The following is a 510,344-nucleotide window of genomic DNA, read 5'->3' on the forward strand; positions in this document are numbered from 1 at the left end:
GGCAATTGCTTTGTACAAAGTAAATAAAATGAAAAGCTTATTACAAAATAATACATGGGTGCTGTAGAAATATTTGAAAATGTATAAATGGAGAAAAGAAAATTAAACAATTATCTCACCATCCAGCTTAACCATGATTAATTTTTTAGAACATACTTCTAGTATTATAATCTAGTCCTTTAAAAATTACCATTATTTCAGACACTCAGATCAATGGAATAGAATAGAGAACCCAGAAATGGACCCACAAACGTATGGCCAACTAATCTTTGACAAAGCAGGAAAGAATATCCAGTGGAATAAAGACAGTCTCTTCAGCAAGTGGTGCTGGGAAAACTGGACAGCAACATGCAGAAGAATGAACCTGGACCACTTTCTTACACCATATACAAAAATAAACTCAAAATGGATGAAAGACCTCAATGTAAGACAGGAAGCCATCAAAATCCTGGAGGAGAAAGCAGGCAAAACCCCCTTTGATCTTGCCCGCAGCAAGTTCTTACTCACACGTCTCTCTCTGGAGGCAAGGGAAACAAAAGCAAAAATGAACTATTGGGACTTCATCAAAATAAAAAGCTTCTGGGGGCGCCTGGGTGGCGCAGTCGGTTAAGCGTCCGACTTCACCCAGGTCACGATCTCGCGGTCCGTGAGTTCGAGCCCCGCGTCGGGCTCTGGGCTGATGGCTCAGAGCCTGGAGCCTGTTTCCGATTCTGTGTCTCCCTCTCTCTCTGCCCCTCCCCCGTTCATGCTCTGTCTCTCTCTGTCCCAAAAATAAATAAACGTTGAAAAAAAAATAATGTTTTTTTTATAAAAGAAAAAAAAAAGAAAAAGAAATAAATAAAAAGCTTCTGCACAGTGAAGGAAACAATCAGCAAAACTAAAAGGCAACCGATAGAATGGGAGAAGATATTTGCAAATGATATATCAGATAAAGGGTTAGTATCCAAAATCTATAAATAACTTATCAAACTCAACACCCAAAAAACAAATAATCCAGTGAAGAAGTGGGCAAAAGACATGAATAGACACTTCTCCAAAGAAGACATCCAGATGGCTAACTGACACATGAGAAAATGCTCAACATCACTCATCATCAGGGAAATACAAATTAAAAACACAATGAGGTACCACCTTACACCTGTCAGAATGGCTACCATTAACAACTCAGGCAACAACAGATGTTGGCAAGGATGCAGAGAAAGAGGATCTCTTTTGCATTGTTGGAAGGAACGCAAGCTGGTGCAGCCACTCTGGAAAACAGTATGGAGGTTCCTCAAAAAACTAAAAATAGGGGCACCTGGGTGGCTCAGTCAGTTAAGCGTCCAACTTCAGCTCAGGTCACAATCTCACGGACCGTGAGTTTGAGCCCCGCGTCAGGCTCTGGGCTGATGGCTCAGAGCCTGGAGCCTGCTTCTGGTTCTGTGTCTCCCTCTGTCTCTGCCCCTCCCCCGTTCATACTCTTTCTCTCTCTGTCTCAAAAATAAATAAACGTTAAAAAAAATAAAAAAAAATAAAAAACTAAAAATAGAACTACCCTACAACCCAGCAAATGCACTACTAGGCATTTATCCAAGGGATACAGGTGTGCTGTTTCAAAGGGACACATGCACCCCTATGTTTATAGCAGCACTATCCACAATAGCCAAAGTATGGAAAGAGCCCAAATGTCCATCAATGGATGAATGGATAAAGAAGATGTGGTATATATATATATACAATGAAGTATTACTCAGCAATCAAAAAGAATGAAATCTTGCCATTTGCAACTATGTGGATGGAACTGGAGGGTATTATGCCAAGTGAAAATAGTAAGAGAAAGACAAAAATCATATGACTTCACTCATATGAGGACTTTAAGAGACAAACTTAAAGTGGGAGGGGGGAATGGGCTAAATGGGTAAGGGGTATTAAGGAATCTACTCCTGAAATCATTGCTTCACTATATGCTAACGAATTTGGATGTAAATTTTAAAAAATAAAAAATAAAGTTAAAAAAATTACCATTATTTTAAAATTATTTTTTAATGTTTATTTTTGAGAGAGAGAGAGAGAGAGAGAGAGAGCAAGTGGGGTAGGAACAGAGAGAGAGAGGGAGACACAGAATCCGAAGCAGGCTCCAGGCTCTGAGCCATCAGCACAGAGCCTGATGTGGGACTCGAACTCACAAACCTCAAGATCATGACCTGAGCTGAAGTCAGAGGCTTACCCAACTGAACCACTCAGGTGCCCCACCATTATTTTTCAGTAATGGAATAATGCTTTAGATACAAGTAATTTCCTTGATTAGCAAGGTTGTGGTTGTTTGTTTCTTCATAATATTAGTGTATATCTTAAATTATCCTTATTGGATATTTGTGTTTCTTTTATGAATTTCCTATCTATATATCCTTTGTTCACTTTTTTATTGGGATAGTTGTCCATTATTAATTTGTTAGCTCTTTTATATATATAAGTATTAATCTTTTTGTATATTATATTTGTATGTTATTTGTAAATGTTTGTGTTTTCCCAACTTGTCCCTTGCCTTTTTTTTTAAGTTTATTTATTTATTTTGAGAAAGAGAGAGTGCATGAGTAGGAGAGAGGCAGAGAGAGAGGGAGAGAGAATTTCAAGCAGGCTCCACACTGTCAGTGCAGAGCCTAATTCAAGGCTCCAACTCCGAGACGGTGAGATCATGACCTTAGCCAAAATCAAGAGTGGATGCTTAACTGACTGAGCCACCCAGGTGCCCCTCTCTCTTCCCTTTATAACATAACTTCTTTTTTTTTTAATTTAATTTAATTTTATTTTATTTTATTTTTTAATGAAATTTATTGACAAATTGGTTTCCATACAACACCCAGTGCTCATCCCAAAAGGTGCCCTCCTCAATACCCATCACCCACCCTCTCCTCCCTCCCACCCCCCATCAACCCTCAGTTTGTTCTCAGTTTTTAACAGTCTCTTATGCTTTGGCTCTCTCCCACGCTAACCTCTTTTTTTTTTTTTTCTTCCCCTCCCCCATGGGTTCCTGTTAAGTTTCTCAGGATCCACATAAGAGTGAAACCATATGGTATCTGTCTTTCTCTGTATGGCTTATTTCACTTAGCATCACACTCTCCAGTTCCATCCACGTTGCTACAAAAGGCCATATTTCATTTTTTCTCATTGCCACGTAATATTCCATTGTGTATATAAACCACAATTTCTTTATCCATTCATCAGTTGATGGACATTTAGGCTCTTTTCATAATTTGGCTATTGTTGAGAGTGCTGCTATGAACATTGGGGTACAAGTGGCCCTATGCATCAGTACTCCTGTATCCCTTGGATAAATTCCTAGCAGTGCTATTGCTGGGTCATAGGGTAGGTCTATTTTTAATTTTCTGAGGAACCTCCACACTGCTTTCCAGAGCGGCTGCACCAATTTGCATTCCCACCAACAGTGCAAGAGGGTTCCCGTTTCTCCACATCCTCGCCAGCATCTATAGTCTCCTGATTTGTTCATTTTGGCCACTCTGACTGGCGTGAGGTGATACCTGAGTGTGGTTTTGATTTGTATTTCCCTGATAAGGAGCGACGCTGAACATCTTTTCATGTGCCTGTTGGCCATCCGGATGTCTTCTTTAGAGAAGTGTCTATTCATGTTTTCTGCCCATTTCTTCACTGGGTTATTTGTTTTTCGGGTGTGGAGTTTGGTGAGCTCTTTATAGATTTTGGATACTAGCCCTTTGTCCGATATGTCATTTGCGAATATCTTTTCCCATTCCGTTGGTTGCCTTTTCGTTTTGTTGGTTGTTTCCTTTGCTGTGCAGAAGCTTTTTATCTTCATAAGGTCCCAGTAATTCACTTTTGCTTTTAATTCCCTTGCCTTTGGGGATGTGTCGAGTAAGAGATTGCTACGGCTGAGGTCAGAGAGGTCTTTTCCTGCTTTCTCCTCTAAGGTTTTGATGGTTTCCTGTCTCACATTTAGGTCCTTTATCCATTTTGAGTTTATTTTTGTGAATGGTGTGAGAAAGTGGTCTAGTTTCAACCTTCTGCATGTTGCTGTCCAGTTCTCCCAGCACCATTTGTTAAAGAGGCTGTCTTTTTTCCATTGGATGTTCTTTCCTGCTTTGTCAAAGATGAGTTGGCCATACGTTTGTGGGTCTAGTTCTGGGGTTTCTATTCTATTCCATTGGTCTATGTGTCTGTTTTTGTGCCATATAACATAACTTCTTAACACCTTGATTACCACCTTCATTTAGATATATGAGTCATCTTAGTATTTTTCTCTGTTCAGCTTTTTTCCCATCCAGTTCCTTCCTATTCCAGGCTATATTCATATTATTTTGTTCTGAAAAATGATCATCCCTCATTAAATAAAAAAGTTTTTATTCGACTTTGAATAATGACAGTTGCAACTTTAGGGAACTGTGGGATCATTTTTTATGTAAGTATTACGAGCATTTTACAGGAGTATTATACCATTTTTATATGAGTATAAAATACTCATTTTATACGAGGATTATACTTTTTAAGAATCAATGCCAGAGAATCCAAGGAAAGTGGTCATCTCTCCTCATCTTCTTGGACCATTTGATCTACTTTGTAACATTTGATCTACTTTGACTACTCTCTTCTTGAAATGATTTGTTTTAGATTGGCTTCTGAGACAGCACATGCCTTGGGTGTTCCTTCTTCCTTCATAGCCACTCCTTCTCAAGTTTTTGTTCTGCTTTTTTGTTCTTATTCCCAGTTCCTCCTCCACTCTCCAGCCTTTATAGGAAAGTGCCTCAGGCCTTTCTCCTCTAACCAGCTTTTCCACTTTGTCCAGTCTCACCTTTTAAAATGCCATGCCAGCTCAAAGACTCCTAAATTGATATTTCTAGCCCTGACCTCTCTCTTGAGTTCCAGTCTCATATATCAAACTTCCAGCTGGATGTCTCTAGTTATTCATAATAAGCATCTCACAAATACATGTCTTAAAGAACTCTTGAATTTTTGCTCCACTAACTTCTTAACTTTTCCCCAGTTTACTTAATGACATTTTAATCCACCCTGCCATCAGGCAAAACCCTAGGAACCATTCTTAATGGCTCTTTTCATATCCCACATCCAGTCTGTCAAGTCTTGCCTGTTCTGTCTCCAGAATATGTGCTCTGAATTGGATGGCCACTCACCACCTCTACTGCCACTACTCTAATCCAGTCTACCACGATCTGCCTCCCCGATTGCTGCCATAGTCTCCAGAGTGGGCTTCCTTGTTTTGCTCTTATCCCCTGAAGGCCATTCTCCAAATAGGACAAAGGTAGGGGCACCTGGGTGGCTCAGTTGGTTAATCATCTAACTTCAACTCAGGTCATGATCTCACGGTTCTTGAGTTCAAGCCCTGTGCCAGGCTCTGAGCTGGAGCCTAGTTCAGATTCTGCGTCTTGATCTCTCTCTACCTCTTGCCCACTCATGCTCTGTCTCTCTCTCTCAAAAATAAACATTAAAAAATTTTTTTAAAAAGGACAAAAGTAGTCTTTTGAAAATGTATATCAGTATATGTTATTCATTTGCTTAAATACCCTCTCATTGCACTTAGAATAAATTCCAAATTCCTTCCCAGGGCCTGCAAGGTCTAATGTGATCTACCTCCTTTCAACTCTTTTACTCCAGTTCTTGCCACTTTTCCCTTTGTTAGTGCACACATGTCGTTATGTAGCACACACATGTACCTGCTTCAGGGTTCTTTTCTCATTGTTCAGGGCTTTGCCTGGCTGCCTTCACATCGTTCCAGTCTCAGCCGGGTAGTCACATCGCTGTCACATTCCTGAGCAACAACACCCACGCCCTCTCTATTACTGCGGAATTACTCCACTCCATGAAAATGATTGGAAACTTACACATGTATTATTTGCCTACTTCCTACTCCCTGCTCTATTTTTTCCTCCCCTAATGTGAATTGTAAGCTCCATCACAGTAGGACTTAATTTTTGTTTGCCGCAGAGTAGGTAATAAATATGTACTGAATGAACATCCTAAATTGCAATTTTGCTTAAATGTCAAATATTTTAAATTACAGAAGAGATTGACACATCATGATGTAGGGGGACTGAGGGGTTTCCTGGGATGCAGAATTTTCAGGGCTCAAACCGAGAAAGTTCTGAACTAACTGAAACAAGTTGATTACACTGACATGTTACCCTTAGATATGTCACTAACAAAACCTAATTTGGAAAAAAACACTGAGCATTGTTTAAGGGCCCCTAACTGGATAACTTTTTTTCTAAGTAAACTTTTATTGAATCAGATTCAGCATAGTAGGGGAAAAGGAGTAAGAGGGATTAAAAGATTAAAAGCCATATAACTTGTGAAAACTGCAAAGATTCACACAATTTCAAAGGAGTGAGCCAAAGTTGGTTGGGGGTGATAGAGTAAATCAAATGATAGAAGTCCTCAAATTTCCACACAGAAATAACGTTTTGGCTTTTACAAAAAAAAACAAAAACAAAAACAAAAACAAAAAACCAACTCAAAAAACCCCAACATTCTCTACCTTAGAAGTTACAAGTCTGGGAAAATGAGAAGAACTCCCTTGACTGATGATATTTTGGAAATATGAACTGTCAGTTTTCTCTTCCCTTCTACCCATCCCAAGCAAATACTTTTACTTGTTTCATTTCCTCAGCATAAGGAAGAGACAGAACTGAAAGCCCCTAGTCTCTCATTTCAGGATTCCAAAAACCTAAACCCTTTAAAGAGATAGTGCTAAGCACTTCTGACGAAATATGCATGAGCTAGAAAGTGCTCATTCATGCAACATACCTTTATTGAACACCTGTCAAGTGCCAAGCCCTGCTTTGGGTGCTGTGTATATAGCAACCAACAGACCAAGTCCCATCTTGTGGAGCTTTTTAATGGGGGTGTGGAGGGACAAATAAATACATTAGGTGGTGATAGTGGCATAAAAACAGATAAGTCAAGATAACAAAGTTACACAGGGAAGTCCTTGGGTGGTGGGGTAAGAGATGGGTACCAGTATAGAGAGGATGTCCTATAAAGGCCTCTGATAAGGCTACATTATGAACAGAAATGTAAAGGAAAAGGAAAGGAGCCATGAGGGTATCTGGGAGAGAAAGTGATCCAGGCAGAGGGAAAAGCAGTTGTAGACTCTAAGGCTGAAACTAAAAAGTTCTAGGCAAGTTGATACAAAGTATGTGACCATTTTAACATATGCTGATACCAACAAAACCTAATTTGAAATGAAACCTTTTTCTTTCATTAAGGATAAGCAATGAAGATAGTGTGGGTGGTACAGTGTGAGCAAAGATAAGAGTGACAGATGATGGTACCAGAGGAGCGTGCAGCATGTGCAGGGGACAGAGAAGTGGCCAGAGTAGTGGTAGCAAAGTAAAGTAAAAATAGAAAGTGAGGTCAGAGTAGCAGCAGGGAGCAGGGGCCAGATCATCGGCCATCGTAAGAAATTTGGATTTTACTCCAAGTGAGGTGGGAACCTTTGGAGTTGGGTTTTAAGCACAGGAGTGATTTGATCTGGCATAGATTTTAAAAGACTTATCCTGGAAGATTAGGAGAGGAAGCACATGACACAAGCAGGGAGACTGATTAGGAAGCTAAGGCAATAATCCAGGCAAGAGGTGATGGCAGTTTGGGCCGGAGTAATGCTGAAGGAAATGGTAAGTATTCAGGTTCTGGATATATTCCAAAAGTTGAACCAACAGGATTCATTGGATGAATTAGATGTAGGGTGTGAAAAAACAGAGAGTAGTTGGGGTGAATCCATGGTTATTCAACTGAGTAACTGGAAGAATGGGGCTGTCATTTAAGAAGATTAGGAAGACAGTGAAGAACAAGTCTGGGAAGGAAAAATCAGGAGTTGACTTTTGGAAGTGAGATGTATATCCAGCTGACAGTGCTGAAGAGGCAGTTGGATACATTATCTTGAGGTTCAGGAGAGGGGTCTGAGCTGGAGGTGTAATTTTGAAACCATCAGCATCTGTATGATATTTAAAACCATGAAGCAGGATTCAATTACTTTGGGAATAAGAGATTAGAGAAGAGAACTGTTAATGTGTGTGTGTTGGTGGGAGGGGTCGGATACTAGTTTAGAGGTCAGGAAGATGTCCCAGAATTAGTCAAGAAACAGGAAGAGCCACCAGTGAGGATGAACGGGATTCGATTAGGTAAGGCATGTAAAAAACTCTTCCCAAAGGAGAAACAATGTGGTATATATCAGGAAAATAGAGTACTGCACAGAAGTTGGTGGAGTGTGAGGTTAGAAATCAAGACGAGTGTCAATGTGTGCCAGCCTGTGGAGACTAGACATTAGTCTTTGGGTGCTGTAGAGTCACAGAAGGTTTCAAGTAGCATTTTCCAATTTTTATTCTAACAGCAGTATAGAGGATGAATTTTTGATAAGTGGGAGATGTTAGAAAGCAGGGAGACTATTGAGGAACCTAAGGCAGGAGACAGAGAGGAAAATGTTTTTAAACTTAAGAGGTGAAAAACAGGTGGGTCCTGGATGAGAGGAGTGAGGAATAGTCTAGGACAATCACTAATCTCTGCCTTATAGGACTTAGTAGGTGACAGTGTCATTACCTGAAATAAAAAATATACAAGTAACAGGTTTGGGGGTGGGGGGTGGGGGAGAATAAATTCAGTATTTTTAGAGTATTTAGATATGTTTACCACAGGTAAATGTACAAATTTGAAGTTTGGGGATAAAAATGTAGCCATCAACATAAAGATGATAGGTAAGACCATGAACATCAACCATTGAAAAAGTCAAGATTTACCTTCAAGTGCATAGAACACACATTCTGAGTGTCCATGAGAAAAGTATAGGCCCATTTCAAATATAAAAATAAATATAGAAATCTCAAAATATTAAGTAACTGAATTTAAAAACAATTATAGAGCAGTGAAACTATTCTGTATGATACTATAATGGTGGATACATGTCATTATACATTTGTCCAAGCCCATAGAATGTACATCACCAAGGGTGAAGTCTAACGTAAACTATGGACTCTAGATGATAATGAAGTGTCAATGTAGGTTTATCAATTGTAACAAATGTTATCACTCTAGTAGGGAATTCCATGGTGGGGGAGGCAGTGCACGTGTGAGTGCAAAGGGTATATGGGACATTTCTGTACCTTCAACTCAATTTTGCTGTAAACCTAAAACTGGTTAAAAAAAAATAAAGTCTATTGGGGTGTCTGGGTGGTTCAGTCGATTGGGCATCCAACTTCGGCTGAGGTCATGATCTCACAGGTTGTGAGTTTGAGCTCTGCATTGGGCTTTGTGCTCAGAGCCTGGAGCCTGCTTTGGATTCTGTGTCTCCCTCTCTCTCTGCCCCTCTCCTGCTAGTGATCTGTCTCTCTTTTCTCTAAAAAATAAACATTAAAAAAAAAGTCTATTTAAAAAATTGTGGGCAAATAGAGTTTATTCTACCAATGCAAGATCAGTTTAACATCAGAAAAATCTAACAATATTTTTTATTTTAACAGATTCCTCACAGTAACAAGTGAGAGGAAAAAGTACACCACATGATTATCTCAATATACAGACAAAAAGCACTTGATAAAGTTCAAGCCAATTTGTGATTTTATTTTATTTATTTTGTTAAAGTAGTCTCTACACCCAACATGGGGCTTGAACTCATGACCCAGAGATCAAGAGTCACATGCTCTTCTGACTGACCCAGTCAGGTGCCCCTCAATTTGTGACTTTAAAAGGACTCAGAAAACTGGAATAGTAGAAAATATCCTTAACTTGATAAAGATTCTGCCAGAAGCCCACAGTAAACATAATTGTTGACAGAGAAACTTTAGTCTCAAAAGAGGGCAAGGATGTCCACTCTCATCACAATTGTGCAAACAGTAAAGGTATTAGTACTAGAAAAAACAAAGCCATAATTATGTGCAGCTAAGCATAATTCTTAAACAGAATAAAGCAATAGAATTAAGATAAACTGTTGAAACTAAAAGTTCAGTAAGATTCCCAGATACATGGTTGACTTACAAACATTAATTCTCTGTTGGCAACAACAAAAAAGAAATTGTAGAAATAAAACATATTGAAAAATGACTTAAGTGACAATATATGAAATTCAAGGAGCCAAAACTAATCTATGGTGACAGAGGTCAAAATACTTGTCCTCTTTGATGATAAGGGTAATTGGCTGGGAGGGAAGATCCAAAAGGTATAAGTAAATGACATGAGCTGGTGTCTCAGACCCCTCAACACTGTCTAATGTTGCTTTGTTTCCTCTCTCTAAAGCCATGTCTGTGGCATGTTAAGGATATGCATTATGGCAGGTTGACTAAAGAAGAGAAACTGTTGCCTGGTTTACAGGTGGCTCTACATGACATGCTAGTGCCACCTGAAAGTAAATAGCTGCAGTAACACAGCTCCACTCAGGGGTAGCACTGACGCACGGTAGTGAAGGAGAGTCCTCTTGGTGTGCAGAATTTTGAACCATACAGTGTTTGTCCACTTTGTCTGGAATAAGAGATGGCCAGATTCATGAACTGTTTCTGATGGATTGGCTGAATGCTCAAGGACTTGCAGAGGACAGTATTCAAAGATTGCTGGAGAAGAGACATGTGGATAAACCTCTCAGAATGGACATAGACTGAAGATATTTGTGTCTCATGTGAATGCTTACCAAAGGACATCCACTGTACAGGAGGCTCCTGATAATAAGGCTGGCAAAATTACATGGTGAGTGGATGCCAGGCTTTTTGCCCCATCATCCCATTGTTTACTCAATAGGCCATGAACACAGTAGCAATGGTGACAGGGATGGAGGCTATGCATCCATTACAAGTTCAACAATGTATACTTCCTCTACCTGCCAACAGTGACTAACACTATCCCCCAATCTGACACAATTGCCCAGGAAACAAGGCAGCCAAATAAGGGTAGTTTGATTATATTGGAAGGAGCAGATGTTTATCCTTATCATTTCCTGCTGGAATACATACATATTTGGGACATGGATTTGCCTTCCCTGTCTGCTTCTGCTTGCACCACCATCTGTGGGCTCACAGAACTGCAATCCCTAAAGCATTCTGATCAAAGAACTCATTTCATAGCAAAGGAAGTGCAGCCACATACCCTATCATCCAGAAGTGGCTGGGATAACTAAAATTGGAATAGCTTAATGAAGACATGGTTACAGTATCAGTTGGCACACAACATCCCAAAAAGATGGGGTTCTGTCTTACAGGATGCAGTCTCTACATTGAATCAGAAATCATTATATGATGCTATCTCCCCATAGTGATAATACATAAGTCTGGGACTCAAAGGATAAAAGTAGGGGGGTGCCTAGGTGGCTCAGTTGGTTAAGCATCTGACTTCGACTCAGGTCATGATCTTAGACTTCATGTGTTCGAGCCTTGCATCAGGCTCTGTGCTGACAGCTCAGAGTCTGGAGCCTGCTTCAGATTCTGTGTGTGTGTGTGTCTCTCTCTCTGCCCCTCCCTTGCCCCCCTCCCCTGCTCTCTCTCAAAAAATAAACATTAAAAAAAGGGGGTGACAGTAAGAGTGACTTCTCTCACTACAAATACAAACCCCACTTGCAAAATTTTGGCTTCCCACACTGGCAATCTTGAGCTTTGCTTGTCTGGAGGTCTTAGTGATCAAGGGATGCAGGGTGGAGGGTGGATACTTCAACCAGTAGCACCACAATGATTCCATTGAATTGGGACAGGAAGTTGCCACCTGGCCATTTTGGGTTCCTATGCCACTGAGCCAAAAGGCCAAAAAAGAGTTTACTACTGATTAGAAAGATTGACCTTGATTGCCAAGGAGAAACTGAGTTTCTGCTACACAATCAGGGCAATGAGGGCTACGCCTGAAACCAGGGGGTTTTCTGGGGCTTCGCTTGGCATATTCATGTGCAATCGTTAAGATTAATGCAAAATTATAGCAAAACAAAAAAAGTCTGTACAATTTTGGACTTGGATCCTTTAGGGATGAAAATTTATATCACTACACCTGAAAAAGAATCCTGACTAGCTGAGCCTGTGGCTGACGGCAGGGGACATATGAATGGGTAGTGGGAAGATAAACCTGTAGCTATCACTTACAGGCGCATGGGAGACACAGATCACTTACAGAAACAAGGACGGCAGTGACTTTGTGTATTTTCTTTCCGTTTATTATATATGTGCTTATTTGCATATGCTATCCATTTTCTTCTCTCCCCTCCTTCCCAATGCTATTTCATATGCAGGTTGTTGAAGATAAACTTTACAACTTAGTGTGACTGAATCTAGGGAGTAGTTCATATGGCTAGTGATGGATACAGTGACTGTTGGGCTTGTGCACCTTTTGAGTGGGGGAGAAAAGGGGAGACATTTTCATTTCTATGAAGGGTAGCTGTATCTTGTTGGGTGGAAACAGAGTTGCTTAGTTGCTGCATGGAAGTTTAAATGTATGGAGAAGGATGCATACGGAAGCTGAGTAGTCACAGGGGTGGACTGTGCTGATTACCAATCTATTGCCTCTTAATTCCAAATCCATCCTTCATTGTCTTTTTTTTTTTTTTTTTTTTTTTTTGATACTGGAACATCTCTCCCTTGCCACCTGGCACAATTTTAAACTTTGCCACAGGGAACACTGGAAGGGCACTGGTGGGATCCTATGGGCAGCTCCTAAAGTGTGTGGAACCAGCAGGAAGATTCCCCTGGCACCCTACAGGTGCTGTGCTGCTCCCGTTGGCAGTTTCTCAGTGAGTTGTGGGGTGCAGTTCCTCCCAATGGACAGCTGCCCCCGAACCCTACGCTGTGCCAGAGAGCAGTTTCCTAAGTCTGCCAACTCGGGGCCTCTGGAAACTTCTCCATCATGCAGTGGCAGGCCACGGCCACACCCTCTCTGATGATGTCTGGCTTTCAGCCTCGGGGGTGGGGTGGGACTTCTGTAGCCATTGGGGTAGTGGCTATTCTTTTCTAGCTATTCCTGCATTCTTAGTTTTCTTTACCCGTTAGAAGCCAATTCCCTGTTAAATGAAACTTTCCTTGTTAAAATTGCTGTGTAGTTTCATTCCCTTGACTGGATCCTGAATGAAAGAATTATGAAAGTGGTATTGTAGTTATGTTGAAATCACAACAAGAAAAGGGCTAAGCTTTTAGAGGTACATACTGAAATCCATATGGGTGAAATGTTACGATGGCTGAGATTTTCTTCATTCATAAAACAGCTGGTGAGGAAATAATATGATTGACCATGCATGGATAAATTTGAATCTGGGTGATTAGAATATAGAACTTTACTACATGATTTTGTCTGTATTTGTATATTTGTCAAATCTCCATAATAAATAAGTTTTTAAAAACCTCTGAACATCCTGACGTTAGTGCACAGGAATTTGTGCAGGAGCACAACACCCCATGGGGGCCATCATTCCAACAAACCGGGAGGCAGTGAGACTTCTGCCCACTCCTACAGCCCCTCCAGGATGAAGAGTCACTTTTGGGAGACCTCTTGGCCCTCTCAAGAAGGTCAGATTTAATTTAACCTTATTAAACCGCTCCATGCCTCTGTTTCCTCATGGACGAAATGAAGATAATGATAGCACTTACTTCATTAGGATTGTGAGGACTATAGAAGACTATATATATATTTTTAACAATCTTAAACCCACTAAATTGTAAGAAAGGCCATAATTTTATGTACCGCTAAGAAAAAAATGCTATCAATTAAACTATGGCACAATGTCTTAACTATAATCCTGGATGAGAAATGGATTAGTCACACACAAAGCCTCTTGTTGCTTTGAATTTTTCCAGCTATTCTGAGGGATTTGGCAATTTCTCTTGCGTTCAGTGACATCGCTGGACACGTGATAAGCAGTCCTTTTGCTCGTATTTCAGTGACAAATAGACAGCCTCACCTACCCATAGGTATATTCTTGTCTTAGAATCCCTAAGATTGTGGCTGTCACTTTGAAACGAATTATGGTCATATCTCCTCAAGAAGTATTCATTTGACCATGTCAGATTTATGCTCACTGCTGTTTTTATGCCTTTCTGGGTACACGGTAAATTTCTCAAATCAAACCAAAAGGGAAATCTTTCTGAAGAGATTTTAAAAGGCAATTCAATTCCACATGGGTGATACCAAAGGGATACAGCTCCGCAGAGACAGCTAGGACCAAGTTCCCACAAGTTCCACACAACTGCCACCTGACCCCCTTTATCTGTGACACGCCACACATTCAAAGACATATCCCACTGAGAAAAAATGTGCTTTTTAGAGTTGATGAAACGCGTATTTCAAGTAAAGTTATTTCATTGCCTGGCAGATACTAGCCAATCCATAAATGCTGGTTCTGTTCCAAATGCAGCTTTTAAAGACCGTGTTTTTCTTCTAAAACTGCTCTGTCTGATACAGGAGCCACTTGTCACATGTGGCCGTGAACATTTAAAATGAAATCCAATAAAAAGTATAAAGTAAAAATTCAGTTCCTTAGTTGTGCTCACCACTCACGTGTCATTAGTAGCTACCTACCTACTGGCCATTGAAGATGAGAACATTTTCATCATCACACAACGTTCTACTGAACAACACTTTTCTAGGAAATTCTATCAGTGGGGACATCAAATTATATGCCATAATAGCTTTGTTTTCAAAATTTTTTAATTTCACGTAAATTGGAGTCAAGATGACATGAAGGGAAAAGGAGTTGCTACCTTATATTTATTAATTAGAATGGGTCCAGAAGCAAAGGATAGAGATAAAACCAGCACTCCGCTGACTAGCAAATAGAGTATTGTCAATTTGTACTAAGCACTTATATACATAGAATATGTTACTAAATGTTCATATCACTCACATTCCCCACACTCTTTCCATTTCCACCAGTACCTTCTATTCGTGCTATTTACCTTTAATATAATTATTGATGTGTTAAGGCTTAAATATGCCATTTAATTTTTTGTTTCCTGCTTATTCTTGGTGCTTTGTCTGTTTTCTTTTTCCTGCTTTCCTTAACGTCATGTAAACATTTTTAAAACTTTCACTTTGAGGGGCGCCTGGGTGGCTTAATCAGTTAAGCATCTGACTCTTGATTTTGGTTCGCATCATGATCTCAGGGTTCGTGAGTTTGAGTCCTGTGTTGGGCCTGCTTGGGATTTTTCTCTCTCCTTCTCTCTGCCCCTTCCCATCCAGCATGCATGCTCTGCTTCTCAAAACAAATCAACTTTTAAAAAGTTTTCATTTTGATTTATCTATAGTGTTTCCAAGTGTATATCTTTGTGTAGCTTTTTTTAGTGGTTGCTGTAGATATCATATTACATATGTAATCTTATCAGTTTACTTGATGCTTGAGTTTAAAGTGTCACTTTATGAATTCATTTTAAGTAGAGAAAACTTGCCTCTCTTTATATCCCTTTACCCTCTTCTATTTATAATAAATTTGTCTTAAATATTTCCTCTCCATAGATTGGGAACCATATCAAATCATGTCATAATATTTGTTTCAACCATCAAACATAGTCTAGAAAACTCCAGAAAAGTAAAGTCTATTGTATTTATCCATATTTTTACTCCTTATTTTATTCTTCCTTCCTTTTTTTTTCCCTAAAATATTTATTTATTATGAGAAAGAGAGAGAGCATAAGCTGGGGAGGGACAGAAAGACTAGGGGAGAAAGAATTCCAAGCAGGTTCCACACTGTCAGTTAGAGCCTGACACAGGGCTTAAACTCATGAACCATGAGATCATGATCTGAGCCGAAATCAAGAGTCAGATGTTCAACTGACTCAGCCACCCAGGCACCCCTCTTCCTTCTTTTCTGAAATTCCAAGAATCCTTCTTTTATCATGTTTTTTTGTATTTAAAGAACTTCAGTTAGTCATTCTTTTAGGGCATGTCTATTGTCTACAAATTCTCTTTTCTTTCATTTGAGAATTTCATGACTTGTCCTTCATTCAGATGACATTTTTGAGTGTACCTCTAGTATATTTTAGCTGGAAAAGGATTCGGGGTTGACCGTTCTTTTCTTCTAGCACTTGAAAATATCATGTCATTTCTTCTGGCTTCCTTCGTTTCTGATAAGAAATCCACTGTCATTCAAATAATTTCTACCACCTTATTCCCTCAAAAGTAAAATACATGTCTTGGAGACTTACACATTTTTTCCTTTGTTTTTAATTTTTAGAGGCTTGACTATATCTGTTTGTGTGGATTTCTTTCTTTGTGTCAGTTCATCTTGTTTGGGGTTTGCTCAGCTTGTTGAATATATAAGGTGTTTTATTTTTGTTTTTTGCCAAATTTGGGGAAGTTGCAGCTACTACTTTGACTACTTTTCAACCACACCCTCTTTCTTCTCTCCTCGTGGGATTTGAATGACATCAATATTAGCTCTTTTAGTACACTCCCACAGGCCTTTGAGGCTCTGTTGTTATGTTTTCCAATTTGTTTTCTCTGTTGTTTTGATCGGGAAATTTCCGTTCTATCTTCAGGCTCACTGGTTTATCACTCTGCATTCTGCTGTTGACCCTACCCATTGACATTTTTACTTGTTACTGTCTTTTTCAGTTCTAAAATTTTCACTTTGTTCTTCCTCGCATCTTCTGTTTCTTTGCCGAGACTTTGTATTTTTTCATTTGTTTCAAGCAAGGTCATTAGTGTTTGAGGCATTTTTTTATGGTGGTTGCTTTAAAATCCTCTTAGATGATTCTAAATTTTTGCCACCTCAGTGTCTTATCTTTTCTTAGTTGAGGTTTCCTGATTCTTGGTATGATGAGTGATTTTAGATTGAAATCTGGACATCAGAATTTCAGGTGATGAGACTCTGGATTTTATTTAATTCTTCTGTGTTAGCAGGTCTGCTCTGACATTATTCCAGTGGGGAAAGCAGAGTGGTGTCTCATTTCTACCAAGGGCGAGTGGAAGCCCAGGCTTCCCACTTGGCTTCTGCTGACACCTGAGTGGGAAGGGCTCTTCATTACTCCACCAATACCAACTTGGTTGGAAGGGGCAAGGTGCCTCCTTACTGTTCCCCATTCGGTCTCCATTTAACCCAGTGGGATGTTGGAAATGGGTGGCAGGGGAGACGTTGTTACTGCTTAGCACCAGTGAAAGTCCCAGTTCCTCACCTGGTGAAGTTTAAGCTTCCTATCTGGTCTTTCTAGCAGAGGTAAGACTTTTTTTTTTTTTTTTTTTTTCTGTAGTGTTAACTGAAATTGAGTGGTTATTGTTTAAAAATTTTCTGTGTTCCTAGGCTGCCCCTGTCCTAGCTCTTTGACTAGTGTAATGGGTTGAACAGTGACCTCCCCCCCGCCACCAAAGTAGGTTCATGACCTAATTCCCAGAACCTGTATTACCTTATATGGCAAAATATGTGATTAAGGATTTTGAGAAGAGGAGCTATCCCAAAGTATTGGAATGGGTCCTAAATCCAATGGGTCCTGTCTCCAGAGACAGGAGAGATTTGATAAATGGAAAAGGAGGCAATATAACTACTTATGCAGAAACTGGTCAGATGTACCGATAAGCCAAGGATCACCTAGAGCCAGCAGAAGCTGGAAGAGGAAAGGAACATGTTCCCCTAGAAACCTTGAAGGGAGTGTAGCCACACCAGCATCTTAATTTCTGACTTCTGGCCTCTAGAACTTTAAGAGAATATATTTTTGTTGTTTAAAGCCACCCAGTTTGTGGTAATTTGCTCCAGTTTGGTACTGGGAAGTAGAATGCTACTATAACAAATACCTAAATATGTGCAAGTGGCTTTGGAATTAGATAATGGATGGAGACTAGAGGAATTCTGAGGTGTTATTATAGAAATAGCCCAGGTTATTTTAAACAGACTACTGGTGATAAAAACAGACATTAAAGACATTGATGAGGGCTCAGAAGGTGAGGTGCATGGTAGAAAATTCTTCTATCACCTTAGAGAACACATATATCATTGACAGAATGTTGGTAGAAATAGGAATGTTACTTGACTGAACTGTGTTCTGCCATTATGTGGAAAGCAAAACTTGTAGGCAATGAACCTGGATGTTTAGTTGCAGAGATTTCCAAGCAAAGTGTTGAGGGTGTAGCCTGATTTTTCCTTGCTGCTCATCGTAAAATGCCAAAGGAAGGAAATAAGTTGAAGAAAGGACTGTAGGAAAAAAAAAGAACCAGCACTGGATGATTTGCAAGGCTCTCAGCCTATCCAGATTGCAAAGGTGCTAAAATGAAGAAATTCACTGTTGGGAAAGCATCCTCTGCAGAGTAGGCTAAGGGTGCAGCTGGACAACTTTTGCTGAAGAGATTGTGTGTGTGACTCAGAGACCCACTCAATCATTGCAGCAGAAGCCAGGACCAGAGATGGGGTTGCCCAAGAAAGATCTGTGGACCTTTTTTCTAATGGTATGGACCCACAGGACATACATAGGAGACCCACAAAAGTTTTGAGACTATCACAGAAACCAGCTTGGATGGAAAGGGGCAGAGAGGATGAAACTTCTGAAACTCTGTGGGCAAGGAATGGTTGACAGAGTCACTCAGTTGTAAACATGTGCTAGCCTTCAAGAAAAAGAATGATTCAGAGAGCAGAGCCGTGGATACAAAGGCAGAAGCTGGAGGAATGGGCACAGAAGCAGAGGCTCATGTGTCATTGTGGGCACAAACTCGAGAGGCCTATGGAGCTGGCTTGGGCCCAGTGGGCAGAGTCTCAAGCAAAAGAGAATTACTCTCAAGACTTGAAACCTAATGGAATTTGCCAACTGGATTTCAAGCTAGCTTGAGACTGATAACTCCTTTATTCCTTTCAGTATCTTCCTTTTGGAATGGGAATGTCTATTATATGTGTATCTCACCATTCTATTTTGGAAGGGGCTACCTTGTTTTCTAGTTTCACAGGTCCACAGATAAGAGGACTTTGGAGCCAGGATGGAGCATGCAAAGTCTCCTCAAAAGTGATGAAGATGATGAAATTCAGGATTTCTGAGCTGATGACATTTAGATTTTGGTTGTGCAGTTAGTTCTGTAATGGGTTGAGACTGGAGAATGTTGGGATGGGGTAAATGCATTTTACATGTGGGATGAGCATGAATTTTGAGGGGATAGATTGTAGTGGGTTAAATGGTGCCCCCCACTAGAAGAAATGTCCACACCCTAAACCCCTTACATGGTAAAACATATTAAATTAAGGGTCTTGAGAAGACGAGCTTACCCTGGATTATGCAGATCCTAAATTCAATCACAAGGGTTCTAATAAGAGGCACACAGGAGAGAGATGACAGACAGATGATGAAGTGGCAATGTGACCATGGAGGCAGAAATGCAGCCACAAGTGGACTCACTAGAAGCTAGAGGAAGCAAGGAACAGAATCTCCCCTAGAGCCTTTGGAGGAAGCGCTGTCCTGTCAGCACCTTGATTCCAGACTTCTGGCCTCCAGAACTTTGAGAGAACAAATTTCTGGTGCTTTAAGCCCTGCAGTTTGTGGCCATCTGTTACAGCAGCCCTGGGAATCTAATACCGCTAGAGGGAGCCAGTCTCCTCAGTCGTGCCTCTGGGGTGGCTTCTCCAGCACCCGATTGGGGAGAGATGAGGCAAAAGCAAAGCCCACAGAACTCCCCACCATGTCCTTCCTCAGGTCCAAGGTCCCTAGATGGTCTGCTGGCTTCTACCTTTCAGAGTCTTCCTCTATTTGTTTATAGATAATGTTGACAGGTTTCAGCCATACTTAAAGGGAGGAATAGGGGAAAGTACATTTACCTTATCATTTTGGAAGGACAAGTCCTATCTCCTGGTTTTCACTTTTTTTAATCAATTAGCATATTCCAGTTAGTCTTTTCCTTTAATATTAAAAAAAAATGTTTTAAAGTTTATTTATTTATTTGGGGTGGGGGAAGACAGGTGAAGAGAGAATCCGAAGCAGGTTCTGCACTGTCAGTGTGGAGCTGATGTGGGCCTCCAACTCACGAACCCGCGAAATCATGACCTGAGCCAAAACCAAGAGTCGCTTAACCCACTGAGCCACCCCGGAGCCCCTATGTTAGCCTTTTTAAACCATTGCTTTGGTGATGTCATTTTCTTGCTAAAATTCTTCAGTGAAGCCCATAACCCTTAGTCTCGCATTCATTCCCTCCCCAGTCTGGCTCCATCGCAGCCTCCCGTTCTGGTCTTATTTCCCACTATGTTCCTCACCAGTGTTTCCAAAATCATGCTGTATCAAATGTTACACTCACATGGGGGAAAAACGGCTCTGCTGTCAAAGGCATTTGGCAAACAGTAGATTTACACAGTTAAGCCAGTTTATTATTGTAGGACTCTCAGAAACTTTACTATGCCAGTGTACAATGGGAATCTCCAAGAGGCAATTAAAGCATGAAGCATTTCCTAAATGTACTTGACCCTGAAACGCTTTGTACTGTATCCATGGAAGCCAGTTTGTAAAATCCTCCTATTCCAACTTTCTTTTCTGACCAAACTCGCCTATTTGTGATCATCTAAACTCGTTTTGTTTTCCTGCTTTTAACATAAAGAACTTTTGTGAAATGTCAAAGAAGCAGTGCTGGTGCTAAGACAACATCAGATCCAGGCACTATTCTATTTTATAACATTTTCCATTAAGCTGGTTTTTGAGTTCCTAAGTCCTGACCATAAATATTGCCAAAAACAGGTTGCGGAACCCAGTATAAATGCTTGAGTCATGTTGCAAAATATGGAAACTATTTTTTAAATAAGTCAATTTAATAATACTGCTAGATGATATGAGAAACAGGCGCTCCCCCATCCCAGCACCACCGCACATAGATGTGTCTGAGCAGGGACAGGTGTGGGCACAGGGGTCAGCAGACTTGTGGTTGACAGATACCCTTTTCTTCTTCTGTTCTTCTGCACAAGAGCTCATTCGCAGGTAGTCTCCAGGACCCGAAGGAAGGAAGCTGCTCTCTGACCTGGTGCTGGCAGGTCACTCTGTGGCTGAAAGGGCTACAGATGGGGAGAGCTGGCATTCACCTACGACCTTGCCAACAGGGGCACGACCACCAAAGTAGTGGGTAAAAGGGAAATTTTAGCAGCAGTGAAATGAAAAGAGGAAGAGAAAGGATGGGGCCATGCCAAGTCTACAATTTAAAAGTCTGTTTAGTTCCAAATCCAGATGAAACATTAGCTGTGAGGACAGGCGGATCAGGACCTCTGGAGATCAGGAGGGGTCAGGAGAGGGCAGGCTGACACGAAGCGTCCTCCACAGTTTGTCCTGAAAGAGTCATGTTAGACATTTGTCCAGTGATCTGTGGGGCAAAGTACTTTGAGAACTTTTTCCAGACCAGAGGAAGCAGCTGCAGTGGCTTGGTCTCCCTAAATGCTCATGCTTGGCAGCAGTGTTTGCTGAGCCTCCAAGACGCAGGACTTCCAGTGTGCAGACAAGTTGCTGGCGGTGCCTGCAGAGGACGCCAGCCCTGGCCCACGGTGAATGTCACAACTCCTGGGGTAGTGAGAAGATCTTTGCCTGGGTGCCGAAGACTGCTGGGACATCATGACAGCGGGGGCCACCATGGGAGGGCCTCAGGGCAGGCAGTCCCATCAGGTGGTCAAGGCCACCCACACAGTCAAGAGGCCTGTTCCAGGCCATTCTGCTCTTCTTCTTCCGTCTGTAACCAGCTCCAGTCTAGAGACTGAAAGTCAACAGGCATGTTAAAAATACAGTGGCCACCAATACACCTCAGATTGTTTGTCTTCCTCAGGAGGCGACCAGCACAATTTAGAAGGAAATTTAAATCCTCTCATTAGTAACAGTCTTGTTATTGCAGGGTACTCTCGAGCTAAAGCTACATTTTCACAACCGTAAGGGAACTTTCCTTTGGCCTAGCTTGAAGCCCCTCAGATTCCGGGACTATGGAAACTAGACAGGCAGTTTTGGTACCACCTGTGGCTCATAGCACTTCTGACCGTGGGTAGGTGGTACCAAGAGCTAACCTCAGCTACCAGTTTCCAACCCTACCAGATGAAACGGCCTGATAAGACTTCCTATTTCTCTGGTAGGAGTGCAAATAAGCAGTGAAATGATCAAAATACACACTGTCAGAAGGAGGATGGGCAGAAATAAAAGATAGCAAAAGCCCTAAACCAGAGACGGACAGTTGAATAAATAAGAAGTGATTACAATTAGTAGTGGTATCCTCTCTGATTCTTCTGGAAACTGAGAAGTTAGGGGGAGGCTAGCAGGTCACCGTATTGGCAGGAAAGGGCCTTTTAAGATCTGAGGAATGGCTTAGCATCTCTGAACCTTTGCCATAAATGTACCTGTATCTTGACCAGTTTTTCATCAGGTTAGTTTCCCTATAAGTAGTACTACCTACTGCTAAGCTCTGAGTCCCTGAGAGGCGGGGCTGTGACAGGTCCTTGTTTTAGCCCCAGACCTCCATGCACACAGATGCTCAGCAGTGCTACAAAAACCACAGGGAGAGAAAGACCTTCTCAGAATGATGCTACCTCCCTTATCAAAATTAAGCGTTACAAGGATTAAATGAGATAATGCACATAGTGTACTCGTACCCATTCAATAATTGTTAGCGTTACTCTGAATAAGAAGTCGTCTGTACTAGAAAAGCATAAGCATATACTGAGATGGAGGAAACGCTGGATTGCCTTTGCATTTTCTTTTTCTGGCTTGCCGTGGGGAGAAAGGACACGGAATATGTCGGATTCACACAGGCCATTACCCTTAAACTCTGGTCCTGCTCTTTGATGGTGTCTTGCATCGCATTTTCTAGCTGGGTGCAGAGCGTGTGTGCTTCAGCCACCAGTTCTTCACTAAGGAAAATGATCAGATTATTAGAAAATGGTCAATGTGAATTTTCAGAGATACTGCTACAGGGATTTTGACAAGATTTTAAAAATGAAGTTACGATTATTTTGATGCTGAGTGTCGTAAAGCACCGTGTCACTGACCAGTAATCTCCTTCATCTAGTTAAGCATTTTTCAGAAGCCCATGCTCAGCCATAAGTGTTACCATTCACAATGTGAAAGAGCAAGCAGATCTCTTTTTACTTCAGATAATTGAATTTAATTCTCTCTAAACTGCCAAAATCTAAAGATACCTCACAAATCACCTGTTTTCCAGTTTTTGAAATAGAAAAAAAATATACAGACCACGTAATTTCACCATTTCCATAGTTCCTTGAGATCTGTGAAAAAGCAAGTTCTGGGAACTGATTTCATTTAAACTGTTTTCTCTTTTTCCAGGATAAGAAATGTACCTGTTGTGAACGGCCATGGGGAGAAAGGGAAAGGTATAATAAGCCGCTGTCCTATTTTAGCCTCAGCTCTAGGACATGGACGGACAGCCTGTGCTCCCAGGACGACTTTCCCAGGGCTTCCAGGATATCATTGGAGGGAAAATGCCAAATCCAGGAAGACAGTGCCTTGGAAATCCACTCACCTTACAAAGCATGACACTCTGATGGAAGGAACACAGGCCACATTTTTGCTCAGCCTCTTCCACGTAGCTACCAACTAGGTTGAAGGCTTAGGGCCAGCTCCAAAGGGCAATGTAAGAGGCACAGGACCTGGTTACTATCCTCAAGCTCACAGTAGGTTGGGGAGAGAATTAACAATCTAAGGTCACGTACAATTAAGTACCACAACGTATAGGCTATGAATTCCCTAAGCACAGGAACAGGATTTTTATTTTGTTTTGTTTTTAAAGTTTGTTCGAGAGAGAAAGAGAATGAATGGAGGAGGGACAGAGAGAGAGATGGGGACAGAGGATCTGTTGAGAGCAGAGAACCTGATGCTGGGCTCAAACCCACGAACTGTGAGAGCCAAAAGTCAGACACTTAACTGACTGAGCCACCCAGGAGCCCCAGAACAGGATTTTTAAAATAGCTTTATTGATCTATCTATAATTTAGATACCATAAAGTTTACCCATTTAAAGTGTGTAACTCGATAGTTTTAGTATATTTACAGAATTATACAATCTTGACCATAATCTAATTTTAGAACATTTTCATCATGCAAAAAGAAACCTTGTGCCCATTACCAGTCACTTCCCACCCTCCCCCTCACCTGCCCTAGGCAATCATTAATCTATTTTTTGGTCTATAGATTTGCCCACACAGACAATTTTAACCATTGCCAGTGCCTAAGACCCGACACATAGAGGATGTTGAAGAAACTGCATGGGACTGAACTAGAAACAAAAACATCTAAAGGCAGTCCAAGAAGAGAGAGCTGTGTGAGTGGTCAGGGCATTGGAGGAGAGGGAAGCAGATGTGTCCTGTAGGTGGAAGGACCTCCCAGGACCAGCCCACAGAGGTTCTGGAACTTCAGAGTGCATCAGAAACCAGCCAAGGCTTCTGAAAGGCTGACTGCTCTGCCCTGCCCCTGAACAGCTGATTCAGCAACTGCATTTCTAACAAGTGCCCAGATGCTGCTGATGCTGCTGGTCTGGATGAGACTTTGAGAACCACTGGGCCAGGGCAAGGAGTCTGTATGGGAACTGGGGATCAGCCTAGACGGTGGCTGAGGTGGCTGTAAATGTCTAAAAAGGCTCAGGTTGAATCCTCCAGGGGAGTGGGAAGCCACTACTAGTTACTGGCCAAAAAATAACTTGATCAAGTGGTATTCTGTGAAGACTAATTTGACTAGGGAGGGCTTGGAGGCAGGACTGGCTGGGAAGCAGGGAGGCCAAAGGCCTCGCAGAAAAGGCTGAAATGCTCTGTTCACCACCTTGGTGGCAGTGGCCCAGGCGACAGGAGGGGAAAGCAAGGCAGAAGTGGGGGGTGAGGAGAGGCAGTGGGTGGAAAACCCTAATATGGTAACTCAGAGCGGTGGGAGGTGAGAGGGAGGAGGCGAGATGACTGAGGTGTGGCCAACAGGGTACTCCCTGTGGGCAGGCTGGTTCTGAATGATAGATGATGGCTGATGGGACTATATAATAGCATGTGACTGACTAGCATGTGACTGACTAGCATGTTCAATCTCCTCATTAAGCAATTAGTAATCCAATCCTTAGACAAGGCAACTACTTAGCAAGCTGCAAGGCACTAGAGAGCAAAATATCACATTTGCTTGGATATTAACAAGCACAAACTCAATACATGCACAAAATTGCCTTACACATAAAATGATCAATGATAAACATGCATGTCTATTCCCATGACTTTCCAGTGCACCGGCCATCACCGGCACCTTACAGTGACCTACCTTTTCTTGACAGACTCAGGCAAGCTGTTAGGGGCAGTGGAAGGCTGAGACATTAGCTGACCAGAGTGACTGAGGCGAGCAGCATTCATGCTATCTGGGCTTCCACTCACAGGACCACGAACTTTGCTCTAAAGGACAAAACCAAAAGAGAGTCAACACAATTTTGGAGCAAAGGGATGATTCCAATTTTGCATTCACACCATGGTATTTTCTCACAAAACAATAGGTCACAATACACTAGCTATTCCTACAAATTTTGAGTCAACATCCCTGCATATGGCCACAGTCTTCATTCAGGCTTAGAAAATCTTTCTGCATCTATAGGTGTGCTTTTAAAAAATTTTTTTAATGCTTATTTACTTTTGAGGGGGGGGGAGAGAGAGAGAGAGAGAGAGAGAGAGAGAGAGAGAGAGAGAGAGAGGGAGGGAGGGAGGGAGAACGCAAGGGGCAGAGAGAAGAAGACACAGAATCTGAAGCAGGCTGCAGGCTCTGAGTTGTCAGCACAGAGCATGACGAGGGGCTCGAACTCACGAACCGTGGGACCATGACCTCAGCTGAAGTAGGATGCTTAACTGACTAAGCCACCCAGGCATCCCTATAGGTGTACTTTTTGATAGAAGATTGTAAATACAGGGAGATTGGAGTACCTGCATTTGTAAGCTTCGTTCATTAGTTTGATTGCTTCAGAAACTCTCGTAAGGAAACTAAGAGGGAGACATCTTTGCTGTCTCAAGTAGAAGCCTGAGACATACCAGAAGGTTGTAAGTGGCCTTCTGTGAATTGCACCATCTGTGGGACAGCCAACAAGAAAACCAAGATGTCCTGACCCCCCGGCTGCTGCAGCTACCCACCTCAGTCAAGAGGTTAAGCCAGTGGCTCCTGCTTCAGGGGCTCCCACCTCCTCACACCTGCAGCCCGCAGATGACCTATGCCAACCTTCCCAGCACCTCGTGCTTTGCCCCACTTCAAGTTTCCAGCTGAACTCTCATCTGTTGGCCTCACGTCTTTTTACAGACCCGGCTCCTGCCCTTGCCGCAGCCCATGGGTCTTCATCCTGCTCAGCCTCACGAGCTATGGGACCCATCCTGGTTCCACATCCTTCCTTCCAGCTGAACGTCAAGGTCTGGCTTCAACCAGTCAGTCAAGCACCCAATTTTGCTCTGCAGATGGTCACCCGTGGAAAGACCCAGACATCCACCTCCTCCACTTAGCCTGGGCCTTCCTTCCACTGTCCTGTCCTGTGCACCCTAAGGGCTGTGCAACTCCAGTCCCCAAAGCGGCGCCCCCCCCCCCGCCCCAGTGGTGACGTTTGCCAAAGTCTCAAATCCGTTCTCCAGCTGCCATGAAGGATTTCTCTGAAACCCAAATGTGATCATACCATTCCCATACTTCCTTTGACATGAGAGAGAAAAACAAATTCCTTAGTGTTTGCTATGCCTGCGAAAGCATGTGTGGCCTGCATGGGCTCGTCCTCGCCTGCCTCTCTAGTTTCATTCCAAACGATACCCTTTTGCCCCACACTACACCACTCTGCGTGTAGTACCCGGAACACACACACTCTTTCAGGCCTCCGTGCCTCTGATAGAGCAATGTCTTCGTTCTGGAATGTCATCTCCACCTGTCCACCTCGTTCTTCAGTTGAAACAACCCTTCCTTGTGAATGTTTCCTGTGGTTCCCTCACCTCCAGGCCTGAAGCTGACGTTGCTCCTTCACACTCATGCTATGGCTCATGCTCATGGCACCACAGCTGCTGCTGAACACTTCCTGCCCCATGTTTGAATTCACTTCCCTGTGTGTGCCCCTCTGATTATGAGCTCCTGGGCCAGGTGCCATGCTTCTTTCCCCCTTTACCTCCAGTTTTCATCTCGCTCCTGGGCACGTGCTCGGCGCTCAGTAAACGTCACATGAATGCAGATGGCGTATCAGGCCGTCACTGGAAATACCTCAATTTCCCTCTCCTTCCTAAAGCTTCTCTCCTTGTCATCTCTCCTTTTTTAATTTGCTTCCTTTCTTACAGGAGGAAATGTCACTCATCCCTTCCCCAGGCCAATCCTTCCATGCATGCCCATGAAGCTGACACCCTGCTGTTCTCAGGACCTGGACACTCAACTGTCTCCCACCTCTTTGATACTGTGACTCTCCCAGTGCACTGTCTCCTGCCTGACCTACAAATACGCTCCAGTCCATGATCTTAAAAACACCATCCTTGCACCCTGCCTCCACCTTAAGCAACTATCTTCCCATTTTCCTCTTTGCTCTTAACCACCACCAGTGGCTAAATCACTCTTTCATCATAGTCAACCTCGCTGCAGCTGGCATAGTGTGGGTCTTTCTCCCATCAGCTCTGGTTTCCATGGCTTTTACCAGGTTCTTTTCCTTCTCTGTCCCGGGCTCTTTTTTGTGTCCCATTTTCTCCCTGAGCAGCATGCAGTGGAATCTCAACTACATTAAGACAGTAGGCACAGAAAGTGTGGTTGACAATACTAAGCAGCACAGGCTCAGATGAGGATCAACCAGGTCACGCAGACATGCACTGTGGTGCGAGAAGGTCCCCCAAAAGATCTGTCCATATCCTAAGTCCAGCAACCTGTGAATGTGACCTTCTTGGAAAAAGGGTCTGCACAGATGAAGTTAAGGATCCTGAGAGGAGATCAACTTGGACTACTGAGGTGGGAACCACATTCAATGGCAAGTGTACTGATCTGAGACACCCAGAAGACAGACACGGAGAAGAAGGCCTTGTGAAGACAGGGACAGACAATAGAGTGATGCGGCCAAGGACTAGCCAAGGACTGCCCAGGGCCATCAGAAGCTGGAAGAAGCACGGAAGCATTCTCCCCTAGAGCTTGCAGCAGGAGCTCAGCCCTGCTGACACCTGGATTTTGGACTTCCGGCCTCCAGGACTGTAAGGGAATAACTCTGCGGTGCTGCTTTGTGACAGCAGCCACAGGAAATGCACACGTGCAGAATGAAACACACCTGGTGCAGCCCTGACTCGGCCCCTCCCTGCTCCCTCTAAGTCATGGAGAAGAGGAAGGAAAACTGAGCCGTGGCAGTTGAGTAGTGTCTGTCAGTGGCTTTGCGGTCTCTCTTGGAGGGTGGTGACAGCAGCACAGAGGTGGAAAAGAGGCTGGCGGGCTGGGGGCCGAGGGCCCGGCCATGGGGCTCACTCACACAAGCGATCTTCAGGAGATTCCAGAGCTCCTTCTGCCGCTTCTCCTGAAGCCGGACAACAGTCTTCTCGTCTTCGTTCATTAAACTCACCACCTCTTCCACCTTGGGCAACAGTTCCAGAGCCTTCTGCTTGCAAACCACAGTTTTACTGTAAAGAATAAATGTGACAAATTCCAGTGGCATTTGGGTTGGAGAAAGGAGGAGAACATAATCCCTGGTAATTATGAATCCAACAACAGCTGCGGATAAATCTCCTTCAGGGTAAGCAAGTCAGAGGGCAGTGAGAAAATGGCCTCACATGGGTCCTTGCCGCTTCTCTGAATTCCACCCTGGAGAAGGGAAGTTGGGGCGGATACCTGAGCTGCGTATAAATCACTCGCACTTTCTTCTCAAAGCCTTGGATGGCCTGAAGAAGCAGCCGGACCATTTCAAGACTGTCACCATCAGTTCGTTGGTCTGGAAAGAGGAAAAGAGCCCCACAGTTCCTCCAGTGGCTGGCAGAGTGTCAACGCCATACACATGACAGAACCAGGTGCGTGTGGCAGACAGAATGGCCCACTTACCTCTGGGTTTTTCCCGAAGTCTCCTGTAAAGCTCCCTCGCTTGCTCTTCTCTGAAATATACAAAGGAGAAACTCTGTCAAGATGTGAGGTCAAATAAGCACATGTGGGACACTGGTTAGTCAATTCCTGCCAGTAGAATCACTGACTTTTAGAAGCAAGACCAGCACTATGCCTTGACTGGAGGAAATTACTACTCCTGGTGATACTATAGGTGATGCCTATGATGAGGAACTGATGGCTCTCGTTATCAAACCTCGCCCTTCTCTCCAAGAGAATCTCTTTTCTCTTTTTTTTAAAGTTTATTTGTATTTACTTTGAGAGAGAGAGACAGAGAGAGCCAGCAAGGGAGGGGTAGAGAGACAGGGAGAGAGAGACTCATAAACAGGCTCCACGCTGTCAGTGCAGAGCCCGACTTGGGGCTCAAACTCACAAACTGCGAGATGGTGACCTGAGCCGAAACCAAGAGTCAGATGCTTAACCAACTAAGCCACCCAGGCATCCCTAATGAGAAAGAATCTTAAGAAAGGGAGGTTCTACTCTGTCCCTTGGAATTTCCTGTCCACGTGGCTTCTGCAATGGTGATTCCAGTGACATCACTGGACCTAAGCCTGGAGAACACGGGCTCCCTGTGAGAACTCAAGCCCAAGGGTAGACACAAACTTCTATCCCTTTTCCACCTCAACACAATGAAACGACCTGACATTTCAGAGGTGACTCTCATTTGAAAACTAAAGGAGAATAATGGGTTAAATAACTCGAGAAAATACAGAATACGAATCATCAGATTTCTGATGTTCGAGATTCTGGTCCTGAGAATCCTGGTAAAGGCACTGGAGGACAGTGCTGAGCCCAAGTGGGAGCTCCCAAGAGTTTGAGGCAGCTCGCCTGCTCCCTCTCATCTGGCTTTCCTTCAGGTAGGACTGCTTTGCCCGGGCACCTTATCACCTCTCAGAGCCAAGGCTAGATTCCTGATAAAGACTCAAATGAACAGTTCCCGGGTTCAAAATCTTAAGACCTGCTGGTCTCCTTCTCTGTTCTACCTTCTGCTCTTTGAGCCACACCTGGATCAGGGTGGGCTGCGTGAACAGTGACGTCTGGTGCCATGGTTAAAGCTCCTGCCTCACAGACTTTAAAGATGATGAACTCCTGCTCTATCTAAATCATCTGAATTGATCTTCACAACTCCGTGAGGTCGGACAATTCTTCTCAACACTTGCTAGATATGGAAATGAAGGCTGACAGTGATGGTGACTGGCCCTTTGCTCATCTCTGCAACTCATCTGGAACATGCCAAGATGCTTCGCCAATGGATCACACTCTATAGAATGGTCTCACAGAGCTTTTGTGATAACCACACTTGAACCCTTAGACAATCTCAACATATGTATGGAAGTTTGGCTGGGGCTTCTGTGGGTTTGACCGGACACTGGGTCGGTACTCACAGGTCGTCCAGCGTTCCCCCCTGCTTCCGCCCCATGGGGCTCCTCTGCAGGTCCACAATGTCAGTCTGCAGCGCCATCATCCGCTCCACCAGGTGCTTCACTTCATTCTCCTGATGAAAAAGCTGTGCTAATGTCAACTGATGTAATAAGGGCGTTCTGAGATGCAAGATTTGGGGGGAGGGGGGGCGGGGAACACCTTCAAACTCACCGAAGACTCTCAGGTGACTGGCTAGAAGGGACAGAGACTCTGGAGTCAGAAGGCCTGGGTTTGGATCTCGGGTCTACCACTTTCTAGCTGTGTGACCCATGGGGAAAGCACTAACTCCTGAGCTGCAGTTTCCTCTGCCATAAAATAGGCTTCTAATGGGGCCATTTTAAGGGTGAGATAAGATACAGTATGTAAAGTATCTGGCACAGTACCTGGCATAGAGAAGAGCCCAATGCACATTCCTTTCTCTTCCCTTAATTTGTCTACCCCAATGCCATCCCACATTGGGAGGCCTGGGCTCCTCTCTATCGGAGATTCTGGATGTGAGTGCCAGGATGGGTTGGAGCACTCACTGTCTCTCTGGTCAGAGAAGACATCTAAATATAGATATAGTAAATAGTATAGATAATAATAGTATAGATAATAATATAGATATAGATATAGTAAAAAGCCCAGAAAAGGTCTTGGAGGCTTCGGTCTTCAATTTGTGTGAGGATCACTAAGCCATACTTCCTTCCCTTGCCTCACAATTAACGTTTTTCAGTGGTGTTTGATTTATGCTGTCCTAAAACTTTATGCTTAGACTTTTTCTTTCCTATGGATTTAGTGTCCCAACAAAACTAGGCAAACCCCCCAGCCCGATGGAGTGTTGATCATTCATCTGAGGCCCTTTCTGATAGGAAGAGGCCTGGGCTTCCCGTAAGGACACTTCACATTTTGCGCCTTGTTCAAATGCACACCAGGTCTGCACAGCTCCTGCATCTGCCGCCATGGGCCTCCCCTTTACTGGCTACCAGCCTGGCCTCTTCCCATCAAGTCCCAGTTAGGGTCAGAGAGCATGGCGAGGACCTCCTGATTTTGGACGTACAGGATGGATTTGGTGTTCGAGGAGAGAGTGAGAAAAGGTTGTACGAAGCCTCACCCCCCTCGGTAAGGATAGGAATCTAAAACAAGTCTCCTACCCGCCCACAGAGCTCCACAGCCTGTTCCATTTCCCTCCAGGCCAGCAGCAGTTTATCTGATGCTGGAAAAAAAAAATGTAGGAAAAAAAAAAAAAAAGAAAAACAAAATGAAAACACCACAAAACCAAAATAGACACAAGCAACTAAATTATAAGAGGCAAAAGAAACCTTAGGAAGGGGGTGGGGGGAAGACAGTAATGGTTTTTCCAAACTCATTACAGAGAGTACACTCACTGATCCCAAACTCTGTCTGCTCACTGTACTTCTCCAGGTCAATCTGGATGCTGGTTTTAAAGAAATCCAACTTGGCTTTGAGCTGCTGAGACATGGAAGCCATAGAATTCTTCATCTTGGAGAGGCAGCTATTATTCCGGAGGAGATTCATCCTGCAAGGACCACAAAAAACAGCCTTCAGGCATCTTTGGGATCCAAATACCATTTCCTGTACAACAGCAAAACCACCTCAAATGCCAAGGCAAATCCCTACTATAATTATTATTATTGTATCAAAAGTAGCCACTTATAATCATACAATTTCCTAGCCCTCAGCCAGCACTGGAATAAGGCAAAGTACCACACAAAGGGCCAATAACCCCAGTTAGTCATATCCCAGGGGAAAGAGTCAGGCAGACCCCAGCATGACAATCATGGGAGCTTTGCTGACCCAGACTGCAATGAGCTTTTCCACATTCCAAAATCTGCCCCTAGTTCAGCCAGCCCACCCCTCAGTTTACAGCTCCATGTGCTGACCTCACTCACCTCATAAAGTCTAAAAGGGCCTCCCTCAATCCTGCCCACCTGACCACTTCCTGCCTGTCTAAACCAGCGTCTCCCTCTTGTCTGTCCTAGCAGTTGCTTCTGGGCCCCTGCCTCCGCCACCTCCCTGTGGAAAAAGCCACCACGCGATTTTAAATTAAGTCCCAAACCGCCTGGCATAATACATGGCAGCTCGCTGTCCCTGCTGTAGCCGGTTACAGTCCTCCTTCAGGGTCTGGATGCTGTGCCAAACCTGGCCCCACACTTTCCTCAGCTGGAAGAAGGAGAGGTTCCTCTTGGGCTCTTGAACTGGAACAGAGACATATGCAACCGTCAGAGAAAAACTGCCCTGCGATTAACCACATCATGCCTTGTGACATCACTGGCACTTTTACATTTTTCAGTTATATAACTAAACTACTATGCTATCACATAACCTTTTTGGGTGTTAAGCCTGGTTACTGTCACATACATTTTTTGTATCCCATTAATAGCACAAGCATGTACCAGTCAGTAAATACCTACTTATTTGAAGAAACACTTTGTGAACCACATGGAGTCAATTACATGTACACAGGCTCTTATGCTTTCAACAGAAACCTTTATGTTTACAATATTTAAAGTCATATGAAGTTTTCTACAGATTCAGCTTTACCCAGTAGTACTGGAACATCATTAAATAAGCAGTAAGTCTGGAGCTAAGACTCTCGACCCTAGATCTGCTTATTCTAAGTGTGTGTGTGTGTGTGTGTGTGTGTGTGTGTGTGTGTGTGTGTGATGGCAGGAATGGCGGATGCATTAAAATGTCCATCTACTACCCCTACAATGGAATATTACACAAGCATTAAAAATAGGCAGCTCCATATGTACCAGCAGGGAAAAAATTTTCTAAAATATATTATTAAGTGAAAAAGGCAGGTGCAGAACAGTACATGTTGTATGTTACCATATGTTGGGAGGAAAAATACCTATACACTTTATAATGCATAGAATACCCCTGGAAGGTATACCCAAGAACTTGACAGGAGTGGTTTCCCTGGAAGAAACTGGGAAATTGGGAAGAGAGGCTGGCTTGTTACTGTATATTCTTTTGCACCTTTTGATTTTTTTCTATCATGTACAAAATATAAATAAAACTTCAAAAATAAATAAAATGGCCATCTGATTTGATCAAGTTCAGAGACATGCAGGCAGTATTCTCTGTCCTAGGTTTAGAATTCTATTTGTGAGGCTGAAATTGAAGACTTCCTTTACTCTTTTTTGGCTGGGCTACTCCTAAGTCCCAAGTAAAGAAGGTTGCCCCAGGACTGGATAAGCGCATCTCCTTGGTGTGGACCCCTCCACTAGTCCATGTCTGTCCCTCCCACCCTGTCCCAAGCATTCTAAGTGATTATTTAAAAAAAGATTTTTTTTTAATGTTTATTTTTGAAAGAGATTGAAAAAGAGTGGGGGAGGTGCAGAGAAAGAGGGATACACAGAATCTGAAGTAGGCTCCAGGCTCCGAGCTGTCAGCACAGAGACCAATGTGGAGTTTGAACCCATAAACTGTGAGATCATGACCTGAGCCAAAGTCTGGCACTTAACCGACTGAGCCACCCAGGCACTCCATAAGTGATTAAAAAATAAAAACAAAAACAAAAACAATGATCTTCTTACGGATACAGCTGACACTTTCAGGTTGGGGCCGTGGCGAGATCTGAGTCTCATACGTGATTTTACTGTTGTCAAAGAGAAAGACGAGATCCATGTCCAATGTGCGGCCCTCATTCAGCTGCAAAAGGATAAGAGGAAGATGAGATCTTGTGGATGCCACCCCTTCCTTTTCCAAGTAATAACAGAGACTTCAGGGTGTTCCCCACTATTTCCCAATGGCATCATCTTCAGCCAGCAAGTACTGAGCACCCATAAAGCCTTTCTTAATGACTCCAGCCTACACCTCCCTTTCCTGGTCCTTTTACACTTTTTTTTTAATGTTTATTTTATGATTTATTTTTGAGGGAGGGGAGGGGAAGAGAGAGAGGGACATAGAGAGAATCCCAAGCAGGCTCCATGCTGTCAGCACAGAGCCCAAAGCAGGGCTCAAAGCCACAAACCATGAGATCCTGAACTGAGCTGAAACCAAGAGTCGGACTCTTAACTGAGCCACCCAAAGAGCCCCCTTTTACATTTATTATCCAAACGCGCCCCTCAATCATAACTTATTACGGTCTTATTCTCTATTGTCTTTACTGTGCAATTTAAATGTTCAGTTTCTCCGTCCTATCCCATGGTTGTTTCTCACACGTTAACTTTATCAGTTCTTTGGGGGCAGGGACCACGTCTTGCATTGCTGTGGTCATCAGCACTGTTCTAATACACAACAGTTTTGGCTGACTCAGAGGAATGAAGCACTGCTTTGGCAACAGAGCCCACAGAAAGGCGCTCTGAGTGGTCTGAAAGTACCAAGTCAAGTGTGCAGGGATTCATGTCTCCTATTAGACCATGCAGAGGATCTCACATTCCAACTAAAAAACCAGGCAGTTATCTGCATTATGTGACAAAGTAGAGCTGAAATCTGAATGTGCAGTTAGTTCCCCTGGAAGCAAAGCCAGGAAAAGCAGGGCATCCTTAGGGAACAGGGCTTCACCTTGCCCTCTGAAATACACTGAGTAGCCGGCTTGTCAGGGATCAATGCCAGACCAGCTTCTTGCAGCAGCTCCTGGTCCTCCTCGGGGATCCCTGTGTCATTATGGATTCTGGCCTTTAAGCTCTGCAGACTCTCATCCTCTGTCACTGGATAGGTGTGAATGATGCCTGTGACCATGTTCAAGATATGAACCAGCTGCAACACAACCCAGATGTTATTGGAAACAAAAACCCATCTTTACAGAGAGGCCCATCTACTTGCCTGGATCGTCTGCTCCTCCCAACATTTCCCAGCCACACGAAGAAAGGGGTTAGTTGGAAGGAAGGGAGTCTCGGTGCCCAGAGTTCATACATTCTTGTCTTTAATGCTGCTGTTTGTTCACAGTGTGACCTTACAACCGATGTCAACTAGCATGGGGGCAGATGCTCTCACAGGGGCCTCCCTTTCCACAGCTCAGATGGCCCATGACTTGCTTTTGAAGGAGCTCTTCTTTTTTCCCCAGCCCTGCCACAGCCCATTGGGGACCTACTGCCTTGAGGCTAACCTGGCTCCACACTCACCTTTAGGTTTAAGATGTCATCCAGGGCCTTGAAACAGCCATTGGGACCATACACGGGATCGGTGCCCCTCTGTCGTGGGTGCCACATCAGCATCAGCTGCAGCCACTTCTCAAGTCGCTGTGCCAGGATGCTAAGAAGAGTACAGCGTAGGAGGGGACAGCTCCAACACCATCCTCAGGTGGCCTTACCATGCACACCCCACGTACATTCACCATACTCACACCCACGGCAACCAACATGTGATGACTGAAGATGAATTAATCTGACGGAAAGCCAAACTAATGATTCAGGTGCTTATCCCCTCTCTGATCTGCTACAACACCCCCTGAAATTCAGGATTTCTCAATAGACTGAACTTCCACCTGGCTGCATGAGAATGATCTGTGAAGCTCTTTAAATACACTTTACAGGCATGTCCCACCTCTAGGCAATGCCCCCACACAACCTAGACCCCATGCTGCCAGATTTATTTTGTTAATCCACCCCTACCTGCAAAGGCACTCGTGGTGCCCACAACACAGTTCATGCCCCTTCCTGGGCACAGACCTACCTCATGGAGGCACTCTCAGCCTCCACAGAGGCCAACTCTCTCTACTCATTGCCTCCTGAAACATGCCTTTGCTCCCCTCACTCCTTCCCCTTGAATTTCCTTCCTCTTCATCCATCCATCCATCCATGTCCTGCACATCTTTCCAGATCCTTCCAGAAAGTTCTAGCTCATCCAAAGTCATTCCATACAGCTCTAATCCACACAGTACCTGTCTCCCCATCCTCTAAATACTTATGGTGATTATTTTCCGTGCTACTCAGTTGTTTGTGACTGCCTTGCCACTTGCTTTTGTACTATTACTCAACGCTGGTATTGCTGCTGTTATTTTGGCTCTAAGACGAGATTGCAATGCTGTTCAAACTACAAAGGTTTATTTGTTGACTATGACACAGTATGAGGCTACCCAGGAGTGCAAAGAGAAGTAAAGTAGAAATCCCCTACCCTGAAAAGGCTTACAGTTGACTAGGAGACAAACGCTATGCAAAACCAAATGTAGTACAAGGTAGAAACTACTAAGGGTGGTAAGAGGTACAGATAAATTACTGTGTGAATTTAGAAAAGAGATGATTTCTAGATGGGGTGAGGGGTAGGAATCCATTCTAAGTTGATGACTGAGACGATTATGTCAAATTCCTAGTCACAGGATACCTTGATAATCTATTTAAAAGCTATCAGATGTCACCACAGACATCTATTTCTGAAAAAGGAAGAAAACCGCATAGAGGAGAAGTGCCACTGGGCCTTACCTGTTCAGATTATTGGGATAGGGTAAGGAGCTGGAAAACTTCACCGCTCCATTCAAGTCTTCACTGACAACAATGTCCATCTCACTCTTCTGCCGGACTTTGGAATGCCTGCAATACAGCCCTTAAGTCACTTAGCAGGCAGGAGACACTGTACTTTGGTAACATACCGCTTTACAACTGTACAGGATACCCCCAGGTTGTGATTCTATCTTTGGGTAACAGTGCATTTGCTTCCTGCTAGGATGGCTTCCTTCCGAGCGCAATAGTCTGTACTGCCTGAAGTAGAGTCATCAACCATCCTGTGCCTAGAGTTCCACAGCCAGTACTACTGACTCCTTATCTCATCCTTCGCTTATCCTTATCATTTTCTCTACTTTTCATCTTATCTAATCCAACATTTATGTTTTGAAAGAGGATAAAATTAGAACTTCCAAACCAGGATCACTGTGTGCAGATCACATTTACAGGAAATAACGCACAATACATGCATGCACAGTGTACTTCCCTCTAAATGCACATGGCTAGATATGATCTCTAATGGTGAATGAACTGTTACATTTCCCAATTTAGAGCACTTATTGATGCATCTGAAATAGTATTTGAAGGGAAAAAAAATTTAAGCCCAACTAGTTTCAAATCTTTTTGGTGATGAGGAAGATAACTTAAATTTGAATAATGCTTCATAGATAACCAAGTACTTGGACACTGAACACATACTTCTTTGCCATGATAACCCCAGGTGGTAGACACTGTTTTTAGTTCCCCATTCAGTGGTAAGGAAATACAGATCAGGTGACTTGCCCAAGGCCACACAACTAAAGAGTGGCAGAACTAGGGACTCAAATCCAAAGTCTGCTGTTCTTTCTACACTGTGTGAATGTCCAAGTCTTTCCTTTCCAAAAACACCTGGGAAATTCAGATAAAAATGTCTTAGTCCTGAACACTTCTCGTTGGCAAGGGGTAAGTTGGCCTAGCTGGAACTGGCATGTGGCAGAGGCTGGTGGTTCACAGCTCTGGCTGGAACAGTGATTACTGTAAGGCAGGTGTACCAAGACTGTCGTCACATACAAATGACACAGATGATCCTCTAATGGAATAGTCTGTCCATGGGAAATTGTAAAAATAAAAGCTGTAGTAAATAAAATGCTTATTGCTTAGGTCCTGTAATGTATTTCAAAGTAGGATTGTAATAGAATTATAAAGCTCAAATCACATCTGTCCAGAAATTACTATCCATCTGAGAGGAGAGAGTGAAATTTTTAAAAGGTTCTCTAAGGCATTACAAAGCAGGTGAGACAGCCACTTTTCACAAACTTGTCCACTGAACAGCTCCTGACTGGGCATCCAAGTAGCCTACTTGAAAGCATCAGCTGGTCTCCCAGCACCGGGGAAGGGAGTTCTAAGAAGCTGATTCTGCAGACAACAGACTTACAATAAAGACGCCAAGACATGAGGGATACATTTTCAAATAGTACTTGTTCTTCTGGTTCTAATGGATTTTAACTCATCTTATTAAAAATAATGGAAAAGCTCAACATTGGAACTAAAGAAATGCAACAATTTCTTGGTTAGTTAAAAACACTATTGATGTATAGGTATACAGTATATGGTATGATTATAAATTAATGAGCTAATTCCTCAATATTCCAGAACCTGTGCAGGTCAAGTATTGCTTGTTTTATTTTTTTATTTTCTAAAAAACTTTTTTTTCATGTTTATTTTTATTTCTGAGAGAGAGACAGAGCACGGCAGGGCAGGGGCAGAGAGAGGGAGATACAGAATCTGAAGCAGGCTCCAGGCTCCGAGCTGTCAGCACAGAACCCAATGTGGGGCTTGAACCCACAAACTGTGAGATCATGACCTGAGCTGAAGTTGGACGCTTGACTGAGCCACCCAGGCACCCCAATTATTGCTTGTTTTAAAATAAATCACCACAGGAGGGCGTACTTTGCCACTTCACCAGACTCTTGAAGAGCAGGGACCTGGCCTCTTTCACCTCTGCTGAAATTTTCAGTGTTTGGCTTATACGTGCTGACTGAACTGGATTGCCAACACATAAAAACACTCTTCTAGAATTGATTTCCAAGGCTATATCTTAGAAATAAATAATTCATGATGTAAATACCTATCCTTTTAAAAACTTAATGTTTTCACTATTTCCAGAAAAGCATTTAGAAAAATGATAGTAGCCAGTGTTAACAACAGTGTGGTGAAAAGGGCAGCTTTGTATGTTCCTGGTAAAAACATTATTTATACAACCTTTCTGTTGAGCAAATGCTCAATACATATCAAAAACCTCTAAAATGTGTATAATCTTTGATCAGTAAATTCCACTCCTAGGAATTATCCTAGGGAAATAATCATGGATATACAAGGATTTCCTTATAACGACATTATTCTTGGTTTTATTTTAAGAAGTAAAAATTATAAACTACCCATGCTTCCAATAACGGTGGATAAGTTAAATAAATTCCAGTATAGCCACTCATTTGAATACCAAACAGAAATTATTACAAATAACGGAAAAACATAAAGCATTTTCAATAGTAAGACTGAAAAGTAGGTTATATGAGAGTATGTACAATAATTTATTTGTGTATTTTTTTTTTTTTGAAGTATAACACATATACTGAGGAACCCGGAGATGCACAAAAATGTTCATAGTGGTTGTTTCTGGATTTTGTGAAGCTAATTTTCATGGTGTAAAAATGCTCTGAGAGCACATGCAGGACAGTTCCTACTGTGCCATCAACTGATGTAGGAAAGGGGTGAAACATAAACGAGACAACAGAAAAACAGGTCAATTCGTACCGGTATGGAACACCCTTGGAAGCATACTGACAACTAGTGGTATCAGGTGCCTGTCAGAAAGGAAGCCAGGTGGCTGGGAGGCCAGTAAGAGATGACTTTTCAGTGCATACTCTTTTTATACCTTTGGAAGCTTGAACCATGTGAACTTATTACTGCTCCAAAAAGACACACAAAAACTGGAAATAAAAACAAAATTTGAAACAACAGTAGCATCATTCACATCAGGGTGTGGCCTCCCAAGGAACACTCTGAATGAAACCTGATTTAGGGGCATGTTAATTTTTAAACTATGTACTTTGATAATGATTAACCTTCACATATACAATGAACACTTATTTTTGTAATAAAAAAGGTTAAGATACAGAGTAATTCTTTTAAAACTTAAGTATGTCCTTTGGTTTTTTTATTAATAAATTTTTTTTTGGTAACTTATTTGTGTACACATTGGTTTACATTTTAAGGCACTTTCTTATGCTTTTTTAAAAAATTTTTTTTCTTAATGTTTTTATTTATTTTTGAGACAGAGAGAGACAGAGCATGAGCAGGGAAGGGGCAGAGAGAGAGGGAGACACAGAATCAGAAGCAGGCTCCAGGCTCTGAGCCATCAGCACAGAGCCCGATATGGGGCTCGAACTCACAGACTGTGAGATCATGACCTGAGGTGAAATCGGACGCTCAACCGACTGAGCCACCCAGGCGCCCCTAATGCTTTTAAAACAAAAATTTAGGGGTGCCTGGGTGGCTCAGTTGGTTAAGTGTCTGACTCTTGGTTTCAGTCAAGTCATGATCTCATTGTTTGTGCATTCGAGCCTCGTGTTGGGCTCTGCAGTGACAGCATGGAGCCTGCTTGGGATTCTCTCTCTCCCTCTCTCTCTGCCCCTCCCAGTCACTCTCTCTCTCAAAAATAATAAATGAATGAATGAATGAATAAATAAATAAATAAATAAATATTTAAGCATAATAAAATTTGCAGACAATACATTTCCATGTAAATACTTCTCCTTTGTCATGTGTACATCTCCTTTATTTGTCTACTAATCCACAGCATCCTCAGTGAAAGTGCACACATGTATGCAACAGTCTATAAATGTACTGGCATGTTGCTACTAAACACAGGGCAAGCATCCTTTATACGGTATCATACTTAACAATTGTTCTACTTCTCTAGGTTTTTGGAGCCTGGACTGCCCACATGCTGGGCCCTCACAGGACTTCCTCTTTGGGAGACAGATCACTGAAGTCTCGGGCCCAGGCTGGAGTGTCCCATGAGATGGAAACAGGTGAAGGACATGTCTAAGGTAGAGGGACACCCTCCTCCCTTCAGGTGGCACTCCTGGCCCCACCCACAGGCCCCGGTCCCTCACTCACCACTGCACGGGCTGCCAGTTAGGGAGGAAAGGTCGGAAGCCTGTGATGCACTCAAAAGCCAAGGTGCCGAAGCTCCAGTAGTCCACAGTCACCGTGTACTTCTGCTGCTCCAGGAGTTCCGGGGCCTGTAGAAGAACATGAGGTGGGGAAACACCTGAGCTGCTTCCTTTTCCGAGGAGCCACCACAGGAGGGGGCAACCAGCCCTTCTAATTGTGTGTCCACACCTGCCCGACTCCATCCAGAGGGTACTGGCATGTCCACTCAAGGGTGAGGGGGTGACCACCTGTGTAGCCAGTGGTATCTAGAATTTTTCTCTACCTCATTCACTCCCGATGCTGACACAAGGGTCCCTAGAGGTATTTTTAGGTAGACCAGAGTACATTATATACCTCTTGAGGGCAGTGTCCAGGTGGGAAGTTACATACAACAAGGAAAATGATACCAGGCTGTATACACCAAATGCATAATACATATATTTAGGACATGTGGTTGTACAATGGGACAGGATGTTTATAATCAGGTAGGAAAAAAGCCAGATGCATGATTGCTGCCCAAGCAGAGACAGCTGGAGTAACTAGGTGGGCATGGAACTTGGTTCTGAAAAAGGCTCCTCACATGAGTGTCTGCGAGGAGACGTTCTAGAAAGGACCATCACAAGCAAAGGCGTGGAGACAGGACTGTGCGCAGTCTGGCTAGAAGTGTCACACTTCGGCAGGGGCCAAGGAGTGCAAACCAAGAGGAAAAAGTGGGGGGATGATCAGATCAAGCTCTGGATCTGGTTATGGACAGAAGTTTTAGTTCCTGAAGGTGAAGGATTTGACTGAGCCTCCTGGTCACAGCATGGGGTGCCCCGACTTAACCTCTGCTGAGCCCATGAGGATTCCAGAGGACGCTCAGCAGGACCTACATAATTACATGATAGGGACACAAGGGCCTGAATCACAGCTCCGCATGAGTCATCACTCTGAAAACTCTACTCCATAGAGCAGGTCATAAGTCAGTGGAGCCCATTATAAATCAATGGAGCCCAAGGGAGTATAAATGCACTCAAAGAGACTTCAAAGAATTTCTTCTTCTTTTTCAAGAACTTGATAAAATGCTTAAGCTCATTTAGCCCAGTGGCTTTCAACCTTTTGTTTGTTTATTACAACTGCAGAACCCTTTATTCAATCAAAATTTTACTGGTTGTTACCATCCACAAGCAATCTATTACCAGGTCTTACTGGGTCTCTTGCTAGGCATTTCTTGACTAGTTTCCTATTTCCCCCCTGCTACCACCAGCTCTGAGCTGCCGATCAGAGCCTCCTTACCCTTCGCCCACTCTTTACTCTTGTTCAATGCAATTCATTCTCCACTCTGTATCAAGAGTGGTCTTTTCAAAGGGTAAACCTGATCCTTCTTCAACTTAAAACCCTTCAATGTCTTTTAGTCCTCCAATGGACTACATCCTTTCCTTCAACTTCCTCTCCTTTCCCCTACCTCCAGCCCCTTTCTTCTACTCATCCTTCAGGTCCCAGACAAGATAAGGTCCTCCTAATATGTATTCTTATAACACTCTGCACTTTCTCTTTGTAACACTTAACGGCAATTTTAATTTCTTAGTTATTTGTGTAAGTTTGGGGGTAATGCCTGCTTTCTCACTAAACCCTAGGCTTCTTTTAAAGACCAAGGAAATGCTTGTCTTCTTTCCCATCACATCGCCAGCTCCTAGCACAGTGCCTGGCATGCAGACATAGACTACACTCAATCAGCATTTTCCTGAATTGAATGAGTGACTCAAACAGAACCCCAAAATAGACCAAATAATGTAAAGAAAGAGTGGGAGCTCAGAGCTCAGCTCCTTCTTGGTGGCCTGAGACACCTCATGGAAACTGTGGCTTCTACAGACCAGCACGCAACTAGTTTAAACTATTTTCAGATAAAATACCGAAGCCCAAGATGTTATGGAATGTGTTCAAGGGCACACACTAGCAAAGAGAATGTCAGAGAAGATGCCCACATCCTTACACTGGGCCTCTGTTGGGAAAAAGTGCTGACTTGAACAGATTATGTCTCTGTCATACAACAATTCCTATACATCTGGGAACATCTGAAGAGCTGGCAAGACTTAGACGCTTGAAAGCAGGACAGAGAGGAGCCGCACAAGTCCAGTCAGCAGGGAAAAGCTGATAAGCAAACATGTAAATCCCATTTCTTACCAGGTATTGCAGCGTCCCCACAAAAGAAGTACAGAGACTGCCCTGATCCAGTTCCTTGGCATATCCTAGGTCAATAATTTTGTGTATTAACTGGAAAAAAAAAAAAAAAAGAAAGAAAGAAAAAGGAGAAATCTGAGGGTTATGAGAATACTGGTGACAGAGCAGAGGATATTTCTGAATTCCCAGGTGGTATTAGATTCTGAGTTCCTAATAACCACCAAATATTTACACAGGAGACTGCCTCCAACATGGTAGATGTAGGGCAAGAGAAGACATAACTGTAAAAATGCTGAAAAAAGGCACATGTTCTCCTTGCTCTGTAACTAATCACCAGAGGGAGGTCAAAATGAACAGACTATGCACCAGCCCTCAAGACTGCTACACTGGATTTATGATGTGAAAGACCTTCTCAGTAAATGTCTTCAGTTCTCAAATCTTAGAACCACTTACAAGAATAAGTGTGAACTGGAGCAAAGGTGAGCACTGTGATAGTTATGGGCCAAGCCCAGAATGCTGACGTCTCTATCAGAAGAGACTGAGTGGCCCACAAGTTGGGTTACTACATTCCACTCAGCTGAGTCCTTGCTTGCCACCCCCAGCTAAGCAAAGAAGGCCGTGAAAGGGCACGGGCGCCAAGCCCCATGGGGAGGTTACTGCCACACACAAGGGGGAGGGCCCCCTGAGGAGGGTCCCCAGGAGCTCTGGGAAAGCTTCAGGCCAGACCAGGCTCTATAGGCAGGTACCAGCTCCAAATGCCTCCTCCCTGCCATAGCTCTCTCTGCCTTCTCTCAGCTCTCTTAGAGCTGGTTTCCAGTTTAGCATCAAAAGTTACACTCTCAAACACATGGGAAACAAAAAGCCTACTTCCCAGAGGTGCTGGTCCCAAAGGCTGGGGTGGAAGTGGGAGGAGAAACATTTTCCTTATCAGATTCCTGCAACTCCGGCAATTAACAATGTGATCCATTCAAACTTGCCTCAATCTGCGAGGAGTTTTTGCTAATTCTGTTTCAAATCAAAGTGTTCCCAGAGAATCAAAACAAATATAAAGTCAAGGAAATGCAAATATAAACAAAGATACAAAGTGTGTTCCTTCACCACCAGAGCAGCTCCCCTGAGGCACTGCCCAGGACTTTCCAGGAGGGTCACTCACTCTTTGTTCTCCTTGCTGCAGGACGATGTTTTCTGGTTTCAGATCCCGATGGATGATTCTGTTTTCATGAAGGTATCTAAGTGCAGAGGCTGAGAGGGTGGAAAGGGGAGTCAATTTTCATTAAACCTAAAAAATGTGTTTCATTTCAAAATCGCCTATACCATGAAAGATGAATACTGTGTGCCCCTAACATGCACTCTTTCAGTTCACAGACTCACATGGAGGGACAAGGCCCGGGGGCAGAAGCTCGTGGGGTGAAGTGAAGGGGACCTGGTTACTTGAGCAGAATGTGGACCACCACAAGAATCTGGCTTCTGCAGGCAAAGAACTCTTAGCTTTCCATCCACGAGGTCACCAATTAGACTAGAGAGCGGTTCTCAAACTGCAATGCCCAGACCAGCAGCATCTGAGCTTTGAGAAATGCAAAATTCTTACATCCCACCCCAGACCTACTGAGTCAGAAACATTAGGGGTGATCACCCCCGCCCCCCATCAGTGTTTTAACAAGATCTCCAGGTGATGCTGATGCTGAGAAAAGTTTGAGAAGGGGAATGTCTCTGGTGTCTTTAGGCTCAAAACTCTAAATTCTACAGGGTGGGTAAGGGGGAAGGGCTCTCTGGGCAAAGAGTACTTTGGTCATCCGATCTAAAGTCCAGTGATGTCAGAGCAAGCTTCAAGGAAGAAGTGGAGAGCCCTGGAAGAAGAGATTAGAAGCATATTTCATGCATCTGACAGTTCAACATGTGCTAATTATGTGCTCAGTCTCTGGTAGGCTCTAGGAAGGACATAAGAGATATGATGTCCAACTTTATTTTTTTTCCAACGTTTATTTATTTTTGAGACAGAGAGAGACAGAGCATGAACAGGGGAGGGGCAGAGAGAGAGGGAGACACAGAATCTGAAACAGGCTGCAGGCTCTGAGCGGTCAACACAGAGCCCAATGCGGGGCTCGAACTCACGGGCCGCAAGATCATGACCTGAGCCAAAGTCCCGAAGTTGGACGCTTAACCGACCAAGCCACCCAGGCGCCCCCCAACTTTATTTTTTTTAAAAAAGCTTATTTGTCCATTTGGAGAAAGAAAGAGAAAGAATGAATAGGGGAGGGGCAGAAAGAGAGAAGGGGACAGAGGATCTGAAGCAGGTTCTGTGCTGACAGCAGAGAGCCCAATGTGGGGTCGAACTCACAAACTGTAAGATCGTGATCTGAGCCAAAGCCAGACACTTAACCGACTGAGCCACCCAGGTGCTCCTATGATGCCCAACTTTAAAGAATCCAGTTGGGAAGGAAGAAGCCTGCACAACACTGGCTATGAGGAGGCAATATGAGGACATCATACAGGAGGGCCGTGGCACAGAGCAACAGGGCTCCAGCTGCAGCCTAGGCTCCAAGCAGGGTGTGATTTTCACCCATAAGAGGTTTAATAACTTTAACAGAAGTCCTAGCTCATTGTACTACAAAAGAGAAAAACAGAATAACCACCGGAAGGTGATAAAATTATCTTTATTTGGAGATGATATGACTCTATGCTTAGAAACTCAATAGACTAAAAACTGGCAAGAATTTAGTAATCTGGAAACAACACAACTATATTCAAATCAATAGCTTTTCTCTATGTCAGCTACATGCAGTTGAAATGGAAAAAGAAAAAAAAATCCTATCTGTGTTAGAAACAAAAACTCTAAAATACTATGGGATAAATTTAGGGGGGGAAAAGAAGCATAAGGTGAGGAAAAGTAGGTGGCATGAAGAAGAGCAATACAAATAACACAAAAAGGTCTTAAAAGTTTATGGCAACATGACACCATTCACAAAGTCAAAAGACAAAAAGTCTAGGGAAAAAGTATCTGCAACATATATGCCAAAGAGTAAACATGCCTAATGGACAACAAGTTCTTACAAATCAGTAAGAAAGCAACTCCAGTAGAAAAGGGGGTAATTTACATAAGAAATGCAAATGGCAAACAACACTGCAAAAAGTTGCTCGAGCTCCTGAGTAGTCCACAAAGTGTAAATTAAAGCAAAATGAAATGCCTTTCACTCCCTCTTCAACTGGCAAGGATTTTAGATGGAAAATAAAAGGCACTTCCCTACATTGCTAGAAGGAGTAAAAATTGCTATGCCTTTTTTTGGGAATGAAATATGGCAATATCTATTAATTCTTACAATGTACATATTGTTTGACCCATTATTTTTACCTCTACCTTGTAAAAAAATAAAAAGCCTCATAACATACAAATAAGGATGCTTATTGCATAGCTTGGAGTGAAATACTTAGAAAGGAACTGCAAATCACATATAAAATCAATGTGCAGAAATCTGTTGCATTTCTATACACCAATAACAAAGAAGCAGAAAAAGAAACCAAGGAATTGATACCATTTGCAACTGCACCAAAAACAATAATATATCTAACTAAAGAGGTAAAAGATCTGTACTCTGAAAATTATAGAACCCTTAATAAAAGAAAATTGAAGAGGAAACAAAGAAATGGGAAAGCATTCCATGTTCAACGATTAGAAGAATAAACATTGTTAAAATGTCCATACTACCCAAAGCAATCTACGCATTCAATGCAATCTCTATCAAAATACCACCAGCATTTTTCACAGAGCTAGAACAAACAATCCTAAAATTTGTATGGAACTACAAAAGACCTCAAATAGCCAAAGCAATCCTGAAAAAAAAGAAAAAAAAATCAAAACTGGAGGCATCATGATTCTGGATTTCAAGCTATATTATGAAGCTGTACTCAAGACAGTATGGTACTGGCACAAAACAGACACATGGATCAATGGAACAGCACAGACATCTCAGAAATGGACCCACAACTATATGGTTAACTCATCTTCAACAAAGCAGGAAAGAATATCCAATGGAAAAAAAGATAGTCTTTTCAACAAATCGTGTTGGGAAAACTGGGCAGCTACAGGCAGAAGAATGAAACTGGACCACCTTCTCACACCACACACAAAAACAAATTCAAAATGGATGAAAGACCTAAATGTGATACAGGAATCCATCAAAATTCTAGAGAAGAACACAGGCAGAAACCTCTGACCTTGGCCAGAGCAACTTCTTACTAGACATGTCACCGAAGGCAAGGGAAATGAAGAAAATATGAACTACTGGGACCTCACCAAGATTAAAAGCTTCTGCCTAGCAAAGGAAACTAATCAACAAAACTAAAAGGCAACCTATGGAATGGGAGAAGATATTGCATGTGACATATTTGATAAAAGGTTAGTATCCAAAATCCATAAAGAACTTCTCAAACACCCCAAAAATAAATAATCCAGTTAAGAAACGGACAGAAGACATGAATAGACATTTTCCAAAGAAGACATCCAGATGGCCAACAGACACATGAAAAGATGCTCAACATCATTCATCATCAGGAAATATAAATCAAAACTGTGATGAGATACCACCTCACACCTGTCAGAATGACTAAAATTAACACAAGAAACAACAGGTGTTGTGGAGGATGTGGACAAAGGGAAACCCTCTTGCACTGTTGGTGGGAACGCAAACTGGTGGAGCCACTCTGGAGAACAGTAGGGAGGTTCCTCAAGAAACAAAAAATATTTGGTGTATGTGCTTGGCTGAGGAGCCAACGGGGCAAGGCTACCATCTGTGGTATTATGACTGAACGCCTCTAAGTCAGAATCCAGCCCAGGTGGAACTATATGGCAGCACCGTGGAGACTCAGTTAGCCTTGGATAATTGGGCCCCCCACCATCCCACTGTCTGGCATTGGGACCAGGGTCCAGTACAGAGAGCCCTTCCTCCCAAGAAACGGGGTGCAGCCAGAAATGTGGCCACCCCCTTGCCCCTCAAGCAACACTTGTTCCTGGGGAACCTGGTGCTAAACCATTCTTAGATGACCTGCTTCTGGGTCGGGGTTTCAAACACAGCAGAGCAGCTCCCTCACTGCGATCTATTCAAAGTCAGCCTTTGACACAGTGGTTTGTAAACAAACGGGAAAAAAAACAAAACTAAATGTAGAACTGCCCTACGATCCAGCAATTGCACTATTAGGTATTTACCCAAAGGATACAAAAATACAGACTCAAAGGGGTACATGTACCCCAATGTTTATAGCAGCATTATCAACAATAGCCAAACTATGGAGAGAGTTCATATGTCCATCGACAGATGAACGGATAGAGACACAGTGTGTGTATGTACACACACACACACACACACACACACACACACACACAGGAATATTATTCAGGCATCAAAAAGAATGAAATCTTGCCATTTGCAATAATGTGGATGGAGCTAGAATGTATTATGCTAAGCAAAATAAATCAGAGAAAGACAAACACCGTATGATTTCACTCATATGTGGAATTTAAGAAACAAAACAGATGAACATATGGAGGAGGGAAGAAAAGAGAGGGAAATAAACCACAAGAATGTCTTAACAATACAGAATAAATTAAGGGTTAATGGAGAGAGGTGGATGGGAGATGAGCTAGATGGGTGACGGGTACTTGTGACGAGCACCAGGTGTTGTATGTAAGGGATGACTTACCGAATTCTACGCCTGAAACCAGTATTGCACTGTATGTTAACTAAAATTTAAATTAAAAAAAAAAAAGGAAAAAAGGTAGAATAAAAAAAAAATGAACTACAAATCATCAAATGGGGAGTGGCTGGACAAATTATGACAGATCCACGTTATAGCAGGCAACTGTCTTAAAATCATTTAAGTTTGCAGAGAATATAACTCCGATATAGACAATATAACTCAGGAGGATGTCAAAGATAGGTATGTTTTGTTTAAAAAGATAATAAGCAATGACAACACTAAGAGGTTCAACAATGAGGCTTCCTTGTGCCCCACCATGCCCGTACATGCATGCTCTCCCTCTCAGCACACCAGACAGAGCGCAGGCAAACCAGGGAGGTGGGCAGCCTTTCCTGTCTGCTCTGCAGAGGAGGATAAGGCCTTCCACAGAAACCAAGTAGTCAGACACGCTGTATAAAAAGACTTTCATGCCGAAAGTTTCCTAAAAATGCGCCGGAAGGTCAAACCCAGATAAACAACTGACTTCCATCTTAGTAGGGGAGTTCCAGATCAGAATATAAGTTAATTACGAAACCTCCAACTACATCTACCCTTTTAACAGCCTTTGGCCAGTATTTCATACTTGTTCCTTATTTTTCTTTTCTTTCATAATTGAATACAGTAGATTGGCTTAGGTCCAATGACTGTCCCAATGAAATGAAAGATATGCTGCTTTCAATGCGTGCCCCAAACATTCCACTCTATCTTGTTCCCAATTGTATTAACTTTTAAATAATTTTTTTAAATGTTTGTTCATTTTTGAGAGAGACAGAGCGCAAGTGGGAGAGGGAGACACAGAATCTGAAGCAGTCTCAAGGCTCTGAGCTGTCGGCACAGAGCCCAATGAGGGGCTCAAACCCACAAACTGTGAGATCATGACCTGAGCCAAAGTCAGACACTCCACTGACTGAGCCACCTAGGCGCCCCTTTTTTTTTAATAATTTTTTTAATGTTTATTTATTTTTGAGAGAGACAGACAATTGCATTAACTTTTAAAGACTGATGCTTCTAACCAGCACTTTCATTTGTGTTTTACTAATTTTTCGTTAAAGAATCAAGGCAAAGTACAGGAAGACATTCGAGAAACTGCACAAACACAGCCTTGCGTGCAGGCATGGTGCAGCTGAACCTCAACTCGTGGCTGGCAGGGAGCCCTGCATACAGTAACTCAACATGTATGTTCACTGACGGACTCACAAAAGGCCCATTTTGGTACATAAGAGTGTCAGAGCACAATATATAAAAGCAGAATACATGAAAGTTGAGATTGATTGTATTTTGAGCAAGAACACATGCCCAGGCTGAGACAACCCCTCTCAAGTCAGATATGGACATCTCCATGCATATAACATGGGCCACAAGCTAGAGAGACATGCCAAGAAGCCCCCCAATGCTGGAGAAAAACATTTGGACCAGACCAAAAGCACGATCTTCTACACCAGGCTGATGAGGAATAGTCATCTGATCTTTAGTGAGGAGGCACGCAAGCTGGTAACTAATCCACAGATTACTATTAATAGCGGTCTATTTACATTGAAGCAACTGTACATGAAACAAACTTGAATCCTCATTTCAGGGCAGGCATTTACTCTCAAACACTTTTGTCCACTTAAGATTGACTGTGGAATTAAAGAATTCTTCAGGTATCATTACATGCAGTTTGCTGGACTGAGTAACACAGAATTTTGACAGGCAACAACTCTGAAACAACTCCCCTTCCAGAGTCAGTCTTTAAAAAGCATAGCCTGACTGTGCTACATTTTACAAAACAGTACTTGAACAGCAGTGACATGAAATGAATCAAAATTGTCTCAAGCAAAGAGAACCTAATTGGATGGAAAATGAGAATTTGAGATTAAGAAAAATATTTACATCTGAAAGTTTATTAAAAATCTAAACCTTTAGGGATAGTGAAAATACATGTATATAAAAATTGAAAACCACACCACAAGCATAAAGCCTAAAAGTTAATTTCTCACATTCCAACTGTAGAAAGGAGTTGTAAGAAGCACCCACCATATGTGAACTTTTAAGCTACACAATGGCATTTCCTAGGACAGCTGATGCTGAGAGGGTCCAGATTAAGACTTGCCACAGGAAAACAATAGCCTCCTTCTGTTATTCCTATCAGGAATGGCATCCAGGTAGTTACCCTAGCTTTCCCTTATCCCAGGAGGAGACACAAATATATGACTGAACAATGTGATGCTCCTGGAGTTCTTATTGATGAACCAGAATTTCAAGTCACAGTTCCTATATCTTTTCTTCAGATTACAAACCACAAATTAGGGACCAGCTAGGACCGGCTAGATTTCCATGTAGAAAAGCAGTTTTGTAAGAGCTGTATCCAGGAATCCCTACTTACCACACTCCAGATTTAAAGGGATTACTAAACTCCCTTAAGAACATTCTTGTTTTGGATACATTCCATAGAAAAGAAACGGGAAGGTAAACGTACCAAAATGCTGAAACAGAGATTAGAGAGAAAAGAAAGACAGTCACCAACTGCTTTAAGTCACCAATGGGTAAGAAGTACAACAGGATGTCTGTTCACTCAATAAAAATTGACTATGTGTCTACTGTTAAAAAAGAGACAACAGGTCCAAAATGGAGTCACTTGTGCTAAGGCCACATCACCAACAGGGACTTAATTCCTAACCTAACTGCATTTTCAGCCTCTCCTAGAAATGTAATCTTAACTAGTCAGTCTGGAACTAGCTGGTCAGCACTAGCGGGGTAATGTGCCTGACAGACTCCTGCTAGTCCCCAAAGGAAGGTGACTTTGCCTGAAACATTCTACTCTTTGCTAGTGACTTCCACATCCCTTCTCATTCTGCCTATAAAAGTCTTTCATTTTGGGGGCGCCTGGGTGGCTCAGTGGGTTAAGCCAGCAACTTCGGCTCAGGTCATGATCTCACGGTTCATAGGTTTGAGCCCCGTGTCCTGCTCTGTGTTGACAGCTCGCAGCCTGGAGCCTGCTTTGGATTCTGTGTCTCCCTCTCTCTCTGCCTGCCCCCCCCCCCCCCCCACCCCACACATGCTCTGTCTCTCTCTCTCTCAAAAATAAACGTTAAAAAAAAAAAAAAGTCTTTCATTTTGTATAGCTCTTTGGAGCTCCTATTTTCTAGATGGGATGCTACCACCACCCAATTCATGAATGGTTGAAAAAGCCAACAAGATCTTTAAAATTTACTCAGTTGAATTTTGTTTTTCAACACATTTGGTGACAGCTGTGAGATCCGAAGGAAACTTCTGACAGCTTCAGCGACAACAAGAAACACAAGCATGTTACCCGGGAACCCTTCCAGTTCTCTTTCTTCCTGTTTTCCAGGGGCCATCAGTGAGTTCTTCTTGGTTTTGAGCTCAGCTCTTTGCACAAATTGACAATTAGATGGCTCCCCATCTAACTGGCTTTCTACAGTTCCCCATTTGATTAGAATCCCCAATCCTTGATTTAGTCCTCAGATTCCACCTTGGGAACTGCTGGTGGTTCAGTCCACAGTTTCCCATTTGTTTAGAATCCCGGCCCACAGTCCCCATTCTTTGGAATCTGCTGCATTAGTTCTTTCCCCAGTCCCCAGTTCCATGTTAGTAATTGTTGGTGGTTACTGACCAGGGTCAGACTAGGTTCAATGTGATTTGTGTCGATGAAGGCTATTGTTAATCTCAGAAGCCAAAATCCACAAAACTAGTGAGCATACATGAACACTTAAAAGTTGTTAGAATAGGGGCGCCTGGGTGGCGCAGTCGGTTAAGCGTCCGACTTCAGCCAGGTCACGATCTCGCGGTCCGTGAGTTCGAGCTCCGCGTCAGGCTCTGGGCTGATGGCTCGGAGCCTGGAGCCTGTTTCTGATTCTGTGTCTCCCTCTCTCTCTGCCCCTCCCCCGTTCATGCTCTGTCTCTCTCTGTCCCAAAAATAAATAAAAAAACGTTGAAAAAAAAAATTAAAAAAAAAAAAAGTTGTTAGAATATATGCTAGCTAACTCTTAAGACTCCTGTGTCTTAAGCTGGTCATCCAACTTAAGAATAGATTGGTTACCAAAAAATAAATAATAAAAATTTTTTACAAAGGGGTGCCTGGGTGGCTCAGTCGGTTGAGCATCCAACTCTTGCTCTCAGCTCAGGTCTTGATCTCACAGTCGGGAGTTCAAGCCCCGTGTTGTACTCTGTGCTGGGCATGAAGCCTACTTAAAAATAAATGGATGAATGAATGACTCAATGAGTGAATAAATGAATTGGTCACAGAATAGCCTAGATTGACACTAGGTCACCTGCAACCTCAAGAAAATTTCCATGTGATGAAGTACACCATAAAACACCTTATAATCATTAAACCGGCAACACATTTCCCTTAGGTTATTAGGTTGTCTCCAAGAGAATCAAAGCCTTAGCTTAAAAAAAAAAAAAAAAAAAAAAATCCTTAAATTCCAAATGGTTGAGTATGCCATCTTCCAGCCACCTGCTTATTTATTGACTAAAAACTATGGTTTAGGAAGCTATAAATATCTCCAAAAATCTTACTAAAGACAACCTAGAATTACAATGGCCAATATGGGAACATTCCAATTAAACAAGATCCTTTATTTAAGAAGTACACTTAAAAGCAAGCGCCTGGGTGGCTCAGTTGGTTGAGTGGCCAACTCTTGATTTCAGCTCAGGTCATGATCAGGGTCGTGGGATCAAACTCCATGTCAGGCCCTGTGCTAAGTGTGGAGCCTGCTTAAGATTCTCTCTCTCTCCCTTTGCCCCTCTCCCCAGCTTGCACTCTCTTTCTCTCTCTCTAAAAAAAAAAAAAAAAGCTAAAAATTAAAAACAGCAAGGGTTTCCAAATCAAACAAACAGAATGGGATGGATACCTATTTTTATTGATGTATAGAAGCTTCCAAAAGTCTTCAAGATACCAAAATAGCTTCATTGAAAGTTTCATTGCAAAAAGGTAATGAAAAATTAAACAAACAAAAGGTATATAAAACAACACCTAGGTCTCCCACATCGCACCCTCTCAGGGGTCCCTCATCAAAAAACTGGCCCTGAAATCAATGTTTCATTTGCAATCAATTGGGACACTGGAAAAATGGTTTTCTCAAAGGTCCCATGCACATCCTTCAGCACCAACTCGAATGCTCCATATCTGCCTCTGAAGGAAGGACCCCACAGATGAAACTGAAGGATTTTCTGATAAAGTGCTACATTATTCCCTTAAACAGCCAAGGGGAAACTGAAATTAATACTAATGAAAAAACCCTTACCAAATCCTGGCTGACACTGGAGCTACACTCTCTACTTTAAACCCCACTCAGGGGGGAGAGCCAAAGCATAAGAGACTGTGGAAAACTGAGAACAAACTGAGGGTTGATGGGGGGTGGGAGGGAGGGGAGGGTGGGTGATGGGTATTAAGGAGGGCACCTTTTGGGATGAGCACTGGGTGTTGTATGGAAACCAATTTGACAACAAATTTCATATATAAAATAAATAAATAAATAAATAAATAAATAAATAAATAAATAAATAAAAATTTCCTACATGGAAAATAAATAAATAAATAAATAAATAAACCCCACTCAGAGTCGACCGATGGGATCCTGAAAGACTAGCAGAAGCTGGCTAAGGTGAGAATTCTTACCTGAGTCAGCTCTTCCTGGTATCTGTCTGTCGTAGTCAGTAGAGAGAGGAAAAGAAAATATCTTTTGCATCTTCTTTGGGGATGCCTCTTGAGTCCAAGGGGTTGTTCAATACTGCCAGGAATATTTACTGTTTGTCCCAGCTTGAACTTGACAAAATATTTGAAAGGCCTTGTGTGTGTGTGTGTGTGTGTGTGTGTGTGTGTGAGATTTTATTTTTAAGTAATCTCTACACTCAACATGGGGCTTGAACTCACAATCCCAAGATCAAGAGTCACATACTCTACCAACAGAGCCAGTCAGGTACCCCTGAAAGGACTTTTTAAAGTAACACAGTGGTCAGAAGTTGACCACACTGGATCACAGCCTGATAGGAATTTCTTTTTAGCCCTTCTCCCCTAAGCTAAAATTATGTATCCAGAAAGAAAAAAACTTCTGAAGACTTTGTGGAAGGATTTGCTAAAACACTGAAAAGGCAAACAGCTCTAAACTCAGAACACAGAGATCTTTGATCTTCACCTTAGTTGGAAATCTTACTGATATAAAGAAAAAAAAAAAGCAAATTAATGTGCTTTAAACGGGTGGATCAACCAACATATGTTATCATTTAAGTTACAACCCAATTCCTTGAGAAATTAAAAGCAACTGTCCTTATCTTACAAATCTTTGCAAAACCAGAAATGCAGCTCCAGAAACAACTCAAAGTCCACCTATCCTTTTCACCAATCCCCAAACCTGCCTTACTTTTCTCAAAAGGTTTGTAAGGACTGTAAAAATTCTGACCTTAGGGAACAAAAGTACTTCTTAGAGGAACTAGCACTCTTTCCCTGTGCTTTTGAGAGGTAAATGCTCTACCTGGTTGTCTCCAGGAACTCTTATCTAGACCATCCCTAATTCCTAGGAATGAAGAAAAAAGTGGGGAGAGGCTTTCTACAAATACGAATTGCTACAGAAGGTCCCTTGTCCCAAATCTGGTTCATGGCTTCTATAAGATTACGTTTAAGGACAACTATAAATCTTAAGTGTCTTCCCCACAAATATTAGTAGAAAAAGCTTTCAACATCTGTGTAGATAACCTCACTTCATCTACCAGAAACTTGATTTAGATCCAAATGCTTTTACAAACTAGTAAGTTTTGCATTATCATACCCTAATATTTTTTTTAAGTTTATTTATTTATTTATTTAGAGAAAAAGCATGAGTGGGGGAGGGACAGAGACAGAGGGAGGGAAGGAGGGAGGGAGAGACAGAGACAGAGACAGAGAAAGAGAGAGAGAGAGAGAGAGAGAGAGAGAGAATATCAAGCAGGTTTTGCACTGTCAGTGCAGAGCCCGATGTGGAGCTCAACCTCATGAACCATGAGATCATGACCTGAGCCGAAGTTGGAAGCTTAACTGACTAAGCTACCCAGGTGCTCCTTTATTGCTAAAATTTTCAACGTTTATTTATTTTTGGGACAGAGAGAGACAGAGCATGAACGGGGGAGGGGCAGAGAGAGAGGGAGACACAGAATCGGAAACAGCCTCCAGGCTCTGAGCCATCAGCCCAGAGCCCGACACGGGGCTCGAACTCATGGACCGCGAGATCGTGACCTGGCTGAAGTCGGAAGCTTAACCGACTGCGCCACCCAGGCGCCCCGCTAAAATTTTCAATGAAAGCTATAAGGTCTCTCTTTGCATATTCTGCATGTTTACATGTATCTTTACATAAATGCATTATAGATGTGTGGTATTTTCTTCCTCTGAATGGTATTGACAAAATTAATGTGTTTGTATTTAATTGGCTTAAAAACAAACAAGCATTTATTTGAATTAAGTATTCCTAACACTCAGAAATATGATAGGAACTAACCCAAATGGTCTTCAAGTTCACATGATCTGGGAAAATATTTGGTATTAAAGTTAATTTAAATTTGTTGGTTTAATTAAAATAGACATGTCTTAGGGTGCCTCGGTGGCTCAGTCAGTTAAGCATCAGACTTCAGCTCAGGTCATGATCTCACGGTTTGTGAATTCGAGCCCTGTGTTGGGCTCTGGGCGGACAGCTCAGAGCCCGGGGACTCTGTGTCTCCCTCTCTCTCTCTTTGTCCCTTCCCTGCTCACGTGCTGTCTGTCTGTCTGTCTGTCTCTCTCTTTCAAAAATAAACATAAAAAAATAGACATGTCCTAGACAAGGCAGTTGAGGAGGAGGGAGCAATTGGAAGCGGGGGGAGGCTAGCTTGGCGTGCACTCCAGACCTCGGGAACGTTATTGTGCGTAGATCCGCTGATTTTGGAAGACTGTTGCCCAGAAGAAAAGATATTTGGTTTTCACAAGCCAAAGATGTAACCAACTATAGAGGGCTGCTGTATTTGCAGAGCTAAGTCCTCCAGTTCTTGATTCACTGACAGTAAATGCTATGAAAAAGACTTCCAGAGCTGTCCTGGGTTGCATGAGACTCACTGAGGAGACATCTGGAATGCCTGTGCCCTGCTTGTGAAAAGATGGAAGAAACTGCTAGCAGTATAAACAAACAAACAAACAAACAAACAAACAAACAACTGGAATCACGTAGCAGATGCAAGGACAGGACCCAGTCTGAAGACAACACTGAAACCAAAGACAGTGAAAACTCTATCTGGAAACAGGATAAAAAGCAACCAGATCAGTAAACTACAGAAGGAATTTAAACGTCACAATTCTGATGCTCACAGTACCACCTCAAGTGCCTCCCCAGCTCAGTCTCCTTGTTATGGTAACCAGTCAGATGATGGCTCAGATACAGAGATGGCTCCTGGCTCCAACAGAACGCCCATTTTCCTTTTTAGACCTTACATACTGGAAAAGACAGAAAATATGTTGTGGGATTATCTATAAAGGCCATTTTGGAGAAGTCCTCATTGTCACACACCTATGCCTTGCTTCAACAATAAGAAAGCAGCTGCTGAGAAGCCGGAGGAGCAGGGGCCAGCGCCTCTGCCCATCTCCACTCAGGAGTGGTGACTGAGGTTTAGGTAGAAAGGGAACAACAACAACAACAAAAACGATTTAAATTTTGGAAAGAAAACAAAGCAACAAAACCCTCCTATTTTTAACTTTGGATACCTGCTATTCTGCCAAAAGACACTTTCTAGAATAGCTTTGAATGGGTTGTTATTTCTCCTCCAATTCCACAAAGTCTGAAGCCAGTGTCCAGCTTACTAAAAGAAAAAAAGTATACATAATATTTAAGATGTTGAGTATTTCATAGGAAAACTGGATGCTGCTGTAAAGTGCTCTTTAAGACTTTTTTTTTTTAATCCCCTTCTAATGAATGAAACTAGGGGAATTTCAGGGGACAGAGATGGGATTTGTTGTATGATAAACGTATGTAGTTTTACTCTTTCTATATTAAGAAGCAGTGGTTGGGGCATTTTTAAGATGGCTGGCTGTCCTTGTTTTCCTTAATGATAATAAATTTGTCATAACTCAGTAACATGGACTTGCCCCAAGAGGTAGTTGTTAATAATTTAAGGTCTTGCCAAGGTTCTGATGATTCAAACCTGTACTACTGAATATTAAGCAGGACAGACTAAGTTCTCTGGTGCAAATACCTTGAAGGAGTAATTTCTAAACATACAGAGAGGTAACTTGAGTGTGTATGTTGCATCGTCTGTCACCTCCCTCCATACTGATTTTTGATAAAGATTTTAATCTGTATTGAAACTGCTAAAACAGAATCAAAGCTCCTCTGGGGAAATGTAAAGTTTTAGGATGAGCAATCCTAAATGAAGAGTACCAAAGCATTACCACATGGTAGAGATCACAGTCTATTAAAAATGTTAAATTGCCTAAAAAATTGTGCAAGTCTTCAGAATGGCATACACACAAAAACAAAGGTTAATGTTTCTTTGGGCACATTTTTTAGACGGTCTGCCTAGTGTGTAAATAATTGACTTTTGTTTGTGTTACATGACTGGTGTATTCATTGAAAATCTGCACAATTCAGTTTTAGCTCTGGATTACTTCAGTTGACCTTTGCAAAGGTTTTGTCTGTGTAGAGTGGTTGTTTGATTGGTTTTACCCTATTAGGGCTTGGGTGTTTGTTTTTTTTTCCCCCACTCTATATTGAAGTAAAATTATACTAAAAGAAAAGAGAGGTGTGTGTTAATGCTGAATGGGCTGGTTTAGGTTTGACTTCTTTGTTAACAGGCTTTGTTAACATTGAAATGTTAGATGATGCATCCTGAACACGAAGCTCTTCAATTCTAAAATCTTCATTTGAAGGCTTTTTACTTAAAAAAAAAAAAAAAAGAAGGCTTTTTACTTGAACCCAAACCAAAGTACTCTCATTGCCTCTTTTCTAAACGTTCAGGAATAACCTATCACTGGTTCAGACTTTTCATAATTAGGGAGGATCATTTGCATACCTTATAATAACATGACATTGTGTTTATTTTTAAAACTGGATTTTAAAAATTAGACAGTATAAGTAACAGTAAGGAGTGAGCCACTTTTTATGGGTACCCTATAGTTTTATAGTTCTTAATCTAAATTTAAAATTTTATATTTCTTCCTTATGGCAAAAACAAGCCACCATATGCACAGAATACACCGTGGGTTGGGTTGGCTCTCCCACAGCCTCTGGTGAATTCCAAGAGTATCAGCCACTATCATCTTCCTCCTGTTGTTTCAAAAAAAATTTTTTTTGTACATTTTGGCTACAGTATTGGTGGTAGAATATATTATAATATGGATCATCTATACTTCTGATTTATTACTAGACCTCAACCACAGCCTTCTTTTTCCTCTCCCACCTCTTTGCCTGTAGGATGTACTGTATGTAGTCATGCACTTTATATTAATATATTAGAAATCTACAAATGTGTTTTGTACTTTTTATACTGTTGGAGATTTACAATCAAAAGTTTTACTAGGATATTGAATAAATTTAGTCTTACTAGAAAACAAAAAAAATAGACGTGTCTTCAGCATTATCAGCATTAAATATAATGCAGACATACAACATTCATTCTACATGGGTTTACTAATCAAATAAACTCATATTATCTATATGATAATATGATATGAATATATGTTATCTATATTATATCATCAATAGGAAAAATAATCGGATGATGGCTGTCTTTGTCTAATGTCTCATAAAGTCTCTGCGGGTAGTCTAAACAAAAGTGTATGCTTCTAAAAATTATTAAATATATTCATTCATACATTTGCCAACATGAAGAATGCTGGTTTAACATGCAGTTCACAACAGCTTACATCTCAGTTTTCCCTAGAAATTAGTTCCTAAGGGTGAAAAATTCTAAATAATATGCAGTAAAAGCTACTGGAAATAATAAGAGAAACATCTCTGTACACAAGGAAAGGAGCGTGTGTGTTTTCAGTAAGAGAAGCTATGAGGAACAGAGAGGCATTTTTGTTAAGGGAAAAGAAATATTTGTCCTTAAGTGAGGCTACTTCAGAATGGGAAAGTGGGAAAAACACAGGACAAAATATGAATGTAAAAAAGACCTAGAATGTTTGTAAAAAAGGAATATTGGGAAAGGAATTTTATGTGTGATCAAGTTGGCTAAGATTAAAATTAATTTATCTGAGGGGCGTCTGGGTGGCTCAGTCAGTTGAGCGTACATCTCTCTTGCTTTAGGCTCAGGTCATGATCTCATCATTGTGGGATTGAACCCCGTGTGTGCTAGGTGTGGAACCTGCTTAGGGTTTTCTCTCTCCCTCTCTCTCTCAAAAAAAAAAAATTATTTGAATAAAAAAGGAGTGTCAATATCAAAAATAAGATGGTACAAAATTTGAATTTGGTTTCTCTCTTTTAAAATGGCAAAGCTTTCTTGGACTACTGATCTAAATAAAGTCTTTCTGACCCTGAACTAACTAGAATTTTGCAGAGGGCTCCTGGAAGATCTCAAAAGATTTATTCTCTCTCTTTATACAAAAGGGTATGTAAAACTAATTGGGCTTATTTGCTATGTTAAATTATATGGGAAGCATTGTTATATGAGGCGTAATACTAAGCTTTCTTTATATTTGTGTAGGTATGTAAGTGTTCCAGAAACTGTATGAAATTCCTGGATCTCTATGTTTCCTATAATAATGTTATCAATAATTCCAGTTATTATACTAAAATGTTGTATATCACAGAAATTACTCAATTCCCTTATCAAATAAACTCTCGTCATTTTTAAGTCTTCATCATTTGCAGAAAGTTACTGTTCTATTCTCCTACTCTGATGCTCTTATGGAAGTGTTTCTGCAGAAGTACTTCAAAGAGAATAGGTTTGTACTTGGGAAAGAACTTTGCCAAGTACAGGTTTCTGATAACTTTAAGATCATAAAATTGTCCTCAGTAAAAATTTCCCAAATTAATGGGAGAACTGGATTCAAGCAGAACAAACATTAATTAAATGGGATTGAATGACCTGAGGAGGAGGATTATGCCTTTTGGTTTGAAATACTGCTGGTTCCTGGATGTTTTGTTTTCCTTTCCAGATTTAAGGAAACCTTCTTTTTATTTTTTTAAAAAATTTTAAATGTTTATTTATTTTTGAGGGAGAGAGAGAGAGAGAGAGAGAGAGAGACAGAGTGTCAGCAGGGGAGGGGCAGGGAAAGGGGGAGACGCAGAATCTGAAGCAGTCTCCAGGCTCTGAGCTGTCAGCACAGAGCCCGACGCAGGGCTCAAACTCATGGACCATGAGATCATGACCTGAGCTAAAGTCAGACGCTTAACAGACTGAGCCACCCAGGCGCCCCTAAGGAAAGCTTCTAAGCTACGCCTGACTTACAGCAATTTTATAAAGCATACCTTTGTAACAAAGGTATGAATGAAACATCTACTTTTTCTCCTTACCTGGTCCCTCCAGAATCCAGAAACTCTTGAGTATTCTTTTCATGGTAATACAGCTAGGTATTTGATAAGTCCAATAAGACACTGTTCTCCTTGTAACAAGACACAGTTAAAAACTTGGGCTATATTATCGAGGCCTTGACTGCAATGTTACATTTAAGAGAGATGTGTGTAGACTCAGATATGGCCAGCAGTTTCCAAGGAACTGCTTGGAAAAATCACTGGGTACCTTGCTTATAAAAGGTTCCTAGCAGTCTTACCAGATGACTAAGAAAGGTCACTTACTGGCAGCCCCAGAAACCCCAGGATATTTAGGGGAAACTTGAGAAGAGAAAATTCACCTAAATTATAGGTACTGCAGGTAAAATCTGATGATAAATCCTTGGCTTGGCTTCCTGGCCTCAGAGATTGAAGAGTTCAATCTCATTCTTTATGAAGAGGTCCACAAAGCAGTCTTAAAAGGAGCTTATATGGCTAATCACTATTCTTGCTGCACTGCCATAAGTAATCAGGCCAAGTTTAACGCAAACACATTAGTTTCACTGTGATCATTTTTAATTTAAAAAATGGGGATAACTGTAGAGAGAAAAATTGTTCATACTTTTGTAGATACTAGATTCTAGTCCTGTTAATTTTCTTTGAGGTTTTGTTATATACCCATAAACTAGATTGGATCCTAAATTCATCTAGTTTCTTCAAATATTTGGCTATGATTCTCCAAACTAACATTTCTAATTTTCTTCCACCCTTCTAATTTGGAATCAATAAAGACAAAGACTGCCCTTCAGTTTCCTTGGAAGAGACTATACCAGGTCCTCCTCTCCCCGATGGCAGCCAGGCTCTCTGACCAGGAAGAGAAATAGCTAACACCAAGGTAGACTACTCCCACCCAAGTCACTAGAGCAAGACTTCATACTTTAAACATGAAATCCTTTCTTCCTCCTTTTCTGTCCTTTACTCTGGCATTGGCCTGGAAAGATAACACCATCATCTGTGTGTCCCAGGCCATTGCTAAGGGGGTAATCCAACCTCCAAACAACTGTTGGATGTACCACAATGCTGGTGATTCTGTAACTCTGTCACAAACTTCTGATTTCCAATGTCCCAGTTTCTCTGAACAAACTCTGCTCCATCTATATTGCATCAGACTCTCTAACCCTGGGGGTCCATTTCCCATTCTCTGGTTAACAATCGCAGGGTACCCAGGGAACCTTGCATCCAGGCTCTACACGAAGAAAGGGACACAAGGCAAAGGTAACCAGAATAAAACCACCTGTGTGGTATACAGACCCTTAAATTTTACTGGCCTTCATTCCAGTCCTGTGCCAAGGATCCAAATGGGAATTACCAGGAAGCATTCACGATTCAGTACTAGTTCCCTTTGGCAGGTCCTTGCTTTCCTGGCTAGGAGTACATATGAGGCTATTATCAAGAAACTCTCCTTAACTCTTAAAGCAATAGCTGCTCAACAAAAATCCTTAGACTCTCTGGGCAAAGTTGTTCCTGATAATAGGACAGTCCTTGATTATCTTTAAGCTGAGCAAGGTGTCTGTGCTATGGCCAACACTACTTACTGTGCCTGAATTAACACTTCAGGGAAGTTGATACTCAGCTACATAAAATCACTGAACTAAGCCACTTGACTTAAGAAAGTGACTCAACACGGTCTGTCTTTATTTGATTTTGATTGGGTTAGGTCTTGGGGGCCATGGTTTTGAAGCACACTCCAGACGTTGGGAATTACCCTGTGTGTAAAAATCATAGCAATCTCCCTAGCGTGCTGTATTTCCTCAAAAAGTTGTAAATGCATGTTCACACCCACTAATCATCAAGTGATTGCCCTAAGACTGGAATGTCAAAAAAGGAATGAGGAGAATTACTGACTGAAAAAAATGTGAACCTGAAGCCATGACCTGTGCATTCCACATAGACTCAGCAAAAAGAAGTCATGACCTATGAATAATCACAGAGCATCAGCAAAAGCTGTTAGAACTTCAGAGCAGTAGCTGGGAGTGGCACTGATGCCTTAAATTTTGATCACATCTCTCAGTTAAGCTCAAAGTCTGATCAAAAGGGAGGAACTGTAAAAAAGAGACAACAGGCCTAAAATGGAGTCAGTCACTTGTACTAAGCCCATGTCACAAAACTGAAATTTAAGGGGGGCATCTAACCTAACTGTAGCTTCAGCCTCTGCCAGGAAGGTAATCTTAGTCTGGAATTACCTGGTCTGCACTAATGAGGTAATCTGCCTGATGGGGCCCCTGCCATCCTCCAAAGAAAGGTGACCTTACCTGAAACAATCCACTCTTTGCTAGTGACTTCCTTGTCCTGCCCCCTACTGCCTATCAAAGTCTTTCATTTTGTGCAGCTCCTCAGAGAGCCTTTCTGTTTGCTAGATGGGGCGCTGCCCAATTCATGAATTGTTGAATAAAGCCAGTAAGATCCTTAAAATTTACTCAGTTGAGATTTCTTTTTTTAACATTTAACACTACTATGTGCCAGTCACTCTGGTGTACTGGACTTTCCAAACAAAACAGATTAGAAAGCCAAGTGTGAACATGTGGAAAAAGATTTAATCTGGCTGAAGGTTTCTCAGCTAAAATAGCCCCCCAGGAAGGTAGCGAGGCAGTCACACCAACTGCTGAGAGAAAAGTGCACAATCGTTCTCATTTGTTCGACAAGTGCTAATGAAGTGTCTTGTGCTTCCTAGGTTATTGTGGGAAATTTGACACCGAATCAAGGCATTTTCTTCACTCACTGAAGAGCCTGGTCAGCAGCCCCCAAAGCCAGAAGTCAGTCCTCAAGGTCAGCCACAGGCTGAGATCCAATAACAACAGCAGAGACACCAAGTACCAAGTGAGCGCAGGAGGCAGCAGGGGAGAGGAACGCCATGAGGAGAGCCACTGTGAGTGACGGGTCAGGGTGGGTCTAAAGCTGTGTCCCGAAAGACAGGAAGGCTTCGGGTCATTGGGCAGGTGCAGGAGCAGTGTTCTTTAGAATGCCCCCCTTTCGGAAGTGCCACCTGCAAAGGCTAGCAGGAGGGTTGAAAAGGGGGTTTTGAGAGCCACATACCTGCTAAGCTGGTGACAGTGGATTGAGAGAAATGTGAAGCAAAGAGGTTTAGCCTTGAAGGATTATGATGAAAGTGTCCTTTCAAAAGCATGAAAGATGGACGAGTAAGATGGGGCTAAGGAGATCAGGTGAGGGATCATTGCAGTGATTTGTTATGACACTGAATTAGTGTGGGCAGTGGGAACAGAGAGGGAAAACAGGATATGTGGCATGAAGGAGGGCTGAAAGGCTCTGGAGCCTTTAAATGGGAGGGTATGGAGCAGGAAGAGGGCAGGTTCTAAGAGACAAGATTCAGAATTGGCACTCATGGCTAGGTTACTGACGGGAAAATGGGCTGGTGACACAGGAAAGGGATGCCAGGAAGGGATCTGGCTTGGGGAAGAAGTCTCGGATTTCCATTTGGTAATGATTTGCGGAGAAGTAAATAGACATGGGTATGGAGCTAAGGATAAGGCTCAGGGTTGGATACACAGACTTTGGAGAGAATATGGTTGATAAAGATGTGATGAGAACAGCCTGGCAAACAGAATATTAAAAAGCAGTAGGCAATCAGTTCAGGTGCAGAGAGAGACAGAGGGGATGGAGCAGGAATGAACAGAAAGCATCAAGACAAAGCTCTGGGGAAAGGAAATGCACTAGGGGAGAAGTGAGAGAAACCGGGCCATGCAGTCAGGCTGGGATGGAATGTCAAAGACATTCTGGGATGCCCATTCTGAAAACCTGCCCTCTGAATAATGAAAATAGAATATTTAGTTAGAAGGGAACTTAGAGATCACCAAGCCCAAACCCTTCATTTTAAATTTGAGAAAATGTAAGCCCCGAAAGTTACCCAGTTTTCCACAGAGAAGAAATAAAAAGATAAATGGACCATAAGGTACTTGCCTGAGGTAACAGCTCTGAGAAAATGGAGAAGCCAGGACTAAAAGCCAGTTGTCTTCTCTTCTATTATTATTATGTTTATTTATGCTCCCCAACATACTTTATATACAAATGGTCTCAATTTCTGACATCGAGTAGTCCCCTTGTGTTATAAATCCACACAATCAGAGAAACACTAAATAAATTTTGATTCCTAGGATAAGTTCTCTTCCCTAAAGCCCTGTATTCTCTTTGAAATCCTCTCTGCTTTTTAGTGTTGAGGTACTGATGCCTATAAGGAGCAGCTCAAACAGGGACAGAGATGGTGACTCAGAGAATGAAGCACAGATGAAAATGGGGAGTGGGGTTCCTGAAGGTTCAGAGGACAAGATGGTCAGTCCCCACAGTAAACTGGCCATCTGGAAAATCAAGGAAGATCTACTCAGACTTAAGATCTGATGAGGCCATGGCGATCACACAACTGGCCCACCCAACTGGCCAGGGCACGGGCAGGTCCCCGCCTGACAGTGGAGACACGGGCGTCCAGAAAGTGTCAGTCTTTCCCTCAACCTTGAGCGCTCAGCAGTTTGCGCCTCTGCTGGCAGAAGGAAATACACTCCAATGTTTTCCAAAGGCTAATGAGCAAGAGTGTTTAAATAGACTCCACTTAGATATAACTTCCTTGAGCTATTTTAGGGTTACATTATACGGAAATCCAGATCATTTCCAGCTGCCTCTACACCTGTCCCCAGATCACTTACCAGCATAGGAGAAACTGTCTAATAGGTCTGTCTGGCCTTTGTGCTCACCAGGAAACTGCTCATTTTCTCCTATGTATTCTGCAGTATCTTCTGGGCCAACTTAAAGTTCACTGGAAAAATCCTTTCTATGTCTATCTATTACCATGATACAGCTCTGAGTGGGCATCTCTGTAAGGTTAGTGGCTCAGAAGAAGCTTGGTTAAAACAGGTTTAATCCAGAAAAGAAGGCCATGAATTCTGGACCCAGTGGTCAAGGGTGTGGCTCTACCACTTATCTAAAGTCAACCTGGCAGAGAACAGCAGTGGCAACTCCAACAAAGGGAACATGGGGCCAGCACTTGGAACAAACTGGAACAAAATATGCTCAGGAAATGTTTCAGAATACAAAAGAGTTATGTTATATGAGCTCCGGGAGATGCCTCTGAACTCTGGCTCAGTGACGAGATCCTTGCAAAAGAAATAAACTTGATGAATCTTGTACACAAATCAGAAACGGAAATGAAAGTAAAATACAAGCTTATCAACAACCACAACCACAACACAACCACAACATCAGGGGATGGGATTGCTCCAAAAGGACACAGGAATAGGTCTGAAGATGAACCATGTCCAGGAAGGGAAGTCTCACAAGACAACCCCCTGCCCGGCTCACCGGATCCCAAATAAGGGTGACTGAGGTTTTTCAAAAGGGATGCTATTAATCCAAATCCAGAGGGGGAAGGAAATGAGAAGGAAATGAATATTTGCTGACCGTACATTACGCGAGGAGCAGGAAACACTGTGCTGGCAGCTTCTTGTATATCATCTCATTTTGTCCTCATAACCATTCTAATGAGGTGAGTGACAGTCTCATTTTACAGCTAATAAAACAGATGTTCTTAAAAATTAGGTAACATGACTAAGGTCACAATGCCAATAAGTGTAAAGGCAGGTATTTGACCTGGGACTGTTAATAAAATGTGGACATCATCTTTTGTTTTGTTTTTTAAATAGGTCCTTACTCTTAAAAACTGAGAACAAACTGAGGGTTGATGGGGGGTGGGAGGGAGGGGAGGGTGGGTGATGGGTATTGAGGAGGGCACCTTTTGGGAGGAGCACTGGGTGTTGTATGGAAACCAATTTGACAATAAACTTCATATATTGAAAAAAAAACCCAGAGGGGCGCCTGGGTGGCGCAGTCGGTTAAGCGTCCGACTTCAGCCAGGTCACGATCTCGCGGTCCCTGAGTTCGAGCCCCGCGTCGGGCTCTGGGCTGATGGCTCAGAGCCTGGAGCCTGTTTCCGATTCTGTGTCTCCCTCTCTCTCTGCCCCTCCCCCGTTCATGCTCTGTCTCTCTCTGTCCCAAAAATAAATAAATGTTGAAAAAAAAAAAAATTTAAAAAAATTAAAAAAAAAAAAAAGAAAAAAACCCAGAAAATTATACATAAAAAAAATAAATTAAATTAATAAATAAATAAATAGGTCCTTAGTTATTTTAATTTCCTTTCCAATTTATTACATTCATTTGACAAATATTTACAGAGAGGCTACTATATAGGATACCACTATTCTAGATGCTGGAGACACAGCAATGACTAAAATCTCTGCTTTCAAGAATTTCATCCTAGAGTATTAGTACTTCATAGCCTCATTATTTCCAATTTTGGGTCACAGAGAGGAAAGATAGGGAACCAGTGACCTAAAGAATTTTAATATACATCCGCCTATAGGAGGGCTGAATTGCATGCACACTCGGGAGTTTACCAATCTTCATTATTCTGACTTATGTATAACTTAAACACACACCCACAACTTCAATAGATAATATGAAAGCTATCACACAAGCCAATGGTAACGGCATACAAAATGTGCCCAGACCAAAGAATATGCAATCAGTAGATGCTTTATTAACATCACTACAGGAGCGCCTGGGTGGCTCAGTCGGTTGAGCGTCCGACTTCAGCCCGGGTCACGATCTCGCGGTCCGTGAGTTCGAGCCCCGCGTCAGGCTGTGGGCTGATGGCTCAGAGCCTGGAGCCTGCTTCCAATTCTGTGTCTCCCTCTCTCTCTGCCCCTCCCCTGTTCATGCTCTGTCTCTCTCTGTCTCAAGAATAAATAAACGTTAAAAAAAAAAAAAAAAAGAATTATTAACATCACTACATCACTTAAGGAAGTAAAAGTTTTAGGAGGAAGTAGAAAGTTCTGTGTACTCTAGCCAAGAAATTAAAGACTTTCTTCATAACTATTTGCTAATATAATCAGTGAAAGAAAAATATTTGAGAGGATAACACTTAAAAAAAAATGACTTAAAGCTTGGGGTACTCGGGTGTTCAGTGGTTAAGCACTGGTCCCTTTTTTCTGCTCAGGTCACTATCCCAGGGTTGTGGGATCAAGCCCTGTGTCGAGCTCCACACGAAGCATGGAGCCTGCTTAAGATTCTCTCTCTCTCCCTCTGTCCCTCTCCCCTGCTCATGTGCTCTCTCTCCCTCTAAAAGAAATAAATTAATTTTAAAAAATGACTTAAAGCTCTAACCAGAGAGAAATAAAATAAGTTTCCCATTAAGAGCAAAAGAATATTCCTCAAACTACTAACCAGCCTTTAGCCCAACTCAACAGAATAAATTAATAATTTGGCCACTGGGGTAACAAGACAATCAAGTGTTGTCTAAGCAAAATGTCAAGAAAACAGGTGGGATTCTCAACTGATAGACTAGACCCTCTAGATAGACGGAGAGGGCCCTTCCAGTAGACTCACACAGGCCAACTCATGAAGGAATCAGTCTGGCTAGTGGTGGACGCCCACTCAAGTCAGATAAAACTGGTGCAATGTCAACTTGTCCCCACTGTGAACTCCATCCAAAGGACAAACACAGGATTCAGAGGGAGATGGAATTTTCTATGTCAGACTGTTTGGATCCTAACTTTATGTCATTGCTGGACTCTCCCCACCTTCATTTCCTTCTTTCCTACCCTCTATGAAGAGTGACAGAGGGTAAGGGAGACGTGGACCCACACTAGGAAGGCAGAGTGTTTCAGAGACTAGAGGCTCACCTACCCTTCCAGGGAAAGAGTTAGAAAACACAGCTTTACAGACGTGGCAAAATCGTAGCAACAGGTGAATCCCGCTGAAAGGTATGTGGGTTTCACCGTACTACTCTTTCAACTTTTCTATATATTTGATATTTTTCTAAAAAAAAACAAAAAAAGTTTGAGTAAACGAAAAGATAAAAGCATGTAGCTTCAGAGAGGCTGAGATGGAGAGGGTTGAAAAGTGGTATCAATGCCCATATCTAGGGGCAACTAGTCACTCAGTGACAAACTCTGGATAACTCTAAACTTTATAAATTATCAATCTGTACCAACAATCTTGGAAATTAAAAAAATAAAGAAAGAAAAAAAGGAGGCTTAGGGCCTGGCCTGCCTTCCTTTCTTTCCTTTCTTTTTCTTTCTTTCTTTCTTTCTTTCTTTCTTTCTTTCTTTCTTTCTCTCTCTCTCTCTCTCTTTCTTTCCTTTCTTTCTTTTTTAATGTTTATTTTGAGAGAGAGCGAGCAGGGGAGGGGCAGAGAGAAAGGGAGAGAGAATCCCAAGCAGCCTCCACGCATCAGTGCAAAGCCTGATGTGGGGCTTGAATTCACAAACCGCGAGATCATGACCTGAGCCGAAAACAAGAGTCAGACACTTAACCAACTGAGCCACCCAGGCATCCCTGATGTCTGTTTCCATAGGCTGGAACCATGTGCTGACCTAGAGCGGGCACCAGGGTCCAGGAGATAGTATCTGACCTCTGCAGTCTGAGGTCACTCTTCTCCCTGATCTACACTCTACACTCCCTCAGAGTGTAGCAGACACCCTCATCTGAGGACACTAACAATACCAAAGGATTGAACAAGAGCAGTTTTTCCTATGCTGTCAACGTGGAAGTGGAAAAATTAGTTGCCAAGGGATGAAATTCATTCAAATGACAACCTATTCTATTGCTGGCCTTTCCAGGAAAGCAGGGAGTGGAGCTTTTCAATGAGAAAGGAAATCTGTTATTCTATATACATCATCATTCACTTCATGACTTAGTCCGGAAGGAAGGGAAATCTATTTGAGTTCAGCGCCTGCCTGACTAGCCCCTTGGTGACAACCCCACCCTCTGTAAAGAACAGAGGACCAAAATATCTCCCCTCTGTGCTCTGCAAGAACTCACAGGGGCACCACACACCCTCCGTGGAGACCATGACCTGACTTCCAGGGCTGGGATTTACCAATGTCACTCAGCAAGGTGAGGATGGCTCCTTCCCGAAGGCCACAGCAGTTCTCAAACTGGTTCAGGTACTGTCAAGAAGTTGAAAAGAAGCATCAGAGTGAGCGGTCCCCTACCACCACCAAGTCCACAGTGTGTCTTCCCAGCTGAAGTCATGCGAGTGCTAACCCCAGCCCTGGGCTTTGAGGACCTAAGGCTGTCAAGACAGCCTGGGCAGCAGGTGGAGGAAGGAGGAAGCAGCAGTGCAACTCCCAGAAGTACTCCCGTGCTCATCAGTGAGGTGTCTGAGTCATTCTAAGATGAGAGATTTTTCTCACCTGAGCTGCAGTTCTGAAGGAGGCAGGCCAGAGGCCACACTCGGCGACAATGGGACCACTACTCCCCAGAGTCCCACAGAGGACAGGGTGGAGGCACTCACTGAAAACCACCCTCTGACCATTTCCTCCAACGTGGCCTTGCCAGCGGGATGATGGTGGTGGTGGGGAATATTTAATGAGCACTTACGACATGCCCAGGACCTGGCTAACCTCTGCACAGATTAGCTCAGTAAAGCTTTACCTACATGGTCTCATTTCATCCTCCCACTGCCACTGAGGTGAGTACCTCACAGGTGAGGAGCCTGAGACTGGAGGGGTTCAGTGATCTGTCTGTTCACATAGCCATTCCAGGGCAGTGCTAGAATATAGAGCCATGTCTATCTGAGGCCCAAGCCCAAACACTTGTCCTCTCTGCCCTCCTGGCCCTGGCTCAATATGCTGCTGGCAGCTGGCCTCGATTGAAGACAGCAGAGAAAATAACTTCCCACTCAAGGATCAAAGTTATTAACTAGCATTTATATCCAAGAACATCCAAGAGTCTGTTGCCTGAGCTGGGCATACACACTTCAGTCTTCTAATCAGTTCCTGCTTCCACATTTGCTCATGTGCTGGCCAAGCTCGCCTTTCTGTGCCCAGGGCAGTAGGTTTTGAACTCTTGAGAGGAGGGAAAGATAGGCTACCTCATTTGGAGAACAGAGAGAACAGAGATCCCAGGCCCTTTGGGCAGCAGCGCCCTCCCTGCGCATCCCCCTAGGAGGGAGCAGCATGGACAAAGGCCCCTCAGAGTGCAAGGGCTTCCTGCCTCCCACAGATCATCTCGTGCCCCACGCCAGGTCATTTACACTGAAGTGCGTCATCTTCTTCCATGGCTAACTGGCTCTTTGCTGCCTACACGATCAAGTCTCAAGTTCTCTGCTGGGCTTCAGAGCCCTCCATAATCTGGTCACATCTCACCAACCCCCCTCCCCCTGCTCTCCAAGGACCATCCACTCAACTGTAACAACATAACTCTATCCCTATTTTAAATAACTCATTTAGTAATCGGATGATTGTCAAAGGTTACGAAAATAAAGGGGAAAATCGAAGCATTGTCAAATTCCCCATTTCTCATCCGTTATCAGTTCCCTGCTTGTAGGTCATGCCAATGACTGTTCACATCCTGCTCTCACACTCCCAGGATCTGCCCACCTCCCATGGCAGGAGAAAGCCACTTGAGCAGATCAACACTCATGGAAAGTTTCCTTCACAAAAAGAAGGCGGAAGGGGTCAGAAAAGTAATGAGAACAGCCCATGATGCTGGGTCCAGGAAACTGCCATGTCAAGATAGAAGAAATGCCTGGGTATCCTGCCTACCTCCCCCCTCCCCCGCAACCTGTTACAATATAATGGCCCTTTTTCTAGAGTGAAAAGTTAGGGGAGAAGTACACTAACAGAGCGATCTCTTTTTTAGCACAAAAACAACTCTGTTGTCCAGAGCTTTTATTTTTCCTCACACTATGTAGCATCATTTGGTTTCACAGATGGAGAGGTGGCCCACAGTGGGGCTCCCGCAGACTGTGACCAAAGAAGCTCTGCCACTGCAGCCATGTGAGGCCTGGTCATCGGCCTCAACATTCTGGGCCATGACATCCATCCTTCACATGGGAATCATAGTTTTACCAACATCACAGGTCTGCTGAAAATCAAACAAGGCAAGATATAAAAGTAGGTGGTGTTTCAGACAATGCTGGGGCGGTGGGCAGACACGACCGTCCCTGAGACAAGGGGCTGCCGTCAGCCACCCTGAAGTGTACGTCCTAGCAAAGAGAAGTTAATGTGCTAGAGGAACAAATGCCCAGAAGATGAGTCAGTGGTGGCTCTGGGGTTTCATCCCAGTCCCCTGATTACTAAGCCAGCCCCTTCCTGTTCTACTCTGTGACCCCGTGTGCAGTGCCACCACATCAGTAGGAGAAAATCCCTCCTAATAAGGACAGCGGTGACACTGACACTAAAGGACTGCAGTGGCTCTGACATGTCTAGGGAAGAAAAGTTTGTTTTGGAACTTGTCCAGTCCTTCCCCATCCTCAAAACCTGGTGATCTTTTCCTTGTCATTTTAGTAATCACTGTGCAGGACATACAGCAAGCCCTTCCCTGACTTTCTCGTAAGAGCTTCTGATTCAGTCTCTTGATTCACATCACACGCTTGTCACCCCACCCTGAGCATGGATGAGGGGGATCTGAGAAGGGAAAGCAAGCCAGAGTCACCGTGACTGCCTGAGCTTCCTGGTGATAAAAGGGGTGAAAGGCCTCTCCACCACTCCCTGCCCAGACAGGCTGTGTCCCGCCACCCTGAAGTCTCACCTTTCGGAGATCTCCTCCTTGGCAGTACTCCATGGCCAGCAGAGGCAAGTCATTGGGAGCCAAGTTCTGCATCCCCTCGGGGACATCCCGGGCAGCTACCACATTGGGGTGGTTCAGCCTAGGAAGGAGAAACCAGTGAGGGAGACACCCAGACTTCGGGCTCAAACCCATTCCCCACTCTGTCCATGTATCAGCAAAGCTTTACAACAAAGGCTTGGACTGGCTGAGGGCCCTCAGGAATTAGCAGGAGGATAGAGGTCAGGAACTGGCTATTCACCTTGGTGCCCGGTCAGTTAGTATCTACCCAGCTCTACTTTCAGCACCACGAGTGCAAGGACTGTGAGTGCAACATGTGCAACTGAATTTTCTTTAGAGTGCCCCATATCAAGTCCTCACTGTACTTCAAAACTGCTTCTAAAAACAGAGAAGGTAGAGGGACTTCCAATCTCATGCCATTCCAGTGGGGATGGGGTGTGTGTGTGTGTGTGTGTGTGTGTGTGTGTGTGTAAACAAGGTGATGCCTCCCCTTCTTAAGAGGTTCATGGAGGGAGCACCTGTTTGAGGTCTTGCAAAATGACTGGGTTGCGAGTATACCTCAACACTTACCTAAACCCCTCACTACCTGGGAGGACAGCAACCATCCCGGGACTGACAGACAGCCCCTGTCTCCATACTAGAGGAAGAAGTATTGGTGATTGTTTTACAACGGTGGAGAGTCACACACCATCTTGGAATTGGAAATATAAGGGGGAAAAAGCATCTTTGCTGACAAAGGAAAATTCACTGTAACTGCTATTTTAAATTATTTAATATAACAAATAAAACTGACCAGGGGCGCCTGGGTGCCTCAATCAGATAAGTGTCCAACTCAGCTCAGGTCATGATCTTGCAGTTTGTGAGTTCGAGCCCCACATCAGGCTCTGCACTGACAGCTCAGAACCTGGAGTGCGCTTCTCATTCTCTGTCTCCCTCCCTCCCTCTCTCTCTGCCCCTCCCCTGCTTGGGCTCTCTCAAAACTGAATATCAAAAAAAAAAAAAAAAAAAAAAATTAAAGAAGAAACAACTGACTAAAAGCACCTAGCAGCCACTCCTCTAGAAGTCATCTGTTATCCTAACTGAGGGACTGAGATTTATGACTCTTTTCCAGAGGCAGCAGGTGCGGCTGTTGCTCCAGAGGGCTCTCTCCAGATGTCACTTCAATGCCCCAGGGCTCCTCAGCTACTGCAGTCTCTTGGTCCCCCTACAATGATGGCCCTACCTTGGCTTGGTGCACTAGGCCCTCACCTTCTCATGATCTGGATCTCCAGGCACCACCGCTCTCGATTCCGGGGGCTGAGCTCCTGCCGGCACTGCTTAATAGCAATCTGCTCACCTGTTTCCTGCAGAGAGAATGTGCACAGGGACAAGATTAGCAGCACTAACATCCAAGCTCACCCACAAAGCCATGAGTCAATCTAAATTTGTCTCCTTAGGGCCCAAAGCACGGATCACATCACCTCTGGGATCCCGGGGCCCACTTTGAGTATCCACTGATAGATGTCCCCAAGTCACTTGCCAGCCTGTTAGGCTGGCCTCCATACTTCCACCTCTCCCATGTTTCTCTCTCATTTCTACCCATCCAGAGTCTAAACCAAGGCCTTGTTTGGTTCCCAACTCCTCCATGAAACCTCTGCTGGCCATTCCTACCGAAGAGATTTCTTTCTCACTCCTCTGAGCCCCAAATGCTAGATGGAACCATATGAAATTGCTAGTATTGACCATTTTGACCTACACAAATGGCATTTCCATATGATTCAACCTACCAGTTAATGCCACACTGCCGTTCTATTTCATGCAAGACTTTTGTGTCTCCAGGGGTGCCTAGGTGGCTCAGTGGGTTAAGCGCCAACTTTGGCTGAGGTCATGATCTCATGGTTTGTGAGTTCAAACCCCCACGTCGGGCTCTGTGCTGACAGTTCAGAGCCTGGAGCCTGCTTTGGATTCTGTGTCTCCCTCTCTCTCTGCCCCTCCCTTGCTTGAGCTCTGTCTCTATCTCTCTCTCAAAAATAAAATAAACATTAAAAAAAATTAAAAACAAAAAAGTCTTGTCTCTCCAGAGAAAAGGCAAGCCTAGCATAGTAGCTGGAACGCAGGATGATTCAATTCAGCATTTACTAACTCTGTGACCTTGGGCAGAGTACCTGGTCTGACTCAGTTTCTTCATCTGTAAAATGACAATACCTATGTCCACCTTTCAGGGCTATCATGAAGCTGAGCACCTAGCAGTGCCCAGCCCTTAGCAGGTGTTCAATAACACTACGAGGAGCAGACCTGTGTCTCTTATAAGTGCTCCTGGCATTTAAAATCCTCTGAACCTTGGCTCTACCCTGCCCTTCCCAGCCACTCTCCCAAGAGTGCTCCACCCGAGGTATCTGACACTGTAGCTGGATTAGACCACCTATCCAATTCTGTGCTTTTCTAGTCTATGTTCTTGCTCATGTGGGTGCCCAGGCACGATACAAGCCCACCTCAAGGGGCTCTTACCCGGCTCTCCAAACACGCAATTCCTTCACTGCACATACCAACCAAAGACTTATTTTCTGTAGAGTCATAGGGTTATTTTCTCTTTGTTAATTTATAGGCTTCTCCATCTTCATGCACTTTAACCTCTTTCAGGGAACTAGGACAATGCCCTCAGCTGGGGGGTTGTGAATGGAAAAGAAGGTAATCAATAAAATGTTTTTGAATAATTAACTGACTGCCGGAGTCCTGAGGATTAACTCATCCCTTTTCCTTGGTGCTCTAGGCAGCACCAAGGAGCCCCAGGGGACAACCTGAAAGGGGAGGCTAACCGGCTGACAGCAGCAGGGACAGCGGCTCTGGCCTCGGGTGCTCTCACCACCACAGGGGGGTCACCACTATACTGCTGTCACCTCCTCAGGCTGATATGGAGGCCTCCAGGATAGCTGAGGGACAGCAGGTGCCTCTGGCTATGCCCTTGGTGGCACCAGCCTGAAAGCTGGTCCCGATGTCAGTGAGCAAGCTGACTTACACCAGTATCCTGTGTGTTCTGTGTACCTGCAGGGAGAACCTCCCCAACAGCCTTAAGTACTGGGGGAGAGCCACAGCCTGCATGATGGCTACAGGAAATCCCTCAACAAAAAAGATTTTAGAACGGTAGCAAAATTCTACTATTTGCCCAACTGAAGGATATTCTAGAGGCCCTGACAGTCCATTTTGTCAGTTTTGCCATTTTATGAAAATGCATATTGAAAAGAACCATAATTCTTGTAAGTGCAGCGATTCATATGACACTGAATGGGACTTAAGACACATGGAAAACTGTAGCAAGATCTCCTGGTGTGCACGTGGCTGTCCTTAGGGCAGCAGAACTGCATCGTGGCCACACATTTACCAAACTGGCAATGACCCTGGTGGGAACACAGGCCCACCCAGTAAGAAAACGAAAAATGGAAGTCTCCAAACATGAGCAGAAATTGTTTAACCAAACCACTGAATCACTGATCATTAGATTAATCCCTAAAAGGGATTCAGAAATAAGGTTGAAGCGTCTTCTGACTACAACACCTCCACAATACTCTCTGAAGTTGTTTCTGTCAAATGCCACTACTGCTGTGGTTAAGCTGTGTGTTGTGCAGTTACCTCACCTGCCTAGTTTTTTTTTTTTTTTTTTTTTTTTAACAGCGCTATTGAAATATAATTGACATACCACACAATTCATCCATTTAAAGTATGCAGTGTAACAGTTTGGGGTATGGTCAGAGTAGTACAACTAAAACCACAATCAATTTCATCCCCCAAGGAAATCTTATACCCATGAGCAGTCACTCTCCATTTTCCCCCAGCCCTTTGAGCAAGTACAACCACAAATCTACCTTTTATCTCTATAGATTTGCTTGCTCTGAACATTTCATATAAATGGTATCACACAATACGTGGTCTTTTGTGATGGCTTCTTTCACTTTGCAACAACAAACACTCCTTGGTGCCGCCCATGGTAGCAGACATGGATAACCAGATTCTGCCGTATTATTCACACGTTGCTATTAGACCCTGATCTTTGGTCTAGATCCTGAGGTACTCTGAAGAAGAGCTCACCTCTTTGAAAACTAGTAAATCCTATTGTTACTGAACAAATTAGTACAGTTGTACAAGTGCACTTGGGTAGAAATCCATATAATACTTTTCATTAGTTAGGGAACATGTGAAAATTCCATTTCTTCAATCAATGTACAGACTGTATTATATCTCACAAAATGTTATACTCTCTACATCATGAACTTCCCGGTTTCTCTGTCTGTTCTCAAACTGATTTCAATTTATTTTCAAGTGTCACTTCCCCTTAGCATGGAGACTCAAAACATTTTTGCCCAGTTCTACAGTAACTTCATCAACAGAAGTGCTGACATGCCATTAGAGATGCTTGATTCTGGTGACGTGGGATCCCCATGGAAACTGAGAGTGGAATGCACCCCAGTTCTACAAATGATGGGCCAAATGTAAAACAAGGGAATAATGCTGAGGGAGTCCATTTAGCATGTAATGTTTTGATGGACAGTCTGATAAGTAACAGTTTAGTAGAAGATTTGCAATTCATGGTTTGTTACCACAGAATGACTCAGAGTTTAAATCAAGATATTTTTTTAAAAAAAATTTTTTTTTTCAACGTTTATTTATTTTTGGGACAGATAGAGACAGAGCATGAACGGGGGAGGGGCAGAGAGAGAGGGAGACACAGAATCGGAAGCAGGCTCCAGGCTCTGAGCCGTCAGCCCAGAGCCTGATGCGGGGCTCAAACTCACGGACCGCGAGATCGTGACCTGGCTGAAGTCGGATGCTTAACCGACTGCGCCACCCAGGCGCCCCTAAATCAAGATATTTAAGGGAAGGGGCCAACATGGTGGAGAAGTAGGGGGATCCGAAGTTCCCTTGTCTGTCAAAAAAAGCAGTGTTGAGGCCAAAGGACTTTGAACTTCAAGAGTCCGGGTGGTGAAGTGACAGAGACGCTTCCAGGGACCCACTGGGACAACCTACCAGGCCATACGTGCGTGATTGTGAACTGGGAGAGATAAAATGAACAGAGGAGAGGGATCTCCTCCTGCAGAGAGACAAAGGGAAAAGAAAGAGAGGCTGGGGAAGCATAGGATTATATCTGGACAAGAGAAAACCATGGACCGGGACAGAGAGAGCCCTAACTGCAGGGCTTTCACTGGATGGGATGGGCTGCCCTGTTCGTGCGCCTAGGGGAGGAGGGGAGCCAGCCCCAGGCTTGGATAACTAGTTCAGAGTGCAGTCCGCAGTGGGAGAAAGCAATCCCCTCCCTAGAGTGCTGTGGGAAGTATATATCTGCTCAAAGGAGCAGCACTTCCCCCAAACTGGGGTGGATGGAATGGGAACCTTAAAGACATTGGGGTTTAAGCCAGGGAGTCATGGAGGTCGGTGGAGCAGGACAAACTGCCTCGTTTGCACCCCTGGCACGGTGAGAACGGCTCGAACAGAGTGCTTTGGGATACCAGGTCCGGGTAGGAGACATTGGGGTATCCCATTTTTCTTTCCACCACCACCACCAAGGCAGGGCTTCAGGGATTGGACAGCGGGACGGCAGTGGAGGCAGGATCCACCTACACCAAACCACACCCCTCCACAATGGGTAACTGCGTATCTACTGGAGATAGATGCTGTGGAACCAGATGGACCCCTCCTCCAGGCCAGCGCTGTTACATTGCCTAGTTTAATTCTTGCACAATTCTTATTATATAGATATATTCTTCTTTCCTTTTCTCCTTCTTATCTCTTCCCTCCTCTAGTCTGGTTACTTTGGTTGTTGGTTTGTTTAAGCAGACATACTTAATCCATTCTCTTGATACATGTTCTACACCTCCTTCTTTATTTTCCTTTCTCTCACTCTGGATTAAGCCGTATAGTTTCTGTCTGGTCAATTTTTATTTTATTTTATTTTTCCCCTGCCCCTGTCATTTCTCTCTTTGTATAGAATAAGACCTCTTTCATCAGCAACACCTCCACCCTGCTGTTTACTTGTAGCTGGTGTTTCTGTGTTTTTGTTTGTGTGTTTGCTTGTTTTTGTTCTGTTTTTGTTTATTTGTTTTCCTTTCCAGGGCTACTTCAATGAACAAATCAAAGCACACCTGGTGGAGGGTCCAAAACATCACTAGGAGTAGGGTGATAAAGTAACCAAAGTCACAACAACAGAGGGCAAGTAACACTTTCAAAAAACACCTCCTGAAGGGCCAGGCCCTGGACAGTGTATGACCCCTCTTTAATAAAGTAGTGCTCACAGGTGCAGGACACATAACAAGCTTTTAAAACTTATAAGGGACAGAAAACTAGTCAAAATGACAAAACGGAAGAATTCTCCTCAAAAGAAATTCCAGGAAGAAATGACAGCTAAAGAACTGATCAAAACAGATATAAACAATACAACTGAACAAGAATTTAGAATACTAGTCATAAGATTAATCGCTGGGCTTGAAAAAAGCATAGAAGACAGCAAAAATCTATTGCTGCAGAGATCGAGGAACTAAGAAATAGTCATGATGAATTTGAAAATGCTATAAATGAGGTGCAAAATAAACTAGAGGTGGTGACAGTGAGGACTGAAGAGGCAGAGGGGAGATTAAGTGTAATAGAAGATAAAATTATGTAAAAAGATGAAGCTGAGAAAAAGAGAGATAAAAAATTCTGGACCACAAGGAGAGAATTAGAGAACTGAGTGATTCAATGAAATGGAACAATATCCATATCATGGGAGTGCCAGAAGAAGTGAGAGAAAAGGGATGAAGGTGTACTTGAACAAATCATAGATGAGAACTCCCCCAATTTGGGGAAGGAAACAGACATTGATATCCAGGAGGCACAGAGAACTCTCTTCAGACATAACTGAATTGATCTTCTACATGACATATCATAGTGAAACTGACAAAATACAAAGAGAAAGAGAGAATTTTGAAAGTAGCTTAGGGATAAACAGACCTTAACCTACAAGGGTAGACACATAAGGGGAGTAGCAGACCTATCTACTGAAAACTGACAGGCCAGGAGAGGCAGGAAATTTTCAATGTGCTGAATAGGACAAACATGCAGCCAAGAATCCTTTATCCAGCAAGCCTATCATTCAGAATAGAAGGAAGGATGAAGGTTTCCCAGACAAACAAAAATTGAAGGAATTCATCACCACTAAATCAGCCCTACAAGAGATCCTAAGGGGGACTCTATGAATGGAATGTTGCAAAGATCACAAAGGACCAGGGACATCACTACAAGCATAAAACCTACAGATAACACAATGACTCTTAATCCATATCTTTCAATAATAACACTGAATGTAAATGGACTAAATGTTCTAATCAAAAGACAGAGGGTATCAGAATAGATTTAAAAAACAAAACAAAACAAAAAAACAACAAAAAACAAGACCCATCTATTTGCTGTCTACAAGAGACCCATTTTAGACCTGAGGACGCCTTCAGATTGAAAGTGAGGGGATGGAGAACCAACTATCATGCTACTGGAAGTCAAAAGAAAGGTGGAATAGCCACTTATGTAAGACAAACTAGATTTTAAACTAAAGATTTTAAACAAGAGATGAAGGACATTATATCATAATTACAGGGTCTATCCATCAAGAAAAGCTAACAATTATAAATGTTTATACACCGTATTTGGAAGCACCAAAATATATAAAACAATCACAAACATAAGCAATCTTATTGGTAAGAATGTGGTAATTGCAGGCAAATTTAATACTCCATGTACAACAATGGACAGATCATCTAGACAGAAAGTAAATAAAGAAACAATGGCCCTGAATGATACACTGGACCAGATGGACTTGACAGATATATTTAGAACTTTGCATCTCAAAGCAGCAGAATACACATTCTTCTCGAGTGCACATGGAACATTCTCCAAGATAGATCACATACATACTGGGTCACAAAACAGCCCTCAATAAATATAAAAGAATTGAGATCATACCATGCACACTTTCAGATCACAATGCTATGAAACCTGAAATCAATCAAAGGAAAAAGTTTGGAAAACCTCCCAATGCATGGAGGGTAAAGAACATCTTACTAAAGAACAAATGGGTCAACCAGGCAATTAAAGAAGAAATTTAAAAATATATGGAAACAAATGAAAATGAAAACACAACAGTCCAAACCCTTTGGGATGCAACAAAGGCAGTCCTAAGAGGAAAATATATTGCAATCCAGGCCCATCCAGGACTATCTCAAGAAACAAACAAACAAAAAATCCCAAATACAAAATCTAATAGCACACCTAAAGGAACTAAGAAGCAGAACAACAAAGAAATCCCAAAGCCAGCAGAAGAAGAGAAATAATAAAGATCAGAGCAGAAATAAACAATATAAAATACAAAAAAAAAAAAAAAAAAAAAAACCCAAACCCAATAGAACAGATTAATGAAACTAAGAGTTGGTTTTTTGAAAAAATAAACAAAATTGATAAACCCCTAGCCAGACTTCTCAAAATGAAGAGAGGACCCAAATAGATAAAATCATGAATGAAAATGGATTTATTACAACCAATCCCTCAGAAATACGAGCAATTATCAGAGAATACTATGAAAAGTTATATGCCAACAAACTGGACAACCTGAAAGAAATGGACAAATTCCCAGACACCCACACACTACCAAAAGTCAAACAGGAAGAAACAGAAAATTTGAACAGACCCGTAACTAGTGAAGAAATGGAATCAGTTATCAAAAATCTCCCAACAAATAAGAGTTCTGGGTCAGATGGCTTCCCAGGGGAATTCTACCAGACATTTAAAGCAGAGTTAATACCGGTCTTTCTCAAGCTGTTCCAAAAAATAGAAATGGAAAGAAAACTTCCAGACTCATTATATGAAGCCAGCATTACCTCGATTCCCAAACCAGACAGAGACCCCACAAAAAAGGAGAACTATAGGCCAATATCCCTGATGAATATGGATGTAAAAGTTCTCAACAAGATATTAGCAAATAAAATTCAACAGCATATAAAAAGAATTATTCACCATGATCAAGTGGGATCCATTTCTGGGCTGCAGGGCAATATTCACAAATCAATCAATGTGATACATCACATTAATACAAGGAAGAATAAGAACCATATGATCCTGTCAATAGATGAAGAAAACACATTTGACAAAATACAACATCCTTTTTTAATAAAAACCCTCAAGAAAGTCAGGATAGAAGGAACATACTTAAATATCATAAAACCCATATATAAAAAGCTCACAGCTAATATCATCCTCAATGGGGAAAAACTGAGAGCTTTCCCCCTGAGATCAGGAACACGACAGGGATGTCCAGTTTCACCACTGTTGTTTAACATAGTGTTGGAAGTCCTAGACTCAGCAGGCAGACAACAAATGAAATAAAAGACATCAAAATTGGCAAAGAAGAAATCAAACTTTCACTTTTCGCAGACGACATGATACTCTACATGAAAAACCCAAAAAGACTCTACCAAAAGACCGCTAGAACTGATATACGAATTCAGCAAAGTCACAGGGTACAAAATCAATGTACAGAAATTGGTTGCATTTTTATACACCAATAATGAAGCAACAGAAAGAGAAATAAACTGATCCCATTTACAACTGCACCATAAAATACCTAGGAATAAACCTAACCAAATATGTAAAAAATCTGTATGCTGAAAACAATGGAAAATTTATGAAGGAAATTGAAGAAGACACAAGGAAATGGAAAAACATTCCATGCTCATGGATTGAAAGAATAAATATTGTTAAAATGTCAATACTACTCAAAGCAATCTACACATTCAATGCAATCCCAATCAAAATTGCACCAGCATTCTTCTCAAAGCTAGAACAAACCTAAAATTTCTATGGAACCACAAAAGACCCCGAATAGCTAAAGTAATATTGAAGAAAACCAAAGCTGTAGGCATCACAATCCCAGACTTTAGCCTCTACAACAAAGCTGTAATCATCAAGACAGTATGGTACTGGGTCAAAAACAGACACATAGACCAATGGAATAGAATAGAGAACCCAGAATTGAACCTACAAATGTATGGCCAACTAATTTTTGACAAAGCAGAAAAGAGTATCCAATGGAAAAAAGACAGTCTTTTTAGCAAATGGTGCTGGGAGAACTGGACAGCAACATGCAGAAGAATGAAACTAGACTAGTTTCTTACACCATACGCAAAAATAAACTCAAAATGGATGAAAAACCGAAATGTGAGACAGGAAACCATCAAAACCCTAGAGGAGAAATCAGGCAACAACCTCTTTGACCTCAGTCACAGGAATTTCTTGCTCAACATATCTCCAAAGGCAAGAGAATTAAAAGCAAAAATGAACTATTGGGACCTCATCAATATAAAAAGTTTCTGCACTGCAAAGGGAACAATCAGCAAAACTAAAAGGCAACTGACAGAATGGGAAAAGACATTTATTTGCAAATGACATATCAGATAAAGGGTTAGTATCCAAAATCTACAAAGAACTTATCAAACTCAACACACAAAAAACAAACAATCCAGTGAAGAAATGGGCAGAAGACATGAATAGACACTTCTCCAAAGAAGACATCCAGATGGCCAACAGACACATGAATAGATGCTCAATGTCACTCATCATCAGGAAAATACAAATCAAAACCACGCTGAGATACCACCTCACACCAGAGTGGCTAAAATGAACAACTCAGGAAACAACAGATGCTGGTGAGGGTGTGGAAAAATGGGAACACTCTTGCACTGTTGGTGGGAATGCAAACTTGTGCAACCGCTCTGGAAAACAGTGTGGAGGTCCCTCAAAAAATTAAAAATATATCTACCCTATGACCCAGCAATAACACTGCTAGCAATTCACCCAAGGGATACAGGAGTGCTGATTCATAAGGATACATGTACCCCAATGTTTATAGCAGCGCTTTCAACAATAGCCAAATTATGGAAAGAGCCTAAGTGTCCATCAACTGATGAATGGATAAAGAAGATGTGGTTTATGTATACAATGGAATACTACATGGCAATGAGAAAGAATGAAATCATGCCATTTGCAGCAACATGGATGGAAATGGAAGATATTATGCTGAGTGAAATAAGTCAGTTAGAAAAGAGCAGATATCACATGTTTTCACTCATATGTGGATCTTGAGAAACTTAACAGAAGACCATGGGGGAAGGGAAGGGGAAAAAAATAGTTACAAACAGAGGGAGGCAAACCATAAGAGACTCTTAAATACAGAGAACAAACTGAGAATGGATGGCGGGGGTGGGGAGGGAAAATGGGTGATGGGCATTGAGGAGGGCACTTGTTGGGATGAGCACTGGGTGTTGTATGTAAGCAATGAACCATGGCAATCTACCCCAAAAACCAAGAACACACTTTACATACTGTATATTAGCCAATTTGATAATAAATTATATTAAAAATAAATAATAAATAATTCAAGATATTTAAAGATCTGCACCTATATTAACTTCAACATACAGAGCAACATGTTTTTAAAAAAAAATTTTTTAACGTTTATTTATTTTTGAGAGACAGAGACAGAGTGTGAGTGGGGGAGGGACAGAGAGAGAGGGAGACACAGAATCTGACACACAGAGCCCGATGCAGGGCTCAAACTCACAAACTGTGAGATCATGACCTGAGCCGAAGTTGGACATTTAACTGACTGAGCCACCCAGGCGCTACTATTAACAAATTGCCACGAACTTAGTTTTTTTACTGCTACTATCAACAAAATGCCATGGACTTAGCAGCTTAATACAACATAGATTTATATCCTTACACTTCTGGAGGTCACAAGTCTGGCACACATCTCACTGGGCTGAAATCAAGATGTCAGCAGGGTTGTGCTCTTTTCTGGAAGCTTTAGGGGAGAATAAATTTCCTTGACCTTTCTAGCTTCTAGAAGTTGCCTGCATTCCTTGGCTCCTGGCCCCTCCCTCTACCCTCAAAGCCAGCAAGGACCAGTTGACTCTCACATTGCATCACTTTGCCACTGACTCTCCTGCCTCTCTCTTCCACTTTTAAGCCCCCTGTGATTACACTGGGATAACCTGGATAATCCAGGATAATTTTCCCATATCACGTCAACCCATCAGCAACCTTAATTCCCCTTTGCCATGGTAACTTACCATATTCACAGGTCCAGGGGATTAGGACACAGACATCTTCGGGAGGGGTTATTCTGCCTACCACAAACAGTATGCTTCCTTCATAAAACTGATAAATACATCAAACCCCAAAGGCAGATTAAGTGATTTAGAAAACATTTCAGGTAACCTATCTATACATTGGATAATTGTACATAACTGCAGTCTTCTGTTCAACACAAACATTGGAACTAACACACAACTGTCACCTGACCCGACCCAGAGTCCAGAAATAGATTTTGATATTGAAGACTGATATTAAAGATTGAAGATTTGATTTGACATTGGCCTCAACATCCTAATTCAAACTAGACAGTGAACTTAGCAATATGAATACTGAACACATTGTGGAATAATTGGGCATAGAGAGCAGAATGCAGTTTCTATTTGTGGACAGCTCAGTTTAGTCCTACGGTGGCAGGGGAAATCCTAACTTCCTAGGCTTGGGAATGTCCCATACAGACACAGACACACTTAAACTTTCTTACACAGTGGTCCTCTAAGCAGTATTCTAAAACATTCCAGTTTTCTATGTGTTATACTTCATTTGAGACAAAAAAACAGACTTTCTGTTGCTAAGAACATACCTGTTCTAGAAAGCAAAATTCAACTCAACAGTTTAGAAACAGACTAAAAATACTATTTTTGAAACCCTGGGAAGCTTGTTCTTCACTAGCAATGGAACTCAAAGAGCAGTGGATGACTATCTTTATTTGGGTTGGAGCTTTCTAGAGTCTTAGCTCAGTCCTGTGGAAAACCAGACTTGGCCCAAACCATGTCAGCATCCACCTTCTGGTAAATGGATTCCTCAGGGCAAAATTTAAAATTGATTAGTATTTTGAGAAAATGGAGAAAGGTGTCAACAGTGTTACCCATGCTGAATGCAGTTTATTATTAAGGTCCCTCAAGTCTGTGAATCTTGTGCACATGGAAACATAAAACGTGGCAGAATGGGGTGTAGGATGAAGTGAAGGGGAGGAAAGCACTTCCTCAGATGGCTGAGAGCTACCAAAAGGTGTGACAGTACAAGTGAGCTGAAGGCCAGTCTATACAGGAGCTGGCCCAGCTTCCCAAAGTTAGCCTTCTTCTCATGACTAGGGGAACTCACAGGAAGCCAAAGGGTACATTCAAACCCTTAGCTCAGAAAGGTGCCTCTTGTTACCATGGCAACCATCCAACAGGCCATTGTGGTAAGAGGGGGTAATCAGTAATAACCAACTCATTCCTTCTCAGGCCCTGCCCTCCAAGATGAATGCTTCAGAAAGAAAGTACAAAGCTAGGCCTAGAGAGATCCTAGGGACAGAACCCAGGCCTGAGAGTTTAAAAGGTCTGGCTGCAGCTTCAGCCCTGACTCAACCATGCTGACCCATCTATGCTGAGAAGGTTCTGAGTTCAACCCATTCCCTTTGGTGTAAACACCCAACGGACATAGTGGCCTCCAAACTCACCCACAGGGGCTTGAGGGGTGAGACAAGTCAAGGTGTAATTCCCTCATCCTTCACCTGGTAAATGTGTGACACTGAGTCCATTACTTAAGCTTCTAGGTCTTATCCATAAGAAGAGGACTCTATCCCTCAGTCAAAACAAGATGGAGTGTCTGATACAGACTGAGCCTTAAGTCAATTAAGTAGCATGATTTCCTTTCTCTGGTCCCATGTAGATGTTACTCTACCTATTTGATTTGTCTTCTTTTCAGACTATTCCAGTCTATCTCCTTCAAGATTCTGCTCAAGTTCCATTTCCTCAAGAAGCCTTCCCTCTTCCCTGAGCATTCAAGAGATAATATGGATAAAGCATCTAGCACAGCTGGCACAGAACACTCTCAATAAATAGCAGCCACTTTTTCTACACAACTTGGTGCTTATATTTAGACTCCTTTAGTATATTGCTAAGTATTCACTTTACCTCCTCCATAAGAGCATAAGCACACTGAAGACAAGGTCATTTCTTTTTTCCCCTGATGGAGCTTAGGTCACTGCTCCATAAATTCTTAGTGAACTCACTGAAGTCTTTAAGACTTCAATACACACACATAGGGGCACCTGGGTGGCTCAGGTGGTTGAGCATCCAACTTCGGCTCGGGTCATGATCTCGCTGTTTGTGGGTTTGAGCCCTGAGTTGGGCTGCCTACTGTCAGTGCGGAGCCCACTTCCAATCCTCTGTCCTCTCTCTGTGCCCCTCCACCACGCTCTGTCTCTCTCTCAAAAATAAACTTAAAAAAACAAAAACACACACATAAGCTGAAGTGAGTTTAATCTTGTCCAGTGAGGAGACAAGTAAAAGGCAGTACTACTTCATAAACGTGGTAATAACACCTTACCTTTTATATCTTTAATAACAGCCAGTGCGTACATTACCTCATGTCATCTTCACAGGCATCCTTTGGGACCCCAGGTAGCACTTCCCAGTCTCTTTCCCAGCAACGTGCACAGATAATATATTTACAAGGCACCCTGGGACATCCCCAGATGCTTCCAGAGAGCAGCTGCCCTATTTCATGCCCAGACACACTGAGAGCCAAGGAGCTCAATATCTTAGCATCCTCAAAAATCCATGGGGGGAAGTTGTGGCCCAAAGTCATGAAGCCAGCAAGTAACAGAGCCAGGACTGGAACCCAGGTATGTGTGACTGGGAGTCATGTGGCTTTTCCCCTTTAGTCCCATAAGTGCTACAGGCTCAGGTCATTCCAGTCATCTCTTTTTCTTCTTCCTCTGTATTTAACAAAGGTCTTATTGAAAATATCAGCCTCGGGGCGCCTGGGTGGCGCAGTCGGTTAAGCGTCCGACTTCAGCCAGGTCACGATCTCACGGTCCGTGAGTTCGAGCCCCGCGTCGGGCTCTGGGCTGATGGCTCAGAGCCTGGAGCCTGTTTCCGATTCTGTGTCTCCCTCTCTCTCTACCCCTCGCCCGTTCATGCTCTGTCTCTCTCTGTCCCAAAAATAAATAAACGTTGAAAAAAAAATTTAAAAAAAGAAAAGATCAGCCTCTCTAGACTACTGATAAATGGTTTGTGCTGACCCTCGAGCTGAGGCTCAAGGAGTATAGACACAGCAAGGACTGCCAACGCCCATGTTTGGTGACAAAATCCAAAAACTCAGGGAAACAAGGGTAGGAATATTTGATATACTGCCCTTCCTCACTAAGAAGTAATTCATCTTAGAGTTCTCTGTTAAACAAGAAAGCTTTATGCATGTTGTCCTCCAAAGGAGGGTTTTTTCCTGTAGTATTTCAAAATGGTTTAGACTGATTGTAGAGAACTGACAATGTCCCTAGGCTTGGATCACCCACCATGGCAACACCACAAGCCACAGTGGAGAAGGCAGGAGGCTGGGAACTGAATAGATGTAGGTTCAGATTCAGCTCCTTCACTTACTAGCTTAGGCTCTTTAGGTGAATGACCTAACCTCTTTGTGCTTCAATTTTCTCAGTAATAAACAGGAATAAAGACAACAGTTCTTGGGGCACCTGCTGGCTCAGTCACAGGAGCATGCAACTCTTGATCTCAGGGTCATGAATTCAAGACCCACGTTGTGTGTAGAGATTACTTAAATAAATAAACTTTAGGAAAAAAAAGCAACAGTTCTACCTTTGTGTGGACAGGAGATAAAGCATGTAAAATGCCTAGCCCAATGCTGCCACAGGGTAAGTTCTCGATAAATGATGGGTCTGAGTATTAGGCATCACATATGTGACTAGGGATACCAACAGACTCTTTTATGCAATTTCTCTTGTGATAAACTAAAAAGTCTCTCTTTCATACACAAGATAAAGTATACAGAGTATGCGGAAACGTACATGGCTGCAAAGTGTAATCACTATACCAGACTGGAGTTAAATATCAAAACCACCCTACCCAGAGGCTTTCTTCGAGAGGCTCTGAACACAGGGGCAGCCACCAGAGAACACACTATTCATGGTCATCAACTAAAGAGCCTCCTGAGCGCCCACAGCAGCCTTAAGGATTTCCCCACCCGAAGATCCACGCAGGAGGGTAATGGAGAGCTTCCAGGATGGAGCCAGGCTCACTACGAATTTGTGAGAGTGGACTCCTCCTACCCCCTCGGCCCTCGCTTGGTATTCCACCGATAAGTCCTGCCGACTTTACCCATCACACAGCTCTCAGATCTGCCCACTTCTCTCCATCTCCACCATCATCAGCCCAGTCCACTCTCTCACCTGGACTCCTCCAAAAGCCCCCTAACTGGTGTCCCCACGTGACAGGGTAGTGCCGGTAGTGTCCTGGGACCAGCTCTTCTGAGGGTGGATTGTTAAATATTAAGGAATTCAGTGAGACCTGCTTATTAAGTTGTCAGTGGCTTGAAACAAGTCACAGCAGGGGTAGTTACCCTGTGGAAACTGGTAAACACTACGAACTGGGACGTTTTTCTCAGAGAGCCGATGTCCCAGCACACCACTGCCTGGGCCCCTTCCAGTCAGAGTGGAGCCCCCTCCAACAGCTTCCTGGTGCCCTTCAGATAAAAACAAAAGCACATCTCACTGTCACCATCTACACCCCAGCCTCCCTTGCACCTGGCTCCCCTTGTCCTCCCTTCTGGTCATGCTGGTCTTTCAGTCCCACCTGCTAGCCTAGATCTGCCCCCTTCACAGGGGTTCTGAATAGGCTGTTCCCTCTGCCTGGGTCCCTCCTCCCACTTTCTCAGCCCAGCTAACTTCTACCAATAATTCAGGTCTCTGCTTAAGCACCACTTCCTTGAAGAAGCCTACCCCAACCTCCTGACGGATCCCACCCCCTGGTATAAGGTAGCACTGCTCTGGGCCCCTCTCCCATGTCACACCTATGAGAGTCGGGAGTTTACATTTATAATTATTGATTAATGGCTCTTTCCCTTTTCCAAAAAGATCTTTACAGAAAGTGAATTATTTTATGCACCCCAAACATGTATAATGTAAAGAAATTGCTATGGGGGAACTGAAAGAAAGCCACAGCCAGACAGGGCCCTGGCTGACCAGGAACTTAGAGCCTTGACAAGACACATTCCTACACACAGACGAAGAGGCAGTGTACGAAGCATCCCAAGTGGAGCTGAAGGCATTCAATGGAAGAACTAATTTCCACTGCATGAATAAATCTGCGGCAAGTTTATGGAGGAGGTGGTCTGGAGCTGATCCTGGAGGAATGGCCAGAATTATGTACAGCTGTCCAGGAGACAGAGGCCTATTCCAGAGAGGGCTCAGCCAACCATCTTGTTGGGAGCCAATAAGAGGAGGTGATGCTACAAAGACAGGGTAAGGCCAGACTGTGAAGAGGCCTCAAACAGCAGACTGGGGAGTTTGGCTTTGGCTTTTATAAAACAAAGAACAATAAAAATAAATTTAAAAAGAACAATGATCAACAAAATGAAAAGGCAACCTAGGGAGAAGATATTTGCCAATGATATATTCAATAAGGGGTGAATATCCAAAATGTAAAAAGAACTTACACAAGTCAACATCAAAAAGCTTAATAATCCCGTTAAAAAATGGGCAGAAGAGGGGCGTCTGGGTGGCACAGTCGGTTAAGCGTCCGACTTCAGCCAGGTCACGATCTCACGGTCTGTGAGTTCGAGCCCCGCGTCAGGCTCTGGGCTGATGGCTCAGAGCCTGGAGCCTGTTTCCGATTCTGTGTCTCCCTCTCTCTCTACCCCTCCCCCGTTCATGCTCTGTCTCTCTCTGTCCCAAAAATAAATAAAAAACGTTGAAAAAAAAATTTTTTTTAAAAATGGGCAGAAGACAGGTGAAAACATTTTTCCGAAGAAGACATACAGATGACCCACAGAAGCATGAAAAGATGTTCAACATCACTCATCATCAGGGAAATGCAAATCAAAACCACAATGAGATAGCATCTTACACCTGTCAGAATGGCTAACATCAAAAAGACAATAAATAACAGGTGCTGACAAAGATGTGGAAAAAGGGAACCCTCATGCACTGTTGGTAGGAATGTAAATTGGTACAGCCACAGTGGAAAACAGTAGGAAGGTTCCTCAAAAACTTAAAAATAGAAATACTATTATGATCCAGTAATTTTACTGCTATGTATTTAATCAAAGGAAACAAAACACTAATTTGAAAACACTAAAAATGCACCCCTGTGTTTATTGCAGAATTATTTACAACAGCCAACACAGTGAAGCAACCCAAGTTTCCATCAATAGAGGAATGGATAAAGAATATTACTCAGCCATAAAAAGAATGAAATCTTGCCATTCATGACAACGTGGATGGATGTAAAGGGTATTATGCTAAGTGAAACAAGTTAGAAGAAAGAAAGGTCGTACGATTTCACTCCATGTGGAATCTAAACAAAACGAATAAACAAAAAAAGGAGAAATAGACTCATAAACACAGAAAACTGGTGGTTGCCAGAGGGAAGGAGTTGGGGGATGGGTGAAATAGGTGAAGGGGAGTAAGAGATACAAACTTTCAGTTGTACAATAAATCTTGGGGATGAAAAGTACAGCATTGTATATATATATATATATATATACACATATATATATATATATATATATACATAGTCAATAATACTGTGATAACATTGTTTGGTGACAGATGATAACTATATTTATCATGGTGAGCACTGTATAATGTACAGAAACACCAAATCACTATGTTGTACACCTAAAACTATTATAACAATGTATGCCAACTATACTTCAATTAAACATTAAGTAAAAATGAAAAACAAATTAATTTTTTGAAAAGGGGAAGGAACTTGAAGGTAGTAATCTTAGAAGACTAATCCATACACATACACACACATTTACACATTTTCAGGCCCATATCTATAAAGCCAGGAACAAATTCCAACTGACAATAGCTTTCCAAACTCATGGAGCAGATGGAGGCCATTTTGAGCTAGAGATGACAGACACATGGCGCATCTGGACAGAACTCCTTTCGAGGGAAACCAAACGTCTCTAGGTCAGCTGCTGCGAGATACTTGCTGTAGTCAAGAATCCAAAAGCCTTGGCCTGTCTAGAGCAGCCCAGCCCAGGTATCTGTGGGCCACAGAATAGTCTGAGTCTTCTGTTGTAATGTTAAGTCCATAGCTATACTCAGACCAGAATATATTTGAGCCAGTTGTGATTCTTTTTTTTTTTATTCTTTTTTTAAATTTATTTTTGAGAGAGAAAGAGTACAAGTGGGGGAGGGGCAGCGAGGGAGAGGGAGACACAGAATCCAAAGCAGGCCCCAGGCTCTGAGCTGTCAGCACAGAGCCCAATGCAGGGCTCAAACTTGTGAACCATGAGATCATGACCTGAGCTGAAGTTGGATGCTTAACCAGACTGAGCCATGCAGGCGCCCCAAGCCAGTTGTGTTTCTAAGGCCCCCTCAGCCAGAGGGTTTGCTGGAATTCTGGTTTCCTAGTTGAATGTGGAAATTACCACCTACAGAACTGTACTCTGCCCTCCAGCTCCGACCCCCCACATTCCTCCACGGGTCGTTTCATCCACTCAGAGCTGATAGGACTCAGGCAGGGTTTAGAATGTCTTCCAACTACTGATAAAGGAGGGTGGCTGTCTGGAATGATGCTCTGACATGGCTGGCCAGTAGCCTTGAGGACCCCCACTCCCACCCCCCCGCACTGGCTGCCACAGCAGGCTCCTGGGAAGTGGTGCACAATTTGCCATTCCTTTGGTCCAAAAAAGTGCTCTGCAGCCCCTGATCAAAAAGCAGGTGCCCTCCTTCAAGGACTTCAGAGGTCTGATTTTGGGGTCAGGAAGCTAATTTTAGCTACTTGGTTAAGCTTTTGGTTAAGCTTTGGTTAAGCTTTTCTGATATTAACTTTATGGCACTCTCAGATAATTTTTCAGGAGGTCACGCACATATCACACATGGTACAGACAGGGGCCTATGGAGGCATGCTGCAGGTTCCAAGTGCCCCGCTTAGGTAGATTATGGATTATATTATCCAATTTCAATAAAATGACTCTCATAAAATGGACAAATGGCTAAAGAAATTCCTGTAGTGAACTTTATTTAGCACATGTAACATCAGCATAAGCAAACAGGAATATGGAAGAACTAACACTTCTATGAGAAACTAATTTCAGACACATAAGGAGTAAAAACGATAAGGATCGAATCAGATCTAAAAAGAAATTAGTCCAGGGGCGCCTGGGTGGCTCAGTTGGTTAGGTGTCCGACTTCGGCTCAGGTCATGATCTCACAGTTCATGAGTTTGAGCCCCGCGTCAGGCTCTGTGCTGACAGCTCAGAGCCTAGAGCCTGCTTCGGATTCTGTGTCTCCCTCTCTGCCCCTCCCCTGCTCATGCTCTGTCTCTCTCTGTCTCAAAAATAAATAAAACATTTAAAAAAAATTTTTTTAAGAAATTAGTCCAAATAATTCAAAATTATAAAAATTGTTTGAATTATGGATTTTCCTCCACTATCTCTAATGGTAATTCTTTCATATGGATCTGTATACTGTGTGCTGTGCAGTACTGCAAATACTGGGAAGATGTCATAATTGATACGTATTTAAAATGGTTTTAAATTAATTTTTTAGGGGCGCCTGGGTGGCTCAGTCAGTTAAGCGTCTGACTTCGGCTCAGGTCATGATTTCATGGTTCGTGGGTTCGAGCCCCGCGTAAGGCTCTGTGCTGACAGCTCAGAGCCCGGAGCCTGTTTCAGATTCTGTGTCTCCCTCTCTCTCTCTCTGCCCCTCCCCCACTCATGCTCTGTCTCCCTCTGTCTCAAAAATAAAATAAAAACATTAAAAAAATTTTCTAATTAATTTTTTAAACACTTAAGTATATTTCACTATGCTCATCCCTTTAAATTTTTCTATTTTTTTCTATTTTTGTATGTTTTAGAACACGTAATATATTAGTATACAACATATCAGTACATGACAGTATAATGGCAACACAGATCCTAATTTAAAATATATAATAATTGAGGGGCGCCTGGGTGGCTCAGTCGGTTAAGCATCCCACTTCACGGGTTCCAACCTCACCTCCAGCTCTGTGCTGGCTGACAGCTCAGAGCCCAGAGCCTGCTTGGGATTCTGTGTCTCTCTCTCTGCCCCTCCCCCACTAGTGCTGTCTCTCTCTCTCTCTCTCTCTCTCTCTCTCAAAAACAAATATTAAAAAACAATAATAATAAAATAAAATATATATAATTGGAGGTGAAAACTTAAAATGTTTACTATTTATTTGGGGGGCATAGCCAGTAAAGCTTGGAGACCACTTAGAGTCAGCTCAGCAGCCCTGAAGCCCCTTCCCAGTTCCCTTTTCTCACTCAACAAGTCTATAACCAAAGGTGAGCCCCATTCTCCCACCCAGCACAGTGTTGGGGAGAGGCAATTTGAGGGCAGCCTGTCTTCCCCAGCTCCTACCCCTGGTCACCCTTGGTTCTTCCCAGCTCCAGAGCCCCTACCTGATTGTGCCATCGAATGACGTTTCCAAATCCCCCTGTCCCAAGTCGTTCTTTCATCTCCCAGGCCCCACATGTCTGGGTTGGCAGCGAAGGTGACCAGCTCATACTGAGGATGTGCTAACTCTGTAAGCAATTTGGTGTGGGGGATAAAAGATTAAAGTTAAGAAAAAATGTAACTCAAAGAGAGGGAGAAGGTAAGAGATACCCTTGCCCTTCAATAAGAGAGAAGAAAAAAACGAGCTGGTTTTCATTTATAAATAAACCATGTTGTCTAGCTTATTTCGGGGTTTTGGTGGCAAACTTGTTTTTCTCACCTTTCCCCCTCCCCCCACCTGGGCTGTTGTAGAAGGAGACAGGCAGGAAAGTCACTGGAAAGAGAGAATACTCCGCCCCCCCACCCCCACCCCCACCTCGAAAGGGCATCCCAGCCTGGACTCCAGCAAGGGGCGCCCTGCCCCACGCGCATTCTGTTTAGGGTGGCTGGGACAGAATCTGTTGCTGAGTTTCCCCATGGTCATGGTCACGTGTTGTCTTCACTCAGTCCAACTGAATCACGGCTCTCTCCCAAAGCCACCCACCTCGAAGCGGCCACCTGTACCCACCCCGCCCAGGGCTGCTCTGGACCTCCCAAGTCCAACCCGCACAAGAGAAAGGCTTCTACGACCGGAAAACCCCGACTTTTAAACTCGACAGAAGTTTCTTCAGCAGCCTCAATGAAGAGGGAGGTGCCAGCTCGCCGTTGCAGAGGAGACGCAGGGTCTGCAGGTGGCACCAGGGGGTCCCCGCGGCCGCCCAAGGGACTCACCTGTCGTCAGGGACGCAGGGCAGGGGAGCCGCTCCCCGGGGCGGGGGAGGCGGGGCTGAGGTGAAAAAACCGGGGGCTATGGCACCTCCCCAAAGACATTAAAATGCGGGAATCTTAAACCTCCCAGCCCAGCGCGACTTCCTCAAACACTTCCTGCTATGACGTCACAGAGCACGTGGGCCGCGGCCCGCCCTTAAAGGCGCCGCGGGGGGCGCCAGCCTAGGCCACGCCCCTTGCCCGGGGTCCTAAGCCACGCCACCGGGCAGGACCCCGGGTCCCTGACCCAGGTAATTCAAGGGGGGCAGCATATGGCTTCTAGACGGCCCCGGTCGGACTTAGACAGGCATTGCTCCTTGAGATAAAAGCGGCCCTGAGATGAACCCGAATACGCCCGCGCCCTCTTTAGACAGTGACTTTAACCTGAAGCGGTTTCTGGGACTGGGGAGATGGGGATTTCCTCACTGGAGCCCTCCTGGGGTGAACTTGACACGCTTCCTAGACTTCTAACTAGGTGGAATTTCCCGCGCCCCCGCCAGGATTGATTTAGAGAGTGTTTACAAGAATTGCCGCGGGCCTCCTCTCCTCAGGCTGCATCCCCCTTATCTGGAGGATTTTTGGCTCAGTATCGAGAATGATAAATCGCAGCTGTACTCCCTGGAAATGACAGCCCCCCCCCCCCACCCGCTTAAGAAAAAAATAAAGAAAAATGGGGAAAAATCTAGTAGTGTTCACACGAAACTGCAGTTTCAGCCGCAGTGATGTAGGGAAATTGCGAGAGAAACTCGCAGCGCTGAGGTTTATGGTTCAACTCCTACCTACTTGACATAAAATAAGGTCTTTGCTATTGAGTTTCTTGGTTCTGTGGAATTATATTATCACACAAAGGTGTGTGTGTGTGTTGGTTTACTCAAGCAGGAAAAAAATTATTAAAGGAAACATGAAGATAATAGCTCACATTTATAGAGTGCTTACCAAGGGCCAGGCACTGTCTAAACTGTACCTAGAATTCGTCGTTCAGTCCTCAAGGCAATCCTACAAATTGGACAGTAACTGCATTATTGTTAACCCCATTACACGGAAGAGCAAACTGATGCAGGGAGAGGAAAATATGTCAAAGTCACAGGCCAGTAAGTGGATGAACTGATATTCCAACCCAAGCAGCTAGTTCTTGGGCCCAAGCTTTACTATTTGGTTAAAAGGGGCATACTAAGAAATTCAAAAGGAGGTAAACTGGATTTTGAATCCTAATACGCTGTTATTGACTACTTTGAGGTTTTAGGGCCAATTACTGAACCACTCCAAGCATGGGGTGGTAACCACTCTTCTTTAAAATGTGGACAACATTAGGTTGAATCACATGAAATTGACGTTTTCTTTAATGAAACAAAAACAGTTGTGGGGCGCCTGGATTGCTCAGTTGGTTAAGCACCTGACTCTGGTTTCAGCTCAGGTCCTGATCTTGGGGTTTGTAAGTTTGAGCGTGGTGTCGAGCTCCATGGCTGCTTGGGATTCTCTCTCTCCCTTTCTCTCTGCCCCTCCCCAACTCTTTGTCTCTCTCAAAATAACTTTATATTTTTTAATTTTTTAATGTTTATTTATTTTTGAGAGAGAGAGAGACAGAGTGCAAACAAGGGACGGACACAGAGAGAGGGAGACACAGAATCCGAAGCAGGCTCCAGGCTCCAAGCTGTCAGCACAGAGCCCCATGCAGGGCTCAAACTCACCAGGAGATTATGACCTGAGGGCAAGTCGGACACTCAACTGATTGAGCCACCCATGCCCCCCTCAAAATAAACTATAAATTTTTTAAAATTTATTTTTGAGAGAGACAGAGACAGAGCACCAGTGGGGGCGGGGAGGGGGGGCAGAGAGAGAGGAAGACACAGACTCCAAAGCAGGCTCTAGGCTCTGAGCTGTCAGCACAGAGCCGACCTGGGGCCGGAACTCATAAGCCGCGAGATGATGACCTGAGCCGAAGTCGGATGCTTAACCAACTGAGCCACCCAGGCGCCCCGAAATAAATAAACTTTAAAACAAACAAACAAACAGGGACGCCTGGGTGCCTCAGTCGGTTTAGTGTCTGACTTCGGCTCAGATAGTGATCTCACTGTCCAGTCTGTGAGTTCGAGCACTGCATTGGGCTCTGTGCTGACAGCTCCGAGCCTGGAGCCTACTTTGGATTCTCTGTCTCACTGCCTCTCTCTGCCCTTCCCCCACTCACGTTCTGTCTTTCTCTCTCAAAAATAAACATAAAAAATTCAAACAAACAGCCAAACAAAAAACAAAAACAGTTGAAACAGCAACAAACATAAGTGGTTTCATCCAGTTCAGCCTAAGAGTCACTGGAGGACAAGAGGGCACACAAGTCAGAGCAAGGAATCAGCAGGGTTATTGTAGACAGAGGAGTTCATGGCCATAGTTATGACTGACACAGAGGACACTCGTGTCTGCACATACATCAACCCAAACAGATGAGATGGGTCATCGGTACCCAGGGCCACCTGGTATTTCTCAATTTACCCTATCCTCACTGCTAATTAGCACATTCAGTTTCAAAGCAAGAAGAGAAATAGACATAAGTAAATAGCTGTAAAGCATTCTAAGTGCAATATAAGTTTTTATTTAATACATAAAACATTTATTGAACACCTATATATGCTGGCTCTATGTAAAGTCTATTTCCTATATGACATCATAAAATAATTTCTGTCCTGTCACTTCTGCAAATCACTGTCTATGAGAAACTTTGCAGATCCACAGATCTGCAAAAATTTATTCTGCATCATTATAATTTAAGAGTTCTGGGGGTCCCTGGCTGGCTCAGTCAGTGGAGCATGTGACTCTTGATCTCAGGGCTGTGAGTTTGGGCCCCACATTGGGTATAGAGATTACATAATAACAAAATCCTTAAAAAAAAAAAAAAAAGAGTTCTCAGTTGCTAAGCTCAAAATAACTTGGTTTTCAACTGAACATATATCCCTCTGGTAAGATCACATATATTTAGATTTTTTAAAATTTGATGATAGCCCAGAAAGGGGCCTCCAGATTTTATTATACCCCACGATATTTATCATCTTAAGCCCCATTTTCCGTCCAATTAAGACATGTCCACTGCCTTCGTCTGTTTTCTATCCTGCTCTAGAGAGACGTGAGCAAACTGTTTAAAAAAAATACTTTCAGATGCAGCAAAAAAAAAATACTCCTTTTTCTTCCTGCTTTGGGGCTTAATGCTGTTTTAGCAGTGACTATAGGGTAATCAGGAAACACTGAGCAGCCTGAGTGCTTCACACAGTTCCCAGGCAACACCAACACAGGGGATATAAGCAATGTAACTCTCATCAGAGGCACCCAGAATCTTATTAAGGACATAAGACCCACGGAGACCCATCAAGTGATGAGTAATTAGGACCAGGCAATAAAAAAAATCTGTGCTAATTTGTTCTGCTGTGGAGGCAGTACACAGTACTAGTGATAAGGATAAATTTTCTAAGGGGTTTATTTTAAAATAAATTCTTCTTCCGAGGGTAAGTCAGAGATAACTATCTTCTTACGCAGTCTTTTTGTGTCATCAGATGAGAAAACTCTGCTCTCTCACCTGATAGCAGCCAGGCAAAGCAGTACTGAGCTCTTTTGAATGAGGAAAGAATTGTTCTCCGAACAATCTGGAAGCTGAGTCATAATAAGAGAAGCCAGCTTAACAGATAGGAAGGTGACAAAACAGACCACTCGGAATAAGAAGGATTTCCCTCGCACCCCAGAGAGTCAGCTGTGGTTCAGTGATTTCAGCAACTCTCATTATCTTTCCAAGTTTGTTTTACCCCAGCCCTGCAGAGAGAAGACTCTGCAAGTCAGGACTTGCTCCTTCAACAAACAAAAATTCTGCCAGAAAAGTTGGAAAACTCGTTAGTTGGAAGACATGAAAGAACGGCTTTTCTTCCAGGGGAGTTGGGAGATGGGGATGGGCTGATGGAGACTGAGGGTGAACAGGAGCATCAGCCAGGACCCCTCAGGGATCAGCGCTGAGCTAGCTGCAGAAGAAAGAAAAAGAAAACGTGGCTAACTTCCATCTCTGTGAATGAGATCTGGGCCAATAGTGAAACTTTAGAGAAGCAGACCCTGCGGGGCCACTGTGCCTCAAATCTTGCATGAAGCACTGAAAGCTGAGGATTTAGGGCACTGAGTCACCCTTTCTGGAGAAAGATAGCTTGAGGGAGGAAAACACTTTGCATGTTCCCCTCATTTTTACACACACATACTTTTATTCCAGTAAATCAAACTAAAGAGAAAGAAGTAACTAAAGGACAGCTGCCCACCCCTTGGCAATGATGGCAGGGAGACCGTGAATATGGGCTGGGTGTATGTGTTTCCTGGCAGATATGTTTCTTCTTTCACTTTTGTTCTGAGCTTTTACTCCATGGAAGCAGAGATTTTGTTCACTGCTACATTCCCAACTCCTGTACATGGTAGAGATGTGACTCAATGTAAATTTACTGGCTGACTGACTGACTGAATGAAAGAATCAGCTAATGTGAAGATACTGTATACTTTAGTACTTGGTTATACATGGCATCTGGAGTCTGAGAGACACAGGTTCTTTTTTTTGTTTTTAATGTTTATTTATTTGTGTGAGAGAGAGAGCACGTGTGAGATGGAGGAGGGGCAGAACGAAGAAGACAGAGGATCCAAAGCGGGCTCCACAATGACAGCAGAGAGCCCGATATGGGGCTCTAACTCATGAACTGTGAGATCGTGACCTGAGCCAAAGTCAAGACACTTAACCGACTGAGCCACCTAGGTGCCCCTGAGAGACATAGGTTCTAATGGTAGCTCTGCATTTTCTTGGCTTTGAAGACTCAGGCAGTTTATTAAACCTTACTGCACCTTCGTTTTCTCATCTGTAAAATGGGGGCCGATAAAATTTACTCCCCATGGTTCTAAGGTATAAATGAGATTATACAAAGTGTCTAATATAGAGCTTGGTGCTTATTAAGCCCTCTGAGTCGTAGTTATTAATGCTATTATTTTTTAAATGCAATAATCCCAAAGTCAGCTGAGGTCCCTGTGTTCTGTGGTTCAAAATGAAAGGGTTTCAAACCCCCCTCTGCCCGTTACAGTGAAAGCTTTCCAGTCCTTGCACCTTTCGCATCTCTCCATAAATTTGGTATAAGAGGTGGTGGTGTGTGATGGTGGGTGAGGTGGGTGGCATGTTTCTTAGTTAACCTCAGATTCTGAGCTCCTACTTTTGCAAAATTCTTAATCACCCTTTTAAAATAGGTCCTCAGGACGCCTGGGTGGCTCAGTCAGTTAAGTGTCTGACTTTGGCTCAGGTCATGATCTCATGGTTAGTGAATTCAAGTCCCGCATTGGGCTCTACAAGGACAGTGTGGAGCTTGCTTTGGATTCTCTCTCCACTCCTTCCCCAGCTCTCAAAATAAATAAACTTTAACCTGGGTGGCTCAGTCAGTTAAGCATCCGACTTTGGTTCAGGTCATGATCTTGTGGTTCCTTGTTTCCAGCCGAGTGTTGGGCTCTGTGCAGATAGCTCAGAGCCTGGAGCCTGCTTCAGATTCTGTCTCCTTCTCTCTCTGCCCCTCTCCCACTTGTACTGTGTGTCTCTCTCTCAAAAATAAATAAACATTAAAAAATTTTTTTAATAAATAAATAAATAAATAAAAATAAAATAAGTCCTTCTCTCTACTGTAACTCCCTATTTCATCCCTACACCTCTAGTCTAGTCCTTCAGAGCACTACTAATCTTTTTTAAAGAGTTCAGCTTTTTTTTAATGTTTATTTTTGAGAGAGACAGACAGACAGAGCATGAGCAGGGGAGGGTCAGATAGAGAGGGAGACACAGAATCTGAAGCAGGCTCCAGGCTCTGAGCCATCAGCACACAGCCCGATGCAGGACTCGAACCCACTAACTCTAAGATCATGACCTGAACCAAAGTCGTACTTTTAACCGACTGAGCCACCCAGGAGCCCCTAGAGAGTTCAGCTTTTAATGGAACATGTTACAAAAGAGATATAATTGTAAAGACCAAAGTCATCATTGGACCCTTCCTTGCTTCTTTCTTTGCATCCAGTCTCTTCTGTGCTGAGGCAGCAGCCTTGGAGGTGGTTGGACCTCCTGCTGGGGCAGGGCACCGGCTCCTACATTGCAGCTCAAGTTCCCAATATTGACATTGGCCAGGATGAGTCACAGGACAATAAGAAGAGCAAGTATTTGGTAATAAGAGGTTTACCCTGCCATCCAGATGGGTCATTCAGATAAAATTGTCTCTGGTACTAGCACTCTCTCTGAGCCATACTTCCCATCTAAATTCTTTTAGGTGGTTAAGAAGGAGGTAAAAGTTTTTCTTGAGTCTGCTGGGTCTTGATGGCCTTCAGCTGCAAATAATCCACAAGCCAAAGTGGCATACTTTGGGGTTACATATTCCAATCCCCTTCAAGGGCTGAATAGACAGAGGCAAACTCCGATTGAGGCCATGGTGCCAGTGAGTGCCAGGCTAGCGCATGCCTGCCGTTATGCTAGTTAGTTGCCATGTGAAGTAAGGGCCTACTCCAGCTCAGCCTTCCTTGGAAGGACTGAGCACGTTAGCACAACCAAAGAAATACTTAACACAATATTAGTTTACTGTTTACTGCCCACCTCCTGGTGGCAGCTTCCTGCCTGCCTATTCTGTCCCCCACATCACCTACTAGGGGGCTACTATAACAACATCATCATAATAGCAAACATTTATGACTGTGTGGTGGGTGCTCTATAATTCTTTCTGTATTGGAAGAATGTCATCAGGGGTGCCTGGGTGGCTCAGTCGGTTAAGCATCCGACTTCGGCTCAGGTCATGATCTCGTGGTCCGTGAGTTCGAGCCCCATGTCAGGCTCTGTGCTGATAGCTCGGAGCCCAGAGCCTGCTTCCGATTCTGTGTCTCCCTCTCTCTCTGCCCCTCCCCCGTTCATGCTCTGTCTCTCTCTGTCTCAAAAATAAATAAACGTTAAAAAAATAAAAAATAAAAAGAATGTCATCTGGCACAAAAACAGACACATAGACCAATGGAATAGAATAGAAACCCCAGAACTAGACCCACAAACGTATGGCCAACTCATCTTTGACAAAGCAGGAAAGAACATCCAATGGAAAAAAGACAGTCTCTTTAACAAATGGTGCTGGGAGAACTGGACAGCAACATGCAGAAGGTTGAAACTAGACCACTTTCTCACACCATTCACAAAAATAAACTCAAAATGGATAAAGGACCTGAATGTGAGACAGGAAACCATCAAAACCTTAGAGGAGAAAGCAGGAAAAGACCTCTCTGACCTCAGCCGTAGCAATCTCTTACTCGACACATCCCCAAAGGCAAGGGAATTAAAAGCAAAAGTGAATTGCTGGGACCTTATGAAGATAAAAAGCTTCTGCACAGCAAAGGAAACAACCAACAAAACTAAAAGGCAACCAACGGAATGGGAAAAGATATTCGCAAATGACATATCGGACAAAGGGCTAGTATCCAAAATCTATAAAGAGCTCACCAAACTCCACACCCGAAAAACAAATAACCCAGTGAAGAAATGGGCAGAAAACATGAATAGACACTTCTCTAAAGAAGACATCCGGATGGCCAACAGGCACATGAAAAGATGTTCAGCGTCGCTCCTTATCAGGGAAATACAAATCAAAACCACACTCAGGTATCACCTCACGCCAGTCAGAGTGGCCAAAATGAACAAATCAGGAGACTATAGATGCTGGAGAGGATGTGGAGAAACGGGAACCCTCTTGCACTGTTGGTGGGAATGCAAATTGGTGCAGCCACTCTGGAAAGCAGTGTGGAGGTTCCTCAGAAAATTAAAAATAGACCTACCCTATGACCCAGCAATAGCACTGCTAGGAATTTATCCAAGGGATACAGGAGTACTGATGCATAGGGCCACTTGTACCCCAATGTTCATAGCAGCACTCTCAACAATAGCCAAATTATGAAAAGAGCCTAAATGTCCATCAACTGATGAATGGATAAAGAAATTGTGGTTTATATACACAATGGAGTACTACGTGGCAATGAGAAAAAATGAAATATGGCCTTTTGTAGCAATGTGGATGGAACTGGAGAGTGTGATGCTAAGTGAAATAAGCCATACAGAGAAAGAGAGATACCATATGGTTTCACTCTTATGTGGATCCTGAGAAACTCAACAGAAACCCATGGAGGAGGGGAAGGAAAAAAAAAAAAAAAGAGGTTAGAGTGGGAGACAGCCAAAGCATAAGAGACTGTTAAAAACTGAGAACTGAGGGTTGATGGGGGGTGGGAGGGAGGGGAGGGTGGGTGATGGGTATTGAGGAGGGCACCTTTTGGGATGAGCACTGGGTGTTGTATGGAAACCAATTTGTCAATAATTTTCATATAAAAAAAAAAGGAAAATAAAGGCAACTAGAAAAGGTTGAAAAAAAAAATAAAATGTGGATCATCAAAAAAAAAAAAAAAAAAAAAAAGAAAAAAACGTGTGATAAGGTCGGCGGCAAGATGGCGGCTTAGGAGGACGCTGGGCTCACCGCACGTCCTGATGATCACTTAGATTCCATCTACATCTGCCTAAATAACCCAGAAAACCGCCAGAGGATTAGCAGAACGGAGTCGCCGGAGCCAAACGCAGACGAGAGGCCCACGGAAGAGGGTAGGAAGGGCGGCGAGGCGGTGCGCGCTCCACGGACTGGCGGGAGGGAGCCGGGGCGGAGGGGCGGCTCGCCGGCCAAGCACAGCCACCGAGTCTGGCTTGCAAAAGCGGAGGGGCCTGACGGACTGTGTTCCCACAACAAGCGCGACTTAGCGTCTGGGAGGTCATAAGTTAACAGCTCTGCTCGGAAAGCGGGAAGGCTGGAGGACAAAGGGAGGGAGAGCTGCTGAGCCCCCTGACAACAGAGCTCAGTTTGGTGGGGAACAAAGGCGCTCGCCAGCGCCATCTCCCCCGCCCATCCCCCAGCCGAAATCCCAAAGAGAACCTGTTCCTGCCGGGGAACTTGCTCGCTCCGCGCAAACACCCAACTCTGCGCTTCGGCGGAGCCAAACCTCCGGCAGCGGATCTGACTCCCTCCCGCTGCCACAGGGCCCCTCCTGAAGTGGATCACCTAAGGTGAAGCGATCTAAGCCTGCCCCTCCTGCCCCCGAGCACCTTGCCTACCCACCCCAGCTAATACGCCAGATCCCCAGCATCACAAGCCTGGCACGGTGCAAGTAGCCCAGACGAGCCACACCACCCCACAGTGAATCCCGCCCCTAGGAGAGGGGAAGAGAAGGCACACACCAGTCTGACCGTGGCCCCAGCGGTGGGCTGGGGACAGACATCAGGTCTGACTGCGGCCCCGCCCACCAACTCCAGTTATACACTACAGCACAGGGGAAGTGCCCTGCAGGTCCGCACCACTCCAGGGACTATCCAAAATGACCAAGCGGAAGAACTCCCCTCAGAAGAATCTCCAGGAAATAACAACAGCTAATGAGCTGATCAAAAAGGATTTAAATAATATAACAGAAAGTGAATTTAGAATAATAGTCATAAAATTAATCGCTGGGCTTGAAAACAGTATACAGGACAGCAGAGAATCTCTTGCTACAGAGATCAAGGGACTAAGGAACAGTCACGAGGAGCTGAAAAACGCTTTAAACGAAATGCATAACAAAATGGAAACCACCACAGCTCGGCTTGAAGAGACAGAGGAGAGAATAGGTGAACTAGAAGATAAAGTTATGGAAAAAGAGGAAGCTGAGAAAAAGAGAGATAAAAAAATCCAGGAGTATGAGGGGAAAATTAGAGAACTAAGTGATACACTAAAAAGAAATAATATACGCATAATTGGTATCCCAGAGGAGGAAGAGAGAGGGAAAGGTGCTGAAGGGGTACTTGAAGAAATCATAGCTGAGAACTTCCCTGAACTGGGGAAGGAAAAAGGCATTGAAATCCAAGAGGCACAGAGAACTCCCTTCAGACGTAACTTGAATCGATCTTCTGCACGACATATCATAGTGAAACTGGCAAAATACAAGGATAAAGAGAAAATTCTGAAAGCAGCAAGGGGTAAACGTGCCCTCACATATAAAGGGAGACCTATAAGACTCGTGACTGATCTCTCTTTTGAAACTTGGCAGGCCAGAAAGAATTGGCACGAGATTTTCAGGGTGCTAGACAGAAAAAATATGCAGCCGAGAATCCTTTATCCAGCAAGTCTGTCATTTAGAATAGAAGGAGAGATAAAGGTCTTCCCAAACAAACAAAAACTGAAGGAATTTGTCACCACTAAACCAGCCCTACAAGAGATCCTAAGGGGGACCCTGTGAGACAAAGTCCCAGAGACATCACTACAAGCATAAAACATACAGACATCACAATGACTCTAAACCCGTATCTTTCTATAATCACACTGAATGTAAATGGATTAAATGCGCCAACCAAAAGACATAGGGTATCAGAATGGATAAAAAAACAAGACCCATCTATTTGCTGTCTACAAGAGACTCATTTTAGACCTGAGGACACCTTTAGATTGAGAGTGAGGGGATGGAGAACTATTTATCATGCGACTGGAAGCCAAAAGAAAGCTGGAGTAGCCATACTTATATCAGACAAACTAGACTTTAAATTAAAGGCTGTAACAAGAGATGAAGAAGGACATTATATAATAGTTACAGGGTCTATCCATCAGGAAGAGCTAACAATTATAAATGTCTATGCACCGAATACCGGAGCCCCCAAATATATAAAACAATTACTCATAAACATAAGCAACCTTATTGATAAGAATGTGGTAATTGCAGGGGACTTTAATACACCACTTACAGAAATGGATAGATCATCTAGACACACGGTCAATAAAGAAACTAGGGCCCTGAATGAGACATTGGATCAGATGGACTTGACAGATATATTTAGAACTCTGCATCCCAAAGCAACAGAATATACTTTCTTCTCGAGTGCACATGGAACATTCTCCAAGATAGATCATATACTGGGTCACAAAACAGCCCTTCATAAGTTTACAAGAATTGAAATTATACCATGCTTACTTTCAGACCACAATGCTATGAAGCTTGAAATCAACCACAGAAAAAAGTCTGGAAAACCTCCAAAAGCATGGAGGTTAAAGAACACCCTACTAACGAATGAGTGGGTCAACCAGGCAATTAGAGAAGAAATTAAAAAATATATGGAAACAAATGAAAATGAAAATACAACAATCCAAACGCTTTGGGACGCAGCAAAGGCAGTCCTGAGAGGAAAATACATTGCAATCCAGGCCTATCTCAAGAAACAAGAAAAATCCCAAATACAAAATCTAACAGCACACCTAAAGGAACTAGAAGCAGAACAGCAAAGGCAGCCTAAGCCCAGCAGAAGAAGAGAAATAATAAAGATCAGGGCAGAAATAAACAATATAGAAACTAAAAAAACTGTAGAGCAGATCAACGAAACCAAGAGTTGGTTTTTTGAAAAAATAAACAAAATTGACAAACCTCTAGCCAGGCTTCTCAAAAAGAAAAGGGAGATGACCCAAATAGATAAAATCATGAATGAAAATGGAATTATTACAACCAATCCCTCAGAGATACAAACAATTATCAGGGAATACTATGAAAAATTATATGCCAACAAACTGGACAACCTGGAAGAAATGGACAAATTCCTGAACAACCACACTCTTCCAAAACTCAATCAGGAGGAAATAGAAAGCTTGAACAGACCCATAACCAGCGAAGAAATTGAATCGGTTATCAAAAATCTCCCAACAAATAAGAGTCCAGGACCAGATGGCTTCCCAGGGGAGTTCTACCAGACGTTTAAAGCAGAGATAATACCTATCCTTCTCAAGCTATTCCAAGAAATAGAAAGGGAAGGAAAACTTCCAGACTCATTCTATGAAGCCAGTATTACTTTGATTCCTAAACCAGACAGAGACCCAGTAAAAAAAGAGAACTACAGGCCAATATCCCTGATGAATATGGATGCAAAAATTCTCAATAAGGTACTAGCAAATCGAATTCAACAGCATATAAAAAGAATTATTCACCATGATCAAGTGGGATTCATTCCTGGGATGCAGGGCTGGTTCAACATTCGCAAATCAATCAACGTGATACATCACATTAACAAAAAAAAAGAGAAGAACCATATGATCCTGTCAATCGATGCAGAAAAGGCCTTCGACAAAATCCAGCACCCTTTCTTAATAAAAACCCTTGAGAAAGTCGGGATAGAAGGAACATACTTAAAGATCATAAAAGCCATTTATGAAAAGCCCACAGCTAACATCATCCTCAACGGGGAAAAACTGAGAGCTTTTTCCCTGAGATCAGGAACACGACAAGGATGCCCACTCTCACCGCTGCTGTTTAACATAGTGCTGGAAGTTCTAGCATCAGCAATCAGACAACAAAAGGAAATCAAAGGCATCAAACTTGGCAAAGATGAAGTCAAGCTTTCGCTTTTTGCAGATGACATGATATTATACATGGAAAATCCGATAGACTCCACCAAAAGTCTGCTAGAACTGATACAGGAATTCAGCAAAGTTGCAGGATACAAAATCAATGTACAGAAATCAGTTGCATTCTTATACACTAACAATGAAGCAACAGAAAGACAAATAAAGAAACTGATCCCATTCACAATTGCACCAAGAAGCATAAAATACCTAGGAATAAATCTAACCAAAGATGTAAAGGATCTGTATGCTGAAAATTATACAAAGCTTATGAAGGAAATTGAAGAAGATTTAAAGAAATGGAAAGACATCCCCTGCTCATGGATTGGAAAAATAAATATTGTCAAAATGTCAATACTACCCAAAGCTATCTACACATTCAATGCAATCCCAATCAAAATTGCACCAGCATTCTTCTCGAAACTAGAACAAGCAATCCTAAAATTCATATGGAACCACAAAAGGCCCCGAATAGCCAAAGGAATTTTGAAGAAGAAGACCAAAGCAGGAGGCATCACAATCCCAGACTTTAGCCTCTACTACAAAGCTGTCATCATCAAGACAGCATGGTATTGGCACCAAAACAGACACATAGACCAATGGAATAGAATAGAAACCCCAGAACTAGACCCACAAACGTATGGCCAACTCATCTTTGACAAAGCAGGAAAGAACATCCAATGGAAAAAAGACAGCCTCTTTAACAAATGGTGCTGGGAGAACTGGACAGCAACATGCAGAAGGTTGAAACTAGACCACTTTCTCACACCATTCACAAAAATAAACTCAAAATGGATAAAGGACCTAAATGTGAGACAGGAAACCATCAAAACCTTAGAGGAGAAAGCAGGAAAAGACCTCTCTGACCTCAGCCGTAGCAATCTCTTACTGGACACATCCCCAAAGGCAAGGGAATTAAAAGCAAAAGTGAATTACTGGGACCTTATGAAGATAAAAAGCTTCTGCACAGCCAAGGAAACAACCAACAAAACTAAAAGGCAACCAACGGAATGGGAAAAGATATTCGCAAATGACATATCGGACAAAGGGCTAGTATCCAAAATCTATAAAGAGCTCACCAAACTCCACACCCGAAAAACAAATAACCCAGTGAAGAAATGGGCAGAAAACATGAATAGACACTTCTCTAAAGAAGACATCCGGATGGCCAACAGGCACATGAAAAGATGTTCAGCGTCGCTCCTTATCAGGGAAATACAAATCAAAACCACACTCAGGTATCACCTCACGCCAGTCAGAGTGGCCAAAATGAACAAATCCGGAGACTATAGATGCTGGAGAGGATGTGGAGAAACGGGAACCCTCTTGCACTGTTGGTGGGAATGCAAATTGGTGCAGCCGCTCTGGAAAGCAGTGTGGAGGTTCCTCAGAAAATTAAAAATAGACCTACCCTATGACCCAGCAATAGCACTGCTAGGAATTTATCCAAGGGATACAGGAGCACTGATGCATAGGGCCACGTGTACCCCAATGTTCATAGCAGCACTCTCAACAATAGCCAAATTATGGAAAGAGCCTAAATGTCCATCAACTGATGAATGGATAAAGAAATTGTGGTTTATATACACAATGGAATATTACGTGGCAATGAGAAAAAATGAAATATGGCCTTTCGTAGCAACGTGGATGGAACTGGAGAGTGTGATGCTAAGTGAAATAAGCCATACAGAGAAAGACAGATACCATATGGTTTCACTCTTATGTGGATCCTGAGAAACTTCACAGGAACCCATGGGGGAGGGGAAGGAAAAAAAAAAAAAAGAGGTTAGAATGGGAGAGAGCCAAAGCATAAGAGACTTAAAAACTGAGAACAAACTGAGGGTTGATGGGGGGTGGGAGGGAGGAGAGGGTGGGTGATGGGTATTGAGGAGGGCACCTTTTGGGATGAGCACTGGATGTTGTATGGAAACCAATTTGTCAATAAATTTCATAAAAAAAAAAAAAAAAAAAAAAAAAAAAAAAGAATGTCATCAGTTTCTGGATCATTTTGCCAGCCTGGGCTTGTGGATCCTGTTCTTTGCCCAGGTATGGAAGTCAACCCTTTTCTTCAAATTCCTCTCAATGATCATTCACAGAAGGACTTGGTATTTCACAGATTTCACCAAAGGTCTGGCGAGATGGAAAGATGTACATCACAGTGCCACAACAATTTGAAATTAAACATCAGATAATTTCTCTTTAGAAGTTCCCATTTCCACCACCTGGATTTTAGCCCCTCCCAATTCTCCCCACCCCCAGCTTCCCAGACCTTCTGCTCTTGAACAAAGAACAGATCCCTCCTGGTTTTTCACGAAAAGCAAGCAGTTCTCCTCAGCCACAACCCCCAACCTCAGCAAGGTCCTGAACAGAAGCTTGCAACCAGGGGCTGTGAGATGCCCAGCACAGCCTTTGCCTTCCATTATGGTTCCCACTGCCTTGGGCTGCAGCCCAAAGCTTGCCCGGAGTTCCTGCTGATGCCACATCCACCAGCTCACAAGCTGCAGCTTCTCAGGCTGACATGACCCATTCTAGACCCTCTGCCACCCCTTGAAAGCCTCCCCTTGGCGTGAGCAAGGTCTGAGCTCAACAGGTCATCTATGCTATGTCTAATTTCTTTCTCTGTCCCTGCCCAGCACTACTTTCTGTAAGAAAAAAGGGATCTGGGCGCCTGGTGGCTCAGTTGGTTAGGCGTCCAACTTCGGCTCAGGTCATGATCTTGTGGTCGCGAGTTCGAGCCCCGCGTCAGGCTCTGTGCTGACCACCTGGAGCCTGTTTTGGATTCTGTGTCTCCCTCTCTCTGACCCTCCCCCCGTTCATGCTCTGTTTCTCTCTGTCTGAAAAATAAATAAACATTAAAAAAAAAAACTTAAAAAAAAAAAGAAAAAAGGGATCTGTAGTGACTTCCTAGGAATCATGCCTGCCCTTAGAAGACACAAACGCCAAACCGAATCAATTCACACTGGTCCACTGGGCAGGCTGCAAAGTGGGCAAAAATGGCATGACTCCCAAGGACGATTCCTTAGGGAGAAAGAACTATAGACTCCTACTCATTTTGTTATCAGAGGATGTCATACAATTTAAATACATGGACAATTTCTTTACTTCATTTTGGTCCTTTTAAAAAAATCAGGTTTGGGGCGCCTGGGTGGCGCAGTCGGTTAAGCGTCCGACTTCAGCCAGGTCACGATCTCGCGGTCCGGGAGTTCGAGCCCCGCGTCAGGCTCTGGGCTGATGGCTCAGAGCCTGGAGCCTGTTTCAGATTCTGTGTCTCCCTCTCTCTCTGCCCCTCCCCCGTTCATGCTCTGTCTCTCTCTCTCCCAAAAATAAATAAACGTTGAAAAAAAAAATTTTTTTATAAAAAATAAATAAATAAATAAATAAATAAAATAATTAAAAAATCAGGTTTATAAAGATGCAATTTACATATAATGAAATTTACCAATTTTAAGTGTATAACTTAATGGGTTATTTTACAATTGTATGTAGCCTAGTAACTATCGTAAGAAACACCCTATAGAACATATCTATCACCCCATACTCCCTCACCATAAACCCCCTCCCCCAGCCCCTGGCAACCACTGATACAGTCACTGTAGTTTTACAGTTTGTTCCATTTTAATTTAACTTTTTAGTAACCATTTCTAGAGAATTGCTAAGCTGTGGCCAGACTGCTGGGTTGGGCTGGATTTCTCATGCCGAAGAGTCAGAAGCCAAAGATGACCAAACAACTGACCTAGTAGGGAAGGGTTTCAGAATAACGCAAGGCTGAGCTAGCCTAGGCGGGAAGGACTGCTAATCACCGAGGCTGCCATGTTTATGCCAAGAATGAGGAACAGAGAGGAAAGGGAAAAGACAGTGCACAGTCTGGGTGGGGAAGAAGGCCACACAGCCAGCCGAGATGGGAACTTTAATTACAGGCCAAGGGCTGTGTTGCAATTCAACAGTCAGACCCAAATCCATTGAGTGGTCAGGCTGCCCTCAGCACTTCCCCTTGTCAGGGCTCTGTCCCACCTACCTGCCAGTCCCAACTTCCCCTTTCTGAGGGAGGCTGCAGGCCACTCAGGGCTGCCAAATCCCCAAATAGGTAAACTGTGTCTCGGGCCGCTGGTCACCACCCCTTCCCAGCTCTGGTGTTGGGGGCTCTATCTCAGTGCATCTAGCTCCTTTCTCCTCTGGGCCTGTCTCCAAGTTCAGGCCCTTTTCTATGAGTGGGGCCCTTTGTTGGAGCATTTGATTTTTAGTTGGAAGAAGGAAAAGAAGGAAGTAAATTCATATGTATTGAACATCTTTTACCAGAGGCAGGAAAAATTCAAATAAGAAAGATGCAAAATGAAAAGTAAAAACTTCTCTCTCCAGGTCTTGATTCCTAGACTGTCCCCCAAGAGCTGACATTGTCAAACATTTATTGTATGTCCTTTGTAGGGGGGAAGGGGGGAGATTGTTTAAAAGCAACATAATATAGACTTGGCTTTGCACCTTCCTTTTATCGCCATATAATTCATCTTGGAGTGTTTTCCATGCCAGCATATATATTAACTTTGATATAATTTTAAACTTAAAGAAAACCTGCAAGAATAATAGAAAGAATTCATGACACAGATTCACCAATTATTTATACTTCACTCCTTTTACCGAATCATTTTCTCTGTATCTATCTATCTATCTACATATTATTTTTCCTGAACCATTTTCAAGTATGTTGGAGACATTGTACCCCTAACCCATAATTTCCTCAGTGTGTATTTGCTAAGAACAGGATTTTTCTTTTACATAACCACAGTTCAATTATTACAATTAGGAGACTTAACACTGTTACAAAACTGATTCGCAGTGCGTACTTAAATTCTGTCAGTCGTTCCAGTAATATTCTTTTTAGCTGTTTTCCCTCAGTCCAGGATCCAGTCCAGGATCAAATACTGCATTTGATTTCCTATCCTTTACTGTCCTTTATTCTGGAAAGTTTCCCCAGCCTTTCTTTGTATTCCTTCATTTTAGCATTTTTTAAGGAGCACATGACAGTTATTTTGTAGAATATGGGTTCCTCTGACATGATGCTGGGTCTTTCTCAGAGTAGCATCTCAGGGAGCACGCGATGTCATTGCATTGCACCCATTTCTGGTGCCCCTGACTTTGATCGTTTGGTTAAGGCGAGGTCTGCCAGATTTCTATCTTGTAAAGTTACTATTTTCCCTTTGTAATTAAGGTGATTTGTGGAAATGTCCAATTCTTCATCAAACTTTCGTCCATTCAATTCAGCATCCATGGATGGTTTTCTACCATCATTCTTATAGTTGGAATTCTACAGTAAAGAAGCTGATTTTTTTAGCTGGCATTGTACTATAAAAAAAAAAAGAGGTTTCCTTTCTCTGCCATTTATTTATTTATGTGTTTGTTTATATTAGTGTAAACTCATAAATTTTTATGTGATTCAATGAGTTATAATCCAATGCCATTATTTTTACTTATTTTGAGAATCACACTGTCCCAGCTGGTCAGTGAAAGCCACTTGAAATTTAAAGGTCCTTTTGGTATGTCCCCATCATTCTTTGAGCTCTTCCTTACATTCTGGTGCAACAGGATGTTTTAGGGTCATCTTATGCTTTCTCTGCGACAGCCCTGGAATCAGCCTTTTCTCCCAGGAGTCCTGGCTCCTTTTAGTGGAGAATGATGTTTGGAAACCAAAAGCAGGCAGCTAGCAGCTCATACATTTTCACCTAATTGATTTATCAGCTGGGTATTATTCTATGGTATGTATGTAACATGATTTATATAACTAGTCACCTTCAATGGACGTTTGGAGTGCTACCAGTTGTTTGCCGCTGTGAATATTCTTGCACATATATCTTGGCTTACATTTGGGAATATGTCTGTAGAGCAAATTTCTTTTTTTTTTTAATGTTTATTCATTTGTTTAGTGTTTATTTATTTTTGAGAGAGAGATAGAGTGCCAGTAGGGGAGGGGCAGAGAGAGAGAGCTACAGGATCCAAAGCAGGCTCCAGGCTCTGAGCTTTCAGCACAGAGCCCGACACGCGGCTTGAACTCACGAACTGTGAGATCATGACCTGGGCTGAAGTTGGATGTTTAACCTACTGAGCCACCCAGGCGCGCCAATGTTTATTCATTTTTGAGAGAGAGATAGAGAGAGAGAGAGCGAGAGACAGAGTGTGAATGGGGGAGGGACAGCAAGAGAGGGAGACACAGAATCTGAAGCAGGTTCCAGGCTCTGAACTGTCAGCACAGACCCCAACAAGGGGCTCAAACCCACGAACTGTGAGATCATGACCTGACCCGAAGTCAGAGGCTTAACTGACTGAGCCACCCAGGCACCCTTGTAGAGCAAATTTCTAGCAGTGAAGTGCTAGATCAAGTTTATACACTCAAAAATATGATATGTTTCCAATTTTTACTTAAAAATATTATAAAGTTATACTGATTCACATATATTCCCAACAAGGGGGTATGGGAATGTCCATTAATCCAAATCTTACTAACTGTAAATACTATCAAAATTTTTAAATTTTGTCAATTTGACTTTGGTTTTTTGTGTTTCAAGTGATGTTGAATGTCTTCTATTGGTTTATAGGTTATATGTATTTCATACTGCCTGGTCACATTTTTTCTCACAAGTATATATTTTCTTTATTCTTATTGATATATATGTCTTCCCTACAAACTGAGAAAATTAGCCTTTTGACAAAATTTTTCCCAACTTCTTTTCTGAAACTACTTAGTATGGTTTTTTGTTGTTGTGAAAAACTTTAAAACATTTGCTATAGCCAATTTCCTGATGTTTTGTGGTTTCTGGGCTTTATGTTCTGATTAGACAACACCTTCCTACTACAAAATTATAAAAAAATCAAATTTTCTGTTTGTATTTTGTAGTTTCTTTCTTTCTTTTTTAGGGTTAACAATCCATTTTTTAAAGTTTATTTATTTATTTTGAAAGAGAGACAAGGGGAGGAGCGGGGAGAGAAGAAGAGAGCAAGACTTCCAGGCAGGCTCTTCACTGTCAAGCGTGGAGCCCGACGCAGGGCTCAAATCCACAAACTGTGAGATCATGACCTGAGTCAGACGCTCAACTGACTGAGCCACCCAGGGGCCCTTGGGGTTAAGGATCCATTTAGAAGTTCTTTTGGTATGAAGAATAAGGTAGGGTTTCTGCATATTTTTCTCCCCCAAGGAGCTAGTTTATTGTTCCAGCCATTTATTTAAAAATCCATCTTATTTCTCACTGCCCTGAAATGCTACCTTTATCATTTTCATTTGTTTTGAGTCTATTTCTGAACTCTATTTTGTTTAGTTCAGTTCTCTCTTATTCTCCAGGGGGGAAAAAACTATTGCAATTATTGTAGCTTCATAATATGTTTTAATACATGGAAAGATAATATATGAAAGATAATAAGTGGAAAAGATAATACGTGGAAGATAATACATGAAAATATTTCTCCCGTCATTGCTAATGAGGAAATGGAACAGGGATGAAGCAGCTCACCCCAGACTATAGAGAAGTAGGAGAATGCCTGCATTCTCCCCACACCAGCCTCTCCTTTCCTCTTCAGGACTTGTTTGGAACGCACTGCCTAACAGCAGGGCCTAATAGGTCCTGACATCTCACTAGGATTTCAGAGGAGTTGTCAGAGCTGCTCCCTGCACCCTGACTGTCCCCCACAACAGTAAAAGTCTTGCAGTTAATCTTAGCCCCAGTTAATGGAGATATTCCTCACTCTATGTAACAGATGTTTATGAAAGGTTGAATTAACGAATTTTTATAAATTTTTTTTTCAATGTTTATTTATTTTTGGGACAGAGAGAGACAGAGCATGAACGGGCGAGGGGCAGAGAGAGAGGGAGACACAGAAACGGAAACAGGCTCCAGGCTCTGAGCCATCAGCCCAGAGCCTGACGCGGGGCTCGAACTCACGGACCGTGAGATCGTGACCTGGCTGAAGTCGGACGCTTGACTGACTACGCCACCCAGGCGCCCCTAACGAATTTTTATAAAGTGAACCCTTTTTCATAGGAACCAGAAAGAGTCTCTGTTGAAGAGAACTCTTTAAAGATCTTCTCTTAGGGCAGAGTCTTTTTGTAATTGTAAAATTTGCTCCTTCATGGGCGGGGGCAGGGGTCTTCCGATCAGATGGGGGTTACCAAATGTGGGGTGACCCGATTGGGTAGAGGCTGGTGGCATGGACAGTGAAAGGATTGACCCAAAGCAGAACAAAGGAGATAGAAGTTTACTGAATACATTGCAAGAAGTGGCGGGCAGGACAGTGTGGGAGAGACTGTCATGAGGCAGTGATGGGGGTCTATAGTTGGAGGGGGATGGTGAGGAGGTATGGGAACATAAGGCATTTTCCTTTCTTGATACCTGTGTCCGGGTGTAAGTAACCCATGGGTCAGCTAGGGCTTATGGATATTTTGAAGTGGGTCACCTCATGGGCCTGACTGTACTCAGCCAGGGGGTTTGAGGTCACTGTGGGCCCTTCTATCTTAACTCAGATTTCCGTTGTTCAAGTTGGTTGCCTAAAAGTGGCCTCTACACTTATCTGTTTTGTGATTCATATTTGGAGAGGATATCTGGGTCTCTTAAAAAGAGGCATACCTACCCCACACATGATGGCCAGTGTGCGGTAAAACCAAAGACATCTGTGAAAGAAGCAATAAGGTATAGATCAGGGTTTCTGGGGAGCATCCTCTCTATTTCACCAGCGCCTGATAGTCACTGAACACTTGTCTGGCAAAAATGGCCAGTGGGACAAATGATGGTATCAGTGGTCTAAAGAACCAGTTTATCTTCCTTAGGAAACTTGCAATTGCTGTTATAGGGACAGCCAAAGGGCAGAAAACTGCTGGAGAAACTGTTTTCCACTGGCTCTCCTCACTGAGATGCTGTGGTTTTCTGCAACAAGATAAAAATGTCTATTGCACAGAGATGTTTACTGATATTGCAGAGCTTGGATTTAGTGAGCATCACTCCATGGCTGATCTGTGCTAGGGGCTTTATATAAATATATACTTTTATAAATTGGATCCTTATACATACTTTTAATTACATACATTTTTTCCATTTAAATGCATTTTTTAAATGTATTACAATATATTTCAGGGGGGGGAATCAGAACAATACAGCAATGTATAGTACAGAAAGTGAAAACGCCCACAGGACCACGCACAGAGATACTCCCTTGCAATCTTTTTCTACATAATACCATGTCTTGAAAATATATCTCTGTCCATTCTTGTTCTTTTTAATAGCAGCTTAATATCCTATCGGATGGACATATCACTTCTTAACCATTTACCCACTAATGGCTGTTCTAAATATCCACCATTATACACACTGCAGTAAACATCCCTGTGTGTGTATCTTTGCACACATGTCAAGAGTTTCATAAAATCCCTAGAAGTGGAATTGTGAGTTCAAGAAGTATGCAGACATAACTGTTGTAATAGTTATTGCCAAATTGCTTTCTAAAATGTTTACGCTTTCAGGCATTTTCTGTGGGAGGGCTCTTGTGTCTGGTAAACTAAGGGATGTCTTTCCCCTTTCAGCCTGAGTCTTTGATTCTCTTGTGATCACAGTAAGATGAAACTACAGGATCCTGGAGACAGGGTATCACTCTTTATTTTCTGTCAGACTCTTAGCAAGTGGTGTGCACATAAAGCCCACACTGCTCTCTGCCTGCCTGTGTGATTGTCAACCACCCAACAGCTTCTCCACCCCAGAGCCAGGTGGCCCAGCACTGCTGACAGGTGGCCAGCGACCTGACCTGCTGCTGAGCCTTTGTGCGCCCAGTCAGTTGGAGGTTCTGAGGGGATGAGGTTTCTTGACCTGTTTTACTGCTTTCCTCAGATCAGAAGCTGCAGACCTCTGGTGACATCCAATCACAATGCTCTCACTTCTTTGGGGGGAGGAGAGGAAAATGGAGAGCTATTTCTCATGTGCAGGGAATTGTAAAAAGTGTGATTTTTAAACAAATGCTTAAGAGACCCTTTAGGCCAGGGCTTTCTTGATGTCCTTTAATCATCCCCTAAATTGCAGATGTGCCCTCTGTCTGGGAAAAGGCTCACAGACCTTAGTAGGGCTGGTTTAGGAAAACAGACAGACACCAGCCTGTGTATCCGACTGACTTCCATTTAGAGGGCAAGTTCGTTTGTAGGAGATTTTCTTGAGGACTTCCTATGTATTGTTGGAGTGGACAGTATCTGAGCAATCAGTATCTGAACCCAGGTCTTACTGATTCAAAAGCCTATACTAGGGAATGGGCAGTCTTTTCAACAAATGGTCTTGGAAAAATTGGATATCCACACATAAAAAATGAAATTGGGCCCTTACCTTATACCACATATAAAAATTAACTGAAGGTTGTGCTTGCTTCGGCAGCACATATACTAAAAAAATTAACTGAAGGTGGATCATATACAACTCAATAGCAAAAAAATCCCAAATAATCAAATTTTAAAATGGGCAAAGGATCTGAGCTGAGATTTTTCCAAAGAAAACACACAAATGATCAATAGGTACTTGAAAAGGTGCTCAGCATCACTAATCATTAGGGAAATGCAAATCAGAACCACAATGAGATCCCACCTTACATCTATTAGGACGGTTACTATAAAAAAAAAAAACCTACAGAAAAACACCAGGAAATAACAAGTGTTGGTGAAGATGTGGAGAAATCAGAACCTTTGTACAGCATTGGTGAGAATGTAAAACAGTGAAGTGTATGTGGAAAACAGTATGGCAGTTCCTCAAAAAATTAAAAATAGCATTACCATATGATCCAGCAATCCAGCTTCTGGATACATACCCCAAGCAACTGAAAGCAGAGACTTGAAGAGTATTTGTACATCTATGTTCATAGCAGCATTATTTGCAATATGCAAAAGATCGAAGCAACCCAAGTGTCCATTGACAAATGAACGGATGAGTAAAAGTGCTACATGAACACAATGGGATATAACTTACCCTTTAAAAGGAGGGAAAGTCTGACACGTGCTACAACATGGACAAACCTTGAGAACATTATGCTAAGTGAGATAAGCCAGTCACAAAAAAACAAAGACTGCATGATTCCACTTATATGAGGTACCTAGGGTAGCTAAAGTCATACAAACAGAGTAGAATGGTGGTTGCCAAGGGGCTAAGGAAAGGGGAAGTGGGGAGTTATTGTTTAATGAATACAGGGTTTTTGTTTTGCATGTTGAAAAGAGTCCTGGAGATGTGTGTTGGTGACAGTTGCCCAGCATTGTGAATATATTTAATCCCACTGAACGTACACTTCAAAAACGGCTGAGATGGCAAATTTAATGTTATGTGTATTTTACCACAATTAAACATTTTTTTCAAAGTCCATGCTAGTTCTCCTCCAATGTAGAGCCTATGTTGTTTCTCAAAAGTGTGCCCAGCAGACCATTCGTTACTTAAGAGTTCAGGTTCCTGGGCCTCACCCCCAGCCTATGGAATCGGACTCCAGGAAGAGGGGCCCAGGAATCTGCCATGAGGCAAATTCAGAAGATTCCTTAGCCCACTGTTAGGAGAACCACTGTCTTACAACCAAGTGACCAGATTGAAGAATACAGACAGCTTTCTTTTTTTTAATTAAAAAAAAATGTTTATTTATTTTTGAGAGAGAGAGAGAAAGATAACACAAGCAAGGAAGGGGCAGAGAGAGGAGACAGAGAATCTGAACCAGGCTCCAGGCTCTGAGCTGTCAGTACAGAGTGGGACACAGGCCTTGAGCTCACGAATGGTGAGATCATGACCTGAGCTGAAGTTGGACGCTTCACCGACTGAGCCACCCAGGTGCCCCTATACAGACAGCTTTCTTATACACACTTCTCTGCACGGGACCGAGTAACAGCTGGGACTTTGAAAATCAAAGTGAACCACAAGGGACGCCTGGCTGGCTCAGTCAGTGGAGCACGCGACTCTCGACCTTGGGGTGGTGAGTTTGAGCCCCGTGTTGGGCGTAGAGATTACTTAAAAATAAAAAATCTTTAAAAAGAATAAAAGCAAAACGAACCACAAAGTCATCTTGTGTTTGCAGCATGGGCCTGGTCAGTCAGCAGCGGGCTCCCTGTCTTCACCACCCTCACCTGGAGGTTGAGGATGCTGCCTTCCAGTGGAGCCCTGTGCATGGCTGACCTGGGGCCAGCCTGGTTCTGACCTGTGGTCAACCTCTTTAACCTGCTAAGGTGGGGTGATAGTAACTGTCCCACTAGGTTGGCATGAGGATGAAATGAAGAACACACACAAACCCTGCTTTAAATTAGTTAATAAATACAAATTATTATTATTGAGGAACGCTGAAAATAAATCATTTTGGCAACAACACACGCTTGGATCAGTCTCTGTTGCATGTCAGATCATGCAACAAAAGACCTTCCTCAACAGGGTATAAAATAGAATACAGGGATAGACCTGGTGCGCAGTCCAGCCTGGTACAGTTTGGGAAATAATCCTCACTTCATTTCCTCAGTCTGGATACTGCCTTCCAGTATCCAGAATTTGCCAGCCCTGTGTGGCTGACTCTTGGTTTTAGCTCAGGTCATGACCTCTCGGTTTCATGAGTTTGAGCCCCACATGGGGCTCTGCTGCTAGCAAGGAGCCTGCTTGGGCTTCTCTCTTTCCCTCTCTCTCTGCCCCTCCCCCACTCACATTGTCTCTCTCAAATAAATAAAAACTTTTAAAATTATAAAATAAAATCTTTTTTTTTTTTTCAGTTTGAAAGGAGAGAGAGAACATGAGCAGGGGAAGGTCAGAGAGAGAGGGGGGAACAGAAAATCCGAAGGAGACTCTGACAGCAAAGGGCTTGAATTCCCAACATGTGGCATATGACCTGAGCTGAAGTCGGATGCTCAACCTACTGAGCCACCCAGGCACTCCTTAAAAATAAAATCTTAAAAAATAAAAATAAAAATAAAATAAAAGAGGGGCACCTGGATGGCTCAGTCTGTTGAGTGTCCAGCTTGGGCTCAGGACATGATTTTGTGGTTCATGAGTTTGAGCCCCACATCAGGTTTGCTGTTGTCAGCACAGAGCCTGCTTCAGATCCTCTGTCCCCGCCTTCTCTCTGCCCCTCCCATGCTTGCACTCTGTCAAAAATAAATATACCTTTTTAAAAAATGAAAAACTGGGATGCCTGGGTGGCTCAGTCAGTTAAACGTCCGACTTCGGCTCAGGTCATGATCTCACAGTTTGGGAGTTCAAGTCCCATGTTGGGCTCTACACTGGCGGCATGGAGCCTACTTAGAATTCTGTCTCTGCCCCTCCCCAGCTCTCTCATGAAAGACATTTAGGTCTTTCATGCATTTTGAGTTTATTTTTGTGTGTGGTGTAAGAAAGTGGTTCAGGTTCATTTTTTTGCATGTCACTGTCCAGTTTTCCCAGCACCATTTGCTTAAAAGACTGTTTTTGGCACAAAAACAGACACTCAGATCAATAGAACAGAATAGAGAACCCAGAAATGGACTCACAAACTAATGGTCAACTAATCTTTGACAAAGCAGGAAAGAATATCCAATGGAATAAAGACAGTCCCTTCAGCAAGTGGTGCTGGGAAAACTGGACAACAACATGCAGAAGAATGAACCTGGACCACTTTCTTACACCATACACAAAAATAAACTCAAAACTCTAAATGTAAGACAGGAAGCCATCAAAATCCTCAAGGAGAAAGCAGGCAAAAACCTCTTTGACTTCGGCCACAGCAACTTCTTAGTCAACACATCTCTGGAGGCAAGCAGAACAAAAGCAAAAATGAACTACTGGAACCTCATCAATATAAAAACTTCTGCACGGCAAGGGAAACAATCAGCAAAACTAAAAGGCAACTGACGGAACGGGAGAAGATATTTGCAAATGACATATCAGATAAAGGGTTAGTATCCAAACTCTATAAAGAACTTATCAAACTCAACACCCAAAAAACAAATAATCCGGTGAAGACATGGGCAAAAGACATGAATAGACACTTCTCCAAAGAAGACATCCAGATGGCCAACAGACACATGAATAGATGCTCATCATCACTCATCATTAGGGAAATACAAATCAAAACCACGATGAGATACCACCTCATGCCTGTCAGAATGGCTAAAATTAACAACTCAGGCAACAACAGATGTTGGCAAGGATGTGGAAAAGAGGATTTTGCATTGCTGGTGGGAATGCAAACTGGTGCAGCCACTCTGGAAAACAGTATGGAGGTTCTTCAAAAAATTAAAAATAGAACTACCCTATGACCCAGCAATTGCACTACTAGGTATTTATCCAAGGGATACAGGTGTGCTGTTTTGAAGGGGCACATGTGCCCCAATGTTTATAGCAGTGCTATCGACAATAGCCAGAGTATGGAAAGAACCCAAATGTCCATCAATGAATGAATGGATAAAGAAGACATGGTATATATATATATATATATATATATATATATATATACAAAAAAGAATGAAATCTTGCCATTTCCAACTATGTGGATGGAACTAGAGTGTATTATGGTAAGTGAAATTAGTCGGAGAAAGACAAATATCATGTGACTTCACTTATATGTGGAATTTAAGATACAAAACAGATGAACATAAGGGAAGGGAAGCAAAAATAATATAAAAACAGAAAGGGGGACAAAACATAAAAGACTTAAATATGGAGAACAAACAGAGGATTGCTAGTGGGGTTGTGGGTGGGGGGATGGGCTAAATGAGTAAGGGGCATTAAGGAATTTACTCCTGAAATCATTGTTGCACTATATACTAACTAACTTGGATGTAAATTAATTAATTAATTAATTAATTAATTAAATAAAATCACCTTTTTTGCACCCCCCCCAATGTCTATTCCATTGGATATTCTTTCCTGCTTTGTCAAAGATTAGTTGGCCATACATTTGTGGACCCATTTCTGGGTTCTCTATTCTGTTCCATTGATCTGAGTGTCTGTTTTTGTGCCAATACCATACTGTCTTGATGATTACAGCTTTATAATACATGAAGTCTGGAATTGTGATGCCTATAGCTTTGGTTTTCTTTTTCAGGATTGCTTTGGCTATTTGACTTCTTTTGTTGTTCCATACAAATTTTAGGATTGTTTGTTCTAGCTCTGTAAAGAATGCTGGTGTTATTTTGATAAGGATTGCATTGAATATATAGATTGCTTTGGGTAGTATTGACATTTTAACAATATTTGTTCTTCCAATCCATGAGTGTGGAATATTTTTCCTTTTTGTGTGTGTGTGTCTTCTTCAATTTCTTTCATAAGCCTTCTATACTTTGCAGTGTATAGATTTTTTCACCTCTTTGGTTAGGTTTATTCCTAGATATTTTATGGGTTTTGGTGCAATTGTAAATGGGATTGATTTCTTTTTCTTTTTTTTAAAATTTTTTAAAATGTTTTTATTTATTTTTGAGACAGAGAGAGACAGAGCATGAACAGGGGAAGGGCAGAGAGAGAGGGAAACACAGAATCCGAAGCAGGCTCCAGGCTCTGAGCTGTCAGCACAGAGCCTGACGCGGGGCTCGAACGCACGAACTGTGAGATCATGACCTGAGCGGAAGTTGGATGCTTAAACGACTGAGCCACCCAGGCGCCCCAAGGGATTGATTTCTTGATTTCTCTTTCTGGTGCTTCACTGTTGGTGTATAGAAATGTAACCGATTTCTGTGCATTGATTTTATATCCTGTGACTTTGTTGAATTCATGGCTCAGTTCTGGCAGTTTTTTGGTGGAATCTTTGGGTTTTCCACATAGAGTATAATGTCATCTGCGAAGAGTGAAGGTTTGAATTTCTCCTTGCCACTTTGGATGCCTTTTATTTCTTTGTGTTGTCTGGTTGCTGAGTCTAAGACTTATAACACTATGTTGAATAACAGTGGTAAGAGTGTTCCTTGTTGTGCTCCTGACCTTAGGGGGAAAGCTCTTAATTTTTCCCCATTGAGGATGATATTTGCAGTGGGTCTTTAGTATATGGCTTTTATGATCTTGAGGTATGATCCTTCCATCCCTACTTTATTGAGGGTTTTTAAAAAATGTTTATTTATTTTTGAGAGAGAGAGAGACAGAAAGCAAGCAAGGGAGGGGCAGAGAGAGAGAGAGGGAGACACAGAATCTGAAACAGGCTCCAGGCCCTGCGATGTCAGCGCAGAGCCTGATGTGGGGCTAGAACTCATGAACCACGAGATCATGACCTGAGCCAAAGTTGGACACTCAACCAACTGAGCCACTCAGGTGCTCCCCTATTGAGGGTTTTTATGAAGAAAGGATGCTTTATTTTGTCAAATTCTTTCTCTGCATCTATTGAGAGGATCACGTGGTTCTTATTCTTTCTTTTGTTAATACAATGTATCACATTGATTGATTGCAGATATTGAACCAGCTGTGCATTCCAGGTATAAATCCCACTTATCATGGCAAATAATTCTTTTAATGTATTGTTGGATCTGGTTGGCTATATCTTTTTTTTTTTTTTTTTTAATTTTTTTTTCAACATTTATTTATTTTTGGGACAGAGAGAGACACAGCATGAACAGGGGAGGGGCAGAGAGAGAGGGAGACACAGAATCGGAAACAGGCTCCAGGCTCTGAGCCATCAGCCCAGAGCCTGACGCGGGACTCGAACTCCCGGACCGTGAGATCGTGACCTGGCTGAAGTCGGACGCTTAACCGACTGCGCCACCCAGGCGCCCCTGGTTGGCTATATCTTGTTGAGAATTTTTGCATCCATGTTCATCAGGGAAATTGGTCTGTAGTTCTCCTTTTTAGTGGGGTCTTTTTCTGGTTTTAGAATCAAGGTAATGCTGGCTACATGTGGATTTTTAAAAATAAATTCACTCCAGCACTATAAATGTGTTGTCTTCTTATGATTTTCTAAATCACATTTTCTTTTTTCTGGCTTACTTTGTAGCTTACTAGCTTTTCTAGCTTTACCTTAAGAATACAGTATGCAATATGTATGACATACAAAATATGTGTTAAGTGACTATGTTATTGGTAAGTCTTCTGTCCAACAGTAGACTATTAGTAGTTAAATTTGGGGGGGGGGGGTCAAAAGTTATACATGGATTTTTGGCTGTGTGGGGGTCAATGTCCCTAACCTAGTGTTGTTCAAGGGTCAAATCTAGTTAACATTCATCCTCACACGTAGTTATAATTTTTTCCCACTGAGCCAATGTTGATATGGGGTGGGGGCTCCTCTTTACTGCAGAGCCCTGTAGGAGTTCCAGCCCCCCATCTTGTCTCCACTGACACCCAGTGTGTGGGCGGGAACCTTGTTACTGTTAGTGGTGGAGAAAGTCCTTGTTCTTCACTAGGCTCCAAGGAGGACGGATGGCAGGAACACTTCATTCCAGCTGGGAGAGAGTGATGGTCTAGGCTCCCTGCTCAGTCTCTCTGGTGTGGGTGAGTGTGGTCCAGTTTTTCTGCAATGTTTGGAGATGGTAGAGCTATCGTCTACAAGTTTTCTGTTTTGCTAGGCTGCCCCTTCCTTGATCCTTTGGCTACAGAAAGCAGGCTTTTCTTAAAGACTTTGTGTGTGTGTCTGCACCCCACTGGCATTTCTAAGTGGCTCACTTCTTCAGCTCCACGTGTGGGATATGTGAGGCACAAAGAAAGCCCAGGAAAAATACCACCATGTTGTTTCTTGGGTCTTACTGCTCCTGACAATCTGTCTTCTCTCCACCTTTCAGAGTCTTAAGGTTTTTTTCAGTTTATTTATTTATTTTGAGAGGACCGAGACTTCGTGAGTGGGAGGGAAACAGAGAGCTAGGAGACAGAGAATCCCAAGCAGGCTTCATGCTGCCAGCACAGAGACCGACACAGGGCTCAATCTCACGAACCATGAGATCACGACCCGAGTTGACCACTTAACCAAGTTAGCCACCCAGGCACCATCTTAAGTTTATTTTATATGTAATGTCCACGGTTTCTAGTTGTACTTAGCAGGAGGAATAGAGAAGAGCATATCTACACCATCTTCCCAGAAGCAGAAGAACTTACCCATTTTTACTATTTCCTGTAAGGGATGTATTTAAAACAAGATTTAAAATCACAAATGGCTTTTTCATCAGTAATACTAGCTGCAGCACTAATTCAAGCATATGAAAGTTTATAGGCTCAAAAACTCTTATACTCTCTCATGGTTGAACTTCTATATTACTTATTTGGTAATTGAAATCATGAGAAAACTCATTGGAGTATTACGTATTTATTTGAGGACTATGAACATTACAATCAGCTGAATTAACAAGCTAGCTTTATTCCTCCTGTTAATCTAACTGGAGCAAATTTGTAACTAATGCTTCTTCTTCTTCTTCTTTTTTTAAAACTAAACATTACTGCTTTACTGATAGGTCCGAATTTAGTTATTAGAACTCTTTACAATTGTACAGCGTCATTAAAATAGAATGTAGCACATCTATATACCATTTTAATTGTACTAACCCATCTTTTATATATAAACATACATAAATTTACATGTAATCTCTCTTGTACTCCTGTAACTTAATCCTAAAACTATTCTCGGGTTCAAGTACTACAAATACAATTCAAATTAAACCTTGGATTATGATTCACTAAGAGAAGTTTATTACTTCTAAGAAAGATTGTTAAGAATTTCCAATTCCTTTTACTTGTATAACAGTGGCGGTGTTGCGGGGTGGGGGGTCCTTCAGATTTTAAATAATGGTAGTTATTTTTTGATTTTAGGTGCTACTCCAAATTAAAAAGTATTATTATATTTACCATTTTAACTGTAATGACCTGATGACTGCTTTTTCTACATTATCCACACATTTGAATAAGTTATGTTAATATTCACATTACCTTTAAATATATATTCTCCCATGCCTTTATAACCAGTCATGTCCCTGGTCTTACGTTTAGTAATGCAGAACAGATGACTTCTATTTCAAACCTGTATCAATCAATAATCCAAGTATTTAAGCTAATAAGTGTTAAGTTTAATTCTATTTCAGTAATGTTTATTCCTTCCCCTTTAATAACATGGTCAATTCTGAAATTTTCAAAAATTAGTACATACTTACTTAAGTATTAATCAATTACTTTAAACATTTACCCTTATTTATAGTCACTATATATAATTGTTCTTAACAATATTATCAGACTTTTTATGGACTAAGAAGGCATAGAAATCATGTCATGTTATTAATTGGTTAATGATTATGGTCAAACAGATGCAAACACAACATCTCCTCCAAGAAGTTCTCTGTAACTATGTTGAAAAAGTCAGCTTTGAATGTTTTGAAAAATTTATAACTAACTCTACTTCATAAGCTTTTAGCTAATTTTTTTTAATGTTTATTTTTTGAGAGAGAGACAGACACATCATGAGTGGGGGAGGGGCAGAGAGAGCAGAAGACAGAATCCAAAGCAGGCTTTAGGCTCTGAGCTCCAAGCTCCAAGCTGCCAGCACACAGCCTGACAGTCACAGACCTCGAGACCATGGCCTGAGCCAAAGTCGGACCCTTGACCGAATGAGCCACCCAGGTGCCCCTAGCTAATTTTTAGAATCAACACTATTTGGGGACCCATTTTGGGATTACTTGAAGCACCTAAGAAATCACCCCAGTATGGCCTCTGGTCATGACTGCCTTCTACTGTAGAATTCTCCACTCTTAACAACCTTACCTCATTCCCAGAAAAAAGTAGGAACAGGGTTTATTTACACTATCTGAATCTAATATCCCCTAGGGAAAGTAAAACAAAAGGAAACAAATCAAAACAAAACACTTAAACCATAATCCTCTGTTTATGAGCCCAGACAATACTACTTACAGCAATCTATTAAAAAACTATATTTTAAAAATAGTTCCTTTTTCAACTTTTGACCTATTAGGAGTAACAATGATGCCAACTGGAATTAATCAAACCTACTTAGAAAGAAGATATACAGATGGTAAATAAGCATATGAAAAGGTGCTCCTCATCATATGTCATTAAGGAATTACAAATCAAAACAACGGGGTACCACTACACACCTATTAGAATGGCCAAAATCCAGAATACTGACCATATCAAATGTTGGTAAAGATGTGGGGCAACAAGAAATCTCTCATTCACTGCTAGTGGGAATGCAAAGGCACAGCATTTTAGAAGACAGTTTATTTATTTCATCTATTACAAAAGGAAACATACTCTACATATGATCCCACAATCCTGCTCCTTGGTATTTACCCAGATGAGTTGAAAACATATGTCTACGCAAAAATCCACACCCGGATGTTTATAGCAGCTTTATTTATAATTGCCAGAACTTGGAAGCAACCAAGATGTCCTTCAGTAGATGAAGGGACAAATAACCTGTGGTACATCCAAACAATGCAAATGTATTCAGCTGTTGGTTTGCAGCCCTCCTGGGAGCTTTCTGGGTACAACCTGAGACTGGCCCCTCTAGTCAGAGAGCAGGGAGAGAACGAGGAAAGAGGCAGGCCTCTCTCCAGGTTGGGAGGTGGGAGTTTTAATAAGAGAGGGAACTTACATACAAGGCTTGGGTAGCAGCAAGACAGAAGGATCCCTGTACCACTCCCCCCTACCACCCCCGCTGAATCTTAAAAGTTCATATCTTTTTATAACTGGGTTCAGCCATGTACACTGTGCAGGTATTTTCAACACCACATCACTATCTCAACGCTCTGTCCTTGGAGCAGGCTCTGAGATCAATAAAGGCGAGAGGAACTCACATTTCTAGGACAGAGAAGGGGGTAAGGTAACTCTGATAACCACCTGCAGCTCATAGGTCAACTGGCAGTCATGCCTTTTTGATGACCTTCCCTAACATCAGCACTAAAAAGATATGAGCTATCAAGCCATGATAAGACATGGAGAAAATTAAAATGCATATTACTAAATGAAAGAAGGCAACCTGAAAATGCTATAGACTATATGATTCCAACTACATGAAATTCTGGAAAAGGCAAAACTATGGAGACAATAAAAAGATCAGTGGTTTCCAGGAGTTAGGGGGCAGGGAGGGATGAAAAGGTGGAGCACATAGGATTTTTAGAGAAGTGAAACTATTTTGTATGTGAATAATGTTGGATACATTTGTCCAAATCCATAGAATGTATAACGTCAAGAGTGAACCCTAATGAAAACAATAGACTTTGGGCAATAATGGCATGTCAATGTACTTTTGTTAATTGTAACAAAAGTACCACTCTGGTAGGGGATGTTGATGGTAGAGGGAGACTGTACTAGCTGGGGGAGCAGGGGGTGTATGGGACCTTTCTATATCTTCCTTTAAATTTTGCTATGAACCTAAAAGTAAAGTCTATTTTTAAAACATTTTTCTTAAATTGTTCCTATTTCAACTTTCTACCTGCTAGAAATAATAATAATACCAACTGGAATTAAGCAAAGTACTTAAAAATCTTTTACATCTAAACAATGCTTATGTTAAAGCAATTTTATTCATGTACCTGAGCTCTATTAATCACAGCTTTTAATGATTAACAAGACGTTTGTAAGACGGGAAGCCTAATCTCATCCTTCCTCTTTATTGCTCATCTTTAGTACCTCACTTTAGTGGAATGCTTTTTCTAGTATAATTTTTAAACGATAAATTGTAAAATATATTAACCTTCAGAAAGTAGAGAAAATAATATGACAGCTGTATATCCACTACTAATTTAAACACAAATGTTAACATTTTGCCATATTTGTTGCATTAGCATTTTTAATTATTTTTTTAATTATATATTTTTTAATGCTTATTTATTTTGGTGGAGAGGTAGAGGCAGAGAGAGAGGGGACAGAGAATCTGAAGTGGGCTCTGTGCTGACAGCAGAGAGCCCGATGTAGGGGTCAAACTCACGAACCGTGAGATCATGGCTCAAGAACTGTGAGATCATGACCTGAGCCAAAGTTGGATGCTTAACCTACTGAGCCACCCAGGCACCCCTGCATTAGCTTTTTTTTAAAGGCAAAGTATGATTACTCTTTTGATGGGTCCTATCGCATACTATCACCATGCATATCATCTCTACATTCTTTCTGTAATCAGTAAACTCATAAACAAACAAACAAAAAAAAAAACAAAAAAAAACAAAACAAAAAAACCAGCAACCCTGTTGGAGAAGATCTTTCTTCTTGGTCCTGGCTCGTTGTTCAGAGCAGTTTCTTCCTTCTCCCTCCTCCCCCTTCCCCCCTTTCTCCCCCCTCCTCCTCTTCTTCTTCTTCTTCTTCTTCTTCTAGTAATCTCTACACCCAACGTGGGGCTCCAACTCGTAACCCCAAGATCAAGAGTTGCATGCTCCAGCGACTGAGCTAGGCAGGCACCTTTCAACACCATAGACTTTTTTCTTTAATTATATCAAATCCAATTAATTTCCTTTTTTAAAGTTAGGTCTCTACCCAACATGGGGCTTGAACTCACAACCCCATAATCAAGAGTCACATGCTCTACCTACTGACTGAACCAGCAGGGAGCCCTTCAAAGCACTTTCTAAGCTGAGCTATGCATAGCTTTTTTTCAAGATCATACAACTTAAAACTGCCCTTAATTCCTCTTAAATAAAACATCATGACAATGAATTCATGACTAATTGGTTCATAGTCACACATAACAGTGTTTTCATCTTTTGTTTTATTTTGTTTTAAGGTAACCTTAATACACATATAGAAAAGCACATAAATTGTAAGAGGACAGCTTGACATCACGCAGATCACATGGGATCTTATTAAATGAGGGAGATGCTATAATCCAACTATGTTCATAAAAACCTAAATAGAATCTAAGAACTTACAACATGTAATCTATAAATGCTATTTACTGAATGCTTATGAGAAGTAAAATAAAATAAATCCTTATTTTGTGAAAATTAATGTGTAATGAAGATATGCCCATGGGCATAAATGCATATGAGTTAGTTAAATATAAACTAGAAATAGTTTATACTTAGAAGTAAGTATAAAATTGAGGCACCCATGTGTACCCAAGTATAAAATTGGGGCACCTGAGTGGCTCAGTCAGTTAAGCATCCGACTTCAGCTTAGGTCATGAGCTCACGGTTTGTGAGTTCAAGCCCCACATTGGGCTCTCTGCTGTCAGCGCAGAGCCTGCTTGGGATCCTCTGTCCCCCTTTCTCTCTGCCCCTCTCAAAAATAAATAAATATTTTAAAAATGCAGAATCTCAATATTGGGGTGAAACCTCAGATTCTGCATTTAAAAAAAGTGGGGCACCTGCATGACTCAGTCAGTTGAGTGTCTGACTCTTGATTTCAGCTCAGGTCATGTCCCCAGGGTCATGGGATTTGGCCCCTGCATAGGGCTCCACGCTGAGAGTGGAGCCTCTTAAGTTTCTCTCTCTCCCTCTGCCCCTTTCTCCTACTCTCATGCTCTCTCTCTCTCTCTCAAAAAAACAGAAGTAGAAAATTAAAACATTGTTTTGACATTTATGTAAGTCACCTGATTTTATGCTTCATTGTGGGCACAGAAGGCAAAAGCCCCCTGAGTTAATTTAGCTTATATTAAAGCTGGGCAAGGGAAATGCACAGATGGGCTTTCATAGGCTCATAAACATAGAGGGCAGGCCTGGCTTCATTGTCAGTTGTTCACCATTAGGACTGCGCGTGCAAACGCCAGCACGCCAATGCGAAGCGCATCTAGTTCACTGGTCACTGAGAGGCCGTAGCACCCAGAACACCACAAGGCAGCTCACCACACCGTGCTTGACCATGTCCCCAGGGAACCAGCAGTGAGTTTTAAAAAGAAAACAAACAGTAAATGAGAGTTTGACTAAGCTGTCATTAAAATGACCGATTTTATGGGGCGCCTGGGTGGCTCGGTCGGTTAAGCATCCAACTTGAGCTCAGGTCATGATCTCACAGTCTGTGAGTTCAAGCCCTACATCCGGCTTTGTGCGGACAGCGCAGAGCCTGGAGCCTGCTTCAGATTCTGTCTCCCCCTCTCTCTCTCTGCCCCTCCCCTGCTCACGCTCTGTCTCTCTCTCTCTCAAGAATAAATAAACATTAGGGGCGCCTGGGTGGCGCAGTCAGTTAAGCGTCCGACTTCAGCCAGGTCATGATCTCACGGTCCGTGAGTTCGAGCCCCGTGTCAGGCTCTGGGCTGATGGCTCGGAGCCTGGAGCCTGTTTCCGATTCTGTGTCTTCCTCTCTTTCTGCCCCTCCCCCGTTCATGCTCTGTCTCTCTCTGTCCCAAAAATAAATAAAAATGTTGAAAAAAAAATTAAAAAAAAAAAAGAATAAATAAACATTTAAAAAAATGATCGATTTTATGCTAGCAATTGGGTTCCTGTAATTAAACTAAACCGATACTTCCTTGTGTGAAGCGCGTCTAAGATTTAAAAGTGAAGTTAAAATTGAACTACTGTGGATAGTTCCAGCTAAAATATAGAAGAAGAGACTTCATTTTCTCCCTTTTTTTTAGGGGAGAAGGGGGTGGATTTCAAACACTCAGAAAAGTTGAAAGCGCGGTGCAGTGAAAATCCTCATCCCTTCCACCCAGATCAAACAACTGCTAGCATTTTGCCTGCCACATTTGTGTGCCCTCTGTTTCTCTCTCAATCTCTGCCTCTGCCTCTCTAGATAGAGGGGTAGATCAACTGATAGATCCAAAGACAGATAGGTAGATTGATCAGTACATCCATAGATAGATGTACAGTTACATAACATATGTTTATATTTTGCTATGTCATTTGAAAGTAAGTTGTAGACATTATGGCAGGATGACAGGTCAACCCTAAATATTCCAAGATGAGTCTTCTAAGAATAAAGACAATCTCCTACATAACTACAAGTACTTTTATCACACCTGAAAAACTAGAAATCATTCCATAATGGCATCTCTATACAATCCATATTCAAATTTCCAAATTGTCCCAAGAATATTTTTATAGCTTTTGTTGCCTTGTACTTACTTGTCACATGTTCTGTGATCTCTTTCAACCCAGCAGCTCTCCCACCCCTTTTTTTTTTTGCCTCAGCGGCCTTGACCTTTTGATGAGTCCAGGACAATTGTCTTGTGGAATGTTCCATAGTCAGGATTTGCCTGGATTTGTCTAATTGACTCTGAATGTTTTTTAACCTTTCCCCCTCCCCTGTACTTCCTGTGAACTGGAAGTTAGGCTTACAGCCTTGATTAGACTCAGGATGAATATTCTAGGCAATACTTTGTGTCGATTTTGTGTGCTTTTTGCATTATGTTAGGAGGCACATACCCAGATTGTCACACAATTTGTGAGGCTGATTTTGATCACTTGATTAAAGTGGTGGTCATCAGGGGTGCCTGGGTCAGTTAAGTTTCCAACTTTGGCTCAGGTCATGATCTTGTGGTTCTTGAGTTCAAGCCCCGCATCAGGCCTGGAGCCTGCTTCAGATTCCGTGTCTCCCTCTCTCTCCGCCCCTCCCCCACTCTCACTCTGTCTCTCTCTTTCTCAAAAATAAATAAACATTAAAAAAATAATAAGAGAAAAAAAAAAGAATAAAATGGTAATCACCAGGGGTGCCTGGCTGACTCAGTCTGTAGAGCACGTGGCTCTTGATCTTGGGGTTGTAAGTTCACACCCCACATTGGGTGTAGAGATTACTTAAAGAAAATAAAATCTTTTAAGAAAAGCAAAGTGGTGACCACCAGATCTCTCCATAATAAAGCTACATTTTCTCTTTGCAATTCATAACTATTCTGGGGATGGGATTTTGGGATGATGAAAGTATTCTGTTCATTAATAATCTTCCACCTAATGGTTTCAGAGTCTATTGATGATCATTGACTGAATAAATTATTACATTTGGGGGTATAAATTGGTGATTTAAGAAAATGACTTTAGTATTAGAGAATACATAAGCCAAGGCCCTGATTAGAATTAGATACTTTACCATGCTTTATCCTAAACTAACACAAAGCATTTTTTGCTAAAGAACTGCTAGTAATAGCTTAACACTCAAATAATGTGTGCTTCTTATAGGTCTCTGAGAGTCTGTTCTGTAACTGGTAGTGTCCTTCACCTCGGCTTTTCTTACCCCTATATCAGCAAAGCCTTTGTTCAGTAGAAGAGTAAGCAGGCTGTACTTATGCAGAGTCATAAAACCATCAGGAAAAGGTGCAGCATTTGGGTTAAGTCCCCTCGTTTTTTTGGGAAGGAGGTCAACTATAAAATTAATGTGTTCTTTAAAAAACGGGGCGCCTGGGTGGCGCAGTCGGTTAAGCGTCCGACTTCAGCCAGGTCACGATCTCGCGGTCCGTGAGTTCGAGCCCCGCGTCAGGCTCTGGGCTGATGGCTCGGAACCTGGAGCCTGTTTCCGATTCTGTGTCTCTCTCTCTTTGCCCCTTCCCCGTTCATGCTCTGTCTCTCTCTGTCCCAAAAATAAATAAATGTTGAAAAAAAAATTTTAAAAATCAAATGCTACTGCGGCACCTGAGTGGATCAGTTGGTTAAGCATCAACTCTTGATTTCAGCTCAGGTCATTAACTCCGGGGTCATGGGATCGAGCCCCGCATCAGGCTGTGCACTGAATGTGGAGCCTGCTTAAGATTCTCTCTCTTTCCCTCTGCCCCTCTCCCCCACTGGTGCTCTCTCTCTCTCTCTCAAATATTAAAAACTAAAAAAAGAATAAATAAACTACATTCTCTAGAGCACAATACTTAATGAAAGTCTCCATGGTTAAACAGTCCAAATGAGGATATAATAATTAATAAAAACTGTATAAAGCACTCACACACTACTTCACTCTGTCCTCAATGAAAAATGTATAATTTATAATATCATGTATTTGATTGGGACTTGGAGAGGAGTTGAGTCAGAGCATGGTAAGCAGACTGAAAAGTACCTTTAAATGAATCCAATTGTGAGCTCAATCCAAAAACCTTATTTATCTAGGGGACCCCTAATTACTCTGAACTCACCCTAGTCCTCTCCTAAGTAAATGAAAGGAAGTGCTTAACACTTCCTCGAACATTCATGTTTGCTTATACAAATGAAAAAAATCAAGGATTTTAAGAAAGAGCTGTAAGAAAATGATAAGCAAAGGGATTGTGAAAGTTAGAAAAAGCTAAAACTTACATCTTCGGCATAAAACATTAACCAGAACCATACACCCCAAATCTCACTGGTTTGAAATCCCGTAACTAAATGAACAACTCATTAACAATTAATACAGTGAAGTCATCTATGTTGCAATATAGTGAGAGGGGTTATTAGTAAGGGGGAGAGACCAACTCCACCTGGAGATAGTCAACTGTCCAAAATGGTATTCAGGTTAAACTTTAAATGCACTTTCAGCAATAATAACGTCAAGTCTAAATTGATAGAAAAAGAAGGTATAGGTCTTTTGAAATAGGAAATATTATTTTTAAATAAATAAAACTGCCCCAAACTCCTGGTAGACCTAATAGCAGGCATCAATGAAGTGGCTTAATTCTGATAATCAACCAGCCCTCTTTAACAAATTACTGGACACATTTGTAGAAGAAATAATACTAGGGGTGCCTGGGTGGCTCAGGCAGTTAAGCATTTGACTTCGGCTCAGGCCGTGAACTCATGGTTCATGGGTTTGAGCCCTGCATCCAGCTCTCTGCTGTCAGCACAGAGCTTTCTTGGGATCCTCTGTCTGCCCCCCCTTCTCTCTGCCCCTCCCCTGCTTGTGTTCTCTCTGTCTCTCTCAAAATAAAGAAATAAACTTAAAATTTTTTTAAAGAAGAAATAATACTTATATAAGTTAGAAATAAGAAAATCAGATTTTTAAGCAACCTTCATTTAAAGGAGTGGGATAGAGACGTGTGGGGGGCTCAGTTGGTTGAGTGTCTGACTCTTGATTTCAGCTCAGGTGATTATCTTGAAATTTGTGGGTTTGAGCCCCACATGGGGACACAGAGCCTGCTTGGGATTCTCTCTCTCCCTCTCTCTGCCCCTCCCCTGATCATGCTCTCTCATTCTCAAAGTAAATAAATAAACAAAAAACCACAAAACTTTAAAGGAGAAGTAGAATAGAAGTCTCAAAAGGTGAGGTGGGGAGCAGGCAGGGGGAGTGGGGGGCTTGAGTTGTAAAGAGTTTGCACATTATTCCATAGGTAGCAGGGAGACAGTGAATGTTCTGGAGCATGGTGACAATCTGAAGAAGGCATCATTGGGAGATGAGTGGGAACAACTGTCTGAGGAAATGATAACAACTAATTTGGGGCATCCTACATGTGCCAGGCTCTCTGCAGGCCAGGTGCATGTTCCTTCTCTGAGCCTCACAGCTATTCTGTAAAGTGAACATCGTCCCTGTTTTACAAATGAGGAACAAGCTCAGAGAGCATGTATCTCACCAAAGGCTGCACTACTGGCAAATTGTGAAACTAAGTTCGAAACAAGCGTGTTGACTTTGAGATTGATATTCTTTCCTCTACCCCAGGCAATGGCCATGAAGAGACCCCGCCTTTTGTGCATAGAAGCCCGCCAGCTGAGTAGAGGCCCAAGGGCCATAGAATTTCTGCTGTCTTTCCAGGGACAGTGCTGTGACTAGAGGATTCTCTTCCTCCTGTCCAGCCTTTGTCACTTTATTAGCTGTGTGACATTGGAAAAGTCACCTCACTTTTCACTCTAAACCTTTAAAGGCTTGGCAAAGGAATGAAGAAACAGAACACAGGATATCCGTAGCTATGTAAGATGGGAATTTCAGAGGTGTGGTATTTGGCTCTGCCCCTCAAATGTGTCACTTAAAAATTTTTCTACTCTCACTTCCTTCTTACCTAGCCACCTATCACTGCCACCAGAAGCAGGGAGGGGGCAGATACATACAAGGTAAAAAATCATGAAGGGGGACAAATTTGTGGGGGTTAATATGTCTTCTGGACTCAGAGGACTCAGACTATAGCTGGATTCCAAATATACAAAGAATATTGCTTTTGAGGTCAAAGTATGGGTGAGAGACCATTTTTAGGTACAGTGGCAAAATCAAGTACTGTTGTTTCTTAAACTCAACTACACATATGAACCACCTGGGGATCTCATTAGGCTAAAGATTCTGATTTAGTAGGTCTGGGGAGGGGCCTGGGACCCTCCCAGCTGGTGTCCATGCTTCTTGGGGTAGCAAGAAGCCAGACTTCCATAAAGGACAACCCTCTGCAAAATGGCTTCAGAAGGTCTTGGTGTGGAGCAAGCGTGAAAAATTAAATAAAAGACATTTGTAGAAATGAAATACAAATATTTATTTTGTTGCTTGGCATGTATGGTAGGGAAAAAGGGATCTGTTCTGCTGAATTACCCTAACTTTCAGAGGGTGGAATCAAAGAACCAAAATGTTCAGCAACTAAGCAACCAAGTAAACGGCAGGAGCAGGAGACTAGCCAGGGATGATGCCTCAGCAGGAATCTCTGGAATCCCTCTCACTTCATGACCTCAGGCGCTGAAGAACCTTTGGAGCTGCGTCCCTACCAGGGCTCAGACACTCTGCATGAAGGCACTCCCTTCTCTCCCCAGGGACCCAGGCTTTCCTTGGCTCCCAGCCAGCCTTCAGTGCCAGGAGGAACCTGCTGCAGTCCCTGCCTGTTGGGATGACTGGCCAACGCCTCCCCTTCTCGAGATCCATTTTATTTTCCACACCCAAGAGATTTCCTCCACCACCTAGGGTTTAACTTTTTTTCCCATAAAGTCCTGTCCCACTCTGAGACATCAGTGGCATTCTCTAAACCCTTCCTGCAGGCAGGGGGAGGCCCCCGGCAGTGAAGCAAGGGACGAAAGGCTCCTCCGTACTTGGGTCCCCCAAGGGGCAGCGTGTGGAGACAGCCAAGAGTGTGGCACCAGATCGATCTGGGTTTGAATCCTGACTCTGCTGCTTCAGGGGAGCAGTGAACTTGGGACAAATGTTCCTATCACAAATTAATAAGTAATACTGGATTATTAACAATTAATAATACCGGGCTGATAATATAATACAGACCTCACTGTGTTTTGTGAGGATGAAACAAAATCATTTATGTAAACTATCTACAAGGGCAGTTGAAAGAAGCTTCCCACACATTTGCTCCTCTTCTACCTCTGCCCTGAAGACAGAGACCAAAGTCCCCAGTGTGGCTCAGGAGCCTCTCCGAGCTGGCCCCAACTCCTTCTCTAGCCTCATCGCTGGCTCTCCATTTCCCCCCAGTCACACTAATTGGTTGTGGCTGCCTAAACTCTTTGCTTTACTGTGTGCTTCCCTTTCCACCAACGCTGCCCCTCGCCCCAGCCCATATGGCAAACCCATACTCCTCCTGTGCAACGCCTCTCTCACGAGGCCTTGTTCAATGCTGATGTCTCCTCAGTGAAAGTGACAACTCCCTCCTGTGAGCCACGCTGTGCCAGGGGCTTCCTTCTATCCTGTACAACGTTGTTTTTGTCCAGCCATCGGCAGACCACAGCACTCAGGCCAAATCCAGCCCACCGCCTGATTTTGTAAATAAAGTTTTACCAGAACACAGCTAACTGTGTGCTTACCTATTGTCTCTGGCTGCTCTCGTGCTGTAGTGACAACATTGTGTATTATGACAGAGATTGTTTGGCCTGTAATGCCTACAGTATTTACCACCTGGCCCTTTACAGAAAAATTCTGCCGACTTCTCTAGCATACCATAAAATGACAATGGCATAGTATAGTTAGGGGCGCTGACCTCCCGTGCAACTGAAAATCTGAGCATAACTTTTGACTTCCCAAAAATGTAACACCCAATAGCCTACTGCTGACTAGAAGCCTTACCCATAACATGACGGTTGATTAACACATATCTTGCATGCTGTGTTCTTACAATAGAGTAAGCTAGAAAAAAAATGTTGTTAAGAAAGTCAGAAGATGGGGCGCCTGGGTGGCGCAGTCGGTTGAGCGTCCGACTTCAGCCAGGTCATGATCTCGCAGTCTGTGAGTTCGAGCCCCACGTCGGGCTCTGGGCTGATGGCTCAGAGCCTGGAGCCTGTTTCCAATTCTGTGTCTCCCTCTCTCTCTGCCCCTCGCCTGTTCATGCTCTGTCTCTCTCTGTCCCAAAAATAAATAAACGTTGAAAAAAAAAATTAAAAAAAAAAAAAGAAAGTCAGAAGATTGGGCGTCTGGCTGGTCTGTCGGTGGAGCATGCGACTCTTGATCTCAGGGTTGTGAGTTTGAGCCCCATGTTGGGTGTGGAGATTACTTAAAAATTGGGGAGCCTGGGTGGCTCAGTCGGCTGAGGGCCCAACTTCAGCTCGGGTCATGATCTCAAGGTTTGTGGGCTTGAGTCGCATGTCAGGCTCTGTGTTGACAGCTCAAAGCCTGGAGCCTGCTTCAGATTCTGTGTCTCCCTTTCTCTGTACCCCTCCCTGACTAGTGCTCTGTCTCTCTCTCTTGCTGTCTCTCAACAATAAACATTTAAAAATATTTTTAATTAAAAAAAACATTTAAAACATTGTTCAATACATAAATAAGTAAATTGTAAGAAGGAGAAAATACAATTTACAGTCCTGTACTGTTATTTATCAAAACAAAAAAACAAAAATCCCGAGTCTAAGTAGACCCACACAGTTCAAACCAGTGTTGTGCAAGAGTCAGCCATACAAACTCGTCTCCTGTCCCTAGACTGGTAGCTCCCTGATGGCAGAGTGAGTGTCACTCGCCTCTATAACCCCAGCATGCAGCACACTGCCTGGCACAGAGCAAAGAATCCAGTAAATGTTTGAGAGGTGAAAGACTGAACACTTAAAATAATGAATGCACAGGGACGCCTGGGTGGCTCAGTCGGTTAAGCGTCCAACTCGATTTCGGCTCAGGTCATGATCTCACGATTCATGGGTTTGGGCCCTGCATCAGGCTCTGTGCTGACAGCTCAGAACCTGGAGCCTGCTTTGGATTCTGTGTCTCCCTCTCTCTCCGTTCCTTCCCTGTTCATGCTTTGTCTCTGTCTCTCAAAAATAAATAAATGTTAAAAAAAAAAAAAAAAAAGAAAGAATGCACAGGACTTCTTCTGTCTTCCTGATCCCTAGGTTTAGTGAGGACCCACTGCATGGCTTGAATTTAGAGGCACAGGGCTTGTTTGATTGACCTGAGGTTTCCCGGATTCAGTATGTATATCAGAATGAAATGATGAAATAAAATAGCTTTGTTTATCTGGATCACGGAGAGCTCAAGCACATAAAAGAGATTCACTCTCTGCAAAGTGCTCCTGAAGATAGCTCCTAGGATACCCCAGAAGTGTAAAACAGACTCTACAGACAGAAGGACAGGAGGGTGACCAGCACTTGTGGGCACCTTCTCCTGTCTCTTCTGTCTGAGGAAGAGTTATATCATCAGATTTTATAAAGAGAGACAGCAAATGATCAAATCAGGTGCTCATGAAGTGATAGTGGCTTCATGTATTAAATTGGGGCTTTTTCTACCTATTTTTGTGGAGGGTCATAACTGAGCCTTTGCTCAGATAGACAGCAGCTCTTAGCCTGTGGCCATATTTAACTTCATCTAATTTCATTTCTTTGGGGCAGTGAGGTTTAGTTCATGGTGTTCTGGAGAGAGGGGCTGGGTCAAGGCAACTGGCATCCCTGTTCTATCTCCAACTGGTGGAGCACCGACAGTCTCAAGCGGTAGTATGTTGTGTCTACTGTCTTAGTCTTCTCCCACCCCATTCTGCTTCTTCTGGTTACAGACCCCACTCCCTGAGCAGACACAGACATAGGACCCAGGCTGAGCCGTTACCCAGAATCTTTCTTAGGTAATGGATTGTAAGAATTTGAGTTAGCTGTCACATCTGTGTCCCCTGGAGCTGGCCCGAGAGGAGCTGTCATGCAGAGAGAGGAGCGATGGTGAGCAAAAACCCAGGGTGTGTTGCCCATCAAGCCCGCTTACTGGTTGCCCCTGCGGGTAAATTCCCTGTGCTGTTCAAGATAGCTCAAGGGAACCAGACCTCACCAGCACATGGCAGAGTCCTGGCCTTCCCACAGCCCGCCAGGCATCTGTCTACTGTAGGTGCAAAGTACTTGGTGCTTGCTGCCTTTTTAGTGGCCTTTCCCTTCTCTCTGGGCGGGTCTCAACTGGGAGCTCCTGTCTTTACTGGGCTGTGTTGCACTGTGGTTTCACAGGCAAATTCTGGAGTCAGGCTGGATTAAATCCTGGTTTTGTCGCTTACTAGTTGTATAACATTGGACAAGAGACTGCAGCTCTCAGTGCTTTGGTTTTCTTGTCTGCAAAATGGGGGCAATCCGGCACCAATCTCACAGAATTAAATACCTGTGAAGTGCCTGAAGATGGAAAGTGTTATATAAGAGGTAGTGATTAATATTCTCCATAGTAACCCGATCCTCCTTTTGCAAAAAATATTTTTTAATGTTTATTTACTTTTGAGAGAGGGAGACAGACACACAGAAAAACAGAGACTCCAAAGCAGGCAGAGATAGCAGAGAGCCCGACACGGGGCTTGAACTCACAAACCACGAAATCATGACCTGAGCTGAAGTCGACGCTTTAACCGACTGAGCCACCCAGGCAGCCCCCGATCCTCCTTTTAATAAACCTGTAAAAATAGTTTTTAAAGTTATGGTCAGATCAAGGGAGCCAGAGGTGGCAAAATGTTTGAAACTTTGACAGCAGGAATGTCAGTAGTCACTCTGTTGGGTCTAGCAAGCGGCAGGACCCCAGAGGCAGCCTTTCCTCATCACATCATCAAGCGGGGACACAACAGGTCATACAGAATCACAGAGCTGTGCATTTGCGAATGGCAGAGTCGCGCCACGGTCTAAAACCACTGGAACATAAAAATGCAGGTTCCTGGGTTTCTGAAGCGTCCTCTCCAGCAAGGTGTGCTGATGTGTGCTGCTGGGGGTCATGAGCCCTTGCTGCCTCTGCCACAGCTGAGAAAAGTTAGACCATCGACTGATACATGGTCTCCCTTCAGCATGGAGGGCGTGAGTACGTTAGTAAACAATTGTGTTTAACTTTTTGTCAAGCTCCCAGCCGGATAGAACCACTTCAGATGTATTTTTGCTTATAGTTTCACCTCGAATTATTTATATGAACTCAGCATTCAGGCATCATTTCCTGTTTAGGACAAGCAGAGTGCTTAAAGGAAATGGTGCCAGGTGGCCTTTCTAATCCTCTGCTCCCTGTACTGTTGCCCCCCAGGACAGACAACCCCACCTACATAGCTACCAGGGTGACAGGGTGGCCTGAGGCGGGTCCCATGCAGCTGGGTTGGCAGGTGGAGTGTGCAAAGGTAGCTGAACTTCCTTCCCCACCTTCCCTGCCCCCTACCATCCTTTTTGGTCTGTACCCTTTATGAAAGTACTTCGTAGGGAATAATAATTTGACTTATTGGGGCACCTGGCTGACTCAATTGGTAGAGCATGCAGCTCTTGATCTCGGGGTCATGAGTTCAAGTCACATGTTGACCATAGAGCTTACTTAAGAAAAAAAAATTGACTTGTGTTTACGCAGCAATGTCTCACCAATTATCATTTGATCTTCCAAAAATTCTCTAAAAAGTAGGCAGTGTTGGATTTCGTTTCCATTTTACAGATGAGGAAACTGGCTCTGAGAACTTAGGCGCTTGTCCTCTGCACCGTGTTGGTGCTATTACAGGCTGTCCGAGCCATTGGGCGGATATGTTCCAGATGTGAGCCCGTTCATCCCACTCGTTTCCTGTTGCCTCGCTCAGCTAGAGAGCAGCTTCCCCGGCCTGGCCCCAAGGCAGTGGGCAGACAGAACACAGCATCCTCTGGCTCCCGCATTCTGGCTGCTCGCTGAGTAGAGGCCAGGAGGAGCCTCACCACCACGGTGAGGCTTGTGCCCAATGGGAGGTCACATCATCAGGGACAACTTTAATGACTCTGGCAAGGGCATGGCTTTGGCTTCTCTAGGGATGGAAAAAGAGTGATCTGTCCCAGGCTCGACAGGGCGGAGGCAGGTGGGAAGGGCAAAGCGCCCCTGCGGTGCTTCTGGGTGTTGATGCCCTCCCCCTGACCAGGAGGCTGTGGCGGGTTCAGATCAGTGGTTTCCCAGGGGTACCCGACTAGGGGTTGGGATCTGAGATACCCAGGGGAGATGGGAGCAGTCATACCCATTAGTGAGGGAGACAAGCAGGAGGAAATGGAACAGGCAGTCTCAGGGACATTCTGTGGAGACAAGAGCCTGCTAGAAGGCTCTGCTTCGAGGACATGAAGAGCTTAGGGGTGGTGTGTGCTACAGGAAGCCACTTGGCATGCAAACCTACCACAACAGGATCCCTCTGGCCAACATGCCATGAGAGCCTGTTTCTGATGTGGCGTGGGTTCTCCTGGTTGCAGGACAGACAAAAACATCAACAAACTCAGTGGTCACTTGAGTTGCCTCCTATGGGAGGCTGATGTTAGGTTCCCTATTTGGCCACTGACAGGTGACTGAAAGGATGACAGCAGCTCTGCTGCATGGGGTCAGGGATGGAGCTCTGGTTTTATGTTGGTTGAACTTGTTGGTCCCCTTCATTATGAGTGAGCCGTTCTGTGGCCAGAGGGAAGTCCTCTCTGGGCTCAGTTGCTTGCCTGTGAATTGGGTAGAACACTTTCTCTGTCCCTCTCATAGGATATCGCATTTGTGAAGAAAAGATGTGAGGGATATATGAAAGAGCTTCGTAAAGGACCAAGCACTATGAAAAATCAGCTATTAGCCACAGCCACATGGCGGGTCAAGGCAGGCTCACTTGGAAGATTCTGGCTTCTCCTTGTTTGAAGTATCTGTCCTCTCTCTATCTTCTCTCCAAATAGACACCATCCATGGGTACCATAGCTGTGCCATGGTAACAAGGAGGGCCGCGTGATCGACATCACTCTTCAGAAATAATTTCTACTTTCCTTTATGACTCAGATTGCCTTTCACTTCCCCAATGACTGCCTTCCTTCTCAGTTTCGTGTTACCTGCCCCCATAGCCTTGCGGTTGCCCACCTCCTGGTCCTCAGATCCCCACTGCTCTTCAGCACCAGCACCCTACTCCCTGTCCCCGACCCTCCTTGCCATCACCAGCCTGGACATAGGGACCATTATGTGCTAGAAATTCTCATGCTAGAAAATTTTATTCTGAATCCAAGGTTCAGACGTTGGCTGTCTCTCCTGAGAGGCTCACCTACTTCCTTGGTTTCAAATATGATTTCAGAGCAATTGCTTCTCAAATCTTTAGCTACAACCTCTCCTATGCTGTTAACGCTTTGGGGAGCATGTTTTAAGTCAGCATCACAGTGTTTTGTAACCTGATATAGCTCTTCACATTCTAAGGTAATTTCTATATTAGCCCCAAAATAGCAACTTGACTTGAGACGAGTGGGTCTGTGACCTTGACCTGTTACAATTGTGATGATCACGTCAGGTAGGTAAGTAGGGTTCACAAAGACTTTTTTTTTTAATTGGAGATCATGTCAGCATGTTCAAATCAAGAAGAGCTTGTTCAGTGCTCTGAGGTCTGGCAACTTCTCTCAATTCCTTTTTTTTTTTTTTAATTTTTTATTTGAGAGAGAGAGAGAGAGAGAGAGAGAGAATGCAAGTGGGGGAGAGGGGCAGAGGGACAGAGACAGAGAATCCCAAGCAGTCTCTGTGTTAAGCTCAGAGCCCAACATCAGGGTCAGCCTGGGATCATGACCTGAGCTAAAATCAAGAGCCAGATGCTCAGCAGACTGAGCCAGCCAGGTGCCCCTCCCTTAATTTCTAATAAAAGCTGTGGACAGAGCCACCTCACCCCTGAACCAACACAGTGAGATAGGATGAGCGACATTTGGAATGTGATTACAGCTATCAATCTAAAATCAAACAGGAAACCCTGTGCCCCATAGATAAAGGAAGGATAGGGAAAAATTTTTGATCTCAGAGTGGCTCAGACTGGTGCAAACCCCTCACGGGGAAAAAAAAAAAAGTACATTTCAGTCAGGAAGAGTTAAAAGGGCATCTCGTAAAATATGCATCATTTCCCCGGGGTGGAGTTTGGAGGAGCAGGGAACTGTGAAAAGCTACATCAGAACTGTATTCACTGGGCAAAAATGCTTGACTCAGGAAGAAGGGCCACCAGAGCACAGTCCGGTGATGCTGCAGTGGGAAGGTGGATCCAGTGTAAACAGTATGTTCCTGTCGCCCCGAACACGTGCCAATCCCCAGCTGGTGACCAGAACTGATGCGGACCTACCTTGCGCAAGTCAGCACACCTCCCTGATCAGCGATGATGCAGAGGTGAAGAGGTCTTGGTGGCTGTCTCCAAGGAGCCTGCCCCCGACCCGGCAAGGACCTAACCAACACTTTGGGGTCAGCACGAGGTCAGAACTGATTGAGTGTTCTGTGCCCATTTGGTTTTGGTTATTGCTGCTGTCGCTGTTTTAAAACAAAAAGAAATGACCAGAAAGGCTGAAAGGAGACAAATCAAATACTTGAAGGAGGCTACCAGGTTTGGTGGCACCAGATACAGTAGGACAAGGACATAGGACGCAGAGGAAACCAGCGTTCCGTCACTGACCTGGCCGCACCCACACTGTGACCCGGGGCAGTCACTTCTCAGTGTCCTCAAGTACAAAGTAAGGGATTAGAACAGCCCAATTCACCTAAATGTAACTGAGCACAGACACCTTTGAAATCATAGGATGTTGATAGACTACTTAATAGATATTGATTAAGTAAGATATGCCTACATATAAGCAAATGGCAGGGGATGGTGTCACAGACCAACTGATCTCTGCAAAATAAGCCCCATGAAAACTAGATTCTTATGTATACATAAATGTAATATTAATACAACTTTATAATATCGGAAATGCCTGTATTTTGCATGTTCAAGTAAATCTTTTTTAAATTAATAAACATTGTTTTTTAGAGAAGTTTTAGGTTTACAGAAAAATTGAGCGGGAAGTATGTAATTTCCTCATATACCCCTCTCTTCCTCCCCCCCCCCAGTTTCCCCCATCATGAATTTGTGTTTAGTGCGGTAAAATTGTTTTTCACAGAAAAAAGATTATTAGCATTGACTTTTTTTTCACGAGTGTGACACTAATATTGCTTAGAAGACAGTTTGAGAAAATTTGAGGTGGATGCTCTTTAAGGTCCCTTTTGGCACCTCCAAACAGAGAGAAGTTTTCTCCCACAAAGGGCTTTCCAGTTGACCAGAGACATGGGAACGGCACAGAGCTGCAAAATACGTTTACAAGACGGTTTATTAACTCGCCAGTGGTATGTCATCTGCCTGAAAGTGTTTTCTCTCCTGTGTTATCCTATTTGGGCCAAATAATAATCCTGTGAGTTTATTGCTCTCATCTGAAGCACAAGGAAGCTAACAGCACAAAGTAAACTGGCCCAGAGTCCTCCAACGAATTTCGGGGAAAAAAGACAAACTTCCTGATTTAGAGCCGCAGGCTCTCTCCAGCAGCCTCTAGGCTCGCCAGGGAGCGAGCACAGGTGGACAAGGTTGTGTTTACCCATTCTAGAAGATTGAAACCATAGGTCACGCCTCAGAGGTCAAAGGGGTAGCTTAGAACCAAGGACAGGAAGTTGTTTTACAGAATCGGGAGGGAGAAACTCGATTCCCTCCAAGAAGGAGTTGATTGAAAGTGAGATGTATTCAAGAAGAGTTTGAATAAACGCATGGATAATTTTATAACAGGTTAAGGAAAATTTCTAATCTTCCAACACATTGTCATAGACAAGCCTGCCCTTCTGGTGCCTGTGTCAGAGACAAACTGCTGGACATACTCACACCAGCCTGGATCCGCAGTGGAGTCAGTAAGTCTCTTTTTATGAAAACAATTTAAAAGTATTGCAAAAGCAATTGAAAAAAATTTCACCAAAAAGTACAGCACTCCAACACTTGATTTCCCCTTCCAATCTTTATCCATACACACATGTGGTGCTTACACATATACATATTTGTTTTCTATGTCTTTTGGGTAAGGTAATTTATGATAAGTTTTGATATTTTATGTAATTATATTATCAATCATCATAATGGCTATGTAATATTGCATTATACTAACATGCTTTATAATACTATCCCCCTATTTTTGGACATATGTTATTTTCAGGTTTTAGACAGCCAAATAATGTTTTACACCTGTGTTTTCTTGTATGGCAATTAAAAAAATTCATTTCATTGCTCTAAATACAGCTGACTCTTGAACAACACATTAAAAAGGGTTTTTTTAATGTTTATTCATTTTTCAAGAGAGAGAGATGGAGACAGTGCGATTGGGGCGTTGGGGGTGGGGCGCGGGCAGAGAGAGATGGGAACACAGAATCTGAAGCAGCTCCAGGTTCTAACCTATCAGCACAGAGCCGGACACGGGGCTCAGACCCATGAACCTTGAGATCATGAACTGAGCCGAAGTTAGATGCTTAACTGACTGAGCCACCCAGGCGCCCCTTGAACAACACATTTCTGAACTGCATGAGTCCACTTATCTGTGGATTTTTTTTTATAAATACAGTACTGTAAATGTTTTTTCTCTTCCTTATGATTTTCTTAATAACATTTCCTTAGCTTACTTTATTGTACAAATACAGTATATAATACATATAACACGCACCATATGTGTTAATCAACTGTCTATGTTATCCATAAGGCTTTCAGTCAGCCGTAGGCTATTAGTAGTTAAGTTTGGTGGGGGGAGGGGGGAGAGTCAAAAAGTATACATGGATTTTCAACAGCGTGGGGATTGGCACCCCTATTCAGAAGGAAAATTACTTCTCGAATAGAATAACCTAGTTTTTACCTTTTTATTTTGAAGTAATTTCAAACTTACAGAAGAGTTGCCAACACAGTACAAAGAACTCCTGTGCCGCCTGGTGAATGATTCTTAACAAAAGCCGCCACATTTAAGGGGACTTCCCAGGTATTCAGCCTGACCATGTGATGTTTTGCGGTGTGTGTGTGGAATTCAGGCTCCTGATACAGCTGAGCGATATGAGAGTCTCTAGTTGAGATGAAGGCCTCGACCATGAGTGCCACCTAACATCCATTATGGTATTTAGCCCACTCCCTACAAAGTCCGACAGCTAACAGAACCAAACCTCCTTCGACTACACAACATCTGTCTTCTGGCCCCAGACCATCTCATCCTCTGGCTCTTGTCCATCTCTCTCTTCCTGGAGTTTCCACAGATACCACGTCATTTCTTAGCCGATTGGGGTCTCGGTGGGGTCCTTGTTCTCCTAGGCCATCCCTGCGCCCACTCCAGCGATAAGGGGTCCCTGCTGGTGACTCACCCATTCGGCAGGGGAGGGTGACACGCTGCAGAAATAGCACCAGGCTGGGAAAGCACTCTATGAATACTTCTTTCCAGCTTCTCTGTGCCCACTGTGTCTCCGTGTTATCTGGGACTGCATTTTATTCTCTTCCTTGGAAGCAGAGGGTTTTGATACAATTTTCCCAGGAAGTGATTTCACCAAGAGTTTTCTTTACTGCCCGCCGCCCTGCTCCCTACAAGTCTGCATCAGTCCTTTCATTAAAATCAAAGCCCTCCTTGTTGCTGTATCAGCTTCCCTATACCCACCTCCTCCTTAGGCTTCCCGAGAGTCTGTGAAAAGGAAAACAATCTCATATTTAATAGGAACACAAAGGCCCCTGTTCCTAGGTTATTAGCAGGGTATTATCAGGTCTAAGTCATTTGGGTATATTTCAGCAAAGCTCAGGGGCACCTGTTGGTGACCAGAAACCCTCTCCTCTCAATTTCCTGCTCTTGGTCTACCCCTCCCTCCCTCAAGACCCCAGGTCTGCAGCACCCTAGGGGCCAAGAGACAACTCCTCCCACCAGAGACTACCTTGAAGATTGTAATTAAATTTGCATTTTAACTGGGGGCTAAAAATCTAAAAGAATGCATTTCTAAAGGTGGAATTGTAGGTGTCCTGATGTGTGGTGGGAAAGGACTCTCCCTCCCCACTGCCAGATCACACCCTGGTATATAGATCCTGGTATATAGATCCTGGCACATATATCCTGCCCCACCGCTCAGGCTTAAGGACCCAATACCCAGACCGCAGACTGTATGTGAGCTAAGGATTTAAATGTAATCATTTGGGAGCAAATCATCCTCTACAGGAGTTCAGATTAAAGATTCTTTATACCACCCCTCCATCCCTGCTGAACCAAAATGCCAGAAAAAGCCTCCGATCCTTATCAAGGCTTCCCATGTTACAGGGAAGTAGACACGTCTCCATGGGACAGGGCCACGCTTTGCTACAGCTTAGCTGATGTCCTAGTTCCATTCCTTTGTAGCTAACCTGGCCCTCGTATTTCCCCTTTCCTATAATGGCCATTGGCAGAGCTACGGCCTGATAAAAATATGGAAAAACAGCTTGACTTTGAGCACAACTGCCTTATTTTCCAACCTCAAAATCAGCTCTCATCGCTTGACAAATGTGAGCACATTTAGGATCGGAATATATGCAATCTGGCCTCTCCCAGAAGAATTGGTCATCCTTCAATTTCCTCTGCCAACCTCAGCCTTCTGGTCCCTCTCCTGGCATCCCTCTTCCTTCTCTTTCTTTCACACTGCCTTGTCTAGCCAGATACCAGCCAATAATACAGATACTACGCATCGAGCCCTGTGCTGTGCCAGGGATCTTATGTACACTGTCGCTCTCTAATCTGCGCACGTGACCTCTGATGGGAGAGCTCAGCATAATTGCAAACCCTGACTGAGGTCACATCCCTCATTACTGGTACAACTGATTCAAACCTAAGCATTTCCCTTACACCTGCTGCTTTTCTTTATCAGTCATCTGCAGGTGTTAACAAGTCAAACAGGCTGTCTATTTCCAGGAGCATTCACATTTAAGAGCAAACTCCAGAACATGGGAAAGCTTCCCTTCGTTTAAGAGATGGATGGCTAGTGATAGAATTTCAAGGCAAGGCTGTGCAGAAAAAGCGTTTAGACAGACCATTGGCTCAGGCCCACCCCACCCCCCACCCCCTGCCTTTATTCCACAGCCCCACTCAGGGAATGCTGGAGCTGAAAAGACCTCAGCCATCTCTTTGCAGAGAAGAGAAATGAGTGGCAGGACAGGTACCTGACGCATATTCCAGGCTGGGAATTACTTTCCACTGTAGAGGAGCCCTGCCCGCCTTTGTTTACTGCCCCGCTTTTCCCAAGTGCTCCAATTTTGGCACTTCTGTGCCTGGAGGCAACTGGTCCACCTGTCCAGTCCTTCCAATGTCTTGTGTCCAGAGGGGCAGAGTCATTGCTGGACATTCCTGAAGAACCAGTCAGCCTCGGCAGTGTATATTTTCTAAGAATAGCAAACTCCTCTTTCCATTATAGGTTTGCAGCCAGCTGACCCCGAGGGTCTCTTTTAGGTCATAGACTAGCGCTTTAAAGGAAGATGATCGTCAAGGTTCTGTCCAACTCCCAAATTCCTGTGATTCGGTGACATCAGGATTGTGAATAATCAGGCTGGCCCGAAGCCAGGCTGGGCTGTGCTGCTTCCATCATAAACTTCCTCCCCCTCTTTATAAAAACAGGCCCGCCCCGTTTGGCTCCCTCGTGGCCCTGTCCACTGGGCATCCTGCTGCTGCAGAGAAACCCGCCCACCCAGGGCCACCGACCCCACCCCCTGCCTTGAAATTTAAAGGAGGCCCGAGCTGTGCGGGGAGATTGGAGCTGAGGTCCTGCAGGAGCCCAGGGCTGAAGAGAAAGCCTCTCCCAGGGAGGGAAGGAAGACAAGCAGTGACGGTAGGTCGAATTCTGTGACTCTCTGTCTGCCCATCTCCTCTTCTCTCTCTTAAAAGTCTTTCTGGCAAGCCGAGCCACTAGAGAAATACCTTAATGAGGGACTGACTTTGCAATGCAGGCAAAAAGAGGATTAGTTAGAATCAGTGCCCAAACAGAGCCTTCGTTCTGTATCTGCATTTCATTGGGATAGGCTGAAGCTGTTTTGAAGGGCGAGGTGGTCAGGGGAAGAGAGAATAGGAGGGATTATGTCTTGGAGAAGAAATCTCTGCTTGCAGAGTAAAGGGGAAAGTGAAAAGAATTGTAGAGAAATGTTCTGAATAGACAATGGGAGCACCTCATGACTAACGGGCAAGAAATGTGAATGAACTGAGCTGCCTCCGGGATTTGGGGCTATCTGAGCCTGGAGGGTCCCTGGCCATGTCGGGCTGCCCTCCCTACTCCCCCCCCCCCCGCCCCCTGCACCCAACAGAGCCCATCAAGAACTTTAAGGAACCGGGGCTAGGGATGCGGTATGGTCAACTTGGCTTCCGAGCATGATTAATTAGGTGGGAAGTGCTGGGAAAGAGAAGGACGCGCGTCAGAGAAAGGCCTCTGATCTCCCCCCACGACCCCTCCCCATCTCCACTGGTCAGTTTGTCCTCTGGCATTTTGCCCAGTGTGCAAGTGTGAGGTTCTCAATTACGGGGGGGGATAACATCAATGGCTTTTCTTTCAAGAGCATTCTGCAGGAAGCATATCAAAGCTTTCTAGATTTTCACTGTTATTATCTTTATTTTCTTAACCTCACTGGGAGGGAGGACAGGAGGGAGCCAGGAAAGCAGAAAAACATGCTGAGCTCCTAGGTAACTAGTGACAAACTCAAATGCAAAGAACTGTGGTACCAATGATTGAGCTGAGCCGGTGACCAAGCTGGAATAATAATGGTGGTCTCCTGCAGTGGATTGACGACAGAAAAAAATTGTGTGTGTGTCTGTGTGTGTATGTTTGCAATTCCATGAAGATATTCTGCAAATACAACTATTATGGGGAGTCCCCTCAAAAGTAACTTCCTAGCAATTCTTGCCTGTGGGGGCAGGAGGACTCATCCTGGGATCTCAACACTGACTTGTCCGGAATCAATATATGACAGTCAGTGTGAGTGCTTCCTGTAAGCACAGAGCCAGACTCGAGGCACCAGCAGGGATTTGTAAATATTGAAACAGAAATAGCTCCATTCCACCCATCAATTTATTCTACCTAGAATATTCTCAGAGACACCAGCCTCAAAGCTCTGGATCTCATCAAGAGCAAAAGTAGCTCCCCACTGCCCAATAGCTCAGTCTCTGTCCAGACTCCCTAAGACCAACTCAGTGTATTTTGTGATGCCTCTTATCAGATACTCCTGGCATCTGTGCTACTCCTCAGTAGCTTCACCGGAACAGCTCCTGCAGCCAGGGAGTAGCTGAGGGACAGCAGTGTTGCTGTTTTTTGTCCTCATTGAGGATGGGCTCTGGGACTTGGCTTTTATTTCCTTGGGTCCTAACATGTTGAGCAGACTATGCTCAGTACCTTTCCAACTATTGCAGCCAACATCCCAGCCACACCTAGTGACCATCTAAGGCTTTTGTAAATGAGTGGCTGGGACCACAGAACATTTGGGGAAACTCACTTTCCGAGGGAGGCCTATTACTAAATCTGCAAGCAACAGCTTTTCTGGTTATGGGGTTTTATAGCAACTGAAGGGGCCCTCTGGCTAAGATCTAGCTTCAGGACTTCCAAAGCTTCTAGTATGTATGCAGGTTATTTTCTATCAGGCAGATGAGGGGGCAACATGGTTTGTAGCAATGGTAGTGAATTTACCTCTAGTCAAAATACAAAGTCCATACACTTCTCAGAGATACTGAATATCTGGTGGTGAGGAAAAATTGGGGGTTTGGGTTGAAATGTTCAATTTCACTTGATTATCTGGCATTGTGCACCTGCAGCCTCAGAATAATATTTTTATTCTCTGTGAGTGAATTGCAGCACTGCTCTGGTAAGATGGTTAGGATGGACAACGGGTGACCAGAATATTCCATTCATTCCTTCTTTGGGTCATTAGCTTTGCATGGAGAAAAATTCTGTCTGTAGCTTCAGGCTATGAACCTTGGGCAGGTTCTGGTACTTATCATGATTACCCAGAAGATGCTAACTAGATGGTCTTTCTCTAAAGCTAATGCAACGGAGTGTCCTTAGCAACTGCCTAGCACTATCTGTGCAAACAACCATGACCCAGAGGGCGACTCTTGGCTAGCACACCCAGCTGAGTTGCAAAGGACAGTTTGGCTATTTGGTGCTCCAGATGCATGCATCAGTGGCTCGGAGAGGTCGGCTGGGGATTGATCTATAAGATCTGATTCCAACTTGAGCCTCTGAAGTAACCACTTCAAGGTCAGGCTGAACCCAGATACTGGGATACCTTTGTATTCAAAGCCTTTTCTGTTTATTATATGGTCCCAAATATTCCATTAATTTACAACTAGACATTAGGGAATTGAAACTGAACATGCCCCAAAGGCTCTTATGTCCTTGGAACTCTTGGGCTTTCCAAACCACACTTCCTCCTAGGGATGCCCTTGAAGGCATAGGCTGGGGTTTGTGAATCAACTTCCTTTACCCAATGGAAGGTATTTGTGCTGAAGAGTAAGCAACTCTGGCTGCTTGCTGCTGTTATCCTGGACCCCGCACAGTGGTGTCATCTTGGGGATATGCTGTGTCAGGAACGCCCCTTGATTTTGTTCAACAAACAGCTTCTATAGTATCAATTCCAGGAGCCTACCTTGACCAGCCCCCTACCTCAATGAGAGTGAACTAGATCTCCTTCCTCCACATTCCAGCAAGACCCTTTCTTCCTCTGCATTTCCACCTTCTATCCCTACATCCCTGCGTATCACAGTGCTGATCACACTGTACTGTCATTACCTAATTACTTGTCTGTCTCGTTCCTAAACTATGAGTTTCTGAGGATACAGTATATATGTCTTTATACCACGGAGCCTGTGCCTGGTACATGGTTGGCGCTCAAGAAATGTATGATGGTAAATACATACAGTTGGTAAATCTTCACCTGTGAATTCAAGAAAGGAGGAAATGACACTGAGCTGGGGCTTGAGGGAGAGATGGGTGGGTGGGGGATCTGACAGATGGCATTCGAGGATGACACTCAAAGAGGTTCTCAAGTCCCTTTGTTAGAGATCTTTGCATGAACAGTTTGATGTCAGCTGAATTTTTTGCAGGTTGGGGACAGGACGTAGGGAAACTAAACCTAGTAGCCTACCATGAATAATCTAAAAGAGAAAGACTACTGGTCAACTAGATCTTTTGTCACATTCATAGAAAAGAGAAACTGGTTTTATTTTGCCTTCTTGTAGCAAGAGCTGGTGTCTGCCACCTGGGATGCAGAGAAAAAGGGAAGGTTTTGTTTTGTTTTGTTTTCCTTTTTCTGGGAAGCTGAGTTTCCTTATTTTTATCACATAATGTCTCTGGTTTTTGAACATCTCATGTGGTCGGCATCAGACAGCCCTTATCAGGAGCAACAGCCCAGATCTTCCAGCTGTCTTGGGCACCAGTTCCTGCTTCCTCTGAGAGTCCACAGCAGCCCTGGCTTGTGTGGTGTAAATAGGTCTGGGAAAGGCAAATTAAAAAGCAGATTAAAAATAGCATAAAAGATACCACCTCATATCCAGGAAATAAGGGCTCCCGTTAATACTGTTCTGTGCACACGTACATGAAAGGTGTGAACTTTTCTTTCAGTCGTAAGGAATCTGGTTGCAGCTTATCACAAGATGCCCACATGATCCAGGGAACAGGATTTTGGTATTAATGCTTGACCACACTGGGAACCCCACAGAGGGTGGCATCTTTTCTGCCTTGGTAGTTTTCAGTTGTTTTTCCAGGAAGAAGTTGTAGACTTTGGTGTTCCCATTGTTGAAGGACACTTGTGACAGTAAGCATAGCTGACTTTACTGCCCACTGGCCATTTAGAGGGCTTCTGCCTGCTTCTTCTCTAATTGCTGTAACAATTCAGCAAGGCGGGAACGATTCGCCCATTAGAAAATCCAGGAAACCACACACAACCTGTAAGTGGTAGTAGGAATCTGAAGTCAAGACTCCAGTCTTGCGGGGCGCCTGGGTGGCTCAGTCGGTTAAGCGGCTGACTTCGGCTCAGGTCATGATTTCGCGGTCCATGAGTTCGAGCCCCACGTCGGGCTCTGTGCTGACAGCTCAGAGCCTGGAGCCTGTTTCAGATTCTGTGTCTCCCTCTCTCTGACCTTCCCCCATTCATGCTCTGTCTCAAAAATAAATACATTAAAAAAAATTAAAAAAAAAAAAGACTCCAGTCTTGCTCCAGTAAATGCTATGCTCCTTGCATTTACATGCTACCCTTCTCATATATCAACTCTGAGCACATTAAAAACATTACAGTCCAGGGGCTCCTGGGTGGCTCGGTCCATTGAGCGTCCGAGTTTGGCTCAGGCCATGATCTCACAGTTTGTGAGTTCAAACCCCGCATCGGGTTCACCGCTGTCAGTGCAGAACCCGTTTTGGATCCTCTGTACCCCCTTCTCTCTGCCCCTTCCCCGCTCGCTCTTACACACACTCTCTCTCTCTTCCTCTCAAAAATAAACTTTTTTTTTTTAAGGTTTAAAAAACATTACAGTCCAGCATCAGGACACAGTAAGGAGTGGTGGAAAGCATGTCGAGTTTGAGTCCTGACACCACTTCTCACAAAGTGTCTCACCTTAGGGCCAAGGCTTTTGTACCTTTTTTATTAATTTTTAAACGTTATTATTTATTTTTGAGAGAGAGAGAGACAGTGCAAGCAGGGGAGGGGCCGAGAGACATGGGGACAGAGGATCCCAAGCAGGCTCTGCGCTGACAGCGGTGAGCCCGACGTGGGGCTCTAACCCACAAACCGAGAGCTCATGACCTGAGCCGAAGTTGTATGCTCAACTAAGTGAGCGACCCCGGTGCCCCAGCCCTTGTACCTTTTTGAAGTTAGATTCTCTTGCCTGTAAAAACAAGACAATAATATTGCCTTAAATGATTCAATGGTTATAAAAGGGTTGTAAAGTTTGTAAACCCTATGCCTGGCAAGTGGGAGATACTCAAGTGCCTGTGGAGCAAGTGGCATGAATCCACATGCAGTTCTCAAAAATATACTAGAACATCCCTTTCAGGTGAGCCCAGTGAAATGTGGACAAACTCAGTAATGATACAGTGAAAGCGTCCGATCATTTTTCTTATTCATGTGTGTTGAATTCTGGAGGTAAACTGAAGAATTATCAAGGTATTGCATATTTAATTGCCTTGCAGTGATGATGGCTTTAGGGAGTGGAAGGGATACGAGGAATTACCTTCATGCTTAAAATGAGATACTGTTTTAGATTAACATCAGATTGTTTAGATTCAGACTTCGAGGTTAACATTTTATTGCACTGACTAATGGAGTCAGCTTTTGCCAGCAGAACCTTGTTTTTTCTTCACAAGATTATAAGTTTATTAGGGAAGGGTTTCTTGTATTTTTATGGTAAAAGGAGGCATGATGGACTTCTGTTTTCCGAGACCCAGATCCAACACGTCCTCATTCCTTCCAAATATCTAGAATTACCTGGCAAAGCATGGGACGCAAAGCAGATGACAGTGCTCAGTGTAGATTTTTCTGAGTTGCCAGGTTAACTTAGACCCAGGTCATACGCCTATATTTTGAAGATGCCTTGGAAAGAATGCTGCTCTTGAGTGACTAGTGAGATGGGTGAGAGATAGGAGAGGATTCTATTCTATCACCTCATTGGAATGGATCAAGGTGATAAGAAACAAACCCTTCCTCTCTTGTCCCCCAGTTGTAAAAGAGCTCTATTCAAGAAGAGAGAAAAACTTGGACACACAGAAAATGAAGAATTGAGAAGTTAAGAATTGTTTACATGTTGTCAGTTTTTGAAAATGGCTTTTATTCTGAGAGCAGGGCCTTTGTAAAAAGCAGGACCTGTATACGCGGGACCAGGGTTACCAGGCTACTGGCCCCCTGTTCTGTGCTCCCTCTGGAACTTGCAAAGATGAGCTTTTTGGGGGGCCCCACCACCTTTCCTGTGTCCGGGTCCTCCCGCCATCGCACCCCCTCTCTTGCCCTGACCCTACAGACGTGCCTTTGCTGTTCCAAGGAGTTCTTCCTTGGACTACTTTTTTTTCTAATTTTTTTGGCATCCATTCTGGGCCATGATGGTTGGGGGGTGGAGGGAGGGTGTTATTTGTTTTAAAGCCATGAGTCATTTTAGAGTATTGGTATTCTTGGAGACTGACTCTCTCTTACTAAGGTTTCCAGAGAGAAGCTTTGCAAAGCAATAATAACCCAGGAATCTCCTCTACCAAAGATTAAGGTAGCAAACCTTGCACACAGTGTAAAATTTGATCATAGTATCAACTTACTTTTGTCTTTCCCTTGCAATTTCCATCTTCTGTCTAGCTTGCTCATATTTCTGCCTTTTTCTTGCAAGAGTAGCAACTACAAGTCCCCCAGTTCTATACCTGCTGGAGCAATTGCATTGTTTGCTCCTAGAACCCCAGAACTTGATCGACTGTATTTATGCAGCTCTTTTATTGCCGGTCACCTCCAAGCATGTGGTTGTGTTTAAATAAAATACTTATACTCATTTATAAGTGTGTTAGTTTACACCCATTACATCATTTGTTCTCACAACAGCGAAGACCACAGAGTGTTAGCCCTGGAGGAAACCTCCAGAGTCCAGACCACTTGGATTTGCATCCCAGGGAGAAGATTTTATGTCTCAAAATATAGATGCTTTTGCGAAGGGCAGCGTATCAATTTTTATTCAGTCACTCTAACCTTCTGTGAATGAGGATAGCGGTTCCTTTCCGGAGGACAGATTTTTCAGAGGTTAGCAGGGAGAAGGTAGGACAGTGGAGGAGAGTGCAAAGGGAAATGCAAAGGCACTGAGGACAACAGGTCACCCTCAGGAATGACCCCCAGGCCCTTCCTCTGTCTGGGTGCCTATCAGTCAGCACTCTGCCATGTTACCACTGCAGAAATGAACACTTGAGTTTCTGGCTGGCAGGATCATTGATTTCTCAGCTACAATGGCACACTTCCTTGGCTCTAGAGAGTAACCCCCTCCCTGGTTACCAGTCCACTGTTCCCATTTTTCCCCTGGAACAGTCATCATTCACTGTTGTTCAGAAGGGCCAGTGAACAGAGTTAACTCTGTTGCTGTAGCCGGCAGGACCCAACGCAGCTTTGAGGCAGGGAGGTCAGAGATGCTCTAGGAGCAGATGAGGCTGCCACACAGATGTGCAGGCTGAGTCCCACACAAGGGTGCCCGTCCACGCATCCTTGAAATGCAGGCCATGCTTTATTTGCCAGGCCATGGGTCCTGTTTTTTTGTGTGCTTGTTTTTTAGTTTGCGCAGATTCTTTGTCAACTTGCCGAGCTCCATGTCTATTGAAGTCCATCCACCAGAGAGGGTGCCTTTTGCAAATCTGCCAAAATCAACTTTGTATGCTAGGGTGGACCTGCAGGGGCTGGGTCCTTAGGACCCTGGAGACCACAGGCCTTATGGCCATTCTACCATTACTCTCATACAGTGATGCTTTCAGGGATTCAGGGATTCCAGTCCAACCAAAGTGAGACATCCTAGTGGTTTGTCTTTTTTCTTTTTCCTTCTCCTTCCTTCCTTTCTTCCATCCCTTTCTCCCTCTTCCCTCCTTCCTTCCTTCCTTCCTTCCTTCCTCTTACTTCCTTGCTTTTTTAGTTTTCTGACTCTGGGAAACTTAAATATAGCAAAAGGAAGAGAACACAGGAAAAAAAATGACAAGTCTTTGTATTTATAAAATGAACCCCAAAGGACTTCTTACCCTTACACCTCGCATCTGACTGCCACATGGTGCTTCTGTCTTTGGTGGCAGCCTGTGGTTCATGTTGCTGAACTCTGCCCTGGCAGAGGCCCCATACACCCAGAGTCTGAGCCCCTGTTTCTGGTATTCACTTGTTTCTTTGTCCAGGCACTGCCCTCAGATCGCTACAGCCACCTCTTTAATGAAGGCAAAACAAGGACACATTTTTTCCTCCTCTCCTCTTTCTCCCTTGTCTTTGGACTACACTGCTGGTCTGCTTGCAGGATGACTCACTTCTTTGTCATCCTCTTACCCAGTTCAGCCTGTCCAGCTGCTCTCATTGCCTCTGTGCAGCGAGATGGAGCTGTTGCCTTGTTGGAGACTGTCACTGGGTCAGCTCAAGGCCCGGCAAGGCCCAAAAAAGTGGAGGAAGATAAGGACAGATAGAACAGAGATGGTCTCGAACTCTCCCAGGAACGGAAGACAAAAGTAGACCCCTTTGCCCCTTATGCCCCTTAGTTGCCAAAAGGGTTTTAACATGATGCAGCTGTGGGAGCCGCCACTCCAGCCCTAAGTCACGCTGTGCCTCCCTGATCTGGTCCCCCTCTCCCATTTGTCCAGAGAATGCAAATGTGTTAATATTCCATTTCTCACTTCGCAACTTTCTGACATCTAGAATGGTGTTCCATTTAGGAGGACCCAGAGTTTGTGGTTGTTGTTAGGCCCCTGAGTTCTTGAAGTAAAATGGTATCCCTGTATCCCAGTGGGCATCCAACCCCCTGGGCTTAGGATAATGAGTTTATTCAAAGGGCTGGTTGGTTTGACATGCAACACTAAGAAGGGTTAAGTTCTTTGTTGATTGGTGACTTGTTTACTAATTCATTCATTGTTTCATTCAACGGTTCTTCATAAAGTCCCAAGAGCTTAGAGGTCCCCCTAACCTCAAGGCCTGGCCCAGATAATAAAGTATGGGACAATCTATACACTACAAGAATCAGGACTAACATCAGGAAGAAAGAGGGGGGATGCATGTAAGAAGATCCATTTTAACTTTTTTTTTTTTAACGTTTATTTATTTTTGAGACAGGGAGAGACAGCCTGAATGGGGGGAGGGTCAGAGAGAGAGGGAGACACAGAATCTGAAACAGGCTCCAGGCTCTGAGCTGTCAGCACAGAGCCCGAAGCAAGGATCGAACTCACGGAGCACGAGAACATGCCCTGAGCCAGTCGGCCGCTTAACCGACTGAGCCACCTAGGCGCCCCAAGAAGATCCATTTTAAAAGGTTATAAAGAAATGGGATGAAATGAAGAAGGGAAATTTAAGAGGGGTTTCGGGCCATTTTAAGAAAGGGGAAAGGTAAGGAAAGCTGAGAAGGAAAGTCCGGAGCAGATCCCTGTGGTCAGAAGATTATACTGAGTGTTCTTGTTTCTGATGGCCTCAACTCCCTAACTGCTCTCTTCCGAAACTTCAGGAAACCTGTGAGCAGTAGAGAGCTTCCTCCTCAGAGTGAGAAAGCCGCCCCCCTCCTCCAAGAGCACACCCTACCCTGTCCTACCCTGCCTTACCCTGCCCTACCCTGCCCTACCCTGCCCTACCCTGCCCGGGAGGGGGGCCTTGCTTGACACACCAGATTAGAACAAAGGCCCAGATCCTGCCTTCTTTTGGCTTCCTTCCCAGTGGGGGAGGGGCTGGGGAAGGGCCATGCTGGTTGGCAGACGCCCTCTGAGCCTGGGTGTGGGAATCTCGTTGACCAGCCCCTGCTGCCCTCTCACTCCCTCTCCCTCCTCTGCCTGTAACCCGGCAGCCCCAGAAGAAGCAGTGGGGCAGAAAGAGTCCTCCCACCGCCCCACTCGCTCTTTCTTTGTCATCCTTGCTCTGAAGGGGGCCTGTGGCCAGTGAGGGGAAGAACACTTCCAACAGGGAAGCTTTTTGCAAAGAAACAAAGAAGGAGCCAGAGCCAGCCCAGGATGAAAGTCCTGGAAGCCCCTGATCTGACAGGGCCCTGAGGACCCTGGGGATGGGGGGGAGGGGTGGGACCAAAAGTTGTTGTGACTGAAGGGAAATGAGTCAAGGGAAGAAAGGCCCTGATTTAATTCTTGTGGACAAAGGAGCGAGTGGGTCTGCCAGACCACAAAATAACACCCCGACCAACTAACCTACTTTAAGCTGCTGAGGGCAAGATCACTGGGGAACAGCACATGGAAACTGGGAATTTTGGGTCCAGGAAGATCTGAGTGTAATAACCAAAAAGCAGATGCTTCTGTTCCTTTCTGCCAACCTACACTTTGCCGGGCCCGTCTGTAAAATCAGAGGGAGCGGTGGGGAGGGTGCGAGCTGGTGCAGGGGAGCATTTCCTGTGCTGGACCAGGAGGCGTGCCAGTTAAGAACTCAGGTAATCTGAGGTAGGCTGGCTCTGTAACGTGCCCGCAATAGAATCCCTACAGTGTCCTCCAAGAAAGTCAGAGAGGGGACATTTCTGTGGTTCCATCTTCCAGGGCAGGAATTCACTTCTAGGAAAATCAAGCCAGGGCCTGGGGTACCCAGGCTGCCAAGAAGTGCCAGGGATGGCCTACGCTATTCAGCCCACAGACATCCCTGGGCAACATGATCTTCTAGCAACCCATGTCCATTGATGGACTAAAGGATAAACAAGATGTGGTCTATACACACAAAGGAATTTTCTTCAGCTTTAAAAAGGGAGGAGAATCTGACACATGGCCACCACATGGATGAACCTTGAGAACATTATGCTAATGAAATAAGCCAGTCACAAACGGATGTGTGTCGTAGGATTCTACTTATGTGAGGAAACTTGAGAGTCATCATATTCATAAAGACAGAGAGTACAATGGTGGTTGCCGGGGGGAGTGGGGAGTTAGTGGGTCGTGGGTGCAGAGATTCAGTTTGGGAAGATGATAAAGTTCTGCAGATGGGTGGTGGTGATGAATGTGCTTAATGCCACTGAACTATACACATGTATCAATGGTTAAGATGGTAAATATGCACAATTAAAGGAATCTTCCAGATATTTGTGGCATTTCCCTCTGTGGGAGCAGATGCTGGAGGGGAGACGCCATGATAAAGTCATGGGTTCTTGAGTTTTGTCATATTCCTTCATCTCTCAATCACATAATTGAGCTTTTTTCCCTTCTTCTTCCAGAATTTAAGGGACGCTCCAAAGGAACGATGAATAACCTGAGGAAAGAGTTGGTGTTCACTCTGCTGTTTTGTGGGGCAGCCCTCACCTTGCCCAGCCAGGTGGGTGTGCGGGTCAGGTCTGTGCCCTCCTCCACGGGCCTATGGACCCTCAAGGCCCTCGGGAGACCAGGGTGGGCTAACGTCAGAGTGGAGAGGCAGAGGCCAGCATTCGCAGAGTATAGTGCACATACTCCTCTCTGTGCGGGATGCTTGGGATTCAGGGTTCCAGGGGGCAGAACTCTAGGCAGTTCTGCTGACCTCAGTAAACAGTTCTTAATTCTACCCCACTGCCTCTGACGGCCTTCTTTGGCGCTGTTTTTAAAGAATGTGCTTGAATTAATCCATAAAGTATTTGGGAAAGATAGTGCCTACGCAGTGAGCCGTGGAAGCTGGGAAGCCACCAGTGCCACTTGCCATCTAACTGGGATGGGAGCTGTCCTGTAGACATGCTGTCTAAAAATGCCCAGCAAACAAGAGCACCATCATGGAAGGCCCAGCGAGATTTTAGAGGAGAGAGAGTTGGGGATGGCTACATGGAGGGAATCGGTGTATGTGTGTGTGTGTGTGTGTGTGTGTGTGTGTGATTACAATCCACTCGCCCCTTGTGGCTATTTAAATTCAGAATTAAATAAAATTTAAAAATCCAGTTCAGGCTATGGTATTGGACAGCACAGGTATTAAAGATTTTCATCATTCAGAAAGTTATTCTGGCGGCACTGGTCTAGAAGGGGAGGAAGAATTAGAAAAGAAGGTGAGAAGTGGACATTGCACCTGGGGCCAGTTACCTGAGGTGGGGCTCCTGGGGCAGGTGGCATCTGATTGGCAGGTGCACCGGTGGCCTCTGGATCAACCACCATTGTTCTTAAGATACCCAATATGTGCTGACCCTTCCTCCACCTCTGGTGGCTTTGCAGGAAATCCACGCACGATTCAGAAGAGGAGCCAGATCTTACAGAGGTAAGATGACGCTGAGGTCAGTGGAGGGGGTCAGTGGAGGCGGGAGGCAGAGTCAGGGCTTAGGAGCTCCGGGCACTCTGTTGGGGAATTTATCTGCCACCACACCCAGCTTAACTGAGCTGTGTGAAGGTGAGATTTCGCAGGGTGATTCTGCAAAGGCGCCTGTATCCCCCCCACCCCCATCACTCAGCCATCCACCCAGTTAGCCGAGGCCGCGTTTGAGAGGCCAGAGCAGGTGGCCCTCAGGGAGTCACAGAGCTGGTGGGAACCTGCCAGCTCAGTGGCCCGAAACCCTGTGACACAGGTGAGAAAACCGAGCTGGAGATGGAGCCGGTGACCTGCCTAAGGTCACCCCGTGGCCAGCTGCAGCTGTGCTGGTCCTCCAGGGTCTTTTTCCTGGGCTGCAATCCCCTTCCCACCTGAGTCCATGTGGCATCTTTGTCAACTGCCATCTCTGTGCTTCCATTTCTTCTGTCTGGTAAAAATGGGGTAACTAAGCTGGGTGGTCTCACAGGAGTTCCACAGCTGTGGAAATACTCTCTCTATAAGACCGAGTCTAGAGTCGACTCTAGAAACCTGAGAAACATCCCCATGAGCATTAGGTAGGATTCCAAAAATAAAATATGCCAGCAGCCGGATTGTCTTGACTCTTGTTGGAAGAACTCTGGGCCCAGCTTCAAGTCTGAAGCCACCAACCTGGGGCCTTCATCTCTGTCCTTCATGACCTACTTCCTTCGGGTCTGGGAGGCTTTGCAACACCTCTTTTGAAGTGGAAGTTTCCTCAGAGTGAGTCATGGCAGTAACTCTTAATGACTTTGCTGTTGGATAAGCATTTCTGACAAGGGTGTCCTGGCCCCAGGGGACCCTCCAAAGAAACAACAGAAAAATTATGTACAATGAGTGCTTGTCACGTCTTTAATTAATGAAAAGTTAAAGATTTGTGAAGTTGGCTTTCTGGTTTGCAAACAGAGACAAAGGGTGAGAATATCAATGCGAGCACTTAGACTGTTTTCATTTATACAAAAAATACTGGCAGGAGTAGCACATTTCCCACACAGACTAAAATGTGGATTTTCTTTCTCTTGGGCTAGCAATGCATCATTTCAGTGTGGTAATACTCATGTGGATCAAAAACTCTGCAGGCAATTTATACGTATACATGTGCATATTTTAGATGAATTAATATGAAAAATTAGAGTCTTACTTTGTAAATGTATTTTGATCGATAAATTCTTCCAAGATGAAGGCCCATCAGAAGAAAAGTAATTAAAGTGGTCTTTGGTGACAAATTCTTAGGTATCTGCTATCTTCTGGCCAAGGGCAAAAAAGGCATGAAGGATGGGTTGTATTAAAAGTGAGGTTCATATGTGGAATTTAAGAGACAAAACAGATGAACACAGGGGAAGGGAAGGAAAAATAAGATAAAAAGAGAGAGGGAGGCAAACCAGAAGAAGCTCTTGAAAGACAGAGGACAAACTGAGGGCTGCTGGAGGGGAGGGGAGTGGGGGATGGGCTAAATGGGTGATGGGGATTAAGGAGGGCACCTGTTGGGTTGATCACTGAGTGTGTTATGTAAGAGATGAATCACCGGGTTCTACTCCTGAATACTACACTGTATGTTAACCAGCTTGAATTTATATTAAAAAGAAAAAAAACAAAACAAAAAAACTGAGGGATTTTCTCAGTGGAACCAGGGGCGGGATGTCAGTGTTTGGTGAGTTGTGCCCTCAAGAGGCCAGCCTGTCTTTCGTTACAGTGACCTGCAGGGATGAAAAAACACAGATGCTGTACCTGCAGAATGAGTCGTGGCTGCGCCCTGTACTCAGAAGCAACCGGCTGGAATACTGCTGGTGCAACAGCGGTCGCTCGCTGTGCCACTCGGTGCCCGTCAGAAGTACGTATGAGGGCCCCTGGGTGGCTCAGTCAGCTAGCCTCTGACTCTCGATCCTGACTCCGTCATGATCTTGCGGTTTCTGGGTTCGAGGGCTGACCGTGCAGAGCCTGCTTGGGATTCTCACTCTCCGTCTCTCCTCTGCTGCTCTTCCACTCCCACACACACACTCTCTCCCTCTCTCAAAATAAATAAATAAACTTTAAAAGTATATTTTTTAAAAATGTACGTATGGACTGCCAGTGGAAGCTTCGAGCTTTGGGTCCAATTTCCTGGGCCCAAATCCTGTATTTCATGTCCCTGGCTTGTCCAGACCTCCTCTTGCCTTGGGCAAATGTGAACGTGCTGAGCAAAGAAGCAAGCCTGGGGCCTGGGGCTCTGCCTTCACTCACCCAGCCTCAGCTTCCTTGTCTGTCAAAGGGGAGAAAGTAGTACCTACTTCACGGGGCGCAGTGAGGATTAAATGAGTTATTTTTGTAAACTGCCTAGAACAGTGTCTGGCAGGTAGAGCGCACTCTTAAAATTTTAACTCCTTTATCCTTGGAACTGCTTTGAAGTAATTCCTTGTTTGTACTTGGCAGGTTGCAGCGAACCGAGGTGCTTCAATGGGGGGACGTGCCGGCAGGCTCTATATTTCTCAGATTTTGTCTGCGAGTGTCCTGAAGGGTTTTCAGGGAAACGCTGTGAAATAGGTGAGTGGTGGGTAGGTGGTGCGAGAGGGGGACAGAATCCCAAATCTTCCCAGGAAGGGGAGGAAGAGTGTGGTGATGGGGCAGGGTGGGGACAGGGAAGGTCGTCCAAGGGTCGGTTAGGCAATCAAAGCGCTGGGCCCAGTGGGTGCCATCTTGGGTGCCGGGCTGGAGTCTGGCTCTGCCGCCGGTCAGCTGGGTGAACTGGCCGCCCCGTTTACCTCCTTTGCTCCGGCAGCTTCCGCAGCCAGCCCGCCACACTGGCTTGGGGGTGATGCCAGAGCAGGTGCGAAACCCCTTTGGAAATCTAAAGGAAAGAGGGGGACTCACATGTGAGATGTCACCTGTCCTGTTTCGATCAGATGCCAGTGCCACATGCTACAAGGACCAGGGTGTCACCTACAGGGGCACGTGGAGCACAGCGGAAAGCGGGGCTGAGTGTATCAACTGGAACAGCAGCGTACTGGCCCTGAAGCCCTACAACGGACGCAGGCCAAATGCCATCATGCTGGGCCTTGGGAACCACAATTACTGCAGGTGAGAGGGCCGTCCTCCCTACCGGGTGGGCTTTCCTCCAGTGAGGAGCTACTAGAGTCGGGGAAAAGGCCTAGTTCAGATCAGCCATGGTTCCCCAGAGACAGAGAACCAATACATTAGACACACATACAGGAATTTATTATAAGGAATTGGCTCACCCAATTGTGGGGGGTGGCAAGTCTCACATCTGTAGGCAGGCCAGCGAGCTGGGCGCTCAGACAGGCTTTGACAGCACAGTCTTGAGGCAGAATTTCTTCTCAGCTTTTGCTCATAAGGCCTCCTGCAGATTGGATGAGGCTGCCCACAGATGGAGGATGATCTCTACTCAGAGTCGACTGATTGCGGCTGTTAACCATAGCAGTCTCTTCACCACAGCACCTAGGTTCATGTTTGATTAATAACTGGGCGTTATAGCCAAGGTAACACATAAAACTAACCGTCACAGGCCACCCCTTGTCAACATGGCTCCTGGTCCTCCTTCAACCATACTTACTCTCCACATGAAGACAATGACCAGGTCATACTTCCACCTAACACGATACAACTGTCCTGTGTACGACCAGAAATGCACTAACCTTTTCTCCAGAAGAGGATGCAAAGACCTTGGGTCTGAGAGGGAGACTTCCCTTTTCACCTCCTCTGGCCTTCCCTGGCTGCTTTTTCAGGAACCCAGACAGAGACTCGAGGCCCTGGTGCTACGTCTTCAAGGCAGGGCAGTACAGCACTGAGTTCTGCAGCACGCCGGCCTGCCCCAAGGGTAAGCGCAGCCTCCCCACCTTCCCTGGTGGTGTCTGGAGAAGAAGAGTCTCGAAAGACAGATCTGATAGTGTTTCTACAACTGAGGAGACGGAGGAGTGGGCTAGTGGTTGACTATTTTGTTCACAGAGGGAAGAAAGTCAGAAGACTCAGGTCTTCACCCAGGCCTGGCTTCTAACTAGCTGTTTGACCTTGAGCTGGTCTCTTTACCAACCCCCCCGACCCCCCCCCCGGCCCCCACCCCGACCCTCAGGTTCCTCGTTTACAGAGGAGAAGGTGGGCTGCATGGGTGGTTTCCAGTCCTCTTGAGGATGAACGGAGATTTTCCCTTTTGTGATTGATGGGCCTAATTCTCAATCTCTGTCTCTCTCTTTAAAAATGTTTAATAAGAGAAAATTTCCCAAATTTAAAAACCCTAAGTTTTTAAACTTAGTGCAAAAAAGCACCCTGAGTTCTGTGGTCCTTTCACAAACAATGATGTCACAATAGTATGAAAAATAAATTTTAAAGTTCTAACCACTCATATACGATAATAATGTGCATTCTGTCTACAGGTAGGTCTGACATACCTGTCTGTGAATTTGAGGGCTCTTTACACTAATTCTTTTTTTTTTAATTTTTTAAAAATCTTTATTTATTTTTGAGACAGAGAGATACAGTCTGTGAGCAGGGAAGGAGCAGAGAGAGAGACACACACACACACAGAATCTGAAGCAGGCTCCAGGCCCTGAGCTGTCAGCACAGAGCCTGACATGGGGCTCGAACTCATGAACTGTGAGATCATGACCTGAGCCGAAGTCGGACACTCAACTGACTGAGCCACCCAGGCACCTCCTCTTTACACTAATTCTAAAGCATCCTCCCCACTCCCAGGATTGGTAAAATTGGGACTCACTGGTCTAGGTGGCCCTTTAATTATACTGTTTATAGTGGTACACTTTGCCAGTTTCAAATTGGGAGAAAGGAGGGTAAAATGGGGGCAAATAGGTGAAAATAGGCAGCATTCCTGGGTCCATGTCCTCTCTCCTGCTCGAGCCCAACAAATCCTTCAGATCACTGGCAGACAAAATCTGGGAAGTTAGGGGCTGCGGACATGTCTGTCCATTGAAGATCCTTGGTTCGCCACAACCTGTCAAGTACAAACCAGGAAACCCCCTGTTACTTTCAAAGCAGCTCCGGCAATAATCACCTAGAATTGAACACAGCATCCCTTTCTGCTGAATGCGAATCAACCCTCAGCATCACTCGACACAGCAATCTAGGAAGCCACATCCAATCATGAAAGTTGGCCCAGCAGACAGAAGCCACTTCGCATCCCTCTGTAAAAGGGCTGGAAGAATGAGGAAAGAGGGGAGGTGGGATGCTATCATGTCCTTCTTATGGCGAGCCTGGCTGCCTACAGCCTCTCGGGCCAGCGGCTCCGGCTGCAAACACTGATGTGCCTGCTGTAGCATTTAATTGGCTATGGGTCAATGTGAGACTTTCTTTTGTTCCAGAAAAAAACGGAGACTGCTACTTTGGAAAAGGGTTAGCATACCGTGGCACCTACAGCCTCACCACGTCTGGTGCCTCCTGCCTCCAGTGGAGTTCCAGGGCCCTGATAGGCAAGGTCTACACAGCATGGAAGAACAACGCCCAGGCACTGGGCCTGGGCAAACACAACTACTGCCGGTACGTAGCACAGGGACCATGGGTTCCTCTCTGGGCAGGGGGCAGGAGTGGGCGGTGGGATGAGAGATTTCATGCCTAAAGTTGTATGAAAGACTCAGTGGGTGGGAAGGAACCATGGACATTATCTGGCCGCACGTATTCATTTGCTGGAATAACACCTGTTATGAAGAGTGAAGTTCACCAGTGTTTCAGCCCACGTCCCAGACTAGAGGTGCCGTCCCACAGCCACTCTGTCCTCATTGTTCTGTTCCTCTGTGGCACCTTTCTCCCAGTGAGTCATAAGAGTGTTTTCATAGCATTGCTCACGGTACCTTCCAACACACCTGCGAGATGAAGATGTTATATTGCTGATAGAAAAACAAAGTTAAGATTGTTTTCCTACCGTGAGATCTCTGATGGAGCCAAGTTCAGAACTCAGGACCCTCCTGCCCAGCTCAGTGTTTTTGCCATCGGTTTACTGAGCCTCTTTCCTCGCTCACGTGGCCTGCGATGGGATTGAAAATGTGATTGAGAACCTTGACCTCTCTCACCATCTAGGAACCCAGATGGAGATGCCAAGCCCTGGTGCCACGTGTTGAAGGACCACAAGTTGACGTGGGAATACTGTGATGTGCCCCAGTGCTGTAAGGGCTGGCCCTTGGCCACCTCCCTCTGCCCAGTCTCACCTCCTGGCCATTTCCTCTACCATTCCCCGTGTCTTCACAGCTGTCTGCTTCAGACCCAGATTTTTAGGAGGGCCTTGGTGGGGAGGGGCCTCCCATGACTGGAGCCATGGTAGGATGACAACACTCTGGGCAGGTGCTCACTTCCCACGCACGACCAGGATGGGAGGGGCAGAAAGAAAGAGAAGAACTTGCCAGTTGCTCTTAGCATTTATTAGGCTCTAAACTTCTCTCTCCAGTTGCCTTTATTAATGATTGACCATGAGGTCATAGTGAGCATAGAGGAGGATAGCTCTCATATGTGGCTCCCTAGATAGCAAAGTGCTCTCACTGTGTGCTCCCGACAACGTGGTGACAGGCAGTCCTCCTACGTCCAGCTTACTGATGAGGAAAGCAGCTCAGAAGTCATGTGGCCTGCCCAAGCTCACTGGGCTCTGAGCCACACAGCTGGGGTCTGAGGCCGCATCCTCGGACCCCACAGCTCGTACTTCTGCTGTGAGCTTTTCCACCTTTCCCACAGAGCCCATTTAACACAGGGGGACTCTGGAGGGGGTTAACACTGGGTTAGTGGAGGGGGTGGAAGACAGAGAAAATTTAAGGTGGCACATTTTGCTAAAAAAAGACACTGAGAATAGATTATTATAAACTTTTTTAAAGTTTATTTATTTATTTTGAAAGAGAGAAAGAGTATAAGTGTGAGAGGAATGGGGACAGAGAGAGAGAGTTTGGAAGAGCATCCAAGCAGACTCCATGCTGTTAGCGAAGAGCCCAATGCGGGGCTCCGAACTCACAAACCGTGATATCATGATCTGAGACGAAGTTGGACACTTAACCAACTAAGCCACCCAGGTGCCCCTCTGTGAATAGATTATTATTACTCAATTCCTGTGAATGCACGTACCTGCCAGAATGTTTCTCAAGGAACATATTATTTAACTGGGCAAGTAAGACACAAACCACCAATGAACTCACAGCCAAAGTCCTACATGGTAGGTCCTCAGTGGGCAGGATCAGCAAGCTCATTCAGAGCCTGGTGGGCTAAGAGTGTTAAGAAAGCCTCAAGAGGAGTTGGGATTTCACCTAAGCCTTGAAAAGTGGGCAAAGTTAGTAGATGGAAAAGAAATGGGGAACCATTGCCCATTGGAGGAAGTTGCACTGCTGCGTTATTTCTGCAGCCAGGAAGCAGGTGCAGGAAAAAGCCAGGAGTAATGAAGCATGGCAGAAAGACCCCCAGTTTGGAGTCAGGCAGGTCTGGGTTCTAATCCAGGTGCCCCTGTGACTTTGGGCAAAAATTTCCCAGGCTCTCTGAAGTTCCATGTCATGAGGGTTAAAGGAAGTGTACCTACGATGGTTGGCATGTACCATGTACTCGACAAATGAAAGCTGTGGTTTTTATTACCATGCAGACTGTCCTCTCACTCTGTGCTAACCTGGAGAAGTGCAGTAAGCCTGTAGAAACTTGGGGTTCCAAGAGAAGAAACCAAGATAGGTGCTCAAGGAACCCCCCGCCAGGGACCACAGGTCTGATGTCCCTTCTCTTTCCTTTCCTCTCCCAGCCACCTGTGGGCTGAGACAGTACAAGCAGCCTCAGTTCCGCATTAAAGGAGGACTCTATGCAGACATCACCTCTCATCCGTGGCAGGCTGCCATCTTTGTCAAGAACAGGAGGTCACCAGGGGAGAGGTTTTTGTGTGGCGGAATACTGATCAGTTCCTGCTGGGTCCTGTCTGCTGCGCACTGCTTGCAGGAGAGGTAGGCACTTCAGAAAAACCCAGTAGGTCTCCCTAGACTCTAAGGCCTTGAACCCAGGCCTGTTAGAAGAAGCCTCACAGTGAGCAGAGCATAAGGCTGTTTCTCCGTTAGGTATCCTCCCCACCACCTTAAGGTGGTCCTGGGCAGAACGTACCGAGTGGTCCCTGGAGAGGAGGAGCAGAAATTTGAAGTAGAAAAATACATCATCCATAAGGAATTTGATGACGACACTTACGACAACGATATTGGTAAGATGTCACATTCTCCCCGCTGCAGATGGCACCATACACAGCCACACACGTGCACTCACACCTCTTCCTCCCCCACCCTCGCCTCCTCCTTCGTCTTCCTCCCCTCAAGTCAGAAGCAGCCCTTCCCACGTGGCTTATTCCCTTCTTGCTCTTCTCCCAGCACTGCTGAAACTGCAGTCAGACTCGATACAGTGTGCCCAGGAGAGCGACACTGTCCGCACCGTCTGTCTCCCTGAAGCTGACCTGCACCTGCCTGACTGGACAGAATGCGAGCTGTCTGGCTACGGCAAGCACGAGGCGTGTAAGTGGAAGGAAGTCTCGGCCCCATCCTGTCTGTCTGCAGGACAGCAGGGCATGCACTTTCTGGAGGAAGAAAAAGCAGTGACGAGAATGTTCTAGCCCTGGTTCAGGCACTGATGTAAATGTAGGCAAGTTCCCTGCGGACCGAGAACCCCTCACCTGCCTTCCCTACTTCGCAGGGTCACTGTGCAGGCCACGAAGGGTCTGAGTAATACAAGTGCTTTGAAGAGCTTCAGACTTCAGGAAGGTTCTGATAAGAAGTGGAGTACAGTGATTAGTGGTTCTTGGACTCTCTGGTCATGTAGTCCAGAGATCAAATCTGAGATCTGCACCTTGTAGCAGTGTGGCCCAGGACGGGGATTTTTGTTTTACACCGTCCCAAGCCCCTGTGTTCTCACCGGTAACATGGGGGTAGATTTAGCTGCCTCCTTAGACGGTGAGAATGAAATGACAGTAGGTGAAGGCAGTGGTTTTCAACTGGGGTGATTTTGCCGCCCCCCCGCCCCAGCCAGCAGACCCTGGCAATGTCTGGAGGCATCTTTGATCGTCACAACTCAGGATGGAGGTTTATACTAGCATTTAGGGAACAGAAGCCAAGGATGCTGCAGACATCTGCAGTGCCCAGGACAGCCCCCCTCACATTATCTGGCCCCAACGTCACCAGTGCTACTACTGAGAAACCATGGGCTAAACTCTGTAAGATTTCTGGCTTTGTCAGTCAAAACAATCTTGACGATTTTGTAGGCGTCCACCTAATATGTGTGAAAGCTCGAGACAAGTTAGCCATTATTAGAAAATTTGGCTTCCTCCCTCCAAAAGGTTTACAAATAACTTTCCCTAAAACCATCGGACATTTTCCCTTCTCTCTTGCAGCTTCTCCTTTCTATTCTGAGCGGCTGAAGGAGGCTCATGTCAGGCTGTACCCAGCCGGCCGCTGCACGTCACAACACTTGTTTAACAGAACCGTGACGAACAATATGCTGTGTGCAGGAGACACACGAAGTGGTGGGAACCAGGCAAACCTCCATGATGCCTGCCAGGTAAACACGAGAGTCTCGCCAGAGCCTGAACCCACCCAAGGGTAAAAGTGTCCCTTGGCCAACAGGCTCCGAACCAAGAAAAAATTACAGCCAGAACCAAGGGATCTCATCTTGAGGAGGCACTGGAAGTTCGAGATGAGGGCCTCAAAGAATAACACAATCAGAGAAAGATCAAAGTTACCCAAAGTTATGAAATCTAAACTGCAGGAAATTTCCCCAATGTCTCTGCCGGAAACTCCACCTGGTTCAGGGTTTCCTGTAGGCCCAGGCAATTGATTGACTATTGAAGTGATGGATAAAGCAACACAAATTAAGCAGTTCTTTTTTTTTTAATGTTTATTTAATTTTGAGAGAGACAGAGACAGAGCACAAGCAGGGGAGGGATGGAGAAAGAGGGAGACACAGAATCTGAAGCAGGCTCCAGGTTCTGAGTTGTCAGCACAGAACCCGGCACGGGGGTCAAACTCATGAACCATGAGATCGTGACCTGAGCCGAAGTCAGATGCTTAACTGACTCAGCCACCCAGGCGCCCCCAAATAAAGCAAATCTTGACTTCTGGGGGTGCTGGAGAACTGGGGTCTGCCACGTAGAAGGGGGAGGAGGGGCTGCAGCTTACTAGGAAGGGGGACATGGATGATTTGTGAGAAATAAGTTTTAAAAACTCTTATTCAGCCCTAATATGAGGTTTTTAGCCTGGGAAAGCAAACTATTTCAGGTTGTCTGTGTTGGCATCCTTATCAGAGTTAGTACTTCTCTTTCGTGATAATGAGGGACTGGGTATGGGACACAGACCAACCTGTGGCATTAGGACCTAAATATAACCAAAGCACAGTTATTGATGAGACATTTTCAAACCTACAGTGTGTCAGGCTCTCCACCGAGGGCCTGGGGGTTGGAGGGGAAACAAAAAGAAGGAAGCAGGGCTCTTGCATCAAAGACTTTGTGGGCTTTGTTCTTATAAGGTAATCATATCAGCCTCTGCCCTCAGTTCCTTGACAACCTTTGTCTCTTTCTGAATGATTTCTTCAGAAACCTCAGCTGTACCCCTGGCTCAACAGTCATAAAAAGTATGCAAAGTGAAAATATGATCTGCAAGCTTCAAGTTAAAAACAAAAACAAGAAATTATTTTGGTTCAATAAGACGGTAACAGCCAATTACCCAGAGTCTTACAAAATGTCGTATGTCGTTCTCAGAGTTCTTCATGCTCTCTCCCAATTAATTCCTATAATAACTTCATATGGTAGATAGCATGAAGTCTATTTTACAGAATATTGAATATTGAATACAGAATAAGAATATTGAAGCACAGTGAGTCTAAGCCCACATAGATAGTAAGTGGGAGAGTTAAAACCAGGGTTGTGGCCTGGAATGTCTGAGCAATTATCTCAATTCTACTTTGCAATGTAGAACCTAATCCCCTACAGGATCAAGATCTTTGAGATAACAATTTCCCTCTCTGAGCTAAGTACTTTGAAGAATACAATATTAGCACTACAATATTAACCCTAACTTCCCCCTAAAGAGTCTGTGTGTTGTGCAAACTGACCTGTTCTCTCTTTTGCAGGGTGACTCAGGTGGCCCCTTGGTGTGTATGAAGGACAACCACATGACTCTAGTTGGCATCATCAGTTGGGGCCTTGGCTGTGGGCAGAAAGATGTTCCAGGTGTATATACCAAGATTACTAATTACCTAGACTGGATTCAAGACAATATGCGACCATGACCAAGGACTCCCAGTTCCCTGACATCATGGGAGGAAGCCCCAGCTTCCTCCACTTCAGAAGACACACCAAGGCGGGATGCTTCTTCACAGAGATGAGCCATAACACAGTACAAGTGGGTGGCGGGTGGGGGGAACCGATAGGAGAGGGGAGAGGATAGGTTTTCACAGGTACTTCCCATTTTAGAAGTTTCCAGGGGCTAAGATTGGATTTCAGACTGGAGTCTGTCAGCCAAGAAGACAGATAAAAGCCAACCCCTCCTGGAATACGACCATCTAGGGCAGAAGAGAGGTAGACCAAAAGCCCCACCTCCTGATCTGTCAACATGTGGAGTGCTGGAAATGGGACCACAAAGATGAAAGCATGTCTCAGTAGTAAAAAAACAAAAACAAAAACAAAAAACAACCCATCATCTAGATCCTTCAGGAAGGAAGGATTGCTTTAGAAATGGAATGTCTATTTATACCCACAAGGAAGCCCAACATGGGCCTGCTAATACGGGATGGGCTGGCTGGCCAGATCATGTCCTCAACATCTTTTAAATCCAGTGTTTGGCTTTTCCCTTTCTCCACTCTACAGCTCTTGGAAGGAAATCCTTTTGTGGATAGTGTAAATCTTTTTTCTGTATAAACTTTATAATAAAACAGGAGACTTGTATCATTTTAATACCTGACAAACTAGGCTTTAGTATATTTATATCAATCCATTTTCATTTTTACTTTGTTGCCACACCCCTGTATTATACTGTGCTGAGATAATAAATTCAGATATATTTTTCACATATTTTCCCAAATCAGAGTGGAGTAATATTGTTACGTTGGCAGTATCTCACAGCTTATTTATTCTTGTCATTCATGGTCACATCTTTAAAATCATTTCAAATATTTCCTTTCATTCATCCAACATATACAGAATACTTTATAATGTACTAGTGATGGGCTCTTGGAATGGTGGTGGGGTCGGAGCTGATGGCCAAGAAAGAAATCTTGAGACATCTTGGATGCAAAAAGGTGATTATTAAAGCACAGGAACAGGACCCCATGGGCAGGAAGAGCTGCCCTGGGACCCTGAGGAGAGACTGATTACCTACTTGGGAGTTGGGGGAGGTAAAGTCAAGGGGAAGTTTCCAAAGGGATTTTCATATGCTAAAGAAGACTCCCAGGCTACTGGAGGCCTAGCTATTGTCAAGCTAAGGTTGTTTTTCCCTCTAGCACAGCATTTAGACAGTAGGGGGTTCCTGAAGAAATGTTCTAGTCGGCCTGGCTCCAGTATTTGTCAATGGGCTGCAGGTTATAAGGAAATTTAATTTATCTACCATTTCCTTCTGCCTTTGTTTCCCACATCACTAGGTGCTATGGACAGTAAAAAGGGGGAAGAAGGCAGTTCTTGGTTTGACAGGGAAATAAGGTACTTAAAGAAATACCAAGGATAGGGGCACCTGGGTGGCTCAGTTGGTTGGGCATCTGACACTTGATTTCTGTTCAGGTCTTGATCCCAGGGTTATTGAGATCAAGCCTCTTTCTCCCTCTGCTCCTCTCCCTGGCTCACACATGCTCACTCGCTCTCTAAATTAAAATAAAAAAGAAATACCAAGGTAGAACAGAGTTGGGTCACAAACCGGCAGAGAGAAACTTACTGGCATTCAGTTGCATTAAGGAATCTTAAGGAAAAAACAGGTAGGGCTTTTAAAAGTTGGCCAAGATTTGGGGCGCCTGGGTGGCTCAGTCAGTTAAGTTTCCGACTTCAGCTCAGGTCATGATCTCGCCGCTAGTGGGTTGGAGCCCCGCATTGGGCTCTGTGCTGACAGCTCAGAGCCTGGAGCCTGTTTCAGATTCTGTGTCTCCCTCTCTCTCTCTGTACCTCCCCTGCTCGCACTCTGTCACTCTCAAAAATAAACAAAATCTTTAAAAAAAATTGGGTAAGGCTTAGACTCGTGGAGAGGGGTGGGCAAGGGACTCTTGCAGCAAGGAATGTCACTGCATGAAAATATAAAGTTCTGGAGAGCAAAAAGAGCAGTGGGAGTAGGGAGAGGATTTTGTACAGGTTGTAGGAAGTGAGGTTCATGAAGAACACAGGTAGGAATTTAGATGACGGTGCTTTGAATGCCAGGCAGTTTTGGACTTCATTCTGTAGGCAGCACAGAGCCACTGGGGCTTACGTGTAACAGGAATGATGAACTGAACAGAGCCGGGGAAAATGAACCACGAGGTGGATGGAATGATAGCAGACTGGGCAGGGAGGCTCCGTGACCAGCAAGCACAGCAGTAGGAAGGAGAAGCGAGGGGAACCAAAGTATGACCTCCCTAGCATAGCGACATCCCACTGTTGGGCAGACAAGAGAGGCTAGTACTTGGACCATTTTCTTCCCATCCCATTTAGCTTTCCCCGTCATCAGAGAGAATGGACTCCCAGACCAGTCCATGTGACTTAAGTAATGCTGTTTTCTGTTTCTCTTAGATTATTTTCTTAACTAGAGATGCGACTCCTATTCCTGGCTGCAGCCTGCCAGATTTTATCACCACTGACATCCCAGATCCCAGAATAAATCTGAGATGCCTGCCCTTGGGTATGTGCCGACAGCTTCCTGGAGAGGAGAAAAAAAGGTCTCTTGAAAGGCTATTAGAACTGCTCAGTTTAGACGTTCTTAGAAGCACATAGTTTCAGCTCACAAAAGCAACCCTCTAAAGCCCAGAACTTAATTTAGAGAAGGAGAAAAACAGACACACAAACAAAAAACCACCACTTCCCTGAAATGTTGAAGTCCCTGGAGCAGTTGAATAAATGCAGATCACAGAGACTGAAGTCACAGATTTCTCAACTTTAGACTGCCCACTACTTCCCTGTACAATGGGCAGGTTTTGTTTTAGATCAAAGTGTACCTCAGCCATTTTAGAGAAACACTGCTTGAGGACAGCAATAGGAGACTCCCAGCTCCCACATCTCTGCCAGGAATCCAGGTGGTTTCAGGCCCTCCCCTTTGCATGACAAGCTTTTTTGCAGAGGGTGAATGAAATATGAACTGAAGCAGTAAGGCCTTGATGGGGTGGGCCAAGTTAAAGGCCCCAACATTCCTTTGGATGAAGTCCTAGCAACGGCCAACTTGGATGAAGACAATTGCTCACAAGGGGCCACTGACTGAGCTACAGGGCAGAGTACCAGCCCTGCAAAGAGACCCCTTTGAATTATACTAAAATACATTCAAAGAACAACAACACATCATTTCCCAGCGTAGGTTAGGAAATTCAGGGTAAAATGTCTGGAACTTCTTAGGCCATGGAACAACATATAAGGGGAAATTAAATAGTTCCTTATCCCCAGCTGGCTAATAAAGCAAATAGACGCTAACAGACCTGAAGAACAAAATTAAGAACAAAGATTATCAGGTAGCTGTGCAATACATTTAAGTGGGCAGAGACTTAGAGGAACTCAGATGACAGAAAATAGCCACCCTTCTAGAGCCCAGATCTTAAGTCTGGTGATCACAGAGTGTCGTAAACTTCTGGTTCCACGTCTAACTTCGAAAGCCAAAAACTCACACAATCCAGTACTTGGTATCTTGGGGGAAGGCTTAAGAGTTTCAAATTCAATTCCCCTTTTAAAATTCTAACAATTAAAAAAATTAATCCCATCCTGGCATGGCATCGCCACCTACTGGCCACAGAGGAAAGTACAAGTTTTACAAAATTCACCATGGTGCAAACAGGAGGGCAAAAGATATATCAACGACTAAGACAGATGGGATGGAGTATTAATAAACACCAACCACTGTGGTTTGCGAACAGAAATAAGTCCTCTTCATGGCCAGGAGGGATTTACAAAAGGGTGTCAGTACAGATATGGGATAACAACCAGTATCCATACTTTACAAAGACTGCCAATGACTTCTTTCAAGAAATCCCTGTCACAATTAAGATGTCTAGGACCTGGGTTGCCTAGATGGCTGGCCAGGTGAGCATCTGACTCTTGATTTCAGCTCAGGTCATGAGTTCCCCTAGTGTGGTGAGACTGAGCCCTGCATCAGGCTCTGCTTTTGGTGTGGAGCCTGCTTAAGATTCTCTCTCCCCCTCTACCACTCTCCCCAACTCACTCTCTAAAATGTAAAAAAAAAAAAAAAAAAAAAAAAAAAAAAAAAAAGATGCTTAGGACCTTGAAGCCCTGTTTCATGCCTGAACTGACCAACATAAGGTCAAGAGAGCAGAGAAAGCACTAGAATAGCCATCAGCAGCTTGAATGGTTTTGTCTTTTCCACACTGGGGAAAACATGATCTCAACCTTTGCTTTTACAACCTTAAAAATGACATTATATCAACATCTCCTATTTCCAGAGGTAACTAGAAAATCACACTATAACATGTGGCTTTAGGCCTGCTGGTTGAAGAGACAAAAATCATAAGATCCTCCCTAAATTGATTTATTTCTTACTGCTTCTACTGAGGCCTACTAGGCATAGCACCACTGTTAGTCCTGGTAACAAAAACACTTAGGACATAGAGGACTGGTAAAACTGAACTTTATTAAGACTTAAGCATAGGAGATACTTCCACGTAAGACACATATTATGGAATTGAACAGCTCGATCACAACACCCTGCACTAGTTAATGTTAACACACTGCTGGATGGTAGCAGTAATGTTCTCCACTGGGCTCCAGAGGTCTGCTACACAGGTGACATGTTACTTCATATGCCAAGGCCCACAGGTCCCATACCCTAGATACTCTACTTTTCCTCAAGTTCTTCCCTTGAAATTAGGGTGAGCTGTCCACAAGGAAATTTAGCAGCTGGATTTATAAAGCTAAAAATATCCAGGAACCAAGACTGGTTGTTTCCTATGACCTAGGAAACCTTAAAATCCTTCAGAGCCCTCAGGAGAAGTAATTCCAAGTATTCTGGGATCACAGAGGCAGAGATGTTTCCCCTACCTTGCCAGGGGTGTATATAGGACACAGTAGTTCAGGAAAATTCTGGAGTGATGGACTATGAACACGTCTGTTTGTATACAACATGACTTATCCCAGAGGAAAACCACAAAGCAACATTACTCTGCAGCAAAAACAAGTCCAGGAAGTAGGGAGATAAAACTAGCAAAACAAAATTACTTAAATATTTAGAAACAGGACTTTAGAGAAAAATTATATGGTTTGAAGAGTATAGGTCTTCATTTTTCCCCACGCATGAAGCAGAGCACAGTATCACTCCTTAAGCTATAGCAGTAAGAATTTAAAAACCTGTCTTTTATATAAATATTTAAATGGTTAATATATATATCGAACTAGAGCAAAAATTACCCACTGGGAAAGTCTGAGGTACTTCCTCAGTTGCCATGTTCCTTAAACTGGGTTACACATGATCAGCATGGCCCATCTTCCTTCAACATCAGTTTTATTCAAAGGTTTAGGGAATTTCTTTTTGCCTTGAAACAAAGATGGATAGGTAGGTATATATATTGTTGATAAATCTATTACAGTCCAGCACAGAAGACTCCAGGGAAATCAACTTTACTGAGCAGCTTCCAGGATGAACCATACCCCTTGACGGTAAGCTTTCTTTTTTTACTTAGGGTTACTGCTGGAAAAGTTTCAGACAGCAAGGCTTAGACTCCAGCACCAGTCTAGCACTGACAAGAGGAAATAGGGAGTCACCACTGGGTTACAGCTGTGATGTACTTCATGAGGAATGAGTTGGCCACCTACACTTCAATACTGTGACACACAGAATCTGGCTGCCCTGGGGATTATGGGATTGGCTTTTCTGAAACTGTCCTTGTGGAACAGGAAAAAGGCTGGTGAATTCTGTGACATGAGTAGAATTCTTCTGGGTTAGGGAAAGGGGCATTTCAGGCACCCCCCACCAGGAAGAGGGCAGGTCACTTTCTCACTGCAGACGACAGGCCAGGTGCTAAAGGCTAACAGTCGTTAGTATCTGAAAACTGGTCAGATAGTGGCAGTCTTCAAAGGAAAATCTGATTCTAATGGAGTCTTCCATGTCATTAGCGGACCCGAATTTAAGAAGTTTCCAGTTCACTTCTAGAAGTACTAGTAATTTTTTTATATGTATATCAAAGTAGAGGGATCAGAAAGAAACTAACTCAACTCTATTCTTTCCAACAGTCCTCCTGGTGGGGCTTGACTGCTCCCCCCCCCCCCCCCCCCGCCCCGCTCTCGTCTGAGGACGTGTACTCACACGTCTTTACTACCACTTCCTTTCTTCTCCCTCAAAGGTCAGACCCTTTGCTGGCCTTCCCTTGACTAGCATTCATTTTATTCCAAGCTTTCTTTCCTTCTTTCTTATCTTTCTCTCCACCTTAAACAACAAACAGAAGTCGTTTATTGACTTTAGAGGAGTAAAGCCAAGCAAGTAACAAATTCTAGTCCTTTTCTATGGTAACCATGTTCAAAATAGTTCAATATGGCATTAGGTATCTCTACCCTCTGTCACACAGCTCTTCTCTCAGAACTGAGTTGGTGCTGATTGTGTTTGACTTTGGTCCGGTTCTCCCTGGCAACCCTTCTCTCCCTTGATTAGCTCCACGGCACTGCAGGCTAAGGAAAAAAGGGAGTGGGTGGGTCCAAAAGGGGATACTGACCTAGGAGACAGGCTGATTACTTTTTACTTTTAGACAAGTAAGAAACAAAAAAGCATTCGTGAATGTTCTTTTTGCAAAACTCTCCCTTCAGGTTCGAACTTGGAATTTTCCAGCTTTGGTCATGTATTTTATGCCCTTAAAGGGTTTGTACTTTTCCCCATACATATCCAGACGATTCACCTTGAGTCCTGGAAAGGAAAACATAAGCATTATTCAAAAGAAGCATGTAGCGTATCTGTCTAAATTCATTTCAATTCAGAGATCAGTGGGATAGAGATAGCTATAACAGTGAACCAGAAAAATAATAATAATTTTCCCTTATTTATTTCACTTTTCTGAGGCTCACAGATTTGTCACTCTTGGCCCACACACTGATAATAAAAAATTGCTCCAACAAGAAGCTATCCTATTAGAAGACCTGTTTCTAAAGTGGGAAGGGCAGAAAGTTATATGCAGATGAAAGGAGGATAAGGAAAAAATAAGACCACTCTATGTTTTTGTCCAGCTATTGGACAGAATACATGAATTAATGAAATTAATGAATAATGAAATAAAGCATGACTCAATGAATGCATTAATAAATAAGTGTTTCCTATAAGTATTCTCAATGCATTAAGCAGAACACATTTTATACTGTATAGGTCTCTAACATTTACGATGAGTTTCTAATTTAAGTGAATGCTAATCACTTAACTTAGATAAGTTTTGTTGGTAAAGAAAAATAGGAACTTCATATAAAGCTGAAGTCATCTCCTATCTTTCTTACTTACATGGTTGTTCTAAGGATTAAATAATAAAACAGATGACAAAGGCTTAAAACACTGCCTGGCACATAGTAAATGCCCAGTACATGGTAACTATTACTATCATCACCATCCTAAGACAGGTGTAGACTACAGTGGGCTGACTTGGGTTCCACATGTTCATAAAAGCAAATACGAAAGTCTTCTGAAACTGGGGGGATGGAGGGGAAATTATTCTTTTCAGTGACCAGCTGAGAATGCAGAAGCCTTCCCATGCTAAAAACCTTTGAACCCCAAACTGACAACCCTAGGATGACTCAAAACCTGCTGGGGAATGCCCCGTCCACCTACACTGTTTCCTTCTCAACTGCATCTTAGACGTTTTTGGTCAGGTCCCTTAATCCAACTTCAGAAAGTAAGGATTATAGATTTCCCCCAGAAATGCTAGAAGGATTTTACTCCAGATTACCTATCAGGTAATGAAACCAAACTCTGTAAACAGGGAGTCAGCAGAAGGCTTTCTGATGTCTGCGTCCTAGTGGAGAAAGCCACTTCTGTTCTCATCAAGCCACTGAAGCCGAGAATCACTTACCAGAAATGGCCAGCTGCTGGATCTTAAATTGCAGGTTAATTGTGGGGTTCTCATCTGGTTTGGAAGCTCCAGCCTGAAGACTCATGGTCCCCTTCAAACTTGGTAGCTTTTGGGGATTTATCTTTCCTACATCCCAAGACAGCATCTTCAAAGAAAAAGAAAGAAGTTACAGTGGAAGCCGTCATTTGAGGTGGCCGATCTCTAACCTCACGGTATCTGTTCACAGTATTACAAGCAGCCTCTAAACTGGTTTTCAGTAGAGAAAACTATTTGTCACCATAAATTATCTCAAGGAAAAAACGATGTCCCTCTGATCAAGCTCCCCTTTCAACAAGCTGGAAAGTCTATTGGAGAGCTCCTGCATAATGACTTCTATTTAACATCAGCAATTCAAAACTTCCTGCTTATTCTCCTACCTTGGTAACTGGGTCAAATGTATGTGTCCCCTGAGATGGAGTGAGGCTCATATTCAGGACCCCTTTGGGCATCTGGCTGGTGACAATCACTCCCTCTATGGTCTTCCCCATAGTCTGCTTCGGTCCCACCGTTATTTCAAAGCGTCCAAGTGAACTACTATCCCGGAAACTGATGTTATGTTTGACATACACTGGAATTGCCACCAGACTGGAAAAGGGAGAGACGAAAAACCAATTTCATTACTATACTGGAAACAATGGCAACATTTTCTCATTTTATCCTAAGTGCTTTTTTTGCCTCATTGAGGATTAAATAAAGCAATCTAGCGCTTAAGAGAAAGTTAGTGCTCATTAAGTTTGCGGCTGCTATTTTTGTTGTTGTTATATGTCTAAACAAGAACTTTTTTTTCTCAAATTGGAATCTGAGTACACCTGTATTCAATCCCCCTAACCCAAAAGAGCGTTAAATTATGCTATGAGAAACCATAAAAGGCAGTCATTTTTGGTCTTGAACATTCTCTTTAATATCTTGTCTAAGGACTTTTAAGTATTATTACCTACTTCTTTACTCCTTATATTAAAAAATAAACACAGGAAAAAAAAACAGTAATCTTTAATTTTTTTTTCTTTTTGTAAAGCTAAGACGCTGTCTAGTAAATAAACTAAGTCTTCCAATGACTGAATAAGATAACAAAAATCGAAGAGTATACTAAGCCTACTATGAGAAAGGCATTACAGATCAAAATTAGGAGTCACCATATTTCTGTGTTTTACTTTACGACATGTGACCAATAATTATCTGTACTTGGGAGAGTAACATGCATACCTCATGGACCTTTGATAGTATCTCGGGAGTACCTTTACCTGACTTCCTCTGATCCTCACAAAAACCCTATGAGGTATGGTAGGTTGTCACGACAGGACAGAACAGGAAACAGAAATCACAGATTAATACCAAAGCAATAACAGTTTTTAACATCTATTAAACACTCCTGTGTGCCAATACTATGCTAAGTGTTTTAGTTCCATTACCTTGTTTAATAAGTATGAAGTAGGTACTGCTATTGTCCTGTTTTTCTAGATAAATAATGATGTCCTTATACTTCACTAAGATTAAGCAATTTGCCCAAGGTCATGTATCATAAGTACTAAAGATGGGATTTAAGTGCAGGCAGACTGAGTCCAGAGTCTTTGCTCTCAAGCACACAGATATTTTCCTAAGTTATTTATTCCAAATCACATAGGAAAGTATTGGTGGCTCTGAGGTGTCATAGCTCTTTTCAGTGTGTATATCTTCTACTACATACCTTCTAAAAGTCCTTAGACAAGACAGGGGCATCTGGGTGACTCAGTCAGTTGAGCATCCAACTTTAGCACAGGTCATGATCTCACGGTTTCTGAGTTCAAGCCCCACATCGGGCTCTCTGCTGTCAGCTTGTCAGCACTGAGCCTGCTTCAGATCCTCTGTCCCACCCCTCCCCTGCTTGTATGCTCTTTCTCAAAAAAATAATAAAACATTTAAAAAAATAAAAATAAAAGTTCTTAGACAAGATATTAAAGAGAATGTTCAAGACCAAAAATGACTGCCTTTTATAGTTTCTCATAGCATAATTTAATGCTCTTTTGGGTTAGGGGGATTGAATATAGGTGTACTCAGATTCCAATTTGAGAAAAAAAGTTCTTGTTTAGGCATATAATAACAACAACAAAAATAGCAGCAACAAACTATGAGCACTAACTTCCTCTTAAGCACTATTTAGATTGCTTTATTTAATCCTCAAACAAGGTACTTTTTTCATTTTCCACTTACAGATAAGAAAACAGACATAGAAAGGTTAAGCAACTCACCTGAGGTTACCCGATTAGTTAAGTACAGAAGCTGGAATTTGAACCCAGCTGGAATTTGAATCCATAACCTGAGTCCTTAATCACTACGGATACTGTTTCCACATATACACATATACACAGATTCTGTTCTTAATTATAAGGGCTGCTTACTTCTGTGCACTGACATGGTAAGAGAGCAGGCGGAAGTTTCCATCAGGAGGAATGAAGGAGAGGATACGCTCAGATTCCCAGCGCTTGAAACGGACACAAGGATGGAAGCTGACATCATCCAACAACCTGGGATTCTGTAGTTACCGGGCAAGGAAAAGCAAGAAGTAGGAATTAAATACCCATATTTCTTTCAGGAAAGTCATTCAGATGTTGTTTTTATTTAAATACATGCACACAGAAATTCTGTAGCTACTTATAGAAAATTCAAGCCTGATATAAACTTTGTAGCTGTCCTTATTTCTTATTGTTCCATTCCATTCTCACCACTGTCTTTCCAGAAACAGTTAATTTCCCATCCCAAGATGTGAACCTGTGGTTCAGGATTTTACCATGAAGGAAAGCGTAAGGTCTGGCATTCCAGTCAGCTTGACACAGGCATCAATCACCCCCTGGATCTCAGCAGTAATTGTGGAACCTGAGATAGGAACAAAACAAAGAGAAAGTAAGAAGCTATTCGACGCTTCTCCGTCCTTCCCAACCAACTTACTTCCTCCCTACCACCTTCTTTAACTTTCTCTTTTCCTTCCCAACTTTTTTCTTCTCCCTCCCTCCCTTTCTCCTTTCCTTCTGTCCATCTATCCAGTTCATCTACCTAATCCATTGATCCATCCTTCCAAACATTTATCAGCTGCATATCAAGTATGAGACACTAGGATGAAGCAATGGGGATAAAAGATTAAAGAGACAATTAGCTTAAAGAAGTTTTCATTCTAGCCCCAGAATCAAAAAGGGTGTCATCATAACCAGTGGTTCAGAAAACGTCATAGCAGAACCTGCTCTCCCTAAGGTCCCTAATGAGCTCTGCTGCTCAATCAAGTGGGCACTTTTGGTCTTTATCCCACAGGACCCGTCTGCAACATGCCATTTTTGACCACTTCTTCCTTTGTAAAACACTCCTTTCTCCTAACCTCGCCTAGTTTTCTGTTTTTCTAGCTCCTCTTCCTCTGCAGGCTTCTCTTTCTTTGCACATCTTTTGAATGCTGATGTGTTTTCACAATTCTGAACGTCTCTTTTCTTTCACTCAACATGGTCTCCTTGAGTTACTTCACCTACTTCCCAAGGCTTCGATTGTCATTAATGGCCAAATATAGCCTAGTCTTTTTTCAGGTTCACAGTCTCACTCCTGCCAAACTAGACACTCTACCTGCATGTCATGGAGGCACTTCAGACTCTATACATCAAAAAGTGAGCACATCAGCTCCATTCCTCCATCTGCTCTCCTATTTTCCTTCTTTTTAAAAAAATTTTTTTTAATGCTTATTTATCTTTGAGAGAGAGAGACAGAGCGCAAGTGGGGGAGGGGCAGAGAGAGGGAGACACAGACTCTGAAGCAGGCTCCAGGCTCTGAGCTGTCACCACAGAACCTGATGTGGGGCTTGAACTCACAAAGCGCAAAATCATGACCTGAGCTGAAGTCAGACACTCAACAGACTGAGCCACCCAGGTGCCCCCTATTTTCTTTCTTTATGATGGTACCATCTAACCTGCTGCTTAAGTCAGAAACATACATGCATCCTTGACTAACTATACTTCTTCAGTGCTCATATCCAATCAATTATCAATTCCTCTCTTTTCTGACTTCTGTCTCTTACATCTATTCATTCCTTTCCTTCCTGACCACCATTATGGAATCTATATTTTGTGCCTGGACTTCAGCTGGCAGCCTCCTGGTTTCCCTGCCTTCAGTTGAAGCCACTCTTCACACTGCAACTAGACTGATAGTTTTCAACTACAAATCTGAATCAAGTCACTCCCCAACTTAAAACTCTTCAATTGCGGGGCACCTGGGTGACTCAGTCGAAATCATGACTCTTGATTTCAGCTCAGGTCATGATCTCACAGTTCGTGGGTTCGAGCCCCACATTGGGCTCTGTGCTGACAGTGTGGAGCCTGCTTGGGATTCTCTCTTTCTCTCTCTCTTTCTCTGCCCCTCCCCTGCTCGTTCTCTCTCTCTCAAAATAAATAAATACACAAACCTTAAAAAAAAAAAAAAAAAAAAAACCTCTTCAATCACTCCCAATGGTTCTCCTTAAAATGGCATGCAAGGCATGCTAACTATCTACCCAGTTGTTGTGTACTTTTTTTTTATTGCGGGAAAACTTCTACTTAAGTGCAAAAATCTTAAATGTATGACTCAGTAATTTTTAAATATGTATACACCCCATGCAAATACCACCCACATCAAGATACAGAACCTTTTTTTTCCCGTTTTTAGTTGTGCCTTTATTCACCTTTGTTATATTTGTTAACAATATACTTGTTTTAAAGATCCTACAGACCGACCACCCATTAATGTAGAATATATGTCACCCCTCTCCACCTGGCAATCTTTTTTTTTTTAAAGCAGAATTTCTTCTAGGAATCTTACTGATCACACAGTAGTTACAAGAATGTCAGATATAAGAATGTATACAGTCTAAACAAGACAGGCTGATTCAGAATTTACAGGTTGTAAAAATATACGTGTCAAGGGGCGCCTGAGTGGCTCAGTTGGTTAAGCGTCCATCTTTGGCTCAGGTCATGATCTTGTGCTTTGTGGTTCGAGCCCCATGTCGGGCTCTGTGCTGACAGCTCAGAGTCTGGAGCCTGCTTCAGATTCTGCGTCTCTCCATCTCTTGGCCCCTCCCCTGCTCATGCTCTGTGTCTGTCTCTCAATAATAAATAAACATTAAAAAAAAAAAAACAACTAAAAAAATATACATGTCAAAAGTTAGCCATATGGACAGATGCATACAGGGGAAGAGATGATGGGAGGTTGGGGATCGAGGGCCCTGTGCAGTAACACTGCCTTTTCCTCCTCCACAGTAAATAACTTTAGGCACAGAACCTTCTTAGCATCCCAGCATGCTCCTCTTGCATCCCCATGCTAGTTCTGACTTCTGTTACCTTTGATGAAGTTGTACCTGTTTTCAAACTTCATATAAATGTATATAACTGTATATAATCTTATGCATCTATCTTTTTTACTCAACTATGTAAGATTCATTCATGTGCTGGATATATGGATTATTCATTCTTTTTCATTACTACACAGTACTCTCTTATGGGACCATATTGAAATTTGTGTCCTGTTACTGGTGGACATTTGGGTTATTTCCAGTTTTCGGCTAATATGAAAAGTTGCTGCCTACTTAGTTTTAAAGCCTCATTACTTTTTTTTTTTTTTAATGCCTCTCAATGCATTCATGCTGAACTACTTTATTTCCCAAAAATATTTTACTCACCTTAAAGTGTTTGCACCTACTTTGTTCCCAAATCCCTGAAGGTCTTAATAACTTCCATTCATTCTACTGATAAAGCATAAACACTATCAGCTCTCTTTACACTTTGCTCTGGATGGGTGGGATACATCGCTTATATTCTTTTTACCTCCCTCTTCCTCACTAGACTCTAAATAAGCTTCTGCAGCCATAAACTCTCACTTTCTTTCTTTCTGGCCTCTTTTGTCTCCTTTGTTTGTAGAACCTCATCATTGTCAACAACAAAATAACATCATAATCACGATCACTGTCAATAACAATAGCTACAATAAAGTCAGGTCATAAAGAGGTCCAGAACTTTGTGTTATTGAACACAATTCAGGATTAAGGTTTTGAAAAGACTTTGTTGCAGAATTTAGAAATTATTAGTCAAAAAATGTTGAAATCATTATTGAACCAAAAGCCAGTGGCCACCACCCACATTTACATAACAAGAATCTCCTAAGGCTTGTCATGGGAAAGATGTAGACCCCCTCTATTTTGACAGACTACCAATTGTTCCTGTAAATGACATATCTTTATTCATTATTAACAAAGAATTGTTGTTTTCCTATATGTGTGGGAAGGGGATATTATAGGTCGCTATTCAATAACTTAATTACTGGGTTTCCTTTTTGAGAATTTCTATATTTCATCTTCAAATATGTATTTGTTGTCTTTTCATTTGCAATTCATTTCTTCTTCCCTTGCTCATTTCCAGGAATCCTTAGCCTTTTCTTTCTCCACATAATTCTCATGTATGACATCCTCACAGTAGTGATACCTCCCATTACACACCACTGTCATTATTATTATTACACTATTATCAGCAAAAATTCTCAATGAGGAGGGGACTGTGTGACCTGGAATATTCCTTCACTGTATCTTGTTCATAATTAAATATCCATTAGTCAGCACTGTGCTACAACACAACAGGTTTTCGATAAGCATTTGTTGAATGAATGAGTTCACTGATGTGAAAAGAACTTTCTACAAATTTCTAAGCTCTAGGACATATTGCTGTAATTCAGAACAGATAGAAAAGAAGGCTCCCTGAATTTTAGTGATTACAATGTCAGTTCTGCCATCAGATTTGGGAGTCAAATACATTCAAAAGGAAATCTAAAAGAGATTCGTTTGCTACTTTTTTTACTTAAGAGGACAAGATCTAGAACACCATTAAAGAACAATTTTTTTATTTAAGAGGATAAGATCTGTAACACCAACAAGCATTAGTCTGCATTAAATTATTTTGAATTGCCATTTTCAGCCTTATTGAGGTATAATTAACAAAAACTGTATATAATCAAGGTATACAACTTGATATTTTGATATATATACATTGCGAAATGATCACCACAAACAAGTTAACTAACATATTAATTAGCAAATTTCAAGTATACAATACATATTATGATGAGGTGATGGATGTGTTAATTTAACTAGATGGGGGAATCCTTTGAAATGAATACATACAGCAAATCACTACAATATACATTTTAAATATCTTACAATTTTATTTGTCCATAATACCTCAATAAAGCTGAGAAAAAGTATAAAATGCAGTATTAACTATCATCACTGTGCTGTACATTTCCAGAATTTACTCATCTTGCATAACTGAAACTCTGTGCCCTTTGACCAAATATCTCCCCACTTCCCCCACCCACTAGCCCTTAGTAACACCATTCTACTCTCTGCTTCCATGAATTTGACTATTTTAGATTGTACAGATAAGTGAGACTATGCAGTGTTTGTCTTTCTCTCTCTGGCTTATTTCATTTAGCATACTGTCCTCCAGGTTTATCCATGTTGCAAATGGCAGAATTTCCTTCTTTTCTTGTGACTGAATAACATGCCTGTGTGCATGTCTATCTCACATTTTCGTTATCCATTCATCCATCAAAAGACATTTAGGTTGGCTATTGTGAATAATGCTGCAATGAACATGGGAGTGCAGATACCTCTTCGAGCTAATTCTTTCATTTCCTTTGGATACACCCAGAAGTGGGAAAACTGGATCACGAAGTAGTTCTATTTTTTATTTTTTTGATAGTTTTCCATGAATGTACCAATATACATTCCCACCAACAGTGTACTAGGGTTTTCTTTTCCCCACAACACTACTAACACTTATTGTCTGCCGTTTTGATACTAGCCATTATAACTACTGTGAGGTGATATCTCATTGTAGTTTTGATTTCCCTAATAATTAGTGACGTTGAGCACCTTTTATACATCTATTGGCCATCTGTATGTCTTTGTTTGATAAATGTCTAGTCAGATCCTCTGCCCACTTTTTAATCAAGTTATTTGGTTTTTTTTGCTATTGAGTTCTGTGTGTTCTTTGTATATTTTGGTTCTAACCCCTAATCTGATATATGGTTTCCAAATATTTTCTCTAACAGGTTGTTTTTTCACTCTGTTGACTGTTTTTGTTGTGCAGAAACTTTTTAGTTTTTGTCTATTTTTGCTTTTTGTTGCCTTTGCGTTTGGTGTCAAATCCAAAAAAAGTCATTGCCCATACAAGTGTCAAGAAGTTTTCCCCTACCCCACCCACCAAAAAAGAAGTTTTTTCCCTATGTTTTCTTCTAGTAGTTCTATGATTTCACATCTCACATTTAAGTCTTTAATCCATTTTGAGTTGATTTTTTTTTTTTTTTTTTGGTGTGAGGTAAGGGTCCAATTTTATTCTTCCACATATGGATATTCAGTTCTCCCTGCATCATTTAATGAAGAGACTATCCTTTCCCCATGGTACAATCTTGGCTCTCCTGTTGAAGATCACTTGACTGTAAATGTTTAAAAATCAGTTTTTAAGAAGACTTTTTTTAAAGACTGCCCCTCACAAGGACTAACCAATTCTGTTTTTTTAATTAAAAAAATATTTTTTTAATGTTTATGTATATTTTGAGAGAGATAGAGCATGAATGTGGGAGGGGCAGAGAGAGAGACGAACACAGAATCCGAAGCAGGCTCCAGGCTCTGAGCTGTCAGCACAGAGCACAATGCAGGGCTCAACCTCATGAACTGTGAGATCATGACCTGAGCTGAAGTTGGGCGTTCAACCAACTGAGCCACAGGAGCCCCTAAAAGATATTTTTTGAATGTTTATTTATTTTGAGAGAGAGCACGAGTGGGGGATGGGCAAACAGAGAGAGGGAGAGAGAGCATCCCAGGCTCCATGCTCAGTGTGGAGCCTGATGCGGGCTCAATCTTATGAACCATGAGATCATGACCTGAGCCAAAATCAAGAGTGGACGCTTAATCAACTGAGCCACCCAGACGCCCCATTTATTTCTGAGCACTCTATTCTGTTTCACTGGTCTATGTGTCTACTTTTATGTCAGTATAACACTATTTCAATTACATAGTTTTGCAATATATTTTGAAATCATGAAGTATGAAGTCTCCAGCTTTGTTCTTCTTGCTCAAGATTGCTTTGGCTATTTGGAATCTTTTGTGGTTCCATATGAATTTTAGGACTGTTTTTCTATTCCTGTAAAGAATGCTATTGAGATTTTGACAGTGATTACACTGAATCTGTAGATCACTTTGGGTAGTATGAACATTTTAATAATATTAATTCTACCAATCCATGAACACAGGATGTCTTTCCACTTATTTGTGTCTTCTTTAATTTTCTTCATCAATGTTTTATAATTTTCAGAGTACAAGTTTGGTTAAGTTTATTCCTAACTATTTTGTTCTTTTTGTTGCTATTGTAAATGGGACTGTTTCCTTAATTTTCTTTTAGAATAGTTCATTATATTTAGAAATGTTTTATATGTTGATTATGTACTCTGCAACTTTACAGAATTTGTTTACTAGTTCTAAGAGTTTTTGTCGAGTATTTAGGGGTTTCTATATATATGACTGTATCATCTGCATTATAATATTTAAGTCTATTCCTAGTACCCAGCACAGCGCCTGACACAAAGTAGGCGCTAAGTTAAAATGAATGATCTTGAATGGGGGATAATTCTGATACTAGCAAGCATTATATGAAGGAGACTATTTCCACTTTCAAAACAATCTTTTTAACGTTTATTTTTGAGAGACAGAGAGAGAGAGAGAAAGAGCGAGCAAGCGGGGTAGGGGCAGAGAGAAAGGGAGACACAGAATCAAGCAGGCTCCAGGCTCTGAGCTGTCGGCACAGAGCCTGACATAGGGCTCGAACTCACAAACCATGAGATCATGACCTGAGCTGAGGTCAGACACTTAACTGACTGAGCTACCCAGGCACCCCATCTTTATACTTTCCAGTTCTGAAAACAGATTAAAAACACCTACCTGATTTATCAATGATGGCATCAATCTCTTCGATCACATCAAAATAGGCCTCGTTGTTAGTGTATTTCACCCCAGTCCGTCGCCAGGGCACCACTGACAGCTGCCCAGTAGGAAGCTGGTCACCCACATTGGTGCTTCCTAAGATAATGAATATTACTGTAATTTAATTCCATTGTGGTTAGATGTAACCAGTTATCTAATAATCATAGAACACTTCCCTAGGAGTTTCTATGCTCCCACTCTTCATGCACTCAATTGAAGAATTAAAAAAAAAAAAAAGATAAGAGTTTCCCAACTTATATATGGGTAACCTAGTCTATTTTAAAAAGTTGTTGCCATTTGGTCTGCTTCCTCGACCAGAATAAAGGTTAAAAAAGTTACTTGAGAAACAGATATCATATTTTGGTTTTGAAAGAAACCTGAAGTTGGTCTCTCAAATTTCACAATAGCTTGTAGCTTAAATAATGTATTGGCTTGCAGTAGGGATGGTAATCTACATAAATATAAAATTTTCATGGGTAAAAACAGTATTCTAGTTTAAGGTACGTTCTTAGGTACATTTATGCTAGGTGTTCTTAGGTACATTTATGCTAGGTATTAAAATGTATACATTTTACTACAACTAATGTACACTGAATGTTAGGAAAGTAATACAAATTAGATCTTTCCCTAAGAGTTGCAAATCAATTCCTTGTTTTTTCCTCCCACAAGCATCTAAAATATTTTTTAATTCAAAAGTGCTATACTGAAATTCTGAAATATTATAACTAATTAAAAATCTATTTCCTTCTTTTGTAACCTGGACCTTTTAATCTAAAGAAAGAAACATTAAACACACGCATATATTCAGCATATTTACACAACATTTCAGCTTTTCAAAAGGTACTTTCAGCTCAGGTATCTTTTTCTAGATTTAAGAGAAGTTCAGAAAAATGACTCCATAGTATTTATAAATGATCCAGGCACTAACAAAGAGTTTAAGAGTTAAATGACGATCTCGCGGTCCGTGAGTTCGAGCCCCGCGTCGGGCTCTGGGCTGATGGCTCAGAGCCTGGAGCCTGTTTCCGATTCTGTGTCTCCCTCTCTCTCTGCCCCTCCCCCGTTCATGCTCTGTCTCTCTCTGTCCCAAAAATAAATAAACGTTGAAAAAAAAAATTTAAAAAAAAAAAGAGTTAAATGAATCCAGATTATTGAAAAACCCAACAAATGTGTTTTTCTTAAAAAGAGGCACTGTATGTTAAAACATGTCATTAGGCTATAATAATTAAAGCAGTATAGGGCGCCTGGGTGGCTCAGTCAGTTAAGCAGCTGACTTCAACTCAGGTCCACCGTTCATGAGATGAGTCCCGTGTCGGGCTCTGTGCTGACAGCTCAGAGCCTGGAGCTGCTTCGGATTCTGTGTCTCCCTCTCTTTCTGCCCCTCCCCTGCTCATGCTCTGTCTCTCTTTCAAAATAAACATAAAAAAAAAAAAAAGTAATAATTAAAGCAGTATGATAAGGCAGGAAAGCCTAAAAACAGACCAAGAATCCATAATGACTTAGTACAAGATAAAAATATCATTTTAAAACAGGGGAAAAGGATAAGTTATGGTGCTAGGAAAACTGGTAGAAATTTTGGAGAAATAAACAGAGCCTTACTTGATATTGTATACCAAGATAATAGACTAAAGAATTAAATCCAAAAGTAAAACCATAAAAGAACCAGAAGAAAATACACTTTTTATTTTTTTTTTCAACGTTTATTTATTTTTGGGACAGAGAGAGACAGAGCATGAACGGGGGAGGGGCAGAGAGAGAGGGAGACACAGAATCGGAAACAGGCTCCAGGCTCTGAGCCATCAGCCCAGAGCCTGACGTGGGGCTCGAACTCACGGACCGCGAGATCGTGACCTGGCTGAAGTTGGACGCTTAACCAACTGCGCCACCCAGGCGCCCCGAAAATACATTTTAAAAAAGACCTTCCCTTCTCTGAGATCAAAAAGACATTCCCCTATGTTTTCTTCTAACAATTATAAGGTTTGTGTTTAACTCTTTGCTGGAATTTAGTGTACAGAATGAGTAGGGAAGGACTTCATTTTGTTCTATATCAAAGCTGACTGTCCTAATATAGTTTATTTAACAATTGGCCCCTGATTCATTGATTTGATATATATGACATCTATCTATACCAAATTCCTACAAAAGAAAGGGTCTGTTTCTGAACATTCTACCTTATCTTAGTCACCTATCTGTCTATTACTGGGCCAATACTATGTTTTTAAAATTATCAAAACTTTATATCTTGTATTTGATAGAACACATTTTCTCTCTTGCTTTTCTTTTGAGAGACAGAGGGAGAGAGTGAGTGCCTAAGTGCAGTGAGTGCACAAGCTGGGAAGGGGCAAGAGAGAGAAGGGAGAGAAAATCCAAAGTAGGCCCACACCATCAGCAGGAGCGCTACACTGGGCTTGAACCCATGAACCAGGAGATCATAACCTGAGCCAAAACTAAGAGTCAGACGCTAACTGACTGAGCCAACCAAGTGCCCCTCTCTTACTCTTTTTAAAAAATATTTATTTTCAAAACTGTCTTGCCCTTTAATAGCTTATCTATCTATGTATGAGTTTCTGTCTCCTGTCCTATATGAAGTTAATATAGCTTGATATTTGTTGACAAGGAAAATCCACCTTTGCAGTACTTTTTCAAAATTGTCCCGGTATTCTTGCAAATTTATACTTAAAAAAAATATTTTTTTCAGGGTGGGGAGCGCCTGGGTGGCTCAGTCAGTTAAGCAACCAGCTCTTGATTTCAGATCAGGTCACAATCTCACAGTTGTGAGATCGGGCTCCATGTCTACACCCTGGCTCAGCATTGAGTGTGGAGCCTGCTTGAGATTCTCTCCCTCTGCCCCTTCCCAGCTTGCATGCAGGCACATGCACCCATGCTCTCTTTCTCTCTCAAAAAATAAAAACATAAAATATATATATATATTTTTTCAATCAGTTTGTCAAATGTCATGCAAACCCTTGTTTATATATGAAGCAAGACCCACAATGTAAAACCTGAATGAAGCAGAATGACTAATATGACTAAGTCAGAAAATTTTAAATGTGGCTAAACAAAAACACCATAGACAATGTTAAAAGGCAATTGTGAGAAAATATCTGTGACATAGGATTCAAAAAATATACAGAACTACAAATGATCATGTATACTGGAAATATACATGATGGTTTAATGTGCTTAAATGAAAGGACTTCTTTTAAACTAGTATGAGGGGTGCCTGGGTGGCTCAGTTGTTTGAGCGTCAGACTTCGGCTCAGGGTCATCCTCTTGCAGTTCATGAGTTCGAGCCCTACATTGGGCTCTTGCTGCCAGTCTGGAGTCTGGAGCCTGCTTCAGATTCTGTGTCTCCCTCTCTCTCTGCCCCTCCCCTACTCACGCTCTGTCTCTTTCTCAAAAATGAATAAACATTAACAAGATTTATGTTAGTATAAAAAAAGAAAAACATTTCAATAAAAGAAAAGCTGGGCAAAGGACACAAGTAGGTAATTCACTATAGAAGAAAAACAGTCAATAAATACTCGAATGGGTTTTAACTTCCTTAGTAATAAAAAATGAGTGTGTAGGGTGCCTGGGTGGCTCAGTCAGTTAAGGGTCTGACTCTTGGTTTCGGCTCAGGTCATGATCTCATGGTTTACAAGTTCGAGCCCCATACAGGGTTCTGTGTTGACAGTGTGGAGACTGCCTGGGATTCTCTCTCTCTCCCTCTCTCAAAATATATAAACTTAAAAAAAAAAATGAGTGTGTAAATATGACATGACTAAACTATTAAATGCCAAAGATTTGAAAAAATTAATAATAGGATTGGCTAGGATGCACAGAAACAGCTATAGAAACTATAAATTTTCTAGAAGACAATTTGGCACAATGCATTAAAGTCCTTAAAATGTGCATGCCCTTTGATTTAGCACTTCCATTTCTATTACTGAAAATAAATCAAAGAAGATGTACACAAAGATTTAGGTATAAGAGAGTTAATTCCCTGTTATTTAAAAGAACAAAAAATCAGAACCATCATAAATATGGATTGAACAAATCACTTAGGGTCTATTCCATATGGTAGAAAATTATAAAGTCACTAAAAATTATGTAGAAGAAAATGTATCATAATGGGATAATGTTCACAAAATATTGATGAAAGTTTTAAAAAATAGACAAGAGTTGTTTTTAAAAAATCTATGCATCTATTCATTATTCATCTGTCTAGAAGAAATAGAAAATATGTCAAAATTATGGTGTGATTAAGTTATTTTCAAGGTCTTTGTGCTTTTCTGTATCTCTGACATTTCTTTCTTTCTTTCTTTCTTTCTTTCTTTCTTTCTTTTTTTTAAGGGCATACTCGAAAGCTCCAACATCAGTTTTTCATTATTATTTTTTTTAACGTTTATTTATTTTTGAGACAGAGAGAGACAGAGCATGAACGGGGGAGGGTCAGAGAGAGGGAGACACAGAATCTGAAAGAGGCTCCAGGCTCTGAGCTGTCAGCACAGAGCCTGACGCGGGGCTCGAACTCACGGACCGCGAGATCGTGACCTGAGCCGAAATCGGCCGCTTAACCGACTGAGCCACCCAGGCGCCCCAGAAAGAAATGCTTTTTAAAGAAGCATACTTTATTGTTACTGAAATCAAGGCCTTTTCTACATAACAAAAACATGCTTCAGGTCATAATCAAAGACTATAGCGAACAAAATTAAAGCACCTGGACATCTGAGAGCCCCAAAGACAAGCACTCAAAACAGTGCACCACACCGGAGAAAGCCACACCCAGGATGGCAGCAGCTTGGTTTCCTCTTTCTCCATACCTGTTATGGTGTTGACAACCGTTCGAAGGATAGTGGGAGGCTTTATCAGTTCTTTGAGGATGTTTGACTCGGTAGCCAATGGAAACCCATTGTCAAGCATCTCTTCCAGTACCTCATAAACCACAACCACATTGTCTTTGATCACTGGCTCTGAACAGACTCCAAAATAATCCTGATGAAAATACAATATGTAGAATATATAGCATTCAGAGATTGTAACAAAAAGAATCTTCCTAAAAAATAAGGACCTAGTCCTGTCCATGTGTTTACTCAGTGTTTCTGGAATATTCTTCTGCAATGAAGGAATGAAGCATAACCTTAGTTCTCGTAAGCAACCCGGTTTGGTAGATAGAACAGTGGACTGGCTTATAGTACTAGTATCATCACTAACTTCTTTTATAAATTAAGAGTAAGTCATTTAACCTTTTGGGGTTAGTTTCTTCAACTAGACAAAACATGACGAATACAAAACTGAACCTAAACTATTACATGTGCTTAGGAACAAGAATTTGAAAGAACTATGCAAAATAATAATACTTGATATGACCCAGATTGGACCTAAAATTTTTCTTAATGCTTTCTGTTGTGCTATCTCTTAACACTGATACAGCAAATAAGAATTGAGAAGGAAATAAAATGAAATGAGGGAGATGAACTAGCACACCAGAAAGTCTCTAAGATGCTAGGATGATTCTAAGAAGGCTCTGTCTTTTTACTAACACAGGCTAAACTTAGATACTAAATTATCTGGGTTGTGGAAAAAGCACTGGATTCCAAATCAGAAGACCTGGGTGGTAACCTTATTGTCACTTACCAGAGTAAGTCATGCTAACTGATACAGGTCTTGATTTCTTTACTAGTATAATCAGGATAATACCACTGGACACACAAGGAGGTTATAAGAACTAAGCATGATTGATTAAATGATAATACATGTGGAAATGCTTTGTAAATTATAAAACACTTTGTAAAACGTGATGCATGATGACGAAAAAGAAATGCTAGTAGTCATTTAGCGAGGCCCTTCTAGGAACATCAGTTGCATCTTTTACAGGACCTCTGAGATGGTCATACAATCCTTCTTGAATTCATCCATTTGCCTTTTGAAAAAGCCCATTCTATTCATGGAAAGCTCTGATTATTCAAAAGTTCTTTCTTTTGCTAAACAGAAATTTGCTTTCTAGATCTGCCTTACAGAACAAATTTACATAACAGCCCCACAGCTATTTGAAGGCAGCTAACTTTCACTTCATTTTTTTTTTTCTCCCAGCCAAACCCTGTTTGATCCTTCTATTCACGCTATGGTATGGTTTCTAGATCATTTCACCATCTTGCTATTTCTTTGGATATGCTCTAGTTTTCCAACATGCTCCTAAAATCATGACATCCAAAACTGGACTGTACACGTGATCTAAATTAAAATTACATCAGATAATAAAAATTGTCAGAGACATTGCAATATCCAAGAACACTTAAGAGTCAGGAATGTGTTTCTAAAACAAGACTTCTTTAAAAATGAGGATTTAAGAAGGGGGGGAGGGGACACCTGGGTGGCTCAGTCGGTTAACCAGCTGACTTCAACTCAGGTCATGATTTTGCGGTCTGTGAGTTCGAGCCCCGCGTCGGGCTCTGTACTGACAGCTCACTGCCAGGAGCCTGTTTCAGATTCTGTGTCTCCCTCTTCATGCTCTGTCTCTCTCTGTCTCAAAAATAAATAAACGTTAAAAAAAATGTTTAAAAAGAAGGGGGGGAGGTAACACATTTCCTCCCAAGAGTGTTTTTATTTTGAAAAATAAATAAAACACCTCACCAGATTTTGTCAATCAGACATAACGTGAACTAAGCAGTTGGAAAGAAGACTTGTAAGTGTGACAAATTGCTATAGCAAAATTATGTGCAATTCTAGCGCTGGAACTCTTCCATCATATTCTAGTACTAAACAAATAATGCAGCCAGAGAGAAAAGACATTAAAATCAGGGTATGTCCATTTACTTTTAACAAATCCTTCAAAAATGACAAGCTCTGAAGTCCCAGACTTCCAAACTAGGAACTTTACTGTTATCCAAAAGTCCTCTCTGTTTTCAATGAGATTAAACAACATTTCTCACTTCCTGTCTCGTAATAGATTACAAAATATTGCTATGGAGGGATGAAGCAAATGCTGGGTTTCACCAATGGGACTGTTAATCTTAGAATGGGGTAAAATATCATATGTGGAAATCATAATAAGGCTCAATTAGAGTAGTTTAAGGTCATAACTACTGGGTTCTTCTACTTTTAGTTACTCCACATACTGGGGTTTATAATTCTCAGGTTTTCACTGTGGGAAAGAACTGGTATGCCACATGAGAACTGGAAACCCAGAATAGTACTACCAGAAAGTATTTGTGGGAAAAAAATTATAAAATATATTTTCATTTTCCAGACATGTGATACAGATATGACTGGAAATGAAAGGACTCTTTGACTTATTTTTTAATTTCACCGTAATATCTGAGTCATCATTCTCTTCTTCTTCTCTTATTCCACAATTTCTGTATTCATATGACCAATTCCAGACCACACATGACACAGAAATTAAACCAAAGGGCCCTTGCTTCTCACTTATTGTATGATGACAATAATAAGAGGCAAATGACCGGGGAGCCTGAGTAGTTCAGTCAGTTAAGTGTCCGACTTCAGCTCAGGTCATGATCTCATGGTTTGTGAGTGTGAGCCCCACGTTGGCTGTGCTAACAGCTCAGAGCCTGGAGCCTGCTTCAGATTCTGCGTCTCCCTCTCTCTCTCTCTGCCCCTCCCCCACTCGTGCTCTGTCTCTCTCTTAAAAATAAATAAACATTACAAAAAAAATAAAATAAAATAAAAGGCAAGTGACCATAAGAGGTAGAATTTGAGCAATTCTTTTAGAGGGAGGATCCCATATTTGAATCCAGGGTCTGGGAAGCCTAAAATCCTGAGCTAATAATAGTGCTGACATCTTGATATAACTTACTTTCACCTCCCCTATACCCTGCTCCCCAAGATCTTCAAATCTATTCCTGAAAGAAAAACTCAAAGTGAAAACTGTGTCTTGTAAAATGTGTCACTTAAATTCTTACAGGAACAGAAGATTTTCCAATCTTAGTTTGCAATGAAAGCTCATCACTAGTACTCAGACGCTTTGGATAAGCACTCCAAACCCAAGATGAAGTTTGGCTTCACAAATTACTCTTGCCAAGGAGAGTGAAACAAGCATTACTTAGTTTTTTCTAACACTTGAAAATATATGTATCTTTACACACTCATTACTTTTTGATGCAACTCATAGCAATGTACTTAACAATGGCTAGCATCAAAGTCCACTAAAAAAAAGAAAAAAAAAACCCAAACTAAATTCCTCTGATTTATGAATAAAAAGTGGGGTGATTCCAATCTCCAGAACTAAAATGACTGTATATAATCATACCAAGTAGAGTGGCTTCCTCATGCAACAGGTTCAGAAGTATTCAATGTGCCATTTCAGGTGCAGCCAGTTCCATAAACAGAAACAAGGATCTTATCAGATGGGAGAGGAAGTGAGCAAAGTCAGTTTTGATTTTTTAAAAAGTTCCTTAATTGAAGCTGAATACAATGGAAACAGAACTATACAGACACTTTATAATTTACACGCATGAGCCTCCTCACATTCACGCACCTGAAACGTGTCCACTACTCGGTGAAGGAACTCAATGACAAACAGCGGTGGGACCTCTGTCTGGATCACAGCCACAAAAAAGATCTTGTGACGGTAAACACTTAAGAGATAGTGGTGAGGAGTCGGAATAACTGGAGGTACATTTTCTGCCTCGGTAGCTCTCTCTTGTGCCTCAAAAAAGTAATCACAGACAGAACGGCTGACCACACTTTTCCAATGTTTTTCCAGGAAAATATCTCCAGAGGAGTTGATCAAGAAAAGGCTATGAATCATGATGGAGACTGTCAGTGAGAGAGAGAAGTCTTTTTCAGTCTGAAAGTCTCAGGACTGCCAATTTTCAACCCTAAAAATAAAAGAAGCTATGGTCAGTTCCACTCAACCAAAACACCTACCTATCTTTCAAGAGTAGATTCATGTCTTCCTCTTCTTTAAGAGCCTGAAGTATTCCTGCCTACAATTCCTAAGGATAATTCATCAGCCATCTTGTTTGCCAATTATATACTGCCTGGTTATCTTTACTATTGCCTTAATTACTACCACTTAAAACTCAATTTAATTTTTGGATGTCTGATATATCAACTGTTCTGGAAGCTCCTTGACAAAGAAGACCATGCCATGGGGCACCTGAGTGGCTCAGTCGGTTGAGCATACAACTTTGGCTCAGGTCATGATCTCCTGGTCTATGGGTTGGAGCCCCGGATCAGGCTCTGTGCTGACAGCTCAGAGCCTGGAGCCTGCTTCGGATTCTGTGCCTCCCTCTCTCTCTGCCCCTCCCACGCTTATTCTCTGTCAGTCTCTGTCTCAAAAATAAACATTAAAAAAAAAAAAAAAAAAGACCATGCCTCATGTTTTTTGTTGCCTCATTGCAGTGCTCCCTGCACAGAAGAGAGTTTCAAAGAGTATTGAGGAGTTTTATGTATTCAGCCACATGAAATGAGAAATGCTTATGGTTGCACAGTCTTATATGGCAGCCATCAGCTAAATGCAGCCAGTGAGCACTTGAAATGTGCCTGGTCTGAACTGAGATGTGAGGTAAGTATAAGTTCCCACCAGATTTTGAAGGTCTTGTATTTAAAAAGGAATTTTAGATACCAGTAATTTAATATTAATTCGTGAATTAATATTCAGTTAATATTGATATTCTGATATGTCAGGTTAAGTAAAATACATTAAAATTAACCTAACCTTTTTTAAAAACGTGGTTAGCAGAAAAGGTAAAATTACGTATCTGGTTCGCTTTATAGATCTATTGGACAGCGCTGGTCCATAGGTGGAAAGCTATCATTGTGGTCTTTATTCATGGAGTCAGACCGCATTCTCTGAGTACTTGTTATGCACAAGGCTCTGCACTGGATGCCTTAAAGAAATCTGAGGGATACCCCAGGTCGCTCAGGCGGCAGCATCTCTACGGTGCAGTCCCCAGGAAGAGACAGCCGCGCTGTACCCCAGCTGTGGCCATTCCTCAAGCTGGCTGCGAACTGGACCAGGTGGTCAAACCGCAAAGGCCTGTTGTACCAAGGGCCCCAGGGCGAGCATAATCCCTCTGCCCGGGGACGAGACAGCAGAGGGAGGGGAGGAGGGGAGTAACCAGGCTGGGGAGGAGGAGAGGCGGCTGCTAAACAGGGTTATTTTTGGTCTCAGCCCAGCTGCCTGCGAGCAAAGGATGATGGAGGCCCTTTAGGGTGGGGGTGATCAGGAGGCGGATTTAAGGTGTGCGCACATTCAGGCGGTGAAAAAGGTCGCCACACAGCACACGTGCGTTGCCATGGCAACAGTGTCCCCTCCTCCTTCAGCCACCTGGTCGGAGCGGGCCACCTCCCCAGCCCGGTAGTTGGTCCCTCACCTCTCTCCCCGCCATATCCCGTAGCTCTGAGGGTCAATCCCGCCGCATCTCCTAACTCTGACCCTGCCACCCGCGCCCCGCTGGGACCCCGCGTGCCCCCGCCCGCACCCTCGTGTGCCCCAGCCTCCAGCCCCCGCCCTGGCCCGGTGCGTGCCCGCGCTGCCCCTAACCCCAACCGGGTCTTCAGCCCTTCTCACCCAGCCTCGCTCGTCGCAGCGCCCACAGTTCCGACGCTCGGGCAAGCCCCACCCCCGGCCGCCCCCCACACTCGCGCCGATGGCCGCTCGTCTGCTGATTGGCTGGCCGGCGGGCCTCACGGCAGCACCGCCCACGACCGGGACCTAAGAGCCGCTGATTGGACGTCAGTTAACCGCTCCTCCCCTCTGATTGATCGCTGTCCGCTGGTCACATTCTTCTTGGCTTTGAGCTCCCAGTTGGCCCGTGTTGAGGCTTCGGCAACCTCCGGTTGGTGCAGCTCTGTGGCTCCGAGCCCTGATTGGCTGTCGAGATCGGTCTGAGGGCCGCCTGGCCCTTAGTCAACCAGTCACAAAGGGGCAGCTGCTGCTACCACCTTAGTAAACGTGGAAGACACCTCGAGGGGGATGCTAAAAAGTGTGACTTCCAGGGCATGAATTGTGAAATAGCATCATGAATAATAAGCCATGGGTAGTAACAACTATTTAAAAAGAGCCACGATGCCTTTTCATTTATGTACATTGGGTAAAGATGATTGGCTGTATATAGCATCAAGAGCTCTGGACCTGGATGCAGGAGGCCTCTTCCAGCCCCAGCTAGACAACTTAACATTGGACAAGGCACTTAACCTTTCAGAATCTCAGTTCCCAGATCTGAAAATGAGAGAGTTGGGCAGGTCTCTCTAAATTGCTTTGGAGTTCCAATGACTTTGATAATACATTTTAAGTGATTTAAATCATTGTGATCCAGAAAGCCATGAAGTAGAAGTCAGAAAACAAGGTTTCACCTTCAGTTAAACTAAAAATTAGTTATCAAATGAGATGACATATGGCAAGGTGCCTGCCACATAGTATGTGTTTAATAAAACAGCAACTGGTGTTAATGGTAATAATGTTGATCTAGACCACAAGGCTGCCACCCTGCTTGGGCTTTAGTTTTCACTTTGGTGAAAGGAAGCATGAGTGGCAGTTCCTCCGTAAAGAAGACCATGATAAATGTATATTGAAGGTGGTAGGGATTGTTCTCTTACATACTTGCTAAGGACAGATAGTTGACTAATTTTTTAAGTAAAAGAGAAAATCCAAAATCCGAATGGCTGAATGATGTGGCATCACACGAGTTCTGGTGACAGACTGCCTGGGTTTTAATCCTGATCCAATACTTGCCAGCTCTGTTACGTTGAGAAAGTACCTTTACTTCTGTAAATTTCAAGTTCCTACCTTCTCAAATAAGGGCACTAGTAGTGCCTACTTCGCAGAGTTGTGAGGACTGAGTTAGAAAAGTGTTAGCGATGGTTATTACCTAAGAAGCAGCACAAGAAGCTATCGCATATGGTTACTAAGCAAGTGTGTCAAAGATGCAGAAATGCAATCACTGCTGTGGGCCTTTCTCATTCATTGCAGTAATGTTTACTGAGAGCCTCCCATGTATCAAGCCCTGTGCTGGGTGCTGGGGATGCTGCAATGACTACCATCACAGGCATAGTGTCTGTTGTCACAGAAACTAGCTGAGAAGACAAGTGAGAAGCAAGTAATTACAAAGCAGAGTGATGGGCAAGGAGCACGTGGTGGCAGGAGGAGGATTGCTGGCAGAGGGGGCTGACCTAGAATCAGGGAAGTCCTTCCAAACTGATACCTGAAAGATGAACATATATTCCTCAAATAAAAGGGTGGATGGACAGAGAGAAGATTACATGTGGAAAGCTCTAGAGATGAGAGAACTAAGTACAGCTGAACTAGAATTGGACAAAGAGTGAAGGGAGATGAGATTAGGAAGATACAGAGAGCCAAGTGGTTGTGAGCTTAATAATTGTCTGCACGTTTTGTTTATAAAATAATATATAAAATAGTATTAATAATATTTATTGTAATTATAAGTACACATATATATATATGTCCAGAACTGTGTGCCATGCACTACCCATTCATTCTATAGATATCTAGTGGGCCCTACTATGTACTAGCACCATTCCAGTGTTTGGATACATAACACCAGTGAATATAAAACAAAGATCCTTGCTCCAGTGGAGCTTACATTCTAGTAGGAGAAGACAAATAATAATCAATAAACATAATAAGTAAAGTGTATAGTATGTCAGAGGGTGGTAAGTATAATGGAAAAAAACAGAAGGGAGATCAGGAGTGCCATAGGACTTCAGGAAATGTTAAGGTTTTTAAAAGGGTAGTGAGAGTACATCTCATTGAGAAGAGACATTTGAGCAAAGACTTAAAGGAGGAGATGAGTTAGCCGTAGGGATATCTGGGAGAAGAGCACTCCAGTAAAGAGAATAGGCAGTGCCAAATCCTTATGACCAGAGCATCCTGGAGGAGTCCCAGGAAAAGTAAGGATGGCACTTTAGCTGGAGTAGAATGAACAAGGAGTAAAGTAGGAGATGAGGTTACAAAGTGGAGGGTGAAGACTTCACTACATAGGATCTTATAAAGATTTTGGCGTGTAGTAGTTGTGGAATGAGAATCCAATGGAAGGTTTGAGCAAAGGAGTGACCGGGTCTGATTTTCCAATCTGCTGGTGGAGAAGAGACTGTGGACAGAACAGAGTGGAAGGAGACCAGTCAGGAGGCCACTGTAGTAATCCAGGTAAGAGACGGTGGGGGGCTTGGGCCAGGGTGCAGCCACGGACATTGTAAGGAGTCACTTTCTGCCTGCAGCTTGAAGGAGCCAGCTGGATTTCCAGATGGATGGGATGTGAGAAGTGAGAACAAGAGAAAAGTGAGGAGCTACTGAGCCTGAGTATCTGGAAGGACGGTTCCATCAACTGAGATTAAAAGGAGGGGGAGGGGCTCCCGGGTGGCTCAGTAGATTAAGCATGGACTTCTGCTCAGGTCATGATCTCACGGTTCATTGGTTCTAGAGTCCTGCATCAGGCTCTGTGCTGACAGTTCAGAGCCTGGAGCCTGCTTCAGATTCTGTGTCTCCCTGTCTCTCTGCCCCACTCATGCTCTGTCTCTGTCTCTCTCAAGAGTAAATAAATGTTTAAAAAGTAATAAATAGATAAATAAAACATTAAAAATTTTTAAAAAGATTTTGGGCACAGAAGTTTGAATGAAAAAAATTCAGAGTTCAGCTTGGACATAGTAAGTTTAATGTATCTATTAGCCATCAAGTGGTGATGTTGAGAAGCTGCTGGATATATATGAATCTAGGGTTCAGGAGAGAGGTCTGAGCTAGAGATGTACCATTGGGAGTTATCAGGATATGGATATTAAAGCTAAGAGTCCAGTTGAGATGACTAAGGAAATGAGTATGGAGAAGAGGATCAGAGTCCGGGGGCACTCTGAATTTAAGGGTTCACATAGGAGAGGAAGATCCAGATTCATTTAGTCTTCCCAACTACTCTAAAATGAATTATTGTCATGATCCCCTTTTTATAGATGAGCAAACTGCAGTGGGTGCATAAGTAATCTGCCAGAGGTCAAGTAAATAGGTAAGTAGCCAAGCTGGAGTTCAAGCACACAGGAAGATCTAAGCAGTCTGGCCCAGACTGCACACCTTTGGCCTCTCTCATAAGCCTGGGGCCCCAGTGAAGAAATGTTAAGCGGGAAAGGGAAGTGCTTTCACATGGACATTTCAGAGAGACAAGGGATATGGGATGGGTTAGAGAAGGCCCAGCTTGAGGGTAGGGAGATCATTTAGACTATTGCAGCAATCCATGTGACAGATGCTAGTGACTTCAGCCAGCATGGGGGACTGGAGGGCACTGGACAAATTCTAGAGGTGTTTTTGAGGTAGAATGATGGGGGTGTTAATTAGAAATTGAGTAGTAAGGAGGAATGGGGCATCAAGGATCATTCACAGATTTCTGATTTGGGCAGCTGTATGGATGCAAGTGTCATTTGTTGAGATGGGAATCATTGGAAGAGAGCCACATTGACGGGAGGGACACGGGGCATGAATGCATCCATAGCCATGCCAAGGGTCATGTCCAAAATCAACACCCAAGTATTTTTTTTAGTTTAATCAAACATCATAGATTGGGGAGCTCATATAGTACCATGTCATGGTATTAAGAGGGACCACAGGAAACCATTGACAAATAGCAAGTCTATTTTATGCATAAAAATCTCTGGGAAAAGATTTTCTAAACGTGCCACTGACGCACTATCACAGTGTTTAACAGCTCTCACTACTGAGTTGTTTGTCTACTGTGAGAAGGCAATCTCAGCTCTCAGCTAATAATATTATTACTAATATTTTGGTCTGAGACAAGAGAGGCTTTGCTCACTGAGAAGACATTTTTAAGGGCTCAGTAGTGGGGTCCCAAAACCCCTCTCTGGCTTTGACACATCTCAGTGAGCAAAGCCTCTCTTGTCTCAGATCAAAGCCAGAGAGGGGTTTTGGGGCCCCACTACTGAGCCCTAAAAATGTCATCTCGCTGAGCAAGGCCTCTTTTGTCTCAGACCTCATTCCTGGCCGTGCACTGAAGAAACAGAATGCCTTCCCTCAATGTCTGTATTTTCACTGATCCCTCTACTTGGCATGTATTTGTCTCTTACTCACCCTATTTGTGGAAATTCTTTCCAGCCCTGAAGGCCCAGCCATATGTTTTCTCCTCCACAAAATCTGTCCCAAGCTGGATGCCCCCACATTGGAAGTAATTTCTCCCTCTTCTGTGATTAAGTAGCATTTCACAGCTCCTTCATATAACCTACAGTGCTTTTGACACTGTGCCACACCTTTGGGTATGCAATATGATCACCACAACTGGATTGTAAATCAGTTGAGAACCACAGTGTGCATATCTCAATGCCTAATATACATTCATTCATCTATTAAACTAATATTTATGGAGTGCCTACTGCCGCCTGGACACTGAGGGTACAAAGACAATTAAAGCATTCCTTCGAGTTTACAATCTAATGTGGAAAAAAAGACTCTAAAGAAAGGACCTGGTGTCTTTAAAAACTCAAAAGCAGCTCCTTCAAGGCTGGTCATGGAAGGAGCCTGTCCTTCCAGAGAGGAGAGCCTAAACCTAACATCCCTACCCTCCAACAAGAGACCCATCTTCCTCTTAGGGACCTCCTGCTACTCCCCACCATGCTGGACTTGGGAGATTAGTATTCCTTTAACTCTTCAACACCAATACAGACACACTAGTTTTTAATTTCCCACAGCAGAGCAAGGACCAGGATGGATGCTTATACAAAGCTTGTCTAAAGACTTGGGGATCATAAAGGGGAAATGAACAGAAAAGGGAACATACACCTGACAATGTAGATCACAAGAGGTGATGTGATCAGGATATGCTGGGATGCACACCTGCTTCCAGGTGGCAGAAGTGCTCTCTAACCCTCCTACTCAGGAACCCCAGCAAAGCCAGCTCAAGTTCCTGAAATCCAAACCCTGCCTGACAAGAAGACAGCAGCGTCCCTCTCACTGCAGCCTCAGGCTGGCCTCCTGGTTCTAGTCTCCTGAGGAAAGTAGTCATGGAATCAAATGGCTCCTTCCCTAGACGCTATCCCCAGAAATACCCAACTGTGGATATCCCTGGACTTTATAACGGGTCCACCTAGGGCACAGCACTATTCTGTGTCTTCTTGCTAGATGTTCCTTCATTCTCTCTCTACACTCCTTGCATAGATTACCTCATGAGTGTAAGTACTCTTTTCATTATTGAATTTTGATTTAATATCTCCAACCTCAACCTCTTCATAAACCTCCAGATCTACATATCCAATTACCCACTTGGCATCTCCACTTACGTGCCTCACAGACATCTTAACGGGGCAAAAAGGAACTCTTGAATTTTCTTCCCAAATCTGTTCCTTCTTCCAGCCCTGCACCACCTCCAGTTTTCCCCATCTTGGTAAACAACATCATCATCCATTCAGCTACTCAGACCAATACCACTAATCATCCTGAAGTCCTCCATTACCCTTGTGCCCACATCTAATCTAGAAACAAACCCTGATGTTTCCATCGCCAAAGTATATCAGGAATCCATCCTCTCTTCAACTCCACTGTCACAACCCCCATCCAGGCCACCGTCGCCTCTAGCCTGAAACACCTACAGACTGGTCTCCCCATCGCACTCTAACCCCTTTCAATTCATTTTCTGTACAGCAGCAAAAGTGAGTTTAAAAGAACTATGAATGGTTATGTGCAGCATGGACTCTTCAATGCTTTTCCACAGCATAAATTTAAATGCCTTTACCACCTTGCTATAGACTGTGTCCCCTCAAAATTCATATGTTAAATCCTAAAGTCCAATAGGATGGTATTTGGAAGTGGGGCCCGTGGGGTGTGATTAGTTCATGAGAGTGAAGTCCTCATTAGTGCTCATGAATCCGTCTCTTATAGGAGACCCCAAGGAAGAACCTTGCACTTACCACCATGTAGGGACACAGAGAAAAGATGGCTGTCTATGAAACATGAAGCAGGTCCTCACCAGACACCAAATCTGCTGGTGCCTTGACCCTGCACTTCTCCACCTCCAGAATTGTGAGAAATAACAGTTTGTGGGGCGCCTGAGTGGCTCAGTTGGTTAAGCGTCCGACTTCGGGTCAGTTTGTGATCTCACAGTTTGTGAGTTCAAGCCCTGTGTCAGGTTCTATGCTGACAGCTTGCTCAGAGCCTGGAGGCTGCTTCAGCTTCTGTCTCCCTTTCTCTCTGCCCCTCCCCCACTCACACTCTGTCTCTCTCAAAAATAAACATTAAAAAAAATTTAAAAAAAAGAAATAACAGTTTGTTGTTTAAGCCACCCAGTCTATGTACTTGTGTTGCAGCAGCTTGAACAGACTAAGGCACATCTATCTATCTCCTCCCCTCTCTCCAATGGAGTCTCTTGTCCCTCCTCCAACCCACCCTCCCCACTCCCCATTTCTAGGCCCTGGAATATGTTGTTCTCTCTGCTTGAAAGGTTTTCCCCCTGGTCTTCATACAGCTAGCCCCTTTTCTTTACCTTTAGGCAGTGGAGGAAGAAATTGTTTCATTATATGACTAGGTGAATGAATTATCATTATGTTATATGTCCTGTGATGGTGTATATACAGACTATTATGTAAGCAACTAGTAAGTGTTCAAAAAAAAAAAAAACCTCATTCAATAAAACTGAATTACTAGCCTACTCTGTTCTTATCCTAAATTGGAGCCATCAGGGATTACATTCAGGGGCATGTAACAGAAAACCTAAACTTAAATAATACTGGCTCCAACAAGATAGGAGTTTATGTTTCTCATATTATGAGAAGTCGAGAGGCAAGAAACCCAGGGCTGGAACATCAGCTTCGCATCAAGGATTCAGGCTTCTCTTAGGTTGGCATTCCACCTTTCCTAGGGTGGAACTTGCACCTTCATGCTCACAACATTGCCGTCGTGGCTCCAGGCCTCAAGCTGTATTCCACACACACAAAAAAGGAGGAAAGACAAAAAGCAAATGAACATGAGCCAAAGGGGAGTCAGTTCTCTTGATGAGCTTTTCATGAGGTCCCACTTTTGCTCTGTTGTTGAGTATTGAGCTAAAAGAGGTCCTGGGAATATTTTTAGCTGGGCACAATACTACCCCCACCTCCCAAACAGGACTCTGTTAATAAGGAAGACAGGAGAATGGAAACTGGATAGACAACTAACAGGATGTCCCCAGCCAGTGGGAGTGAATAGAGCAGTCCATGAATAGATTGGATATTTTATTTTATCAAGTTTATTTATTTTGAGAAAGAGAGAGCAGGGGAGGGGCAGAGAGAGAGGAAGAGAGAAAGAAATCCCAAGTAGGCACCGCACCAACAGTGCAGAGCCTGACACAGAGCTCAAACGGTGAAATTGTGACCTGAGCCGAAATCCAGAGTCAGACGCCCAACTGAGTGAGACACCCAGGTGCCCCTAGCTTGGATGTTTTAAATAAAGTCTAGAATTGAAAGACTTAGGGAAGACTGCCTGGAAAACAGAGAAGTTCCACAAGATAACTTTTATGTAATTTCCACAAGATAAATTAAAATAAGAAAAAACAATAAAAACATGTCCATAGAACAAGAATGTCTGGTAAGTGACGGCCAGGAAAAGGGTAATGTGGTCAGCTCTGGTCTGAAAGGGCTGTAGGATGGCAACTGGTCTCAGGGTCCTAAATAGCCACAAACTGACCATGTGATCTGGGGTAGGTTAGCTAGATAAATTCTTTGGATCAAAATGTTATCTGTGAAATGAGAGGATTGGATCAAACTATCTCTGAGATCTTTCCCAACTCTAAATTTCTATTAACAATGATCTTTCTTTCTTTCTTTCTTTCTTTCTTTTCTAGCAGTGAAATATTTTAGACAAATGAAAGCTTACATAGAAAACAGATAAAGCAGAATGATATGGGGATCAGAATCCTGAAGTTCTGTCTACTTGATTTCAGTCTTTACCCCCATGGTGACCCCTGAGCTCTATAGAGTGTACCTCTTTATATTTTCATGTGTAACTGTAATAAAATAAAACGATGTCTTTACTGGTATAAGTCAGGCTACAGATACACGGTATTCTTTTCAGAGAGGGAAAGTTGGTTTTATTTGTGAAAAACAATCTTAAACACTTTAAAAAAAAGTCAAGTTAAATCATTAGCGTTTCAAATTGTGACACTGTGTTGTGACTTTCAGGTGAAAATCACTGGGGAAATATTTATCAAATCTCATAGGAAAATTGACAACCTCCTCCAAAATGTGTTCAGTAACATTGGGAAAGAAAGCAGCTTGGATTATAAAGAAAAGTTTTCAGAGTAACATACTTATTATTTTCTAGGTAGTTATTTAGATAAAAATTATTCTCAGAGGAAAAAAAAAAAAAACAAACCTTCACTTTGCAAATACTTGTTTCCCGTGTGCCAGACTTGGCTGCTTCCTGTTTACCAAAAGTAATTGTTGGTAATTCAAAGCAAAGACCAGAAAAAAGTACCTCTTGTTAGTCACCTGCTGAACTTCCTTCCCTTTCACTTGTTACACTTTTAACATTCCCAAAGTTTTTTAAAAACCCTTTTAAAACTTTAATTTATTCGAAAAAGTAATACTGGAAAGACTCAATGGATTCTGAAATAGTTATCTTCAAGTTTCTTCCTCTAGTATCTACACTCTTGAGGATAAGATTTTATGACTACTGTTTTTCTGACCCATACAGAAACCTAAGCTTACCTTTATCTCCAAAATAGTCCATTATACCCAGTTTTCCTCTCTTTCTCCCCACCATAAGCTTCTGCATTTTTCTCTCCACTGCTTTCCTTCCTCCTTCTTGATCCTGCTTTTTCTCTCACTAAACGTAACCTCTTTAATTTCCAGATAGGTCTGGAAAACACCATCTGTTCCAAGGATCCCTGGTGCAGACTATACGTTCAGGGGCACTATTCCTTGAACCCAAAATCCCAGACACATGGCCAGCCAGACTTTTTCTCATTTTTTAGTTTAATTTTTGCAAATCTCCTCCCCAGACAAAATAAAGTAAATCGTATTCAGGTATTCATTAAAAGCAATGCAAAACTCAAAAAGTATATATTTTAATGATACATTTCAATTAGATGCTTGAGAAAAATACAGGTTATTGTTTACATATTTGTGTCGCCTTGTCCTCAGCCAGAAGGTGCCTAGCTGTCTGAGTCCGACATCCCTCAGACCGAAGCCTCAGTCTAATGAACCAACTAGTCTTTATTCTAGCGAACGGGCCGAATTTCTAAACGAGCGTGGCAGAGCGTTTGCGCCAACAACGGGGCAGACTCGGTAATAAGCTCCTCGCTACAGAAGGTGGTGCTATTGGGTCTGAGGGGCGCAGGGGCTGGCCGGGGAACTCCCAGAGCAGAGTTGCAAAAAGAAACCCGGGATTTCTAAAGCGAGTCCCCCTGCTTGGAACACTCGAGAGTGAGACTTCTAGGGACTCAAAGAGTTGGAGGTAAAGGCAGAAATGCTCCGGCAGGAGGGAATCCGGGAGGAAACAGACCCCAGAGCTAAGGGTGGCGTCTCGGGGCTGGGCTCTAGCGTCCAGGGGCGCCTTCTGGGGACGGGGTGCAGCGCGCGGAGAAAAGTTGTCGGGCGGAGAGAAAGGGGGGCGATGAAAACCAAATGTCTTTCATCCCCTGGAGACAAAGAGGTGCCTTCTTCTGACAACAGCTGCCAGTGCCACACACACCATACGGCGGGGCCGGAGGGGGAGGGGAGCCGGCGAGGGGAGCGTCTGAGACGGGGACCGGCTCCGACTTTCAATAATGGGGTGGTTGTCATGGCGACGAGCCCTCCATCTAAAGGGGGTGGCTGAAAGGACCCATTGTTCTGGAGCGGGGCTGCCCGGGTTGCGCCTGTTTCTAAGAGACACCTTTGAACACCTCCCCGCGTTCCGGGGAGGGCTGCGGACGGGAGCCGAGAGCGTCCCCGGGAGTTGCGCGCCAGGACCGCATACCACAGATGGCGACGCCACCGCGGCTTGGCGAGGGGAGCAAGCCGCCGCTTGCGCCCGGGCTCGCCGCCTCCCACGCAGGCATGCGCCAGGGACCAGCGTGGGACTCGCGCGCTTGCCGCCGCTCTGGCGCTCGGTTCGTCACGCCCCCGGCTCCCGCCGCGCGCGAGGCTGACCGATGGCGCGGGGGACGAACGGGCGACTCCGCGAACGCCTGCCCGGGGGTGGGGCCAGGGCGGCGCGGGAAAGCCCCACGGAGTAGCTCTCCCGTAGTCCTGGGAGAAAAACCAGATCACCGTGTCAAGATGAAGTTACAGGGCAGCATTGCAATTTCCCCATACGAGCAAACAGTTCGAAACAACCTGAAAGTCCGTCGCTGGGGGCCGGTTAAATAATGTGGGGCACGTCCCTCTGATGAAATATTAAGCTGTCATTAAAAAATACAAGGCAAAGGGGCTCCTGGGTGGCTCAGTGGGTTATGCCACCGACTTTGGCTGGGGTCTTGATCTCGCAGTTCACGAGTTGGAGCCCTGCGAGTTCCAGCCCTGCGTCAGGCTGTGTTGACAGCTCCGAACCTGGAACCTGCTTCGGATTCTGGGTCTCCCTCTCAGCCCGTCCTCTGCACGTGCTGTCTCTCTCAAAATTAAATAAACACCAAAAAGTTTTTTTAAAAAAATACAAGGCAACTCCGTATGTGAAGATACGGGAATTTTCTGGTATAGTCTAAGTAATCAAGCAAGGTGCAGAACAGTGTGAGCTGCCTGTGTACGCGCATAGACACATATACTGGTGTGTTTGCGTCTCTCTGAGCGGTTGCGTCTTAGTGGGCTGACTGTGGGACTAGAGTATGTAGTGGGGAGACGAAGGAAACTCTCTTTTCAGAAAACCATATTGTCTTCTGTACTTTATGAATTTTATCCTATATACCACGTATTTATTACCTCTTTAAAAAACTTTTAAGAGTTCAAAAATTGTATTTGCTTGAACACGAATGAGATTTGGAACTCTCCGTATGGCATCTAAACACCTTTTTAAAAATGCTTTAATAAATACTAGTTTTAAAAGTATATATGTACAAGCAAATGCCATTAACTCACAGATATGTAAAGGTAGTCACAGTGACCAGTCGCATATGGAAACATACATTGAGGGCCATCTGATATTGGAGGATTCCACTGTATAATCCATCTATTATTATATCAAATTAACCACAGGGCTCCCAAATTAAATTAATGGCATTACATTAGGGTGATTTTCCTAACTACAAAATGATTTATAATCAGTGAACTGGACTACTGAACCCCAAAGACATTGATGAATTTTCTACACATAAAAATAAAAATTGTTGGGGCACCCGGGTGGCTCAGTGGGTTAAACATCCAACTCTTGATTTCAGCTCAGGTCATAATCTCACAATTTGTGACATCGAGCCCCTCATCAGGCTCTATGCTGACAGCGTGGAGGCTGCTTGAGAGTCCCTCTCTCCCTCTCTCTCTCTCTCTCTGTCCCTCCCCTGCTCATGCATGCTCTCTTTCTCTTTCTCTTAAAAAAAAATAAAAAAATAAAAGCTTTAGTGACTCTGAAAAACAGGGAGAAGGTTATGTGAATTTCTAGGAGAAAGCACATAGGAAAAGAGCACTCTGCCATTCATGGGGACAGTTGCCACTGATCTTAAAGTAGAACTTTGAAGAAAATTGATTTGGGGGGCTATGAATCCCAGTTACCCCTTCCTCTCCATCGCTGTGCCTGTCACCTTCTAGCTCAGAGCAGTGGTGGTTTCTCCCTTGTTGCACAACCAGAAAGTCCTAGGTTTATGCCTATGGACAACACCTGCTTATAAGAGCCAAAAGCTGTAGGTGTATTTAGGCAGCAAGCCAGAGAACTTTTTGAGTTTGAAATTTTGTTTCTTTAAGCTGGGAAGAACTGTCTAGAAGCTCCTCCACCCAGCTAACAGCTGACTTGTGTTGGCTTGTTTAAAGCACTCATGAAATTGGCCATAGTACAGAACTCTTATGAAGCACTGGACTTACCAGTAGGAACAGAATACTTCCTATGTAATTATGGTAGAGTTCACTCTACTCAATATCACTTAGAGGCAGGCAAACACTAATTCCAGCTAATAAGAATTAAGTTCTGACTATAGAATCTAGGCTTTGGATATATGGGTGTTCACTGTACACTTCCTTCAAATTTTCTGTTATGTTTGAAATATTTTCTAATAAATTTTCAGATAATTTTCTGATCTGAAAGCTCCATTTTCTCAACATTTCTGAAGAACAAAGCAAGACCAATATTTGGGAAAATACTAGAACTTTTCATTTAAAATCATATTTCCCACTCCATAAAACAAAAACAAAAAACACCCTAAGATCATAAGGATACCATGAATAATAACACAGAATGAGATTCAGAGTCTAAATAATTTCAATGGTTTTCTTAAGCTTGAAAACACTTTGGGGAAAATATTTGGAATTTCCTAATAAAATAATTCCCAGTATTCTTTAAAAAAAATTTTTTTTTAAATGTTTATATTTGAGACAGAGCAAGAGACAGAGTGGAGGCAGAGGAGGGGCAGAGAGAGAGGGAGACAGAATCTGAAGCAGGCTCCAGGCTCTGAGCTGTCGTCAAAGAGCCCGATGTGGGGCTCGAACCCACGAACCGTGGGATCATGACCTAAGCTGAAGTCAGGCGCTTAACCAACTGAGCCACTCAGGCGCCCCTAATTCCCAGTATTCTTAAATTTTAGAGATGATAACATAAATTTTTTTTAATTTTTTTTAACGTTTATTTATTTTTGAGACAGAGAGAGACAGAGCATGAATGGGGGAGCGTCAGAGAGAGAGGGAGACACAGAATCCGAAACAGTCTCCAGGCTCTGAGCTGTCAGCACAGAGCCCGACACAGGGCTCCAACTCACATACTGCAAGGTCATGACCTGAGCCGAAGTTGGAAGCTCAACCAACTTGAGCCACCCAGGTGCCCCGAGATGATAACACAAATTGTGTGTGTGAATGGGATGTTCTTTTTTTCCCCTTTGTATTCAATTTTAAATTGCTATTACTTGTTTCTCACTCCCAGATTGCCCTCTTTGTAGGCTTCCATCTTCCAGAAGTTCCTAAAGGGCCTCAACCCAGTGTAGGTGTCAAAGTCTCAAAGTTTTCTTCTTCCTTTTTAAGCACCCATGGGCATCTCTTCCCACAGCTGCCAAACTACCCACCAACTAATATTCAATCTGTCCTTAGCCCTTTCAGCATACTACGAATAAATAGAAAAGAATCTGAACTATGAAGTGTACAACTAGTGAACATTTTATAGTCAATTAAACTTGATGAGTTTTCTTAGCTTACTATCTAATATTTTTGTATATTAAAATACAAATATAGCACCCTAACTCCAATCCCCCACTCCCTTGATTAAGTGCACAAGAGGTTAAGTACTTATTTTACCAAATTAGAAAAAAGGAAAAAAAAATATGAAGAGAAAATGAAAAGAACAGTAATTATAGAAATTAATGAAGTTGAAAACTGATCAAGAAAAGAGAAAGTAAAAATGGAAAAGAAGTAAGAGATAATCATGGATATAGAAAAGATTTATTTTATTTTATTTTACTTTTATTTTATTTTATTTTATTTTATTTTATTTTATTTTATGTTTATTTTTGAGAGAGAGAAAGGGAAAGGAGGGGAGGGGCAGAGAGAGAGGGAAAGAGAGAATCTAATTGAAAGCAGCCTTCACACTGTCAACATGGAGCCCGATGTGGGGCTTGATGCGAGGCTCAAACCCAGGAACTGTGAGATCATGACCGGAGCCAAAGTCAGAAGCCCAACCAACTGAGCCACCGAGGTGCCCCTAGAAGATATTTTTTTAAAAAGTTTTCTTCATAGGGGTGCCTGGACAGCTCAGTTGGGTAAGCATCTGACTTTTGATCTCAGCTCAGGTCTTGATTTCAGGGTCATTAGTTCAAGCCCTTAGCATGGGGCCTACTTTATTAAAAAAAAATTTTTTTTCGGGGCGCCTGGGTGGCGCAGTCGGTTAAGCGTCCGACTTCAGCCAGGTCACGATCTCGCGGTCCGGGAGTTCGAGCCCCGCGTCAGGCTCTGGGCTGATGGCTCAGAGCCTGGAGCCTGTTTCCGTATCTGTGTCTCCCTCTCTCTCTGCCCCTCCCCCATTCATGCTGTGTCTCTCTCTGTCCCAAAAATAAATAAATGTTGAAAAAAAAAATTTAAAAAAAATTTTTTTTAATGTTTATTTATTTTTGAGAGAGAGAGATTGAGATAGACAGAGCATGAGTGGGGGAGGGGCAGAGAGAGAGGGAGGCACAGAATCCTAAGCAGGCTCCAGGCTCTGAGCTGTCAGCACAGAGCCCTTCATGGGGCTCGAACTCAGGAACCGTGAGATCATGACCTGAGCCGAAGACGGGTGCTCAACCGACTGAGCCACCCAGGCACCCTGCATGGATTCTACTTAAAAAAAAAACAAAAACAAAAACAAGTGTTCTTCATAAAATTATGAATTATGTGACAACATATTTGAAGCTTTAGATGAAATGTAAAATTTCCTGGTAGAGTGTAAATGACAAAAAGTGACCGAAGAAAAGGTGGAAAATCTGAATGGCCCATTATCATAGAAGAAATGGAAAAATAATTAAACATTTTTGGGGCGCCTGGGTGGCGCAGTCAGTTAAGTGTCCGACTTCAGCCAGGTCACGATCTCGCGGTCCGTGAGTTCGAGCCCCGCCTCCGGCTCTGGGCTGATGGCTTGGAGCCTGGAGCCTGTTTCCGATTCTGTGTCTCCCTCTCTCTCTGCCCCTCCCCCGTTCATGCTCTGTCTCTCTCTGTCCCAAAAATAAATAAACGTTGAAAAAAAAAATTTAAAAAAAAAAACATTTTTCCATGAGAATAAGAGGATAACAAAAACTATTATTAATATCTTCAGAGAGATAAGAGGGATCTATGGGAATGAGAACAGAACAATATGAGGAAGGAGCAATAGAGAACAAAGACCAAGAAAGAACTCCTAGAAATTTGATACATGGCTATCTTAACTTGAAAATTCAAAAAAACATTCAGGAGAGTAAGTCTGGAAATCTCCCAGAAAGTATAGAAAAAAGACAGAAGTAGAGAAAACAGAGGAAAGATATAAGAAAAACAGTAGACTAATGCAAAAAGTTTAATATCTTACTAAAAGGAATGCTATAGAGCATAGAGGAAATGGAAAGAAGGAAACTTTTTTTTTAATCTAGTAAACTTCCCCATACTGAAGGGCCTGAGTATCTAAACTGAAAAGACTCAGTGAGTACCTAGGTCAAAGAATGAAAACTACCCACAGTAGGAAGAAGAAATACCCAAAACCTACATGGATTTAAAGAAGAAGAAGGAGAAAGAGAATATGGAGGAAAAGGAGAAGAAGAAGAAAAGAAAAAGAAGAAGGAGGAGTTGAAAGAAGAGAAGTGATAGGTTATCTGGTGCATTTGACCAGGGGGAAATAAAGGAGAAGCACTACATAGTTCTATTGGAGAGTGAAAGAAGAATAATTTGAGTACAAGTAAACAAACACATGAAAAGTAATTAACTTCAGGAAAAACAGAATGCTGTATGAGAAAAGAAATGTCATCACAATATATTACTCAGCATATCAGTGATAAAGCATTAATATCCAGATATATAAAAAACTTCTGTGATTCAACAACAACAAAAGACTTAATTTCAAAATGGGCAAAAGACATGAATAGACATTTCTCCAAAGATGAGATACAAGTGGCCAACAAGTACATGAAAGATGCTAAATGTTATGAATCATTTGGGAAATGCAAATTGAAACTACAGTGAGGTACCCTCTCACATCCCTGAAGCTGGCTAGTGTAAAAAATAACAGGGGTGCCTGGGTGGCTCAGTCAGTTGAGCGTCCAACTTAACCTCAGGTCATGATCTCGAGGTTTGTGAGTTTGAGCCCCACATTGGGCTTGCTGCTATCAGCACAGAGTCTTCTTTAGATCCTCTCTCTCTCTCTCTCTCTCTCTGCCCATTCCCCACTCACATTTTCCCTCTATCAAAAATAAATAAACATTTAAAAACAGCAACAACAACATAAAACAACAAGTGTTGGTAAGGATATAGGGAAATTTGAACACTTTTGGACAATTGGTGGGAATGTAAAATGGTGTGGCCTCTATGGAAATCAGTATAGGAATTCATTAAAAAATTAAAAATATAGAAATATGATCAGGAATTTCACCTCTTGGTATATATTAAAAAGAATTGGAGGGGCGCCTGGGTGGCTCAATCAGTTAAGCATCTGACTCTTGTTTTCAGCTCGGGTCATGATCTTGTGGTTTGTGGGTTTGAGCCCTGCATTGGGCTCTGCCCTGACAATGCGGAGCCTGCTTGGGATTCTCACTCTCCCTCACTCTCTGCCCCATCCCCACTTGTGCTCTCTCTCTCTCTGTCTCTCAAAATAAATAAATAAACTTAAAAAAGAAAAAAATAATTGGAATCAGGAACTTAAAGAGATATTTGCACACCCATGATCATAGCAGTGCTACTCACACAACAGCAAAATGGTGGAAGCAATCTAAGTGTCCACGAACAGATAAATGGATAAACAAAATGTAATATATACATATAATGGACTATTATTCAGCCTTAAAAAGGAAGGATTTTCTGACATATGTGACAACATGCGTAAACCTGGATGACATTATGCTAAGAGAAATAAATCAGTCACAGAAAGACAAATACGATATGATTCCACTTAAGCAGGTATCTAGAGTAGTCAAATTCATAGAGGCAGAACGTTGAATGGCAATTGCCAGGGGCTAGGGGGGAAATGAAGAGCTATTGCTTAATGGGTACAGAGTTTCAGTTTTGCAAGAGGAAAAAGTTTTGGAGACTGATAACCCAACAATGTGAATATACATAACACTATTGAACTGTACACTTAAGAAAGGTTAAGACGGTAAATTTCATGTTATGTGTATTTCACTACATTTAAAAAATGTTTAGGGGCGCCTGGGTGGCGCAGTCGGTTAAGCGTCCGACTTCAGCCAGGTCACGATCTCGCGGTCTGTGAGTTCGAGCCCCGCGTCACACTCGGCTGATGGCTCAGAGCCTGGAGCCTGCTTCCGATTCTGTGTCTTCCTCTCTCTTTGCCCCTCCCCCGTTCATGCTCTCTCTCTCTCTGTCCCAAAAATAAATAAAAGTTGAAAAAAAATTTAAAAAAAATGTTTAATTAATTCAAAATAGATCAAAGACCTAAAACCATCAAACTCTTAGAAGGAAACAGGTGTAAATCTGCATGACCTTGGATTATACAATAGTTTCTTAGGTATGACACCTAAAGTACAAACAATCAAAGAAAAAAAATAGATAAATTGGACTTCATCCAAATTAAACAGACACTAGCAAGAAAGTGAAAAGACAACTGACAAAATGAGAGAAAATATTTCAAATCTTATATCAGATGAGGGTCTAGTATCTAGAATATATAAAGAGCATTCACAATTCAGTAAGAAAAAGATAACCAATTTTAAAATATGCAAAGGTTGAATAGACATTTCTCCAAAGAAAATATACAAATGGCCAAGAAACAGTCGAGAAGATGTTCAAGATCTTTAGTCAACAGGGGAATGCCAATCAAAACCACAATGAGATATTTCATACTCACTAGGGAGGCTATAAAGAACAAGCAAACAGACATCCAAAAAATAACAAGAGTTGCGACAAATGTGGAGAAATGAGAAGTTTCACATATTGATGGTGGTAATGTAAAATGATACGACTGCTGTGGGAAACAATTGGGTGCTTCCTCAATAAGTTAAAAATAGAATTATCTTGTGACCCAGCCATTTTACTCCTAGTTATATACCTGAGAGAATTGGAAACTTATGTTCACACAAAAAGTCGTAAATGAATGTTCATAGCAGCATTGTTCATAATTGCCATAAAGTGAGAATAACTCAAATGTCCCATCGACTGATGAACAGATACACAAAATGTAGTATATACACACAGTGACATAAAAAGATAAGTAATGATAGATGCTACAACAGGATGAACCCTGAAAGCATATGTTAAGTCAAAGAAGAACCCAGTGACAAAAATCACATATTATATGATTCAATTTATGTGAAGTATCCAGAATAGGTAAGGTAAATCATAGAGACAGAAAGTAGATTAGCCTGGGATTTGGGGTAAAGGAGAGTGGGAATGAGGAGTGACAGCTAATGTGTATAGAGTTTCTTTTTGGGGTGGTGAAAAAGATTTAATATTAGATTGTGCTGATGCTTACACAACTTTGTGAATATATTAATATCCATTGAACTGTATACTTTATATGAGTGAATTTTATGATATGTGAAGTAGATCTCAATAAAGCTATAAAAAAAGAATCTCAAAAAAAAAAAGGAGCTATTATCTCTCTCCCCATCCTCCCTCTTTTCATTGTTATCATGATATTTGCATTTCTTTTCATCTTCCATGTTCTTGGATTACTTTCTGTATACATTATTTTCTCCAATACAGGGTGAGTGTCTTTTTGCCTTTCTACTCTCTCCCTTCAACCTCCATGTGTGAGAACTGGTCACTTGTTGTTTCCTCCTCTCTTATCACTTTGGGAGTGGCAGAAGGACAAGGGGACTGGAAAGAGGCAAGGGATAAAGCAAGAATACCAGGAAAAAAATCCACTGCAATAAGTAAGGTGAGAAACGACCTGGGTAGCCTCAGGAGAGATAGTGGAAGTAGTTAGATTCTTCATAAAATTGAAGGTGGGGCAACGAGATTTGCCAACAGATTGGTTATGAGGTGTGAGAGAAAGAGGAGTCAAGAATGACATTAAAGTTATTGGCCCAGGTACCGGGAAAGAATGAGATTACAACTCTTTACTAACATGAAGAGTCTAGAGAAGCAGGTTTGGGTTGAAATATCAAGAGGTCTCTTTAGACAGTTTGAGGTGTTTAAATCTAAGATGTCTCCAAGTAGAGCTGTTGGGTAGTGTGATATAATAAAGAACATCTCTAGTCTTGGGTGCCTGGGTGGCTCAGTGGGTTAAGTACCTGACTTCGGCTCAGGTCATGATCTCACGGTTGGTGAGGTTGGTGAGGTTGGTGAGTTGGAGTCCCGCTTGGGGTGAGCATGAGCCCTGCATCAGGTGAGCCCTGCTTCTCTCTCCCTCCCCACTTCCTCTCTCTTTGCCCTTTCTCTCTGCCTCTCACTCACTTATGCCCTCTCTTTCTCTCTCTCTCTCTCTCTCTCTCTCTCTCTCTCTCTCTCAAGAAAAGAAAGAATAGGGGCGCCTGGGTGGCGCGGTGGGTTAAGCGTCCGACTTCAGCCAGGTCACGATCTCGCGGTCTGTGAGTTCGAGCCCCACGTCAGGCTCTGGGCTGATGGCTCAGAGCCTGGAGCCTGTTTCCGATTCTGTGTCTCCCTCTCTCTCTGCCCCTCCCCCATTCATGCTCTGTCTCTCTCTGTCCCAAAAATAAAAAAAAAAAAAAAAAAAGAAAAGAAAGAATAGATCTAGTGTTTGTCCCAGGTTCCTGACATGCAGCTTCAAATATCCTGAGAATTTTCTAAGTGATAGGAGTGTCTTGTTATGCTAATGAGGTGGTTCCTGGTGTGCCCCTAGGTAACTTCAGGATAGGGACTGATCGCCAGAAAAACCAATCTTGTAATTAGAGGATTGGAACTTTGGGCCAGCCTGACTTGAAGGAAGGAGAGGTAGACTGGAGATTGATTTTAGTCTACTGGCCAATGTGATTTAATCAATCATGCTTTCATAATAAATCCCTAATGAAAACTCTGGACACTGAGGCTTGGAGGAGTTTCCTTGTTGGTGAACACAGTGATGTGCCCAGAGGGTGATGTGCCCTGACTGTGTAAGGAGAGGACATAGAAACTCTGCACTCTTCCCAAGATCATACCCTATGTGTATCCTTTAGAATAAAACAATTGTAAGCATAGCACTTTCAGTGGATTCTGTGAGTCATTCTAGTGAATTATTGAACCTATGGGGATTATACGAATCCCCCAATTATAGCCAGAAGTGTGGTGACCTGGAGACACTGGTGGTTAGCATCAGAATTGAATTGTATTACAATACACTCAATTGATGTCAGACCAGGTAGGGTGGAAAGAGAGGAAGTTGGTAGCTTGATACTCAGTTCTGAGGATTCAGAGAGAGAGTCAGGGCTAGAAGGAAAACACTGTGAGCTTTGAGCATATAGATAGTGTTTAAAGGCCCAAGACTGGAAGAAGTTATCTAAAGAGTGAGAGTACATAGAAAAGACACCTGAAGCCATGCCAACATAGAAGTGAGGAAGATGAGGAAGAACCAGTAAAGCAGACTGAGAAGTGGCCAGAGAGGAAAGCCAGACAAGTGTGATCCTGAAGGCAGTAAACTGTATCTAACAGTGCGGATAAGTTGAGTAAGACAGAGACAGAGAATTTTTCACTAGATTTAACAGTGTGGAGGTTACGGGAGACCAAGTTCAGAGAAGTTTCAGTGGAGTGATGGGAATGGAAGGTGAGAAATCAGGGCAACACATTTAACTTTTTTATTGTAAAGAGAGGAAGAGAAATGAGGCAATAGCTGGAGGAGGTAGTGGAATCAAGGAGGCATTGATTTGTCTTTATAAATGAGTGAAGTAGCAGTAGGTTTACATGTTGATGGAAAGGATCCAATAGAAAAGGAAAAATTTACAGAGAAGAACAGTCACTGGATGGGGCAAGCTGGGTGAGTAGCAGGTGAGCTGGGTCAGAACTTAGTATACAAATGAAGATTATCCATAGTAATCAAATGTGCAGTTCACCTATAGCAATAGGAGAAAAAGTACAGTGCACAGATGGAAATAAGTATGTAGGTTTGATATTAAGAGCTTATGGAAACTTCTCTAATTGCTGTTGTCCCAGGTTGGATTCTCTAGAAACAGACACTAAGACAAAGATGTTCATTAGGGATCAACACCTATGAACAGAAGTGGAGGAAGTGGGATCAGGCAGAGGAAGAATGTAAACGGAGAAGGAAGCCCAACAAAACCTTGGCTAACTCAGTGGGGTGTTATGCAGGAAGTATTGCCCTCCATAGTTGTTTTACTGGGCTGTCCTCTAGATACCAACTTCTCCCAACCCACTCTACAGCCTAGGTAGAGTAGGATTCTCCTGGTTCTCCCGATAAAAGTCAGTCATACAGGTGGGAGCATGTTTAGTGGGGCTCTGAGCCCCAAAGTGTGCTCTGAGACTGTGCCTCTTCCAGTCTACTTGATATTAGGGACCTGGCAACTTGTAATGTATATACTGGTTCAGTATCTCTTGTCTGTGGGAAGGGAGAGAGAGATGTGGTATGCAGGGTGGGGTTGTGGCAGCCTATGTAGGGGAAGAGCCAAAGGAAGATTGAGAAGATAAATGGGATGTAGACCAAACTGAGTTGATTTGTTCAGATGTTGAGAATGGGCTCAAGAATCCATGTTCTGGTCAAGATTAGGTCATTCCCAGTTTTCCATTGAAATGATCCCCTCTCATGTGAATCTGGCTTCCTGTTCATAGCCATGAACTACTCATTAGGTCATCTGGGGGCCCTCTGATGTGGGGAATAACTCCTCTGTACTGTGTATCTTCTGTTTGGCCCTACAGATCCACTTTCCATCCCTGCTTTCTCCTCTGGGAGGCTGACCTGTGTAATTTAGTCTTGTCCCTCCTTTTTCTGGTTTGGGTAGAGTCAGTAGGGAACATCATCAAAAAAACAGAAGCAGGGAGGAGAATGAAGCTACAGTATTTGTTTCCCTCATTCCCTGTCATGGTGCTTTGGGCTGGCTGTCCTTTAACAGAAAGTCACTGGTGCTCTCAAGATAGTTAAATCTACATGACTTTTCTTCAGATTACAGGCAAACTCTTCATCCTCCCATCCCTTCAGGCTACATGCTCCAGATTCCTGTTTAGTTTCTCATGTGGGTCCCCTATACTCTACCCACATTTAGGAAATTAATTCCTTTGTAAATAAACCCTTTAAATATTTAAGGATTAAGTATTTCTTATCCCTAGCTGACCCACCCTCTCAATCCTGATCTGCTGCTGGAACAGCTGGGAGTGTAGAATGAAGAAAACTGGGGACAGAATCTACAGTCAGAGGAAGAGTATGCAGTAGTGAGGACTCTTTTAGGGGCAGTGGTCAAACCAGCAAAACTAACTAAAGTGGAAAGGGATACCATTGGCTTATATAATTAAAAAACGCAGAGGCAATCTCTCTTGAGACATGACTCATGTAAGGACTTAAACATGTCCTCAAGACTCTGTCTCTTGCTTTAACTGCTGCTTTTGCTTTCTTTAGTGTTGGTTTCCATCATGACCACACTCATTTGTGGAGGCAAAGATGGCTAAAGGCAATATTGTGCTTATTTAATCCTTTAGCTGGAGATTCCATGGAAAAGAAAGCATCTCTTCCCTGATAGCACCAGCAAAAGTCTCCAGTCTTCTGCTGGTTGGCCTAGTTTTGGTCACATGTTTATTCTGGAACCAATCAAAATGGCCAGGGGATAGTGTGATAGAATTGTCCAGACCCGGTTCATCTTCCCAGTTCTGTGGTGGGAGTTGGTGAAGGGCTAACGCCACTTGAAACATACAGTATGAAATCCCCATAAGAAATAAGAGCTCTATAACTAGCAGTGGGGGAAGGGAGATGGTTGGGAAGCAGAAGTTAAAGTTACTACAGTTCAGCACAAGGGAATTCAGCATGGAGGTATGAATGGCAGCTTTTCATGATCTGCTGTGAGAAACTGCTGAGCCCATCTACTCTGAGGGTAGTGCTAGAGCATCATCACAGCACTCTTTCCAAACTTGATGGTCGACCTCACAGGCAGTCATGTTTGGGGGGGGGGGGGGGTGCAGAGTGTGGGTGGCAGTAGAGAGATGTGGATTCTTTGAGGTTTGGCCATATCTCCTGGGGTGGGAAATGACTTGGAACGTCCGAGTCTGTTTGGATAGCTCACAAGCAATGCTGTGAACAGTATGGGATTCAGAGAGCCATGGCTGGGGGGAGCCAAGTACATCTTTAGCCAACCAAGACAAAGCCTCAGCCTGGGAACCATAGGAGCTTGTGGGCAGATGCGTGTGGGTGCTCATTCACTACCAGCCTTCATCAGAGTGCCCTCTTTGGGGTCTAAGCACTTTCATCATGCATGCAGTTTCCTAATGCATCATGCATTAGGCCTTTTTAGAGCTGTGTGCCTCACCTTTTGGCTCTCTGTCAAGGATTTGTCTTGGACTCAACTCATTGGTTTAATTTTTTTTTTTTTTTTTTTTTTTTGGTAGAAGTTTGAGTAAGAAACCCTGCTCAGTTAAGAAACTCCAAGCCCAAGTTAAGAAACACCAAGCTCATCTCTTCTAACCCCACCATGCTGGCCCCACTATGGAGAGGGGTGTCCACTTCTTGGCTGGCTCTATTAGGGCAGGACCAGCATTTCTGGTTATTACAGCCACCTTATGAAAAAGAGAGGGCTTTTTATGGCTCTAAGGTGGTTCACTCTGCCAATATATTCTCAAGTTGTCCTGCTAAATATGCATTGTTGCAGACCTGTGAAGGATATTGTTTTCCCAATTGTCTCTCACTTGCTCCATCAAATTCTCAGTTTCCTCTCACAGGGTAGCTATGAAGTGAAAGTGTGCCAGGGTCTGTAGGTCAAGAGTTAATGGGCCATCTAACACTCCAGGAACAAGAGTATCTAGTGTCCAGAAGCCAGGAAAAGACATGACCTGGGCTCACTTGGTCTGCACATAGGGTCTATTGGCAGGAAAATGGCCCTGGGCAAGCAGAAAGTCATCTCTTTGGTCAGTAAGACCTGTTGAGCCAGAAGGTGATAAACAGTGAGCCAAGCACTAGCTATGAGACTAGAGACTGGAGACACAAATACAGAGAAATGAATGGGCAAATTTGGTGTCAGTCACAGAGAAGGCAAAGATATGATAAAGTGTAGACATGGACTAAGGTCAGGCAATTAGAAATACTATAGACACCAGGCTTTTAAGAAAACAAAGTCTTGTTTATGTTTAGCTGTCATATCCCCATCAGGTAGGGGGTAGGTCTTAAAGAAGTAGGCTCCACCATATACAAGATTGTCTGTGGATGCCTAAAAGTGACAACCTTATCTGACCAGCTTAGGCTGGAGCCAAAAGTTCTAGGGCCATGTCAATTACCTTTGGAGCCAAATTGCAGAGCCCAGAAGGGTCAGATGCACACAGTCTGTTGGCCTCCATCAGAAGAGTCAACAAACAATCAGGAAGTGAGTGTTTAGGAGGAGGCAGGTAGGTAACAAGTAAATTTGGACACCAGTGAATTGGTTAAGGTGAACTCCTGAAGTTTGAAAGGTCCCTGGAAGCACACGAAGCTAGGAGGATAGAGGTAGAAATAATTATCAATAGGTGGCAGAATTCATAGTTCCCAGCTAAGGCGCTAGTCCAGGATAGGATATGACAGACTTAAATGGCTGGTCCTAGCGTCAGCACTTTTTCTGCTTGAGGCCTTTAGGTGCTTCCAGGACCAAAAGCATGGTTTTGGAGCTGCAGACATTTTCCAGATGCTCAAAGACTATAAAATTATGTGAGGGTTCGGGTAGAAGGGGTGGGGTGTGAGGAGGGCCCTCTAGGGAGAGAGCTAAGCTTAAAACAGGACTTTAGCAATTAGAAATACTGCATATAGATCAGTTGAATTCTGCAGGACTTAGTTTTCCTTCCCTCCCCTCCAAAAAAAAAAAAAAAAAAAAAAAAAAAAGGAATAGCAGGAATAGCAGGTAGAGCAAATGGAGCTAACGAAACCAATTTCTGAGACCAGGAATGAGAATCTGTGTGGCTAAGACAAGGATCATTCCCAGTCTTCCATGGAAATGGCCTCCTCTGGTATGCATTTGGTTTGTTGGCCATTGCCACAAACCACTCCTGGGCCAGCCATGGTCATCTGGAGACACTCTGGAATGACTCAAAAGGCCAGTTTTTGGAGGGCCAGGGTAATGGTAGTCTGTCAGTCCTTCTCCAAACTTCCATATGCCACGTAGATGTGGTCACCCACTGCTCACCAGCTCAGCTTTGCTCAAGCCTTGTGTTGATTCTTTTCTAAAGAGGACTATCGTAATAACTCCCATTTATTGAGATGTAATTCAATATTATATAATCCACCTATTTAACATGTACAGTAGTTTTAATATATTCAGAGTTGTGCAACGATCAGCACAATCAATTCTAGAACATTTATTACACCCTCCCTCCAAAACCCCTCTTATCCAGGAATCATCTCTCCCCACCACCCACCCCTAAGCAACCTCTAATCTAATTTCTGTCTCTATATATTTGCCTACTCGACATTTCATATAAGTGGAATCACAATATGTGTTTTTTTTAATGACTGGCTTCTTTCACTCTGCATGATATTTTTTCTTTCTTTCTTTCTTTCTTTCTTTCTTTCTTTCTTTCTTTGAGAGAAAGAAGGTGCAAAGTGAGTGAGGGGCAGAGAGAGAGGGAGAGAGAGAGAATCCTTTAGGGGTAGAGAGAGAGAGAGAGGGAGAAAGGGAGAAAGAGAGAAGCAGGGCTCACCCAATGCAGGACTCGTGCTCACCTGAAGCGGGGCTCAAACTCACCCAACGTGGGGCTTGAACTCAAGAACTGTGAGATCATGACCTGAAGGGAAGTCCGACGCTTAACCAACTGAACCACCCAGGGGTCTTTCTGCATGATATTTTCAAGGTTCATCCATGTTGTGGCAAGTATTAGAACTTCATCTCTTTTTATGGCCAAATAATATTCCATTGTATGAATGTACTACATTTTACTCATCCATTCATCAGTTGATGGGCATTATAGTTGTTTTCATGTTTTTGATGTTATGAATAATGCTGCTGTAAACATTCTTGTATAAGTTTTTGTGTAAACAACCTTTTCATTTTCTTGGTTATATACCGAAGAGTAGAATTGCTGAGTCATATGGTTACTATATATTTAACCTTTTGAGGAAATGCCAGACTGTTTTCCAAAGCAGATGTACCATTTACATTCCCACCAGCACTGTATAAGGGTTCCAGTTTCTTCACATCCTCATCAACATTTTTTATTACCTGTGTTTTCTATTATAGTCATCCAACTAGGTGCAAAGTGGTATCTTATTAGGTTTTGATTTGTATTTTTCTGATAACTAATGATTCTGAACATTCATATTGGTTATTTTTTTTAAATTTATTTAAGAGAGAGAGAGTGCATGAGCAAGCAGGGGAGAGGAGCAGAGGAGGGAGGGAGGGAGAGAGAGAGACAGAGAGAATCCCAAGCAGGCCCCACAGTCGGTGTGGAGCCTGACCAGGGCTCAATCCCACAACCCTGGGATCAGGGCCTGAGCTGAAACCAACAGTCGGATGCTCAACCAACTGAGCCACCCAGGCACCCCCATATTGATTATTTGTGTATTTCTATGGAGAAATGTCTATTCAGATCCTTTGCCCATTTTTAATTGTTTGTTTGTTTATTATTGTGTTGTAAGTGTTCTTTATATATTCTAGATACAAATCCCATTTCAGATATGTGATTTGCAAATATTTTGTCCTATTCAGTCACTTGTCTTTTCACTTTCTTAATGGTGTCCTTTGCAGCACAATAGTTTTTCATTTTGATGAAGTCTAATTTATTTTTTCTTTTGTTGTTTGTGCTTCTTTTGAGGTTCTGTTGTTCTGTGTTTCTTTTGAGGTTGTATTTAAGAAATCATTGCCTAATACAAGGCCATGAAGATTTATGCCTATATTTGCTTCTAAGAGTGTTTAATTTTAACTCTGACATTTAGGTTTTGACCCATTTTGAATTAATTTTATATATGGTGTGATGTATGGGTCCAACTTTATTTTTTGACACTTAGATATTTTGTTTTCCTAGTATCATTTGTTGTAAAGACTTCTATTTTTCCCACATTGGATTGATACCCTTGACAAAAGTCAATTGACCAAAAACGTATGGGTTTATTTCTAGACTCTCAACTTTATTCCATTGAAAGTTTATTCTTATGCCAGTACCACACTGTCTTGATTACTGTACCTTTATATTAAGTTTTAAAAACAGGAAGCATGAGTCTTCCAACTTTGTTCTTCCTTTTCAAGATTATCTTGGCTATTCTGGGTCCCTTGCAATTCCATATGAATTTTAGGGTTAGTTTGTCAATTTCTGCAGAGAAGTCAGCTGAAATTTTTAGAGAGATTACATGGGATCTGTAGATCAATTTGGGAAGTATTGCTGTTTAAAAAATATTCAGTCTTCTGACCCATAAGCATGGATTTTTTTCCATTTATTTAGGTATTTGATTTCTTTCAACAATGTTTTATTGTTTTCAGAATGTTAAGTTTCACACTTCTTTTGCTAAATCTATTTCTAAGTATTTTTTTTCAAATTGTTCATTGCAAGTGTATAGAAGTACAATTGATTTTTGAATATATTCATTTTGTATCTAGCAAACTTGTTGAACTCTTTATTAGTTCAAATCATTTTTTAAGGGATTCTTTAGGATTTTTTATATTCAAGATCATTTCATCTGAAAGTAGAGATAGTTTTACTTCTTTCTTTCCAAACTGCACATGTTTTATTTCATTTTATTGCCTAATTGTCAACTTCCAGTACAATACTGAATAGAAGTGGTGAGAGGGGAGATTGTTGTCTTATTCCTGTTCCTGTAGGGGAAATATTAATTCTTTCATCCTTAAGTATAAAGTTAGTTGTGGGTTTTTTGTAGAGGTACTTTATTTGCTTGAGGGCCTGTATGCTTTTCTGCAATGTAATAATGTGTCACTATCCCATTGAGAGAAGTAGAGTCATCTGGGCTGACTTCCTTGACTCACTTGTGGCTAGTAGAATGAGGTAGAGTGAAACCACTTGACTTTGGTAGCAAGGTCAGCAAAGGCCAAGCAGCTTCTGGCTTTCTAGACTCTTGGCTCTCCAGATTTGCCCCTCTCAGCATACTCACTTTTGGAACTAAGCCCTCATGCTGTGATAAGCCCAAGTGACATGGAGAGGCTCCAGTTGACAGTACCAGGTAAGCCCAGCCTTTGAGTATTCCCAGCACAGGAACCAGACATGTAAGTGAATGATTCTAGCCTTTAGCCGTGTAAGTCGCTACCAATCATTTAAATCCTCCCACTGAGGTCCCAGACATGGTGGAGCACCATGGTGGAGACAAGACACATCTTGTCCAAATACCTGGCCTACACAATCTACAAGCATGATAAAATGGTTGTTATTTCACACCATAAATTTGGGGTTTGTTACTCAACCACAGATTTCTAGAATAGGTCTCAAGCCTTCCAAAGCAATCATGTTCCGAGTGTTCTTTGCATCAGTGGATGGTGGTTGCATGTCTAAACCTGTGGTACAGTGGGCTGGGAGCTGTGGATGGGGGAGGGGAGGAAATTGCAAGTTTCTCAGAACTTTTCTATAAGCAACCCCTCTGCAGCACCAGCCTCTGGTCCAGGTAGGCTCCTGGGGGTGAAGCCCACCCAGCCTTGAACTTCAGCCTATTTGACTGCTCTTGCTAGTCTCTAGTTACCAAGACTACACTGTTATCCTTCAAGTTCTAGTAGATTCCTGCATTATTATGGACTGTCCTCAATTGGAGCTACTGCCCCGGGCTTTGTCTTGGCCCTGCATCATTTCAGACATTTATTACATCTTTTATAAATGAATGAATGAACTGTGACTCTGAGGCTGAGGATAGCTATAGCCTTTCTGTCCAAGAACCTTCTGGATCAGATTTGAGTTTGCCACTCCTTGAACTTGGTGATTTGAATAGCTGTTTTTATAGAATTTCTTCCCTGGCAAACCTCAGTTTTTATTCTTTTTTTTTTTTTTTTTTTTTTTTTTTAATTTTTTTTCAACGTTTATTTATTTTTGCGACAGAGAGAGACAGAGCATGAACGGGGGAGGGGCAGAGAGAGAGGGAGACGCAGAATCCGAAACAGGCTCCAGGCTCTGAGCCATCAGCCCAGAGCCTGACGCGGGGCTCGAACTCACGGACCACGAGATCGTGACCTGGCTGAAGTCGGACGCTTAACCGACTGCACCACCCAGGCGCCCCACCTCAGTTTTTATTCTTAAGGCCTTCAGTTGATTGGATGAAGCTCACCCACATTATGGAGGGTAATCTCCTTTACATCAAATCAATTGATTGTAGATAATAACCACATCTGCCAAATACCCTTACAGTAAAACCTAGTTCAGTGTTTGATTAAATAACTAGGTACTATAGGTTAGCTAAGTCAATACATAAAACTAACCATCACAGACATAAACATCTTTGGGGGGGCCATTATTCTGCCTATTTCCAGTGAGAATAGTGAAAATGATAGAAGTGGCCATCCTTTCTTCTGATAACTGGAGGCGGGCCCTTAGGAAGGGAGGGCATTGCACAAAATGTTGATAATATTTGATATGAGAAAATACTAGAGATGAAAATTCCCCATGTGGGCAAAGCAATATGTTCAGCTTACATTTTGGGGTTGGAAAAGGGGTTTCTAAAATGCACTATGGGAGGCTTCCAAAAGAGGCTGTCAAATGGAAGAGAGTAGTAAGATAACAGGTCCCAACCTTAGAGAGAAAAGCAGTGAGGTGAGCCCTTAGCCATCCCAAAAGTTCTCAGGTGTGCTAGATGAGGAGTCACTAATAAACAAATTTCCAACTTTCTTGGCATCTCCATGTTTCCTCTACAGTAAATAGAAACTAAGCCCCAAAGTCTTATGTGCTCATTTGTGGAGAGCAGCTTTGAAGGTAAGAGTAAGTGACATTGTGGCCCACTGGTAAGCAGGCTTAAGGAGGTGGAGAGGATGGGGGGAAATGCCCTTAAAATATAGCAGAAGTGGCAGCTTCTGAAAAAAAGGAAGAAGACAGAGTTTTAGGGTCTGTGACAAAAAGAAAATAAACAGATTCCTGCTTTGGGCTTAAGTAAAAGGCTTCATGCGGAGCAGTTGACAGGCACACGCATAATCCCCTAACATTTGGTGAGCTCTGGGAAGCATGAGACGATCTTGAGTCCCCCTACTGATCTTGCTTAGCACCCTTGATTTCATGTCCAATCCACACGTATCCCAGCACAGAACCCAGGATGGTGAAACACAGATATTTTAAGCTTTTCAGGTAAAGGGGAGACTGGATCGTTGGCTCTGGAACTGTCTGAATAGACTGGTTATAGACATGCATTTGGATACCGTTCCCTAAATATGGTCTGGTAATCCAGTGTTCCATTCATCATGTAATGAAGCTTCACCAGATTGAAAGTCTTCAGCAGCCAGCCTCTCTACAAGCCCAGGCTCCTTAAAGCAGGTCTAAGAGATTGGGGAGCACCAGTAGCAGAAAGCAAAGCCTGACATAGCTTTATAATAACATAAACAGATGTCCCAGGACATTTATCAGTAAGATGGCAGCCCTGGCAGGTGAGGTACATAGGCAGACAGACCCATGTTGTAGAGTTTCTCTTCAAGAAGAACTTGTAAGGTTTGTGCCCTTGGTTCTCATAAAGAGATCTGTGCCCCAGGAATTAGGGGGTAACAGGGCTCAGAATGAGCAAATTAAAGTTATTATAAGCAGGTCTGGATTGGGGGAGATTCCTAAAGGTAGGAGCCAAAAAGTTCACTGCTAAACCTTGCTAGAATATGGGAGGGGAGAAGACTTTTGGTAGAATAAAAAGAATTCCCAGCAGCTTCCGAAAGTAACACACACACTGGAATCCTGGAAACACCTAGAGGTTTGAACAAAGAAGTGAAAGCAGCTCAAGGTTTCACATACTCATTTAGGAAAAGAATCAATGAACTTTTTTCAACCTGGGGCTGTCTAATGTTCAAATCTAGCCACTTAACATCAGGTATTTGTGTCATAAAGTACTTTCCATTAATTAGAGCTATTTATGGCCACTTGTTTCCATAATTATATGTGGGATTTGGTGAAAGATCACATGGAGTAAGGTGCTACTTAAGGGCTGAAATAAATGCACCTGAGGGGCAGTTCAGGGTCTTCAAAATGGCCTTGCAGGTGGTAGTTTGACAAGACTGAAGGTAAACCATGGAGGTGGCAATTAGTGGATAGAAAGGCATGTGGCCACAGTCACCATGCACCACTCAGTGGAGTTGCAAAATGCATCCCTATCTGTGAATGTTGGCTTTCTATGAAGGAGGAACCACACCTCTTAGAACATGGTTGCACAGGTTGAGTTGTTTTGCAGAGTCTCTTGAAGCTCGCTGTGTGTCACTATGCAACATCTTCTACTGAGCCCACAGCATATCTGGTCTGCGTGTGCTTGCAGATCCACCCATCTCCCTACCTTGTGTACCATCAGGTGCTAAGGAACATGACCTGATTCACATCTGAAGGTATTCATCCTTTATGAAGATTATGAGTTTCATATGAAGTTTCATATGAGTTTCATATGAAGATTATGAATTTCATGAGATCCCCAACCATCATGATGGAAATCCAAGTAGGCAGCATGGGAACAAAATTAAAATGGGGGAGATCATTTGTTGGGTTCTTACAGAGCCTAATTTTCTGTCACACAGAGGAATTATCTGCCAGCAGAATGGGGAGAGTCGTAGCAAACTCATCTGTGACCTTGCTCACAAATGGGTGCAGTTCAGTGGGACATTTGGTGTCAAATGATGGAATTTGCAGGTCTATCAGTGAGAGTCAATCATATCTGCAATCCAGAAGGCAACAGAGGGGTAGAAGGGGAGGGCTACCAGAAGGCCAGAGAAAATGTTACGCAGGGTTTGTTCCTGCCTTTTCTTTGGTCTACTGTCCCCACATCACATGACCCTAGCAGGCTAACTAACTCCTAAATGTTTCTCTGTCTTTATTCTCTACTCTTGCCACCAAGCATCAGTCATTTCTCTCCTGCTATTGCAAATATTGCCTTAACGGATCTCTTGGTCTCCATTCACACCCCTCTCTAATTCATTATCCACAATCCTCTCACCATTGATCAATTCACTCTCCTGAAATCCTTCAATGAAACCCCACTGGGTATCTACAGTGAAATCTAAACTTTTCTTTTTAGCCAAAAAAATGTTTAATCAAGAAATTTTTCCTGGTTATATGGTTGTTATAAAAACTAGAAGGGAAGAAAGCCTAGGGAATAACAGTAGAGCATGCAAGTCTTGATCTTGGGGTTGTGAGTTCGAGCCCCATATTTGGTGTAGAGATTACTTCAAAATAAAATATTTTAAAAACACACCTAGGGAATATAGATAAGCACAAAGAAAAGGTGGAACATCATCCAAAGATAGCAACTGCAAATATTTTGTCATATAATATGAATGTCTCTGGAAACCCTTTAGACCACTTTAACATGAATGTCAAAATTACAATGACTTTTAGATTCCATCTCACAACAATAGAGTATCAATCTCAGCCCTTCCTTGAAGGCTCCCTCAGTTATTTCTGAGGAGTCTGAGATGTGTCTCAGATGGGCTCAGAAACAGGTCAGCATGTGATCTTCCTCCTCATGGAGATTCTGAAGCATTCCAGCCCTTAAGGAGGGGGCTTCTTCTTCAGGTGTCCACCATGAGAACACTCTCCCCCAATCCTTCCACTGGACAGTCCCGCACTGCCCTTGTATGCTGACCCAGAGCAGAGAGAATACTCTTCCCCCATCCCCTGGGGTGACTGCTCACTGGGTTCTGAAGTGCATTGCTTGTGTTCAGAGTCTCAAAGTCTAGCAAGAAGAGACAGACACCACACCATTCCCTCATTTCCTTCATTCTCTAAGCTCCTCCCATAAAAACAAACGGGAGGAGAAACCCCAATAACTACAACAAAAACCTCTTCCTCTCTCAGGGGAAGAAACAACACAAAACGTCCCCAGTATGTAAGAGCAAACACCTACACTGTGCCAGGCACTATTCTAAGCTTTCTCCATACTAGTTCCTTTATTCCACAGCAATTCTCTAAGATCAGTATTACGTGTGGTACTTTCATTTTACAAATGAAAAAATTGAGGCATAGAAAGGTTAAGTAACTTGCCTGAGGGCTCACAGCTAGGAAGCCTCAAAGCTGGGACTTGAGCCCAGGCAGGTTGTCTTGAGCATCTGTGATCTTAGGGGTCACGCCTACTAGTTCTGAAAACAGTAATCCAGTTTGACATTTACTAGGGTTCCATGTTACAGGTATATATTCTTCTAGCTTTTTTGCAGTGCATGTGTACACATCCATAAGTACAAACTTCTCAACATTGCACTGAAGGCTGAGATGACTCCAACTCCCTGCACAGCCTTTTTAGACCCGTTCTCCATCACCCATCCCATGAGGCAACCAATCTGAACCATGGAGCCCTCCCAAAGCTCTCACAGGCCCTTCTGCCTTTGCATATAGCTACTTTGCCTTCCACATTGCTGGTGGATCCTGCCTCATTTTCCCAGTCCTTGTCCAGGTGTGGTGAGGTCTTAGGACTTACTGACTTCTCCAGGTAGTTGGATGTTCCTTCCTCCCCAGTCCTATGCCCCAGGCCTCTGCTAGAGACCCTACCCATGGTATTAGTGTTCTTAGTGTGTGTGTCTGACTTACTGGGGAGCTGAGAGCTCCCGGAGGGCAGCTACTTGTTTTATTACCATATCCCTAGTGCCTAGGTTAGCATTCATTAACTCATTTTTAAAAAACTCATTAGCTTTTACAAATAAACATTTTTTGTTTTTCAACAGTTTCTAGGAAAGGTGATTTCATTGCTTTTCTTATCTGTTGATTCCAATCACTAACCTTCCACTACTTTTTTTTTCCTGTTTAAATCTGTACACTCACCTTTCTCTCTCCACAATAGTTACAACCTCTGCTTCTTCCCCCATGTGGAATTTTGCAAAATGGAGTTTACAGACCCAAATGATAGGACATCATAAATAGCTCTAAAAACACAAGCACAAGGACACATTGATTAAGAAACTGTGTGCAAAATAATATAAAAACAGGGAGGGAGACAAAACATAAGAGACTCCTAAATATGGAGAACAAACAGAGAGTTGCTGGAGGGGTTGTGGGAGGGGGAATGGGCTAAATAGGTAAGGGGCATTAAGGAATCTTCTCCTGAAATCATTGTTGCACTATATGCTAACTAACTTGGATGTAAATTTAAAAAAATAAAACTGTGCACAACTCCACCACACCCTTCTGGAAGGAGGAACAAATTCCACCTTTTATGGAACGTTAAAGTTAATTGTAATTTTCATTGTTTTGAGGGTGGGGCCTTTGGACTTGCGGTATCTTTTAACTGCACAAACAATATCATGGAAACACTTCTAGTTAGAGTCAAAGAAGTATTATGTCAAAATCGCAAATGTCTGTGATTTTGGTCAAGAGATGTGCATTCTTCTTACAGTATTCTCTTATTTGCTTTGTTGTTTGAGTAGGAGAAAAGTTATTGCCTTACATATTTTTATCATTCAATAATTCCAGTTCACTTAACCTTTCAGAACCATACATGTTTCCGAACACATGTTGTTTCCCCTGGTCTGCATTCCTCTCGGATGCCTTAGATGTATATGTGTCAGCTCATATGGGAGCTTCCCAGAAGGATCTTTCTTACTGGTAAATGCAGGGGAGACACCCCCAGAGGGTTTATATGTCCCAGACTTTATTCATGTTAGCAATAGTTCCTCACTCTTAAATACTCCTCATCAAGCAACAATAAAAAGCAGGGTTTACTTGCGAAATCAAGAGCCACTGGAGGCCTCCTGGCTTGGTCATAGTAACTCCTCTAAATGAGAGGTTACTCGTGATTAAGAGATATCTAGACATAGAATTGTCTAGTGGGCTATAAATCTTAAATACAAGATTCTCTGCTACACAATAATGACCAGAATTCTTTGGCTTAGTTTACCTTTGTATTGAAAGTCTACACAAACTAGAATAAATCATCCTGATGTCCTTCCCTCCCACACACTCCTTCTCACACCTACCTTCAGCCGGACCCAGGTGATGATGTTGCCTATACATCTGCTGTCCCCCATCCTCTGTTCCCATCCTCCCTGCTCTCTGGAATGTCTTTCTAGCCCGGGCATCCAGTTCCTACTTAAAAGTTATTGTCTGAATTAATTGGTACTTTGTGCTCTGACATCTTTGCCACCCCTTGTCTTTCCCTGTTAAACCAAAATAATAGAAACCTGTCCAGTTTTTACCACACACAAATGTGCGAATGGCTACCATTTGCTGAGCATTTGTTTTATGCCAAGTATCGTAGGAATATACACAATCTATTTAATGACACAAAACCCTAAAAAGTAAGTATATTCATTTTACATCTGAGACAAATGAGGCTCAGAGGGAATCAAATGATTCCCCAAGGTCACAAAATTAGTAAATGTTAGAGCTGAAACTGGATCCCAGGGCTAACCCAAAGCCCACACTCTATTTTTCTATCATTTTTATGTGTGATAAATAGTTCATGTCTGTAAAATCAATTTTTGAATGTGGAAATGTAATGTTTATTGACATTCTTTTTTTATTTGAGAGAGAGAGAGAGAGAGAGAGAGAGAGAGAGAGCATGAGCAGGAGAGAGAGAATCTTAAGTAGACTCCATGCTCAGTGTGGAGCACTATGGGGGACTCGATCTCACAACCCTGGGATCATGACCTGAGCTGAAATCAAGAGTTGGATGTTCAACCAACTGAGTCATCCAGGAACTCCTGCTTATTGACATTCTCGATTTGTCTTTATGACTTGTAAAGATTAAAGACATTCTTTGAAGAAAAGTTGTTCAAATGACCAAGCTAAAATTAGGTGAGTTTTCTCCCTGTGAACGTATCTATCCTTTGACTTCCTATTAGAAGTATTCCCATGATACCGGGGTGAGGCTGCTTCCAGACTCTCTTGGTGGACAGAGCTAGGGAAAGTATGTATGTACGTGTGTATGTATATGTAGGTATGTATGTATGAGTGTACATATGTGTGTATGTACATAATGTCTATGTATGTACATATGAATGTATGTAAGAATACACGTGAGGGGCGCCTGGGTGGCTCAGTCGGTTGGGCGTCCGACTTGGGCTCAGGTCACGATCTCACAGTCCGTGAGTTCAAGCCCCGCATTGGGCTCTGGGCTGATGGCTCAGAGCCTGGAGCCTACTTCTGATTCTGTGTCTCCCTCTCTCTCTGCCCCTCCCCCGTTCATGCTCTCTCTCTGTCTCAAAAATAAATAAAACGTTAAAAAAAATTAAAAAAAAGAATACACGTGAATATATTCCATATTCACACTCATTTTATTATCCATTGATACATTTATGAAGTTCTTATCCATACCTCTAATTGATCTAATTTTTTCCCTCCCCATTTTGTAATTCCCTTTTTTGATCGTGAGAAAGCTAATTCCCATTTTCCTCAATATATTTACTTCCTGCATGAACCCCTCTGTGTTCATCCATCTACTGTTACAAGTGCCCCAGCACACACGTGTCTTCCTCAGCCAGCCAGGGCTCTGGAACCGCGCGTGCCCCAGCCCCAGCGCCAGCTCCTACACAGGTACCTACTTTGCATGGTCTCACTAACCGTTTTTGCACTGAATTATTCAAAAGGAAAGAAGGAAAAAAGGCCAGTAAATGTCTCTACTTTGCTTTTTGAACATCTGGAATACAGTTGTAATACCCATTTTCATGTCCTTGTCTGCTGATTCTGGCATCGATGTCAGTCCTGCATCAGTTTTGATTGATTTAGCTCCTTATTATGGGTCATATTTTCCTTCTTCTTTGCATGATTGGTAATTTTTTTTTTTTATTGAATGTCAGACATGGTAAATTTTATCTTACTAGTTGCCAGATATTTTTGCATTACTGTAAATATTCTTGACTTTCATTCTGGGACGTAGTTTGTTGGACACAGTTCTATCCTTTTAGGTTTTGCTTTTATGATTTGTTAGGAGGGTCTGGAGCACTCAGTCTAGAGATAATTATTCCCCCCCACCCCCACCCCCACTGAGGCCACACCCTTCTGATTACTCTACCCCAAGCCTATGACTCAGCAGGCTTCTGCTCTGGCTGGTGGAAACAGGCGCCAGTCCGGCTCCTGTGTGAGCACCTGGCACTGTTACTGTTCAATTCTTTCGGAGGGTTCTTCTCCAGACCTCAGATAGTTTCCTCCTACACACGTGCTGCTCAGCAGTCCGCTCAAGACCCAGGGAGGGCACTCAGCACATCTCTGGCCATCTCTCTGTTCAGCTCTCTCCCCTTTGGTGACTCTCAGCACCTCCACCTGCCCAGAAGGAATCTCCTAGGCTCTCTCAGTTCCGCCTCCCTATGCCATGCCTAGGAACTCTCTCAAAGCAGTGACCTGAAGCAATTGCAGTGTTCACCTCATTCGTTCCCTTTCACAGGGATCACTGTCTGTTGTCTAGAGCCCAGGGTCCTGAAATCCATTGCTGCATATATTTTGTCTGTTTGGATTGCTGCTCTTGTTTCACACAGAAAGGTAAGTCTGGTCCCTATTACTCCATGGTGGGTAGGAATAGTGATAGTGGTACATACTTTAGGTGAAAAAAAAATGTTTTTAATTCTTAAACTCTTAACCCACAATATATTTCTCGATTCAGATTCAACACCAACCACTGGTACGTGAAAGGTCTCCTAATGTGTCAAAGTTATGAGATTAAGAAATGAACCTAAGAGATAACAAAAGAATCTTGGGTCCTGGCTAAATAGTAGTGGTTAGGAATACTACTGACTCTATTTCTGAGAATTAGTTAAACTTACTTTTAAAAATGCTTAGTAATTCTTACTGAATGTCCATAACATACCTATAATTATGCTCAAGCATTTGGGGAGTACCAAGTCCTACCCTTGAAGAAGAACTTGCAGCTTCTCAGGGAGAAAAGACATTTATACATGTGAAATGAAATCACAGGGCAGTATCATTCATGTTGAGATGACTAAGACAATGAGTGATAAAATACCATGTGCCAGAATTTATCTTCTTCCTAATAATGGACATTTTTAGAGGTCCCTCCTCCCCGTTATTATTATTTTTTTAAATGTAGAACAACTATGAAACACTTCCACTCAGATTAACATTCTCATCTTGGGGCGCCTGGGTGGCTCAGTCGGTTAAGCGTCCAACTTCAGCTCAGGTCACGATCTCGCGGTCCGTGAGTTCGAGCCCCGCATCGGGCTCTGGGCTGATGGCTCAGAGCCTGGAGCGTGCTTCCGATTCTGTGTCTCCCTCTCTCTCTGCCCCTCCCCCGTTCATGCTCTGTCTCTGTCTCAAAAATAAATAAACGTTAAAAAAAAACAACAAAAAACATTGTCATCTTATCTGATTCATTTGCCAAGAACAAAAAACGTCCATGCTGTGGCAGATACAGTAGACTGAAACTCCCAATACTTATTTCAGCCTCCTTCTAGGGAGCCTCCTAGCATTGTAAAAAGAGAAAGGCTAGGGGCACCTGGGTGGCTCAGTCAGTTAAGCGTCCAACTTCGGCTCAAGTTCATGAGTTCAAGCCCTGCAACAGGCTCTGGGCTGACAGCTCAGAGACTGGAACCTGCTTGGGATTCTGTGTCTCCCTGTCTCAAAATAAATAATAAACATTAAAAAAAAAGAAAGAGAGAGAGAAAGACTAAAATGGCATTCCCCAGACTCCCTTGCAGCTTGGGATCTGGAGTGATTTGGGTTCCACCAATCAGATTCCTTCATGCAAGAACTGACTCTGAAACTGAGGTAAGGAGGCAGAGGCATTCATTTTGCTGATATGGATCGCAGGGGGTGGATGTGCTTTGGAGCAGACTGTTCCAGGGGTGCTGATGATCCACAGACTACAGCTAAGACAGATGTGCCTGGAAATAGCAACATGACAGCAGCTTCCTGAACTCCTGACTGAAGCTAAGATTATGATACTTTAAAGCAGTGGTTCTCAATCGGGGGCTGTTCTGTGTCCAGGTGCCATTTAACAACATCTGGAGACATTTCTTTTTTTTTTTTTTTAATTTTTTTTAATGTTTATTTATTATTGAGAGACTGAGAGAGACAGAGCATGAGCATGGGAGGGCCAGAGAAAGGAGGAGACACAGAATACAAAGCAGGCTCCAGGCTCTGAGCTGTCAGCACAGAACCCAATGTGGGGCTCAAACTCACAAACCGTGAGAGCATGACCTGAGCTGAAGTCAGACACTTAACTGACTGAGCCACCCAGGCACCCCTGGAGACATTTCTTAACAGCTACTTTTTAAAGTTTATTTATCTTGAGAGAGCAGGGAAGGGGCAGAGAGAGAGAGAGAGAGAGAGAGAGAGAATCGCAAGCAGGCTCCATGCTTCCATGCTTCAGCACAGAGACCAACTTGGGGCTGGAGATCACGAACTGCTAGATCACCATCTGAGCTGAAATCAAGAGTCCCACACTTAACTGACTGAGCCACCCAGGCGCCCCTGGAGACATTTTCTGATTGTCACGACAGAAAGCATCCATCAGCATCTAAGTGGGTAGAAGCCAGCGATGCTGTCTTACATTCTGCAATACATAGTACAGCCTCCTCAACAAAGATTTATCCTGCCCGAAATGCCAACAATGTCTGTCCTAGAGCCTGAGTTCTAGATGGTTGTGTCCTGATTCCCAAAGCTCTCGATCAAGGGAAAGTAGTCGTTCGCTCGGAGGATAACTTTGGTTTTGTGCTTCTACTTTTACACTGCATTTATTCCCAAGTCATAAGTTTTTGTTTCCGCAGTTTCTTCTGGGATCTTTTCCTTCTGTGAAACCTCATCTTCTGGTTTAGGAACAATCTGCTCCTTTCCAGTAAGATTCATCCCAAGGTGGCAGGAGGAGCTCATGGAGGGGTTAATCCAACCGGGAGCTCTGTAAATCCAGTGGTGCGTCTTGGGGGTTTTGTTCACCTGGATGAACTCAATGACCAGAGAATCTACCATCGAAATCCTTAAGTTCCATGTTACTCTCTGCATTTTTACATATGTGCAACAAAAATTCAACATTCTTTTTGGGCCACTGACCCTGTGCTCAGCCCCCCACTATTTGGTTTTGGCACACCTACCAGCTCTGTCATCGTAACCATGTAATGGCATACATGTCTTCTGTAAAGTAACACCTTTTGGCGCTTTGGGGAATTTTCAGGTATGTATGTATATCTCTGATGGCCTGGGCAGTTTCACAGACGTTCTTGAAGTGAACACGAAGATCTGTATCTTAGATCTGCACAGTTTTGTGGGGGTTTCTGGGTTAAGTAAGCAGTGAAGCATTTTCAGACATCACGTCAGGCCACTTTCGGGAAGAACAGAGGGTCACTTCTGTAGAGTCATTCTGAATTAATCCCAAAGGTCCAACCTAGAGCCTACTTTTCTAACCTCTCAAACAATCTTGTAAACACCTAATTCCTTGAATTAGGTTCATTACCTGTTTAAGATACCCGGAGCAGCTTCTAATGTGCTATTGACAATGGCTCGCACACCATTGCATGAACTGACCCCCATATGGTACCTCCATTGAAAATATGCATAAAGTGTAATTTGTGCTAACCAACTATGAAATTGTTAAGCTCTTGCATATTTGTTTGTCTCTCTCCTTTTCTTTTACCAAAGATGTCTGTTGATCTGTCTGTAGAATCATGTGTAATGTGCTTAGATTTTAAGATTTTAAGACACAACATAGGGCATCTGCATGGCTCAGTCAGTTAAGTGTCCGACTCTTGATTTCAGCTCAGGTCATGATCTCACAGTTCATGGGTTTGCGCCCTGTGTTGAGTGACATGCTATCAGCACAGAGCCTGCTTGAGATTCTCTCTCTCCTTCTCTCTCTGCCCCTCCCATGCTTGTGTGCATGCCCTCCCACCTCAAAGTAAATAAATAAACTTAAAAAAAAAGACACACAAAAATGAAAATGTACCAAAAGTAAGAAGAAAATGGAAGGGGTCTTTTGTGATTTTTCAGGATGTAAATACCAGCAAATCATTTTAAAATATAAGCAAACAGGGCGCCTGGGTGGCTCCATCGGTTAGGCATCCAACATCAGCTCAGGTCATGATCTCATGGTTCATGAGTTTGAGCCCCCATCGACCTCGCAGCTGTCAGCACAGAGCCCACTTGGGATCTTCTGTCCTCCTCTCTCTCTGCCCCTCCCCCCGCTTGCACACACACACACACACACACACACACACACAGTCTCTCTCTCTCTCACAAGAAATAAATAAATAAAATATAAGCAAACAAACAAGAATTCACTATGGGCTGGAGAGGGCATTAAAGGCCTAATGCGGGCAGCATGGCATGGGGTGACAGCAAGGACTCTGGTCTGGAGCAGGTGTTTGGGCTCAAATTCTGGCTCTGTGCCCTTGGGAAAGGTTAACTTCTTCTATAAGCTGTAAATGGTTAATAGTCCTTCCATCACAGTGATGTTGTGCAGATTGAAGTAATAAATATATGGGTAGCAGTTAAATAATGTTTATGCATAGCAATGGTGTTTGTGTTAAGTGCAATAAAAGTGAAGGTAGAACTCCAGTTGGATAATATGAGTATTGTTAAATGAAGACATTTCTGAGGTAGGTGCAAGAGTGGCAATGCTAGACGACAGGAGGGAAGTGGGCTCGACTGCTGTGCAAGCTGGGTGCTGAGGACCAGTGACACGAAGTGGGAGCAATAAGGTAAGAGCCTGAGTGGAGAGTCCTGAAACTCTTCCCAAACCGGCTGGGCTTTCACCTGTGAAACTTTGGGGCACTACTGAAGGATATCTGACCGGTGATGTAGAGAAAGTGATGTTTTAGGAAGAGCATTCTGAGGGCGAGTTTTTTGCTGCCATCCTACAGCTTTATGCCAACCTGACACACCCATGAATCACTTGCCAACTGGCCCATAAAAGGATGCTTTGAACACCTACAGCCATCATGGCAACCATGTTGCCTTTCTCTACTCTGAAATTTCTGTCCTGCCCTACACAGCTTCAGGGGTCCCTCCGAGGGGGAAGGGTGTTTGGGGCATCGTTAATAAACGCTGGTCTTTATTTTTTTTTTTTTTTTTTTTTTTTTTTTTAAATTTTTTTTTTCAACGTTTATTTATTTTTGGGATAGAGAGAGACAGAGCATGAACGGGGGAGGGGCAGAGAGAGAGGGAGACACAGAATCGGAAACAGGCTCCAGGCTCTGAGCCATCAGCCCAGAGCCCGACGCGGGGCTCGAACTCACGGACCGCGAGATCGTGACCTGGCTGAAGTCGGACGCTTAACCGACTGCGCCACCCAGGCGCCCCTAAACGCTGGTCTTTAAAGAATCATTCTATCAAGTTCTATTTTAGTTTAAAAAGTATTGGTGTCCCTGGACTGATTTATTTTCTTTTCTTCTTTTTTTTTTTAATTTTTCAAAATGTTTATTTATTTTTGAGACAGAGAGAGAGAGAGAGACAGAGCACAGTGAGGGAGGGGCAGGGAGAGAGGGAGACACAGAATCCGAAGCAGGGTCCAGGCTCTGAGCTGTCAGCACAGAGCCCGACATGGGGCTCAAACCCACCAACTGTGAGATCATGACCTGAGCCGAAGTCAGACGCTTAACCAACTGAGCCACCTAGGCACCCCTATTTTCTTTTCTTCTTTAAATGCCTCAGCTATATCTTTAGAGGTCCTGGATGCCCCCTGATCACTGTTGGTCTTTTAGACATTCATTAAGGTTCCTAGAAAATACCTTTCACTGTTACCCATCTCCTATCATGCCCACTACAATAGGTACTCCAGACGATGAACTAAGTATGAACTATTGTATCTTTCATTCTGATGGGAAGAAAGTATCTTGAGCTTAATTAAAAACAGGATCCTTTAGGGGCGCCTTGGTGGCTCAGTTGGTTAAGCATCTGACTCTTGATTTTGGCTCAGATCATGATCTCAGGGTCGTGAGATTAAGCCCCATGTCAGGCCCTGTGATCAGCATGGAGCCTGCTTAAGATAGTCTCTCCTTCTGGCCCACCCCCCCCCCCCAACTTGTGTGTGCTCTCTCTCTTAAAAAAAAAACACCAGGATCGTTTAAAATTTCTTTTACTTATCTGAACTAGTCAGTGGCATTTAAAAATGAAGATACTAGAAAGATCTAGAAAATAAACAATTGAGTTCTTTGCAAGGAGATAAGAGAGAAGGAAAAGTCAAGGATAATTCCAGGATTTCTGGCCTGGGTGACTGGATTGATGGCACCATTGATTGAGACAAGGGAAAAAAGAGGAGTAGTCAGGGCCAGCTACATAATTTACAGGGTTCAGTCCAAAATGAAATTGCTGGGCGCCTAAATGTCAAAATGTCAAAATTTTAATTTATATTTGAAAACCCAGTGAATAAAATTATTGATTTAAAATAATTAATACTTATAATACTTATACGCTTATAATACTCTGTACAAAAATTGAATAGTGTGTGTGGTGTGGTGTGTGTGCGTGTGTGTGTGTGAACATTAATACCAGCAGCCAATAATGCCATAAGTAGGTCTCAGAGTCAAGGTGGTGGTTAACTTCTGAGCCAACTACCAGGCTATATGTCAATGGATTTACTATCCTGTACTGTGTTGGACCAAATAGACTTTATGATAGTAACACTAGTAGTGACCTTCAGTTTCTTTTTCTTTTTATTAATTTTAAGGACTTTGCTTCTTGGGTATGTGATTGCTGTCATCTTTTTTTTTTTTTTTAAGTTTATTTATTGATTTGGAGAAGAGAGAGAGAGTGTGAGAGGGGAGGGGCAGAGAGAGAGGGAGAGAGAGAATCTCATGCAGGCTCCGGACTGTTATCGCGGGCCCAATGCGGAGCTCAATCCCACAAACAGCAAGTTCATGACCTGAGCTGAAACCAAGAGATGGACATGTAACCAACTGAGCCACCCAGACACCCAGTGATTGCTGTCATCTTGACAAACAGGAGGCGGGCAGATGTTGACCTGATATCCTACTCAAATATTATTATTTTGAGAATGTAAATTCATATAACTCTCTACTTAGTGTCTTAGTGTCAAAATGCAGGAAAACTCTTTTTCCTTTCTTTCACTCTCAACTTGTCATGGTGGTCTTCATTTCCCACATGATGTCACACTCTCTTAGGTACAGGGACACACACAGGGTAGATGCAGGCCTTCCCAGACTCCTGGGGCCCCACTTCAAGACTGGGCACAAAGCTACCAGGTTAGATCGTGTGCCAACCATGGATAAACACCCCTGGAACTCAAGCCAGGGGTGTTTTTTTCATGAGGCCACAGTCCCAACCAACGGCAGATGGGTGACTCCCAAGAATATTTTTATTTCTGTGCCAGTGTGCACTAGGTACCTGGATAGGATGGGCAAGAGGTTTGCCCACCTAGTTCCCCCCTGAATGTGCCACTGCACTGCCAACCTGGAGCTGAGACAGCCATTGCTACACCCTGTCACAAGAGGTGCCAATGTGAACGTGAATGTGCTGATCCTCCCTGCACCCAGGCCAAAGATCCCACCAGTGGGGACATAAGGTGGCAGCAGTCACAGGGGATGAGGAAGAGAGGCCCTTGGTGCTGAGAGCAGGGGCAGTTGTCTGAGAACCTACCCAAGGGATGCAGGGAGGTAGTGGGAGGCAGGATGCTGTGTGAGCCAACACACACGCTCCACTGTCTCATAGGACTCTATTCACAAAACATAAGTGAAAAGATAAAGTTATTAAAATTTTCTTTTTAAAAAATGTTTATTTATTTTTGAGAGTGAGGGAGTATGAGTCGGGGAGGAGCAGAGAGAAAGGCAAACACAGGATCCGAAGCAGGCTTCAGGCTCTGTGCTGACAGCAGAGAGCCTGATGTGGGGCTCCAACTCGAACCGTTGTGATCATGACTTGAGCCAAAGTTGGACACTTAACCAACTGAGCCACCTAGGTGCCCCTTAAAATTTTCAAAACAACCAATGCAGAGCATTAAACTTCAAGCACAGTATCCTTCTGAGCTTGAGGCCCTGTGGGACTGTGCTAGTTGCAGGTCTGTTGCTAGGGACTGAATGTTTTTGTCCCCCACCCCCACCCCCAAATTCATATATTGAAGCTCTAACCCTCAATGTAACTGTATTTGGAGACAGGGCTTTTAGGAGATACTTAAGATTAAGTGGGGTCATAAGGGTGGGGCCCGAATCCAGACCTAATAAGAAGAAGGACACACTCACACACCGAGGAAAGGCCATGTGAGCCCACAGTGAGAAGTCAGCCATCTGCCAGCCGGGTAGAGAGCTCGCCAGAACCCAACACTTGGCACCCTGGTCTCAGACTTCCAGCCTCCAGAACTGTGACAAAATAAGTTTCTGTTGTTTAAGCCACCCAGTCTGTGGTGTTTTGTTATGGCAGTCTGGGCTAAGACACCTGCCAAGCCAGACCTGAGAGCAGGTTGTTTGAGAAAGATCATGAATTCTGCTATGTACCTGTTGAGTTCTGAGGGACCAAAGTGATATTCGACTGGCAATTTCTCATTTATGGACGTGCAGATCCAGCAGCCAACAGCAGGACTGGAAATACCAGTTTGGAAGTCATTAATCCATAAACAGCAATTAGATCCACGGGAGTGGCTGAGATCACCCAAACACAGTGTTTAGGGTGAGAAAAGGGTGAGGTTAAAACCAAGGTGGGTGTGCCAACAGGTGGCCAGAGGTGGAAAGATCACAGAAAAGACAGTGAAGGAGAAGAAAAGATCAGAAAGAAGGAAGGAAATCCAAGAGGAGAGTATGGTATTTTGGAAGCTAAAGAAAGCTTAGAAATTGGTCAGCTTGTCAGATGCTATTAAGAATTCAAGAAAGAAGAAGATTGGAAAGTGGACAGTGGATCTAGGCACAAGGAGGTCTCTGGGAGCAGTTGGACTTGAGGATTGAAATGAGAAGCCAAAGTGGGAGGAGCTAAGGATAATGGGCAAAGTATGGAAGACCTGAGTCAAATTGGCTGTATCAGATCCACCCGAGGAGTTTAGAACATACAGATTCCTGGGCTCTTCATTAGATTATGATTTGGTAGATGAGGGCTGGGACAAAAGAACCTATATTATTTAAGAACCTGCCCTGCCAGGTTTGGGAACTACTGATGGGATGCAAAAACATGACTTGCATTCCCATACACCTGGGTTCCGATCCAGATTATGTCACATTTTAGTTGTTTGAGCCAGAATAGATACTTAAATCTCCTTAAGTCTTAGGTACCTCATTCATAAAAAATGAGAGTGAGAGTCCCACTTTGTGACAGCTAGTGCTATTTAGCAGTAAATACAATGAATGTAAACTATTCTCTTAATGAATAGCTTGGCTCTGAGGGGCAGGAGAAAGGGTCCATAGCTATAAGATTTAGAGAGGGATAGTGTTTTGTTTTGTCTTGACTTTTTGTGAGATGGTTTTTTTTTTTTTTTTTTTTTTGAGCATATCTGTAAGCTGAAAGGCAAGAGAGGAAGATGGGGTGTGATAAGCCCAGATCTCTGAATTGGTGAGAGGAACTGTCTCCAAATTCTGGGTGGAAGGGTCAGTTTCTGAAAGAATAAACTCCCTGGAAAGAAGTTGGTATGGGGGTAGGACATTCAGGGTTTCACTCTTTTTTTGCCTTTTTTTTTTTTTTTCATTTTGAGAGAGACAGAGACAGCATGAGTGGGGAAGGGCAGAGAGAGAGGGAGAGAGAGAATCCCAAGCAGGCTCCACACTGTCAGAGCAGAGCCCTATGTGGGGCTCAAACCCACCAAGACATCATGACCTGAGCAGAAACTGAGAGTCGGACACTTAACTGACTGAGCTACCTGGGTGTCTCATGGGGTTTCACTCTTAACCATCCCAATTTCCTTACAGAGTAAGAGGCAATATCATATGCTGAGAGTGGTAGGGTTCTCGAGAAGAGGCACAGGTTTGGAAAGAGTATGTTGGAATTTTGAGGAATGGGAGAGCTAGATGAAAGATACATAGAAGTTTTCCAAAATATATAAAGAAATTTTACAAAACAACCAAACAAAACAAATAATCCAATTAAAAAGTGGGAAGAGGACCAAAATAGACATGTTTCTAAATTAGACATACAGACACACATGAAAAGATGCTCAACATCACTAATCATTAGGGAAATGCAAATTAAAACCACAATGAAATATCACTTCAAACCTGTCAGAGTGGCTAAAATAAAAAACACAAAAAGTAACAAGTGCTGGCATGAATATGGAGAAAAAGGAGCTCTTGTGTAGTGTTGATGGGAATGCAAACTGGTGCAACCACTGAAGAAAACAGTATGGAGGTTCCTCCAAAAGCCAAAAATAGAATTACCATATAATCCAGTAATTGTACTACTATTTTCCCAAAGAAAACACAAGCACTAATTCAAAAACATTAGTGCATCCCTGTGTTTATTGCAGTATTATTTGCAACAGCAGCCCAAGTATCCATTGATAGATGAAAGAATAAAAGATGTGATATAAATATATATATGTATATGTATATCTATAGATACAGATATAGATATTGATATATATAATATACATTTTATATATACTTGTGTGTATAATATATACATGTATATATTATATATACTGGAATATTATTCAACCATAAAAAAGAATGAAATCTTTCTATTTGCAACAACATGGATGGATCTATAGAGTATAATGCTAAGTGAAATAAGCCAGAGAAGGGCAAATACCGTATGGTTTCACTCATACATGAAATTTAAGAAAAAAAAAATGAGGAGTGCCTGGGTGGCTCAGTTGGTTAAGTATCTGACCTGGGCTCAGGTCATGATCTCACAGTTTGTGAGTTCAATCTCTGCATTGGGCTCTGTGCTAACAGCTTGGAGCCTGGAGCCTGTTTCAGATTCTGTGTCTCCCTCTCTCTCTCTGCCCCTTGCCTGCTCATGCTCTGTCTCTCTGTTTCTCAAAAATGAATAAACATTAAAAAAAATTTGTTTTAAAAGAACAAATGAAAGAATAAAGAAAAAAAAAAGGAGGCAAAAAACCCAGACCCTTAAATGCAGAGAACTGATTATTGCCAGAACAGAGGTAGGTGGGGGATGGATGAAATAGATAAAGTGGATTAAAAGTACATTTATTTTGATGAGCACTGAGAAATGTATAGAATTGTTGAATCATTATATTATACACCTGAAACCAATTTAACACTGTAAACTCATTATATCTCATTAATAAAAATCTTAAAAATAAAAAGGTACATGGAAGGATCAAAAAATGCCCAGTCTTAGCTTAGGTTGGAGACCACTGATTTCTTCTTTGCCTTCTCTGTAATATATGTGGCTTGTTTTAGCCTCTATTGTTGTTTAGAAATAGTAGATTATACTAGTGGCATTTGCAGAATAGTTAATCCATGCTGGCATTGTATTCGGAATTTTACATTATTATCTCACTTAATCTTCACAACAACTCTGTGATGTAGGTACTTCCCATCCATTAACCCCACTTTGTAGATGATGAACTGAGACTTACAGAGGTTTAACTAAGTGCCAAGGTCACTCAGTTAATTCTCAGCCTTAGGTTTGTCAGATTTTAGAACCTCTGTTCTTAACGGTGGTATACCATGCAATAATTAGCATTTGGTGCTGGTAGCATATACAACAGAATGGTGAGCTGGGGAGGAAGGAACTGGGCAGATATATCCAGGCTGGAAATCATTAATTATTATCTGTATTATACAATCTATTTATATATATTATTGCTGATATCTTTGGATATCCTTTATCTGTAAAAAAAAATCAAGTTAAGAAGTCTGTTTTTCACTCTTTACTGGTTTTAAAGATATGAATTAAAATTCTTTTCTTACAGACATGGGGCTTGGACTCATGAACCAGGTCATGACCTGAGCCAAAATCAAGAATCGGATGCTTAACCAACTGAGCCACCCAGGGGCCCTGACTACCTACTTTTTAAAAAGCTATAGATAGGGGTACCTGGCTGGTTCAGTTGATGGAGCATGCCACTCTTGATCTCTGGGTTGTAAGTTTGAGCCCCAGGCTGGGTGCAGAGATTACTTAAAAATAAAATCTTAAAAATAAATAAATAAAAATCTAAAGATAATTGATATCTTTAAACTTCAAGTAATGTTTTAACTCCAACAACTCTTCCAAGCTTCAAGCTTACAGTGTTACTGTGGGCCAACCAGTTTGTTCTATCTTGCTGGGATTTTTTTAACCTCACACATTATATATCATTATATGTCATTATTTTCTAGAAACCAATGTTTGTTTGGAATTACCTGCATCTCAGATCTTCTTTCTACGATTGCTTTCAGTTTTTGTGAGGCATGTCCTTTGGAAATTCCTTTAGTGCAAAATAAATTTCTTTTTATTCTTCTTGGAACTTATTGGAATTCCTGAATATGTGGATTAATGTCTCTCATCAGTTATGAAAAATTCTCAGCCACTATTACTTTGAATGTTGGCTGTCCCTCTTTCCATTATCTACTTCTAGAACTCTGTTAGGACAGATGGCAATTTCTCATTTTACCAACACCTACCTCAGTGAGCCTTTAAGAGTCTCTATCATTTTTATTTCTGGGCTGTGTTCTTTGAAATTCCTCCAGATTTATCCTCTAGTTCCATATTTAAATTCTGTCCATTATGCTGCTTAACATTCCAGATTTTCCCCAAATATTTTACTATGATAATTTTCAAAGTGCAGGTACATTGAAAGGATTTTACACTAAACTCCCATATGCTCACCACCTATATTCTACAGTTAACATTTTACTGTACTTGCTTTATCACATATGTATCATCTATCCCCCTATGCATTCATCAGTCCAACTTTCTTATGTGCATATCAAAGTAAGTTGTTACCCTAAATCCTTCCATTTAGTTTTTATTTTTGATTCTTTTATTTTCCATTTCTCAAAGGTCCATTTGTTCCTTTTTCATATCTATCTGGTCATTTCTGGTGTTTCCTAACATCACTCACCTTTCCACTTCCTTCTTTTGTTTCTCAAACATATTAGACTTATTTACTTTATAGTCCATAAGGCTGTATTTTAACAATTAAGGGGCCCCTGGATGGCTCAGTTGGTTAAGCATCTGACTTCGGCTCGGGTCATGATCTCACTGTTGGTGAGTTCGAGCCCCACATCAGGCTCTGTGCTGTTAGTGCAGGGCCTGTTTGGGATTCTGTCTCTCCCTCTCTCTGCCCCTCCTTTGCTCATGCACTCTCTTCTCTCTCTCTCTCTCTCAAAATAAATAAATCAACTTAACAAAAAACAATTGAGAATATAGAATGCCTAGTTAAATTTGAATTTCAGGTAAACAACACATTTTTTGTGTATGTATGTCCCAAATATTGCATGGGACATATTTATGCTCAAAATGTATTCATTACTTACCTGAAGTTTGCATTTAATTGGGTGCCCTGTATCTTATCTGGCCATCATCTGTTAATTCCCATATCTGAAGTCTTTATAGGACTGGTTCATTTGTTTTGTTGAATCTTCCCATGGTGGCTTGTTTCCTTGAGTGTTTTGTGTTTTGGGGTTGTTGGCTCATCTTCAAGTTTCTCTGTCAGATTTCTTCTAGGCTTCAGCTGAGGGTACATTCCTTCAGGGTATATTGCATTTGCTCTTGCCAGGTGTCTGGGGCACTGCAGATCTGGTCTACTTTAAACTAAAATTTTCAACTGATGCTTTTCTGGATCATGCAATGAGTGAAAATTTGGGCCAGGAAACCTCAAAAAAAGCTAGTACTACAAAATGTCAACAAGAGGCTTTTTCTTTCTTTTTAAGAAAACTTCTTTACAAAGAAAATGTGGAAACAATTTTTGTTGCCATCTGCCTTTTCTAAATGTGTATTCTCCCAGCTCCAAGTCTTGTCATTGCTGAGTCAGGGCTTTATTTTCTCAGGTGTGGGGAACTTACCATCCTGCACAGACCCAATGCCTAGTAGCAGGTGCCCCAGGGCAGTAGTTCTGAGTTAGTATGCAGCATCATCAGTGTTTAGTTCCTTCCTTTCTTTCATGGACTTCTGTGCTGGTTTGTTGCCGGCATCAAAGAAATTCCACCTGAACTCTTCAGATGCACCCATTAATTTAAATGAGTAATTTTAATATTTTGGTTGGCTTTTTAGATGTTTTGTAGACCCTCCAGTTAGCCTTATTCCTGAAAACCTGTGCTCTTTAGTCATCAAACCATTGTTGGATTTTATAAAGAGTTGCTTCAAGTGTTGTTAAATATAGAGATCTAAACCAGAGAGACCCTATCTGATTATAAACAGGTGTACAGCAAAATAAGCAGAATTCCATCTTAGGAAGCTGATCTTTTTCTAGGTACGTCACATGATATAAAAATAAATCTATTAACATAGTCACATTAAAAGAAAAAAACAAAAGCAGTGCAACTGGAATGACCAGCTTTCGCCAGTTCAGTGCACAAATAATGTCACATTCCTTTATTATTCAAAATCCACCTTATTGGAGGGAGAGCTAGAGCCTCTGATTGTGATCAGTGATTCTCATTTCCATTATTGTAGGGCTCTCTCTCTGTGCCTAGGGTTCCCCAGGGACAGACTCTTTATTTCATATTCACACACTCTGCCTAAATTTCTTAAACTCATCCACAGGCCTCAATGGCTGGGTCAGAAGGAGTGTCCAGCCTCCCTCATGTGATAGTGTTCCTAGTTACACTGCCTCCCTGATAATCTAGCCTGGGTTTTATTTCAGATTCCCCTTCCCTCATAATAAATGAGGGATGCTTGGTATCTTTTTCCTGATGGAGGATGTCAGTTAGGCCTGACTCATTACAGCTGAAATGTTCTGACAGTGTAGCTCGAGAAGGGAGGAATGAAGGTCTCAATTCTATAACACCTTGGAGGAATCTTGGTCTTTATGCAGAATTTCCTTTCCCCTTGGCATCACAGCAAGGAATATTGGGAGGAGTAGTCATTTATTAACAAATGCTCATGCTGCATCCTTATCCTGGGGCATTAAGTGCTTAATTAAGAAGATGCACATAAATGATATGGAGGTGACTTATGATCTCTAATATTAGACAGCAAAGCAGACTGAACCTTTTAATTGCCACCTCATGCCTTAAAAAAATGTGCGACTGGGGGCACCTGGCTGACTCAGTCATAAAGCATGTGACTCTTGGTCTCAGGGTTGTGAGTCTGAGCCCCACATTGGGTGTAGAGATTACTTAAAAATAAAATATTTTTTAAAATGTAAAAGTGTTTACTCCATGAGAAAACCTCTACCGAAAGGTGTATAGTTTCCCCATAGATGGATTATTCACTGCAAGGAGAAATATAGTAACTCTACAGTAGTAAAACTAGACAATAACTAGACTTAACTTTGCAAACTAAACATCTATATTTTTAAAAAAGAAAGATCTCAAATCAATACCTTGACCTTTCAACTTAAGAAATTAGATAAAGGAGCGAAAACCCAAGGCAAACTGGAGGAGGAAAATAACAAAGACCTGAGTAGAAATAAATGAAATCAAGAATGGAAAAACAATAGAGGAAATCAACCAGACCAAAATTTGTTTCTTAAAACAGATCTGCAAAAGTGATAAACTTTTAGCTAGAATGAAGAATGAAAAAGAGAGAAAACTCAAATCTCTAAAATCAGAAATGAAAAAGAGGATATCACTCCACCTTTACAGGGGGAAAAAAAGGATTAAAAAGGAATACTATGAACAACACTGTATATCTAAATTAGGCAACTAGACAAAAGGGACAAACTCCTAGAAAGACAAAAGCACCAAAACTGACTCAAGAAAAAAACAAAACAAAAAAGACAGAAAATCTGAGTAGACCTACAGGAAGTTAAAGATTAAATTAGTAATTTAAAAACTTCCCACAGGGGTGCCTGGGTGACTCAGTCTGTTGAGCGTCTGACTCTTGATTTCAGCTTAGGTCATGATCCCGGGGTCATGAGATCAGAGCCCTGTATCGAGCCTCCCATCAGGCTCAGCACTGAGCATGGAGACTGTTCAAGACTCTCTTTTTCTCTGCCCATCTCCCCCAGTTGCCTTTGCTCTTTCTAAAATAAAATAAAAACAGGGGCACCTGGGTGGCTCAGACGGTTAAGTGTCTGACTTCAGCTCAGGTCATGATCTTACAGTTCATGAATTCAAGCCCCATGTGGGGCTCTGCTCTGACAGCTCAGAACCTGGAGCCTGGATTCTGCTCCTCACTGCATCGGTGAATTCTACCAAACATTTAAAGAAGAATTATATCAATCCTTTACAAACTCATGTCTTTCCCCTGTAAGACCAGGAATAAGACAAGGATATCTGCTTTCACCACCTTTATTTAACATTGTACTGGAGGTTCTAGCCAGGGCATAGACAAGAAAGATAGGCAAAAAAGTAAAAAAGTGACATGATTTTGTATATAGAAAATCCTAAGGAATCAAACTATTAGAGCTAATAAGTGTGTTCAACAGGTTTGCAAGATATAAGAGTCAAAATATAAAAGCCAGTTGTGTTTTTATACATTAGCAATGAACATTGCAAACATGAAAATGGGAAAGCAATTACACTTACAATGGCATCAAAAATAATAAAATACTAGGTATAAATTTAATGAGAGGTGCAAGATGTATGCTGCAAACCATAAAATACTATTGAAAGAAATTTAATAAAATCTCAATAAATGAAAAGACCTCTCATGTTCACAGATGGAAAGACTTAATACTGTTAAGGTGGCAATACTCCCCAAATTGCTCTGCAGATTCAACCCAATCCCTACCAAAATTCCAGCTGGCTTCTTTGCAGAAATTGGTAAACTGATCATAAAATTCCCATGGAAATCAAGAGACCCAGAAGGGCCAAAATAATTAAAACAAACAAAGAAACAAACAAAGTTGGAGGACTCATAATTTCTAACTTCAAAAGTTATTATAAAATTCAGTAATCAATATGTTATAGTGCTAGTAGATACAGAGATCTATAGACTAGAAGTGAGGGTCCAGAGATAAACCCTTAACATTTGTGGCCAATTGAGGCTGGATAAAGATAACAAAATAACTTAAGGAAGAAAGAATAGTCTTCAACAAATGCTGGGAAAATTGAATATCCACATGCAAAACAATGAACCTGGACCCTTATTTCACACTACACAAAAGAAATAGCTCAAAATGGATCAAAGACCTAAATGTAAAAGCCAAAATTATAAAACTCTTAGGTTGAAACATAGGAGTACATCTTCATGACCTTGGGCTTAGCAATGGTTTCTTTAGAGACAAATCAAAGGCACAAGCAATAAAAGAAAAAATGATAATTTGGATTACATGAGAATAAAAACTTTTGTGCTGCAAACAATACCATAAAGAAAGTGAAAAGGCAACTTGAAAGTTGCTAAAAGAGATCTTCAGTATTCTCACCACACACACACACACACACACACACACACACACACACACACACGATGTAATGGCTAGGTTAATGTGGTAATCATGCCACACTATATATCAGTATCAAGCTATATTATATACCTTAAACTTATACAATGTTATATGTCACTTATAACTTAATAAAGCTGTGGCAGGGGGAAGGGGAAGAAAGTGAAAAGACAATCCACGAAATGGCAGAAAATATTTGCAAATTATATTATTGATAATGGGCTTGTATTTAGAATACAAAAAAAAAACCCACCAAAAAACAAAAAACAAAACCTCTTATATCTCAATCATGGAAAGGCAACCCAATTTTAAAATGGGCAAAGGATTTGAATAGACATTTCTCCAAGGAAGATATACAAATGACTCTTAAGTACAGGAAAAGATGCTCAACATCATTACTCATTAGGGAAATCAAAACCACAATAAGATTCTGCTTTATACCCACTAGGATGAATATAATTTTAAAAATGGACAATAACAAGTTTTGATGAGGAGGTGGAGACATTGTAAGCCTCATAGGCTGCTGGTGAGGATGTAAAATGGTGTAGTCACTTTGAAAAACAGTTTGGCAGTTACTAAAAAACTTAAACGTAGAGTTACCATATGACCTAGTAATTTCACTCTTAGGTATACATACCCAGGAGAAATGAAAATATATGTCCACATAAAAACTTGTACACACATGTTCTTAGAAGCATTATTCATAATAGCCCCCAAATAGAAACAATCCAAATGTCCATCAACTTATGAATGGATAAATAAAATGTGATATATCTATGCAATGAGATATTACTCTGCCATAAAAAGAAATAAAGTACTGATATATTCTACAGCATGAATGAACCTTGAAAACATTATGCTAAGTGAAAGAAGCGAGTCACAAAAGACCACATATTGTATGATTCCATTTATATGAATGTCAAGAATAAGCAAATGTATAGACACAGAAAATAGATTAGTAGCTATTTAGGGCTAATGGTAAAATAGAGGCAGGTTGGAAGGGGGGCGGTTAGGGAGGTGGGGAATCACAGCTAATGGTATGGTTTTTTTAGGGGGAATGAAAATGTTCTAAAATTAGATTGTGGTGGTAGTTGCATAACTCTATGGATATAGTAAAAACCAATGAATTATACACTTTAAGTGGGTGAATTTTATAGTATGTGAACCATGTCTCCACAAAGTTGTTTTTCAAATTAACTTCATCAGTGAGGGACAAGTGGAATTAATATACCTCCAGAGATGATACCCTGAATGGGATATTTCACTTTTGTGGTATTCTGGCTAGGGATGAGTAATGGAAATCTAATCCTAAGAAAACAGAACATAAAGTGCAGACCATTTCATACATTAATTTGTGTGTATTCTTCATATATATATATATATATATAATTTTTTTAAGGTTTATTCATTTTTCAGAGACAGAGAGAGTGTGAGTGGGGGAGGGGCAGAGAGACAGGGAGACACAGAATCTGAAGCAGGCTCCAGGCTCTGAGCTGTCAGCACAGAGCCCCATGTGGGCCCAAACTCACGGATGGTGAGATCAAGACCTGAGCTAAAGTGGGACGCCTAACCATCTGAGCCACCCAGGCACCCCTTCCTATATATATATTTTAAATAGGCTCCACACCCAACGTGGGGCTCGAACTCACAGATACTCTACTGACTGAGCCAGCCAGGTACCCCCAATTTGTCTGTATTCTTAAAAAAATATCAGTGTCATGAAGGACAAAATGAAGGCTGAGGAATTTACCACATTAGAGACTAATGAGACATTCAATATGTGATCATGAACTGGATCCTGGCCTACAGGGGGAAAAAATGCCTTAAAGAACATATTCAGGACAATTAACACAATTGTAACTGGATTGTAGGTTAAAATATCAAATCAAGGTTAATTTCCTGAACTCCATAAGTACACTATGGTTAGGCAAGAAAACATCTTTGCTATAAGGGGAAAAACCTAACAGTAAGAGGCATGGTACATACAATCTACTCTCCCACAGAGAGATTAGAAATCAACATAAAGGAATACAGTAAAGCCTTGGTTTGCGAGCATAACTCATTCTGGAAACATACTTGTGATCCAAAGCACTTGTATATCAAAGTGAATTTCCCCATAAGAAATAATGGAAACTCAGATGATTCGTTCCACAACCCAAAAATATTCATATAAAAAGACTACAATACTGTAATATACAAAATGATAAAGAAAATACAAAATATAAAGAAAAAGAAATAAACCTGAACTTACCTTTGAAAGCCTTCATGGCTGGTGTGAGGGAGACAAGAGAAAGGGTTATTGTGTAGGATGACTTTCACTATCACTAACAGAATCACTGGTATCTATTGGTTCAATGGAATCTTTTTCTTTTCGTACATCTTTAACAAGGAACCTATCCAATGACACTTGCTTTTCCTCCTTTTGAGAATTTCAAGGAAATGTGATGATGTTTAACGACAGTTAAACAGATTCATCACTCGCGCTGCCACAGCCTTTATTCAGGTGGTGCTTTTCTACCAAATTTTGCACTATTTCCCACATTTTACACATCTTCCTAATCTCATTTGAAGTGAGGGATTCCTCCGCCTTTTTCTCCTCATCTGCAGACGAAATGCAGACGTAGACTTATAAAATCTTGCAATTTCAGCCATTCACATGCCTTGTTCGTACTTCTCTATGATTTCCTTCTTAACTTCCACCAAAATCATCTTCTTATTGCCTTTCTTTTCAACCTTTTTCTGCTTGGGGGCCATTGTATACAGTCACAAGGATGTTGACTACAGTACAGTATTAATAAACTCTTGTTATATACTGTATTTAATGTAACTGGCAATAAGGCAGCAGAGGAAAGGACAGCCTGACCTAGAATGGAGCAAAGCTTTCCTAAGCTTACTCTTGGATGGAAAAGCAAAGGACTGTCCATAGGTGCTCTGAAGTGACAAAAAATACACTGGTGTCAGTTGTGGGCACCTTCCAACGTTCTGAAAAATCACTGGTTTCTGCCAAACACCATGGCCTGAGACCAAGCATCCAGGCAGAGGAGATGATCACCCACAATCCTGGAGAGAGAGAGAGAGAGAGAGAGAGAGAGAGAGAGAGAGAGAGAGAGAAAGAGAGAGCCATTGGCTCAGTTTGTGATCATGTGACGTTTGGTGTCATGTACTACTCGTATTGTGAGACATTGCTCATTTAACAAGTTAAAATTTATTAGAAATGTTTGCTCATCTTGTGGAACACTTGTAAAACAAATTATTTGCAACCTAAGGTTGTACTGTATATTTGAAGAAAAGCAAAGGAGTGATGATCACAAAAGTCAGCAGAGTAGTGCAGAAGGAGTAGTGGTGAAGAATATAATTAGAGAAGGACACAAGGTGTGAGAGAACCTTGCAGGGCAAGGGAGAGGGCGAGGGAATACTGTTCTGTTTTAGCCTGGGTGATAGAACACAAGTATTTAGCAGAAGACATGAATAGACACTTTTCCAAAGCAGACATCCAGATGGCCAATAGACACATGAAACAATGCTCAACATAACTCATCATTAGGGAAATACAAATCAAAGCCACACTGAGATATCACCTCACACGGATCAGAGTGGCTAAAATGAACAAATCAGGGAACTATAAATGCTGGTGAGGATGTGGAGAAACGGAAACCCTCTTGCGCTGTTGGTGGGAATACAAACTGGTGCCGCTGCTCTGAAAAACAGTGTGGAGGTTCCTCAAAAAATTAAAAATAGATCTACCCTATGACCCAGCAATAGCATTACTAGGAATTTACCCAAAGGATACAAGAGTGCTGATATAAACCCCAATGTTTATAGCAGTGCTTTCAACAATAGCCAAATTATGGAAAGAGCCTAAATGTCCATCAAATGATGAATGGATAAAGAAGATGTAGTTTATATATACAATGGAATACTACTTGGCAATGAGAAAGAATGAAATCATGCCATTTGCAGCAACGTGGATGGAACTGGAGGGTATTATGCTAAGTGAAATAAGTCAGAGAAAGACAGATATATGTTTTCACTCATATGTGGATCTTGAGAAACTTAACAGAAGACCATGGGGGAAGGGAAGGGGAAAAAAATATTTACAAACAGAGAGGGAGGGAGGCAAACCATAAGAGACTCTTAAATACAGAGAACAAACTGAGAATTGATTGGGGTTAGGAAGAGGGGGAAAATGGGTGATGGGCATGGAAGAGGGCACTTGTTGGGATGAGCACTGGGCGTTGTATGTAAGCTAATTTGACAGTAAATTATATTAAAAATTTTTTTCTTAATGTTTGTACTTATTTTTGAGACAGAGAGAGACAGAGCATGAGCAGGGGAGGGGGAGGGAGAGGGGGAGACACAGAATCTGAAGGGGGCTCCAGGCTCTGAGCTGTGTCAGCACAGAGCCCAACATGGCGCTCAAACTCACAGAGTGTGAGATCATGACCTGAGCTGAAGTCAGACACTCAACCGACTGAGCCATCCGGGCACCCCTACAATAAATTATATTAAAAAAAAAAAGAACACAAGTATTTTATTATTGTTGTCCTTGAAAATAAGCATATCCTTTTTTTTTTTTTTTTTTTTTTTTTTTAAATTAGGCTCCATGCCCAATGCAGGGCCTCAACTCATGACCTTGAGATCAAGAGTTAGATGCTCTACTGGGGCACCTGGGTGGCTCAGTCGGTTAAGTGTCCAACTCTTGATTTTGGCTCAGGTCATGATCTCATGGTTTTTCAGTTTGGGCCCTGTGCTGGGCTCTGTGCTATGAGCATAGAGCCTGCCTGCTTGGGATTCAATCTCTCCTTCTGTCTCTGCCCCTCCCAGATTGTGCTCTCTCTTTCTCTCTCTCAAAAATAAACATTTAAAAAATATTTCTAAAAAAAAAAAGAAAAGAGTTGGATGCTCTACCAAATGAGCCACCCAAGCATATCCTTTTATATGCTCTTTTGTGTATCTGTTACATTTTACAATTAAAAAATAATTTAAAAGGAATAAATCTAAATTTCTATACCACAATCTAAAAAAGAAAAGCCAAAACCAGAAAATTCTAATCCACCTGACGTTTCCTATGACTTGCTTCTGTCACTCAATATTATGATTTTGATACGTTTTCCCTGTTAAAGACACCTTGCTGAGGTCTACCTATTAAATAAAAAAAATAAGTGTTAATTCCAGATAGTGGGTAATAGATTAATAGTTAATAGTCAAATTCTCTAAATTTCTCAGTTTTTTTTTTCTGACAAACTAAAATAAATTTAAAGTGCATGCCTGGGGCACTTGGGTGGCTTGGTTGCACTGACAGCACAGAGCCTGCTTGGGATTCTCTCTCTGCCCCTCCCCTGGTCACTCATGTGCATGTGTACACATTCTGTCTCTCAAAGTAAATACATAAACTTAAAAAAGAAATATACTATGTGAGACTACTTTTGTTCTCAGGAAATACACACTGAAGTATTAGGAGGTAAATGAGCATGAATCTCTATTCTCAGATGGTTCAGAAAAATAAATAATAATGTTTATGTGTGTGGGGGTTAAAAAAATGTTAAATGTAGCAAATACTAATAATTGGTAAATCTGGATAAAATATATATGGAAATTTTGGGTACTATTTTTGCAACTTTTATGTAAATTTGAAATTACTTCAAAATCATAAGGTGTTTTTTTGTTTTGTTTTGTTTTTCTTTTGAAGAGAGACAATGCAAAGAACACTAGGCCCTTTCTACCACTAGCCCTTGGCTATCAAAATTCCTGTCACCAGATCTTTACCCTACAGAAAGGGGATTTGCATATCCCTCTCTAGGGAGTTTGAGCAGCTCAAGAGGAAAGACCTAAAGGTATATGGAGTCTTCTCTCCCCAACAGCCCACTGAGACTGTTTTCATGAAGGTAAAGGTCTGTGACCCCCAACCACATGGTCAGACTTTCTAATCACCTTTTTAGTTCTCCACACTTATTTATGCACAGAGAGCTAAAAAGGCAAGATACAAAAACAAATAGGAAAATGTTTCTATAATTCTCTGATCCTTTCTTCTCTTGCTCTCTTTCAAGGTTTGTTGGCTTTCTTTAGTGATATACATGGATTCCTTTCTCTTTATTTTTTGCAATATCTATTACAGGTTTTTGACTTGTGATTATGATTAGGTTTGTATATAACATCTTCTGCATATAACAGTCTATATTAAGTTGACAGTCACTTAAGTTTAAACCCATTCTTTACTCTCTCCCCCATTTTAGGTATATGGTATATTTTACATCCTTTAATTTTATGAATCCCTTGACTGTTTTTTACAGAAATACTTATTTCTTCTGTTTTTATATTTTTTACTTTTCATACTCTCATTTTGGGTCTTCTTTTCCACTCAGAGAGTACGTTTAAATATTTCTTGCATGGCTGAGTTAGTGCTCATGCACTCTTTTAGCTTTTGTTTAAGAAACTCTTTATCTCTCCTATTCTGAATGATAGTCTTGCTAGATAGAGTATTCTTGGCTGCAGGTATTTCCCTTTTAACACTTTGAATATATGAAGCCACTCCCTTCTGGCTAAACAGTTTCTGGTTTTAAAAGTTTCTGCTAAAAAATCCACAGATAGCCTTATGTAGTTTCCCTTGTATATAACTGCCTTCTTTTCTCTTGGTACTTTAAAAAAATTTTTATTTATTTATTTTGAGGGAGGAGGGGCAGAGACAGAGGGAGAGAGAATCCTGAGCAGGTTCCATGCTGTCAGCACGGAGACTGACCTGGGGTTTGATCCCACAAACCAGGACATCATGACCTGAGCTGAAACCAAGAGTTGGATACTTAATCGACTGAGCCACCTAGGCACCCCTCTTTTGCTACTTTAATGTTTATTTATTTTTAAGAGACAGAGAGAGACAGAGCACAAGTGGGGAAGGGGCAGAGAGAGAAGGAGACACAGAATCCAAACCAGGCTTCAGCCTCTGAGCTGTCAGCAGAGAGTCTAATGAGGGCTAGAACCCACAAACCATGAGATCATGACCTGAGCTAAAGTTGGATGCTCAATTGACTGAGCCACCCAGGTGCCTCTTCTCTTGCTACTTTAATAATTTTTTTCTTGGGGCGCCTGGGTGGCGCAGTCGGTTAAGCATCCGACTTCAGCCAGGTCACGATCTCGCGGTCCGTGGGTTCAAGCCCCGCGTCGGGCTCTGGGCTGATGGCTCAGAGCCTGGAGCCTGTTTCCGATTCTGTGTCTCCCTCTCTCTCTGCCCCTCCCCCGTTCATGCTCTGTCTCTCTCTGTCCCAAAAATAAAAATAAACGTTGAAAAAAAAATTTAAAAAAAAATAATTTTTTTCTTTATCACTACATTTTGACATTTTAATTACTATGGGTCTTGGCATGGACCTCCTTGGATTGAATTTTGGCGGGGGTACTTCTATGCTTCCTAGATCTGGATATCTGTTTTCTTCCCCAGATTAGGGAAATTTTCAGCTATTATTTCTTCAAATAAATTTTCTGCCCCCTTATCTCTGTCTTCTTCTGAGATTCTTATAATGTGGATGTTATTATGCTTGATAGAGTCACTGAGTTCCCTAAAACGATTCCCCAGTTTGCATAATTTTCTTTCCTCTCCTTTACCTTGCTTGGTTACTTTCTATTATTCTGTCTTCCAGGTCATTAATTCATTCTTCTGCTTCATCTAGCCTACTATCTATTCTATCAAGTGTATTTTTAATCTCATTTATTGTGTTCTTGATATGATTGATTCTTTTTTATCTCTTTGTTAAGGGTCTTACTGATATCCTTTCACTCTTTTCTCCAATCCAGTGAGTATTTTTTTTTATCATTTCTTTGAATTCTGTATCAAGCATATATTACTTATATCCATTTTGCTTTGGTCTCTTGCTGTGGTTTCATCCTGTTCTTTCATTTGGGAGATGTTTCTCTGTCTCCCCTTTGGTCTGACTTTATGTGTCTGTTTCTGTGTGTTAGGAAAGAGAGCTACTTCTCTTGCTTTTCACAATAATAGTCTTATGAAGCAGAGGACCTATAGTGCCCTGCAGTGCAGTGTTCTCTGTTTCCCAGGGCCTGAAATTCCAGGAACTGTCTCCTATGTGTGTTATGTGTTCTTCTATTGAGCCTTGGCTACTTTCTCCTTCAGACCAGGTGTCTGCAGAGACTCTCTTTGTCTTGTTGGCAGCAAGTTGCGTGGTGGTGTGCTTGTGAAATGAGACCTGCCCCATCTGCCACTGGAACTGAGGTCTGGCAAATGTGCAGGTCAGGAGATATGGTGTTGGCTGGGTTTGCACCAGTCTTCTAGGGTAGAGGCCACAGTGCGAGGACTTAGATGAGCATGACTGGGAAGGGCAGATCTGCCCAAGTGCAGGGCTGGACCTTTGGTGCAAGTAAGTTAGGTAAGAAGTGTCAGTGTGCTGGTTCCCATAGGTGGCCATTGTTTATGTGGAGGTTGGGAGGGAAATGGCACCTACAAACTCCTTTATTTCTGGAGGGGTCTCCCCATGATCCCTTTATTATTATTTAAATATTTTATTTATTTATGTATTATTTAAACTTTTTTTTCAATATTTTTGAATTTATTTATTTATTTTTTTAAAATGTTTATTTATTTATTTTATTTATTTATTTTTTTTTACTTTTTTTTTTTTTCAACGTTTATTTATTTTTTTGGGACAGAGAGAGACAGAGCATGAACGGGGGAGGGGCAGAGAGAGAGGGAGACACAGAATCGGAAACAGGCTCCAGGCTCTGAGCCATCAGCCCAGAGCCTGATGCGGGGCTCGAACTCGCGGACCGCGAGATCGTGACCTGGCTGAAGTTGGACGTTTAACTGACTGCGCCACCCAGGCGCCCCAAATGTTTATTTATTTTTGAGACAGAGAGACACAGAGCATGAACAGGGGAGGGTCAGAGAGAGAGGGAGACACAGAATCTGAAGCAGGCTCCAGGCTCTGAGCTGTCAGCACAGAGCCTGACGTGGGGCTCGAACTCACAAACCATGAGATCATGACCTGAGCAGAAGTCGACGCTTAACCGACTGAGCCACCCAGGCGCCCCTGAATTTATTTTTTAATGTTTATTTATTTTTGAAAGAGACAGAGCACAGGTGGGGGAGGGGCAGAGATAGAGAGACACACACACACACAGAATCTGAAGCAGGCTCCAGGCTCTGAGCTGTTAGTGCAGAGCCTGATGCGGGGCTCGAACCTACAAATTGTGAGGTCATGACCTGAGCCGAAGTCAGGTGCTTAACCGACTCAGCCACCAAGGTGCCCCTCTCTGACATATTTTTTTTAAAATTTTTTTTTTTCAACGTTTTATTTATTTTGGGGACAGAGAGAGACAGAGCATGAACGGGGGAGGGGCAGACAGAGAGGGAGACACAGAATCGGAAGCAGGCTCCAGGCTCCGAGCCATCAGCCCAGAGCCTGACGCGGGGCTCGAACTCACGGACCGTGAGATCGTGACCTGGCTGAAGTCGGACGCTTAACCGACTGCGCCACCCAGGCGCCCCTTCTCTCTGACATATTTTTGGCATGCATCCTAACAGTGGCCCTTTTTTTACACAACTAGATTTCTACTTGTTATACAGTTTTCCAAAAGAATGTATTGTTTAGTTTAGAAATACACTGATGGAAAACTGTAGAAGAGTAAGGAAATTATAAACAAAGCATAATGGTTACTTGGAAGTTAGGGAGGGAGAAATTAAGGGAAAACATTAAAAGTACCAGCAATATTCTATTTATTAACCTGAACATAATTTTTTTTAAGGTGTTTTTTTTTTTAAATTATTTTTGAGAGAGAGAGAGGGAGAAAGGATCTGAAGTGGACTCTGCACTGATGGCAGACCGTCCAATGCAGGGCTCAAACTCACGAACTGAGATCATGATCTGAGGCAAAGTCAGATGATTAGCCAACTGAGCCACCCAGGTGCCCCTTTAAGGTGGTTTTATTAAAGCATGGGGACAAGAACTGTGGGCAGAAAGAGCTGCCTAATCTGAACATGTTTAGCGGTGTGTGTGTGTGTGTGTGTGTGTGTGTGTGTGTGTGACATAGAGAAACAGACACAGAGAGATGTAGATGTTGATTGTATTATTATTCTGCAAGTTATATATATTTTATATTATATATATATGGTATCTGCATGTTTGCTATATTTACAACAAAAATTTCTTTTAAAGGAGTGCAAGCAAAATTACTGGCACTTTGCTCAAAGTTCTTTTTCATGAATCAAGAATTTATAGATACTGGCAGATAATTTAAAGCAGTTTCTTCCACAAGGAATTTTAAGGGTCCTTCTAAAATCCATTTTTAAATGCTCAAGTAGTTCCATATGGTTGGAGGAAGGATGAATGTAACAGAGTGCAGGAGATGAATTTCTAGAGGCAGACAATGCCCAATCTAGAAGGGCCTTGTATTCTAAAATAATCCTGACCTGCAGGGAGGTCTCTAACTAACTTAGATAAGGCCTACATATGTATGGCTAGTGACTTCCCAATCCCCTAGCCTTTCTTCAACAATGTGTCTGGGGAAGATCAGGAGGTACCTTGGACCCCCAGTAGTAACATGTAACGAGCAAACACACGGGAAATGTGCCAAGTTCTTAGAGTCGGTAAGTATTTTTTTGAGAAACAGCTTTTGGCTTGCCACTGGGCTTTGGTAGAGTTTGAACACCTGGTCATTAAACACCAAGATACCATGTAACCTAAGCTGCCTTACATGGACCAGATGTTAGCTGGTCCAATTAGCTGTTATACTGCACCTGCCCAGAGGTGCTACATCAAAAAAGGGAATTAGTATGTATAATAAGGCCGATGCCTGAATAGGTCCTGAAAGACAAGATGCAGATGGATCATATTTGCTGTATGTCTACTTATGCTACATTCTGGCTTCTGCTTGACTGTGGACATTACTGTGTCATCATGGGGAATTCCCTGAATCCAACTGACTGAGGATGAGCTATTTTGAGCCTGGATTATTGATGGTGCTTGTCGTGTAGCCCCTCTCAGAAGTTGCCCTAAAGGACAGCAAAACAGAACATTAGGCAGTGTATCTCCTTGTCCACAGAATCTAGAAGGAGAGATTAGCCTGAATTAAGAACCGCGGTCAATTCATGGACAGAGGCTTGAGTCTTGAATGGATGATCAGTGACTTGAAATGACGATGATGCAGAGAACTGATGTCTGTTGACAAAGAGCTTTGGGGAAGAGGTTTAAGGACAGACCTCTCAGAACAATTTGTGCCCCAGTAAATGTTCACAAAAGCCCTCCACTATGGAGAAGGATCATAATAATTAGTTTGGCAAGATGACTCACTTTGTGGATGCCAGTCAACCTCTAATCATTCAGCTTGCTCATGAATAAAGTGGTAGTCATGTCAAGACAGAAGCTATGCAGTCTCATCAACATGGACTTACTCTCACCAGACTTGTATATCGTGCGCTGATTGCTGTTGCTGAGTGCCTAACCTGCCAGCAGCAACGGCAGCAACGATGCTCAGCTCGCAGTGTGGGGACTTTCCAGGGGAATCAGTTGTCACATGGCAGTGGGCTGATTGCATACCATTGGACCTCAGTTATGAAAGGGGCAGGAATACAGCCTCACAAGGATACTTCTTCTGAATTTGGATTCATTTTCTCTGTTTGCTATCCTTCTGGCACTCCATCCAGGGACTTAGGGAACACCACACTGTCATGGTATTCCCAAATGTTACTTCTAACCAAGAAAATCAGTCTGTACTATATAAAAGAAGAAAGTCTTCTCTCGTCGGGATTCACTCATCTTGTATTCCGTCACACAACAGCCGTTGGGTAGCTGCCCTTATAGAGTAGTGGAATGGCCTCTTACTGACAGGTGGGAATGGAATTGGAATTGCCTGTGGCCTCAGACAGACAAAGAAAAAAAGCTTTCTAGTCTGAATAGAACTGTATATGCAGACACATGTAGATATGAGAAAACACAGCCTATCTGAGGTGTTGCAGGTAATTCAGGAAGGCAGAGAACATGGAGGGCAAGAAAATCAGTTCAGCAGGTAAACTTGATAGGGCTTATGGAGAAGCGCAAGCTTTCTCCCATGGATGATAGGGAGCCAAGCAAGGTTGCCAACAAGAGTGACAAGGACCAGCTCAAATTCCAGTAACATTTACGGTTTGGGGGGAAATTCTCATAACCTCTTCCCCTCCACAAGCTTTGCCGCTCTCCCCTCCTCCTCTGGAGGATAATTCATTGCATGCGTGCTTGGTGGTTTCAGCATGTTCCTAAATCCTTTAATACGCTTCTCTTTGAGAGGTAGAAGTTCACCTTCCCCCTGAGTGCAGGTTGAAATGAGTGACTGGCTTCTAACACTATAATACACAATGGAACAATAATTAACTTTACAGTAGGGAAGTCCCCTTATCTAAGCCATTGAGGTTAACATCATTAGAAATGTACCATAGTGAGGGGTGCCTGGGTGGCTCGGTCGGTTAAGCATCCGACTTTGGCTCAGGTCATGATCTCACGGTCCGTGAGTTCGAGCCCCGCGTTGGGCTCTGTGCTGACAGCTCAGAGCCTGGAGCCTGTTTCAGATTCTGTGTCTCCCTCTCTCTCTGCCCCTCCCCTGTTCATGCTCTGTCTCAAAAATAAATAAATGTTAAAAAAAATTAAAAAAAAAGAAATGTACCATAGTGATATTACATATCCCCTGATATGATGCAGTGCACATCATCTCTGTGTTTTTCCCCAAAGCTGGATGAAGGACAGGTAGGAGCTTTCTGTAGTATCTTTGCAATTTTTTTATAAATCAAAAATTGCTTCAAAATAAAAAGTTTTTAAAGTTATTTCAAAGTTAGAAGTAAAAAATAAAAGATAATACCTTTGCTTCCAAAATTTTCTCACTAAGGAAAATTTTAAAGGACCTATTCAAGCAGGTACGAAATGATCATATATGGAAGATCTGAGATTTAGGAAGGAATGATGAGCAAAGAAAGCCACTATATAAACCATTAATAATGTTTTGAGGGCTTAAAAACAGAGACAATATGTATAAAAACAATACCAAGTTTTTAAAAAGGGAAGTATCACAGTTTAAATGTTCTAGAATTCTTGTGCCATTCAAGAAGATGACAAGGATATTAACTTAGACATTGACATCAATACATATTAAAATTTCTGGCAATCCCACTAAAAGAAGGAAATCCAAATCAGTAAAGTTTTGTAAAAATCTAAAAAAATAAATAAATCCAAAAGAAGACAAGAAAGTAACTACAAATAATTATAGAAATATAGGATACATAGAAACCACAAAATAAAATAATAAAATTAAATACAAATAAAAATAAACAGATTAAAGCTCTAGTTAAAGAAAAAAAATCTTTAAAAATATTTTTAAAAGTTAAGATGTGGGGTGCCTGGGTGGCTCAGTCGGTTAAACGTCCGACTTCAGCTCAGGTCACAATCTCGCGATCCGTGAGTTCGAGCCCCACGTTGGGCTCTGGGCTGATGGCTCAGAGCCTGGAGCCTGCTTCCGATTCTGCGTCTCCCTCTCTCTGCCCCTCCCCCGTTCATGCTCTGTCTCTCTTTGTCTCAAAAATAAATAAACATTAAAAAAAAAATTTTTAAAAAAAGGTTAAAAAAAAAAAAAAGTTGGGGCACCTGGGTGGCGCAGTCGGTTAAGCGTCCGACTTCAGCCAGGTCACGATCTCGCGGCCTGTGAGTTTGAGCCCCGCGTCAGGCTCTGGGCTGATGGCTCAGAGCCTGGAGCCTGTTTCCAATTCTGTGTCTCCCTCTCTCTCTGCCCCTCCCCCGATCATGCTCTGTCTCTCTCTGTCCCCAAAATAAATAAATGTTGAAAAAAAAAAAAAAAGTTAAGATGTACCAGATGTACCATGGCTTACAAGAAACATTTCCACCACACGGATATAGAAAGTTTAAGGAAAAGAGTGGGGAAACATATAACAGGAAAATACTAACCAAAAGAAAGCTAGCAGTAGATCAATTAAGCTTTAAGGCAAAAAGTGCTACTGGACCTTACATATCAGTGTGTATTGGGTTTAATTCCCCGGAATGATGTCACAATTCTAAATGTTTATGCACCTAATACCATAGGCTCAAAATAACATAGCCTCAAAATATATTTGTATTTTTAAACTTGGAGAGAGTTTTAAGAGAAAATAGACAAACCCTCATCATAGTAGATTTTACAACATTATTCTCAATAATGGATAAGTCAAGCAGGAGAAAAACATCATAAGGAAACAAGATTTAAACAACAAAATTAAGGGGTGTCTGGGTGGCTCAGTCAATTGAGCATCTAACTCTTGGTATTGGCTCGGGTCATGATCTCATGGTTTTGTGAGTTTGAGCCCCTAGTCAGGCTCGGTGCTGACAGTGCAGAGCCTGCTTGGGATTCTCTGTCCCCTTTGCTCTTTGCCCCTCCCCTACTCTTCTTATTTCTGTCTCTCTCAAAATAAATAAACTTAAAAATAAACATTAAGACGCCTGATCCAATAGTCATAGATAGAGTATTGGTTTCCAAAATTACTTTTTCCCAGGCACGGTGAAATTTTTGTGAAATTGATCATGCACTCACTGGGCAATAAAGCAATTCACAACAAACTTTAAAAGGATCAATATTATGCAAGTTATGTTCTGTAATTATAGCTCAATTAAGTCAGGAATGAATAATTAAAAGATAACCAGAAAAATTCCGTGTATTTGAAAATTAACAAATAGAATTATTTTAATGTTTATTTCTTTTTGAAAGAGAGAGACAGAGCATGAGCAGGGGAGGGGCAGAGAGAAAGGGAGACAGAATCCGAAGCAGGCTTTAGGCTCTGAGCTGTCAGCACAGAGCCAGACTTGGGGCTCAAACCCCCAAGGTGTGAGATCATGACCGGAGCCGAAGTCAGACGCCTAACCGACTGAGCCATCCAGGCACTGTCTATGTGATAGTATTTTAGCTTTACTGCTAGTAATTGGTATGCCCTGCATGAGAAAACTCAGGAAGTCTTAAAGCCAGGCAATATAACTCCTACAACTTTGTTCTTTCCAAAGTTGTACGACAATTCTACATCTGTTGTATTTCCATTAAGAATTTTAGAATCTGTTCATCAGTCTCTACTAACAAATCCTGCCAGGATTATGATTGTGATTGCATTGAATCTATAAATCAATTTGGGAAATATTGACATCTTTTTTAAAAGTTTATTTATTTAGAGAGAGAAAGAACACGCACGTGCAAGCAGGGGAGGGGCGGTGGGGGGGGGGGGGAGGAGAGAGAATCCCAAGCAGCCTCAATGTGGAGATTGATCTCATGACTATGAGATCATGACCTGAGCCAAAATCAAGAGTAGGACACTTAGGTGACTGAACCACCCAGATGCCCCTATCCTGCACATCTTTTGTCAGATTTACCCCTAAAAATTTCATATTTTTTTAAAGTTTTATTTTTATTTATGTAATGATCAAGAGTTGCTCACTCTTCTGACTGAGCCAGCCAGGTACCCCTAAATATTTCATATTTTTGATGCTCTTGTAAAATATGTTGTTGTTTAGATTTTCAACCCCAATTGCTGGTATATAGAAATACACTTTATTTTTTTTAATTGTGGTAAATACACATAACATAAAATTTATCATCTTAACCATTTTTAGGTGTAAAGTTCAGTGGTGTTAAGTACATTCACACTGGCAACCTCCATTCTACTTTCTGTCTCTATGACTCTGACTATTCTAGGTATCTCGTATAAGTAGTGTCATACAGTTTTTGCCTTTGTGGCTGGCTTATTTCACTTAGCATGATGTTTCAAGGTTTGCCTATATTGTAGTATATGTCAAAATTTCCTTCCTTTTTAAGGGTAAATAATATTCCCCGCTTTTTAAGTGTTTATTTATTTTTGAGGAGAGGGGCAGAGAGAGAGAGGGAGACAGAATTTGAACAGGCTCGAGGCTCTGAGCTGTCAGCACAGAGCCCTAAGCGGGGCTCAAACTTTCAAATTGTGAGATCTTGACCTGAGCCAAAGTCGGACCCTTAACTAACTGAGTCACCAGGCGCCCCAATAGTATTCCTTTAATAATATGAATATACTACATTTTGTTTATTCATTCATCCATCAGTGGACATTTAGGTTGCTTCCACTTCTTGGCTATTGTAAATATTGCTCTGCATATGGATATGCAATTAGCTCTTCAAGACTCTGCTTTCAATTTTTTTGGATATATCCCCAGAAGTGTGATTGCTGGATCAAATGATATTTTTATTTGTAACTTTTTGAGGAACCACCAGACTATTTTTTACAGTGGTAGCAACATCTTACATTTCCACCAACAATGCACAAGTATTCCATTTTCTCCACATCCTCATCAACACTTGTGCCTTCATAGAGGCATCCTAATGCATGTGAAGTGGTATCTCGTGGTTTTGATTTTGATCTCGTGGATTTGATCAATTTTAATCATTGATCCCTAATGATTAGTGATGTTGAGCATCTTTTTATGTGCTTATTGGCTATTTGTATATCTTCTTTAGAAAAAATGTCAATTCAAATCCTTTATCCATGTTTTATTCAGTTTTTAGACTTGACTTTTGTATATTGCCCTGCAACCCTAATAAATATTAATTCTAGTAATTGTAGATTCTGTAGGATTTTCCAGATAGATAACTTGCTTTCTATGAATAAAGACAGTTTTATTTCTTTCTTTCCAATCTGATGTCTTTTTATGTTCTAGCCTTATTGATCTAACTAGAATCTAGAGCACAATGTTGAACAGAAGTGGTGACAACAGACAACTTTGCTTTGACAGTGTCTCAAAGAAAAAGTATTGGTCTTTATTCACTGAGTATCCTGTTAGTTGTAGATTTTTCATGAATGCCCTTTATTGGTATGAGAAGGTTTCCTCCTGTTCTATTTTATTTTATTTTATTTTATTTTATTTATTTTTTATTTTTTAAAATTTATATCCAAATTAGTTAGCATATACTGAAACAATGATTTCAGGAGTAGATTCCTTAATGTCCCTTACCCATTTAGCCCATCCCCCCTCCCACAACCCCTCCAACAACCCTCAGTTTGTTCTCCATATTTATGAGTCTCCTCTGTTTTGTCCCCCTCCCTGTTTTTATATTATTTTTTGTTTCCCTTCCCTTATGTTCATCTGTTTTGTCTCTTAAAGTCCTCATATGAGTGAAGTCATATGATTTTTGTCTTTCTCTGACTGACTAATTTCACTTAGCATAATACCCTCCAGTTCCATCCATGTAGTTGCAAACGGCAAGATTTCATTCTTTTTGATTGCCAAGTAATATATATTATATTGTGTGTATATATATATACATATATATGTATACATATATGTATATACATATATGTATATATGTGTGTGTATATATATATATATATATATATATATATACCACATTTTCTTTATCCATTCATTCATCGATGGACATTTGGGCTCTCTCCATACTTTGGCTATTGTTGATAGTGCTGCTATAAACATGGGGGTGCCTGTGTCCCTTCGAAACAGCACACCTGTATCCCGTGGATAAATGCCTAGTAGTGCAATTGCTGGGTCGTAGGGTAGTTCTATTTTTAGTTTTTTTGAGCAACCTCCATACTGTTTTCCAGAGTGGTTACACCAGCTTGCATTGCCACCAACAATGCAAAAGAGATCCTTTTTCTCCGCATCCTTGCCAACATCTGTTTTTGCCTGAGTTGTTAATGGTAGCTATTCTGACAGGTGTCAGGTGGTATGTCATTGTGGTTTTGATTTGTATTTCCCTGATGATGAGTGATGTGGCGCATTTTTTCATGTGTCGGTTGGCCATCTGGATGTCTTCCTTGGAGAAGTGTCTATTCATGTCTTTTGCCCATTTCTTCACTGGATTATTTGTTTTTTGGGTGTTGAGTTTGATAAGTTCTTTATAGATATTAGATACTAACCCTTTATCTGATATGTCATTTGCAAATATCTTCTCCCATTCTGTCGGTTGCCTTTTAGTTTTGCTGATTGTTTCCTTCATTGTGCAGAAGCTTTTTATTTTGATGAGGTTCCAGTAGTTCATTTTTGCTTTTGTTTCCCTTGCCTCTAGAGACGTATTGAGTAAGAAATTGCTGCGGGCAAGATCAAAGAGGTTTTTGCCTGCTTTCCCCTCGAGGATTTTGATGGCTTCCTGTCTTACATCATTTTTGTGTATGGTGTAAGAAAGTGGTCCAGGTTCATTCTTCTGCATGTTGCTGTCCAGTTTTCCCAGCACCACTTGCTGAAGAGACTGTCTTTATTCCATTGGATATTCTTTCCTGCTTTGTCAAAGATTAGTTGGCCATACGTTTGTGGGTCTATTTCTAGTTTGTCTATTCTGTTCCATTGATCTGAGTGTCTGTTCTTGTGCCAGTACCATACTGTCTTGATGATTACAGCTTTGTAGTATAGCTTGAAGTCTGGGATTGTGATGCCTCCTGCTTTGGTTTTCTTTTTCAAGATTGCTTTGGCTATTCGGGATCTTTTCTGGTTCCATACAAATTTTAGGATTATTTGTTCTAGCTCTGTGAAGAATGCTGGTGTTACTTTCATAGGGATTGCGTTGAATATGTAGATTGCCTTGGGTAGTATTAACATTTTAACAATATTTGTTCCTCCTATCCAGGAGCATGGAATCTTTTTCCATTTTTTGGTGCCTTCTTCAACTTCTTTCATAAGTTTTCTATAGTTTTCAGTGTATAGATTTTTTCACCTCTTTGCTTAGATTTATTCCTAGGTATTTTATGTTTTTTTGTGCAACTGTAAATGGGATCGATTCCTTGATTTCTCTTTCTGTCGCTGCATTGTTGGTGTATATGAATGCAACCGATTTCTGTGCATTGATTTTATATCCCTCAACTTTGCTGAATTTATGAATCAATTCTAGCAGTTTTTTGGTGGAATCTTTTGGGTTTTCCATATAGACTATCATGTCATCTGTGAAGAGTGGAAGTTTGACTTCCTCCTGGCCGATTTGGATGCCTTTTATTTCTTTGTGTTGTCTGATTGCAGAGGCTAAGACTTCCAATATTATGTTGAATAACAGTGGCCAAAGTGGACATCCCTGTGTTCTTCCTGACCTTAGGGGGAAAGCTCTCAGTTTTTCCCCATTGAGGATGATATTAGCATTGGGTCATTCATATATGGCTTTAATGATCTTGAGGTATGCTCCTTCTATCCCTACTTTCTTGAGGGTTTTTATCAAGAAAGGATGCTGTATTTTGTCAAATGCTTTCTCTGCATCTATCGAGAGGGTCATATGATTCTTGTCCTTTCTTTTAGAGATGTGACGAGACACGTTAATTGTTTTGCAGATATTGAACCAGCCCTGCATCCCAGGTATAAATTCCACTTGGTTGTGGTGAATAATTTTTTTAATGTTGGAGCCATTTGGCTAATATCTTGTTGAGGATTTTTGCATCCATGTTCATCAGGGAAATTGGTCTATAGTTCTTTTTAGTGTGGTCTCTGTCTGGTTTTGGAATTTTTCCTCCTGTTCTTAATTAGCTGAGAGATTTTTATCAGGAAGAGATGCTGGACTTTGTGAAATACTTTTTCTGTATCTATTGAGATGATCATATAATTTTTCTTTTTTAGTCTGCTACTGAGGTGAATTACATTGATTGATTTTTAAATGTTAAACTGGCCTTACATTCCTGGGATAAACCCAATTGGTCACGATACATTATCTATTTTATATACAGTCAGATTCAATTCACTAAAAATTTTAAGAAAGTTTTGGATCTATGCATCTATGTTCACGAAGGAAATTCCTTTTCTAGTAATGTCTTTTGTGTTGGAATTAGAGTAATCTGACCTCAGAAAATCAGTTTGGAAATATTCTCATCCCTTCAGTTTTCTGGAAAAACTCATGTGGAGTTGGTTTTATTGTTTGTTTGTTTGTTTGTTTGTAGAATTTACCAGTGAGACCATATATGCCTGAAATATCTTTGCAGGTTTTTAAACTATTAATTCCATTCCTTTAATAGATGTAGGGTTATTCAAATTATCTGTTCCTTCTTGGACCTGTAGTAGATTATGTCTTTCAATCCAACTTGTCGAATGTATTAGCCTACAGTTGTTTATAATATTCCTTATTGTTCTTTTATTGTATGGAGGATCTGTGGTTATGTCTCCCCTTTCATTTTTTTATATTGTTCATTCAAGTCTTCTCTGTTTTGCTAGTCAATCTTCTTAAAATATAATGGTTTTCTAAATATTTTCAACATGCCCTTAGTTTCATTTATTTTATTTTTCCATTGCTTTTCTGCTTTCCATTCTGTCAATTGCATCTTTTATTATTTCCTCCTTTCTGCTTACAATGGGGGGGGGGAGGGTATTTGCTCTTTTGCTCTTCTTTTTCTAATTTCCTAACGTAGATGACTTGCTAATTGATTTGAGACAATTCTTCTCTTCTAATATAACCATTTAATGCTCTAAATTGCCTTCTAAGCACTGACTTTAGCTGGACTCCACACATTTTGATATGTTTCTTTTCATTTTCATTCAATAAAACATTTTATAATTTCTTTTGTGGTTTCTTCTTTGATCCATATGTGGTTAATTGGCAAATATTTACTGCTTTTCAAGATAAATTTCTGTAGTTAATATCCAGTTTAATTTTATTTTTATCAGAGGTAATACTTTATATAGTTTTAATCCTCTTAGATTTACTGAAACTTGTTTTATGACCCAGAATATAGTCCATCTTGGTGATATTTTGTGTGCACTAGCAGAGAACATGGATTGTTCTTTTGTTGAGTATGATGTTCTATAAGTCTCAATTAGTTGACAATGTTTTCCAAGGGTTCCATATCATTACTCATTTTCTTTCACTGATTTTTATCAGTTACTGATATAGGATGTTGGAAGGTTTAACTATAATTGTAGATCCGTCTATTTCTCTTTTCATTTCTTTCATGTTTTGCTTCAGCATTTTGAATGTCTGTTGAAACTAATTTCAAATATTGTTGACCCTCTAACAGCACAGTTTGAACTACATGAGTCCACTTATATGTTAATTTTTTAAATATTTATTTATTTATCTATTTATTTATTAATGTTTTATTTATTTTTGAGACAGAGAGAGACAGAGCATGAGCAGGGGAGGGGCAGAGAGAGAGGAAGACACAGAATCTGAAGCAGACTCCAGGCTCTGAGCTGTCAGCACAGAGCCCGACACGGGGCTGGAACTCACCAACCACGAGATCATGACCTGAGCCGAAGTTGGACGCTCAACTGACTGAGCCACCCAGACACCCCCTTATGTGACTTTTTTTAAACAAATATGTTGGACAGTTTTTTGGAAATTTGAGGTTTGTAAAGCTTAGAAATATCAAAACAATTAAGAAAAAGTTAGGTATGTCATGAATACAAAAAATGTATGTAGATACTAGTCTATTTTATCATTTACTGCCATAAAATATATCCAAATTATAAAAAGTTAAAATTCATCTAAATTTATGCACACCAACACTTAACAGACCAAACAAGGTGCCAGTTGGTTGAGAGAAATGTAAACAAACATGAAGATGCCATATTAAATCATAGCTGCATACAATTAACTGCAGTATATACTGTTCACCGTAATAATTTTGTAGTCACCTCCTGTTGCTATTGTGAGCTGAAGTGTTGCAAGTAGTCCCTTAAAACACCCTGTGATGCTAATCATTTCCGTGTGAACAGTTTGACTCTCCAGTAAATTTTGTATCACAGTAAAAAGTGATTTCTTATAGTTCTCGTGTATTTTTCATTGTGTTTAGTGCAATACTGTAAACTGAATAACACCATAGGACCCATACAAAGCCCCACTTGGTGATGTCGGAAGTGCTCCCAAGAAGCAGAGATAAGTCATGACATTACAAGAAAAAGTTGAATTGCTTGATACATGTGGTAGATTGAGGTCTGCAGCTGCAATTGCTCACCATTTCAAGATAAATGAATCCAATGTAAGGACCATTGTAAAAAAAAAAAGAAAAGGAAATTCCTGAAGCCATTGCTGCAGCTATTCCAGAAGGCATGAAATGCCTTTTCCTCCTGTATTGAAAATGCAACTTTAATGTGAGTACTGAATTGCTATAAGGCATACCCACAGACTCTAATAGGTTTGGGGAAAAACTGAAGTTATTATATGACAACTCAAAGCAAAAGGAAGGTGAAGGATCTAAAGCTGGGGAATTTAATGCCAGCAAAGGATGGTTTGATATTTCAGAAAGAGGTTTGGCTAAAAATATCAAACCCTAAGCCTTGGAGAGCAAAGATAAATACCAGCTGCCAATCTTTTGGATGTACAACAAGAAGTCTGGGACAATAAGAATCCCTTTTCTTGATTGGTTCCATTGATGCTTTGTCCCTGAAGTTAGAAAGTACTTTGCCAGTAGAGACTGCCTTTTAAGGTTCTTCTGCTATTGGACAATGCCCCTGCCCACTCAGAACCTAATGAATTCAATGCCAAAGGTATAGAAGTGGTCTACTTGCTCCAAAACAGAACATCTCTAATTCGGTCTCTAGATTGGGGGGCATAAGGACCATTAAGGCACGGTACTCTATGAAAAGGATTGTCAATGTTATGGAAGAGAACTTTGACAGAGAGCATCATGGAAGTCTGAAAGGATTACATGACTGAAGATGCCATTGCTGTTATAGAAAAAGCTGTGAAAGCCATTAAGCATGAAACAGTTAAGTTCCTGCTGGAGAAAACTGACTGAGTCCAGATGCTCTGCATAACTTCACAGGATTTACAACAGAGCCAATCAAGGAAATCAAGGACTGTGGATATGGCCAATAATGGGGGGTGGGGTGGGGTCGGGGCGGGGGGGTGGGGGTTGGTGAAGTGTCTCAAGATCCGGATCTTGGAGAAATTCAAGAGCTAATAGATACCATCCCAGAGGAATTAACAGAAGATGATTTGATGGAGATGAGTGTTTCTGAACCAGTGCCAGACAATGAGAAAAGAGAGGTAGAACAAGCAGTGCCAGAAAACAAATTGACATTAGACAATTTGGCACAAGCCTTCTGATTATTTAGGACTACTTTTGACTTCGTTTACAACATGGACCCTTTTATGGGAAGAAGGATTGGTGGAAGAAGGATTGGTATCATATAGCAACTTTTTAGAGAAATAAAAGAGCAAAACAGTCAGAAATTATGATGCATTTCTATAAGGTACACTGAGCATGTCTTTCTCTCCTGCCTCCTTCCGCATCTTCCACCTCTTCCCCCTCTGCCAAACCTGACACAGCAAGACCAAACTCTTCTCTTCCTCCTCCTCCTCAGCCCTCCCAACAAAAGACGATGACGATGAAAGCCTTCATGATGATCCACCTTCACTTAATAGAAAATAAATAAATAATAATAATCATGCCATACAGCTAATAAACCTATCTGTTGTATATGTGTGTGTATCTTTGTGTGAAAATCTAATAACTGTACAGTGAGAATTGCAAGAGACCTTTTTTGTGTTATCATCACTGTCATCACCTAAGTATTCATGGTGTAAAATATCAGGTGCAGGGGTTCTGGCTGGCTCAGTTGGAACAAAATGTGAGTCTTGATCTCAGGGTTATGAGTTCAAGTGCCATAGTGAGTGAGGAGTCTACTTAATAAAAAAAAAAATCACGTGTAAGGCTCGTATGGAAGAGTGAATAGCCTATCCTCACATAGGCACAAGGTGATATTTGATATTTAGTATAAGATTAATAATGTGCTAGTTTTCTTTTTTATAATTTTGCTTTCAAAGAATTACATCACTATATAGTACACCTCTCTCGTAGTTGAAGAAACTATCAGCATATCATCACCAATAAGTGGTTTTTAAAAAGTATAACAATGTTTCCAATACTGCATTATAAATATGATGGTAATACTATATGCCATAAATATTGTATAATAATTCATTCATTAATGTATAGGCTAGGGTACTGTGAAGCAATTGTTATTGATTGATTGATTGATTGATTGATTATAGTAGGCATATTGTATTGATTATGGCAATCATATTGCTACTTCTGTTATCAATGCATGAATCATTATACCTGTAAATAAATATGAATTTCTTTTTCACATTATCGTTTTATTTTTGACATCTACTGTTAATAATATGTATAACATCCACAGTGTTTTGTATCATATAAGACAATATTGATGTAGGTACTGAGAGACATAATCAGAAGATGTAAATTTACAGTACCAATAAATACAGTACAGTATTATAAATATATCTTCTCGGGGTACCTGGGTGGCTCAATCAGTTAAGTATCTGACTTACGATTTCAGCTCAGGTAATGATCTCATGGTTTGTGAGTTCGAGCCCCACATTGGACTCTCCGGTGATGCATGGAGCCTGCTTGGGATTCTCTCTCTCCCTCTCTCTCTGCTTCTCCCCTGCTTGAGCTCTCTCTCTCTCAAAATAAAAATATTAAAAAAATATTTTAAAATGTACTTTCTCTTCTTTATGATTTTCTTTTTTAAAATGTTTATTTATTTTTGAGAGAGAGAGAGAGAGAGAGAGAGAGAGAGACAGAGCACAAGCGGGAGAGGGGCAGAGAGAGAGGGAGACACAATCTGAAGCAGGCTCCAGGCTCTGAGCTGTGGGGCTTGAACTCAAGAACCGTGAGTGAGATCATGACCTAAGCCGGAGTTGGACAATTAATGGACTGAGCCACCCAGGTGCCTCCTTTATGATTTTCTCAATAATGTTTTCTTTTCCTTGGCTTACTTTATTTTTACATTTAAAAACAATTTTTTTATCCTTATTTATTTTTGAGAGAGAGAAAGACAGAGTGTGAGTGGGAGAGGGGCAGAGAGAGAGAGGAAGACACAGAATCTGAAGCAGGCTTCAGGCTCTGAGCTGTCAGCACAGAGCCTGATGTGGGGCTCAAACTCACAAACTGCAAGATCATTACCTGGGCTGAAGTCAGAGGCTTAACCAACTGAGCCACTCAGGCACCCTATCCTAGCTTAGTTTATTGTAAAAATACAGTATATAAGGGTGCCTGGGTAGCTCACTCTGTTAATTGTCTGACTTCAACTCAAGTCATGATCTCATGGTTCATGGGTTTGAGCCCTGTGTTGGACTCTGGGCTGACAGCCAGGAGACTGGAGCCTGCTTCAGATTCTGTGTCTCCTTCTCTTGCTGCCCCTCCCCCATTTGCATTCTGTCTTGCTCTCTCAAAAATAAACATTAAAAAAAAAGAATACAGTATATAATACATATAACATACAAAATATGTGTTATTTGAGGGTTCATGACTGTTCATGTTGTTAGGAAGGCTTCCAGTCAGGCTGTTAGTAGTTAAGTTTTTGGAGAGTCAAAAGTTATACACAGAGTTTTGAGTTTGCATGGGTTGGCACCCCTAAACCCAGTATTGCTCAGGAGTCAACTGTACGTTTAGATTGTTAATGTCCTCTTGATGAATGAACTCTTTTGTCATTCTAAAATATCTTTTTTTATTCCTGATAATATTCCCTGTTCCAAAATATACCTTTTTTTAATATTATATGTAGCAATTTTAGCATTCTTTTCACTAGCATTTGCTTTGCATATCTTTCCCCATTCTTTTAATCCAAGCTACTTGTGTATTTTTACTTAAAATTTATTCCTTACAGGGATGTCTGGGTGGCTCATTTGGTTGAGCCTCTTACTTTTGATTTTAGCTCAGGGTCATGGGATCAAGCCCCATGTCCTCTGTCTGCATAGAGCTTGCTTAGGATTCTCTCTCTCCCTCTACCTGTCACCCCTGCTAATGTTCTCTCTCTAAACTTAAAAATAAATTGTTTGTTATAGACATCATATATTTGGTTCATGCTTTTATCCAATCTAATAATCTGTACCTTATAAATTTCTTTTTTTAAAAGTAATCTCTGCCCCCAATATGTGGCTCAAACTCACGACTCTGAGATTGGATGTTTTACCAACTGAGCCAGCCAGGTGCCCCAATAATCTGTACCTTTAAATTGGATATTTTATACCATTTATATCTAATATAACTGCTAATATGGTTGAGTTTAAAATCTATCATTTTGCTATAGTTTTCTATTTGTCTCATCTGTACTTTTCTCCTTTTTTCTTAGAATCTTTTAGATTCTGTAATTTTGTGACTCTATTTCTAGTATTGGCCTATTAGGTATATCTTACTTTTATTATTGTTATTATTATTATTACTTTAGGGATTGCTCTGGAGTTAGCATATGCATCTTTGTCTTACCTCACTCTACCTTCAAATAGTATACCATTGCATGTACATGGTAAAACCTTGCAACCAGGTTGCAACTGCATCTCAACCTCACTTCTACTGAGTTTTAAACTCCACAGACATTATTATTAATTTGCCTTAAAAATCAATCTTATAAACAGATTTAAATTTTAAAAATATATAGATATATACTTATCCACACATTTCTCATTTCCAGGACACTTAATACTTTTCCATAAATCCAAATTTCCATCTAATAAAAGATATATCCTTTTCTCTTCTTTCTGAAGAAAATTTTCCAACATTTCTGGCAGTTGAAGTCAGCTAGTGATAAGCTGTCTTAGCGGTTTTTTTGGTCTGAAAATCTCTATTTTCCCTTCATTTCTGAAAGATATTTTTACTGAATAAAGAATTATAGTTTGTTCTTTTTTATCTTTCTGAAACGTAAAGGTATTAAAAAATTTTTTTTTAATGTTTATTCACCTTTGAGAGACAGAGCATGAGTGGGGAAGGGGCAGAGAGAGGAAGACACAGAATCCAAAGCAGGCTCCAGGCTCTGAGCTGTCAGCACAGAGCCTGACATGGGGCTTGAACCCTCGAACTGCGAGATCATGACCTGAGCCGAAGTCGGGTACTTTACCGACTGAGCCACCCAGGTGCCCCAAGATATTTTAAAAATTTTCTTCTTGGTTGTATAGTTTCTAATGAGAAGCTGGGTATAATTCTTTGTTGCTTTATATATATCATGTCTTTTTTTTTCCCCCTGGCAATTGTTAAGATTTTTCTCTTTATCATTGGTTTTCAGCAATTTTACTAAAATATGCCTTGGAGTGGTTGTGACTTTGTTTATTCTGTTTGGTGTTCATTGAACTCCTTGGATTTGTCGGTTGATAGTTTTTATTCAATTTGGGAATATTACAGCCATTATTTCTTCAAATCTCTCCACCAGCCCTTAATATAGGAAAAATTCATACTGAGGGATAATATTAAGTCCTCCTGAGGACTGTACCTAAGGCCATAAATGTTTAAAGGTTTTTCTATCCTGGCTTTTGGAAACAGGTACTCTTTCCATCCATATGGGTATTCTGAGAATTGTTTTACCTTTTTTGGTGATTCTTTTGGTAATTCACCACCCTTTTTTGGTGATTCTTTTCCTCAATTAGTTTCTCCTCGAAAAGGTACAAATCAGTGTTCATCCACAGAATCAAAAGGACTCCTCTGTAGATACTGAATTCTGTATCCATGCATCTTCTTCCTTTCTGTTTGTCTGTCTTGCAAATGTTAGCTGTCTTGGTTTCCCTCAGTTCTGATATTAGCCTCCTCAGCTCAGCACTGTTGTGAGCTCTTGGGTCCCCACTCTCTGTGCTATGGCCTAGAAACCTTCTCAAAGGAGTTGGCTGGAACAATTATATGGCTCAATTGTTTACTTCTCTATGTTTTAGTGATCACTGTCTTATGCTGTTATCCAATATCTGAAAACCATTGTTTCATTTATTTTGCCAGGTTTTCTAGTTGTTTTTGAGGGGAGGATGAATCCAGTCCCCATTATTCAATCATGGTTAGAACAGAAGTTCTTACCTGGAGAGTTTTTAAAAATAGAGGGCCAAATTCATCTCACTCTCAAAAACTCTAATTCAGTAGGTCTGGTATGGAATTCTGGAATCTTTACTTATTAAAAAGTACTCACATGATTCTGATATACACACAGTTGGAAACTGTATCTTGATACTTTAGGAAAGGCTTGTTCAGACATTCTTCTAATTAAAAGGAAGGACAGACGTTTTTCATTTTTAAAACTTTTCCTCATTCTGAGTATGATGGAGTAATTACAGCCAACCAATAATGATCCAACTTAAAATAATTAAGTGAGCAGATACAATATAAAACATCTATTTGGAGGCATCAGCAAGCAGCTGAGGCAACCAGGACTCAAGAGGACACAATCTTAAAGAAGGGAATCTAAACCTAGAGGTGATATGATATTCTTTAGCACCTTTGTCCCTCAGGAAAATTCTGGGCATCAGACCACCTGAGTTTTGGAACAGAGCAAAGAAAAAGGCCCCAAGAGGCAAAGACACAGGCAGGGATTTGGGCCATTAAGCAAGCATGGAGAGACAAAACTTAAAGACCAGAAGGGCCAGATTCCCAGGGAGAAAGGAGAGTGAACGAGCCTAATACTCTGCTAGTTTCCCACAGGGGACTTGCCAAATTCTGAAGATGCATGAGAAAGAAAGCTAAGCTACCAGGCAGAAAACCTCTGAAAAGCAGAGTGGAGTTTTTTGTTCTGAGAAAACAAGGATTAGACTTGAGTATTCACTGGGGCCAAGGACCCCAGGGAACACACAGGACTCTCAGTTGAACACCTGCAGAGTTGTGCGACAGGAAAAGCAGCAAAACAGAGGTGGACTAAGCCTTGCCAAAACCCAACCTCAAGTTAGTTCAGTTTCTGATTAAGGTGTTCAGGTCTCACTCCAACTACTTTGTAAGGGACAGAGTGAACCCTCTCTAAATGAGGGTAATACTATCCAGAGCTTCTGTGATTTTTCATACTTAATGTGTGGCATTCTATTAAAAAGTACCAGGCAGGCCAAGAGCCAGTAAAAACAAAATGACCAAAAACAAATGGAAAGTATATACAATAGAAATAGACCCACAGAAGATCTAGCTATTGTAATGATCAGAATGAGGTTTAAAATTGCTAGGATTGATATATCAAGAAAGTATAGGCAAAAGTGGAGAACATAAATAAAAAGATGGAGAATTTCTCCAAATGCATTGATTTTATTAAAAAAAATATGAAAATTCTAGAACTTAAAAATACAATGACCAATATTAAGAACTCAACAGATTGAAGAGAAAATTTAGATAGATGGGTACATCATATACAGACTCATGCAAAAAGAGGCAAAAAAGATGAGAGGCAATACAGATGGTAAAGAGTGAAAAATTCTGACATATGTATAACTGAAATCCTAAAAGGAAAAGAGAGATGGGAAGATAGTGACCAAGAATTTTCCAAAACAGGTAAAAGATATTATGCCATAGATTCAAGGAATGCCATGAGAGGTACTCATCCCACTCAAGAACCCAAGTGAGATACATACAAAGAAAACCACATCTAGACATATCACAGGAAAACTGTTGAAAACTGAAGAAAAAAAATACTAAAAGGAGCTAGAGGAAAAAAGACATTTCTTTCTTTCTTTCTTCCTTTCTTTTTGAGAGAAAAAGGGGGTGCAAGTGAGGGAGGGGCAGAGAGAGAGAGAATCCCACAGGGGACAGAGAGGGAGACAGAGGGAGGGAGAGACAGAGAGAGAGAAGTGGGGTTTACCTGAAGTGGGGATGGAGCTCACCCAATGCAGAGCTCAGTGTTGTGACTGTGAGATCATGACCTGAGCCAAAGTCTGATGCTTAACCAAGGAGGCACTCAGGCACCCCAAAAGATGTTATTTTTCAAAGGAGTGACAAAGGAATGATGGAAACCAGAGGACATCTTCAAAGTGCTGGGGGGAAAAACTTGCTAAATCAGAATGCTAAACTAGAATTACTATACTCAGTAAATATATTAAGGATAAAATGAAGTTTGTAGGCAAACAAAAATGGAGAGAACTTGTCACCAGCAGACCTGCTCTGAACACAAGAATTATTCAAACACAAGGCAAAAATTCCATTCAGAAGCACATAAATGCATATTGGAACAAGGTGTAAATAATGGATAAATGTGTAGGTAAACATAATGAGTACTGACTGTATAGAACACTGATTATAAAATCTTGCATGTCTTAAAATATATGTGCAATTAAAATCCATAACAACAATAAACAAAAAAGAGGAAGGGGTAAGTGGGAGCACAGTATTCTAAGGTTTTAACATTCTTGGGGAAGTGGTAAAAGTAGTCATTTATAATATAGTGTAATAAGTAAAACAGGCATGTTGTAATGTAAGACTTCTAAGAGAATGTGTAATTAAGGGACATCTGGGTGACTCAGTCTGTTAAATGTCCTACTTCAGCTCAGGTCATGATGTAACAGTTTGTGAGTTTGAGCCCTGCATCAGGCTTTCTGCTGTCAGTGCAGAGCCTGCCCTGGATCCTCTGTCTCCCTCTCTCCCTGCCCCTGCCCTCCCCTGCCAAAATAAATAAACATTAAAAAAAATAGTTATTTAAAAAATATAGGAGAATGTGTAATTAAGAAGTTAATAGAGGAGATTAATGGCATATTGAAAATATTTTAATTCAAAAGAAGGCAAGAAAGAACAGAATAAGGGATGTAAATAAGTGGGCAAAAGGAAATACCTAGTAAGATGGCATGTATAAATCCAAATACAGCAGTAATTATATTAAATATAAATGGGCTAAAGCTTTTCCTGTTGAAACAAGGATAGAACAGCTCTCCAATTTTAGGTTTGGCTTAACTCTGCGTAAAATGTAGTTAACAAATACAACTGAAAAGTCAGAACTCCTAGAGCAAAATGTGGAAGAGGTAAGTAACTTTCAGCTGCCAATGCCACAAGGCTGAATTCTGCATAAAGTTTAACCAAGAAAAACTGGGGGCACTTGGGTGGCACAGTCAGTTAAGCAGCTGACTTAAGCTCAGGTCATGATCTCACGGTTCGTGGGTTCGAGCCCCATGTCGGGCTCCGTGGGACAGTTCAGAGGCTGGAGCCTGCTTTGGAATCTGTGTCTCCTTCTCTCTGCCCTTTCCCCACTAGTGCTCTGTCTCTCTCTCTTTCAAAAATAAATAAATGTTAAAAAAAAAAAAAAAGCAAAAGAGACAAACTGTCCTTTCAAGTCTGGGATTTTTTTTATTTTTTATTTTTTTTTCAACGTTTATTTATTTTTGGGACAGAGAGAGACAGAGCATGAACGGGGGAGGGGCAGAGAGAGAGGGAGGCACAGAATCGGAAACAGGCTCCAGGCTCTGAGCCATCAGCCCAGAGCCCCACGCGGGGCTCGAACTCGCGGACCGCAAGATCGTGACCTGGCTGAAGTCGGACGCTTAACCGACTGCGCCACCCAGGCGCCCCTGGGATTGTTTTTTAACATGCAAAAGATAAGGACTTCAATCTTTGTTGCAAAACTTTTATTTTGAGAAGACCTGAATGCACCATTACATTATGCAAATGTAAAAGCAAAGATTCTCTATGGAAGCTTTTTGAAATGCTAAACTGTGTTTTGTTGTTGCAAATGGTTTTAAATTTTTGCTACTGTGTGCCTAAACTCCAGTTTGGTCTTTTCACAGGATTGGCTATGAGTTAGTTTTTTTTCAAATTGTCCAAAGCAAACACAACTCATCTCTGTATTGTTTTTCTTGTGAAGACCACATACAAGTCTCAAATGAAGAACTCATTTTTCCCCTCCACCCAACACTACTTTTTTTTTTTTTCCTGGATGTATTTCCTTTATAATGGCTCCCATTTTACCTGAGAGTACATCTGTCTGATTCATCCAAGATGGAAAATATCCTTTCTATAGATTATCTTGTGTCCCCAAATTTCTCTCCTCATTTGGGGACATGGCTTGGATATAAGTGATGAATGGTGATTCAGTAAATCTCACCACACCACACTTAGTTATCAGTGTCGGTATTGGATATTGAGTTGGCTCGGCTATCATCTGAAGATATATGTTATGTTATTACTGAATGATCTAGACAGTCTGTAGTGTAGAACAATAAGGCTAAGGATTGGAATGGAGAAAAGCTATAGAGAAAGGAAAGTAGAGGTCCAGGAATAAACAAGGCAGGGCTTGTGTTGGGGGTAAAAATTCCATCTTTTTTAAGTGGCTGAAAAAATTTTCATTCACTAGCAACATTTTTTTAAATGTGTATTTATTTTGAGACAGCTAGTGAGTGTCTCAAAGGGAGGGAGGAAGAGAGAGAGAGAGAATAGAATCCCAAGCAGTTTCCGTGGTGTCAGTGCAGAGCCCCATCCCAGGAACGTGAGATCATGACCTGAGCCAAAATCAAGAGTTGGAGGCTTAACTGAGCCACCCAGGCGCCTCTAATTTTTTTTTTTTTTTTTTTTTGAGTCTGTACTGCTTGTACAAGACTATGCTGCTGGAGATGCAAAGAGGCATCGCAGAAGAGCATATGTTTGGGAATAGAGTCATTAAATGTACGCAAGAGCAATGTATCAAGTGCCAAAGGAATAGGGCAAATGGTGAATACTGTAAGAGTTCAGAAAGGAGATACACATTAAAATTAAGGCAGTGAGTGAGAGGGTGGTTTTACAAGGGAACGCTGAGATAACATGAGGTATGGGGAGGACAGTTTATACAGAGGGGTACACAGCAGTTAAAAGTCCAGTAGCAGGAATACACTTCCACTAAGAATTATTAAGCATTTAGTATGTCTTTTTGTCATTTACTGCAGAAAAAACAAAACAAAACAAAACAAAACGTATGACTCAATCTCTGCGTCAAGGAGTTTACTAGATGAGAGATAAGACAAAGAAACATACATGCCACCAGAAGACAGGCCATGAAAAGTGCCAGTTCGTGGTTCAGCTTTCAATTTGGAAAAGAGCAATTCTGCATAGGGAATGGGTAGAAGACAAGCACTGGAACAAAAGAGATCAAGCCTTGAAACTCAGATGTGTGCCACAAAAGAGCTGTGTGACCTTGTGTAAGTCACTGGACCTGAGTCTTTGCTGTTTCTTTTAAAAACGGCTTGGTAAGGTCCAACAAGCCTCTCGGATGTGGGGAGGATGAAGTCATTGTGGTGAAAGGGCTTCACACGGGTGTCTAAGTTTCCACCCTCTCCTCCCTCCTCATTGCACCTACTCTTTTTCCTACAGTAGGGTGACATGTGTGGGGTGCGATGGGAGCCAAAAGGGAATGATAAAGGGAGGCAACTTCCTCCCCGCTCTTTGTCCCCTCCCCACTCCCCCAGCTCTTGACCTCGGGTTCCGGGAGAGTTACTGTGGAAGTGGGGTGTGAGCACAGAAGTGGGGAGGGAGGATCTGCTAACTGTAAACAGACATCATCAGGAGTTCAGATAGTCTGGCTACCGGATTTCCGTGCCATACTGAAGCCACCCCACCCATGCGCCTGCCCTCAGTTTCCCCAGCTGTGTAATGGGGATACACCATTTCCTTTTCCCGCTATCTGCCTGACCTAACCGCGTGAGAAAGACAAGAAGGAACCCCCAGTTCTTGGCCTCCAGCCCCATCAGGTCCTCCTCCCACTGTGGCTTTGGCCTTTTGTACCGGCCCCACGTGACCTGCCCGGCCGGCTCTTCCCTCCTGTCCCGCCCCGCCCTCCGGCCTTTCCCGGCTCTCGGCGCAGCTCTTCCCGCTCCTCGCCCGCCCCCCTCTCGTGCTCCCCCTTCTCCTTCCCCCACACCTCCCTCCCAGGCTGTTACCGCTCCCTCCCCCAGGCAGCCGTTCCCTCGCGACGCTTCCCCTCCCCCCGCGGCTGTTCCGCCGCCTCGCCTCCCCTCCCCCCGGCCGGAGCTCACTGTCTCCAAGATGGCGGCCGTGTCAGTTTGGGGCATCTCCGCGGTCCGGCCCGGGGCTTCGGGATCCCGGCTCTCTTCTCCCCCGGTAAGTAGCCGAGGAGCCTCCGGCGACTGCCCCTGGCCGTCGAGCCCGAGGCTGAGCCGCTCCGGAGCCGGCTCCGCCGCCTCGCGGGGTCGGCGGGCCGCTGCAGGCCCCGCCGCGGCCTGCGCCGCCTCCCGCTGCTCTGCGCCAGGCCTCGGGCTGGGGCGCCGAGGCCGCCCCCTCGCGCCCGGCCGGCGCCCGGCTCCCCCCGCCTTGCGGCCCGCGCGCCGCCCGCCGGCCCGGCGCTCGCGGGCCCAACGCCCCCGCCGCCCGCCCGCCGGCCGGGCCCAGCCCCGGGGAGCCGGCGGGTGGGCGGGCGGAGAGCGGCCCAGGCCGCGGAGCCTCGGGCTGGGCTGTGCCGGCGAGCCCGCTCTCCCTCGGGGGCGCGCCCACCGCCCCGGCCCCACCTGCGCCCGGCCGCTCGCTGCCCCAGGCCGGGCGCGGCCCCTGCTGCCCGCGCTCCCGGGTGCTCGCTCTCCGGCTCCGGCGGGGTGCGCGGAGATCCGAGCGGGGCTGAGGCTGCAAGTGGGGGTGACAGGCTGGCGGGTGTTGTGGTGCGGAGGAGGCAGCACGTGTGGTGTTGTGTCTGTCGGGCTGTCAGCCCCTGAGCTGGGAGGGGAGGCGGCGGGCTGCCTGTCAACCTTCGGCCGGTTTGGACGGGAGCTGCCGGACCTGTCAGGCTTCTTGGGCAGCCTGCGTGGCCCAAACGCCTCCTTTTAACCGGCCTCTGTGGGGCTTAGGATTTGGAGGAACCGGGAATGGGAGATACATTGCTCTTAACTCTTTCACGTGATTTCATTGTTAACTTAGTCTTTGGGTTCTGTTTCCATCTGATGGGTACGGCGAAGCTACCCGTTGGCAAGCTGCAGGGTTGTGCAGTTTGAAGTTTTTAAAGTTTCTCGCTCTTTAAAAAGAGAGCGCGAAGATGTGTTTGGGGGTGGGGAATCCAGGCCGGGGAAGGACTGTCGGAAGCAAGGAGTAGTTTTTCTCTAGCCGCTGGTGTACTTTCAGAGAGTTAAAGTTCAAGTCTGCAGGCGCTTTACTGTCTGAAGACCTGGAGACTGGTGAAAACCCTGACCTGAGAGACAATGACTAGCTGTCATTCATTCTTTCACCTGCGAGCATAATCAATTAGGACGTTCCCGGCTTCTTAAACTCAGATTGTAGCTTCTCCTTCAGTTTAGCGTTAATGCCTACGTAATGAACGTTCTTGGAGTAATAATACTATGATTTCTATCCTCTCGAGACTCTCACCAGAATGAAGCATAGCTCTCTCAGGGGGCTTCTTTTTAGCCAGCTAATTTAAAAATAAATCTTGGCTCAAGTTTGAGTGTTTACTTCAGCCTTTTTCTTTCCTATCAGAGTTTATAGCACTGTAGCTTTTCTAATATCTGTTAGTTTTGCTTTTGGTTTTAATATTAATTTTAAGAATAATTGCTGCGGGAGCCATTTTTCATATAATTTTTTAGGTTGTAATGTAAATGCTTCTCAGAATAAGAGCAGGCGTCCTAAAAATCACCTAAGTTACATTTATTTTTGGAAGCAAAGAAGTCAATTGGTTTCAGAATTCGTTATTTTGGTGATTTTTAAAAAGATCTTTATCTGCCAGATTCTTTTGTCTGAAAGAAGAATATTGACTTTGATCCTGGAGAGGCAATGTATTTATGTGTTTGTGTTTTACTCTTTCACGTTCATTTCAGGACAGAAATCTTGAATCTATGAGATCTTCTCTTTAGACCTGCTGACAGGCAATATTGTGCATTTGACATGTAGTGTGTGCATTTGAACCCTGTGATTCTGGGCCTTTCTCATTTCTAGTTGCTATATCTGTAGCTTGGTTATGAACATTTTGACAGTTATTCCTGCCGTTATATTGAATATTAGCGTTTTAGTTTGGTTTAGGAGAAGCTATCAGCATGTTATTCTTGAAATTTGAATGAAATTGGATTATTTTAAAATTCTTTAAGCACTTCTGACACTTGATAATTTTCAATATTTTTGTTTCCATTTGCAGTGTTTACTTAAAATATGAACTTGATCTGTGTAAATAGTATTTTTTTTTATATAAAATAGTTAAAATTTTCTCAACGGTTTTCTTCCTTATTTTATTGACTGTTTTTATGCAGTCTGAATGTCTGGAATTTTGAAAGATGAAAGATTCACTCTTACTTTCATTGCAGGATTATTTCTACTAATCCAGATACTTGTTGAAGTGCTGAATAGTTTCTTGGGGAAAGATGACAAGGAAGAGTTTGAATTCATAGACTGGTGAGCAGAGATTGTGGAGTACAGAATAGTCAGCACCCCTCTGGTTAGTTGTAGCCTAAGGTCATTCATAGTATATCTCATCTTGTATACCTGTTGTATCCTAATTATTCATCTTTTTTTCATTTTTATTCCAATCCTTTACATACATACATGATTGTTTCAGAATGTTGATAGAAACTTGTTAAAACTCTACAGGTGCTCAATAAACATTTGCTATTTGATTGTTTTTAAAGATCAGGATGTTTCATTTATAGCTTATTTACAAAGTGGGTTTTGATAGGAAACTGATCTTGTTTTAATTGTTTTTCAGGCATAAGATGCACATTTTTCTGCTGGGAATGGGATGTTCTTGAGTTCTTACAAGTTCATGAAGAGACCCATGTGTGGTGCTATTGAGAAATTTATTGGGAAATTTAAAGACATTTCAAATAACAGGTTGTTTTGGTTTCTGAAGTAAAAGTGAGGAGGCACTCTGTTTTGTGCAAGGAGGAAGGACTCAGGCCAGAAAACTTGTATGCTATGGTTAACTGGTTCCCAGCTTCCGAGAATGTTGTTTTCCATGGTATAAAACTTACTCAGCATCAGGATAAGGGATAACGACTCTATGGATATACAGAATCCTTCACCATGGTAAAACTCGCTAACCCGCTGTATACGGAGTGGATTTTGGAGGCCATCAAAAAAGTGAAGAAGCAAAAACAGCGTCCTTCAGAAGAAAGGATATGCAATGCAGTGTCTTCATCCCATGGCTTGGATCGTAAAACTGTTTTAGAACAATTGGAGTTGAGTGTTAAAGATGGAACAATTTTAAAAGTCTCAAATAAAGGACTCAATTCCTATAAAGATCCTGATAATCCTGGGCGAATAGCACTTCCTAAACCCCGAAACCATGGAAAATTGGATAATAAACAAAACGTAGATTGGAATAAACTGATCAAGCGGGCAGTTGAGGGCTTGGCAGAGTCCAGTGGCTCAACTTTGAAAAGCATTGAACGTTTTTTGAAAGGTCAGAAGGATGTGTCTGCATTATTTGGAGGCAGCGCTGCCTCTGGCTTTCACCAGCAGTTACGATTGGCTATTAAACGAGCCGTTGGCCACGGCAGACTCCTTAAAGATGGACCTCTTTATCGGCTCAACACTAAAGCAACCAGTGTGGATGGGAAAGAGAGTTGTGAGTCTCTTTCCTCTTTACCTCCAGTGTCACTCCTTCCACATGAAAAGGATAAGGTAAGAGTGGTATACGCATCAGTGTTCATAGAGCTGAAGGTATAGCATGCTACAAAGTCATGTTTCTAGGAAGTATGTAGAAGTTATGTTCAAGTTTTGTGTTTGGGGACTTAGGGAATGATCATCTTTGGTTTTTTATTGGTAAGTTGTTGGAATTCAGTAGATACCAGTTGCCCTGATACTTTGAAATATTTGACACCTGACATTCAGAGTGTATTGATGTACCGAAAAGAACAGATTTAGATTAGAGTTTAAAAGTAGCGTTCAACTTTAAGGCTGTTACAAGTTCTTAGAATATCTTACTGCTGGAAGTTGATGAGCACTCCTAAATGTTCGAGGCTTGGATTTGAAACAAGCAGGTGACTCTAAGAACCTTTTTCCTTTTTTTCTTTTTTCTTGCACATTACCATTAGGAAGGAGTGAGACTGAGTCTCCTGACCCATCCGTAGTTGTAGCTAAGCAAATTTATCAATTCTTATTTTTGTCATATTCTAACTTTTTGTCATGTATTCTTTGCATATGATGAAGTCCTAAGTGTTATTTATGAGCGGTGTAACTACATGGGTCAGGAAAAAGTATTCTGTATTCCTAAAGTTCTGTGGAGTTGGGAGTTTTGGTACACAGTGGTAATGTGCTGTGTTTTATGCTGTTATTTTGTGCAGTTAAAAAAGTATGCTAAGAAACAGCAAATTTTGGCCTTTCAATAGATATTAGGAGATGAAGAGAATTTTGTCAGTAGCAGTTTTTTACATTGACCTAGTGTCTTAGCTGTGAATTTATTTCAAGTGTTCTGAATTGTAGTTGTGGGGAGAGTGGTAGTACTGAATGCACATTTTAGTATACAATAGTAAAATAATCTTTATTTTGCCTAAGATCATGGAAGCTACTTCTAGGATGAGAAGATTGTAAAGTTAACACTGCATGTGTTTAAAAATACTTGAGGTCCAGGCTAAATTTATTGCAGTTAGTAACCCAGCTATAGATTTTTGTTTAAATAGCAACTGAAAAATAACAGTATTTTTCTTTGATGAAGTTTTAGAGATCTATTTTAAGGTTCAATTTTCCCAGTGAACTTTGAAATAGAAACATTATCTTAACCATTATTACTCTTGAAATTATTCTGTTAGAATGGTTGTGTGTCATTTGAGCATTTTATTTAAAAGTGTGGTATTAAAATTTCAAGGTGGACAAATAACTGAAATGCTTTACTCTGTAGTCCAGTGCTGTAAGAACTCTTACTGTAAGAGCTGTTTCTTGATCACATATGGCTGAAGTTAAGTGAAATATAACGATTGATTCCAAAAATTGTTACCAAATGATTTACAGGTTAACTGCATGGAAACAGGAAACAATTTGTAGTTTAGAATGAATTCAGTGTTATATCAGTGAATTAGGTATTATAAATTTTTTGCCAGAACACCTGGGTGCTTGCTTTTACTATAATTTCCCTTGCTTGAATTAGATATTTTAATATTTGAAAATATTAGCCATATATAAAGTATCAATTGTGTATGTATTTTTAAAAGGTAGCCAGTATAGTACACTATGGGACAAATCTAAGTTTTGTCACCCTGGGATTTTACTTTTGAAAGGGGACCTTGAGAACCATCTTATTTTGCAGTTGGGCTGAGACCTCTATATTAAAAAAAAAAAAAAAAAAAAAAGCTTAATCCAGTAGAGATTTGTTGGTTGACTTTAGTTAGAAATATCTTTTAGGTTACATAACTGTAATATGTAGTGTTGTTAACCGAAGTAACTAAATTTGGAGTATACATTTAAGAATGTATTTTGAGTTTTGTTGAATAGACTTCTATATATGTGTATGGGTCTGAATTAAAAACTAATTTTATGATATCTATGGAGTTAGAGTTGATGAGATCTGCTATATATTTTTAAATAGTCTTATTTTAAGTAGTGAATTTCCTGAGTGACTTCCCCCAAAGATAAGAAAAGCTCACATTCAAAATCATAATATGGTGAGGAATTACTCCTCTGAACAGATTATATGTTTGTTCTTTTTATTGTATTTTATGTACTTTCCTTTCTCTTTTAAAAATTGATTGGTTTGCTGTTATGAACCTAGATATTCTCAAAAAAATTATACAGAGTGTATTTGACAGTGATGGAGAAAGGAAAAGATAGGCCAGAAGTACTTTCACATTTAGGCCTTAATTAATTCAGCAAATGGTTATTGAGTGAGTACCTATTGTGGGCCAGGCACTCTGGAACTGAATTGGCATTATCTCAAGTTCCTCTTTATTTTTTTCTGTATCAATTTTTAACTTTTATTGCTTGGAGATACCAGCCTTTGGAAGGAACCGTAGAACTGTATGTTAGATTTTCAGCAACTGAGTAGTGTTTGCTGCTTTTTGTGGGATCAGCTGTGTAGAAATAGTTTTTTTTTTTGTTTTTTTTAATTTTTTTTTTCAACGTTTATTTATTTTTGGGACAGAGAGAGACAGAGCATGAACGAGGGAGGGGCAGAGAGAGAGGGAGACACAGAATCGGAAACAGGCTCCAGGCTCTGAGCCATCAGCCCAGAGCCCCACGCGGGGCTCGAACTCCCGGACTGCGAGATCGTGACCTGGCTGAAGTCGGACGCTTAACCGACTGCGCCACCCAGGCGCCCCAAGTTTTTTTTTTTTTTAAGAGTTTTGGTGAACACACTTGAACTTAAGTGTGTTTTCACACTGATAAATAGGAAAATCCATGGGATACTGTGATCTAAAAGTTAAATCTATGTTGTAAGGGAAATTTCTGAGCTAGCTTTAGGGTTGTGGTAGTTTATGGTAAGTGTTTAACTTGATGGTAATTTAACTTGATGTGTTTACTACGTGCCACGCATTACTTTAAAGGTATACATCTATTAACTCATTTAATTCTCATACATATCCATGAAGTAGGTACTGTTATGTTACAAGTGAAGAAACTGAGGCATAAAAGAGGTTTACTAATTTCTCTCAGTCGCAGAGATATTAAGTGGCAAAGCCGGGATTTGAACTTGGGCAGTCTGGCTCCGATCTTTGTAACAGCTTTAGCTACCTGCTGCCTCTTGGGAGTTGTTACATACAGTGCCTGACACTGCACTCAGGTACACAGTTGTGAATATTTTTGGTGTTAATTCCATAGCACATTCTCTAATTATGAAAGGCCATATGTCCTTCTACCCCCTACCCCTTCTTGGTTTGTGTCCCTTTTTTCTCTTTCTATCATAGAATGAATTCTAAAACTGACTTTGAATCAGTGATAAGAATGTATCAGAAACCAAAGATTATGAAAAATCTAGTTTTGTGTGCCTGCAATCTATAAAAAATTATTTTGTTTACATGACATTTTATTTCTCTTAAAGATAATTTCTGTGCTTATTAATTTTCATTTTATTTATCACTGAAATTTTCTGATTTGCACTTTGGGATTTGTTGCATGGTTGTAAGTAGAGTGCTTTCATTTTGGACCAAATGTTGCTTTCCCTTGAATTGTGGCATATAGGTGAGAGTGATAGTGTGACACTGGCTTAAATAACAACTTGCTTCTTGAAAATTTATTTGCTTTTGAAAGATTTTACTGTAAGATAATTTGTTCATTTATTTCATTTATTCATATAACAAACATTTAGATGCCTACGGTGAACAATGAATTTAGGATTTAGGTCTTGTTGAGGATTAAGGTAGAGAGATGTGAAATAAATATTTTTGGAATTATTTTTTAGTTTATGAAATACAGCTTTTAGTTTATACATTCTTTTTTTTCATATCAATTAAGCATTGTGAATCTCAGAAATAACGAGATGTTTCTTGGGTGGGGCTGTATTATTTGAGATTGTGATGGTCTATTTAAAAAATTATCTTTAGGGGCGCCTGGGTGGCTCAGTTGGTTAAACATCTGATTCTTGATTTTGGTTCAGGGCATGATCTCATGAGATCGAGTCCCCGAGTCCCCCTGCTTAGGATTCTTTCTCTTTCCCTCTTTTTCTGCCCCTCCACCCCTCTAAAAAAATAAACACTAAAAAAATTATCTTTAGACACTGAGTCTTGGAAGGAACCTTTTCAGGAATAATTTTCACCTTGATATCAAATTTCTGGGTTCATTTTACACACAGAAAAATCTAGCTTATGTTCCTTCTTACTAGTCCAGAAAACTGTACTCTTAATGATAACCACGGCATTGAAATGTTATTTTGTGGAGTAGTATTGTGGAACAGAGTTATAATTTACGGAAGCATTACAATTGGAAAGGGAAGAGAAAGTATTGTCAACTAATGTTATTGTTTAGTTATTACCAAGGTAGGTAACTTAGAGTAGAAAGATCAAGCGATACATTTAAAACCTTCTAAAATAAGTTACGTCAGTACAGTAAACTCTTAGTATACTGAATCCAAATTATTTTTCTGAGTGGAATTTGACATTTTAAATTTGTAGAATAAATGGGACTTTGACAGGAACTTAGATTTTTTTTTTTTAAAAAAATTTTTTTTTTCAACGTTTATTTATTTTTTGGGACAGAGAGAGACAGAGCATGAACAGGGGAGGGGCAGAGAGAGAGGGAGACACAGAATCGGAAACAGGCTCCAGGCTCTGAGCCATCAGCCCAGAGCCTGACGCGGGGCTCGAACTCACGGACCGCGAGATCGTGACCTGGCTGAAGTCAGACGCTTAACCGACTGCGCCACCCAGGCGCCCCCAGGAACTTAGATTTTTGATGTAGGGATGCAAATATGTTTTCATATTTGAAAACACTGAGTTAAGAATAATAAAGCTTTGATTTAGCTATTTGGAAATGGCCTTTATAGTAAGATTGATGCTACATCAACTTTTGGTGACTCTAACTGGACTGTGAGGAAAAGCTGGCTAGAAATAAAAAATAAAAATTTGTTACTAACAATTTATCGAGGTAGATTAAATATAAATGGGGTTAGGAATTGACTTTGTCTCAGCAGACTTGTTCTTATTTAAAAAAAAAAACAACCCAGAAATTTAAAAATAATTCAGGCAGAGATATACTTATAATGCAGTATTTATTTAAATTCAATCAACTGTACAGGTAATTTTTGGTCTTCTAGTTAGCTTGTGAGCTCTGTGTGTTTTGGTAATTTTCAGTCCATGACACACCCTGAAAGAAAATTTGAGCTACTAAAGCAACCTTTGGTTTAGCCATTGCTAATCAAAACTTCTATACCTGGGCAATGCACACAACCTAAACATTTTTCTTACACTTAACAGTTACTAGCACTCTACTCTTTTTTGGACTAATTTCTAATAAATTGATGAAATAAAGGGAAGAAATTAATGAAGACATCAGATACTACAAAGTGCTTCAGGAATAGGACCTAGAGGATCTAAACATTTTGACCTTTCTTTGCCCTGTATCAGTAGGCCAAGGGAATGTAAGCAGTTGCTTATAGAAACCTATTAATAGCTAACATTTGTTAAAGGGCTAACAATGCATTGAGTACTGTTCTGAGTGCTTTGACATGTTTTCTTATTGAAGGCTCAGAAGAATTTGACATGGTTAAATTTTATAGGTGTAATATATTTATATAATAGCCATTTAATAACATTTAATAATACAGGTTTTCATTATGGCTTCTCATAAAACACCAAATGGAAAATGTATGCAAAATACATTATCTTCTTGTCTTTGCTGCCTGTTTTTTATTTAGTTCATCCTGACACATGAGCCAGTGTTTTTTTGTATTACACTTATCTTTAATACTATGAAAACAAATAGATAATAGGATTTTTTTTCTTTCTATTTAGAGTATTGGAGAAAGTATATTTTCTATACTGACTTGGATCTTAGCTATATAAGAGGACTGAATCTGGCTGCCATGTTGGCTGGTTAAAGTAGAATTAAGAAGATTTTTAAAAAGTGAACTGGGAAGTGTTAAAATTAGAATAATGAATACTTTTCATGTTCTGATTTAAACATTTTTAAAGAAACAAATGAATGTTACGCATAGGAATTATTAAGAGCCTCCTTCTGGTAAAGTTGTTTACCAATTGGCTACTCATGGGTGGAGTCAGTTCACAAAGGACCTATAGCAGATGAATTAGACCTGTAGCGACTTCACCCTTCTGCTTTTCCCAGCTGGAGCAGGATTAGGACTCATTCAGCTGCAGCTGGTTCCCAGGAAAATCTAGACTGCTTCTTCTGGTGTTTTCCTTTGACAGGAAAGTCATAGTTCCCGACAGATGGCTTTCATCAGCACTGTACATAACTCTGTAAATTCAAGTCCAAAGAACTACTCTCAACTTCATTAGGGAACAGGCAAAGAAACTGTTTGTAATATGGTATTATTTGGTTAAGGGTTGAAATTAAGCATAGGGATTATAGTAGTGTAGTATTTCGATTTGCAGAATGCCATTCTGGGTCAAAATAGTTTTTAACTGCTGGCAATTAAAAAAAAAAAAAAGACCTAAGGAAAAATAAGTCTAGCTATGGTGTTAGGTATATTTTATACTTGGATTATATTATGCTTACGAAGTACAGATACATTCTTTGAAAAAAAGAATCTTTTGCATTTTGTAGAATTTTGAGCCAGTAACAGTCTTGGATAACAGTATTTCTAATCTTATTTCATGAATAGAGAAATTGAGGGTCAAAGAGATTTAAGTGTCTAGCTCAGTGCCATGCAGCAGGTTAATCTGGGAGAAAGTGGTCAGACCCTTCTCAGTTCTTTGCTTTTTTTTTTTCATTAGGCTGTAGTACTGCTTTAAAGTGTTAGAGAGCAATAAGTATAAAATAATGTATTTTTTTTTAATTTTTTTTTTTAAATTTTTTTTTCAACGTTTTTTATTTATTTTTGGGACAGAGAGAGACAGAGCATGAACGGGGGAGGGGCAGAGAGAGAGGGAGACACAGAATCGGGAACAGGCTCCAGGATCCGAGCCATCAGCCCAGAGCCTGACGCGGGGCTCGAACTTAGGGACCGCGAGATCGTGACCTGAGCCGAAGTCGGACGCTTAACCGACTGAGCCACCCAGGCGCCCCTAAAATAATGTATTTCTTAATGGAAACCATAGAATAAACTCTGGTCTAGAGAGTTTTGGTGGTTTTTATAAACCACAAATATGTAAATCAGCTTGTTTCAGTGATTGAAGATAGCTGTACATTCTTGAAAGTTGAAGCAATATTTTATCGTTTTGTAAAAGACTGTTTTCTTATGGTCCATGTTAGAGGAATTAGAAAGTGGTCCTCTGTTTTTAGGTATGTATCAGAAGAACATGTTGAGCTACCATAATGCTGGAAGAGAAAGTACTTGAATTTTGAAAGAAAAAAAAAAAAGGTCTGCTTATAGTTAAGTCTGATTTTCAGAAAGTTGACAACATAGATCTTTGGAGTGACTTGGATAATTGGTTAGAACTTAAAATGTTTAGGACTGAGATAGAAAGGCACAAGCTTTTCTATTAATGAAGTAATTCTTATTAAAGGCATTAAATATGGGGAAAACAGAAATGTAGAGTCTACCATGCATTGTTAGGTATACATAGAATCTTAATTCTGGGTGATGATTTGTAATAGGAAACAAACCTTAAAAGAGAAGGCAGCAAACAGATTATGTTTGTCTTTTTTGGTTGTTTTGACTAACAGTTCATCTCTGCATTATTTTACTTCGTGGTAAAATTTTGCAGTGCGTTACAGTAATGGCAAATAAAGATTGAGATTGGAGACAGTTATTTATACAATAACTGGGTGGTTTTAAGATTATTGGTAAAACTGATTAGGGAGAAAATGACGTAGAAAGAAAATCTGTCAGCTAAAAAACTTAAAATTTTTGTATGTGTGAAAGAAGACAGCTGATTCCTTTGCCATTTACCTTTCGTGCAGAAGGTAGAGATTCCGTGTGTGTGTGTGTGTGTGTGTGTGTGTGTGTGTGTGTGTGTGTGTGTGTGTGGCGGGGGGGGGGGGCGGTGTTATCATGCTTATATTATAGGCTGCTTTTTCCTCCAGGGAATTGTGAACTGTAGTTGACCTGGAGAGGTGCTGTTAAGTTGGTTTTCAATTCTTTCTGCTTAGTAGAGTGCAGGTTTTTCTTTTTCTTTCATTGGCTACAGTGAAGCATTTAACTCCTGAGTTTTCTAGAACCTGTAACAGAACCCTTAGAAACATTATTAAATTTTTTTGTGTGTTGAGTGTGATGCTGTGCTTTAGGGTGGTTTCCCAACTTTTCTGTTGAGCACATCTTTAAATATCTGACTTAGGGTTTAGATCCTCTTTTACCATTTTCCTGCTTTAGTTATTTAATTTCTTCTCATGCCAGTAAATTCTTAAATTTGTAACTTAAATCTAAAGCAGTGATACTAAATCCACTTTTGACCCAAGGAGCCTCAAAAAATAAACATCAGGGCAGTTAAATTTAGCAGTGGGGCCCAGATATGAGATTTTTAAAATTTTGTTTTGTTTTGAGGTCGCCATGTGCATCTTCAGTACAGCCAGGGTTGAAAACCCTCTATTTCAACTTGCTGAGGGGGTTAGGACAGAAGCAGATGCTTTTTACCTAATCATCGAAATGCAGACAAATTCATGAAACAACATACTTCACCCCCACTCTCATGAACACACTTTGAACCAGGACAGTGTACTTATGGAAACCTAAATTTTGTTTTATCCTACTTCCTGACCATAAGTGCCCTAATGTTTCACCTTTCTCTCCTATGCACCTGCTCTTTTTTTTCTCGTCAGGGTCTCCTTTGGTGCATATTCTGGAGAAGGTTCCATGTGTGAGTTTGATGGGTGCCCCCCTCCCACCACTCTAATGCTTTTCTTCTAATTGCTTGGCCTTATGGTTTATCACCTCAGTTACTCGCTTTACTCCTCCAATTGGCAAACCCCAGACTTGACATTAAGCCAATCATTTTTCTCTCCCTGCTTTTTATGGGACTGTTTATCATTTTGAAGAAAATTACACGAACCATGTGGTGGGATGCCACTTACAAATTTGTAACATCTAATCAGTTCTGCTTTGGGATGTATGTCTGTGTCTTTAGTCTGTTCTCTCTGCAGCAGTTCAGTATTTCCTCCAGCCCTTTCACTTTTCTCATTGTCAGCTGACCCTCCTGTATTCTCCTTCACAGAATGGAATCTCTCTGGCCATATGAGCTCATTCAGTTTATACCCCTCCCACACAAAACTACATACGTCTGTAGGTATTTTACCCCCTTTGCTACCTTTTCAGAGGTTATAAAAGAAGTGTCTTGTCTAGAGCTCATCTCTCTGTGTATAGGATGTTCTCTCCTGTCTTGGGGGCTTTGTTCCATCAATAATATTCCCAGTCTTCCCCTTAACATGGGGAAGTCTCTCCCATCAAATTAGAGTAAAAGCAAACAAAAACACTGCTCCAAATCCTTCTCTACATCTACACTCTATTGTCTTCCCTTCATTTTGAAACTCCTTGAGAAAAAGTCTGTATTCATTCCATATCTGTTGCAATCTGCCCTTTGGCCTAGAGCACCATTGGAAACAGCTCTTATGGACAGTTTTCAGTCTTTATGTTACCTGACTTCTCTGCAGCATTTATGGTTGTTAACCATTCTCTCCTCCCTTGACCTCTGGGATAATTTTTTGCTAGGTGTCTGTTTCTGCATCTTTGTGATTAATTTATTTTCAGTTTACTGGCTCCTTATCTTTTGCCTGAATCTTATATATTGGACTCCCTAAGGTCCTGATCTGTGCCTACTTGTTGTTTCAACCATCTGAGTTCTGTCTAGACTTAACCTTCACTATACTAATGACTAAATTCATAATCTAAACCTCTCTTTTGAGCTGTAGACTTGTATATCCCATAGTGTAGTGTCTTTCCTCAGCCATTTCTTTTTTTAATTTTTTTTTTTTCAACGTTTTTATTTATTTTTGGGACAGAGAGAGACAGAGCATGAACGGGGGAGGGGCAGAGAGAGAGGGAGACACAGAATCGGAAACAGGCTCCAGGCTCCGAGCCATCAGCCCAGAGCCTGACGCGGGGCTCGAACTCACAGACCGCGAGATCGTGACCTGGCTGAAGTCGGACGCCTAACCGACTGCGCCACCCAGGCGCCCCTCCTCAGCCATTTCAAATTCAGTGATGACCCAGATGGAATTTATCACCTTCAACTTGTTCTTTTGATTTCTTACTGTGGTACAAGACATTGACATTGACTCTGATTCCTAAAAGAAACTTTGGTATTATCTTCTACACTTCACTTGCACTTCTTTTGGATTCAGCTCTAGTCTGCCCCCAGTCTTTTCTGCTTCTTTAACGTCTTTTAATTAACTGCTATTCCAGCTGCTACTCTCTCAGTGCAGGTCCTTGTCATTTCTCTCCTGATTTACCTCAGTAGTTTCCTCATTGGTGTTCCTTCCTCCAGTAGCCTTTCCCTCCAGTCCACATTATTGCCAAGAATGATCTTGTTAAGAAGTGATTAAGAACACAGGCCCAAGAACCAGACCATCTGGGTTTGCATCCCATATTGGCAGCACTTGCTTTATGGCCTTGGGTAATTTGCTTAATTTTTCTTGGCCACATTTCTTTCTATAAAATAGAGATAATACAGTACCTATCTCAAAATGAAGTTTTGAAGATTTAATGAGTTAATATGTATCAGTGTTGTCTAATAGTGCTTTGTGTGATGATGGAATGAATGTTCTATATCTGTGCTCACTACAGTAGCCACTGGCCATATGTGGCTCTTGAAATGTGGTTGTTTGACTAAAGAACTTTAATTTAACTGAAATAGCCATATATGTCTAATAGTTACTGGACAGTACAGAATACATAAAATCCAGTGCTCTATAAATACTAGCTATTATTACCATCTTTCTGAAGTTAAACTTACTTCTCTGGTTAAAATTCTTTAGTGCCAAATTCTTTGGTATAGTGTATATAATTTTTAACCCCCTTCACCCCATCACATTGCTCTGAACTTGTCTACTGCTATTTCTTATGCCCTCTGTGTTCCACTATACTAGTGGTTTTCAAAGTGTTGTCCCAGGGGTTAGAAGTAGTAGTGTCACCTGAAAATGTTTGAAATGCAGATTCTTGGGCCATATTCCAGGCATACTGAATCACAAACTGGGGGGTGGGGTCTGGCAACTTGTATGTTAATAAATCCTCCAGGTGATTATGATGCATGCTAAGGTTTGAGAACCACTGTACATCCCAAACTACTTGTAGTTCCTCAGATCCACCTTGTTTTCTATTGCTCTTGTTTTTCTCCTGTCTGGAATGATTATCCTTTCTCTTTTCTTCACTGATTAGCTCTTATTTAATCTTGCAGGCTTAATTTAGGCATATCCTCTTTCCATTTCTTTCTTCATTATTACTCATCCTGCTTCCAGGGTGACTTAGGGCTCTTTATGCCTCTGAGATCCTGTACATGCCTCCATCGTAGCCCATTTTATATTGTATTGTTGCTTTAGCTTGTCTCCTACTAGACAGGGAATTTAGGATCTTGTTTTTTTGTCTTTGTATCCCTATCTGGCACAATGTCTGGTATGCTTTGTAAGTATGTATGGAACATTTTCAGGTGCCAGTGCAGTGATTAAGTCCTGGGTAAAGGACATACTGTCTGTGTAATTAACACAGTGATAAGGGCTCTGATGGGGTAAAACCGAGTGCTGTGGAAACACAGGAAGGGGTGGAGAAAACTAGGGAAGTCTTCTCAGAGGAAGTCACATGTGAGAGGTTAGTGAGGTGGGGAAGCAAATGGGTGGGGTGGGAAAGAGTGGTTCCTGCAGAGGGAACAGCATGTACAAAGGCCTAGAAGCAAAACATTGTAGGCTCTTTATAAATGTTTAATTGAATATGAATAAAGAACCAAATCACACATCTAACTTTTAGATCTTGGTTTTGGAGTCACTACCCTCCCCAGCCAACATTAGTTAGCATTTATTCTTGATATACTGCTTTCTTTGAGCTGATGGTAAGGTGTGATAGGGTAACCTCCAAGGCAGCAGGATACATTTTTGTGTGTGTGTGTGTGTGTGCGCGCGCGCGCGTGTGTTTGCTAGCCTTTTAGTGGTAGAAGATAGGATTTGTTTCATCTGAATCGTGAGTATACATCAGTGGTGGCTGAGGTAAACGAATTGTTCTCATTGCTTAAGAATAGACCAAGATTTGGGGCGCCTGGGTGACTCAGTCAGTTAAGCGTCTGACTTGGCTCAGGTCATGATCTCACAGTTTGTGAGTTAGAGCCTGCGTCGGGCTCTGTGCTGACAGCTCAGAGCCTGGAGCCTGCTTCAGATTCTTTGTCTCCCCCTCTCTCTGCCCCTTCCCCACTTTTGCTCTGTCTCTCAAAACTAAATAAAAATTAAAACAAAACAAAACAAAAAAAGAATAGAGCAAGATTTTAAACAAGCAACTTGAAACTTAAGAGCACTGACAAAGCATATCATTAAGAAGGCTGAAAGGCTACCAGCATGACAGCCACAGCTGTTGGTACTTTTGTAGCTCCACTCTGTATTGGCCCTTTTTGCCCTTATTGCTGCCACCCTAGGTTTCCTGTTGGTCTCATTAACCCTCCATTGTAAGAGCATCAAGGCCTTGGTTAATGTGCTGTGTAAGCTCCAACTTTGAGTTGCAGATGAATACCTGCTTTCCTCTGTTTGGGATTTTACATATGTAACTTTGAGTAAAAATGTACCTTTTTCTTTGAATGCTTTACAAGTGGGTTGGCTTTGTCATCTATTAACTTTGAAAGAACAATAAAAATAAAGTTTTGTTTCTAATAACTTCAGCTAAGCAGAGAACTCTTCAGCAAAGAAAGCTAGAGAAAGAAAAAGTGAAATAAAATATTTCTCCCTAAAACTTCATATGGGTGGTATAATTATGTTTCTGAAGTGTTTCACAGATGATAAAAGATTTTGGTATCACACATATCTTCTTTTGCTCTAACACTTTCGTAGTACGGTAGGCCATCCAGGTGTTATGATTGCTAGATTTTGTGTATGCAGAGTTATATGGTTCATTAAGGGAAGAAATGGAACTATAGTCCTGGTCTCTTTCAATCCCAGTACTTCTCAGCAACATCAGGCTGCCTCTTGTTCATGAAAATGACAAGCGTTAAAAAAAAAAAAAGTGGTGTCTTTTACCGTTTATTACATACATCTGTCAAACCATTTATCAGGTCATACATGTTATTAATCTTTGTATTCACTTTGTAAGATGCTCAGAAAATGTTGACTTGAAACTGTCAGGTTTAAACTGGAAGGAGGAATGATAGAAATCAGGTTGACTTAAAAAAAAAAAAACAACTATTAACTCTCTTAGTAAACTTAGAAGCTAAACCATTTATCCTCTCAAAATTTATAGCCTCTGTAGATTTAAAAGGGGAGATAGCATTTCAGATGTTTTTTGCAAATGTTTGATACATCAGCTGTAAAGTATCATTTGCTACTTCCTTCAAGATAATATTTGTTCTCTATTACCCATAAAATATTTTAAAAAGTTTAAGAAATTGTGTTTCCCTAATAGGTAATAATAATTCATTAGTGCATAAAATTAAAAAAGTACAAAAGAGTTCCATTAAAAGTATTCTTTTAACTCCAGTTCCGCAAGCACCCAGTTCCCCTCCTGGGATGTAGTCAATGAGTTTGGTTTCTACCCTCCAAAGAGATTCTCTGTGTATATAAGCAGTCACTTATATATATGTTTTTTTCTCCCATATAGAGCATACCTTAGAGCATACCTTAATACACTTTTCTACATCTTGCTTTGTTTTTCTTCCCGCTTAACAATATCTTAAAAGTGTGTTCCATGTCATTATATAAGATTTGGTGGTATTCTGTTTTATGGATGTACCGTAATTTACGTAACTGGTTCCTCACTGATGGACATTTCTTTCCAATTTTTTTTTTTTTTATTACAAACAGTACTCAGTAACCTCCATTGCGCATTATTTTAGACTTGTAGGTTCCTAGAAATGGAACAATTGGGTCAAAGAATATGTATGCCTTTGTAAGTTTGGTATTTCTGAATTTCTCTCCATAGAGATTACCCAACAGTGTATCAGAGTACTTTTTGCCTACATCCTTCACAACACAGTGTTATCAAACTTTTTGATTTTTGGCAGTCTTATAATAAGTGAAAAATCATTATTTAAAAAAATTTTCTTTAATGTTTGTTTATTTTTGAGAGAGAGAGAGAGAGAGTAGGGAAGGGGCAGAGAGAGAGGGAGACACAAAATCCGCAGCAGGCTCCAGGCTCGAACCCACGAGCTGCAAGATCATGACCTGAGCTGAAGTCAGATGCTTAACTGACTGAGCCACCCAGGTGCCCCTATCCATTTTTTAATGTTTATTTTTGAGAAAGAGAGAGCGAGAGAGAGCGTGCGCGGGAGCAGGGGAGGGTGAGGGAGACAGGATCCAAAGCAGGCTCTGTGCTGACAGCAGTGAGCTGGATGTGGGGCTCAAACTCACAAACCATGAGATCATGACGTGAGCCGAAGTCAACTGCCTCAGCCACCCAGGCGCCCCAATCCATTTTTGACTGCATTCTTTGACTCTTATTGGAGTTTGTTCTTCCAACCTAGTGCCCAGAGACAGCCTCTGATCTGTATTTCTACTACTAGTGTGTCTTAAGCCTGATTACTTAAAAACATACAAACATACATACTTAGAGGTAATCAGAAATTTGTTTAGTTGGTTTTTTTTTTATAACTGTTATATGGTGTTGCTTTGAGAAATATGTAGGTCGTTTTGCGTGGTCTTTTGTAAGCTGTAACAACTTCTCTCTTGTAGTGGCCTGTACTGTTAGATTTCTGTCCTGTAGAATCACCCTCCACACATCCACCCGCTCCCTTGCCCCACCATCTTAGCTTTGTTGCTTTTCTACTGATGGTGGGGAAACCTTGTTTGATTGATTATGTTCACGTTTGTCAGTCTTTTTAAGTGCATGTTATATAGTACTTGCATTTGAAAACTTACATAATTTTGAATAAATATTATGTACTAGATATTTAAGGAAGATTGTCTATTTTTAGATGAACTAAAGGCTCATAGAGGTCAAGTGATTTGCCCAAGATTATATAGCAAAATATACGTGCTTAGAATATAGAGGCTAGTGGAATGGTCAAAAGAAAAAAAAAACACTATGAATTCAGAGTTGAGATAAACTAAGATTCTGGTAAATTGGTCCAGTAGTTTAAAGTACTTCGCAAATTATTACAACTCTAATTCTGATTATTTTGAGGCTTATATAAGAGTATTTAAGGGCCATACATCTCAGCCTCATCACTTAACTTATTGTTTAATCTTTAAGTTAGTTTATCCTCAAGTGTCAGTTTCTTTTCTGCAAAAGGGATAGTAATAGTATCTAAATTACCAAACTCATCGAGCAACAGCCTTTTTGAAGATTATTTTTAGTCCAGGCAGGTCATAGCTGCTATGGTTTTTTAGCGTTTGTTTCCAGAAACAAATATCAGGAAGTAGTGCTGACTTCCCTTTCTTTTCTTCAGTGAAACAACAAAACAAATCAGTTTATTAACCTGCAAAATATTGCCATTGTATTTTGAAAACTATTTGAAGTCTTTATGAACACCTCTCAATTTTAAGAGGACATAGAAACAGACATCTTGATAGGTTAAAATTGTTCATATACTTTATAATCCATTTAAATTAGGATGGACATTCTCTGGTAATACTCCTTTGGAATAGGCAAAATATTTGAATAGTCCCCCCCCTTTGGACCTATTTTTTTAGTAACAGTGTTTCTCCCCCTACCCCCATAAAAGAACAAAATAACAAAGAACCCCCTTTGTCAAAGTCATCAAAATAAGTCTTTATTTTATGTCTTGAAGCTCAGGATTAGGGTAAGGATGAAGTCCTGGAGCTGCTGTTTTTCCCCATGCAAAGTGACCTAGCTCATATTAGGAATCAAACTAATGAGTTTAATATAATTAAGCACCACATTGTATAGTATGGTTTCTCAAATTCTCATCTGGGAATCTTGTTAAAATTCAATTTTAGGTCTTTGGTGAGGCCTGAGATTTTGCATTTCTAACAAGGTCCCAAGTATTCCATTGCTGAGCAGGATACACTTTGAGTAACAAGTTTCTGTAGGATTGAATCTCTCCTGTACTCTTGACTGATTGTGTTAAATCATATGCTTATTTTCAGACATGCATTCAGCAGATATCCACAGAATCTCTGTGTTCCAGCTGCTATGCTAGGTACTGGGATTATTATATAACAGGGATACTACATAGATACTCTGCCCTTAGTCAAATGAGGGAGCCAAGGAAATAACAATAAATTACATGAAGTGGTGATGCCTAAGTCCAGGGAGCTCTGAGAATCTAAGTACAAAAACTGCTTTAAAAAAAAAAAAAACAGGAAGAGAATGAAACTGATTTGTCTGATGTATTGACATGTAAGTTCCCAATACAGTGGAGCTTTGAATGATTGTCGGTCTGAGATAGATGTTGGCAGACTTTTTCTTTAAAGTGTCAGAGGATAAATATTTTAGGCTCTGTGGGTCATAGAGTCTCTCATCTCACTTCTTAACTCTGTGCAGAGCAACTGTAGACAATATGTAAACGAATGAGAGTGTGTTTCAATAGAGAATAGACTTTACTTACCTAACAGGTGGTGGCCTGAATTTGGTTGTAGGCCCACGGTTTGCCCACCCCTGCTCTAGAACAGCAGTGTTTTACATTCAGTTGTGAAACATGTTGAAAATAATTTAAAGTAAGAAGTGATTTATTTAAAAAATTAAGGTGGTTATCTCTATAATAACATCACTGATTTATTTGCATTCAAATATACTGTCTGGGAATATGAATTGTTTATACAGTCGTATGTTGGAGATATTGTGGGTTCAGTTGCAGACCAGACAGACCATTGCCGTAATTGCAGTGAAATGGATCAAGTGAATTTTTTGGTTTCCCAGCGCATAAAAAAGTTATGTTTATGCTATACTGTAGTCTATTAAGTGTGCGATTGTATTATGTCTAAAAAAACAATGTACTTAAAAGTAGTTTATTGGTAAAAAAAAAATGCTGTCATCTGAGCTGTCAATGAGTTGTAATCATTGATCACAGATCATTATAACAAATATAATAATGAAAGAACAAGTTTGAAATATTGTGAGTTACCAAAATGTGACACAGAGAAATGAAGTGAGCAGATTCTATTGGAAAGATGGCACCAATAGACTTGCTTGATGCAGGGTTGCTACAGACTTTCAATTTGTAAAAAATGCAGTATCTGCAAAGCACACAAAGCAAAAGCCCAATAAAACAGTAATGCCGTACATATACTGGGGGAATATATTTTACCTGTGATTGTCATTTGTCTCATGTGTATATACTGGGGGAATATGTTGTACATGAGATTGTCATTTGTCATGTATATATACCAGGAGAATATATTGTACATGAGATTGTCATTTGTCATGTGTATATACTGGGGAATATATTGTACATGTGATTGTTATTTGTCATGTGTGTATACCAGGGGAATATATTGTACATGTGATTGTCATTTGTCATGTGTATCGCTGGGAAAAGAAGGGTAAAAACTGCTCTAGGGGCGCCTTGGTGGATCAGGCGGTTAAGCATCCAACTTCAGCTCAGGTCATGATCTCACAGTTTGTGAGTTCGAGCCTCGCGTCAGGCTCTGTGCTGACAGCTCAGAGGAGCCTGCTTTGGATTCTGTGTCTCCCTCTCTCTGCACCTCCTGGCTCATAGTCTGTCTCTCTCTGTCTCAAAAATAAATATACATTAAAAAAAAATTAAAAAGTGTGGACAACTGAGTCCCACTTGACCTTTAAAAAAACTACTGCTCTAGAATTTTAGTTTGCACTCCTAAAGAGCAGCACAAATGACTTTTCTCCTTTTATTGTGTGGGGAAAGGAGCCATGACAGGTAGAAGAGTTAGGGAATCTCACATAGTTATGCAGTGAAGTATTTTTGTAAATTGCCTTTTCTGGTCAGTATTGAAAAAAATATATATAATACAGGACCAGAAGAGGAGAGACCTCCTTGGATACTGAAATCAATTACCATCATTTAGGGTAATAAACAGAATTTGAGCTCTGTAGTTTGCTTTCTGGTTTCACCACTTAATTAGTTGTATTGTCTTGGGCAGATTATTTAACCTCTTTGCCCCTCTGTTTCTTCATGAGATCATGATCCTGCACACAGTTTTGGAGATGATAAGAAACTCTGTATTTGATAGCACCTAGTACAGCACTGGTACATAGTAAGCCCACAGTAGATGTCACTTTCCTTCCCTTCTGACCTGCTTGCAGAGCAGTTTATTGTGTACACTTGGTAAATGTAGACTCAGGTTTCTGACCTCCACAGAGATAGTAACTATAGTCCTGACTGTAAATTAATTTTGATTTCCTTAAAATTGCCACTAGGAACAGTTTTCTATGACATTTTTGTAGCTCTGTAGTAAAGTTGGATTTTTTACAGAGCTTAGAATTTAAATTTACAACATTGTTAGTCTCTTTGAGCTGTATTAGAAGGGAAAGGTGACATTCGCTACTGACAGGCTATGTATAGCTACAAAAAATACATATTTATATATGCATATAAAAAGTAGGGGTGCCTGGCTGGCTCAGTTGGTAGAGCATGTGATTCTTGATCTTGAGGTTGTGGATTTGAGCCCCACGTTCGGTGTAGAGATTACATAAAAAAGTAGTCTTTACATATATAGAGAGAGCAATGGCTGTTTAGCAGCTTTAGTTGTGCCACCTAAGTCTGTCTCCCATTTCCTTACTTATTCAGTTCTTTTTTTCGGCTACTGCATTGAGTTGTTTTTAGGCTGGTTTCCCTTCATTCATCCAATAAATATTTAAGGATACCTGACATGTGGTAGGTACCATTGTAAGTGCTGGGGATTTAGCAGTGAACCAAATGGATAAAAATCTCTGTCCTCATGGAGCTTAGATTATCTAGCTAACTGCAGTCTAGACTTCTCTATACTTTTGTCTTATTACTCTCTCTAAAATATCATGTCCTCCCTTTGTTTAGAATCCTCAAGTGTAGTGGAGCTCTGTTGCCTTTTGGGTGAAGTTCAGGTTCCTCAGCCGTTATGCATTGTCATCTGTTGCTACACTCTGCTTAACCCTCTGCCTTCCAACATATTGCAGTTCCTTGCAGGCACTACACTCTTGTGCCTTTCAGTTTTTATATAAATGTATCTCTGCTTGGAGTGTCATTCTTTTAGACTCTCCTGCAAACAAACAGAAAAATAGCTGATGCTCCTCTTTTAAGCCTCCACTACCATTACTGGCTTGGTGAGATGACTTTCTTTATGAACATAACAAACATTCTCGTGGCATGTTAGGCATGCTTGATGCTATGACATTTTTTTCCCTCTGTATTATGATAGTCTATTTATCTGCCTCTCCTAGTGGCATTAAAGGAAAGGGCTGCTTTATATTTCTTTCTCAGTGTCTGTCAAGGGGCCTGGCTCATAGTTTGAAATATTCATTGAACAAATGAATGAAATGCCTGAACTTCAGTCTCTCAACCTGACTGAAGAATATTGGGGGGTTCATTCAATAAACTTTTGAATTTGTGGAGTGTTTACTTTGTGCCAGATAATGGAGATAAATAGATGATTTGTTCTGGGATGAGTCAAAAGAAAGGCTGACAACTTCCTTATTTTCACAGCAGACTATCTTTTTTATTAGACACATACACACAAGTGTGTGCACACATGTTACTAATAAATAAGTCTCAGTCAAGTATCCAAACAATGCTGATGTTATCTTTTTTTAATGTTTTTACTTATTTTTGAGAGAGGGAGAGAGAGAGAGACACAGAGCACAAGTGGAGAGGGGCAGAGAGAGAGGGAGACACAGAATCTGAAGCAGGCTCTAGGCTCTGAGCTATCACCATAGAGCCTGGCACAGGGCTTGAACTTGTGAACCATAAGATCATCACCTGAGATGAAGTCGGATGCTTAACTGACGGAGCCACCCAGGTGCCCCATTGTATTATCTTTTTTTTAAAAATGCTTTTATTTATTTTTGAGAGAAAGAGAAACAGTGAGTGGGGGAGGAGCAGAGAGACAGAGAGGGAAACACAGAATGTCAAGCAGATTTCAGGCTCTGAACTGTCAGCACAGAGCCTGATGCGGGGCTTGAACTCCCGAGCCATGAGATCATGACCTGAGCCAAAGTCGGACGCTCAGCTGACTGAGCCACCCAGACGCCCCTGATGTTATCTTTTTAATGAAGTAGTGTTTTAAACTGTTGAAGAAAGGGGCGCCTGGGTGGTTCAGTCAGTTAAGGGTCTCAACTGAGGTCATGATCTCGCAGTTCGTGGGTTCGAGCCCGCGTCAGGCTCTGTGCTGACCGCTCAGGGCCTGGAGCCTTCTTCAGATTCTGTCTCCCTCTCTCTCTGCCTCTCCCCCACTCACGCTGTGTGTCTCTCTCAAAAATAAATAAGTATTAAAAAAAAATAAACGGTTGAAAAGAGACCTAAAAATCTGGGGATCTGCAAACCATTTTAGGATCATATGAACAAGGAATATGAGTCCTGGTTTGTCAGAAAACCTTCTGTAGATCTACCTTCTGGTAGATCAAGAAAGTGTCATCATCTGACTTGCAGAATAGGGTCAGTAGCTTGGAAGAAAATTCTGGAGACCAGAGGGAAATAGTCTTTAAAAATTACCACATCACTGATACCCTGGGTGGTTCAAAGAATGACACTGTAAAAATAAGTAAGAACAACAACAAAAAATGAGCACTGACAACTTTGAATAGAAAGTGATTAGAAGAGATGAATTCTGAATTCAAAAAAGGTTTGTGGATACTTAATTTTATTTATATTTACATTTTTCTTTTTTGTATGCACAAGATTGATATATGATAAAAATATGTCAGCACTTTCAGTAAGTTTATTATTTTTTAAAACTAATTTTTTTAAGTTTATTTTGAGAGAGGGCATGAGCAGGGGAGTGGCAGAGAAAGAGGGGGACAAAACTCCAAGCAGGCTCCACACTGTTAGCATAGAGCCTGGTGCAGGGCTCAAAACCTGAACCAAAACCAAGAGTGGGACACTTAACTGACTGAGCCACCCAGGTGCCCCTCGGTAAGTTTACTTTAAAATTTTAAGTAATAAAAGAGTTGGGGGAAAAAGCTGGGGAAGATGGGAGTATAGGCAATGGTAATATTTTTTGCACATCCCAGAGGTCCATAGTCATTTGGATGGTTTAGTTACATACAAAATATATTTTAAACAACTGTGTTTGCTCATTATTGTATTGTCTTTAAAAATGTGAAGGCTTATATATGGAAGTGCTGAATTATTGTATTGTACACTTGAAACTAATATTACACTGTATGTTAACTAACTGGAATTTAAATAAAAACTTAAAAAAATGTTCACACACAAAAAATGTGAAGGCTTGTAAATGTTTTCTTTTTTCCAGTTAATAGTAAAGTTTTGACCTTTTAATGCTACTCTTGGAGAAAATTTTTTGTCTCCCCACTCTACTTTTATAGTAGAGCTATCTACTCGTAGACCTCCTATTTCACCATCATTCCTCTTTTTTGAAATAGTAGATAAGTCATTTTCATATTGCAGTTCTCTTTGAATCTTATTTTATGGATGTTATTCTTTAAAATTGTATTTGTAACCATTAATCTGTCAATCTGTTGTGTTTACAGGGATATTAACAGTGTTTTGTGTATTCATGCTGATGTTTTTTAAATTCAAGGATATGCATACGTAAAAAGGATTGTTAAACTATACCACGTTATGTATATTTGTTAAAAGGAAAAAAGTTTAATCTTTGACTAATGATCCTTGATGTTAATTTTTACTGCTCACTTTTACTATTGGTTTTAAGACAATAAGTAGGAGAGAGTTGTTTCCTGAATTGCTTCTTTGGTACATCAGTTCCTGAGTATACATTTGAAGAACAGAGGGAATCCCTGTCACAGTAAATTAAGGAAACAGTGCATATTCATAGTTCACGTAAACATATTAAAAGAATTGTGGAGTCCCCAGCTCTGTACCTCTTTAATTTTGCTAACCGAATTCATTTGTATAAGGGAAGACCCTAACCCCTTTGTCCCACCTCTTACCACCCTTAAGACCTGTTTAGGAAACACTGCTGTTTTGCTTTTTCTGGGGTTCTAATATTTCGGAACTTAGCTATTTGGTCACCAATGGCAGTTAGAATCTTTGTGCTTTTCTGCATTTGCAGTAAAATAATCTGTGGGAGTTACTTCAAGGGGGGAAAGGAGCCAGTCTATTTCAGTTGGAAAAGCCTGTCCTTAGGGTCTGTGTATATCCATGAGCGAACTTCTTTATTGTCTTTTAATTCCTATTTGAACCTCAGACTTGTTGGGCTGTTTGGATGGTTGGAGTAGGAATAAATACAGTGATGTTCACATCAATTGTTCATTGCATTGGAAGGGACAAGATGGTTAAAACAAAATTATGATTAAATTAAAATGCCTTTTTTTTTTTTAAGAAAAACTTTCAAATGAAGTAAATTACCCTTGAGCATTGTTTTGTTCAGGTAATAAATTACCTGTTTCTCTGCTGAGAGGATAGGATAATAGATATTCTAAGAATTGAAATCTGTCTATAAAACTGTAGGAAGTTGTGAATTGGCATTGGAGGCTTTCTAGATCTACTAATTTGTAAGCACCTTGAAGGTAAAATGTTTGTCTTCTTATTGCTGACAGGCAAATACCGTTTTACGAATGACAGTAATCTGTGTCTGAATTTAAGGCAGAATGACTTTATATTCACTTACAAAGTGCCTCCTATGTGTCTGACATTGTTAATCACCTGTAATTGGCCATTAAATGCTATTGTGGTATCTGGAAAGTTGTTTATATATTTGCCTTCTGATTCATCTGTCCTCTTTTGCTTCCCAGCTCTGCTTTCCCCCAGCACCTAGGGGCTGTGTATTACATTCCTGCTTACCATAGTGTAGGCTGCCAGCTTGAGAGTCAAGATTCTCATTGGTACAGCAGAGACACAGGCCATGGTCCTGACCTCGTTGGACAGATTGTTATGGATTTTGATAAGTCGGTGATGACTCAGTAGGTTTTGATATGTCTTTGTGGATGACATTGGTGGAGCACCTCTAACTTTGACTTGACATTTTCTAGCTTAGTCTAGTATGTTCTCATTGCCTTAATGTCTTCACTCATATAGTAGTTAAACCATGTGAAATAGAATCTTGAGACTTAAGGATGAGGAGTAGTGGGAGAATTATGAACAGTGATTCCTCAGCTAATTAAAGAGACCTGATCTTATAGTCTGACCTAATCCTGAACTGGTAAATACAAGTGAATCACTGAATGCACCAAAGTATGTTTGTATCTTATGTATGAAATTGCTCATCCTAAAATATCTCTAGATCGCTTAAAATTTTTTTTAATGTTTATTTTTGAGGTGGGGTGGGGGAGACACAGAATTCGAAGCAGGCTCCAGGCTCTGAGCTGTCAGCACAGAGCCTGATGTAGGGCTCAGACCCATGGGCCATGAGATCATGACCTGAGCCACAGTCAAAGCCGTATGCTTAAGTGACTGGGCCACTCAGGCGCCCCTAGATTGCTTTTTTAAAAAATGTGTATAGGGGCGCCTGGGTGGCGCAGTCGGTTAAGCGTCCGACTTCAGCCAGGTCACGATCTCGCGGTCCGGGAGTTCGAGCCCCGCGTCGGGCTCTGGGCTGATGGCTCAGAGCCTGGAGCCTCTTTCCGATTCTGTGTCTCCCTCTCTCTCTGCCCCTCCCCCGTTCATGCTCTGTCTCTCTCTGTCCCAAAAATAAATAAACGTTGAAAAAAAAAATTTAAAAAAAAAAATAAAAAATGTGTATAGATAGCTAGAGAAATCTGTTGTCTTCCCTGTCCCACTTTATTCTTTTCTTCTTTCTTTCTCTACTTCTCTTGTCCTCCCTTTTGTCTTTGTCTTATTGCTGTGATTTCTGCCCCACCCTAAATAAAAACAAAAATTAAAAACTGGTCATGCTGTGGATTCGACGTGTATTTGTTGATTTAACTTTGTATTTCTTTTTAAAAAAAAATTTTTTTTTAACGTTTATTTATTTTTGAGACAGAGAGAGACAGAGCATGAACGGGGGAGGGTCAGAGAGAGAGAGAGAGAGGGAGACACAATCTGAAACAGGCTCCAGGCTCTGAGCTGCCAGCACAGAGCCCGACATGGGGCTTGAACTCACGAACTGCGAGATCATGACCTGAGCCGAAGTCGGACGCTCAACCGACTGAGCCACCCAGGTGCCCCTAACTTTGTATTTCTTAAAAAAAAAACAAACTGGTAGCTTGAGACTTCTCTCTGTATTTTAAGAAGGAGCATAGCCCCTAAATGTGGTTCTTTTACTGATGTATTGCCTTCAATTGATTTTTCTATGGGATTTGATAGCTATAGCCTGGGTATGCGTGATTGTGAATAGTTTGTATTAGCTGATTACCCAGTTAAAGTCCAGTATTGTATATGGGACAGTTAGGTAGGAAAACTAACGATAGCAAAGAGACTGTATTAGCATATCTGACATCTCCTCTTTGTACACCTTACATGCAGTCCAGTAGCAAATATTTAGGGCTCTGCCCTTAGAGCAGGGGTTGGCAATTTATGGCTACCAGCCAAATCTGGCCCCTCACCTTTTTTGGTACAGACTGTGAGCTAAGAATGTTTTTCACCTTTTTAAATGATTGAAAAAAGTCAAAAGAAGAATATTTCATATGTGAAAATTATATGTAATTTAAATTTCAGTGTCCATGTGAAGTTTTATTGGAATACAGCCACACTTGTTCATGGCTTCTTTCATACTTTACAGCAGAGTTGAATAGTTGCAACAGAAGCTTTATGGCCTGTAAAGCCTAAAATATTTACTGCCTGAACATCCTCAGAAAAAGTTTGCCAAATCCTGCTTTAGAGGAAATGCAGAATCCATCCACTTCTCATTTCCTCTGCTGCTGCTATCTGGTTTGGACTTCTTGGCTGAACTATTGCTATTGCCTTCTAATTATCTCCTTGCTTTTTGTCTGTGTCCCCCTACACCTATATAGCCAGAGGAATGATCTTCATAATAGGTAAGCCAGATCTTGTCATTGCTTTGCTCAAAACTATTTAAAGTTTGATGTCTTGTTCAAAGTAAGTGTGAAAAGTAAAAGACTATTTATAATGGCAGGGGTTGGGAATATAAAGTTTCTTTGTTGCAACAATGCAACTTCACTGTTGTGTGAAAGCAGACATAGGAATATGAAAACAAATGGACATGGATGGCTGTGTTTCAGTAAAACTTTACTTATAAACACAGGTGGTAGGTCAGATTTGTCCTAGAGGTTGTAGTTTTTTGACTTCTGCTCTAGATAGTATGAAATCCTCCCAAACCCTTACCATTCCATGTATATATACTTCCTGGTTTTACTTCCTATTATTCTGTCTCTCCCCTACTATCTACCAGCTACATTGATTTATAGGTACATCCTTACTTCACGGCATTTTGCATTTGCTGTTCCTTCTACTTGGAACACTTTTCCCCCAGATAGTCCGTATCTGTTGAGTACCTGCTGTATATGAGGTGCTGTCCTCAACTCTTGGAATGTATCTGTGAGCAAAACCTAAAATCCCGCATTGTATGTAGTCAGCATTCCTTTGTGTGTTTATGAAAACAGTGAAAAAATTAGCAAACATAAAAAAATAGAAGATACATTATTTTATGATATATGTGCAGTGGAAAAAATAGTGTGCTCAGAGAGACCTCATGGATAAAATAACATGTATGCAAAGACCTGGGGGTTGGGTATCTCCAAAGTAAATATTTGCATGGCGTTTTTACCTTAGTGTCTGACACGTAGTGTTCAGTAAGTATTTATGAAATGAATCAATCTAGGGGAACTGATAATCCCTAGATTTACTCCTAACCAGTGTATTTATAGCATGCTTATCATCACATGTGTTTATTACTTCTTAATAAGAAATAGGTTACTGGGTAATAAATTTGGAAGCAAAGGAGGAATTTAGCATCACTAAGAACTCTTCAAGATGATTTTATTTCTTTTCAGACCAAATGGATACTTAACCTTATATTGAGGAAGATAGCCATGAAGAAAAGTGATGTTGGGAAGTGATTGAATGGGAGAGAAAAGAAACATAGGCTGTACTCAAATACAAATTTAGTTAGTGACATGGATCTCCAACTTCTTTTGCTATAAGGGAGTCTACCCAAATGTTTCTTCCTTCATCTGTCACTGTTCTGTTTCCCAATTCAAAATATCCTTTAAACAATTGATTTAGAGCAGGGCTCAGCAAACCTGACCCATCCTGTGGTCCAAATCACACCTGAGACCTATTTTTATATGGACCTTCAGCCAGTTTTATATTTCAAAAACAAAAACAAAATAGATAATATGCTCTGGATGATATGGATCTGATGTGGTCTGCAAAACCTAAAACATTTCCTTTTGACCTTCTACAGAAACGGTTTGTCAGTCTCTGACTTACAGGCACCTTCTTGGTTGCTTCCAGGGTAGAAAGATACTTTTCTGCTGTGGTCTTCCTAAATAATGGAACTTCACAGTTGGAACATGCAATCCATCTCACTTTTTTTTATAGGTTGCATTGAGACTAGAAAGCTACATCAGCTTTTTGGGGTCACACATCTTTCTAGGTATAGAGTCTCTAGCCCATTATTATTATTTTTTAAGTTTATTTATTTTGAGAGAGAAGGCGGGAGGAGGGAGGGAAAAGATAGAGGGGGAATCCCAAGCAGGTTCTGTGCTTTCAGTGCAGCCCTGTGTGGGTTTTGATCTCATGAACCATGAGATCATGACCTGAGCTGAAATCAAGAGTCCCACGCTTAACCACTGAGCCACCCGGGTGCCCTCTACTTCATGATTTTTTATGTACCTTTTTTCATAGCAGTGATGAGTGGTATTCCCTCTTCTGTGACATCTTAGGCAAACTATCTTTTCTAAGCCTTATTTTTTTTCATCTGTAAAACAAATCGATGGTATAGGGTTTTTGTAATGGCTAAATGAACTAATACATATAAGGTATGAGTATATAGTTAAAAATACCCAACAGAACATAGCTCTGTTTTGTAAAGGTGTAGTTAACAGATTTCTGGTGCCTAGGAATCACTCCCTGCCCCAATATATTTTAAGGGATAGGGTCAGGGAAGGAATGTGTTTCTGTCATCTAGAATTTTAATTCAAACCTCCTTTGTGTCTTGAAAAGTAGTTAGAGATCTATTTCAGTAACATTGTACTTCATTGATTTTTTTTGGGCTTAACTAGTTTTTAGAGCATCGTTAAAATGGGATATTTTGTTCCAAGTTGTAAACAATTGATTTACAAACAGACTTTTGAACAAAATTGGGTTGCAGATTGAAGATTACTTTCCTAAAAAGGTTAGGCAGAAGAGATTTTTGGTCATTTTGTTCTATATGTTTGTAGTGACTGAATTTGTGAGGAAGCTGAAAGGGAAAGATGGAGGGCAGGAAATGGGGCACCTCTGGGAATTCAGTATAGTATTCCAGGCCAGTCTTATTTCTAGGGCATGTTGACAAAAATGCTTGGCAGTTATTAAATTGTTCAGAATGTCATTCATGTATGGATTAGTGCTGTTTTCAATGTTTACCTAGTCTGTGAGGGGTAGGTATATTAGATTGGGAAGGCCATCATAGTGTTTCAACTGTCTCCCCTCTCAGCCTCTGTCTAGATGAAATAGGGTTAGTAAATTAATATCAAGGACAGTTTTGAAAGAAAGTCACAAAAAGACTAGCACCCTTGGTTAAGATAGGAGCAAAAGATCACATATCTGTTTAAATGTTTATTAAATAAAAGAGTGATTACACGTGTGTATATGAACATTAAAAAAACCCAGCAAATGGCAGTTTACTTCTCTTTATGATGTTATATTTATTTATTAAAATTTTTAAAATGATTATTTAGACAGAATGGGAGAGGGGCAGAGGGAGGGAGAGTAAGAATCCTAAGCAGGCTTCATCCACACTGTCAGCATGGAGCCAATGCTGGGCTTGAACTGATGAACCATAAGATCATGACCTGAGCCAAAATCAAAGTCAGACACTTAACCGACTTAACCCAGGCGCTCCTATATTTATTTATTTATAAATTTACATACAGTGATGCATTCCATTTTGTTTTATTTAAGCAACTTCTGTACCTATCATGGGGCTCAGACTCAAGACCCCGAGATCAAGACCAAATGCTCTAGTGACTAAGCCAGCCAGGTGTCCCAATGATGCATTCTTTTTGATGTGTAGTATAATGAGTTTTGACAAGTGCATAGGGTTATATAACCACCACTGTTAAGATACAGAAAGGTTCCATTATCTCTTCCCAGAAACTTCCCTCATACTACCCTTTTGTAGTCAAATCCCACTCCCTGCTGTCCCACCCCCCCCACCCAAGCTGGAAAACTGTTGAGCTGTTTTTGTCCGTATAGTTTTGCATTTTCCAGATTATCATATAAATAAAATCATATATAGCCTTTGAGTCTAATTTCTTTCATTTAGCATAATGCACTTGAGATTCATCCTTGTTGTGTATATCAATATTTTGTTCCTTTTTATTGCTGAGTAGTATTCCATTGTATGAATGAACCAGAATTTATCCATTCCTCTATTGAGGGATATTTGGGTTGATTTCAGTTTTTGGCAGTTATGAATAAGGCTGCTTATTTATTCATGTGAATGCTTAAACATTCATTTCCAGGTTTTTGTGTGAACATAATGTGTTACTTTTCTTGTGACTGCTGTAATAAATTGCCAAACTAGGTGCCTTAAAATAACAGACGTTTATACTTCTGCTGAAGGCCAGAAGTCCGAAATCAGTATTCCTAAGCTGAAATCAAGGTGTTGGCAGGGACTCACTCTTCCAGGAGCTCTTCCAGCTTCTGGTGGCTCTTGGCATTCCTTGACTTGTTGCTGCATCATGTTAATCTCTGACTCTATCTTCCCATCATGTCTTCTCCTCTGTCTGTGTCAAATCTCCCTTTGTCTTTGCCTTATATGGACACTGAAATGGCATTTAGGGCCCACCTGATAATAGAGGGTGATCTCTAATCTCAAGATCCTTAATCAAATCTACAGAGGCCTTGTCCCAAATAAATTAATATGTACATGTTCCAAGGATTAGGAGCTGATACCTTTGAGGACCATTATTTAGCCTACCACAACAGGGTTTCATTTCACTTGGTTAAACACCCAGGAGAGGGATTGCTGGGTTGCATATGGTAAGGGTATATTTAATTTTATAAGAAAGTGCCAAACAGTTTCCATAGTGGCTATACTCTTTTGCATTCTTACCAGCAACGTATGTGAATTTCATTTGCACTACATCCTTACTAGCACTTGGTTTTGTCATTTTTAAGTTATTCTGATGGGTATATAGTGGTATCTAATTATGATTTAATTTGCATTTCCCTAATGATTAGTCATGTTGAACATCTTTTCATGTGCTTATATCTTCTTTGGTGCAGTGGCTGTTCATGTATTTTTCTTTTTAAAAATTGGGTTGCTTGTTTTTTTAACACCTCTGTTCTGCCCAAAGTTAGTCCAGGGCCTTAGGGAATTAGGAAGATGTTGGTTCTTTTGTAATTCTTGTTGCTTCTCATATTTACTTGGTGCAAACTTGTTTCCTTTTGGAATTTCTAAAGCTAAATAAATTAGACTTGAATTCCTTTCTGGCTCTTAATAGATTTACTCAGTAAAGGAAATAGAATCTAAATCAGCATGTAGTGGGTTAGTCAGGTCTGGGGTTCAAGTGATTGAAACCCTTGAGTAAAAAGAGTGATTTATTTATATTGCATGCTATCAAGCTGTAAGGAAGGATAGGGATGGAGTTGGCTTTAGGGACAGCTGGACAAAGGGTAAGATTATTGCTTGGTTTCTCCTCATTTCTCCTTCTCTCTTTGAATTGGTTACAGTGTCTCTTATTTCAGACAGGTTTTCTCCAAATGGTTGGGATTATGGTTGCAGGTGTCTTACGACTCAGATCCTTCCACCTTTGTGACCCTAGAGGAAAAAAAGGATCTTTTCAAATTTTGTTCAAAAGCCCCTGGAGTTTTGAGTTGAAGTCACATGCATGTCACTAAAGCAGTCACTCTGACCTACTTAACTCAGATTCATCGTGAACAAAACAAACTCTTGATTCCTTTTCCCTCCCACACCAGTAAATTCACACCTTATCAAAGCCAGAAAACAAGGGGTCCTTTTTGATTCTTCCTTGATACCATTTAAGGAATAGCCAGCCCTTTTCCATATCCAGACCATCACCCTTGCTTACTATATTGTAACCACAATGTTCTTCTCTGTTTCTTTTTTTTAAATGTTATATTGCCAAACCACACACACACACACACACACACACACAGGCGCGCGCGCATGTGTTTATATAAAATTTTTTTTTTTTTTGAGAGAGAGCGTGAGTGGGAGAGGGGCAGGGAGAGAGGGAGACCCAAAATCTGAAGCAGGCTCCAGGCTCTGAGCTGTCAGTACAGAGCCTGACGTGGGGCTTGAACCCACAAACTGTGAGATCATGACCTGGGCTGAAGTTGGCTGCTTAACTGGCTGAGTCACCCAGGTGCCCTCTTAGTTTCTCTCTCTCTCTCTTTCTTTCTTTCTTTCTTTCTTTCTAGTTTCTCAATATATATCAAGTTCTTTGTCTTCTCGAGACCCTTTTTTTTTTTTTTAAGTTTATTTATTTGGAGAGATAGAGAGCGAGCGAGCCTGCATGAACAGGGAAAGGGTAGAGAGAGAGGGAGAGAGAAAATCCCAAGCAGGCTCTTTGCTGTCAGCGTGGAGCCTGACATGGGGCTCGACCCCATGAACCTGAGCCAAAATCAAGAGTCTGACACTCAACCAACTGAGCCACCCAGGCACCCTTCTTGAGACCTTTGCACATGCTGTTCCTTCTGCATGCAGTGATTTACCTTTCTAGGGGCAAAGCTTTTCTTTTGTTATGTCTCTGCTCCATTGTCACTTCCGAGAGGTTCTTTTTCTTATTTTATTTTATTTTTTATTTTATTTTATTTTAAATGTTTATTTTTGAGAGAGAGAGAGAGACAGAGTACAAGCAGGGGAGGGACAGAGAGAGAGGGAGACCCAGAATCTGAAGCAAGCTCCAGGCTCTGTGATGTTGACACAGAGCCCGACGCGGGACTTGACTTCACAGACCATGAGATTATGACCTGAGCTGAAGTCGGATGCTTAACCGACTGAGCCACCCAGGTGCCCCAGTTCTTTTTCTAAAACAGGTAGCTTCTTCTTCATTCCCGTCTTTTTACAAGCTTACTTATTTGCTTCACAATACTGCTTAAAACAACTAAGAGTCATTTTATCCATCTCTTTACTTGGATTTTGCCTTTTCATCACTAGACTATGTAAACTATTTTAATGTAGGGACATTGTCTTGTTTACTTTTGTATGTATAGTTCTAGTACAGTATGGGGCATATGGTAGGCCTGTAAAGGTTTTTGAATGTATAAATCAATGCGTTTTTACAATTGGCTCAATCTGGGTTTAGTGGCCTTGTAGGGTGGGGATTGGTGGATAGACAGAAACACAGTTGCCACTGTGTTTCCAAGTGAACCTACATTAAGATGCCACATTTAATGCCTTTTTTTTTTTACTTTTTGGAAATAACAATTGTGGTATTAATCGTCATGTGTGTTAATATTTTTATTTGAATAGAAATAATCTCTAAGTTACCTGTAGGCATAAGTCCAAACTAAGTTTAAGATCCTTATTTAAAACAATAATCAGTCGGGTGCCTGGATGGCCTAGTCAGTTAAGCGGCCGACTTCGGCTCAGGTCATGATCTCGCGGTCCGTGAGTTCGAGCCCCGCGTCGGGCTCTGTGCTGATAGCTCAGAGCCTGGAGCCTGTTTCAGATTCTGTGTCTCCCTCTCTCTGACCCTCTCCCGTTTATACTCTGTCTCTCTCTGTCTCAAAAATAAACAAACATTAAAAAAAAATAAAAAAACCCCAATAATCAGTAGAGTCTGATTAGCGCTCTTTTTTCTAGTTACTTAATGCAGTGGACTGAATGATATGTATGGGCCAACCAGGTGTTTAAAACATCAGTAATGACATTCATTTTCATGTTGCTCTGTTATACTTACCCTTGGGGTCTTCTGTTCAGCTTCTTGTATTGTCCCTTTTTAGCACTTTCCTGTTGACTGTTTATGTGTTACTCTCTGAAGCAGCTGTGGGAAATTCCAGACAGAGAGGGGTTTGGAGTCCAGAATGTTTGAATACATAGTAGAATATAAGAAGCTATAGGGTGGGTTTGACTGCTGAGTTAGTGAAGGTTGTTAGAGTGATTATGTAATTTGTCATCCAAACCAGGTCATTTTTGAAAGGGTGTGCCAGGTACAGGTGTAAACTTGGACTGTCTCACGAATCCCTTTGACAAGGTGATAATTGGTTTTTGCAGGATAGGATGCTCTGAGTGTGAGGGCTTTTGAATTGGGCAGACTTGCCTAAAAGTGTATATGAGGAAGCTAGGTACAGCTCTAGGCTTTCCTAAATCCTTTTGAGAACTGAATGTAAACAGAGCCAAAGGTTCTATAGATCTGTCCTAATTAGTAAATGTAATTGCTTTATGGATAAGGTTAAAATTCTAGAATCGGAACCTAATTCTCTTTTCCTTTCCATAGGAAACTAGTGCTTAGCTATCCTGTTCACTCAAAGAATATATGGGTTGTCTGATCTGCAGGCTTCTGGCCTACTGTCAATAGAAGGTTATTGAATGTTTCTTTGTACTAGTGTTGAAAGATTTTCCCAGATAAATTGACACTCTCTTGCCATTTTGTCCCATAGATAGTTGTAGTACACATTTGAGAGTAGGTTGGAAAGATGGGCTTTAAGATTAATTTCTAAGTCTTAAAGCACACTTGAATTCTTCAGTTAGGGAGATAGCAGAAGTTTTTAGTCAAGTACATATTGTAGAATTTTATTCTTGTTTTTAAAAGTCCTGTTTGGGGGTTGTTAATAGGAGCATTGTAATTGAGATTAATCACTGTGACAGTATATAGCAAGACTGATTTCATAAAGGTAAACTTATTACTCCAGAATTGGGTTTATTATTTTTTTGGTTAGGTAAAGGTATGATTTTTCTTTAATGGGACTTTTGTGCTTTTGACAAAGGATGCTAATATCAAATATTTTGAGGAAAACCAGAAAAAAAACCTTAAAAGTTTTGCAAAGGATGTAAAACACATATACACACATGTTAGTCATCTTAGGGCCATCTCATGTTACCTTTCTTATGAACACACTTTTGTTATGCCTTTTCTTTATTTTAATTCCCTTGCTAGGTTATATACACCTAGAATAATGCTATATATATGGTTGTTTAGTGAGAATCACAGTTACTGTGAAGTTTCCTGAGATAACAGCATTTAGAATAATATTTAAAAATTTTATTCCTATGTAAAGTAATAGCAATGCTTTTTTATGTTTCAATTCAGAATATTGTTTTGGTTTTATTTTATTTAATCAAGTCAGACAGATGTAGTTACTGTTATCTCCATTTTATGGAGGAGGAAAGAGAACCAGTATAGGTAACTAGCTATATTTTTAGCATCCAATTAAAATGAAGCCTGAGAACATTATATTAAAGGTGAGGGATGATCTACAATATGAGGCACTTGGTATAGAAAGCAGTCTTGCATGGGGTAGTGTGCATGCAGAGTCATACACTATAGAGTTCATGTTAAAAATTGTTTTTCAAGGTAAATTGCTATGTAGACATTGCTGTATTCACTTTTCATATTGCTTTATTCATTAACTTTAAAATTTTAAAACCTTATTAATCAGCTTTAAATTGTCTTCCCTTTATTAAGTTTTCTAGAACTATACCAGGACAGTTGCCATGAGCCACATGTAGCTATTTAAGTTAATTACACTTTAAGAAAAATTAATAGTAGCCACATTTCAAGTACCCAGTAGCCCACATGTAGCTAGTGGTTACCATATTATCATACCATACCATACCATTACATAATATCTGTACAGATACAGAATATTTTCATCACTGCAGAAAGTTCTGTTAAACAGTGCTGTTCTTAAGAACAGTGTTAAAGAGGGGCGCCTGGGTGGCGCAGTCGGTTAAGCGTCCGACTTCAGCCAGGTCACGATCTCGCGGTCTGTGGGTTCGAGCCCCGCATTGGGCTCTGGGCTGATGGCTCAGAGCCTGGAGCCTGTTTCCGATTCTGTGTCTCCCTCTCTCTCTGCCCCTCCTCCGTTCATGCTCTGTCTCTCTCTGTCCCAAAAATAAATAAACGTTGAAAAAAAAAATTAAAAAAAAAAAGAACAGTGTTAAAGAAAATATCATTTGAGGACTTGTTTTATTTTTGTTTATTAGGCTTTAGGACTTTTGTAGTTAAAATGTTAGCTTTGGATTATATATCCTAATGAGAGGGGCTTTGTGATTTACTGTCTGTGGATCAAGCTTGTCATGTTCAAACTCAACCTAATATTTTATTGGTCTCTCTGGCCCTGTGTAAATCAGTCATACTGGGCCTGAGGAGTAATTTGGACTAATACAAAATTTGCAAATGTGTGTTTTAGGTTGTTAGTGCTTAATATCTTTTAAGCCTTAATGTTTAATATCGTTTTTCCTTATTCTGTTGGATGAAGATAATGAGATAATAACTACATGGAATTTGGATTAATTGATTGGGGTTAATGAAGTTAAAAAGTCAAATCCTAATGAATCTAGTCCCAGCAGAACTCTTTGCTCTGTTTTGAAGTTATCTCAACTTCAGCTCTCCTTCTTTAAACTCTAAGCCCTTAAAGTCAGGACTCTAAGTTTAGTGCCTTCTGGAACAGTCTACACACTTGTTAAGTAACTACTCTAGACCTGTCACTGTGTTACATTGTTTACTAATTCATTTAAGACTACCCTTAACTAGATTTATGAGCTCCTTGAAAGTAGGAAACCCTGTTTTGTACTTCAAATACCTGTAGTTGTATATATTAAGAACAAAAGAGACTTTAGAGAGTCATGGTATTTTACTGATAAAGAACCATGATAGGTTAAGTTCCTTGCCCTTCTTTGGAGAACTAGGACTAGAGAGACTTCTATCAAGCCATCTCTTTAATTAGTTGATTGTTCAGTTTAATCTCAGGGAAGTCCTAAGGACTACTGTTGTTTGAAGACTATATTTTGTGTGTATAAACAGTATCAGTGTAGAACAAAGTTATTTATAACTCCTGATTTCAACACACGATATTTCCTGTTTGTTTCTTATGACACATTCTTAGGGGCAGATTGTATGCTATTTTTGGAGATGCAGCATTTTGATCTTGAAAAGCATTTTTGGTTTTTAGACTAGAATAGATTGAGTGGTTTCTCAGGTTAAATAAATGCTCAGGGTTTGTATTTTCATGTATTGCATTTGGTAATAGTAATTTATATAATATGTCATGGGATTGAAGTGTCCATTTATAGAAACTACTAGTCTTGACTGTTTCCCAGCTATGAATTTTAATCTCTATTTTTATATTCCAGTTTCAGTTTCAATATTACTATTGTGTATACACACTCATAGGACTGCTAAGAATAGCACACTATCCTCCGTATAGTCGAGATTTACGTTTCGGGGGTATCTTAACTGTTTCTTTTTATTCCCTATAGTTATTGACAGAGTGTCATCAGGTATTCATAAGGTAATTGTTACTTGACAGGATACTTTTGCTTCGTAGGAGTGTTACTGGTTTGTTTCTGCAGTAGCATATGTTTGTAGTTGGCATGGACCAGACCAACTCAGCCTTTTTTTTTCGCAGAATACTGGTTGTTTCCTCACAGGGTTAGAATACCTTCCCTCCTCCTCCTTTCTCCCAAGAACTGAAATCAGCTTCAGAAGGGAGTCTTTGGCTTGTGAATCAAGACTTTAATTATAGGCTTTCTTCTTTTGAAAGACAGTTTCCTTTTTCTGCAGTTGTTCTTTGGGTGGAGTGCATGCACGTGTGTGTGTGTGTGTGTGTGTGTGTGTTCACGCGCGCGCACACACACACACAGGCGTGTGCGCAGGCACGCCTGCTTGTAGCATTTGGATCTGTGCAGCACGTTGGCTTTCTAGACATCCTTTGTATAGTAACAGCATGTGCAGAGGGTCTGGCAGCCTGTAAAACAGTTTTTTCTCCTCTTCCCCCTTCTCTCAACCTTACTCCCTCCCTAGATCTGGTGACATTACATAGATAAATGTGCTGGCTAGGAAAGCAGCAGAAGGAATTGAATGTCTGCCAAAAATTTGCAGCATGAAACCAAACTGGCTGCTTCAGCCTCGCTTTCCTGATCTCTTATTGTGTGTGTGCAGTCTACACTTGTCAGGGCTTTCCTTGTTGAGCGTTACGTCACTGTTCTCCACCCTGTCTTTTCTTTTGAAGCGCTACTGTCCTCAGGCTTCAAACTTGTTAAACACTTAAGGCTTTATTTATACTATTATGGTGGTGATATTGAAGATGAAACACATTTAAGTCTGAAAGAGAAATTTTAATTTGATGAATATCGACTTAGGTATGTATGTGTACATGTGAGCACATGTGTTTCTGGGCAATATTATGATAGTGTAGAGAAGATAAGGTACTGGTAACCACCTGAAATTATTACATTGCTTAACAAAAATTCTTCAGCAAGAGAGACATTTTCTTAAAGGACCTTGAAGACAGCTTAGAGAGGTATTGATTTTTAACTGTTGATCAGCATTGCAAGGAGACATTTCTAGAATAGAAGTGATTTAATTTATTTACTGTATGTTGAATTAAAGAAGATAATATGAGACCTTTAAATTTGGGGTTCTTAGTTTTAAGACTGCTCATAAAGTTGAGGATCTAGACTGTGCAAAATGTGTCCGTGATTTCAGAGAAAAAAATTAGTTTTTATTCTTTTCCACAGTTTGGTGAAACGCTTAAATCCATGTCTAAAGAAAAGGTTTTGGCTATTAAAGCATTACATAGTCCTTAAAAAAATAAAGTAAGGTCCTACTTTTTTTCTAAATCCTTTAGTCTTATTATGATTTAGTAAACTATAATTTTGAATATACCTTTAACTATAGTATTTTCATTGCATTTGTTCCTTATCATATGCTATTCTGTATTGTAATGTATTTTTAATGCATGTTTTATTTTTACAATTAGATTGTAAGACCCAGCAGCAGGGAACCAGTTTTGTTATATCTTGTTTCTCTAGCATCTAACTCAGTGTCCTTATATATGAGAGATACTATGGATAATGGTATGTGGAAGTAACACTGAATATGAGAATAATGTGAGGCCGTTTCACAAGCTGACTTAGTCATCTAAGGCTCCCCAAACAGAATACCATAGACTGGATGGCTTAAAAAATAAGAATTTAGGGGCGCCTGGGTGGTGCAGTCGGTTAAGCGTCCGACTTCAGCCGGGTCACGATCTTGTGGTCCATGAGTTTGAGCCCCGCGTCAGGCTCTGGGCTGATGGCTCGGAGCCTGGAGCCTGCTTCCGATTCTGTGTCTCCCTCTCTCCCTGCCCCTCCCCCGTTCATGCTCTGTCTCTCTCTGTCCCAAAAATACATAAAAAAGTTGAAAAAAAAATTAAAAAAAAAAAAAAAAGAATTTATTTTCTCACAGTTCTGGAAGCTAGAAGTTTGAGATCAAGATGCTGGCACAGTTGGTTTCTCCTGAGCCATCTCTCCTTGTCTTGCAGATGGCCACATTCTTGCTGCATTTCACATGACCTTTTCTCTGGGTACAGACATCTGCCCCCCACCCTCCATGTCTCTTCCACCTCTTATAATATACTAGGCTTATAGGATTAGGGCCCCACCCTTGTGACCTCTCTTAACCTTAATTACTCCTTAGAAGCGCTATCTCTTAAGGGTTTGGGCTTAAACATATGAATTCTGTGGGGAATATAGTCCAGTCCATAACACTTGAAGATAGACAGATATGCCAGGTTATTATGCTATTAGATAACATATCAGTAAAGTTACAGTAAGGGAAACAGAAACCATGAGTGACTGTAGTACAGGAGTTGATAAAGCAGATGTTGAAGTGACAAAGTGGGAACATTGAAGTGACACAGAGGTAATAACTTCCTTAAGCAGCCACCACTGCTAGGGCTGGAGGAACAAAAGAAAGAGATTTGGGTTCTTAGAACCTAGAGGTTTAGAGGAGGGGCCCCATGGAGCTGGGGTTCAGACCTTTGAAGAGGTCTCACTGCTTGGTTGCTTTTAAAACCTTAGAGAGGGCCTGCACAAAGGTTGGGACGCAAGACTCCCAAGAGGATATGTTGCTCTGCTGCTGCTGGTACTTCTGAGGGAACATGATGAAGCTAGTTTTATGAGAAATCAGTCTTCTGTAGGAAGCTGAAGACTGCCAGCAACTGTTGCTGCTGGGAAAAAGGACCCATGCTAGGGTGACACTGGCAGGAAGAGGAGAGTGTCTGGAAGGAGCAAGTCCATTCTTTTGTCATCTTCTTGTCTCCCTCTAGTGTTCCCTGTTGGTGGAGCCTAATGGAAGGCGGCTGACAGAGGAGAAATGACATATGCGTTCTGAGCCTAGCACCACAAAGCAGAGTAAGGGCGAGCTTGGAATTGAGAGACAACAAACAGCTTCATAGCTGGCACAGATATTATTGGTGGGAGTACAGCCTGTGTAAAATCCAACTTGGCAATATGTATCAAAAATCTTAGAAATGTGTAAATCTTTTGACCTAGCAATTGCAGTTCAAGAAATATATCCTAAGGAAAATAATCCAAAAAGTGCACAAAGATGTATGTATGTACAAGGATTTTTTTAAAAATTTAAAATGTTTATTCATTTGAGAGAGACAGAACATGAGCAGGGGAGGGACAGAGAAAGAGGGAGAATCTGAAGCAGGTTCCAGGGTCTGAGTTGTCAGCAACAAGCCCGTCGTGGGGCTCCAGCCCACAAACCTTGAGATCATGACCTGAGCCGAAGTTGGAAGCTTAACTGATTAAGCCACCCAGGCGCCCCTTTGGGTGTTTGATTACAGTATTGAACGTGATAAAAAACATTAGAAGTGTTAAATGTTTATCTATTTGGGATTGGTTAAATTATCTTACACATGTAGTGAAATGTTATATAGCCATTAGAAAGATGAGGCTGACTTGGATTGATTGATGTGGAAATAAATTTAACAAAACAGATTATATGCTATATGTAGTATGGATTTCTCTTTCTTTCTTTCTTTCTTTCTTTCTTTCTTTCTTTCTTTCTTTCTTTCTTTCAATATATAGGGAAAGTTAAGGAAAAAATACATAAAAAAGAGAGCACAATGCCAAGTTGAAGAGTGCAGGCTTTGGAGCCAGGCAGCTTGGGCTTTGTATGTGGACTCTGCCACTTTTTATGACCTTGGGTAAATTAGTCTTTCTGGATCTGTTTTCTTACCTGGAAGATGGTGATAGTAGTACATACTCAATAGGGTAGTTGTTAAGTCGAAAAGTGTTAATATTTATAAAGCATATGTAGCTGCTTCAAGTGCTCATTAACGTTAGGTATATATAATATATAGAGGAGGAAGAGAAAGATTAGAAGTTTACTGTTTTTTCTTTTTCATTTTTTTAAAAGTTTTTTTTTTAATGTGTATTTTTGAGAGACAGACAGACAGGCTGCAAGTGGAGGAGAGGCAGAGAGAGAGGGAGACACAGAATCTGAAGCAGGCTCCAGGCTCTGAGCTGTCAGCACAGAGCCCGATGTGGGGCTCGAACTCACAAACTGCGAGATCATGACCCAAGCCGAAGTCAGACACTTAGCTGACTGAGCCACCCAGGTGCCCCTCTTTTTTATTTTATTTTTAAAATTTTATTTATTGGGGCGCCTGGGTGGCTCAGTCGGTTGAGCGGCCGACTTTGGCTCAGGTCATGATCTCGCAGTCCGTGAGTTCGAGCCCCGCGTCGGGCTCTGTGCTGACGGCTCAGAGCCTGGAGCTTGTTTCAGATTCTGTGTCTCCCTCTCTCTGACCCTCCCCCCGTTCATGCTCTGTCTTTCTCTGTCTCAAAAATAAATAAACGTTAAAAAAATTTTTAAAAAATTATTTATTTATTTATTTTGAGAGAGAGAGAATCCCAGGCAGGCTCCACCCTGTCAGCACAGAGTGCAATGTGGAGCTCGATCTCATGAACCAGGGATCATGACCTGAGCCGAAATCAAGTTGGACACTTAACCGACTGAGCCACCCAGGTGCCCCTCTCCCTTTCTTTATTATCTAATTTTTAAGGTGAGAATATCATGATTTTGTAATTAGAATAAACAGTAAAGTTTTTCCGTTATAACTGAAAATGATGAAGCTGGCAAAGACACATTCAATATTTCATTACTTTTGGAAGTCCTGATACTAACTCCAACATGCTTTATGGGTAGAATAGCACTTCCCACTGCAGCCTAGATGCATCTGACAACTGAGGCTTGTCTTTTGACAAGATCCTTATTCCTCATGGGAAAACTTCATTCTTTTCTCAGGTCCCTACAAATGCTCAGGGACTTGCATTATTATGATGCTTCTGACTAGGTTCCTGAGGCCTCCGTCTTACTTTTGCCTTGGTTCCTTGGGTGAGTTCTCTTAGCTCTGCTTAGAACCAAACTTAGTGCTGTGAATAATGCTAGTCTTTGAAGAAGGCAGGAGAACCTCTGGTCAGTCATATGTATATGTATATATGTATATGTATATGTATATGTATATGTATATGTATATGTATATGTATGTACACAGACACAAGTTTAAATCCTGCCACACCATTTTGTTAATAAATAGTATCATTAATTGCCAGTAATGGAAACTCAACACTTACCATCTCTAAAGTCTCTTTTTCAAAAAATGAATTTGTCTGTAGGTTGTTTACTTGGGTGAGTGAGTTAAAACTGTTTTGTGAGTTAGACTTGGAGTACCTGACTTTGAATAACTTTATTTACTTTATTAGTCACGTATAGCCTTTGGCAATGATTTTTATCTTTGGTAAAATGAGTATACAGTTGACCCTTGAACAACACAGGTTTGAGCTGTCCGGGTCCATTTTTTGCAGTTTTTTTTGATAAATACAGTATGGTAGTGTAAAGCATATTTTCTCTTCCTTATGATTTCCTTCCTTCCTTCCTTCCTTCCTCCCTCCCTTCCTTCCTTCCTTCCTTCCTTCCTTCCTTCCTTCCTTCCTGGTTTTATTTTATTTTTAAGTAATCTCTACATTCAACATGGGGCTTGAACTCACAACCCTGAGATCAAGAGTCATATGCTCTATTGACTGAGCCAGCCAGGCCCTCCGACCCCTTATAATTTCCTTAATAAGGTTTTCTTTTCTTTAGCTTTATTGTAAAAATACAGTATGTAATACATATAACATACAAAGTATGTATTAAATGACTGTTTATGTTATTGGTGAGGCTTTCAGTCAGCAGTAGGCTTTTAGTAATTAAGTTTTGGGGAAGTCCAAAGTTATACATAGGTTTTTGTATAGGGTCCATGCCTCTAACCCCTGTATTCAAGGGTCAGCTGTATAATGAATGTTTTTTGAAGTTCCCTTCCACTTCCACAGACCATGATTCTGATGGTAGCAGAATACTATTTATCAGTTATTATTTTTGGTAGGTCTTGAAGAAAATGATGCTATTTGCCAATTTATTCAAACCATTACTTCTTTTAGATGTCAGTTTGGCCAAAATAAATGCCTACAGTTTCAGTTTCTTAAAATTGCAATGAATAGGAAAGTCTTGTTGAACATCTTGTTCCTTCTAAACCATTATTTCATACATTTGTAGCATAAAAAATACTCCCATGCTAATACTCCTGAACTCAAGTACTACTAAAGACTTTTCTAAATGTGGGTAATGCACAGTATGGTAAATGTGTCTTAATACAATCATGTAGATAAGTACCATATATAGAAAATATATTAGTCCACACAAAATTTTCATCACCTTGGCTTTTTTGGGATGTTAAAACAAAACAGAATCTTGTCCTGACTTAAAAAGTGGCAACTGGTTACTTAACAAAGATGAGCTTTGAAGGATAGATACAGTTTTGAAAGGGATATAGGAAATCCGCATTTATTAGATACCTCTTATGTTTGAGTTACACTCCCGTATCTTTATCCCATTTAATCTTTATGGTAACTTGAAAGGTAGGTATGTGGTACCATTTTACACCAAAGAGGCTAACTTACATAGGCAAAGTGATGCCGTAAGTGGCAGAACTCAGTCTTTCTCTAAGCTCTGCTGAGCTGATTCCTAGTGGGAGGAATACAAAGAACTTTGAGGGGAATGGTAAGATAACCAGGAGAAAGAGCATAAAATGTGATCTCTGAAGACAAGTAAGTAGATTGGGAGAAGAGAAAGGTAGTATGAAAAAACTAGTTTGGTATATGGTGGAAGGAATTGAATACCAAACCATAGGAGTTAGCATTTGGGATATGTTTTATAAGTTTTGAGCCAGCATGGTAACTAGATTTTAAAAATAGTATTTTAGGGGTGCCTGCCTGGCTCAGCCAGTTAAGCTTTCTACTCTTGGTTTCAGCTCAGGTCATGATTTCGCAGTTTGTGAGATTGAGCCCTACATCAGGCTCTGTGCTGACAGTGTGGAGCCTGCTTGGGATTTTCTGTCTCCCCCCCTACTCTATGCTCCTCCCCCACGCGCACATGTGTGCTTCTGTGCGCATTCTCTCTCTCTCTCAAAATAAATAAACTTAAAAATCTATATGTATTTTAAAAAATAGTATTTAAGGGGCTTCATCTGGAAGCAGTGTGCAGAAGAAAAATCAAAGAAAGGCTAGAGTCAGTCCATGTAGAAGATTGCACATGGTGATGTGACTCTGAATTAGGGAAGAGCCATACTTACATAAAACAAACTAAAACAGAAAGTAAAGGACCACAAAGGGAAGGAGAAGCAGTAATAATTTGGCAGTATCTTATTTGGGTGAATGAAGAGAATGATTTATTACTGACAAACAAAGTGGAACTTTGAATTTAATTGATGAATATGGGAAAGATAACTCTTTACAGTTTCTTAGCATAGAATTTAAGTTCAGCAAATATGCACATTGTTATTTTTTAGTTTTTAAAAATGTTTTATTTATTTTGAGAGAGAGAGAAAGTGGGCGAGGGGCAGAGAGGGAGACACAGAATCCAAAGCAGGCTCTGGGCTTTGAGCTGTCAGCACAGAGCCTGACTTGGAGCTCAAACTCAAGAGCCATGAGATTATGACCTGAGCCGAAGTCAGACGCTTAACTGACTGAAACCCAGGTGCCCGGCACATTGTTATTTTTGATGTCACCTCTGATTAGGAAAGAGAAAATTGTTATAGTATCTTGACAGATGATTGCTATCTCATCTAAATTTATGGTAATGTGTATATGTAGTAAAAGTGTAGGTTGAAATTGATTATTACTATTCTAATTATATCATTAACTTATTTTACCAATAATCTTGTGTCTAATTGTACAAGTCATTGAATGGACTCATCAAAATAAGAATGAATTCAATTTAGTACTCCTCTTAAAAGCTTTGTAATGGCTAATGGGTTATGTTGAAACTGATTAAAATTATACAAGATTACCTTATTGTAGACTATTAATAATGAAAAATGGGCTCTTTTCCAGGCCTAGTTGTTTTATTATTATATGTATTTTGCAACTGTATACTTTGGAGGAAAATGTTTTTTGTTTTTTTTTTTTAATTTTTTTTCAACATTTATTTATTTTTGGGACAGAGAGAGACAGAGCATGAACGGGGGAGGGGCAGAGAGAGAGGGAGACACAGAATCGGAAACATGCTCCAGGCTCTGAGCCATCAGCCCAGAGCCCGACGCGGGGCTCGAACTCACCGGCCGCGAGATCGTGACCTGGCTGAAGTCGGACGCTTAACCGACTGCGCCACCCAGGCACCCCTGGAGGAAAATGTTTAATAAGCAGCCATGGAGTACTCTTTTTTTTTTTTCTGTTTATGTATTTTTGACGAAGAGAGCACAAACTGGGAAGGGACAGAGAGAGGGGGAGACAGAGGACATGAAGCGGGCTCTGGACTGAGAGCAGAGAGTCCGATGGGGGGCTTGAACCACGAACTGTGAGATCATGACCTGAGTTGAGGTCAGTTAGGACATTTAACTAACTGAGCCACCTAGGTGTCCCTGCCATGGAGTGCTTGATAGTATATGGGGTGCTGACAAATTTAAAGAGATTAAATCCTACCCAAGTACAGCTCCTCTGAAGATTACTGAATCTTAGAGGAGAGGCTTTGAGTAAGAATTGATAAACTTATTTGGAGCTAAGCATGATTTTGTTGTATTTTAATTTCATTGCATTCTTGAAATTTAGCACACAGAATTTAGTACATAACTGTGTGCAAGGTACTTAAGAGGTGAATTAAGATGTCTAGCATGATATCTGCTTAGCTAGTGCTGTCTTTCTGGAAAAGATCAAGGAAAGCTAAATTCTGAACTATCATAAAGGATTTGGGAGGAGCAGGAGTTCGTCTAAGGCCATTAGTAGTGAAGACATGAAGCACTGGGTAAAACCGAGAGGAAGGTTTGCCTGAGGAGAAGAGAACACTGTATTAGAATGTTCAGCTTTCTCAACAAAGTACTTTCCAACAAAGCATTAATTTCCTAACGTGAGCTTTGTGTGCTCTTACAGTATCGGAAATAACTAATTGTGTAGATACCCTCTCAGAAGACTTACTTTTGAATTTTTTGGGATGTAAGTGGATAATGGGAGTAGTATTTAACTGTTTTCTAATTACTTTGTGTGGATTTTGTTTTGTATTTATTGACATAAGTGCTTTGAATTAGGTGGGTGGATTTGAGAGGGGCTTATGATGTTTCATGCAGAGTAACCTGGCTGGATTAGATACATAGCAGTCAAAAAGAGGTTTTAGTTGGTAATTTAGCAGTGCATGATAGATTTTAATTCTTAAAAAAAAGTATTTTTTTTAGTGTTTGCTTATATTTGAGAGAGAGACAGAGAGACCATGCGTGGGGGAGAGAGGGAGACAGAATCTGAAGCAGGCACCAGGCTCTGAGCTGTCAGTACAGAGCCTAATGTGGAGCTTCAACTCTTGAGCCGTGAGATCATGACCTGAGCTGAAGTCGGACACTTCACCGACAGAGTCACCCAGGTGCCCCTAGATAGATTTTAATTCTTAGACTTGTCTTGTAAGAAAAATATTAAGGTGTAAGGGTGACCTATTTTTATTTAATTGGATTAAAAGGTGAAACTAACTTTGATGTGCGTATAGTGAGAATAAAATGGCTGACCTTTAAATTCAGTAGCCAGAATTTACTATTAGTAATTAATTTTGGGGGGGGGATTAAAGTGGTATTTCTAAGTCTAATCACTGTAGTCAAGATGAACATAATAAGGGGTTCCATGGGAACAGTTAAAAGATAACAGGTTTTGAAAATGAAGACAGATTATAAGTAGTTGCCTCTCTGTGTGACAGGGTTTTTGTTTTTTGTTTTGTTTTTGAGAGAGTAAGAGCACAGGAGCAGGGTGGTCTGGAGGAGAGGGGAGGAGAGGCGGAGGGAGAGGAAGAGGAATCTTAAGCAGGCTCCATGCTGCGTGTGGAGTCTCACACAGGGCTTGATCTCACCACCACGAGATCATGACCTGAGTCCAAATCAAGAATTGGACGCTTAACCAACCAAGCCACCCAGGCGTCCCTCACTGTGTGAGTTTTGACCTATTATTACTTAAATCATGTGACCTGTGAGACTGAAACATACCACTTAAGTTTTTAGTTCAATTTTTTATTGTAAAATTTACCATTTTAAACATTTTTAGTATATAATTGAGGGGCATGAAGTATATTCACAGTTCTTTGAAACCATTAATACTGCCCATTTCTAGAACTTTTTTATCATTTCAGTCTGTACTCATTAAACAGTAACTTCCCCATTTCTTCCTTTTTTCCAGCTTCTGATAACCTCTTTTCTGCTTTCAGCCTGTATGATTTTAACTATTCTAGGTTCCTCACATAAGTGGAATTAAACAGTATTTGTTCTTTTGGTATACCACTTGATTTTTTAAAAAACGAGTTGCAGTAATTATAGATGCATGTTAAGTTTTTAATGAGGTATTTATAATTTTTATAGAATTTTTTTTATTTAAATGAATGATGTGACCATTATTGCTTTAGTGCATCTTTGGGTATTATAGCAAGTCCTATATGAATTATGTGCTTTCATATTCTTAATGTTAGCTATGTTAATTTGTCTCCGTAATTTCCAGTGTCCATAAAACCTGAGAAAATTTGTAGCTTTTAAGAAATCACACATCTTTATTGCCTGATAGCTTATGAAATGCTCTCTTAGAGGTTTCTGAAGTCATAAGTCTAAATTTACACGTGCAGTCTTTTTACTTGAAAATTCTGGTGGTCATAAATTCTAGAACTTCTCATTCAGTTCTGTCTTGAAAGAACTAGAAATAATTACATAGAACAAAACAGATTCTTGACTATTCTTTATGTCAGTGTTTAAGAATGAAGACAAGATGTTTTGAGTTCCTCAGAAGATATTAGAAAATGGAGACAATGACAAGTGGATAATGGCTTCAAAAAAATTAAAGACAAGTTTTTGGGGGGAAATGAAAATTCGACTTTCAGATTGGAATATCTCATAATACAGAAATATTGAAGATATTCTAAATGATTATATCTAAAAATTCTTTTCTTTCATGGTATCAACCTCATGTAGCAGAGCTCATTGGGCAAAATTTTTGCTGTTTTTGTTTTTAAAAGTTATTTCCAAAAGCTCATGTCGGAATGCTGGCTGCTCAACTGGCTGTTTACGTATCAGAGTATCTACTTTGCCTCAGTGCTGCCATCTGGCGATTATTATGGAGATCGCAGCATGTGCTTAAAGCACCCTAAGAGATGCAAGGTGCAATCTAAGTGCTTCCTGCCACAAATCTCCCCATTTTTGAGAAATTGAATAAAAGTGGGTTGTGTGGCAGAAATCTTAATTTGGTTATTGAGGCCATGAGATTACTTTGTGAGATTACTTTGTAAACAGAACATTTATATATTATTAAGATGCACATATCTTTATCAGGCCCTTGCCAACTCATTGTTCTAAGATAGTATTTTTGTTATTTTTATTTCTACAAGGTAATTTAAGGTATTGAATGCTTATTGGATGCATACTGTTTGTTAGACACTGTTCTTACTGGATCCTATAGTACTGTTGACAGTATTAGCAATACAGTCGTGAACAAACACATGGAAATCAGAACTTTCATAGAGTTTATATTTATTCATTCATTCATTCATTCATTTATTTATTTATTTATTTAATCTTTAACATTTATTTATTTTTGAGACAGAGAGAGACAGAGCATGAACAGGGGAGGGGCAGAGAGAGAGGGAGACACAGAATCTGAAACAGGCTCCAGGCTCTGAGCTGTCAGCACAGAGCCCGACGTGGGGCTCGAACTCACGGACCCTGAGATCATGACCTGAGCCGAAGTTGGACGCTTAACCGACCAAGCCACCCAGGCGCCTCCATAGAGTTTATATTTAGTGGGGGACAAATAATAAGATACACACGCACATGCATGTGCATAATATGTTAATTAATGAAAAGGGTTAAGGAGAAGAAATAAAGCAAGAAAGGGGGATATGAATTATTGTGGTTGGTGAGTTGTTTTGAAATGTTAGATGCAGTGGTCAAAGAAAGCCTTACCAAGCAGGGGACTTTTGAGTAAAGATTGGAAAGGTCTGGGGAAGAGCATGCAGATAGAAGGAAAGCAAATGCAAAGGCCCTGTGATTAGGACATCTGACTTGCAAGCTAGGAAGCTGGAGTAGAATGTAAGAGGAAGAGGGCAATAGAACATGAGGTCAGAGGGGTGTAATTGTGTATTTATATGTGGGGGTACAAGTCACATAAGGCCTTGTAGTTCATTTGGCATGTAATCTGAGATGGAAGGTTCTGGACTGGATGGAGGGTTTGGGGCAGCCGAGTGAGGTGCTCTGATTTACCTTTTAACAGGTTCACTCGGGCTGCTGCGTTTAATGGTATGTAAAGTCATTTGCTACAAACTTTTTTTCTTGTTTTATTAGCTGTAGGAACAGGTTCACTTTATATAGATATGAGAACAGGCTTTAAGACTTAGTGTGGACAGATTTGGGAACAGCGATTGTATGTCATGTTGCATATCTCTGCACAGGTTTTTATTTTTATTTTTATTTATTAAAAAAAAATTTTTTTTAACGTTTATTTTGGGACACAGAGAGACAGAGCATGAACAGGGGAGGGGCAGAGAGAGAGGGAGACACAGAATCGGAAGTAGGCTCCAGGCTCTGAGCCATCAGCCCAGAGCCCAACGCGGGGCTCGAACTCACGAATCGCGAGATCATGACCTGAGCTGAAGTCGGACGCTTAACCGACTGAGCCACCGAGGCGCTCCTCTGCACAGGTTTTTAAAAACTGTATTCATAGGTTATCAGTTATTCTTTGTGATACAGAATAATTGAAATCAGCTTGTAGAGTTTCACTTGGAAAATGGTATTAATATCTCTTCACTGTCCTAAAATCACCCCAGTGCATTTTCAGATTCAAATCTTATAGTAAACCCAATGTAGTTTTAGCCCCTTTCTTATTTATTTTCATGCTTCTTAATATTTTAGGAATGAGAATGATCTGGAGTTGTAATTTTTTATGTTCTATTTAGGCATATTCTAAAACAAATCACACAATTACTGATCAGCAGTGCTGTTTGATCAAAGAAAAACTCAGATTTATGTTGTAACCGAGATAATATGTTTAAACCACTTTTTTGGCTTGTATTCTTATCAGCTAAAATGACCAATCTTCAGAGTAGTAGTATGCTTTCCCAAATTGCACTTTAAAATCCTGAAATTACCAATTAAGATACAGTCATTGCCAGTAATAGTATTTCTTTGTGGATTTAGTTTTGTTTTGGTAGCTGAAAAATTTATCATATTTGTGCTTGGTTCTGTGATGCCAAAGAGTAAATATCTTCAATGTGAAATGTGTAGGTTAGGGAAATTATAACTGTACCCTCTGTATTACTGACAACTCTCTTTGTAATTTGAGTCTGTTTGGACCAGTGTCTTTATTTGACTTAACAAATATCTTTTCAGCTTATGTCTTATTTTCACACTATGCATATCAATACTGAATAACTAAATTGTACACCTGAAACTAATATTACACAGTATGTTAACTGAAATTTAAATAAAAACTTTAAAAATATCAATATTGTTTAAACTTAGGTAAGATTTCATACTGAGAACAATCAGCAAATTGTTTTGTCTAGTAAGTAGGCAAGGTCTAAGACTGTGGTCATTTGATAAGAATCAAAATAATTGAGTTAAACTATCTACACAGCTCTAAGTAGCCAGGCAGCCAGTTTGTCTAAATCACTCCCCTTCTCCCCGCACCAACTTTAATGAACACTTAAATGACATCAGTTATTTTGTTTTGAAATAGATAAAATCTAGTAATACTAAGTGATTGATCATATATAAAAATATTAACAGCAGTAATATTACAGAGATTATACAGGAATATATATGGATAGTTTTGCTAAGGATTTCTTAGGTATGATTTTAAATAACATTTTCTGTCATTGGGAACTTTATTTTCTAGATGATAAAGACACGTATTTAAAAACACAGATTGCTATGTCAGTTTTAATTTTCGAACTGTTTTCCTGTGCTGAAGAATAACAATAATTTGTTTTTCAGACTTTCTCTTTTCTTCATCCTTGTATGTTTGCTCCCTTAAGTATGATATAATCTCCCTTACATATAATCTAATCCTAAAAGTCGCAGCAGATTAACCAAGTACTTTGCTATTACTAATGTTATTAATTATGGTAACTGAGTTTGAATCATAATACTATTCCTACTCTGCCCTACAGCTTCTTATAATGTAGACTTCTTCTCCACTATGACTGTAGGTTATACAGGATTCTTTATCTGAACCCAAGTTGTTCTTTTTTTTAACCAGACTGCTGCAGTAATATAATATACTTTATATGTGAAAGTGGTACCGGTTTAGCACTAGTAGGTCATTACGTTGAATTATAACCTTATGTCCATATGCCACTAGTAGAGCTACTTTTCGTACTCTTACCCTATTGTAAAAGGAGGGTAGGGGTGGGGAGAGACCCAAGAAGAAGAGTTGACACATTGGTCACACATTGGTCTTCACAGCCTCTAAGATGATTTTTGTTCTTTTATTGAACAAATTCTTCTGACATGAAGTTCTTCCCATCTGCTTTTTAAAAAGTGTGTAGTGGGGGCACCTGGGTGGCTCAGTTAAGTGTCTGACTTTGACCCAGGTTATGATTTTGTAGTTCCTGGGTTCGAGCGTGGCATTGGGCTCTGTGCTGACAGCTCAGAGCCTGGAGCCTTCTTTGGATTCTGTTGTCTCCCTCTCTCTTTGCCCCTCCCCCCACCTCGTGTGCACACGTGTGCGCTCTCTCTCTCTCTCTCTCTCTCTCAAAAATAAACATTAGGGGCACCTGGGTGGCTCAGTTGGTTAAGGTCCGACTTCGACTCAGGTCATGATCTAACAGTTTGTGAGTTCGAGCCCCGTATCAGGCTCTGTGCTGACAGCTCAGAGCCTGGAACCTGCTTCAGATTCTGTGTCTCCCTCTCTCTCTGCCCTTCCCCTGCTCATGTTCTGTCTCTCTCTGTCTCTCAATAAATAAACGTTAAAAAAAAAAAAGTTAAAAACATAAAAATAAACAGTTTTTCTCTAAAACTTCAGAAAAGTTTTTGCAAAACCTCCCTATTCTTGGGCGCAATCATCATTTTTGCTGACTTGAACACATTTATACGATTCTTCTAAAATCATGCATTCCCAGCTTCTTGACTTCTTAATTTTTTTTTAAATGTTTGTTTATTTTTGAGAGAGAAGGGGAGAGGGGCAGACAGAGAGAGAGAGAGGAACAGAGGATTTGAAGCAGGCCCTGTGTTGACTGCAGAGAGCCTAACGCATGGCTTGAACCCATGAACCATGAGATCATGACCTGAGCTGAAGTTGAACACTTAACTTACTGAACCATCCAGGCTCCCCTTGCCTTCTTAATTTCGTTGTCTTTAATTATACTTTTTTCTGTCATCAGCTAGTGTTAACTTTATGAAAGTTGAGACTTTGGCTGCCTTTTACCATTGTTCCCTCAAATGTCTGTAATAGTGCTTACTAAATTTTTTTTTTAAATTTTTTTTCAACGTTTATTTATTTTTGGGACAGAGAGAGACAGAGCATGAATGGGGGAGGGGCAGAGAGAGAGGGAGACACAGAATCGGAAACAGGCTCCAGGCTCTGAGCCATCAGCCCAGAGCCTGATGCGGGGCTCGAACTCACGGACCACGAGATCGTGACCTGGCTGAAGTCGGACGCTTAACCGACTGCGCCACCCAGGTGCCCCAGTGCTTACAAAATATTAAAGAATTCATGCACATTTGCCATTGGAGGTTTCCTTTATTAGTTAGGACTTTAGACTTAGAAATCACAAATTCTAAAGTTTCCCTGTGGACCCCAGTCTTCAATCCTTTTTTCTTCCTGTGGACCTTTGTTTTCATTTCATCAGATTTCCATGGTACTTTAACTCCAGACACTTTTTATCAACCCCCACCTGCTTATGATCCAGCCTCAACGTTGTGTCCCACCGTTTTAGTTGACCCTTCTTAACGCAGCACTCTGACCCCTGTGTAGTCAAAAATTCATATATAACTTTTGGCTCCACAAAACTAAATAAATAGCCTGCTGTTAACCTGAAGCTTTACCAATAATGTAAATAGTTAATTAGCACATATTTTGTATGTTATATAATTATATACTATATTCTTAGAGTAAGTTAGAGAAAACAAAATCATAAAATAGAGGCGCCTGGGTGTTTCAGTAGGTTAAGCATCCAATTCTTGATTTCGACTTGGGTCATGATGTCATGGTTCGAGAGATCCATCCCCCTTTGCACTGACAGTGCGGAGCCTGCTTGGGATTTTCTCTCCTCTGTCCCTCCCACCAAGAAAAAAGTAAAAAGTAAAAATCATAAGGTAACAACATACACTTGTAAAAAACCCACTTATAAGTGGACCCAGATTGTTCAAACCATGTTGTTCAAAGGTCAGCTGTGTTTGCATTCGCATTCTAGTAGACTTTACCCTTTGGCTCATCTCATCAGTCTACAGCTCTCTGATTTTATCGGTCCAAGGCTGCAGAGGAGTTAAGGAAAGATGTAGAGCTATTCTGATTGGAAACACTACAAATTACACTTTCTGATCTTAGCTATGTGGTTAGGGCTGATTGACAGTTTTATTTTCCATCACTAATTGATTCTCTATCATCTTCCACACGGAGACTTCCAGCCTTTTTCTTTTCTTTTTTCTTTTTTTTTTTTTTTTTTGCTTTTTGTAAATGCCCAAACTCATACTGGTCTACTTCTGTTTAAGTAAGTGACATTGTCTTCTATTTTAGTGAAGAGATAGAGGCCATTTTGTAGGAACTCCATCAACTTTTCTCTCTTCTATTTTGAATTTATTCTCTATGTTAATAACATATTTTTCTGATTCTTTCTTGCCTGAAAAATGTGTGTCCACTTTCCATTTTGATAGGAGGGTTTTTTTTCTGCTATCTTTGCTCTTAGACCCAGCCAATCTCACTTGTCAGTTTTCTCAGTCAGCTTTCACTTTCTCCTGCTCTATCCAGCCAATTCCTGTCCCACTTTTGGCAGGCAATTTTTATGTCCTATTTTCCAGAAATAATGAATCTGTCAGAAATGAGCACCCTCAACATTTCCCTTTTCCCACCATATCCCACCTACAAATAGTGTGCATTGATACCATCCTATACTATGAAGGACAGTCCCTTTATCCCTGCTTTAAAATTCGTCCTTTTTTCAAAACCAGTATTAATTATCCAGTAGAACTTTCTGAAATGATGGAATTGTTCTATATTTGTATTGTCCAGTACCATAATCACTAGCCATATGTGAATGTTGAGCACTAGAAATGTAGCTAGTGTGACCGAGGAATTAAATTTATTTTATTTCAGATTTAAATAGCCACATGGTTTAGTGTCTACCATGTTGAATAGTATAGCTCTAAACCTTAACCATAAAATATGTTCCTGTTATTTCTTGTTTCTTGAATCTCTCTGACCATGTGTGTCGTCTTCTCCACATTTAAGTAGGTTTAGTCTTTTGCATCTTAAATACCTAGAACACATCAAAACCTTTTGCCATTTTTTTAAGCCATCTCTTGTCTGTTTTCTGTCCCTTCATGGCAGTTTCTTGGTTCCTATGACTTTAGCTCTTATCCTGTCATAGGATAAGACAAATCCTATCCTGAAAAAGGCTCACTATTAGTGAGGTCTTCAACTATTTCTCAGTTGTGCAATCCAGTAGATATTTTATCTTCCCCAAATTGGGAATTGGGAATTGGGATTGTTGGTTGCTCTCTGCTTCTTGAAATTCTTGTGTTAGGACTTCCTCTTCGTTCTGTTTTCCCTCAGACTGGTCCTTTCTTGTCCCCCCTCTTCCCCTGCCCCCATACTCTTCTGCTTAGACTTTGTCTCACTTCTCCAATCCCCTCTCCTTGTTCATTTTTACTACAACTTCACTCCTCTTGCTCACCGGGTGCTTGTCAGTTGTCACCTACATGTTGCTGCCTTTTAAATCTCTCTAGCCTATTCTAATTTCCAAACTCCAGTGTTGCCTTCATGAAGCCACCATCCAGGTCAAGAAAAAGAACATTATCAGCACCTCAGTCCCTTTCCAATTCACTGCCTCTTCTTTTCTCTCTAAAGGTAACTGCTGTCTCAACTTATAACTATATAGAACTGTTTTAGAACTTTATATAAATAAAATGATACAGTATGTATACTTCTGTGTCTTTTCTCTCATTCAGCATTGTTTGTAATAGTCACCCACGTTGCTGTTATTTTCATTACTGTTAATACTCTGTGGATATAGCACAGTTTATCTGTACACCCATTGCTGGTTATTTGGGTAATTTTTGTTTGAGTAAATTTTGTTATGAATAATGCTGTTCTTACCATTTTTGTGTATGTTTTATTGTACATATGTGTGTGTACTTCATTTGGTGGGTATATTGCTAGGAATGGAAGTGCTGAGTCATATGATATGCCTTTAATTTTAGTGCATACTGTCAAATCGTCTTCAGAGTAGTTTTGTCAATTTATATTCCTATCAGCAGTGTTAAGAGTTCTGTTGTTCTAGTTTCTTATCAGCACTTAACTATTGCCAGTCTTTATAATTTTAGCCGTTCATGAAGCTCTACCTCCTTGATGGCTAATGGGTTGAGCATCTTTTCTTATGTTTATTGGCCATTTATTATTTACGTACCTGCTGTTGTCAAGTGCCTGGTGAAGACTTTTACCTAGTTTTCTATTGAATTGTCTGTCTTTTACATACTGACAGGTAAGAGTTCTTAATATATTCTGGCTGTGAGCCATTTGTTAGTTAAATATGTTGTTAATATCTTCCATTCTGTGGCTGGTCTTCTCACTTAGTGTTTACTTCCAATTTCTACTCCTCAGTGAAGTCTTTCCTAACTTTACTCCCTGGTTCTTTTTTATATTCCTTTTTAAAGAAAGCATGCGGTAGTCTTTACCACAGCCACAATTATTAAGACAACTTCCAGCTTTTCATCTCTCATTTCATCTCTTGGCTGAGCAATACTGTTAATTTGCTTGTGTTGGACATTATTGATGTACCATCCAACTCTCTCACTAATCCACTTCCTTTTCAGGATTTTTCCTCTAACAGCCACTTGTATTTTGGTATTCTGACCTTAGGTCTCTTCTTTCTACCTGTTCTCCATGGGAGAACTCCTCAATTTTGAGAATCTTAATGCCATTTTATAGGTATATGATTTCTAGATTATTTCCAGACTAACCATTCTCCTGGACTTCCGATTCCTGTATCACAAAGCCCATGGGCATTGCTACATAGGTGCTCCATAGGCATTTTAAGCTCCATGAGTCAGTCCCAAACTAAGCTCATCCCCCTCCTCTCAAGCTTGATTCTATATTTTCTTTGAACACCTTCCCTGTCAAGTACCTCCAGAAGAACTTAAGTCTGGGAAACCTTTCCTTGCTACCCATTTCCCCTGCTTGATTCCTCTGTTGTTTCTCATTGTAACACTTCTGTAATAGCACTGACAGACATTTTATGTTTTCACCAGTTGTCTAAAAGAATCTTGAGGTCTTTATGCCTCTCTCCCATATAAGTGGTTGAGATTTGACTGAGATTGCCTCCAGCTAAACACATCTAAAATCAGACTCAGCATCTTTGGTTTTCTTCTGATTTTCTTCTTTAAAATGACTTACCTTTCACACCATCTTTTCATTAAGTCAGTCTTATTAAACTCATTTCCTTTTCTATTACCTTCCACAACTAGTTTATTTCTAAGTCCATAGCTGTTTTTTCTGTTCCATTTTTTTAGCTTTGGTTCAGGTTCTTGTCTTCACCAGACTATTGTGGTCATTGTTTAAATGTTCTATCCATCTTTAGGTTTCTCCTCATTCATCTTTGATATTGCTACTGGATGTTTTGCTCAAATACAGGTGATTTTCTTTTGGTTCAGTAGCCTTCTATTTTTTTCTTCCTGCAGTGTAAAATCCAACTTTATAAGACATTCAGTGGCAGTCTTCACAAACTGAAGTGATCTACCCACCCTCTCTACTACCACTTATGACAGAAACCATATCCTTTAAGCACTGGCTTTAGCAGACTGCACACCTAAATTTATCTTATTTATGTTACCTGCACTGCCTTTCTCTCCATCCTTTGGGCTGGAGGGGAAGGGGGTAGCGTTGTAGAGCCACATGTAAGCCTAGGTTTAAACCCAGTTTTAACAATTGTTTTGTCTATTGTCCTTGGACAAACTTCTCAAGATCCCATAGCCTAGTACTTAATACATGTTATCTTCCTCTTTCAACCCTTCTCCTCCAAACCACAACTGAAATTTATCTTTTATACTTGTACAGAGTACTTATTGGTTGTCTCTTCTACCACTTAAGGTCTGCTGCCTTGTATGGTGTTTATTTCTGCACATTTTATCACTTCTCTGACACCACATACCTTTTAAGGTCTGATACTGTGATTTCTTATGCCTAATTCAGTTGAATTTTTTGTTTTAGGTGAAGGATTTGCTTTGTCCAATCCATATTGTGTCATTTAGTTTCTGAGTGAAAATGATGGTTGGTATGTGATTTTTTTGGACCAAAGTTGTCACTAGAAGGACTAGTTGTAAAGGCCCAGCCAAAGCAGGCTTTGTTAAAACTCCCTTACTTAGTTGGAAATTTAGGAGAGTGATACAGTTGTCTTGGTTACATGTAACTCTCATAGGAATTTAAAACTGTAATTTTAATGTCTTTGAATTAATACTGAAAATAAAGTACTCGTACCTGAGTGAATTGTTTTTTTCTTTATAGCCCGTTGCTGAACCAATCCCCATCTGTAGTTTCTGTCTTGGTACAAAAGAACAAAACCGAGAAAAGAAGCCAGAAGAACTCATCTCCTGTGCCGACTGTGGCAACAGTGGTATGTAATCTCCTTTATTCCTTCTGATGTATGCTCTCAGGCAGGAGGGAAGTGTATTTAACTGAGATGGTATCCTTGATCCTTATAAAACAATACTGTGATGCTGGTTTTAGGTAACTGAGATGAATCTTCTAGGTGAGGGAGGGATTTAAATGTATAGTTGACATGTTTTATTCAGTTAATTTCAATCAGGTCTTAGTTTCGGATTTTTGTTTTTTATAAAAATCTTTCCACAGACTTATTTTTTCTTGTTGATCTTTATATTTGACTATCAAACATCTGTTCAAATCACAGCAATCAGTTTGAAATTATTGCTAGCTTCTTTAATAATCACTACTTATCTTTCTTGATTTATGCATCAGGCTTTATGAATAGAACGGGGATGATAACACGTTTGTTCTTCTTGATAGAAACTTACATGTGTCACATTGGGAAATGGAATGTTGACACTGCAATTTAGTGAGCTGTGTGAGATCCTGAGGTCTAAAAAAGATTTTGCAAAGACTCTTCTAGTTTGTCAATTCTAGAGATATTCTTGGTCTATATTTTCAGAACTTAAAAGTTTTTGTAGGAAGGCCTTAGTAAATCAACATTATCTCTGATCATTGGCTTAATTTTCAGTGTTTTATATCTATAACAACCATGATTTAGTCAAGAAACCAGAAATCACTCTAGATACTTCAAGAGGAAAGAAATTTAATGAGAGAACAAAATATTTGTGAAATTATTAGAAATGCTGAAGGGGAGAGCTCTAGGCTGGGCTTTAGGGACTAATCTTAGAATATCGCAGAAGTGATCCACCAGGGGAATCACTATATCTGTCTCCATCTGGAAGAGGTGGAAGCAGGGGGCTACTGGGCTGTAGCTGGATACTGAAAGGCTGAATTTGGCCATCGCCACATTCACCTCTGGATGGCCACGAAGGTGAAAAGTGGCTGGGTACTGGCAGTACCAGAAGAAAAGTGGTCTTTGTTTCATTTCTCCCTTTCAAAAAGTCACTCAAACATCCAGTTGGTAGGAGTTAATTCATATCTAGAGCCAAGCTGCAAAAGAGTCTAGGAAGTACAGTTTTTAGCTTTTTGGTTTTTGTTTATAGAAGGCTTTAAAAGAAGGTGGGAAGAGATCTTGAGTGGTAGGTGACCATATTCCAGCATAATAATCACAAACAGTAATGAACTTGGGATGGATTTTACAGTTAAATATAAACCATAAAATCATAAAATATTAGATAAAAATATAGTGACATGTCCTATAATGCATTGACTTCCAAACTATTTTAGTAGGAGCACCCTTAAGAAATTGTATGGGAGCCCAAATACATAAAACAGATAAAAATCTACTCAGGTGAGGTGGGAATAAAATGGGGGTGGAAGGAGAGTTGTGGTATACCCCTGTCTTCTAAGAAGCATTATATTTGGGGTGGTCTCTGAGTTCTTTGCAATTTGAAAACAGTAGAGGGAACTTTTAAAGAACTAGTAGAATAAATAACTATTGGTTATCTGTTGCTATAGAAGCAAACCACCCCAAAACATAGCAGCTAAAAGCAACAACAGTTTTTAATTCATGTTGTTCCTGTTAGGAATTTGGGAATGGCCTGCCTAAATCATTTTTACTTGGAATCTTTCATGAGGTTGCAATCAAGATTTTAACTGGTACTCAGTTATCTGAAGGCTTCCATTCCATGATGACTCACTTGGCTGGCATGTTAATGCTGCCTGTTGACAGGGAGCCTCAGTTCTTTGCCATGTGGACCTCTTCATAGGGCTGTATGAATTGCCCACAGCACATTGAGGAGGGCACCTGTTGGGATGAGCACTAGGTGTTGTATGGAAACCAATTTGACAATAAACTTCATATTAAAAAAAAAAAAGAATTGCCCACAGCATCCCCTAAGCAGGTATCTGATAGAGGTAGCAAGGTGGAATCGGCAATATCTTTTGTTACCTAGCCGTAGCCTGTCATTGCAGCACACAAATCAGCCCTATTCTGTGTGGGAGGGAACTACACAGGTGTCAATTGGTATTCTTGCCAGAAGACAAGAACGTTTGGAGGGCAGCTTGGAGCCTGACTATTACAGTAGGCAAGGAAGAAAACTATGAACATAGTTAAGTATATGATATTTGATATTACCAAAGTGAGAACTAAAATACCCAAAATTTTAAAAAGCAAAAAAGTTTTGGGGAAAATAATTGCATTAAATATGATAAAGGGCCAAAAGCTATGAAGAGCGTGCTTACATTTCTAGCATAAAGTCAAAGGGCAGAGCCTATGAACGAAAGTTAATTGTTGAACATATTAAAAAAACATTTTACCCAAGTAATTATAGGCATGCACACCAGTGCAGCAGTGAAAGCTGTTTTATAACTTTTATAATAATAAAATTTGAAAGATAAAAGAGCCCAAACCTAGAGTTGATGAAATTGTATTAAAACATTGGTACTTTGCTGGTATGTTTCTTTCATTTCACTTACCAACCCCACTTACAGAAATTTATTTTAAGGAATTAATTTAAAAGAAGGATGGGGCACCTGGGTGCCTTAGTCGGTTAAGCATCTGACTCTTGATTTCAGCTCAGGTTATGATCTCACGGTTCGTGAAATCGAGCCCCACATCTGGCTCCATGCTGACAGCTCAGAGCCTGCTTGGGATTCTCTCTCTCTCTCTCTCTCTCTCTCTCTCTCTCTCTCTCTCTCTCTGTCTCTCTCTCTCTCTCTCTGTCTATCTCTCTCTCTGCCCCTCCCTTGCTCACATTTGAGTATTCTCTCCGTCTCTCTCAAAGTCAATAAATAAAAGAAGGGAAGAATCTCTAGATATAAAATAATTCATTGTAGTATTCTATTACAGGTAGTAGTTTAATTAGTTAACAATAGGGAAGTAGTGTCAGGTAGGTTATAGGCTATCAATCAGTTTAAAGAATATAAAGTTTACTTGACTAAAAGTATGAAGAAAAGCAAAACAAAACTGTATATACTCTATAATTAAAACCATGCAAGCACCTTTAGGAAGTCTACAAAGGAAAAGTAGAACAGGAAATGGCTAATCTAGGATGAGGAGATTATGAATGAGATTTTTACACTTTCTCTCCCATTGTCCTTTAATGTCAGTGATATTTTGATAATAAACTTCATATCATCTCAGAGAAATTTAGGAATAGAAGGGAGAGGAGAAAAAATAACCAGCCTTTTCTTTCACCAAAGAAAAATAAACATAACCAACTTTTAGAGGAAAAGGACAAATCTTCCCAGAGTGAAGGCAGATTTACTTTTCTATAATTTTGAGAATCAAACAGATACTAACTCTTTTGGAAGAGGAAAATTTTTTCTGTTGCTGTTAATTTTGATCACAATAGAAATATTGTTTAGGTATTAGTTTTTAGCTTGAGTGCCTTAAAATATGAGGAAGTAGCTCACTTTAAATGATGGGATTTAATAAAAATAGATTTTCAGTTATAAAAGTAATACGTTATTGCTAAAAAATTGAGAGCACAGAAGGGTATAAAGTGAAAGGTAAAATCCTTATTCAAAATGTTTATAGTTTTGAGGCACCTGGGTGGCTGAGTCAGTCGAGCATCCGACTTTGGCTCAGTCATGATCTCATGGTTCGTGGGTTTGAGCCCTGAGTTGGGCTCTGCGCTGACTGTAAGGAGCCTGTTTGGAATTCTCTCTCTCCCTCTCTCTCTGCCTCTCCCCGACTCAAGGGTTTCTCTCTCTCTCTCTCAAAATAAATAAATAAAATTTATAAAAAATATTTTAAAAATCAAAATGTTTATAGTTTCATATCTTAGGACATTATAGTTGCAAACAGTTTTTGTGTCCTTCCAGAAATGACCTGAGCATATTATGTATTGGTATACCTATAAGCATGTGTATACCCATGATGCTTTAATGCAGGCTTATTACAAGTTAGGAGTTTATCAGGTGTTTTATAATCATATTGGGGAGGTGGTGTACTAAATTACACTTAGCATCAGTACAACTGAATTGGAATGCCAAATCCTGATGAGACACGTATGGCAAGCTTTCAAGGGCATCTCTTCTTTGATATATATTTTGATTTAAGGTAATTGCCTTTTTCTTCATCATTCCTTTAATACAATTACAAAATGATTCTTGATTGTTTCATTTGAGAACTTTCCCCTCCTGTTAGGTCATCCATCCTGTTTAAAGTTTTCCCCTGAATTAACGGTTAGAGTGAAGGCCTTACGGTGGCAGTGCATTGAGTGTAAAACGTGCAGCTCCTGTCGAGATCAAGGCAAGAATGCAGTGAGTATCCTTGCTTTCTGATGTGACTATTTCATTTAGAAGTAGAGTGTACACCTAATATTTTCCTCAAAGTTTTGTTGATTATTTTTCATTCCCTTGGTCCAGCAGAATTTGAAACACTGGTCCCATTCAATTACACATCATTAGTTTAGAATACTTGGTATTTGAGACTTGGATTCTTTCTATTCTAGGTAGTTTCTAAAACACCTTAATTCTGTGTTTTCAGAAAGACTAAGCTACTTTAAAGAAATACTTCTGAAATTTGTTTGAGTATTATGGAGGCATTCATTTAGGAATGGTCAGTGTATTAACTACAAATCATCCTTTTCTCTTTTCCATTAGAACAAACTAAAGTTAGCTTATATCTGAAAGTTATGAAACTGTAGTTCTTTATTAAAGATTAGATGAAGCAAAACTTTTTGCTAACTTGGAGTGTCCATTTACTCAGTTTAATGCAAATTAAGGAACTAACTTGGAGTGTCCATTTACTCAGTTTAATGCAAATTAAGGAAACTTTTACTACTATAGTAGCTCATCATCTTTGTGAGATCATTGAAGCTTTCTAGGTTTTATGAAGCTGTGATCCTGATGTGTTTTTGTTTCATAAGGTTAAGCAGAACTGTTCCTTCTCTTTTTTAGGATAATATGCTCTTTTGTGATTCCTGTGACCGAGGTTTTCACATGGAGTGTTGTGATCCGCCACTCACCCGGATGCCAAAAGGTGAGAAGTACTTCCTGAAGTCAGACTGGCACTGTAATGGGCAAATCCGTGAAAGCACTTTTTGTCTACTTTGTTAAAATGAAAGAATAATTTCCGTCTTTCTATTTGGGGTTGTATAAGTAGGAAGAGAGCTGGCACCTTAAAGGTGGGGACAGTCTGTTTAGGCATCTTGACATTCCTATGTGTATGGATTCATTATTATCTTCCTCTATTTTCAATGTTTAAGTATCCATGGAGAGTGAAGTGGTTCATTTATGAGTATTTGCCAGTCCTCTAGCTAGAGGACAAAATACATGCCTTATGTAATTTTGAAATATCTCTTTCTATAAAGGAAGAAATGGAATTGTATTAGATCATGTTGATTATATCAGTATTGGTTATTTCACTGTTCATCACTTTTGAAAGGCCTAGAGCCTTTTTTTTTTATAAAATAATTTGTAAACAGATAATTTTTGTGTGCTAAATCATAAGAATATAGCTTAATGTATTCTATTCTTTTGACTCCTATTCCTTGACAAGTATTTGGTTGGGATGTAACTGCCTGTTGGTTGAACTTCTATTCTATTATATGCTTATAGTTTCTTAAAAAAAAAAAAAATCCAGTTAGTGTCTCCTGCTTTGCCTTATCATAAATTCCATTTTTAACTCTGTTTTTGTGACTTAACAGGTTCCTTAAGTAAAATGCTTATAGAGTATTTTATAATTTCTGCTCAGAAAAAATTTTCCTGTGGATGGAAAGGGACTCAACCTTAGGTATAGTTAAGTTATTCCACTTAGAATCTTAACTTGAGTCTCTTCTTATGTCACTCTGTGGGTTGTTAGCTTCTGGAAAATCTTAAATTGATATGTATTGGAAGAATAAATACCCCCTTTGCTACCTTTTCCATTTACTTGGAAGTTCGGGCAACAGGTCTTCTGAGAATCCTTCAAGATAAGAAAGATTTTCTTAGGACTTCATTTGTTTGTATTTAATGCCTACAAAAGAAGTTTTATAGCAGCTTAAAGCAGGAATCATTTTATTTTGAAATAATTGCAGACTGACAGACAAGTGGCAAAAATAGTACAGAGACTTCCTGCTGTACCCATTACACAGCTTCTTCTAATGTCAACATCTTATAAAACTGTAGTACAATTACTGAAACCAGGAAACTAACATTGATATGATACGATTAGTAAATCTATACACCTTATTTGAATTTGTGGTCCAAAATCCAGTGCTGGATTTCATACTGCATTTAATCATCATGCTTCCTTAGTCTCTTCCAATCTATTAATTCCCTAGACTATCTTTCCTGACCTTGACACTTCTGAAGAATACTCGTTAGCGATTTTGTAGAAAGTTCTTCAATTTGGGTCTGTCTCTTTCTTTATAATGATTAAATTAAGATTATGAAGTTTGACAAGAACACCACAGAATTGATACTGTGCCCTTCTTAGTGCATTGTAGTGTAGGTGTATAATACTAATATGTCTTATTACTGGTAATGTTAACTTTGATCACTTGATTACAGAAGAAACCTGACCTTAAAGTTATTCTTTTTCCTCTTTGCACTGACTTTAGCATCCATCAGTGATTCTTGTTTGTACCAGTTTTACTTTGGTGTTTGCATATTGATGATTTTTCAGCTTCCATCATCCCTTCTGTATTTACTAATTGGAATTCTGCTGTAAAGAAGAGCTATCGCTTTTCCCATTTATTTATTCAATTACTTATATTCTTATGGACTGATGGGTATTTATTTTATTCAGTGGGTTATAATCCATTGACATGATTATTTCTTTTTTTTTTTGTTCAGAATGACCCAGATTTGGCTATTGGGAGCTCCTTCAAGTTGGCTTGTAGGTCCTTTTGACATGCCTTCCTCATCTTTTGAATACTTTTCCATTTTCTGGCACCATGAGATGCTTCAGGTTATCCAGTATTTTCCCTGCTTCAGTCCTGGAATCATCTATTACTTAAGGGAACCTGGCTTCTTTTCTTGTAGAATCTGGGTGCTAGGTATAGACCATGGTTTTTTTTTTTTAACTGAGGATCAGTGGACTTCAACCATATGTGGGCTTCAGAATACTTGTGTGTCTTTTCCAATCATTTGTAGAATTTTGTGTGTGTATGTTTTCGTGTTTATTTTTTTAGGGGGCTTTCATCAGTGTTTTAAAAGAGTTCTTGACCTAAAAGTGGTTAAGAACTACTGGCTTAGAGTATCTGAATTCTTTCAGTGTATCTGTGTCTATTGTGCTTTTATGTGGAATTTGATTTTTTTATAGGTATGTGGATATGTCAAATATGTCGACCTAGGAAAAAAGGACGAAAACTTCTACAGAAGAAGGCGGCACAGATAAAACGGCGCTATGCTAACCCAATAGGACGTCCAAAAAACAGGTTAAAGAAACAAAACACGGTGTAAGTTGTACTTGTGGCAAGGTGAGGGGAGAAAAGAATAGGGTTTGTCTATAGTGTAGGAGTCACTTGTTTGCTTTATGAAAAAAATTTTCAGTTGTTACAACTGGCACTTTCATGTAATAAAAAGGGCTAATACTTACTGAGCTCTTAATAAAGAGCTCTTTATTCAGTAGAATAAAGTTAGAACAAAGTTATTAAAGTTCTGAGTGTCTTACAGTGTGTTAATCATTTAATTTTCCCAACAACCAAATGAAGTAGATACTGTTGTTACTCTTATTTTTCAAATAAGAAGGAAATAAGGAAACTACATTTTATAATAAGTGTTGAACTGGGATTAAAACCCAAGTAGCCTGACACCAAAGTCTGACTCAACCACTGTCTTATATTGTTCCTCTTATGTAAACAAAGAAAAAATTATGTTGCTATAGCATTTCACAGATTTCTCATGTAGTCTCAGTAGTTTATATTAGATGTACAAATCACTGCGTAGCTTTTTCTGTTGAGGTCATAGCTAAGTCGCATTTCTGTGTCCTGACGTAAAATAAAATAATGTGTTTTTCATCTTTTAACAGAAATCAGGTATATAATTATCCCTTGTGGGCTAGGAAACTGGGCTATGTCTGGAGGAGGTGGGGCAAGATTCAGTAGTAGTTTTTTTTTTTTTTTTTAATGGAGTATTTCTATAAGTAATTCCCCTTTGATAATATGCAAAATATCTTTAAGCCTATAAACCTCTATTAAAAATTTTACCCACCTTTTCTACACTTAAGAGTGTCTTAAAGATGACAGTCTTAATAACTGAAAGGAATGGGCATTAACAGCTTGAAATATATAGCACCAGTATTGTAGTTCATATTTTAAATCTTAAATCTAAGCTTTAAAATATTCCTATGAGATAATCTTTTGATTTCTGACTTTCAGAGGGTAATACATCCTTGTGTTTAAAGGTAAAGTGTAACTCTGAGTTGGTGCATAGATCATGAGACTTTATACTTGGAAGGGTCTTAGTTGTCATCTGGTCCAACTCTCATTTTACAGATGAAGACACTGGTGTTTAGACAATGTGATTTCTCCAAGAGGTATAGCTAGAAAGTGGCAGAATTATGAGTCAAACATGCCTTCTGACTCCCAACCTAGGATTCATTTTGCTATAAAATATTAGGCTTCCTGGAAGTAGATATTTCTAATAACTATTTTTTCTCATTCCCTATAGTATTTATGATTTATGGAATATTCTTAACTGTGGTTTTTTTTTTTAATAAAGCCATAGGTTATTTACCAATTACAAGTTATATATTAAATAGAAACCTTTTAAAAATTTCTTTTTTAATAGTTACCCTTTTCCCTGTTTGATTCTTTAGATCAAAAGGTCCCTTCAGCAAAGTTCGAACTGGTCCTGGAAGGGGTCGTAAACGTAAAATCACTCTCTCCAGCCAATCAGCATCGTCATCAGAAGAAGGATATTTAGAGCGAATAGATGGCTTGGACTTCTGCAGAGATAGCAGTCACCCCTTGAAGTTCAACAAGAAAACCAAAGGGCTCATTGATGGCCTTACCAAATTCTTCACCCCTTCCCCTGATGGGCGGAAACCTCGAGGGGAAGTGGTAGATTACTCTGAGCAATATAGAATCAGGAAAAAGGGCAACAGAAAATCAAGCACTTCAGATTGGCCCACAGGTAAAAGTTCACTTAGAAGCAAAATGTATTCCACAAGTGCATTATTTGAAATAACACTAGTTATCTGGAATAGGTTTATTTGATTATTAAACACTGGTTATGGAATAGAAGAAGATATTAAAGATACTTATTTAGATGAAAGTAAGGTGGTAATAACTATGGCAGAAATTGAGAGGCTGAAGATGAAGTTGCAAGAATGGACAAATAAGAGCTCGTAGGAAAAGGATGGTGCTTTTTTGGTAGAACCACAAAGAATCTTCCTATAGAAATTTAAGCCATAACCTTAAGTCAAGAATATCTTTACATTTCATAAATTACAAAATAAATCATGTGATGAGCATCATGATGCTTGCTTTATTTCCAGAAAGAAATTAGAAAGAATGTGGGTAGATAAAATACTGTTGATCAAGTAAGTATAGAGAAAAGAACAAAATTTTTCTACTTCAGATCTTGGCAAATAGATTTGTAATTTTTCATGAATTATACTTTAAAAGAGAGAAAGAGAGAGAACTACAGCTTCAGATAATTTACTTATGTATCAGGCTGTTTCCTACTTTTCATTTATTTACTTAAAATTCAATTTATTGAAACTGAAAAACAAAAAAATTCATCATTTCTCCTACTCTCTACCTTACCCCCTTCTTCTGGCAACCACCAATTTGTTCTGTTCTCTGTATCTAGGAGTTTGGTATTTATTTATTTATTTATTTATTTAGTTAGTTAGTTAGTTAGTTTTAGATTCCACATACAAACAGCATACATGGTGTTTGTTTTTCTCTGACTTACTTCACTTAACATAATGAGGTCTGTCTATGTTGTCAGAAACGGCACGATTTGTTTTTTTGGGGGGGTTAGTTTTGCAACATACCCACTTTATTTCATTTCAGCACAGCTGGTGGTTGGGTTAGGAATTGCTAGGTTTTTGTTTTTGTTTTGGCTGAATAAGATTATACACTTAGACACACACTGCAGTTTATTTATGGACACTTAGGTTGCTTATATATTTTGGCTATTGTAAGTAATGCTGCGGTGAACATGGGGGTGTACATATCTTTTTAAATTGTTTTTGTTTTCTTTGGATACATACCCAGAAGTGGAATTGCTGGATTGTATGGTAGTTCTATTTTTAAGTTTTTGAGGAACCTCCATAATATTTTCCATAGTGGCTGCACCAATTTACATTCCTACCAGCAGTGCAGAAGTTCCCTTTTCTCCACATTTTCACCAACACTTGTAATTTCTACTCTTTTTGATGATAGCCATTCTGACAGGTGTGAGGTGATACCTTCTTGTGTTTTAGATTTGCATTTCACTGTTGATTATTGATGTAGAGCATCTTTTCATGTACCTGTGGCCCATCTTTATGTCTGTGGTGGTAAAAATGTCTGTTCAGATCTCCTCATTTTTAACTAGATTGTTTTTTGCTATTGAGTTGGATGAGTTCTTTATTATTTTGGATATTGACTCTTTTTTGGATATATGATTTGCAGATATCTTCTTACTCAGTGTGTTCCCTTTTTATTTTGTTGTGCAAAAGCTTTTCAGTTTGATATAGTCCCACTTACTGATTTTTGCTTTTGTTTTTGCTTTTTGGTATCAGATTAAAAAAAAATTATTGTTAAGAACTGTTGAGGACTTTACCACCTATGTTTTCTTTTAGGAGTTTTACAGTTTCAGGTCTTAAATTCAAGTCTTTAATCCATTTTGAGTTACTTTTTGTGTGCGGTATAGTAGAGTTGTGTAGCTTCGTTCTTTCACTTGTGGCTGTCCAGTTGTCCCAACATTATTGAAGAGGCTATCTTTTCCCCCACTGTATATTCTCGCCTTGTTTGTTGTAAATTAATTGACCATATATGCATGGGTTTATTTATGGGTCCTCTACTCTGTTGCATTGATCTCTGTCTGTTTTTCTGCCAATATTGTACTATTTTAATTACTATAGCTTTGTAATGTGGTTTGAAATCAGGGAGCTTTTTTTCTCAAGATTGCTTTGGCTATTAGGGGTCTTTTGTTGTTCCATACAAATTTTAGGATTGTTTTTTCTGTTTTTGTGAAAAACCTCATTAGCGTTCTGATGGGAATTGCATTGAATCTATCAGATGGCTTTGCGTAATGTGGACATTTTAACAATATTCTTCCAGTCTGTTAGTATGGAATATCTTTCCATTTATTTGTTTTTTCATTAATTGCCTTCATTAATGTCTTATGTATATCTGTACAGTGTTTTGTCTTCAACATACAGGTCTTTCACCTGCTTGGTTAAATTTACTTCTAGGTGTTTTATTCTTTTTGATGCAGTTGTAAATGGAATTGTTTTCATAATTTCTTTTTCTGGTAGTTCATTATTAATGTATAGAAATACAGCAGATTTTATATTCTTCAACTTTACTGAATTCATTTATTCTACATTTTTTTTTTATGGAGTCTTTAGGGTTTTCTCTATATGTCATCTGCAAATAACAAGTTTTACTTCTTTTCCAAATTGGATACCTTTTGTTTTTTTTCTTGCCTGATTGCTCTGCTAGGACTTTCAATCTGATGTTGAATAAAAGTGGTGAGAATAGGCATCCTTGTCTTACTCCTGATCTTAGAGGAAAAGCTCTCAGCTTTTCACCATTGAGGTTGATGTTAATTGTGGGCTCATCATATATGGCCTTTATTATGTTTAGGTACATTCCCTCTATACCTGCTTTTTTTGAGCGTTTTTATCATAAATGAAGGTTGAATTTTGTCAAATGCTTTTTCTGCATCTGTTAAAATGATCACCTGATTTATAGCCTTCATTTTGTTAATGTGGTGTATCGTATTGACTTATTTGGGGATATTGAACCATCCTTGAATCTCTAGAATAAATCCTACTTGATCATGGTGTGTGACCCTTTTATTGTATTGTTGAAATCGGTTTGCTAGTATTTTGTTGAGGATTTTTACATCTGTATTCATCAGGGATATTGGCCTGTAATTTTCTTTTCTTGTGGTCTCTTTGTCTGGTTAAGTTACATTGGTCTCATAAAATAGAGTTCCCCATTTTGTTTTTTGGAAGAGTTTGAGAAGGATTGGCATTAAGTATTTTTTGAATGGCGAAATTCACCAGTGAAGCTTTTGTTTGTTGGAAGATTTTTGATTATTCATTCAAGTCTGCTTACTAGTAATCGGCCTGTTCAGATTTTCTATTTCATCATGATTCAGTCTTGGTAGGTCATATGTTTCTAGGAGTTAATCCATTTCTTCCAAATAGGCCCAGCATTTTGGTGTATAATTGTTCATAGTAGTCTCTTGTGATTTTTTTGTATTTCTCTGGTATCAGTTGTAACATCCCCTCTTTTATTCATTTCATACTTAAATATGAGGCTAAGGTCCCTAGTTTTCAAGGTAGAAAAGATCTGTAGAGAAGACTTAATAGTGTAGCAGGTAATTCAAATCAGAGGAGAAAATTTTTGATTATCTATCTTGATAATTAAAGCTTAAACTGGTCTCGCTATTTAGTGCCTTGAATTTAGAGAATGTAACCCTCTGAAGTAAGTAGAAAAGTCTCTGAGGAAAGTAGAAGAATGAGAATGGATTCTTGGTTCACAACGGCCAAAGGTGTAGTGAGTGTCTAATATACTGCAAGAGAATTTCTTAGCTTTGATTTCTTTCCTCTGAATTTCCCATTGGTAGTTGTATTCACTGCTTCTTCATTCCTGCTTATATAAATGGTTGATTGGTCCAGCACAAGAGAGGAAATCCTCATCATTATCAGTTCCCTCTTTTTATGCTTGTATTGATTGGCTTTTCACCAGAGTGGCAATCAACTAATTACTCTTTGAGCATTCAGGTACTTTTCATGTCTTTATCAGCCATGTACACTGTAGCTCCAGTCTGAGTATGTTTAAGAAAATATACAAGTCCTTTAGAGCTTAGGAAGAAAGAATCTAAAGCAGATTCTAATGAAAGCCATTTTTGAATAAACTGATTGGAGATGGATTATTATAAGAATCTCCTGGAAAGTTTTAGAAATAGAAATAATTAGAGCAAATGTGTAAAGTATATGGAGAATCAATATTGACTTTTCTGCATTGGTGTGAGTTTTTGCTATAATTGGCTCTATAAGTTTCTTATGAATTGTAGAGTTTAAGGAACAATCTGCACCATATATATGATAGAATGCTACTGAATGCCGTACTAGATTTGTGCCTGCATCCATCTGTGTCGTGCACTAGGGGGCATTAAAATCACAAAGGATCTTCAGATACATATTTTTCAATTTGGGAATATTTTCAGCAGTGAGTCCTTGTCCTTATTCTTCTTATACTAAGCGCACAGGTGTCTGTTGACAGCCTATATGTCTATTTAATTTGAAAAGAACTGTCTTTTCAGCCATACTCCTACAAAGAGGAAATTCGTCCGTCAACAGTGTCATATTCAAATGCAGAGGATAACGATCTACATAATCCCTCCAGTACTCCTTTCATGAATTTCCTTGCCCATCTGAGGAAGATGTGTCATTTATGGATGTTTATTATAATTTCTCATACTTACCCCTAGGATTATCATCTGTGATCCTCAGATTTGTGGAGTTCTGCTTTATTTAAAATGGCACCCAGAATGTGTGGGGAGTTACGGTAGTTATTTCAAAGGTTATCTTCTTGCTGAGATAAGAATATACTGGCCTTATATTGATTGTGGAATCATTGAGAATTATAAAAGGAACAAATTTTCCCTGTTTTGGTCCCATATGATGAAAATCATGTCCTGGTAAAACATAAACAACTTCCATACTACTGAAGTATGAAAAAGCAATATTTGAATGTTGATATGTTAAATTCATAGTAAAACTTTTATATTCAGATTATTTCAAAGTAGGTTTCATATTCCTTAGACCTTTACTCTATTCTGATTTTGTATTATTATTAAGTTTTTATTTAAATTCTAGTTAATTAACATACACAGTATAAAATTGTGTAATACTAGTTTCAGATGTACAATATAGTATTTCAGCACTTCCATACATCACCACTTGGTGTGCTCATCAAACTTTTATATGTATTATACTAAAATCTAATGTCTTGATGAAGTTCAGATTTAGTTATGTGATAATTTTAAGAAGTTTTAGGACAGTTCAGGTTTTCCATCATAAAGCAGATAGAATATGTACATATTATTTACTGATACATCTTTCTAGGTGTCCATTTACTCGTATCCTCTTCTTTTATAATATTAAGGTCTTCAAACTGAAATCAACACTTTTGAAATGTTTCCTAATTCATGTATTAAACTAAGGATAAAGTTAATAACATGTGAGCCCTTTCTTTATGTGCAGACAATCAGGATGGCTGGGATGGCAAACAAGAAAGTGAGGAACGGCTTTTTGGGAGCCAGGAAATCATGACTGAGAAAGATATGGAATTATTTCGTGATATCCAAGAACAAGCACTGCAGGTAAAGTTGGATATGCAGAGTGGACAATTAAATACTTTGGTCGTGAATGAGAAACAGGATTAATTGTATTGGGATAGAGCAGTAAGTAACAGCAATTTATTCATCCATCTGATCTGCAGATAGATGTGGTTTGTGCATATATGTAGTTCTGCTTGTTAAGGTATTCCTTTTAAACATTGTGACTTCTTTGGTTTTGCAGATAAACAGGTTGCTTCTGACTACCGGTATTAAATGAGTTTGGTGTATTTATTTTCTGTCTTATGTATGAAGAAGAGTTTGGGATTTGACCAACAAACAAAAACCAAGCTCCTTTCAAGTGATAAAACACCCATTTTCATTACTTCAGTAAATATTTATTAACTGCTTTTGCCTTGATCCTTTGGGACATGTAGCAAAATATAAATGTATAGACAAAGAACCTGATTAGGCTTCAGATGCTGAAGAAGCCAATGTGAATGACAAGATTCCTTCTCTCAAGTATAGTCCTGGAGAGACTAAATGAATAATTTCATTCATGTAAAAAGTTTAATTATAGGGTACATGGTGTTTTGGAAGAATAGGGAGCAAGCATTTGTCTAAGCCTGGGGAAGTCAGAGGATTCGTTGATGGGAAATACTATTTGAGTTGGTCTTACAAAGAATATGTAGGAATTGATCCAGATGACAAGGAATGGGGTCCTTTATAATCAGAAGGAACAAAAATGCAAAGACTTGAAAATGGGGGGAAACAAAGCATGTTTTCACTAACTTGTGGGAATAAATTTCCACATAGGATAAAGAATACTGGGTGTAGATAATGACAAGAGATGAGATTGGAAAAGCACAGGGCTAGATCATAAAGGCTCTTCTATATTAAGTTCATTTATCTTGTGTTTTTTCTTTCTTTGCCACCAACTCACTATGTTAGCCAAGTTGAGTTCTATCTCTTGTCTTGAAAGTAAGAGTTTATAGTTTTGTAAGCATGATACTGGGGATTCCTGTTGTGCAGGTGAAATTCTTGGGATTAAGAAACCTATTTGTGCATAGATTGTTTATGTAGATCATTCTGTGAGTATTTTTTTAAAATAACAATATGAATAGTCAGCAAACATTTACTGAGCATTCTACCATCTTATGATTTCACAGAGTGTTAACTTTGAGTCAGATCTTCATTCAATTTGTGGTTTGTCATTTACTAACTTCTACTTTGGGAAGGTTGTTTAACCTCTGAAAGCACATTTCTTTTCCTACCAATAAGTAAAACAAAGTGCTATAGGTACTATAGTAGAAATTCACATGGAGTTCAGTGGGAATTCAAAGAAGGAATTAGTAGTTCCTTTGAAGAACTTTTTTTACTGATTAAGTTGCAGACATAATGCTAATGTCCATTTACTCTTACTTATTTGTGTGTATTTCCTAAAAACAAGGACATGCTTGTACATGACCACAGTACAATCATCAAATCAGGAATTTAACACAGATAAAGTATATTATCCAACCTGGAGGTTTTATTCAAATTTTAGCAGTTATACCACTAATGTTCTTTTATAGCAAAAGGGGGAAAAGAAAACAACTTGCCCTGGTTCGTTTTATCTAGTCTAGGATCATGTGTTTCACTTAGTTGTCGTGTCTCCTTAGTCTCCTTTAACCTGGAACAGCTCTTCAGTCTTTATCTTTCATGATCTGGACAGTTTTGAAGTGCGCAAATCATGTATTTTGTAGACTATCCATTAGTTTGTGCTTGTTTTATGATTCATCATGATTAGATTCAGGTGATCTACTTTTGGCAGAAATACTATAGAGACGATGTGTCCTCCTCTCTGCATGATATCAGGAGGTATGTAGTATTAATTTGTCCTATTACGAATGATGTTAACTCTGATCACTTGGTTAAGGTAGTATTCTGCCTTGTTGCTTCCCTGTAAAATTATTTTCCTTCTATAAATATCTTGCAGCAATACACTTTGAAACCACGTAAATGTACCCTATTTCTTATCAAACTTTTATCCACTAGATTTAGCATCCAGTGGTGATTTTTGCCTGAAACTGTTGTTTTGTTGGTTATTAAACAGATGATATTCTAATTTCATCATTCCTTTTATGTCTATTAATTGGCATTCTAGTGTAAGGAAGGTCCTTTTTTTCTTTCCATTTATTCATTTCATTTAGACTTGAAGATTCTTATGACTTATAATTTGTTGCTATTAATATTTGTTTTGGTGCTTAAAATTGTTCCACATTTGGGTAGGGGAGCTTTTTCAAGCCTGCTCCTGTGTCCTTTTGACATGGCTCTGTCATTTTTTTTTTTTACTTTGTCCGGTTTATTCAACTCTTTTTTTTTTAATTTTTTTTTTAATGTTTATTTATTTTTGAGACAGAGAGAGACAGAGCATGAATGGGGGAGGGGCAGGGAGAGAGGGAGACACAGAATCGGAAGCAGGCTCCAGGCTCTGAGCCATCAGCCCAGAGCCTGACGCGGGGCTCGAACTCACGAACCGTGAGATCGTGACCTGAGCTGAAGTCGGACGCTCAACCGACTGAGCCACCCAGGCGCCCCTCAACTCTTTTTTTTTAATTGAGATAACTGATATATAACATTATACTAGTTTCAGATGTACAACATAATGATTTGATTTTTTTTTTTTTAATGTTTATTTTTGAGAGAGAGAGAGAATGTGTGTGCACAAGTGGGGCAGGGGCAGGGGCAGGGGCAGAGGGCGAGGAGGATAGAGGATCTGAAGCTGTCTTTGTGCTGACAGCAGAAAGCCCAATGCAGGGCTCGAACTCCCAAACCATGAGATCATAACCTGAGTTGGACACTTAACCAACTGAGCCACGCAGGTGCCCCAACATAATGATTCGATGTTTGTATATATAATCATTCTTACCTTTGACCACAGCAATATGTTCCAGGGTCTTACTGTTCTGGCTGTCGATTTAGCCATTTCTCTAAGAATCCTTGGTTTCTTTTACTGGAGAATGTGAGTAAATGGCAGTTTTGCCCTTTCACTTGCTCAGGTCCAGTAAGGTATTATTCTTGATTTTTTTCTCTCTCTTTTTCTATCTCATACTCCATATTTAATTCATCAGGAAATCCTGATAGTTTTCACCTTCAGAATATATACAGCTTATGACTACTTCTTACCACTTCCACGTCTACTACCTTAGTCAAAGCCACCATTATCTCTTGATTGGGCTATTGTAATATCTCTATACTAATTTCCTTGCTTCTACTTTTGTCCCTCACCCCAGTCTGTAGTCCATATTCTTTATACAGGGCCGAGAGTAAATATTTTCAAACTTCAGTTGGATCATACCACTCCTCTGCACAGAAAATCTTTAATGTCTTTCAGTCTTGCTTAGAATTTTTAAAACCAAAGTCTTTATCCTTTTTTTTTTTTTTCCTTTTTCTTTAGACCCAGTATCATCTTGTGCCTGCCTGTTTCTTTAGCTACTCCCCTTGTTCTGGCCCTTGTTCACTCTACTCCAGCAACAGGCCTCCTGTTTCTTAGACACACCAAGCACTGTCCTGCCTGGGAGCCTTTTGTATTTACTGTTCCCTCTGCCTGGATTGCTGTTTCTCTAGTCTAGATGTCTAGTTGGCAGGGGTTGGAATAATAGGGTTGCAGAAAGAAAGATTGATAGAAAGAGTTAAAAGGGATGCTGAGGCCAAGTGGAGACAGTATAAATTTGTATCAACAGTAATCTAACTGTGTGTTTCTTGCACATTTTTTTAAACTTGTGATTGTCCATGTGTATATCGGCACCATGGAAATAAACAGCTAGATATTTAAATTCTAATTGGTCCTTATTTTCATTGGCAGCGCACTAAAATTCTTAGGATGGTGGTCTTTGTCCATGAGGTTCATTCATTTAGTATTCATGTGCCTGGCATGCTATGAGAGCTGTAGGGTGAACAAAAAGACATAGACTGCTTTCACAAAGCTTTCAGTTGCATGAGTAAGACAATAGACAATCATATAAATAAATCTGTAATTTCAAACTGATAGCTAATAGGAAGAAAATAAAAATGCAGCAAGAGATTATAACAGGAGCTTCCTGATCTAGATTGCTGGAGATTGGGATTCCTCTTTTAGGGAAGTAATAATTTACACAGAGACTGAAACTTAAAAGATGAGTAGAAGGTCAGCAAGGCAAAGAGCTAGAAAGAAGAAATGTTCCGGACATAAGGGTACTGCTTGTGTAAGTGTTCTGAGGTACCTAAGCACTTGGTAAGTTTGAGGAACTGTAAGAAGGCCAGTATAGCTTGAGTACGATGAATAAAAAAGCCATGTAAAATGAAGCTGGAGAGAGAGATTGAAGAGGTAAGTTAGGATTTGAGTTTTTATTGTAATTGTGGTAGGAAACCATTGAATGATTTCTAGCAAGGAAATAGCAGGATCATATTTACATTAAAATTTGTTTTTTCCTGGGGTGCCTGGGTGGCTCAGTCAGTTGAGCATCAGACTCTTGATTTCGGCTCAGGTTATCATCTCACGGTTTGTCAGTTTGAGCCCTGCATTGGTCTCTGTGCTGGCAGTAGGGAGCCTGCTTGGGATTCTCTCTCTCCCTCTTTCTCTGCCCTTACCCTGCTCATGTTCTTATTCTCTCTCTCTCTCTCTCTCTCTCTCTCTCTCTCTCTCTGTCTCTCAAAATAAATAAATAAAATTTTTTTAAAAATTTTTTTTCCTGGCCACTATATGAAGAATGGAGTGGAATTAGGCAAGAGAAGGCACAGAAATCAATTTAGAAATCAATTTATTGGCTTTTTCAGTGGTTCAACTGAAAGAAGACAGTAGCTTAGACTAGAGAGATGGCAGTGGAAATGGGAGAGAAGTGGATGGATTTAGAATATATTCTGGAGATGGAATCAATAGAACTTGGCGATAGATTTGCCGTGTTGTTTGAGGGAGCAAGAGAACACTAGGGTTGACTCCCATGTTCTCTGACTTCATGGAATAGAGAAAGTGGGTTGAAACCAATTTTATTTTGTATATTTTTTATTTTCATAGAGCTTACCGTCTCATAGGAAATGTGCCCAAAAAAGCAAATCCAGTATTTGCTTTTGAGTGATTTTATTGAGTAATTGGGTTTTGTATGGTGCATTACCTAAGTCAGTCAAGAATTATTGAAATGTTTATAAAAAGGGGGCCCTATTAATTGGTTTTGATTGTTTTTTGTTTTGTTTTAGTTTCAGGAGAAGTAAGAATATCATTTACCTGGTACTGTGTTTCATTAGCTATACAATGAATATGTTCATAAAAAGAAAAAAAAAAGAGCCACCTCTGAAAATAAAAGCATGAAAAATTAGCAGTATAAGCTTTTGTTCTGGAATTTTTTTTACAGTAATCTTATGGACTTGGAGTAAATGGTTTTTTTTTTTAATAAATATTTTTAATGTTTATTTATTTTTGAGACAGAGAGAGACAGAGCATGAATGGGGGAGGGGCAGAGAGAGAGGGAGACACAGAATCGGAAGCAGGCTCCAGGCTCTGAGCCATCAGCCCAGAGCCCGACGCGGGGCTCGAACTCACGGACCGCGAGATCGTGACCTGGCTGAAGTCGGACGCTTAACCGACTGAGCCACCCAGGCGCCCCCAACCTTTCTGAAATATATACAATGATTTTTACGTAAAATGTCACCAAAGAACATGTTATATTTCCATGTTAATTTTAATGCTAATTTTGAAGTGTGTGTGTGTGGTTGTAGAAAGTTAACAGAGCAATTTTGAAATCTATGTGGGCTATTAAAATATTTTTTTTCTTTGCATAAAGAATTGAACATTTATTAGAAATGGAATAAACTAGGTTCACCAAATCTCCTAACCTCATAAGGATTGTTATTACCATTTTACATATGAGGAAACCAAGACTTTTAGTTGAGTGACTTTCCTGAAGTTATGTAACTAGTAATGGCAGAAGTGGAATTTGAACCCAGGCCTGTATGGCTTCATATTTTATGCCCTTAATCATAATAATATCCATATTACCCTGTTAAAAAATGTTATGGAGGCATCAAAATCATAAGGCATGTGCATTTATGCAAGTAGGGCAAAGTACATAGGAAGACAAATAGCAAACAGTGACATAAGATTACCAGTTAATGTAAGTCATTGCTGTATTGAATGATACAGATTGTTCCATGTGGCAACAGTATATACTAAGATGAGTAAGAGCTGGTGTGATCTGAGATGATTACAGAAGAAACAGGCTTAAAGGATGATTCAGATTTAGGTAAATGGAGAGAATGAGGGCTTCCCAGATAGAGTAACCAGCATTAAGTTGAGCTTTGAGGAATTAATGACAACTGTAAATGCAAGAGACGTTGTGATTATTGGTCCCATGAGATCAACAAATACTTGTGGGCCTAATATGTGCAACTCACATTGTGGAGTTGATGTAGAAAACACAATAGCTGCTCATAAAGGTGTCACAATACAGGCAGTCCTTGCTTTGCACGTCACTGTGTTAATGGAAACATGTGCCTGTTAGAATCGTGTCCATTCTTTATACATTGCTGTGGTGACTGATATTTGATCTCAGTTTAGGTATTCTTATGTTTCAGTTAACATGGCACCATGTAAAGTAAGAACTGCTTGTGGTTTAGTTTAATACGTAAAACAGTGGACTTTTGTTGGGCATTGGTAAGAAATATATTGAATTAGTAGTATAGGGCTGAAATATGGAGGGCTTTAAAAGCTAGAAAGAGGACATTTGTCTTGGCATGCCAGGATTTTAAGGTAACCCCATGACTGCTTTTTGTTGTTGAAATGATTTCTCTTTGGTACTGGTGAAATTAGAGATGAGGAGTGGGAGATTGTTTTAGTGTCTTAAGCCATTTGTTAAGTTACATATTAAAGGCTAGTTAATTGTATTTTGAGTTCATTCATTTGACAGTTTAGCATGGTTTTATTGAGTATTTATTAAGATCCTGGTTAAGAGCCTAGGTATTAGAAATAGCCTGAACAGATCCAAATCCTACCTCTGCTAAGTGACCTTGGTCAAACAAGTTACTTAATAGGTTTGTTGAAAGGATTAAATGAGTTGATATTTGCAAAGTGCTTAGCATGCCATTCACGTAGTGAGCACTAAATAAATGTGAGCTTCTGCTAGTTATCTTAGTGGTAAGTGCTAGAAATACTTAGATAAATAGGAAATGTGTCCCTGTTCTCCAGTTGAAGAGTCATTTATAAATAAATAAAGCCATGTGGTTAGTAATAGTATCCTTTTACTGTGTGTCAGGTACTGCATTCAACGTCATATATAAATTTTGTCATTTAGTTCAACCTTGTTACTTGTTCCTGTTTTACAGATGAAGGAACTGAAGCTTTAGAAGGATTGTCTTACCTAGAATTATATAGTTGTTGGTATCAGAGTCAATATTTGAACCCACAGTCTGACTTCTGATCCTTAACTCTTAATTTCTAGTTCATGGTCTGCTACCATAGAGATAGGCATAAGATGATATGAGAATGAACAGGAAGGCATCTGTCTAGGGATGTTAGGGGAGCCTTCATAGAAGAGGTGCTATTTGAGCAGGCTGTTGAGGGAATGAGTAAGAATTTACTATTGGGCAAAAGGAGGAAAGCATTTCAAAAAGAACAATTTGAGTGTGAGAAAGCATATTGAACCCTTGGAGCTGCAGGTAGCTTGTTTGGCTGAAGTTCAAGTAAGAGATGAGATTGAAATGGTAAGGACAGACCAGATCGCAAAGTTCCCATCGTCCTTGTGAAAAAGTTTGCACTCTTTTTTAGTTACAGTAGCTCTTTAAAGTAGTTAAATAGCTCTTGAGTTGAAGACTTTTTAAAAAGAGTGACATGATTGTATTTGCTTTTAGAAACTCAACTTCAGTGATTCGGTAAGCATTGGATTGACGAAGACCTGGACAAGGACATCTACCAGTCTGATGATTACAGTAGTCAGAACGAGAAGTGACTAGGACTGAATGAAGGTGGAGGAGATACAGTAGCAGAGATTTTGAGAAAGATTTAGGATAGAATGGGAAAAATATGGTGTTGGGAGTTGGGGTTGAAGGAGAGGGCAGAACCAAGTAAGCCATTGTAAGGACTATCGCTTTTACTTTGAGTTAGGTAGGAACTCTTGGAGGACTTTGAGTAGAAGAGTGACATAGGTTTTAAAGGATTACTCTGGCTTCTGTGTAGAATGAGGGGAAAATACAGAAACTGTGAGAACTTAGGAGGCTATTAGAATTATCCAAGTAAGAGATACAGTGGTTTGTATCATAGTGGTAGTGGTAGAATTGGAATTCTGATTATGTTTTGAAGGTGGTAGACCATTAGATATGCTGATGGATTGGATGGTTATGAAAACCAGGAATCAAGGATGATGCTAGAGCACAGTTGGAGGAAGGAGTTGCTGTTTGCTGAGATGTAGAAGAATACCGGAGGAACAGGTTTGAGGGGGAGAAAAAGATCAGGAGTTTGATTTTGAGCGCATTAAACTTGAGATTCCTATAAGGCATTCAGGAGAGGAGATATCAAGTTGACAGTGGGATAGTATATGTCTGGAGCTCAAAGTGCAGGTCTGGACTGAAAATTTAAATCCAGGACTTGTTAGCAAGTTGGTGGTACTTAAAGAAATGAGGCTAGATGAGGTCACCAAAGAAAAGGAGAGACCTTTGAGAAGTCCCTTTTTAGAGATTGGAGAAACTGTGAATGGCTAGGGAAGGAGGAAAAAACTTGGAGATACTGGTTCTTTACAAGCCAATTGAAACAAAATGTTTCAAGAAGGAAGGAATGGAAAATTATGTGGATAGGTCTGAGGACTGAAAATTGACCATCAGATTTAGTAACATGGATTAGGTAATCTTGAGAAAGTTTCCATAGTGAGGGAGGGGGAAGATGAAAATATAATTGGAACTGGTTTGAGAAAGAAAAGAGAAATTGGTTATAGAAGTAATATGGGGCTACTATTTTGAGGTAGTTTGCAGTGGAGGGGAACAGAAGGAGAATATTTGGGTGAAAATGTGAAGGCAAAAGAAGGTATCCATTTTTTTTTTAATATGGGAGAAATAGCAGTAGTTTTTATGCTGATAGGAATGATCTAGTGGATAGAAATCTGATGATGCAAAAGAGGGAAGGGAAGATTGTTGGAATGTAAGAGAGGATGTCATCTAATGCACAGGTGAAAGCGTTGGCTTTAGATGGGAGCATAGACCATCTAGACATAATATTAAGGAAAGGTAGGCTATGTGGGCACAGAGGGTAGACATACAGATGTGGCCTTGGAAAGCTTTGGAAGTTCTCTTGTGATTGCTTCTTAGTTTTCTAGTGTAGTAGAAAGCAAAGGCATTGATTGACAGTGAAAATGGGGTAAGAGGTGTGTTGGAGGCTTAAAGAGATAGGAGAAAGTATAAAAGAATTTTTTAGGAGAATTGAGAGAGTGAATGGAGTTAGAGAACCATCAAGGGCCCGTTTGAGGTCAGTAGTTAAGAATTACAAATTACAAGTTAAGGGGCGCCTGGGTGGCTCGGTCAGTTAAGCAACCGACTTCGGCCCAGGTCATGATCTCCCAGTTTGTGAGTTCGAGCCCTGAGTCAGGCTCTGTGCTGACAGCTCAGAGCCTGGAGCCTGCTTCGGATTCTTGTGTCTCCCTCTCTCTCTCCTTCAAAAATAAACATTAAAAAAATTAAAAAAAAAAAAAAAGAATTACAAATTGAGGGGTGCTTGGGTGGCTCAGTTGGTTAGGCGTCCAGCTTAGGCTCACATCATGATCTTGTGGTCCGTGGGTTCGAGCCCCACATCAGGTTCTATGCTGACAGCTCAGAGCCTGGAGCCTGCTTCCTGTTCTTTGTCTTCCTCTCTCTCTCTGCCGCTTCCCCGCTCGCAGATTCTGTCTCTCTCTCTCTTTCATAAGTAAATAAACATTAAAAAAAATTTTTTTTTAAATTACAAATTGAGTCTAGTCAATTTGTTCTGTGTTTTTCTCTGACCATATCCAGATGTTGGATTATGTGGAGAACTGAATTTAACGAGAGTTGCGATTTTGTTGTTGAATTGGGAGAATATCAGGGAAGTTAAGGATATATGTAGGCAAAGATGAAGTACAGTAAAAGACCTTGGAATTTAAGCTGGATAAAGAGAAGGAGGGCATATGGAGAGTGAAAAACTGGTAGATCATTGGATTATGGGTCCTGTGGAAAGAAGGGGTAAGAGGGTTAAAGACAAAATCCTAGATTTTAATCAGTATTTAACGGTAAAGCAAAGGAGATGTCTAAGTGTAGACGAACAAAAGAGACATAGGAGAAGAAAGAGACAGAAGTAGCCTGGAATCACATCTACAGTTCTGAGATCTGGAATCCTGAAAACTTAACAAAAAATTACTATGGCAATACATTGTTGTACAACCATCACCATCATCAGTCTCCAGAATTTGTCTTCCCAGACTGAAACTCTGTACCCAATATACCATAATTTCCCATTCCTCCTTTGCCCATCCTCTGGCAATCACTATTCTACTTTGTGATTTTGAATTTACTGTAGGTAGGTCTCAGTGGAATCATAAAATATTTGTCCCTTTCTGGCTTATTTTACTTCGCATAACTTCTGTAAGGTTCATCCATGTTGTAGCATGTGTCAAAATTCCCTTACCAGAATTTATATATATATCACTTGATATATGTATATACCATGAACGTTTAATGCATTCATCTGATGGACACTTGAATTCCTTTTACCTTTTGGCTATTGTGAATAATGCTACTGTGAACATGGGTGGACAAATACCTGTTGAGTCTCTGCTTTCAATTCTTTTATATATTGCTGGTTCACACGAAAATTCTGTTTAATTTTTTTTTGAGGAACTGCCATACTGTTTTCCACAGTGCCTGCATCATTTTACATTTCCACCAGCACTGCTCAAGAGTTCTAGTTTTTCCACATCCTCTCCAACATTTGTTATTTTGTTTTTGTTTTGTTTTTTTGATAATATCCATTGTAGTAGGTGTGAAGTGGTATATCTCAAATGCATTTGCATTTCTCTAATGATAGTGATTTTGAGCATCTTTTCATGTGCTTACTGGCCATCTGTATATCTTCTTTGGAGAATGGAAAAAATTATAATTCATTTTGCAGTAAGATCTCATTTACCTAAACAGAACTGTTGGCAAAACATGGTGTTAACTGACATGAAACTATACATATTCTTTACTTACCCCATGTAATGTGAATATTTCCTATGCTTTGCTAAAGAAATACTAGTTTGTCTGATTATGGAGTGTTGCCCCAAATCCTACTGGGATTTCAGATACATATATAATACTTCTCTAACATTAGAAAAATTCACGATTCCAAAGCACATTCCGTGTGAATGGTTTTGGATAAGAGTCTGAACTTGTAGCTTCACTTCTTTGGATTTCAGATACATATGTAATACTTCTCTAACATTAGAAAAATTCAAGATTCCAAAGCACATTTTGTGCCAAGGGTTTTGGATAAGAGTCTGTGAACTTGTAGCTTCACTTCTTTGGAAAACTGAATTCCCGTTCTAAAAACCGTAAACAGAACTTTTGGAATTCAAAACATTAATTAATTGAGGGCAGTGCATCCTTTGTATCTCACCCCTCCCATTTTGTTCTTTTCTGTCTTTGTTCTTTACTGTTCATGCTGCTTTCCTGAAGTTTTTTGCCTCTTAACTTCTCTGAGCCTTTTTCCCCATCTATGAAGTGGACATATTGTTTTCTACTTTGAGGAACAGATTGTGGGGATTAAATGAGATAAACAATATAAGGCATAGAGTCTGGCATAGTATCTGCTCCACAAATGCCGATTCTCTTTATTCTCTTTTTTCATGCTGTCTCCATTTGGGAGCTATGTGAACTCATCCTTACATATCTCTTTCATCATGCAACTTCTGATCCCTAATGAACAGAATTATTTTTTATTACAGTGTTTCTATAGGAAAATGTTCAGATACTAGAAGACATCTCTTTTCTCTACACTTCACATTCTGATACTAATAATAAGGGTATAGTCCTACCCTCTATTCCCACTTCAAAATGCCATTTTCCCGTGAGGAATGGAAAGGGTAGGCCAAGGGGGAGCTATCTAATGGAAGGCAAGAGGAAGGGAGCAGAACTGTGTCAAGATCAGTTGTAGATCAGTTGTAATCTTCATGTTTGTACCAATCTGGACTTGGAGGGGACTCTGGAAGAGTTGCTTCTATACATTGGAAATTGGAATTAGATCAGCCATTTAGTGGAGGTGGAGTTTTTGCAGAACAGTAACTTTTCTTATAAACTCCTACTAATAAAAGTTTTATTATCTAGAATAGGCATATGTAAAGTTATCTTTTGGTTTAACCCAATTATTAGTGCATTTAGTGCCCCCCGCCCCTTGCTTTCTTATATTGAAAGCTCCATTCTGGCCAGGAATGTATGTCATCCTTTCAAGATGTTGGCATATTCAAATGAAAAGGAGGCACAGAGTGTGGCAGAATTCTAGTTAAAAGTTTTAAATATTATTTTTGTGCTCTACTGCTTTGGAAACCTTCATGTTTAATGAGAGAGTATTTGGCTGAAATTTAAAAATAAAATGACCTAGGAGAAGTGATGTTGTAATTTAGATCGGGCAGTCTGATTTTGGCAAGGACTGGGTTAACGAGTGGTTTGGATGCACCTGTTGCTTCCTCACCGCAGAGAGCCTTTGTTAACTTACCTTAGTGAATGGAAACACAGCAACATACTGGCTCTTGAGGCTTTCACAAGGGAGTTAGAGATGGTGGTGGAGGACAGAGGTGGATGAGTGCATGTGCCAGACATTTCGTAGTGCAAAAGGGTGAGGATAGGTGAAGGCAGTGGGGGAAATCTGCTGTGAATCTAGTTCTACACAGACTCTCTTAGTTGCGGTGATGTGCAAACAGTTATACTGGAACTGGATATCCACTTTCACATCGGGCATCCGCCTGGAGGAGCGACGGGCAGCTGATGGGAAAGCCCTCAAAGAACAGGCAGTGCTGTGGCAGGTGCATCTTCTTCAACTTTTGTGCTTTCTATTTGATCGGGAAGTTAGATTTGTTTTCTGATACGTGGTCATTCTGATATGTTCTATCCTATTCTTATTGTTTTGAGCCTTGAAGATAGGTTAAAAGTTGCTACTTTATGAATTATAATACTTGATTCTGGAATGTAGTTTAAAGAACAGTGTTTTTAAAGCCTTTTTACAAAGTTCTATTTTGGTTTTGAGAAATGAAAAAATCTAATTTTAACCCTGTCTTGTATTTGGTTTTAATGGTTTTTGCATTTGGGAGAGTCCCAGTATTCCTTGGCATCATAACACAATTGATCCAACTAATAGATGTTTGTCTTTGTTTTGAGATGTCTGAGGAAGAGGTTGAGGTTTCTCACCTGGCTGTACTCCAGTATGAAACCGGAGATAAGTCCCTTGGCCTTTTTATAAAAGGGAATGGTTAGAAAGGCCAGGGAGAGTTCTCATGAGTTGTAGTGAAGAGGCTTCTTCCTTAAATGAATTTACATAAATAGAAAATACCTGGTCTCTTTAATTTTGTTAGAAAGTGTGTGTGTGTGTGTGTGTGTGTGTGTGTGTGTGTGTGTATCTGTCTGTCTGTCTGTGGTCTCCAGTGAGACTCTTAATATATTATCTTGGTTTTTAAAGCATAAAATTGAAAGATAATATTGTTTATTCTTTTGATGAAGAGTTATTAATACTGGATTAGGCTAAATTCTAACTCTTTTTCTTAAGTCAGTGTTAATGTTAAATCTTAAAAATGAGTGTTTACAGAGTATTCATGATAAATGTGCATATAGTGCATATATATTATATACGTAATACACTCACCTATGTGTGTGTGTGTGTGTGTGTGTGTGTGTGTGTGTGTGTGTATATATATATATATATATATATATATATATATATATATATATATGAATCTATTCCTGTATTGGTTGTAGAGCAAATCAAATTGCTCTTGAATTTAAGGTTTTAAAACTTGATCTTTGTGCTTGTCAGTAATGTCTTGTATTTAAATTGCTGGTGTGGACGTCATAAAGGCTTTACAAATTATTCTTCTTTTAGATAGTATAGTTCAGGTTATTGCAGGGATGGGGGGCATCGAGATTGTTTTCATTATAAACAGAAGGCAGATAAAAGGTATGTGTATAACAGTATTTTTTCCCTTTGGTTTAAATCTATAAAGAGCTACTAATGAAGGGAATTTTAGTGTAAAATGAATGGACTCTTTTGATACTTGTTTTGTCATATTCTTCTAATACTATCTACTTTCCCAAACCAGAAAGTCATTCTTTTCTCTGTGTGCATACATGTTTAGTAGGTCGTTTCTGTTGTCAGGTGAGGGAGGCACTGTATGTATGACGTGGGCGAGTGTGCAGAGCTCCCTCTTCCTCCTTGTTAAAAATTATGCTTTATCTTCTGTCCCCAAATGCCAGCAGTTTCTCTTTAATAACTAAGTCATTAAGGAAGTAAATTTAAATGCGGAAAATATTAGCAGTATTATTAAATATGGAATATGCAATGAGACCAACTGCATTTGGTTCTAAAAGATTTATTAGCATTTTTGTTCTTCATTAAAGTACCCTGTTTACAAAGAATAAGACTGCTTATTTCAAAACTTGTTAGCTTATTTCTGGCTTTTTTTGTTCTTCTGTGGAATCCTAAGAAGATGTTTAGTTTCAGATTTTTTTTTTTTTTATATCTATCTCAGTGTATTTAATTTAGCTAACTTTTGTGATGTATTTTTTGACTGCACAGAAAGTTGGAGTGACTGGTCCCCCTGATCCACAAGTTCGCTGTCCCTCTGTCATTGAGTTTGGGAAGTATGAAATTCACACCTGGTACTCCTCCCCATATCCTCAAGAATACTCAAGGTATGTTTTGAGAGACCCTTTACCTTCTGTTTTTAGATTCATAGAACTCCCAACACTAGATCTTGAGGACATTTTAGTCTGGCTCATCTTTATATATTTGAGGAAACTGGTGGCTTTTAAATGTCCATAGTAACAGGATATTTTGGCAGCCACTTAAACCCAGTTGGCTTTAGATTTTCTTTTTTCTCTTCTGTAACCTGTCCAAAGCTTTTATTTAAAGTTGGAAACCTGACGCGTGGTCACAATGACAAGGGGACCATTTTTTCTTTAAGAGAAATTTGCCTTCATACTTCACACTAAGAATTGGAGAGAGATTCTTACAAGTTTTACTGGGTAGCCATTTATCTAAATTTTTATGATTTAACAAACCTAGTGAATGGTTTGTTTTCCCAGAAATACTTGGATAAATGGTATACAGTTATGTTACATGTAAATAGCTTGGGTTTCCTGACATTAAAAAGTCATCAGTCACCAGCTTTTTGGGATGAGGCAGCATGTTTAGTGAAGCCAAATTGGTTTCATGACTCAGTTCTGACATTCATAAGCTGTATAACCTTAGAAGTTACCCAACTAGTCTGTACTTCAGTTTCCTCATCTGTAGAATGGGGATAAAAATAGTATTTACCTCATAGGGTTTATTTTGAGGACTGAGTTAAAACATGTAAATTGCTTAGAAAATGATTAAGTGCTCAAAAATGTCAGGTATTTTTTTTTCCTTTAGGGTTGAAATTAAAAGAGTTGGAAAGTAAGATTTGGTCAAAAAATTAAACTTTGACATGTGACAGCTTACATTAATGTTCTCTTTAATCTGTAAACTACTTACATCTCAAGTTTCTCATTTAGCAGAGTGTTGTGAGGAATAATAAGTGCTCTGTGAGTTAAACATATGTTCAGAGTACTCTTGTTATTTGGCTTTTTACCTGTCTAGTAACACTGCTAGTCTAAGACATTAGCAAAAATAATTATAATGACATTAATTTATTTAGTACTTTACAGTATACAGAGATCTTTAACATGGGTTATTACCAGAAGCTGGGAATAAGCCAGTATATTTGTTAAAAAACTAAAACTCAGTATTGTTTTTACTTTTTCTGTCCGTGTAATTTGATAGTTGGTTTCCAAACCTAAGCAGAAGTAGAAAAAAAATGAGTGAGAATGTTGCTATAGACATAGACCTCAGTGACCAAAAAAAAAAAAAAGAAGAGAAAGCAAAACTTCAGGAAACTAACACACAAGTTTATAAAACAGCAACTGAGAGCCAATTATCGTAAGGTCAGTTAACCCCGAACACTATGTTAAATCTTTAAGGCAGCATTCTATTTATATCCTGGGATAACAACAATTAATATGAGTTTGTTAAAAGAACATTAAATTATATTTATTGGTGATTATGTATTTATATTTATATATGTTAAAAGAGGGCAGGAAATTCCTCAACTACCTACAGAGCTCAGGTACTCAAGGCAGTTCCTCAGGAGTTCTGGATAGCCAGAGAATTACAGGATCAATAAGAAATATGCTGAAGAATTAATTTCTTCATCAGGTTTAAAGTAAATTATTATTATAATTTATTTAGTGAGCTCTTTGCAAGCTATTCAAATCAAAAAAGCATGCTCAACTTAGGCAACAAAGTTTGTTCAACATGTGCATATATCAACTGTTGCACGGATTGTGGTACAGATAGACTGAAACCGTTGGCACCTTGACTCTTGTACTCAAGGGGAGGAGAGGAAATTGACTTAGAAATGGAACTAGAGGGCCAGCCTCAGCACGCACTTTTAAGAGAATAATGAGAATGTAACCGTGAGGTTGTTGTCTTTTGAGATATGAAAAGGTTTCATTAAAAATGTTGCTTTTTATTCTGATTAGATTGTCACTAGAACCTGATTTCTTAATAAGATTTGAGGGAATTGGTTATCAGCTTATTCTTAATAAGCATTGAAGGCAGAAAAATAAATAACCACTAAGTAGGAATCATAGCAGACGGCAGCAGTGTGATAAGAACTGTAAAATTTATCAACTTTCTTAAATAAAATTTTAGACATTTTCTGTACATTTCCTTATTCTTTGTGCTGTGTTCCAAGAAAATATTCTGTAGTTTAATAGGTTCTTTAGTAATTATGACTTTTTCTCTATTAATAATTATCTTAGTTACATTGAAAAAATTCATATATTGGGGTGCCTGGGTGGCTCAGTCGGTTAAGCGTCTGACTTCAGCTCAGGTCATGATCTTGTGGTTTGTGAGATCGAGCCCTGCGTCGGGCTCTGTGCTGACAGCTCAGAGCCTGGAGCCTGCTTCGGATTCTGTGTCTCCCTCTCTTTCTGCCCCTCCCCTGCTCATGCTCTTTCTGTCTCAAAAATAAATAAAACATTAAAAAAAAGAAAAAACCATATGTCTAATTTAAACGAGTTTAGGCTTGTTTTACTTCTGAGTTCTATTAAAATTGAGTTGGCTAAAATGTTTAGAACTCTTAATGTTTTCCAAATAATAAACTTATATCCTTACTTTGTTAATGACTATTTACTATTCTTTGCCAAATTCTAAGTTATTTTTTTGTTGTTAAAGGTTTTAAGGACTTTTTTTAAAAATTCAAAATCCCAAAGCATGCAAAAACAGAACAATTGGGGCAAATGAAAAAGAAAAGATCTCAGTGTACTTGTGTGGGTCAGTCGGTTAAGCGTCTGACTCTTGGTTTCAGCTCAGGTCATGCTTTCACAGTTTGTGAGTTTGAGCCCCACGTCGGGCTCTGTGCTGATGGTGTGGAACCTGCTTGGGGTTCTCTCTCTCTCTCTCTCTCTCTCTCTCTCTCTCTCTCTCTCTCTCTCGCTCTCTCTCTTTCTCTCCCAAAATAAGTAAATAATCTTAAAAAAAAAAAAGAATCCCAAAAGGATATTCTTTTGGGAAGTGGGATTATGCGTTATTTCCCATAATATCCAGATATTTGTGTGTGCATTGTATATGAAGTAATCTTGCATCCCTGACTTAAAAAAAAACAAAACAAAACAAAACAAAATCAACAACAGTGAAGCAGTAATGCTACTTTATGTGGAGCAGTATGATTAAGTCTTAGACATTGAATAGTATAAACCAGAGTTTTAACCCTAAGTTTCTCCAACAGGGCTGTGTGATGCTCATACATGGCAGACAGGTTCATAGAGAGCCCCACTCTGCCAATAAAACATGACATGGATGGGCTGAAGGCAAGAGTAACTGTGATCATGGGATATCCTCTACTCCCGAGTTGTTTAGAACTTAACTTTATAATAACGTTTTTACAGTAAGATCATTAAAATCCTAAAGGATGGGTTCTATATAACTGAGTAGCTTAGGAAGTTTCCTCTCCCTTTTGATCCTGTTCCTGACTTGATTTGATGCATAGATTATGTACAGCCTCAGTTACTAAAGACCAACATCCTTAAGGTCTTTGGATGACTGTTAAATGATGAAGTAAAATGAATGAAAGGAGAATAAAAGTATTCATAGTCTTAATCATAAATTAATAGTATCTTTAGTTATCATCATTGAGCGTGGTACTGGACTAAATATCTCTGGAATAATTCTGTGTAGAGGTGGATATTACTCTCTTCATTTTCCAGACCAGGGCCCAGTAAACATACTCAAGACCATGCAGTTTCCAAGTAGCAGGACCAGGATTTAATCTCACTTTTCTCTTACCACATTGCCAAAGCTTTTAACCACTGAGCTTGTGCTGCTCCATATAGCATCTATGTGTCTACCTTGATCTCACATAGCTTGTACCATAATCTTTTATTTAAGTAATATTTGATAGAATTTTTATTAAAATTTTACTGCAGGTGGACCTCTTATAAAGGCCACACAAATTGCTACTATCTTGGGCAATGTTCAGAAGCTAAGAAGATACTGTAGGAATTCCTGGGAAGAGTATTTGTATCATCTTAGAAGTAAGGGAAGCAATGCTTCTAAAGCACACATAGCTGCAGCCTAGTCCTGACTTCACAGGTGAGGGTGTCAGCAGAGTGGCTGATTTAGAATAAACTTTAGGTATGGAGGCTACATCCCATGATGCAGTTGATCTGGGCAACCATACACCTATTTAATAGTCAAGGACTAGGGCTGTCAGGAAGACAGTGACAAAAAGCAGCAGCCATCTTTAGGGCTAAGAGTATTCATACTCTGTGACTATACTTCATTTGATGTGATCTCATGTTCTTCCTATATAATATATTTTTTCAACAAGGAAACTTCAGCCATTTGTACTGTTAAAACTCCTGGAAAAACAAAATGTTTTATTATCAGATGATTCCCTTTAGACTAATAGTGTCATTCCAGTGGGCTTGGTTATAATAAAGTAAGAGGCTTTTAAAATGTTTTCAGCAAGAGCTGAATTGGAGTAGATTATGATATTTGCTTTTACTTTGTTATTTTTTCAAATACTAAGATTTGCTAAAGTTTTTTTTTTTAATCAAGAAAATGTCATACATCTTGCTATTCCAAGGAAATAGCATGAACTTAAAATTCACCAGATAAGACTTGGCAGTAATTTTCTTATAGGTTTCATTGCTTCCTGTGTTTTCTTGAACAACTTGCTTACTACAAGAACTTTAAAAATTAGACCTTCTTTCATAGGCCTTAGGAAATAAGCTGTACTTTATTTTCATGTCTTTGTACCAAGACGTAAAAGTTAAATTGGATGCTTTTAAAGTTGGCATTTATCTTTAGCATAATCTAGAAATTTTAGTTGTCTGTCACTCCTCTTTCCCTTCCTTTTTTCCCAGGATTTTATCTATGTTTCTCAGATTCACATTGTAGGGAATATTTAGTTGTAATATTTAGGTCTCAAAGTGAAACTGTGTTCATGGATTCTTCTATGTCTTCATGTTGCAGCAAGTTAAAATTGCTCATTGAAAATTTAGCACAGGTAAATAAAGGTAAGCAGTAGAGTAGTTGGAGGGAGGAGGATGCCTTTAATTACATAGGGAGAATTCGACCTTCCTTTTTAAGAAGAAATTATTCAAAATCCACATATTCAGTAAAACAATCTGGCAGTTGTGGGTCAGCTCTGAGACTCAGGGTATCTAGTGCCCACATTAATGATGAAGTTTATAATTGCGGCCATTTCCTTTTGTGATTTTTTTTTTTTTTTTTTTTTTTTTTTTAGTTCTGGTTGGTAAGGAAGGAAAAAGCTCAGGGCGCCGGGGTTCCTCAGTCTGTTAAGCAACGGCTCTTGATGATCTCATGGTCATGATCTCATGGTTTGTGAGATCGAGTCCTGCATTGGGCTCTGTGCTGACAACATGAAGCCTGCTTGGGATTCTATCACTCCCTCTCTCTCTGCCCTTCCCCTCTCTTGCTCTTTCTCTCAAAATAAACCTTAAAAAAAGGGGGGAGGGGGAAGCCATCTATCTCACTGCCCTTCCTTCTCTGAGTAGTGGAATTTGAAGCAACATGCAAAGGAAATAAGCACAGTTGCCTAGGAAACCTTTCTTTTTCATGCCCTTGGTTCCTGTTTCTTGACTTCAGTTTATGATGTCCTTTATTATTTGTTTTACTCAGTACCTTATTTTGGAATGACTTTTGTATTAATGATATAATTTCGAGTTGTATTGGTCTGTCTAATATGAGAGATGTTGGAAAACAGTATTAGATATTGTAGAGACTTAGAAATATTATACTGAAATAGTTCCCTCGAAGCTTTTAGTGCACTGAATGGCAGTTTTCACCCTTATTTGAGCATGAAACACTTACTACATACAGGACTAGTGTTTCCATAAATACGCCTTGGCAAAGGCCTTGGTTGAATGTTAGATGTTTTCAGATAAAGTATAATTAAGTTTTAAAAGTGGCCTCCTGGGGCACCTGGGTGGCTCAGTCCATTAAGCGGCCAACTTCAGCTCAGGTCATGATGTCACAGTTAGTGGGTTCAAGCCCCTCATCAGGCTCTGTGCTGACAGTGCAGAGCCTGGAGCCTGCTTTAGATACTGTGTCTCCCTCTCCCTCTGCCCCTCCCTAACTCGTGCTCTCTCTATCTCTCAAAAAATGAATGAAAAAAAAAAGTCTGTCTCTCAAAAAAATGAATGAAAAAAAAAAAACGTTAAAAAATGTGGCTTCCAAAGTGGTACTTGAAAAACTAGTGTGGTCTTGACACTTTAACAAGTTAGACCTTTTGTGTGTTAATCTTTTCTTTAATTCCATTGTAATCTTTTTAAAGCATAGCTGTCCAAACTGATAGCAACTAAATTAATGAGGTTTATTAAAATTTCCTTCAGCCTCAATACTTATTTGAGAGACAAATTTATTTGGATTATATATTTTGTCATCATATCCAGTATTTTTGTGTATGTAGTTTTCAAAGATAGTATCAGATCTCCGATTACCAAGGCATGACCAGTTCTGGACACACACAGTTCAGGATGCAGGGAAGTCTGTGTGCTGAGGATAAATGAAGTGTGTATTTTATAATAGAAGAGCCATGTGGTCTTCTGGATTAGACTAAAACCAGGTATAAATTTTAATTAGGTTATATTCCTTCTTACGAACTAATCCAGTCACTTTCTTGCCTAGCTCCTCATAAAAGGAACATTGTAAAGAAGAAGTCCTGTTAAATTATTGCTAAAATAGCAATACTGTTGTATAAATACAAATTAATACTAGAATATCTGAAAGATTAATTTGAACTTTTATTTCATTTGTTGAATAATAGACTTTTAAGTTACAGGATGTAATGTGATATTTAACCAGAGGAAAAGCCAGAATTTCAGGGGTTTCATAAGGAAGGAGGTAGTGCAGTATGTCCTAACTTGAAAAAACATAATCATTATTACAATTTTATACTTAAAAAGATAATATAAAATCTGCTTTTATAGTACCCACCCTATATCCGTTTTACTCAGCACTCTGTCCCTAGTGCAATTAGCACAAGGCCTAACACACTGTAGTATAGTTGACCCTTGAACAGCACTACAGTTAGGGGCCCCAACCTGTGCAGTCAGAAATTCATGTGTAACCTTTGTCTCCCCAAAAGCTTAAGTGGTACTAATAGCTTCCTGTTGACCAGAAGCCTTACCAATAGTATAAACAGTCAATTGACACATGCCCCATATATTATATTCTTACAATAAAAATAAAGTAAGCTAGACAGAAGAAAATGTTAAGAAAATCATAAAATACATTTACAGTACTGTACTGTATTTACCAAGAAAAATCCACTTATAAGGGGACCCATGCAGTTCAAACCCATGTTGTTCAGAGATCAGTGGTATTTAACAAATGTGTATTTTCTTTAAAAAAAAAAAAAAAGAATGATCAAATAAAGAACCAAAGAAAATATATAGCTTGACAAAATCTTCTTAGTGGTGTGTTTTGAAGGTAGACTTTATTTTCTACTTATTAGAGATTATCAAGGAGGGGAGAATATGAGATTTTCATTGTCTGCCAGGTGGGTAGCTTTTAAGAAGACTAGGAATTACTAGTCTGATAGGAAGAGCACTGAATCTCAGGTATCTTCTCACCCTTGCCCTCCTACTAATTAGTTGGATGCTACTAACCAAATTAATTTTGTCTTTAGTTTGTTTTCTGTCTTTCATTTGGTTAATGGGGATGATAATACAGTCTCCACCTTTTTACTTGAGTAGTAATGAGAGTCAAAAAAGAATAGCTGTGAAAGTTTACAGTCTTATAAAAAGTCCTGTCTTTCTTTAATTATTATTTACAGGCTGCCTAAATTATATCTTTGTGAATTCTGTCTAAAATACATGAAAAGTAGAACTATTCTCCAGCAGCACATGAAGAAATGTGGTTGGTTCCATCCTCCTGCCAATGAGATTTACAGAAAAAATAATATTTCTGTCTTTGAGGTAAAGTAGATGTTTTATAGTTGTCTTCCTATCATTTCAAATGCAGTACCACCTATACTGTATCTAATTGTAGTTGTCTTTTTTGCAACGTTATTTTACTGTTGTACTCACTCTTGAGTCTGATAATCCAGTTTATAGGAGAAGCAGAATTAGGCCAATCCAGATTGTACCGAGGTCACAATCTTGATCTCAGAATAAATTATTCTGTATTTCAGGATTCCATTTGATTATAAAATACCAAATGATTTTTTATGTTTAGATGTGATAAAATTGTGTCTTAGAATCTATGAAATAATGGTATTTAAGTGAAAAAATTTCTGTTGCCTCACTTAAAGGAATATTTGGTAGAGATATTTAATAACTGTAGTAAGTTGTATTTTGTAAAGTTATAAAAATATATATTTCTTCATCATGATGATATGACTTAGGCTATGTCCGTGATTTTGTGTTGTTGGTCATGGGGTTTTAGTTTCTAGATCCTCAGTTCATGGTTTTACTGCCAGGTATTAATTGAACACCTGCCATGTGCTCAATTCTGTTAATTACTGTGATGATAGAATTTCAGATTGTGGGGATCACTCAGTCTCTAACTTTCTTGATTTTCCCTGCACCTTCATTTTAGGTGAAAAGTAGTGGATCTCTTCACCCGCGGGGGGGCGGGGGGGGGGGGGGAGAATGGTGTGGTCTACAATACCCAAGAGCAAAGTGCTTCTCGCCTTAAGCATATATTGGTGTATATTTTAAAAGAAGTAATATTAAATTACTTAAATTGTTGAGGTTTCTATCCTGAAATATTGATGTCTTAGGGTTTAATGTGGGTATCGGTTGGCATTTGTGTAAAAGAGCAAGCTCTCGAAGCTCCAGCAACCCAGGGGTGTGTCAGGAGAAATACACAGTGGTGCTCCTGATCTTGGCCATCCTGATTCCAAGAAATCTCTCATTTGCCAGGTTGCTACCTAGGGAACCTGCTTGGTTGATGCCTCTGGCAATAGTTAATACTCCTGAAAATAGCTTTATTTCGGGGCAAATCTGATTGTGGCAGCCAGACTGCATTGCTTTTGGATGCTGGCATAGAGTGGACTATAGTTATACCTTATTTTACTTAACAAATGTATTTTAGAAGAGGCTGCTTTTAGATCTTTTGTTGAATTACTTTAAAAAATGAATCAAATCAGCTTGCTGTCTGAAGGATTACTGCAACCAATCTTGTTATAAAAGCAAAAAGTGCTGTTTTTAAAAGGGTCATCATCTCCTTGTCTTGCTATTCGTACTTTGTTGAAGTGCAGTATTTTATATATTTAGTTGTCTTACAACAGCAGGTACCATAATGCTGCTGTTTCAGAGGATAGCTTCCAGGTTCTGATCACTGACAGCTCTCTTAGGCTGGGCTGTGGATACTCACAGGTATTTGTAAGTGATGTGTATTGTTCTAGAACTAAAGAGCGACTTTACTGACCATTTTGTTCTATTATTTTCTAGGTTGATGGGAATGTGAGTACCATTTATTGTCAGAACCTATGTCTCTTGGCAAAGTTGTTTCTTGACCACAAAACACTCTATTATGACGTGGAGCCATTTCTTTTTTATGTACTAACACAGAATGATGTCAAGGGCTGCCACCTTGTTGGCTACTTTTCTAAAGTAAGTATATCAGCTTAAAATATGTTTGAATTCACACGGAAATCTGAAGCAATCTTTGTCAGTTCTCACTAGAACACTACAAAGTGCAGCACCTTCTGGGCACCATCTAGCTTTTGGAAAGGAAAATAGAAGGAATATTCAGAAACTTACCAAGGGCTAGAAGGTATCTAGTAACATTCAACAGACTGTAGTCTCCTAGGAACATGAGCTGCCGATTATACTCAAGAGGAAGAGTTTTAAAATGACTTCTATTCCCATGGTAATAATAGATAGAACTTGTGAAATAAACACAGTCATTACCTCTTTGAGCTCTTTCTCAGTGTAAGTCTGCTCTTCCTACTTTAAATTTGAAGCACAGAAATAAGAATAAGCCCTTTTTATTAACGGATGTTTTCTTCCCTTCCTATAGTCTTTCATTCTTTTGGGGTGAACAAAAGGTTTTTTTTTTGTAGTCAAACAACGTAAAAGATGTACTTTTACTTAAGCTGGCCTGTGGTAAAATCTAAGTATATGAAATGGCTAAGTGGAAAGTACCAGCTTTCTGTTGGCTATTTCAGAAGTTAAATATCATTTTATATATATTGCCTTATTTTTAAAAGTGTACACAACATTTTGGGGTTATTTTTGTAAAGTTAGGTACAACTAATGGGGAGATGGGACTGCCCTATGTAGCACCAGAGCAGGAAACAAAAGAATCCCTGAAATAGTTGAAATAGTTGTTCCCCTGAATTTTCCCATTTCTGGAGTGTCACATCGACTCACATCTATAGCTTTGCAGATTGATTGGGACTGAGATTCCTCTGTTCATATTAGGCAATGACATACTGTTTTTGAGTTGCAGATGGTGTTGGATGGCATAATTTTATTTTATATTTTTATTCTCCTGGGATGGTTGCTTTGTGGGTAGTGACAATGACTTAACGTGGTCCTGTCTCCTCCCACTGGGGTATTTTTTTCCTTGATGCATATGGTATTCTCAGAGGACTAGGGCTGTGGTTTTGACTGTTAGTCTTTGTTTCTTAATAATTAGCATTACTATTCAGTCTTACTAGCGTGTTGTTTTAAAACTTTCTTTACCAGGAAAAGCACTGCCAGCAGAAGTACAACGTTTCCTGCATAATGATTCTTCCCCAGTACCAGCGTAAGGGCTATGGCAGGTTTCTCATCGATTTCAGTAAGGATTATAATAATATCATTTCTCATTATCTCTTTTTGTGGGCCTTCCGTATATATTTTTAAAGATTTACAGATGATTTATTGGTTGCTAGTATCTTTTGTCATACTGCTGTATGGGACTTTAAAACCTAAAGTCATGAATTTTTTCTTTTTTCTTTTTTTTGGATTGGACATGAAATATTTTTAAATAGCCTATACCGGAGGTGCCTGGGTGGCTCAGTCAGTTAAGCGTCCTACTTCAGCTCAAGTCATGATCTCATGGTTTGTGAGTTCAAGCCCCGTGCCGGGCTCTGTGCTGACAGCTCGGAGCCTGGAACCTACTTCGGGTTCTGTGTCATCCTTTCTCTCTGCTTCTCCCCTGTTCATGCCCTTTCTCTCTCTCCTACAAAAATAAATAAACATTCAAAAAAATAAAATAAAATAGCTTATACTGAATACTAACTTCTGTGTGATCTTTTGCAAATAGTTTTAATTTTCAACTGCTAACTTACAGTGGAACTTAGTTTTATGCTAATTTTAACTCACAACAATACTAAACACGTATAACTACTTAAATTAATACAGTAAAGTACAGGACTTGCCTTATTTTTGTTATTCAATTATCTGGGAAAGTGTATACATCATTTCTTACTTACAGACTCTACCTAGTGGTTAAAATATGCAGTGCACCTTTAAAAATCTTAAAAATAAATGTCTAGGAAATAATTTATAGGAAATACAGGAAATAATTTAATCTGACTTAAAAAGGGAAAGGAACAGTTCTGAAAAAAGTCATCATGGAACATGTTGATAGTCTTGCTTAGAAAGTAAATATATGTTTACAATAAATTTTATATTGATTAATAAAATAGTGATTTTTCAGGGAATATTTTGATACGGTTTTTCTTCTAAGTATCAGATGGTTATATCACCAGTGGTAAGAAGTTAATTCCCAAGATGGACCAGCACAGCTTACTCCACTTGGCCTTAGACTGCACTTCTGACCATATTTTATTGGAAATATGCCACTGATTATTTTGTACATTTTCTTGGCCTTTTTGGATTAGTAGTAGAGAGAGCAGCTTAGGTTATTTAATATCAATATATTGTGTTGAAATAGAACTCATGTTTGGATGTGTTATTCCATTACACAGCAAAGTTAGGGGAAAATTTGTTATATATTTGAGATAAACAATAGTCTAGGATTATTATACTAATTGTTTTCATTTGCTTTTCCTAATGTAACCTAATTTCCCACATTACCATTTATAGATTGCCTTTAATAAAGTTTCCTTTGATGACAAAAAAACTATATTTCTTCTGCCATCTCCATTTTTGATACTTCTTCTTAGAACTTATGCCTTTCTTTTCCTGATCTTGAGAGTCATGCTCTAGACAGGAGGACAAATGCCACCATACACTCACTGTGACAGCCCCACGCTGACATCCTTACTTATCAAGAATTACGGTGACGGGTAATTGCAAAGAGAGCTTTGACTGAAGTGAGAAATTGTCATCTAATTCACTTGCAGAAGAATCATAATCTTAATAGATAGAATTATTTAAAAACTAAGGCATCCTTTTGTACTGTTCTACAGTTCAGGTATAGCTGTTGCCATCTGGTGGTCCAGATAAAACATGCAAGAGTGGTTCCCCTATAAAATAAAAAGCATTATTGCCTTAATCTTATGTAGCCTGTTAATATGAGGTTGTATGATTTTTTTTTAAGTTTGAATATTTTAACAATGTGGTTTATAGCAAGTATAGACAAAGTAATGCTAACCTCATGTTCTCTCAGTATATACAAATTATATAATCTTCTGCAAATTTGTGTTGAAGTAATTTTTTAATTTGTTTTTTTTCTTGGAGGAATTTGCTTTTGAAATTATTATTTCCTGTACTACTTAGATTGGTTGTGGAAGAGGGGATTGTTATTTTGGTGAATTAGCCTATTTTAGGCTTGCTGACATATCTGTGATTTGGTGGTTTCTTTAGGTTATTTGTTATCAAAGCGTGAAGGCCAAGCAGGGTCTCCAGAGAAACCATTATCCGATCTAGGTCGTCTTTCCTACATGGCTTATTGGAAAAGTGTAATATTGGAGTGCCTTTATCACCAAAATGACAAGCAAATCAGCATTAAGAAGTTAAGCAAGTTGACAGGTATCTGTCCTCAAGACATTACTTCCACACTCCACCACCTACGAATGCTGGACTTCCGTAGTGATCAGTGAGTATCACATCCCTTTGTTACCCTTTCAAAAGATAATCAGGTGAAAGTTTTTGGATCAGGCAGCCAGATATCAATGAAAGGGTATAAACTAATATAATAAACTAATACATTTGGTAATCCTGAGACGACATTTTCCTTTCTATGATCCTTGATACTGTTGACCTTAACTTTTTTTAAATTGTTTTTTCTGGTCTTTCTTCTAACTTTTGGACATAAGCTACTGAATCTTTTCTAATGTTGGGAGCTTCTTCACAATATGAGAACAACTCTAGAAATAATGCCTAATAAAATATATGTCCATGATTTATTTCCATTATATGTGGTATAAAATAAAATATAGGTCAAGGGAAAGTCAGTTCACTCTTATCTGGAGTGATTGGGAAAAGATCACAGAGAAAGGAAGGAAGCATTGGGCTAGAAAGATGGAGAATAGGAGATAGTGTACAGGAGAGTAGCAGAAATTCCAGAGCTGGGAAGTATGAGACAGTGAATGGTTAAAATAACCAAATCCATTGCTGTTGTTGAGTATGAAGTATGTGTCCAACTTTGTATTTGTTCGTTATCTTGTATGGTGGCATATTTCTGTATTTCATCTTCCCAGGCAGGCTATTTTTGAAGCATTTATCATCATCTCCAGGTTTTCTAGGGGTTATAGCTCCATATTCATTGTTAGGTACTCTTATACATTGTTGATTGCTATAAACTTTGCTCTGGTTCCAGATTTGTGATAATCCGCCGGGAAAAACTTATCCAGGATCACATGGCAAAGCTTCAGCTGAATTTGCGGCCTGTAGATGTAGATCCAGAATGTTTGCGCTGGACCCCTGTCATAGTCTCCAATTCTGTGGTCTCAGAGGAGGAAGAAGAGGAGGCTGAGGAAGGAGAAAACGAAGAGCCGCAGTGCCAGGAAAGAGAATTAGAGACAAGTGTAAGGGCATGAGTAGTCTCTGTTTTTGATAACAGAAGGCTCTATTTTTGGTTTTCATGATAATTTGTGATATGTGTTACAATATCTTAAACCAACACAGTCAATTCACATTAGATTTTCAGAGATGATTACAGTGATAGAGATTTCAAGAAAGCTGGGTTTTGTTTACTTAAATTGTATATTTTTAAGCCTTAGGTCATTAGGAGACCTTCAAATTTGTAATAATGTGTTATGTAGAACTAAATATTTCTTACCAGAGTGCTGATAAACAGCTAAATCTTAAGCTGTGTAGTAACTGACAAATCTGAATTTAATTCTGACCATTGTTAAAACAAATTAAGATACCTTTTCCTTAAAGTAAAACATTAAGGAAATAATGTAAACATGTATGTTCTAATAGAGCACTAAACAGTTCAGTGGGTACACAGATGTCTTTAGCCATTAAAGGGTTAATGAGGGACTGTATGACATTGTATAGTTTTCAGTATTTTTTGTCATGTGATGCATACCTTTCTCTGTTTTTTTTTTAAAGCCGTGCTTTCTTCCTTTAAAAATCTATGTCCTCCTTTGATAAACGTAAACAATCTCATGCCCCTGTTTAATGTAATTTAATTTTCAAAATGAAATTAAATATTCAGAATAAAAATAAATCAAAATAATTACAGAAATTTTCTTTCATTTTTTTCAAACACCCCCTTTCTCTTGCCCATGCCCCAGAGTCCATCTTCTCTCCGTTTATAAATTTTTATTTCTGATAAATTTTAAAATTATATCATTTAACATTTATAAGAACAATGCTGTTCATTTTGTTTATTGAAGGTGGGATTACATAGTGGTTAAGAGCACTAACTCTTGGGTCCGACTGCCTGGGTTTATATCCCAGCTTCTATATTTGCTGTTGCATGTCCTAAGGCGAGTTACTTATATTTTTTTGTGCCTCGGTTACCTCGTTTGTAAAATGAGGATGTAATAATAACACTTCATACAATTGTTATGAGGATTAATGTATCCTATAAAGCATTTAGAGCAATGTCAAACACATGAGAAATATTCATGATAGCTACTAAATTATGCTTTTCTTTTTTAAAGCTTTGTTTTCTTATCTCTGTATTTAGGAGGTCAAATAGGAGATATAACTGAATAAGGCTGAAAGATTAACCAACATGGTTTTATTTTCTAAAATCAGGTGGGAAAGTCTGCATCTCGGGAGAACAAAGAACAAGATTCTTACTCTTCGGTAGAAAGTGAAAAGAAACCAGAAGTTATGGCACCAGCTAGTTCTACGCGTCTGAACAAGCAAGTCCTTCCCCGTGATAGTCTTCCTGCAAACAATCAGCCATCTCGGAGAGGCCGCTGGGGAAGGAAGAACAGAAAAACCCAGGAACGTTTTGGTGATAAAGATTCTAAACTGCTCTTGGAAGAGACATCAGCTCCTCAGGAACAATATGGAGAATGTGAGGAAAAATCAGAAACCTCCCAAGAACAATACACTGAAAGTGAGGACCAGTCAGCAGCCTCTCAGGAGCAGCCCAGCCAGGATGGGAAGCCAGACATTCCCAAAAGAAGACTAAGTGAGGGGGTTGAACTCTGGCGAGGACAGCTAAAGAAGAGCCCGGAGGCACTGAAGTGTAGGTTACCAGAAGGCAATGAGAGGCTGCCCCGTCGCTATAGTGACGGTGACAGGGCTCTCCTCAGAGGCTTCAGTGAGAGTAGTGAGGAAGAAGAAGAGCCAGAAAGTCCTCGGTCCAGCTCCCCACCAATTCTTACAAAGCCCACACTGAAGAGAAAGGTAAGGCTTTTCTTGTGATTCGTTTCTTCGAGTTGTCTGTTCTTTCCCCAGTTGCAGCTTACTATATACATTTGTCTATCCCAGAGTTCTGAGAAAGTAAATGTAGAAATTCTTAGTGTGTTATTTTTTAGACTTTATACCTTGGTGTATTGTAGCTTATGATCCTCCCAGTGAACATTTGAAATGTGTATAGGACTTCTTTGGTTCATGGAAATGAACATAGACACCATGAGCTTATTTAAGAGCCAACAAACTTTTTTAGCTTGCTGGTTTGATGTTCTGATCATGACTTTTAGGGATTTGTAAAATATTTTAAAAGCATATATAGATCGGAAATGTTTATGTTAGAAAAGGAGAGAAGTATTTGACAGTTTGATGGACAGTGGTGCCCTGTGTCGGGGGTGCTCTGAGTGAGGCCATTCGTCTTGAGTGGGACTTACCCCCTGTGGTCTCTTCTCCCATTTCTGTCTCCCCGCCCCCCCCCCCCTTCTTCCAGTGGTTTGACTTAACCTGGTTGTGAAAATATTTTCTCAGTTCTATTTGTCATCTTGCAAAGTTTGAATGAAACCAGTTTATAAATGCGATGAGAGGATGAAAACAAGTTCTGGTAAACTGTATACCAGAACTTCCCCAGGCTGTGGAGTGAACTTTAAGCATTTCCACAAGCCAGCCACACTGAGCTCAGCAACCTGGATGAACCACCGTGTAGTAGCAGGGTGACAGCTTCCACCCAAAGCAGTGAAATTGTTCCTTTCCTTAAGCAGAGCCTTATGAAAAAAAAAAAGGGGGGGGGGCTATATATAAAAATACAAGGTTTTAATTTTAGAACAGTTTGAGATTTATGCAATTATTGCGAAGAAAGTACAGAGAGTTCCTGTATTCCTTACACCCAGTTTCCCCTATTATTAACCTCTTAGGTTGGTATAGTACATTTGTCACAAATAGCCAATATTTTGTTAACTAGAGCCCATATTTATTTAGATTTCCTCAGTTTTCCCTTATGTTCTTCTCTTCCAGGATCTCATCTACCATACCACATTACATTTAGTAGCCATGTCTCTTTGGGTCCCCTTGGGTGTGACAGTTTCTCAGACTCCTTGTTTTTGACAACCTTGACAGTTTGACGAGTACTGGCTAGGTATTTTAGAGTGTACCTCATGATATTAGAATGGGCTAATAGGTTTGGGGGAAGAAGACCACAGAGGTAAAGTGTCATTCTTATCATATAAAGGGTGTGTGATACGTGTGTACATGTATACACATGCACACACCAAACCACAAGAGTATTACTGTCAATATGACTTATCACTGTTGAGGTTAGTCTCCATCACCGGGTTTGAGGTTGTGTTTGTCGGTTTTTCCACTGTAAAGTTACTCCTTTGTTCCCCTCTCCCATACTGTACTTTTTGGAAGGCAGCACTGCCCACAGGCCACGCTTAAGATGTGGATAGTTGCACTGTATTCCATAGGAGTTCTGCTTGGAGATTTACCATTTTTCCCCATCTGCTTATTTATTCAAGCATTTCTTTATGTCAGCATGGACCCAGATATTTACTTTTACACTTTGAGTTATAAACCAATAGTACTACTTTATTTAATTTGTTCCTCAGATTCTTCCAGCTTCGGCCATAGGAGTCTTCACTTCTGTGTCCCTTTAACTTAATATGTACCCCCATTGTTGTGAAGGTGTTTTGGGTTTTTTTTTTTTTTTTTTTGAGCACTTCCTTACTTTCTAGTACTGCGAGATGATCTAAGCTTATCTTGTATATTTTATGTCCCAGTCCTAGGGTCAGCCATTTTTCCAAAGAGCAGAGCCAGACATGTTTAACCTACTTTGAAAATTGTACTTCAACTAAACAGACTAGTAAATTTGAAGTGGAGAGAAATTGAACCCTGGCTCACTCTGCCATTCATTATGTGATCAGGAAGACTGTATCTTTGCCATTCCAGGCTTCTATTGCCTATTTTTAAAACTGTGCTATTTCCTTGTGTAAAAAAGAGAGTATCGTAACAGGCAGTGAGATCATGTACACAATACCTGAAGTTCTTACAGAAATGCGCCAGACTGGGAGTCAGAGACTGTCTTTTACAACCGTTTCCATACTGACTGGGTATGTGACCTTACACAGGTCCTGTAACCTGTCTCACCTCTGTGGAGTAAGGAGATTGGATTAGATTATTTCTGGTGCATCGTCTCTATCATTTTGTTTTATCTGTTGTGTAATTTAAGGTATTATTAGATCAACCCTAGTACAAAATTGTGCCCAGTGTGCCACTTTCCAGTAACAGATTTATTACTTTTGAAATACTTCGTATCAGGTAATTACACATCAGCTCCATGTTTTTACATTTCACCATAACTCCTTATGGGTAGCTCATGAAGATGGCATACAGCTTTACTAATAGTTCTGTTGATCTTCAGAGAGCTATGAGAGCAACAAAAAGTGTTTTAGTCCTTTTTTTTCCCCTCTTGAAGTAAGAGAAGTTAAAGGACTAGCTTCTGTGTCATTTCAGTATTGAAATAGGCAATTCCCTAGGGTGTTAAATTTAACTGAACTATTAAAGGGAATTATAATATCTGCTCTCTGTGCCTTTTATAAAGTTCTATTCAGTTATCCAACATCTTTCTTTGATACTTTATGGTACCTTATTATAGTATTTTGAAATAATATTCAAAATGTCTGTTGGCTGATTCGAGTAGGTTTAAAAACTATTAATCGTGTTATTAATAGAAATGATAGTATTAATTCCTGTAAATGCTTTCTTTCTCTTCTAAATAGAAACCAATTCTTCACCGAAGAAGGAGAATCCGAAAGCGCAAACACCACAACAGCAGCGTGGTCACAGAAACGATTTCTGAGACTACAGAGGTATTGGATGAACCTTTTGAAGACTCTGACTCTGAGAGGCCGATGCCACGATTAGAACCCACGTTTGAGATTGATGAGGAAGAAGAGGAAGAGGATGAAAATGAGCTCTTTTCTAGAGGATACTTCCATCGTTTGTCCTCACAGGATGTGCTCAGGTGTCGATCCTCTTCTAAGAGGAAGTCTAAAGATGAAGATGACGAAGAAGAGTCCGATGACGCTGATGGTATGTTTTACAGAACCCACTGCTTATGGTAGTTTTAGTGTCTCTGAAGAAACACACTTCAAGTGATAACTGCAAACCCTTCAACAAAAAAGCTGAAAAATGACACACCCCACTAAGCAAGTAAAGGACGGCTTGATAATCTCTAAAAATTTGTGTCAAGCACATTCATCCCCATTTTCTCCTTTAGTCCTCTGTCCTTTTAAAAAGTTTTTTTTCTACTCTTCCCTTCAACTGAGGACCTAGTTTTTCCACTGGAGAAAATATCTTGCTGTTAGGAAATTGTTCTTTTTTGCCTAATCCTTTCTCAGCCCTTATCTGAATCTTCAGTTAGTTGGTGGATTGGAGTTAGCCTCAGGAAGATCTTGAAGTAATCACCCTTTACCAGAAAGTACACTCTTGTGGACTTACCTGTTTTGCTAATTGTTGTATGCTGAGTGCTTAAAATGGACACTCAGTAAATATTGTTAAATGAATACATGCTAAGATGGTTCTAAGATCCGACTCATGTAAATTGGACTTGCCTCACATCTGTTCAGGATGTGAATCATATCTGAATCATATCTCTAATTTGCCTTTCTCTACGAGTAGTAAATTTCTAATAAAAATGGCGACAGTGCCTCAAAATAGGCTCAATTTTTATGGCATAGCTAAAAATCCAATGGTTTACTTTTGAAATAGCCTTGTCATTTAGAGATAAAGAAATGGGCTCAGAAATGTGCTAGGTCACAGACTAGTTCATCCTCCCCTAAAGTTTCTGCCAGTGCCTCATGCTGCCTGCAGCTGCAATGTTTGCCTCACCATAAGGTCAGACTGAGTTTTTTTTTACTTTGGTGGGTGAATTTGAAGAAATCTAGTTGTCCTCTCTTGGTGGATGTATAGCTTTTATTAACTGAGTTTTTTTATTCTTCTCTTAAATCCACTCAATTTCGTATCTAGTGGAAACTTGTGTTTTCTCCATTCTCCTGTTTTTATATAATAAATAGTTTTAAATAGTGATAAGATGACTGAGTTATTTTATTGTGATGTATATATTAAACTAAATATTTATTGTATAAATTTGGCACTTCAGTAAAATTTCTGTCTTGGATCATTGTAGCTCAAATAGTATCCCCCGTTTAAGTTCTTATTGACTTGGACAAATTTTCTCTGATGTAACCATTTCCATTCTTTATTTTCAAGTTATTGCTAACTGTACCTTCTTAGTTCTCCTCTCCAGATCCTGTTTTTGCTTGGTGTTCTTCCTTTTAGAAATTAATAGGAAATGTGAAGGTACTTAATGCTGCACCACACCTAAATATGGTTAAAATGGTACATTTTATGCTATGCGTAGTTTACTACAATCTTTAAAAATAGAAAAAAATTAATGGGGAGAAAATAATACCAATATCAAATTTATTTCTGATAAATCATTGTCATTAACTTGTTTTTTTTCAGGTCAGTATTTATTTGGGACTAAATGCCTTGCAGCTGTTCCCATACAAACACAACATTGACTGAGCATGTCAGATTGCTTAGTCATGGCCTGGAGTAATTAACTCATGATATTACCTGAAGTCATGATTTTATGGAAACTAAAAAAAAAAGCCAGAGAGATAATATAAATTGCAAACAGGGGTAAAACAAAAAAGAAGAAATGAGTTGATTTGTAACTTACATAGTAAAGACAGCTTGTCTAAAGTAGTTGTAATAACTATTGAGTATTTGCATCTTTACACAGCTTATCTCCGTTTTCTAGATGATAAAACTGAGTATTTTAGACTAACTTACAAAACCATGCAGTTGGTGATGATAAACCTGAACTGGCTTTAACTGGTGGCTGGTAACAGAATGTTGACCCGGATTCTTTCATTGTTCTGCCAGCTCACTGCGTGACTTTAGAAGATGTCATTAATTAAATTTCTCCTTTAGATTCTTAGCTTGTAAGAGAAGGTAATCAGGAGTTTGTGATGATTAATAAAATCATTCCCATTGCACATGTGGTCTCAGAAAAAAGTACTAGAAAGTATACAAAATCTTTTAACTTTTTTAACGTGTGTGTGTGTTTTTTTGTCCCTCTGTGTAGACACTCCTGTTCTAAAGCCAGTATCTCTCTTGAGAAAATGTGATGTGAAGGATTCTCAGCTTGAGCCAGATACATCCACACCTATGAAAAAGAAAAAGGGATGGCCCAAAGGCAAGAGCCGCAAACCAATCCACTGGAAGAAAAGACCTGGTCGCAAACCAGGATTTAAGTTGAATCGGGAAATCCTACCCGTTTCTACCCAAGAATGCATTGTTGAGCCCACCGTTCCCATTCCTAAACCGGGACGGAAACCCAAACTTCAAGAGAATGAAGAGACTGTTGAACCAAAAGAAGACTTGCCTTTAACGGAAGAAAGGAAGGATGAGGAGGAGATGCACGTGGAAGCAGAAGAGGTTGAAGAGGGAGAAGAAGAAGATACAACCAGCAGTGAAGTTAGAGCGGCGTCTCCAGTGGATAGCAACAGTCCCGAGACTGAAACGAAAGAACCCGAAATAGAAGAGGAGGAAGAGAAGCCCCGTGTCTCAGAAGAGCAGCGGCAGTCAGAGGAGGAGCAGCAAGAGCTGGAAGAACAGGAGCAAGAGGAAGAGGATGAGGTGGCTGTAGAGACAAACCAGAATGAAGACCATGATGCAGATGATGAAGACGACGGCCATCTGGAATCTACCAAGAAAAAAGAGCTAGAGGAGCAGCCCGTTAGAGAAGATGTCAAAGAGGAGCCTGGTGGCCAGGAGTCTTTTTTAGATACTAATATGCAGAGCAGTAGGGAGAATATAAAGGATAAAGATGAAACAGAACCAGATTCTGAAGAGGAACAGACTTCCCACGAAACATCCATGGTATCAGAGCACATGCCAGGGTCTGAGGACGATCATGAAGAAGATTCAAACTCTAAAGAAGAATTAATTGAGCTAAAAGAGGAGGAAGAGATTCCTCACAGTGAACTGGATCTGGAAACTGTGCAAGCAGTGCAGTCTTTGACTCAAGAAGAAAGCAACGAACATGAGGGAGCCTACCAGGACTGCGAAGAAACTCTGGCCGCGTGTCAGACCCTGCAGAGCTACACCCAGGCCGATGAAGACCCTCAGATGTCGATGGTGGAAGACTGCCACGCTTCAGAACATAATAGCCCGATATCTTCTGTTCAGTCTCATCCCAGCCAATCGGTCCGTTCAGTCAGTAGTCCCAACGTGCCTGCCCTTGAAAGCGGTTACACCCAGATCAGCCCGGAGCAAGGATCCCTGTCCGCACCCTCTATGCAGAACATGGAGACCAGCCCCATGATGGATGTGCCTTCCGTATCAGACCACTCTCAGCAGGTGGTGGACAGTGGCTTCAGTGACCTGGGCAGCATTGAGAGCACCACAGAAAACTATGAGAACCCCAGCAGTTACGATTCTACGATGGGTGGCAGCATTTGTGGGACTAACTCTTCCCAGAGCAGCTGCTCCTATGGTGGGTTGTCCTCCTCCAGCAGCCTCACCCAGAACAGTTGTGTTGTCACTCAGCAAATGGCAAACATGGGCAACAGCTGCAGCATGATGCAGCAGAACAACGTCCAGCCTGCTGCTGCCAACTGCAACATCAAGTCACCTCAGAGTTGTGTGGTGGAGAGGCCTCCCAGTAACCAGCAGCCGCCGCCCCCACCACCGCAGCAGCAACAGCAGCAGCAGCAGCAGCAGCAGCAGCAGCAGCAGCAGCAGCAGCAGCAGCAACCAGCACCACAGCCTCCGCCGCCCCAGCAGCAGCAGCAACAGCCACCGGCGCCACCACCACCTCAGCCCCAGCAGCCTCAGCCCCCGCCCCCGCCCCAGCAGCAGCCCCCGCTGTCACAGTGTAGTATGAATAACAGTTTCACTCCAGCGCCTATGATCATGGAGATACCAGAATCTGGAAGCACTGGGAACATAAGTATTTATGAGAGGATTCCAGGGGACTTTGGTGCCGGCAGCTACTCTCAACCGTCAGCCACCTTCAGTCTAGCCAAGTTGCAGCAGCTGACTAACACCATTATGGACCCTCATGCCATGCCTTATAGCCATTCTCCTGCTGTGACTTCCTATGCAACCAGTGTTTCTTTGTCTAATACAGGACTGGCTCAGCTAGCTCCGTCTCATCCATTAGCTGGGACCCCTCAAGCACAAGCCACCATGACGCCGCCCCCAAACTTGGCATCCACCACCATGAACCTCACGTCACCTCTGCTACAGTGCAACATGTCTGCCACCAACATCGGCATTCCTCACACTCAGAGGTTGCAAGGGCAGATGCCAGTGAAGGGGCACATTTCCATCCGCTCCAAGTCCGCGCCACTGCCCTCTGCAGCTGCCCACCAGCAGCAGCTGTATGGCCGCAGCCCACCAGCGGTTGCCATGCAGGCTGGCCCTCGTGCATTGGCTGTTCAGCGTGGCATGAACATGGGGGTTAATTTGATGCCGACCCCTGCCTATAATGTCAATTCCATGAATATGAACACCTTGAATGCCATGAACAGCTATCGAATGACGCAGCCCATGATGAACAGCAGTTACCATAGTAACCCTGCCTACATGAACCAGACAGCACAGTATCCTATGCAGATGCAGATGGGGATGATGGGGAGCCAGGCCTATACCCAGCAGCCTATGCAGCCAAACCCTCATGGAAACATGATGTACACTGGCCCCTCCCATCACAGCTACATGAACGCTGCTGGTGTGCCCAAGCAGTCACTCAATGGACCTTACATGAGAAGATGAGCAAGATGAACTTGCAATTAAAAACTTAAATATATATAAATAAAGGAACCTTTTATACTGACAAACCAGAGAAAAATGGACCTTTTTCCAGTTAAAATATTGCTGTAGATTTAGAGGAATTTTTCTTTGGTTTATTTTATTTTTTAGAAAACCTGGTCTTCTCTCTTTTTTTTTTTTTTTGGGTTCATTTTGTTCTGGGTTTTGGTTTTCTTCATAATCTTGAACATTTTACAATAGAACTCATCTAAAAATGGATTTGGGGATAGGGGAAACATGCACAAAAATCTTTTCATAATTAAAAAGAGCCTTACTTTCTTTACATACCACATGGACAGAATTTGTGTAAAAGTGAATTATCTTTATTTTATTTTAAAATGTATGTTTCCCCTCACTGTTTGCAGCTCCCAATGTTGTCATTTTTAAATGTTATATATACATCTCGGGGGTTAACAAGACCCCTTCCTCCAAACCCAACCTTTCATTTCCTACTTCATTCCAGCAGGAGGCACTTAGGGGAGACTCGGATGGGGACATGGAGAACAACCCAAGCTCCTTAAACTTATTATTATTGTTAATATTATTATTATTATTATTATTAATAAAGCGAGGCAGGAAAATGCTTCTCCTTTTAAAATCCCCTCCACTCCCTACACACACACACACACACACCCCTCTTGACCTCTTGAAACCTTTCCCCAAGAATGTTTCTTTATAGATGGACTTCATTGAAATGTTTGTTTTTCTTAAATCAAGTGTAATATAATTTGGGGGGGGGGGTTTGTTTTTTACTATTCCCACTCAGCACTCAGAGACACAAAAATACTGTAAGTCTCAATTAACAGCAGAATCTCAGAGGAAAGCTGTTTGCAATCCTAATCCAGCCTTGGAGGAATAGAGATGGTCAGTTAACAATCAAAAAGAGGAAATTAACCTCTTGTTTTTTACCACCTGGTGAATCAGCCATAACACACATATTCCACGCAGCCTCTTGTTTTTAGTATGTACTTTGAGATGCTAAGGGTCTTGATTCTTGAGCCTTTGACTTTGACTAAACTCAAACAGCAGTCCCCAGTGCTTAGCCTCTTACATTCTTATACAAAGTGTTGATGGATGACTGTACATTTCAGTGATTTGAAAAATACCTGACAGACATTTGACACTGTTTATTTTATGTTGGAAGAGATGATTTAAGGGAGATCATGGTGTGAGTTTTATAGCTACTTAAATGATACATACCTCTAGTTTTCATTTTCTTGAGATCCTGAGTTCATTCCCTGTGAATCAGAGTGCACCAGCCCCTCTCCTGTGAGTGGTTAAAAGAGAAGAGGGATAAACCAACCACCAGCATAGTAGGGCAAATCTGGACAGCAGGGTTTTAGCAGGTTCCTTTGTTGCTCCCAACTCCATTATCTTTTCTCTTGTGCAACCAGTTCGCCCATTCTCTTCCTGTTACTTGCTCCAGGGATAGGTAAAAAAAAAAAAAATATATATATATATCTATATATATCTATATATATGTTCCATCATTAGAAGATGGAAAATATTATACCACTCGGTATGTGCAGTCAAATATCCAAAAGGGGGAAGTACTGCTTAAAGAAATACCTGTAAGCATTAAATTCTCTCCTTTATTTGTACATTTTATATAGATAAATTTTTGAAGTACTAATTAGGCATTAAATTTTTTCAAATGCACAGGTTTGTTGTTTTTTTTTTTTAAATACACTTTAATTGACTTTCTCAATTAAATGTGTTAGGTAGAAAAAGGCAGAATTCCACATCTTAACCGCTATCAATTCTGAGCATGTGCAAGGCTGTGTAGGACCCAGTTTCTCTGTATATACTCTTCCAGTTCCCAATCATCTATGTAGAAAGTGCACTGTGCTGCCCTCTCCCTACATCTTCAGCTATGTCATTGCTTCCTGGTTGGGGTGGGGATGGGGTGGGTCGGGAGGGAGGTATATTGGGAGGAGGGTGGGTCAAGGCAGAAGGAGAAGCTGTTGAAATGAGGGCCGTGAATTCAGTTTCTGTTGGTTTGCGGTTGTGTTTGGTTTTATTTGTTTCTTTAAAAAAAAAAAAAATTCAATCGGGCAGCTCCCTTTTCCACAAGCCTTTTTGTGACTGTAGAACTATTGTAGAGAAAATGTTCTTTTCTATATTATAAAAGAAATTATCCAACACAGTAATATTGGTACCTGTCATTTTTTCACTTCTGTTTAAAAAAAAATGTATTTTTAGCAAGATAACTTGGGTAATCTTCTAAAAAAGAAATTTAAAAAACTCACTGTTAGTGACTTTGATGCCTTTTAAAATAAGAGCTTTTTCATTTCATTCCATCTTTAAAATTTTTTATCTTTGTTGTAGAATATTAAAAACTATTTTAAGAAAGATAAAAATTCTCTTTAAAGAGATCTCTAGAGTGTGTGAATAGAGCTCCAGATGCCTCTAAAAGCCGCATGTACAAATGAAGCTAAGTCTATTCCTGTCTGTTTATATTTGCTTTTCCTGTTTTGTAACCTCTTTGTACTTTGTTCATGGTGACTTGTAAGCTACGGGGAAGGGGTGCCTAGATGCCTTTGTATTTCTCCATGTCATGCGCTCCTGGGCCAGTCGGTCTCCCTTCCTCTCCTTGTATGTAATATCACTTTTTTTTCCCCTTTCTAGCAAGTACTTTCAAAAGAACTCTGTACATTTTAACATAAAAAAAAATAAATTATGTTGAGCCATTTTGGATGTCTGTCTTGCATGTGGAATTTTTCTCCCAAATATTTCAAACTCTCAGGTTCCTTTTCTACACACCGAGACTTAGAAATATTAGCTTTTTCACATTCCTCTTTATGTAGCAAGTATAAGTTCATGGCCTTTACTTTGAAATGCCAGTCTTCGTTCCTATGTGTGTTTAAATGCAGACAGTATAGATGGTTTTTCCTCTTCCGGTGAAAATGGTATTATAATCTCCCTTTGGAGTTTTTAGGGGAAATTCCATTGAAACCTATAGGGACTGTAATTCATTTAAGCAAAGAGAGGAAATATGGTAGCAATAACAAGTAGCTCCTAGAACTGGAACAAAGCTGTTTTTTCTCAACTTAACTGATTATGATATAATTGAGGAAGATTTTGCCAGAAGCCAGGGTCTTGAACATTTATGATCTTCTCTGATGTTTTCCAAGCTGTTGTACTTGCCTCTCTTCATTTAGAATTTTGGATAGAAGGCAGACTCCAGAAACTTGGATTTGGCTTTGAGAAACTGATAGCTGGGGGTAGGGAGGTAAGGCAGGTGCAAGTTTTAGCTGCTACTCTTTGCTGAGTGAGGAATTCATGAGGTGTCCATGAACAGTACCTATAGCAGACATTTGTTCTTGATCTTAATGCCATTTAAGTTTATAGTTCTGTCATCTCCAGAAAAGAAATGATTTGTTTCCCTTGATTTCTTTGCCTGCTGAAGTAACTATAATTTGGACCCATTGCTGGCACTTGTACTATGCAATCATTAGTGGATTGTCTCCAAAACAAGCTTCTTTGTTCCTGCAGACTACCTGTTGTAAGTGAGTTCAACAATACAGCGAGTCTGATTTTTTTACAAAGATGTGACCACAGAATGTATTCTAGATTTTTTAAAGTGCTAACACTCCCACTATATTTAAATTACATTTAAATTATAATTTGAATAATATTACATTTATAGCCAACCCATGAATGATCTCACTAGAAGGAGGTACTCTGGTTTCTTTATGGTCCACCTTCTGGCCTTTTCACTCTACATCAAAAGGTAGATGTGGGAGGAAAATGATAATGCACTTAATTCATGTATATTGCTGAGAGCCTTGGCCTACCTGTGTTAGACTCTATGGCCTTGCATTCAGTAACTAGGGTTCCAGGAAATCTATTCCTTTTGGGCCTCTCTGAGCATCTCAGGTAGTGCCTAGCTTCCTTTGTAGCGTAGTGACAACTGTGGGTATTCCCTGAACTCCAGGGCCTGTCAGGTAGACAAGTCTAGCTCTTTAGGTGACCATTATTGTTTCAGATTCTTCATGTTACAACTGGGGCAGTGTATAGTGGGGTTTTGTCCTTCCTCTTAATGTGCAAGACGTACGTCAATGATGATGGAAAGGGAAAGGCATAGTGAAAAGAAATAAGGAAGAACTGTCCTTGGCAGAACAGAAGAAGCAAGATCATTATGACAGGTGGTGGGGAAACAAACTCCATATTCTCGGTGTGACTTTAAAGAAATCTAAAAATTCAAGTGGCCCATTTCTGTAAATGAACTCAGAAGACCACATAGAGTTAACATTTCTTAGGTTGGCAAATGTCTGGAATTCTTGAACGCAGTCATCCCAACAAAGCTGACAATCCCCAGAGTAAAACTCAACTCATTTGTTAATAAATTTCTGGTAAGGGACAGGGTGGGTTTGTTACGTAAGCTGGTGTGGTCACCTAATGCAGTACAGACCAATGGATTTTTTTCCCAAAGTGACAGCTACAAATTGGGCTTAATGAGATTTCTTGCTGTATTAATAAGGAGACTAAATATTAGTATTGGTACCAATTACATAAATCCTCAAAAAGGTGGCAGATGTAATTTCTGCCTGGAATAAGGAAAACCCTGGGGCATCATGATGGGCTTTGGTGTTTTGAGATCTTTTAAAACACTAGGCAGAGATGTTCTCAGTGAATTGTTTTCTGGTGATTTTTCATGAATAAACTTTTAAGTGTGAGATAATATATTCTTGTCGTCAAGAGAAAAACATTCCAACATTTAACTACTACACAGACATCTCTGAAAGCCACATTTAAGCGACATTCAAAAAAAAATGTTTAACGTTCTCTGAGATGACATTTTTTTAACCAACCATTTTTAGTTTATATGTGTACAGAGATGAGCAAACAAAGACAAGTGGATGAACTGACATCAACTGGTCACCTGTACTTTAAAGCATGGAATGAGGGCCTGCTCATTGGCATTTCTGTGAATACACACTGAAAAACTGACATCTGGTTCATGTTGAAAGACACAAGCTGTTCAGATCACTTCTCAAGTTATTTAAGTTGGCCTTAGCTTTTTGAACCCCAGAATCTTCTTTTTTGGGAAATTTCATATAAAACCTTTAAATTGGTTTCCCAAGATTAAAGTCTCTTATGAACAAAGTAAAGAAAAACATTCATACATAGAACTTCTATGCTAGGACTCAGGCTCTGCCCATGTACAAGTTCAAACTGTTTAATTGGTGTATTACATTTAATAAAGTTGACTGACTCAATTTTCTTTAGAGGAAAATTAGAAAAGCAGTTGTAGTCAATTATGTCAAAATGATTGAATTTGATCCTAGTTTTCCAGAGAAAATGAAAACAGCAATATATTGAGTAGGAGGCAGCAAGGGCGGCTTTACTAAACGCAATGACCTCTTGGAAAATAGAATAATTACACCATTTTTAAAAAAGTTTGTCTATCTCCTATTTAAGAAAAGTAACTAGAGTTGACCAGAACTCCTAACTTGACAGCCTCAAAGGACTCTTGATTGAAAGTTTTAAATCTGAAAACTGAGGAACGTGGAATATTGAAAGAACAACTTTATAGGGCCAAGGAAGTAATTCTGTTAAAGTTACAAAGGAAAACAAAGCAGACCCAAACCAGCCACTACAGTCTATCTTTGCTGAGTTACTTTGCTGGGGCTCCCAGGCTGTGGAATGGCGTTCATCAATTTGCTGCATCCTCCTTAGTGCAGCCAACTTGGTCTTCAGCTGTCCTCCAGCTGCCTCCTGCACGGTTCCAGGCGTCCCATGAAAAGGTGAATATGCCCAGAGAAGAAGAGTGACTTGGTGGTTCTGTCTTCTTATGCCTGTTTTTATTGTGAAAATAGAGTCTACACAGAGTCCATTAAACACAGCTTCATGCGTCTGTTTAAAGTGAATAGCTTTGTACAACTAAATCTGTTCGAAAAGTAGAACAGCCGCCCAGAAATGTGAGGGCCCTTGTCTAATTGTAATCTTCTCTCCCAACCAAAGATAAGCACCAGACATATGTGTAAATACGTCTTTAATTTTTAAAAAAATTTTTGCAACTTAGGTGTGCGCTTTTTTTTAATGTTTATTTTGAGAGAGAGATTGTGGGGGGGAAGGGCAAAGGGAGAGGGAGAGAGACAATCCCAAGCAGGCTCTGAGCTGTCAGCATAGAGCCAGATGCACCACTCCATCTCACGAACTGTGAGATCATGACCTGAGATGAAATCAAGAGTTGGACGCTTAACTGACTGAGCCACCCAGGTGCCCCTGGGTATGCATTCTGAAACACTGTAGTTTCATTTTGCCTGGTTTTGAACTTTATAAAAATGGAATCATGTAAAGCATAGGGAATATAGTCAATAATATTGGAACAATGTTGTTTGTATGGTGACCCATAGTGACTACACTCGCGTTGGTGAGCACTGCATAATGTATAGAATTGTCAAATCACTATGTTGTACATCTACAACTAATGTAAAATTGTGTGTCAACTATACTTTGATAATGAATTTTTTAAAATGTTTATGTATTTTGAGAGAGAGAGGGTGCACATGAGCGGAGGAGAGGCAGAGAGAGAGAACCTCAAGCAGGCTCTGAGCTGTCAGTGCAGAGCCCGACCTGGGGCTCAGTTTCATGAACAATTGGATTGACCTGAGCCAAAGTCAAGAGTAGGATGTTTAACCAACTTGAGCCACTCAGGTGTTCCAAAAAAATTTTTTTTAAAAGAACGCATTTTCACTCTAAGTTTATGGTACCTAAAATTTTAATTAAGACATCATACCCATCTCCTGAAGTTCAAAAATCTGTTTCAGAAATAAAATTGGGGGCCCCTGGGTGGCTTAGTCAGTTAAGCCTCTGACTCTTGATTTCAGCTCAGGTCATGATCTGGGGGATTGAAGACTTGAGTTTCATATCTGGCTCCACACGCTGAGTGAGATTCTTCCTGTCCCTCTCTTTCTCCCCCTCTCTTGCGCATGCACACAGCAATGCACTTTCTCAAAACTAAAAGTAAACATTAAAAAAAAAAAAGAAAATTGGATAATGAATTTTCAAAAAGCCTGTAACGCTGAAATGGAATAATTTACTAGAAGTTGAGATGGTTTAAAAATATTTGACAATTTTACAAACCTAAAAATGCATGTAATAAATCTTCCAAAAATGGAATTCTGCAGTTTGCATCTGGTTTCCCTCAAAATATTTGTGAGATTTTTTCCTGATGTTGCATGTCACTATAATTCTTTTATTTTCATGGCTGTATAATATTCTATTATAGAACTATACAAAATGTATTTATACATTTTAAGTTGACATAGATTTAGGTTGTTTCTGTTCTGGGTTATTACTGTGATATGGCTATGTTTAATCCTGTGTACGTCTCCTGCACACATTTGCAGACATTTCTCTTAGTATTCTCCTAGAAGGGGTATTGCTAGATGATAGGATGTAACTTCTGTACTAGACATTGCTAAAGAGTTTTCAAAAATAGCCATAATATTTCTTTTTGCTCCCATCAGCAGTATATGAGTGAGAGCTCCTGTTATACACATTCTCTCCAGTATTTGATATTTTCAATTATTTTATATTTTTGTCAACCCACGAGATATGTAGTGGAATCTCTTTGTGGTTATATTTTGCATTTTACTGAATTATTAATTAGATTGAGTACCTTTTCATATGCTTATTGGCTATTTGAAAACCCTCTTTTGTGAAGTGTCTGTTCAAGTCTTTTCCCTGTAATACTATTGAGTTGTCTTTTTCTTATTGACTTGTAGGAGTAGTTTATGCATTGTTGATGTCTTTCCGCCAGGTACATGTATTACAGATATCTTCTCCCATTCTGTAACTTGCCTCTCACTTTCTTAATGGTGTCATTTGATGAACTGAGTTCTTAATGTGATCCAGTTCAATAATATCTTCCTTTATGGGTAATTACTTTTTCTGCCTGGATTAAGAAGTCTTTTCCTACCCTAAGATTATAATAGTATTCTCTGTAGAGTAACTTCTAATACCTTCACTGTTTTGCTTACAAAGTTAATTCTTTAATATCTCTAGAGTGATTTTTGTTTTTTAGCATGAGTTAGGGGAACAGTTTCACTTTCTTCCCATATAGATGTACAATTCCAGCACCACTTGCTTGTCCTTTCACCACCGCTCTACATCAAGTGTCTATATGCATAGGTCTATTTATTGTTTCATTGGTCTGTATATCCATCCTGTCTTAATTACTGTAGCTTTATGAGAAGTCTTGACAGTATGTAAAGCAAGTCCTCCTAAGTTGTTTTTCTTCTTCCAGAGTGATTAACCCCTTCTAGATTTTTTGTATGTCCATATATTTTTAGAATTTGTTTACCAGATTCCTAAAAAGTTCCTACTGACATTTGATTGTGATTTCACTGATCCTCAAAATCATTTTGGCAAAAATTGACATCTTAACAGTATTAATAGTCCCACTCATTGAACATGATACATTTGTGTAAGACTTTAATTTTTTCTTTCTTTCTTTCTTTCTTTCTTTCTTTCTTTCTTTCTTTCTCTCTCTCTCTCTCTCTCTCTCTCTCTCTCTCTCTCTCCCTCTCTCTCTTCTCTCTCTCTCTCTCTCTTTCTTTCTTGTTAGGACTGCCACTTTTTTTCTCAGAAAAATCCCAGGGTTTTTTTTTCTTTTTTTAAAAATTTTATTTATTGGGGCACCTGGGTGGTTCAGTTGGTTGAGTCCAACTTCGGCTCAGGTCATGATCTCATGATTTGTGAGTTCGAGCCCCGCATCGGGCTCCGTACTGATAGCTTAGAGCCTGGAGCCCACTTTGGATTCTGTGTCTCCCTCTGTCTCTGCTCCTCCCTTGCTTGCACTCTCTCTCTCAAAAATAAACAAACATTAAAAATTATTTATTCTAATTTACATCCAAGTTAGTTAGCATATAGTGCAATAATGCTTTCAGGAGTAGATTCCAGTGATTCATCCCCTATGTAGAACACCCAGTGCTCATCCCAACAAGTGTCTTCCTTAATGCTCCTTACCCATTTAGCCCATGCCCCCACCCACAACCCCTCCAGCAACCCTCAGTTTGTTCTCTGTATTTAAGAGTCTCATGTTTTGTTCCCCTCATTTTTATATTATTTTTTCTTCCCTTGCCTTGTGCTCATCTCTTTTGTATCTTAAATTCCACATATGAGTGAAGTCATATGATATTTGTCTTTCTCTGACTAATTTCACTTAACATAAGACCCTCTAGTTCCATCCATGTAGTTCCAAATAGCAAGATTTCATTCTTTTTGATTGCTGAGTAATACACCATTGTATATATATACCACTTCTTTATCATCTGTCGACAGACTTTTGGGTTCTTTCCATACTTTAGCTATTGTCAATAGTGCTGCTATAAACATGGGGTGCATGTGCCCCCTTTGAAACAGCACACCTGTATCCCTTGGTTAAATACCTAGTAGAGCAATTTCTGGGTCATAGGGTAGTTGTATTTTATTTTATTTTTTGAGGAATCTCCATACTGTTTTTCAGAGTGGCTGCACCAGTTTGCATCAGTGCAGAAGAGATCCTCTTTCTCCGCATCTTTGCCAACATCTGTTGTTGCCTGAATTGTTAATTTTAGCCATTCTGACTGGTGTGAGGTGATATCTCATTGTAGTTTTAATCTGTATTTCCTGTATGATGAGTGATGGTGAGCATTTTTTCATGTGTCGGTTTGCCACCTAGATGTCTTCTTTGGAAAAGTGTCTATTCATGTCTTTTGCCCATTTCTTCACTGGATTATTTGTTCTTTGGGTGTTGAGTTGGTAAGTTCTTTATAGATTTTGGATACTGACCCTTTATCTGATATGTCATTTGCAAATATCTTCTCCCATTCCATTGGTTGCCTTTTAGTTTTTCTGATTTTTCCTTTGCTGTGCAGCAGCTTTTTATCTTGATGAGGTTCCAATAGTTCATTTTTGCTTTTGTTTCCCTTGCTTCTGGAGACATGTTCAGTAAGAAGCTGCTGTGGCCAAGGTCAAAGAGGTTTTGCCTGCTTTCTCCTTGAGGATTTTGATGGCTTCCTGTCTTATGTTTAGGTCTTTCATGCATTTTGAGTTTATTTTTGTGTTATGGTGTAAAAATGCATTCTTCTGCATGTTGCTGTCCAGTTTTCCCACCACCATTTGTTGAAGAGACTGTCTTTATTTCATTGGATATTCTTTCCTGTTCTGTCAAAGATTATTTCGCCATATGTTTGTGGGTCCATTTCTGGGTTCTCTATTCTGTTCCATTGATCTGAGTGTTTGTATTTGTGCCAGTGCCATACTGTTTTGATGATTAAATCTTTGTAATACATCTTGAAGTGTGGGATTGTGATGCCTCCAGCTTTGGTTTTCAGGATTGCTTTGACTATTCGGGGTCTTTTGTGGTTCCATACAAATTTTAGGATCATTTGTTCTAACTCTGTGAAGAATGCTGGTGTTATTTTGATAAGGCTTGCAAGACTTTAATTTCTAACAAAAGTTTTATTGATTTCTCCAGAGGTTCTGTGCTTTGTTACTTTATTCTTGGGTGTTTATTATTTTTGAAACTATTAAAAATATTAACTTTAAAAAATTTATTTTCTGGGGTGCCTGGGTAGCTCAGTTAAGCGTCCAACTCTTGGTTTTGGCTCAGGTCACAATCTCATGGTTTCATGAGTTTGAGCCCCTCATCGGGCTCCATGCTGATGGTGCAGAGCCTGCGTGGGATTTTCTGTTCCCTTCTCTCTCTGTCCCTCCCCTACTTGTGCTGTCTCTGTCTCTCTCAAAATAAATAAATTTATCAATTATTTCTTTCATGCTTTATGCCTTTAGGGTTGTATCTAAAAAGTCATAGCTATACCCACAGTCATGTAGATTTCTTTTATGGTATCTTCTAGGAGTTTTAGTTTTACATCTTACATTTAGGTTTATGATGCATTTTGAGTTAATCCTCGTGAAAAGTTTAAGATCTGTGCCCAGAGTCATCTTTTTGAAATGTGAATGTCCAATTGTTGGAACATCATTTACTGAAAAGATAATCTTTTCTTCATTATATTGCCTTTGCTTCTTTGTCAAAGATTAGTTGTCTATATTCATGTGGTACTATTTCTGGACTTTCTATTCTGTTCCATTACTCTATTTTTTTTTACTTTTGTTTGTTTTTGGTTTTGTTTTTTCCAGTAGCACGCTGTCTTAAGTACTTTTTAGTTTTATAGTAAGTCTTGAAACTAGGTAGTGTCAGTCCTCTGATTTTGTTCTTCAGTATTGAGTTGACTTCTCTGCGTTGGTTTTTTTGTTTGTTTGTTTTTGTTTTTGTTTTGCTTCTCCATATAAACTTTAGAATGATTTTGTTGTAACTCACAAAATAACTTGCTGAAATTTTGATTTTTATTGCACTGACTCTATGGATCAAGTTGGGAAGAACTGACACGTTAAAGTATTGAGACTTATCTATGAACATGGAATATCTCTTCATGTATTTGGTTGTCCTTCCTATCTTTTATCAGAATTTTATAGTTTTATTAATATAAATCTACATATCTTGTTGGATTTATACATAGGTATTTAATTTGGGGGCAGCTAATGTAAATGGTAGTGTATGTTTAATTTTAAGTTCTACTTGTTCATTGTTGGTAATATAGGAAAGCTCAGAGTGGGAGATTTTAAAAGACTTTTTAAAGTGAATGACGTAACTAGCAGATAGAAACCAGGCATGATATAAAGTAATTGAACAAGATTAACAAATTGTCCTTATGAACACATATAAAACACAGCATGCAAGAATAACAGAATATACATTTTTTTTAATTGCACATACTAAGCAATAAAGCATGGTTCAACAAATACCAAAGGATTGAAATCACACCAAGGAAGTCTTCTGACTGCTATATGATTATGCTAGAAGTCTGTAACAACAACAACAAAATAGAAAATCCCCATATGTTTAGATATTAAGAAATATGCTTTTATATGGAGCTCCTGGGTGGCTCAGTCAGTTAAGTGTCAAACTCTATGTAAAAAAAAATTTTTTTTAACATTTATTTATTTTTGAGAGACAGAGACGAAGTGGGAGAGGGGCAGAGAGAGAAGGAGACACAGAATCCAAAACAGGCTCCAGGCTCTGAGCTGTCAGCACAGACCCCAATGCAGGGCTCAAACCCACGAACCATGAGATCATGACCTGAGCCGAAGTTGGACACTCAACCCATGAGCCACCCAGGCGCTCCATGTGTCCAACTCTTGATTTTAGCTCAGGTCATGATCTCATGGTCATGGGATCAAGCCCTACTTGGGTTTCGTGCTGAACGTGGAGCCTGCTTGGGATTCTCTCTCTCTCCCTTTCTCTCTCAAGCCCCTCTCCCACTTGAGCTTTCTCTCTCTCTTTCTCTCAAAACAAATAAGTCAACATTAAAACAATAACTTATTAAAGGGGCACCTGGGTGGCTCAGTGGTTAAGCATTTGACTTTGGCCAGGTCATGGTCTCATGGTTTGTGGGTTGAAGCCCCACATCAGGCTCCACGCTGGTAGTGTGGAGCCTGCTTGGGATTATCTCTCTCCCTCTCTTTGCCCCTTCCCCACTCATGCTTTCTCTCTATCAAAATAAATAAATAAACTTAAAAAAAATTATTGGGTGGCTCAGTTGGTTGTGTCCGACTTTGGCTCAGGTCATGATCTCATGGCTCATGAGTTTGATCCCCACATTGGGCTCTGTGCTGACAGCTCAGAGCCTGAAGTCTGATTCAGATTCTGTGTCTCCCTCTCTCTCTGCCCCTCCCCCATTCATGCTCTGTCTCTCAAAAATAAGTAAACATTAACAATTTTTTTAATAAAAATTAAGATTATTAAAAAAAGAAATGCTTTTATAAAATTCATGGTCCAAGTTAGAAAGTATTTTCAGCTGAATTATTTGCAATCCATATGAAATAGAGGATCTAAACAAAGATCACCAAATGCTGCTAGCATCACAAAAAGAGAGACATGCAGGACATAATATGTTTTCGCACTACCTATGAAAATATTCTTACCAAAAAATCAACCTGATTCTAAATAAACCTCGATCTGTCAGTTTACAGAAAATGTAAGGGATAGAAGAACATGTTAAACACCACCACAGGGATGCAACCAACAAAACCTAGAATATGAGAAACATTACTGGATGAATGACCCAAATTTTCTCAACAGATAAATTGCAAGGAATAATAAAAGACTGGAGGTGAGGGAAAAAGTAATGTGGTCGTAATTTACAGATTAAGAGATTTAAGAGACATGTAAATGAAATGCTATGTGTGGACTTTGTTTGAATCCTGATTCTAAGCAATTAACTTAGAAATGTATTTATAACATATGAAAATTCAAACACTGCATATTTGATGATACTGGGAATTTCCTATTATTTAAGTGTGTTATACTATATATATATATATATGTATATATGTATATATATACATATATATGTGTATATATATAATTGTATATATATACATACATATGTATATTTATTGTATATATATATACATATATATTATATATATAATTGTATATATTATTGTATATATAATTGTATTATTGTATATAATTGTATTGTATATAATTGTATATATATTGTATATATACATACATATGTATATATGTATATGTATATATGTATATATTATATGTATATGTATATATGTATGTATTATATGTATATGTATATATGTATATATTATATGTCTATATATGTATATATATATAATTTTTGGGTGCCTGGGTAGCTCAGTCGTGTAAGCATCCGACTTCAGCTCAGGTCATGATCTCACAGTTCCCGAGTTCAAACCCTACATCGGGCTTTGTGCTGACAGCTCAGAGCCTGAAGCCTGCTTCAGATTCTGTGTCTCCCTCTCTTTCTGCCCCTCCCCCACTTGCTCTCCATCTCTGTCTCTGAAATTAAATAAATGTTAAAAAAATTTTTAAAGATCATTTTCTTCTAGAGTTAAATGTTAAAATATGTATAGATGAAAGGATATGCTGTTTGGAATTTGCTTCAAAACAATCCAGCACTAATGTGAATAAAATAATATTAGCAATGAGCTGACAATTGTTGAAACTGGCTAATGAGTACACGGAAGTTCATGATACTCTTCACATTTGAATACATTTAAAATTTTTCATGATAAAAGTGTTTTTAAAAATCACCACATGCAAATAAAGAAGTATTTTGTGAGGAATGTATGGCCTTAATTGAAATACATATATTTAAAAACAAGGGCTCATTCTAATCACTGAGTCTTTTTTATGTTCCTATCTGTAGCTACTCCCAGAAGCTTGTAACCTAAAATTTCACTGTCAGTTCCGTGTTGTGGATCTTTTTTCACTCGTCTTGCTGGAGGTTTGATAACCCTTTAAACCTGCAAATTCATGTCCTTCTGTACCTGGTTTTTGGTTATTTTGTGATGATCTCTCTCCCTCCCCCCGGACGTTTTCTCTCTCCTCCTTTTTTTTTGGAAGACCTGTTGTTCAAATATTGAACATTAGAGTGGTCTTTTAAATTTCCTATATTACCTCTCCTATTTTTAATCTCTCTGTCTTGTCTTTTTCTCTACTTTTTGGAATTTGCCCTCAACTTCATCGTCCAAGTGATATAAAGAATTTTCCATCGCCCTTCTCATTCTTTTAACTACAAGAGCTCTCTTTCTCTTTTTAACTTTTTTTTTTTTTACAGCACATGATCATGTTTATTCCAGTTGTTTTTCTCTGTGTTTATTTTTGTCTTTATCTTTTGTCTTTAAGGATTTTCTTGATATTTCATAATTCTTGGCTATGATACTTTTTTTCTCAAATTTTTACTTAAATTCGAGTTAGTTAACATACAGTGCAATATTGGTTTTATTTGCTTATATTTTCTTTTTTTTTTTAATTTTTTTCAACGTTTTTTATTTATTTTTTTTTGGGGGGACAGAGAGAGACAGAGCATGAACGGGGGAAGGGCAGAGAGAGAGGGAGACACAGAATCGGAAACAGGCTCCAGGCTCCGAGCCATCAGCCCAGAGCCCGATGCGGGGCTCGAACTCACGGACCGCGAGATCGTGACCTGGCTGAAGTCGGACGCTTAACCGACTGCGCCACCCAGGTGCCCCCTATTTGCTTATATTTTCAAATGAGAGGTTAAAACATTTTAAAAACTTGTCATTTGGGTGATGCTTGTCAACTTGAGATTTACTATATAGTAAAAATGGACCATAAGTAAACTGACTGAGGCATTTATTGAGAGAAATCAAAATATAACTTTTTAATTATTCTCATGAGGGTTTGTCATATTTCCTAGAGAAAAGTATTCTAATATTCTGCTAAGAGGGAGGTTTGGGGGTTAGGAAGTTCTCTTTTTGCCTCATTTTCTTTGAGAATTGTTCTCTCTTTTGAAAAAAATTTTTTTTTCTTTAGATTGCATAAAGTTTCAGGAGAGTGCAAAATTAATGTGTTCTATTGTTGGGGTGCCTGGGTGGTACAGTCTGTGAAGACTCCGATCTCAGGGTCATGAGTTCAAGCCCTGCGTTGGGCTCTGCACTGGGTGTGAAGCTACTTTAAAAAAAAAGGAAAGAAAAAAAACTGTTCTATTATTATTTGTCTTCATATGTCCTTTTATTCACTCAACAAATAATTATTTGTTGTCCTACATATTAATATTGTTCTGGATGCTGAGGATACAGTGGTGAGAAAGGAAGACAGGACCATTGCCCTTATGGAGCCTATTTACATAAATAAGCTGTTACTGGGAAGAGATAAATAATAAAAAGTAAATATGGGGCGCCTGGGTGGCGCAGTCGGTTAAGCGTCCGGCTTCAGCCAGGTCACGATCTCGCGGTCCCGGAGTTCGAGCCCCGCGTCAGGCTCTGGGCTGATGGCTCAGAGCCTGGAGCCTGTTTCCGATTCTGCGTCTCCCTCTCTCTCTGCCCCTCCCCCGTTCATGCTCTGTCTCTCTCTGTCCCAAAAATAAATAAAAGTTGAAAAAAAAATTTAAAAAAAAAAAAAAAAAGTAAATAAATTTAAAAAAAGAAAAAAAAAGAAAGGCTAAAAATGAATGATCACAATGTACTCACCAGATTGGTAAACATGAAAAGGATAAAAAATATATACAAACTATTGATGAGAATGTGAAGTACCTGGAACTCATAAACCACAGGTGGGAGTGTAAATTAGTTCAACTACTTTTAGAAATGTCTTGGTATTTTGTAGTACAGTTGAATTTATATAGATCCTCTCACCCAGCAATTCCACTCTGTTGTAAACCTAGACAAGTACATGCACCTATGCCCTGGGATACACATACAAGAGTTTTCACAGCAGTAAAATTTGTAATGGCCAAGAACAATCCACATTTCCTCAATAATAAGATGGACATATTTTGAAGTATGTGCCTACAAAGGAATTCTATAAACTACTGAAAATGAAAGGACTACAGTTACATGCAGTGAATGAATCTTAAGAGTAATGATGACCAAAGGAAGGCAAACAAAAAAATACTTAGGACCACAAAGACATGAACCATAAAATAAAATAATTGATAAATTGGATTTTATAAAAATAAAAATCTCTTGAAAAGACACCATTAAGGGACTCCTGGATGGCTCAGTTGGTTGAGAATCCAGCTCTTGATTTCGGCTCAGGTCATGATCTCAGCATGGAGCCTGCTTGAGATTCTCTGTCACCCCCTGCCCCTCCCCTGCTCATATGTGCTCTCTCTCTCTCTCTCTCTCTCAAAAAAAAAAAAAAAAAAAGACACCATTAAAGTTTGGTCACAGGCCAGGAGATATATCTATTTGCAATGCATATACCTGACAAAGGATTTGTACCCAGAATATATAAACAATACTTACAAGTCAATAATAAGCAACCCAATTCTTAAAAACTAGGCAAGATACTTGAACAAACACTTCGACAAAGAAGATATACAAATGACCAATAATGTGTGAATAGATGTTCAACATTGTTAGTTATCAAGGAGATGTAAATTGAAACCACAGTGAGATACCACCTCGCACAACTAGAATGGAGCTCACCACTAGAATGACCTTACCACGTGTTGATAAAGTTATGCAGTGATTTGAGCTCTTGTACCCTGCTAGTGGGAATGGAAAATGATACAACCACTTTGAAAAAACAGTATGACAGTTTCTTATAAAGTTAAACACAAACTTACCACATACTTCTTCCACAAGCACAATAGGTATTTACCCAAGAGAAATGGAAGCTTCTGTCCCCCCAGGGATCTGTACATAACTATTTGGAGCAGCTTAAATCACAAATGCCCAATACTGGAAAGAACCCAGTGTTCATCAACTGCTGAATGGGTGAACAAACTTAGTATAGCTATTCAATGGGATACTCGTTTTGCAATAAGGGAAATACTAGTGACATATTATTGATAACATAGATGAATCTCAAAAACACGATGCTGAACAAAAGAAGCCAGATTCAAAAGAGTGCTTTTTGTATCATTCCATGTATAAATAAAAGTAAAAAACTAACCTATAGTGACAGAAAGCGGATCAGTGGTTGCCTATGGGTGGGGGAGGGACTGACTGCCCAGAGTCACAAGGGACTTCTTGAGGTGATGGAAATGTTCCATATCTAGATAGCACTGATCAAACTGCACATGTAAAATGGGTAAATTTTGTTGTATATAAATTATACCTTATTAAATCTGACTTAAAAACAAAAGGTATTTGTACATGTATGTTTATAGCAGCATTATTCACAATCACTAAAAAGTTGAAGCAACCCAAGTGCCCACTGATGGATGAATGGATACACAAGTGTGCTACACACACACACACAATATAAAACTGCTCAGCCTTAAGAAGGAAGAAACTGCTACAACATGGAGAAGACATGAGGACATTACCCTGAGTGAAATAAGCCAAACACAAAAGGACGAATGTTATATGATTCCACTCAAATGAGGTACTTCTAGTGGCCAAATTCATAGAGACAAAGAGTAGAATGGAGACTACCAGAGGCTGGGGGGACCAGGGAATGGGACGTTATTGTTTAATGGGTGCAGATGAAAACGTTCTGGAGATGGATGATGGTGATAGCTTCACAACAGTGTGAGTATACTTAATGCTACTGTATGTTGAAAATGCTTAACATGGTAAAATTCTGTTATAGGTATGTTATCACAATTTAAAAAGAGAGGGAGAAAGGAAAGAGCCAACAAAGGAGAGCTAGGGACCAATTTTTCTTCATGGGTCTTCTGAGAGATTGCCTTGAGTGTAAGTCTGGGGCTGTCACAAGGACCTGTGTGCCATCGGGAAGGAGGGTCCACCACCTGGCACAGTGGTACCAAATGATGGACGGGAGAAGAGTTGGGAAGGCACTGACAGGCTCACGGGAAAGATAAATATGGAACAACGAGAAAGAAATAGAGCCATCTTAACCAGATTTACGCTGGCCCAGACATAAGTCCTTCATCTGGACTTCATCTGCCAGGAGATGACTGAGGAGACAGATGCAGGGAAAATCCAGAGCAACCAAAGAACAGCCTAAAAATGCTGGTCTTAGCAGCAATTAACTACTAATTAATAGTAAAGAAAGTGGGGCACCTGGGTGGCTCAGTCAGTTAAGCGTCTGACTTCGGCTCAGGTCAGGATCTCACAGTTTGTGAGTTCGAGCCCCGCATCAGGCTCTGTGCTGACAGCTCAGGGCCTGGAGCCTGCTTCACATTCTGTGTCTCCCCCTCTCTCTGCCCCTTCCCTGCTCATGCTGTGTCTCTCTCTGTCTCAAAAATAAATAAACATAAAAAAAAAGTAAAGAAAGACATCCACACGTTAAAGAATTAAAACTGCATAAAAGGGTATCCATGCAGTGAAAAGCTAAACCCCCCTCTCCTCCCCAATTTCTTGTTCCCTTCCCCAAAGGCAGCCTCGTGAAGAATTCCCCTGTGTCTTTCAAGACACTTTCTCTGCATGTCTAAGCATAGATAGATATATTTGTCTGCAAATAAGCATGGGGCTCTCTCAAATAGCTCTACTCTTCTTCTTTTATTATCCAGGTAAAATGCTACCACCACTGCTGTTTTTCATCTTATTTTTATTTCACTTGCTATATCTTGGAGAGATTTTGTGTATATTTCACTACCTTGAATGACCTCCTCCTTTTTAGTGGCTGCATAGTTTTCCATTGTGTAGCAATGTTCCATTACACCTATGGGCTAACTCACACTGCTTCTCACTTTTTCCTGTGGCCTGTAGGGTTTTCCTACTCAGTGGTCCAGCTGGAGTACAAGTGCTCAATGCCACAGACATTTCCTCTGCACGGGGCTGTGCCACAGACATGCTCAGTAGGAACTTGAATGAAGGGACCTCTGTGTGTGAAATCTCTTAAATTCCTGGGCCCTGAAAACCTCCCTGCCCTTCACTTTTGCTTTCATTCTGCTCCTTCTCACTTGTGTTTTTCCTCTTGTTCATTTTCTCTTTCTTTCACCCTACTCTGCTGCCTATGCACCCCAAGGGCCTTTAACCTTTTGCTGGATTCGAAACAAAATCAAACCTGTGTTTAGAGGTTAAAAAGAATCCTCAGCAGCTTGTGTTTAGACATCTTTGAAACTCTTCATGTTGATACATATGTTTCTATACATGTCTCCTTTTAAAGTACTGGGCAGCTACACTTGGTCCTAGTAGATGAGAAAGTGATTTTTCATTTGTACAACTTTCTGGAATCTGAGAACGTTCGAGGTGGAAGGGACCTTGCAGAGCATCTTGCTTTAGAGATGAGGATGCTAAAACCCAGAGAGGTTAGGGGGTTTGCCTGTGGTCACACAACCTGATTGTCATTTTGAAGCTCTGTGGGATTGTGTATAGGGAAATACGTCTCCTTTACTCAACAAGCATTTACTAAGTTCTATGCCAGACACCGGATTAGGCTGAAGGCAGAGTAGTGAAGGGACCAGAGAGACAGAATGAGCCACGCTCACACTTGCTGAGCCTCAGTGAGTCACAGAGCAAGTCCTTGGGCAGTGTGATGAGGAAACAGCTATTCTGAGTTGCTGCCTTGGCACTTGACAGTGTGACAGCCCTGCTGATGTTCCGAGTCTGGACATTTAGATGGGACCTGGGCTCAGGATTCACCCCCAAGTTCCCCCTGTGCTTTTCCCGGGGCCACCTTTACAATAACCACTTAGAGTTGAACCCATGAAAAGTTAGTGACCTTCGCCCCAACCACCTCCTAAGTAGTGGGTGCTTGCTTCTCTACTCTCTGTCCCTTGCTTGCTGGTGACCCAGGACGGAAGACCCAGGACGGAACCCATCCTGCCAGGTTTCTAGAATCTGTTCGCCATAAATCTGGGACTCGACTTCCTTTGTGTGAGTGAATTGGAACTGTGCCTTCAATCGAAATGACCCTGGGGTTTCACTTCCCCAAAGTGGGAGCTCAGATGCTGAGGGGGCTTACCATCCGACCCTAGGGGGGTGGCTCATGCCTGCAGGCAGCAGATTATAATCTGCATGTTCTTTTTTTTTAACTTAAAAAAATGTTTATTTATTTGAGAGAGAGAGAGCACAAGTGGGGGAAGGGGCAGCGAGAGAGCGAGAGAGAGGATCCCAAACAAGCTCTGCATTGTCAGCACAGAGCCCGACTTGGGGCTCCATCCCAGGAACCGTGAGATCATGACCTGAGCCGAAATCAGGAGTCAGATGCTTCACCAACTGAGCCACCCAGGTGCCCACATTATCTACATGTTCTTAATTTATTACACCAGCTCCAAGCCCCCCACGCAGGGTCACAGCCTCTCCCTCGGGACTCAGCCTGACCTGGGCAGGGTGCTCCCCTCTGCTCACTCACTGTGCCAGTGCTTTCACTCCTCATCCCTCCCCCGTGCTGGGGCCATCTCTAGCGCCCTTGACCAGGCCCCCTTGCAACCTCTGTCCTTCTCTGTTTCAGGCCAGGCCTTGTGCTGGAGCACCTTGTGAGGTGCACCCCAGCTGAGCTAAAAGTGCCTGTCAGCCATCAAACAACACACACTCTGGGCTGCATCCAGAGGTCTGTCTCCTCCCTTGAGCGCCACGCTCTGGAGACGCCAGCCCAGGATGTCTCAGGGAAACCTGGCCCTCCCTCCTGGTCCCTCAGGGCATCCCCTGGTGGCCTTGGGCAAGTCACACCCCCTCCCTGTGTCTCCGTTTCCTCCTCTGCAGGATGAGGGTGGGGGGACCTGAGAGGTGCCTTTTGGCTCTGACATCCAGTGATGCCATCAGGGGTTCTGGAGGTGGCCCTCCTTCATGACTTTGAAAACCTGATGGATAAGGGAGACTGTCTCTGAAATCTTGAAATCCCAGTCTGTGATTGCCTTTCCCCTGGGTCATAGGTGATATCAGAGGAGGCTGTGAGGGATATCCGGGCTGGGAGCAGTCGTGTGAAGCTGGTTTCCCTGCCCAGACTCCTCCACATGGCCCCATATCACCCTCCTGCTGCCCTGTTCTCACACAAGCCCTGATCCCAACACTGGGAGCCCAGAGCAGCCATTTAGAAATTCTAGGGAGAAGGAATAAAAAGGTTAAGAAAAGGTCTTTACCCCCAAAATGGCAGGACAGCTATATCTAACTCGATGCTGTACTGGTGCTCAAACTCGTTCTGTAGGAATGAAAATGTGTAAGCCTATCCAAGTTTGCAAAGCACAGAGGAGAACCATCATTAAGGACATGCAAACTGAATCCTTAAAAGGAAAATAATTTTTTAAAAAAGAATCTTTTACTAAGGCATTGCCCCCTCCTTAAGTTTTGGCATCTTAAACTTTTTGTATATTGGGTCTTCTTAAAGCAGGGCCCCCAATTACAGAAAATTCACTGAAGGAAAAAAAGCTGCATTTATGCCTCTCAAAGTGCGTTTTTAAATACCAAACAGAAGGGTAAGAGGGAACAAAATTATATGCTTTCTGCTTCCAAAAAGAGGTTAAAAACCAAAAAGGCTTTTTACAGTTGGATTGAGGGAAATGGTACCAGGGAGAAAACAGTCTGCTAATAAATGGGCAAGAGCATGTCATTAATGATGATGGCAAATGTTTTAGATGAGAGTCCGTTTTCAAAGCTCATTTAAAAATCTTTAATAAAAATAATCAAAGAAAGAAATACGAGTGCCAGGATGCTCTAGAGGCCTTGCAAAAACAGTTGTGGCTTTAGTGAATTAAATATGTGAATTATGTTGTACTAGCATAGTACTTGCTATATACCAGGCTCCGTGAGAGGCACTGCAGATAATGCAGTGAACAAAACAAAGTCCCCTGCCCACTCTGAGCTCATACCCCAGTGGAGGCGAGAGATGAGAACACACCATTACAACACATAGTGTGACAGATAGTGGTAAGTGCTGATGAGCAAAATACGAACAGGAGAAATGTAACGTGTGGGGTGGAAGGGGATGAAATTTTAGGTAAAATGGTTGGGGAAGACTGTTACAGGCTGAATTTTGCATCATCCCCACCCTGTTCATATGTTGACATTTTAACCTTCAGCACCTCAGAGTATGACTATATTTGGAGATTGGGTCTTTAATTAAGTTAGGGGCGCCTGGGTGGCTCAGTCGGTTGAGCATCTGACTTCGGCTCAGGTCATGATCTCACAGTTCCTGAGTTCGAGCCCTGTGTTGGGCTCTGTGCTGACAGCTCGGAGCCTGGAGCTTGCTTTGGATTCTGTGTCTCCCTTTCTTTCTGCACCTCCCCCAATCATGCTCTGTCTCTCTGTCTCTGTCTCTCTCTCAAAGAATAAATAAACATTAAAAAAAAGAGGTCATTAAGTTAAAATGAGATGATTATGGTAGGCCCTAATCCCATAGGACTGGTGACCTTAAAGAAGAGATTAGGACACAGGCAGAGGGAAGGCCATCTACAAGCCTAGGAGAGAGGGCTCAGAAGGAGTCAGCCCTGCAGACACCTTATTCTTGGACTTCCAGCCTCCAGAAGTATATTTCTCCAGAAAATAAATTTCTATTGTTGGAGTCACCCAGTCTTGGTACTTTGTTATGGCCATCTTAGCTAACACAAAGACCTCACTTTTTATTTTATTTTTTTATTTTTGTTAAAAAAAATTTTTTTAACGTTTATTTATTTTTGAGACAGAGAGAGACAGAGCATGAACGGGAGAGGGTCAGAGAGAGGGAGACACAGAATCTGAAACAGGCTCCAGGCTCTGAGCTGTCAGCACAGAGCCCGACGTGGGGCTCGAACTCATGGACCGCGAGATCATGACCTGAGCCGAAGTTGGCTGCTCAACTGTCTGAGCCACCCAGGCACCCCTCACTTTTTATTTTTTGAATTTTAGAGAAAGAGTGGAAGCAAGGGACAGGGGCAGAGGGAGAGAGAGAGAGAGAGAGAGAGAGAATCTTAAGCAGACTCCATGCTCAGCATGGGCTGGATGGGGGGGGCGGGGCTGGATTCCATGGCTGTGGGATCACGACCTGAGCCAAAATTGAGAGTAGGACACTCAACCGAGTCACCCAGGCACCCGACTGAAAAAGAACTTTTGAGTAGAGATCAGAAGTGAGCCAAAGGATGAGCCAAGCAGGTAGGTGTTAAGGGGATGACGTGGACAGTGGGTACAGAAGCCTGATGCAGCGATGTGCCCTGTGTGTCTGGAACAGAGTAACGGGAGGTCAGGGAGGTGACAGAGTGTGTGAGAAAATGGGGGGTGGCGTTGGCTTTTCCTCTGAGATTGGAAACTGTTAGAGGGTTTTGAACAGAGAAGTGTGACACGGTCTGACCTATATTTTGACAGAAGCATTCTGGCTGCTGACTTGAAAATAGATGTCAGACAAGGGAGCAGGGAAACCAGTGGAGAGACTTGGGTAGTGCTTCAGATGAGAGCTGATGGCTACTTGAACAAAGGTGAGGCAGAGGAGTGGGTAAAACGTGGTTGAATCCTGGATGTCTTTTGAAGGCAGAGCTGGTAGGAACAGCTGACAAATCATATGTGGAATGTTATAGAAAGAGGAGTCAAGAGAACTCCAGTGTTTTTATTCTGAGCGTCTGGAAGAATGGAGTTGCCATGAAGTGGGACGAGCAAGCCAGTAGGAGGAGCAGGGAGTGGGGGAAATGTCAGGGGTTCCGCTCTGGGCATGTTAGAAGCCTCTGGGCTCAGAGCATCATGTTAGAAATCCAAAAGGAGATGTCGCGTCCAAAGCTGGACGCCGGGCCTGCATTCAGGAGAGGGTGCAGCCTGAAGAAGTAGGAGTGGGAGCCATGGGCAGACACAGGTGGCTAAACCCACGAGACCATTGGGCGCCAGAGTGTGGGCAGAGGGAGCAGAGTGGCCCATGGAGAGAGTCCCGGGCCATCCAATAAGCAAAGGCAGGGGGGCGAGAGGGAGTGGCCAGAAAGGTCAGCGGGGAGGTGGCCGGCAGGTGCCCCAGGAGCCAAGGGTATTCCGTGCCTGCGGAGGCAGATCAGCTGTGTGGAGTATCCCTGCTGGGGAAGGTCAGGTGGGACCAAGGGCTGCTCTGGAACAGGGGTGGGGGACGGGTGGGATGAAGGTCAGGAGAGAGAAGGGGAGAGGAGCTGCAGATGGCAAAGGCTGAAAATTAGTGCAAGGAATGTCGAAAATCTGCAAAGGTCTTAAAATAGGGAAGGGCCCTAGATGTGAGTGGCGGTAAAGAGCTTGGCTTCTTTCTCTCCTTCACTCCCTGCTTCATCTGTCTTCATTCAGCAGACACTGACACGGGTTTCGGCCCAACACTGTGCGAGGTGCTCGGGTTGTGTGCATGAACAAGGCGCACTGGCAGTCCCTCCTGATTCCCAGCCCAAGGTCCCTCACCTTCTACTGAGCCACTGGACCTAGTTCCGGTGATCGGGTCGCCTTCGCTCCTCAGGGCCATTCTTTCTTATCTCTTTTGCTGACTCATCTCCCTCTATCCATCTCCCTGTATCTCCAGGATCTTCTCCCTCTCTCACACCAGTCTCTTAACACCCCCTGCAATTGTATACAAAAGGATTTGTAGTGACACAGACAAACCACCAGGGTCCAGTCCTGGTGTCACTCAGGGTGAGGCAGGGACCAGTCTATTTGTGCTCTACACCACAATACCCCGGAGTGGCTGTGAGGATCCAGTGAGACAATGAACATGGCTCAGCACAGTGGCCGGTGCCCAGCAGGTGGTTAGTCTTTGCTTGAGGGTGAATAGGATGGGGTGAAGGTGTACTTGAGCTGAACTGAGAGTGGCCAGTAGGATGGAGGGACATGAACAGGTAGCGACAAAGTTTTGTGATGAGTCTTAACAGCAGTGTGCATAGAACCTGATGGAGCCTTCTGGGAAGGCTCTTCCAGGCCCACACCTGGATGGATGGCTGGAATTGTGTGAACATAGGGAACGCCAGAAAGGAATAGAAGGGCAGGACCATCCAGGCAGAGGGAAGCCAATTAGTGCCAACACAGAGCTGTGAGATTAGGGGATACTTTCCTCTGCTGGGGTCAGAATGAAGGGATGTGGAAGAATGGACTGGATGCCAAGGAGGGACCAAGCCAAGGGGAGCCCTGAGAGTCATCCTGAGGGAGCCTTTTCTTCATTTGGCAGGTGATAGGAAGGCAGCTGCTAAAGATTTTTAATAAAGGAACGAAGCGAGTGTTATGGGTTGAATTGTGTTTCCTAAAAAATGTTGCAGTCCTAATGCTCAGTACCCGTGAATGGGACCTTGAGGCTAGTCACTTAGCTGTGTGTGTAACATGTGACTATGTTATTTGGAAAAACGGTGGTTGCCAATGATTAAGATGAGATCATTAGAAAAGTACAGCATAGAAAATATAGTCAATAATATAGTAATAATGTGTGGTGGCAGATGGTGACCACACTTACCTGGTGAGCATGTGCAGTGTATAGACTTGTCAAATCAGTATGCTGTACACCTGAAACGAATATTACCTTTATGTCAAGTGTATTTCAATTTTAAAAAGGAAGAAAGCAAGCCAGCCACACTGGCAAGACATGACATTTGATCTAATATCTGAAGCATAAGCATGGGTTAAACTGTTAAAAGAAGAAGAGGGAAGGATGACCTTTGTTCTGTCCTCTAAACTGTTCTAAATAGATTTGTTCTCCCTTCCACATGAAAGCCCCCAAATGCTACGTGCATTTATCATTTAAAAAAAGATGAGGTCATTAGGGTGGACCCTAATCTGATATGACTAGTATCTTTATGAAAAGGGGAAATTGGGGCACAGGGGAAAGACAGTGTGAAGACACAAGGAGATCGCCATCTCCAGGCCGGGCAATGCATGAGCTTCAAGAACAGGAGACAGGCCTGGAACACTTCTCTCGAACAGTCCTCAGAAGGAAGCACCCCGGTGGGCACCTTCATCTCAGACCTCCAGTGATACATCTCTGTGGTGTAGGTGGCCCTGTCCACAGCACCTTGTTCCAGAAGCCCTTGGAAACACCAGCGTATGTGAGGAGGTGCTCTGCTCTCTCGCTGGAAAGGTTACACCCAAAACCCATGACAACGCCAAGTGCTGGTGACGATGGGGACCAACCACAATTCTCTTACGTTGCTGGTGGGAACGTACATTGGTATATCTACTCTGGAGAAGCAAAGTATACGTATGCCGACTGACCCAGCAACTTCACTCCTGGGTATATACCCAATGCAGACGAGGGCTTCTGTCTCCCAGAAGAAATGTGATGGGTGCTACGTGCACACTGGCTTTATTCATGGTAGCCTCAGAGTGGAAACAAGCCACGTCCATCAATATGAGAAGAGATATGCAGTAACTGTGTTACTGAACAGTTTTCAGTAACAGAAAAGAACAAACTGCTGAAATACACAACACCATGGGTAAATCTCATAGACATAATGTTGAGTGAAAGAAGCCCTATATAGAGGGGTATGTGTTGTATGATTCCATCCATATGAAGTTAATCCAGGCAAAGTTAGTCTAAGGTGACAGAGGTCAGAAAAGTGCCTAACTCTGGGGGGCGAGGGGTGGGCACTGAGAGGGAGGAGGCAAGAAGGAGCACACTGGGGGCCAAAAGCATTGCCTGTCTCAGTGTAAGTGGTGATACACAGGGTGTATATATTGAAGTTGCTGTGTGCAGGGTGGGGCAGAGAATAGGGGCCATTGTTGTGAGCCATCCGTACCTACTGTACAAAAAAATATATTTTAATAAGATCTCTAGGTGATTTGAATGCACATTCAAATTGAGCAGTAGTCTTTGAGAAAGACTCTGGAATCTAGTGGGTTGGGTGTGTAAAGGGAAGGAAGGAGGGAGCTTCATGGGACCCTGGGATTCTGGCTCAGGAGAACGGGTGAACGGTAATGCCATTAACTGGGAATAGAGATGCCAAGAGGGGTGATGATGGCTGTGACGTCTGATGGTGCTGTCTAGGAGGCCTTGTGTCTCAGTCATAGGAGAGAGGTCAAAGCTGGGTTAGAGGTTTGGCATCATTGTCAGGTGGGTGCTAGCTGAAGCCAAGCTGAGACCATGGAGGGAGAAGTGATAAATGGAAAAAGGGCCAGGCTGTAAATGTTTATTAATGAGCCCTGAAAAGAACATTCAGGAGATAGGAAAACGAGGGGCAGGGTCCCAGAAACTAGGGAAGTATGCAACCAGATCAAATGCTCCAGGGAGTTAAATTCAAGATGGGAATGAGACTATGGGTTCTGCAATGTGGGGACAGAATTCAGGGTGAGGAGTGAGTGGGGTAGAGGGGAAGCACTGATGTCTCCTTCTGGCATCCCGGCTGTGGAGGGAAGGGAGAGGGTCATTACATAGTCATGGTTTGTGGAGAGTCCACCGGCCGAGTGGAAGGAGCTGGTGGAGAGACATGTAATGAAGATTTGGGAGGGAAGGGATAATTCATGGCCACATTTTCTGAAGAGGTGAGGGAGGATGAGATCCAGAGGATAAACCAAAGGAAAAGCATTGTCAAGAGGCTTGGTGTAGACAGGTACGAATGATGAGGATGGGGAGGAAGCTAAGGACAGTCAGCCTGGTTGCTTCCGTTTCTTCTGGGAAGTGGAAGACAACAGCCTCTGTTGAGAGTGACAAAGGACAGATGAGGGGGACATGTTTGAGGTGTAGTAAAGCAGACAGGAGAATAGCAGATGGGGTTACTGAATGAGACTGAGGGCCCAGGTCAGGTTGAGTGGATAAATGAATTTTATTCCAGCATTTTCCAAGAATCCAAATGTAAAATATCTTCCTATTTTTCCGTTTTCTCTGAACACCTTGGCTTAGAGGCTCTTTTATCTTTTCAAATTCCACCCTTGAAAATGCAATGATTAAAACAATATGTTGCCTTTATTTGTAAATTTTGGACAGGAAATAGGAATTCTTGAGCTCAATGTTCACCTTCGCTATGAACTCCTGACATTATTTTGGACAAGTATTATAGGGAAGAAGTGAAAGCTCTCCTCAAATATTTGAAGGGATATCACACAGAAGAAAGGTTTAAATAATTTCTGCGTCTTGACAGAGGGCAGAGCAGAGGTTAATGTCTATACGTTCTGGGAACATGGTTTGGGCTCCCCATGTGGAGCAGAGAAGCAGCCCTGTGGGGCAGGCTGCCTGGGGGGAGTGATTTGGTCTGGGAATGTGAGAGCAGCCAGAGGAATCCAGTTCTCCTATTGGCTGGGCAATGGAAACACCATTTCTTCAGATCCTGAGATTCTCATATCTTCCACTTGCCTCTTTGTTCCACCTTCAACATCCATGCCTCATGGATGACATTTTCTGGTTCAACCTTGAGTTGAATGCCTGCAATGGCATTGTGCTGGGTGGTTGGGATCCACAGGTGAATGGGACAGCCTCTGTCCACAGAGGGCTCAGGCCTTGGTAGACACTGGCTCCTTCTTTCCTAAAAGGAATTATGGGTGCAGAGACAGAATAGGAGGGGCCTTCAAGGCCCAACCTCGACCTAGGATGGGAGCTCTAGCAGTGTAGTAAAAGCAGAGACTCTGAGATTCACTTTTTGGTTCAATCCTACGTCCCATGGCTAGTAAGTCTTGAAGAAATTATTTTTTTTCTCTCAGCACCTCAGTTTCTTCATCTATAAAATAGTGATAATGATAATGGCATCTAACTCATAAAGTTGTTATTAGGGTTAAATAAGCTCAGAAGAATGTCTGGTGCATTCAGTGTGTTTTAGCTATTTATATTATTTAGTGCAGGAGGCAGCTTTTATCTTGGGAAGCTTTATTAATTATTAATAATGTTTCTTTTAAGAACACAAATCAGTCTAGTTGCATAAACACATAATAACAGAATGGGGTTGAGGGAACCAGTTGGAAATCTCAGGGAAGAAAGCAAAAATATAAAAATGGATCCCTCTCCTTTTACTTAACAGCTGAAGGGAGTAATACTCGTCACCAGGGAGAAAGAAAGGAGAGGAGCTTCTAGAGATTGTCTCCTGTGCTAGGGTTTCTGCTCACTTCCCACAGCCACGTCTGAGCCCCACAGATGCCTGGTTGTCCCTCGGCTGCTTTCCCATACATCTGAGTGAGCAGCCGGTCCTCAGTGTGAGTGCACGCGGGATGCTGGGGCGCCAGAAGAAAAGGCAAGAAGGGCCTGAGGAGGGGGTCACAGCTCTGTCATCAGCAGTTGTGTCAGTGACCACAGAGGGGCAGTCTCTGGTTGCTGCCCAGAGCATTTTGTTTCTACAACATCAGGAATAGGTTGGCCCTTCGGTTGCCTGCCTGGGGATATTATTGCATGCATCTAACTCAAGTAATTACTATTACTTCTGCACTGAAGGAGACCCCGCTGAGTCACTGGCAAAACCAGTCACCTAAGGTCAGACTTGGAGTTAGCTTGGGTCTGAATTCTGACTCCGCCCCATTAGACGTGTGACCTGGGAGTGGGGTGGGGTGGGGAGTCAGGTAAACACATTCAGCCTCTGCTTCCTCCTGTGGGAAGTAGGGGTGACAAGGCTTTTGTTATGAGAAAGAAATATTATGTAAACGACTAGCAGTGCCTTGGGCATAGCAACCTGTCCATAAATGGTGATCATTATTATTGTCTATGACATGAGGTCCGTAGATGCCCAACATTGTCTGTCCTCTGACTGGGAGGAAGGAAGGCCCTCCAGCTGATCAGATGTTCTGTCCCATGTCATCTGCTGTAGGAGCGCAGTGTGGTTGTGGCCTCCTCACCCCTCTGCCCTCATCCAGATCAGCCTGTGGGAGAAAATGCCTTCAGACAGCACAGTCCCATTTTCTCCTTCTTAGTCTGCAGTCGCCTAACATATACTAGGATTCAAGGGGACTACCTTACAAGTGAACCCTGACACGGACACATCTTTTTCCCTAATGGGTTTTTGGAAATTCAGGGCCAGGACTGCCACCATTAGGGGTGATTTGGGCCAGGGCCTTTGTACTCACCCCTCACTGTTCATTAATGATAAGGTTTCCCCTTTGTGTCTCAGAATTTCTTTTGTTTTTTTTTCTTTTCTTTCTTTTTTTTTTTTTTTTTTTTGATCTTCAAAATCTCCCATGAGGATTTTGATATATAAGAGAAGCTGGGATTCTGGAGCTGAGAGGTAGCTTGGACACCAACTTGTCCAGTCTTGCATTCCTTGCTTTAAGAAAACTAAATCTCACAAAAAATTAAAAATAAAAATACCGTATGATCTAACAATTTCACTACTGGTTATTTACCCAGAGAAAATGAAAACACGAATTCGGAAAGATAGATGCACTCTCATGTTTATTGCAGCATTGTTTATAGCCAAGATATGGTAGCAGCCCAAGTGCCCATCCACAGATGAATGGATAAAGAAGATGTGGTGTATACATACAAGGGAATATTAGCCATAAAGAAGAATGAGATCCTGTCATTTGAAACAATGTGGATAGACGGAGAGAGTGCTATGCTAAGTGAAATAAGTCAGGCAGAGAAAGACAAATACCATATGATTTCACTTATATGTGGAATCCATAAATGGAAACAAATGAATAAACAAACAGACTCATAAATGCAGAGAACAAACTGGTGGTTGAGGGGCAGGGGGAGATGGGCAAAATGGATGAAGGGAAGTGAGAGACACAGGCTTCCAGATAAGGAAGGAATAATCACCAAGGCTGAAAGGCACAGTAGAGGACAGCCAGTGGTGTTGTAAAGTGCTGTATGGTGATAGATGGTAGCTATGCTTGTGGTGAGCACAGCATAACCTATAGGGCTGCTGAATCACCATGTTGTGCATTAATGTTGTGTGTCAACTATACTTCAATTAAAAAAAAAAAAGGAAACTGAAGCTCGATACAGCACTTTATGTTTTACCGAATCATTTCACATTCACTCTCTCCCCAGTTCCTCCCAAAAATCCTTTAAGGGAGGTATTACCAGTATCCTTGTTTGTAGGTAAGGAAATTACATAATTTAGTACAGCATAATGGTAAGAGTATGTGCTCCTGAGCCAGATGGGCAGGGTCAGATTCTGGCTCCACTGTTGACTAGCTTTGTGACTTTGAGGAAGTTACGTAACTTCCTTGTGCCCCATTTTCCCCATCTGTAAAGTGGAGACAGTGCCTGGTGCAATGGAAATGCTGGATACGTGTCAGCTAGTCTTATTGTCATTCCCCAAGCCAGTACACAGCAGACTAGTTGGTCCTTCCACGCGTGTTTACTTATCCCCTGCTATGTGCCAGTCACCGTGAAAGGTACCGAAGATACAAGGGTGAGCCGAACCAGACACTATCCCTTCCCTTATGGAGTTTAAAGTCTAGTAAGGGAGACATTCATCAATCAAAACGAACACACTAATGTAAAATTGTACTGACAGCAGGTGGCTGTGAAGGAGGCACAGATGGTGTTATAATGAGATGGTAGAGCTCATCTGGGGCTCCAGAAGGACCTCCTTGACGAAGTGAAGACCACCTTGATGTGGATGAGTGAGTTGGAATTAGCCAGATTGGGGGCTGGTTGAGAGGACAGTTAGAATGGGGCAGAGCAGTCTGGGCAGGGGCAGTGAGGACAAAGTGGAGGGACAGCACTGACACGTTGAGCTGGAGCACTGAACCAGGGCACACCCGGCGTAAGGCCAGCAGGTAGTAGGAAAAGCCTGATCATTTGGGGCCTCGTAGGCCATGTAGAAGATTCTGATCTTTGTCCTAGAAGCCAAAAAGAAGGATGGTAAGCTGAGAAGTGACAATGATCAGATCTGTGTTTTGAAAAGATTAGTATGACTGCAGAGTGGGGATATAGATTGGCCTGTGCCAAGAAGGGATGCAGGCATGACAGGTAGGAGGCCTCGGGTGACAGGGACATGGGCCCGCATGCAGAGGAGAGGTCTGTGCCAGAGGTAAAATGTGTGTCTCCTTGGCAGGCTGATTATAGCCATGGCCATGGGTGAGCTGGCCTGGGGGGGTGGGGAGACAGTCTAGAGCTGTGCCTTCCAATACAGGAACCACGAGTCACATACACCTCTTAAACCACTAAAATGTGCCTGGTCTGAATTGACATGTGCTGTAAGTATAAAATACACACTGAATTTTGAAGTATAAAATAATGTGAAATACCTCATTAATAATTTTCTATCGGTTGCATGTTGAAATGATAATATTTTGGATACATTGAATAAAATAAAATTAATAATTAAAAGTAATTTTACCAGTGTCTTTTAACTTTTTTTTTTATGTAGCTACTTGAAAATGACATAGGGGACTTGTGGTTTCCAGTAAGGGGGAGTTTGTGGTTCCCAGTAAGCTTCAGTTGGACAATGTTGATGTAGAGTCAGAAGGGAAGAGGGTCCAGAACCCAGTCCCAGGCAAAGAAGATGGTCAGCCAGCCCCTTAATTATTGACCACATCTAGGTGGAGCGGATTGCAGGGGGACTGGGGGCAGATAGGGAAATGGAGGGGGAGTAGGAGGTCGAGGGAGGAAAGGTTCCAGTAAGGGGAAAAAGCATGGAGTCTGGAGAGCAGGTGGGTGATTCAACCACTCCCCAAGTTTGTACCCTATGAGGTGGCTCAGCACAAAGCCGTTTGAGAGACATTTTGCCGTAGTACAGACGAGATTCCTACCTGCCAGGCTCGGCTCTGTGCTTGGTTAAATGTCTGCATCAAGCTCTCAGCTTAGGGCCGAATGAAGCAGACTATTTCATAATAACTTGACTAATTCTTAAATATTATTTCCCACAAATCCACCTTTATCTTTATGTGGGCAAAAATGTCCGTCCCACCTGATGGGGAAGGAGCGGCACCAGACCGACCAGGCAGTGGTTTCGAAGTTGGGGTCTTAGTTTTCGCGCCCGTCACGCGACGAGTGGGTAGGTGAGCTTAAGGCCCCTCCCCCTCCCGCAGCCTGGGTTTGCGGCTGCATGACCTAAACAGCTAGGTGTGTGGTTCTTTACAGCTGAACACGGGGAAAGGCGGCGTTGCCGAGTGAGGTTGTGTGTGTGAGAGTGTTGAGAATGGGGGTGAGGGTGGGGGTGGGCGGTGCCCGGTGCAAAAACCTAGTTCCACTCCCGTCAAAAGGAAACTCAAGGGAAAACTGCTCACTTCATCTTGGACACGTTTTCCAGCTATAATTGGGAAATATGCAAATGAAGGGCCCACACGGTCTGAAAGGGGCAAATCGCTATAAGCGAGGGACATGGGGAAACGGGGCTCTCCCCCGGGGAGCCTTGGCACCGCGCGCGTCCTTAAGTGGACGCCCTCGGAGGTACGGCAGCGGAGGCTGGGCGCCGGTGCGTCCCGGCCCCGCCGCGGCCACCGCCCGAAGGCGCCTCGAGGCCCGGCCCCCGACCCGCCCCCGCCCCACCCCCACCCCTGCCGCGCGGTCAGGGCCTCAGCGACCCAGGGTGCTGTCTCTTCCGCCGCCGCCTCCAGGCGCGCTGGTCTGCGGGGTCTCCTCCGAGCGGGGCCCGCCGCCCGCCGCAGCCTCCCTTAGTCCCCTGGCGCTGTGAGGTGGCCCGCAGTAGTGTCCCTCACGGCGCCCCAGTAGGTCGGGGTAGAGCGGCCGGCTTTGTTCCCTGAGACCCGACGGCACGGGGGCCCGTGCGTCTGGCGGCCGCGGCGGCGGCACTGCAGTGGTGGAAGCCCCGCCGGCCCGCCCGCCCGGAGCCGGGCGCTCGCAATGCACCAGCGCGGGCGCCGAGCGCGCCGAGCCTCGTCGGGCCGGCCAGGCCCCCTGGCCGAGAGCGTCCCCCGCGCCCTCCTGCGTTAACTGCTGGAGTCCGCCTCCTCCCCGGCCCGCTCGCCGCTCGCCGCTCGCCGCAGTACAAGCCGCCTCCCCGCCCCCGCCCCCCGCGCCGCCGCCGCCGCCGCCGCAGGAGAGGGAGGGAGGGACGGAGGGAGGGAGGGAGGGAAGGAGGCGGCGGGGCCGAGCCCAGAGCCCGTCCCGGGCGCTGGTGAGCGAGCTCCGGCCGCGGCGGGAGGCGCCATCCGGGGGCCGCCGGGCAGCCGCGGCGCGCCTCGCCCTCTGATCGTCTCGCAGCTGCCTCCCCCGCCGACCCGGCCGCATCCTTCCCGCGGTGGGGAAAGAAGCTCCCCCCCCCCCCCCCCCCCCCCACTCCGCGGAGCAGAGACTCATTTTTTTTTCCTCCTCGGGAGGGTGTCGCCACCTGGATTGCCAAGTGTGAGGGGTCCGGGAGGCGGGGACCGGAGCACCGTGACCCGCCATGGCTCAAGCGGCTAAACAGCTGAAGAAAATCAAAGACATCGAGGCGCAGGCCCTCCAGGAGCAGAAGGAGAAGGAGGAATCCAACAGGAAGCGGAGGAACCGCTCCCGTGACCGAAAGAAGAAGGTAAGAGGGGGGCGGCGGCGACAGCCCAGCGGCAGAGGCGCCCTGGAGGTGGCCGCTGCGGGAAGGGGCTCGGCAGACCTAAGAACATGGTGGGGGCCCGGGGGCCCGGGCGCCGGCGGAGTTGATGCCGCTCGAGAGTGGAGGGCGCGGGGTGGGAGAGGAGGAGGGAAGAGGCTTCGGTGCGGCGGGGCAGAGGACAGGGCAAGAGGCTGGAAGGGCAGAGCGGGCGGCCAGGAGGCTGAGGGCGCTCAGAAGCCGGCCCTCCAGCCGGCCGCGGAGACCTTTCAGCACCTTGGACAGATGCCGGCAAGCTCGCCGCGCTCTGGGAGGAACTTTTCCGGCCTCCCGGCGGCGAGCGAGGGTGACTGGCTGCTCCGCTCCGTCTCGCCGCCTCTCCTGGTTTTGCAAGGAAGCTGGTGTAGGGAAATGCGGCTCTGGGCTCTGGAGGCTGCCCTGCCCGGCGCCTTCTCCGGTGATCCACACTCTGACAAGGAGAGCTTCGTTCCCAGATCTCTGAACGAGGGGTACTCAGTCCTTCCTCAACCCTTCTCGAGCCTAGGAAGCGCCTTTCCTAACCCTCTAGGTCCGGCGGCTGAAGGCATGTCCCCGGGGCATTTGGCAACATCTTGTGTTCCGGTCACTCAAGATGAGCGACTGATGGCCAGGAGGGGAAGTTCCTTTGGAAGCCAGACACGGGTGCTGTCCAGCTTGGCCCAAGGGCCTGGTCAGAGAACAGGTCTGCCTTTTGTGGAGGAGTGCCACACAAGATATCTCCATGACCCGGACCCCTTAGGTCAACTGTCCGTGCGTTGAGCACTTCCCTTCTGGGTCTGGGGTCTCCCTACCCCTGACTCAAAGCACCTTTAGAAACACCTTTGGTGAGAAACACCTCTTAGTCTGAAACACCTTTGATTGTGAAGGGAGGGTGCATTTAACTGGGCAGAGGGCTCTGGCCCCCCTGAGAGGTGTTTTAGAGCCCCCCATAGAGGAGGCCCAGAGTACATGGATGCAGTTCTGGGAACTGGAAGTAGGGCTGAACTCCAGTGTCAGGAGAGCCATTTTAACCCAAAGGAGTTGATGTGGGGCACAGCCTACAAGCCTCCTCACCAGGGAATGGGGCCCCCAGGGTTCCGGGGGCAGAGGCATTGGTCTTGATTGAGAAGGAAACATATTTTTTTTCTTTCTTTCTGAAATTGTCTCACTCTGAGAAAGAAGTTTGGAGCCTTGGTTGACAGCAGAGTGTGGAGAACAGACTGCTTGTGGGTCACACTCCGCTTACCAGTTGGTCAGCAAGACGAACATGCAGCCTTTTCCTAGAGATGAGACACAGGGCCAGAGATGTTCTTGATTGTAACCAAAGTAACCATCCCACTCTAGGCGTCCCTGCACCCCTTCAAAAGCCAGCCCCTCTTCCCTCAAGGGATTTCCATCGTGTGTGTAAATAGTAGTTTCACAAAGGCACCACCCCTTTAGCAGGACCGAAAAAGAGGCCTTCCCCAAACCTATGGTGAATCAGAGTTTGGGTTGGTGCCACTTGGAGAATCTCAAGTCCTTCTGCTAGGGTCTGAAATACCAGAGCCCATCCTGTGAGTCAGGCAGGGGGAAGTCTGGTTATATCTGACAGTGTTCACCCACTTTCTTGGCATGAATGTAAACTTCTTGTTAGGAAAGCGTGCTCTCTATTTCCACTCCTGCCTATCGCTTTAGGAGCCAAGCCGATCCTCTCCCAAACTGCTCACTCAGTGTTTTTATCTCACTTCTTCCTCTGGAGCTTCTTCCTTGATGCTCCTGATACCTTAACTATTTTTTTTTTTTTTGAGCAGTAGTCAAAAAAGAACTCTCCCTTCTTCTCTTCTTTGGTTCCTTTCCATCCTGTGAAGCTCCCATCAATATAAGTCTGAATCCCGACCGTATATAATACACTCTCATAAAAGTGGCAAGGTCAATATTCTTTTTACTTCTTTGGTCTTAATCTTCATATTCTTATAAACTTTATGTCCATTTTGAGTGCTAGATGAAAGCATATTTCCCTCCTCCTGAGTTGTGTTGTTTTTACTAGCTGGTTGTAGCATACTGCGTCAGTGAGCATTCAGAAATCTTCCATACAGATATTCATTATTGTATGCAGCACCTTGGATGCTAGGATTGATACAACAATAATAAGGAAATCTTAATTTAATGTGATTGTGATGACATATGCTCTGAGAGCTGTCTTTTGGGTGAGGATATGGCATGGGGTGAGCTGTGGGGTGCTTCATTTGTATTTCGTAACGATTGTGAGTACTCTGAGCTATTGGTGTGGTCTTGAGAGCCATCTCAGAGAATAGAGTTAAAATTTCTAGCAAAATACAAAATCACAAGAAGGTGGAAGGCCCTCAAGGGAAAGGTGAGGGAGGCAGGGCGATGCAGAAAGAGAGATTTAGAGAAGGCAGAGGAAGCTCCTGCAGGGGCTGGGAAGCAGATGGCCAGGGTTGAAGGTTCATATAAGGTGAAGTCCAACTTAGGCCCAATTTTTACAAATGAGGTGACGCTTTAAGGGAGGGATTCTTAAAACCAAGCAGCGAGGACTTTACAGTTGGTCACCACAGACTGGGGCTGCTGTGGAACCATCCTTATCATCAGCATCAAAAGAGAACTTCATAAATGCAAGTGAACATTTTATTCCCGTGAACTGGTAATTCCTATGAATATACAGCTGAGCCAGGGGCATTCGGAATTTACTAAAAGGAAAGGTGTTTGTCCAGTGGGTAACCTACTTAGCAGGGACTGACTGAGCAGCACCAAATCCCTCCCCATTTGTAGAAATAATTGTGGTTGTAACTTCAACAGTGGTTGCAGTTTTTACAGTTGATGATATTGTGTGGGAAGGCACTTGCTGAGGGGTGCTGTGCAACGGTGGATGGAGGCTGATGTTGTGACGCACTGACTGACACAGATAGAAACCACCTCGACACAGGGAATTGAGCTAAAACTCTGGAGCTCTAAAAATGCCTGCATTCTTCTGGGGCTTCATTCAGTTTTCTGTTTGTGTAGCATGCATCCTTGTCAGATGCTGGCTGTTGGAGCTGCAGCTTTAAAAAAAAAATCCAGAATTTATGACATTTACTGATAAGTCCCCCTGCTTCTGAAGGTTGGGATGGAAATAAATAAATCACAAAGCATGTGTAAAGTAGGCATTTGCATTAAGAATGAAAGGTTTCTAAGGCTGAGGACGCCTTGGGCACAAGAATGTGTGTGCTTTTTATGTTTACCCAGAGCTTGAGGTTAGGGGAGGAGGGCAGGGAGGTTGGAGAGAGAGTGAGGCCCAGGATGGGTGAGGAGGAAGAGGGTCAGAATGAAATAAAGGAAGAGAGGATGAAGGGGGCTGGGGAATGGATGCGAAGAGAGGGGGGTGGGCATCTCAGCCCCACCATAAGGAGTTACACTAATCCTGCTACCTGAATACCTGTGAGTTTGCTGGAATAGTGTTTACTGAGCTCTCTCCTTGTCCCTGGTCTGTCCACCTACTTCATCCTCTGGTTTTGGTAAGGAAAAGATCACACCCTATTCCTAGCTGTGTGCCCAGTACCTGACGCACATGGTCACGCAGTAAATGTGTATGGGATGACTGATGGAACAAGCAGATTAATGCATTTGTCTCTGCTTGCCTTGGTGTTGTCTTGGTCATAGGTATGTGTTCAGGGAAACACTATACTCTTTGACGGTCTTTTGGGGGCATCTGAAGAAAGCCTGCTATTTCTTTCTTTTTTTTTCTAATCATTTGTAAAGCAATAGAGAGTCATAGGCAGGCGGTGGAATGATCTAATTTTTTGGTGCAGTGAATTCTACCACTGAGCATGGAGTTAGTTCCTTGCAGGGTCTCTGCTGCACTAAATGTCAAGTGGTTTTAGCCATTTGGAACAACAGTGGTTTGTACAGGGCCTCGAGAAGCCAAGAAGAAGGGGGCAGAAAAAAACTAAGCAAGCAGAGGAGTGGAAAGTGGCCTTCACCGCTTCACTGTGCAGCAGGGCCTGTCCATCCTTCCAGACTATGCAAGGCTCCCCGAAGAGTGCTTGGCCTCCCTAGCACAGCAGGGCAAGCCCTAGCTCCTGGACTGCAGAGGTGTCTTTGTTTGGTCCTGCCATGGGACTTGCAGGGGACACCTGGGGTGACCTGCATGAATCTGAAGTGGTGAGGAAGGTGGGGGAGGGGTGAGCAAGAGTGGGATGAAGGGAAGGAAGGTAAGCAGGAAGGTCTTGCCTCCTAATTGTCAGGGGCTTGAATGTAAATTTTTGTTGTTATCTGCAGGTGACTTTATACATTCAATCTGTGATAGAGCGGACAGGATCCAGAGAGACTGGTGTTCATCACATTATCTTGAAACCTAGGTTCTGTTGCCACACCATATCGCTAGTCTATGTTGCAGTATGAATTGATATTTGTTTATAAAATTTCTATTTGGCTTTTGAATAGCATAATGATGGTACATTGCACGTTAATTATTAAACGTGCTAGAATATTAGTTGTGAGGCTTGAAAATACACCCCAACTTTGGTAACCCTGCTTTGGCAACTCTTCTTCTTTTAGTACCTCAGGACCCTCAAAAAAATGGAAGTAGCCTTGCCCTTCTAGAGCTCTGGGAGGTGCTGGCAGTGGCTGACGGTGTAGAAACTTTCCCAGCCTGCTCTATGTTCATCTCCAACCCAGCGCTTCCCTCCCTTTGCAAGGGCGATGGTGGCTGGAGCTGTTCCCTGTGTGGTCCTGTCACCCCTCAGCCATGTACTAGACTAGGAGAGCAGGATCTTGTGAGCACAGACACTACACCCTCAGTTATGTCCAGCATTATATGGTTTGCACATCTGTAAAAAATTTTTTTAATGTTTATTTATTAACATTAATGAGAGAGAGAGAGAGAGAGAGAGAGAGAGAGAGAGACAGAGTGTGAGCGGGGGAGGGGCAGAGAGAGAGGGAGACAGAATCAGAAGCAGGCTCCAGGCGCTGAGCTGTCAGCACAGAGCCTGATGTGGGGCTTGAACCCACGGACTGCAAGATCATGACCTGAGCCGAAGTCGGTTGCTTAAACGACTGAGCCACCCAGGTGCCCCTATGTTTTGCACGTCTTTTGCTCCTCACAGCCACTGCTCAAAGCAGGGGGGGCAGCAGACGAAATTCAGAGCCTGAACGCAAATGGCTTCCCTGTGAAGGGGACCATGAGTTGGCCCGTGCAACCTGTCTCTCCTCTTGTTCACCCTAGCAAACCGCTTGCTCACTACTTCTGCTTGTCTCCTCTCAGTATGGCTTTTTCTTAAACTCAGTCCAAGGTTTCTTCCCTTTCCTTCCAATAAAAATGAATAGGCGTTAGCAAATGGTCACTATGTGCCAGGCACTTTGCATGTATGTTAACTCATCTCCGTGCTTTGCCTCTGTAATGCCTTTGTACAGGTGTGCCTCTCATGCATTTCTTCCTCCTTCAGTGTCAAAGCCCATCACTGCATTCTTCAAGAAACCCTTCCTGAATGCCCCCTCTTCACCTCACCTCCATTAGTCTTTCTCTACCTTAAGTCGGCCTTTGTTCTGGGGTGTGTGTGTGTGTGTGTGTGTGTGCGCGTGTGCATGTGTATGGCATGCATTCTTGTTTTAGCCTTTCGACTAAACTGTAAGCTCCTTGAAGCCAAAGCCTGAGTCTTTGGACATAACCATCCAATAAATATTTATGGCTTGAATTGATTCAGAAGCTACATTGAACTGGTCCAGATATTGTTTCTTGGTCTTTCTATTTGATTTTGGAAGAGTTGGCCCTGTAGAATTGGAACAAAGTAAGTCTATTTTTTCCCTGAATTATTCTGACTAAAGCAAAGTCATCAATGTTTGGTTTTTGAAAAAGGCAAATAAGCTTTGCTTGGCTCCGTATCTCCATCTCTGTTCCCGAAAACAGCTCAAAAGCTTCCCTCTGACAGAGCGCTAGGCTAGGAGTCAGATGCCTGGATCACACTTTCAACTACACGTGCATGAATAAGCCTCTGAATTTCTCTGTGCCTCAGTTTGCTCATCTGTAAAATAGGGATGAGACTCATGTGAGTGAGCTTTGTGAACTTTAAAACTCCCGTAATATTTAAAGGGTTATAGTTAATAACGTAATGATTATTAATTAAATTATTCTTTCTAATGCATCCAATGCCACAGCTTGCCTGGCCTTCCTGTGGTGGTGTGAAATTTGGTGTGTGCCTGGGAAGGCCAGCACATTATTATTTCAGTGCTGGTACGTGAGAAAAGGGTGCTTTAAATCATATCTTCATTTCATTTTCAGGAAAGGAATGAATTTCCTATTTTGACAAGATTTATTATTGCAGACTTAGTTATCTCCATGGGTCCAGTCTCAAATTTTGAGATGGGCTTTATTAAAGTCCCACATGGCAATGGTAGCTGTATATCAAAAGGGGGAACATAAAAGTGGTTCCTAAATTTTCTGGGAATACCATCACTGAGGGCCATAGCCGATAAATCTGGGGTGTGGAATATCACAGATAATGGAACACATGGTGTTACCGGCAGGCCAGACTCCTCCGGAGGGACTCTGCATCTTAGGAGCAGAACACATCCACAAAGAAAGGAGAATTTGCATTATGGCCACTCAAAGCTAAAGCAAAGATGATTTAATGGCCAGCCAATTAAACACACACACACACACACACACACACACACACACACACACACAAACTTTTTTTTCATTTGCTTAAATGTGACCAGAGGCTTCCCTTCAAAGAACATTTCTCTGTGTCTTTGCTAAGGTGATAATACATTTTCTGTTTCAGTTCATACATTTTTGTCCATTTCAGAGCATCATTGACACTGATACCGCAACGCAAGCTGCTTTGTTTATCAAAGGAGAGGTCTGTATTCATTGAGAGCCTACACACCCTACAGGCGTTATCTCACTGGAGCCTTACAGAGCGGAGCTCAGACCCAGCCTGGCTTCAGAGCTTATTCACAGACCTCGGCACTACACCGCCTTTTTAGGTATTTGATGTACCCTCCGGATATTCAATTTGAGGCGGTGTGAGGCACTGAGAGGGGAGGCAGAGCTGATGATATTCCCCCTGCCTTCACAGGAAGGACTTGCAAATTAGTGGGAAAGCTGCCAGAGGAGGAAGTTAGCCCAGGCAGAATGGAGGCAGGTGATTTGGGCTTAGGACGGAAGTGCTGGCAGCCGGATTCCAGTTGGAACATGCGTGTCCGGAGGCCCCTCTGTAGGTCTCAGGAGCAGCGCGTGTGATGGTAAGGAGTCTGCCCAGGCATTTGGATTAAGACAACAGGCCAAATAAAAGAGTGGATGAAAATTGAATCCTGGGGATTACCTGCTCTATTTCTGGCTCTTCTGCCTCACAAAATGGTTATTTCCCCTTTATTTTCTATTTTGGAGATTTCTCTACCTATCATATAATCAGCATCTTCTCTGTATCATGGCCTAATAATGTGTAGCTACAGAGTGCCCATATTTATGTCATTATCGTCTATTCTTTTCTTCCTATCTGGGACTTTTGCTAGTTATGTGGAGGAATCCCTGGACCTCTGGGGCCCTGGGCCTTCACATAAAGTGCTTGCCAGCAACTGGACTTGGTGTTAGGGGTGTGAGGCACAGTGGGGACAGGAGGTGAGCATGGCTTGGCTCTTGCCTGGAGTTCTCCCATCCACCCATCGCCAGGATGCCCATGGTTTCATTTGCTGCCCTGAAGAAGTCAAGTGGGTTAAGTAAGGCCCAGGGAGCAGAATGCAGTCAGGAAGAAGAGAGGCACAGGAGGTTAGAAGGCACCGAATGTCATTAAAGTAGCACTGGGAGAGGTGAGGGTGGTGCAAGAGGAAGCAATACAGGAAAAAGAAAGACGCTCCTAAAATCAGTTCTGAGATTGAAAGGACAGCCCCCAAACACTCAAGATGAGACCCACAGGAAAAGAGAGAAGAGATTGTGGGTCCAGTGACCCCTCAACTTTGCTAGTATCAGAACCAGCTAGGGGAGAGGCCTTCTTACACGCAGCTCCACCTGCAGAGTCTGACACTGGATGTGGGCGGGGCCAGGCACTTGTGGCCAGCGAGCTCCCCTCAGACAATGCTGGATGCTCATGCTCCAGTGGAGCAGACCCAGAGAGCCTTCATTCTGGTAGAGCCATAGGCTTACCTCTCCACAGCACTGACCACATGCTCAAGTCAACCCTTTACTTGCCCAGTTCCTTTGGGGAATTAGATACAGAATAAAATAATAAGTCAGTTCAAATCCTCCACTCCTTGCTTCTTTCCTTCATCTCCTGGTTTGATCTTCCCTTAGTCTTGTCACAAACCATCATCTTGTTTCTGTAGCTCTCCTAGAACAAAGGGTCTCCGGTGTGCTTTTGGCAAGCTTCACCTGAGTGGGGGCTTGCAGGTGCCTGGTCCCACCCCACACCCACATCTGTCTCCAGTTCCCCATAAGAAGCAGGCAGGTAGAAGGTTGGCTTTAGCACTGTGTCCAGTCCAATGGGAGAAGTAAGCCTGGCCAGGGCCAGAGATGGGCTGGGGAAGAGGCCTGGGAGGCTTCCAGGGGTAGAGGCTGGGTCTTCAGTGGGGCAGGACATTCAGGTGAGATGATAGCAAGTGTGGAAGGTGAGCAAGAGAGTCTGGAGGGGGAGGTGGTCTGGGGACTGTGGGCCCAATAGCAGAAGCAGAGAAAGCAGCATGAGGGAGCCCTGGAAGAGGCTGCAGAGAAAACTGAGGCAGGGCCCCAGCGTGTCCAAAGGGCAGAGGAGACCCTGAGGGGCTCCAGGCAGAAGTCCGAAAGGCTCCTGTGCCTTCACACAGAAACTCTGTGACATGCTGAGGTATAATTGAGCTGAAGGACAGGCTGGTTGGAGCTGGGGCAGCTCTTAGGGATGGAGAACATGTGGCAAGTGAGCTATTTGAGTGGTGGAGAAAGTTGGCCTTTGTGAGTAATAGAGTGGGTGCGAATACGTAGTCAAGGATGATCTGTAGTAGGTTTCCTTTGACATATGTTAACGTATTTGCATATGTGTGTGATTAAATGTCCACGAGACCTCATTTCTGACTTGATGTTGGGGTAGTCAGTTGGTGATGCCTTTCACTGAGCTAGGAAAGAGGAGGGGAACAGGTTAGGAGGAAAATGATGAGTCCTTTTGGGGACCTATCTTGCTTCCTGGAGCTCTCGGTTGATAGAAGGAGAGAGCTCACAGAAAAGTTTCTTAAATATCAGGGAGTCTGTCAGGCTGGTGGTGGAAAAGAGAGGTGTCAGTTTCAATCTGCGCTCTCCAGCAAGGCCCTGGAGTGCAGATCTTCTGAGTGATTTCTTTAACCAGGGCACATGCATGTGACAAAGCCTACTGGCCATGTAAAACTAAGAGATCTGACTGTGGGTACTAATGGTGGGGGTGGGGTAAGGGGGAAAAGCAAGTCCCAGAGGTTGGGGTGGGCTGTAGGGAGGCAGCACTAACGTACTTTTCTACAAAGGACTTGAGCACCATCACCTATATAGCAAAATGCTAGGCATTCACTAAAAAATGATGCTTAAAAAGAATTTGTTTTTAAGAATATGTTTCTAATGAAGAAAGTGGGAATAGGTTTAAGATGTAATGTAATTAAAAATGCAATGTAATGAAATTAAAAGAAAAGACAGAGAATGCCCTGCTTGTCAGAAAGGGTAGCTGGCCTTCTCTGCCCATGTGTCTGGAGGTGAAAGCTGGGATTTATAGATGACGTCACATTCCCAATGAAGAATTCCAAGGTGATGTGGACTAGAGCCAAGTAGGTAACAGAATGTACTGGCTCAAAATGGAGCTGGAGCATGGTCCCAAAAGTCTGGGCAGTTGGGTCTTGGCATGTGAAGCCATCCATTGTAAACCAACTTGAAAATGTGTGTGTGTTGGGTCTAATCCTCCATTTTGCAGCCAGAGTGATCTTCCAAAAATGCAAATCAGATTTCGACACTCCTCCTTTAAGTCCTTCAGTGGCTTCCTAATTGCCCTTAGCATAAAGTCCAGGCTCATTACTCTGGGCTCCCTAGACTCCCTCCCCCCTCCATCTAGCCCATCACTGCTTTTTTTCATTTCATCTCTTTTTTTTCTACATGCTGCACTCTGCTGGACTCTGAGCTTCTTCTAGGACTTTGGATATGTGTGCTTTCTCTGCCTTTAGATCTTGCCGTCTGTTGAGTCTTTTTTCTTTAAGTAAGTTCTGCACCCAATGTGGGGCTTGAACTCCTGACCCCAAGATCAAGAATCACATGCTCTGCCTACTGAGCCAGCCAGGTGCCCCTGTCTGCTGAGTGATTTGCCCCACACACTAATGCTAGCTCCTCTGTTAGAATTCAGTGTGAGAATTGCCTCCCTAGTCCTAGATGAGGTTAGGCTACCCTGCCGGGTAGTACTCCAGTATGCTCATGTGCAGGGTGACCAGAAGATGAAAAGGACTTCAGTGCATGTCAGGAAGTCATGTTTGATGGTGATATTGAAGCAGTGATGAAGACATGTGAGCTTTGGAATGAGATGGATTCTGAAGGTCGTGGGTTGGTGTTCTGGCTCAGACGTGGACTGGCTAGGTGACTTTGGGCAAGTTGCTCAGTTACATTCTCTGAGTCTCACTTTTGCCATGTATAAGGTGGAGAAAATAATATGTACCACTAAACCATGCAGGGTTTATTGGGAGGATTGAATGAGTTAATATATATAAAGCACCCTGGGATATAGAAAGGACTCAATAATAAATGCCTGCTCCAAAGTCTGGTCCCACATAGCAAAACTCTCACCTTGTATATAAATATGGTGAGTTCCTTTCCAGAGATGGCCGTCAAGATTACATCCCAGTGTTGGTAGTACTCATCTAGTATTGCTGCTGATTTCTTAAATGAATTAGGAAAGACTGTGGAGAAATGTGAAACTGATCTAAAAACTCCAATTAAAGCGAAGAAGAATCAGAAACAGCTCAAGTCAGAAAGGCTTCAAAGTCTGCAATGTCCGTAGAATTGTATTGAACTGATGGATGTGCTAGATCCTCCTGTGGCACATATTTTTGGCAAATTCACTTGAATGCCATTTGAAAGAGCAGCTTGGGTCTCTGCCACTCTGGAAACCAGCACGCTGCCCTGTTGGTCTTCAGTGCAGTGGTGCTGGTGGGCAGGGCAGGCCCCTTGCTCAGCTACCCCTGCCTGGGGTGCCATGGGTGGGGCCAGCCCATGACAGATTCAGTCCCTGAGTCTTCTCCGCTTCGGGACAGCTGGAAGGGACCCAGTCCTATCTACTGACATTGAACAGTGTCTTTGGCACCAAGATGCTATGGCAGGGCTCTTGGGCAGGTGTTTCACTATCCTCTTTAGGTAGAACAAATCAAAGTCAAAGTTTGTCTTCTAACATCATCTTCTTGCTTGTCACCTGTGCCTTAGCCTTTGACCTTGTTGTTCTTGAGCAGACCTGCATTTGAGGGACGTCCGGTCTACAAGCCATGTGGATGAGTCTTAGCACTTTAACCCCACATCAGTATTGCCTCCGCACACGAAAGAACTTAAAAAGGCAGTTGGAAAAAACGTTATGATTCTGTACCAAGGTAAAGCTATACCATCATTAGATTCTTCAGGAAGAACTTTTAAGGATGTTACCCATGAATCCTCCTTTCTCTGCCCTGTCTGTATCTCCACTGCTCTTGAGCACGTATCATTCCTACAATAACCTCCTCTAGTCTTGCCTTTCCAGTCTGGTCTTGACCTTAGAGCAAGAGTCATGCTTTTACAAAGACCATTTGCTAGCCGACACTCCCCTTCATGAGGACCTTTCAGTTACTTCCTGTTGCCATTAGGGTAAAGTCAAACTCTCTCCCACAGCTCCTGAAGCCATTCTTGATCTGCCTGCCACTGGGTCTTATCCCTCATCGCCTCCCAAGCTGTGCTCCTGGGGCTGGTGGTGCCCCTGCACCTTCACACACCCTTCCCTCTCTGGAGGTCAGCCTACTCCTTACTCTACCTCAAGGGTCAGCTTCTCTTCCTGCGGGCAGCTCTCCTGAATCTGGGTCAGAGTTGCTATGGAAGGAGTGCCAGCCCTGAAGGGAGGCTGCTGAGGTGGTGGCCAGGATCCCTTCCCATTCAGCCACTATGTGTGGGTCCAGGGAGTTTCCCAAGCCTTTTAAAACTATTGTCACTTTCAACTAAATCCTAGGACAACATGGGATTATGGACCCAGGAAGGAAATGAAACAGAATCATCACTTTGCATTTCTCAATTAATGGAGCCTCTCCTTCCTTCCATACCAGGCCTCTGATTTGGGAGCATTAACTATGTGTGGCTGTGGGTGGAAAGAAGAGACCCTGGAGTTAAGAGAGCTGAATTCTACTTCTTTCCACTTTCTTATGTAGCTTTAGATGCCTCTTTGGGTCTCAGTTTCCCTTCCTCTAAAATAAGGGAAATGGGGTGCCTGCCTGGGTGGCTCAGTCAGTTGGGCATCTGACTTTGGCTCAGGTCATGGTCTCACGGCTCAGCTTGTGAGTTCACCCCTGCATCAGGCTCTCTGCTGTCAGCACAGAGCTGGCTTTGGATTCTTTGTCCAACCCCCCCCCCCTCCCCAACCCTCTCTGCCCTCCCCTGCTCATGCATGCTCTCTCTCTCTAAATAAACATAATACAATACAATACAATACAATACAATAAGAGGATTGATATAGAGATCTTCTAAAACTCTTCAGGGGGTATCTGCGATTCAGAGATTATGTGAATTTATGAGACCACAAGGCAAAATGGTTCCTAGATGCCTGCTGGCCTACCCTGGCCTAAGGTGTCCTGGCAGAGAAATCTGGCTGGAGGAGGCTGTCTTGTGTTGTGGTCCAGCTCTAATGGATACCAGACTGCAGGGCGTAGGAATGTTAGCAAAAGTGTGAAAGACCACTCAGCATAGGGTTCTGGTTCTGCTGGTTGATACTTGTCCCTTCCAGTCTATTATTTCTGACACTATTGTGGGCAGGTCAAGGAGAGAAGGGTGTGCTGATAAAGTGTGAGAGCCACTTGGGCTGTTGGAAGGTCGCCATGCTCAAGGTTAACAGATCTGGTCCTTTGGGTGTATGTTTTTGGAGAGCCTATATAATCAGATTCCCCTGTGACTCTATAAACCTCACCCTGAGGCCAGTAAGGTAACTTCTTCTATGTTTGCAACAAAGAGTAACCTCTGAGAGAGCAGAAAGTACCTACCGCAGGTGAACAGAGAATTCAGGAGGCAGAGAGCCTTCTATTTTCAGTGCAAGGTGACTGGATCTGTCACACACCGAGTTGTTCTCAAGGTCATGCACGAAGTGGGCCTCCTCCTCCCGTGGAGCTTGGAGGAGCCCAGGAGGCCCTGACTCCAATGGGGGAGGGGGCTCCAGGAGCCTTGCTGCCTGTGTTTTCCTGGAAAGCAGACTCAGGCAAACCCATGGTCCGAAGAACAGGCAGTTCGCTGTTGGATACACCATGTGGTTTGCCAGACAATCATGGCTTTTTAGAGACTCCCTTTTAGAGATGAATTGCACATTTTTGGAAAATCCCAGCTTCATCACTGACTGAGTTTCCAAGGAGTCAGTATTATCAGGAGGGGTCAGTACTCCAGTTCAGCCCTAACTGAAGTCCTTTTTCGATTTCAGGTTGTGTCCCAGTGGCCCTGTCCTTCTCTGGAATGCAGGGCTCACGGGTTTTAATGGAAGCCCCCAGTACTGAAAACCTGTCACATTTTCTTCAGTGTCTGCTCGGCGGGGGCTGGGGACAGGCAGGAGAGGACTGTCTCCGGAAGGCGATGTCCAGTCCAGGCTATTGTTGAGCTAGAACCTTCTGCAGAGGTCGCATCTTTTGGGAGATGAGCCCCTCAATATTCAGGCCTCTGAGAGCCCTGGGAGCAGGGGAGCCAGTGCCTCGGGGACAGCGGCCGTTAGTACTCAGAGCATCCAGCATATTATTTCACTTGTGGAGTAGCAGGTAGCAGTTCTCCCATTTCACACAGGAGCAAAGAGAGGCTAAGGAAGATTACGTGTGTCACACAGTGCTAGTAGGTGCTGAGGCTGGGGCTGAAAGTCCTGGTTTTCCCTAATAAGCAGGCGGTAGCAGATGTGGGGGCGTGTGGATCGAGTCATGTCATTTTCTGTTTTTTTCCGTCTATCCATTGCCTGCCCAGCTACCAGTAGGAAAACAGTGAGGCCCAGCCATCGGTGGCTGGTGTTCGTCTGCTGAAGGAGAGAAGGGAAGGCAAGGGACCCTCTGACCGGCCGCTCCTTACTCTTGTTCCAAGTGGAAATGGCCCCACAAGTAAAGGCAGCACAACAAGAACATGCAGAGATTGGATGTGCACTTTGGCACCGTGGGCCGAGGGGCTACATTATTCAAGACCCACTGGATGCCCCTGCCAGGAGGAAGCTGCAGGGAGCCACCTTTGGGAGCAAAAGCCTGAGCCCTCTCTGGGCCTGGTGGAAGGAGAGGTGCCCCGGATAGATTATTCCAAACTGGTCCTCGTCCCACTGGCCTACTTAGCGTGCTTTGGTGCTGCGTGCTGCTCTGGGTGTGTTCAGGGCCTGATGCGCCGGCAGCCACGGTCTGGTGGGAACACCTGGTTTGTTCTGTGCATCTCCGGCCTTCGAGACACATTCATCAAATTCAACCTGCTCATTCTACAGATGGGACTTGAGGCCTGGCTGTGTGGAGTTACCTCCTCAAGGTGCATGGCTGAGCAGGGCCTAAGCCTGAGCCTTCTGAGTACTATTTGGATGCACGGTCTCGTTGCTCTTGAGTTACCAAGTCTGCCTGTCTGTCTGTCTATCTAGGTATCTAGATACCTAGGTATCTATCTGTCTATCTATCTATCTATCTATCTATCTATCTATCTATCTGTGACTCCTCTACCTTAGTTACCTACTGTTTCACTGCTTCTTTCTTGAGGAAAAAGAGAATAAGTAAAGCTCCTTTGCAGGTACACTGAGCTCTTGATACTTGGCTAAGCCTATCTTTTCAGCTTTATCTTTTCCTCTCCTTCTCCTCCTGTAAATAATGTGTGGGTCATTTCCTACATGCTGTCACGGCCCCCTCAGGCCTTGTTCATACTGGCGATGCTGAACACAAAGTCTGAGACTCCTCTCTGCTTGGCTACAAAATGAACTCCTATTGATCTTTCAAACCCAGAAGAAATGTCACCCCTTCCAGGAAGCCTTCTCTGATTTTACTGAGCAGAAATACCTCCTTTGTGTCCTGTTAGCACACTAATCTCAGTGTAACAGCCACTGGTGGCTGAAGTTAACTAATTGTTTTGTTTGTTAAAATCAGTGGCGGGCAAAATTTTACTGTAAAAGACCAGAGAGTAAATATTTTTTGGTCTCTCTTGCATGTATTCACCTCTGCCACTGTGGCACAGAAGCAGCCATAGCACGAACACACCAATGGACAAGCAATGGCTATATTCCAATAAAACTTGATTTATGGACACTGAAATTTGAATGTCATTTTATTTCCACGTGTCACAAAATACCATTCTTTTTCTCTCCCCCACCATTTAAAAATGTAAAAATCATTCTCAGCGTGTGGGGCTGTACACAAACTGGCAGCAGGCTGCACTGCCCGTTGGGTACAGCTTGCCCACCCCTGGGCTAAATGCTTGTTTTCCTTGTGAGACTGTGCACAGAGTTGTAGCTCGGTCGTCTCTGCCTCCCCAGAACCTATTGGTTGAGTGAATGAATCTGGTGACGTACAGGAAACACACAGGATAACAATCCTTAACTTCTCTGACAACTCCTTGAGGGAGGGAGGCCAGTCAGGCATTACCGCTCCTATTTTACAGGCAGGACCACTGAGACTGTGGGACCCAGTGCACTGGGAGAGTCCCAGGGCTTCTGCTAACCGCTCCCGCAGGGGCATCCCTGTGTCTTTGGTCCTGGTGGGGAGGGGCTGCCTTGACTGCTGAGCCCTGCCTGTGTGCTGAGGGAAGGAAGCCTGAGGAGCTGGGCCAGCAGGATGCTCAGCTGCTGGGTGCAACAGAAACCAACCCGGGAGCTCGTCTTTCGGCTGTGAAAATAGAAACAATCTGGTGCCTGCCTGGGTAAGAGGCCGGTGTCAGAATGCTCTGGTTTCCTTCCTGCATCTCTCTGGCATTGCGCTCCTGGATGAGAGGCAGCAGTGTCTGTTCTGGTGAGGGGGAATTGTTACGCATAGCTAAAATTAGATGTTTTGTTTGAATTATGTTAATTTGACTTAATTGCTGGGGAATGTCAATGTTCTTCAGAAAGCCAAGTGCTCTGCCGGTCTTGGTGAATACTCCTTATGCTCGTAAAGTGTCTCACCATCCCCTGCGCCTCCACCTTTGGTAGCTCACGGCAGACCCGGGAGGGCAGCAGCCCCAGAGGACGCGATCCCCTGGACAAGGAGGCTGAGGCTCGGGGTGGTGAGGTTCCATTCCCCAGGTCACACCAGGTCACATGCAGGTCTGACTTCTAGGTGGCTTCCATTCTGCTAGTGCTATAGCTTAAAAACTTTGTACACCCCCTCCCCCGCCGTATTTTTGAGGCTGGCTTCTTCCTGCGCAGGTAAGTAGTGCACAGGCCTCAGTTCTTAGGAGGGCCCTATGCTTGCTTTAATGCTCTGCTGTGGCCATTTTGAAATTGTTCACTTTTTAACCTCACTTTCACTTTGCAGTGGGCTCTGCAAATTCCGTAGCCAGTCCTGGCCATAAGTTTGTCTTCAAGGGCTAGCACTTGTATTTGTCTATCTAATTAACCTTGGGTGTGATTTCATCTGGGCCGTGGCAGCTGGGATATCCAGATGTGCTTTTATTTTTTTTTCTTTTTACGTTTATTTATTTTGAGAGAGAGAGAGAGGGCATGCACACGCATGTGTATGGGTGGAGGAGGCGCAGAGAGAGACAGAGAGAGGGAGAGAGAGAATCACAAGCAGGCTCCATGCTATCAGCTTGGAGCCCAACTCGGGGCTCAGTCTCATGAACCGTGAAATCATGACCTTAGCCCAAATCAAGAGTCAGATGCTTAACGGACTGAGCCACCCAGATGACCCCGGAGGTGCTTCTTTTTATATAAATAACTCCCCCAAACCTGTCTGAAGGTGAGATTCTGTGTGGCCTCTGTGCAGAAGGCCAGCAGGTCAGCCTCCAACCCCTCTTCCTTCCACCTTTGCCTCCGGGCTGTGGGGCAGGTGTGTGTACGTGTGCATGCCGGGGTTGGTTCTCACATCAGAGGTGAGGGTGAAGTGGCAAGAAGTGCCATTCTGTGGCCATTCTGTGGCTGGAACACCAGGCTAGATGGAGAATCAGTCTTTGGGTAGCATTTTCCCAGCAAGATTCAGAATTCAGAGCCACTCCTACGCCCTGGGTCTAGCGCAGGCTAAATCCTTTATTAGTTTTTGTCATTGCTGTGGATGGCATTCGGGATTATTTTATAGGTCTCATAATGGGTTTCAGGGGAGTGGGGGTCTGGTACCGCCATTGGACTCCACATCTTCCAGAATGCTAGTTTATGTGCTTCTTGTGGATTGTGCTCTACGAGGAGTATTGATAGCCATGGGTCACTGACTACTGGCTGGCTGCAGGGCTGGGTGCCCTGGCCTCTCCAGTCTTGGTCCTCTCCTGCATGTGACTGTGGCAGCTGGCCTGGCCTGGCCTGTGTTCTGTCCTCAGACACACCTAACTTGTCTCACTCAGGGACCTTGCGCTTCAAGTTAGCTGTCCTCACTGCTCTCTCCAGGGCTAGCTAGCTTCTTTTCATCTGTCTCTGCTCACCCTTTACCTACATAAACCTGCATTCAGCTGCCCACCCACCACTCTGTCACCTCATTCTGTTTGTCTTTATTATCTGGAACTATCCTATGTCTGGTTTATTACCCATCTCCCCCTGTCTGCGTTCAAAAATACATTCTATGGGAACCTTGTCTGTTTCACTCACTACTCTATTTCCAGCATCTAGAAGAATCCCTGGCACACCGTGGGTGCTTAGTAGATCTATGTTGAACAAAATGATGCATCCTCACCACACTAGGCACCGGTAGCCTCATTTTATTGATGGGGAGACTGAGACCTTAGAGCAATTCAGTGACTTGCCCAAAGTCTTGCAGCTTAGCAAGGAGGGATTTTGCTGGCTCTGCAGCGTAGGTGTGCCACCAGGAACTCTCCTGCCTCTCCTGCCTCTCCTGCCTCTCTGCTCCTTGCCCCAGCCTGGAGTTCACTGGTCAGGAGGGTGTGTGTGCTTCGAACAGCGGTCCGGTGCCTGGTGATTCCTTTCCTGGGGTTCTTCTATAATAACGTGAAGTTCCACACAGTATCTTCGTTTATCTAAAAACTGGACACAGAAATGATTTTGATTTGCAATTTTTAAAAAAAAGTTTATTTATTTTGAGAGAGAGAGACAGAGAGACAGCATAAGCAGGGGAGGGACAGAGAGAGAGAGGGAGTGAGAATCCCAAGCAGGCTCCACGCTGTCAGCACAGAACCCAATGTGGGGTTTGAACCCATGAACCTTGAGATCATGACCTGAGCCAAAATCAAGAGTTGGACACTTAACCAACTGAGTGAGCCACCTAGGTGCCCCCTTGATTTGCAAATTTTTAAACACGACTCTTTCCACTAAATCACATTTAGTTTTACTAAATTTATCAATCAAGTGGCCTTTATTGGAAAGAAAAAAATCCGTGAAATTTGTCTGAACCCCCCCATAGATTGTTACCAGAAACATGAGATGTCCTGTGCAAAACTACTTGGAAAGGTTAAGAATTGTACAGAAATGTGAGGAATTACCACCACCCAACAAATGTGCCATCTTTGTTTTGTCATAAAATCACTCAATCCAATGAGGATTGGGTAGGGAATTTTAGCAGGTTCCCTTTGCATTCTTCAGCGTTCAGGTGGAGAGTCAAACCTTCTCCCCCATAAAGGAAAGAGCAGAGGTTTTGGTGTTAGGCCTCGGCTCAGATCTGAGCCTGCTTTCTTACCTGTAACACTGCTCACCAGTCCCTCTGCCACCTGCCTGGGTGGCAGCCAGGTTGAAAGGAAATGTTAAATGAGCCCCCTCCCCAGGTGCACGCACCACAGCAGCCCCTTTCCCGGGTGGGGCGAAGGCCATGGCCGCGGCAGGCGGCGCTGCGCAGCCAAAACATGGCGTGAAGAGGGGGACGACTGGCTGGGGTTGGGGGACAGGGGATCAGGGAAAGGAGTGGGGGGGGGGGGTTGGGTGCGCGTCCCCGCCTTGATGGCAGCGGCGTCGAGGACCCTCACAGGCAGGCCCCCGGCCATGCAGCGCCTCACCCGCCCCTTGCCGGTGAGATCAGAATCCAGAATCTTCCCCAGGATCCCGCGGACAGTTGGAGGCCCTGGGCTGGGGCCGCTGGGCGCCGCATCTGTTGCGGGTGGAGGCGGCAGGGGTGGGGAGGGGAGGTTCCTGTCTGGTGGGAAAGACCCCCGAGGGCGCCAGGGCTACAGGCGGGCCAGGGAAGCGAACCTGCCTGCAAAGGCCTATCCTGGTGGCACCCGCCCCCCGGGGAGCTTTGAGAAAATGCCCTGGAGGTGTGCTTGAGCCTCGCTTTGCCTGGCTGCCTCCCAGCCGCTGGGACTTGCATTATCACCTGATCAAAAAGCAAAGCAAAAAGAACAAAAAAAGATGTTGCTGTCCCTCTGAGGGAGAGGGCTCCCTCGAGCTGGTGATGTGTGGGAATCAGCCCCAGCACCCCGGAAGGTATGTGTGTGCTTTTCTGCCTGGGGCTGCACTCCCCACGTGATTAGGAAGCAAGGCCAGTGGACTGATGGTCGGCAGTTATTGAAGATCTGGCCCAACACGGTGAACAAGAAGAATTTGCTACTGTGTGTGCAGAGGTGTCTGACTATGGAGCCTTGGGGGTGAAGCTGAGTGGCCCCTTGGAAAGAGCTGGGGTTGGATGGATCTGGAGTCCAGGCTAGGCTCCACCCGCCCAGGTCATTGTAGCTTTTCTCTTCTCACTTTGTTGTTTCTCCAGCGTCAGCACCTAGGCCATGCATCTAAGGCGTTTGTTTATTTTTGAGACAGAGGGAGACAGAGCGTGAGTGGGGGAGGGGCAGAGAGAGAGGGAAACACAGAATCCAAAACAGGCTCCAGGCTCTGAGCTGTCAGCACAGAGCCCGATGCGGGGCTCGAACCCACGAACCGTGAGATCATGACCCGAGCCAAAATCGGACGCTCAACCGACTGAACCACCCAGGCGCCCCGAGAAATGAGAAGTTTAAAAGCAGGAAGTCGTGACAGCAAACGGAAAGCCGAGTGGGATGGGAACAGAGCCAGAAAGCAAAATTCTGTTTTTCTTTCCTTTTTTTCCCCCAAAATATTTATGTATTTTCAGAGAGAGAGAGAGAGAGAGAGAGAGGACGTGAGCAGGGGAGAGGCAGAGAGAGAGGGAGACAGAAAATCCCAAGCAGGCTCTGTGCTGTCACAGAGCCCCACACAGGGCTTGAATTCATGAACCTGTGAGATCATGACCTGAGCTGAAACCAAGAGTTGGATGCTCAACTGACTGAGCCACCCAGGTGCCCCAAAATTCTGGTTTTCTTTGCCGGGGCTAAAGAGAGGGGCAGCTGTAACAGAGGTACTCTAGGACTTTCTTGGTTATAGACCAGTCAGGGAGGGCTGAAGGCCTTGTTGTCACCTCCTTGTTAGCACACCCAGAGACAAAGAGAAAGGCAAAGGACCCCCCTTCTCCCCCGTACCTCATGACCCCTCTCCAGTACAGTCTGGGAGAGATGGGCACTCATCCACCTCCACAGAAGTCCTGGCGGGCCGTGGCCCAGGTGTGCTGCAGAGGTGGGCAGCTGGACTTTGGGAAACTATTACTTTGCTAAACAATTCTTACCCTACCTTGTTGGCCTTTTCCTGGGCTCCGTGCCGCCTCTCAAATTAAATTTAGGAGAAACAAATTATGATGCCTGTGAGAAAAAACAAGACCTGAAACAGTGGCATTTCCAAGTTTCTGGTCGTTGATGAGGGCCAGTGGGCCTTTCTCTGAAAGCGGCCACGAGATGCTGTATTTCTGCAGGAGCTGCAGTTTTTTTTTTTTTTAATTTTTTTTTCAACGTTTATTTATTTTTGGGACAGAGAGAGACAGAGCATGAACGGGGGAGGGGCAGAGAGAGAGGGAGACACAGAATCGGAAACAGACTCCAGGCTCTGAGCCATCAGCCCAGAGCCCGATGCGGGGCTCGAACTCACGGACCGCGAGATCGTGACCTGGCTGAAGTCGGACGCTTAACCGACTGCGCCACCCAGGCGCCCCAGGAGCTGCAGTTTAATGAAGGTGTTCCCTGACAGTTCAGGGTACAGTCCCCATGACTCGTCCACCGGAGCATGCCCCTGCCCTACCACTTATGCAAGAGATGTCTAAAAATCTGGGCTGTTCAAGACTCCACTCCTCCCTGCTTTGTGTCAAAAAGGTTAGCTTTTAGTATGTACAAGTGTGTGCGTGTGCGTATGTGTGTGTGCGTGCGTGTGTGTGTGTGTGTGTAGGGGGAGGGTAATGATGTTCAATTTGGCTAGGTCTCCTTGGCTCCTGGATGCACACGTCCAGCCAAGGTCTCTGGCCATGTTCTTTCCACCACCCTTTGGCTCAGCATATGAGTCAGAGGTGTTGCTGCTGTGCTGGTGGCCTGTTTCCCCAAGAAAGACATGAGGTGCTTAAGGAAGTGGTGGCTGCCGTGTCCAGGGCCTCAGAGGTCCAGCACTGCTCAGCTTGCAGCAGGCAAGGCACAAGGCTCTACTCTACAGCTGCCTGATCTGGGAGGAGCCCCTCCCCACTCCTAGAACTATCACGAACCAACGATGTCTGCCAGTACAAAGATCTGAGCTATTTTATTTAATCTAGTCCCCTCTGGGTGCATCGTGATTCCAGCTCGGGTTTTGGAGTAAGGCTAGCTTGGATACAAGTCCTGGCTCTACCGCTTGTAACCACGGGCCAGTTAACCTCTTTAAACCTCAGTTTCTTATCTGCAAAATGGGGATGAGACTAATAATGCCTGTCTTATTGGGTTACTGTGGAGATTAAGTGAGATCATGAATGTAACATGTCTGGTTCGTGGAAAACGCTGAGGGTATAACTCCTGGACTTGATATTATCATCCTAATTTTACAAATGGGAAAATGAGCCCCGAAGGGAGAAGTTATCCCAAAGAGAAAGTGGCATCACCAGGATTTGATGGCTCAAATATGATTTAAAAAACTGTTCTTATGAGGAGGCGCCCAAAACATGGTCAGAAATAATGATATTAAATGAAACTTTGAGGCAACGGGGAAGAAAACTTAGTCATTTATTTCTTTTTAAATTTTATTTTTATTATTTTTTAAAATCTTTAAGTAGTCCAAGCTCCATGTCCAATGTGGGGCTTGAACTCATGACCCTGAGATCAAGAGTCAACCCCAAGATCAAGAGTCCCATGCTCTACTGAGCCAGCCAGGTGCCCCTAGTCATTCTTTCTTTACAGACAAAATCAATCAACTCTTTTAAATAGAATAGTGATTTTTTTTCCCCCAAAAGGAAATGAAATACAATAGAGTAAGGAAGTCCTCAGGTAGAATGAACAGTCTCATAAAGCAAAGCCTTTTCCACATTGATGGCTTCAGGCTTCGACCCTGTGGAAGTGTGCACGCTTGGGGATCTTTCTTCCGGAGAAACAGATTGGTTTTGTGTTACCTGTGGTTCTGGCACAAAATCCCTGCCTTTGTCACCAGAGATGTGGGCCCTAAGAGTCCCCCATTATTGGGGGTAGATCATGGGGCAGGTGTGCCCTGAGACTTGGGGTCTTGGTGTTTCTAAGGTCAGGATAGTGGGGGGCCCTGTGGGCAGGGAGGGCCTCAGCTAGTCTCTTAAATACATTGCAGAGAAAGTCCTGGGGAAACCTCCTGTCTCTTAGAGGCTTTTATTAAGCCTTTCTGCAGGCATTTCACCTTTTTTTTTAAGCCTTGAACTCCCCATTGTCAGTGCAGTGCCCGATGCAGGGCTTGAACCCACAAACCGTGAGATCATGACCTGAGCTGAAATCAAGAGTCAGACGCTCAATTGACTGAGCCACCCAGGCACCCCTTAAACTCCCTTTCTAATCCAGGCTGAGGATTATGAAGTGAGTGCCCCCATCCTTCTTGGTACACATCCCAGTTGCACTGATCACGCATCCACAGCTGGATGCTCTCAGGTCTGTTGCTCTCTGGACCCTGGACCCTGGACCGTTGCTCTCACTGTCCCCTTTACCTGGAATGACTTCCAGAAATATGGCTTAGTTAGCAGGGAAATGGAATTCATCTGTTTGGAATTGGAGGTAGATTAGAATCCTGGCTTCAGATCACTCCCTGTGTGGCACGTTGTTGAACTTCTTCGGACCTGAGTTTCTTTATGTCTGAAATGGGGGAATAGCAGCATTGGTGAAGTCGATGGGATACTGTCTGTGCACAGAGGAATTGGTCCAGTGCCTGGCACAGAACAGAGGTGGCAGCGTAGGCCGGGGCCTGGAGGGGCCGTGCGTGGGCTCAAAGAGGCCATGCTGCTCTTGACTCCTGTGTCTGGGCTCTGCTTGGAGGCACTGAACCCAGGGGGTCAGCTTCCCCCCACCCTCCCCGTGTTTAGCTTGAAGTCATCTTGCAGCCTCCTTTTGGGGGAAGGGTTTGTATGACTAAGACTACGAATCAGCTTGGGCAATGAATGCTGGGCTTGTCTGTTTCTGAAATATTAAAAACTCTTTCAAGTGAGTTAGACCAAAGTGATGATAGAAGCTTATAAATAATCAAGCCAGCCTGGGCTGCTGCAGCCCTGTCGTCTGGAACACAGAGCCCTCTCCTCCCAAGCCAGGATCCTTGGGAGGGGCTCCTGGGGTGCCCGTGCTGGCTTTACCAGGCCTCTGCCCTCTGCTCCACGGCAGGGGCCATGGCTTCATGGCAGGGGCCATGCAACTTCAGATTTCAAACACGCATTTCTAGCAGGGCCCTTGGATGCATGGTGTGTTAGCTTGAGAGGGCTGCCCAGAGCAGGAGACTTCAACAACAGAAATGGATTATCTCGAAGTTCTGAGGGCTGGAAGTCTGAGATCAGTGTGTCTCATGAGGGTTCCAAGGGATAATCCATTCCTATTCCAGGCCTCTTGGCTGGTTTCTGGTGTTTTTTTTTTTTTTTTTCTTCTCCTTCAAGCTTTCATGTTCCCTGGTTTCCAGATGCTTCACCCCAATCTCTGCCTTTGTGTTTACATGGTATTTTCCCTGTGTGCGTCTCTGGGTCTCGAGTGTCCCTTTGTGTAAGGACACCAGTCATATTGGGTTAGAGCCCACCCTAATGACCTCATTTTAACTTGATTACCTTTGTAAAGACCCTATTTCCAAATAAGGTCACATTCCATGGTACTGGGGGTTAGGACGCCAACATCTCTTTTTGTGGGGGACAAACAATTCAACCCAAAACCCATGAGTAGTATGTGCCGAACTTGTGTGCCTGGAGGTGAGAAGCCGTGGACAGTGTCACCTAGAAACCCTTGACCATCCTTAGAGTGGGGTTCTGGCTCTGGAATCTCTGGACTCTCAGAGCTCTTAGGCACCTCCTCTCATCCACCAAGGAGGAAACACTCTCTGAAAAGGGGGAGGGGCGCCTGGGTGGCGCAGTCGGTTAAGCGTCCGACTTCAGCCAGGTCACGATCTCGCGGTCCGTGAGTTCGAGCCCCACATCGGGCTCTGGGCTGATGGCTCAGAGCCTGGAGTCTGTTTCCGATTCTGTGTCTCCCTCTCTCTCTGCCCCTCCCCCGTTCATGCTCTGTCTTTCTCTGTCCCAAAAATAAATAAACGTTGAAAAAAAAATTAAAAAAAAAAAAAAAGAAAAGGGGGAGTCCCTGCGGCAGCTCACAAACCGTCTGAATCCCAGCCCATTGTGCTTGCCCTCACTCTCCGTGCCTCCCCTGGAAACTGGGGTGGGTTTCATGTACTTCCTGGACTAGAGGAAACTGGGGTGGGTCCATGTATTTCCTGGACTAGAGGAAAGGAAGGGAAGGGAAAGGGGAAGGAAACATTCAGTGTGTGCCAGATACTGTTACATCTTGTTTAATTTTTATGAGAACATCTATCCTGGATATGACCATTCCCAGTTTTTTTCTTTTTTTTGTTGTTGTGGTAAAATACACGTAACATCAAAATTACTATCTTCATGATTTTTTAAAGTTTATTTATTTATTTTGAGAGATGGAGAGAGAGAGAGAGAGAGAGCACCATCTGTGGGATCATGACCTGAGCTAAAATCAAGAGTCAGACCCAGTTTTTTTCTTTTTTTTTTTTTTGTTGTGGTAAAATACACGTAACATCAAAATTACTATCTTCATGATTTTTTAAAGTTTATTTATTTATTTTGAGAGATGGAGAGAGAGAGAGAGAGAGAGAGGGCACCATCTGTGGGATCATGACCTGAGCTAAAATCAAGAGTCAGACCCTCAACCAAATGAGCCACCCAGGTACTCCTGTCTTCACAATTAAAAAAATTGTTTTTGAATATTTATTTATTTTTGAGACAGAGAGAGACAGAGCATGAGCAGGGTGAGGGGCAGAGAGAGAGGGAGACACAGAATCCGAAGCAGGCTCTAGGCTCCGAGCTGTCAGCACACAGCCTGACGCAGGGCTCGAACCCACAAACCACGAGATCATGACCTGAGCTGAAGTTGGCCACTTAACCAACTGAGCCACCCAGCCGCCCCATGTCTTCACAATTTTTAAGTGTACAGGTTAAGTACCTTCTTGTTATGAAGCCATCACCACCATCATCCACAGAACTCTTGACATCTTGCAAAGCTGAACTCTGTAGCCATTAAACAGTAATGACCCATCCTCCTTCCAGCCCCTGACAAAAACCATTCTTCTGTCTGTGGACTTGACTACTCCAGTTACCTCAGAAGTGGAATCCTACACTAAATTTGTCTTTTGTGTCTGACTTATTCCACTTAGTATAAGGTCTTCAAGGTTCATCCATGTTGGGGCATGTGTCAGAATCTCCTTCTTTTCTAAGGCTGATTAGTAATCCATCATATGTATCCACCACATCTTGTTTATTCATTCTTCCGTTGAATACACGTGGGTTGCTTCCACATTTTGGCTGTTGCGAACATAATGTTGCTATATAATGGTGTACAAACACCTATTCAAGTCCTTGCTTTCAATTCCTTTATGTACACAGAGATGGAATTGCTGAATCATAGGGTAGTTCTATCCTTAAGTTTTAAAAATATTTATTTATTTATTTTTGAATGAGAAAGAGAGTGCACACAAGTGGGGGAGGGGTAGAGACAGTGGGAGACACAGAATCCAAGGCAGGCTTCAGGCTCCAAGCTGTGAGCACAGAGCCCGACGCGGGGCTCGAGCCCACAAACCATGAGATCAATGGCCTGAGACAAAGCTGGAAGCTCAGCCAAGCACCTGGGCCACCCAGATGCCCCTTAATTTTTTGAGGAAGTGCTATGCTGTTTTTCACAGTGGCTGCACCATTCCTGCCAGCAGTGCACAAGGGTTCCAAGTTTTCCACATCCTGGCCAATACTTGTTGTTTTCTGCTTTTTGGATACAAGCCACCTGAAAGGGTGTGAGGTGGTATTTCATTGTACTTTCGATTTGCATTTCCCTAATAATTACTGATATTGAACATCTTTTCATGTGCTTATTGGCCATATTTGGAGAAATGTCTATTCAAGTCCTTTGCTTATTTTTGAATTGGGTTCTTTGTTTTTTGTTTTTGAGTTTCCATCCTTATTTTAATGATAAGAAAATCAAGGCTCTGAGAAATCAGGTAACTGGTCAAAGATGGCACCACACGGGTAGTGGTAGAGCTGGAGTTAGGACCCCAGTCAGTCTACATAAAGTTCCCTCTCTTTCCGCTTCCCACTGTGTGCTGCCTTAGAAGTGACTGCTTGTATCCAATGATTGGTTGGAAAGGGGAAGAGGAGCAAGTCAAATCAATAAGGATTTGCTGAAGTACCTACTGTGGACCTAGTTGTGCCTACATTCCATGAGGAGGTCAAGAAAGCATATCCATAGCCATGTCCTTCAGTGGCTTCCAGTTTCACTGGGGAGAGCAGAGCCAGATTCGTAAGTGAACCCGAGAACAATACAAAAGTTATGTTAAGGTCCATAGTGGTCTGAGTGGGCAAGTAGTAGGCTCGATGGGGGTTCCTGGGGAGAGGGTGATGTCTGCAGGGGGCCCCCAAAGACTGGTGCCCTGTCTGGTGGGAGGGGCTGGTGTGTGTTCTGGGAGGAGAGAGATGGCCAGGGGGGCTGCAGACAGATCCGCTTCTTGAGGACAGTGACTACATGGAACATGAGTTTGGAGGGCAATGAGAGAAAAGGATGGGAAAGGACAAATAATCATGATCACACAAGAGCTAGGAGGGCTAGGGAAGCAGTTTGTCCTTGATTCTGAAAGGGGCTTTTACCAAGCAGAGGCACTGACCCACTGCCCCCAGCTGTACCCATTTCCATGTGCTCACTGGGATGCGGAAACAGGTGCCCAGATCAGCTGATCGCCAACGCAAACAGAAGCTCTGTGGGTCTGAGCTTGGGCTGCCGCTGCTGGAGCCTGGGGATCCAGCTGGTGTGTGTGGCCAGCCCACCCCTGCCCGTCTCTTCCAGCTCACCTCAGGGTGGGCTCAGAATCTATTTATTTCGTTGTCTCTCTCTAGAACTGGTGTCTGCTCATCATCCCAAGAAATAGGCCTCTAAGCAGTGCTTTTGCTCAAGGCCACATGCTTCTTTGGCCCCCGGCAGCCTTGTTGAGGACCTTTCTTGTGCAGCTCTTTCCATGACCCATGGAGCTAGGGGTTAGCGAGAGGCCACTGATATTGTGGGGTCAAGAATCCTTGAGTAACAGCAGTGAAGGCACAGGGAACTCTTCAGGATGGGAATGACACTTGTGTCTCCTGGACCCAGCACGGGGCAAGGCATGCAATTGGAACTCAGTACCTGTGATTCGAATGAATAAAGCTGAGTCAGTGGTGGAGTAGTCTTGGGAAGGGACTGAGGGCACATTTCCATAAAGAGTGTGCCCATCAAAATCTATTTTGTTAGCATTTTCTTCTTCCTCATCTTCATTCACATAATCTCAGTGTCATTTGGTAACCTGGTCTCACAGGGTTGGGGTGACTCTCCATGTCTGGCTGGATTTCTCAGCCTCCCCCTTTCACAAAGGGCACAAAGAGATGGCCCTCTCATGTGGCTGTGCTGTATTTCTTACAGTGTGGTCTTCGGACAACTGCAAAGTTGTCTAGAGCTCTGTAAATACAGGGTCCTGCCCTCCTCAGTCGACCGGGTTGGATTCTTTAGGGGTAGACTTCAAGAAACTTTTGTGTTTTGGATCCTCTCTTCTTAGGTAAGTCTTATGTATGCTGAAGCTTGGGAGCTACTGCCCTAGGAGACCAACATTATTGCAAGATTATTGAATGTTGGAACTTGTGGCAATATGGAGAATACACGTAACTCCTAGTTATGAGTTTGACTGAACACCAGCTTTTATGGGGTATGATGTCACCAAATTGAAATCTTGTGTGAGCTGCCTGGTACCTACACAGCTCCAGGTGTTAGAAGGTCTCCCCCCCCACCCCCCCAGGCCTCTGTGGCTGCAGCCTCTGCGAGTTCTCAGGCTGCTTTTCTTACATAGCGCAGCACCTCTCAGCAGGGGCCTTCTTGTACCTCGGTCAGTGTGCAGGGCCCTTGGTAAACAGTGCAGCATCTGGGGCCTGCATCAGAATGACTGAATTATGATCTCTGGGGGTGGGGTCCTTAGATCTGCATTTTAAGCAAGATCCCTGATGATTCTTCTGCTCAGTAAAGTTCAAGAACAACAGCCTTCACCCTTCTGCCTGAGACCTCAAAGATGCCATGGGGGTTCTGGAGGCTCCTGCTGTTCTTGAGATATGGAAGGGACTGCGGGAATAGTCTTGTCCAACCACACACTTTTCAAGATTAGGAACAATTCATTTCCTGGTCTCTCCCACTCTGGATCTGTGATTCTTTGCCCGCGTCCTCGGCACAGGAAGACTCACAAAGGAAACCATCGGGTATGGAGCTTCCCCTGTGTGCCATGCACTTTGCTAAGTACTTTGCTCCTGTCACTCGTTTAATGTATCTACAGAACATGAAAGGTTCTTAGCCAATATCCCCCTGCCCCTTTGGATCAGGACGTGCTTCACTTGGGTGCTAGAGTCCTGGCCATTCCTGTTCTTTCTCCCTTCTCGCAGCTGCAGCTGCCTCACCCCTCTGCCTTCTGTTAAATAGGGCTTGGGTGAAATTCCTTCCATCTGAATGTTTGAAGGGTCGTTATCAAGTTTTGTTCCAGGGACTTGGCTCCCCTCCCTGCCAAACTTCCTAAGCTCTTTAAAAATTATTTTGAACATGGGGCACCTGTGTGGCTCAGTCGGTTAAGCATCTGACTTCAGGTCATGATCTCACAGTTCGTATATTCGAGCCCCACATCGGGCTCTCTGCTGTCAGCACGGAGCCTGCTTGGGATCCTCTGTCTCCTTCTCTCTGTGCCCCTCTCCTTCTCACGCTCTCTCTCTCTCTCTGAAAAATAATAAATAAACATTAAAAAAATCTAAAACTTACTTTCAACAGAACGGTTTTGATGCTGCATTTCCTCACCTCAGGCTTTTGTGGTTTGTAAATAATGAATCAGACCAGGGTCGATATCTTATAGCAAGTGATTTAAGATTCCTACCAGATGATCTGGTGGAAGAGGTTCCCAGGTGCATTTCTTAATTATTCACAAGATGTATAAAGTTATAAATCATTCACGAGATGATAATAAATGTTGTGAATATTTCTGATGAGGTTTCTTACATTGTCTGGAATCTGCATTCAGGCCTTACACTTTCCAAAGGTCCCTGAGCGGACATACCTTACCTAAGTCATTGTGCATCATCTTGGTGTGGTGGCTCTGAATGGGGTTTCCCCTGCCCACCCACCAGGGGCTGATTGGCTAAGTCTAGAAACATTTAGGTTGCAACTGGCAGGAGGTCTGCTCCTGGCATCCGGTGGGTGGGGGTGGGTGGGAGCAGGGGCCGCTAGGCCTCCTGCAGCGCGCAGGCCAGTCCCCATGAGGAAGACTTCGCTGGCCCCAGTGTGAGTAGTGGCAAGGTTGAGGGGCCCTCTCTCAGTACTCTGGCCACTGCTGTGGCCATTGAAACGTGCTTTAGAGGGTGCCTGGGTGGCTCAGGAGGTTAAGCTTCTGATTTTGGCTCAGATCATGATCTCGCAGTTGGTGGGTTCTAGCCCCATGTTGGGGCTCTCTGCTGTTAGTGAGGAGTCTGCTTGGGATCCTGTCTCCCTCTCTCTCTCTCTGCCTCTCCCCGGCTCTCATGTGCACATGCCCTCTCTCTCTCTCTCAAAAATAAACAAACATTGAAAAAAAACTATATAAAGAAAACCTGCTTTAGAAATACCATTCACCCGTCCGGAAGTACCTGCAGAGCTTCAACTGTGGGATGGCAAACACTGGCGTTTAATAAAGGCAGACACAGTAGAGCAGGATGATGAAAAAGAAAACCAAGCAGCGCCCTGATGCAGACGTGGCGAGCTGCTTGGGGCATTAGAGGAGGCTGTAACCTAGCCGGGAGGGCCAGGAAGGCTTCCCTGAGGAAGTGGTACTTGAATGGAATCCTCCAGCAGAAGCAAGAGATCGATGGGTGGCTGCAGGGTGTGTGTGTGTGTGTGTGGGGGGGTGCCCCAGGCAGGGGGAACAGCACATGCAAAGGCCTGGAAGGAGGGCGGGGCCTGTTTGGGGCTGCAAGGCTGTTGCTGTGGTTGGAATGGAGAGCACTGGGGGTGGGGCGTTGCTGCACCCAGAACCCCCCTTTTCAGAAGCTTTGTTCCTTAGGCCTGGCTTTTAGCATTTCAAGAGATTTTTATGGATGTTATGAAACCAGCTGGACACCATGGGAAAACAGCTCACACAGCTTCCACTCAGCTCTCCAGTGGCTTATTACGAGAAAAGTCTTCTCCCTTTGCAGTAGTTCATGGATGCCTCCCAGATGCTACCCCTTCAACAGGAACAAGTGCATCATAAGACAAGAAGACAGAGGAACATGATCGGACGTGTGGGGCTGGGCTGGCACTCACCCTTCTCTCAGAGACTCTTGTCCTCTGAGGTCTCTTTCTAGGGCCTCTTAATGAGCTGTTAGCAGCTCGCACCTGAGCTGCCTCTCCCAGGGCTGGGGTCTGTCCTCCCTCATGCTTGCAATCAGTGGTGGAAATGGATGTAAAATCGACATTAGGATGAAAAACAGTATGGTGGTCCCACAAAAGCTTAAATAGAGGGGCGCCTGGGTGGCTCAGCTGGGTTAAGTGTCTGACTTTTGATTTCGGCTCAGGTCATGATCTCACAGTTCGTGAGTTCAAGCCCTGTGTTAGGTTCTGTGCTGACAGCATGGAGCCTGCTTGGGATTCCCTCTGTCCCTCTCGCTCTGCCCCTCCCCTGTTTGGTCTCTCTTTCTCTCAAAATAAATAAGTAAACCTAAAAAAAAAAGCTTAAATGGAATTACTGTAGGATCCAGCATTTCTGCTTCTGGTACACACCCAAAAGAGTTGAAAACAGGAATTCAGGCAGATGTCCATCCACCCATGTGCGATAGCCAAAACAAGTCAAGTCAAGCGTTCATCAGTGGATGAGTGGATACATGAAATGTGGTACATCCATACAATAGAATTGTATTCAGACTTAAAAAGGAAGGAAATTCTGACCCTACAGAATTGTTACAACTTGATGAACACGAGGACATTGTGTTAAGTGAAATAAGCCAGACACAAAAGGACAAATACTGTATGATTCCACTTATATGAGGTACCTAGAGTCGTTAAATTCATCGAAAGTGGAATGGTGGTTGCCAGGAGCTGGGGGGAGGGAGGAATGGGGAGTTACTGCAACGACCCTTGCAGACGCATCCAGCCTGAGGTGCCCGGGTCATTGGCTGTGGGAGCCAGTAGGGTATGGATTTGGCACCCAGGAGAAAGGACCTGGCCAGAGACAAGGTTTTGGGAGACGTGGAAGCACAGATAATAGCTGGAGCAGTAAGGAATGAGGAAACCATTCATTTATCCATTAAGTAAGAATTTGCTGAGCCCCAACTCGGAGTTGAACACATGCTGGGCGCAGCAGGGTGCAAACTTTCACTTCGAATGTGCCCACATGAGATTTGTTGAGTGCATTGTACAGACCAGGCACCTCACTGGGAATAACAATGGAGGAAGGCTCAGCTCCAGCAGGCCCTGCAAACACAATTTGCTTCAAGAAAACCATCAACTTGGGGGCTCTTGGGTGGCTCAGTCGATTGGGTGTCCAACTTTGACTCGGGTCATGATCTCACAGTCTGTGGGTTCCAGCCCCACATCAGGCTCTGTGTTGGCGGCTCGGAGCTTGGAGCCTGCTTCAGATTCTGTGTCTCCCTCTCTCTCTGCCCCTCCCCCACTCACGCTCTGTCTCTCTCTCAAACAAAAATAAACATTAAATTTTTTTTTTTTTAAAAAGACCATCAACTTGACACAGTTGCTTAAAGTCCCTCCTGAGACTTGCTCAGACAAGGTAGGCCTGGGCTACTTGCGGAGTCAACAAAGCCCTTGAAAATGTGGGGTATATGGCAACTCCTTTAGTGGCTCCTTCACAATATACGATATTTTTCCTATAAAAGAGCAAAATTCTACGGGGCTCTTGGCCAAGTTTGTAATGTTTTAATCTACGGGAGTGAAATCTGCTAACCCTCCCAAGCATGGTGGCGTTCAGTTGCCTCGTGAGTTGGGCATTTTTGCCAAGACTAAAATGGAAAGTTTGCTGCAGCTAACGCTAACTCAGCCGTTCATGCACATGAAGCCGTGCTGGATGCATCAGGCTGTCTGTGCCCATTGGTCTCAAACTTGGGAAGTCTTTGGGAGGCCAGAGGATCTTAGGAATACAGATCACGATTGCAGCCCCTCATGCTCGGAGACCTCAGGGTCGGCCACAGTTGGGTTGGCAGCTGTGGGACGATATTCTGGGTCCCTGAGGGGCCAAGCCTTCCAAAAGAGCTTGTGGATGAGGGAGGATTCTCTCCCTGTCTTCCTGTTACCGCGCTGATTCACACTCCACGCAGGAGATGCACCTTTCCTGGCAGGAGAAGCCGAGCTGCTGCAGCTATGGAATGTTCACACAGAAACACTTTCTAAAACTCCAGGTATTGGGTTGCTGTGCACGTGGCTGGGCTCAGGGGAGCCGTGGGGCCCTGGAAGAAGGCGGAGAGATGATGCACAGGTCGCCAGTCCTAGACTGTTCTGCACACACTTCTCAACCCATGCGCTCCCTGACCTACCATAGTTATGCTGATGAGGTGGTCTGAGGGATCAGTTTCCCCTTTTGCTTCACCTTCTCTGTGCTAATCTCTCTTCAGGGCTCTGCGTTGCTTAAATTGTCCTGTTTATGTTACTTATGATGTGATAACTGTGGCAGAAACAGTTGCGGTTTGCTGTTGCTTACAACGCAGGCCGAGCGTGGTTACCAGGCGGTAAATCCTGTGCTGTCATGTGGGGCGATCTCACATGAAGCTGGGAGATATGAGCGGAGGAGGGCTGTGGAGGCTTAGGCAGGTTCCTTCAGAGCCACTGGAGCTAACCGGCTCCAATAGATCTCCCTGCACAGACGCTCGCAGCTGTCCTCTGCTGAAGAGACTGTCCACAGCCCCATATGGCCACTGACAAGTGTCCCAGGCATTTAAATAAGGAAACCCTAGTATAGGTTTTTCCATACATAATCCAATAGGAGAAATAATGTTCCATCTGGCTTCTGGAGGAAATGGTATCCTTACATTTAAAAGAAGCACTTAACACAAAGCCAACTCATTCTTTGTACCTAATGTTATTGTAATAAGAACCAAATACAACTGATTTTAGAGCTTCTTCAGTCCCAGGACTCATAGGAACAGTCTGAAAGAAAGATTATTTGCTATTCCAGGAGGTAGGAGGCCTCAGCTCTGGGCCCCAGTTCACCTTTTACAACTTGTACGACATTTGTAAGGTGCCTTTCTGGACCTCCATTGCTTTATCTGCAAAATGGGCTAATAATACCTCATTGACAAAGGTTATGTTCAGAATAGTTATCAACTAGTCTAGCCAGGGCCTTAACCCCCCAAAGCTAAGATTCTGTGAATATTATCAAAAGCAACCACTGTTAATGTCCATTTTATATTAATATGCATAATAAAATGCATGTGTTAATATGCATTAATAAAACAAATTACCAAGCAGTATATATTGTATCATGTCATTTTGATCAGAAAATAAATATTTACACACCAAAAATGCCTGGCAGGACAGTAACCAAGTTGTACATAGTTTTGAAATTACCTTTAGCTGGTGAGATTGTGATGATTTTTCTAAGAAGCCTTGCTAATAAAGTAAAATACGAGTTTCCTTTAAGATTTAGCAAGGAGGGGCACCTGGATGGCTCAGTCGGTTGAGTGTCCAACTTCGGCTCAGGTCATGATCTCGCAGTTCATGAGTTTGAGCCCTACGTCGGGCTCTGTGCTGACAGCTCAGAGCCTGGAGCCTGCTTTGGATTCTGTGTGTCTCCCTCTCTCTCTGTGCCTCCCCTGCTCATATTCTGTCTCTCTGCCCCTCCCGCACTTGTGCTCTGTCTCTCTCACTCCCCAAAATAAATAAACATTAAAAAAAAAAGATTTAGCAAGGAAAGCAGTAACCCTGGAAGAGGCTAGAAGCCTTATATCCCTCCAGCGCTTCTAAATGCCAGTTCTGGAGCGTCTCCTCTGCATGGCTATGTGTCCAGAGGGCTTGGGTTTGCTCTGCATTCCTTTGTGCCATAGCGTCTGGCATAGGCTTGGCTGTCTCCAACAGACTCATGGTAGACCATGAACATGGAGTCCTGGAGACCAGAAAAGAAAAGCACTGAATTAACAGCTGAGGTAGCAGCAGAGTGGGGACTCCCAACCAGGCTTCTGCTATGGCAGAGCTCTCAACTGATATTACCAAAGTGCGTTCCGTGGTGTTCTACCAAAAAACAAAACAGTTCCATGCTCAAACAGGTTTGGCATTTCTTTACTACAGGGCTTGGTGCCTTTACTCTGTGCATTGCAAATGTACAATAGGGTTTATATTCTGCAGTGCCCCAAACACTTTGACCATGGAACCCTTTAATAGTGGAGCATGTTGTAGTACTAGTTTCCACAGAATATGCTTTGGGGATTGCTAATTTCTAGGATTATGGGAAAGGCTCTGTCAAACTCTGCATTCTGTAAAACATGATTGTCAGTTACTGCCTCACTGGAAGGAGAGCTTTATCCAGTGCACATCATTGTCATGCTTCTTGAGAACTAATTCCAGCCGAGGGTTGGTATCTGTCAGTCTGTCTCTTCCAGGAATACGTAGTAGCCCAGACAACCCTCTTCCTTGGCCGTGCCCAAGACCCTAGCTCCTGCTGATGTTTCCACTAAGCCGTGGTTTAAAGGATCTTGCTACTATTTTGGTCACCCCTGACAGTGTTTCTAGGATGAAGCATTTGGAGGTTGTTAAAATGGCAGAGGGGTTTTCTGGAATCAGCATTTGCTCTGTCTGCAAACTGCTTGAGAATATTTGCCTCAGTTTACATAGCTTTTGTAGGCATCCTTGCAGCCTGGTTTTGGAAATCTGTTCTTTTGACCTTCGATGTTGCTCTAGGCATGTCAGAAGAGGGGCTCCAGGGGCCTGATCCGTCCCTTCCACAGCAATCCTAAGAGGGGTTCTCCACCTCCTGGAGACTGTTCTCACTTGTGGACTCCTCCACTTCCTTTATTTTCCCCATATTTGGGAGAGCATGCCTACCTGAAAAGCAACAATTCCTCTTGAATGCTTATTCAGTTCCAGACACTGTCCTGTGAATGTTCCCAGTATTAATCCTCACAATAGTCTTATGAAGTAGGTACTTTTATTACTCCCATTTTGCAGATGAGGAACCTGAGGTTCAGAGAAGTTAAGTAACCCTACTCATGTCACACAGCTAGAGTTCCCACCACAACTGGTGGCCTTAAGTAAGGCCCTTAGCATCTGAGTGTCTCATGAATGCACTCTTAGGGGTCCAGTGTTTTGTCTTGGCTACGCTTTCACAAACGATGTTAGATTTGGCCTTGACTCTTCCTTGACTGACCCATTTCCTTGGATAAGGTTGATGTGGCCCCTTTATAAATTGGGATGCTTTCTCCTGTGAACCCCAGCAATGGAGCTGGTCAAAGCCCTGTGAGAGTGCACTGCTCGCTCAGGGACAGCATCCAGGCAGAGCAGCGCTATCCAGCGTGGAGCATAAATCTTGAGCTATTCTTGGCACACAAAGACAAGATTTTAATGATCTGGCTCCTCTGGGCTTTGGACTTAGCAGAATGTTAAAGCATCCATCTAGAATTTAGGCTTTCCTCCCTCCCCCCTCCCCTGTCCCAGTTTGTCTCCTCCCTCTTTTATGTCATAAATGTTTGAGCAGATTCTGTCTGTATCTGTCTTGTCTTATTTTCTGATGGGAGGTGTCAGGAGGGAGGTGTCCTTGCTCCAGATCCTTCTGTCTGACCAACTCTACCTCCTCATTTCCCCTTGTTTATGAGATGAAGTCCTTGGTGGCAGAGGTCACTCAGAGGCATGGCAGTTTTCTAGAGAATCTGGGCTGTGGACACATCTATTCTTCTAGTTGTTTGGGGCCAGAGTCACCTGTGAGGCTGCCTTTTTGTTGTTTCAGCCACCACTGAGCCCCTGCTTGGACTTGTGATGTTCTAGATCCTTAGAGGTAGGGAGACAGGCAGGCAGTTCATAACCCTGTGCTTGAAACACTGCACAAATAGTTTCATTCCTGGCAACATTAGCCAAGGAAGAAATCAATCAATACGTGTTTATCGAGCACATGGTCTGTAACTGTCAAAAAAGTAGCCACTAAGGCAATATAGATTTAAGAAACTCAACTCTTGTCGGACAGCCAAGCCCCAAGAAAATTCCTGTAGGTGCTATTGGAATCCATTGTCTTCCTACCGCCCAGCCCCAGGGAGCTTACTTTCCAGCTGTGTACGCATGCCTACTCCTTGATTCTAGGTTCTATAGGTGCATTTTGGGCCCTCAGCAACCTCCATGTGGGACCACCTAGTCCTGCCCTCTTTGGATGGATAATTGATTCCCTTGGTTCCCTGTTCAAGGTCCTTCTCCTCTGGAGCACCATCTCTGAACATGGTGTCAGTGATGACAATGGGTGAGGTTGATAAGACCCTCTCTGCTCCTATTTCTGCTCTTCCTCCCTCTCTTCCTTCTTGTCCTGAATTCTCTCCATTCTTCATTGCCCATTATCACCCTCCTCTGGAAGCCCCCACACCCCATGCAAGTCATGAGAATGGCCTTAATTCATTCAATGCTCTACAATTTGCATCCTATGCTAGGCATTTTACATAAGCATGTCATTTCATCCACATAGCAACCCCATAAAGTAGGTTTTATTGTGGCTGTTCTTTGTTTTTTTGTTTTTTTCAGACAAAGAGATGAACTAAATGAACTTGCCCTGTATTTCATAGATGATATGTAGAAGGACCAGAATTTGAAGCTAGATCTGCCTGACATCTGATCCCGGGCTCTGGATCATCAGATTCTCAACGTCTACCCTCATTGTCTGAACGGCTGCCCTGGCACTCAGTATCCACGACCTGTGTCTTACTGTCTTTTTGTGGGATTATACTCATTTCTCCAGCGGGACCCCAAACAACTTGAGGAACATCCCCCAGTACCTCCCTGGTGGCTCACACATGGAACGAAGTGCTAAGCAAATGTTCCTTGACAGATAATGTAGGTGTTACCCCTGTTGGCTAGGTGGGTTTTTAACAGAGCCCATCAGTGTCTTAGCACAAAGGAATGAGTCACAGAGGAGATTCAAAGTATTGTGGGGTAAGAAGCTTTCTTGGGGAGTCTGTCCATTTTCATTAAGGGAAAGGAAAAAAGAGGGAAGGACAATAAAATAATATTAAACAATAAGGCATAATACATAGTAATCACTTTTCTGATTGTCTGAAAACCCTATGAAGTAGTATTATCATTCCTGTCTCCCAGGTAAGAAAACGATACTCAGAGAGATTGAGTGGCTTTGTCAAGGGCATAACTATTAAATGAAGAATTGGGACAAATCCAGGTTCTTCTGATCATAACCCATGTGGTTTCCACTCTGCAAAAAGCCTCTCTTCTCTGATTTCTAAGGCACATTTAGGCAAAAGATTGAAAACAGCTCTTGTTGGTGGTAACACTAGATGAGGTGCAGTCGTGTTTAGAAAACCAGAGCAAAAGGCTTAAAGCTGGCATTTTTATCAGAGATTATTAACCTAGTATTTCTGGACCTTAGAGACTCTATGAATAGCTCTCAAGAAGTTCCCTTGAAATCGAAAGCAAAAAGTGTGTTTATGTGTGTTTTCCCTGGAAGTGGGGAGGGACTGTAGCTTTCATAAGTTTCCAAAAGGTGTCCATTGACTCTGAAAAAGGTTAAGGGCTTTCAATTTAGAGGTACAGAAAAGAGATTCCCATAGGAAATTTCATTCATGGACTTCTCATGGAGGAGGCTTTGTCCTGAGTTGTTGACATTAGAATTTCACATGCGTTCAGGAGGGAATCAGAGTCAAAAGACGTCTCAAAGTCCCTTTGAAGCTCTAGGTTTAGAATGTTCTGGCTCTAAATCCACAGAGAATGCAGTCCCCAGGCCTGTCCTGTAGTAGGTGATGAATTGGATGTGATAGAAGGTGGGCGGTACGGGAGCCAGGAGCTGGAGGACTTTTCACTTGGCAAGGGCGGGTTCTGAGTGAAGCTCTGCCCTCTTGGGTTAATGCATTCCAGCATTCTTGCTGATGCCAGGGGAAAGGAGGAGAAGGATATGTCCAGGCTGCAGAATGCACTCACAGCAAAGTCTAGATTCAGATAATCCAAAGTGTTGTCGTTTTCACTTTTATAAAAAGAGAGAGTCGGTTATCTTGGGTAGGCAGAGATCTTCCTCTGACTTCCTTAACTCAGAATGATTTGATTTCCAAATGGTTGAAAAACAAATGCATCACAGTAATCTGTTGGCTCCTCCATACATAAAGTAGCTTCCTTCATTGAACTGGAGTGTGAAAAATACTCTCAAAACATGACCCAGTGATTTGAAATGTTCACCACAGGAGGATGGATGGCTTCTGTTCTGGGGGTTGGCGGGGGGGCTGTTATATATCTTCCTCCACTCAAGTACATTCTAAAAGGGACTCATCAGGGTTTGCAGCCACTTTCTTCACCTTGAAATTTAAAAAGGGAAAGTGAATGAGCCTAAGGATGATGTGGATTCTAGTTGGTCCATATCTTTGTGACTTTGATCACTTAACATTTTTGTGTTTTATCACAATGCATCTCATTTATTTATTCAATTATTCATCTATCTATCATCTATCTACCTATCACCTATCATCTGTCATCTGTTCAACTAACATTTCTTGAGTATCAGCTGCTAACCAGCACTGCAATTTGGAAATACAGAGATGAACAACCCATAGTCTCTGAGTTCTAGATATTAGAGCAGTGCCCCTCAATGTTAATGTGCTCACGGATACCTGGGGATTTTGTTAAAATACAAATTCTGACTTGTAGGTCTAGGGTAGGGCTCAGAGTTCTCCATTTTCAAAATGCTCCAGGCAGTGCTGATGCTGCTGGCCCAAAAACCACACTTTGAGGAGGAAGTGACTCCAAGGTCCTTGCCATGTGTCCCCATCTTCTCAGCATTGTTGTGAGGATCCAGTGGGTGAATGTATATAAAGACACTTTAGGAAAGCAGAAGGTACTTGTCACACAGAATGCTTGTTTTTGCGATGTATCCTTTCTGGGTCTCCAGACAATTAGGTAACATAGATAGTTTCTGCTGGAGTGTTATTTAGACTCCTGACTGGATCAGTGGAATTGGGGGCTAAGCTGAGTTAGAAGGATACCAGAAGAATCAGAGTTAGATCATGCAGTTATTTAAGCTAGGTCCCCTCTCCCTTCCTTCCTTTCCCTCCATTTCATGTGAACTTTTCTATGAACGATAGTCTCTTTCTCCTGCGATTGCTCAGAGCCTGGCCTGGCTCAGTGGGGGAGCAGTGACCCTCTGTAGGGAGATGTGTTTTTGCCATTTAACTAATTAGCAAGATTGGAAGCCATAATAAATAGCCAAGTATTTAACCCAAGCTTAATTTCTAAATAAATACTATGAACCTGATAAGAGGAAAGCATTTCTTCCCTTTATGTAAAAGGGCCATGTTGTGTATTATGCCTGGGATGAGCATAGTAGCCTTTAATTGGCCAATACAACCCAAGGGAAGGTAACCTTGCATTTTGTGAATGCCCATCCTCTATAAGAGACTGTTACAAGGTGGCGGGGTGAGAGGGGATTGAATTTAGAGAAGACAAGAAGCAGTTTACTCTAGTTTCATCATTTGGCCATCTCTAAGATATAAAAATTAAAATAAATTCGATTTTTAGAAAGAATGGGACATCGATATAACTTAGAACAAAATCAATAATAAAATTTCAAGTTGAAAAATGACCCAGGAGAAGAAAAACATTAAGTGTGCAGTCCCCAGAAGAAGGTAAAGTCTAAAATATATTTCATTGATCTTATCAGAGCATTTTTAAGTTTGCTGGTTTTCCCTCCCTATTTTGCCTTTGTGATGCAGAAATTCCAAAAGTTTATTTGAACATTGCACTAAAGAGACATTGTAAGCAAAGTTGCCAGAACATTTTTATAGAGTAAATCATTTTTTAGCAAACCCTGACTCTCTTTGGCATGTCAGTACCAGGAGGAAAGCCAGGAAAGAGAACTGTTTTGTTCTCTTCTAAATTGACAATAGTCATGTTCCTGAAAAGTTGAGTGTCAAATGAATTTTGTAAATTGAGTCTTATTTTTGAATGTACTAAGGGAATCCCATAAAAACAAAGAAGACTTTTGGTTAAGCGAATGCTTTCTCTCTCTTCTGTTTCACAATTTTAAAGATTTTTTTCTAAGTCTGAATTTTTGTATACTTAGTCTGCTTAAAGCAGGGACCACCTGCTGACCAAGAGAAGGGAAGGAAGGATAATTAGTCCCGATCACAGACTGCAGGGTTCAGGCTGAGGGCTGGGAGAACATTTCTGAGACTTGGGCCAAGTGTGGGGAAGCCTTAGAACGTCCTTCTTGATAGACCTTCAGGAGCAGGAAAAAATCCACGTGCTGCAATGGCCAGGGCATGAGGAAAGGAAAGATGGATGCTTTGGGCCCAGACTGACCTGGGTTGGGCTCCCGGTTCCCTCCCCCCACTGGACACGCTTCTGCTGTAAGTCATTGGACCTCAGCGTGTAGCCATTCCTCCGCTCTGTGATAAGGCTGAGGCTGTTCCCCTAGAAAGTGCTTGAGGAATGAAACAAGATTGTGCCGGGGAAATGGGAGCTGCTCAATAAAGAGTAGCCACAGTGTGGGGTTGGGGGCTTTTGGTGCAGAGCCCTTTGATCAAACTGGAACATCCTGTGTGTGGTTTTTCTGTGTTTCCCATTCCTGACCCTATATTGGGATGCTCTCATAGACTACTACAGGTGATATTTTTTCCAATTAACTGTAGAGAACACCATGACCAATTAGCAAGTGGTGACACCTAAATGTCACAGCTGCCATCTAGTTTTCATACCAAGCTACTGTCCCATGGTCCTTGCCACCAAACACCCAGACAAGGGCAGAATCTCAGGGTGGGCTGTTCCCTTGTACTGATCCATTTTCTGTTTCTTGGCTAATAACTTCAACAGCCCCTGGCCTCCTTGTGTAGTTCTGCCTCCTCCCTTCTACCCTAGAAGCCTCCCCAAGGCACCCTGTGCCTTCCCGCTTCCCCTTTAAGGCTCAGAACCCCTAACTTTGCTCTCCTTCCCCCCACCTGAATTTTTGCTCCCAGGTAGGTGGCCAGGGCTCAACCACCTACTAGCTGTATGATCTTTAGACACTGCTTTTCATCCTAAAGCCTCTGTTTCCTTAGCTATAAAATGGGGATGATGATATCTGACTGAAAAAGTTTTAGCGATCAAGGATAATGTGCAGAAAGCCCCTTGTCATAGGTTATTATTGTGAAGTTTGAATGTAGGATTGGGGGCCAATGGCAGAAGAATAGAATAGCAGAGCCAGTTAACACATTTGCAGTTTAGCAGGTGTTTTGGGTATTTGCATGTGAAGGAGGCATCTCCAGAGGCAGAGCAGTGCTGAGGAAAGCTCTGGCCAGCAGGCAGGAGGGCAGGAGGGAATGAATGTTATCCAGCGCCTACTCTGTGCCAGGCACTGTGCAAGACCCTTTGTGTTGAGAACACTTTCCCTGCCTCTGGTTCCCCTGGGTCTAGATCTAGATCCAGTGGTGGCATGGTGGGCTCTGGCTTTCCAGCTGACCCCGCAGTATGCCATGGCTCCACCTCTCCCATGTTCTCTGCTATTCCCGGGCCTGGCGAAACTTTTGAGTGAGAATGAGAAAGGAAGAGAGAGGGAGTGAGAGAAAGAGAAGCAGCTGAGTAAGCTGATGGCCACGCTGTGCTGTCCATATTGATCAAGATTTCATCAATTTCTCTCTGTGAACTCTGAAGCCCCAGTATTGATCTCTAAGCACTGAAATTGAATAGGAAGGCATCGTACTGTCAGAAACCAGGTGTCCTGGCCAGCTCAGATACTGGAGTGCATTTAGTGGGAGGACACAGGCAAAATTTCTGTAGAGGAATGTCTCTTCCAGAGACCATTGAAATCCCTTTAATGGGATTCCCTTGTGGTGGTGATTCATTACGCCTCCTTAAGAAAGAGGGTAAGGCAACGTGGCATGGCCATAGGCACGTGGGCTGTGAAATGAGGCATACTGGGTTCAGTGGCATGGCCATAGGTGCGTGGGCTGTGAAATGAGGCATATTGGGTTCAGCCACTGACTTTACTAGCTGTGTAAAAAATGGTTATTGTTTTTCATTCAATAACCATTGAACACCTACCTATGAATGAGTTACAGCCGGAAGCTGTTTTGATAAAAGTTTTTTTGTTGTTGTTTCTTGAAGTAACTGTTTATTTTAAATGTTTAAGAAACATGTCAAATATACACAGAAGAAGGGTTTTCACTAAGCCCCAACTTAACCATCACTCAGTTTCAATAATTATGAAGCATTTCAAGAAGTTGCTGTGAGATCTCAAATAAGTTACTCAACCTCTCTAAGCTTCAGTTTCTTCAGCTGCAAAATGCATTTTTCCAGTGCATTTACCTTATAGAACAGTATAGAGGATTAAATGATGTACTTCTTGTAGTGTGCTTCAGACAGTGCCCGCAAGATGGTGAAGACCTCAGACATGTGAGCAGTCATAGGGCTGTTAGGAGGATTCAATGAGAGAATTTCTGGGGAGCCTTTGGTGTGGGATGGTGATGGTGTGATGGAAACAGTAAGATGGGAACATGAGGATCATTGTTGTTATGCTGGGTGCTTATAGCAAGTGTCTGGCCAGTAGTAGACACTTGCTAGATGACGACGATGATGATGGTGATGATGGTGATGATGATGGTGGTGGTGATGATGACAACGATGATGATGGTGATAATGGTAATGGTTATGATGATGATGGTGGTGGTGGTGGTGATGATAAGGGTGGTGGTGATGATAAAGGTGATGGTGGTGGTGGTGATGGTGATGAAGATGATGGTGATGGTGATGATGATAATGATGCTGATGGTAGTGATGGTCATGATGATGGTGATGATGGTGATGAAGATGATGATGGTGATGAAGTAAGTTTCTCATAAGTTTCACAGTTGGTGAAAAAGAGTTAAGAGCCTATAAGAACAAATTGTGATTGATGTGTGCTAATGAAAGGATATGAGATCATTTAGAAATCACATTATCCTGTTAGGTGAACATAAGAAAGTATTGAATATGAAAGTATTAAAATGCTGAAATGATATATGTCCCCTAGAGTGTGTTGAGCACTTTCTGTGTGTAAAACATCTGGCTGAGTTCTGTGGGGCTCACGGTCATGGTCAGGATCCTGCCTTTGCCTTCAAGGAGATTATCCTCTATTTGGGGATATGGGATAGAAGCTCCTGATAAATTATGAAAGCAGATTATTTGAATAACAGCCCAGTGCCAAAGAAGAGTTGGCACAAGGTGAAGCTGATTGATTGATCCATTAATTGTACAGACATTAAGTGCTTGAGAGTTCAGATCACTTCAAGTGAAGACATCAGAACAACCTCACCTAGAAGATGGGGTTTCCATTAGGTCTTTGAGGATGGGTAGGAGATATAAAGCAGGTCCCTACAAATGTAATTCAGAGATCAATAAAATAATGTTGAAGCTTGGTTCAAAGTTCATACAGTTGAGTGATTTTTGGATCATTTTTAGGTTTGGTTCAAAACCCTGGTGCCCTGTCTGGCACTAGAAAGTAGAAGCTTAATAAATAAAATCATGGGTTTTAGGGGCTTAAGAACAGGCCCCACTCAGGGTAATGGCCCTAGACTTGAGAAGGTGGGGTCTCGGGCAAGTGAAGGAATGGCTTGCATGCCGACCTTGATCAGTCTACCTCCCCACTTTGGACTTGAGGTATCCAACTGCGGAGTGTGGAACTAACATTTTTTCACAGCATTCCTCATACATCAATTATCAGGATTACATGAGATACCCTTAGGGTACAGTATATTCAACTATCCAGACTCAGGCTGTTTTCAAGTTGCTTTCATCTAGTCCCACTTTCAAAAAGGGTGGGTTTTTTCTTCACCCTCAGAAATCCATTCCCTCAGCCCCCAATATCCTTGGTGATTTGGTGAGAAATTGTCAACATCAGAGTCTTAGGGTATAGATGAGCATGTCCTCAAACTGGGCAATAGGCCAAGGGCTGGCTGTTGGAGAAGAGAAGGCATCAGCCATGTGCATAGTCTTTGTGCATCTGGCTCTAAGAGACCAACGATGTTGATCTAAGGTGCAAATGACCATTAGTGCCTCATGATTTACACTGGCCTTGTGAGGTATCTGCATTTTAGCCAAGACCTTCTAGAGACACTACCATATTCCAAAAGAATTATTCTCTGGTGGAAATCTGGGAGGCTGTATGATCTGGTGGAAAAAACACCAGATGTTTATAGGAGGTATGTGTTTGATTTTGTTGCATTGCTATGTATATAATACAGTTTTTTTTAAAGAAAATGATAAGTCAATTGGATAATCACTGTGGGTACATACATGCATATAAATGCATGTGCAAAAAGATCCAGAAGGATACGCATCAAACTGATAACAATGCTGAATTTGGGAGGGATCTGGGGTGGGAGATAGGATGGCCAAAAGGGATTATAATTTTCTCTATGTTCATCTTTGTCCAAGGAGAATGTATTCATATGTCAGAACAGGGGATTTGGACTTAGGGCTTTGGATTCTCTGAATCTCCTCATGCGAGAAAAGATGAGTGATATTCATTGAGCTGTGTCATGGCGATTGAACGAAATGATTATATAGCTGCTGGTGCACTGCTCACCACATGGAACTCTGTGGATAAGAGTTAGTATCAATGTCCCCTCTGTGGCAGAAAGTGATTGGATGCTCCCTGTCCATTTCTTCTTCCCGGACCCACAGAAAGCCGACATTCCCCAGGCTCCCCTACCGTTAGCAGTCCCATGGCTAGTTCTGGCCAGTGAACTGTGTGCAAAAGTGATGTGTACCATCATTGGCCTCGCCATAGGTCCACCTGTGTCCTCCTCCTCACATTTGCCTCCCCAGGTAAATGTAGAAACAGAGGTGTCCCAGGATGGAAGGAATCTCCATCCCTGAGTGTCCCCTTGGAGGACAGCCACCCAGAAAGCCACCCAAGCTCACATGAGACTGTGATATGAGCAAGAGGTGATCATGTCAAGGCACTGAGATTTAGGGGTTATTGGTTGTCAATGCTGAGTGTCCTAATTATCTGAATGTATCTTCTCTCTTGGTTCTGAATCTGCAACTCTGTTCTACTCTCTAAATCTCAGTTTCTTCACTGTAAGGTGGGAAAAGTAACTTTTTTCTTTTCCTTTCTCGCCTGCCTCGGAGGGTGTGTAGAAAACCTGATGACAGATGGGTGGTGAAAGTGCTCTGTGGCTGCAACGGGCTGTGGCAGATGGGGGTGGGGGGCTTAGGAGCTGTTGTGTTCTGGAGCCTTTGGGCATGTGGCACAGACCAGGCTAGTGGGTGAGGCCCCCAGGAAAGCAGGCCTGGCCTCGGACCACCTGAAGGGCTGGGATAAGTGGGGTCCAGGCAGAGCAGGTGGAAGAGGAGCAGCTGCAGAGAGGAGCCTTGTGGCTGGGGGTGGCTGTGGCAGCTTCTCCAGTTACAGTAGAATCCATGGGTCAGACAAGGATCAATTCCCAGGATCAATTCACTGCAGGTTGATAAGAGACTCAATGTGTTTTGGGGGATTGGCCATTGTCCAGGCCAGAGCAAAAACTTGCACTGTAAGCAGTAATTAAGAAGCGATTTGCCCTTGGCCTCTGTTCCTGGGACAAATGCCAGTCCCTGAGAGCCTTCGGAGCTGCTGGCTTCAGGAGCAGGCTCAGATGGGGACAGGTGACACATGCCTGCTTGCACCGAGGCCCATGGAGGCCTTGGTGGAACTCTGTCTGAGCTCCAGGCCCGGCTTATCTGGTGCTCCTCTTCTGTGGGTGAATACTGCCAGATAGGGGCTTTTAGGGCACAAAGGTGACTCTGCCTAATCTGCCAGTTTGCCAGTATAATGCATCAACGTGGTCTTGTGCAAGGAGCTCTGGACTCTGGTGAGGGCTTTGGTGGCAAGCTGCATGAACCCCAGTCACGCCACAGCCATGCCATCGCCTCAGTTTCCTCCTTTCTACAATGGTCAAGGGGGTCTTGTCTGTCCAGCCATAGACACATAAAACACGCTACCCTCAGTCTGCTTCACCACTCACATGCCCTTTTGGTTCAAAAATTCTTTGATTCTGTGGACAATGAACACAGAAATCTGAAGCATTCCATTTTGCAGAGAAGGCAGTGAAAATGATTTTGTGGATGAGGTGGGGGGAAACGGGAAAGGAAGCAGGACTTCTGGGTGACCCCAATGTGTAAGCATTCTGCAAATCTCTGTGTAATATATGCAGTGACGTGTACTTTTTGCTTGTGAAAGCTTAAAATCGTTTGGTATGTTTAAGAAAGTAGTGAGAGGGGAAGAAGAAAAACAGATGGGGAAGAGGAACAGAAAGGCACATTTCCTTTTGCCTTTACGCATACTCAGATTATTTCATAGGAAGGCATAGCTTCTGTACATGGATGCAAATGATCATGCAAATGAGCTTGCTTCCTAGAGTTAAATGCATCTCCTTTCCTCACTCACGAAATGAGTGGGGCCATAGCCCATAGCGGGAAGGGAGTGACTCACTGTTTCACCATCGAAACACCCCCAGGTCTCAAAGCCCTCACTCCTTTCCATCAGCTTCCCCTCCACCTCCTGGAGAGAACTTTGCAGGCATAGGCACCAGCTGGGAGGCCAATAAAGAAAGAGAGAGGAAGGGAATGAGGGGCTTAGGAATGACATCCTTGTAGGACCACACCGGCTGCCCAACTGTTTGGGGGGTGGGGTGTCTCTGGAAAAATAAAAAACCAACTGTGTCAGTTAGCTGAGTAAAGACAACTTTTTCCTTCCTTGCATCCTGTGGCTGGTGCAGATTGAAACTTCGGGTTCTAGTCCCACCTGAGGCAGGTCCAGAAAGTTCTTCCCAGGGGACACTGTCGAGGCTCTTGCTTCTGACCTTTTCTCTTCCTACTCTGGACCTGCCCCCAATCACTCCTTCTTATTTCCTTGCATGAGGAAATCATATTTTATATACAGCTGGCCCTTGCACAGCATGGGTTTGACCTGCATGGGTCAGCTTGTACATGGATTTTTTTGATGAATACGGTACGGCACTGTAAGTGTATTTTCTCTTCCTTCTTTTATTTATTTTTTTAAATGTTTATTTACTTTTGAGAGAAAGAGAGACAGAGCACAAGCGGGGAAGGGGCAGAGAGAGAGGGAGACACAGAATCCGAAGCAGGCTCCGGGCTCTGAGCTGTCAGTACAGAGCCTGACGCAGGGCTCAAACCCACAAGCTGTGAGATCATGACCTGAGCTGAAGTCAGACGCTTAACTGGCTGAGCCACCAGGCGCCCCACTCTTCCTTCTTTCTTAATAAAATTTTCTTTTCTCTTGCTTCAATTACTGTAAGAATACAGTGTGTAAGACATATGACATACAAATATGTTGTCATCAACTATTTATGTTTATCAGTAAGACTTCCAATCAAGGCCATTGGTAGTTACATTTGGGGGAGTCAGAAGTTATTTGTGGATTTTTGACTGTGCAGGAGGGTTGGTGACCATAACCCCCTTGTTCAAGGGTCAGCTGTAACCTAAAGCACCACCGACCACTTAATTAATAACAATAACAGCTCACAATTTCATAAACTGATCTGCAATTTATGTAGCTCTTTCACAGACTTGTTGTCTCCTGTCTGTCTTTGCCATGGGTCTCTGGAGGTAGGTCTGTGCGTATTGTTGTGGAAGCCTCAGATCAGGGATGTTAAATAGCGAGGCCGGGTCATTACTGACAGCTGGTGAAGCTGGATCCCAGAGCCTCTAAATTATTCTGTGTTTGCCCCTCCACGGGAGTGTGTGTACATGTGTGCATGTGTGTGTGGGGGGGGGGGTGGGATGCGGGGTGTTTGTAGTGGGGTGTGTCTGTGTGTGTTGGGGTGAGGCAAGGGGTGTTGCCCTGCTGATGAAGGTGGGGGAGACTCACCTGTACCGGCTCATCCTGGGCCGGCAGTTGCAGAGGCCTATGGACCTGTCCATCGACTTTCCTGACCTGGGTCTGCCCGTGTAGCACAGCTTCAAAGCTGCGCCTGTGTCTGGCCATCCTTATTAGACCAGGTCACATATGGCTGTCGCTAGGTGGTACCAAGGTCTGGCAGAAAGAGGTTTGACAAGGTCAGGGCACAGCTGCCTTTTAAGGCTTCAACTTCAAATGGCCTCAGACGCTCCCAAGCCTCCTGGGCTCCTCTCAGTGGCAAATATATGGTTTCATGATATGAGATTTATGGCAGCCCTTCCTGACCTCCCTTGCTATGATTTCTAGCCTGCACCATATCTTGGCTTAGCAAGCTCCATACACTTATAAGCTGCTGTCAATTTGTTCTCAGATGGCCTGCAAACTTCAAGGGAGATCTGCTTGCTGTGGTGTGCTAAGGCTTGGTAAAACTAGTGTCCATCAGTCTCACTCGTTGAGATTTTCTGGACTCCCATCGTCGTCCCTTCAGTCTTCCCAGGAAGCCCCAGGGAATGCCTTGAGCGACAGATAGAATCTTCTGACTCTCAGATCAGAGTACAGTTTGCACTCTTTGCTGTGCGCTCTGACACAGGGCTGAGAGCTTTACCTGCACGATCGCAATAAACATTTGAAATAAACATTTATTTTGAAAGAGAAAGAGGAGTTCTAGTGGGGGAGGAGAAGAGAGAGAGAGAGAGAAAGAAAGAATCCCAAGCCGGCTCTGCACTGTCAGTACAGAGCCAGATGCGGGGCTCAAACTCACAAACCTTGAGATCATGACCTGAGCCGAACCCATGAGTCAGATGCTTAACCGACTGAGCCACTCACACGCCCTGCATGATCTCACTTTTAAACATGTTTTCCGTTATTCTATCCCAATAATGGATGCACATGGTTAAATAAAAGCAACAATCCCTCCCATCGTCCTTTCCAACCCCTGTCCCCAATCCCAAACACAGCTACTTTAGCTGTTTCTCCGTTTAGGTCTTTGAGTAGTTACCTTCATATCTAAATATTAACACATGTTTTCATTTCATCTTGACAGCAATCACAGGAGGTAGGTGTCTTATTATGTCCACTTTACAGTTGAAGAAACTGAGTCTTAAAGGGGACGTGTGGTTTGCCCGGGGTCACTTGAGCTGGGAAAGGGTCAAGCTGGGCTTGACTGCAGACTTTACTTGGAAGCTGCAGCTCTGTGTAAGAAGTGACGCTGTGCTTGTCCGCTCCCACGTCCCCTGGAGCTCCCCCCTCCCACCAAATCATCACCCCCAATGTCATTCTCTGGCCTCCAGGGAAGTCTTGCTAGTGATTGGCACAGTGCCTTCTAGTTTCCTCCCAGCTCAGAGAACGGCTTCCTACCTGCTGAAAGGAGGCTGTCCCAGTCCAGCACCATCCCTGGCTTTGAACAAACCACTTGTAGCCTCAGCTCTGGGAACACAAGGGTATTTCTTCTGGAAGTGATGCTCCCGGTAAGACAGGGCTGGACTGACTGGAGGAGTCCTGAGCCCAGGGATGTGTGCTGCCCCTGTCTCACAGGATGGGCCTCCCTGTACCTGTGTGGGGTACAGGGGCCCTGGGTGTGGCAGGAAGGATCCCATTCTCTTTCTCCCTTTTTTCTTTCTTTCACAGTTTTACGGAAGCATAGTCAATATACAAAACATTATACACATTTGGTGTATATAATTAGATGAATTTAGGCTTAGGTATATACCCATGATAGTATCACCACAATCGTGGCCATAAACATATCCATTGCCTCCAAAAGTTCTCTTGTGTCCTTTTGTGGTTTTGTTGTTGTTGTTGTGACTTTTGCTTCTTTTTTTTTTTTTTTTTTTTTTGGTTTGTTTTGATTTTGTGGTAAGAACATTAACGTGACATCTACCTTCTTAAATTAAAAAATTTTTTTCAACTTTTTTTTATTTTTGAGAGAGACAGAGACAGAGCACGGCAGGGGAGGGGCAGAGAGAGGGAGAAACAGAATCCAAAGTAGGCTCCAGGTTCTGAGATGTCAGCACAGAGCCCGATGCGGGGCTCGAACCCACGAACCGCGAGATCATGACCTGAGCTGAAGTCGGATGCTTAACCAAATGAGTCACCCAGGTGCCCCGGTTCTTTAACAAATTTTTAAGTGCATGGTACTGTGTTGTTAACTATAGGCACAAAGTTGTACAGCAGAGCCTTGGAATGTACTTATCTGGTATAACCATAACTCTATACCCATCAAACAACACTCACTCACTCCCCTTTCCCCTTAGCCCCTCGTAACTACCATTCTAGCATCTGCTTCTATAAGTTTGACTGTTTCAGATACTCCATATAAGTGGAATCATGCAGTATTTGTCCTTCTATGACTGACTTATTTCACATAACAGCATGTCTTCTGGATTGTCCATGTGGTCACAAATGGCAGGATATCTTTTTTGAAGGCTGAATATATTTCATTGTATGTATACACCACATTTTCTCTATCCATTCATCTGTCGATGGGTTTCAGGCTGTTTCCATACTTTGGCTATTTTGGATACTGCTGCAAGGAACAAGGGAGTGCCAATAACTCCCTGTGATCCCAGTTTCAGTTTTTCTAGAGAGATACCTAGAAGTAGATTGCTGGATCCTAAGATAGTTCTATTTTTAATTTTTTGAAGAAACCCCACACTGTTTTCCAAAGCAGCTGTACCATTTTACATGCCTACCAACAGTGTCTAAGGATTCCACATCCTCACCACTATCTGTTGGTGCTTTTGCTTTTTGATGATAGCTACCCTGACAAGTGCGAGGTGATAGGAAGGAATACTTTAATTTTGAGTGGACTGCTTTTGTGGGGGGTGGAGGGACATTCATACACTGTTGTTGAATTCAGCTGTGTTATGGACTGAGTGTGCCCTTCCAGAATCTATATATTGAAGCCATAACCCCTAATGTAATGGTGTTAGGAAGTGAGGCTCTGGGGAGGTGAATAGGTTTAGAACAGGTGGGGCTCTCGTTATGGGATTCGTGCCCTTGTACGCAGAAGAAAGGATACTAAAGATTATCAGTCATATTGAAGACGCAGCAGCAAGAAGGTAGCTGTCTGAAAGCCAGGAAGAGGGCCCTCATCAAGAATCAAATTTGCTGGCACCTTGATCTTGGACTTTATACCCTTTAGAACTGTAAGAAATAAATGTCTGTTTTTTAAGCCACCTGATTTTTGAGATTTTGTTATAAGCCAAGCTGACCGAGACAAATTGAAATGTGAAAAAGTAGTCACAGCTGTAAAATTAAGTAGTATCATTAATGAGTATATATTTTTTATGATATGCTTTTATTTTTAGAACATTTTAGATTTATAGAAAAATTACAGAGATAGTATAGAGAGTTCCCATATACCCCACATCTAGGTTCCCCTATAATTACCATCTTACATTAGTATGGTACATTAATGACCCAGTGTTGATAGTTTTATTGACTAAAAGTTTGTACTTTATTAAGATTTCCTTAGTCTGTTCCTAATGTCCTTTGTTCCAGGATGCCATCCAGGATGCCATACTACAATTCATCATCATATGACCTTAGGCTCCTCTTGGCTGTGACAGTGTCCCAGGCCCCTTGTTTCCAATGACCTTGACAGTGCTGGGATCCACTGGTTTTCTAGGGTTTCATTTTGGCTAATTTGGATATTATCAGTCGTTGGCAAAGGCAAGGCCCCGATCAAGGGTGCCCAAATATTATGTTGGGGAGGTCCTGCAGGGGATGAGAATATGGGGTGAAATACACCCCTTTCCTGGGCAATATTTAATCAAAGAATTCTCATTCCACTCATCTGTGCAACCAGAGATGTAAAGCTTTCTCCGGGACCAGGGGGGAACCGAGGCAATTGTCTGCTGAGCACTGTTCACTTAATAGTCATCTGGGGAGAAGGGTCCCAGCGCAGCTCCAGGAGGGAGCATACTGAGCTGTGCACAGAGGCTCTGGAACCCCACTGCCTGGGTTTGCGTCCAGCTCTGCCACCTACAGCCCAGGTAACCCCGGCCAAGTGACCCTGTTTCCTCCAAGTGAGGGTAACAGTAGTACCCATTTAATTAATGTCTGCAAAGTGCTTAGAGCATTCCTGGCCCAGAGTCAGCACTAGTATTATATATAAAAGCACCAATTATAACTCGGGAAATCACTGACACAGAGAAGACAGGTGAGTTCCTCAGCCACAGCGCCGTTCCTAGCTGACGCAGGTGGGACGGATGTTGTTATACTTTTGAGATTGCTTTAAGACACAGTGCAGAAGTGTGTGGCACATAGTGCGTAACACACAGCAGCTGCTATTAGGATCGTTTGTAGCACCAGCACTCACTGCCTTGCCCAGACCCACCCTAGAGATTCAGGTCATTTACCCAGTGGTGAACCTGTGGGCTCTGCAGTCAGATGGACTAGCGTTCAAATCCTGGATGCTCTCACTGCCAGCTGTGTGATCTTGGGCAATTTACCAAAACTTTCTGTGCCTCGTCTTCCCCATCTGTAAGATGGGGATGACAATAGTGCCTCCCTATAGGCTTGCAGTGAGAATTTAGTGAGATTCTGGGTGTCAGCATATAGCAAGTGCTCTATCAAGGGGAGTGATTAACGTTATTAACATATCCATGGGCACTGCCTTTGTGGAAGGCATTGTTTAGGGGCTCAGGGAGGACCAATGGCAGAAGGGGGTGGATGTATGAAGGAGTCAACATCTGACTTCCCAGACCTGTTCCCTGGGGACTCAAGTTACCTGAGCTTTCCCTGAAGCCTCAATCTTTTTTTTTTTTTTTAATGTTTATTTACTTTAGAGAGAGAGAGAGACAGAGCATGAGATGGGGGGGCGGGAAGCAGAGAGTGGAGACACAGGATCAGAAGTAGGCTCCAGGCTCTGAGCTGTCAGCACAGAGCCCGACCCAGGGCTTGAACCCACGAGCTGAGCTGTGAGATCATGAGCTGAGTCAAAGTCCGACACTTAACTGACTGAACCACCCAGGTGCCCCCTACAGCTTAAAAAAATTACCGTTTTTTTAAGATGAATGTGCTTTTGCTTCCTTACTATGTTTATCAGGGTGTCATCTGATTAACATTTTTAAGGTCTACCATTTGCCGTAGACCATGCTAAGTGCTTTCTTTCATGCACATTATTTCGTTCAATTTTCACAAACATTATCCCATTTTCCGGGTAAATAAATGATGACTGAGGTCATGAGACTGTTAACATTGGAATAGGAAGCCCCCGGGTTAATATGTTTGCTCCCTGCCTCTTCAGCACAACGATCCTGGCCTCGAGTAATAAAAACACGTCATCTTTATTAATGAAAAGTTACTTAAATCTCCATCAGGGTTGGGGCACCTGGGTGGCTCAGTCGGTTGGGCGTCCGATTTTGGCTCAGGTCATGATCTCCTGGTTTGTGAGTTTAAGCCCTGCGTCGGCCTCTGTGCTGACAGCTCAGAGCCTGGAGGCTGCTTCGGATTCTGTGTCTTCCTCTCTCTCTGCCCCTCCCCGTCTTGCACTTTGTATCTCTCTCTCAAAAATAAACAAACATTAAAAACAAACTCCATGAGGGCAAAGACTGCTTCTTGTCCCCTTGCACCCATGAACCTAGTCCACGAAGCAGCACCTAGAATGTGTTTAAGAAATGTTTGCTGAGTGACTGCATGACCATAGAGATTTATAGCTGTATGGCTCCACTGCCTCCTTTATCTCATCTGAGCCTTGAAACTAACCTGTGAGAAAGGAGCTGGTGATGTGTCCTCCATGTTGGGGGGGTCAAAGAAATGTAAGGAAAATGAACATTCATTGAGGGCGTTCTGCAGGCAGACATTTTGCCGGGGCTATTTCATTGCATCCGTGTATAGAGTCTTGGAGGACTTGACACACAGCTGCTGAAGCCAGAGTCAGGACAGTGAGTGGCCCCCACACACTACCCGTGGCTCCTGCTACCTCTTACTCTCCTTTTTGGAGGCTTCGGCCTTCGTGGCCCCTAGAACAGGCTAAGTGGTCTCCAGGCACAGAGAACAGAGCTTGGCCTAGCACACCATGATACTTCAGGCTCCCGGGACCACCGCTACCGCTGTAAAGGCAGCAACCCTGCCCTCCCTGCTGACACCATGTCGGTAGAGGGCCTGGCATGTGAGGTGTGCTCACAGTGTGGTGACTCTTGTCATCAGGCATTCTTGTTCTTCAGTCACATGGTACCTGCTGTGGGAGACAGGAGACAGAGCAAGAAATTACCGGAGGGTGAAAATCTTGCTTCATTTATTTATGTTACGAATGACTTCCTCTCCTCTGAGAAGGAGCAGGAACTAAGGATTTTTTTTTTTATTTCTTCTTCTTCGTTTTTTTTTTTTTTTTTTTAATTTTGGTTGTTAACAAAAGAACTGAACCGTCAGCAGGTTTTCCTTGTTGAGAAGGGATTTGCAGCATGAAAGGAGGTCATTTTGACAAGTCCTATGAGTTGCACTGGGCACAGGGGAACTTTCTGGCAAATCAGGGCCTACCAGAACTGCTGAAGTATTTTTCTCAGGCCTCAGAGAGTCATGTAATCCCTGACAAAGTTCCAAGGGGGAGCGTCAGCCCCCCTGTAAAACAGCTGTGCCAGCACAGGCCCAGAGAGAGCCTTGGGAATCAGCACATTTGAGCCGAACTGCTCTCCTTCTGCCTCCTTCTGACTCTCACTGACCCTTGGCAGACTGTGGGTCCTGTCCTCTCTCCCTGGTGGGGGCTATGAGGAGGCCGGCTGGGTCTTGTGCTGGATGTGAGGGTCCCCGGGGTGCAGGCGAGGCTTTCGTCTGTGGGACTTGGGGACGGCGTGACCCCCGATCAGCATCTCAGCGTGGAGAGACTTCCACTGCTGTCCAGTCCAGGAGTTGGCAAACTTCTGTAAAAGGCCAGATAGTGGATATTTTAGATTTTTGCAGACCATATGGTTTCTGTCACAACTCTTATTCTTCCTTTGATTTTTTTCCCAACCATTTTAAAATATAAAAATCATTCTTTGCTTGTGAGCCGTACATAAACAGTCTGGCTGGATCTGGCTCGCGGGCCACAGCAGCCCACTTCGGGTCTAGTCTGTGCTCCCCGCCCTTGCCTCCAAGCCTCCCCATGACATGCTGGTTCTCTGGCCCCAGCCGGAACAGCTCTGCAACCGCACATCACCCATCACTCCTGCCACTGGATGTGCGGACTCACTGGTAGCGGGCCCTGTAGTCTCTAGAGCATCTCCTTCATTCTGGCTAATACCCCTGTGGCTGCGCTGACCCAATTCCTAACCGCATTCTCTCTGCCTTCAGTTCAGACGTTCGGGTGTTGGGAATGAGCACCCCTCCCCGCCCTGGGGGGTTCTAGGTCCCGGCCCTGTCCTGGGAGAGGCCTCTGCGGAGTGGAGGTGTTCACTGGCGCTGAATGAGTGTAATGTCAGGACGAGAACAGTAGGCGGCAGCACTGAGCTGTATATACTCAGTTTCAACCTCCACAGGATCTTAGACCCAAGAGGACTGTGGCCTTTGCATGCTCATTAGTGGACAGCAAGGATGCGGAGCTCCAGAGGGCGGGGGCAGGTTCCGGACTCCTTCTCAGGGGCTCCATTCCCCTCATTGCTTCCTCTATGATGGAGCCATATTCTTGTACTTTGGTTGACATCTTTGATGCCTTCAGGACATCATCATGGTGGCCACTAAAAGTCCACACGGGACCCTGATAACCTGTTTGTGCAGACAGATATGGGCCCAGCCACATCCATGAAACTAAGGCTGAAATGGTCAGGGAGAGGTTGGAATAGGCGGCATATTGGAGAGCTGTGTTTGTAAGAACTTGTGTCATGGGGTTTGGGGATGGGGCTTGATTGGTCTGAGCAGGGAGCCTGGAGGTGTGCCTGGTTTGCTAGAACAAAACCACAGTGCTGCACCCTGGTGTCAAAATTCAGGTCATTTAAGTGATCATCGCCGGTGACTGGTGTTTTGAACCTAAAGAACCATGGAATCCAGAAACCCAGAATTCACCTTCCTCTGCCTCCACCTCAACCTCCCACGTCCCATTAATCTCCACATCTGCTGATACATGGCCTCCTAAGTGCTTTTCAAATCTGCCTCCTGCTCCCTACTCCTACTGCCCTGGCCTGCTCCAGACATTGGTACCCCAACCCTGGATGTACCTGGAGTAGCCTTTGTGAGATGCTCCTTGGACATGGTCCCCTGACATGTTAAAAGCCCTCATGTCTGCTCAGGATAGAGTGAAAACCCCTGAACTTGTCATGCCAGAGCCCCCACCCCCACCCCCAGGCCCTCCATTCCTATCTCTTGCCCCTGATTTCCTGGCCCAGCATACTGTTGAATACACCCTGTGTGCTCTCAGCTTCTTGCCTCTGTGCCTTTGTCCCGGCCTCTGCTTGGTGTGCTATCTCTCTCCAATCTCCAAGCTGTGCCCCTCCTCTTTTGAGACCCAGCTCCAACCTGATCTCCAGAAAACCCAGCCCACAGGCCTGCTGCTGCCCCTCTGTGCCCCCATCACCCCCACATTCAGCTCTATTATCCTCTTGGCCTGTTGTGGTGGCGGTTGCCCCCAGAACATGAGCTCCTGGAGTGCCAGCGCTGTTTTGTATCTTTGTAACCACAGCACTAGCACAGTGCCTGGAACGCAGAGGTGTTCAAGAAATGTTTGGTAACTGTGTGGACGGTGGACTGTGGGACCAGATGAGGACTTGAGACACCATCTGGACCCCCGCCGAGAATGCTAACCCATGTTTTAGACACCCAGGAACAGGGGACAATCCGCGCCCACCTTTAGCTGTCTTTCTTCTCATGACTCGCCTCCTGATAGCTGATCTCACCCAAAGCCCTGGCACTTCAGCCTCACACCTGGAGAGTGGCTGCTGAGCACCTGCTGGAGCTTCTAACATAAATTCTGAAGAGATGTTTCCTTTGTGCTCCCAGAAAGGCAGCGCCACCTGCTTTTGTGGGGGGGGGGTGGGGGGAGGCTGTGGGTGGCACCTCCCCCAGGCATCTGCTATAACCGCAGGGCTTTGGAAAGTGTAAAGACCGCTGTGAGTTGTCCAGGGGTGACTGTGGAAGACCCACAGGTGGGCTGTTTGCAGAGTCCGTCTGTGGGAGTCTTCGGGGGGTGACCTGTGATATCCTTTGAGAGGATCTGATGTGTATGGGGGGGGCCTGGGAGGGCTTGGGTGCCCTCCCTCCAGCCCGCTCATGAATAGATTCTCAGGCTAGGTTTGCCTTTTCCCATTTGACCTTGGGGTCCAGTTTCTGGGAGGCAGTAGAAGTTGGAAAGGGTGTGCTATTTGCCTGGCCTTCCCTCCCCTTCCTTAGCACCTCTGTCTGCTTTGGGGCCAGGTTTCTAGAGAGATCTGCCTGACAGAGCCAGGTCTCTAATCCCCAGGGGATGTGCTAGGAGATGAACAATATGGGTGTGTGAATCTAAATTGATGGAAGCGTAACATATTTTCCTTCTGATGTGTGGTAGGTGAGGCCACACCCCGGTGGATGGAGGACAGGATTGTCAGATTGAATAAATCAAAATACACACAAATATTGCACTGTACTTCTATCAGAACAGTCTTCTTTGTTTATCTGAAATTCAACTTTATTGGGCATCTCATATTTTCTCCGGCAGCCCTGGTGGAGAAGTCTCCCTTGAAGGAGGTGGGCATTTCTGATGTCAATCAGTCAAGAAGAATGGGCTCATTCAAGAGATTGGGCTGGGAAACTGGGCCTTTGTACCAGTGTTGCTCCTCTTGGTTTTGCTTTCTTGAGTCTACAGGTCTTTGGCCAGCCTGGTAGTAGGAGAAGTGGCCTCTGGCTCAGTGACGTGGAATGGGAACCAGGCAGGTAGCCAGTGAGTTGGGCATTACTCTCTGGGTTTATTTCCCCTTTCTTGGCCCTGAGCCTTTAGACAAATTACATGACATGCTCTGGTCTGGTGTCTGATGGGCTGGAGCATTGAAACAAGGGCATGGTTGGTACATGGGCAGCAGTGCCCAATAAAGCCAATGGGAAGGGCGTAGGTGGCTCCTGGGAAACTGGAGTTGACATTGGGGTCACTTCTCTTTTTCCGTCTCTCTGTCTCTTCACTGGGGAGTTTTCCTCTCTTTTCAGACTTGGAGGATCTGGGCTTGAGTTTTAAAATGATTTTTAATATTTATTTTTTGAATTTAATTACAGTGAAGTTCACTCCTTATTTTGTTCCGTCCTGTGCGTCATGATGAATGCCTAGAATCATGTACTGCCACAATCAAGATACAAAACGGTCCTATCACCCTCCTCCCAAATTCTCTTGTGCCGCCCTTTTGTAGTCAAGTTCTCCCCCACCCCCTCCCTGCAACTACAGTTCTGTTCTCCATCCTTATAGTTTTGCCTTTTCCAGAATATCATTTAAGGGATCGTGCAGTATGTAGCCTTTGTTTCTGGATTCTGCTTAGCATAATGCATTTGAAATCCCTTCATGTTGTTGGGGCACCTGGGTGGCTCAGTCGGTTAAGTGTCCTACTCTTGATTTTGGCTCATGATCTTATGATCATGATCATGATTTCAGGTCATGATCTCACAGTTTGTGATTTGAGCCCCAGGTCAGGCTCTGTGCTGACAGCGTGGAGCCTGCTTGGGACTCTCCCTCTCCCTCTCCCTCTGCCTCTCCTCTGCTCATGTTCTCTCTTTCCCTCTCTACATAAATAAATAAACATTAAAAAATTTAAAAGAAAAGAAATCCATTCGTGCTGTTGTATCAATGGTTCGTTCCTGAGTGGTGATCCCACTGTATGGATGTGTCAGTGTTAATTCACTCACCCACAAGGATATTTGAGTTGATTCCAGTTTGGGGCATTTATAAATAAAGCTGTTATAAATATTTGCATACAGGTTTTTGTGCGAACATAGATTTTCATTTATCTTGGTTGTATACCGAGCTGTGGGATTGCCGGATTGTGTGCTAAGTATATGTTAAATGTTATAAGAAACTCTGGGCTTGACTGTTTTCAGGGGGAACTGATGGGTTCCCACAGCCTCCCACACTTTTCAGATGAGAGCTGTTTGGATTTTTTATAGATGGGAAAATGGAGATCCAGAGGGATGATGGAGATCCAAATGACTTGTCCAGAGTTTCTTTTTTTAAAAAAAAAAAAAAAAAAAATTTTTTTTTTCAACGTTTATTTATTTTTGGGACAGAGAGAGACAGAGCATGAACGGGGGAGGGGCAGAGAGAGAGGGAGTCACAGAATCGGAAACAGGCTCCAGGCTCTGAGCCATCAGCCCAGAGCCCGACGTGGGGCTCGAACTCACGGACCGCGAGATCGTGACCTGGCTGAAGTCGGACGCCTAACCGACTGCGCCACCCAGGCGCCCCAGACTTGTCTAGAGTTTCAAAGAGAGTCAATGTCAGGTTCCAAGCCAGAACCTGGGTGTCCTGCCTCTCAGATCCCTGTTTTGTACCTACAATTTCCTTCAGCAGCTTTTGATGCAACTTTATTTTCTTGGGAGACCCTTTCTGGGACACTCTGGGCACCACTACTGAGCTTCTCCATCCACTGATGAGGAATGTGACCAAAAGGATTGATCCATTTGGTGAAGAAAAACAAGTATGTAAACACAGCCGTATCGATGAGCTGAATTACTCTTCAGGTGTTATGAGAGTACTTCAGACACAGGCCTTGCCTTGGTTATTTGACATGATGGAGTCGTTTGCAACCTTATTCTTGTCTGATTCATCTACAAAATTATTCTTCTGAGATCTTCTCAAGCAGAACGGACACACACTGGTTTTCTGTGTTTTTCCTTGGACACCGGATACTGTTTGCTTTGTCTTGTTCAGTTCTGACTACATCTGCCTTGCACCTGCCATTTGGGATTTCTGTCCTATCCCTGGAAGTTCTGATCTCAGAGAGGCCTTCCTTTATCTGCTCCAAGTTTACAGTCAAGACACCGGGTCCTGAGACTCCCTGGGAATCTTGGCTTTACCACAATCCCAGATTTTGAGCATTTCAGTGGAGGATTGTTATTTGTGCTGTCATTGTTATGTAGGTCACTTTTTCTTTGGAGCCAGTTGATGGGGTTTTATTATCTGTGGAAAGCAGCCATACAGAATGGAGAATACTTCTGATTGTTGATTTTGCTTTAAAATAGTTTCCTATTTTAATAAGCCTCATCAGGAGCAGATGACCCCAGGGAGGAACTGCATGCTTATCTGCTAACCTATGTACTTTGTAGAAGTTTGTGTATTTTGAAGAAAAAGAGAGGGGTCTTTAGATGCCTGGCATGGGGGCATATATTGGGCTGTCCCAGCTTGACAGGCACATGACTGGAGATGAGTTGGGCAATGGCTGAGTGGATGTTTTTGGTTGGATTCGTAGAGGCACAAAATTAGAATCAACAAATATTTAGTACCCAGGGTGTGCCAGGCAAAATGCACTAGATACTTTCATTTATATCGCCTGGGGAATCTCTAGACAAAGAGAGGGAAACCTCACTTATAAAAGCAAAATAATTTGCCACATCAGATTTTTCTTGTAAAAAACCACTTAGGCGATGGCAGTCTTTTAAATGATCAGGTCCTCCAGGGCACATTGAACTGAGAATCCAAAACGAGAATCTGAATTTTGGAAGACTATTTACTCTATCCTAGGGAACTGGAAGTGGCAGATCTTGTAGAATGGGGTGGACAAGGAGAAAGTAGAGCTTCATGGTGAAGATTGGGACTCCAGAGTCAAATGCCAGGGTTCAAATCCAGCTCTAGTCACTGCAGTGAAACCTCGAGCAAGTAACACTTAGCCTCTCTGAGCCTCAGTTTCTGCATCTGCCAAATGGGGGTAGTGCTGGCTTCACTCATGAGGTTGTAATGAGGATTAGGTGGTGTATCTGTAGCCCCTCAGAAACACTGGCTAAGATCACAAGGCCACAAGAAGAAACCTCAGATTTATTTTTCTAGGAAATGAGACAGTTGAGGTTTTCCCTTGAAGCCTTGTGGAGGAAGCTTCTGAAAACCGACTCACAGATCCAGGAAGGTGCTTCCTCAAATGCCCCTGATGTGTAAACGGTGGTTCCCATAGAAAGTGAAGGAGGGTTCAGAGGTGACGTCAGCAAGACAGTGGCAAGCTATGCAGTGAGCAGGGCTCACTCCCCACCACAACCCCTCACTAACTGTTCTAAATTTGGGTCAGAATATAATTTATTCTATTTTATTTTAAACACTGAGTCACCCCAGCTTTTTGGTCACTGGGACCCAGATGGTCCAGTAGTCGCCAGGGGGCATTCTGGGGAGGGCAGGCAGAGTCGGGGTGAGCGGGGGCTCTGCCCTTGGACCAGAGAAGGGAAGGAGTGTCCCTGTGGGTCTCGGCAGGTAGCCAAGCCAATAGGGCTTCTGCTGGAGCCTGTCCTTGCCTGCTGTCTTCAGGGTTCCCCAGGGGATTAGCAGCCTGCCAGCACCTTCCCTCCCCCGCACTGATTTTATAGTGTCCACTGATGCTCTTATGCATGGTTTTCTCCAACCTTTTGTGGAACAACTTCAGGGAAATGAAAAGTAACTCCCCCAGCAAAGATGTAAAGGACTGTGAAGCGTGCAGGAGAAACAATGCCTATTTTTGTTACAAGTGCCCTCTCCCCGGCTCTGTCACTGCAGTGTGAGCAGGAATAATCCAATTAATGGTGGCACCCAAGGGCATACTGTGCTACTGTTTCAAGGACACAAGTGCCCTCTGTATCAGACTCACCACAGAGGAATAGACAAAATGTACTTGGAGCACAGAGGAGAAGACTCATTTATCTGGTGGTGTTGATGATGCTGATGCTGATGAGAATTACAAGGAAAGACAGGCTTCATGGAAGAAGTGACGCCAAGGCTGTTTAAGAGAAGGGAGGTCAGGCAGGAAATAGAGGCTGATGGCCGCACAGATGGAACCTGCCATCCCCAACCCCCATCACACACCTTAGATTGGAACTTTCAAATTTGGAATATGGAGATGGTGAAGGTTAAGAAGGTATTTCACAGAATGTTGGACCGTGAGCTAAAAGGAGACCACAGTGCATGTGCAAATGAGGAAAAGTGGCCCAGAGAGGTAAAGTGACTTGTCAAAGTCACATAGCTAAGCAAGTGCAGGGTCAGGGCTGGGGAGCAGTTTGCTGGGGGGGGGGGGGGGATGGTGGGGGCTCTGGAAGGAAGAGGGAGAGGGAGAGGCATCCAGACTTCCTGTCCCCTCTTCCTCCTTCAGCACCACAGCCTTTGATATGCAGTGAAGCATTAAACAGGAGGTGACAGAGGACTGGTAACTCCAAATGGATGGCCAGGGGCTGGGATTGGAATGTCCCCAGCAAGAGAGGGAGAAAGTGTCCTTTTCAGTTTCTGGGACCTTGGGACTGAACTGGATTCGTGAATGATCTCACTAAGCTATTAATAATAATAGGAAGCCACTCTTTCTTACTCCAGCTGGTGTGTGTGGGGGGGTGGTTTGTGTGTATGTGTGTGTGAGTGCATGTGTGTGCGTGTGTGTGAGTGTGTGTGTGTATGTGCATTTATGTTTGGGAGCAGAGGGAATTGCCTTTGTAAAATGGGGCCAGAAAAATGCCACTTTAATGCTAGAAAATAACTGTCATGAATTTGCAATCCTTTCTAACCTACATTTTCTTTTAAAGACCTTTTAATTTTATTTATTTTTAAGTTGTGAAGGGTGTGAGGAGAGTTTGCCTCTTATTACTTCTTTTATTGACTCTCGAATCCTTCGGCTCCAGGGTGGCCCAGCCGTGATACAAGTCCAGCCCGGGTCCAGGGAGGTTCTGGCCTTCCATCAGTGCTCTTTAGGGAACCGCACTATGTCTACACTAGCCAAGGAAAGGGTTGAATTATGAAGTTACAAGATGTGAGACTCATGCTTTTCTAGGAAGCACTTGACAAAAGTGCACCATGAGCTTGGTCTTTATTCCAGCTTCTGGCGGTTCTGAGAATTCCCACTTTTGCATAGAAACACCAACACCAAAGGGTGGGGGTGTGGGGGTGGAGGGTTGTGGGGGCGGGGGGAGGTCATGGACTCTGCAAAATAAGAAATGATCTGAAAATCAGCAAGTACCGTGTGAGACATGGTTGCTGACCTTTAGGGGCTTCCATTAATTCTAGGGACATAAGACCAATTCTCCAAGTTATTAGAAAAGACAAGACAATATATCAAGCACCGAATTATGCAATCTGTATAACGAAGGCTGAACATATTGACAGGAACAAAATTAGTACAGACTGAGATTATTAGGCAAGGCTATCAGGACAGGGAATTGAGGGTGGGGGGAAGGTTTAGGTGGTAGAGAGGATGGAACGATATGAGAAGAACGGCATGCCTGAGATACAGAAACGAGAATAAGAGGGATGTGTTTACTGTTGTAGTGAGGCTTGAAAAAAATGACAGAATACACACTATTATACATGGTGTAAATCCAATTTTGAAAAAATATGTTTTATTCATATGCCACGAAAAAAGACTGTAAGCAAATGTATCAAAATATAAATAATGTTTATCACATGGTGGAGGGATTTACGGGTAATTTTCAGTTTTCTTTTTGCTTGGTATCTTCTGTTTCCAGTGAAATGATTTATTAGTATAATGACAAAAAAAAAACAAAGCCATTGCTCATTATTAAGAAAGGGGTGGGCTCGGGTGTCGGTGGAGCAGTGAGTACGCAGCCGCCCTGGGGAGGGTGTGCCTGGGGAGATACTCAGCCCAGCACCGGGCACTTCGGGGCCTGGAAAGGCCAGCTGCAGGCAGCGGGAAGATAGGCCAGTGGGCGGGTGGGTTCCTCGGTGGAGCCCTGTCCAGCACTAGTGAGCAGGGAGAGCTGGGGAGGAAAGGGCTTGCTCCGAGGCTCTGACAAGAGTGAATGGTTCAGACTCCAGGGTGGGGCTCCAACCCTGGGCCCCAGCGGGGTCACAGATGGTAAGATGGGCCAGAGAAACCTGCCTGGAAAACTAGGACAATCTCACAGGCAGGAAAGGGAGGATAAAGAATCTACCAAGGGACATATCAGGAGCCCTGAGAGGCCCTGAAATGACCTTTCCTATCTCTAGGATTGGATGCCCTCATTAGCACGCAGTTCTCAAGTTGGCAGGTTTCTTTGGATTGGGACTTCGAGGGATGAGCTGGTGACCTCCTGTGTATACTCACTAGTGGATAGGATAAGGGGTGAGGTGGACATGAGATCCCATTGCCCTGTCTAAAATCTCCACCTGTAAAGGTGGGGTTGTTCTCTAGTGCTGAGCATGTGCCTAGTGGCTCTCTGGGAAACTTGCCTCGGCCGACAGGAGCTGGTTCTCAGGGCAGCTGCCACACCGTGACACTGGGCATGGGGGCTGCATCCAGAGAGGGCCCTCTTGGGCATCGCATGGCTATTTCCAGGTATGAAAGAGGTACCACGGCCACATTTTGCTTAGGACAGAATCAGTACTAACACCACTGCTCACCTGACTGGGACACGTTTGCTCTACCAAGATGCATCCATCTAAAGGCCTAATAAAACACTGCATTTTAACAGGTAAAAATCACTCTGACCCATGTACAGTGGGTGCTGAAGGGTGGTTCTCCCACCCAGAATGGAGGCTCGATCAATGAGCATCACTGCCATGAGTGTGATCAACGGGAAGGCGTGACCCAGACGCTAATTCTAGGGGAAGGGCAGAGGCTGAGGGAGCTCCACAACTTACCAGCCGCTGCAATGAAAGAATAATGGAGTATTGATCATTCATATTCATAGAAGTGTTTTTATTTACCTAATCCAAAGGACAAGAACACCGTGAACTGGAAAATCTTTTTAGCCAGAAGCCTGTGTGACAGAAAATTGGAATGGCTGAAATGTCACATTGGGTTACTCTGCCTGTAATTTGTGAAATTTGCCTCACTTCCTTGCTGCACCCACCATAACCAGTGGGCAGCAAGAAGCCCTCACCCTTGAGTAGACAGCCTGCGTGGGGAACGCAGGCCCTGGAGCCAGATGGAGCGGTCTGAAGCCAGCCTTCCCCGCCAGCGGCTGTGTGTGGACAGAAACGTGAAGGCTTGCAGTCTCTTTAGCATGAACTCCTATGCGGATGCCTCCATAACTAAACTCCCTTGGATGGGACTCAAGGGCTCTGTTCTGAACGCTGTTGTCTAGAAAATAAGACCTATGAAGGTGGTGTTGAACTTCCCGCCTTTCCAACACATTCCATCCGCGGTCTCTGGGGAGAACTCAGGCGTTCGTGACTATGCCCCCACTCTGGAATCACAGTATCTATCATTGCTGTGCCTCCTAACAGCTCAGTGAGTTTTCAGTGGAAATAGTGAAATGAAAGCAGTAAGAATTTGCAAGTCTGAAAACAATTCTGCAAAGGAATCATTTTTCACGTAGTTTGTGCTGACATCTTTCGAGGACTGGGAAGTGAGGGGATTTTCTTTTATATTACAATTAATCACTGCGCAGAAAGCATTGTATGTGCTTTATAAATACATGTTGCATGGATGAGTTAATGAACCAAAGTGATAATAGTTATGTAATAACATGACATAGTTTTTAAGTTTAAAAATACTCAAAATGAGAGCTTTCTGGGTGGCTCAGTCAGTTAAGTGTCTGACTTCAGCTCAAGTCATGATCTTGAGGTTTGTGAGTTCGAGTGCCGTGTTGGGCTCTGTGCTGACAGCTCAGAGCCTGGGTCCTGCTTCAGATTCTATGTCTCCCTCTCTCTGTGTCCCTCCCCCACTCATGCTCTGTCTCTCTCTCTCAAAAATAAATAAACATTAAAATAATTTAATAAAAAATACTCAAAATGATACTTTATTCTGCTTAGGGATACGTTATATACATATGTTATAAAGGTGTATAGAAGGGTGTGGAGTGATAAATACACAATATAATTGGGTGGGGAGGGAGGTGCAGAAGGCAGATTTAACAGTTTGCAATGTTTTATTTCTTGAGCTGAGTGCTAGCTACATAGCTGTGTATTGTATTTTTCTTTGTCCTTTTCTGTATGTCTTAAATATTGCATGATACATTTTAAATATAAATAAAACTACATTTAAAAATATCTCAAATATAAAGATCGCTTCACTGTAGGAAAAAGTGGAGGGCGGAGAAGTTGAGTTAATATGTCTGTTTCTTCCCTAAGTTGGATGCTTTTTTTCTCATCTTGCTCATTAACGCCCACTCCCTTTCTTATCTATACCAACCATTCTCTCTCCCTAGATTGTCCCTTCCAGCGTTTCTAAGTAATTATATCTTCAACTACCTGCTAGAAGAAAAATACTTCCATGCATCAATATGGAGGCTCTTGATGAGATCCAAGTGGCGTTATTTCATGTAGTCACCATCTTCTAAGTAAAAGAGAAGGCACCCTACGGGAGAGGAGACGGACGTTGGTTGGGCACCAGTTCTGTGCCTCATTACACTCATTACACATATCACCTCATGTAATCCTCATAATGGCCTGAGATATAGGTATCAGGTTTCCTATTTTATATGAGCAATGGAGGCTCTGCGGTGCTCAGCAACTTGCCCAGGATTGGGTGCCCGTGGGAGGGGGATCCCCAATCACAGTCTATGGCAGAAAGGGGCTCACACCCAGATGGCCCTGTCCTCCCATGCTCTTTCTCTGTGCTTCTGATAAATGTGTGACCAGTGGCACACATTTGGGAGGTGTCTGGGGAGCTAAAGATACAAGCCCATGGTGGTTCCCTGTAGGGGAATTGGCTCATTACCCTGATGGTAAGCTTTGGTCCTGTGGTCTCCAAAGAGGGATCCATGTACCCCAGCGGTGTGCAAGAAGAGGTAGCAAGATGATATCTCATCTTTTTAAGATTTTCTATTTCATCATATGCTTTATAATGTACATAATATGTTCACAGTATTACTTGTATATGATTTATAGATAAATAATGCATATATTGAAGGTATATGCTCAAAAATATTTTTATTGATGGGAGTGTGCAGTTTAAAAAAAGTTTGGAGATTTTGCAGACTCCGCTCAGCTGAACTGATCCACCTTGTTTCAGACCAGCCATTGTGTTAGTACACAAGTGTTGAATGGGCTCAGGCCTCCTTGTCCAGACCATGTCCTTCCCGGTGCCTGGTAAACTTGGGCACGTGGCTGCAGAGACACTCTTGGAACTATTGGCAAAGTCTTAAAGAACTGCTGAGGAGATTGGAAGCAGGTTAGGTGTCTCTTCAAGAAAGCAGATTTCACAATGCCAAATTCCTGACAAAAATTTAGAATGGATTATTAAACAGATGGTCTCTGGCACCTAGCATGGGTTCACCAGGAATGAGTCATGCCAAAATAAACTCATTTGCTTTATAATGCCTGACAATAATTTATTGAGAGAAATCATTCATTCATTCATTTTTTGGGTGTGCATGCATACATTCATGGTCCACTTGACCAGTAATTACTGAGGATCTATTATGCTTAGAGCCCTGTGCTTGGATGACATCTAGCGATGAACATATCGCAGTCTCTGTCTCCAAAGAGCTCTCCTTTTAATAAAGGAGACAAACATGTACACAGATAACAATAAAATAAAGTATTTCTTAAGTGCCACATGGTGGTTATATTATAAACAGAGTGACTATATTACAAACAAATGGCCCAGCATTCAGCAAAAGGAGACTACTGTAGGGACAGGGACTCCTGACAGCACTACCGTCCATTTAGCAAGGAAAGAAAACACGAGAGCTCTACTTATAGTTATCTTTTAATATAAAATTTTGATTTTCTATTTTGTATATGTCTTATATTGGCAGAGTCTCTCAATGTCTTTGTAGACAACATGAAAAAGAAGTTGAAGACATTTGGGTTGGGCGATAATAGTTAAGTGACTTGAACAACTAACTAGTTGGACACCTATACCCACAGTGGTGCATGGGCCCGTATCAACCCACAGAGGGTTCCAGTAATGTGCTGCTGGGCCCCTCTGCAGCCATGGACTAGTTAACCTTCCAGTTTACTGCTTGCTTGCAGACACAGCATATTTATTTAACTATGTGTGTGGGGGTAGAACATTAAATGTATTCAGACACGGAGATCATAACTGTGTTCTATCTGGTGTTAGCACGTATCTGGAGTGTTGCGTCAGGATGTCCAGATGAAAGACCGTGAGAAATGTGGACACGCTAAAAGTCTGCTTGGAGAAATGAGAATAGATAATAAAGACAGCCAGGTTTACTGAGCACATACTATGTGCAGGCACCATGGTGAGCACTGTCCATGCATGATCTCTTTTCGTCCTCCAGGTGGGAATACCCACCCTGGGCAGGGCCTGGGCTCTTGGTCTGTAAGGGAGGCCGTCTGAGGGATGTGGGACAGCCACCGCCCTCTGTGGGCATTGAAGCCAAGAGGAAGGTGGTGGTGGGCAGAACCGGGACCAAAGGGAGGGAGCTCTTGTGTGAGAGGAAGGACCTTCTGAGCCTCTGGGACAATGTTGTTCTGGAAGGTCAAGGGGAGGCAGCCCCACTACCCGCCAGGGATGTCAGAAGGACTCCGGCACTAGATGACCTTTGAGGTCCGTTCCCACTTTGAGTTCTATGATCCTGTGTGAAACGAAGGGCCTGTAGTCCGTTTGCATGCAGACGGCGGGTTTGAGGACCATTAAGAGGGACACTGATCTGGCTTCAGGGTGGCCTCCGTGGAGGAGCTACAGATGGCTTCCCTGTGGAAAGTTCCTTTCCAGAGAGGCCAGATCCGCGCCCCGAGGGCAGGGTGGAGCAAGTCTGAGCGGCTACAGCCTGGGACTTACCTTTCAGAGGAGAATAAAAACTAGCCTTCCACCTTCATACCTTCTAACATGAAACTTTAGATTCGTTGATTATTCAGCTGAATTTTGAACATTCAGCATTTGTTAGGATGGCTGACTTCCTCCCCAAACACTGCCTCGTTTAGGAAATGCCAGACTATAAATAATCAGACTATCTGTGCCGCATCTGAAAGCATAAGCTGAAGAGTTTAAGAGTCTAAAATGCCTTCTGGGCTGCAGAATGACCCTGAGACAGAGTATTCAACTTTAAACATTATCATTAAATTTTGGGATTTATTTTTCTACATTTTATTTATTTTAGAGAGAGAGAGAGAGCACAAGTGGGGGAAAGGCAGAGAGAGAGGGAGACACAGAATCCGAAGCAGGCTCCAGGCCCTGAGCTGTCAGCACAGAGCCCAACGCAGGGCTCGAACTCACAAACTGTGAGATCCTGACCTGAGCCGAAGTCGGACGCTCAACCGACTGAGCCACCCAGGGGCCCCAAACATTATTATCAGATAGGCAGTAAAGCTAGAATTTTAGGAAACCCAAAGCAAAATTCTCTCTCCCTCTCCCTCTCTCTGTTTCCCTCTTTCTCCTCCTCTTCTCTTCCAACCACCACCCCTCTACCCACACATCCATCGGATACCCGGTAGAACTCTAGTGATCAATTCACCCTCAATAACATGGTTAATTTATGTTCACAAAGTGGCATGAGAATCTAGGATTTAGTCAGAAGAACAGACTCCAGCTTTAGTCATGGGCAACTCAGTACGATTTTCTGAGTTGCAGTTTCTCCCTTTGTAAAACAGAAATAATAATAAATATTTTAATTTTACTCATTTTTGAGAGAGAGAGAGAGAGAGAAAGAAAGAGCAGGAGCAAGTGGGGGGAGGGGCAGAGAGAGAGGGAGATACAGAATCTGAAGCAGGCTCCAGGCTCTGAGCTGTCAGCACAGAGCCTGACGTGGGGCTCGAACTCACAAACCATGAGATCATGACCTGAGCCGAAGTTGGATGCTTAACCGACTGAGCCACCCAGGTACCCCAGAAATAATAATTTTTAATGATAATAAAAATCCCAGGATTGTTTTGAGCATTACACATATAGTGTATGTCATTATGTTTGCAAGTTGCAAATTGCTCTACAAATGTACATTATTACCATGATTATCATAAGACGGAAACCTCCTGCTGGTTTGAAGGTTTTTTACCGAGGTGCGTATTTGGTGTAAATGCACTGTTTGTTTTATGGATCCTCGAAGGACTGGGATAATTAGGTAAATAAATCTCTGCTAAGCCAGCATATGGAACGACCAAACCAGGTGGTCGTGTCTTTAACTCTCAATATGCACAAAGAAGATATAAGCTGTAAGGGAGGAGATCACAGTGGGGACTAAGAACTACTGTCCAGCTAAGGACAGTTCTTGAAAGGGTGTCATCAGGGGAGTGCAGGCCCCGGATGGAGCTACGTTGAGGTGGTCTGATGTCAGGCCCCCAGACCGCCAAGGCAGGAGACTCACAGGACAGGCATAGCTGGGTGAGTGGTGTGGGATGGTAATCCTACAGTAAAAAGTCTGCTTATCAAAGAGTTAAAAAAATAATAACAAATACCCATGGCTAGCCAGGTGCGGGAAGTTGTATTTTTCTGGAGGAAAATTGGAAGTGCCCATGAAACCTCAAAAATGTTTATGAACTTGGATGTTAGCCAGTCTAGAAAAGTATCTGGGAAAGAACCTAAGGAAATAATAACAATATTAATAACATTAATGTTATTAATAATATTAATAATTACAATATTAACATTTACAATATTAATTGTAACATTATTCAAATCAGCCCCCCAAAATTGGGAAGAAACTAAGTGTTTAGCGATAGGGAACAGGTTAAATGAAATAGCAAACACCCTCAGGACGCCTTCTGCAGGCACTAAGAGATGTCACAGATGTGAATTTTTCTCACGTGAAAAAACATGATATGCTGTTAACAAAAGCAGGTTATAAAATGTCATGACTCCCATTTTTGAAACCATAGGTATTCTTATGTGTATTATGTATGCATTTTTAAAAGTCTGCAGAGATAATCACTAGAAAAATAACAGCAGCTAACACTTCCTGAGCACTTGTTGTGGGGCAGGGCTTTACACATGTGTTACCCCCAGTTACTCCTCCCGCCCCCCCCCCCAACTCCCACATCTCCCACTGGAGGGATCATTCATACTCTCTCTGGGACTGAGAGAAATTAGTAAGGTGCCCCAAGGTCATGTAGCTGCTAAGTGGCAGAACACAGGTCTGTCTGACTCCAAAGCCTGGGTTCATGACCCTGCTTCGATATAATCTTCCATTTGCAATAGTGGTTATATTCAGACAGTAAGATGATGAGTTATTTTATCATTTTTCCAAACTATCTGATTATAAAAAAAACAAACCCTTTTATCTTATGATAAATTCCCATTTCCTGTGTATTTAAAGAAATAAGTGTGTTCCCCCCAATTGGCTAGGGTGGGGAAGTCAACCTGGGGAAATCCATGGATGCCCAAGGAGGTGAGTGGGCATGAGAGGCTACTGCAATTTTGGACACTGCCAGAAAAGCCCCCATCTTTGTGAAGTGTCAGGAACAAGGGAATACATAAATTAGGTCATTTGTCACTTTTGGCATGTATTATCTAGAAGCATGATTATGGTGTAGGTTGATGATGATAATAAAGTGCGTTTAGATGGAGCACTTATTGAGATCCTCATAAATATCCCAGGCAGCAGGCAGAGAAGGTATTTTTGTACCATTTTACGGATGAGGAGGACTGAGGCCCAGAAAGAGTAAGCAGCAGGTTCTGGGTTCTGTAGCCTGAGGTAACAAAGGCTCAGTTCAAATTGAGACGGTCTGACTCCTAGTCCAGTGTTTTCTTCATGACAAGGGGCTTTCAGGAAAGTTGTTCCAGCACTGAAACGACCCCATGGGAGTTTGGGTGGGACTGGAAGGTGCAGGGTGCAGGGTGGGTGGGTAGCAGAGAGCCACAGAGCACTGTGCTCAGAGC

The 510,344-nt window shown here is 42.0% G+C and overlaps 4 protein-coding genes and 2 pseudogenes across 10 annotated transcripts; 3 read left to right on the forward strand and 3 right to left on the reverse strand.

Moving 5' to 3' along the window:
• Positions 1-20,647: 20,647 nt before the first annotated feature.
• On the reverse strand, positions 20,648-95,359 carry IKBKB (inhibitor of nuclear factor kappa B kinase subunit beta). Of its 3 annotated transcripts, none has more exons than XM_047855847.1 (22): positions 95,215-95,359; positions 94,410-94,532; positions 74,136-74,230; positions 72,852-72,969; positions 70,195-70,264; positions 44,246-44,334; positions 43,096-43,185; positions 40,897-41,021; positions 36,718-36,825; positions 35,422-35,551; positions 34,862-35,056; positions 33,892-34,006; positions 32,421-32,544; positions 31,714-31,865; positions 31,480-31,541; positions 30,310-30,419; positions 28,868-28,917; positions 28,661-28,760; positions 28,305-28,452; positions 25,130-25,257; positions 22,642-22,732; positions 20,648-21,594 (listed from the first exon to the last, which is right to left on the reverse strand). In XM_047855847.1, exons 2-22 carry the CDS (start codon positions 94,512-94,514, stop codon positions 21,529-21,531), a joined length of 2,271 nt encoding a protein of 756 aa, XP_047711803.1. In that variant the 5' UTR covers positions 94,515-94,532; positions 95,215-95,359; the 3' UTR covers positions 20,648-21,528. The 3 variants fall into 3 exon arrangements, with proteins under 3 accessions (XP_047711803.1, XP_047711802.1, XP_047711804.1); XM_047855846.1 differs by having other exon boundaries at positions 30,310-30,431; XM_047855848.1 differs by lacking the exon at positions 34,862-35,056 and having other exon boundaries at positions 30,310-30,431.
• LOC125163735 (SIN3-HDAC complex-associated factor-like) lies at positions 50,173-57,424 on the forward strand (annotated as a pseudogene).
• A 54,790-nt stretch (positions 95,360-150,149) lies between the features above and the next one.
• PLAT (plasminogen activator, tissue type) lies at positions 150,150-174,375 on the forward strand. Its single transcript, XM_047857334.1, has 14 exons — positions 150,150-150,298; positions 161,326-161,423; positions 162,278-162,320; positions 164,077-164,214; positions 164,793-164,903; positions 165,263-165,437; positions 166,103-166,194; positions 167,690-167,864; positions 168,402-168,487; positions 170,083-170,278; positions 170,390-170,526; positions 170,690-170,830; positions 171,703-171,869; positions 173,436-174,375. Exons 2-14 carry the CDS (start codon positions 161,352-161,354, stop codon positions 173,592-173,594), a joined length of 1,692 nt encoding a protein of 563 aa, XP_047713290.1. The 5' UTR covers positions 150,150-150,298; positions 161,326-161,351; the 3' UTR covers positions 173,595-174,375.
• Positions 174,376-179,894: 5,519 nt separating this feature from the next.
• Positions 179,895-290,545, reverse strand: AP3M2 (adaptor related protein complex 3 subunit mu 2). Of its 2 annotated transcripts, none has more exons than XM_047855045.1 (9): positions 290,321-290,545; positions 200,036-200,378; positions 196,362-196,533; positions 191,518-191,655; positions 184,315-184,400; positions 183,926-184,059; positions 181,928-182,135; positions 181,512-181,656; positions 179,895-180,364 (listed from the first exon to the last, which is right to left on the reverse strand). In XM_047855045.1, the coding sequence occupies exons 2-9, from the start codon at positions 200,306-200,308 to the stop codon at positions 180,264-180,266; spliced, it is 1,257 nt and encodes a 418-aa protein (XP_047711001.1). In that variant the 5' UTR covers positions 200,309-200,378; positions 290,321-290,545; the 3' UTR covers positions 179,895-180,263. The 2 variants fall into 2 exon arrangements, with proteins under 2 accessions (XP_047711001.1, XP_047711002.1); XM_047855046.1 differs by lacking the exon at positions 290,321-290,545 and adding an exon at positions 202,076-202,138.
• Positions 242,073-242,631, reverse strand: LOC125163399 (60S ribosomal protein L17-like; annotated as a pseudogene).
• Positions 290,310-404,905, forward strand: KAT6A (lysine acetyltransferase 6A). 4 transcript variants are annotated; one of them, XM_047855041.1, is made up of 17 exons: positions 290,310-290,405; positions 292,981-293,897; positions 350,259-350,367; positions 354,514-354,629; positions 355,269-355,350; positions 357,616-357,751; positions 359,113-359,429; positions 364,732-364,850; positions 379,573-379,688; positions 387,383-387,524; positions 389,004-389,165; positions 390,246-390,339; positions 392,316-392,547; positions 393,271-393,478; positions 394,665-395,267; positions 398,048-398,360; positions 400,423-404,905. In XM_047855041.1, exons 2-17 carry the CDS (start codon positions 293,298-293,300, stop codon positions 403,116-403,118), a joined length of 6,045 nt encoding a protein of 2,014 aa, XP_047710997.1. In that variant the 5' UTR covers positions 290,310-290,405; positions 292,981-293,297; the 3' UTR covers positions 403,119-404,905. The 4 variants fall into 4 exon arrangements, with proteins under 4 accessions (XP_047710997.1, XP_047711000.1, XP_047710998.1 ...); XM_047855044.1 differs by lacking the exon at positions 290,310-290,405 and adding an exon at positions 292,466-292,670 and having other exon boundaries at positions 357,616-357,730; XM_047855042.1 differs by lacking the exon at positions 290,310-290,405 and adding an exon at positions 292,467-292,713.
• Positions 404,906-510,344: the final 105,439 nt, after the last annotated feature.

This window comes from Prionailurus viverrinus, chromosome B1 (assembly GCF_022837055.1).
Source record: "Prionailurus viverrinus isolate Anna chromosome B1, UM_Priviv_1.0, whole genome shotgun sequence".
Lineage (NCBI taxonomy): Eukaryota > Metazoa > Chordata > Mammalia > Carnivora > Felidae > Prionailurus > Prionailurus viverrinus.

Bases quoted from the DNA above. Each gene is read 5' to 3' on its own strand.
- AP3M2 (XM_047855045.1), bottom strand. From the start codon at position 200,308: ATGATTCATAGCCTTTTCTTGATCAACTCCTCTGGAGATATTTTCCTG. The intron at 184,401-191,517 runs GTAGGTGTTTTT...TTCCTATCTCAG, and splicing joins TGCCATCATTGATAAATCAG to GTTCCACAATTACTGCTGAG. The intron at 181,657-181,927 runs GTAGGAGAATAA...TTTTCTTTGAAG, and splicing joins CATTTGACCCAGTTACCAAG to ATGCTGTCTTGGGATGTAGG.
- IKBKB (XM_047855846.1), bottom strand. From the start codon at position 94,514: ATGAGCTGGTCACCTTCGCTGCCAACCCAGACATGTGGGGCCTGGGAG. The intron at 43,186-44,245 runs GTGAGTGACCCT...TTTTTTTTCCAG, and splicing joins TGCAGCAAGGAGAACAAAGA to TTAATACACAAAATTATTGA. The intron at 35,057-35,421 runs GTGAGTGTGGAG...GTTGTGTTGCAG, and splicing joins ATGACATCTTAAACCTAAAG to CTGGTTCATATCTTGAACAT.
- PLAT (XM_047857334.1), top strand. From the start codon at position 161,352: ATGAATAACCTGAGGAAAGAGTTGGTGTTCACTCTGCTGTTTTGTGGG. The intron at 161,424-162,277 runs GTGGGTGTGCGG...GTGGCTTTGCAG, and splicing joins CCCTCACCTTGCCCAGCCAG to GAAATCCACGCACGATTCAG. The intron at 170,831-171,702 runs GTAAGTGGAAGG...TCTCTCTTGCAG, and splicing joins CTACGGCAAGCACGAGGCGT to CTTCTCCTTTCTATTCTGAG.
- KAT6A (XM_047855041.1), top strand. From the start codon at position 293,298: ATGGTAAAACTCGCTAACCCGCTGTATACGGAGTGGATTTTGGAGGCC. The intron at 364,851-379,572 runs GTAAAGTTGGAT...TTGACTGCACAG, and splicing joins TCCAAGAACAAGCACTGCAG to AAAGTTGGAGTGACTGGTCC. The intron at 393,479-394,664 runs GTAAGGGCATGA...TTCTAAAATCAG, and splicing joins AAAGAGAATTAGAGACAAGT to GTGGGAAAGTCTGCATCTCG.